The following is a 482,816-nucleotide window of genomic DNA, read 5'->3' on the forward strand; positions in this document are numbered from 1 at the left end:
GCTCCTTTATTAAATCCTTTGAGCTAGGGAGGGCACCCAGTAGGTACTCATTGTTACCCTCACCAATTTTTTTTTTTTTTAAGTTTCTTGGCTCTTCTCTATTTTTTCTAGCTAATCAACTTTAGAATCACCATTTCAAGCTCCAAAAGATATTCCTATTTGGATTTTGATTGGAGTTGCATTAAAACTATAAATTAATTTGAAAAGAACTGACATCTTTATAATAGTCATTGTTACCTAGGAACATGGTAGGACTTCCATTTATTCAAGTCTTCTTTTATGTTCTTCAGTAAAATTTTGTAGTTTTATTTATATCGTTCCTGTCCATTTCTTATTATGGTTATTCTGAGATATTTTATATCATTCATTTTTAAACCAATTACAATCTGACTTCTTCCTATTAATCTTAATTCTTTTGTTACTAAAAACGAGAGAGAGAAGCACTTAGAAACCATTGGAAGGACATTGAGGAACTCATAGAATTAAGGGAATAAAATTAAGTTTCAGGAAAAGGAGACAAGGCTGTTATCAGAGATGATGGGATCCATGGGCTGAAACACCGATGTGTCTTTCTGGTGCTCTTTCTCTCCATGCTTATCTCTTATCTCTATATATCTGTGTATTTGGCCTCACATATTCCATTATCCAAAAGAAAAGAGGATGTTTTGCCCACTTTTTCCAGACAGTAAGATCCTAGGCAAATGATTCATAAACATATGAAATGATGCTTGCCCCATCTTATTCACAAAAACAGAAATGCAAATGAAAACAACACTGTAATATCATTTCTAAATTATCATATTAACAAAGATCTAAAGGTTAGCTTAAACAATTTGCTCTCATATATTTCTAGTGAGTATAAATTGGCAATTTGGCACTATCTCACTGAATTAGCAATGCAACCAACAGGTCTTCCTCTGGGAATTTATCCCAGACTTTATCCACTCATGTATGAAATGATGTATGAAATAGATTACTCATTATAGCATTGTTTGCAATACCAAAAGATGAAATCAGTAGAGGGGGTACATGATGACACATCTCTATATTGGGATACAGCAGCTATGAAGATGCTCTTTATGTGATATGGAATGAGTTCTGTGACCTAGTGTTGGTCAGAAAAATCAAGCTATGTCTTGCATAAGTTCCTATCATTTGTATAAAAACAAGAGGGAAAAATAAATGCAAGTAGTTTTTTCATGGATGAACTATCTCCAGAAAGATATCTAAAAGCTCTTTGTACTCCACACCTCTAGAAAAGCAAACAGCAGAGCTGGAAAATGCATGTAGAGAAAAGCTTTCTATGTCATGTGACTATATTACCAGTTCTTTTTTTTTTTTTTAATTTAAATTCAACTAATTAACATGTAATGTATTATTGGCTTCAGAGGTAGAGGTCAGTCACATAAATATATAACCAATTCTAAAGTGTAAACAAAATTAGATTTTAAAATGTTATTCCCCATTTCTCATCCAGTATTTACTGTTGAACTGACAAAATATTTCTTAGGCTCAATTATGATTCTTTTTTTTTAATTTGATATTTTGTTTTTATCAGGCATTACATTAATACACTGCATCATCGTCTAGGAGGGGTAGATGAGCATAACCAAGTCATTTTTCATTAATCAGGAAAGTGCTCCTTCAATCCATAGTCTCCAAACCCTTTGACACATACTAACGATTAACTCCAGAGCCGTGCCTATCTCTTTGAATCAAACTCCACTGATATGGATGACAGGCAACCCTTTTTTCCTTGCCTCTGTTACTGAACCTGTGGGTGTGCGCTGTGGCTCTGTCGGGGGTGACCAAGCACAGGCCGTGATGCCAATGCCCAGCAGAATTTCGAACCCACATTGCACAGCAATAGCCAGGGCCAAACCCTTCCTTCCTGGATTCTTTTTTGAAGGAAAACTTGAACTTAGTGCTAACTCACAGGTGGCAGTGCAGGGGAGAAGTCCCAGAGAGCAGGAAGGGGGGGCCAACTGGCAGGTGGAACAGAAGGCACAGTTTAGGCATTAGTCTTGCATTCCAGAGGTCTAACACATTACCTGGATGTTCCAAATACTAATTAGTTTATCTTCAAATGTTAAACTAGGGGCCCATGGGCGGCTCAGTTGGTTGAGCATCTGATTCTTGATCTCAGCTCCTATCTTGATCTGAGGGTGGTGATTTCTTTCTTTCTTTCTTTCTTTCTTTCTTTCTTTCTTTCTTTCTTTCTTTCTTTCTTTCTTTTAAAGGGCTTTATTTATTTATTCATGAGAGACACACAGAGAGAAGCAGAGACACAGGCAGAGGCAGAAGCAGGCTCCATGCAGGGAGCCCGACATGGGACTCGACCCCGGAACTCTGGGATCACACCCTGAGCCGAAAGGCCAACACTCAACCACTGAGCCTCCCAGGCATCCCAGGGTGGTGATTTCAAGCCCTAGGTTGGGCTGCACACTGAGTGTGGAACCTATTTGAAAAAAAATATAAAAAAGTTGTTAAACTAATGTCCTGGCATGACTAATAAGGCACATATCTGAAATATGAACATGATACAGTTCTATTTTCCAACATCTGCTGTACTATGCTAAGTTGAACTGTTCTTTCTTATGGATGGTGAATTTCCCCAACAATATCTGATTTTATAACCATCCTTTTCACTCACTTTCAACCACTAAAACCACCCCCTTTAGGATGTCAAGTCCTGCTTGCTTTATTTATTTTACAATATCTAGAAATCTTTTTGTGCCACATGACTCAAAATGTACAAGATACATGATGGCTCTATAGTCAGGAGACTTCTTTCTGCCCCTTACACAGGGGGCCTTCCTTCACTCTTGGCTATGCAGGTTATATACTACACAATTCTAGGTATCTCCAGTCTCTGTCATTTAGATCAGTATTTCTCAGAATTTAACACACTGAGAAACACCTAGAAGTCTTCCTTAGACAAAGATTATGATTCAATAAGTCTGGGGTAGGAACTGAGATTCTGCACTTTCAACAGGCTCCTAAGTGCTGTTGGTGCCACTGGTCTGTGGACCACAATTTGAACACCAAGGTCCTATGTGATTGATGCACCTGGTGTATGACTTGTGTGGCATCACCTAGAAGCCCTGTATTGTCCATTTTCCCAAGGTATCCAAGTTTTAAATATCCTTCCAGATATGCTTTATGTGTATGCAAGCATATATATATATATGTAATTTTTATGAAAATAACATGTTATATACATTGTTCTATGTTATTTTCCCTCCACTTACTATGTCTTGAAGCCTATCTTAGTTTCTTGATACATATAAAACTGCCTTCTCTCTCTCTCTCTCTCTTTTTTTTAAGATTTTATCCATTTATTTGAGAGAGAGAGAGTGCAGGAGCAAGAAGGAGGAGCAGAGGGAGAGGGTCAAGCAGACTCCTCACTGAACAGGGAATCCAATGCTGGCTTCTCCCAGGACCCTGAGATCATGACCTGAGCTGAAGGCAGCCACTTACCCAACTGAATCATCCAGGCACCCTCCTGCATGAAGGTCTCTTGCTGGGTCTGCAGTCTGTGGCACACTTCCCTGGAGCAAGCATCACCTGGCTGCCCTTTCTAAAGGTGAGGAACCAGGGTGTTCAACAGCTTCCCATTAACGAGAAAAAAATAATCACTCAGGGACCCTGGTCTGAGAAATTAGGAGGGGAGATGCCTCAAATGATGATGGTGATCCTCCCTAATTTACTTTGCTTTAGCAAACTAAAGAAATATGACATGACCTGTACCTGAGAATGATCCAGCAGTGTAAGAGCAACTCATATGGGTAACAAAATGTTTAGAAAGTTCATCCTGGCTAAATCTAGTAACCTCAAGGCAGTGAAACATAACTACATTTACAAGAAATAAAGACCTTGAAGATTTTTGCGTCTGAGTCAAATTGGGCACTTGCTCAGATTGGGGTAAAATTGTGTGTTACTTGTGGGTTTCAGGGATATCAGTAAATAAGAAGTTAATTTCTCAGGACTTTAAAGGTCCCCAAATTAATCTCTTTGTGGGCCTAGATCCATAGGAAACCAGTATGTTCTCTAGTAAGTCTTTCTTTCTGTAGGGATCAGACTATTCCCTAAATAACTTGAAACAGTATTTCTTGAAATTTTTTTTAAGATTTTACTTATTTATTTGACAGAGAGAGAGCACAAGCAGGAGGAGCAGCAGGTAGAGGGAAAAGGAGAAATAGGCTCCCCATTGGGCAGGGAGCCCTATGCGGGGCTCAACCCCAGGGTCCCGGAATTATGACCTGAGCCAAAGGCAAACATTTAACTGACTGAGCCACCAGGTCCCCCAATAAGCCTTGAATCCAAAGCTGAATGAGACAGCTAGATGATCATGCAGTGGTTCGAATTCACCTGCAAATGCCATGTTTGAAGATGAAGGTGTGATCAGCTATAAGCCATACATTTTGAAAGCATGGATGGGGTTTCTCATGCCTGGGCCAGGCAATGTTCCAAACACTTTGGATATATTAATTCACATATCCTTGCAATGACCCAATGCTGTAGATACTATCATGCTCATTGTGAAGGTGAGGGCACAGAGAGATTGTCCAAGGTTATTCTCAGGTAGGAAGTGGTAGAGCCAGGCTATGAAACCCAGGCAATCTGGTTTTGGAGTGTGTATCTTCACAATTGGATTATTTGCCTATTCATATAGTTGGTAATAAAAATTTAGGAAGAACATTGAGATCCCTTGTAGAGAAGGCCTCTGTAGTGTTAGAAATGAAGAGATAAGAATAAACTCTGATAAAACACTAACATGTAGGGTGTTAGCAGAAAAAGATGATCCAAAGCAGACAGCAACAGTTTTTTTCAGAATGGTAGAAGGAAAACCAGGGTAAGACCACGTGGGCAAAGCCCACAGAATGTCAAAGCCACAGAGATGTCAAGCAACAGGGATAGTAAAGTGTTTGCTGGATGTGAAAAGCAGGTGATCGATGGCCCCATCAAAGGTCATTTCAGTGGAGTTTTGGGGGAGAGTGGTCAGAAGTCAGTGATTTGAGTGTAGTGATTTGAGAGGTAAGCCAGAAAAAAAGAGCCTGCAGAGCTAAAAGCGAAGAATCATGGCTGAGACGACTATGAAAGAGTTTAGCACAGACCAGAGGGACCCATGACAAGAAAGGCTGCATAGAGAATGAAGAGGTTGAACATGTTTATAGACCTTGGGAGATGAATCAGCAGAAGAGGGGAAGGTTCAGGACAGTGAGGGAAAGTTCCATAGCAGGGACACGATTGAAAAGACCAGAAAAGTTGTAGTAAGAGCACAGCTGGAGAGCCCGACAATTGTAGCTGGAAGTTGGTAGACTAAAGCTTGATGCTCTTGGTCTTTTCTTAGAGGGAGGGAGGTAAAGTTATCCAGTCAATGTGATGCAGAGGAAAGTTGAGTCAGAAGCAACCAAAGCCCTACAAGGAACAGCTCTGAAGGATAGTTTTCCCTTCTGAGCTCCAGGACAGGTTAATGGGAGGTTTTGTCAGGCTAGCTTTGGGTCCAACTCTTCCTTCAGTTCAATTCCATGCCGCCCCCCTCCCCCGCAACTTTTGACAGGACTTTATATTTTATAAACCTCTTGCACCTGAACATCTTCTCAGAGTCCATGCTTGGAGATCCTAATCAGAGAAGCACATGTATCTGGTAACATTCTAAAGATTTTTCTTCCCAATGGGAATTATACATAAGAGCAAAACCGGGATCCCTGGGTGGCGCAGCGGTTTGGCGCCTGCCTTTGGCCCAGGGCGCGATCCTGGAGACCCGGGATCGAATCCCACATCGGGCTCCCGGTGCATGGAGCCTGCTTCTCCCTCTGCCTGTGTCTCTGCCTCTCTCTCTCTCTCTGTGACTATCATAAATAAATAAAATTTTAAAAAAATTAAAAAAAAAGAGCAAAACCAAGAAGTTTACCCATAAAGGAATAATTAAAATAACATCATAGAAATTTTTTTGTAACCAGTGTTTCAAGGTAACCTCCCCTCCCCCTCCATTTTATTTAATATTTGTTTCAGGTGTACAACACGATTTGATATTTATACTTCTTGCAAAATGATTACCACAATAAGTATAATGAACGCCTGACCTCGTGCATAGTTACAGAAAATTTTTTTCTTGTTATAAGGCCTTTAGGACCTACTCTCTTTGCAACTTTCAAATATGCAATAATATACCACAGTCACCATCCTGCATATCATCACATCCCCAACATCCCCAACAGAAGCTTTTATAGTAACAATTCCAATAGCAGCACTTACACTGTATCTTCTTCTCAGCAAACAAAATAACCATGTAACAACATGTGATGGTTTTGGAACAATGGCTGCTTACAAATGAAAGTAATTAAAAGCAACACTTTTACAGAAATATAGCAACAGTCTACGTTACTTATCACATGCACATGTGTGCGTGTGCACACAGACACACACACTAAATTGACTCCTTTTTTGAAATCTCTTGTCTACCAAGTCTTTAAACATTTAATAACAATTTATTAAATACTTTGTGTCTGAAACTATTCTAAGGGCACCTGCATGGCTCAGTTAAGCATCTGCCTTTGGCTCAGGTCATGATCCCCGGGCTCCTGGGATGGAGCCCCACATCCGGCTCTCTGCTCAGCAGAGAGTCAGCTTTTCCCCCTCCCCCTGCTTGTGCTCACTCTCTCTCTCAAATAAATAAATAAATAAATAAATAAATAAATAAATAAATAAATAAAGTCTTAAAAAAGAAGAAGAAGAAGAAGAAAAAGAAACTATTCTAAGACACAGGCCGTTTTAGAAAAACTCACAGTCTAGTCAGCATTTGAATAATATTATCAGATATTATTTATTTTATTTAATATATTTTAAAATTGTGGTTTGGGGACATCTTAGTTGGTTAGGTGTCCCACTCTTGATCTCAGCTCAGGTCTTGATTTCAGGGTTGTAAGTTCAAGCCCCATATTGGCTTCAGGCTGAGCTAGAGCCTACTTAGGGACTGGGTGGCTCAGCAGTTAAGCACCTACCTTAGACCCAGGGCGTGATCCTGAGGACCCAGGATCGAGTCCCACATCAGGCTCCCTGCGTGGATCCTGCTTCTCCCTCTGCCTATGTCTCTGCCTCTCTCTGTGTGTCTCTTATGAATGAATAAATAAAACTTTTAAAGAGAGGGAGAGAGAGAGACTACATAAAATTGTGGTTTGAGGAGAGGAACAGATAACCTCACACCTGAGGCTCCCTTAGTTATCAGCATTTTCTGAAAAAATTTTCACTTGAGCTTCCATATTTTCCATTTTTCTAAAACACATTTTATGTTAAAAATCATCTCAAGTCTTCTTACAAAATATGCTTTGTATGATATTTTCCCCTAATCTTCATCCTAGAAAATAAATATATGGGAATTATATATCTTTCTAATTTTCATTAATCTCATAAAGTAAATCAGTTGTGGATGATTTTTTTTTTAAGATTTTATTTATTTATTCATGAGAGAGAGAGATAGAGAGATAGAGAGAGGCACAGAGGGAGAAGCAGGCTCCATGCAGGGAGCCCAAGGTGGCACTAGATCCCGGGTCTCCAGGATCAGGCCCTGGGCCAAAGGCGGTGCTAAACCACTGAGCCGCCCCAGCTGCCCTGTGGATGATTTAAAAAAAAAAGAAAAAATCCTAGTTATCTATTTTGTGTTACTGTTCCATCTTAATGATATCAGATGAGACAATAAATTTCAAACAGTAAGGTAAAAATATTATCATTGTTTTTGTTATTAATTATTAATGAAATAAGATATTAATCCTTGTTTTTTTCCCCTTAAGATTCTGCAGAAAATATAATTCAAATTCCACATAACTATGTTTCCTTTCTACAAATTCTTCTAGGAGCACCTGGGTGGCTCAGTTGGAAAAGCATGTGATTCTAGTTCTTGGGATCATGAGTTTGAGCCCCATTTTGGGTGTAGAGATAACTGAAAAAATTTAAAATAAATTATTTTTTACTTATGTATAGGCTTAGAAGTACTAAGAAAACTTGAATTTATTTTATCATACTAAATTCATATCTATTTGTGAAATGATATTGACCAAGTGATATGACAGCTACAAGGACCATAGAAATATCTACTTTAGTAAAGAAGGCTGAAAGTAACAATAGTTCAATTAGTACTGATTCTATTTAAAGATTCAGAAGATCAGGCCTCAATCAAGATAGTTATCCTTTTTGAGTACGTATTATTTGTCAAGTACTTTGAGCATTCCCAAGACAAGTAAGACTCCCTCTGTCTTTCTGAAGAGTTCAAGAAAAATAAGGCAAATAAACTAAGAGACAAATCCCATAAAGATGAGACCATAGAGTAGAGAGCTTTAAATACCAAAATAGTATCTTCATTGTGATGATAAGTTTAAGAGTGTATATATACATATATATACACACATATACATGCACATATATATGACAAAGCTTATTGAATTGTACACTTTAAGTATATACTGCTTATTGTATGTCAAATGTATCTTAATAAAGCTATTTTTATTTATCTATTTATCTATTTATTTTTAAGTAAAATCTGTCCCCAAGGAGGGACTCAGACTTATGATCCCAGGATCAAGAGTCACATTCTTTACCAACTAAGCCAGCCAGACACTCTAAAGCTATTTTTAAAAATACCAAGGTGAGAAGATTTTCCATGATGTTATGCATGATGGAGAATACCACAGTTTTGTTTTGTTTTGTTTTGTTTTTAGCAGAGAAATAATAAAACTGATATTCTGCTTTAAGTATGAACTGGTGACAATGTTCATTGACTGAATTACAAAAGGAAAGTCATAAAGCCTGGACGAGTATCCCAATATAGGACGTTCTGCTAGATTAGGTGGGCATATTGATTTTTTATTTTTTATTTTATTTTATTTTTTTAAAATTTTTATTTATTTATGATAGTCACAGAGAGAGAGAGAGAGAGAGAGAGAGAGAGGCAGAGACATAGGCAGAGGGAGAAGCAGGCTCCATGCACCGGGAGCCTGACATGGGATTCGATCCCAGGTCTCCAGGATCACACCCTGGGCCAAAGGCAGGCACTAAACCACTGTGCCACCCAGGGACCCCGACATATTGATTTTTTAAAAAGATTGTAATTATTTATTCATGAGAGACACAGAGAAAGGCAAAGACATAGGCAGAGAGAGAAGCAGGCTCTCCATAGTGAGCCTGATGTAGGACTTGACCCGGGACTTGACCCCAGGACCCCGCGACTATGACCTGAATTAAAGGCAGATGCTGAACCACTGAGCCACTCAGGTGTCCCGGGCATATTGATTGGTTTTCTTTTGTTTTGTTTTTAAGATTTTATTTATTCATGAGATACACACACAGAGAGAGAGAGAGACAGAGAGACAGAGACACAAGCAGAGGGAGAAGCAGGCTCCATGCAGGAAGCCTGACATGGGACTCGATCCCAGGTCTCTAGGATCCCACCCTGGGCTGCAGGCAGCGCTAAACCGCTGTGCCACTGGGGCTGCCTGGCATATTGATTGTTAAAGGTTCAATAGACTTTGAGTTTTTGAGTTACTGGCTTAGACTTAAAGAAAAAAAAAAAAAACAGTTTTTTTTTTTTTTTTTTTTTTTTTTTTTTTAACATAGAGAGCAAGTGCAAGCAGGGGGAATGGCAGAGGGAGAAGCAGGCTCCCCACTGAGAGAGCCAATGTGGGGCATGATCCCAGGACCCTGAGATCATGACCTGAGCTGAAGGCAGACGCTTAACTGACTGAGCCATCCAAGCACCCCCAAAAAAGAAAAACCTTGCTTGTAGTTTTATTGACACTGAGAATAATTCCCAAGAGGTCCAAGGGCCTAGGATAATTACGTAGTTCTCCTTCCAATAGGAAATTATGATATAATGATAGATATAGTAGCAAAAAATATAAACACCAAACGTTTACATTTTTTTTTCTGGGAAGTTATGATTAATATTGCACTGACTCACATTGGCTCAAGTCAATAAAGCCCAATTCTGTATCTTTTGTTAATGCAGAATCAACTAAATTATCTCTTTACCTAACTGGAGAATGTAAGGGTGGTGGTACAGTCAAGGTACTTCCTCAGAATTGTGGTTTGTGTTGTGCCAGGAGAAGGTCAGATAAGTGTGTATATGCTTATGCTATGTGTATACAATTGATTAATTCTATAAATATGAGAGTAAGTAAAAGAAAATGAGTAACTATACTGGTAAAAAGTGTAAAAATACAAGCTTGAGAAGGAGAAAGAAATAAAAAGTTATTTTTGAAGGGAAGAAATCTCTTTTACATTTGCTTTTCCCAGATCTTAATCTGCCATTATCTAGAATATAATTGAAATATATTATTTTAAAATAAAATATATGCCATCAACAAAATGAAAATCTTTCCCTTAAATTCTCGTTTGGACTAGAAAGAATTTTTTTTTTAAAAGATTTTATTTATTTACTCATGAGAAACAGAGGGACAGAGACACAGGTGGAGGGAGAAGCAGGCTCCATGCAGGGTGCCTGACATGGGACTTGATCCTGGGTCTCCAGGATCAGGCTCTGGGCTGAAGGCAGCGCTAAACTACCGAGCCACCCGGGCTGCCGTGGACTAGAAAGAATTGACCTATGTTTAAGTTTTTATAGTTTCTTGTATTATATAAATACTTTTTTAAAGATTTTATTTATTTATTCATGAGAGACACAGAGAGAGAGGCAGACTCCCTGTGGGGAGCTCAATGTGGGACTCAATCCCAGGATCCTGGGATCATGACCTGAGCCAAAAGCAAATGCTCAATCATTGAGCCACCCAGGCATGCCTGTAAATAACTTCTCAAAATCATGTTTCTTGAATTACAAGGCACTTAAAAAAAAAAAAAAAGATTTATTTATTTATTTGAGGGAGAGAAAGAACACAGACAGGAGGGCTCAGGAGAGGGAATCTCAAGCAGACTCCATACCCAGCACGGAGCCTGATCTAGGCTCAATCTCACAACCCTGAGATCATGACCTGAGCTGAAACCAAGCGTCGCATGCTTAACAGACTATACCATCCAAGTGCCCCACAATTGCACTGTTTTTAAGATAAAGATTATTTATTTGAGAGTGCAAGTGTGCAAGTGGGAGGAGGGGCAGAGGGAGAGAATCTTCAAGCCGACTCCTCGCTGAGCTTGAAGCCTGACATGTGGCTCAATCTCACAAACTATGAGATCATAACCTGAGCCAAAACCGAAAGTTGAACAACTCAGCCAACAGAGCCACCCAAGCACACCACGAAGCATGTTTTTTGAAGAGCCATTGGATTGAAGTTATTTCAATAAATGCTAGTTTGGGAGGCTTGAAGAAGTCAGTATTGGAGTAGGCTTAAAAGAAAAAAAAAAAGAGACCAAGAAACTTAACCAGATTTACCATAGTTATTATTCCTGGTATGGGAACGTATGACCTCAAACCAAAAGCCCTGTTTTCCATTTTAAAAAGACATTTATAGGGACAGCTGGGTTCCTCAGTGGTTGAGCATCTGCCTTTGGCTCAGGTCATGATCCCAGGAACCTGGGATAGAGTCCTGCATCAGGCTCCCTTCAGGGAGCCTGCCTTTCCCTCTGCCTATGTCTCTGCCTCTCTGTGTCTCTCATGAATAAACAAATAAAGTCTTTTAACAAAATAAAATAATAAAAATAAATACAGGTTTCCAATTAAATCTGATGGAGCAAAGACATGAATTTCTCTATGCCACATCCAGAAAACACCAATGGAAATGGCAGTAAAGAATACAATGGCATATAAAAACCACAAGGACAAAAAACAGGAGAGGTGAGGACAACAGATTAGAGAAATCAATAATATTTTGAGAGCTCAAAAATGAGTGAGTAGTATTTGAGATAACAGAACTGAACTGAGAATTCTAACACCAAAGTGGGTAAGCTAAAAAAGAAAAAAAAAAGGAACAAGCCACCCAAAGACAGAAAACTCCAGAGTTGTTCAGAAGTACAGAGGCAGCTGTACATTGGAACAAGTAAACAAAAACAAAAGAAAAAAAAAACTGAGAAAAAATAGACAATTCAGGGAGAATGATAAAAATAATTATGCAAAAAGAAGCATTTCAAAAAGATAAAGTATTGTATTCATAAAACACAAACAGGGCATGATAAAAACATAGAATAAAAAAGACTCTTAAAAGTGAAAATACAGAAGCAGAAATCCATAAGCCTATCTGTAGGCCCCTAAAATTCCATACCTAGCTAAACAATCAGTCAATATAAGAAAAGAATATGTAATATTTTCAGAAGGCAAGGTTTTGAAGAATTCACCTTCTAACCTTCCTTTCTTAGGAAGCTAGTGAAAATGTAAACTGAGAAAGAAGATGTGAGAGCAAAAGAAAAAACCCACAAGAAGAAAGAAGTCAAGGGATTTTGATGATGATGATGACAATGATTCAGGATGGCAGCAGGTCCTGGGATGACACTGTATAGCTGATATAGAGAGAAATAAGGAAGATAAAGAGATTCAGGAGGGATTTATCCTAAAAAAAATTAAACATATAGATTACTTGATGTGTTTGGATATACTAAACAAAGATTTACAATTTTCTAAGTAAGGATTTACAATTTTCTTTCAAAGTTTTAGGATCAATCCGTAATAGATACACGGAAAAGTAAGCAAATGGAAAAAAATGAAGCAATCATTAGTGCCAGGAAAAGTTTTAAAATTGCACAATGATGAAAGTGTTGTTATAGTGCACAAACCATATTATATATAGATTCAGCTGTGAATAATGTTAATAAAATTGAATGAATATAAACACTATTGTATTAACCCTGAATTGTGATACAACTACATTGTAAAGATCGAGACAAGAGAGAAAAAGAGAAAGAAGAGAAAGTTTGCAGAAGACATATTTAAGAGAGAAGTCCCTTTATTTCAAAGTAGGAAGTCCACAGATAATATCTAAAAAATTTTTTTAAAAAATTGAGTAATACTGGTATAACCTATTTAGCATTTGGAAGGTAAATAGTTGGAGAAATAAAACCTAAAAACCTAATACTTTTTTAAATGATTTTATTTATTTATTCATGAGAGACACACAGAGAGAGAGAGGCAGAGACATAGGCAGAGGGAGAAGCAGGCTCCCTCCAGGGAGCCTGATGTGGGACTCAATCCCAGGACCCCAGGTTCATGCCCTGAGCCAAATGCAGATGGTCAACCACTGAGCCAGCCAGGCATCTCAAAACCTAAGACTTGAATATGGTAGCCACTGGAGATCTGGAATCAGAGGAAAGGAGGGTTACATCATAAGACTGCTATTTTTGTTATTGTTGTTAAAAATCACGTACTATTTACTAGGTGTTTAAATTATTTACCTGTACTATTAAGCTTTTAAGTAGTTATTTGGTGAAGATCATGAATATTACATATACTATGAATAAAAATAACTGACTTAATCTTACTTAAGTATGTGCTTATGACTTAGAATAAAATTTCCAGTTAGAGCTCATGGATAGATTCAGTAAATACTTAAGTCTTAAGCAACGTATATGAAAGTAAAGATGGTGTGTTAGAAGAAAATTATTATGATTTGAAATGTGGTTCTAGCAGTGATAAAAAATGCTGATGTTGGGGGGCATCTGGGTGGCTCAGTGGTTGAGCATCTATCTGCCTTTGGCACAGGGCGTGATCCTGGGTTCCTGGGATTGAGTTCTGCATCAGGATCCCTGCAGGGAGCCTGCTTCTCCCTCTGCCTATGTCTCTGCCTCTCTCTGTGTCTCTCATGAATAAATAAATAAAATCTTTTAAAAAAAATTAATGAAAAATAAAAATCTCTAAAACAAAAGTCATTGATGTTGCATGCCAATGAAGAGTTTGAATAAAATTCCAATGAATATATATGAATAGGGAAACATATAAAACATTTATAAATATGTATGTGTGAAAAACTGTTTTTTGACTATTTCTTCAATGTTCCTAAAGTAATATGTATTCTAGTTGGCAAAACAAACTATATATATATATAAAATTAATATATATTTATATATAATAAATAAATATATATATTTATATTTATTTTATATATTTATATATATTTTATATATATAAAATATATATATATATTTATCCTGAACCAGGATCACACCCTGTGCCAAAGGCAGATAGATGCTCAACCAACTGAGCCACCCAGATGCCCCCCAACATTAATATTTTTATCACTGCTAGAACCACATTTCAAATCATAATATATATATTATGATTATATGATGAATATATAATTATATATAATATATTATATATTATGATTATATAATATATATACTATATATAATAATATATATATTCCACTGAAAGAGGACTTCAACTACTTTCATTTTGACCTCGAACTTTCTAATTGATCAAATCTTCTTTCCAGCTTATCTCAGAGCTCAGGCAAAAGACCCTGCGGGCAAAGCAACCCCTGATGGGAACCGAAATTACCCCCTAAAGCAATAAGGACTGTCCCAAGCCAGCAAGACCCAGATCCGTGTTTAACTCCAAGGCAATGATCCTCCTGACTTTTACTGCCCACCTGCAAGCACCCACTGACCTTTGTCCCACATTTTCTTCATATAAACCTGTAAGTATTTTCAACACTTTGGAGATAGTCTTTGAGATGCTCGTGGGCTGTCTTGTGGTATTGGCCTCATTGAAATAAATTATTTTCTTATCTCCCCACCACTCTTCTCTCTGACTTAAGATTTTTGTCTGTGGTGGGTGGCAGAACCTGGTCTGTTTGGAAACCCTGAGCCAGGTGCTCTTGCACTCTTTTGCATCCTTTCATTAGAAAAGTAGGTGTTTGATTTAAATGTGAGGTTACTCTATATTTAGACAAACTTGGTGGTTTCCTACATGGTCCTCTGCAACTACTACTGATAGTTATATTTAAATCAACTTAATCGGGCAGCCCGGATGGCTCAGCGATTTAGTGCTGCCTTTGGCCCAGAGCATGATCCTGGAGTTACAGGATCGAGTCCCATGTCGGGCTCCCTGCATGGAGCCTGTGTCTCTGCTCTCTCTCTCTCTCTCTCTCTCTCTCTCTCTCTCTGTCTCTCATGAATAAACAAATAAAATCTTTTTAAAAAGTAAAAATAAATAAATCAACTTAATCTACAACTAATTAGTTTCTCTCTCTTTTTGTCCATCCTCTACAGTCACCGAAAACATGTTTATGTGAAATGGACATGTACCATGTCTAAAAATCATTCACTTGTTCATTTGAGATTCAGATTGTCTTATATAATTCTCATTGATGGGTGCTTAAGGTTAAAGAAAGGTCTACATATTTATTAACCCAGAAGGGAGAAAAGAAGTGTGCGCTATATAACTTTATAATTGAGAATTTAAATTGTAAAAGAAAAAGGTCCCAATAAATGGTTCATCTCCTGAGTTTTCACCCCATCAAAATTAATCCCACCCTTTTGGCCACTTTCCTGACAATGGAGTCTTTCATTCTAATTCCACACTGTTAGCCCGGGGTCCAGGAACATCCTTGAGAGGACAAAAAGGAATCACCTAGGAAACCTCTACAGAAATTCTGAGTATGTTTTAGGTGCTTTACAACTGACAACTGAAGACTTTTTTACATGGTCACTGTTGTGATAGAAGGTACTGCTTTAGGGTCTGGCTGAGGAAAACATGCATGTGGAAAACCTTGGGCTTCTAAAGAGTAAATAAATTTTAAAAAACCCCACAAAACAATAACCATCGAACCAGAATAAAAACCAGACAACCCAATAAAAAAGGAATTCTTTCTTAATTGCATTTATCAAAATGATCCTTCTGATGTAGACAATTGTAGTGGGGCTAACTTGTTAATATTTTTCAGTTGCTTATAAATGCCAGTAAAAAGGCTTAAGTGTGTTTAGACATGGAAGAGGAAGCATAACTTTTTCTTCTGTGACTCTTCCTGGGAAAGCCAAGTCTCTCTAATAATTTCTGAGTGAAATGTAATTTAATTGTGTATTTTCTGTAAATAAATACATTTCCTTATCCAACATAGTAGAGCAGAAATCCATTTTTATTTGTGTCTCTGTTTAGTGTTTTTTAGAATTAAACATTAAATTGTAATGACAAAGTTCCTTTTGTTTTCTTCCACTTGAGAGTTCATTACTGAATACTTACAACATTTAATCATAGGGGGAAAAAATGATCCCAGAATTATCTGATCTTTAATGACTTCATTTTAACAACTAGATACAAAAAAGAGAAGGAAGATGAAGGACATACTCTCAACCTATTCAGATGGAAATGTGAATCAGAAGGAAACATTTTATAAATGTTTCTTGATATAAACAAAATTGCATTATCTGCCAGACAGCATTATTATGTTGTGCAAGAAAATACTCTTGGTGATAAGTAATTACTAACAGCTAACTATTGTTTTCATATTTCTATTTTTTATGTTCTGAAATAAAGCAACATCTATAGAAAAAAAAATACAGGGGGAGGAAAAGAAGAGATATTAGGGTAGGCTATAAAGGTTGTAAAAATCCTAACTGGTGTGATTACAGGGCACGATGGCCATTGAATAGATCCATTAGTCATAATTGAAGCTGTCAGGAGCCAGTTAAATGGCTGTCTCAGAGGAGGTCACCTTCCACATATGAGCTGGCCTATGCTGAGTATTAGCCTTGTCAGGAGGTTGAATCCTGACTTATCTGGACAAACCTTAAAAAAAATGTTTTTTTTTTAAACAATCAATGTGATTCATCATATCAGCAAGAGAAAAACCAAGAACCATATGATCCTCTCATTAGATGCAGAGAAAGCATTTGACAAAATACAGCATCCATTCCTGATCAAAACTCTTCAGAGTGTAGGGATAGAGGGAACATTCCTTGACATCTTAAAAGCCATCTATGAAAAGCCCACAGCAAATATCATTCTCAATGGGGAAGCACTGGGAGCCTTTCCCCTAAGATCAGGAACAAGACAGGGATGTCCACTCTCACCACTGCTATTCAACATAGTACTGGAAATCCTAGCCTCAGCAATCTGACAACAAAAAGACATTAAAGGCATTCAAATTGGCAAAGAAGAAGTCAAACTCTCCCTCTTCGCCGATGACATGATACTCTACATAGAAAACCCAAAAGCCTCCACCCCAAGATTGCTAGAACTCATACAGCAATTTGGTAGCGTGGCAGGATACAAAATTAATGCCCAGAAATCAGTGGCATTTCTATACACTAACAATGAGACTGAAGAAAGAGAAATTAAGGAGTCAATCCCATTTACAATTGCACCCAAAAGCATAAGATACCTAGGAATAAACCTAACCAAAGAGGTGAAGGATCTATACCCGAAAAACTACAGAACACTTCTGAAAGAAATTGAGGAAGACACAAAGAGATGGAAAAATATTCCATGCTCATGGATTGGCAGAATTAATATTGTGAAAATGTCAATGTTACTACCCAGGGCAATTTACACGTTTAATGCAATCCTTATCAAAATACCATGGACTTTCTTCAGAGAGTTAGAACAAATTATTTTAAGATTTGTGTGGAATCAGAAAAGACCCCGAATAGCCAGGGGAATTTTAAAAAAGAAAACCATATCTGGGGGCACCACAATGCCAGATTTCAGGTTGTACTAGAAAGCTGTGGTCATCAAGACAGTGTGGTACTGGCACAAAAACAGACACATAGATCAATGGAACAGAATAGAGAACCCAGAAGTGGACCTTGAACTTTATGGTCAACTAATATTCGATAAAGGAGGAACGACTATCCATTGGAAGAAAGTCTCTTCAATAAATGGTGCTGGGAAAATTGGACATCCACATGCAGAAGAATGAAACTAGACCACTCTCTTGCACCATACACAAAGATAAACTCAAAATGGATAAAAGATCTAAATGTGAGACAAGATTCCATCAAAATCCTAGAGAAGAACACAGGCAACACCCTTTTTGAACTCGGCCACAGTAACTTCTTGCAAGATACATCCACGAAGGCAAAAGAAACAAAAGCAAAAATGAACTATTGGGACTTCATCAAGATAAGAAGCTTTTGCACAGCAAAGGATACAGTCAACAAAACTAAAAGACAACCTACAGAATGGGAGAAGATATTTGCAAATGACATATCAGATAAAGGGCTAGTTTCCAAGATCTATAAAGAACTTATTAAACTCAACACCAAAGAAACAATCCAATCATGAAATGGGCAAAAGACATGAAGAGAAATCTCACAGAGGAAGACATAGACATGGCCAACAAGCACATGAGAAAATGCTCCGCATCACTTGCCATCAGGGAAATACAAATCAAAACCACAATGAGATACCACCTCACACCAGTGAGAATGGGGAACATTAACAAGGCAGGAAACCACAAATGTTGGAGAGGATGCGGAGAAAAGGGAACCCTCTTACACTGTTGGTGGGAATGTGAACTGGTGCAGCCACTCTGGAAAACTGTGTGGAGGTTCCTCAAAGAGTTAAAAATAGACCTGCCCTAGATCCAGCAATTGCACTGCTGGGGATTTACCCCAAAGATTCAGATGCAATGAAACGCCAGGACACCTGCACCCCGATGTTTATAGCAGCAATGTCCACAATAGCCAAACTGTGGAAGGAGCCTCGGTGTCCATCAAAAGATGAATGGATTAGAAGATGTGGTCTATGTATACAATGGAATATTACTCAGCCATTAGAAACGACAAATACCCACCATTTGCTTTGACATGGATGGAACTGGAGGGTATTATGCTGAGTGAAGTAAGTCAGTCGGAGAAGGACAAACATTATATGTTCTCATTCATGGGGAATATAAATAATAGTGAAAGGGAATATAAGGGAAGGGAGAAGAAGTGTGTGGGGAAATATCAGAAAGGGAGACAGAACATAAAGACTCCTAACTCTGGGAAACGAACTAGGGGTGGTAGAAGGGGAGGAGGGTGGGGGGTGGGAGTGAATGAGTGACGGGCACTGACGGGGGCACTTGACAGGATGAGCACTGGGTGTTATTCTGTATGTTGGTAAATTGAACACCAATAAAAAAATAAATTTATTAAAAAATATATATATCAATACAAAAAAAATGTTTTGTAAAAAAAAAAAATGTTTTGTTTTGTTGTTAGTAGGAATGAAGGAGCAAGGCTCAAAAGTAATTTGGTGTTTCTGGACTGGGCTTTAGTCCTAGCACATAGATTAAGTAGTGGTAATCACTAGATAAAACCTTATTGTCTGTCTGTCCGATTCCCAGCCTGTTCTGGGTTGTCTCTATTTGCCTCTCTTAGCCTCCCAGTTGGGCTGGGTTGACCTCTATGGGGTGCATCAGAAGAGGTTCCTTGCTTTCTGATTTCCATTTGGACTCGGCCAATGGGAGTCCTTTGGAGACTGGACGATGAAAGAGATAGAATTTTTAATTCCTTACTCTAGATATTTATTAATTCCATAGTGTCATCCTTCTCGGGTCTTGTGCGCCATCAAGGACCACAGTAGGGCCAAGCTAGGGTAAGACAAGTGAGGCTTTAGGGGTACAAAATTTAGGGAGACACTCACTCTCAGGTTTATACAAGGGCAGAGATAGCCCCTGAGTGTAGCGCCTCCTTAAAATTTTGATGAATAATTCCTTACATTAACCCTTCTTTTAACTGAGCTGGTTTGAGGGGATTTTGTTCTTTAAAATCAAAGCAAATCAAACCAAAATAGCAAAAGGACTAGAAGCCTGAGAAGTAGCTAGAAAATGCCTATTTGTTCTAAAAGAATTCTGGATTCTAGGGCTCAGAAACATTATATTTTAGCCAGCACTAGCTATATAATTTATAAGGCCCAGTGGGGAACAGAATACACACAAAATCCAAAAAAAAAAAAAAGAAAAAAAAAAAGTGCTTCTTGAGAAATTATTGAGAATTTCAAGAAAGCAACATCAAAGCATTAAACCAAATACAAGTACTTTCTTAGAGTGAGGCCCTACGTGACTCTGTAGGTCTGGGGACTATCTGCAAATGAAATAGTTGATCTTTAAGGAATTCTGGAGAATTGGAAAAATGTTAGAAAATAAAGTTAGAGAGGCCTGGGTGGCTCAGCGGTTGAGTGACTACCTTTGGGCGTGATCTTGGAGTCCTGGGATCAGTCTCACATCCGGCTCCCTGGATGGGGCCTGCTTCTCCCTCTGGCCATTTTTCTGTCTCTCTCTCTCTCTCTCTCTCTCTGTGTCTCTCATGAATAAATAAATAAAATATTTAAATAAATAAATAAAATTAAATAAATAAATAAATAAATAAATAAATAAATAAATAAATAAAGTTAAAAGTTATTTGAAAATCTTACAAGCCCTATGATGGCATCATGGGTTTCTTATGCACTGTTTCAGCCTATGGTGTTTATTAAACACATAGTGAAAACTTAATAGTAACAATAACCAATATTTATTGAGCTCTTATAATGGACCCAAACCCTGGTTTGTAGTATTTAAACTTGTTGGCAGAATGGATGGATACTTATAATTTGCAAACTGGCTAAGGGTTTTATTTTTTTTTAATAGTTTATTTATTTATTTTAGGGACAGAGAGAAATCATGTGCACATCGCGAGCTGGGGGGAGGGCCAGAGGGAGAGGGAGGAGCAGACCCTGTGTTTTTTTTTTTTTCCCTCACATTTTATTTATTTATTTATTTATGATAGTCACAGAGAGAGAGAGAGGCAGAGACACAGGCAGAGGGAGAAGCAGGCTCCATGCACCGGGAGCCCAATAAGGAGATTGAATCAATTATGAAACGCCATGGCCCCAGACTCATCACAATATATATCACAATATTCCAAACTCTCAGGAAAGCAATGATGAGAAAAGTATGATGATTTAAGATGCAATAGCTCATCACAGCAGAATTTCTTTACAAAGAGAAGAATGAAAAAGCTGTAACCAGGATGCCTGGGTGGTTCAGCAGTTAAGTGTTTGCCTTTGGATCAGGTCATGATCCCGGAATCCAGGATCCAGTCCCGCATTCAGGCTCCCCTTGCGAAGCCTGCTTCTGCTTCTCTGTCTCTGATGAATAAATAATTTTTTTTAAAACTGCAACCAAAGTAAATTTCTGAGTAGTTCATTTGTGAGTCAAGCAAGGAAAGTTGTTTACTGAGGGTGAGTTAATTAAATCATGTTTGATTGCAGCAGCTAGAGAAATGTTCCTGCAGAAAAATACGTTTAAGACCATTAGCCTTTCAGTGAGAGCAGGACACTTTAAGAGTTGAGGACACTGGCAACACCATCAACAGCTAATTAAAAAATGAAGTAAATGATTTGGAGTGGTTTTCCTTAGCTCTTGATGAGTTGACAGATGTTCCCCATACTGATTGGTTGTTGTTGATTCAAGGAGTCAGTCCTGAGTTGGAAGTGGCTGAAGGAGCAACCTCTATGAATTTTTTTTTGCCTGGAACAACGATAGGTGAGTAGATTTTCAAAGGAATTGAAAATACTTTTTTTTTTTTTTTTTTTTTTTGAAAATACTTTAATTCAGTACAATTTGAAGTGGAATCTGTTAAGATGCCTTACAATCAATGGTGATAAAAAATATGTGTGGAGCAGAAAGGCCTTAGTTGAACAATTTATACAGCTTGTGAAAATGCAGGCTTTTTTTTTTTTTTTTTAAGATTTATTTATCTATTCATGAGACATAGACTGAGAGAGAGGCAGAGACACAGGCAGAGAGAGAAGTGGGCTCCTCACAGGGAGCCCGATGCAGAACTCGATCCTGGATCCCAGGATCACGACCTGAGCCAAAGGCAGGCGCCCAACCACCAAGCCACCCAAAGGTCCCAAAAACGCAAGCATTTAAGACCTGTAATTGGTCATTGTGCTGGTCCTCTGTGGGTACTTTGCAGAAAGTGAATTTATTCTACTTCGAACCAGTAGTCTTCCTGGTGAACTTCACATAGTCTGGTGGACCTAATGATCCACAGTTCTGTGAACTTTTATCAAAGATGGAAGCTGAATAGCCTGACTTGCCCAGACCCACAGAAGTTTGATGGCTTAGCAGTGGTTAAAGTTTTATTGCAGTTTCTGAACCCGTCTCAAGCCTGAAATTTTTTGGAATGAGAACTTCGTTCAATCACTTTTATTAAACACCTAGTGGCTTTGAAAATCAGCTTTAGCTGTAGACTCAGTCATGTTTCTTCTCAATATAAAATTACAAGGTAAACAGTGCTTGTATGCAAAAGTTATACTGTGGTAAGTCATTTTAACAACAATTAATGTTGCTTGAAGCACAAGTGATGTCAAGCTGTTTAATATACTTCCTGTGCTTCTAAGTTTCTTTTAAAAAAGCAAATCTCCATTCCCACAAAAGTTTGCAGAAGATATATACTCTCTAAGCTCACACTGTAGTTCCAATAGCATTTTTGGATCTCCCTGAAAGTGGAAAGGAATTTTCCACATTTCAAAAGCCATTTAACTTTGCATTTGAGGGTCTTCAATTGGAAGTGATTAATCTGCAATATAATAACATGGCAATTGGCAAATATCAAGAGAAGAATCTAATAGGATTTTGTAAATTACTTCCAAGTGATAAATATGCTCAATTAAAATCATACTCTCACAGGTTGATACAAGTATTTGGCCATAGCGATCTGTGTGAAAAGATATTCTCAGAGATGAGGTGCATAAAATCTCATGGATCAAACTTAGTAGATGAACATTTGCAATTGATTTTGGCGAAAGAATACTAACTTTAAACTCCAACTAAATCAACTATTATCTGTTATAATTCTGTTCTTCTCATTAGTAGACCTATATTAGAAATGATTATACTCAATTACTGTATTTTGGATTTCATCAATAAAAAATTTGTGGAACTTGCTTTCTTTCTTGTTATTCAAATTTCTATATAATGTCCTCAATTTTGCCTCTTGTCTCACAAACCTAAACTATTTACTTTCTGGCTCATTACAGAAAAAATGTGTTGACCTTTGCTATAGATCAATCTTGTTCCATCCCCTGGGGCTGGGAACTTTACTGAATCAAATAAAAATTGGGATTGTTTTAACATGGGAATTAGCAAGGATTCGATAGTGTTACCAGGTGAATTGGGGAGACACTGAGCCCGGAGGCCTTGACTGAGCTCGTCCCAAAGATGTTACCAAAGATTCTTCGTCTCATCACAAGAAATAATTCAAGGACCCACAACAATTCAAGTGACACAAATGAGAAAGTTTATTACAGTGAAAATATACTCAGGCGATAGGAAACTGGGTGGGTGAGAGAGAGAGAGAATGGGGAACGGAAGTGAGCATGTGAGCCCAGTGCACATGTGAGCCCAGATAGCCTGAGTACAGATGAACTTGTGCTGTGTGCCCTGGGGTTTGGCTTTCTTTTATTGACAGTTGTTAACAAAGGGGTGGAATATTAAATACTTGGGGTGGGGATTTCTTGGAAGGAGGGTTTGGTGCCTTTTCTTCTTTGTTTGGTTGGGTTTCTGGCCTACTTTGTTAGCCATCTTGGGCCTGTCTAGCTTGATCTGGGTTCCTCTGACTTTTCTAGTAGCTAGCTATGACTTCACTGTGGGCCTCTAAGTATCCTGTTAGAACTTAACTAACAGCCTATTCTAACAGTGTCTTACAAGTAAGAAAAGTGATTGGGTATAGTCAGTAGAGATACATGGTCACATCATCCCTATGTCCCAGCTGACACTGAACAAACCCCCAAGCATGTGAATGAGGCCATCCTAGATCAACCACGCTGCCATCTGACTGCAGACTTATAAGTAGTTTCAGCAGGGACCAGCAAAGCCAGCCTATATCAAAACTGCTTTAGCAACCTACACGATTCTTAGAAGAATTAGATGTTTGTAATTTTAAGCCACTAAGTTCTGGGGTGGTTTGTTTCGCAGCAGAAGCTTTTACAGGTGATCAAAGTAAATATGTGGGGTATCTTCTTTTTGCCCCTTCACTGTTCCCCAGAAGGCTGATGTGTATGAGCTGCATGAGCTTCCTTTGCTTCAGAAGATTTAGAGGGAGAAATGAGAATGACAGAAGTTAGGGTATGAATTCCTGAGCTCTCTCTCTTTTGGGTCACTGCAGACTGGTTGTGTTTCTTGACCAATGGTCCCAGTTCCTGTCAGGTAGTTCCTATACACACAGCCTTCTCCATGTTTGTTAACTCCTCCTTCCCTTGCTCTTTGAGGCTCAGGGGTGGTTTGGGGGGGCTCCCATTTACTAAGCCTCCTTTGTTATTTCATTATTTTCTGACTACACCTTTGTTTAGAGACCCTTATTGAAGTCTCTTCAATTTTCCTAATTTGATTGTGCTATTTCTTGCTGGGACCCAGGCTGATAGAGTGGGCCTTATCCAGAAGGTAACTTCTTTTTTTTTAAATTTTTATTTATTTATGATAGTCACACACACACACACACACACACACACACAGAGAGAGATAGAGAGAGAGAGAGATAGAGAGAGAGAGAGAGAGAGAGAGAGGCAGAGACATAGGCAGAGGGAGAAGCAGGCTCCATGCACCGGGAGCCCGATGTGGGATTCGATCCCATGTCTCCAGGATCATGCCCTGGGCCAAAGGCAGGCGCCAAACCGCTGCCCCACCCAGGGATCCCCAGAAGGTAACTTCTTGACAAGGGAATGAATCTGGAAGGTACGTAGACGTGTCACGATCCTGCAGCAGCAAGGGGGCAAGGTAATTGGAATAAATCAAGTTGGGGAAGAGTGTGGAAGCAAGGTCAAAGACCGAACTGGTTTTGTGTGGATGTGTATATATGGAAGTACATGGTGCAGGAGAGGCAAATCATACACGGGCTTGTTGACCTTTGTAAGGACTTTGGCTTCTACCCTGAAAGAAATAGGAAGCCATTGGAGCCCATATACTCACATCTAATTAAATCTAATAAGATTACTTTCAGGGCACCTGGGTGGCTCAGTTGGTTAAGCATTTGTCTTTGGCTCAGGTTATGATCTCCTGGTCCTGGGATTGAGTCCTGCATCAGGCTCTCTCCTCAGCAGGGAGTCTGCTTCTCCCTCTCTCTCTCTGTGGTCTTCCTCTCTCTCAATAAATAAATAAAACCTTTTTAAAAATCTAATAAGATTACTTTCTGTAGATGTGTCGACAGTGGAGCTGTGTGACTCCGTTCTGAATTTCTCCTCCCAGTCTCGTGCCTGCTGATGAATGCGTGGGTGTGTTAAGCTGGCCCAGCATGCTTGGGCCTGAGTTCAAGGCTTTGTGCCTCTCCTGATGCTGTGGGTGCCGTGACCTTCCCTTACAGTACAGGATTCGGACTACAGTGTCTTTCTTTGTTAGCATATTCTTTTCAGTTCAGTTAATGATTTGGGAGTGGACACATTTTTCTTACTCTCTTTCTTTTGTTGTTGTTAAAGTCAATAGGCCCTTCTCTGCTGACTTCAAAAAGTGTACTTATCTAAAGGGTCTGGTACAATAGAGAACTAACTGCCTAACTACTTCAGGGGAAAAAATACCCGAAGGTTAACAGAGAAACGCTGTCTGCCTGCTTACCTCTTAAAGACAGTGGTTTGTCTTGAATATTTAAAAGGCAAAGAGTTCATTTGCATTTACATTCTAAGCTGATCCAGAAAATAATATACAGATTTGAAGCCTGTTTTAATCCTTCAATTGAAAATTCCATCTGTCCTGGGTCTTTTGGTATTAAATCTAGATCAACCTCTGCGGTTACGTGAAAGAAGTTGATTCTCCTCCCGTTGCTCCCATGAGGGTCCTCCCTTTCCCTGCCCTTTCTCAAAAAAATCTCCCCAGGCTGACTCTCTGTGAAACATTTGTGTAGGGCTCCAAAAATCCCTATCAGTCGTGGGTGTGCTCTACTCAATCAAGCAGACCTTCCTAGGTCTTACCTCAATCAAAATGTAGCTGCATATAGTAGCTGTATTCCCTCAGGCCTCATTCTTTGCTCTCAGCTCAGAAGGAAACCAATCTACTTAGCTAATCTGATTAATTAAGCAGGCAGGAGCCTTTTCCTCCTGGCTAACAACACAGCTGGCCTATCGGAACCTGTTCTAATCTTTGTTGTCTAACCTTGACCCTGATTTCTTTTTAAGCTTGTTATTATCACTTAAAAAAAATTGTCTAGCCCTGTACACAAAATGAGCTGTTTCTGTGGGTACGCAGTAGGAAAAGGACTGGACTTTGTTCCCCTGGAATCTTAGTTTCCCTTTCTGTAAATTAACAGGGATCAGTAAAACATCAAAAAATTTTGAGAAACCACATAGGACTTTAAGATCATTTAAAAAAAACACCCCAAATTCCCAACAACTGTAATCTATTAATTATTATTTCATACAAGATAGAACATTTTTAACACCACCACTACCACCACCAAAGCATAATTACAGAAAAAGTGATTCTTTACATTGAATTTATTTTTATGAAAACTCAATACATTGTTTGTATTTATTTACCTGTTTTTCATTTTAGCATTTGGCAGTGAAAACTGTCACGGATTGGCTGCTTCTGAGACCTTTTCTAGTTCTGAAAGTCTATACTTCTAAAAAGAAAAAGTACCTCTAGTCCTGACTTCCAGGAGGAGCTGGCTTTTCTTTTTTTTTTTTTTTTAATTTTATTTATTTATGATAGTCACACAGAGAGAGAGAGAGAGAGGCAGAGACACAGGCAGAGGGAGAAGCAGGCTCCATGCACCGGGAGCCTGACGTGGGATTCGATCCTGGGTCTCCAGGATCGCGCCCTGGGCCAAAGGCAGGCGCCAAACCGCTGCGCCACCCAGGGATCCCTGAGCTGGCTTTTTGAGGCTCTGATTGTGTCTTTCATCTTCATATCTCTCATATCTAACATAATGCCTGGGAGGGTAATAGATGAAATAATTTAAAAGTTTTGAGGATCCTTGCTGAACTACAGTAATCTATGGAAGGAGTATATCCCAAGTAGGGTAGAGTATATCCCAGAAGGAGGTGAGGTATACTTCCAGCTTAGTCCGAGATTTGTAGCAAGCAGTCAAGTTAGTCCTAGGCTCTAGTTTAACAACCCAAGTCTCTTGATCCAGCCCCAAATTTGAATCTGAATTTTCAACAATGAAAAATCACAGGGGCACCTGGCTAGCTCAGTTGCCAGAATAGAAGATAGAGCTCTTTATCTTGAGATTGTGAGTTTAGGCCCCATATTGGGCATAGAGTTTTTTTTTTTTTTTTTTAAATCTTTATTTTATTTTTATTTATTTATGATAGTCACAGAGAGAGAGAGGCACAGAGACACAGGCAGAGGGAGAAGCAGGCTCCATGCACCAGGAGCCCAACGTGGGATTCGATCCCGGATCTCCAGGATCGTGCCCTGGGCCAAAGGCAGGCACCAAACCGCTGCGCCACCCAGGGATCCCGGGCATAGAGTTTACTTAAAAAAAAAAAAAAAAAAAAAGTGGAAAATCACAGACTAACCATTATTCTTTAAAGGAGAATTTCCCCATGTACTCCTAAAAGCCACCCTTTCTATAACAGAGGCAGTAAATGTATTTATGGAGAGCCAGGCTGTCTGGATTCAAATTTTGGCTTTGCCACTAACTAGGTGCGTGTGCTTGGTCAAGATGCTTCCCATTCTGTACCTAAGATTCTTTATTTATAAAGTAACTGTATTGGCTTCATAAACTGTTTTGTGGATTAAATGAATTGATATACTTTTAAAAAAATATTTTATTTATTTGTTCACGAGAGACAGAGAGAAGAGAGGCAGAGACACTGGTAGAGGGAGAAGCAGGCTCCATGTAGGGAGCCCGATGTGGGACTCGTTCCCAGGGACTCCAGGATCACTCCCTGAGCCAAAGGCAGATGCTCAACCACTGAGCCACCCAGGTGTCCCTGAATTGATACACTTAGAACAGAGCTGTTCACATAGTTAAGTGTTCAACTATAATTTTGACTGATGTCAAACTACTGTGTCTTAAGAAACATGGGAGTAGATTTTTAAAACAGTCTTTAGTTAAATAAATAAAAGAGAAATAGGTTTTATTATTTATTTTGAAAGATTTTTATTTCTTTTAAATTTTTTTTTTAATTTTTTAATTTATTTATGATAGTCACAGAGAGAGAGAGAGAGGCAGAGACACAGGCAGAGGGAGAAGCAGGCTCCATGCACCGGGAGCCCGACGTGGGATTTGATCCCGGGTCTCCGGGATTGCGCCCTGGGCCAAAGGCAGGTGCCAAACCGCTGCGCCACCCAGGGATCCCAAGATTTTTATTTCTTTGAGAGAAAAAGAGAGGGAGAATGAGTAGGGGAAGGAGTAGCAGACTTTCCCTCCAGTAGAGTGGAGCTGGACTCAGGGCTCAATCCCAGGACCCTGAGATCATGACCTGAGCCAGAGTCAGATGTTTAACTAACTGAGCCACCCAGGAGCCCTTTATATTTTATTTATATAAGTAATCTCTACATCCAATGCGGTGCTCAAACTCATGCAGGCTCTTTGGACTGAGCCAGCGAGGTGCCCCAAGGGAATAGAAGAACTTATTTTTAAAATATTTTTTAATTAATTAATTAATTAATTAGAGAGAGTGAGCACTCATAAGCTTAGTGGGGAAGGCAGAGGGAAAGGTAGAGGTAGACTCCCCCTGAGCAGGGAGCCTGACATGGGGCTTGATCCCAGGAGCCCGAGATCAGACTGAGCTGAAGACAGATGCTTAACGGACTGATGCTGCTGATACATTTAGAATTATTAAGACTTGGGATGCCTGGGTGGCTCAGTGGTTGAGTGCCTTCGGCTCAGGGTGGGATCTTGGAGCTCTGGGATCGAGTCCCACATTGGGCTCCCTGCAGGGAGCCTGCTTCTCCCTCTGCCTGTGTCTCTGCCTCTCTCTGTGTCTCTCATGAATAAATAAATAAAATATTAAAAAAATAGAATTATTAAGACTGAAGAGGAATATCTGTGAAAATTAATTAAGGAAAACCTCAGTAATAGTGGACTTAGGATGCTTAAAGGGGACGTTGGAAAAAAAAATAAAAAAATAAAATAAAGGGGACGTTGGTAGGAAAAGCCATACCCCTCAATGTCAGTTACAAACTCAACAGAAGAATCCTCCATAAGAATCATCAGTTATAGGTCCCAATAGGGTAAGAGGTACTTTGCATCTCCTACAAGAAATCCACTACCCCTGCAACTCAGCCAATGAGAAACTAACATCGCCCCCAACTCTTGCTTTTCAGTGGATTTTCATCAACTTCATTCTTCTTCTGCATAAAAAAAATATTCCTTTCCTTTGTTTGTTGCACTTGCCTATGGTTTTGCTGCAGCTTGCTTGTCCTGGATTGCAATTCTCTGCTATTCCTGTTTAAGCCCATCGTTTGCTGGTAAAGTAACTGGCAGTTTATTTTTAAGGTTAGCACAGCAAATTCCATAAAATCAAGAAGGCAATTATAAACCTTATTAAACTGCTTTCTCTCAAAGGATAACAGAGATTGAATATTTAAGTAGGTTTAACATTTAATTTAGATAAATTCCTACAGAATGAATGCATAATACGTTATTGAGAGAACTGAAATAGCCTGTGGTATATAATTACTTTTCTAAAGTGGAGTATAGGGAACCAAATCCTTCCTACAAATGAGAAGTAGAACTCTTGTGTCAGCACATTAAAATGACTTTGGCAACTTGAGAGTACCAGTACCAAGGACTCACAGCAGAGCTATTAAATTGAGAATCTCTAGAGATGGGGCCCAGGTACTGGTACTTTTTAAAAAGCTCTCCACTTCTATATATACTTACTTTTAAAGATATACCAGAATTTAGAAACTGGTGGATGGGTCAGGTTCTCTAGAGCAACTTGTTTTAACTCTTGTATATAATTTTCCACAACCAGAATTCCATTCCTTCATTACCTTCTCACTTTTTTTCTTTCTTTTCTGCTGTCTCCTTCAGCTTCTCTTCTACTGCGCCTGGTATTTTTACAGCCTTCTTATGAAAATGAGTGTTCATGCACAGATGGACACGCAATAAGTATTAGACAAAAATAATAACAATAATAGCAATAGTTACATATGCCTGCTCTTCCCAGGTTAACTGGGCAGATATATGCAGGCTGTAGCGTTTTGTAGGACTCTCCAACAGGTGGATGCACCCCGTGCAGCATTGACAGCCGCAGCGTTCTCTGTTGGCCAAGGAAGTGAAAACACGAGGCGGCACCTACAAGGGGAGGAACGAAGTGACCAGGAGGCCGCCTGCATTAGATTTTCTGAATCCTTAATGTCAACGGGACTTTTTTTTTTTTCCGGGAGACAAAATCCACAAACCCCAAGAAACTGCTCTGCGTCGCCAAAAGCTGCATCGCGGCAGGCTGCCAACAGGACTCCCCGAGCACGCTGCAGGGGCATCTCCAGCGAGGTCCCCGCGGGCGAACCCCCGCTGCGCGGCAGCCCGACCCCCCCCCCACCCCCCCCCGGCCCCCACCTGCGCGCGCCGCTCTGCCCCGCCCCGGGCTCCTGCAGGGACGCCGGGAGCCGCGCTCGCAGCCCTCCAGCCGCAGTGCGCGGCCTTGGCCTTGACCGTGCGTGCGCGAGAGCGGGGAGGGGCGGGGCGAAGCCGGAGGGGGCGGGGCCTGCGCTCGCAGTCTGCCAGCCCATTGGCTCTCTCCGCGTAGTCTCCGCCCCCAGGCGTTCGAGACGGCGGGGCGGGCCACGTCAGGCAGCCGGCGCGGGGCTGAGCTTGGGGCAGAAGGGAGGTAAGCTGTGCGGGCGGCGCGCTGCGTGCGGCGTGCGGCGTGCTCCGTGCTCCGTGCTCCGTGCGGCTGGCCCCTGCTCCGGGGCCGCGGGATCGCACCCGCTCGTGGCCTGTCTCAGCTCGGCGTGGAGGGCGGCTTAGGGCCTGCGGGCCTGGGGCTGCGTGGGAGATGGGGCAGGGGAGCGTGTGGCGGCAGGGCCGCGCCGGGGCGTGGGTGGCCTGGGAGGGGACCGGCCTTGCCGTCCGCCCTCGTCCCGTCCTGGGTGGGCCCTGAACTCGCGGAGGACCGGGCCTTGTGCGTAGGAGAGCTGCGCGACGGCTGGGCGGGGCCGGCCCTGGTGCCTGCGACGGGGCTCAGCAGGATCTCCACTCGGAAACAGATCGGCGCGAGCCTTGCTTACTTACCTGCAGCAGGTTGCGGTGGCTCCACTCTCCCCTGACCGGTTCCCTAGTTAAAGGCAGTGCCTGCCGGCGATGCCGGGCCGCGTCCTCTGGCTGGGGGGACGCTCTGATTATTATCAGTGACTCACTCAGATCCTGTCCACTTTCATGCAAAGGCTTATGGGTGAGCAGGGCCTGTTTTCAGACTTACCGGTTCTCTGGCTCTGTCCTCCTTTGCGGGAATTACCTGAAAAAATAGTTCATAAATATATACATGAAATACCTGCAACAGCTATGCGGAGATTTGCAGAGACTTGGCTGTTGTGCTGCACATAGGGGCTGTGTGTTGCACCATGAGTTTTAATTTCCGCTATGGCATCATGATCCTTCAGGTTAGCTCCTGAAATTGGAGCTTCTAAAATCGATCAAGTCATCGTATCAAGTATCATACAATCATTCATTCATCCATTCAACAAACTTTTTTTTTTTTTTTTTATAATTCCTTGATGATCAGGGTCTTATGAGTAAAATGGGCATTCCCTGCCTTTTCTCTCATTTGAGTTGCCAGTTTTATTGTCTAGATTTGAGTTGTAATTTTTTGTTGTTGTTGTTGTTGTTTGATGTTTCAATTTCATGTTCCAGATTTAGGTGTAGAAGCTCATGAATCTGTATCCTAGGATAGAGCTCCTCTGAGACTTCATTTTTTTTCTTACTTTCACCTCCAGTAAACCTCAGAGCATGGTGGCCCGAGGTGCTGTAATCCTGCTAACTAGATGTATTTTGAAAGACCCGAGGTCTCGGGTGCCAGTCTGTAAAGTGAGGCAATGGGATTAGAAGTATTCTGTAATTTTTAGATGTTCAAGGAGAGGAGGGGCAATTGGCATGTTTACTGAACTTTGTTAACGGTTGGGAAGTGACCGTTTTAAAAACACAATGTATATTACGATTATATGCTTTAATCTTTCTGAATCTGTCCACATTGAATTTTTGACTAGCAAGCAAGTGCTTATTTACAATTTTGATTCACATTCAAGTTCTGCATACAAAGCACTATGACTCATCTAAATTCGGAAATGTAATAATCAGTAGCTTTTTAATGCTATGTTTAAAGGTATGATATAAAAAGAATTGGGGGTACTTGGGTGGCTCAGCAGGTTAAGTGTCTGACCCTTGATTGGGCTCAGGTCATCATGCTCTGCGGGGAGTCCTCTTGAGGTTCTCTTCCCCTCCCTCTGCCCCTCCCCCATGTGTGCTCGTTCTCTTTCATTCTTTCTCTGAAATAAGTAAATCTTTAAAAAATTGTATACATATGCAATTTTCAAAGTATTTGTTGCAGTGGTAGATTAGTGGTAGCTAAAACCCTCTGCCTTGGTTAACTTGCTTTGGTTAAATGTTAGGTAGTTACTGTCACTCTGGCTAATATATATCATATGATGACTATGTTAGCATTCATTCATTCATTCATTCATTCATTCATTCATTTGACAGAGAGAGCACAGGAGGGGGGAGTGGCAGGCAGAGGGAGAAGGAGAAGCAGGGTCCCAAAGGAGCAGGGAGCCTGATGTGGGACTTGATCTCAGGACCCTGGGATCATGACCTGAGCCTAAGGCAGATACTTAACCGACTGAGCCACCAGGTGCTGTTAGCATTTGTTTTATCAAGCTAAAATTTACTGAATTTCAATTGATTGCTGCTTCCAGTTGAGAATTGATAACCATAAATAGTTTGAGAATAAAAATGCCCACAGAATATAACAATAGCTTTAAAATATTTTTTTTTATTTATATGTATGAAAGAGAGGTGAGCAGGTGCAGAGGGAGGGGCAATGGAGAGGGATAAGCAGACTCCCCGATGAGCCAGGGCTGGATCCCAGCACCCTGAGATCAGGACCTGAGCTGAAGCTGGGTGCTTAATCAATTGAGCCACTCAGGTGCCCCACAGCCACAATTTTTCATTTGCTGATTGGTTGATGGGACTTAGAAGTAAATTGTTTGCCCTTCCTGCAAGTATACAATGATTTCTAAAATAGTTCTGAGGCATAATATTCATAGGCTTGTGATACTTTTTGGAAGTTGCCCACAAACCATTAAGTGCATTAAATTGTTACTATTAGGGATTTGGAAAGTTTAAGGAAATATGACTTTTCAGTTTTGCTTTTGCTACACCTTTCCAATTCTGGAAATGGATCAGATCAAGATGGAAGACTGAGGAAAAATGCAAGAACTGAGGGGAAAAAATCCAAGAGGAAGCTTTCCTAGTTTTAAGTTTGAGGAGAAAAAACACAATGAAAAATACAATTATAACTGTATTTAGAAGGAAAGTAAGGAAATAATAGTGTCAAGATTATTGGTAGGGTAGGCCTATAGTACAACTTGATTTTTAAAGTAGAAGTGTAATTGGCATACAGTATCTTTATTAGTCTTAGGTGTATATCATAGTGATTTGATATTTTTATATATTATGAAATCCCTGGAAGTCTAATTACCATGCAAAGTTCTTACAGTATTATTGACTATATTTCCTATGTTGTACATTATATCCCCATGGCATAATGATTTTATTTTATTTATTTTTTATTTTTTTTGACTAGTGATTTTATAACTGGAAGTTTTTGTACCTCTTAATCCCTTTTACCTGTTTTGTGAGCCTCCCAAATACTCCCCTCTCCGGTAACCAACAGTTTGTTTTCTGTATCTATGACTTTGCTTCTGTTTTGTTTGTCTTGTTTTATGGATTCCACACATACGTGAAATCATGTCTTTCTCTGACTTATTTCACTTAGCATCATATCCTCTAGTTCTGTCCATGCTCTTCCAAAGGATAAGATTTCATTCATTTTTTTTTTTTTATGGCTGAGTAATATTCGTGTGTGTGTTTGTGTGTGTGTGTGTGTGTAAATAAAATGTGCTACATCCTCTTTACCCATTCATCTATCAATGGGCATCTATCTGTTAATGGTTAACTAAAAAAGAAACGGTGATAACTTAAACTTTGATCACATTACATGTGGGTGATACTTTTTTTTTTAAGGAGATGTGAAATACATATATTATGTATATATATATTATATATATATTTTAAGTTTTACTTAAGTAATCCCTATGCACAACATGGGGCTTGAACTCAACATGACCCTGAGATCAAGAGTCGCATGCTTCTCTGACTGAATAGGCCAGGCACTGCTATATTGTGTATTTTTTTAAAAAAGTGCTACAGAGGGGTGCCTAGATGGCTCAGTCTGTTAAGTGTCTGCCTTTGACTCAGGTCATGATCCTGGAGTCCCAGGATTGAGTCCTGTGTCCAGTTCTGTGCTCAGCGCGAGCCTGCTTCTCTCTCTCCCCACTCATGCTCTCTCATGCTTTTTCTTTCTCTCAAACAAATAAATATATTTTTTAAAGTGATTTTTAAAAAAGATTTTATTTATTTATCCATGAGAGAGAGAGAGAGGCAAAGACATAAGTAGAGGGAGAAGCAGGCTCCATGCAGGGAGTCTGATGTGGGATCGATCGGGGGGATTCTGGAGTCATGCCCCGACCCAAAGGCCTGCGTTCAACCACTGAGCCACCCGGGTGTCCCAATAAACAACAAACAAACAAATATTTTAAAAAAATTTAAAAAGTGCTACAGGTATAGAGATGAGTATAATAAAATATGGTATAGTTATGTAAATATAACATAAGTCTGTGATTCATAATTGATAAATTGGATTGAGGTAGTGTATAGTATCTCTATATGATAGGAAGCAAGATTTGCTAAGCTTATGGGACAGAGGATGTTTATCAGTTTTTCTCCCATTTAAATTATTTGAAACCAGGGATCCCTGGGTGGCGCAGCGGTTTGGCGCCTGCCTTTGGCCCAGGGCGCGATCCTGGAGACCCGGGATCGAATCCCACGTCAGGCTCCCGGTGCATGGAGCCTGCTTCTCCGTCTGCCTGTGTCTCTGCCTCTCTCTCTCTCTCCGTGTGACTATCATGAATAAATAAATTAAAAAAAAAAGAAAAGAAAATAAATTATTTGAAACCAGCTTTCAAGCAATGTGGAAGTTCTCATCAATTTTGAAATAATAATGAATATTATTTTTATAACTTGAGTCCCCCAAGTACTTCTAACCTCATAACTTCTTACTCTATTTCAAATCACATTGGAAGTAATAACATTGCATTTGTGATTTTGAAATTTTGCTAAATTTATATTGGCTTTTGTTCAGTTAGTCTGATTAGTTTTTATATTTTTGAGATGTTCACAAGCTTTGCTATTAAATACTGTACAGTTTTCCATTGTTCATGATGGAAAAACATTTCTTTAGGCCAAAGGAATTTGAAAACAAGCTGCGTAGATAGTCAGCTATTATTATTATTTATTTAGAGATTAACGTTTTCATTTGCCTGGGGACTACGAAGCAGTCCACCCACGCTTCTAAACTGAAGACTTCAGTTCTTTTCAGTGCATTAGACTATATCTTTTAATCTTTTTTTTTTTTAATTTTTAAAATTTATTTATGATAGTCACAGAGAGAGAGAGAGAGGCAGAGACACAGGCAGAGGGAGAAGCAGGCTCCATGCACCGGGAGCCTGATGTGGGATTCGATCCCAGGTCTCCAGGATCGCGCCCTGGGCCAAAGGCAGGCGCCAAACCGCTGCGCCACCCAGGGATCCCTTTAATCTTTTTTTGGTTAAAAAAATGACTGCTTGCTAATTTGGCTGATAAGCATGTTGAACAAATGTTATTATTATTGTGAATGCTGTAACTATAGTTCTCTCTTCTCTTAAAAACCGTTTCCTTTGGCCTAGCTGCTTTCAGAATTTATTGTAAGTTTTCCTCTCTTTAACAATCATCAAATAGGTTGGTTTATTTAATCAAACCTTCAGGTTTTAGTATATGATATTAGGACTCATGGAGTGGAAGAAACTTCGTATTAAGGTTTTGAATTGTTGAAACACTTTGAATTGTTGAAACAAGTTAATGGAATTTTTAGAGTTATAGATATTAAAGATACTGTATTTTTTTAAAACGATTTATTTATTTATCTATTCATGAGAGACACAGAGGGAAGGCAGAGGAAGATGCAGGCTCCCCTTGGGGAGCCTTGTGGGACTTCATCCCAGGACCCCGAGGATCAAGGCAGAAGGCAGACTCTCAACCACTGAGCCACTCAGGCATCCCTAAAGATATTGTATTTATTTTTTTTCATTTGACAAAGAGTATCTGCTCTGGTCCCAAGTCCCTAACCTACCTTCAAGGAGCTTATAGTATTGCATGGAAGTCATAGAGCAGGCCAAAATATAAAGAGATAAATATTATAGTCAGACACATGCATAGAGCCCTGTGGGGGACAGGAAAACTGTATGTGTATGAGACTTCAGGGGAGTCAGAAGGCTTTTGGAAGAATGTTTGCTTTAACTGAATTTTGAAAGCAAGTAGAAATTAATTGGTGAGGATGGAGGATAAGGCATTCTAGGCGCAAGAAGGAAGTGAGGCCAAACTGACAGAAACAAAATGGATTCTTAATGTATTAAGGGGAAGACAGAGAGATGAAGTTTAATATGTAAACAAGGGGCCCATAATGATAGGCCCTCTTTCCTACTGTGTTAAAGATTTTTAACTTTATCTTCAAGGCTGTGGTAATCCATTGGTAAGAGATTTTAAGTTGAAGAAAGTTAAGTCAGTTTCATGTGGCAAGGTGATGGATGAATTGTAGTGCAGCAAGGCCCATTTGCTTTTTTTTTTTTTAAGCTTTTATATATCTACTTGAGAGAGAGCGGGAGAGAGCAAGCACAGAGGCAGAGGGAGAAGCAGGCTCCCCAGTGAGCAGAGAGCCCCATGTAGGGCTCCATCCCAGGACCTTGAGATCATGACCTGAGCTGAAGGTAGACACTTAACCAACTGAGCCACCCAAGTGTCCCAGTAAGGCCCGTTTGTGAAAGCATAATATGGTAGAGCTCCAGATTAGCAGGGGTGTTTGAGAGACTAGGATGGATCCAAAGTATGTGAAGATGATGAAATTGGGTGTCCAGTTTGATATGAGGATAAAGAAAAGGTGGAGTCAAGATGCCTCCTAGCTTTATGACTTCCCAAGGTGAGAACCCCCTGAGGATTATCAGGTGACTAAGATGAGTCTTGGATATGCCTCTGGGTCACACAGTTGGTGCTGTTCTGTGGGCAGTTGGCTCCATTGGTCTGGGGAATGAGGAAAGGATTTTATACAATATAGAGGTGAGGATGTTATCAACATGTAGGTAATAGTAGAAACAGTGTAAATGGTTGTAGATACCTAAGAGAGTTTGTTGAGTAAGAAAGAATAAAACAGAAGAGAAGCTCTCGGAAGCACCATCATAAGGAAGATGTACAATGAAAAACAATGAGAGGGAACAGCCTAATGGACATTGGAGCTCTAGAAGAAAAGGAGAAAGAAAATTTCAGAGAATGAATGGTCAATTGTCAAACACTGGAGACATTGAAGAGAGAACTCACTAGAAATTTTAGAGAAGGTCTATAAGATAGACAAGAGTCATTAGTTTAGGAGCACCTGGGTGGCTGAGTTGGTTGTGTCCAACTTTTGATTTCTGCTCAGGTCATGATCTCAGGGTCCTGGAATAGAGTCCCTATTGGGCTCTGAGCTCAGCAGGGAGTCTGCTTGAGGATTCTCTTGCTCTCCCTCTGCCCCTCCCCTCTCCATGCACTCTCATATAAATAAATCTTTTAAAAATAAGAATTATTAATTTGTAATGTTTTTAGTTCATGGAATTGTGTGACTTTCTGTAACAAAAATCAGTAAATCCAGAGATTTTGAATAGTTGGAATGATCTAGTACTTGGACTTTGTTTTGTGCATGATAGGAATGTGTTGGAGCTCAAAGTATTAGCAAGACGATGGTTGAAGTGATGGAATGTGAGATTTAGATGGCATGGAGGTGGTGAACCAAGCAGAAGGAGGCTGAATGATTGAAAGAGAATAATTGGTTCAAGGGTGCTTGGCTGGCCCAGTTGGAAGAGCATGTGACTCTTGATCTCAGGATCATGAGTTCAAGCCCCACGTTGGATGTAGAGATTACTAAAAAATAAATAAACTTGAAAAAATAACTGGTTCAAGGGATTAGATGTTGGGTTGAGGTAAGTATACAAGTGTATGTAGGTATAAGGGAGATAGCTGATAGAAGTATTCTGGACTCAGAGAAGAATATTGGAGTTGACAATTTTAAGATGCTAATAGATGTAGCGTTTGGCCATGGATGTATATGGCTAAAATGGAGTGATGAGATATTCAAGAGCAATGAGACTGATGTGTTGAATGAATCACTCACCTTAGACATGGACCCCAGAAAACCGTGGCACTCAGAATGGAAAAGTAGACTGTGGCTGAAGTTTTCGATGCCTGTAGAAGTGATGAGTATATATGAGGTGAAGATACTTGCATGACATGCCCTCAGAGCTATGGGGGTAAATGGTAAGGAAATGTTCTTCTGGGCCTTGGAGCTTAGAATGATGATTGGCTTTTACTGAAGTTGCCACCAAAGGAGAGTATAGGTTTTGTTAGGCCTAAGAAGTAGAGGGAACACCTAATGAAGATGCTGAGCATCTAATAAGAAAGTTAGTTGACCATGGTATCAAAGTCCAGAAGGAGAGGACAGGCTAGTGTTTACTGAAGAGGAAGGCAGATTAGGAAGAGATTAGACTTGGGTGTGAGTAGGGCTGAAGTGTACAGCCAGCTTTGCAGTTACAAATAGAAGTTTGCATGTCAGGTTTGGATGAGGCTTCTTGTCAGCTTTAATCTATCAAATCATCCTAGTTTCTATTTATAGTAGGACAGCAGCTAGAGTATTCTTTCTAAATTTAAGAATAACCTATGTCTCCAGTGAATATTTGTTTTTTGTCAGAGAAGGAGAGGCAATGGCCTTTTTGATTTTTATACTTATTTTTGAACTTTGGACTTCCAAAAAGTCCAAAAGACTTTTCATCACATGTGCCAGCTCTCATCTCTTGTTAGTATGCCTGGAAGGTATGTTGACCATTTTTAGGTTAGTTCTGGGCTGAGAGGTGTGAAAAATGCCTTGATACTGATGACAGTTGCTGTGAATGTGAGAGGTGGGCATACCTGCATTCCCTCTGATTTCCCTCCTGTTATTTTAGGATCTGGGGTCACGTTAAACAGTTTCTACATTTCTAAGGACAGCTCCTCACTTATTCATAAGATCCTATTCCTTTCGCCTACTCAGAGATTCGGCTCCATTAATCTCTCTCTCCAGCAAGATTGTATTTTCTCTAATTATTAGATTATTCCCTTCAGTATGTAAACATGTTGTTATTTCTCCTATCTTAGAATAATTACCTATTGATGGGAGCGCCTGGGTGGCTCAGTTGGTTAAGCATCCAAGTCTTGATCTCAGCTCAGGTCTTGGTCTCAGGGTCATTGGTTCAAATCCCACCCAACATGGAGCCCACCAAAAAAAAAATTACCTTTCAAAGTTCCTCTCTAGCTCAGAAGGTAGAGCATGTCGTTCTTGATCTCAGGGTTGTGAGTTTGAGTCCCATGTTGGGTGCAGAGGTTACTTAAATAAATACAAACTTAAATCTTTAAAAACAATTATCTGTCTTGACCGCATCTTCCCCTCATGCCACCACATAATTTCTTTTTTCACCTTTATAGCAAAACATACACTCATGTGTCCGGTTATTTTCTTATTCTTCCTCAAACCCACTTGAATCCTGCTTCCTTCACCACTCTGACAGAATTTGCTCTCCTCAGAGTGATTAATGACTTTCATTTTGCTAAACCAAAAGGTCTGTTTTTTAATCCTCATCTCTTCCCTGGCCTATCAGCATTCTGCCTCAACTTTATTGAGATATAATTGGCACATAACATTGTGAAAGTTTAAGGTGTGTTGATTTGATAATTGTAATTTGTAAATTATAAAATTACAAATTTGGAGATTGTAATTGTAAATAGCAATTTGATAATTTACATTTGTAAATTGCAAAGTGATGACCACCATTGTATTAACTGCCACCCCCAGCCTGCCATATAGTTACCATTTCCTATCAGCATTTTTTGAAACAGTTGATCACATTCTGCCTCTTGAAATACTTTCTTCCCATAATTATCAAAGATGCCACAATTCCTAGTTTTCTTTTACCTTACTGCTCCTTTCAACTCCCTTTCTGGTTCTCTCTTATCTCTCCGACCTCATTGGAGTGCTGCTCAGTCATTGGACCTCATAGTCTAGAAGTTTGAATGTCAAGTTTGGATGAGGCTTTGTATCATATCAGTCATATCACTCAGCCTTTGTAAATGCTGGTAATACTCTGTTAGCTGCAAAATTTATATTTTTAGCCTGGACCTTGTCCCTGAAATCAGACTCCGTGTATCCAGGTACCTACTCAGCATTTCTCTTTGGATGACAGATAGAGATCTCAACCTCAGTCCCTGATTTCTTTATACTTGTTTCTTCTGTGGTCTTCCCCATCTCAGTCCTTGGACACTCCTTCATTTCCATGACTCGGGACAGTCACCTGGGTGTCATCCTTGACTCTTCTCTTGCTCTCACAATCCACACATGTAAACTATTAGGAAAGTCTGTTGGCTGGACCTTTGGCATATGTCTGTCTAGAATCTGAGTACTTCTCATTACCTGCTGCTCTCAGTCTAGTCCAAGACCCTATTGTCTATGTCCTTGATGTTGTAATAACCTCTATATTGATTAGCTGTTACAACCCACCTCCAAAATTAAGTGGGGTAAAGCAATAATCATTTTTTAGTCTATGATTCTGGGGTTAGCAATTTGGGTTGGGGTTGGTTTTGGAGGGGGGGGGTAGTTCTTTTGGTAGTCTTGCCTGGATTCACTCATGTAGCAAATGGGGACTGGTAGGTTTGGAGGCTTCATCTGGGAGGCTTGTCTCTGCTATGTGTGTTCTTGCTCAGCTGTTCCATGATTTTTTTAAAAAAGTAAAAAAAATATTTATTCATGAGAGAGAGAGAGAGAGGCAGAGACAAAAGGCAGAGGGAGAAGCAGGCTCCCTGTGGGGAGCTTGATGCGGAACTTGATCGCAGGACCTTGGGATCACAACCTGAACCAAAGGCAGACCTCAACCACTAAGCTACCCAGGTGCCCCGCTATTCCATGGCTCTTAACATGGTGATTTAATGGAAGCGAGAAAGCAAGAGGAAGCAGTGTGGCATTGAAACTAAAACTCCACAGCCTCACTTCCCCTGCTGCTGATTAAAGCAGTCAACAAGGAAGCCCAGATTCAAGAAAGTGGAGAAATAGATTACCTGCTTATGAGGGGAGCAGCAAAGTCACTTTGTAAAGAAGTGTGCATACAGGATTTGGGAAGAATTTGGGGCATTTCTTGCAGACTATCATAGTCTTCTAAGTGCCCTATTCTTTCTTTGCCCCCTGAAATATTGTCAGCAGAACAAAGTGATTATTTTTAAAACACACCTTAGATTTCTCCTCTCATCACTCATCCAGAACCCTTTAGTGATTTCCCATTGCCACCCTAAATAAGAGGGAAAGTCTTCGCAGTAGCCTGTGATCTGACCCCTTTGTTGCCTTTCTAACTTCATTTCCAGCTACTCTGCCCTCACTCATTTAACCTGCTCTATTAGCCTCTGCTGTTCCTCCAACCTAAAGGTGACATTCCCACTGTTTTTTTTTTTTTTAAGATTTTATTAAAAAAAAATAAAGATTTTATTTATTTATTCACGAGAGAGGTAGGGAGAGAGAGATAGACTGGCAGAGACACAGGCAGAGGGAGAAGCAGGCTCCCTGCGGGAACCTGATGTGGGACTTGAATCTAGGACCCTGGTATCACGCCCTGAGCCAAAGGCAGATGCTCAACTGCTGAGCCCCAGGTTCCCCTCCCACCATGATTTTTCTATTGCTGTTCTTTCTGCCTGGAATTCCCTTTTTAGAGACTGTGGACTTCTGCTTCACCTCATTTAAGTCTTAGCTTGTGTGTCACCTCTGTGAGCTCCTCACTGACCATTCTTCTAAAAATTAGATCCTCTTTCTTTCTGTCCCCCTTTCCTGCTTTACTTTTGTATATAGCCCTTATAAAATGCTGTGTCATTTACTATTTTGCTTATTTTTGTTTTCCCTCTACTAGGAATGTAATCCCCTTGTACAGGCAGGGACCTGTTTTTATCTTCAGTGTACAGGGATTTTTTTTTTTTTAATAGTACAGCGTTTGACGCAAGGTAGCATCTAATAAATATTTGTCAAATGAAGGGTAGGTTTTTAGTATGGAACTTTTTCAGGTATCTGGCTATCTCTTCCATGTTTTATGGAAGAGCCCTTAGAATAGATTCTGGCTATTACCTGAGGATATTTGTGGCCTCTTCTTACAAGTACTGTTTGTTTATTGATTGATTGATTGATTCACTCATTGATATATTTGTAAATACTTTTGTGATCCTCTGTTTTTTAGAGCTCAGCTAGCCAAAGTGTTTTTCCATCTCCACGCTCTATTCTTTGGAAGAAGAGTGTCCTGTTTTCAAATCAACTGCACAGAATATCTCCCCTTTAGGTACTTACTAGCAGCTTCTTCACTTTGAGGTGTAAATCATAACATTTTTATTCAAAGCAAAGCTGAAACAGTTAATATGTGAAAGAATAGTCTGAGATAGGGATCCCTGGGTGGCTCAGTGGTTTGGCACCTGCCTTCAGCCCAGGGTATGATTCCAGGGTCCCAGGATCGAGTCCCACACAGGCTCCCTGCATGGAGCCAGCTTCTCCCTCTGCCTGTGTCTCTGCCTCTCTCTCTCTCTGTCTCTCGTGAATAAATAAATAAAATCTTAAAAAAAAAAAAAAAAGGATTAGTCTGAGACAGAAGATTTCCATACCTCTTCTAAACTTTTGGACCTTTTTCTTATTGATAACTTCAGGTAAGAAAGAGATTTTTTTTCCAGTCAAAACAGAGTTATGTTAAATTCTAATTTATAGCATAGTCTTAAATCATTCTGACCCATTAAGCAGGAACATAACCTTTGAAATTAGTGATTATGAATGAAAATGATAATCTCTTAAGTGCCTCAGCCTCTAATTTATTATTATTTTTTATTTTTTAAAGACTTCATTTATTCATGAGAGATACAGAGAGAGGCAGAGACATAGGCAGAGGGAGAAGCAGGCTCCTGCCGGGAGCCGGATGTGGGACTTGATCCCAAAGGCAGATGCTCAACCACTTAGCCACCCAGATACCTCTCCAATTTATTTTTGTAATTTGTTTTTGTTGTATATCATCAAGGAAATCTTCAGTCACACAGATTAGCTCTTGCAAGTTGATGATAATTTTTTTTAAAATCGGTTCACATTGTAATCTTACGATTTCTGGTTTCTTAGTTTTCTTGTGGAAAATATTGAACACACACATAATTAGGTACTATAATAAATGAATTTAAACAAAATTAACATTCTGTTGATCTTGGTTTGTTTCTCTAACATTTTTTCCTTTGGATTTTTCTCCAAAAATAATTGTTTTTGATTAATATTTTATTTTATTTATTTATTTATTTATTTATTTATTTATTTATTTATTTATTTATTTTAAGATTTTATTTATTTATTCATGATAGTTACACAGAGAGAGACAGAGAGGCAGAGACACAGGCAGAGGGAGAAGCAGGCTCCATGCAGGGAGCCCGACGTGGCATTCGATCCCAGGTCTCCAGGATTGCGCCCCGGGCCAAAGGCAGGCGCCAAACCGCTGCGCCACCCAGGGATCCCTGATTAATATTTTAAATCATTTTTAATTAAAATCACTCTTAATAAATGTAGTAATTTAATTTTAATGTTTTATTTTAAACATAATTTCTATGCCATTATCACAGTCAACAAAAGCTAAAGTAACACCAATTTCTCAAATCTTCTGATAGTCCTTTTCTATTTCAGATTTTCTTAGCTGTGCCAATAGGGTTTTTATTACAGTTGCTCCCAAATTGTATTTGGTTATTAAGTCTCTTCATTACTTATACTTACAGTCTTTCTAGCCCTTCTTTTTTGTATGTCATTGATTTTTTGGAGAATCAGTCAGTTGTCCAATAAAATGTCTCAAATTCTGAGTTTATTGCTCTGTACATGGAGTTTACCTTGTTCTCCATTTCTTGAGCTTTCTATAAATTGGTAGTTAAATATGGAAAGGTGCGTAGATCTATTTTGAATTGTTTTAGGTGAGAAATATTTTATATATATATATATATATATATATATATTTATTTATTTATGATAGTCACAGAGAGAGAGAGAGAGAGAGAGGCAGAGACATAGGCAGAGGGAGAAGCAGGCTCCATGCACCGGGAGCCTGACGTGGGATTCGATCCCGGGTCTCCAGGATCGTGCCCTGGGCCAAAGGCAGGCGCCAAACCGCTGCGCCACCCAGGGATCCCCGGTGAGAAATATTTTTAAAGGATTCTGTGTATGTCTTTTTTTTAAAGAGTGTATTTATTTATTTGAGAGAGAGAGTGTCGCATTAGCGGGTGGGGAGAAGGGAGAAGCAGATTTCCCAATGAACAGGGAGCCTAATGTGGGGCTCAATCCCAGGACAGTGAGATCATGACCTGAGCTGAAGGCAGCTGCTTAATAATTAGACTGAGCCCTACAGGCGCCGCCCCCGCCCCATGTGTGTCTTATTCCATCCCAACACGAGGAATAGTGTCTGGTTTTCTTACTTTTAATGATGCTAAGACGAATGCATGGGTTCCAGTGGGGTCATCCTAATCCTTCAAATAATGAAGTTCCCATCATCCTTTAGCATAATAATTTCAGCAACAATTGATGGTTCATTCACACATCAATTACATATTAACGAAGTGACTTCATATCTTTAAAGGTTTATTTTTAAAGAAATGAGTACATTTAAACTTTCCTTACATTTCTCTTCACAGTATCACTTCACAACTAGTTTTTTTCCCTCCCCACTCCCCCAATTCTAAATTTACTCCCATTCACCATGGTTTTAGAATGTGTTGAATGTTTAACACAAAAGCTTGGAAGGAGATATAAAATAGGACAATGAAGGCTGGGGAAGTGGGGATCATCCCCCCCCCCCCCCCCCCACCTACTAGTTTAGCTGTCTTCATTCTCTCCTTAGGGCTTAGTGGGCCACAGATGCCTCTTAGGGATTGGCGAAGGGGTAGGACTGGGTTGGAATCTCTCTCTCTTTAAAAAGATTTTATTTATTTGAGAGAGAGTGCAGGAGAGAGGTGTGTGGGGGGGAAGGGCAGAGGCAGAGGGAGAAGCAGATGCCCCACTGAGCAGGGAGCCCGACTACACGGGTTTCCATCCCAGGCCCTCAGGATGATGACCTGAGTGGAAGGCAGACGCTTAGCCAACTGAGCCACCGGGGCACCCCTGCTGCATGTTTTAAAAACAGGTGGGTGACTCCTTTAGTCTTGTGCATCTCAGCGTGACTGAATTTCTTTCAGTTGTCTGGACTAGAAACCTTGGTGTCATCCTTTGCTCTTCTTGCCTTCCACATCCTATCCAGTAGCGAATATTGTTACGTAAAGTCTGACCTGCTCTCATCATTTCTGCTGCTGTTCTCCAAGGCAACATGGTGTTGCTCCCAGATTACTGTTGTAACCTCACTGGTTTCTCTTTTTCCATCCTTGCCCTTTCACAGTCTATTCTTCTGAGAAGCCAGAATGATCTTAAAAATGACAGTGCAGTCTGCTATCCCCCTGTCCCAAGCCCTCTAGGACTTGGGGCTCCCAGTGTCCTACTAGCACCTAGGTGATCTAGGCCCCCAGTTGCCCTGTCCTCTCTCCCCCTGCCACCTTCCTCACCTGTGCCAGCTGTCCTGGTGTCCATGGTCTTCCCTGAATTTGCTAAACCTGTTTCCATCTTGGGGTCGTTGCTCTTAGTGTTCCTTCTGTCTGGACTAGTCATTGTTTCTTTCCAGTCTCTGTCCAAATGCCACTCTATTCTTTTTTTTTCTTTTTAAAGATTTATTTGTTTATTTATTTAGAGAGAGCGAGAGAGAGGCAGAGACACAGGCAGAGGGAGAAGCAGGCTCCATGCAGGAAGCCCGAAGTGGGACTAGACCCCAGATCTCCAGGATCACACCCCAGGCTGCAGGCGGCGCTAAACCGCTGCGCCACCGGGGCTGCCCTTTCTTTCTTTTTTTAAAAAGATTTTATTTATTTATTCATGAGAGACACAGGGAGAGAGGCAGAGACACAGGCAGAGGGAGAAGCAGGCTCCCCACAGGGAGCCCGATGTTGGACTCGATCCCAAGATCCCAGGATCACACCCTGAGCCCAAGGCAGACACTCAACCACCGAGCCACCCAGGTGCCTCTACTCTTTCTTTATTCTTTGACAGATGCCAAAACATAAGACTGCCCTAAAATTCATCTGTAATTTTCTTGTGTAATGATATAATTTTCTTTTAGGTATCAGGTTGTATGTGCATTTGGAAAATTCAAGGAAAAGAAACTCTTTGTACTGTAATTTAAGCAATGAAACATACCTGGCTTTTATAAATGTTCCGTTAGGCTAGAATGAATAAGTTCTAGAGGTCTACTGTACAACATAGTGCCTAGAGCTAATACAGTATTGTGCACTTCAAAATTTGTTAATAGCGTAGATCTTGTGAAGTTTTCTTGCCACAGAACAAAAACCAAAGGACACAAGAAAACTCTGGAAGGCATTGCATGTCTGATACCTTGATTGTGCTGATGGTATGGGGGGGTGGGTGTTTAAGTATGTCCAAACTCATCACACGGTACACATTAAACATGTGCATTTCTTTGTATATCTATTACTGTACAATAACTGTTAAGAAATACCTACTTTCTTAACTGAGGCTAACATCCTTGATGAAAATGAGAGTGGAGAAAGTTGAACACACTGGAGGAACACTTAATTTTTTTCAGGGACAGATGGATTAATTTGCTGGCAAACAATTTAGAATCAAAGGTAATTCTGTTAGCTCACTTGTTTGGAACTCTGCAGGACCATTATAGCTTCTAATAACTCAAAGGTGTGACTTTCTCATTAAATAGTTCTTAATAAGCAGTGTAATTGGATCAAGTGAGACTTTTATCTTGGTGTGTGCTGTGGCAAAACTGCCTCTTTAGACGATGATGAAAGACCACGGTTGCAAGTGAATAAATAAGATCACTAATTTTTTTTATTGAGACCTAAAAACTGACCATATGGTTTTATTTGAAGAGAATTAATAATTTTTACTTAGTTTAAAAAGAGTAATGGATGCTCATTGTAGGGGTGGGGGTGGGGGTGTGGAGTTAAAAGTAACAAATATAAGGAGGATTTGTGATAGGTTGTGATCACTATCATCTTATTTCCCAGACAGGAATTTATTAATTTTAATTTTTTAAAAAGATTTTATTTATTTATGTGGGAGATAAATAATTATTATTATAATTATTTATGCACGAGATGGGGACGGGTCAGATGGAGAAGGAGACTCCCTGCTAAGCAGGGCTCCATCCCAGGACCCTTGGACCATGGGCTGAAGGCAGACACTTATCTGACTAAGCCACTCAGGCACCCCAGAAACTTGTTCATCTTTTTGCATATTCATTCACTTCTTTCTCCCTTAATCCTATGTCTTTATATATGTGGTTTATCTTGGTTGTGTTCATGATTATGTGTAATAATTTCTTTTTTAAAAACTCTATTATAAGCATTTGCTTATACTATTAAAACTCTTTGTAAATGTATTTTACATAACTAAGCAGTATTTTATCTGCATATTCCTTAGCTTACCTTTTAGATCAGTCAGTGAATAATTTTACACAAAAGGTGGTTGGTTGCTTTTAAAGCCTTGTGTATTCTTACACTTTTGGAACAGGAAGTGATTAGAGCTCGACGACTATATGCCACCCTCTGGGATGTAGCTAAGAAGTGCCAAACATAAGATCGAATGCTCAGCAAGTAGTAGTACCTTGCTTGCCTGCTCCCCTACAGAGTGGGTTAGTTTTAACCTACCTCAGACTTTCAGCTTTACTGTGCTAAGTTCCTAATGGAATTGAGTTTGGTGGGTGGGGTTTGGGGAGGTTCTTGCCATCCTGGGGGCCATGCTGGTTCTACCTTATTTCTGTGGCTTTGAGGACTTTTGCATCAGTTTGGAGGTGAGCCTGGCTGGGTGCAATTTCAGTGTTTGAATTCGGGCTATAGGCAGAAGTAATTCTGGAGGTTAAAATGCAGCTCTTTGAACATTGGCTTTTATCGTTAGCTGCTGGTCTGTAGGGCTTTGCTCCTGTTCATCTCATTGGTCATTTACGTCCAAGGTAGTGTTGCAAAGTTCCACTGAAACTGTACATAGGGCAGCCCCAGTGGCCCAGTGGTGTAGCGCCGCCTTCAGTCCCGGGTGTGATCTTGGAGACCTGGGATCGAGTCCCACGTCTGGCTCCCTGCATGGAGCCTGCTTCTCCCTCTGCCCGCGTCTCTGCCTCTCTCTCTCTCTCTCTCTCTCTCCGTGTCTGTCATGAATAAATAAATAAAATCTTTAAAAAAAAATTGTATTGGCTTTAACATTTGTGAAATTAAAAAACTCCCACGAGAAGCGATGTGTTGCTTTTTCCTCCTTCACCTGTTCCTCCTCCTCCTCATCTTCTTTGTTTAAATATAATCTTAAAGTGAACTATCCGAAAGACATACTGTACCCTGTACTGTTAATTGGATATCAGTATTTTATTCCAGGAGCCTCTTCTAATTCTTGCATACCCTGCTTGGTGTCTCTGTGCTAATGTGGAATGATTTACTAACAGGCTTCGCCCGGGACAGTTGTGAAGGCTAACGAGTTTCTGACTGTTAAGCACCCTACAAATAAAAACAGTCATGAATGATACTAGCTGTGTAATAGAAAATTAGTAAATGTTACTTCTTTGGGTAATTACATGCTTAAAATGCCTTTTACCCCAGTGGGAAATAGGCAGAGGTGATACTGTGGGTTTCTAAAGGGTTGTAATACATAGCAGATTAAGAGCATAGCTATGATAAATAATAGCTGTCAACTGAAGCATTCATGTAAAACTTATGATGTATTCAAGTAACAAAGACCTATTTTCCATCTCTATTAGATTCAGCTGGAAGCAGTGACAAACCAGTCTTGTGAGCTTTTGCATGTGTTCTTTGACCTTTTTTTTTTTAAAGAAAATATACCAAAATGAATAACAGTGTAATAAAATCTCACTAATCTGGATTCTGATTTAGGATTTGGACTTGGTACATCTTTAAACTACCTACACACACACAAAAAAAAAAAAAAAAAAAAAAGAAAAACTACCTACACAAAACTTACTTGCTCAGTAAAAAAAAAAAGCTGGGAGAAAGAGATGTGTCTAAAAAGAATGAATTATTTTCAAACCCTGAACATGTTGGTAAGTGAATTCAGGTTACTGTGTTAATTTGATAATAAAGTTGTTTACGTATTTATTTTTCTACTCCTGGTTCTTATTAATTTATTTGGGCCTTTGTTTCATGAGCCTTCACCAGTGAGAAAGATACAGATTGTTTTTGCTGTTTCTCAGTTTCTGTTTTGGAAAGTTGATCTGAAAGCAAAAGAAACAGCAGAATTTTGATTCTAACATTTTTTGAGTCTGTTGTGTATTAGCTACTGTGCTAAACACAGCAACTCAGAAAACACTTATTAACTGCTTATTGCACACCAGGCCCCGCAGTAGTGAATAAGATCCATCTGTTTCCCTCGAGAAACTCAGAAGTCCAGGGGAATAACACAGCAGGCTCAGTGAGGAACCCTTCCTGCTTGACATACTTCTTCACTAGCATCTGAGCAGGTACAGCTGCTCTATGGATGGAAGCCAGGCCCTTCATCATGAGAAGATCTACATCTTGAGAACTGATTACTATCCTCTCAGGGCCAGAAGGGACATTAGAAATTGTCTGAGCCTCACTCTGCAGTGTGGTCCTTTTGCACCTTGTGCTCTTAGTCTCTTTGCCTGGAATGTAATGCCAAGTTGTGGTTCCAGCTCTGTTTTCTGAGACAGCTGTGGGAACCGAGAAGGAACGTGCAGTGGCTTCTGTTGGATCTTTTTTGCTTCTGGACATTTCTTCGGGAACATTCCGCCATTATTTCAAACTGTGTTTTTTTTTTTTTTTTTTTTAAACAAGTGAACTCATCCACGCAGAAATTTCCCTATCTCATGGAGCTGTGTTTCCAACTGTCACATGGTGGGGCTACCTGCCAGCCAAGCATTCATTTGCGGAAGCAGAGCCATCTGTGTCTGTGTGGTAGTGTTTGAGCAGTTGTTTGGGCAAATAATTGCTTTCATCTATTTCAATGAATATTTACTTCGTTTTAAAAAATGGAAATTTTTTTTTTTAATAAACTGCCTTGTGCTTGTTAAAAAAAGGGAGGGATAGGGAATATAGATATGGAGTGTTGTTATCAGTGGCAAGAAGCATGGACTTCACTAAAGATCCGCGCTGCCATGACAAAAGTAGCCAATCTTTATTCTTTGTTAGATGCCCATTGGACTTAAACTGATTGGTCAGTGGTGAAATGAAAATAAAAAACCAAGAACATATACAATGTGGGAGATGTATTGTGGGGGTTGGTGCCATAGGATGAGGGTAGGTTTAGACAGATTATTTTCGTGTTTTGTGCTTGGCATGCCCCCCCCCCCTTTTAAAAATATTTTAAAGTAATATCCATACCCAACATGGGGTTCGAACCAACAAACCCAGTATCAAGAGTGGCAAGCTCCACTGACGGAGCCAGCCTGGTGCCCTGGGGTCATCTCTTTAATATGTAATTTTGTGTATTAGACTTGATTACATGATTTTCCAGATTGCAGTATATACAAAGGTACAGAACTGTCTGCATATGCTGATGAGCTACTTTGGAAACCTGATTTAACACTGTAGATCCATACCCAGCTATTTTTTTTTAAAGAGATGCTTGATTCTTAAAGTGATTCTTTAAAAGAGATGCAGCAAGATGTAATAGAAAAAGCAAGGTGTTGGATTCAGACTAAGAATAATAATAGCTAACATATTAAAAGTGTTTGTAATATGCCTGGTTATGAGTAAAGTGCTTTAATGGATTATCTTAATTTTACAAAAACTCTGTGTCAACTATATAGAGTAGTGGCTAAGAATGAGCTTTGGAGGCAGATTGCATGGTTCATATTTGTGCTCTGCTTCTTACATAATTAGGCAATTAATTTTGACCTCTCTTTGCCTCACTTGGTTTTTCATATGAAAATGAGGATAATAATAGTACTCATGTCATGTGGTTGTTTTAAATATCGGATGAGAGAAGACCTGTAAGGAGCTTCGACAGTTGCCTGCCTGGCACATGGTAAAACTCAATAAATCCTGTCTATTAATACCACTGTATGACCTCAGGCAAGTTACTTCCTCTCTGAGCTCCTACTTTCTCATGTGGGAAGTGGGAGTTAATAAATACCTACCTCAGAGTTACTATGAAGATCCAATGGGATCAGTTATTTAAAGTGTTGTGCAGAGTGCTTGACACACAGGAACGGTTTCATCCAACTTGGCATTCTAAATCCTAGGTCTTGCTTTGGTTATTCAGAGATGCTTGTTAAATGCTGAGGTTACAGGGGTCAAAAGAGAGACCAGGTTCCTGCATGCAAGAGTTTGCCTTTCTCTGGGAGGCAGAGAGGGGCAGCAGAAATAAGTAAATGATGATCATTTGAAATTGTTATAAAGCTGTGAAGGAAAGTAATGGGTCACTGGGGGTAGTCGGTTGGGAGCTACTTGATGCAATGGTATAGGGAAGGCTCAAGGGAAGACATGGAGGACATAAAGAGTCAGCTGTTTGAACAAGAAGGCAAGTATGCTTGAGGCTGAGGGTCCTGAGAGTTCCAGACCTGGAGCTGGAAAGAGCTTGGGGGGTTCATGGAACACATTGGGCTCATTGTGGTTAAAGCTTCCTGACTAAGGGTGAGTTGTAAGACCAAATCATGTAGGACCTTTTGGCCATGCTAAGAAGTTTTTTTTTTTTTTTAAATATTTAAATTCAATTTGCCAACATATAGTATAACACCCAGTGCTAATCTCATCATGTGTTCTCCTTAATACTCGTCATCCAGTCACTTCATCTCCCCACCAACCTCCCCTTCTGCTGCAACCCTTTATTTGTTTCCAGAGCCAGGAATCTCTCATGGTTTGTCTTCCTCTCTAATTTTTCTCCACTCAGTTTTCCTCCTTTCCCTTATGGTCCATTTCACTATTTCTAAGAAGTTTTTATTTTATTACAAAATGTAGTGGGAAGCTATTGAAAGGTTTTCAGCAGGTATGTTAAAATTCAGCTATATTTCTGACTTTGAGGCTGGCGACTTACATACAAGATCCCACTGGTCTTTGATCAGGGAAAACCTACTTACAACTAAAACTCAAGGGCAGCCCCGGTGGCCCAGTGGTTTAGCGCTGCCTTCGGCCAGGGTCATGATCCTGGAGACCCTGATCGAGTCCCACGTTGGGCTTCTGCATGGAGCCTGCTTCTCCCTCTGCCTGTGTCTCTGCCTCTCTCTCTCTGTGTCTCTATGAATAATTAAATTAAAAAAATTTAAAAAAAATAAAAAAAATAACTAAAACTCAAGTTTTCTTCCATCATTCACCTCCCTTGACCATCCCACATGGTATCAAGGGAGGGAGGGGACATATTTTTAGAGTATCTACTATGTCAAGATCCTCTTGGCTTTCAGGCACACTCATAATGTTACTCTAACCACTTGTGAGGCAGGTGTCCCTATATTTAACCAAAAAGGAAACAGGCTCTGAGGTAGTAAGTGATTATCATAGATTTTAATGGTTGGTGCTGCCAGGATTTGTCTAGGCTTTGTTCTTTGTTCCCTTTGCACTGACCCTGAGCCCCATGTACTTCGGTCTCTATGTCAGGTTGCTCTGTCATGATGATGATAGAAGTGTACAAGACTGTAAGCATAATTGGATTAAAGACGTTTGTTCATCTTCATGATGGACAGTCTTAGGGTTTGCAAAAAACATGATATTGCTTCATACTGCACTGTTTTATTTCCAAATGATTCCAGCAGTGTGATCTTGTTTTTGTGATTGTATTCATCCATTCAGGACTGGAATATAGTCTCCATGCCCATCTTGGGCTACCATTGACTTAGTTAATAGCTGCAAAATTTACTATCTTCCTGTAAAAAATTCCTTTGCTCATTGCTCTTCAGCATAAGTACTAAGAATGCAAGTTAAAATAACTGAACTGTAACTCTTAATAATTTTGTTTTCATGGAAAATAAGAAATGAGGTTGAATGGTCTGTTAGCAGCAATCAAGACAAATGTTGGCATTTAACTTCTAAGCCTATTTATGTGTAATCAAATATAATTCTTTTGAAGAATGAGAGCTTTTATTTTGGTGTAAAATTTCCCAGGAGTCTAAATTGGAAAATTATAATAGTTATGTTTCTCTTTAAAAATGGAAGAAGGTTTTAAGTGGTCTAAAGTTAATTGTATCTATCTAGTTAAATTACATGACCTTGTTTCAATATTATTCTTTCCATAAAGCACTGGTAAAATGGCTAATAACAAAGTAATCTTTTATCATTTCTAAAATTTTCCTAGTTTGTTGATCACTGTATGACACTTGTTAGTGATGAATTTCTATACTTGCAGTAATTTGGTTTCAGAAAGTCATACCTTTTGCTTCTCAAGAACATGTTAGCATCTGAATAAATGTTTTGGTAACTATTCAAAATTATAAAAACACATGTTCTTGTGAAAAACTTAGAAAATAGAAACAAGCAAAAATAAAAATCACCCATAACATGTATTTTCCAGGCTTTTCCATGTCCACATGTACCCAGAAAATCTGGATTTGAATTTCAGCTTACTTTATGATCTACCTAACTTTCCATGCCTCAGTTTTTTTTTTTTTTTAAGATTTTATTTATTTTTTTCATAGAGACACACACAGAGAGAGAGGCAGAGACACAGGCAGAGGGAGAAGCAGGCTTCATGCAGGGAGCCAGACGTGGGACTCCATCCCAGGTCTCCAGGATCATGCCCTGGGCTGCAGGCAGCGCTAAACCACTGTGCCACCGGGGCTGCCCCCTCAGTTTCTTTATCTGTAAAATGAGTACCTATCTCATAGAGTTGTTGGAGGGTTAAATGAGTTTATATAGGTAAAGTGCTTATAATTTTGCCTGGCCCCTGGTAAGAACCAATATATGAGATTTTAAAAAACTTAGCAAAACAACAGGGATGGGATGCTTGAGTGGTGCAGTCAGTTGAGTGTCTGACTATTGGTTTCGGTTGGGATCATGGTCTCAGGGTAGTGGAATCGAGTCCCACTTGGGGCTCTGCACTAAGCATGGAATCTGCAGGAGATTCTCTTTCCCTCTTCCTCTGTCCCTCCCATTCATGCTTTCTCTCTCTCTAATAAATATATCTTAAAAACCCCCAAATTTAATTCTCACAGTTCTGGAGGCTGACAATCTGAGATTACGGTGACAGTATGGTTTGATGAAGACCCTCTTCCTTGGTTCATAGGTAGTGACTTCTCTCTGTGTCTTTAATGGTGGGAGGCCTAAAAAACTTATGGAAATTTTCAAATATACATAAAACTGGAACAGTATTATGAACTTGAATGTACTCCTCTATTATCGACATTTAGACATTCTTGTTTTATCTGTCATCCCCCTCCCTCACCCTTTTGAGGGTAAGTGGAATATTTTACAGAGGATCCGTAATGTCATATCATTACTCCCTAAATACTTCAGTTTGTTCCAAGATAATATTTGCTAAGAAGTAAATTATTTTAGAGAACCAGTGCACAAAATTAGAATCATTTTTGAGAGGAGGAAATACAAGTAAAATACCTATAAAATACATTCTGTGATGCTTTAATAAATTCTAGGTAACTGAATAGTAATTGAAGTAAGATTATGAATATGGAGATTTTAGCTATTCAGATTAGACATTTGTTGGTCAATAAGATTTTTTTTTTTTTTTGGTTAGTAAGATCTTTGGTATCAGTTTTATTATAAATATAGTGTAAAGATTATTTTGATTATATTAACATAAAACATTTATTTTATTTTCATTTTTTTATTTTTTTATTTTTTAAAGATTTATTTATTTACTTATGATAGACAGAGAGAGAGAGAGAGAGAGAGAGAGAGAGGCAGAGACACAGGAGGAGGGAGAAGCAGGCTTCATGCCGGGAGCCCGATGCGGGACTCGATCCCAGGACTCCAGGATCACGCCCTGGGTCAAAAGCAGGTGCTACACCGCTGAGCCACCCAGGGATCCCCAAAACATTTATTTTAAAACCATAGAGAGCAATTTGAATATTCTTTTGGTAGAGAAAAATGTTTAAAAATTGTAATAGAAAAAAATCATAAAGGAGCTAATTTGAAGACTCAGATTGGATACTGTAAGAATTCTAGATAAGTAAATCTTTAGATTTTTAGAAATAACCTTTTAATCTATGTTCCTTAATGTATTTAACACATAAATACATAAATGTATGTGACATTTTAAAAATTACTCGAGAGTAATTGGAGAAAATGTAAAAAATAAGGCATTATTCAAGGAGGTGGTTTTGTCTTTTCACTTTAATGCCTGGTTCTGGACAGCAATCAGTTCTAAGTTGGAATTTCCTGCCTTTCATCTTATTTTAGACTCTCATTTCAAAATCTGTGAGTAAGTAGCATGTGACATAATCTGAGAAAGAACTAAATTATAAAGGCAAGAATTTGAATGGAACGAGATATATTTCAGTACTTTGCAACTGGTGAGATCATCAGAACTCATAGTCACCTAAATTTGGTCAGCACTTGAATTTATAGGTCCTGGAATTCCTGGGGCACAGTGCAGGAACGTGGAATGTGCTGGTCAGGCCTCATGTTACTACTGATGGTCCAGGGATACATTGGGTTGGAAGTGAAGAAACCTCCCTTACCTGAACTGCCAGGCTTATTAGCATTTTGGCAAGTTGCTTAACCTCTCTGACATTCAATTTCTTCATTTCTTTAGTGGAAAAAAAACAAAAAAACAAAACAAAAAAAACAAACGGAAAGGAGACAGTCTCAGGTCTACTGTGTAGTAAGTACTTAAGGAAGTACTACCTACCATAACAAAGGGATCCTGAAATGCAGAGGTTCATACAAAGTGAAAGATTCTTTCTTTCTCATATAATAGTTGGAATGCCAGGTACATAGTTCTGCCTCATGCTATATTTAGGGAGTCAGGTTCCTTCCATTTTGTTTCTTTGACAGTGAGCTAGAGGCATTGTCTTCATGCACGTGTTGAATCTTGAGTTATTGCTAAGACTGGTTAGGCTGAGAGTGGAGGAAGTGGGTTGCAGCCTGGAAGTGGTGTATCACGTTTGCTAAAACTCACTGGAGAGAACTTGACCACACACATGGTCGTACCTAAGTGTACTTGAGGCCAGGAAATGTGATGAAGCTGGTCAGGCTACAGTTTTATTAATACAGAAGGAGAACACAGAGAGTGAAGGATGGTTAGCAGTCACTGCCACAACTATGCAGTTCCTGCTTTTCTCTGATTATAAAGTTGACCAAATGTCTCTGTCATCTAGTTGCCCTCTACCTCGGCTTGATGTTGAAATTACTGGTTAATATAAAAGTATTTTCTACTCTCAGCTTAATTTAGTGATGAGGTAGTGGTCTCCATTTTCTTACACTCACTCTGTAGTATTAAAAACTTTTCCTTGTGATTTCCCCATGATCTTTTCATTTTTATGGATCATATAGTTAGGGGGGGCGTAATCGTCTTGTCCTGTTAATTTGAGAGGGCAGGTGGCAGTTCCATTTCTGAGCTTTTGAAGCAAGAGCTGAGGCTAAGCTTGAGTTTCTAACAGCTATCAGGATTCAATACAGAATGAATGAAATAGAATCCAGCTCCCAAATTCTGCAGAGCATGTGGAGAAGGGATTAGGAGTCAAGAAGTGGTAGGCAAGAAGCTATACAGGCAGAAGAACAAGGAAGACATAAATATTGGATAGCAAAGCAGGGTGAGTGGTTAAAAAGCATAGACTTTTTTTTTTTTTTTTTTTTTACTTCTTTAAGAAGCTGGGCAAAGCAACTAGGAGAGATGAGAATATTCCCCTGAGTCAGTCTTGATAAACTTTTAGGATCAGCTCAAGTTTATTGATGGTGCTATCTGCTTTGGTATAAGCTATTAAAATGAAAGTAATAAAAAATTGTCAAATATATGTTTAAAATCCTTAGGCTGATGGTTCTTTAGCTTAATTTGTGGGAGGAAGAAACCAAATGATTATATAACTAATAATTGGAATAGTTGATAAAGTCTTAAAAGGAAAAAAACATCATACTAGATTTTGTGTCTCTGAAACATAGGGTCCCATTAGCGAATGAAGTATGTATTTTTATCAGTCTGCTAATGTAGACTGGCTTCAAGACTGTACCTTCTATAACTCTGGCTTGCCCTACATGCTTTGCTTCCCTGAGTTCTTCCTATAAAGGAATTTGGTAGTCAAAAGGGTGCTCAAAGATCTTTCTCTTGTGATCTTTCTCTGTGATCATCAGACATTCCCCCAACATCCTGTCCCCAACTACCCTACATAATCCCTTGCTGGGTTCCCATAGCAAGTGTGAAAATAATCAAATAGGTCTCTTGTTTTCCAGATTATGTACTTCATTTGAAGTTTGACACTAAACACTTTTGTATGATATATGGTTGTGTATTTTCATATCTTAGAGAAAGTTGAAGACCTAAAGTGCTTTCTCTCTCTGCTGCTCCTTTATTAGCTCTAAAATGCAGTCGATAGATTTGTTTTCTTGGAAGTATTCTTATGGTGCTGGAACACTTTGGCAGGTAAGGTGATAATTGCTTAAGTTAAACAAATGCTTTGATGCACTTGGAATTTAAAGACTCATTAAAAATTCTCTTTCTGATTCAGATTTAGACAGCCAAAAAAGGCACAATGAGGGCTTGGAGATAAATCTTTAAAAATCAAACACTTTTTTGTAACAAGTGGTTTATGGAGCGTATTGTGAGTGATTTCCCTTTTATAAAGAATGTCATGGTAAGAAGTAATATATAAATTGTTTTCTTTAATGCATGAAATGCCCAAAGGAAGTTGAGATTAAAAATAAAGTAGGACATAAGCTAGGCTGCCGATGCTAAAGCAAGCATTATGTACTTTTTTTTTTTTTTTTTCAAATTCCCTAAGAGAATATGATGTTCTGATACCTTGAAAGGCCAAATGGTTGTGATTAACCTTGAAGTGTAAGTCTCTAGCAGATGAAAGACAGTTGCAGTTTGTAGCTCAAGGATAGCAAATCAAGGCTGATATCAAAACATAATGCAGCTTGGGGAGTGATTTTTAGAATGCTTAGTGACCGTTTATTAGGAAAGGTCAAGTTGGGGATCCCTAGGTGGCGCAGCGGTTTGGCGCCTGCCTTCGGCCTAGGGCGCGATCCTGGAGACCCGGGATCGAATCCCACATCGGGCTCCCAGTGCATGGAGCCTGCTTCTCCCTCTGCCTGTGTCTCTGCCTCTCTCTCTCTCTCTCTCTCTCTCTGTGACTATCATAAATAAATAAAAATTTAAAAAAAAAAAAAAAAGGAAAGGTCAAGTTGTTATAATTTAAAAAATGTTTTTAAAAAATGTGTTCATTCTCTAAAATGCCACATAAATATTGGGTCTTTTGTAAACTTTGTCATCGGTACTTAAGTGATTTTGATACAAATGGTACCCTCATACTCCTATGGCCTATCTCCTGGAGACAAAGTTGTTCTTTCTGTATGGTTTGGCTTTTTTACTGCAAAATAAGCTATTAGCCTAACCAGCTGCTCATCTGTCCCCAAAGCATTTTGGAATTCCACGATTCTGGGCCCGGATCAGAGACTGTAACCGCACATTTTCTTCTATTTAGCTCTATCACTGTTGACATTTGGGCAAGTCTATTCTGTGATATGTTTATAAGCATCTGCTACTCTGGATAGTCCAAAGTCTATTTCTTACTGAGTTAGATGAGATCGTCAGAAAACTGTACTTGGACTCCATTTGCTGAGGCTCTTTTGCTGAATTACATGGTGTAATTCAGTAAAACCCATGGTTTTATCCAGGGTTTGTTTAAAAAAAAAAAAGTATTATAAAATTCCCTTTAGCTTATGTTACTGAGAATATTGTTTATTATATCACTCTGTATTCCATAGATATAAAACCTGACCTGAGAAATTTCCTTCAGAATTTATTTTTTTTATTTTTATTTTTTAAATTTTTATTTATTTATGATAGTCACACAGAGAGAGAGAGGCAGAGACACAGGCAGAGGGAGAAGCAGGCTCCATGCACCGGGAACCCGACGTGGGACTCGATCCCGGGTCTCCAGGACCGCGCCCTGGGCCAAAGGCAGGCGCCAAACCGCTGCGCCACCCAGGGATCCCCTCCTTCAGAATTTAGAGACATGAAGTTTATTTTCTTTGACAAAAGATACTTCCTTCCTTCCCTTCATCTTTTAGATAATAAAAGATATATTATTTATCTTGTGTGTGTATATATATTTACTTGTGCTTGAAAGCACAGGGCCAAATTTGAACGTCATTGTTAGCAATTGTGTTAATACATTTTATAAATTAATTTAAAAAATTGTGATTAATTAAACCAGGAGTGAGCAAAACTATGGCCTACTCTCCTCCTGTTTTTGTAAATAAAGTTTTATCAGAGCAGAGCCATGGTCTAGTGTTCATGTATTGTCTATGGCTATTTGCCTGTTACAGTGGCGGATTTAAGTAATTGCTATCTGACCCTTTAGGAAAAAAAAATATTTTCAATCCCAAAGCAAATAGTCACATGGTATGCGCCAGCCCGAATACTAAAAAAATAGAGAACAAGGTGACTTCTAGAGTATGTGACTACTTGGAAAAGTCTCAACAGAAAAGATGTGCTATGAGAGATATTTTATCTTTAAATAGTGGGAACATACAGAAAAGGGCATTTTATGTGGGCGAGAACAGCATAAGTAAAATTCCTTAGGAATGAGCACATTTTGAGCAACATGGGACTCATTTGAAAACTGTTGTAGCCAGATTGGAATTAGACAGCAGTGATGATGAAGACGACTGGGAGAGATGCTTGATGGAGGGTTTAAAAGCTAGGAATCAGAATTTGCATTTAATCTGACAGGCTAGTGAAACCCTGCTCTGAATTCTTCACAGGGAAATGATGTGATGGAAATTACATTTTAGGACAATTCATCTGAAAGCAGTGTATGGGATGTGCTCATGTGTGGAGATCCTTGAGACTAAGCAGTTACTGAAGTAAGCCTAGCAGGGAGACCTGATATGAGAAGGGTAGAAATGGGATAGAGAGGTAGGCTCTGGGGTGCTAGGAGGGATGAAAGCAACCTTGTGATTGAGTGGATGTGGAGGACATAGCAAAGGAACTCTATTTGAGAACACTGGGAAAAGTGGAACTAAAATGGTAAATGTGTTTGTGAGATTGTGAGAGAAGATAGGTTCTTTCTTGATCTTTCTTTTCTTTCTTTTTTTAAAAGATTTTTAAAAACTTATTTAAATGTAATTAGTTAACATGTAGCATATCATTAGTTTTAGATGTAGAGTTCAGTAATTCTTCAGTTACCTATAACACTGTGCTCATTAAATCATGTACCCTCCTTAATGCCCATCACCCAGTTACCCCATAGCCCCCTCCCCCCCCCAGCTACCCTCAGTTTGTTTCCTATGATAAGAGTCTCTTGTGGTTTGTCTCCCTTTCTGATTTCATCTTATTTTATTTTTCCCTCCCTTCCCCTATGATCCTCTGTTTTGTTTCTTAAATTCCACATATGAGTGAAACCATATGATAATTCTTTCTCTGATTAACTTAGTTTGCTCAGTATAATACTCTTCAGTTCTGTCCATGTCGATGTAAATGGTAAGATTTCTTCCTTTTTGATGGTTGAGTAATATTCCATAGGTATATGTTGTGTGTATGTGTATCTACACACATAGTTTGGCTATTTTTGTCTTTGCTGCTATAAACATTGGGGTGCAGGTGCCCCTTTGGATCCCCACATTTGTATCTTTGGGGTAAATACCTACTAGTACCATAACTGGGTTGTAGGGTAGCTGTATTTTCAACTCTTTGAGGAACCTCCACACTTTTTTCCAGAGTAGTTGTGCCAGCTTGCATTCCCACCATTAGTGCAAGAGTGTTCCCCTTTTTCCCCATCCTCGCCAACATTTGTCATTTCCTGACTTGTTAGTTTTAACCATTCTGACCAGTGTGAGGTGGCATCTCATTGTGGATTTATTTATTTATTTGTTTAGATTTATTTATTCATGAGAGAGAGAGAGAGAGAGAGAGAGAGAGGTAGAGACACAGGCAGAGGGAGAAGCAGGCTCCATGCAGGGAGCCCAATGCGGGAATCGATCCCGGGTCTCCAGGATCAGGTCCTGGGCTGAAGGCAGCACTAAACCGCTGAGCCACCTGGGCTGCCCACGTTTTGGTTTTAATATTTCCCTAATGCTGAGTGATGTTGAGCGTTTTTTCATGAAGATTTTAATTTTTTTTAAGCACACTCTACATCTAACGTGGGGCTTGAACTCACAATCCTGAGATCAGGAGTAGTGTGTTCTTCTAACTGAGCCAGCCAGGCAACCCACTGTGTGCTTTCTTTTTGACATCTCCAATTGCTGGCTTTATAAGAGAGAGTAGGGAAGCATTTGGAGACATGGACTGGGCTCTGGGAGAGTTTCCATGAAGGAAGCAGAAAGCAAGGAACTCAGGAGTGGGAAGGTAGATGCAGTGCAGAAAGTGGAATAAAAGAGTAGGAGTCAGTAGAGTAGTTTCCCAGTGCATATCCCACGAAAGGCTGGTTGTATAGATTGTTAACAGATATTTCTAGAAAAAGGGTGCCATGATCAGATAAGTTTGGTAAACTCTGGGTTAAGCAAAGTTAATTAGACTTCTTGCTTTAGTACCTTTCAGATTCTATAATTAGTGTGCACCATCCTTTATATCTTCAACTAAGATCTGTTTGTTCAGTTATAGGCTCATGTATTCAACTTTCTACCTGACATTTCCATTTGGATATTATTAGACATCTGAAACTTTACCTGTTGAAAATGAAATTCCCAGTCTTTCCCCACAAACTAGTTTCCCTATCTTAGTTGATGCAAATCTATCTTTTCCTCTTAGTAAAAAATGCCAGGGTAAGTGATGTACAAAATGTTTTGTTTAATGTATAAAATGCCCAAAGGAATTGAGATTAAAATTAAAGGTACTCAGATCAAACACTTTGGAGTCATCTGTGACCCTTTCTTCTATACTCTCAGCCAATCATTAGCAACCACATTGGCCCTGCCTTCAAATATATGTAGAATCTGAAAACTTCTCATTTCAAGTGATTCTATTAAAATCTTATCATTTTTTTCCTGAAACCTTACCATTTCACTTGATAGATACATTAGTCCTTCTGGTGACCTACAGGGCTTTTCATGGTCTGACTTTCTCACTGACTTTCTGATTTCCCATTCTCTTCCTCCTCACCCACTCCTGACTCCTTTCTTTGCTTTTCTAACCCCAGCCTTAAGTACTTGATGAGCTTTGGGCTTTTGCACTCACTGTTAACCATGCCTGTGATAATTCTCCCACATATCTGGTAGGGCTAACTCACCAGATGTCATCTTCTCTAGAAGGGATTGACCCTGGCTGCTGTATTTAAAATAGAAAGTGTTTCTGTAATACTCAACTCCATGAGTATAGGGACTTTTGTCTGTCCTGTTCCCTGAGGTTGCCTAAGCATCTGGAGCAGTATGTAACCCCAAATAGACAGCTAATAAGTATTTGAGTGAATGAATGAATGAAAATTCATAGTGCCAATATGTTCCCTACAAAGTCCTTCTTTTGCTCTTGTGGAAATTTCTTCATCCTAGGTTTCCCGGGGATACACTTTGGGAAATTGTTTTATGATATTTTACGGATTTCCAAAGAGCAAAAGATTATTGCAAGAAGGAGGAGATGGACACATCTGGGAAGTTGAAGAAATTATGACAGGTGTAAACTAATGAGTAGATTTTAATAGGGGATATAATTTGTAATCTTGGAACAAGCTGTTTCAGTGCTGTGAAATGTCAAGTTCGAGGGAATAAAGTTGGCCCTGGATATTGGAGAAGGCTAGGATATAGGATACATTCAGAAAGTTCAGCTTTGGGGGAAGAGGAGGAAAGTAGTAAGAGTCATGCGTTCAACACAAGGCACCTCCATTTGTGAGACCAGGAGAGCTTGGTTTTGTGACTTATTTTTATAAGGTAACCTGGACTGCCTGGAATTAAAAAAAAAATTTTTTTTTTAAAGTAGGCTCCTCGCCAGCAAGAGCTTGAACTCACGACCCTGAAATCAAGACTTGAACTGAGCTCAAAAGTCAGGTGCTTAACCAACTGAGCTACCCAGGCACCCCTGGAGCATCTTATTTTTCAAAGTAGTGTAATTTGGTGGGTTCATTGCTGCATGGACTGGATATGTTGAGATCCTTAGGAAATCCTCTTAGAATTGGAGACTTCTCTCTACCACCTTGTCCTCCTCCATCCTTTTTGTATACTTGAAAAGATTTTCTTTTCTTTTCTTTCTTTTCTTTTCTTTTCTTTTCTTTTCTTTTCTTTTCTTTTCTTTTCTTTTCTTTTCTTTTCTTTTCTTTTCTTTCTTTTCTTTTCTTTTCTTTTCTTTTCTTTTCTTTTTCTTTTTTCTTTTTTCTTTTTTCTTTCCTTCCTTCCTTTCTTCCTTCCTTCCTTCCTTCTCTTTCTTTCTTCTTTCTTTCTTCTTTCTTTCTTTCCTTTTTTTTTTTTTTGAAAACCCAGTAGGAATGAGAGGTGTGATGTATATATTAAAAGTTGGTGCTGGGGATCCCTGGGTGGCGCAGCGGTTTGGCGCCTGCCTTTGGCCCAGGGCAGGATCCTGGAGACCTGGGATCGAATCCCATGTCAGGCTCCTGGTGCATGGAGCCTGCTTCTCCCTCTGCCTGTGTCTCTGCCTCTCTCTCTCTCTCTCTATCATAAAGAAATAAAAATAAAAAAAATAAAAGTTGATGCTAATTGCTTGCTTTTTTTTTTTTTTAAGATTTTATTTATTTATTCATAGAAACAGAGAGAGAGGCAGAGACACAGGCAGAGGGAGAGGGAGAAGCAGGCTCCATGCAGGAAGCCCGATGTGGGACTCGATCCCAGGTCTCCAGGATCACACCCCAGGCTGCAGGTGGCACCAAACCGCTGCACCACCAGGGCTGCCCAATTGCTTGCTCTTTTAGCAGATTAGCAATCTGTTTCAATGTGTGAGTTTCTAGGTCATTTTTATACTTCCTGAAAAAAGCTCACCTAGGCTTTATACTTGTTACCAGCAGTTGGATGAGTACTTATATGAAAGCTTGCATCAAACTGTTGTATAGTTTAAGCAATTTTGTAAAAATTTGATTCTTTTTCCCTTAGAAGTTTTGACCTATGAAAGAGTTTCTATTTTTTTGAATAAAGATTTTATTTATTTATTAGAGAGAGAGAGAGAGAACAGAGGGAGAGGGAGGGAGAGCAGACTCCTTGCTGAGCAGAGAGCCAGATGTGGGGCTCCATCCCAGGATCCTGAGATCAAGACCTGAGCCGAAGGCAGATACTTAACTGGCTGAGCCACCCAGGTGCCCCAAGACTTTCTATTTCAAACATGTGGTTGAACTTTTAAAATCATGTTATTTAGGTTTGAGCTTTTGGATTTTTGGGGGGTTTCAATAGTGTGAATTAATCTGTTCTAGGATTTACTCTAATGGGAAAAACCAAGAGTGGTTGAGCATTGTAGTTTATTTATCAGTCATGGCATTTGTGGGCTAGAGTGGTTGCAATTACACTGTAGAGCCCTATGCTTTATTTCCATTGTTGTCTTTAGAATGAATTACTTTCATGTTATTTGAGGAATAATTGGTTTGAACTCCTTTTCCAGACTAACAAATATTCTTTTGTTTTGATTACAGAGTCTCCATGTATATATTTAAGAGAAGCAAAAATGTCAGATGATATCAGGAAAAGGTTTGAATTTCCAAATTCTCTTATCCAATCACAGGTAATTTTTACTTATTTAATTATTTTTGCTTTCTGGTAACAAATGAACTTTACATTTTTAACATGTTTTATTCTATATGTAGAATTGTGTATATATATCACTTCATTAACTTTTATGTAAGTTAACCTGAAAATTTATATTCAAGGGGCACCCAGCTGGCTCAGGCAGTAGAGCATGTGACGCTGGGTGTTGAGATTACTTTAAAAAAATAAAATGAAAATGTATTTGTGACATAGGAAAGTGAATATTTGAAATTGACCAATCTCAGCATCTATTTGTATCATACTTTTCTTCTTAACATAATAAAACCTTGCTTAACTATGATTCCCCTAGATTTGTGTTTTTTTTTTTTAAGTCTATAATTGTTGGGAATAGAAATAAATGGTTATACATCTACAGAGTATGAGAGATTGATATTTAAAATGGTATCTTTTACCCCTGTACAACTATTAAGAATACGACATTTTGACCATAATAACAAACATTCAGTAAGTAAAATATCCTGGATGAAAGAATTTGATGTGTCTACTAACACAGTCAGGGGCTGGTGATAATTTATCTTAGAGAGCTTTTCGATGATTAGGATTCAAACAAAAGTGGTTAGTGGTGAGCCTTCCACTAATGAGAAGCATTCTGGTTAGTCAAGGTACCATAATAGCTTACTGTCTTTTCTTGTGCGAGTGAAGCCAGGAGACCAGCAGGAGCCAGCCTGAAGACTGAACGACTTACAGCGTCTTGGATGCTTGCAGCTGTTTACTCCAGAGATACCTGCTGTGGGAATTGACTTAGCTGGGTAGTGGGGAACCCTTCCATGAGGAGTAGAACACTCCTTATGCAAGATTCCCTTCTACCTGACTGGGTTGGAGTCCTATCCTGTGCGACACAGGTCCTTACCATAAAGAGGAAGATGAAGACTTGGAAGATACACCGTCCACAGTTTTTATTTTTCTGTGCCTGGAGTCCCTTCATTAGCATAGATAACCAAGCAATGTCTATGTGTGTTATTGTTGAATTAAGTGAGAAGTGTACATGTATTTTTTTTCATGGATGATGTCTCCTTAAACTCTTCTATTATGGAAAATTTAAGTAACAACAGAGGGTCATTTACCCTTGGATTTCGTGCTTTAAAATCAAGGTAGCCTATATTCTCTGATTTGTTAGAAAAAAAACATGGAAAGGCAAACCGGAGAAGTTGGACCTAGTGGACAGTTGGGGGGATGTTGGTCAGTAAGCTGATCTTCCTCTAGTCTTTTTTTCTAAATAGGAACGGGAGCTTTTTTGAAAAAAAATTTAATTTTTTTTTGTCCCTGTTGTGTTTCATACTAGTTTTATGTGGTTCTTGCAATTGTGCCCTGTTTTCTGTGAATACTTCTTATTCTGTAACCGCTGCTTAGTGTTAGCACCATATTTCATTGATTCACACACCTTTTTTTCACATTTTAACATCTTTGAAATTGGGTTGCATCTAGTAACTAGTGGCAGCAGCTGTTATACTGTTCGTATGGCCTGCACAATTGTGAACTTGGCCATGACGTTTGGAAGGAACTCTTTCATTAATATAAAATCAAAATTCTGAATTATCATGTGCATTATATAACATCAATTAGTTGGCAGCCTTTCTTCCTTAGTTGTATGTAAAATAAGAGTGCATCTTGAAGTTGATGTCCAGTTATATTCAATGAAATATGGTATATTTTGTAAACAAGTACTAGAACTGTTCACTGGTTTTCAATTCTTGGTACTATTCTTTTAACTAGGAGGTAAGAGACAGTTAATTGATCTAAACTTTTTATTCTGTAAATGAGTGATTTATATTACAAAACTGAGATCATCAAGCATTGAGGTCTTCTATGTAAATTTCCCATGTGTGAAATATGAAAAGAAACAAAGAAGGGGGGGGGTGCAGCATTTTTTGGTGAGCTTTTCCGGAGACTACAAGACAGGGATTCACAGATGTATCCTGCATTGGTCCAAATATAAGATCAACACTTGGTATAGTTGGAAAGTTCTTTCCAGCCCATATGCAGAATGGCTGTCACTGTTGCTAGCCTATAGTTCTAGGACAGCACAGCAGTGCTGGGTAGTGGTGAAGAACCAAGAGAATGGAGTTGAGGTGGTAAGAAAGAATGGTATTTATGTGTTTATGTCATCAACACACCTCTCTAAGAGTCCTTAGATTTAATTTTGGGCTTTTTGCCCAAAGCAGGGTATGGGAAAATTTTAGAGATTGATGAGACCAAAAGCTTATGAAAGAGCTAAAGCCTATGAGAGAATAATAAATTAAATCCTAGTGCCTAAGCGAGAGAGAATGGTTGTGGTAGGGGGAGACCTCTTGGTTCAGATCTGTATGAGTCATGGTCATAAAGATAGGGATGAGTTTTCTCCATCTTCATTAAGGGCATGATGAAGCATGATAGATTTCATTTAGATGCAAAAATGATTTTAAAAGCTGTGGAGTTTCTCATTTGTCTCGTGGTTTAATGGATGAAGCAATCTCACATTATTTTCTAATACTAACTGACAGCAATTTGAACTGAAAATCTGACTATTTTCTTAACATGGATGAACTATAGTTTGCTTATTGGGATAAAAATGCTTACTTTGAGCATTGTTATGAAGCTAAGAAGTTATATGTACGTAGAATGCCTAATTCAGTGCCTTCCACAGAGCAGACTCTCAAATGAATGGAAATTTTATTACTAGTTAACTGCCTGGCACACTGATACTCCTATCACCTAGTGGTTTTTTTGTTTCATGTCAACTACTACTGACACGTGTTACCTTCAAATGTGCTAATTGGAGAGAACTTCTGATCCCATGTATTTACTGACTTTTTTTTTTTTTTTTTTTTTTTTTAAGGCTGTGGGTCATCTTATTGCTGCAGTTCTAAAGGAAAATGGTTTTTCAGAAAAGATCCACCAATCCACAAACCAGGTCTGTATTCAACTTTGTGCTTGACTTCTATTCAGATACTGCTGCCAGTAGCACATAGGCACTTTTTTTGTTTCAGGTCACTGCAGAAATGATTCTGAACTGGGTTTGTTTGTTTGGTTTGCGATGTTATTCTTCCAAATTCTTTACAGTTTTATTTTATTTTATTTTATTTATTTTTAAAAGATTTATTTATTTTTTATTCTTGAGAGACACAGAGAGAGGCAGAGACATATGTTGGTACTTGCAGCTGAAGGAAAATTTGCGTACCACGCAGAGGATAGTGCTAAGAGATGAGTGCTAAGAGTTGAAGCAGTGTTCAGCTTACTGAGATGTAGACTACTGGGTTTGGGTCAACTAGTGTTGTATATTTTGACCTGATGATTGGAAACTCCACTTATGACCTATGATTGGAAACTCCACTTATTCTCAGGTAAACTCTGGAGAATATAGATGATGGAAATAATAATTTTTTTTTCATAACAGAAATAATTAATTTCCCTTCTCACATTGCTTTTGATTAGCTGCTCCAAGTTACATCTCTTTACAGCTTCGGCTGCCGTGTTGAAATAAGAGTAGAGGCAAACTTCACTAATTGGCATTTATCTGGTATTCGTATGTAGTCTTCTAAATCAGGTTTTCTGAGAACGCTGATTTTAATCCTGCTTTAATCACATTATGTACTCTGAGATGATCTAGTGGTTTTACTTAAACTGCCAGGATTTATTGAATGTGTCAAATCCCTCTAACTGTTTTCTCTTCTATTAATACATGAATGCTTACTTCCATGAGAGCACAGTAATGCCTGAGGCAATGTTTTTTTATTCATTTATTTCATTTTTTCTGGCTTATCACGGGGTAATGACATTTAGAACCCTCTGATATTGGCCATACAGGTGAATAAAATTTTCTTCTGAATAAAAGAACTAGAATATAAATATTTCTTTCCTGCAGTGACTGTTAACTGTGTTGTTCTGGTATAGTGGGATTGTAAGATTAGAAAGGCTCTCAGAGCCACCTACAGTGGGAAAGTGGGCACAATATGATGTTGATTTTATTCTTTTAGTTATTCTGTGGGAGCTGAGGCTCTCGATTTTTCTTCTCAAATTGTATATTTTTCTAATAACTTATGTCAGGAAGTGGGAAAAATAGCGTCATGATGTGCTCTTTGAAACAACAACAACAACAACAACAAAAAGAAAAAAAACAAAAACCAAAACCAAAACCCAAATCGCATGTAAATCTAAATGGACTTACCCCCACAATTCATATACGGGTTTATCATTAGTTGTGAACCTCTGGTGGGGTGGTTCATGGCTTCTTGAGGAAGTTGGGAAAGCTAGAAGCTCTGCTTTTATAGGATTTTTGTGCCCTTCTGATGCTTTTCTATGGAAGATGACAGTTTCACAGTCTGAGGGGACAAAAAGTCAGTTTATTTTTTGACCAAAACAGTTTTCTGGGCTCTTGCTGGAAGCCATGGAGCTGGTAGCTTGCTGGCATCCTGTTATATTTCACTGTCTTTCCTCAGGGGGCAGGGACATTGTAGGGGATGTGGGGGTGCATGTAGGTGATAGAGTTTGGCAGGACAGCAGAGACATGCTTTGGAAAGGTTGTTGCATATAGGGCTTGAAGCATAGGCACGAGTTGGTGTTCAGCCTACACTTAACTGCTATGCTGATACTGATGGTGTCTGGTTCAAGGACTTGGTTGGAGCATGGTGCTAGAGCCAAGTCTTAGTTTTGATCCCCTGTCAGTTTCGTTGGGTTGTTCCAACCCAAGTCATACCTCTGTCTGTAGCCAGCCTTATTTTATAGCCGAGACACCAGAGGAGCAAGAGTTGTTGTATCAGAACACATCCATTACCTCTCTTGGAAGATTGACTTTCGTTTCTACAAATGATAGGATGAGAGCATCATCTGTGTACGAAAGCTAGCCCACTGTGACACTTCCATGAATGGCTGGGGGTATGCATTGCCTTTGCTTCTCATTGGAAGTGTCTTCTAATCACTGGTTTGATTTCAGACTCCAGCTTTGAACTTGCTGTGGGAGAAATGTTGCAGTGATAACGTGGTGGTTCGAACGGCCTGCTGTGAGGGTCTGGTGGCCCTTGTTGCTCAGGATCATGCAGAGTTCAGCTACGTGCTCAATGGGATACTCAACCTGATTCCCTCGACCAGGTATTCTTCATGTCTGATCAGGAAAACACTTAAATTTTTAGAAAAAAAAAAAAAGTCACTAATTTGCCATTAAAGGTCAACATTCACTTGACTTGCCAGTTGTTTTTCTTTTCCTTAAAATGTCATGCAGTGGATATTTCATATATGCTGATTTAAACTCTATAGTCTTGGAATTTGTGATCACTTGCTGTACTTAAGCTTCAAAACTGTGCTTAAATTTGTCATTGCTCTTTAAAAAAAAAAAAAAGATTTTATTTATTTATTCATGAGAGGCACAGAATGAGAGGCAGAGACATAGGCAGAGGGAGAAGCACGCTCCCTGCAAGAAGTCCCATGTGGGACTCCATCCCAGGACCCTGGAATCATGACCTAAAGGCAAAGGCAGGTGCTCAACCACTGAGTCACTCAGCACCCCAAAATGTTAGGTTTTAATGTGTCTCTCTTTTAACTTACTTGTTGATCTTAAGCAGGCCATGTAGATTTTGCCTTATGCCTTTTTTCATATGCAGGTAATGGTATTTGTTTCCCACTAAATAGTTTTCAAATGCCTTAAAATTCATAAATATAAAATCTACTTGCATTGTATGGTTGTTTGTACTGTTTATATTCAAAAGTAAGTATCAGCAACCAAGGGGCCTGGGAAATGTCTCTGTCTATGGAAGGAATAATTAGGGCAGGTTAGGTTATACTTTTTTTCTGTTTGTTTGATATGTAAGATTTTATTTTTAAGTAATTTCTACACCTACCATGGCACTTGAACTTAAAACCCAGAGATCAAGAGTTGCATGCTGTACCAACTGAACCAGCCAGGCATCCCACATTATAATTTTGATTCCAAAAGCTTATGTTAGAAAATTATGCCGGTGTGACATGTCCTTTACACATCAGTATAAGTCTGTCCTTACTGTTGTAAACTGAAAAGCATAAGCTTTGCTGATAGTGGATCAGCATGTCATCTATATATATTATAATTTTTCAGTAATCTTAGATTTTTTAAAATTTAAAAGTGTATTTTTTAGGATGCCTAGATGGCTTAGTCAGTTAAGCATCTTACTCTTGATTTCAGCTCAGGTTATGATTGCAGGTTGGTGAGATTGAGCTCTGTCTCAGGCTCCATACTCAGCTTAAGATTCTCTTTCTTTGGGATCCCTGGGTGGCGCAGCGATTTGGCGCCTGCCTTTGGCCCAGGGCGCGATCCTGGAGACCCGGGATCGAATCCCATGTCAGGCTCCCGGTGCATGGCGCCTGCTTCTCCCTCTGCCTGTGTCTCTGCCTCTATCTCTCTCTCTCTCTCTCTCTGTGTGACTATCATAAATAAATAAAAATTAAAAAAAATATTAAAAAAAAAGATTCTCTTTCTTCCTCTGCCCCTCTCCTCCCACATTTAAAAACAAAAATGTATTTTTTAAATAAGCAACACAGTCACCTGGAAAAAATCCAAAAGGGTATACGGCAAGGTGTCTATCTTACCCCTATATTTCAGTTTTTCTCCTTATAGACAAAACTCTTACCAGATCTTATTACCTTTTTATAGATGTATGCACATATAACTGATAATTCATGTGTATATATTTTTCCTTAAGAAAAAGCCAAAATTAATAGCCTTACTGTACATAGTATTTTTCATTTTTCAGTGAAAAAATGTATCTTAGAGACCATTCTTTAAAAAAAATAAAGTGCTTCCTAATTTTTTTGAGCTGCATACAGTTCCATTGTTTGAATATACCATAATTTACTAATTCCCTATTGTTTTCATTTTTTTTTTTTTTCAATTAGAGGTAGTGCCATTAGTTTTCAAGGGTCTTTGGAAACATGGTCAAGACATAGAAGAAAGCCTTGTATATATAGGAATTAAAAAAAATTTTTTTTGAAGATTTTATTTACTTGAGAGAGAGAGAGAGAGAGAGAGAGAGAATGAATGGTGGGAAGGAGCACAGGGGGGGGACAAACAGACTCCCCATTGAACAGACCCTGAGATCATAACTTAGGCCAAAGGCAGCTGCTTAACCAATGGAGCCACCCAGTACCCCTCATATATAGAAATTTTAACAATTGGTGGATCCTGGGGGCAATTTTTTTTTAATTTCCTTTCTGAAAATGTTCTTGTCTAATGTTAAGCCACAGGGAGATGTACATTGGGTAGATGTTGAAGCTAACCAGTTTAATTTTTGAATCAATTTGATGATGAAATGTGTTATATAAGGGCTATGTTTTCTTCATTGTTGCCAGTAGAGATAATAATGATTTGTGAAGAATTTTTTTCATTTGCCTTATTTCAAGTAGCAGAGCTTTGTGGTTTGCAATGATTATAAAGATTATACTTTGCATTGTTTATGTCTTTAAAAAAAACAGAATGAGAAGCAAATTTAAGAAATTAAATTTAATTTAATTAAAAACAGGAGACCCAACCAGCCTTCTCCTTCAAATGCTGTTCAGGGAATTTTCTGACACAGAAAACCATCTTTTTACCATGCAAGTAGAAGCAAAAAGAAAACTGGGACACCAGTACTTATATGGCACAAAGTAGACTTTAAAACAAGTCTATAACAAGAAACAAAGAAGGACACTATATAATGATAAAGAAGACAATCCAACAGGAGGATATAACAATTGTAAATATTTATGCACCCAACATGGGAGCACCTAAATATATAAAGCAACTATTGATAGATATAAAGTAAGAAAACAGTAATACAATAATAGTAGAAGACTGTAACACCCCACTTACATCAATGGACAGATCATCCAAACAGAAAATCAACAAGGAAACAGTGGTTTTGAATGACACATTGGACCAGATGGATCTAACAGATATATCCAGAACATTCCATCCAAAAACAGTGCAATACACATTTCTTTTCAAGGGCATGTAGAACATTCTCCTGACTAGATTACATGTTAGGCCATAAAACAAATCTCCATAAACTCAAAAAGATTGAAATCATATCCGGCATCTTTTCTGACCACAACAGTATAAAACTGGAAATAAAAATGAAACAAACATACGGAAAAACACCCTCCCCCCCATACCATCTTCATCTTTGGGCTATAAAAGCAGTAATGCCTTTGTCATTTCCCTGTGCTTCTTGCCTGAGACAGTTTAGATCTTCAATTTCCAGCATTTAAATTTCTACTTGTCTCTGGATTTCTGTTCCTAAAAGAGAGATTTATCAGAATCTAGAGGCATCCTGGGAACAGAGCCACACAGTAATTGCTCAGCTTTGATGTAGAACAGTAATTCTGTAGTGTAATCTTTTTATTTTGCCTACCTGCTGGCACAGCATCCTTCAGGAACTGAGAGATTTAGAGAGGGAGGGAGGGAGCCTAGTGAGAAGCAGCCTTCTATAGAAGAGAGATGTAGAGAATGTAGCTTCTGGAGCTTTCTCAGCATTGCAGGAAATGTTGAAAGGTGCAAGGAAAGATGGAAGGAAAACTCTGTGAGGTCATCTCCCCTAGCCTTATAACCTGCTTCCTGGCCCTTTGTAAATCTAGTCTATAAAATTCTCTTGGATCATGTATGGAAGGGTCCTCCCCCCCAATTCACCCTGCAATTTGAGAAACATTGGTCTAGAGCCTGCTACATTGTATAGTCTAACTTTGCAAAAGACTTGACATTTGCAAAGCTCTGGTTGTCTAAACTTCAGGGAGTGGCTGGGAAAGTGTCTGGCTCTGTTTGAGAGACTGTTCCCTTCAAAGGAATAGTTTGATGTCTAAGAGTGTTCTCGGTTCAAAGCTGAGGCAACATGAAACAATTGTAAACTAGTTTTTATAGCTTCTGTAAACAAAGAAATGGATTTAAGAGGTCTAAAATGTTCTTTTAATCAGTAAGGAAATTTGGAAAAAAAAAATTATTCCCTAGGGAGGCTGAAGGACAGAAGGGGGACCGCAAAGGAAACACAGTAAGGAAATCATTATCACCAGTTAAATGTGAATTTTGAAATTAAACAAACTGAAAGTACATGGTAGCATGTACTTTACTTGTCTCTTAAGGAACTGCTTGTTTTAAGTTTAGATGGTTTTTGATTTTGTTTATTTTTGTTTTTACATTGAATGTATCCTGAGATAAAGATTCCCAAAGCAAGTTTTTCCATTTTTCTGTTCTTAGATTCTCCCCACCCCACCCCCCTTAACTGCACTAGCTTCTAGAAAGCTCTTGCAGCCATTGTTACAGTTGCTTGGTAACGGGATTGTGCATAAAAACTGTACTCTCCTGTGGAACCAGGTATTCAGTTTTCGATATTGAGATGTCATGACAGCCTGTAATTTCAATTCAACTGCTTCTCCAGCTCCTTCCTGCTTTTAAAAAATGTGTTTGGGAGGATGGTTATGCACTAGATACACTAAGCTAGTCCTCGATTGGTGCGCCTTTTGTGCTTTTAAATAGGGGAGAGACCTGCAATTTATGTATTTGGGGAAAATAAAGTGTGTTAGGTGTGAGAGATTAAAGTCTGCTTTCTGAGATTCTTAAAGCACAGCTTACTTTGTATTTTTGTTTTATTTTTTAAAGATTTTATTTGCTTATTTTAGAGAGAGAGAGGGATAGAGAGCAGGAGCAAGGAGTGGGAGGGAGAGGGAGAGGGGAAGGGAGAAGCTTGCCCAGACTCCCTGCTGGGCTCCATCCCACGACCCTGAGATCATGACCTGAGCCGAAACCAAGGGTTGGACGCTCAACTGGCTGAGCCACCCAGGCGCCCCACAAAGCCTACTTTTCAATGAAATCTTGTATAGAATATTAAAAATGCCCACAGTAGTCCTGGCTAAAGCTGATGAATTCAGTGAGTCTTTGCTCATGGATTGATGAAGGTCCAAATTGGTTAAAAATGATCCTAAGAACTATTGGGAGCTAATATTTAAGGGTAATTTAGTGAGAAAAATTGTCTCGGGCAGCCCGTTTGGCTCCGTGGTTTAGCGCCGCCTTCAGCCCAGGGCCTGATCCTGGAGACCCGGGATCGAGTCCCACGTCGGGCTCCCTGCATGGAGCCTGCTTCTCCCTCTGCCTGTGTCTCTGCCTCTCTCTCTGTGTGTGTGTCTCTCATGAATAAATAAATAAAATCTTAAAAAAAAAATTATTGTCTCTCAGGATCTTCTCTTACATTGCTGTTCCTTGGGAGACTTAATTGTTTTGTTCTCTTATAGGCAACAGCTAGCAACTGAGGAGATAGTGTATTTATATCTTATATTATTGAGGCATTTCTGTTCTATTTAGGTTCTTTGTTTTTATTTTGACAGGAGATGAAGCATCAAGGAAAGATGCCTTCATGAGGTTTCTCCAAGATTTAAGGGGTGCAGACATAGCTTGGTTGGTTGCTTGCTTACTTTCTATCCTTTTTCCTTCCCTCCCTCCCTCCCTTCCTTCCTTCCTTCCTTCCTTCCTTCCTTCCTTCCTTCCTTCCTTCCTTCCTTCCTTTCTTCCCTCCTTCCTTCCTTCCTTCTTTCCAAGGTTTTATGTGACAGAGAGAGCACAAATAGGCAGATTGGCAGGGAGAGGGAGAAGCAGACCCCCCACTGAGCAGGGAACCTGATGAAGGGCTCAGTCCCACCACCTTGGGATCAATACCTGAGCTGAAGCAGACATTTAACCGACTGAGCCACCCAGGTCCCCAGTCATAGCGTGCTTTAATCTGTAGTTTGGGGGTGGGGGGTCAGTATTTTTCTTGAGTTTGAGATGGTTTCAGGTTTATATCTAGGTGGGTATCATTGCTCATTTCGCTCTTATCTGAGAGTGACAGAATCATTGGACCAAGTCTGTTTCCCCATCGTGTCTTCTAAATATTCCTGTGAGCTCTTTAGCTTGTTTCCAGATGTTCCCCTTTTCTTTTCTCCAATCTTTTTTCTTTCCCCCAAATCCCAGAACCTTGCTCAGCTTGCAGCTCATAACCAGAAAAGTGATTCCAGGCACTTTTTTTTTTTTTTTTCCGTCTAGGACATTCTGCCCTATTTCTTTTCAAGTTCCTTGATCTCGTTGAAGGCTTTGTTTGTCACAGAATCTTCCATTGTAAAAGCCATGTGTTTGTGCTGAGATGTTTCTAGGTGATTTAGAAAAGCAACTACTGAAACACATGTTACTTTTATAGTGGGAAAAGGCTTCAGAAGAAATCAGACTGTTTCTGGGGACTGAGAAGACAAATGAGGATGCAGAACTTCCCCAAGCAAAAAGTCAATAGCATTATATTTCTTGGATTTTTTTTTAAGCATTATTTTTTGTCATTTATTGAAGCCTGGGTTCCCCAGAATTGTTTTTTATTTCCTTCCTTTCTTCCTGGTCTTCTTTGTCTGTCTCTCTTTTCTCATATAATTTTATAACAAATTTAGAAAATGATTTGATCGTTAATGTGGTGTTTAACATTCTCTTATTTGCTGGTGACTTACTGTGCTTAAGGCTGACTGGTTGTCCTTTCTGGTGAAGAAAGGGACTTGGCTGCATTTGTACCATATGTTGCCATCATACCCTGGGATGCCCCCTTCAGAGATAATTTGTGTCATTCTCTTCAACCCAGACCCTTGTAATTCTCATCCCTGGTCAAAAAATTAGTATGGGTACTTCCTTGTCCCTCATATTTAGAATATTTCAAAAGCAAGGAACCGAGCATTATTTGTGGTCTTTCCAAAAGGAGATTGAGCAGGGGCACCTGGGTGGTGCAGGCTGTTCAGTGTCTGCCTGCCTTTGGCTCGGGTCATGATCTCAGGGTCCTGAGATCGAGCCTGACATCCGGCTCCCGGCTCTGTGAGGAGTCTGCTTCTCCTACTCCCTTTGCCTCTCTTCCTGCTTGTGAGTGCTCTCTCTCTGTTAAATGAATGAAATCTTTTTTTTTCTTTTTTTTTTAAAGATTTCATTTATTCATTCCTGAGAGACATGGAGAGAGGCAGAGAGAGAGGCAGAGGGAGAAGCAGGCTCCTCATAGGGGGCCCGTTGTGGAACTCGATCCTGGCACTGGGATCATGACTTGAGCCAAAGGCAGACACTCAACCACTGACACCCAGGTGTCCCTAAATAAAAAATAAATGAAATCTTTAAAAAAAAAAAAAAAAAAAGGAGACTGAGCATATATGAGCAGTGTTTAGAGTTGTAATCCCATCAACCCCAAACAAAGGAAACCTGATGTGTGCTATTCATATGCACAATAGTAATTGTGCTATATTTATCTAGAGAAAAGCCATTTTTGTGAGTGGCTTTAATTACTGTAGTTTATACAGCTTGACCAAAAATGTTTTCTTTTGTCTTATTTATTTCTTTGGAATACTCAACATCATTACTGACCCACCCTCCCTCTCATGATAAGATCTGGGTCTTGGCTTTTAGGCCCAGTGAAAATTGAAGTTCCTTTTTGCATTGCCTCTTGCCACTCTGCTTGTAGCACAGGCCTGAAGTTTCTGTCACTCTCACTTAGAGGATTCTTGAGTCTATTCAGCCTGTTTTGGCACCCACCCAGGGAAGAACTGTTCCAGCTGATCTTCACTGAAGGGCTTTGGCAGCAGGTTGCTGAGTGTGTTAGGACTCTGGGCTACAAGCTACAGAAACCCACTTGAACTAATTTGAGCATAAAAGGGTTGATTTTTTACTTTTTTTGGTAAAAGGGTGTCCCCTAGGACCTCAGAAAGGAACTGGATACGGACTGTGTTTCTCCCCTCTTGCCAAAGAGTGTTTCTCTGCCTCTCATCTATAGGGCGCCACCTGCCCTGGGTCAAAACCTCTTACATGTAAGAGACGGCCAGACTGAGGTTGGCCACAGTTACAGATTTCCAAGGACCTGGGCGTATGAGATGTTCACTCTGGACCAGTTGGATCTGCCAGGGGCCATGTGTTAGTTTCCTCCGGCTGTTGCAACAAATGACCACACACTTGACTTAAAATAACAGAAATTTATTCTTTTACCATTCTGAAGGCTGGAAGTACCAAACCAAGGAGGCCACAGGATTGCTTCCTTCTGGAGTTTGGGACCATGCGTTCCATTTCTCTTTTAGCTTCTGGTGGCTGTTGCAACCCTGGGTGTTCCTCATTCCTCAGCTTGTGGCTGTATTAACTCTTGCCTCTTCAGGCCCTCTTGTCTGTGTGTCTGTCTCTACTCTTCCTCCCCTTTCTCTTAGAAGCACACCAGTCATTGGGTTTAAGGCCCACCCTGGATGATCCTTAATTATATTTGCAGAGACCCTATTTCCAAATAAAGTCATGTTTCATGGGTACTAGGCAATAGGACTTAGATGTATCCTTCTGGGAGACACAATTTGACCCTCTCCAGCCTGTGTCTTCACCCTGTGGACCTATGTGTGCTAGGTTCCTTGCACAGTAACCACACCAGTGGGGAAGGGGTGACAAGTCCTCAAACAGGAGACTGAAACACTTGTTTCCAAGGAGTCTTCTGCCTGGGGATTCAACTTGGAGGCAATCGGTAGTGTTCAGCCCCTCAGCTCAGCTGTAGCTTTGAACTATAATTGTGCTTAAGTGACTGATGCTATATCAGTGTTGCTCGGACAGGGACAGAGGGAGAGACATTGAGTGGATAGAGAGTCATTGTCAAAGGTAACATAACTGTGTTCCTGTGATGGCAAGATGCCACCATGTTTTCCATTATCATCATTCTCTGGAATATTCTTTTTTTTATAATTTTATTTATTTATTTGGTGCGGGGGGGGGGGGAGAGAATCAGAGAATGAGTGGAGGGAGGGGCAGAGGACGAGGGAGAAGCAGACTCCCTGTGGAGCAGGAAGCCGGATGCTGAACTTGATCCCAGGACCCTGGGATCATGACCTGAACTGAAGGCAGATGCTTAACCAACTGAGCCACCCAGGTGCCATGGAGTGTTTTTTTGGAACTATATATTACCTCTCCAAACAGGAACAACCAGTGCCTTGGTTGCCAGGGGGATGAAGGGATGGAAACTAGCTTATAATGTGACACAAAAAAATTTCCAAGAAACTTTTGGACAAAGTTCTTGTTAAAAAGAGTAACTTTTCCTATGACTTAAAAAATTTTTATAGAGAATTTCAAAAGTAGATAGAATGCTATTGTGAACCCTCATGTTCCTGTCACTCATCCCTACAGCCACTAAACTATCTTGCTTCCTCCATCATCCACCTCCCTCCATGCTTGGAAGCAAATTCCAGACACTGTATAATTTCTTCTTTAGATATTTAACTGTATACTTGCTTTTAAAAGACAATAGTAATGTTATTATACCTGGATGCATGTGTGTATAATTTTAAAAATGTATGGCCAGTGTTTAGATTTCTAATTGTCTCATTTTTTTTTAATGATTTGTTTGAATGACCATCCAAATAGGAATTTGTTGTTATGTCTTTTACATCTTTTAAATCTGGGATGGCCCCCTCCCATTCAGCCATCTGTCTCTGTCTCTCTTTTTTTGGATTTTGCTGAGTATATCCCTATGGTATACTTTAACTTATTTCTTTGTATTTCCTGTAAAATGAAAGTTTGCTTTAGAAGTTTGATGAGATTTATGTTCAGTTTTTGTTGTTAATGGGAGGGATATTGTGGGAGGGGAGACTCCTCATAGATGGTAATGTGTTCCTTAGGAGGGAAATAATACCTGATTGTTTTCTTTTTTGGAAATGTTAGCTGTTGATGCTAAATGGTTAGATCCATTAATTCATTAGGACTTTTTTTTTTATATTTTATTTATTAATTCATGAGAGACAGAGAGAGAGAGAGAGAGAGAGAGAGAGAGACATAGGCAGAGGGAGAAGCAGGCTTCCTGCAAAAAGCCTGGTGTGGGACTCGATCCCAGATCCCCGGATCATGCCCTGAGCCAAAGGCAGATGCTCAACCACTGAGCCACCCAGGCATCCCTATCATGCTAAATATTTATCTTTTACTTTACTTATTCTTTTTTTTTTTTTTTTTTTACTTTACTTATTCTATCAGGAGTCTTAAGTTGGTTTTAGTGTTGTAATTACATGGATTAAGATGTATATATATAAAAAAAAAGCTCTAACAAAACCCACCTGTCTCCCTTCCCTCAATAGGGTTATTTTGTTGCTTGATAACACAACAGGTGTTATATTAGTTTTATTTTTCTTCATATTTTCTCATTTGCTACTTCTGCAATCCCTGAAAAGAAGGACCTAGAACCAAAACTAGTAATATCATTCATATTTACTTAGTAAAAACTAAAATAACAAATTTTAATAATGAAGTTACCAGATACAATAATTTCAGTGTGCATATGTAAAATCATGTAATGGTAGAACTAGAAATTACCTTCAGAGGTCACCTCTGTAGTCAAGCAAGGCAGTACCTTAGCTGTCTTCCATCTAGCTATCCATCTTTTTTTTTTTTTTTTTTCCCATCTTTTAATTAACATATTTATTGACCACCTCCTATACCTGTGCTTGGTACTGTGATATTATGGTGAGGAAAGCAGACATAGTCGTTATACTCATGATGCTTTTGGAGACAGGGACTGCCGGGATCCACATAGTTGCATAGTTATGTATTCAGTTATATTCAGACACAGTACACTGTGCTGGAAGTCCCTTTAGTATTGTCATGGAGCTCCAGAAAAGCTTTCCTAAGATGAGACTGAGGAATGAATAGAACTTATGTAGGCAAATAGAGGGTAGGCTTTTCCATTATAGGAAATACCATGTGCCAAGTCCTGGGTGGGAGGGAAGATGGCTTATAGGAAGGCCTAGAAGAATGTCAAAAGCTGGGGCCCTTCGGTGGCTCAGTCAAGTAAGTGTCTTACTTCAGCTCAGATCATGATCTCAGGGTCCTTGGATCCAGCCCCATTGGAGTCCTGTGTTGAGCCCCATGCTCAGCAGGGAGTCTGCTTGTCCCTCTGCCTCTCTCCCTGCTCCTACATGTGCTATCTGTCTGTCTGTCTCTCTCAAATAAATGAATAAAGTCTTGACAAAAAAAAAAAAAAAAAGAATCTCAAATGTAAGGGAAGAGTGGTTTGAAATGAAGCTGGAAGGTAGGTATGGGCCAGACAATGCAGGTCACAATGGCTAATCTTGAGGATTTTATCCTGAGTGCTGAGCATAAATATTGAAGTATTCATCTAGTGGACACCAGGGGTTTCAAAAAGGCCACTCTGGCTGCGATATGCACATAGTATTCAAAGTGTTGGGTTTTGGGTAGGCAGGTAGAGTGAATATAAGGAGATGAGTTTAGGGGCTATTGCTGTAGATCAGATGAAGGAAGATACCTTCTTGCTCTAGAGATGGAGGGAAATAGATGGATTTGTGAGATATAGAAGGGGTGAGTTTGAGCCACCTGAGTAGTGCAGTCAGTTAAGCTTCTGACTCTTGGTTTTGGCTTAGGTCATGTTCTCAGGGACATTAGATCGAGACAGAGCTGAGCTCTGTGCTCAGCGTGGAGTCTGCTTAGCAGGACTCTCTCTCTGCTCCTCCACCCCATGCTCTCTCTCTCTATCTCAAATAAATTAAAAAAAAAGAAGAAGGGGTGAAGCATTTGAGGTGGATTAAATATGAGGATGTCTGAAAGGAGCATGTTAACGTTGACTTCTTGATTTTTGAGTTGCCTAACAGGTAGATAGGGAACATTGAAAAAAAAAAGTTTTGTGGGAAGAACATGAGTAGGTTCTATGAGTTGAATTTGATGCACAATTCCGACACTGATGTGGGAATATCTAGTGATACATTATACTATGAATAAGTTAGTCATAATATGTAACCAGATCTTTTCTGTCCTGATGAAAGCCCTCACTTTGATTCGTTAAAAAACTCTTCTGTGTACTTTAAACAGAGACAGCCTGCTTGTCTGAGGGCTAATTCTAATTCCTGAGAATGTTCCTCAGAAGTCTAAATCTTCATATTAACATGTTTTTGTGTCTGTGCCAAACTGTGGCTAACAATAGGTTCTAAATAAAAGATACCGTGGTTATTTCATAGTTTATTTAAATTTCTGCTCATGTTATCCGTGTAGGAGATCAGATTTACTCTTTGATTTGTGTTCAGCAAATCCTTCTTCACTGTAAGGTTATAAATCTCTCCCCCCCCTTTTTTCACTAATAAAAAAATAAAAGTAGTGCATACATTTTTGAAAACTCAAACAATGGCACTCGGAGGTAGCTAAAGTAGTAAGCGGTAAAACTTGTCCTTTTTGGTCATTTCTCTCTCTCCTTTTTTAAAAATTCACTTTCTTTTTGGGCTCTGGTGAAAACTGGCAAGTGGAGGACTCAGGGCTGGTACTATGTCTCAGAGGCTTCTTCAAATCTTTTAACTTGGTTTCCTCTAGAATATAGAAGGAGCTAGGGTGTGATGATCTGGAGTCAGGATCAGGCACATGGAGTCAGGGACCACCTAATTACAATGAAATTGAAGCCCCATTTCTAGACTTATAAAGACAGTATTTATAAGTATGTACACCCCAAGTGTTTTAAAATTGGATAATCTGGGGCACCTGGGTGGCTCAGTGTTGAGCATCTGCCTTTGGCTCAGGTCGTGATCCTGGGGTCCTGGGATTGAGTCCTGCATCAAGGTCCCCACAGGGATCCTGCTTCTCCTTCTGCCTATGTCTCTGCCTCTCTTTCTGTGTCTTTCATGAATAAATAGATAAAATCTTAAAAAAAAATTGGATAATCCATTCATATATATATTGTTCTAAAACTTGCATTTTTCACTTAATGGGTATTAGACACCTTTTCATACATCTATTTGCATTTTTGTTAACAGCTGTGGAGTACTCTTGTATTATGAATATATCATGTTTTATCTTTATTTTTAAAGATTTTATTTATTTGAGACAGAGCACGGGTACATGTGTGTACAAGACAGGGGAGCAGAAGGGGAGAGGGTGAAGAGCAGACTCCCTGCTGAGGGAGGAGCCCAAGGTGGGACTCCATCTCACAACTCTCAGATCATGACCTGAGCTGAAACCAAGAGTTGGATGCTTAGTGGACTTAGTCACCCAGGTGCCCTGAATGTATCATATTTTAAACACTTCTCTATTGACAAATATCTTTTTCTTCTTCATCTTTTAAGATAAGAAATGCAGTGTAAGATCTTCCTTTGGGTATGTAAGGGTATTTCTTTATGATGGGTTCTTAGAAGTGGGATTTGTAGGAGAAAGGGTATGTACATTTAGAATTTTTTTATGGATTTAAACATTTATGGATACTGCCTATTTACTCTGCATACAAACTGAACAACTAATGGGGACACCTGGCTGGCTCAGTTGGGAAGACATACAACTTGATTTCAGGGTTGTGAGTTCAAGCTCCACATTGGGTGTAGAGATTACTTTAAAAAAACAAAACAAAACAAAACAACAAATACCTCAACCTGAAACTGCTTATTGCCCCATACACTCCTCAACAGTGGATATTTCGAACCTTATTCTTCTGTGATTTGCATAACTATTCTTTGCTCATCTTGATATTATATGATTAGTCTTATTTTGTTGTTTTTCTTGTTTTTTTGGATGCTAACACTTTGTCTGTTGTATTATGTTGTTAAATATTTTGGTTTCTTGTCTTAATGTTCTTTCTACCTTGAAAACTCTCCCCACTAACTTTGCTAAAACTATCTGGAATTTTAGTCATAGTTTGTCTTTTCCTCTTGTTCTTTTTCACACTCTCCCCTTCCCCTCCAAATCCTATCCAAACAATTGCTTTAAACCTTATAGTCACATTTGAAAATGTTAAAGACTTGGTAAGTTTTTTTGTATTCATTCTGACCAGTTTTTGTAGTCTATTTTGTCAGTTCTTTCTTATGCTTTATCTTTTTTCTTTCTTTCTTTTTTTTTTTAAATAACAGCCTTATTGAGATATAATTTTCATAGTAGAAAATCATCCTTTGAAAGTGTATAACTCAGTGGTTTTGTGCAGTCATCACACATTATCTTGTAACTGGAGAACTTCTTTAAAAAGGATTTCAGTGTATTATGTCTGAAAGTATTTTTGTTTTCATATTTTACTCTTAGTTTTTTGGGGAGGGTTACACTTTAAGTTACATAAACCTTTCCCTTATAATTCCATATATATTTCTTCTTTCAGTGTTGCAGATGGGAGTTCTGATGCCAAATTAGAAATGATGTCAGTCTGATGGTCTTTGTTTTATAAATTTTATTTTATAAAATCTGAGAGTTTATAGGATTTTCCTTTTATCTTTGGGTTTGACAAATGTCAGCAATTATATTTTTTAGGAATTTTGCCTAGTACTTGGTAGCCTTTTTAATTTGAAGACACAGATTCAATGAAAAAATTTTCTATTCTGTCTTTGCTTTTTGCTTTTTTTTTTTTTTTTTTTTTTTTTTTATGATAGTCACAGAGAGAGACAGAGAGAAAGAGGCAGAGACATAGGCAGAGAAACAGGCTCCATGCACTGGGAGCCTGATGTGGGATTCGATCCCGGGTCTCCAGGATTGCGCCCTGGGCCAAAGGCAGGCGCCAAACTGCTGCGCCACCCAGGGATCCCTGATTTTTGCTTCTCTAAGTGGTTATGTTTTCTTCTATTTTACCATTTTGATTTTCAGTATTGAATTATTATTGTAACCTCTTTTCACAATCATACAGAATTCAAGAGAAATTTAGTTTTTTAAGAGCAGATCTCAGATGCAGTGTAACAATGGCTTGAAAAACAAGAAAAATAGGGTTTTGTGAGGAGAGATGGAAAATAATAGGATTTAGGATAGGTTTGGATTTGTAGGTGGTTTTAGGCACATTCTAGTTTTGAGCGTTGATGAACTCTGACTTTTGTGTTTGCATAGCATCATCTGTAAAGAGGGAAAAGCATTATATAATCTTTATGATACAGTTGACATGTATTAGATTACCACATTTCTTGAAAAAATAGGTGATTTAATGACATATTTTTATTCTTATTTATACTTTATAACAACCCAAGAGGTAGGCTTATTTCATGATTCTAGATTGTACAGATGAGAATGTTCTGGCTTCTAGGTGTTAAATGCCTCACCCAAAATTCCCTAGCTAATTAGAATTAAAGCAGGGGTTTAAATAAAAGTTAAGCTAAAATCATCCCTCTCAGCCCACTTGAGATAATAATAATTTAAGTAATTATTCGATTGAATTTAACCGTTATTTGCATGGATTTGCTATTTGATTGATGCCATCATTTTTCAAAACTTAAAATCTATTCATGCTACACTCTAACTTAAAATATAGTATGCTTACTTATTCACACAGTAAGATCTGGATCCATAAATAAGACCAAACATGACCTAACTTAATGGTTAGAAAACTGGAGTTTAGGGGCACTGGTTGGTTCAATTGGTAGAGCATACAGCTCTTGATCTTGGGGTCATGAGTTCCAGCCCCATGTTGGGTGTAGAGATTGCTAAAAATAAATAAACTTAAAAAAAAAAAAAAAGAAAACTGGAGTTCATTTGTTAGCCTCAGTAGTTCTGTGAATGAAATACAAATATGATGTATGTGTTTTTTTCTGGGATTCTATTGCTTTGATAAAGGAGTAGGTGACTGAAATTGATTAAAAATCATGTCTGTATGGAGGTTCCTCAAAAAATTAAAAATAGAATTACCATATGACCAATAATTCCACTACTGGGTATTTACTCAAAGAAAATGAAAACACTAATTAGAAAAGATATATGCACCCCTATGTTTTTTTTTTTTTTTTTAAGATTTTATTTATTTATTCATAGAGACACACACAGAGAAAGAGGCAGAGACACTGGCAGAGGGAGAAGCAGGCTCCATGCAGGGAATCCGATGTGGGACTCGATCCCGGGTCTCCAGGATCACACCCCGGGCTGCAGGTGGCGCCAAACCGCTGCACCACCAGGGCTGCCCACCCCTATGTTTTTTACAGCATTATTTATAGTAGTCAAGATATAGATGCAACTCAACTGTTTATCGATAGGTGAATGGATAAAGAATGTATGATATATATACACAATGGAATATTACTCATCCATAAAAAAGATTGAAATTCTGCCATTTGTAACAGCATGGATGGACCTAGAGGTCCACCATGCTAAGTGGGATAAGTCACAGATAAGTCAGAGAAGGATAAATACCATATGATTTCACTTATGTGGAATTTAAGAAACAAAACAAATGAACAAAGACAAATAGAGATAAACTAAAAAACAGACTCTTAAAATACAGAGAACAAACTGATGGTTGCCAGAGGAAGGGGGGGGGGTGAGAGGATGAGTGAGATAAAGGAGATTAAGAGTACACTTGTCTTGATGAGCGCTGTGATGTGTACAGAATTGTTGAATCATTATATTGTATACCTGAAACTAATGTAACACTGTATTTTAATTATTCTTCAATAAAAAAAATCATAGGTCTGTTATCTGTCTTCTCTAAAATTCTAGTCATATGAAAAGTAAATTATTAGATAAGGAAAGTTGAGTCACAAATGTGAGCCACATATATAATTCAAAATTTTTTCATAGTCACATTAATAGGTAAAAAGAAACAGGTGATGTTAATTTTAATTATATATATTATGTGCCCCATGTACTGAGAATATTATTTCCATGTACAGTCAGTATAAAAAATTATGCATGTAATTTTTTTGTAATTCTTTTTTGTTTCTTAAGTCTTCAAAATCCATCGTGTATTTTACATTTATAGCACATCTCCATTTGGATCAGCCACATTACATGTGCTCCGTGTGGCTGTTGGCTACTGTATTGGATGGTTTGGGCAAATTTTATGTCAGTTGGATGACCTTAAATGTCATAAAAGAGTAAATAACACCTCGCATAATTTTTCCAAATGATAGCAATTAATTAAGTCCTAGTCTAAAAATAAAGTTAACAATGATTTGTAACTTACTATATTTTGGATAGTAAATGACATAATACATGTTAAGCACTTTGGGGAGTACTTCGTTTACAATGGATGCTCCATAAATATGAACAACCAGGATTTAAAAAATAATTACTTTTTTTTTTAATTTAACAGGTGGTATTTTTTTATTTCTAAGATTTCTTTTTCATTCCCAGGAAGAATCTGATTTTAAAAGGGCAGGCTAGTTTGTGACAACATGGATGAAACTAGAAGACATTATGCTAAATAAAATAACCTAGACAGAGAAAAACAAATTCTGAATGGTAACATTTATATGTAGAATTAAAAAAAAAAGAAAATCCAAACTCATAGAAACAGTAGAATGGTAGTTGCCAGTGGCTGGGTGGGAGAAATGGGGAGAGTTTGGTCAGAGGGTACAAACTTCCAATTATAAGATGAGCAAGTTCTGAGGATCTAATGTACAGCATGGTGACTATAGCTAACAATATGATATTGTATACTTGAAATTGGTGACAGTAGATTTTTAGCATTCTCACTGAAAAAAAAAATGTGTTGATGGATGTGTTAATTATAAAGTGGTTGCCATAATTAATGTATGCATATATCACATTATATACTTTAAACATACTACAATTGTATTTGTCAATTTTACCTCAATAAAGCAGGAAGAATTCCATGTCACAATTAAAAAAAAATTAACAATAATAAAAAAAGACAGGCTATTCACTTTGTTTCTTTTCTTTCTTCTTGTTCTTTTTTTTCTTTTTTTGATATATTATCCTCTTACCTCTTACAGAGGATAAAGAAAAAATTTAAGGTTTATTCCCCACTCCCATTAACTTTATTTTATTAGGGGTTATTTGTCTGAATGGTCCCCAGGCCCAGTTTTTTGAGTGGCTAATCAATTTCCTATGTCTGGTTATTTATTCATGGTCTACTAATATTTATAAATGAAGGACTTAATTATTCAGTATGGGCAACTCATGTGGTCACTGCCTGCAATTATGTGGGTGAATGTTTTTTTTTCCTGATTGATACCCCCCAAGTGTGTGTAGGGAGGTGATTGATAGGTTGGTGGTTTGATTCTTTGGCTCCCCTTCTCTTGTAAATGTGTTGGATGGGAGCTGTCTACCTTGAGGCCTCTTGGCTGTGCTTGGAATGAGGTGGATGCATGTGGGTGGTTATTGTTCAGTGTGGGTGGCAAGTGTTCAATTATTTAAAGATGGTAGATTTGAGTGCCGGGTTGGAATATCCACTTTGTATCTATAGCATTTAACATGTTATGTTTCTTTACAGGAATACACATGGATTGATAAAAGCCATTATGAAATTACTACAAATGCAAGCTGTTAAGGAAGGACAATGTGGGGAGAAGAATATTCGGAATTTATATACCATTCGGTATGTCATTTCTCCTTCCTTCAAAAAAATGTGTGTGTGTGTGTGTGTGTGTGTGTGTGTGAATTGTTAACTAAGTTATGAACAGATATGCTCATTGATTAAAAATTATTTAATTCAACAGTGATGGTGGGTCTTGACCTCTCAAGAAGTTAGTATTTCAAAGATGCAGAGGATTGAGATAGAGGTGAAACATGCCAATATCACCACTATAGGTTTCAGGGTTGCTTCCTTGGAATTAGAATCTGTTCCCCAAAAATCTTTCTGCTCTGGGATAGCTATAACCATCTTCCCAATATTATGAAAACTGAAGAGTTGATTGAGCAAATGTACTTAAAACAGGAGGGGTTTAGTCTAGGTAGGAGTGTAGGATAAAAAGTAACAGGAAACTAAGGGTTAATACCCAGGGCAAAGTTAGTAAGTGGGAGTGTTGATTTGCCTTTTCTTTGTCATCTATGTAATGTAACATGGTAGAATTATGTTAAAAAGAAAATACACAGGGCACCTGTGTGGCTCAGGGGTTGAGCATCTGCCTTTGGCTCAGGTCGTGATCCTGGGGTCCTGGGATGGAGTCCTGCATTGGGCTCCCCGTAGGGAGCCTGCTTCTCCCTCTGCCTATGTCTCTGCCTCTCTCTCTGTGTCTCTCATGAATAAATAAATAAAATCTTAAAAAAAATTTTTTTAAAGTGAATTACATTGGATTTTATTGAAGAGTTTGGACAAGGGAATGCATACTTACTTATAAAGGTGACCCTAACCATTGCCTTGAAGGTCCCAGAAAGCCATTTCTTAAGAGAGGGGCTCTTACTTAGTGAGCAGAGTGCCCCAGAAGATGCCATGTAACTAGTGTATATTGTTTTAGGAACTGTTTAGCGATGCATCCAGAATGTGCCTGTTTCAGAAGAATACGAACATGGGATCATAAACAAGGGCACTGGTTCTAAGGGGAAATGGGTTACAGGGCTCTGGTGATCCGACAGTGAAAATAAATTGGGTACTAATGAACCATCATTGGCTTGAGCATGTAGCACCAATAATTTTGAACACTTGACATCACAGCTATCAGAATCTATGAGAGAGTCTCCAAAATACCAGCTGGTGCTTATTACATGTTCTTAGAGTACTTTCCTTTTGTAATAAACAGACAGTGTCTTCTAATTTATAATGATCTGTTTTGAAATTTTAGTGCTATTTGTAATCTTTTTTATTTTTTTTATTTTTATTTTTTTACTTTTTTTGTAATTTTTTTTATTGAGTACGTTGAGAGTTTAAGCCAATTTTTTAACAAGGGCAGATTTTCATTTTATGTATTTTTTCTTAACATGTTTTTCTGAATATCTTCAAACGTACAGGAAATTTGGAATAATGAACAACGACTAATTCATTGTTAGCTTATTAGTTTAAGTTAACATTTTTAAATTGGGGAAGCAAAAGGAAAATTATTTTTTTGAAAATACCCTGGAAACTTGGGGTGTGTAAACTTTTCCAAAATGATAAATATGCTTTTCTTTCCTTTTTTTTCTTACACAGTGTGGTGCTCTATGACATAACAAGGTTTTCATTTCAGATTTCTCTTCATCTATTACCTTAAGCAGAATTGAACCTAAGAAGATGATGAGCAGATCTTAATGTTTCTAGATGAGTCATATAAACATCTGCATTTTTGTTGTTGTTTTTAAAGAATTTCAAACTTTTAGGCCAGAATTCCAGGATAGAAAAAAATTCCAGGGATGCCTGGGTAGCTCATTTGGTTAAGCGTCCAACTCTTAGTTTCGGCTCAGGTCACGATCTCAGGGTCTCAGGGTCGTGAGATCTAGCTCCGTGTTGGGCTCTGGGCTCAGCGTGAAGTTTGCTTGAGATTCTCTCCCCCGAACTTTGCCCTTCCCCCTGCTCTTGCTCATTCTCTCTCTCTCAAAGTAAATCTTTAGAAAAGGGAGTGAAAAGAAATCCATTTTGTTGTTTTTCCTTGGGAGTTAATTATTTTAAAATAGGAAGGCCATTAAAATTCTAAATTTTTATATAACAGTTTTATTGAGATATAATTCGCATGCCACAGGATTGAACCCATTCAAAGTATACAATTCAGTGGTTTTTAGGTTATTTACAGAATTACACAACCATTGCCATAATCATTTTAGAATGTTTTCACATTCCCCCAAATTCCTTACCCTTTAGCAGGCACTCCATATTTCCCTCCTCCCAGTGGGGTATTTTATTTTTTTATTTATTTTTATTAAAAAAAATTTTTTTTTTATTGGAGTTCAATTTGCCAACATATAGCATCCAGTTGGGTATTTTTAATTCAGTGATTTGCATCACTGGCCGCTTATTAGAACCCCCTGGGTGTGCTTTAAAACAAGCATAGGAAAAAAAAAAAACAAAAAAAACAAGCATAGGAACAATTAAATACCCCAGATCAACTGAATCAATCTCTGCCGTAAGATGTAGGCATTTGTCTTTTTTAAAAGATCCAGCAATTCTGATTCCCAGTGAGTACGAGATGGTATGTCAGCCGCTCCACTGTGCATGCTAAGCGCCTGGGACCTTGCAGAACAAAAGATTCTCTTTCTTTGCTTTAGGTCTCGGGTGGGCTCGAGATTCTCGAGTAACTCGCTCCCAGGTACTGACGCTTCTTTCCACTGCTACACTATGGAGAGCGGAGATCCGTGGCGGCGTTAGTGGTACCAGGGAGCCTGTTAGGAGGGTGGGGTCTCGTCCTCCATCTCAGACTACCTGTATCAGCACCCCGCATTCCAGTTAGATTTTGCAGGTAATCTGTAGGCACCTTAAAAGTTAAAGAGGCTCTGGTTTAGATGGTGGTAAAAGGAAATGCTGTCAACAGAAGGGTTAGAATTGTTCTCCCTTTCACACTGATTGTCATTACTGTGTGTGAGTGCTAGACCATCAGTCACCTGTAATGTTTTACGTGGTGTCCTGCTTTATAATTCATTTCCTCCTCTAGTTGGTTCTTCCAACTGTGGTCTGGTTTTTTTAAAGGACAAGTAGGCGCAAGGTGTGGTAGGGAACCCAGTGCGAGGAGCTGAAATCCTACTGGTTATGTAAGTTGTGTCTTTAGAGTGGCAGCACATTAAGAGGTCCAGAATCAATCACCTGAGTTGGCATAATCCAGTAATGTTTATGGAGAGCCCTTATGTGAATGGCTGTTTGGCACTGTAAATCAGTAGAGTGTAATCGAGTGTATAAGAGCCTTAAGTTCCTCCAGGGGGGATTGTGGATGGCAGAAACAGAGGAGAGGTGAGCCTGAAGAGCAGATTCCCCTCAAGAGAGCTATGATTACCTGAGTCAAGCATGAAATTGTCATGCTGTTTTACAGCCTTCTTTGCCACATGTTGGTTCGGAATATCCTCCAGCTTTGGAGAGGCAACTGATGAGCTGTGTATGGGAGCGTAGAAGGGTTATGAGAAGCCCAGAACTCCACTGAGAGGTGTTCCCTGGTTATACTGTAAGATTAATTTAAAATTAAACGTAAGGGATCCCTGGGTGGCGAAGCGGTTTGGCGCCTGCCTTTGGCCCAGGGCGCGATCCTGGAGACCCGGGATCGAATCCCACGTTGGGCTCCCGGTGCATGGAGCCTGCTTCTCCCTCTGCCTGTGTCTCTGCCTCTCTCTCTCTCTCTCTGTGTGACTATCATAAATAAATAATAAAAAAAAAAAAAAATTAAAATTAAACGTAAAAAGTAGTAGGGGGTGCCTGAGTGACTTGGTTGGTTAATAAACATCTGCCTTCAGCTCAGGTCATGATCCCAGGGTCGAGGGATAGAACCCTGCATCAGGCTCCTTGCTGAGCCAGGAGTCTGCTTCTCCTCTCTCTGCCTGCAGCTCCCCCTGTTTGTGCTCTCTCTCTCTCTCTCTGTCAAATAAATGAATAAAATCTTAAAAAAAGATAAAATGGTAGTAGTATGACATAATTGGGAGCTTTCTGGGAATGAAACTCATCTGTGTTCTTTTTATAGTTTTAAGGACTTGGATAGCATACCATTTTGGAGTTGAAGCATTTTTCACTTCTTGTCCTAATAGCTGCTTAATTTGAATTCTAGTAAAACAATATGTGGTCATTTTAAATGAGTTGGTGCTGCCTTGCATATGTTACGCCGGTATGTGAGTGAAGAGAGGGAGGTGTGAGCAGCTTCCCTTGGTTCCTGTGAATTTTACGAAAGGAGCTCTAGAGTGGATATTTTCTTTGTTGAACCTAGAGCCCTTTGGTCCTCAAACTTTCTGTGCCTAAGAAGTACCTGGGGAGCTTGTTAATGGAACAGCTTTTCAAGCCCTTGCTGGACATTCTTATTCCGTCGGTTTTATACTAGACTTAGGAATCAGCATGTTTACCCAGCTGTGCTGTGATCTGGATACAGGTCATTTGTGGTTCACAATTGAGAAATATCACTTGAGGTTGTGGGAGCTTAGAGGTACCACGTAGAAACTGCAAGGAATCCCTTAGGGGTACACAAAGGGGCTTAATCCTGTCTTCCTTGCCTCTGTTCCCTGTTTGGGAGGCAAAAAGTCTGTTTCCTCCTGAGCACCAAGGCACTAAGTTCATCTTAACCACATCTAGCACGGACAATAGAGAGGCCAAGATCAGAACTAATAAGCATTTATTTCTAAAGGAAAAAGCTGTCCAGGGAGAGCCAGCCAAGTATATATGCAAGAGAGCTTGTAAGAGATTTAAACCCCCCTGCTCTATTTAAAGCAATAATCCTGTGGCCCCAGCAAGTGAGTGTTCTTCATTGTCAGATGTAGATGCTTGTTTGGAGCAGGAGAGGAAGAGAGCCCCCAGCCACCTTGTTAAGAAACCACACTGGTTTTCAGTGAATCCAGAGCTTGTCCCAGAGTTTTTGATATGTCTGTCTGGAACATGCCTGGAAACCTGCATTTTAATGAGATTTAGATGCACAGGTAGTGTACTGACTGTGCTTTGAGTTACATTAGACTAGAGTGTGTATGGCTAATAAAGTTCATATTACTAAGCTGGACCTTTCTTTTGTTTTGTGACTTCAGATTAAATGGGCATGTTTATTTTATTTTATTTTTTTAAACACAGGTCAACTAGGACTTTATTTTTATTTTTTTTAATTTTTATTTATTTATGATAGGCACACAGTGAGAGAGAAAGAGGCAGAGGCACAGGCAGAGGGAGAAGCAGCCTCCATGCACCGGGAGCCCGACGTGGGATTCGATCCTGGGTCTCCAGGATCGCACCCTGGGCCAAAGGCAGGCGCTAAACCGCTGTGCCACCCAGGGATCCCTAAATGGGCATGTTTAAATGTGGCTTCAGCTCCAATGATTTTTTAGGATGGGGTTAGCTGGAAGAATACCACAGCACATTTATACATAGCATATGCTACATATGAAATTGTCGGTCCATGAATCTTGAATCTGGTTGCATAGTAGAGCCTCCAAAGGGCTTTTAAAGGTACAGGTGCCTGGGCTTTTCCTAGAAGGACTAGTGTTAGCTTCAGGCATCAGTGGTTTTTCAAAGCTTCCTAGATTAGATGGTTTTCAGTGTGCTGGTAGGGTGGCAAACTGCTGGCCAGTTGTTGAAATGAGGCAATACGGGTTCATTGTTGCTAGACCTTCTGATCTTTCGATGTTAATAACATTTTATATGAAATCTCCTGACCACCAAATGCCAGAAAACAATTCTGGTTTTTAAAAATACAGGGTAGGCAGATAAAACACATCTGTCCATAGGATACGATCCAAGGGCAACAGGTTTGTGATCCTGATTTTAGGCATTTAATAGTTTTCTTTTTTTTTTAATTTTTATTTATTTATGATAGTCACACACACACAGAGAGGCAGAGACATAGGCAGAGGGAGAAGCAGGCTCCATGCACCGGGAGCCCGATGTGGGACTCGATCCCAGGACTCCAGGATCGCGCCCTGGGCCAAAGGCAGGCACCAAACCACTGCACCACCCAGGGATCCCTTTAATAGTTTTCAAAATCTTAGAAGCTCTTTTCTTTCTTTCTTTTTTTTTTTTTAAGATTTTATTTATTTATTCATAGAGACACAAAGAGAGAGGCAGAGACACAGACAGAGGGAGAAGCAGGCTCCATTCAGGGAGCCCAACGTGGGACTCGATTCCAGGTCTCCAGGATCACACCCCGGGCTGCAGGCGGCGCTAAACCGCTGTGCCACCCGGGCTGCCCAGAACCTCTTTTCTACCAGTGAACAATTTTATAATAATTGTCTTTTTAAAAAAAGTTTATTTACTTTTAGTCGTTTTGACACCTACCATGGGGCTTGAACTCACGACTCTGAGATCAAGAGTCACTTGTTGGGGATCCCTGGGTGGCGCAGCGGTTTGGCGCCTGCCTTTGGCCCGGGGCATGATCCTGGAGACCCGGGATCGAATCCCACGTTGGGCTCCCGGTGCATGGAGCCTGCTTCTCCCTCTGCCTGTGTCTTTGCCTTTCTCTCTCTTTCTCTCTGTGACTATCATAAATAAATAAAAATTAAAAAAAAAAAAAGTCGCTTGTTTTACCAACTGAGCCAGGTAGGCACCTCCTGGCCCCCCACCTGTTAAAAACTGCTATGAATGTATCCTTTGGTTTAGGTTTATCTTTCCCCCACTTTGTTTGGTCTGGATTTTCTGTTGGTTAGCTTGAACTCCACTTTTCTGTGACACACTTATACTTAAGTTACTTAAACATTCTCGAATATTGACCCTAGTGTGGCAGAGAACGAATCTGGAGTGGTGTTTCAATTGCGAGGATGAATAATGAAACTAAGTTTTTACGATTCATAAATTATCGAAGCGCATTTTCTCAGTTGCTTTGTACTATGCCATGTTTCCCTTCCTGCCCCTGGAATTTTATCATGTGCTTCTGCCTTTCGTTTTTCCTCTGCATATTCATATTATGGCAATCTTTTCAAGATCTCTCTTCCCTTTGCTGAAGTGAAGAAGTAGCTGTGAATTCATGAGCAGTGACTGCTTGTTTCAGAATTCGTGCAGCATTCTGATGTGCCAGACAGTGGCTGACATGCACACAGAGCAAATGTTCAAAATCTTATTTGTGGAAGGTTTGGTCTGATCAACATCAAGCTGTACTTTCTGGAATGAGGGAATATTAAAGGCTTTTGGCAGATGGTGTGCTCCGAAATGGGTGATGAGGCCAAGGGTAATGGACGGTTATACCCCGAGTGGATTAGTTATGCGTACTCTGTGTATTCGTTCGTCTTTTTGGACAGTATTATGTACTTTATTTAGGTGGAGAGTTAATTTTCAGAATGTAAAGATGTGTGTCCCGGAGGCTAAAGTACTTGATGATTCATATTGATCTTTTTCACTTAGCTCTTGAGGCAAACATTCCTCCCTGAGGGCTATCACATAGGAAAATGAGAATCCTAAGAGAAGTACTGCAACAAAATGCATGAGGACCACTGTGTGGTTGTGGACATCAAATGTAGCCCTGGTTTTAATTTTGATGCCTAACTTTTTCTCAGCATTAAACTCCTGCATTTTCTCTTCCATCCATTTTTAAAAAAAAAAATTTTTTTTTTATTATTATTTATGATAGTCACAGAGAGAAAGAGAGAGGCAGAGACACAGGCAGAGGGAGAAGCAGGCTCCATGTACTGGGAGCCCAATGTGGGATTCGATCCTGGGTCTCCAGGATCGCGCCCTGGGCCAAAGGCAGGCGCTTAACCGCTGCGCCACCCAGGGATCTCTCTTCCATCCATTTTGAGGAGTGAGCTGGAGTCAACCACAGGAGGAGCCCAGAAAGAGTGTTGGCAGACCTAGGTGGAAGCACGGGCCTCCGTGCTGCCATGAGAGAGAGAGCTGGTACGCTGGAGTGCCGAACAGGAGGCCTAGGGGCTGGAGCTCAGTGTTCAGGGCATGGAGAGGCCGAGATGGAGGCCCAGGAGAGGGCCATGGCCTAGAATACCCAAGGTCGTGGCAGAGACATCGGGTTTTAGTGAAAGAGGAGTGGGGAGTTAAAGTCTGTCTTTTTAACTTATTATTTTAAAATAATGTCAAAATTCCAGAAAGATGCATGAATAGTACAAAAGACTCCCATATTCCATTTACCCTGATTCGTCAGTTTTTTTTTTTTTTTAAGATTTTATTTATTTACTCATGAGAGACAGAGAGAGAGAGAAAGAGAGAGAGAGAAAGAGAGAGAGAGAGAGAGAGAGGCAGAGACACAGGCAGAGGGAGAGGCAGGCTCCATGCAGGGAGCCTGATCCTGGGTCTCCAGGTCCACGCCCTGCACTGCTGAGCCACCTGGGGGGGCTCCCTCAACCAGTGTTTTTCTTTTTGTTTTTGTTTTTCAATATTGCCACATTTGCTTTATTGTTCTATCTCTCTGTAATTCTTAAAAAAATTATTGAGTAGATTGTGTATATTCAGCAGTGTGTATTTTCTAAGAACAAGGGTATTCTCATATAATCTGAGAACAGTTATTATATTGAGAATATTTAACATCGATATAGTAATCTATAATCCAACTTGCAGTTTTGTCATCTGTCTTAAAAATGTCCTTTTATACTTTTTTCCTTTGTATTTTTAGTGTGTAGGGTTTAATTTAGGATCACATGTTACCTTTAGTTGTCATGTCTTTTTAGTCTTTGAAAGTCTGTAATTGTTTCTCTTCTTCTTTTGTCTTTCATGATATTGACATTTTGGAATACTATAAAAGTAATGCCTTAGGATATCACACCTGGAGGCACTGATGTCCATTTTATCCCTCACTGGTAATTTTAATTAAACATTTTTTTTTTCTTTTTCAAGTAACCTCTACCCCGTCATGGGGCTGGAACTCACAGCCCTAGGATCACAAGTCACTTACTCCACTGACTGAGCCAGCTCTGTACCCCTCAGTGGTGATTTTAATTTTGGTTATCCAGTCAAGGTGATGTCTTGTTTCTTTACTCTAGGGTTAATCATTTTTCTCTTGTAACTAATAAGCAATCTATGGATAAGACTCTTGGAACCATGCAAATACCCTGCACCTCATTATGCCCCCAACCTCCCAACTAATTTTCACTGTGATTATTTCAAAATGGTGATTTCCCTAGTCTACCACTCCTTTCAGATTTGCTAGTGGTAATGGACAGGTGGAAATGATAAGAATCGCTGGAAATGCATTTAATCTATAGATTCTGAAGCCCTGCCTCTATAGATGCTGATTTAGAAAGCTTGGGTGTCACCCAGTGTGGGTATGTAGGATCTGTATATTTTTTAATAATCTCCAGGGATTTTGATGTGGAAATAGGTCTGAGAATCACTGGATGAATGGCTAACCATTCATAACCAAACAACATCATGGCATTTCATAATGGCATAAGCCTTATTTCATCCCACATCTGCACCTTTAAAAATGGGTGTAATTGAGGCCCCTGGGTGGCTCACTCAGTTGAGCGTCTGCCTTTAGCTCAAGTCATGATCTCCAGGTCCTGGGATCCAGCCTTGCATCAGGCTCCCTGCTCAATGGGGAGCCTGCTTCTGCCCCCTGCCCCCCTACCTCTGGGCTGCTCTTCCTGCTTGTGCTTTCTCGGAAATAAATAAATAAAAATCTTTAAAGACAGGGCATAATCAACCAGGTGTATTGAAGTAATATATGAGGTTCCTGATTTGAACTTGCTTCCTTTTTAAGGGAAATTCATTTCATTAGGATTCTATTGGTGTTATACTTCACATGATACACATGAATTTTTCTAAAATCAAGAAACGGTTAACTAAATCTAAGATAGTATGTGGCCAAGTTAAATTTGAGAAAAATTTTTTGAAGTTTTATTTATTTAATTAATCTCTACACCCTATATGGAGTTCGAACACAAGACCCTGAGTTTGAGAGTCACATGATCCACTGAAGTGGCCAGGTGCCCCTGAAATATTTTTTAGTGCATTTTTTTTGGAGATATAATTTGTATGCCATAAAACTCACCTTTTTAAACCCTACAGTTCAGTGTTGTTGTTGTTTTTTTTTATATCCACAAAGTTGCCTAACCATTATTACTATCTAATCCCAGAACATTTTCATCACCCCCAAAAGAAACTCTTTACCCACTAAGAGTAACTCCCTAGTATCTCTTCTGTAGGCCCTGGAAAATACTAATTTTTCTATCTGTGGACTTGCCTCTTCTGGGCATTTTATATAATTGGAACCCTACAATATGTGGCCTTTTATGCTTGTCTTTTTCCACCTAGCATAATGTTTTCAAGGTTTGTCTATGTTGTAGCATCGTCAATATTTCATTCCCTTTTATGGCTAAATAATATTCCATTGCATGGATGTACCACATTTTATTTATTCTGTAACTTTTTGTATGCCTACCAAGTCTAGTGAATTTTTAGGGTTTTTACCTTGTACGTTTATTTTGGAGGTAAGCTATTGCTTTTAAGTTCCTGGAAATAGACTTCTTAGTCTTTTTTTTTTTTTTAATTTTTATTTATTTATGATAGGCACACAGTGAGAGAGAGAGAGGCAGAGACGCAGGCAGAGGGAGAAGCAGGCTCCATGCACCAGGAGCCCGACGTGGGATTCGATCCCGGGTCTCCAGGATCGCGCCCTGGGCCAAAGGCAGGCGCTAAACCGCTGCGCCACCCAGGGATCCCAATAACTACTCTTAATTAAAGACTAAGAAGTCGGGATCCCTGGGTGGCGCAGCGGTTTAGCGCCTGCCTTTGGCCCAGGGCGCGATCCTGGAGACCCGGGATCGAATCCCATATCAGGCTCCCGATGCATGGAGCCTGCTTCTCCCTCTGCCTGTGTCTCTGCCTCTCTCTCTCTCTCTCTCTGTGACTATCATAAGTAAATAAATAAAAAAAAAAAAAATTAAGAGTAGTTATTGTCATATGTAAGTGATGAATCACTGAATTCTACTCCTGAAACTAATATATGTTAACTAACTAGAATTAATTAATTAATTAATTTTAAAGATTTTGTTTATTTATTCATAAGAGACACAGAGAGGCAGAGACAGGCTGAGGGAGAAGCAGGCTCCCTGCGGGGACCTCAGTGCGGGACTTGTTCCAAGACCCTGGGATCAGGCCCTGAGCCAAAGGCAGACGCTCAACTACTGGGCCACCCAGGTGCTCCAACTAATTAGAGTTTAAATAAAAACTTGAAGCAGGGATCCCTGGGTGGCGCAGCGGTTTGGCGCCTGCCTTTGGCCCAGGGCGCGATCCTGGAGACCGGGGATCGAATCCCACGTCAGGCTCCCGGTGCATGGAGCCTGCTTCTCCCTCTGCCTGTGTCTCTGCGCCTCTCTCTCTCTCTGTGACCATCATAAATAAATAAAAATTAAAAAAACAAAAACAAAAACAAAAAAAAACTTGAAGCATTTAGGGCAGCCCCGGTGGCGCAGCGGTTTAGCGCCGCCTGCAGCCCAGGGGCGTGATCCTGGAGTCCCATGTCGGGCTCTCTGCATGGTGCCTGCTTCTTTCTCTGCCTGTGTCTGCGCCTCTCTCTCTCTTTCTCTCTCTGTCTCTATGAATAAATAAATAAAGTCTTTAAAAAAATTAAAAAAAAAACAAAAAAACCCACGAAAACTTGAAGCATTTAAAAACTTCAGCAAGAGTAGTTACTGTTTTCCATTTTTATGCAAATTTTATTACATTTACTTCTTCTTAATGAGGTTACTTGGAATCCTGTAACATTTTAAAAACTTGACCATCTAAATTTCTCTTTTGGGGGTGGGGGTCAAAGTGAGCATTTTGCTTTTGGGGGACCTGATTATTTCAGTAATTGAATATATCATCTAAAGAGATCCATTGGGATGTAGATGTTTGGTTTTATTTAGCATAAAAGAAGCATGACACCATTATTAAATCATCTGTACTACACAGTCAAGCTGCCATAAGGGATTCGAACTAGTAGAATACATTAATATGTTTAATTTTGCTGAAGTTCCAAAAACTTCCATACTTGGGGAGCTACCACTTTGGGGCACATCATATACAACCTTTTTTTGGGTTGGGGGGAGGAGAGTGCTTACTCTATAGTCTTTTGGGAATTCTCTAAGTGGGAATTTAACAAGCCTGAATTATAGTAATAACCTTCGATATACTTTAATTTGCTGACATATACTGGTTTTTGGAGGGGGGCAGTGGTCCTTTTTTGAGAATCTCATAAAAAGTTTTGGTCCTTCGTTAGAAATGTACACACACACACAGGCCTTCAAAATTTTGCGTATTAATAAAAAACAAAAAAGTTACAGTATCATTTCAGAGGGCTTGTGAATTCTTGCTTTAATGGATACATGGGCATCTTTATAGAAAAATCATGAAAAAGAATATGGGAAAGAAGAGATGATCAGCGTCTGATCTGACTCTGAGAAAGCCCAGCAGAGTTAATGATAAGAAAGAAGCCAGGGCAGTAACTAGGGGAAGCAGAGCCAATACTTTGCAGGGGCCATCTGGCTCTTTGCAGTTTGATTCTTTCTATTGAACTGCATGTTTTGCTTCTGTTTTCATTTCCTCTTTTCTCTCCTTTTTCCCACCCAGGGAAGTCTTTGTTCACAGTTTATGGTTCTAATCACCTGGGGTTTACACTTGGGATTTATAATCAGACCGAAAGAATAAGCTACACATATTGTACAGTCATCCAGTTAGCAATTGCCACTAGAAAGTGCTTTTAAGTCCTTCTAAAAGTAGCTGTTTAATCTAAAAATTGCTATGGTAATTTGATGATAAAAGCCTGTAAGTGCATAAAATGTCATTTTTGCCATATTAGCCTATTTATCCTGTGTCTAGTTTTTAAATTTAATTCAATTTTATTTTAATTTATATTTTTGCAATCATTGTAGCTTATTAATAGAAGTTTTGGAATGCTAAGTATGTGTTTATTTCCCCACAGCCATTACCTTCTACCTAAAATAAGTTTTAAACTTCTGACGTTGGCACACACCTTGTATTAAAACCCTGCCTCTCAAAATAGGAATCCTGCAAAAGGTGCCGTATGTGGGCAGAATTATGTAATATGATGTACACTTTCAAAGAAATCTTACACTTTCCCTATCTACCTTATGGACCCAAAGAAAATAGTCAAATTTGTTAAAATGTCAAAATTAAAATACTTTTTGCTCCAAAAGTCTTCTTTTCCTGGGAGCTTATGTGGAAAGGAAAAATACATTTGCCTTAAAACACGACAGGATAATTCACAATTATTGCTTAATTTTTCTTTTTTATAGTAATATTCATTGTGGCACCTTAATTTTTTGTTATGCATTTTTTAAAATCCTAAAATCTGCAGCGCGTTTTTTTTGTTTTTTTTTTAATCCCTTTTTGGCTTCCAACCAGCACTTTCGAATCAAAATTCAGAGCAGGTAGAGAAATGCTTTTAAAATGCATATTTGATGTAGTAAGTGCTATGCTATGCTTCTGAAAGCGCTAGGGTCACAGCTGCATACATGAAAATGCATGGTGACTGTAGGCATTGTTTCCTCACACAGAAAAGGCAATCTGTGTCTATCGCTGAATTTATGATGTAAATCAAATCCTAGCTTTCCTGTATTCAGAGATGGAGCAGAAAGGTTGAGGTGACCTAAAGGTTACAAATAACTTTTGCTTTTTGCTTTGCCTACCGCAAGACTAATTTTTTTTTTACTTCCTCTTTTCCATGAAGATTGATGTATTTATACTTGGAAAGGTGAATCTAGTTACATACCTTATTCTGTCGTTGCCTCTGTGCTAGTCTAGTGGAACCGTGCATTTATCATTCACTCCTCTCCCCCATTCCATTCTGTAAGATGCGCATACTGCGCAGTGGTGTTGACAATATTATTAAAGGCTGGGGAGGACCCAAGCGTTAGATACCAGCTCTGCATGCCTCCTCTGTGCCCTGAACAATGTGGACTTTGAAACCAGGTACTAGAAGCACAGTGTTAAGTTGGTTTTTCACGATCCAGTGAAAGAGTTTAAAAAGGTGCTTTGGGGACAGCGTGTGTATGAGTTAACAATTTTTGTAGCTGTGCCCTGCCACTGGAAGGGAAACCTCACACGAGTAAGACAGATCCAGCTTCCAGGCAGCTTGTACCCTGGTTTAAGATACCAAACTGCCTGCTTGACAATCAGAATGGTGTACCCCATTAATGGAGCATTCTATGTGCTAGGTACTGTTAAATGCTTTACTTAAAATGGTATGGTGGTTGAAGCACTTATAAATCATGAAATGGGAAGGTGCCAAAGAATGTAGGACAAATTAGTTTATCTATGGCAGAAACAAAAACCACACAGTGAGGCATAGATAAGAGGCACCAGTGGCCAACAAAGGCTGACCAGGTCACCTGGTTTATATTGATTTTAATCTTTAGAAACAGTGCTATTCTCTTTTTAAAAATATTTTTATTTTTATTATTTTTTAAATTTAAATTCAATTTTTCAACATGTAGTATAACACCCAGTGCTCATCCTATCAAGTGCCCTCCTTCGTGCCCATCACCCAGTCACCCCATCCCCCATCCCTTCTTCCCTTCTGCAATCCTTTCTTTGTTTCCCAGAGTTAGGAGTCTCTCATGGTTTGTCTTTAAGAGGAAAGCAGAATCTATTGGATGTCTCAGGAGTTGGGAAATTGTGACTTAAAAAAATTGTGCTCATCCTGGACGCAGTACTTCTTCGTGAAATTAAAAAAAAAAATACGGTAGGATTTCTCTCTTTGAGATTAAAAATAGGAGAGTCCTTTGTGAGGCTTAGATTTTATTATATGTTGGCCATAGAGCCATGTAAGCTTGGCGTACAATTACAGAGTTGAGAGCCTTCTGTGCTTTTTCTGCCTTCACAGGGTTTGGTCCCTACCTCTAGTCTGGAGGAGTATGAAGGTTAGGGCTCTAATGGGTGGCTGGAGTTGTATCCCTTTTGCACTGGAAGATACTTAGTCTGATGTCCTCATTTTACAAATGAAGAGACTTTGCCCAAGAGAGGTTAATGCTCTTGCCTGAGATCACAGGTTTGTTGCAGAGCCAGAATGTAAATTTCGAACTCTTGACCCTTTTAGTTCATTGCTTTCCTTTCACTGTTTTCCCTCTCCTCTCCACTTGTGTTTTTTTTCCGAGATAGGATTGTGACCGCCTGACAGTAAGGGATTCCTATGATGCTAAGTAGACATTGCTTATAGAAATAATGATGATGGCGTTCCTCGGTTGTGCTTGTTCCCAAAACTTGTGTAGCTTACAGTTGGCCGCTATTAATTTTATAAGTGAACAGGTTGATTGGATGGTCAACTCGTCTGTCGTTTTGCATAAAGTGTTAACAGTCAACTTACTCTCCATAACTTGAGCAGCAGGTTTGGGGATGAGTGAAATTTTAAGGCATAATCAGGCTTTTGCTTGGGGTTCTTTTGTGCCACATTCTTTTTTTGGTCAACAGTGCTTCTAATGAAGAGCAGAGGTGACTCGTTTAAACTGTGGGTCCTTCCATTTATCTTGACCTTTCTCAGTTGGATGTACTTGAAAGAAGTGGAATGGCCAACAAGCAGTGAATGAGAGGAAGAAAGAAAAGAGAAATCTTGAATAATCCATAAATATGATAATCTTTGCATCAAGAGTGAATGATACTTAACCTTATGACATTTTAAGTGCTCTAATTATAATATTTTAAGTAGGAAAATAACTATTTTCTGTCATACCCAAATCAGTGTATATATATATATATATATTTTTAAAGATTTTATTTATTTATTCATGAGAACACACAGAGAGGATTGAGAGAGAGAGGCAGAGACACAGGCAGAGGGAGAAGCAGACTCCACACAGGGAGCCCGACGTGGGACTCGATCCTGGGTCTCCAGGATCACGACCTGGGCTGAAGGCGGCGCTAAACCGCTGAGCCACCCGGGCTGCCCCAGTGTATATATTATTAAATACTGTTTATTTTGGAACACGATTCTAAATTTTGTAGGGAATAGTTTTCCATTTAAAATGTCTGAGTTTCTACTGTATTGTTTCACTCTTGTATGACTATATGTCCATAAGGAACTTGAAATTTTGAGTATGATTGGTTGTTTTTCGTTCAGTGTAAGGAAGGATGAAGGTGGAATCGTAATCTTTTTTTTAATAGCTCTGGGATTGTACCATGGCTTAATCAGTATTGTGCTTCTCTTAAGTGCCTATCATTTTACATAGTGCAGTGGTTCTTAACCAGGGGCAGTTTTGTCCCCCCCCGCCGGGGACATTTGGTAATGTCTGGAGACATTTTTGAATGTCATAATTATATTGAGTTTTATTACCATCTTGTGGGTAGAGGCCAGGAATGCCGCTAAATATCCTTTGGTGTGTTGGACAACCCTCAAAAGAATTATCTGACCCCAAGTAGCAGTAGTGCAAAGATTGAGCAAACTTCATGCAGGGAAGTTGCACCATAAAGTATATTGAATTACAAAATGCATTCATTCTATTGAGCATTAAGCTTCCTATATTTGTATTCACACACCAATTTGATGATTCACAAGGGAGAATTTAGCTCTTGGCTTCATTATGCTCAAAGTATTAAAACAACATTTTGGCAGTTATAATTGATTTCAGGTTAGTTGTATTCAGTTGAAATAGTATAATATTATAATCAAATGTTAATCATTGGTAAGATTCAGTGTTCTTATTTTGGACTTCCCTTCTTCCTCAAGAGAGCGTCTTGGAATCAATATTGTATATTATTCTCTGCAATATTTGTGTTTAGATCTGACATAATCAATTCTTCGGAAAAGTTAATTATCCAGATGTCTAAATCAGTAATTAATCTGGATAATCCCTATTCTATATTATACTTCGTCTCATTTTTAGTGTCTAAGTCTAAGATAATAAATAGAGTTTCCTGAATCCAGTGGTTAGGAAAACAGGCCTTTAGCTTCATGCAACAAAGCTAGAGTTCTTCCCACAATCCCAATGAAGTAGAAGCTAAATTATAATAGTTGGCCATATGTGCATCATTTCTTTTTTTAAATTTTATTTTATTTATATTCAATTAATTAACAAATAATGTATTACTCGTTTCAGAGGTAGAGTTCAGTGATTCATCAATCTTATATAACATCCAGTGTGCTCATTATATCATGTGCTTTCCTTAATGCCTGTTACCCAGTTACCCCATCCCTCACCTGCCTCCCTTCCAGCGACCCTTTTTGTTTCCTATGATTAAGAGTCTTTTATAGTTTGTCTCCCTCTCTGATTTCCTCTTGTTTTATTTTTCCTCTCTTCCCCTATGATCCTCTATTTTATTTCTTAAATTCCACATATGAGTGAGATATGATAATTGTCTTTCTCTAATTTACTTACTTCACTTAGCATAATACTCTGTAGTTCCATCCACATCATTGCAAATGGCAAGATTTTTTTATGGATAATATTCCAGTGTGTGTGTGTATATGTGTGTGTGTGTATGTGTTTGTGTGTATGTGTGTGTATATATACATATATATACCACATCTTTATCCATTCTGGACTCTTTCCACGGTTTGGCTATTGTGGACATTGCTGCTATAAACATTGGGGGTACAGGTGCCCCTTCAGATCACTTCATTTGTTTGTTTGTTTGTTTGTTTGTTTGTTTTTAAAGATTTTATTTATTTACTCACGAGAGACACACAGAGAGAGAGGCAGAGACACAGGCAGAGGGAGAAGCAGGCTCCATGCAGGGAGCCCGACGTGGGATTCGATCCCGGGTCTCCAGGATCATGCCCTGGGCCGAAAGCAGGCGCTAAACCGCTGAGCCACTCAGGGATCCCCAGATCACTTCATTTGTATCTTTGGGGTAAATACCCAGTAATGCAATTGCTGGGTTGTAGGGTAGCTCTATTTTAAACTTTTTGAGGAACCTCTATACTGTTTGCCAGATTGGCTGCACCAGCTTGGATTCCCGACTGTGTAAGAGGGTTCCCTTTTCTCTGTGTTCTTGCCAACATCTGTCATTTCCTGACTTGTTAATTTTAGCCATTCTGACCTGTGTGAGGTGTTATCTCATTGTGGCTTTGATTTGTATTTCCCTGATGCCAAGAGATGTGGAGCCTTTTTTCATGTGTGTTGGCCATTTGTATGTCTTTCTTGGAGAAGAGAAATGTCTGTTCATATCTTCTGCCCATTTCTTGAGTGAATTATTCTTTTTTTTTAATTTTTAAATTTTTTTTTTATTTTTCAGTTTTATTTATTTTTTTAAATAAATTTATTTTTTATTGGTGTTCAATTTACCAACATACAGAATAACACCCAGTGCTCATCCCGTCAAGTGCCCCCCTCAGTGCCCGTCACCCATTCACCCCCACCCCCCGCCCTCCTCCCCTTCTACCACCCCTAGTTCGTTTCCCAGAGTTAGGAGTCTTTATGTTCTGTTTGAGTGAATTATTCTTTGGGTGTTGAGTTTGTTAAGTTCTTTACAGATTTTGGATACTAGCCCTTTATCTGATAAGACATTTGCAAATACCTTCTTCCATTCTGTTGGTTGTCTTTTGGTTCTGTCTACTGTTTCCTTTGCTGCACAAAAGCTTTTTATCTTGATGAAGTCCCAATAGTTCATTTTTGCCTTTGTGTCCTTGCCTTTGGAGATGTGTCTAGCAAGAAGTTGCTGTGGCTGAGGTCAAAGAAGTTTGCTACCTGTGTTCCTCTATGATTTTGATGGATTCCTGTCTCACATTTAGGTCTTTCATCCATTTTGAGTCTATTTTTGTGTATGGTATAAGAAAATGGTCATTTCATTCTTCTGCATGTGGCTGTCCAATTTTCCCAACACTATTTTCTGAAAAAGATTAATTACCCTTTTTCCATTGGATAGTCTTTCCTGCTTTGTCGAAGATGAGTTGACCATAAAGTTTAGGGTCATTTGTGGGTTCTTTTTTCTTTTCCTTTGATCTATGTCTGTTTTTGTTTCAATATCATATTGTCTTGATGATTACAGCTTTGTAATACAGCTTGAAATCTGGAATTGCGATGCCACCAGCTTTGGTTTTCTTCTTCAACATTCTTTTGGCTATCAAGGGTCTCTTCTGGTATCATACAAATTTTAGGATTATTTGTTCCAGCTCTGTGAAAAAAGTTGATGGTATTTTGATAGGGGTTGCACTGAATGTATAGTTTGCTTTAGGTAGCATAGACATTTTAACAATATTTGTTCTTCCAGTCCATGATCATGAAATGTTTTTCCATTTCATTATGTCTTCCTCAATTTCTTTCATGAGTGTTATATAGTTTTTAGAGTACGGATCCTTTGCCTCTTGGTTTATTCCTAGGTGTATTATGGTTTTGGGTGCAATTGTAAATGGGATTGATTGCTTAATTTCTCTTCTTTCTGTCTCATTGTCAGTGTACAGAAATGCAACTGAATTCTGTGTATTGATTTTATATCTTGCCACATTGCTGAATTGCTGTATGAGTTCTAGCAATCTTGGGGTGGAGTCTTTTGAGTTTTCTATATACAGAATCATGTCATCTGCAAAGAGGGAGAGTTTGACTTCTTTGCCAATTAGGATTCCTTTTATTTCTTTTTGTGGTCTGATTGCTTGAGGCTAGGACTTCTAGTACTATGTTGAATAGCAGTGGACATCCCTCCTGTGTTCCTGACCTTAGGGGAAAAGCTCTTGGTTTTTCCCCATTGAGAATGATATTCACTGTGGGCTTTTCATATATGGCTTTTATGATATCAAGATATATTCCCTATATTCCTAAACTGAGAAGAATTTTAATCAAGAAAGGATGCTGTACTTTGTCAAATGCTTTTTCTGTATCTAATGAGAGGATCATATGGTTTTGTCCTTTCTTTTATTAGTGTAGTGTATCACAATGATTGATTTGCCGATATTGAACTTACCCTTGCAGCCCAGGAATAAATCTCATTGGTCATGGTGAATAATCCTTTTAATGTGCTGTTGGATCCAATTGGGCAATATCTTGGTAGGAATTTTGGCATCTATGTTCATCAGGGATCTTGGTCTATAATTCTCCTTTTTGGTGGAGTCTTTATCTGGCTTTGATGTCAAGGTAATGTTGGCCTCATAGAAAGAGTTTAAATGTTTTCCTTCCATTTCTATTTTTTGAAACAGCTTCCTAAGAATAGGTATTAATCCTTTTTTAAGTGTTTGCTATTAATCCTTTTTTAAATGTTTTCTAGAATTCTCCTAGGAGGCCCTCTGGCTGTGAACTCTTGCTGGGAGATCTTTCTTTCTTTCTTTCTTTCTTTGTTTCTTTCTTTGTTTCTTTCTTTGTTTCTTTCTTTGTTTCTTTCTTTCTTTCTTTCTTTCATCTTCTTTTTTTAAATTTTTATTTATTTATGATAGTCACACAGAGAGAGAGAGAGAGAGAGGCAGAGACATAGGCAGGCTCCATGCACCAGGAGCCCGATGTGGGATTCGATCCCTGGTCTCCAGGATCACGCCCTGGGCCAAAGGCAGGCGCTAAACCTCTGCGCCACCCAGGGATCCCTCTTTCTTTCTTTTTTAAAAGATTTTATTTACTTAGAGAGTGAGAGATAATGGCAGTCAGCACAAGGTCGGGGGGTGGGGGGGTTGGTAGAGGCAGAAGCAGACTCCCCACTGAGCAGGGAGCCAGACGTGGTACTTGATCCTAAGACCCTGGCATCATGACCTGAGCCGAAGGCAGAGACTTAACTGACTGAGTCATCCAGTACCCTTCTTGGGAGATTTTTGATTAGTGTTTCAATTTTCTTGCTGGTTATGGGTCTGTTCAGGTTTTCTATTTCTTCCTGTTTCAGTTTTGGTAGTTTATTTTTTATTTTTTATTTTTTTTATTTATGATAGGCACACAGTGAGAGAGAGAGAGAGGCAGAGACACAGGCAGAGGGAGAAGCAGGCGCCATGCACCGGGAGCCCGACGTGGGATTCAATCCCGGGTCTCCAGGATCGCACCCTGGGCCAAATGCAGGCGCTAAACCACTGCGCCACCCAGGGATCCCGAGTTTTGGTAGTTTATATGTCTCTAGGAATGCATCCATTTCTTCCAGGTTGCCTACTTTGTTGGCATTTAGTTGCTTATAACATATTCTTATAATTGTTTGTATTTCTTCCTTTTTGGTTGTGACCTCTCCTCTTTCATTCATGATTTTATTTATTTGAGTCCTTTCTCTTTTCTTTTTGATAAGTCTGGCTAGGGGTTTATCAATCTTACTAATTCTTTCATAGAACTAATTCTTAGTTTCATTGATCTCCTCTGTTCTTTGGTTTCTATTTCATTGATTTCTTCTCTAATCTTTATAATTTCTCTTCTTGCTAGATTTAGGCTTTATTTGCTCTTCTTTCTCCAGCTCCTTTAGGTGTAAGGTTAGGCTTGTATTTGAGATCTTTCTTGTTTCTTGAGAAAGGCTTGTATTGCTATATACTTACCTCTTTAGACTACCTTTACTGCATCCCAAAGGTTTTGAACTGTTGTGTTTTGATTTTCATTTGTTTCTATGAATTTGAGTTCTTCTTTAATTTCTTGGTTGACCCAGTCATTCTTTAGTTGGGTGCTCTTTATCCTCCATATATTTGAGCTCTTTTCAAATTTCCTCTTATGATTGAGTTCCAGTTTCAAATAATTGTGGTCTGAAAATATGCAGAAAATTATCGCAATCTTTTGGTACCAGTTAAGACCTAATTTGTGACCCAGTATATGATCTATTCTGGAGAATGTTCTATGTGCACTCGTGAAGAATGTGTATTCTGTTGTTTAGGATGTAATGTTCTGAATTTATCTGAGAAGTCCATCTGGTCCAGTGTGTCATGCAAAGCCCTTGTTTTCCTGTTGATCTGCTTAGGTTGATCTGTCTATTGCAATAAGTGGGTTATTAAGTGTCTATTGTATTATTATCAATGTGTTTCTTTTATTTTGTTATTAATTGGTTTATATAACTGGCTATTCCCATATTAGGGGCATAAATATTTACAATAGTTAGATCTTCCTGTTGGATAGACCCTTTAATTATGATATAGTGTCCTTCATCTCTTATTACAGTCTTTGGTTAAAATCTAATTTGTCTGATACAAGGATTGCCGCCCCAGCTTTCTTTTGATGTCCATTAGAATGATAAATGGTTTTCCACCCCCTCACTTTCAATCTGTAGGTGTCTTTGAGTCTAAAATGAGTGTCTTGCAGACAGGATATCGATGGGTCTTGCTTTTTTATCCATTCTGATAACCTGTGTCTTTTGATTTGGGCATTTAGCCCATTTACATTCAGAGTAAGTATCAAAAGATGAATTTAGTGCCATTGTATTACCTAAAGTTACTGTTTCTGTATATTGTTTCTATTCCTTTCTGTGTTATTTTTGGGTTCTCTTTATGCATAAAGGATCCCTTTCAATATATCCTGTAGGGCTAGCTTGTGATCACAATTTCTTTTAGTTTCTATTTGTCCTGGGAGCTTTTTATCTCTCTATTTTGAATGACTCCTAGCTTGATAAAGTTTTCTTGGCTGCATATTTTTCTCATTTCTCACCCTATGTGCATCATTTCTGATCCTCCTTTATAATTACTACCTCTTATTTCTGTTGACTTGATTTAAAAATTTGGACAAAACTTTTAAATAGTAGATAGAAAAAAAAACACTCCACCAATGTAATAGATATTTGAGTTTTTTGGGGGGATGAGGAGCAAGATGGAGGAAGGGATGACTTATAAGGGAAGAGTATGGAAAGTCACTTAAATGCCTTGTGATCACACACAATGTGTGATAATATATAATAATGTGTTAACTTGTTGGATTTTCTTCTTAATTAGTCCTAAATGGCACCATTAGGTGGAGGATTAATAGATGGTCATATGTGATGCTCCTCATTTCAATATCGTGCTTGGCAGGAACAAACCTCTTTCCTAAAATAATTGCAGGTGCCGTTCTTTCATTTTATTCATGTTTACTTGAACAGGACCTACTACACTCTCAATCTTAGAAGTTTGCCTGATGTGACATTCCTGGGAGACTGTCACAATTTGTAACATTTGTTTATTAATATCTGTGGCAACTAGAGTAGAAGCAATTCTAGATAGGTTTAAGTGCCAAAGAGTTTGAATTTGGAAATATGATTTTAACAGGATTTTTAAGTGTTGGCAGAAAACGTTGGAGTGATCCTTTAGCAATGGCAGTAATCTGATCAGTCAGAAATAGCCAATGCTTTAACAAATGGGAGGCTGCCAGCAGGTGACTTTAGTGCATGATAGATTAGGTGAGCTTGAGGAGAAAAATCAAGAGATGGTGTTATAATACGTGGAAACTGTGTAGTAGTGTCAGAGAGGTGCTTAACATGAGAGTTTCCATGTGATGGATCTGCCATAGTTTTCTATTTAAGAGAGCAAGAAATTCTGAAAACTTCCTGACTCTTCTTACCACTTCTGGGTTTTTTTCCTGGTAGTGTTCTCAACCCTCGCAACACATTAGAATTGCTGGAAGAGTTTTTAGAAATTACTAATGCTCGTGCTCCTCTCCTAGCAACCCCAATAAAATTGAGGCCTGGGTATTGGTATTTTTAAAGAGCTCCACAGAGGAATCTAACATGCAACCAGGGTTGAGAAACACTGCTTTATAGCAGGGCATCAGAATTGTTTGGGCTGGGGCCTGTGAATCCATTTGCATTTCTGACAGGTTCCCAGGTGATATTGCTGTTGAATTTAAAGCCATCACATTTTGAGGATCACCGAAAAGGCAGTTAAAAAAAGTCATTTGAGTTTAATTGATGGCTTGATCTTATTTTTTAAAAACTATTAATAGAGATACATTGTAGGGTTAAAGTTTGAGATTAAGGAATTTTATGTATATGATTCCTTTTATGTAAAAAAAGAAATAATCATTTTATTAAAATATTTTTTTGGGGAAAAAGCCGTATCAGTAATAGCTAAAAGCTTTGTACAGTACTTCAGAGTTTAAAAAGCTAATGGATTTACTATTTTCTATTAGGCTTTTTGAACTATTTGAAATAACTTGTGTTTGTGATTTTCCCCCCCTCTTTTTAAACCTCATTATTTGAGAATCCTGCAGATTTCAGATCTTATGGTTTGTAATCTCTTTAGGTATCTTAATAGATGTAGCCCAAGTAAAAATTCTCATTCTTGTTCAATAGAAGTTTTTAGGATTTTCAGTTTGGAGGGTTTATTTTGAGATGGGAGAAATGTTCTCTTTTTCGTTATTTTAAATATGTTGGGGGAATGGAGCCATACACTGAGAAGAATGGGGGTAAGTAGGAACGGAGAAGGAAAGAGTGCTTACAAGTTGGGGCAGGGTTAAAGAAAATAGAATTTTCCAGGTTTGGAAAGAGAGGAGGAGGAGGAGGAGGCAGCCCAAGACTTCTAGGAATGAAGAAATGAAGGGTATGGATACGAATGATGGATCCAAAAGCTTGGCCGAAGTTGCAGATTTTGTGCTCAAGTTTGGATCCCTAAGACCTAGAGTTGATTCTCTTTTCTGCAAAACAGGTAGATAAAGGAAAAAATATTAGTTCTAATGACTTAACTCTGCAACAAAGGATAGTTTTATGGCAGTTATACTGTTTGTAGATAGCACTGGCTCTTGTTGCTTTATTTGGATATTGAGAATTTGTAGTCCTGAATGACTGCTTCCAATGTGACTCTGTGCTTTTCAGAAACCATCCTCAGCCTTTGATCACAATGCTTGAACACAGACCTGATTGCTGGCCAGTACTTCTGCAGCAACTGACAGCTTTTTTCCAGCAATGCCCAAAAAGGTAAAGTAAAATGAATGAGGGAGATGGGGAATGGGGTATGCTCATTTTAGAGCTTTTTTTCTTTTTTTAAACTACTTTACATTGTTTTCTCTTGAAGAAAAGAAATGTTTTAGATCAGGATATAGTTTTGTTTTCTTTTTAAGAGAGGGAAAAAAAAAAGAAAAAAAATAAGAGAGGAAAAAAAAGCCTACTGGACTTAATTGATGGTTGAAATATTGCATGAGGAAAGTTATTATTAAAGAAGTTAAGCATTGGTTAGTTAGGAAAGTTGATTAGAAATATTTGGTAAACTACTACACAATGCATGGAAAAGATAGCTTCTTCTCCCTGGAAATTCATCAGTGAGTTTTCTCTTCTTTGGAATCCTGCCAGTTGGGATCAAGTAATACCGCCACACCTGGCCTTAGTTTAGCTTGGCGAGGATGTTCTGATGCTCCTTAGAACTACCCTCCTGCTTCCATTCTTAGTGTCATGACGCCGACTCGAATTCTCATCAGTTGCTGTGGCTTTTGCCACCTGTTCCTAACTGGCATCTCTGCCTGCAATCCTGTCCTGCTCAGAATGATTCTCTAAACATCCATCAGGGTGTTTTATCAAGAGAGTAAATCTTGTTGTATCACTCCCTTACTTAAATTAACGCAATTGTGGTTTTCCAGTTGCACTGGGCTGGTGTGGGCTGAGCATAGTGTGGGCTGAGCATGGGGACTGCCCTCTAACCTGTTAGCTCTTTCTATAGAACTCACATGTTGATATCTTATGGTAGCTCTCTACTGGCAAACAACAGTGTGGCTTCTGAAATAGTTGGAAGATCCCTTCGCTAGAGGATAAAATCTAGTTTGTTATGCTAGGCTTTCTTCATGATATACTTTCTACCTATTTCCCCAGTTTTCTCTGGACTTACTAATTTATGAACTGTGTATTCAGCAGTACACTGACTTGCTTTTGTTTCTGCAGAGAACCATGCTATTCCCTCACATCTGTGCTTTTGCTTATCAGTACCTACCTCACTCTTGAATTGTATCTCTACCCTTTCCTGACTCATTTCTCTATCTATCTATCTATCTATCTATCATCTATCTATAAAAATATTTTGTTTGTTTATTCATGAAAGACACACAGAGAGAGGCAGAGACATAGGCAGAGGGAGAAGCAGGCTCCCCATGGGTGATTTCTAACATTATTGTACTTTATTGTCTTATAATGACTCTATGTGAAAACTTCCAAAGGCAGGGATTGCGCCTCATTAGTAGTTGTATTAATAATGCTTGGCCCATTTCTAGTTGCTCTCTATAAGTGTTGAGTTTATGTACATGAAGTATGTTGCAGAGGGCTTCCTAATATATAATATCATTATACACTTTGTACCATCATGCAAGGTCATGATAGGATAGTATTGTCCCAGGTAATCCAATGTCTGAGGTAAAGTCACCACGCCAGCTACATCATGTTTTCTTCCTCTTGAGGGTCTTACCGTGTCCTATACATATAGTTTCTTAGAACACCTTTTCTGAATTCATAACTTCAATGTTAGATGGGATTTCTAGGCATGGTGTACTGCTATATGAAGGCTTAAAAGACATAGGGAACTTTGAATCATCTGCCAGTGAGAAAAATTCATGTGACATTTGGATAATAGCTCAAAATAAACATCACTGTCCTCTTTTCCCTCACCTAGATTGCATTTTCAAAGGTAGGATATTAGTATTTCCTAAATAAGGCTTTCCTCATCTTTGCCAGAAAGTAAAAATAATTAACTTATACATTTTTTAAATGAAATTTCTCGCTCTTGTTAAATAGATTAGGTAATTTTATGAAAGATGCTACTGCTGTTGTGCCAGATTTATTATTAAGGTTGTTTTCAGGGTAATCCTCAAGAATTTCTTTCTTTCCCAATTCTTGAATTAGCCATCATGTAATTAATTACCTTTTAGTTATCTTCATTTCAAAGGAGTATTATACTGGGATTTGGAAATAGTTATTATAATGAAATATGTCCAGATATTCATAAGACAAAAGAGATTATTAATTGACTTTGGTTTTTTCACTGATAAGCTTCTATTGACTTTTTTCATTCAAGTTTTCAGGTGTTAGATTATTGCTATCTAGAGCCTTTTGGAACTTCTAAATTAAATTTATTTGCTAAGAATAAGTTCAGCTGCCTCGTTTCTACTTTTACACTATGGGATTATTCTTTGCAGGATGAAATTGATAATTCTGGTTGCATTTTTCAACAGACCATTTGTTTCCTGAGATTTAATTTTAGAGCAGTTAACTTAGTAACTTAGTACATAGTAACTTTACTTGTTTAGAAGGTAATGAAGGAAAATTGGTGATTTAACTTACTAACAATATAAATAGTGATTCACAACTATGGGGAGACATTTACTTTGGCAAAATGTTGTGAAGGTAGCTTGTATTCTGGTTCTTCCTGTGTTAAGAATTGTTGATTAGCTGGGTTCATTTTTAATAGTATGTAGATGTCCTGAAATGACAGTGTATCTTTGTGCTAGATGTTTTGGGAATTATTTTGTAATTAAATTCTGCATTCATTTATAGTAGGCCTGTGATTGATTATTTATTTATTTATTTATTTATTTATTTATTTATTTATTTATTTATGATAGTCACAGAGAGAGAGAGAGAGAGAGAGGCAGAGACACAGGCAGAGGGAGAAGCAGGCTCCATGCACCGGGAGCCCGACGTGGGATTCGATCCTGGGTCTCCAGGACCGTGCCCTGGGCCAAAGGCAGGCGCCAAACCGCTGTGCCACCCAGGGATCCCCAAGGCCTGTGATTTTAAGACCTGAGAATTGCATAAATTGTCAATGACATCATTGTCTTTAGGCCTGGTACTTTAAAAGTTTATCTAGTCTCACACGTAATTTCTCAGATAAAGGGATGAAAGAGAGTAACACCAAACGACTTTCTCAAGGTCACATGGTTAGTTAGTGGTTGAGATGGGCCTAAAGCCTGTTTTTCACTTTTATTCTCAGTTTTTCCTCATCACCTCTCCATCCATGAACATAAATAGAAAAGTCTTCTGTGTAAATAGATATATGCACAGTTAGTTTGTAAACATTCTTAATCACTTTGGGATTTCAGATTGTCTGTTTTATTATATTTCTTTTTTCCTTCAGACCTGTCAATTTCATACTCCACTGAAATGACAGTCATCAGATACCACGTAGGAAATGCATAATCTAAAATCAGGACAGATTAAGCCAAAGACATTTTTAAACAGTGTATTGTCCTAAGGAAGCACAACATTACATTTGTGATGTCAAACAATAACAGCATCTTGGAACTACGTTTCTTTATATGAACCTTGCAGTTCACCTTCAGCATCTCAAAGTAGGAGAAAACGGATAAGCTATACATGGATGTTCTTGATACCTGGATAGTGTGTATTCTTTGGGGAATACATTATTGGAGATGGGGAAACAATATTTCTTAAATTTAATTTCTGGAAACTTCTTCATATTCTAGCCTACACATACATCATCTGGTTGCTTGATCTGTGAAGGTTTTTTTAGTTTCTAAAGTGGATGGTATGATAAAGGCATGATACAGTAATAATTTGCACTCAGAAGTCCTCAGAAATTTTTTTATAGATTGTGTGAATATTTGTCTCATGAGAAAAAAGTTCCTCCAGCTTGTGAGCTCTATCCAAACAAGTATTTATTCTTGTTTCTTGCTTTGTTTCTAGCACATAGAAGAGTGAATGGTATACTGTAGGTACTCAGTAAATTTTGCCAAGAGAATAAATGAATAAATAAATCTTAGCAGTTACCTTTAAAATTATTATTAATGTTAATGGTGTTTTGAAATTACATTGCTGTATAATGTATAGGATTATAAATTTATGTTGTCAAGAATAATTCCGGTAGCATTTCCTCCATGAAGTATTGCACTTTATACCTTTGGTTTAGGAGTTTTCACTTTCTGTCCTCTAGTCCAGAAACAGAGCTGATTGCTAGTGTTGGAGTGTATGCTTTGTTTTTTTTTTTAAGGTTTATTTATTTATTTGAGAGAGAGAAAAAGAGAGCATAAGCCGGAGGAGAGGGGGAGAGGAAGAGAGAAAATCCTAAACAGACTTGTGGAGCCTGGCGCTGGGCTCAATCCCAGGACCCTGAGATCATGACCTGAGGCAAAGCCAAGAGTCAGATGCTTAACCAGCTGAGCCACCCGGGCATCCCTAGACTGTATGCCTCTTAAGGATAGATAATGCGGGATCCCTGGGTGGCGCAGCGGTTTGGCGCCTGCCTTTGGCCCGGGGCGCAATCCTGGAGACCCGGGATTGAATCCCACGTCGGGCTCCCGGTGCATGGAGTCTGCTTCTCCCTCTGCCTGTGTCTCTGCCTCTCTCTCTCTCTCTGACTATCATAAAAAAAAAAAAAAAAAAAAAAAAAAAGGATAGATAATGCCTGTTCATTTTTGTATCTTATCTAATAATTCCTTATGTATAGTAAATATGAAACATTAAAATAAAATTATGATACTTGCATGCCATTTGTGAAACTATGATTTTGTGTAACTGAATCAATGAGTTTAGTGATTGAGTATCTTTGGAGGCCTCATGTTATTATTGGTGATACAGCAGTATACAGAAATCTGTGCTCTCTTTTGGCTTATAGTCTGGCCAGATAGAGATACTAAATAAGTAATGACAATAAATTCATTGTCCTGTAGAAACACATAATGGGGATCTGCCTTAGGCTAGATTAAGGGCAGGCCCTCAGGGAGTCATTTTAAAGGAGAAATCTAGATAATAGGAATTAGCAGAGGAAGGAACAGGAAAGGCAGAAAGAGGAGAATGTTATAGGCAGAGGGAACAGCAAGAGGGAAGAAAGCTTAGATAACTTGATTGAACATCTGAAAGACATTTAGTGTAGCAGAGGGGAGCAAGAAATGAGGCTGACAAGACAAGCAGAGGTTAAATTATGGAGGGTTTGTAAATTGGGCTAAGTACTTCTTCTTAAGGGAGGCATACTCTTTTAAGCTGGTTAATGACCTGATCAAATGTTTATACCTAAAGGATCATTCTGGTACTTTAGTGACTTTGGATGTGGAGTTATTGAGATATATTGAAATATAAATAGAGAGGAAAGATTTGTAAAGCCTTCCTCCTTCGCATGGGAAGAGCTTAAGAGGAAGGACTTGGCAATTGACTTTACCTCTCTCTGCTTTAATTTTTGCATCTATGTAATGGGATGGTTTTATTTCATAGGGTTGTGATGAGGATGACTTGAGTTGAAAGGCAAAAAGTGTAGTAGATTGGGCATCCCATGTGTTACACAAGTAAATGTTAACTATTCATATAATCTTCCTGGAACGTCCATATGGTTTTGTTTTACATAGACTTTCACCTATAGAATTTTTCCAAAAATGAATTCCTATGTCCTATTCCTGGAGAGTGGATCCTGATATCTGTAATTCCAGAAAGGTCCGAGGATAATTTTGAGGTTCACCCAAGACTGGTCCTGTAGATGTTTTTCTGATATGCCAATAGAGATTCTCTCAGTCCTGGGCATTTCCCCCAGTACACAAAGAACTGATTGACATGGATCCAGGTAGGTCATGGTGGAATTGAAGAATCATGAAAGAAAGTTACCCTTGATAGTATCCTAGTTTGTGATGAACTCTAAGTTGATGTTTGACAATTACTGCATGGTCCTCTGTTTAGCTTGATGACTGGCTTATGTGTCAAATGATTTGCAGGTCAGAAGTTTCATGTATCCAAATAATGGCACCATTTCTGTGGTATCTATATTGCGAACCATCCCAGTTACAGGAATATGCTAAACTCCGACTAACCCTGCTAAAAGTCTTACTTCAACCCTGGGTTCCTAGTGACATGGGACAGCCATCCACATTGGAACAACAGATACTTCAGCTGTGTTGTGACATGGTTCCGTGTTTGCAGGTAAGGCCCCTCATCCTCACTGATAGACTGTCAGCACCAGTAAAGTGTTGGTTGTTATCGTCATGCATAAAGTAGAACCCGTGTGATTTTCCAGCTTGGAAATAAGCCTGGCTGGCTGGCTTGCTTTCTTTCTTTCTTTCTTTCTTTCTTTCTTTCTTTCTTTCTTTCTTTCAAAAAAGATTGTATTTATTTATTCATGAGAGACACAGAGAGAGAGGCAGAGACATAGGCAGAGGGAGAAACAGATTCCTCGCAGGGAGCCTGATGTGGAACTCCATCCCCAGAACCCAGGATCACTCCCTGAGCCAAAGGCATCCCTAAGCCTGGCCTTGGAAATGCTGGCAGGCATGAAAAGCTGAGACACCCGCACCCCAATGTTTATAGCAGCAATGTCCACAATAGCCAAACTATGGAAGGAGTCTCAGTGTCCATCGAAAGATGAATGGATAAAGATGTGGGTCTGTATATACAATGGAATATTACTCAGCCATTAGAAATGGCAAATACCCACTATTTGCTTTGACATAGATGGAACTGGAGGGTATTATACTGAGTGAAGTAAGTCAATCAGAGAAGGACAATCATTATATGGTTTCACTCATATGGGGAATATAAAAAATAGTGAAAGGAATTATAGGGGAAAGGAGAGAAAATGAGTGGGAAAAATTAGAGAGGGAGACAAACCATGAGAGACTCCTAACTCTGGGAAATGAACAAGGGGTAGGGGGGCACTTGACGGAATGAGCACTAGGTGTTATAGTATATGTTGGGAAATCAAACTCCAATTAAAAAAAAAAAAGCTTGCAGGCTTTTGGTGATGATGAAGTAGCCACACCTAGATTTAACCTTAACATATATCATGTTAACTAAGTTTGCAGAAACAGAAATCAGCACAGTCCATTCGAGGATTAGTAAGAATGAAAACTTTGTGTTGTTCAAGGAAGACTTCTCAGGCTAAAGAATTTTGAATTGAGTTTCTCCTTGTGGTAGACACAAGAGAGTTACAAGAAAAGAAAAAAGACCTGTGTACAGATTAGGAAAAGATATGCCTCTGGGCAGACACAGCCCTGGAGATGCAGGGCTTGCCCAGGTGAATGGTGGCTCCATTCCAGTTTCCATGTGTCTCCTTACAATGCAGGTAGTGACCCTGATGCCTCCTGCTCGTGAGAAGCCCACAGTCTAGTAAGGGAGTTAAGAGGAGTCTATAAATTCTCGTAATTTGAAGTAGATGGATAAAAGGTGTTTAACAGGTATGGATAAAATGCCTGGGAAGTTAGAGGGAGAAATAAATAAGAACTAGTTTCTCCATAACTGCAGATTAAAAAAAAAAAACAAAAAAAACAAAAAAACAAAAAGCCAGTAGCCAGAGTTTTGTGATGTTAGTGTAGTGATTAATTTATTAGGCTGTTTCTCTCATTGTCGAGCTTTGTCATTTGCCTAAATCTGGGCACCATACTGTTTAGCTGATTGAGGGAATCTGTGAATATTTTTCAAACTGATCACTTGAGGTCACAGATGACCTGTTTTAACTTTGTGTTAGCAAAAAGTGACTGCAGTGAATCTTGCCTCTGCGACTCATAAATAGGCTTTCCTGTAATCAAGGCAGAGAAAAGTTAATTAAAACGAATTCTCCTGTGGCTTTTCTAAAGCTTTTGTTTTGTGTGGGCCATAAGGCAACGTATAGGCAGGACATCTTGAACTGGGGTACGCATTTTCCGTCACATATTTGGAGACCTGGTGTGCTGCTCTTGGGTGGATGTTTGCCTTCATCCTCATGAACCTGTTCTTACCAGCCTAAATAACTTCTACAAGTGAGCTCTGTAGGATATTTTTAGGAATCTGTGGCTTGTTAATATACTCGAGAGAGGTGAAGAGAAAAAAGGGGATAGAAACATTATTTGGAACTATGGAACTAGCAACATAAATACATTTGATCTCTTAACAAATTGGCTTTGTTAGAATACGAGAATTCTGAGTGTCAGGAGGGATCTTAGTGGGAACATAATCCATTTTCCCACTGATTACAGGTATTTCTTAAACTCTCTGAGATAACAGTTCCATGACTAAATATTTAAATGATAAGAAGCATGTTATTTTGCAAGGCAACCTTTTTTTAAGTACTTTTAATTGACCTGCATTTCCCTAAGAGTTTACCCATTAGTCTCTGTTCAAAGAACACAACAGAATAGGCTTTAAAAAGAAGCCAGTTTGCATCCTATTTTATGTTGTTTCTTTCTTCTTTCCCTTTTTTCCTTTCAATCCTTCCCTCTTCTCTTTCCTTCATCACTTTCTGTACTAGGGTTTCCAGAATTTTCATTGTCTGTTGCCAGGAATTCTCTAGTTTATTAGTGCTCAGAATATGTTATTATGAAATGTTCTTTTTAGAGCTGAAGAATATATTTGACTATAATATAATAAGAATATATTTGAAATATATATATCCTATATATATATATAAGAATCCTATATATATATCCTATATATATAATAAGAATATATTTGAAATATATATATCCTATATTTGTCGGCTGACCCATACTGTGCACGTGAATAGAATCTCATCAATTAAAAAAAATTGTTATTTCAGAAATAGCCAGGCCACCCTGTTGACCCATGATGAGGCAATGGTTAATGAAATTTCTAATTTCTTTTCATGCCACTTGCTCTTCCATTTTGTATTTGTGGCATTGTCTCTAGATTTACCTGGCTTAAACTTCATTATTGACTTTGGTCCAAATAGTTCTTTCTTTTTAATTGTGACTCTTGTCACTGCATGTTATCCATTGAACATAATCTAGTGCTACATCAAGATAGAAGATTACTTCACAAGAATTGTAAAAAATTTTGGTAATACTAAAGATTAGAGAGTCTTTAATGCTAACTTGTTGAGGTTGCCCCCCAATTTTTTTATTATGGAAAATTTCAAGTATGCCTGAAAAAGACATTCAAGGAAACATATTGTTCAATAAACACGAGGCTTTGTTTGTTTTAAATCTCTTCTTGGTGGCCGTTTGCCGCTTCCATTGTATATTTGCAAAAGAGTAAAAATAATTCAGCTACTTGACTGTTCACATTTATTTTTTAATAACTTAGTATTTTCTGTCTCTTCTCCTTTGATCTTTTAATGTCTTTTTTTCCCTCTTGTTTGCTAGGAATTAATTTTTCTCTTTGTATAACTTAGAGTCCTTTTGGGTTATTACGGTGGAAACGATTGGTGAAAGGTACAGCTGGTCAACTGTAGGCTTTCCTCTTGATGAATTTAACAGACACAAGGCTTCTGATTGAAGCAGATGGTTCATTGTTTGTAATCTCTGGTAAATGCCAATGTGTCTGTGAGCAGGACCATATCCTTAATACCAACTCCAGAATTTTGATCGGAACAGCTGGGTTTGAATTGAATTGGGATTTTCAACAGCACCCAAGTCCTTCCTATCTAATGTATTAGCCTGTTGAGAAGACACCCTACCATTTGAATATGGTCTTTCATTGCATCTGCCAAGTGTGGAAATGATGCTTTCAGTTAAGGGTGTCTGAGCAAATATCTTCCAGATGAAGGGCTTAGTAGTACATTAGAATAACATGCCAACCCTTTTCTTCCAGGTAACTGTGTTGGAATTGTTGAAAGGAGAGTTCATTTGGAGAACTCAAAACCAACTTTAATTAGTTTTCTTCAACATGTTGGCACTGTTGTATAATTTGTCCCAAAAAGAAAAATCTGCACTTAGAGAAGTCAGAAAAACAAATGAAAACAATTTGTGTCAGCCAGCAGTAAAAAAAAACGGTAGCAAATTGTACTTTGGTTAGTGACAAAAAAAGGCAGAGTTTAGACTTGGCTTAATCCTCTTTGAGTTACGTAAATGTCTTCATCTCTTTAAGTCTTTAAAGGTTTAGAAAAAAAAGATTGTTAATGCTTCTTTTTTGGTTTAAAATTATCCTTTGTTCTGTATATTATTTTCATATCATATGACTTCTTTAAACAGGTAAAAGATTTGATCCAGACAACAGAAGTGATGCTGTTTATTGAGGAAGTCTATTTAAGCCTTCTGCGTCATCCCATTTTCTGGAAAGTTCAGCTTACTCAGTTGACCCTTCAGCTATTGTGTGTCTGCGAAGTCAGCTTAAAGATAACTGGGGAATGCTCATCTCTAATTCACCTGTTAGACCACAGTGTTGAACTTCTGAAGGAGGTAAGGATAGTACAAAATTTTAATATGTCTATTTTCCTAATTGGATCTTTGAGTAGCAGGGTGAGTGTGTGCTCTTTTATTTTATTGCATACCAAATATGTTTTGATCAAATATTATTAGATCATACTATTAATGTACTATTGTCATCTATTATATAAATGGGGCACTAAATTTGGAGCACCAGTTATGAATCTACCACTGTGGCATTTTTTTCCCCATTTATTTATGAAGTACACAAGTATTGAACACCGATTATATGCCAGACCCTAGAGAGTCTATACCTAAAAAGACACTTTTGTGATCTCAAGGGACTTACAGACATGCAAATAAATAATTTAAGTAACTGTAGTACGATAAGGTAAATGATTTGATGGGAATATGTGCAGTGGAAGTACAAGTTAAGGGAAGTAGGGCATGAGTTCAGATTTGAGGATGTCTGCTTGAGTTTGCCTGATACAGGAGCACCTGGATGGCTCAGTGGTTGAGCATCTGCGTTTGTCTCAGGTCACGGTCCTGGGGTACTGGTATCCAGTCCCGCATCAGGCTCTTTGCAGGGAGCCTACTTCTCCCTCTGCCTATGTCTCTGCCTCTCTCTCTGTGTCTCTCATGAATAAATAAATAAAATCTTAAAAAAAAAAAAGGGTTTCCCTGATACAAACCAGATGTTGGGGAGGCATTCCAGATGTGGAATAGCATGTGCCCAAACACAAAAACATGAACTAGCATGGCAGCCATGACCTAATCAGAAAACAAAGTGTCAGTATTGCTGACAGATTAATATGTAGGAGGTAAGGCTGGGTCTACCATGAAAGGTCTTCCCTGCCACGTGAGTGGGTTGACAATTTTATCTTCTAGGCAATGGCATGCTATTGGAGACCTTTCTGCATAGAGGTTCCCTCATATTTTTGTATGTGGACGATGGCTGTGGTGGGAGAGTGGAGGAGGTTTTAGAGCAGGGCAGTGCTATTAGCACAGGAAGCGAGGAGGAATTTCTTAGACAGCTGGGGTGGCATAAACAATGCAAATTTATTTCTCACACTTCTTGAGACTAGGAAGTCCAGTATCAAGGTGTAGACCAACTGGATTCTGGTGAGGGATATCTTCTTGGTTTGTAGATAGATGCCTCCTTGCTGTGTTCTCACAAGTGGGAAGTGAGCAAGAGAGAGCTATGTCTTTCTATCTATCTATCTATCTATCTATCTATCTATCTATCTATCTATCTATCTATCTATCTATCTAAAAAAGATTTTATTTATTTATTCATGAGAGAGAGAGAGAGAGAGAGGCAGAGACACAGAGACACAGGCAGAGGGAGAAGCAGGCTCCATGCAGGGAGCCTGATGTGGGACTCAATCCTGGGTCTCCAGGATCACACCCTGGGCTGAAGGCGGCCCTAAACCGCTGAGCCACCCAGGCTGCCCTATTATTTCTTTTTAAAAGAACAGTAATCTTACTGGATTTTGGCCCACCCTTATGACCTCATTTAATTTTTAACTACTTCTGTACTCCAAATACCAACAGATTGGTAGTTAGGTCTTCAACATATGTATTTGTGTGGCAGAGACACAGTTCAGCCCACAGCAAGGGGCTAATTAGGGGAAGAGAGTAGGAACAAGTAGAAGAGGGAGGAAAAAAGAGGAGAGAAAGAGAGAGGGAGGAGATGAAATCAATAGGGCTTTGTGGCTGATTAGAGGGTCAAGGAAAAGCTCCTTGGCAGGGTCTCAGCTGTCTCTTTTGAGCACCTGGAGGGTACCATTCACTTTGTGTAATGGTAGCTGATGTTGGAGGGAAGATGATAAATTTGGCTTTAGATATGCTTGGTTTGAGTTTTGTGTGGATCACGGGCAGTTGGTTATGGGGTTTGAAAATTCGAGATGGAAGCTGAGGCTAAAAGTATAGATTTGTTGACCGCTACTTTGGAGTGGGGGTTTTACCCATGGGATTACATTACTTGGGTTTTCTTGGAACTCCAGGAGCTAGAGTGTACTGAAAATGAGAAAGTGTGGCCAAAGGATCCTATGACAAGCAGAAGAGATCAGGACATGAAAATCAAGGAAAGGCTCTTTCAAAAATGGGAATGGTCAACAGTGTCATGGAGAGAGTGTTTAAAGTAAGGTATGGCAAGTACTCTTAGGGTGCAGTAAATAGACGCTTATTGTTTACATTAGAGGAAGCTGTTTCAGTGCAGGGGTGGTGTGATAGGAACCAAATTAGAATAAAGGAGAAAAAAAAATAAAGGAGTAAATGGTAGATAGGAAACAAACTGAATATAAATGTTAGTGGAAAGTGGGAGCCAAGGAAGGCTCAAGTAAGTCATTTGTCAATTTGTCAACCTCGTGATTAGTATGGTTTTATAATTGCTAGGACTTTACAGGTAATATTACATTTTATATAATTCTATATTAGAGTCATATAATATATATTATGTATAATAGTAATATATGATAAATATCGTGTAGTAATATGTTATCTATTATGTAACCTCTATTAGCTCTAGTATATAACATGTTATATATAACATGATAAATAATCATAGAATAAATGCCAATGCAGATGTATAATTGTGTGTAATCATACCTATTAGATACATAATATATGCTATATATGATATATAATATTTTATAGATGAGATGGAAAACATGTAAAAATACAGTTCTTTTTACATTTTGGATGTTAACCCTTCATCAGATATGTCATTAACAAATATCTACTCCCATTTTGTAGGTTGGTCTTTCATTTGGTTAATGGTTTCCTTTGCTGTGCAAAAGCTTTTTATTTTGATGCAATCTCATTTGTTAATTTTTGCTTTTGTTGTCCTTGTCTGAGGAGATGTTGAAAAAATACAGCTGAGGCCAACGTCAGATTGCTTACTACCTATGTTTTCTCCTAGGAATTTTATGGTTTCAGGTCTTTTTTTTAAAGGTCTTATTTATCTATTCATGAGAGACAGAGGCAGAGACATAGGCAGAGGGAGAAGCATGCTCCCCACAGGGAGCCTGATGCAGGAGTTGATCCTGAACCCTGGGATCACACCCTGAGCCAAAGACAGACACTTAACCACTGAGCCACCCAGGCATCCTGATTTCAGGTCTTATAATAAGGCTTTAATCTATTTTGGGTTTATTTTTATGTATGGTGTAACACAGTGGTCCAGTTTCATTCTTTTGCATGTAGCCATCCAGTTTTCCCAGCATCATTTATTAAGAGACTGTCCTTTCCCTATTGTATATTCTTGCCTTTTTTGTTGAAGATTTATTGTGCATATACATGTGGGTTTATTTTTGAGCTCTCTGTTCTGTTGTATCGATCTATATACCTGTTTTTTTGTCAGTACCATACTGTTTTGATCACTATAGCTTTGCAGTATAATCTGGAGTCTGGAAGTGTGATACCTCCAGCTTTGTTCTTATTTTTCTTATGATTACCTTGGCTCTTTGAGGTCTTTTGTGGTTCCGTACAAATTTTAGAATTATTTGTTCTAGTTCTGTGAAGAATTCCATTGGTATTTTGATAGGTATTGCATTGAATCTTTAGATTGTTCTGGGTGTTATGGACATTTTAACAATTTTTCTAGCCCATGAGCATGTAATATCTTTTCATTTATTTGTGTCTTCCTCAGTTTCTTTCATCAGTGCCTTATTGTTTTCAGAGTATAGGTCTTCCACTTCCTTGGTTAAATTTATTCCTGTATATTTTTGTTGTTGTTGTTGATACAATTGCATATGGAGTTGTTTTCTTTTTTTCTTTTTTTTTAAATATTTTTTTAATTTATTCATGAGAGACACAGAGAGAGGCAGAAACATAGGCAGAGGAAGAGGTAGGCTCCCTGCAAGGAGCCCGATGTGGGACTCGATCCTGGTTCCCAGGATCACGCCCTGAGCCAAAGTCAGATGCTCAACCACTGAGCCACTCAGGCGTCCCTGGAGTTGTTTTCTTATTTTCTCTTCTGATAGTTTAGTATGAGTATATAGAAACAAAATAGATTTCTATATATTGATTCTTATATCCTGCAACTTTACTGAATTCACTTATTCTAATAGTTTTTCGGTGGAGACTTCAGGGTTTTCCATGTATAGTATATGTTATTAGAAATAGTACCTTTCTTTTGCCTTTCTTTCTTTCTTTCTTTCTTTCTTTCTTTCTTTCTTTCTTTCTTTCTTTCTTTCTTTCTCTTCTTTCTTTCTTTCTTTCTTTCTTTCTTTCTTTCTTCTTTCTTCTTTCTTTTTTCTTTCTTTCCATCTTTTTCCTTCCTTCCTTCCTTCCTTCCTTCCTTCCTTCCTTCCTTCCTTCCTTCCTTCCTTCCATCTTTCACCTCTTTTTCTTGCCAAATTGCAGTGGCTAGATTTCCTATACTATGTTGAATAAAAGTAGTGAGAGTGGACCTACTTGTCCTCTTCTTCATCTTAGAGGAAAAGCTTTTAGCTTTCACCACTGAGTATGATTTTAGGTGTGGGTTTCTCATATATATCCTTTAGTATGTTGAAGTATGCTTCCTCTCTACCCACTTTGTTGAGCGTTTTTATCATAAATGATTGTTGGGTTTTGTCAAATGCTTTTTCTACATCTGTTGAGGTGATCATAGGATTTTTATTCTTTTTCTGTAAAGGTTGGTGCATCATGTTGATTTAGAGTTGTTGAACCATCCTTGCATTCCTAGAATAAATCCCACTTGATTTTGATACATGATCCTTTTGATATATGGTTGAATATGGTTTGCTAATATTTTGTTGAGTTTTACACATGTGTTCTTTAGGGGTATTAGCCTGTGGAATTACACAATATTTTAATTTAGAACAGTAGTGATGCCTGTGAAGGTCACATGTATAGTGTTTTCCTTTTGCTCAATATTTAACAATTTTAGAGGGAAGTAAATATAAATAGAACTGTTAAAATACTTGTGGTTTGTAATTTTCTACCCTCACCTCTGGCCCAGTGTTTCTGAGGTTTAACCAAAAAAAGAAGAAAAAAAAGAGTAGGAAAACTAACTTGCAAACCTACATTCTTTATGGTCACATACAATTTGAAACAAAATAAAGTTGAATAAGACGTTCTTATTACCTAGGCTGAGGCTAGATCTCTATTCCTATGTCACTGAGTTTATCAGCTGAATATGCAGTTCAAATACTACATTAACTTTTCTTTTCCCCTTGTTATTTTTCTGTTCTTCTGTTGGAGATGTTTCATTGCATTCTGAAAATGGATGCATTTCTTCTGCTATATTAGTTTCAGAGAATTTAGTCTTGCTTGAGTTTTTTTTAGCCCTGTTGGAATCATCAAAACCTAAGGTCCTTTCCATTGCTCTGATTAGCAAAATTAGGCAAAAATGATATTGATTGTGAGGCAATTGGGTTGCTGTCAAAGTGAAGCAAAAGCTAAACATCCCATCTTTGGGAAGGCCAGGATTCCGTTTTCTTGAAGATCTCACCACCAGCTGACTCAGTGCCACTCACCTTTCTTCACTGTGTGTCTTAGTTTAAATTTTCAGTCTTAAGAAAAATGATCTGACTGGTCCAGCTCAGATTAGTCCCCTCTGACCTGAGGACAGGGGAGTTAGCAAAGTTGTGGCACTGGAAGATTGTGTGAGCAGGCTTCCATCTCTGTTGTGTCTGCCTTTTTTTTTTTTTTTAAATGCCTTGTTTTCACTTAAAAATAAAAGTTTTCCATATTATTTTGTTTATAGCCATATCCCTGTTCATAGCCATAGCCCAGTCTATGGACTTAGTACCTGGTTTATTGGTGGTGCTCAGTGATACCTTTCATTTGAATTGAGGACAGAAAGTGTGCATTTCAAGGTTAGCTGTTATTAAAAGTCCTGTGACATCTGTGGTCCAGTGTAAAGGCATTTCCTCCTCTTTTGTATTTTACTTCCTTGTTCCAGATAGGCTCTGAATTAGCCTGAGTTCCTCTGAAAGTAGTCCCTGAGTTTGCCTAACGTCAAGAGCAGGGCCTGGATTTCCACAAAAGCCAAGGTTTATGCAACAGTTTATTTGCAAGGGTGATGTCAGGAAGCAAGTGGGAGAGGGACCAACAGCATGAAATGTTGGAGATGGGAGAGGCAACGCAAGTATTTCCATGTTGCCCAGTGCTACACACAACCGATTATTGATTGCACACAATATTCTGAGAAGTGTTTTGAAATATGTCTCAGAATCCTCCAGAAGGATCTAGATGAAAGAGGGAAGCATTTATTCTTAGGCTTCTATTGTCAATTTGCCAAGCTTCAGCCTATGGGGTTTTAGCTGTCCTGTCCTCTGGATCTCTCACTGGTTGGGGGCAGAGAGCACAAGTTACAGAAGCAGTACGTATAGGATTTGAAATGGCATATGAGATGTTTAAGACAGCCTTTTATTAAAAGACCTCATTGCGTGTTAGCATTGTTTGGTTTCCATTAAAAATCAAACAGTAAGCTCAGAACTGTAAGCAATTTAAGCTTATCTAGTATAATCCCCTACTATTCCTTTTCCTTAGTTTTGGTGCCTTGCTCTCCAGCTCATTTCCTTTCCCTTTCTATTCTGAATAGGTCAGTCTTCCTCTTCTTGGAGAATGCCATTTTTACTTGAGTCTTCCCACCTTTAAGTTCCATCCACTTAGGGGCCCTTGGGTGGCTCAGTCAGTTAAGCATCTGACTCTTTTTTTTTTTTTTAAATTTTACTTATTTATTCATGAGAGAGAGAGAGAGAGAGAGAGGGGCAGAGACACAGGCAGAGGAAGAAGCAGGCTCCACGAGGGAAGCCCGATGTAAGACTTGATCGATCCCAGGTCTCCAGGATCACGACCTTGGCTGAAGGCTGCTCTAAACTGCTGAGCCACCTGGGCTGCTCAAGCATCTGACTCTTGATTTCTGCTCAGGTCATGATCTCAAGGTAGTGAGGTTGAGCCCTGTGTCAGGCTCTGTGCTAGGCATGGAACCCACTTGAAGTTCTCTCTCCCTCTGCCCTGACCTCTCTCCCTCCATCACCACAAACTCTCTTCCTCTCTCTCTTAAAAGAAAGAAGTTCCATCCACTTAGCATGCTCCTAGTCCATGTCAGAACCCCAAAATGTATGTTGTGGCCCTGGAATCATAGTTTGTGTGGAAAAGGCTTTCAAGTATAGACTTAGTATAAAGTCCTACTTTGATTTGTCTCTGATCTTCTTGATAGCCAGGAAATTTGAGATTTACATGACCTTGCTACTTTTTCTTTTCTTTTTTAAATGGATATGCAGAATATGAAATGAAATTGAGGAATTGTTCATGACAAAGAATGGTGTGATACAAGAAGTGTATTGGTTTCAAAAATGCATTGATTGTCCTCAAATACCCATAGTTGTTGCTTCGTTGTTCTCAACTGTATTTCAAAGCAGTGAGCAGAATGAGGTCCAAAGACACAAATTAGAAAATACTTCATTAAAACAATTTACTTTCCTTCTTTTGCTGGTTTTTAAAAGTCTATAAGCAAGCACTTGGGAAGAATTTACAGGTTATTTTCACTTTTTAAAATGATAAAGCTGAGATGTAGATGTATATTTATTATACACTTATTTGTGCCAGAGTTTATAGCATCTCTAATTGTAACTTCTGAGTTTGTCAGACTAGTTCATTTTCTCCAAGTGTTTTCTTAACATGTGGATCTACAAACATTTCTTTTTCTTTTTCTTTTCATCCTGATTCATAGATACTTCTGATCTTAGTTGCTTCTATAAAATTTCAGAATGAAGTAATTTTGGCAAAGTGTTCTGGACCTTTCTTCTTTAGTTTTAGTATTTGTTAATGTTTTCTTTATTTAGAAGGCTCAAATAACATCTTATATCTCTTGGAATTTACTTATTAGAACTCGATGTTTACATCCAGTTTTCTTTTTCATTTCATTGATACAGTTGGTGAAAAATAATGATTTTCAGTTTCTATGGTTGTTGCTTTGCTACATTTAAATATGCTTAATAGATTACTGTAATTTAAAAATGATCTCTGCCTCCCTGGGTATTACTGTTTCTTTTATTAAAATAACGTGACTTATTTTTTATTTTTATTTTTTTAGATATATTTAAAGATATATTTATTTCAGAGAGAGCATGCTTGAGCAAGCAGGGTGAGGGTAGAGGGAGAGGGAAAGAAGACCCCCCCACTCCCCCCACTGATGATGGAGTCCAGTGTGGGGCATGATCTCCCTACGTAGGGATCATGATGTGACCCTAAACCAAGAGTGGGATGCTTAATTGACTGTGCCACCCAAGTGCCCCAAAATAATATGATTTATTAAAATTTGTTAAGTGTAGTTCTTTATGTAAGTTATATAGATGAATTATGCCTGTATTAGGTGAGTAGATAATTGATCTACTTTCAGAAGTGAAGTATTCTTTTAGTATTTCAGGTAGATTTTCATTGATTTGAAAGATTGTTTTTCAAGATGTGTGTTTGTTGTGTTAAGGCATTTTCTCTTTAAATTATTTTGGTGTATAGCCTCTGCTCTTCAGCCAGATATGATAACATTTTGAATTTATGTGTGATTGCTGTGACAGTCACCATCCTTCCTGTAGCAGAGCAGGCTTACTGTAAATAACTTGGTGTACAATAGGTTGGTGATCTTTCATGTTAAATACACTCTTCCTGGATACATGTTATAAAGTCATGGCTCTGGGAACTTCTTCAACTCCTTTCTTGTTTTTCTTTTAGGATTTTCCTGTTGAACTCGTCATAATTGGAATAGCTTTACTATTGCTACAAACTCCAGCAAGTCAGCAGAAGCCAATCCTAAGTCTAGGTAAATAAAAATACCCTCAAAAGAGTAAAATGTAAACATAAAAAAAGCGTTAGCAGGAGCCACTTGAGTTATGGGACTTGAGCTATGTGTATTATGCTATAAAGTCCTGTATACTTTGAATTTTCATTCTAGAATTTTCCTAATCATTCATTCTGAAATAGAACTTTGTTTTTCTTATCCAACAAGATGTGTTGTGCAAAGGCTCCATATGCCATAATTTACGAAGTACCATGGCTGTCCATTAAGACATTATAATCTAAATCATGTAACAATGACATTGGTCAATGTTTTGAAAGGCATCTCAGCTTTTTTTTTTTTTTTTTTTTGGCATCTCAGCTTATTTACAGCTTATTCATCAAACTGAAAATCAATAGCATAAAACCTTTGGAAACAAATTAAGTGTTTAGCATTTGCATTTGTTTCTTAAACTCTATATACTTTTACATTCAAAATTGTTGCAACATTGAACAAGATTTAGCTTATGGTTATTATATTAACCTAGCTAGAAACAAATAAGAGGTAACATTCTTCTGACTCTCCAGAGTAGACTTCAGCAAGAGTGAGGAATGGAGCTTTTACCTCCCTTTGAGGAGGTAAAAAATATTCTGTTTAAGAATATGGTAAAAAAGTCAAGTTGAAAGGCCTGGCAGATTGGCAACCAAGCCACACCTTTAAAATGCAGCTTTTATGCTAATGTTGCCTCTCTTTACTCCATGTAACATCTATGTGTAGTAATGGAGGATCTGTCTAAATTATGTTGCCTGGTGCCATGATCTGGTGATATATCCCAACCCTCTTTTTTTTTTTTTTTTTAAATTTTTATTTATTTATGAGAGAGAGAGAGAGAGGAGAGAGAGAGGCAGAGACATAGGCAGAGGGAGAGGCAGGCTCCATGCACCGGGAGCCCGATGTGGGATTCGATCCTGGGTCTCCAGGATCGCGCCCTGGGCCAAAGGCAGGCGCCAAACCGCTGCGCCACCCAGGGATCCCCCAAACCTCTTTTTAAAGTGCTTGAGGTAAATACTGATTGTGTAGCTCATTGTAGACATTTTAATTCATCATAATTTTGAGAGTGAATTGCTCTTCCACTTACAATCTGTCTTGAGAATGGCTTTAGCACACAAAGGGGCCCTTGGCTTCATACGCTGGTTTTGTCTGTTGGTCTTGTGCTCATTTGTGCCCTCCTCCTGAGGCTTTTTCTGAACTGCTTTTGCCTTTTTTGTTGATTTTGTTGTTCTGCTAGCAGTGCACATGGCATTTCCCATATGTATAATTTGCCAGGGCTGGTACTTCTGACAGCCATAGTTTTGTTTTCTTCTTTAAACAGCTTTATTGAGGTATAATTTACCATAAAGTTCAACATTTTTGGTGTAACAATAAAGTGGCCTTTTTTTTTTTTTTTTAAATGAATTTACGGAGCTGTGCAACCAGCACTATAATCTAGTTGTAGAACGTTGCCATCATCCAGTGTGTTACTTTGAAAAGTAGGGAATATCGGTTGTTTAGTATATTGGGAAAGAGTGTTCAAATAGGGTAACTGAGAAGATATTGATGATTTCAAATGTAACAAATGCATAGCATTAATACAATATTATGCTTCTTAATTATTAACACTAGCCTTGATTGTAAATAGCAATTTGTAAAAATGCTTGAGAGATTTATAATATAGAAGATAGAAATGTGTGCATTTCTTGTTTTAGTAAAGATAATAGATTTTCATAATCTCTCAGAGACAATTATGGATAAAGACTAATATTTCATTTGGAATGATAAAGAAAAGATTTGCATGGCCCCCTGTGCAAAGGTAACATGCACATTTGTGAAGTGTCCCATATTTTAAAAATTTAATTAAAGACATTTAGGCAGAAAAGGTCAATTAGCAGTGTTAGAGTAACATGAGTTTGTACTTCATACCATATTCAGGTTTGACTTCCAAGTGACGAAAAGAAAAAAATTGGCAACTCATTGACATGACTTAAGGCTTGTAGAAGTTTTTTGGTGTAGTGAAGAAATCAGTTGATGACTTCAATAATCTAGCTTGGAAGCTTATGAATAACATCTTTTGGTAAATTAGGCTTCATCTAATAATTGTAAAAAAAATATATTTATGCTTTCACTTATTCTGTTAATGGCCTAGGGGAGATTATACATGTAACTAAGTTATTGTACATTTGTGCGTGTATTTCTGATGTGTAAGTTGAGTGTCCATGTTAAAGAGAATCATCTTTAAAACTGGGTTTGATTGTTGCTGCTTATGGACTTTGAGACTTTTTCTGATTATCTTTTTAGCAATTACACTGAAGGACATCCCTGCTTCACCTTGTTTACTACTGTACCTCAATATAATTTTAACCTGGGTTTTTAAGGGAAGCATGCACATTGCTTTAAAAATCCACTGATCAGGAACTCTGGTCTCTTGGCTCTGTTGGGGGCAGTAGAAGGACCTGACAATATAAGGACAAAAGTTGAATCAAATTTTATTTTATTTATCTTTAAAGGTATTTATTTATTTATTTATCTATCTATTTATTTATTTACTTGAGAGAGAGAGAGAGAGGGAGGGAGAGAGGGAGAGAAAGCATACAGTGTGTATGGGGTTGAGGGAGAAGGGGAGGACAAAGGAAGAGGGAGAGAATCTCAAGTAGACTCTACCCTGAGCAGGGAGTCTGATGCAGGGCTTGATCTCAGGAGCCTGAGATCATGACCTGAGCTAAAACCAAGGGTTGGATGCTCAACTGACTGAGCCACCCAGGCACCCCAGCTGAATTTTATTTTAAAGATTTGGTTTTTATTTCATGGTATGAATTTTCTCTAAGAGTATCCTCAAGTTATCAGGTACACACGTTAACAGCTTATTTTAGATAATAGCTAATTTTTAGGTTCCTTTCTAAAAAGAGAAGATTGATCATCTTAGTTACGTGTCTGACCCAATTGTAAAGGGGTAAGAAAACTTTCTGCATATCACTCTTAAACAAAATAGCATTTTGTTTGATTGTGGTAGTAATTTTTTAACTGTGAATTATTGTTTTGATGAATAGCTTTGAAGCTTCTCTCTCTTGCGGAGGGTCAGAAAATCCCAAGGTCATCCTTGGTGCTGGTGATGCCAGTTCTGCAGATACTGTCTTCTACTGCCTTGGAAGACTGTATATACATGGATGAAGAAGGTCCCTCAAGGCAGCAGTTGGCTCTAGACGTTTTGGAAATGGTACAGCAGGAGTCCTACAGAAATGACCACCAAAAGGTAAAGAGTTCAACCTTGTTTCTCTTCAATAAAAGTAAAGTGGTAATGTGGACCTTCTGTTTGTGCAGGTAATCTCCCCTCCTGAGGAAGTACCTGTTTGGGTTTAAACTCCTCTTCTGGGGCAGCCCAGGTGGCTCAGCGGTTTAGCACTGCCTTCAGTCCAGGACCTGATCCTGGAGTCCTGGAATAGGGTCCCATGTCGAGCTCCCTGCATGGAGCCTGCTTCTCCCTTTGCGCCTCTCTCTCTCTCTCATGAATAAATAAATAAAATCTTTAAAAAATAAATAAATAAACTCCTCTCCTGGAAGTTTGCCATTCTGTCAGCCAGTGGTGTAGCTATTAGTATATTCTTCTGGACTGTGAGAGGGGAGGGTAAAATAAGCTTTGGAAATGCTGTATACTTTTTTTCCTCGAGTTTTCTGACTACATTAGTAGTTAAAGGTCCTGAGAAATTCTGCAGAACAGGAACTAGTTCTGTTTAACCTGGTGCTTCTCCAACACATTTGAGCAAGGAATCCTTTTTTTCTTCTCATACTGTTGAATTTATGCCTTTATGCAGCATGTTGTTACATCTGGGACACTCTAAAGGTGGGAAATCTCAAATGCCTGGGATTTGTAAGGCCTAAGACTACATTTTTTTTTTTTAAATATTTTATTTATTTATTCATGAGAGACAGAGAGAGAGGCAGAGACACAGGCAGAGGGAGAAGCAGGCTCCACGCAGGGAGCCCGACGCGGGACCCAATCCCGGGTCTCCAGGATCAGGCACTGGGTGAAAGGCAGACTCTAAACCGCTGAGCCACCCAAGGATCCCAAGACTTCAGTTTTTAACATGTAGCCTCTAATGCCGTTTCCCTTGGCATGCAGGCTCTTGATGGCTAGCGGCTGCCTCATTGGAAAACTGTAGGTCCAACATACTGCATCCCCATTCCCGCCTGCTGGGCAGGCCTCAGTCTTCTGTGGCAGTCTCATGCTGTCTGTTAGGGTAATGTGAAGGTATTGTCAACATCTGGTTAATGGCTGGCTTCTGGGCCTGCGCTAGTTAGACATTTTCTCTTTTGGTATTTGAGTTTTGCCTTCAGTAAAATGTAGTATTAGTTTCCTAGCTACGAATGTGATGGGGATTGAGGGAGGACTACAGAAGTTAAACTGGTGAATCTCCTGTCCCCATGGAGAGAGACATAAATAAATGCAGGCAAGAGCCAGTTGTTTCATCTGCCAAGGCAGGGATACCTCTAATTGTGTGTTGTGAGATGTCCGAGCCACAGAAAGCCAGGCACTGTAATTCCTGGTTTGAGGGTGCAGCAGAAACTAGCCTGTAGGCACATTGACTGTCTACTACATCCTCCTCATTCCTGATTGTTTGTCTAAAACTTGAAAGCTTGAAGTAGGTAATCGACTTGAATTAAGAGAAGGAAGCTCTTGCCTTCTCTGTGATAGGAATACAGAATGTGGCCCAAATTTTCTAATAGCCTTTTACTTTCCCTTGTGGTTTGCTCATCTAGAACAGTGATTGGATTCTGGATGGGATTGGGGCTGGTGAAGGATGCGCTTATGTCTAAGAGTTCTGTCCTTTTAGCTCACAAGCGATATTTCCTGAGAATCACCCTGGCTCTAATACAGGAGCACTCAGTGTACCATTCACTCAGGTGTGTGTGAATCTTATTCATTAACACGAGTAGCTGAACTTTCTCTTCAGCAGCTGGTGAAGAGGGAGGAGCAAGTACTACAGGGGCTCTGAACATTCTCTTGATGTTAATGTGAGGGGAGATATGATCATCATTTTTAAAACTGTAAGCCACAGTTTGCTGTTGGCTTTTCTTCCATGCCTGGGCAGGTCTCTATATTCCCAACATACCTATAAATTTAACAAGATATAAACTTTCCACATCTCTTCCTGAATCTTTGCTTTTGCTCATAATGCTGTTTTGTCTCCTCCTGACCTACTCATTCTTCAAGACCCAGCCAAATGTTCTCAGCCTCCCAGAGTCCAAATTCATGACCTTCTTCTTGGCATCCCCAGCACTTTTAGTATTACTCAGTTGTGTTGTGTCTTAAGTTAGAGAGCTGTATATATATGTACTTCCAGCTTATACTGCGAGCTTACTGAGGGAAAAGGTCTTGGCCCATCTCACAGTTTGCCTTTATTTTCAAAGCATGTTAAAATTGAAATTGCAACAGTTGTTGAACATTTTTTATTTTTTCCACATGAGTGTTTTTGCTTTATCTTTGTCACCTGATCATAGATGAGTCTTCAAAGTCTTTTAGCCAGTATTTAATTGAACACTCTATTTTCCATATACTTAAATAAATTAGGTGTACCTATTTAACTTTGCATCCTCAACACCTGACACATTGTTTACTGTGAGATAAACATTCAGTAAATTTCTATTCACTGAGCGTTGTGAGCTTCTCATAAGGATACAGAAGATCATTTTACTATCTCCATACATTTTTATTATTTCTTTTTATATAGATGACTCTGACTTAGCATGTTTGATTTAGAACTAGAGCAGTTCTTAAGAAGCACAGTTCTGGTGAATGAGAACCAGGGTAAATAAACTGTACCATGCAATTCTGTATTCCCTATCCGTTTCTGAAGTGTTGATAACCATGAAATTAAAAACATTTCAACTTTCAATTTTTAGAATTAAAAAATGTAAGCTATCAAAACAGCCACTCATCTTCTCTTAAAGATTAACATAATCTAATAAGCTTTTAATATTTTTTAGTGGTGCGTGGAAAACAGGATCCCTTCTATTAGGCTATTAAATGTGATATTTAAAACCACCTATTTATGTTTTCCTAGGCTTAAAAAAAAAAAAAAAAGAAGCAGACACCAGTTGTAAATTGTAAAATATTTGTGCCCTGGCCTCCAGGGAATGTAGGGGAAGAAAGAAAGCACCAGGCCTGGGTCTAGACATGAGAGAGAGACTGTGCTGGTAATTTGAACAAAGAAAAACTTAATACAAAGAATTATTAACTAGTAAACAGTCTCAATTACTAGCAGTTATAAAAGAGGCTCTAGGAGCTATTGCATTAATAAATGTAAGGAGCAGCTACTACTTCTAGGACTTGAGATATTACCCAAGGAAGGAACAGAGAAGGTTTTCCTCCTCCAGACTGAGATCAGACTTTATAGAAAGAATGTGGCTCTGGCCTGTTGGATGGTGAAGGTTTTTGGGGTGTGTCAGACCAGAGCTAGTGTGTAGGAAGTCACCCCTGGGGTGCCTTGGGTCCTCCACAGGAAGATACCTGCCGGAGTCTCCTGAATGCTCCTGACAGCCATGGTAGGAAAAATCCCTAAATAATATTCCATTGCATGGATATACACCACATTTTACTTTTCCATTCATCTGTTGATGAACATTTGGGTTGTTTTCACTTTTTGGCTATTAATGAATAGTGCCATTATGAACGTTTCTATACAAGTATTTATCTGGACATGGTTTCCTGTCTCTTGGGTAAATACCTAGGAGCGGAATTGTTAGATCATACAATAACCCTGTTGATTGTGGGAGGAATTGCCAGACTGTTTTCCAAAAGGACTCTGCCATTTCACATACCCACCAGCTGTGTATGAAGACTCCAATTTGCCCACATGCTTGCCAGCAGTTGTCATTGTCTATGTTTTTGCTTCTAGCAGGTGTGAAGTGATTTTGGTTTTCCTTATGGTTTTGATCTGCATTTCTCTGATGACATTCATAGAATATGCACTTGACAAGTGAAGAAACTGAGGCTAGGGAGGTTAAATTACCTAAATTATACAGATGTGAAAGATAGAGTTGACATTCAGATTTTTGACCTGTTTAACTGTAGAGCTTACATCCTATTGCCTCTAATTTGATTTTTTATTTTTTTGGCATGGTAATTTATCATTTTTGTGCTGTACTTGTGAATAAATAGAACAGTTTCAGATTTACAGGCTAACACTAAGTCATAGTACATTAAAATAAACCAGTTTCATAAAAGCTTTTGGTTGGAAGTTGAAAGGAATTGGTAAGTCCTAGATCTTGTTTGTCTACCATCATCTTCTGAATAACATGGATACTGAGGATGGTGTGAGTTGTTCTTTGGTGATAAGCAGCCCTCCCAAACCTCTCTGCTCTCTCTCTATCTCTCTCTTTTTTTTTAAGATTTTATTTATTTGAGACAGGGAGAAAGCATGAGCAGGGGGGAGGGAAAGAGGGGGGAAAGAGAAGCATGCTCCTGCTGAGCAGGGAGCTCGACGCAGGGCTTGATCGCAGGATCCTGGGATCACGACCTGACCTGAGCTGAAGGCGGATGCTCAACTGCCTGGGCCACCCAGATGGCCTGCCTCTCCACTCCTGACTGGATTCTAAATAAGGGAAAGAGTAGAATGAACCTCTTGAGGCTTTGGCTAGTCCAGTCTTCTGCTTCTGCTCTGGTGAGTGGTTAAATCCCTTCTAGCAAAAAACTATCCTCCTTTTAAGGGACTGCAGGTTTGAGTTTCAGTACTCCCTCTCCTGATCAAATCCTGGCTCTACTTCAGTTAAGCCAATTTTAATCACTATTACAGAGAAGTGTTATTCTTTTTTTTTTTTTTAATTTTAAGTTTTATTTATTTGAGAGAGAGTGTGCAAGAGCTAGATTGCAGAGGGAAGGGTAGAGGGGGTGGAAGAGGGGAAGCATCCCAAGCTGACTCCCTGCTGAGTGTGGAGCCTGACATCGGGCTTGGTCTGAGGATGTGGAGACCATGACCTGAGCTGAAATCAAGAGTTTGACACATAACCGACTGAGCCATCCAGGTGCCCCAGATGAATGTTATTCTTTAAAGTTAATGAAAATCTAGATTGTTCACTGAACTCACAATTTCTTTTTCAGACCCCTTTAGACAAAGGAGTACTATCAGTTGTCTGTCTTATTGTTAATAATTAACAAACCTGAACATTTTTATTATGAACTTTTTAGAATGAAGATTTGCAACTAATATCTGTAAAATATGTTTTATAACCATTTAATATTTATTTAAGTGTTACTTTTTAATGGTTTCTTTTCTCATACACACACACACATATATATATATATATTTTTTTTTTTTTTTTTTTTTTTACTGAGATGTAATTTACCTAACATAAACCTCTTTTATTTTAAACACCTGCTTTCTCCTCTAAACTATGGAGCCTGCCAGCACTTTCACAGGCCCTCCCTTGGGCTGTGGGGCCAGGATTTGGTAGCTGGTGTAGAGAAAGCTCTGGGTTGCATCCTTGCCCTGGGACTGTGCCAGGGGCAGCTGTCACTCACTGGGACAGAGAGACTGTTCTGGGATGTTTCATTCAACACTGTGCTTTTCTCCTGCTGTTCTAACCTGAGGCAAACAGACAAAAAACAGAGCCTAAACATCAACATAATACTTCAAGTAAAACAGGATTTCTTTTCTGTTTCAGTATGTTTACTCTTACCCGTCTGGGTAATGTTGCTGCTTTTGACTCAATTTATGGTTCATGGTGATTTCCAATTACTTTCTTTTATACTCCTATCTACCAGTTTTATTTTTCTCTCCGAAAGATGACAGAGATCATATTTCTCTGTATTTTGCAACTTTAGAGACTGTGCTAGGTGCTTTATTGTGTCACTATCTACCTCAATAATCTTGGCAGGAAAGTACTCATTACTTCCATCTTACAAGTGAGCAAAGTGAGGCTCAGAGATTGTGTAATAGCTTCTATCTGGCATGGCTGTGCTAAAGTCCTGGCTTTTTAAATCTTAAGTCTGGTGCTGTTTGTCCTTTTTCTAAAGAACTTGACTCTGGTTCTTAGTGAATTTCATCTTTGGGTAGGGGAAGTATTTTTAGAGAGAAAGAGCTATGATAAATATAAATCTTTAACTTTCAAAATTTATTATTTTAAAAAATTACAACACATCCACGTGGCTCAAAAGTTATAAAATGGTATACAATGGAAAGTTTCCTTCTCACCCTTGATTCTGGTTGTTCAGTTCCCACCCTCAAATAGAAAATGATTAGTGGCTGTTAATTTATTTTGTATCTGTCTCATACTTTTCCTTGCATATATAAGCAAATACAAATATATAGTCCCCACTCCCTTTCAAAAAATAATTGGTAGCATTCCAGGCACACTATCTGCAACTTGTATTTTCATGAGAGCTCTTTTCATATCAATAAAGATAACTTCCTCATTTGTTTTGACAGTGGGATTTACTTTCAAATGTCATCTCTACTCTAAAGCATATACTTGAGACAACTGAACACCCATGTCCTCACACAAACTTTAATCGGACTATTCATAGCAGCATTATTCATGATAGCCAGAAAGTGGAAACAGCCCAATGTCTGTTAATTGATGAATGGGTAACAATGTGGTATATCCATAGATGGAATATTACTTGCCAATGAAAAGAAACAGGAGTATTGATACAAATCACAGTCTGGATGAACCTTGAAAATATGCAATGCGAAAGGAGCCAGTCACCAGACAACACATCCGGTGAGGTTTCTATTATATGAAATAGTCAGAATAGAAACAAAGTAGATGAAGTAGTTGTCACCAGGGGCTGTGAGTGTGGTGTTGGGGGAATAAGGAGTGAGTGTTAAGGGAGATGGGATTTCCATCTGGGGATGATGAAAGCTTGCCCTGGTGATGGTTCCACTTCTCCAGGAATTACTAAAGTTCACGGAGTTGTAAACTTTAAAAGGGTAGGTTTTATGGTATGTGAATTATATCTCAGTAAAGATGTTACTTAAAAAATTTCAGGCTGGCTCAGATGGTAGAACATGTGACTGAATCTCAAGGTCATGAGTTCAAGCCCCACGCTGGATGTGGGGGCCTACTTACCAAAAAAAAAAAAAAAACAAACAAAAAAAAAAAAAAAAAAAAAAAAACAGAAAGAAAGAAAGACATTTCTAAAACTTAATTTTTACTTCCCATCCTTTTAGTTGTTAGCTGTATCCATATAAGTTAGTCTCTAATAACAGGACAGAGTCTAGAGATTTCTAATTTGTTTCATCCCACTCTGAAGGAATTGAATCGTTTTATTAGCAGGCAGTTATTTATGCTTCTCTAATGTCTCCGGCTTCTCCTGAGCCATGTGGTCACACCGTTCCCCTTGGCAGACTGCTGTCTCTTCGCTGTCCCTGACTGCACTACTTTATTTCTGTGAGGAGCCATTTCTCAGATTGACGTATGCATAACCTCTTCTTTGGGTATCATTTCAATTTAGAGCTGTCGGACTATTTCTTACTGCAGAAGTTATTCACAGTCATTAATTCTCAGGTTGTTGCTGAACCAACTCTGTTCCTGTCAACATACTGTTGCAAAGATGAATTGTCCTCAGTCCAAATCTGCCACCTGCCTGGGATTGTCTCTTACTAGAGGAGGAGCTGGGCACATACAATGACTTTTTTTTTTTTTTTAATCTTCCCTCTCATGGGGTGCCAGAGTAGCACAGTTGGTTAACCTTCAACTCTTGATTTTGGCATGGGTCTTGATCTTAGGGTCCTGGGATTGAGACGCACGGTGCAGTCTGCTTCTGTCCCTGCTCGCTGGCCCCTTTGCCCTCCATGCACATGCACTCTCTCTCAAATAAATAAATAAAATCTTTGAAAAAAATCTTATCTCTTACTAGTGAATATTTTTTTAGTGATACTGGATTTTTTTTTCAAACTCTGTTGCCTCTAAATCTTGTGTATTGATCCTTTTTATCCCCCCTGCCTTAACTGGGATCGACTGGTAAATAGGAAAAGTTGAAATCAACTGTTCTAGATAGTTCCATCTATTTTCTTTTTGTTGTATTAGCTCAAATATGTGCCGAGGAGTTTTCGGCAAAATACAAAATTTTGTATTTTGTCAGAAGGATTGATTTCTTATGATATAGTCTAAAAAAATGAATATATCTCTGGCAAATATACTTACCTCATTTATTCATGCCTTTTTGTTTGTTTGTTTTTCAGCTCTCCTACAAGCTTGTGTTCCCCATAACTGGCACGTATGGATCAATATTTACAGCCTGGAGGATCCTTGAAGTAATGAGAGAAGAGTCTGCTGCAAGTGACTGGTTGTTTTCCATAGAGTCCTTGCTCCCTATTACCACGGCGATCCCTGTACATGTTTTCCTTTTGCTGGCTCACCTCCTTGTTGAAGATCAAGGGCAAAATCTTCGCCAAATCCTGAAGGTCACTACAGAATTAGCCCAGGCAGATTCCTCTCAGGTAAAGTAAGAAAATAATGGTACAATGATTGGGGTAAAGCTTAACTTTTAGAATTGTAGATTATTCTTAGTTTGCAGGTGATTTTTATCAATGTCTTAAATTATGGGTTGATTCTTTTTTGGGGGAGGGAGGTAGGGGGGCTATTTTTGTCTTGTCAATTTGTTCTTTTGTGTTCTTACTCTGAGTTAATGTATACTTAATGATGCAAATGTTTCGTTAATGAAAGCATACTTCACAGTGAAATCTGCACATGGTGCTATTCTGGTATTATGGTTTATTGGTAGATTTGCTAATTGGTAGCACTTTTATTAACTCCTGGAGCGTATTCCAAGATGAATATCCCTTAGTTCTAATATTGATCTTTTAAAGTAGAGGCAGGTTAATTAATTTAGAATAAAGATGCCTGTGGAATAGACATTAATCTTTTTGACTTTTGACCGTTTGATCCTATCTTCATTCAGTCATTTAATAAACTAAAAACTACTGAGCCTTTCCTGTGAATGGTAACCATTTACATACTAGGGTATGGGGGTAAACAATCATTCTTCCTATCTGCACCAAACTTGGAGTGTAATAAGCAATCAGGCATTAATAGGGCTCCCCCCCCCATTAAGCTAACCATATATTTGGTAAAGTAATCTAATTTTTTCCCACTGGATGGACCCTCTAGAAGTAATTTCCTGCAAAGGGAAGGGTTTCCTAAGCAAACAGGAATGGTATGTGCTTATACTTCTTTTCAAACGGTGAAGAAAAAGTTGATCTCTTTATGGAGAATTTGTGTTCCTATAGGAAAAAAAATTAGTTCTAGAGGTGGGATAAATATGTTTATCTAGGATATGAAGTTACTGTATTTGGATTCTTTTTATCCTCAACTTGTCATACTTATTCCTTTTAGTCAAATAAACAACTACCGATCACAGAAAGTTTTCCTTTTGACTAGATCTCTTATGATCTGATTCTTCAAGTGGATCTGTAATGCCCTAAGTATCTTTGCATCATATATGGTTGTATACATAATGTGAATCATTTCACTTTGCTTCCCACTTTATTTTTCTCTTCACCTTCTGTAATAATTCTGCTTTTTTAAATAATAAATTTATTTTTTATTGGTGTTCAATTTGCCAACATAGAGAATAACACCCAGTGCTCATCCCGTCAAGTGCCCCCCTCAGTACCCGTCACCCATTCACCCCCACCCCCCCGCCCCCCCGCCCTCCTCCCCTTTTACCACCCCTAGTTCATTTCCCAGAGTTAGGAGTCTTCATGTTCTGTCTCCCTTTCTGATATTTCCTACCCATTTCTTCTCCCTTCCCTTCTATTCCCTTTCACTATTATTTATATTCCCCAAATGAATGAGGCCATATAATGTTTGTCCTTCTCCGATTGACTTATTTCACTCAGCATAATACCCTCCAGTTCCATCCACATTTAAGCAAATGGTGGGTATTCGTCATTTCTAATGGCTGAGTAATATTCCATTGTATACATAAACCACATCTTCTTTATCCATTCATCTTTCGATGGACACCAAGCCTCCTTCCACAGTTTGGCTATTGTGGACATTGCTGCTAGAAACATCGGGGTGCAGATGTCCCGGCGTTTCATTGCATCTGCATTTTTGGGGTAAATCCCCAGCAGTGCAATTGAATAATTCTGCTTCTGATAAATGTTTTGTTTCAGTGCTAATACCTTATAGGATAATATATTTATAATAGTTAATGCATAAATAATGCCTGGAGATTATCTAAAGAAGTCCTATAGTAAGTTATCTGACCTATGTGTGCCACTGATGTAAAACATGTATTATATCAGATTATGTGTTGATATTCAGGAAATGCATTGGTCTTGAAATTCTAGGGTGATACTCTTGGTTATAAGTAACAGAGACACATCTGTCTTAAACAGTTTTTATTAACTCCAGAATTTAGAATAAGCATGGCCTGGGCAGTATATTCACTATACAGTTCCTTTGTTTTCTCTGTGAATTTGCTGAAAGCCCAAAGCCTTATAATCTTATATTCACAGTCCAAAAGGAAGAGAGATGTAGAGGTATTTCTATTGACCTTGTTGGGTTATGTGCCCATGTTGATCAACCATTATGGCAGGATATTGGGACACTTTCATGTACTTTAATTGGCCATCATGGGTAGAATGGAAGTGAGTGAAGTGTCAGCGTTGAAATTGTCTGTGCCACCAGGATCATGTGGATTGAGGGTGGGATGATTCACCAAAGGGAAAATAGTTTCCTGACAATAAAGGTGGGAATATGTTAAATCGGCAAAAAAGTGTAGCAGAGAACTTCTCAGTGTTCTGGGAACACTGAAAATGGTGTAAGTACACACCAGGTGTGCCCTTGTATCCTCCCCTCTGAGCTCTCAGGCAGCCAGGTAGTTGTCCAAGCTCGGAGTGCTTGGTTGGTCACCTCTGGCTACTTAGTGTTTCAGATATTTACCCCACTCTTCTTTTTTTTTTTAATTTTTATTTATGTATGATAGTAACACAGAGAGAGAGAGGCAGAGACATAGGCAGAGGGAGAAGCAGGCTCCATGCACCGGGAGCTCGACGTGGGATTCGATCCCAGGTCTCCAGGATCGCGCCCTGGGCCAAAGGCAGGTGCCAAACTGCTGTGCCACCCAGGGATCCCTACTCCACTCTTCTTATAAACTTGATATTCATGTGTGCTGTGAAATGGAAAAGATTGGGAAGTACTAGAGTGATCATTGGGTTTGTTTCTTTACTCAATAAATGTTTAAGAAGCAGTGGTAGAAATAGAATTTGGTATGTTATACTTCTGTTGATTATTTCTTGGATAGTTTTGAAAGAAATGAGTGTCCTTGTGCTGTTAAGATGAATAGTAGAGTGAAATGCTTAAATGCTTATTCAAATTCTTAACATAAGCAAAGGCCGTAGCATTAATAATGTAGAAGTAGAGTTTTTGTGAGAAGGATAAAAGAAGTATCCTTGAACTAGGACATACTGTTTGTTTATTAGAGAGAGAGAGAGAGAGCAGGGGAAGGGGCAGAGGGAGAGAATCTCAAGCAGATTCCCCACTGAGCGCAGAACCCAACTAGCAGATCCCATGACCCTGAGATCCTTACTGCAGTTGAAATCAAGAGTCCTGAACACTTAACTGACTGACCCACTCAGGTGCCCTTAGGAAACACTGTTTTCTCCTCACTTCTCCTTATTGAAGTGACCGTTTCATACCCTTTCACTGGACCTTAGTTATAGGTAAAGTAGCCAAAAGGAAAGGACTAAATATTTGGAAAAAGCAAGTTTTCCAGTTGGAATAGACTCAGTTGAAATGAGTTATGATTGTAGTCTGTTATTGGAGGGTTGTTTCTATTTCTTTCATTAAGTTAACAGGTCTGTATGAGATGTATTAATGCTTGATATGTCTTTGCCCTTTCTTACCTTATAGAAAGAAGCTATATTATGTTTAAGCACTCTGGCTCAGATTCATGCACAGGTAGTTGATACTAAACAAAAGCCTTAGACTACTAATAAGCAGAAGCTAAGTAAATAAGTAGGTAAGAGAAGAAATTTCGAGGCTATTTTCTTCCTTTGTTTTGGCAGTCACTTAACCTCTGGTGGAATTCGCTGGCTTGCAGTATGCTTACTAAGTATTGAGTTTTTGTGTCATCTTGATTTATTGAAAGAATCCTACTGTAAGATCTTGTGAGAAAAAATATTTGAAAAGTTTGAAAGACATGAGGTATGCTTTGGTGTGCTTGTTATTATTCTAAGGTATTGAAATTATGTTCAGTGCTTTTTTTGTTTTTTTGTTTTTTTTGTTCAGTGCTTTTTTAACAGTAGTACAAGTCAGTATCAACTAGAAATGTTATATTCGTGTTCATAACCATAAGAAAATGGGCCTTTTAGAAAATATGTGATTGTGTTAATCTTACTTATCATGGAGTTTGGTGGGTCCTCTTCTTCTGTGAGTTTTCAGCCTTCATCTCTCACCTGGTTTCACAGGCCATGCATTTTCCATTGGGCTTCATAGCTTTAGGGCCATGGAAGACTAATGGAGTTAAGTAGTCTGAAGGGAACTTGGCTTTGTGAGTACTGTTTTAGAGTTAACTAGATGCAAATGATTATGTTAAAATAACCAGATAATTACCCAAAGCTACAGCAATAAATTGACAGATGAAAAAAATAGGAAAAATTACCCCCCTACCCCCACCCCATCTAGGAATGCTGTCAGCAGTTACTAATAATCCTGATAGTTTTCTTACCTGGACATCACTAGATTGAATTTGAGGAAGATACAAATTCAGGTCAGGCAGTGGTCAGTAAAAGTTAGGTGCCTTTTACATTCTTGGAGGGAATGTCTTCTGGGGTTCTGGGGAGAGATCCAAGAACGAGCATCCTGTGTAAATTCCCATGGATGTCTTGAAAGTTTTAAACACATCAATTTAGTTTAGACAGAGTTTTTCATATCACAGCTTTTGCTTATAATAAATGAGAGTGCCATCTATTTCCTAAATTAGTGTTTTTTCTGGAAATAAAAGTTGATAGATTCGTGTGCTTTTTGGTTATATTTATATAATATAGTTCCTGCCTTTCTAATGCTGAGTAATGTTATTTTCTTTCATTTTGATATAAGTCATTCAGAGTATTTTCAGAGATGCCTGGATGAGAACTGAAGCACAGGGCTTCATGGCTCATGTACAGTAATGTCCAGTTGGCCTTACTCTTCCCTCTTCAGAGAGCTGTTTTCCTACTTCTGTGATTTGTTCAGGACCTGGTTTCATCGAGTGTGAAGTCAGCGGTAGTGAATGTTAAATGTGGATTCTACTTAGTTAATTAAGGGATAATAGGACTCCAGGCCTAAAGGAGGATATTTTCTGAACTTTACAGCTTTCTTTTTTTTTTTTAAGTATTCTCCACACTCAGCGTGGACTCCAGTGTGGGGCTTGAACTCATGACCCTGAGATCAAGACTGGAGCTGAGATCAAGAGTCAGATGCTTAACGGACTGAGCCACCCAGGCACCCCTACAGTTTTTTAAAAGGGCAATAACAAATCATATTTTGAACCCTGAGCCAATGACTGGGCAACTCGTTTATAACATGATTGTGGACAGTTTTGGAAATGTCTCACACTGCTAGAACTTCTTAGGGAGAGGTTAGTTACTCTTCATCAGTAAGGCAGCTTCAGGTAAACTCCATGTATTTACTTGGGACTCACCTAACCAAACTGCCAAGGTGTTTTTCCGATCCTGGACACCCTGAGAAGAAAAGGCTGCTAAAAGTTCTTAAAACCTTCCCTATCTATTACCTTAGCTATATTATATTAACTGCATTATTAGCTATTTACTATAATATTATAATTGATTACATTACATACTTAACAGATTATGTAATTATATGTTAAATACATAAATATAATTATTTATTATATTGGATATGTTATTAAGTATAGCTTCCCTATAGTTGTTGGAAGTGAGATTCTCCATCTAATCCTGAAGAATAACAGAGCTGTTGGAGGAAGTTATTTTTCCACATCGCAGTAGGTTTATACAAAAGCCTTATTGGAATTTTTAGGGGCTTAATAGTAGATCTTCTAAATATATATAGGGAGAAGACCTGACAAAAGCTTATAGTCTCTTCTGGAAATCAGGGCTCCTTGGTAGGGGTTTTAAAACCTGAGAAAGCGTTTTTTTCATATGTTTCTACATATAGTATAAGAGTTTATGGCAAGATTACATAGATATCTGCATTGAATGTTAACCACAAAGTTTAGTGCTTTTTAGATAGGCCAAGATGGTTTAAAATGAAATCTTATAGTTAGTATCTCACCTTCAAAGAAAGAATTCTAAATACTACATGTAAAGAACATCACAGTTTCTTTTTGACTGGCTGATGGAATGTGTGAGAAAGGAGAAGTTTATGAATTTTGAGTTTAGAGAACTACACATTTCTTCCTTAAAACCTCCCATCATTGAAATGCTGAACAAATTAAGTTTTGTGAACCTCACTGCCTTTCTCAGACCCTGGATACTTGCTTATTTTTCTCTTTTTTTGGAAGTGGGGAGAGAATTGCGGGGGGTTTTGTTTGTTTTTGTTTTTTTACTTCCCTTTACAGCTCTGGGGTCTTTTATTTCCCGTTTACATTTTGGTTGTTAATTCTAGTTAAAGGTCTTGCTTAATGGGAACAATGGCATTCTTTGAGAATTTAATTTTATCCTTTGTAATGTTTTCAGAGCTTAATATTTTCCATTTGTAAAAGCGTACACACTTCTGAGCCATTTGAAATCACTTATGTGGCTGGGTTCATGGCTCAGGACTTGCTGGTCTTTTAAAAGTCATATATTATCACATAGTAAAAAAAGCTGACTTTCAGGGCAGAATCCTGTGATAGTTCTACTCTGGGTCATAAGCCATATTTTAACATGGAAAATGAATAGGAAATGTGTGAAATTTAATGGCCTGTAAGTTACTGCTGTGAGAAAAGGAGAAAATATATTCTATAAAAGAACTTGCACAAAGAGTCTTTGGACACTTTGCAGTCTGTTCTATTGTCACTAAGTTCTATGAATTGTTACCCCCTGAAGTCAGCCTGCTTTCTGTGTTCTTCACACCAGCAAACAGAAGCCAGAATGTACAGTACTTTTAATAAAGAGCTTTACAGATAAGAAGTGCTGTACTACTCTTTCCTCGTAGCCATAGCATCGATTATGCCTACAGCAAAATTGGGCTGAGCCTGTCACCATGAAACAATTAGACAAAAAGAAACACAGACTGAAATTCAAGGTCAGGTATCTATTCCATTCTGTGGGAATATGCTTATTTCTTCTTTATAAACCCTACATAGATATCTGTAGAATAAACATGTTTTTAACTGACATTTGAACCCTTTACTGTTTTTCTGAATTTTTGTTGTTGTTGTTGTGTTTGGTATTTTTTCCCAGAAAGCCTAGAATTTTTACCCAGCAAGGAGTTCTTTATGAATTTCTTGCCTTCCCTGAGTGTTCGTGTTGGGCAGGGTTTCTTTTGAGGAGTCTGTAGATCGTAAATCACTTAAAATTCTCACTGAAATTGTTTGATTGTGATGTTCAGTTCAACCATGTATCGCTGTGATATTCAGTAGTTCTAATCGATTGAACTGAAAACATTTGTCTTGTTGTGTCACTGAGCACGGAGTATAGCCGGGGAGGGCCTGGGGCCCCGAACTGCATTTCGAATAGTGGAGTCTTTCTGCTCCCAGTTAAATAACCAGGCAACAGTAGCTTTGTCTTCTGGTTAACACTCTCTAAGGAAACTGCTTGAGATGGACGTCTAGTGTTGGTGAAGGGCTGGGAAGGGGGATCAGAACTTTGAATTTCAAAACAGGCATGAGGAATTCCTCTCAAGGGGAAAACACACCAAAGTCCGCCATTGCCAGAAGAAAAATTTGTTATTTTAATGAGAGGACAGGGCAAGGAGAAGGTGGTCTTGGTCTTCTGCCTACTTGCATCATGGCCAGACACTCTAAAGTGAAGTTGCCAGTCGACATATTTTACCATTCATTCTTCAGCTCTTCCATAATCAGCCTTTCAAATACGAGGAGAGTCTTATTTATGGAAACATTGCTTTACATCTACAGGAGCAACCCATGCAAGTTCCCTGCAGCCAATTTGGCATTGATTCGTAAATATAAATGGATAATGAAGGCTCACCAGACTTTGAGAAAATTTAACAGCATTACTAATTAGAGATCTGTTTCCAAAAGAAAGAGAATTCAGGAAGCAGAATATAATACAAAAACAATCTATATCCCAAGAGATGTTGGAAAGCTATTCTATGTTTTTATATTGTATACAAAAATACTGTTGTGACAAAGAAGAAATTCAATGACAAGGGATTTTAGAAATGAAAAATGTGATTGCACAGTACATAAATGGAGACAGGATTAGTGGTTTACAGAATGTGCAAGTAAATATTTCAGAATATAGGACAAAAAGTTTTTAAAAGTTAAGACATTGAGGGTCAATATTGGGAGTTATAGCATCTTTCTATAGAAATTTCAGTTGGAGGGGATCTCTGGGTGGCTCAGCGGTTTAGCACCTGCCTTTGGCCCAGGGTGCAATCCTGGAGCCCTGGGATCGAGTCCTACATCGGGCTCCCGGCATGGAGTCTGCTTCTCCCTCTGCCTGTGTCTCTGCCTCTCTCTCTCTCTCTCTGTGTCTATCATAAATAAATAAATAAATAAATAAATAAATAAATAAATAAATAAATAAATAAACAAACAAATAAATAAATAGATAGATAAATAAATAAATCAAAAAAAAAAAAAGGAAAATTCCAGTTGGAGGGAATGGAGAAAGTGGAGGACAGAAACTTAAAACACGACAGAAAACTATTTTTTAAGCTGAAAAGACCAAGGGTACAGATTGTTAGGACCCTTTGAAAGCCAAGCAGCATATGTAAGAATAGATCAATACCTAAATTTGTCCCTGGAACTTAAACAATAAGGAAGAAGGCATAAGAGATTTTTAGAGAAAAATGGGGAAAAGAAGAACTTAAAGCAAAATTGATCTTAATTTTTTACCAGCAGTACTCTGGGTGCTGGAATAGACGGGAGTACTGCCTTCTAATTTCTTGGGGAAATTCACTTTCTATCCAGATTATTTGTCCCCATTATTCTGCTTTTTATGACTGATGGTAATAAAGACTTTTCCAGTTGTGCAATAATTCAAGAGCCTTTCTTGTTTACTGGTTTTTCTGAGGGGAGATGGAGATGAAACCCCTCAAGGACGTGCTCCAGCAAAATGGAAAATAAATCCAAGAAAGCACAGAGAAGAAATGTTGAATGGTGATCAAAATATCCAGTATACCTTGTGGTTAATTTAAAATAATTATTTATAGAGTATGAAAAATAATTACCTGGAATTAAGATCCAAGTTTTAAAATATGTTGGGGGTAGATAGTGGGAATGTGATAGAAGAGTTGAGAATGTGCTAAGGGTGAAATTGTTTTGGAAACTGAGTAGTTCCTGATGTTACTGGAAAAACAAATTGAAATATTTATGTAAACCCTTATTAGTAGCAACTAGTGATTTATAATTTCTAAATAATGTAACAAAAGGAAGAAAAATTAAAGAAAAACCCTAAAAGGATGGCAAATATTAACATAAAATAAGATGGTAGGAAAAATTACAAATAGACAAGTTATGACAATTACTGTGAAGAAATTAAATTATCTTATCAAAAGAAAGACTCATATACTATACAGTGTTTCTAAGAGGCAAACCTTGAAACAAGTGACACAAATTGAAAATAAATGGTAAAAATTAAAAGCTAGGTAGATTATTAAGATAGAAGATGTGGTAACATTATCATCTGAGGTAGATAATACAGAATCCAAAATAAAAAGCCCCATAGGTCAAAGGATATTTTATGTTGACATAGGTAGAATTCCAAGTCAGATTTCATTTAGAAGCCGTTCCATTGAATGGAAGTAAGGAATCTGAAAAATATGTCTGATGGTAATGTTGCTCTCTTTCTGGATGTTTTGGCCATTGTTCATTCAAGAAAAGGAAATAAAACTCACATATGTACTATAAAGGAAAAAAGCTTTGGCTTTTTAGAAAATGCAAGAGAATCAAAGCTGTTGCTTTTCGAATGGATAAGAGAGTTCATTACAGTGGATAGATGTAAGATCATTGTACAAAACCAGTTGATCTTACAAAAAACCCAATAAATTAAATAACATTGGCAGTATATGGTAAAGGTATAATATACAAGCAGTATAGAAACTGTAACTTGAAATGCTAGAAATGTATAGAAACAGTTTGATGTAATTATAAAACTTCACCAGGGCATCTGGGTGGCTGAGTAGTTGAGCATCTGCCTTCAGCTCAGGGCGTGTTCCCAGGGTCCTGGGATGGAGTCCTGTATTAGGCTTCTGGTAGGGAACCTGCTTCTCCCTCTGCCTATGTCTCTGCCTCTCTCCCTGTGTCTATCATGAGTAAATAAGTAAAATCTTAAAAAAAACAAAAACAAAAACTTCAACAAAACACAATGGCTTCTAGTATGATACTTTTGCTATGGAATTCACATCATAAATATTTATCATTGAAATTTAATGATCTTATGATTGCAAGACATTTAGTTTTGTTTTTTCCGTTAATTACCTTTAATTGGTATATGGGTTCTGATTCATTACCATAAATTCGCTGCAGAAAGATACTCAATTAATCAATTTCACATATAGTGCGGAGGGGCCAAATGTGAAGTGTTTGTCATGTTTGCCAGCTTAACTGAATTCTGAGTTCTGTTGAGTAAATTGGTTCTAGACCTTTTGATAACCTTCCAGTGCTAAATAGCTTTAAATTGTTCTACTCATTAAAGCTATAGTATCTTCTTGAACAAAGCAATAGCTAATAAAAATAGCTAACATTTACATATGCTTATAACATACCAGTCACTATTTTAATCACTTTATTTGCATCTATTAATCAACTCAAACAGCTCTTTGAGGTTGCTACTGCTACTATTTAGGAACTGAGGCACAGAGTTTGATTAACTTCCCCAAAGTCACACAGCTAGTAATGGGCAAAGGTGAGATTTGAGCAAGGTTTACCAACTTCACATTTATAAGATTGGCCCAGTTAGTTGTAAAGTGAATTAAATGCTAACAACCTCAACATTTGTTTGAAATCTGGTCAGATCTTCAATCTTGTGTGATTATTTTTGCCTCTATTCTAGCTTCATTATCCCTTATATAAATAGGCAAATACATTTAGCCAGATATTTTATACCTAAATAGAACACCTATAGCAGTCTTAACTCCTGAAAGCATAGATCAAAGGGTAGATTGAGAAGATCCAAGTGAATCAGCAAATCAGCAAGCATCGTTGCAGTTGGGCTTATTGCTTAATGATCAAAAATGATTTTATACATTTTTGTTTATAATGATCATTACTGAGAGATTCTGAAATTTAATCAAAGTCAGGAATATTAGTGAACAAAAATGGTTATTATAGTCTCTTTGAAAAATAAACGTCAGTCAGTGTTGAAGAAAATTATACGTTGGTTTTTAGGTTTGAAACATTTAAAGTATTTGGTATGATATATAGCTAATTCAGGATCTTGAAAGGGCATGGTGACATAAGTTATTCAGTAAATAGTCAGAGAACCTGCTTGGGACACACATTTATTTAGAACTTGGGACACAGAGACCCTTACTGGGGGAATCACAGTGCTTAAGGAAGATAGAAATATCCTAGCAGAGTACTGCGTGGTGAGCGCGATAATACAGGGAAGCATAGGATGTGGTAGGATGGACCCCAGAAGGGCAATGAAGTCATAATAGGAAGACTGTCTGAAGTAGATGATTCATAAACTAAGCCTTGCAGACAAATACAACTTAAAAAGTATCTTTGAAATGAACAAGAAGAATATATTGCCTGTTTTTATGCTCTATAAAATACTACTCTTTATATATGACATTTATGTGATCCTCCTTGAGTACCATTGTTGAGCAAACTGTAGAATAAATAAATTTCATTACTTTGGGTGCTGGAGCAGAGTTTTTAAATTTTTAAAATTTTTGTTTTGTTTTCATTTTTTGTGAACCATAGGTTCTCTAGCAGTAATATATTTTACATTTCAGATGTAATTCTTTTTGTTGGAGAGTGAAAGAAAGCCGTTGATAGTCACAATTGTAACTAATTGAAAGAATTGGTCAGGATTTGGTGGATTTGATGGGAAAGGTCTATTCTAGAATTTTTTAAAAAGATTTTATTTATTTATTTGACAGAGAAAAAAGAGCATAGGCAGAGGGAGCAGCAGAGGGAGAGGGTGAGGCAGACTCTGTGTTGAGCAGGGAGCCCAACGTGAGGCTACATCCCAGAAACTCAGGATCATGACCTGAGCTGAAGGCAGACGTTTAACCGACTGAGCCACCCAGGGGCCACCATTCTAGAATTCTTAAAGTAGGACAGCTGTGTTAGTTCCCTTACCAGAAGTCTTGAGACTTGTTCTGTCCCTTTGTCTTTTCAGCACACTGGACTTCTACCCTGCCAGTGACAATTTTGAGCTTTTCATGATGGGTAGTATTAAAGACCCTTTGGCCAATTGTCAGAACAGTAATGTAATGCAATTGGGCATTCTGAAGTCAGTTTATTTCAAATGAGTAGACATGGTTACAAACTCAGTGGAGCCAGACGAGTAGTTAAGGAGTGACTTGGGATAATTTCTGTGTGTCAGACTTCCAGTATATTGATTGGACTTTCAGAGACCCCGGGTCCTGTTATCCTTGTTCAGGAGCATTTTTGTGGTAGTGGATCATAGCTGTATTTAAGACAATTTGTGTCCCCTCCCCTGCTCCATCCAGAGAAAATGAGCATGTAAAAATATATGTAACCTGAATTTTTTATCATATCACAGAGTTAAATAGCACTAAAGATGAATGAATATGATTAAACACAGATTAGCAGTTTTAGGTGTCCTATGGTTATTCTGAGTATAAGCGATCTTCATTGGAAATTTTGAATAGATTACAATTAGATTTAGAATTCATAAAAGGAATTCCCTAAGGGAAATAGTCTTATTTTTTTTTTGTCTCCTAGTGACCTTGGACAATTCCTGGTCAGATTAGTTCCTGGACAGGTACCTGCTTTGTTGCCTGATTGAATTAATGCACAAATATATTAGGTGCATGTATACACTCCTAGAACCAAAAAACCCTATTTTCCAATATTGTTGTGTGTTATCCAGACTAATAAAGGAAACAGTGTGGAGTCCAGGGATAGAATTTAGGTTAGGTTAGATTACAGGAAAATCTTGTTAAATGAAATCCTATTAATTTAGGGTTCAGGGTAATTAGATACAGGCTGAGTTAAAACATAAGCTGATTTTGAAGCTATTGTTTTTAGGCAGTTTGGGCTTGCTCATTTGCATGAGTACAATGAATGTGCCAATTTAAAATGATCACATTATCTATTCATTAAGACATATCAGCAGGGACTGGTACTTGGCAACACTTGGCTAATTGGTTTGTTACAGTATGTACATGAAAGTAATCGAATTTTGTTTCTTTAACATTTTTTTCTTGAATCCAGTCTTTCCTACCTTCATTGTTTCCAGTAGTCTGACTATTAATGATAATTATACTGGTGGCATTTTACTCTACTTAGGTGTATTTAGTTGTCAAATTGTATTCAGTTTTTAATGGTGCATCTTGATCTGGGCTTGGAATTCTCCTTCAGCTTGAAATACTGTAGATACCTTGTTTTTACTAGGTCTCATTTTATTAGGCATTTTCAAAACATTCACTTTGTGAATTCACTATATTCATTCTCTCTCTCTCTCTCTCTCTCTCACCTCCTATATGGCAGGTTCTGGTAATACTAAGATGAAAGGGTATAGTCTGTTTTCAGAAATCATGGAGCTTAGTGTGTTGACAGAGGCATTAAAATTTACTGTTTAGTGCAGGATGGTGATTGCCGTTGTGGAGGTTTTTGTCAGTGTCCTTGGAACCTACATGAAGAGGAGCACAGGTTTCCCAGATATGGGGGAAAGGAAGGCATCCAAGGCAGGATGAAGAGCACGTGCAAGGACACAACTGTGTGGCAGGTCACAGTGGGAGAACAAGGCTGCAGGTCGTACTCTGTTAAACTGAGGTGCATAGGGTACAGGAAACTGTTCCTTGAGTGGATTCTGGGCAAGTATTTGGAAGCAAGATCCTGAGAGCCTTGCAATAAGAAGGGAGATGAAAATTTATCTCAGATATAGAGGAGATGAAGTTATATGACAGGATGTTAGAAGTGTTGGTGGGGACCTGGAAATGCCAAAATGATTTTGAGACAGAACACCCAGTGGAACTTGTAGAGTGATAGGAATAAACTTAGATGTCTGAGTACTAAGTGAGGGTCTAGAAGTTAGGAGATGACAAGATGAAGAGAAGAGTGGAGATTTTTGCAGCAAGTTGCTGGAGTGCTGCCAGCCTCTCACCTCAAGCCTGGTGACAGGGACTTCAGGGAAACTCTACCTCTTCCCCATCCAACTGTGTGTATCCCTTGCATTTGGAGTGGGCAGATGTATAAGATGACTGTCCCCAAAATCTAACATCTAAAGGAGAGGGTTGGGCTAGCCATTGTGATCCTGGAGGCGAAGGAGAGAACCAGCAATGTGGGGATTGGCTTGCATGCCTAGAATTTGTCAAAATGGAAGACATGACCATGTTTCTGGTGGACAGAGTGCGGGCAACATGGGCAAGGAACTACAGTGGACTTGTCTCATCTCGCTTTACAGGTTTGCTTAGAGGGTTATACACACTTCTGAAAGAAACAGGATTCCTGCAGCATGTGGGACAATCAAACCGGAAGGGAGCATCTTACCTGTATCAGAAGTCTCAAGAGAACTTAATCTTGCAGGTTTAGGCTGCTTGCCAAGGAGCCAGAGGAGGGTCCCTTTGGGGTATGTGAGCTGTAAAGACACGCCTCCTTCTGTAGCAGAAGGAGTGCTGACACTACTCTTCTCTGAGAGGCTGGCCCCCTTCCAGGGAAGGAAGGGGGAAGCCATGCCTATCAGCATCAATTAAAGGGAGTTAGCAGAGGGAACCCCTGAGAATTTCTCCAACTGTCACTATGAAAGGGGACTCCAACTACCTCCATTTTGACTTCAGACTTTCTGGTGGATTAAGTTTTTCTTTCTAGCTTACCTCTTTCTCTTTTTTTAAAAGATTTTATTTATTTGGGAGTGAGCAAGCGAGCGAGCATGAGTAGGGGGAGAAGCAGAGGGAGAATTAGGCTCCCTGCTGGGCAGGGAGCCAGACATAAGGCTCCATCCCAGGACCTTGAGATCATGACCTGAGCTGAAGGCAGACGCTTACCCCAAGAAGCCACACCAGCCCCCTTTCTAGTTTATCTCTTACTGAGACAAAAGACCATGCAGGCAAAGCATTCCCTGATGGGAACTGCAGTTATCCCCTCAAGCGATGAGGAATGCCCTGAGCCAGCAAGACCCCATCCATGATTGACCCCAAGACAGTGATGGACCTGACCTTTACTGCCCACCTGCATACACCCACTGACCTTTGTCCTACATTGTCCTTAGACAAACATGGAAGTATTTCTCTGTACTGTGGAGGCTGCCTTCTCGACATTAGTCTCAATGAAATAAATTCCTTCTCCTTTTCCCACCACTGGTCTCTCTGCCTTTGGATTTTATTGGTGGCGAGGGGCTGAACCTGGTCTGTATGCGACCCCTGCTCTTTCACTCCTGTGCCCTGGTACAACTATATACCTTCACTGCAGAGATTCTGCATTTAACTATCTTAATCTCATCACAAGGCAGTAAGAAATGTGTAGCTGTCCTCAGGTTAGTCTTCTGTGGGCATTGAGTGATGCTGAACTATTTATTGTATTAGAGGTTGCCAGATGATTGGTTCATTTCACGCCTTTTCCTTTGGTTTTCACTTTAAAATTTTTTGTGTATTGCTGAGGTTTACACATGGCTGTCTCCAGATTTACTCTATTTGAAGCTTTTCTCAGTGATGTCATATTGCCTTTATAATTAATGGTGAGTTGCTAAAATATTGTGATGCATAAAAGTAATTGCAGTAACCAGTTATGCCTATTCTGTCCCTTTTCATGTTTCTTCTCCTTTGAGACATCGATGGAATTTCATTTAACCTGTGTAGAAACCAGGAGCCTTATACACATTTCTGTTGCCTGGTGAAAAATCGTTGTTACCTGTTTTAAAGTGCTCAGTGAGCATCTGATGAGTTCTTAGTTATTTTTTGAAGCCAGGGAGGATTCAGGCAATGGTCTGCAAAATTGCTGAAGGAAGTCCAGGAATCTTTTTTAAAAATGGTGGAAAAATGAAGAATCATGCCTGCATATATTAGGTTGTCTTAAATCAAACCCTAGCTGAAGCAGTAGTGACACATGCTGTTCATGAAAGACTTAATACAGTTCTTCTAATCGGATGAATTGTCTTGTTGTGCAAAAACTGTTATTACACTGTGTGTGAAACCAACCATGCTGCAGGGGGAAAAATTAAATCGCCTGACTGAGAGGTCACTTGTGAATAGTAACACAAGATCTATTACCGTTATTAGGGGCTCTGGAGGACATTCACCCTTTTATGGTCTTTCAACTGCTGGAATGAAATATTTTAGTGGTAAATGACACCCTTCTGGGAAATCCTCCGAGGGATTCATTCTTTGCTGTTTGTACATTTTAAAAAGGGGGAGGGGCCTCAGGGGAAAAAATCACATTGTTCCTTTCAGATCACTTAAAAAATTTACTTATTTTGACTTGGTGTGATGACGATTGCCTTTTAATGTTCCTCATTTACACCATTCTTAATCTGGGTCTATTAGTATCACACTTTATCTTTCGTAACATGTCAGGCACATTCTGTAATCTTTTCCTTAGGGAAATTCATGATCACATGGAGGCTCAGACACCAAGGGTATATGCAGTTTATGTCAAAATCTGGATTAAGCACTTTAAAATTCATGAAATGAGAAGTGTCCTTATTTTGTTTATTTTCTTTTGAGGATCTCTGAGTGTATATAAGGAAGATTATGCAAGTATATATTTTAGTTCTGCATGGCAACCATGCTGAGTGGTAAATATTTTAAGAAATATTTTCAGAAGTGAATGAATAGCTATTGATCTGAGGTGCAGCTTTATAACATAGTTATTAAATTGGGAACCGGAGTTCCTTTCTTATGGATTACATTCATTATAAACTGTCAATCCATTCCGGAATTACCACTCTTGGATTGTCTGCCTTTTTGCTATTTTGCTATATGGTTGAGATTAGCTTTTGTGGGGGGAATAGAACAATATAAGAAATCAAGAGCATTGCAAATAATTGGAGTGATTTTTTTGTGAATTTTGAAGTCTTACCTATTTCTTCCCATTATTTGAGTTTTGCATCTTTTTTTTTTCTTCTAAAACTTCCTTACTTTATTGCCCCAAAGATATGGAACCGTTATAGTGATGTGAATAAGCTACAAATTCTGTTGGATTTTGGGTTTCTCAGTGCCTTCTTTTGTTACAGGTATTTTGATGGGTTCATTAAAACCTATCTGTTGAAATGGGGGTTGGTCAGAAGAAGGAAGAGAGGGAAGCAAATATGTTGTCAGTAGGAATAATACATAGATATTTGAGCTTCACCTGGAAATAAAAATAATTTTGTAAAATGGGAGATAGAAACCCTTTGTCAGGTTGCTAATGAGAGGCTTGACCTAGCCGCTGCTGCTGTAGCATCTTTGGGGATGATGAGAGATGCAAAATGCACTGTTGCTAGGCAACTCTCTTGGCTGCCTTTGGAGCAGGTTCATATGTGCTAAGAGCTAATGAATCCTCATGTCTGCTCTTTGAGGCTGTTCAAAAGCCAATGAAGACATACCGGACATTTAGCATTTACAAGTACCTGAACTATTCTTGCCATGTCATTTACCCACTAAAAAAATTAAGTTGACCATTTAGTGTGTACTGAATATTGCTTTATTTTTTCAAGGTATATCAAGATTTGAGCCCTAATATGTTTTCAGAAAGGAGCTCAATAAGGATGCCTTAGTTCCTATTGACACTAGTTAAGTTGTTCTATGTGAAGGATTGTTTTAAATTCGAATGCTTTTTTGCACCCCCCCCCCCAAAAAAAAAAGCAATCATTTGTTGGAACTTGCCTCTTTAAGCCTCTTAGAAAGTTTTAAATTATACTGTCTTCATGCCTTGCTCAGCCCAAAGGCATTATTTCTAAAGTTGATAGAAATCTGGAACCCAAAACTAATTTTATAGGTGGCCTGCCTAAAACTCCTTCCCTTTCCATCCTCCCACTCCCAAATCCTGGGCAGTAGCCTTTAACAAGTACAGAACATGAATTAAAGCCTGATAAGGAACATCCCTGCATCAGATAATGAATCTAAGTACTTGTAAGATCCCACCCAACCTCTAGTAATAACTACCTATCAGGGGTGCTGTAAGGATTACAAGATTCTGTGCATGAACAACATTGTTATGTGCCATATGAACACAGGTTTTTATAGTGAATTCCAAGGTATTGTCTAAATCCAACAAGAATTTTGTATGACTGGATTATTAGCTATTAGTCAGGCTTGTTAATATTTTGGTAGGATATGGGATAATTGTAGTGGGATTTATTTGTAACAGGATTTAGCCTATACCTTGTTTATATTTTGGTTGTATTAACCTGTGATTCTTCCTAATGTCATAGCACCTAGTATAATACCGTGTAATAGAAGGCATTCAATCTGTATCTGTTGCTTAAAGTTGTGTAAACCTCCTGTATAGACTAAATTAAATTGTTTCATTTCTTGTAATATTGAAAAGTATACTGGAGAGTCTGTTGTGATTCTGTGTCTATGTTTTCTCACTTTTAAAATAAGAATAATAGAAGAACCCACCTCATTAAATTCATCATGTAGAGTAAATGAGATAATCCAGAGTAGAGTACCTGGTTTATAATCAGTGTTCAATAAAAGTTATGTATTATTAAAATTTTGGTTGATTTTTATAGCCCCTTTTATTCATTGCACAATTATTTATCTACTGCCTTATGTTCAAGGAGCAGTGCTAGGCTATTTAGCAAATAGACATGTTCCTTGCCCATCTGGGGCTGATTGTTATACTTTACTCCCCAAGTGCATGCAATGAAAGCCATTAACTGTTTACTACCTGTGCCTGTGTGTATGTGAGCGTGAGTGTCAGTGTGTGAGTGTGTGTGTGTGTATGTATATGTATGAATGGGAGAAACTACATTTAGTATATTTAGGTGCATTAATGGGATAAAGAATAGTGCTGTTCAGTAGAAATACAACATGAACCACATACATACTTTGAAATTTTCTGGTAGCCACATTGAAAAAGTAAAAATAGGGGTACCTGGGTGGCTCAGTTGGTTAAGCCTCCATATATATATATTTTTTTTAAGATTTTATTTATTGAGAGAGAGAGTGCACATAAACAGAGGGGAAGAGTAGAGGGAGAAGCAGATTCCCCGCTGAGCAGGGATTCCCCTGACCCTGAGATCATGACCTGAGCTAAAAGCAGATGCTTAACCAACTGAGCCACCCAGGTGCCCAAGCCTCTGACTGTTGATTTTGGCTCAGGTCATGATCTCAGGGTCGTGGGATCGAGCCCCATGTGGGGCTCTGAGCTCTGTACTCAGCGTCTGCTTCTCTCTCTTTCTCCTTCCACGCTTCCCCCTGCTCGCACATATGCTCGCTCTCTCTCTAAAATAAATAAGTAAATCTTAAAAAAAAAAGTGAAAATAAATAGATGAAATTAATTTTAAAATTTTAATTCAATATATCTGAAATATTATTTTAATGTATAATATGAAACATAAATTTAATATATAATATGTATTTTAATATGTAACAATTAATGCAATATTTCATCTATATATATTTGTATTAAACATTCCGAATTTGGTATATATTTTAACCTTATAGCACATCTCATTTTAAATGCTCAGTAGACACATGTGGCTAGTGGCTACTGTGTTGAATAGTATAGAGGTACTATAAAGATATCCCAATGCTCATTTATTTGATATATATGTAAATATGTACTGACAAATACTTTTTTAAAAAAAGATTTTATTTATCTATTCATGAGAGATACACAGAGAGAGGCAGAGACACAGAGGAAGAAGCAGGCTCCCTACAGGTCGCCTGATGCAGGAATCGGTCCCAGGACCCCAGGATCATGCCCTGAGGTGAAGGCAAACGCTCAACCACTGAGCCACCAAGTGTCCCACAAATACTCTTTTCATTGATTTTACTTGGCTAAAAATAGCCTTACAGTTTCTGCAGTGGGATAGAAACCTAAAATAATTAAGAACAATAATTCTTAAAATGGAATATTCAGAGAGGTGCTCAGCAGGTGAGGCTATGTCAGGAAGCTGTGTGTGTGTGTGAAGGTAGCCAGTCCTCAAAACTTAAACTCTGTTAACTTGTCTTCTTTCTTCAGCTAGTCTTGAGTTTCATCCCACTCGTGTTTACTGAGTATTTGTTATATGTATGTTTTGGGCTAATAGTATAAAGAATAGAAATAGTGTAGCTGCCTGCAAGGCATTCCCAGGCTAGTGTGGGCAACAAATGTGAGAAGGAGTAACTATTACTCAAACTGTACTGAAATGAAGTTGTGCCCAAAGATACAGTGACAAACAGTATTTGGAATATTCTTTACTGAGAAAGTGCGAATGACTCAGTTGGCTTTAAATATTTTTTATAGCTATAAAACAATAGTTTTCATAGTTAGTTCATAAATAGTTGAACTCTCATTTTGAAAACAGAGGAACATATACAAGGTTCAGTGAGCAAGAGAAAGGATTTGCTTTGTGCCTTGAAAACTAAGCTGAGCAAGAAGGCAGTGGGAGGAGCGTGATCAAATTTGGTTCCCTGACATCAAGTGTCTTCTTCAGGTGGGAAATTTACCCTCATTCCTCCGGTGAGCCTCTACTGGGTCCTACTATCACCACACTCATTTCCACCTTTTTTACTAGTCCTGTACCTGCTGGTCATTTACCATCCAGTTTGGTTCCATCACATACTGAAGCATTGCTCTAAATACTTTTAGTAAAATATCCTCTTTTTTTTTTTAACTAAAGTAATATAGAATAGTCATATGGAAAATATCCAAACAATATAGTTTAGTATATATTATACTCACAAGCAAACACATTTATCTTTTTTTTTCTTTTTTTGATTTATTCATTTATTCAGTAGAGACAGAGAAAGGCAGAGACATAGGCAGAGGGAGAAGCAGGCTCCCTGGGGGGGAGCCCGATGGAGGACTCGATTCCGGGATCCTGGGATCATGCCCTGAGCCAATGGCAGACACTTAACCACTGAGCCACCCAGGTGCCCCACAAACATACTTATCTTAATCTACCTCTTCCCCCTAAAATATGCGCACAAAGGCATTGTGTTTTGTAAATGATCCTTTGCAGGGGCACTTGGCTGGCTCAGTGGGTTGAGCATCCAACTCTTGATTTTGGCTCAGGTCATGATCTTAGGGTTCTGTGTTGGGCTCCATGCTCAGCGTGGAGTCAGCTTCTCTCTCTCCTCTACCCTCTGCTTGTGCACCTGCATTCTTTATCCCACTCTCTCTCTCCAAAAAAAAAAAAAAAAAAATAAGTTCCTTTGCAGTTTGTGTTTTTCTGTTATTAGAATGTTAGAGCCATTTTTCCATGATAGTTATACAGATCTATTTTATGAGTGTTGAAGGGCAGTGTATCAACAGGTTTTTTTTTCTTTTAATATCTAAAGCTTAATGTGTGTACCTATTTCCACATGGACAGACATTTAAGTTGTCCCTGTGTTCTTTTTGCCATTATAGATAATGTGGTAGCAAACGTCTGAGGTATTCTTGTGCCCCTCAGCCCTTCAGAACAGCCTTGTTCAGTAGAACTTTCTGAAATGTTCTATAATATGTGCTATCCCCTATGGTAGCTACTAGCCATGGACGACTATTGAGCATTTGAAATTTGGTTAGTGTAGCTGAGGAACTGGAGTTTTATTTAATTTTCATTAGTTTAAATTCAAATTTAATAGCCACATGTGGCTTGTGGCTACTATATCAGGCAGCCCAGCTCTAGAATCTTGTCCTTCCTCTGAAAAAGGAAAAGCAGTCATTGTTACACTCGTAGTACTTTACACTTACCAAAGGCTGTCTTGAATTGTTTTCTTGTTCTTATATCTTAATTTCTGTCCATAGAAACCATTTTCTGTACTTCAAATCTTCAGAGTTGAGTTTGGCTAATTCAGTCAATGATGTTTATGATTCTAATTGTTAGTTCCTTGACAGTAAACTCTTTGAGAGCAGGGGCTGACTTTTCTTTGATGTATCATTAAAGCTTAACACAGCACCCACCATGGAGTTGACCCTCAAATATTTTTGATTGGTAGGTGTATAATGCATAGGAAAGTTTACTCCTACTATTGATATTTGGAATACTCTAGAAGTTATTCTTTTAAAAAATCTACATAACATATTTTTAAATTGCTAGGTTTTTTGTTTTTATTTTTGTTTTTGTTTTTTTTAGCAAAATATAAGATGATTCAGGGTCAAGGGTCTATAACACTACCCCTGAATTCAGTGATTTGCTAGAAGGACCACTGGACTCAAGATATAGTTGCAACTATGACTATGATTTATTATAGCAAATGGGAAAAAAGCAAAATGTGCAAGGGAAAAGATTCATTGGATAAAGTCCAGGGGCAACTAGGTACAAGCTTACTTCTTACAGGGGTCCTCTCCCAGGGGGGTCTCCCAGAATGCACTTTATTCCTCTGGCAATGAATTATGACAACATGTGTAAAGTATTGTCTACTAGAGAAACTTGTTAGAGACTCTGTGCCCAAGGTTTTTATTGGGGCTGATTAGTGTAGGAACCATGTTTTGTTTATTTGTACACATGTTTAGACATGGCCATATCAGTAAAGAATGGTAGGAACCCATAGAAAATCCACTTTCCAGGATCCCACCTGGAGGCCAACTTTGCAATCAAGTCTATTAAGGATGGCAGTCTCAGGTTTGCTACATTAACTCTTCTGTGCACAAGTATTTTCTGAATATTCTTCTTCTTAAAGTGTATCCATCTTTACTTAGTAGTTTTCATTGTTTAACCCTTAGTGAGCTCTTTCCTTTCTAGAGAGCAGGTAAATATTCACTTACCATTCTAGTTTCTTAAAAGATTAATTCTCTCTGATTTTAATTCTTGATCCATTGGAGTTTTTTTTTCTTGCATGGTAATATGTTAGGATTCCTTCTCATTAATCCAGTTTTTCTATCACCATTCATGGATTAATCTTTTTTTATCCTATTGGTTTGCACCTTCTGCTTCTATCATGAATGTCATTGTCAGTGTCCTTTTCCTTACATTCATTTTATCTTTCTAGCCTAATGATATTCCTTAATCCACAGATCATGCACAATAGGAGTTTACTAAATCTGTTTTCTTTCATTCCTTAATGGTATACCATCTACTCCAAGCAATGGAATCAGTCTTCTTATTCATTGTTGCAAGAAATTTACATCAATCCTTTTTAATGTTACTGGCTTCTTTCATTAATTTCACTTCATCCTGGGTGTTAATCTTCTTGGCTAATAAAGCATCCTAATAAGATCATTTGTTTACCATTATTCATGCAGACCCCATTTAATGGTCAGCCTTTTATTTGAGACGAGGACCTTATAAAATTCACAGTATTAAGATATTTACCACTTACTTAATCTTCAAAGGATTTTTTGTCATCGAAGAAGAGTGAATATTGGAATCATACTTTATATTCAGCCAACTCGTGTTAGCCATGTAATCATTTTTTCTCAAATGTAGTATGGATTGGCTCCACATCAACTATAGTCAGTCTAGCATAGTTTTTCATATCCCAGTAAATTGACCTGACTTTCATAGCTTTGGGTTCTTTGAGCAATTTACTATTTTAATCCAGAAGTATTGACTATTTTTACTACACAAGTGCTTACTAGCTGAGCTATATTTAGTTATATCCCATTGTTGGAGGGCATTCAAACTCCTCCTCCCAATTCTTTTTTTTTCTTTTTAAGATTTTACTTATTTATTCATGAGAGACACAGAGAAAGAGAGGCAGAGACACAGGCAGAGTGAGAAGTTGGCTCCGTGCAGGGAGCCTGATATGGGACCCAATCTTGGAACTCCTGGGTCATGCCCTGAACCAAAGGCAGATGCTCAACCACTGAGCCACCCAAGCATCCCTCCTCCTCTCAATTCTGATGTACACAGTGACATACCCAATAATAGAGATTGACTGTACCTGATTGAAAGGAAAAATACATACATTATACCTGAAGGACATTGGCTTTTAACTTGTGTCCTGCCAGTCAGCCACTAAAGATTTAGGTCTCATCGTGATAAAAATATAAAACCTACTTTTTTCAGGGAGGAAATTTTATGCTTACAGGAATTCGATCATTATACTTACCATTTATAGCAAGTGTCAAAATGTTAGCAATCGAAAAAATTAATGTTGGTTTTAGTTCTTTCTCCCACTGGTGGTTGCGTGTTAATTATGTGGCTAACCATTACTTTATAATTTTTCTTATGCCATTTTCTAAAAATAGAAATTGTTTCTGACTCTGAGAGATAATGAAGATTCAGATGGCTAAGGAGACTCCTCAGGTGATTTGATACTTGACTTTACCTTATTTTAGTCTAGCGGTATTTCTCCTGTTTTTCCATACTTGGAGCTTCTGTGCTGTTCACCTGATTTTCTATGTGCTGGAACTTCTTACCTCAAATTCAATGGATGTCCTGGTAACATTTTGATATGCTGGTAACATTTACTTAGTATTTTCTAAATCTCTATTAATTTGGTCAGAATACTCTCCTTAAGTACTTCTCTTTGCAAGTGTTTTATCTTAAATAATTATTTACAGAATCATATAACTGTAACACTATTTTATTTATTTATTTATTTATTTTTTATATTTTTTTAATTTTACTTATTTATTTATGATAGTCACAGAGAGAGAGAGAGAGAGGCAGAGACACAGGCAGAGGGAGAAGCAGGCTCCATGCACCGGAAGCCCGATGTGGGACTCGATCCCGGGTCTCCAGGATCGCGCCCTGGGCCAAAGGCAGGCGCCAAACCGCTGCGCCACCCAGGGATCCCCTGTAACACTATTTTAAGATCCATCTTGCTGAATGGAATCAGAGCAAATTAGGAGTAATTGATGCATTCTTTTTTTTTTTTAAGATTTTAATTATTTATTCATAAGAGACACAGAGACATAGGCAGAGGGAGAAGGAGGCTCTCTGCAGTGAGCCTGATATGGCTATATGATATCCCAGGACCCTGGGATCATGACCTGAGCCAAAGGCAGATGCTCAAGCACTGAGCCACCCAGGTGCCCCAGTGTATGCATTCTGAAAGCATTTATGGTATCCTGGGAACCAGAAGTATGGTAGGCAGAGTGGCAAGTACATGGGCTTTGGAGGTCAATTGTTTGGTCCAATCTTAACTCTGGCATGTGCCAGCTCTTTTAGCTTGGGCAAATTGTTTGGCCTTCACGAGCTTCAGTTTTGTCATTTGAAACACTGTGATAATCATGATTTTCTGTAAGTATTTAGGAGAGTGTTCACAGTAACTGTCCAATAGATGTTAGCTGCTAGTATTAGAGGAGTCAGTATAGATCAGATGCTTAGTCTGGACTGGAATAAGGCTAGAGTGAATCGCAAATAGAAGGTTGCCCAGTGGGGGCTTTCTATTCTAGACATCTTTCTTCCCTTGACCTTGTTTGACTCTGAAAGTTTACATTTCAGACCTGGGACTACTTATCAATTATGTTTTATATAAATATAATTTAAATCAAAGAAGAAGAACATTGTATGTTTACATTTCTTTGATGTTACTGCATGCCTGCAGTTTCCTTATCAGTGAAAGAAATTATTAGCTTTTCAGCACTTTGTCAATGGACTGCTTTCCAAGGTATTTGTAAATGTGCTGCCGAAGCGAGCTCTTCAAGGTATTACTTAAATAATAAGCCGAAACCATAAGTAGTTATGTCAAGTTAAGTGAGGAAGGTAGAATTAACTAATGTTTAAGGCATTATGCCCTTTTTTTTGGTGAGAATAATTTTTTAAAATTTTCTTCAATGTTAAAATTATTAATGCATTTATGCTTCTCTTTGTATGTACGATTCATTCATTGAATGTATAAAAATGTAGTTTTTTATTTCTAAATTAATGCATACTGTTTTCTTCCACTGTTTTATAAATGGCAAATATACTTGCATATGAATTTACTTTCATGTTTTTCAAGGGCAAAATCTTATGCAAAGATATTTCAGCATTTATCTCACTGAAGGACATAAATGAAATATGAACTAGGAATGTACCTGTGTAGTTCAGGTCTAGTTTCATACAACCGAAGTCTGAAAAGTTAAAGAAAACCTGATAATGCTTTGGATTTTTGCCTCTTCTACTAGATGACCATGTCTTTAATTATTTCTTTTCACTAGTGTCCTTATTTCTGTGGATATTAATTTATTACTGTATCTTTTATATAGTGATAAAATATGAGCTCTCATTCATTTAAAAAAGAGGGAGAGTTGTAAACATTAATTATATATTCTTTCATCTGATGACTAAGATAAATAGCAAAGCACTTTCTGTATAACCCCATAAAATATTGCCAACATAGATGTTTTTCATGAAATCTAGAGTTAAATTTTTATATTCTGTTCTTTATATGATTGACTCCAGGGAGATGCTGATTTATGTCTCTCCTGCTTGCTTTTTCTTGTATGTTTTGTATAATCACAGGGAGAAGTCTTACTTGATAGCTGTTTATCCTGTTATAGATGGTCTGGAATCTCTGCTTTCACTCTGCCAAGTAGAATGGAGGAGTGGACTGGGACATGTACTCCACTAACTGGCTTTGTCATCCCTCTGGGCCTCACTTCCATCATCTGTAAAATAAAATTGTTCAGGGGTGTCTGGGTGGCTCTGTTGGTTAGCGTCTGACTCTTGATTTTGGCTCAGGTCATGATCTCAGGGCTGTTAGTTTGAACCCCTGTGTCAGGCTCTGCATTGAGTGTAGAATCCTCTTGAGATTCTCTCTCTCTCTCCTCCTCTTCCTGTCCCTCCCCCTACCCAAAATAAATAAAGTTGTTCAACCAATAGAACTCGACAAAGACTCTTAAAAAACAACCCCTTGATTCTTTTTTAAAATTATGGTACAAAACCACATATGAAATATACTTCTTAGCAGAATTTTGGGTTTAAGGTACAGTATTGTGTATAAATTTTCCTCTTGCAAGACTGAATCTCTATACTCACTGGATAGTAGCTCCTTGTTTCCCCTTCCCCTCAGCCCCCCAGCAGTCACCATTCTATATTCTTCTAAGACTGCCTACTTTGGATACCTGTTACAAATGTGGAGTCACGCAGTATTTGTCTGTGATTGGCTTGTTTCGAGTATAATGTCCTCAAGATTCATCCATGCTGTAGTATGTTACAGGATTTCCTTTCTCTTAAGGCTAAGTAATATTTCATTGTTATGTATAGACCACAGTTTCTTTCTCTTTTCACCTGTTGATAGATATTTAGGTTGTTTCTATCTCTTGGCTATTGTGAATAATGCTGCAGTCAGCATGAGAGTGCAAGTACCTCTCCCAAATCCTGATTTCAGTTCTTTGCAATTATACATAGAGAAGGACCCAATATTCCCATTTTGTTCATTATTTTCTATCAGTCTTACAGCTATTTTTTAAAAAAAAGATTTATTTTTTTGAGAGAGTGAGAGCAAGTGCGAGGAGAGGCAGAGAGGAGAATCTTCAAGCAGACTCCCTGCTGAACGTGGAGCTCAATGTGGGGTTTGGTCCCAGGACTCTGAGATCATGACTTGAACCAAAACCAAATGACTTGAGCTTATCTGACTGAGCCACTCAGGTGCCCTAGTCTTGCAGGTTTTTGCCTCTTATTTCCTCTATTGTATCTTACTTTGTGTTTCATCATCATTATTATTATTTTTTTTTGTAGGGAAATGCTTTGATTCCTTACTCATTATTTTTTGTGTATCTTCTCTAAGTATTTTCTTTGTGGTTACCATGGGCTTATAGAAAACATCTTATAACAGTGTATTATAAGCTGATAGCAACTTAACTGCTGTTGCATTAAAAAACTCTTTTATTCTCCCCACACTTGGTTATTATTGGTACAAATTACAGGTTTTTATATTGTGTATCCATTAACATATTTTTATAGTAATAGTCATTTATACATTGGTCTTTTAACTCCTATACTAGAATTTAAAGTGTTTTATGCACTATCATTACAGTATTCTGTGTTTTTCTATTTATTACCTACCTTTATTTTTAAAAATACTTTTAAAGATTTCTTTATTTATTTGACAGAGAGCACAAGGAGGGGGAGCAGCTGGCAGAGGGAGAGAGAGAAGGAGGCTGTCTGCTCAGCATGACCCTGGGATCATGACATGAACTGAAGGCAGACACCTAACTGACTGAGCCACCCAGGCGCCCTCCCCTTATTTTTAAAAAAATATTTATTTACCTTTATCACTGAATTATACTTTGATATGCTTTTGTGTTGCTATTATCCTTTAATTTCAACTTGAAGGGTTTCCTTTTCACATTTCTTGAAAGGAAGGTCTGATGGGTGAACTCCCTCAGCTTTTATTTGAAAAAATACTTCTCTTTCATTTTTGAAAGAAAGTTTTGCTGGCTATAGTAGTTCTGTTTGTGAATATATATATATATATATATACATATATATATATATATATATATTTTTTTTAACACTTTGAATATGTTATCCTGCATCCCCTTCTGACCTATAAGATTTCTGAGGAATCTGCTAATAGTATCATGGGGGCTCCTTAATAATCCCATCATTCTAAACTTTTTTTTTTTTTTTTTTTTTTTTAAAGAGTAAAGAAGGTTGAGGGCAGAGGGAGAGGGAGAGAGAGAATCTTAAGCAGACTCTATGCCCCATGGGGAGCCCGATGCGGGGCTTGATCTCACAACCCTGAGCTCGTGACCTGAGCCAAATTCAAGGTTTTGTCACCTTAATTTGAGCCAACCAGGCATCCCTCCCATCATTCTAAATCAGTTGTTTATCATTGGCTTGAGTTCTATTGGAACGAGGGATGCAAAGGAATAGAATTTTCTGAAACCAAGAAATCTTGAGACTGAATTATAAGGCACTTTATCCAACTTATTTTAGATTTAAAGACAGAGCCTTCATTCTCTTTCTGTCTCCAGAGAGTAGAATGCTCAAGCAGAGGATTCAAGAGCTTATAATTACATCTCAAGTAATTCAATCCCTACACATATGTTATTTCATTAGAAAAATTACTTTATGCAAAAAAATATTTTCCACACACATATATATCTGTATTTGTGTTTTTCTAATTAAATAACACCTATTTTGTTTTTTCCATTGACTTTTGAGGCTTTAATTTGGGATGTAATACCCATGGAACTGTATTAAGATTGTTTACAGTAAAACTTTCCCATTAGGTTTTTTCATTTCTGAACTCACCAGAAAAAAAGAAATACCCATACATACTTCTTTAAGTCTGAGGCTTGTAAAAAAACTATACTCTTCAACATAAATAGAGCACTTTATTTCTTTTCTGACAATCTAATTAAAACAGTTGTTTAAAACCCTTACAGTTAAATACACTATTTTATAAAATGTCAGTAAATGTACTGATTGCCTTCCCAGAACTAAGAATCTGTCAAAGTGTCTTAGTAGAAATCGTACCAGAAGGGGTAATTGAGACTTGTGCAATGCAATCTAAGATAACCTTTTGTTTTTAATTAAAATGGGGAATAAGAAGCCAATTCAAAAATTTGTCTCCCTTCATTTGCTCAAGGTACTGTGATGGAACTTCTGTTCTAAATAGAGTCCCAGCAGTTGTTAAAAACATCAATTCTGGCTGTGTCTTGTGAGTCTATAGCCATTACATGTGTGGCTCCAAACGTTGCCATGATATATCATGGTCAAGCTCATTAATGAATTAATGTTTAACTGCTACATTTTGGTTAGTACGTTAGTAGAGGATTTTTTCCTTCTGGAAAGTGAATTAAAGTAAATGTCTTCCTAAGCTTAGAAGGAGCAGGCTTTCTAAAATTATAGCAGATAGAGGAAATTTAACATTCTGGACAACAAAAGTGTGAAACGCACTGGAAGGAAAATAAAATTTTTTTGGTGCTACATCGTGTTATCAATAGGCTCATAGTAAGTATTCACTTATTTTGAAATGAACTTTTAAAAATAGCTTTATTAATGTATAATTCGTATGCTTTATGCTATATACATGCTGTATATTCATCCATTCAAAGTGTACAATTCAGTGACTTTTAGTATATTCAAAGAGTTGTGCAAACATCATTACAAATAATTTGAGAATATTTTCATCAACCCCAAAAGAAACTTTGTACCCATTAGCAGTCACTCCTGAATTCCCTCTACACCTCTCCGATCTTAAGCAATTACTTTCTGTCTCTGTAGATTTATCTATTCTGGACATTTCATGTAAATGGAATCATATAATTTGTGGTCTTTTGTGACTGGTTTCTTTCACCTGACATGATGTTTGCATGGTTTGTCCATGTTAATTCCCTTTCCTTTATATGGCTGAATAATATTGCCATTGTATGGCTATACTACATTTTATTTATCAGTTCATCAATTGATAGACATTCGGGTTGATTCTGCTGTGTGGCTATTGTGAATTATGTTGCTCTGAACATTGACGTATGAGTTTTTTGTGTGGATATGTTTTCATTTCTCTTGGGTAGATACCTAGAAGTACAATTGTGAGATCATATGGGAATTTTGTTCAACCATTTGATAAACTGCCGGACTGTTTTTTGAAGGGGCTGCACCATTTTATATTCCTTCCAGGAGTGTATGATGGTCCCATTTTCTCCATATCCTTGCCTACACTTGCTATTGTCTTTCTTTTTTTATTATAGATCCTTTTGGATTTAAGTGATATGTTATTCTGATTTTGATTTGCAATTATGTCATGGCTAATGATGGTTGAATATCCCCATCTTTATAGCCATTTGTTTATCTTCTTTGGATCCTTTGATCTTTACAGTTGGTTATTTATCCTTTTATTTTGCATTATAAGAATTCTTTATATATTCTGGATACAGATCTCTCTCTCTCTCTCTCTCTTTTTTTTTTTTTTTTTTTACAGATTTTATTTATTTATTCATGAGTGACACAGAGAGAGAGAGGCAGAGACATAGGCAGAGAGAGAAGCAGGCCTCGTGCACCGAGCCCAGTGGGGGACTCGATCCTGAGATTCCAGGATCATGCCCTGGGCTGAAGGCAGATGCTCAACTGCTCAGCCACCCAGGCGTCCCACAAATCTCTTATTAGATGATTTGTGAAAAATATTCCCCCATTCTGTGGGTTGTCTTTTCATTTCTTTGTAGCATCCTTTGAAAGACAAGTACTTTTAATTTGATGAAATGTATTTTTTTCTTTTGTTGCGCTTGCTTTTAGCTTCTTATCTAAGAAGGCTTTGCCTAAGGCCACAAAGATTAACTACTGTATTTTCTTTAAGAGTTTGATAGTATTAGCCCTGCCAATTAGGTCTAAAATTTATTTTGAGTTCATTTCTATGTGTGTGTGAGGAAAGGGCCCAAATTCATTCTTCTTATGTGGATATCTAGTTGTTGAAATCCAGCACCATTTTTTAAGAAGACTCTTGGCATATTTATAAAAAATCAATAGAACATGAACGTAAGGATTTATTCTTAGATTCCGAGTTCTATTTCATTGATCTGTATTTTTAGTTGTTAATGCAGGAACTAACTCTTGATTACTGTAGCTTTGTAGTAAAGTTTGAATTTGAAAATCTCAAACTTTGTTCTTTTTCAAGATTATTTTGGTTATTTGGGCTCTTGATTTTCCACATGAGTTTTAGAACCAATTTTTCAATTTTAACAAGTAAGCCAGCTAGAATTTTGATGGGATTGTGTTGAATCTATAGATTTATTTGGAAAATATTACTTCTTCACGATACTAGGTTTTTTGATCCATAAGTAAATTGCTCTTCTCCCTTTATTGTGTTATGCATAGGGATAGAAGTGGACATCTGGAGAGATATTTTTGTCCATTAACCACTCTCTTATAGTACAACAAATTTTACTTATTTCATACTGGAATAACACATTTTACTATACAATTATTTTATTGTTTATATATCCTTAGTGTTACCTTTTCATTAAAACTGGAAACTTCTTTGGGGTAGGATATTTTTTAGCTACTTTTGTATTGCTGGGAGTTAATGTCATACTTGCTTAAGAAAAACATTTTTGATTTGTATTTGGCAGGTTATTATAAAAGAGAGAAAATATTAGTGTTACTATGAAATTATTACTGACAAGAAATAGCTAATATTTTTTTAAGTCTTCAAAGTTACATATATTTCCTATTATTTTCTCCTTTTGGAGAAAAACGAAATAATGATTGCATGAGAGATTGATTTCTTTTACAAGGCATAATGAAGACATTTTTAAAATTCATTTTAGGTACCCAATCTGATTCCAGTTTTGATGTTCAAGTTGGGAAGACCACTGGAACCTGTATTATATAATGACATCTTGTATACTTTACCCTCACTTGGTGTCCATAAGGTTTGTATATTAACCAGTTTACTTGGGAATGAAAAGAGAGTGAGGCAAGAATAATACATTGAATTTTGTTTGGTATTATGAAATTTCAAGCCCTTAATTTTGCCGTGAACACTACTTCCCTTGTTGGGCCAGAACAACATTATTATTATTATAGTATTTAAGAATTATTTGAAATCATTTAATAGCCAAGTTTTCCCACTGGCTGTTATCCGAGATTAGGTCTTAGACTACCAGGATTGCTAGATAGTCCCTCCTCAGAACTATCCCCCACCTCTGTAAAGATAGGTAATATTGTAGTTAGCTTCCATTTTTGTCTTTATTCTATAAGAAGAGATTTTTACATTCTTTTGATAACCTTGGGAGTACCTACATTTACATTTGTGCAACCAACATTTCTTCAATATTGTCTAGGTGTGTATAGGACAAATTCTACGAGTGATCCAACTTCTTGGAACCACTCCACAACTAAGAGCTGTCACTCTACGCTTGTTGACATCTTTGTGGGAAAAGCAGGTAAGCTCAGATACACACATGTGTATTAAACACATTCCTTTCACCAAAGCAGATTAGTTTTGTCAGTGTGTGACAGTGCTTTGATATAGTAGTGTTAAGGAGTAGCATCGGTGATTGCATTGAGAAATTTTGGTTTAGTGTGATGCTTTTGATCTGTAATGCAGTCAGTTGTGATTGACTTTCAAAGAGAAATTGAGAATAGAAAAAAACTTATTTCCTTAATTCTGGAATTTATTTCTCCATCTGCATGGAAAAAGCAATAGAAATATGATTACATGTGATTAGATCCTTTGTAATTAGGGTGAGACTCAGCCACCTTTTTCTTGTCTTATGAAATGAACAGTACATGGGTCTGTAAGAAAATCCCCAGCAATCACAAAAGCATTCTTTTCTGCTGATTAGAAAAAATGCAATATAATTAGTGATGCAAATGTGAAATTTGGAGGTAAAAATTCTATGTAAAATGATTATTCAACTCAAGTTATGAAATTACCTTTTTTTTATGAAATTGCCTTCTTAGGATCGTGTATATCCTGAACTGCAGCGTTTCATGGCCATGTCTGATGTGCCCTCTCTGTCTGTGGGCAAGGAAGTCCAGTGGGAAAAACTCATTGCCAAAGCAGCATCGATCAGAGACATATGTAAGCAGAGGTAAGATGTGCTTCATGCTTAGGAATGTGTATCATGTTATTCTTTTGCTCTAATTTTTTTTTTTATTGCAAACAAGAAAGTAGGAAAGATAGGCAGAGGATGTTTGAGTAAGAATAAATTAATTTTCACTTCCAGTTTTCTGATTATAAAACTTGGTCACATTGAATAATAACTTTTATAAGGAAGCATGTCCTTTTATTTTAGATCTAGCCTTGTATCTAAATTTATAGGAAGTTTGTATTCTTTCTTGGCTACTAATTTAATATTATAATAAAAAATGTGATACTATGTTTTCTATTTTTTTGTTGTACAGATCTTTGAAACCTAAGCAATGGACTATAGTCAAACTATTCTTTCTTATATTTTCCCTATGTTATGCCTGATTTTTATCAGGAATTTTAATAGTGAAGGCCTTATTTTGTGACTCATTGCATGGAATTAATTACCAGGAATTATTACAGGGATGACCAGATCTTGAATCCCCATGTATGCTCTAGAGCTGAGGAAGACACGAAAAGTATTAGGGAAGTGACTCTGCTGTTGTCAATTAGGGATTAATCCTGAAGCTGGTAACGTAGATGATTCTTGTTTCAAAGCTAGGATCAGGATGTATCAAAACCTTAGCAGGTCTGCCTCCTTTCTAAGCTTCAGCCTTTTAACAATGCAAATATAACCTCACTCTGTAAGTCACACACATGTAACCCAAGACCTGAGAGTGGATGCTTTGGAAGTACTGGCATGGAAAAAATTTTAAAGATGAAGGATTATTAGCAAACATTTTGATTTTACCTGCTTAAAGCTGAGGTTTAGGAGGAGTTAAATATCAGATTGAGTTAAAGTCTTTTGAATTCAGTGTTCCACCTCAAGATCTGCCAAAATTTTCCAGTTTTGCAAAAATGATTTCTGTTTGCCAGACAGTGAAACAGTAGAATCCAGCCAGGCAATTTCATCAGTTGGTATTTTGTTAGAGAAAACTATTATGTCACTGAGGGTTGTAAGGAAAGCCAAGGGTGGACCTGAGCATTTCTTTGAGAACTTAAAATCATTCTGGGGATAGCACATTACATGTGGAATAGAGAGGAGAGGAAGAGGAGGAGGAGTGAGTGAATCCAGCATAGTGCCTGGCATGAGATGAGTGTTTAGTCATTTATAATTCATATCATTACTTTTATCATCATGATCATCATCATCACTGGCATCGTTATTGTGATAGGGGTAACTACCATAGTATCACTACTGTAATAAATTATCTTCTGATCTCCAATCCCTGCTTTTGTAGTCAGTGGCTGATACCAGAGCAACCGGCAGGCAGGCATAGCTCTATACTTACTGATAATCTCAATGAGGCAAGTGAGTTCTTCCCACTATTATTACAGTCTTGAATTTTTGTCAATGCAGACAATAGGATTTACAGTTTAGGTAGAAGATTTGTTAGCAAGGGTCCTCTTTCTTGAATAATATTTCCTTATCAAAAATGAATCTTATGGCATGGTAGGAATGATGATGATGCAAATCTTTGAAGAAAATGTACATCAGTATTGGAGGGTCAACATTTAGTGGGCATGAGGGTAAAGCAATGTGCTAATGCTTTTTGTTTAGGCTAGAGTCCTGGGAGTGGTGGTGTGTTCCTTGGCTTGAATCTTGTTTCTGACATTGCTTATAGGCCCTATCAGCATGGTGCAGATATGTTGGCAGCCGTTTCCCAGGTGTTGAATGAATGCACCAAACCTGATCAAGCTACTCCCGCAGCCTTGGTCCTCCAAGGCCTCCACGCGCTCTGCCAAGCGGAGGTAGGCTTTTTAAAATTGTTCTGGGGACACCTAGGTGGCTCAGTGGTTGAACATCTGCCTTCAGGTCAGGGCATGATCCTGGAGTCCTGGGATTGAGTCGCACATCGGGCTTCCTGGATGGAGCCTGCTTCTTCCTCTGCCTGTGTCTCTGCCTCTCTCTCTCTCTGTTTGGTCTCTCATGAATAAATAAATAAAATCTTTAAAAAATAATAAAAATAAAAGTTGTTCAGGATCATTTTGAAGAAAAATGTTGTTTGAGCCATAGTAGTTAAAAGGATGTAAGTTTAGATTCAATTAATTGCATGTTTGAGTATTTATTCCCAGAGATTTTAGCTTGGGAAGTGAAGCAAGATCTTCTATTTTCCAAATTCTTTCTAGAGAGGAGTCTTGAAGCATCTGGACCTGTGGATGTTCTCTAGAGGATAAGGAAAACCACTCTACGTTTTTCCTTTATTCTCATTTATTTTTTTTAACAGAGAAGGCAAAGTTAGGCTCCAAGAACTCTTCAGTAGATTGGCTTCTTAATTTTGTGATTAGAGAGCCTTAGATGCAGAGGAGGTGAAGAGATTGGCATAAGCTTGTGGCAGTTTCATAGCCAGCAAAAATAATTGTTGGCTTTAAGACTGACAAAGGATCTGTTCTTTCCTAGTGATCAGTTTGGGGAGGATGGATTGATGTTACACTCGAGCCTCTACACATTTTCTGAACTTTAGACCGCTTCCCAAATTACAACCCAGCAGAGAGAATCTTAACTATTTTGAGGAAATCTGATAATTTTGTTAAAGATCATTTATCAACCCAACCAAAGTTTTTGACACAGTGAAACAGACTTACACAATTGTAGTCTTTTCACGAAGGAGACTAAGTGGAATTTTCTTAGCTTACGGCAATTACGGTTGATACGATAATGAATATAATGATATAATGCAGGCAGTGACCGTACTAGCAATTATAAGCTCATGTTCTTGTGCTAAGTATTTTCCGTTTATGCTCCTCATTAATTCTGCAATATAAGGATTATAACACCATTTTATAGATGAGGGAAATAGAACTTTGAAGGGGGTTATTTACTCAGGGTCTTGGTATGAGGCTAACCTACTGTTCTTTTGGGTAAACACTTGTTTGCTTAGAGATGAGCATCGTCACTGTTTAGGAACCAGTGTGCTGAGGGCAATGCTTTTAGACCATGAGCCCAGTGGTTGACAAAGTTGTTAGGGTTTCATAGCAGAGGGCTGTTATAGCAGGGGACACCTACACATAACCAAGGACTTTTGTTTTTTATTGCTTTAGTTAGTCATCTGGAATTAGGAAGTGTCACTTTAATAATTATCTTGCCTTCATGATAAATAATTCTAAACCTTATTTTGAAATGAGTTTTTAATAGAAGCTTTGTGAGTAGAGAGAGTTCTATACTTTCACCTCCAAGCAGTGATCATGGTTACCATTTTGGAGTATTTCCTTTTGGTTATTTTTTTCCAAACAGACATCAAGTTCTTTCCAAAATTAACTTTTTCCCTCTAACAAATGGTCATTTTGTCTTACTGTGTCTATAATTCCATTGTGTTCTCCACCCATCCCCTGCTATTACTACACGGCTCTGTTGTCTATAGATGCTTATTAACTCATAAGAAATTCTCAGTGTCTGGTGCTAATTTTTCTCATTCCATTTCTATAAGTTATCATTAACTGTAGTTAGTACTGGAGATAGGAAAAATGTAGCCTGATGTAGTAGGAAAAATCTTTGTTTTGGGGCATTTGTGGGACTGTCCCTGAGACTTACCAGTTATTAGCTTCCTGTCCTTTGGTTAGTTTACCTAACCTCTGAGCCTCTAGTTCTTCATATGAAAATAAAAGATTACTCAAGAAAAAAAAAATGTCTGCCCACATAGGTGCTCTTTAAATGTTGAGCTTGCTCCTGAAAAATTGATACACAGTTGGAGATAGTGCCATCAAGGAGGTTTCAAGTAATTTTTTGCTTTTAATCTTTTCCCTAAAGCTTACATTATATAGGACAGTGACTTAATTTCTTCCTACAGATGATATCCTGTCCTTTCAGTTCTAAAGCTCTCGTTACTTCTTTCAACACTTAAAGGAGACAATTTAGGATTGTTGAAATCTATCCCCCCCCCCCCAATCCAAACCACTACCCAAAGTATTTTACTAAATATCTAAATCCATTCAGGTTGCTGTAATACAACATAATATAAACTGGGTAGATTATTAACAAACACTTCTCATGGTCTGGAGGTTGGTAAGATTGAGCTCAAGTTGCTGGTATATTCAGTGTCTGGTGAACCTTGACAGTAGTAATATATCTTTGTGTTTTGTTTAAGCCTTTCCAAGCTTTTTTTGTATGTGTTCATTATTTGTGAAGCTGCTGCTGTTCTGTCCTGTGATGTGTGTTAAAGTTGCAAAATATACTCAATTTGGAGGCTCTTGCCAGGCCACATTTACTAATTTTGAGCTAATCTTGTTTTTCTTTTTTTTGCTAGCATGCTATCCACAGAAACCAGCATGCATTTTGTGAGGCCACTTATTCTGTCTTCTAATTGATATCATGTGTGAAGCAATTGATGGTTGCCAAGAGTTTCAAGAATGAAAATATTCAGCATAGTTATAAATCTATTTCCCAGTAGCATTTGGTAGTAATTTGTCTATCCACTGCTCTTTAGATTCTTGACTGTCAAATATAATTAAGAATATAGAAAGGCAAAAACAATGAAATTTTAAAAACTATTAAGGAAAGAGTAAAATTGAGTTAACTGTGTCTTTTAGAAAATACTTTTGGAAGAGCATCCCAAATTGGATTTCATTGGGCTTTCCCAACTTTGCATTTTGCATAATAAGTAGATATCTTTTTCTTAAAATTGACCCTGGACTCCTCAGTTTAGAGTCACAGTTATGAAATTCATGTTCCTGGAGGGTCAGATTAAGCCTGCAATTCCTACTCCTTAATCGTTTATGATGGTCTCCAATGAGAGATTGAAAGGATGAATTCCACCTCAATACCAACTGTATGAAGGTGAAGATCATCCTTCTACTATGAGTTTCTTATTTTGTGTTTTACCAAACCCAAAACGTAAGGGGAAGTTCTAGGAATCTTGGTTAACCTTAAAGACAAGAATGTAGTTTCCATTTTGGAACTAGAAAAGAAACTTATTGTTTCCTTAGCATTATTGGTATATTGATTCAGGACCTCAAACTTTTTTTTTTTTTCTTTTTTTTTTTTTATGGTTGAACTACTTTTTTACAAGTTGCAGCTAATATTTCTGGGATACCTAATATGAATTTGGATACTTTGTGAGACTGGGGTTCATTTATATTGAAGAAATAGTGGCTCTGGCAATTAAAAGTAACTTTCTAAGGTCACATGACTCATAAATGAAAGAGAAGGAAAACAGAGCCAAGACTCTCTCCAAGTCTGACTTTCTTTTATTTTGATGCTCCCCTCCTTTGAAAAATAAGAGCATTGAAAAAAGTACTTTTCTTTATCTTCAGGGTGAGGGTTTGCCATTTTCAAAGGAAAATTAATATTCTTGCATTATCTTTTCCATATTTTTTCCATCCAGCTTTCTCATCACTTTTGGCCATATTTCATCCCCATTTATCTTAATTTTCTTCTTCTTTTTTTAATTATTTGAGAGAAAGAAAGCTTGAACATGCAAGTGAGAGAGAAGGGCAGAGGTAGAGGGAGAGAGAGAATCTCAAGCAGACTCCTTGCTAAGTACAGAGCCTTCTGTGGGGTTTGATCTTATGACCCTGAGAACATGATTGAGCTGAAATCAAGAGTTGGTTGCTTAACCCACTGAGCCACCCTGGCACTGCATTTCTTTTTGACTTAATACAAAGTTATGTCTCTGTGAAGCAATATTCTCTCACTTTAAAAATAAATTTTATTAAACTATCAATCACATACTATTCATTTCATCTATTTAAATGTTTATAATTTGATAGATTTTAGTATATGTTCAGCATGTACAGTCATCACTACAGTCAGTTTTAGAATATTTCACCACCTCCACAAAGAACCCCTGTACCCTTTAGCTGTCACTTGCCAGCCGGTCACATCTGCTCTAGCTCTAGGCTCTAGGCAACCATGAGTCTACTTTCCCTCTCTATGGATTTGCCTATTCTGAACAGTTTATATAAATGGAATCATACAATATTTTGTTTTTTTATGACTGGCTTCTTTTACTTAACAAGTTTTCAAGGTTCATCAGTGTTGTATCATGTATCAGTACAGTACCTCACTTCTTTTTATGATCAGATAATATTCTGTACAGCAATTTGACATTTTATCCATTTATCAGTTAGCATTTAGTTTTTTTTCCCTTTTTTGTCTATTATGAATAATGCTGCTATGAGCATTTGTGTACAGATTTTGGCATAGACATATATCTTCATTTTGGGGAGGTATATGCCTAGGAATGGAATTGGTAGGTCACATGCTTGCTCTTTGTTTAACCATTGAAGAAACTGCCAGACTGTTTTCCAAAAAGGCTGTGCTATTTTGCATTCCCACCAGCAGCATATGAAGATTCTAATTTCTACTCATCCTCAGCAACACTTCTTAGCTGTCTTTATTTTTCTCTTTTCTAACTGTAGCCATCATAGTGAGTATGAAGTGGTATCTCATAAGGCTTTGATTTGCATTTCCCTGATGAGTAATGATATTGAGCATCTTTTCTTCTTGTGTTTCTTGGCCACTTATATATTTTTTTGGAGAAATGTCTATTCTGATCTTTAGAACATTCTCTTCTTCCTAGCTTTTAACTTGCCCTGTCAGCCAAGTTACATTTTGTTCCTATAGGAATGATTAGTAAAACAAGTTTTTTTCTCATTTTCAAAGTAAGGGAGACTGGGAAATTGTGAGCCTTTTTTATGGGCCTTTTACTACAAAGAGAACTTATCAAACCATATGAAATATCAGATAAAGACATGTATGTTCCATACTCTGGTTTCTCTTCAGATCAAATAAATCTTTTGCCTTTTACTAAAGAAATAAAGACACGTATGTTCCATTTTACCACTTTGTCTACATATTACATTTTTCTTTATTTTTAATGAAATTAGCAGAATGTTTTCATTTAAGTTCATGGAAAACTATTAGAGATGTTTTAATAATAGTATTAGTAAGCATATGTTCATTTACGGAGTGTTTTCTATATGGTAATTGTTATATATTACAATCATTATATTTATTATCTCATTTAATCTTACTAAAAGAAGCCCTCTATGTGAAAGGGACTATTTTCTCCTGGAAGGCAAACAGTTCAGTAATTGCCCAAGGTTGTATAGCTAACATGGTAGAGTCAGGATTCAAACACAGGTCTTGCTGAATTCAAAGTCTGTCTTAATCACTGTTAAAAAAAAAAAACACAACCCAGGTTTGTTGAGAGATAATTCACAAATGACCACTGTGTGTTTTTGTTAGTCACATTTGTGTTCAGTTGACCTAGTTATGGGGTGATATTATTGGAGAAATCTTTATGTGAACATGATATTTGGACTCATTTCTCACACTTCCATTTCTCTTCTATTTCCTTTGTGATTGGTTTGCTGCATGAGATTTTATATAATTTAAGCTTTGCATAAAAATCCTAATGAAAAACATGTTTTGAGCTAGTCTAGATTAATTTTTAGTGTTTTTACTAAAAACTAGATTTAAATTTAGGTTTAAATCTAGATTAAAAATTAGATTTCATAACTTAAAGATATGTTGAATGTTTTTATATCACTTTTAAAGACATTTAGTTTTTATGGCATCACATTTACTTTTTTTTTTACATTTACTTTGAATAATGAAAAAAATAATATCCCTCATCAACTTTTCACAAAAGCATTTTCATTTTGTTTATATTCTTTTCCATTTTGTTTTTTTACATGTATATTTTATTTCTATCTTCTCTTTTTACTTTACACTTTGCTAAAAATATTTTTGATGTTGCCATATATTTTAATGACTTAATTACATTCCATTGAGTAAAAGTATCATAAGTAATCAAATAATTTTTCTTAAAAATTTCTTAAAATTAAAAAAAAATTATTTATTTTAGAGAGAGAGAGTGAAAGAGAGAGCAAAGGAGGAACAGAGGGAGAAGGACAAGCAGACTCTGAACTGAGCACATAACCCGACTCGGGGCTAGATCTTACAACCCTGAGATCATGACCTGAGCTGAAACCAAAAATTGGTTGTTCAACCAACTAGGCACCCCACAAATAATTCATTATTATTTTTTTTTAATTCTTGAGAGACACAGAAAGAGAGAGAGAGAGAGGCAGAGACACAGGCAGAGGGAGAAGCAGGCTCCATGCAGGGAGCCCGACGTGGGACTTGATCCCGGGCCTCCAGGATCAGGCCCTGGGCTGAAGGCGGCACTAAACCGCTGAGCCACCGGGGCTGCCCCAAATAATTCATTTTTGATTGGATTTTAAGTTCCTTCCCACTTTTCTCTATTTATTTATTTTTAGAAGGATTTATTATTTTAGAGAGAGGGAAAGGAAAAAAAGAAACTCCCAAGCAGACCCCTGCCGAGCATGGAGCCTGACATGGGGCTCAATCCCTGAGATCATGACCTGAGCCACCCAGGCACCCCCCGAGCCCCACTTTTCTCTCTTTATAATTAGTAGTCTGAGAAATAGTTACCTATGTAAAGCTTTACTTTTCTTTTGGATTATTTTCTTAGAATAAGTATTTTAGAGTTTTAAGGATATTTTTATGATTTTTAAAAAATAATTAAGGTGTTTTTGTAGTAATGTTCATTCTGTTGCCCATGCTTACCTGAGCATGAGAGAGATGTGGAATGTAGCTATTTGTATCCAAATTTCTGGCAGTATTATTTGTTACTAGGGAGAACAGTTCACCTTGTGTCACTAAGTCATTAACTTCTTGGTAGTGTTTCTTGTTATGATCACTGTGCTTGCTATAAGGAGCCGTAACTCCTTATGTCCCCAAATTACAAGCTGTCATAAGGGAAAGGAAAGATCTAAATTGTTTCCTCATAGTGAATTTGCCCCATGTGGGTTAAGATTCAGGGCTTTGGAGAATTATTAATAAAGGAGGCAGGGTGGTGATTTAATTTAAGTTTTAAGTAGAAGTTTTAAAAAGCTAACTATATTTTTAATTTTTATTTGCATTAAAATTTTTTAAAAATTTTTATTTATTTATTCATGAGAGACACACAGAGAGGCAGAGACACAGACAGAGGGAGAAGCAGGTTCCCTGCAAGGATCCTGTTGCAGGACTCTGTCTCTGGACCCGGCATCACGCCTTGAGCCAAAGGCAGATGTTCAACCACTGAGCCACCCAGGCGTCCCTTATTTTTGTTTCTTAAAGATTTTATTTATTTATTTGAGAGAGAGAGAGCATGCACAAGAGAGGGGAGAGGCAGAAGGAGAGGGAGAAGCAGGCTCTCTGCTGAGCGTGGAGCTGAACACTGGGCTCAATCTCAGGACCTTGAGATCATGACTTGAGCCAAAGGCAGATACTTAATGGACTGAGCCCCCAGGTACCCCTTAATTAGTTTTATTTTTAAATCATTTGTGTATTGTTATTATAAGTGCTTTGAAAGTTCATCTTGTTTGCTTGAGATCATATTAAATCCAAACTTCAGCTTTTTTTGGTTAGCTTTTTTTTTATGTTTTAAAAATGTCACTGTTTTGCTTTATAGATTTATGGGTTTAAGTGTAAAAGAGATCCTACTTATCTCATAATCCCAAACAGTTTGTTGCTCATTTCAGAAAATGTTCAAGTAGAAAAGGCTGGTGACCTTTCAAAAGGATTCTACCAAGTTGTCATTTATTCATCTTCTGAAGAGTAGAGGTGGGGAGGAGAGCAGGTGGCATGGCTGCCCCCTCGGACCCTGTGGCCACTGCCATAGCAGACAGTAGGCAAGGATTCCTTGGGCAGGAAACAATAAGCACTAACCTTAAAATAAAAATATTGACTGTTTATTTTAATTTTTTAAAAGATTTTATTTATTCATGAGACACACACACACACACACGCAGAGGCAGAGACACAGGCAGAGGGAGAAGCAGGCTTCCTGTGGGGAGCCTCATGCAGGACTTGGTCCTGGACCCTGGGATCACGCCCTGAGCCCAAGGCAGACGCCAACCACTGAGCCATCCAGGCGTCCCAAATACTGATGGTTTAGTCCAGGACGTGCAAGGCTTTCTGGATATAAAGGTGTATGAGACAATTTTGACCTTAGGAATTCACAGTCTAGTAGAGGAGAACACTGTGTTAAGTACACTAAATGTATTTGAAATTTAGAAATAAGGGAGAGGAGAAATAGATGATAGCAAAAGAATCCTCTAAACCGCATAGCAGCAGCAAGTTCAGTGGCAGAGGGAAAGAATCTGGGTATAGAAGAGAGAGGCTCTGTGGCTCACTGTAGTTCTGTTTTTTTTTTCTTGTTTTACAAAGAAAGCTGTCTTGTAAACAGCCCTAATGAGATATAATTCACCAATTTATGGTTTAGAATTCAGTGGGTTTTTGAATATTTACAGAGTTGTGCATCCATCTGCACAGTCAATTTTAGAACATTTCATTACCCCAAAAAGAAATCCCATACCCCCCACACCTTGTCCCCCAGCTTTAGGAAGCCACTAATCTATTTTCTTTCTCTATAGATTTGCTTGTTGTGGACATTTCATGTAAAAGGAGCCATATAATATGTGGCCTTTTGTGACTGGCTTTTCATTAAATAGTGTTTTCAAGGTTCATCTCTGCTGTAGCGTGTATCCATACATTATTTTTTTTAATAGCTGGGTAATACTGCATTGTATGGCTATACCACATTTTATTTATCCATCCATTTGGTGATGGTCATTTGTTTTTACCCCACATTTTAGCTATAATGAATAATGCTGCTATGAACATTCATGTACAAGGTCTTTTTTTTTTTTTTAAAGATTTTAAAAATTTATGAGAGAGTGTATGAAATGGGGGAAGGGTCAGAGGGAGATGGAGAAGCAGACTTCCCACTAAGTAGTGGAGCCCATTGCAGGGCTCCATCTCCGGACCCCAGGATCATTACCTGAGCCAAAAAAGGCTGATGCCTAACTGACTGAGCCACCTAGACACCCCCTCATGTACAAGGTCTTGTGTGGACATATGTTTCATTTTTCTTAAGTATGTATCTAAGAGTCGAATTGCTGGGTCATGTAGCTCTATGTTTAGCTGTTTGATTGATGGCCAGACTGTTGTCCAAAGGAGCTGTACTGTTTTACCAACATACATCTTTCTTCTCCTCTCTCCAAATAGTGCAGATACTCCTAGGTAGGCACGGCCACTGAAGCATTATTAGTTGTTAACTACATTCTTATGAAATGTATATGATATAGACAGTCATTTAAGAATAAGAATATGGTCATATATATTCGGTCATATAGGAGGGTTGCTAGGGAAGGTTGCTGTCCTGGCCAGTTGTTTCTAACTTTCTATGGGGCATTGCTGCCCTGCTACTCAAAATGATTTCATCTGCTTTCAGGAAATTGCCAACCTTTGTCTTAATAGGTATCATCTTTGACCAGTGATTAATAACAATACTGGATGGTGTAATGTTTATCATACTAAAGATGTCTGTATTCATAAAAATCAACATTTTTATAAATCAGTTTGAAAACTTTTATGACCTATTTTGTTTATCATAGGATTAATATTTTAAATTCTAATATTAATGATAAATGAAAGTAAATATATCTACTGTTCCTTGATGAGACAGAAATATCTTGCAGTACCTGGCTTGATTGTCCACATGGCTATGACCACTTGGTGCTAAGTAGCACTTAGCAGCTTCCTTTAGACGAGTGTGTACTCTAATTTTCTATGGTTCCTTTTGCTTCTAGATTCACATTACCTGCCTGGCTTGCAAGTGTGTCCTTTATTTTAATCACAAATAATTTCATATAAGTCATCTCAGTTTATCTTTGTTACAACTCTCCCTTCATCTGTCCAAATCACTCTTCGAAAAGGAAGCTGTTATATAATTTGCTAGCAAACATTAAAGAAGTTCAACAGTGTCGGTCCAAGGGAAACATATAAACCACTGCAATCACTAAAATTAAAAAGACTGTCAATACCAAATATCAGAGAAGGTATGAATATTCCTATGTTACTGTCAGGAATATAAAGTTTAAGACTACTGTGGCAAAGTATTTGGCAGTTGTTTTTTTTTTTTTTTTAAGATTTTACTTATTTACTTGAGAGAGAGAGAGAGAGAGAGAATATGAGCAGGAGGAAGGGCAGAGGGAGAGGCAGACTCTCCGCTCACCATGGAACCCAACATGGGCCTCGATCCCAGGACCCTGGGATCATGACCTGAGCTGACATCAGACACTTTACCCAACTGAGCCACCCAGGTGCCCCTGCAGTTTCTTTGTAAAGATGAACATACACCTACTTTATGATCTGGCATTTCAACTTCTAGGTATTCACCTGAGTAAATAAAAACATGTCCACAGAAAGACTTGTACAGGAATATTCAGTTAAGCTTTGTTAATAGTTACATATTTGGAAAGAGCCCAAGTGTTCATCAGCTGGTCAATGGGTGAACAGATTGTGGTGTATTTGTACAGTGCAATGCTATCCAGCAATAAAAAGGAGTACATCACTGCTACTTGCGACAACGTGGATGAATCGTAAGAATATGCTCCTTGAATGAAACCAGTCACAAAAAAAAAAAAAAAGAAAGAAACCAGTCACAAGAAGTTGAGACGTATCATTTTTATGAAACTCAGAAATAGGCAAAATTAATCTATGGGAACAGAAGTCAGCATAGTAGTTTAATTGGGGTGAAGAGGAGGGAGGATAGAGTAGAAAGAGACCTTGGCAAATTCCTGGACTGCGGTCTGTATCTGCACCGGTAATACCATAGCTGTTAGCTACATGTGACTAGTAAGCACTAGATCTATGGCTGATTCCAATTATGATGTGCTGTGAATGTAAAGTGTAGGCAGATCGAAGCCTTATAAAAAATATAAGATACCACTTTGATAATATTTTTAAAGTCAATTACAGGTTGAAATGGTAGTATTTTGGGTATATTGGGTTAAATAAAATATACTTAAGTTAATTTCATCTGTCTCCTTTTTAAAATGTGATTACTGGAAAATTTAAAATTGAATATGTGAGTCACATTGTATTTCCGTGGTCTGTCCATCTTGATCAGGGTGGTGGTTGCAACAGTGTGTACATATGTCAGAATTCATTGAACTATAAGATTAAAGATGTGTACTTTCAGCAGTATGTTATTATACTTTAATAAAACAGATCTATAAAAGATATATTTTTCATGCTAGTTACCATATTTAGCATTCAGCATCCATAGTATCCTATATTAAAGTTCACAATAACCTTATAACGTAGGTGATATTTGCTGATGGGCCTAGGGAGTTTGAGTAACACCCAAAATGACATAGAAATTTTTGGTAAATGGAATTTAAATGCCTTATGGTTTGACTATAATTCTTAGGCTTTTCCCATTGGATCATGTTGCTTTAGCAATGATGATAAAAGTGTGAGTATATACTTTGGGACAGTGTGTTCTGTGACTAAAGCCATTTATTTCTAAACCTATTCTCTGGGAGGTGGTGGATGAATCATAACATTTTTGAAAGATAAATCTGTAAGTGCATAAGAATCTAGTAGCGTTGCTCCTGAGATTTCAAGGAGCCAGACAACTCCTAGTCGAAACAAACTGCCTGCATCTGGAGGGGACACAGCTCCGCTGTACGCAGGAATGGAAATCAATACATTGCCCTGAAAAGGAGCGCTCATTCACTTTCCACATTTTCTCTCTCGAGTCTTGAGTTGGGACTGTGAGGCAGTGCTGGCCCTCTGTTTTCTTAATCAGCTGTGAGTCTGTTGTAGCAAAAATTAATAGGCGTTGCAGGATCATGAAGAAAAGCTCTTTCATCTTGCCCAGCTCCAAGAGGGTGTTGTATTTTCAAAGCAGAGTATTGTACAATTGAGCAATAGATAAGGAGAGGAGGGGCCTTTCCTGGGGATTCTTGACCGCTGGAAGAGTTCACTTCAGGCCATTTGTCACAGCAGTGATTTTCCCGGAAATACCCTATGCCAAGGTTATGTTTTGGCTATTCTATCCTCTTTTATTGATTTATTTTCTGAAATCACAGGGGAAGGTGGTTGTCCTGTCCTCTCTTCATCATCCCAGCTCTTTGTCTAGCGGCTCCTTCGGAGCACCATGGGGTGGGAATGATTTTCAATGGGACGCAGCAGGTTTGAAAGGTTTTAGAGAGTGAGTGTGGTACAGAAATGGCCAATAGAAATCCTGGATTTTGTTGAAGCATTTTTCAGCGTGATAAATATAATTTAATATGGAAATGTGATCCATTGTCCCCCGGCAGGTTTTCTCAGCTGTGTACAGTAAGGATTCTGTCGCCTACTGTGGATTCGGTATTTATTACACTCTGGAACCTCCTTTGTTGTTCAGAGGTTTTGTTTGTGGGGACATTTAAAGGTGGATTGCCTGTTCAACCTTGCAGAGGGGTTGATTAAGTTTAATTTGCTATGCATTAGGGAAGGAATTTGCTGGTCTTTTTGAACTGAGCTCTACGTTATTTGTAGTTGGAGCATGTTTTTTGATGCCTTCAGTTCTTTCTGGGCATGAAAACGCTTTTTGTACATTTGTTGAATCTATTTCCATGCTGAGCTTTTTATATACAGCACAATGACCCCTTGCACTTGCAGTTGTAGTTTGGCCTTATTTTTAACTTTAAAAGGACAGCAGGAACTTGCCTTTTATTAAACATTTGTGGGATATTATAACATTTACTTTGTTACTCTGTAGGTAGATTTTTCAATACGGTTTTTCATTTTCAAAATAAAATTTTCACCATGTGATTTTTGTACTGTGGAATATGGTTTGGCACACAGACACCATGTGAAATGTGTGGGAAAATAAAAATATTGTTTTTTTCTCTAATTAGAAAAGACTTAAGATTCCTACTATTTAATTGGCTGTTTTTATTTTTTTTTTAAAGGAGTACTTGGAGGTCATGTCAAATTGTGGACTATATCAAAACTTATAATAGGAAATTTTAAATTTGATGTCTTGAAATTTTACCATTTCCTATTTTTTGCTTTTTTTTCTCTTTTTTTAGTAAGTTTTAAATTTTCATTCCAGGATAGTGAACATACAGTGTTACATAAGTTGCAGGTGTATGGTATAGTGATTCAACAATTCTCTCCATACTCGTGCTCCTCTTAAGTGTACTCTTCTGTCCCCATTACCTATTTCCCCCACTCCCCAAGCCCTTCCCTCATTTATGCTTTTATACTTCAGTCCCCTTTCCTCTGCTGTCTGCCCTTTGCCATATCCAGATTTCCTGTGATCTTTTTAAGATACGTTGAATAATTTATAATCTCAACTTTTGAAGTTAGAACATTTAGGAGCTCCTATTGCCCCCAATAACATTATCTTAATCCCATTTTCTGTTGATTCTGTGTTTCAAGAATATGGTAGGAAAGATTTTCCCTCTTGAATTGGACTCATCCTCATAATGAGGATTATGAACTGATGTGAGTAGTCTATAAGCGAACATGAACGTTCTTCAGGGTATCCAGCCGTGAGTTTCCGGCTCTCAGTCACAAACCCAGGGCATTCTTTAAAAGATCAAACAAGTTGGATACTGAGAGGGTTTCAATGATGCCAGTTAACATCAGAAGAACTGGAGTTGGTGGTTGCAAATTGTGCTTATCTGAATAAATGCCACTGAGCTGGAAATAATGACATGACTAAAATGATGCTGATTGTTGCCATTCTACCATTCCTGTGAATAAAATTTATTAGTTTAAGCTTATACAAGGGGTGGGTTTTTCTTTGGGGGGTAAATGGGGGCATGGAGTGTAAAGGGGGAATTACTGAATCATGGTAGCAGACCAAATGGCATTAATGTTTGGAAAGCTTTATGGATTTTGAGATCTTATTGAAAGCCTTATTTGGGTACCTTCCAAGAATTTAAAAGGTTTAAGTCAAGAAAGATTTTATTCATTATACACCCTTAAGTGACCCAGAATTAAACTTTTATCAAAATGGCATTGTCATCTGTGGACTTAAGCTCATCTCTGTGCCATATAAATGTATTGCTGAAAACAGAAGTATCTCATCCTTTCATTGCCTAAGATAAAATATCACTAAGAGGCTCATTTCTGGAAACACTGTAGTGTTCACCTTGACAGCATGACAAAAATCATATGTTAGTGAAAGGCAGTTTACTTGCTTCGGAAATATTTGGGATTAAGACAGGAAGAATTTGATAAGTCTCCACCTAGTTACAAAAATACTGAGAATACCTCTTTAACATGCATGTAAATCCAGAAGGAATATTTAAAGGAGATTAATATATGCACTCTGTTTTAATTCTTTAAGTTTGGGAGACTTTTTATCATTTATCTGTAAAGGATTTTGTTAGTCTGTGAACAGTACTATTATTTGGATGTCATTCTAAAGTTCTTGTCATGTTTTGAGTGTACATTACTTTTAGGGTTTACATGATTTCTTATGATAGATCCTGTGGTCTTGTTTTTGAGCTTTAGGAAAACTTAGGCCTAATTTTTCTCAATAGCAAAGTGGAATGTATTGCCCTGGGTTCTAATTCAGCATTAATGGGTAAGATATTCTCAGAGGTACCATTCTTTCTGCTTCAGAGCCATACTACCTTGCCTCTACTTCTGTAAATGGTCATTTGAGCAATCAATTAGCTTACTTAAAAAAATTGACATGAAATGACTTTGATCTGAAATGGCCAAAATACAGGTCAAATAAAAGAATGTCATTGACTTTGTTTTGTTATGTTATACTTAAATCTTCCATTGGAGTGTACTTTCTTTTCTTTCACTTGTTTGGCTTAGCTACTGTATCCAAGTTACAGACTTCACAGAAAGATAAACAGTGGTAGTTTTTAATGTTTAGGGTAGGGTCTTAAATAGTTGTGGAAAGCTTGTGCTATTAAATCAGAATCTCTAGAGATGAAATCTAGGCTTTTTTTTTTTTTTTTTAAAGAGTTCCCCAGTGACTTTGATGTGCAGTGAAGTTTGGGACCAATGTCAAGAACAGTGGGCTCTAAAGTGAATTATGTGTAAGCCCACCCATGAGGTATAGAAAAGAGACATTATGGTGTCTCGTTTCTTTTTTCTTTTCTCTTTTCTTTTCTTTTCTTTTCTTTTCTTTTCTTTTCTTTTCTTTTCTTTCTTTTTTCTTTTCTTTTCAGATTTTATTCATTTATCTATGAGAGACACAGGGAGAGAGGCAGAGACACAGGCAGAGGGAGAAGCAGGCTCTCCGTGGGGAGCCCAATGTGGGACTCGATCCCGGGACCCCAGGATCACGCCCTGAGCCAAAAGCAGACGGTCAACCACTGAGCCACGCAGGCATCCCTATGGTGTTTCTTACATACCTTTTATCTGAAAAAGAGAGAAATGAAGCTTTAATAAATTTAATATATATTAATGGTTTCTTATACTTCCATCAGATGATCAGGTGTTACCTGGTACAGTAGCCAGGTATTCTAAAGGAAGAGTGAGAGTTCCATGATGAACACTGGTTGTAGAATCATCTCTCCCCTATTAGAGTATGGCAGTTCATTACAGTTCATGCACATCAGTTAAATGAATTTATAGGAGATATACATGCATGCATGCATATATACATATGTATGCAGTTGTCATTTTGCATACATGTGTGCGTGGGATGTGTGCATGTCTATATATATACATGTATATATATCCTACATATAGACGTATATATATGTATATGTATATACATATATATAGACACACACACACATATATATAGTGTGTCATTTAATTAGACATGATTCTGGATATGGATTGTTGAGAAGTTTATTTGAAGGAAAAAAGTTTATCTGAAGCACTGTTAACCTTGACTTTATGGAATTTCTTGATTCCTTCATGTTATGCCTAAGCACAATTACACCCAGATCATTTGCCTTTTTTTGAACCATGTAATATCTATGTTTTTCTAACAACAGTGTCTTTTGAAGAAAATAATGGTTTTACTAAGATACTCACATATCATAAATTTCACTGTTAAAGGGTGTAATTCAGTGATTTTTAATGTACTCACAGTTGTGTGTCAATCACCATTGTCAAATTCCAGAAAGTTTTAAAATCATTCTTGTGGTAGGCTGAATAATGGCCTCTAAAGATATTCAGGTCCTAATCTCTGGAGCCTATGAATGTAATTGCATATGATGAAAGGGGACTTTGAATATCTGATTGAGTTAAAGTTCTTGAGATGGTTAGATTATCCTGGATTATCTGCATGGTGACTTAAATGTAATCACTCCTGTCCCCATAAGGAGGCAAGGAGAAAGAATGTGATGTGACACCTGAAGCAGAAGGACAAAAGGTGATGTGATATGAAGAAAGGCATCACAAACCAAAGAACGCAGGCAGCTTCCAAAAACTAGAACAGGAAAGGAAATAGCTTCTCTGGAGCCTCCAGAAGGAACCTTGATTTTTAGCCTTGTAAAACTCATTTGAAGTCTGGAAGTGTAAGAGAGTAAGTTTGTGTCTTTTTAGGCCACTACTCCTATAGTAATTTGTTACAGCGGCCATAGGAAATGAATACAATTTCCAAAGGAAACTGTGCCCATTGGCAGTCACTCTCAATTCCCTGTGGGAGAAGCACAGTCCCTGGTAACCACTTCTTGTCTTTATAGATTTGCATATTCTGGACTTTTTACATAAATGGAATCATGCAGTATATAGCCTTTTATGTCTGGCTTTTTTCACTTAGCACAATATTTTCAAGGTTCACCAAAACTTCACTCCTTTTTAATGGCTGAATACTATTCCATTATAATGGCTACAGCACATTTTATTAAATCCATTCATCAGATGATGGACATTTGTATGATTTCTACTATGTGGCTATTATGAATACTGCTCTGAGCATTCGTACACATGTTTTTGCACAGACTTATGTTTTCAGTTTTCTTGATATGTATATTGGAATGGAATTTCTGGGTCATATGATAACTCTTTAATTTTTCATGGCATTGCCAAAGTATTTTTCCAGGTGGTTGCACCATTTTACGTTCTTCTCAGTAATGTATAAGGGTTTCCATTTTTCCACATGCTCACCGACATTTGTTATTCTCTTTTTTATTGTAGTCGTCCTATGGGATATGAAGTATCTTACTGTGGTTTTAATTGCAGTTTCTTACCAATTTATGGTTTTGAGCATCTTTTCATGTGCTTGTTAGCAGATTATGTTATTTTTTTTTAAAGATTTTATTTATTTATTCATGACAGACACACACACAGAGAAAGAGGCAGAGACACAGGCAGAGGGAGAAGCAGGCTCCATGAAGGGAGCCTGACGTGGGACTCAATCCGATCCTAGGTCTCCAGGATCACACCCCAGGCTGAAGGTGGCGCTAAACCACTGGGCCACTGGGGCTGCCCAAATTATATTATTTACAGTATTTTATACTGAGATTGGGGGCTATCTCCAAGAACTATATATTACATAGAGATACAAAAGTTATTGAATTTAAAGATGTTTTACATTTTTCTTTTATTAAGGACAATTGTTTCCAATTTTCTTGCTTTGCCTAGTATTTTTCTTCTTATAGTTCATGTATATACATATATGCTGGTGCACGATTTTTTTTTTACCAGTATAGATGTACAAACAATCATGTTTATAGGTTACTGGATTAGACGTTGCTCCTGCGTAACACATGCTAAGATGTCTTTCAAAGGTGTCATCACAAGCCATCTATATAAAGAGGTCTATTAAGAGGATCGTTTTCTCAGATTTTTTTTTGTTGTATGATATAGCAGTGCTTTGCAGGATGGTACGTAACTGGCTTAGTCAGTATGGTACGTGACTGGCTTAGTCAGTAGAACGAGTTACTCTTGATCTTGGGGTTGTGAGTTTGAGCCCTACACTGGAGGTAGAGATGACTTAAAAAAAAAAGCTTTAAAAAATTGATGCTTTTAAGGAGTAAGGATTTGACTCTAAAGAAACTAGGCTATTATCATTCACTTAGAGAAATTAAATGAGTAATTTAGGAGCAGATAGCATTATGTAATAACCACAAAGATAAGGAAAACAACCCTTTCATTTATTGAGTGCTTGTTGTAGTCAAGGAACAACACTAGGTATAACATACATTATCTTGTTTAATTAATTACAACATCTCTGTGAGTTTGGTGGTCTTGTCCCTATTTTATATGTGAATATAAAATAGCTCTAAGACCCATAGGGTGTAAGTAATTTCCCCAAGGGCACGGAGCTAAGAAGAGGCAGCGTTGGGATTTAAATGCAAGGCTAATCCCTTGCCTTTTATTCAATATCATATCATATAATGTAATTCCTGTCACTTCTCTTCCCATCCTCCACCCCACACTCCCTCCCACCCCAGTGGTGGGGGAGATGTAGCCTACTGCCACTTGATAAATAAAAGTGCTGAAGAAGAATGGCTTAGAGATTTAGTGAGCAAGAGCATTTCCATTTACCACTGGAAACTCAAGAACTACTTGGAATTGGCTAAGGTTTAGAACCAGCAGTTGCAGAACAGTATTACAGAGGGACTTGATTCCAGTTATAAGTGAAATGCTTCCTTGAGTCAAGCAAGACAACTTGCTTTCTGAGCCAACCCAACGGAGGAAAGAATACACTGACTGTTTTTATTTATATTTCTTCATTCATGTTCAACTAAAATTTGTGTGCCTGCTGTGCACCAGGTACTGTGAGATGCCCGAGATAGAGACTTAGTTCTTACCCCTCGGGAGGCTCTCATTCTATGTTGGGAGCCCGGAGCAAATGGACATTTAACTATTCATGGTACATCTCCCTATTTGCAGTTGTGAGAAGTTCTACAAAAAAGGATTATAAATTGCTTTGGAATAAGTTGTGAATTTCAGGTAATCTCATAGTGCTAGTAAAACTTCTGTTATTAGTGCGATCTTTCCTAGTTAATAACTAAGTGAAATGACTATGACTAGTTTCTGTTTTTCCTTCCTTTATGAAATTTCCTTATCCCTAAGGTTTGTGTCTTTCTCTCTTTGCCCCAAACATCCCTTTCTGTTTGAGCATTATAGCTGACTGTAAATATTTGCTTCCCATGTTTGTGCTCCTGTGAGCTACATTGGGGATGTAATAAGCTCTTTTTATTTCTCTCTTGCCCTAGTTCCTAACAGAGGGGTTGGCCTATTATGAGATTTGAATGCCAGCTTGTTTAGAAGACATTCTGAATTGTCCAGGAAAGTTATGATTTCACATTCTGTTCTACTCTCTCAATGAACTTACAACCCTGAGATCAAGAGTTTCACACTCTGCTGACTGAGCCAGCCAGGCACCCCCATAATATAATCTTAATACTGACTCCAGAAGTAAACATTTGTTGAGCACTTACCCCTTGCTGAGTACTATCCTATGTCTTTTTATAAAAATTGTCATAGTAACCTTGTGAGGTTGGTATTAGTACTATGATGGTTGATTTTATGTGTTATTTTGACTGACCTATGGGATGCCCAGATAACTGGTAAAACATTATTTTTGGGTGTGTCTGCGAGAGTGTTTCTGGTAAAGATTAGCATTTGAATCAGTAGACTGACAGAAGGGATCTCCCTTCGCTAATATGTGAGCAGCAACATCCAATTCATGGTGGGTTGAAGTGGAAAAAAAGGTGAAGAATGGGCATACTCTTATTAAGCTGGGACAGCCATCTTCTCCTGCCCTCGGACACAAGGGCTCCTGGTTCTTGGGCCTTCAGACTCCGAGACTTATGACAGTGGCTCCCTGGATCTCAGTCAGACTGATGGACTTGGACTGAATTATACCACCAGCTTTCCTGGTTCTTCAGGTTGGTGATAGCTGATTGTAATAAATCTATCTCTTTGTCCATCTGTCTGTCTATCTCTTCATCCATGTATCTATCTCTCTGAATCTATCTATAATCTCTTATGGATTCTGTTTCTCTGGAGAATCCTGATAAACACAAACACTATGTTTCATTTTGCAGATGAGGAAAGTGAAGTTAATATAGCTAATTAGTGGCAGAGGCAAGGTTTGAACCTAAAGTTGGCTGATACCAAAATATTTGTTCTCCTGGTGTCAACTAGGACCACACTAGATCAAAACTTTTTTCTTTTTCTTTTTTTTCTTTCTTTGGCATAAGTTCTGAGATAAAATTCACACATAGTACAATTCACCCATGTAAAGCTTATAATTTGATGATATTAGTATATTTGGGGATTTGTGCAACCATCACTATAGTCAAGTTTAGAACATTTTCATCAACCCAAAAAGAGACTTTAGCTGTCACCTCATGGTGTCTCTATCCCTCCCCTGCCCCTGGTCCTATACATCTGATAATCTATTTCCAGTCTCTATAGATTTGCCTGTTTTCTGTTTCGTATAAATGGAGTCATATAATATATGGTATTTTGTGGCTGGCTTCTTTCACATAGCATAGTGTTTTCAAGGTTTCATCCATATTGTAGCATGTTAAATCTAAACTCTTATGGTGCCACTGGCTATTATTTCCTTTGAGACCCTACAGGAAGCTCTTTAGTCCATCTGCTCAGAATTTTTTCAGCTTTGTGCAGTATTATTTTCCTGGCATGTGTTTATGGGTTGTATAATTATCACCAGCCATATATTTATTTGATGTGGCGGGAATAGCTGTTAATTCCTGGCTTATGCTTTGTGGGAGGAGGAGCAATCATCATGCCTGGAAATGACGGTGTTTAAGAAAACCTTTGGAATTATATTAGGTTTCCCAGGTGTGGTGGAAGATGTTTGGCTCCATTTTGTAGAGTAAGAACAGCTATAGTAAACTTTCAGATTTCCCTGTAAAATATTAATTTAGGTGGGCAGAGGAAAGAAACATAAATCTCACTTTTTACCAAAGAATGATCACTTTGCCAAATGTCACTTTAAGAATACACTAATTTTAGGTGTTATATAAAAATAAATTTTTTTTCAGTCTTTATGTAAGCTATAGGGGAGTGGGAGAATCAAATTAATTTTAACTGTAGAAAAATGATTCAGGCTCAAATGCATAAAATGGTTATATATTTCCTTTAAAATATGACTCAAGTATTATATGTATGTAGTAAGAAAGTCCTAAGTTATAACCAAGGAAATGATTAAAAATCACCTCTAAACCACAGGCATAAAACAAAATAGAGATCATACTATGTTAGAGGGATATGTTATATATTCTTTTTGTAATCTGTTCTTTCAGCTAACAGTTTACCATGGACAACAAATCACGATGGTAATCTACTTCTGTCATCAAATTGAATGAGCACATGGCTATAGCATAGTTAGTGAATTTCTTGTTGCAGGATACTTAAATTATTTACTGTTTTGTTTTGATTTTTTTTTTCATATTGTAAACCATACTGTGATCAGTGTTTTTTGTGTCTCAAAGTAGGTGTACTTTTCTGATGCAAATGAACAATTAGGTTTGAGAAGAATTTGGGGTGTTGGCATTACATTTCTATATTCTTAATTTTTTAAAACGATTTTTAAAATTTATTTATTTGAGAGAGAGAGAGAACAAGAGCCAGGGGGAGAAGCAGAGGGAGAGAGAGAAGCAGATGCCACGCTGAGCAGAGAGTCTGACGTGGGGCTCAATCCCAGGACCCCACGAACATGACCTGAGTTGAAGGTTGATGCTTACCTGACTGAGCCACCCAGGCATGCTTATATTTTTAATTTTAATAATAAACAAGAGTCTTAAACAGAGAGTGGTTTAGTTTTCCATTTGGATAGAAAACTTTAAAAAGACCTTATTCCTGGCAAAGCCAAAGAACTCATCCCATACTTCCTTACCTTCTCTTTAATGTAAAATAGCCACAAAAAGTGTTGTTTTTACAAACCTCTCCCTCCTCCTGGACTCCAGGGCCCTATCCTTTCTTGGTTCTCCTGTTCTGTTAACATTTCTGTGGTGTCTAAATGAGGTGTCTCTTGATCAGATGGGGGCCCCTAAAAATGCGGTGACAAGCTGATGGAAGCCAATGGGTCAGGAGGTGAAAGAATTCATCCAAGGCCGAACAAAGGGATAGAGATTTATTGAACGCACTGCAAGGGAGCCATGGGCAGGATAGCAGAGGAGAGGGTATCTGCAATGAGGCCGTCGGTAGGGGCTGTTTTTCTTTTTTTTTTTTTTTGGGGGGGGGGAGCTGTTTTTAAAGAGGGAAGATGAATGGGACACCTGGGTGGCTCAGTCAGTTAAGTGTCTGCCTTCAGCTCAGGTCATGATCCTGGGGTGGAGTCCTCTCATGGAGCTTGCCTTGAGCCATGCCTGGAGCTCCCTGCGTGGGGGGGAGTCTGCTTCTCCCTCTCCCTCCACCCCTGCCTTCTGGCTTGTTCGTCTGTCTGTCTGTCTCTCTCTCTCTCAAATAAATCAATAAATAAAATCTTAAAAAAAAGTAAAGAGGGGAGATGAAGAGATATGGTGACATTTAGAATTTTTCCTTTTTTTGGCCACTGTACCTGGTTATAAGTAGCCTATTGGTCATTTGTGACCAATGGCTATTTTGAGGTGGGCCCTCCTATGGGCCCATCTGTATCCTGCCTGGGGTTCACTGTGGTCCTTTTTACATTCCATCGCTGAAGTCTATTTGACTAAAAGCAGCCTCTATACCTTCTTGTGGTGCCCTTTGTTTCCTCATTATCTTAATATTCTTTTCCGTAGCCAGTAGATTCTTTTGAGAATCGACAGTCTATCTACCCTCTCCCCCAGCAATTCTAGCTTCTTTTCTCGGAAAATTCCTTTACCATTGCTGTAGCACCGATGTTTTCCTGGATTTTCTGTAGTTATTCAGTTGCAAAATAGACTGCTGAGAATAATTTAAGAAGACATTAATAGCTCATTTAGACTTGTGGCATCCTCACATATAACTTCAACTTTTAAACTCCATAGTGTTTGCTTAGGACTGGTTTTGATTTGCTTGCTCCCAGGAGACTTGGGTCCAGGAAGTTATAGGTTCTACAGTTTGTAATGAAGAATTCATTAAGGGGTACAGGAGGAATTTGAAAGACATTCTCAGGGAGAGGCCAACGTGGTTATTAGTTTTAAGTGACCACATTGGCAGACCTTCACCTTCACTGTATACTCTTCTCTAGCATCTCTCTGCCTAAAGTCATGTGTGTCTTCTTTTCTAACTCTCCATGATGGCCTCCTCTCCATTACATAAAAGGGTAGCATATTTCTATTTATTGTAAATATTTTGTAGGTCATTTTCTGAGGTGTAAAACCTCCAGGGCATCCAACAAAGGGACAGTTCAAAATACTGATTTTAAAGAAGTATTTCTCAATTAAGCCACCATCCCTCTCTTCCACACAAGTAGTGCCATTTCTGATGTTTGGTGTTTTTTAGTTTTCTTTCTTAACTCTTAGGTTTACTTATCATCAGTATTTGCGGTATATTTATACTGTTCTAACCAGTGGCTGCTTTCACGACACAGTGGCAGAGTTGAATAGTTGTAACAGACTTCGTGGCCCTCAAAGCCTGAAATATTAAGTCTCTGGTCTTTGACAGAAAAAAGTCTCCAACCCTGTTCTAGCTGGTGGTAGGCCAATTCATACCGTTCGATCATTAAATATTTTTTTTAAAAAAAGAATTTTATTTATTTATTTATTTGAGAGAGAGAGAGAGAGAATGAAAGAAAGAGCACAGGAAGGTAAGGGGCAGGGGGAGAGGGAAAAGCAGACTCCATGCTGAGCAGGGAGCCTGACATGGGGCTCCATCCCAGGACCCCGAAATCTTGACCTGAGCAGAAAGCAGATGCTTAAGTGACTGAGCCACCCAGGCACCCCTCAATGAATTTTTTTGAGGAGAGTGCCTTTATATGCCAAACACTGCTAGAAACTGCATTTGTAGGGAAGGCAAAACAGTTTATACTTGTTAAAACCTTGTTAAGGGGAACCTTTTTCATTGTAATTCAGTGGCTTTTTGGTACTAAAGAACAAATAATTATTGAAGAAGTTCTGCTAAAATTCTCTATCTCTTGTACTTGTAGATGACAGATTTTGCCTTTAGCTTTTATTAAACAGGAGCTTGTTTGTTTGTTTGGGAAGCAGTCCCAGGTACATGTCTTCCTTGTTCTTAGTATGTTGTAGATGAATCTTTTTGAGTCCCTCAGGGATGTTAGACTGACTGATCTTCACCATTGTAATCCACTAAGAATTCATCAGTTGTGTTCTCAAATCTGTGGATGCAAAGAGCCGGTGGAGAGAGAAGAATCATTTTCAGTGAACACATAATCACACACATAATTCAGGTTACATTTCAGTAATGGCAACATTGGTTATTCAGAAAGGTTTTCACGGAACTCCATCGTTGTAAAGGAGACTACACTCCACAGGTATTACGAAAAGCTTCATCTGTGCCATTTACAGTTGTTCTGTAAAGTGTTTCTAGAGCCTCTATAGTGACTGCTCACTTCATCAATTTTTTTTTTTGATGTGTGGCATGTTGATTTTTCAGTATGTAACCATGCTTAACTATTTCTCAAGTTCTTTCTACAGTGCACTCATGTTAGTCCCTTTAGCCCTTTTTAAAATTTAGATGGGGGGATATTTTACTCTTGTTGCTGCTTGTAGACACTGAGTTTGCTTTGCTTTCAGTTCTGTATCTACTGAGCAACTCTTTTAGCAATGTGGGTTCTTTTTTTAAAATTTTAAGCTATTTTGATTGAATTTCTATTATTATTCTTTACTACCTTGAAGTCTAGCCTCCATTTATCTGAACAGTAGAAGGAACTGACCTTTAAAAAAAAAGATTCTCTGGTTATTTGAGGGGGAATAAAGCACTAATCATTTTTGTTGTGAAAGGATATTTCTGACTGTGTGTTTGCTAGTTCATGCCAGAAGAATGTCCAACATGAAATAGGTAATTAATCCAGACAGAATCTAGCAAAACTGAAAAGTGAGCCTCCCTGCAGGGAACCCTTTGTGTCATTCTTTCTGTTCCTGCAGAGATATCAGTGGAGTTTGCATTGGAAGATACTGTTCACTATGGGGAGGTAGCTGGGGAAGCTGCAACTTCTCACATGGGGAATAAAAAAGAAACCTAGAATCCCTGGCCCCTGAGTAGTGAGTCCCTTGAGAGTCTAGATCAGTCTGTTTAATAAATGCCTCTCTGTTGTTACTTGTGTTGCTTACAGAATTTCTAAGCCCCTTCTCTTCAGATACTAGAATTATAAGTTTGCACTACAAACTGCCAGTTTTACAGAAATACAGAATAATTTGAAAGGTACGTCTTCTAGAGACGGCATAGAGGGTAGGGATTGTTAATATGAGGGCAGCCTTAGTACCAGATCAAGTACAAGTATTTTTTATTTACTGAGCCACAGTATGAAATTTAGATATGTGCTTCTACATTATTTGCCATTAGCAAGATAGAAACCATAATGGAAGGTCATTTGATTATAAAGGATATTTATTTATTTAAGATTTAATTTATTTATTCATGAGAGACACAGAGAGAGGCAGAGACATAGGCAGAGGGAGAAGCAGACTCCCTGCATGGAGCCTGATGCAGGACTTGATCCCAGGACCCTGGGATCATGACCTCAGCAGCAGACGCTCAAACCACTGAGCCACCCAGGTGCCCCTACAAAGAACTTTTAAAAAGGCAACTTGGTATTTATTTCTCTTGTTTTCTGTCACACTGTCTTGATCATAAAGTAGTCTCAGACATTAAAAGACTATAAAATTACTTAAATAAACCTGTGGTAGTCTTTTTTTTTTTTTTAATACTTAGAACCTTTAACTCAAATTATTAGGGTAAGAATGTTATTTTTCTCATTGTTTCTGCCCCATTGATTGTGTCTGCTTAAACTCCCTCTTATCTCCTGTCCTTGTATTTTGGTAACAGAAGCATCCTGTTTTATGATTGTGTGTGCTGAATTAGCTTAAGAGGACTTCACTGCATGATGATGACTTGAGTCCTTTAATTGTGAAGGCAGTTTCTTTTACCTTCATTATGAAAAGGGCAAATAAAAGCAGTTTTTGTTGCCTACAGGTTTTTTATAAAGCTTTTACTCTGTTGGAGTAAAGTATCAGGACAAAAGGAGTAGGCTGTTCCCAGGAATTTCTAGAAAAATCTTTTGGAAGTAAAATTAGAAGATAGCTATCTGTTCCTTGGACAAAGTCATTCTTACGGCACAAGAATTAGAAGCAAAGGCTTTGAGTCTTTGGGGATTCATGATTTTCCCCCATTGGCTGTAACAGCAATAACCATCTTTGACAGTGTACAAAGCACGTTTGCATACAATTGTCTCAACATTGCCTTCACTGTTAACCTTGTGCTATACATAGAGCAGGTGTTGCTACTATTATTTCCTTTGTGCAGCTGGGGAAACAGATTGAAGGAGATTAATGACTTTGCTGTAGTCACTCAGCTACCAAATGAGAGAGCCTGGGGTTTTTTTGACTCCAGTCATGTGCTCTTTCGAGTGTACCACACTGCCCAGGGTCTTGATCTGTGCTGTCTAGAGTTGCTAAGATTCTTGGGGAGGAATGACAGGGAGAAAGTATCCTTCTCCCTAAGAAACACAAATGGCCATAAAATACACATAATGTAAGCACTTAGAATGGGATGTATTCTCTACAACTCAGAAAAACTGAACAAGACATTCTGAGTAATTTGTATGTAAATATTTACATGCCATAATGCCTAATACCTAAGTGCTCCATCTATTTAACTTAATTTATATATTCTTGTATGTTTTGCCCTTACTAATGAATGATGGATTCAGTATTTTAGTCTGATTGCTTCTTTACCACCTGCCAGATATTATTGCATGATCACTCGTCTTGTTAATTTTGAAGTCTGCTGTTGCTCTAAATTGTTCCTTTGTAGACATTCTATATATTTTTTTTAAAGATTTTACTTAACTATTCATGAAAGACACACAGAGAGAGGTAGAGACATAGAGGAAGAAGCAGGCTCCCTCCAGGGAGCCTGATGTGGGACTTGTGGGACTTGATCCCAGGACCCTGGGATCATGGCCTGAGCCAAAGGCAGATGCTCAACCACTGAGCCACCCAGGCATCCCAGCAGTCTATTTTTTGATATTCTCTTTTTTCCTCCATTAGCTTTGAAGATTATCTCTTTGCCTTTGGTACTAAACAGCCATCTTATAATGTATGTAGATGTAAACTTATTTTTATTTCTCTTGCTGAGGACCTAAAGAATTACTTTCTTTGACTTTGGAAATTCTTAGCCATTATTTCTTTAAGTAGTTCTCCCCACCCCCCCATTCTTATTTTTTAACCTTTTAGTTGGAAATACCTTTAAACTTACAGGAAGCCTTCAAAAAATAGTATAGAGAGATCTATACATAGAATGGAATATTATTTAGCAGTGAAAAAGACTACTGATATATGCTACACCATGGAGAAACCTTAAAAGCAATATTTTAATTGAAAGAAGCCAATAACAAAAAATTATATATGGTATGATTTCCTTCATAGAAAAGGTCTAGAAAAAGCAAATTTAAAGAGAGAATATAGATTTATGGTTGCTTAGAATTGGGATGGCTGGGGGGAAATGAGTATTAAATGATCTTGGAGTTTCTTTCTGGAGTAATGAAAATGTTCGTTAACTTGATTGTGGTGATGGTTGTGTAACTTTGTGAGAACCATACTGAAAACCATCGAATTATACACTTCAGGTGAATTGTATGTGAATTATATCTCCAAAAAGCTGTTGTACAAAAATAGGAAAAATAATATACGGAGTTCTTGAATATTTTTCACTCTGCTTTCCCTAACGTAAAGTCTTACTTTCATTGCTGTAGCACAGCCATTGAAACTAAGAAATTGATGTTAATGTAATGCTATTCACTGGACTACAGACTTTATTCAGGCTTCATAGTGTTCCCACTGAAGTCCTCTTTCCATTCCAGGATCCAACCCAGGCTCTGCTGTTGCACTGAGTTGTCATATTACCTTTCTCTTTCCAGCTCTGCCAGTTTCTCAGGCTCTTCTACTTGCATGATGCTGACCCTTTTGAAGAGTCTTGATTAGGTGTTTGGTAAAATGTGCTTTGATTTGGGTGTATATGATGTTTCCTCATGATTAGATCAAGGACATGTGGCTTTTTTGGGATAAGACTACTCCAGAGGTAGTATTTCTCAGGAGTATTAGGAGTATTAGTATTAGTATTAGTATTAGGAGTACATGGTGTTGGTATATTTTATTACTGGTGATATTGACCTTCATCGCTTGGTGGTATTAGCATCAATCACTTGGTTAATGTGATATATTCTGGACTACTCTATATCATAATAACTGTTCTTTCTTTTGTAATTAACCCATTTCTTGGAGGAGATACTTTGAGACTATCCAGTTGTCCTGTTTATCCTCACACTTTTGCCCACTAATTTTTAACATCCTCCAGCATATCTTGCCTATGACAGCTATTCTGGTCGTGTTTGTCTAATGGTGATTTTTTTATTTCTTTCATTGCTTCTACATTGGAAGGAATTGCTGTTCCTTCTTTCTTATTTGCTTATTTATATATCTATTTATGCCTCTGTGGACTTAGGGGTTTTTATTTGGAACACTTTGAGATTGCTGCCATGCCCTTTCATCAAATCCACATCCTTTTTTGAACACTTCCCTTACTTCTCACACCATAAGATGCTCCAGACCTAAGTTATATTTTCCTTAGTCCAGTCCTGGAATCAACTACTTCTCCAAGGGCCATTCTAAAAATAAAGTTATTTAGGAACTCTTGATAAACATAAGATAGACCATCTCTTTTAATACGACCTGACTTTGAATTTCTTTTTTATATTTTGTAACTCTGATCTTTCTGGTCTATACTTAGGATAACTTGCTATCAGATTGAGTTAATAATTTCAGTGATTATAGTCTTCATTTCTGGAGATCTTATTTGGTTCTTTGCCAAATTTTCCTCTTCTTTTCCATCGTGCCATCTTGTTTTACTGGTACTTAAATGCCTTGTCTGAAATCTTTCATTCTATCAAGTACTTTTGTATTTCTGTTCTGTTATCTGAAAATCTTGGATGTTTAGCCCTGCTGTTTGTTGCTTTTGTTGATTCTTTCATTATAGTTTTTGAAAATTTTTGTATCATGAACTCCTTTCCAGATGAGCTTACTTTATTTCATTTTTCTGTGTGACTGTTTGGATTATGGGTTACAGGAATATCCTTTGAGAGTGATCCAGATGCCCCCAGCTCACTGCTGTTTTTTAAGTAAGTGTCTCAGCTCAGTAGTTTTTAGTCCAACCATTACACTAAGGGTGCAGCTCTTCGAGGGTGCTGGGCTTTTTATTTATTTATTTTTTTTAAGATTTTATTTTATTTTAGAGACAGAGGGAAAGAGACCATGCACAAGTTGGGGGGGGGGGTGCAGAGGGAGAGAGAGTCTTAAGCAGACTCCCCACTGAGCACAGAGCCCAACATGATTCTCAGTCTCATGACCCTGAGAACATGACCTTGAGATCATGACCCCGAGATCACTATCTGAGCTGAAACCAATAGTCGAATGCTTAACTGATGGCCACCCAGGCACCCCAAGGGCCTGGTTTTATGTGTGGGTCTCAGTTCCAACTCCCTGTTTTCTATAGGCTAAAGGCAGTATTTCCTCTTTCCCTGTGGCCATAGAAACACAAGCTATTAGCTTATAGATACTGACAACTTTCTTACAATAGCTCAGTGTAGTTATATGCCTCCTTGTTTCTGGCACTGAGTAATTAACACTACCACCTCCTCCCCATGCTCCCACCTCTGCCTTTTTTTCTTTTTTCAGCTCAGCAGCATAGAGCAAAATTTCCTTCTTTATCATTCTTCAGGTGCAGCCCTTCATATCCTAGAGCCAGATGTCAATTTGTTTTTTTTTTTTAATTTATTTAATTAATTTAATTTATTTTATTTATGATAGAGAGAGAGAGAGAGAGGCAGAGAGAGAGAGAGGCAGAGACACAGGCAGAGGGAGAAGCAGGCTCCATGCACCGGGAGCCCAACGTGGGACTCGGTCCCGGGTCTCCAGGACCACGCCCCGGGCCAAAGGCAGGCGCCAAACTGCTGCGCCACCCAGGGATCCCCCTCAATTTGTTTTTTGAAAACAGACAAGTCATTGGGTAATTAATAGTAGAGACACAATAAGCCAGTAAAAACCAGGACCCTGAACCTGCCTAATCCAATGTGATTTGGCAGATTGTACAGGTTACAAAGGTAGTGGATCAGATCCACAGGATTCCAGAAGATGGGCATAGCAAGATTATCATAGATTAAGCTCAAGGAGTCCCCAGGGCCAGACCGTCTCTGAGATATAGTGTCAAGAAGAGCCCAGGGTTGGGAAGGTCAGGGAAAGCAGCCTTCTTTACTAGAGGCTTCCCTGCTTCTGATTATGGGGGCCAGCATGGGTTTGCAAATATTCCCTGAAGGTATACCTTGGGTATGTGTAAGGCCACAGCTCCTGGTTCTGAAATACCTTCTCATAGTCCATATGTACAGTACCATTTCAGGAATTCACTTTTAAACACTCTAGAAAGATGACTTTAAAAAAAAAAAAGTTCTGTGAACCCTTGAATATACTTGGAGGATGTAGCCTTACTGCCCACCGACTACTCATGGAAAAGACAAGGTCCTTTTCCTATGTCTATAGTTGGTGGCCAGATGTCATCTGTGTTGATCTGCAGAGGGCCTCATAGCATCTGTGAGCCATATCTCCTTATGGTATTTTGATTTATAGAAATGTTTGAATGACAGAGCTATTGTTGACCAATCTCACATCTGAGTTATAGTACTTTTCTTTTCTTCTTGCTTGCAGAATATTTCTCTCTGGATCTCTTTCCATCAATTCATATTAAACATATCTCAAATGGAACTCATCGTCTCTTGCCCCATCTCCTGTAATGTGCTCCTTCCTCCAGGTTTCCCTCCTTTTTTTTTTTTTTTTAATATTTTATTTATTTATTTGAGAGAGAGAAAGAGAGAAAAGACAAGCAGGGAGAAGCGGACTCCCCACTGAGCATGGTGCCAAAGATGGGGCTCCATCCCAGGACCCTGGGATCATGACCTAAGCTGGAGACAGACATTTAATAGACTGAGCCACGCAGGCGCCCCTCCTTCTTCTTTTTTTTTTAATCCTCCCTTTTTTAATGCTATTTTTTATTCATCCAGTCTTTAGGTCCCAAGCCTTTCCCTTTTTGATTCAGTCTCCTAGTTCTTTTAATTCTTTTATTCTCCATCTCAGATTTAGCATTCCTCAAGTCCTATACCATGAGTAGTTGATAAGTACTGTTAATCTGTTATATCCTTATTACCAAGCTAGGTGAGTGGGGAATAAGAACTATAAGACATGATCAAAACTTAATATCTACTTGAGAAGACAACTTATGTTCATGAAAATAGTGAATAATACTAGACAGTATATAATTAAATGCTAAATTGGATGGTATATAGTTTTAAGTGTTAGAAGGTAGAGGAACAAAAGAGATAAAAGGAGGGCTTGAATTGTAGGAGGAAGCTTAATTGTGGAATTGGGGTTTGAACTGGGTCTTGAAACGGCCTCAGTTGGAATCTGATGGGCATTTAAAGTTAAGAGAGCCTGGACAATTAGTGTGTACACTGAGCATAAGATTTTGGGAAAATGTTTCAGGCTCTATATGTCTTGGGGACCAGTGAGCAATAGGAATCAGCGAGGTTGGGTAACTGCTTTGACTTTGGGTCTAAGACTACCAGAAGATTCTTTCAAAAGTAGCATTTTAATTTTGATTGTTCCCCAGCTGAGAAACTGCTAGAAGCCTCTTTTTCTCTTGATTCTGATCCAAACTTATTTTGGTATTCCAGGTACACTCTGATCTGTCAGCCTTCCCTCACTGATACTTTGCACACCAGTTGTGTGCCTGTAACATGCTTTTTTTTTTTTTTTTTTTTTAAGATTTTATTTATTTATTCATGAGAGACACAGGCAGAGGGAGAAGCAGGCTCCCTGCGGTGAGCCTGATGTGGGGCTCGATCCCAAGACCCCGGGATCATGACCTGAGCCAAAGGTGGATGCTCAACCTCTAAGCCACTCAGGTGCCCCTACAACACACTTTCTTTGTGTTTTGACCTTTGCCTTCCACTTGCTTAAGGAATGTCTGCCTGACTTCTGTCTCTTCCTTCTTCCTGTCCCATCTCAAGGCTTCCTGGTTCTTGATGTTCTCTCTGATGACCCCACCCCCAGACAAAGCTTTACTCCCTAGGTCCTCCTAAAACTCTTTTCTGTTGAAAATAGCCTAAAATCTAATTATTTTGTTTCCTGATAATTTAGAATTCTATCAGTAGGTGCTAAGTTCTTTGAGATGTTAGATTATGTTTTATATGCCACTGTTCCTCCTAGTACTTTGGGTATACACTGGGTATACCCTTGATGTTGAATTGATAGCTTTGAAAGATTGAGTTTATCTTTTGATTGCAAATACTGATAATTTGTAATATTAGGGCTACTTCGTATAAACATGCCCACTGATGTGGCTGACACACAGTATTCCTCTTAGTAAATGTTAATTCAATCCAAATTTGTAGTGGGTCCCAAGCCAAAGAATATTTTTCTGCTGTTTCATGGAAAGAAGAAAATAAAGAGCAAAAGCACCAAATCCAAGTGTTCTGAGATACTCCTTCTGCTGTCTCCTCTTTAAACCTCTCCTTAATCTAGGTCCTTAGGTACATATTATTCATTTGTCTTGACATCTTTTCACTTACTACCTTATGTAGTTTTTTCTAAATAATTTATGTTTGTAGATGGAGACAAATTGTGTGTATTAATTGAAGCTTAAGAGAAGGGATGGGAGTATTTTAGAAAGGTTAATCCTTGTTAAACTCTATATAATCGATCTACATTGGCACTCTTCCTGCCTGAGTTTTAAAATTTTAATAAAATATATCCAAGTGAAGAAATCATCTGGTGTAGTTGGAATCGAATTTAGGAAGACATTTGAATATCTAGAAAACCAGATATGAACTAAGAACACTTGGTTTAGAAAATTGGGTCAAGTTAAAAATAACATTTTTGTCAGGCTGCCATCTTATTTTATCATTTAACAGTCTTTTAAAGAATCTGAAGTGACTTTTAAAACAAGGTTTTAAAGTATTTTATTTAGTTAGTTTAGTAGGTAAGCTCTCTGCCCAATGTGTGGCTTGAACTTAGGACCTCCTGGATCAAGAGTCACTTACTCTACTAACTGAGCCAACCAGGTGCTCAAATTATTATTTTAAATAATACAGTTATTCTCCTGCCTCCTTTACATGTTTGTAAGATGATTTGAGCATGTTCAGTTTATATATATTAAATCTCAATTTTCTGAGTGCTGATGCAATTTCAGCAAGGAAGTCTACTTCGCCCTCTGCCTCTCCCCCAGCTCGTGCTTGCTTATACTTTCTCTCTCTCAAAAATAAATAAACAAAAATCTTAGAACGTTTCTTCCTTTTTTTTTTTTTAACATTATCTTACCCTTCGTTTTTTTCAGAGAATGGTTCTTCAATGATGTTTGTAGCTAATCTAATTTGCGTGTGTGCGGGCACTGGCTGGCACCCATGCACATATCTGCGTGTAAGTTTTATTTCCTTGGTTAGCAAACTAAAGTAGCAAAGAAGCTGTCATGTGAGTCAGGCTGGATTTTCTTCCACAACAGTTTATATTGGTTTAAATAATTTCTTTTGAGAAGTGATACCTTATCAAATCTGAACTTCTGGGAATGTTATGAGTTTTTCCTAGTTTTCCTGTAATAAAAGATAGTACCCTCTGCTAATGGCGTCCTGTCAGCTGGGATTTTGTTAGGCATTGACTCTTTCATTTCCTTCACAGGTCGTTTGCATTCGCTCCACATGGAATGCTCTCTCTCCAAAGCTCAGCTGTGACACAAGACCCCTCATTTTGAAGACCCTCAGTGAACTGTTTTCTCTGGTTCCCTCTTTAACAGTCAATACAGCTGAATATGAGGTATGCATTTGAAGGTCAATAAATTTTCTGTTTCTACATTGGGAAGACATGGGCTGTATAACAACTTATGGAAATCGATATTCATAATCTTTGTTTTCCAAAAATCCTTTAACATTTTTTGTTCTAAGGATGTGATATCTTTATGGACTGCTAGTAATAGGAGAATATCCATGCTTATCAATTCTGTGTCTTTAAGGCTTATTTACGTAAAGGATACCAATTTTTTATTATGAGAATATAACCAAGACTTTAAAAAGTCAGTGTGCAAAATAAATAAATAAGTAAATAAATAAAATAAGTAAAATAAAAAGTCAGTATGTTAAAAATAGTGTGTCTAAGGCCAAAAGTTTAAATTCATTTTATTGGTGCTTTTATTTCTAAAAAATATCACAAAGATTTTAATAAGGCAGGACAGAGTCTCCCATAGTATTTGACTATATATATATATATATATATATATATATATATATATATATACACACACATATATTTGACTGAATATATATGTATATATATATTCATTTATGTTTTGCTTCTAGGTTTCCCATAAAGAGTTGATTTTTACACGTTCATGTGTCCTATATTGATCTGTACAATGAGGATGATTGTAAAATCAGACTACCTTAGGAGAGGAAAATAATTTTGTGAGCTACTCGGTATTTGTCATTGGAGTGAACTGAAACACTTGGAAGAAGCTTTACTATAAGATTCATATATTGTTTAACATTCTCTGTATGAAATGAGTGAAATGAGAGGATGGTGAATTCATTTATATCTTTACTTTTGTAGCCATATTCCCACTCATGCTTACCTTTTCCCTTTTTCCATTAAAGAGTAGCAATTCATTTTCACTTGAAATCTTCATGAACTTGTGGTTTGATTTAGTGTTTCACAAGACTATGATAAACTACCTCCCACACAAGAATCCAATAATAGTCCTTTACATGATTTAGATTATGTGATAAGGCTGGATTATAAGATAATACTTCTTCTTATCATTCTTAATGCTGCACAGTAAATAAAATCAAATTTGTCCTTCCTGAGGATACAATACCTGGCATAGTGCCTGGCACATAGCATATAGTCAGTAGGTAGTTATTGAATGAACGGTTGACCAATATAGGATGAGTTTATTCTCATATTTGGGGTTTTGTTTTAGGGTATTAAAAAAAGGAATTGATTTGAGACTCTTAGAGTATATCATTCACCAACAGTCTTTTTTATGGAGACTATGATGACACATACTCTTACGTTGTCAGAAAGTCCGCCAGGCTACTGATAAAGAACTAAGAGTAAAAGCCATAGTAAGGGCCTGTTGTATTTATTTATTTTCTGTTTTCAAGGGCTGAACTCCTATAGCTTTGTATTGCTTATACTTTGAGTTATTTGGATTTTATTACAGGTTAATTTATGAGCTGGTGTTTGGTTGGTTTCTTACGTTGGCTGTAAATATTTATTTATTTATTTATTTATTTATTTATTTATTTATTTAGCGTGTATGTATTGTGGGGGAGACTTGATTTATTTTCTTCTTCAACTTTACATTCTTCCCTGTTGTCTTATATTGGTCTATCTTCATGCTTATTTTCATATTAAGGATCCTCTGTTGCTCAGATAGATGGCTCTGGGGTCTGGGGTCATTCCATCTATCAGTTCCCCAGTAGGGGAGAGCCCTTCCGTGACCATAGTCACTTGCTAGTAGAAGTAAAGAAATGGAGAGGGAGACCTCTGTGCTTCTGTCTCTCTCTTGCTCTTTCTGTCTCTCCCTATTCCTCTCTTTCCCCCAATTTCTTCTCACCCTCCAGGCCTCTCTTCCCTCCCTCCCTCCCTCCCTCCCTCCCTCTTTTCCTCTCTCTGGATGTATATTTAAATAATGTGCTCTCTGTTAACTGGTTAGAGTTTAGATACAGTTTTCCCAAAGCATCTCTTAGGTCCTTGCTCTTCCCAGTCACCTCAGTGTCTTGTGTTTGCCTAAAATGGAGTCCATCCTCTCTATACCTTACTCATCAGGTGTTTGATAATCTGGCCTCCCTCTACTTTTCTGCCTCCTGCATTTTTCCCCCTGCTTCCAGACTTTTCTATTTTTTTTCCTTTGTGCATTGTTCTCTTTATCAGAATTGCTTTTTTTTTTTTAATCTCTAATTTTAGAATCTATTTTAGAAAGTAAATAATTGGTTTAATTCATCCTCTTTTTTGGTGAATTTTTGTACAAGTAGGAGTATCTTGCTGTAGACTTGATTCTTTATCTATATTGTACTTTATACTGTCCTAAGAACATTTATTTCTATTTTGTACTACAGGTATATGTATATGTATTTATATTATTTTCCCCATTAAACTATAAGCTTGTTGCAAATAGAGACCATGTTTCAATTAGAGTATTTTCTGAATTGCTTTGCTAAGTGCTTGTACATCCATTCATTGACTCAAAATATATTTAGTAAAACTGTCCTAGGCTTTAGAAATCGTAATACATAATAGATATTCTTTTTAAGTACCTATTATATTCCCAGCACTCTTCTCATTACTTTATACCAATTCGTTCTAATTTCTCATAGGAAGGTATTATTTTTATTTTATAGCTAAAGAATCTGAGGTTTTGAGAGGTACATCCATTCATTAAATATTTATTGAGTACCTGCTGCATGCCAGACAAGTGGCTTGAACTATGTTATAATGTCTAAAAGAAGGCTGATGTCTCATCCCAGGACATTTACCTCCATAGCCTGTTTTCCCATTATACCAAATTGTCAGTCGTTGCCTTCCAAACCCTCAAAAGTTGACAAAGGGGTTGGACATAGGGGCACCTGGTATCTCAGTCAGTTAAGCATCTGCCTTTGGCTCACATAATGATCCCAGATCCCCAGGATCAAGCCCTGCACCAGGCTCCCTGTTCAGAGGAAAGTCTGTTTCTCCCTTTCTTCCCAGCTCAGTGCTCACGCGCGCTCTCTCTCTCTCAGATAAATAAATAAAATCTTAAAAAAAAAAAAAAAAAGAGTTGGATATAAGCAACAAGAATTATAATAACATTTGATGAGTACACTTAATCAGAGGCCTGTGAGAGTCTGGTGGTAGAAATGACTAGCATTCTAGGAGGAATTGAATGAAACCTTACTTAGTTGGTGCTATTAGACTAGGTTCTTACAGAATTAAAAAACTGTTGCTTCTCATTGAAATCTAAGAATTGGAATATACAAAGATAAGGAGGTGTAGAAGAACCTTCAGTGATTTAGAAGGACAAGAAGATAGATGTGATTGAAATGAAGATAAGGTAGACTGTTGGAAGATAAATGGCTTTTTAAGCTCATCATTTACTAAATATTTGTCATTTGAGGAACTGGGCTGATGTCCTTTATTTTTCTGGGCTTTAAAGTTTTTGAAATGCAAAAGATAGTCACTGCCCTGAGGAGTGTAAATCTAGAGGGAGTTAACCACATATGCGGATAATCATGCTGGATGTTAAAGTGTGCCATGGGCCATGTGACCACTTGGTGAAGGGAGAACTCTGTTTGGGTAGAGAGTCAGGAACAGTGACACCAAAGAGAGGAGGGAAATTTGTACTAGGTAGGCCTTGAGAGATCAGCAAAAAAATGGTTATTAACAATTTTTTACTTAGTAATATTAACGTATTGTGTTTAAAATGTGCATGCATTTCCATGATGAGTCTGTTACTGAGTACTTTCATTTTATGGCTGATGGGTAAATACGGATTAAGTCAATCACTAGTATAATTTTGAGTGAATTAATGTTCACTGCTTGCTACTTTAGATTGTTCTCAGTTTTGTTTTCATCTCATTTATTGTGATGTTTATTGATTTTTCAGAATTTTAAAGTTCAAGTCCTCAGCTTCCTCTGGACCCACACTCAAAACAAGGTACTATCACAAAGGTGTTGGTGAAACAGAACCAAATTGAGAAAGAACTGTGAAATAAGACACTTGGAATAAGAAATATAATGAAATTTAAATGATGGCTTCATGATCTTAAAAGAATTGTGACGTAAATAAGCTTAGGTTTTAGAAAACTTCTCAGTTTATGCCCGTTAATCCATTTTTGTCATAAAGTGCACTTGTTACTTTGTGAAGCTGACAGATGTGGAGAGAGACTGCTGTCACTGTCTCTCTCTCTTTTAATGGCCCTTCCCCTTTCCTGCTTTGCCCCAGCAAGCACATCAAACAAACAAAAAGTCCAGATGTCGTTTCCAATCAAGGAATACAGAGAAGAGAATGTCTGTCGGTGATGTTACACTAGACTCCTGACTCTATGAGCTGAGATTCCCAAGGGCTAACTTTCCCTGTTAGTAGCTAGAGAATCAGAACCTAGTCCCAACCTATCAGATTCCATATGCTCATACTTCTTCCAATCATCCATACCATGTAATGGGGACCTGAGCGATTTTGAGTTATTTTCTGTTTAATGTCCAAAGTAGGATAAAAATGTAGTGCTTCTGGTCTCTCTACCTAATGCTAATTTCTCTCTATTTTTAGTTGGGACACATTAAAGCAAGGCTTGAGTATCATTTCCAAAGCCCTGACTCTAGAACTTTGAGGTTGATGTGGGAAGATTTTCTTCCTTCCTCCAGAGTTGATGTGTAATATATATTGTTTCTTTTGTTTGTCTTACTGGTACCCTGTCTAGGACCCCATTGTAGCAAATGCTGCATATAAATCTCTGTCACAATTCAGTGCAGGAGAGCACACCATTCTTCATCTGCCTGAAGAGGTAGGCCTTTCTGCTTTCTCACTGGTATCTCTTAACTGCTGGGTTTTATCACTTTATTTGTATCTCCTCTCTTAGAAGATTTTTACCTGAGGGATGTAACGCTAGATGTGTTGTCTGTAAGAGATAAGCATTTATATTTATTATTCGCTTAACCTGTAAAAGACTGTAGAAATCTTAGACCTCACAGCTGTTGAATTTAAGTCTCTTTGAAGCCGATGGAGACACCTGTGGTGCACACGAAGTCTCTGTAGGTGACTGAGTGTATGGCTGCATGCCCATGCCCCTGGCTTACTCCAGAAGATCTGTGTCTATTCCACCCAGTCCATCTTGGACTTCAAATCTAAGCCTGGCTTGCATCAACTAAGGTTTGTGCAGCCTGTGTGGCCAAAGAGCCTTATTTGTGATACTAAAGTGAGATGTCATGTTAAAAAAAAAAATCTGTTCTTAGTTTAGTATGAAACAATACATAGGTTAGCTCCAGGGAACTAGATAAGGAAAGAATCACTCTTAACACATTGTGTGACACTATTTTAGTTTTAGATTAAAAATATACAGCCCTTTCTAATATCTACTTAACATAACCAGCATTAAATTATTAGGTTATATTAAGGAGTGAAGTGTATGATTTCACATTTTGTGTTACTGCTAATTCAAATGCATACAAATGTTTATCGAGTGCTTCTAGAGTGTAAGGCAGACATTGTGTTAGAAGTTATATGTAATATGTAATGTTGGGGATCCCTGGGTGGCTCAGCGGTTTAGCGCCTGCCTTTGGCCTAGGGCGTGATCTTGGAGTCCTGGGATCGAGTCCCGCATTGGGATCCCAGCATGGAGCCTACTTCTCCCTCCTCCTGTGTCTCTGCCTCTCTCTCTCTCTCTCTCTCTCTCTTTCTGTCTATCATAAATAAATAAAAATAAATAAATCTTAAAAAAAAAGAAGTTATATGTAATGTTACCCAGAATCTATCCTTAGATCAAATGGCTTAAGAAGTTTTGATTTGGTGATATAGCCACCTGGGTGGCTCAGTAGTTGAGCATCTGCCTTCGGCGGCTCAGGATGTGATCCCAGGGTCCTGGGATCGAGTCTTGCATCAGGCTCCCCACGGTGAGCCTGCTTCTCCCTCTGCCTATGTCTCTGCCTCTCTCTGTGTGTCTCATGAATAAATAAATAAAATCTTTAAAAAAAAGTTTTGATATAAATTTCTTGGCACCCTAAGGCATCAAAATGGATTGACTTGTCTTTGGGATTGGGTTTACATAGAGGTTTAGATGCCATAGGAACAAGGCAAATTTGTGTTGATTGAATTGAACTGGGACTGATGAAAGGCCCTTGTGAAACCAAGTCCTAAGTCAGGCAGGATTTCCCATGTTGGGGATGCAAAGACAGATTGGCTGGCTTGTCGTGTGGTTATCACCAATGGGAAGACTAAGGAAAGATGTTTTGTGACTCATAAAATTAAAAAAAGATGGGACTTCAGACTGCACTATGGTGACTAGCAATAATTATACCTTCTTAAAAAAAAAGAGAAAAAGAAAAGGAAAAAAAAGCTACCTATAAATTTTGTATGCAGACTCCTACCAGTAAATTGGCTACAACATCTGCAAAGATACCTTTTATTATTATTATTTTAATGAGCAATTGCTGACTTAGATCACAGCATAATAATTACCTTTACTTTTAGCTATTATTCATGAAATATTTCAGCTGGAGTAGGAGGTTTTATCAAATAACTCCCACATATTCTTGACTAATTAATCTCTACCTCTTTACATATTGATGTGTTTATGTCTGTTCCTACTTTGGTGTTTTATTCAGTTTCTGATTGTGCTATTTTTAGAGTTTATGCTCAGGTAAGTGCTCTGCTCAGTCAAATATTAGATACTTTCTTAATCTAACTCTTCAATATCCTCTCATCCCTGAGGAGCCATAAATAGCTCTTTATACCTTCTAGCATAAAGGGCAGTGATAGAGTTGGGGTTTTGATATATGCTTGGGTTTTTACCATTGGAGTGTGAAGAACTCTAAAAGAAATCTCTAAAATTTATCCTTTTCCTGCCACCCTTCTCAACCCTTTTTCTACTCTTGCCCCCTTGTGGGATTCAGCTTACTCCCTGAAGTAACAGTGGTTCACTACAGTGGTTATTCTCAACTAGGTTTAAGATGTGGGGACGTAAGTGATTTAAAAGAGTCCATCTTTGACCTCCAGTTTCTGATATAGACAACCTGCCTCCTCATGGAGAATTATTGCTTCCAACACTGCCCAATGCATTCTTCTTTTTATTTTTTACTGAGTTTCCCTTTGGTTATTTGAATACCTAAGGACTGAATGTCTAAGAAATGGTTAGTGTGTTCAAATCCTAACAAGCCCCCACAGGCTAAGGATACAACTGAGTCAGCTCCCCACCTCTGTTTTGCACATGATAGTAGTGAGGTGAAACTGAGGCTCATTTTCTATAAAAACGTATTTTCAATGATTTGAAAATCCCTGCCAGGTAGGGCCTTCTGCAGTGTAAAAACTATGATTGTGGACAGCCCGGATGGCTCAGCGGTTTAGCAGCACCTTCAGCGCCTGGAGACCCGGGATCAAGTCCCATGTCAGGCTCCCTGCATGGAGCCTGCTTCTCCCTCTGCCTGGCTCTCTGCCTCTCTCACTCTCTGTGTCTCTCACAAATAAATAAAATCTTAAAAAAAAAAACTGTGAAAAAAAAAAAAAACTACGATTGTTTCTTGTTGTCAGAGATTACTCATTCTGCACCAAGGGCTTACTCACAAAATTGAGGATTACCTCTGTAACCTTTCCAGTGAAAGTACATCCACATTTTCTCAGTTTGTGGAAACTTGTGAAATAATTTTTTAAATGAGAGTGCTGTGAATTTCAAGTAGAAAGAAATACAGAATACAGAATACAGAAAGATACAATGTATCCATATCAACATTGCTACTTTTGTGGATAATTCAGCTATTTTTGTAAGTACTACTTTTCTTTAAATTCACTAAAGATAGGGATGCCTGGGTGGCTCAGCAGTTGAGTGTCTGCCTTCAGCCCAAGGTGTGATCTCAGAGTCTCAGGATCGAGTCCCAGGTTGGGCTCCCTGCAAGAAGCTTGCCTCTCCTTCTGACTGTGTCTCTGCCTCTCTCTCTGTGTCTCTCATGAATAAATAAATAAGATCTTAAAAAAAAAAAATTTACTAAAGATAGAGTTCTTCTTGACTCATGCATCAATTTAAACTGTGAAACTTGTTGAAAGCTCACAGGTTGATAGAACAAAAGGTGTTAAGGGAGTGGCAGACATCAGTTAGGGTTATGAAACATTACATCTAAGATAGGATGGAAAATGTTAATGATTAGTAGAGTTGAAATAAGATATATGAGTTAGGGATTTTTTTTTTAAGATTTTATTTATTTATTCATGAGAGACACACATGCACAGAGAAAGGCAGAAATACAGGCAGAGGGAGAAGCAGGCTCCACTCAGGGAGCCTGATGTGGGACTCGATCCCGGGTCTCCAGTATCACACCCCGGACTGCAGGCGACACTAAACCATGGTGCCACCAGGGCTGCCCTGAGTTAGGGATTTGAATATCAAGTTCATTAACTCATATTTCTTGTCACTGGATTGTTACTAGGAAGTTCTATGTAATGATAGACCCTTCACACTTGCATTGATTTAGCAATTATTTATTGGACATACGTGAAGCCCTAAGCCATTTTATAATCTGGGAATGTTGAATGAATCCATATGTTTTGTTGGCTGGTAAAAGTGTTAATCATTTGAAACATGCAAATTTAAAGTTGGTCAAAAAGTTTCAGGGGGCTTTTTTGAGGTCTTTTTGATTCTAATATTAAGAAAGGGACACAAATGATTTTTCTCTTTTAGTTTGTGTGGGGTTTTTTGTTTTTGTTTTTGTTTTTGTTCTGTTTAGCTATTTATTCTTTTCCTCTGCCTTCTTTAGTGTCTCCCCAACCCAATAAAACAAAACAAACAAAATACAGAGAATTGTTATTCTGGTAAAACAAGCAGTAATGGATAAACATTTAGGTAGAAGATTGACTCTCATCTCTGACTTGAGTTCATTAAAAAAATATTTAGTTGTTTAAAAATTAAACTTTTTATTTTAGAGATCTTAAAATAGATTGTGTTATTGATTTCTGGAGTTAATTTTAGAAGTGAGTAATATAAGAGACCTCATTATGCATCCTGTGTTGGTATTAATATGGTATAGCCTGTTTGGCTTTGATTTAAGTGAATGTCACTGCATTCATCAGAAGCCGTTTCTCTTTTTAAAGAAATTTATGCGGATACTTGATGTGTTCTAAATAAAATCCTGTGTTTATGCACAAACTCCTGGATTTTCGTAGGTTATACATAAGGAAAGATGGTTGAAGGGTTATCTGGCTCCGAACCCATAGTGGAGGCATTTTATAGGATGAAGTTCCCAATATTCAATTCGAAGCAGATTCTAAAAGTAATTTATCATTTTATATTTGGCTCTCCACTTAAGTTTTTTCAACAAAGCTTAGCTATAATTGGAAGGGTGTAGTTTTGTGTGTGTTTTAAACATATATGCGGTTTTCCTGGATGTTTTCGTAGCTAATGCAAATAACAAAATGTTATAATTTTACAGGTATTCTTTTATATGACTTCTCTTGATTATTCTTAGTTGTGTGCACATCCGTCTTATTCAGTTGTTACACACAAAGCAAGAGAAAAGCCTGGGCTAGCATAAGAAAGCTGCAACACTTAACAGGTGCGCAGAGGAGGAAGGAAATGTAATGAAACCAAGTCCAGCAATAAGAGCTAATATGGTCAGGAGAATGGACTTGCTTTTGAAGAAACCAATCATACCCTTAAAAGTATGCAGACTATATCAGCTATTCTTAAATTACAGTACATCTGTAGTTTCTTTGTTAAAATATATGCATATGTAAGATGCAGACATATGCTCTTTACCACATGGCAGATAAATTAATATAGGCATCCAGTTATGTGAATGTAAAATTAGACAACATAAGATAGATGAGCAGATCGTTATTTTTTTATCTCCAACCTAGTAGGTCTTTCTTTAGCATTTCTAAGAAATATTGATGGCTTGGGCGCTATGACTCATTTTAAGTAATTGAGGTTGACTGAACAGAAAGACTGGATGGGCTAAAATATGTGCAAAAATAATCACATCCCTTTTACATTAAATAATTCTGAAATTGGAAGAATTTGGTCTTTTGCCATGGTTCATCCACCAGTTAAGATCCCTCTGAAGATGGTGACAGCTTCCGGCTTGGCTTCCCCTTCCGATTCTGCTGCCCCCCTGCCCTTTCCTCTACTTCCTCTTCCTCCTTTTCTTTCTTTCTTTCTTTCTTTCTTTCTTTCTTTCTTTCTTTCTTTAGTCACAGAGAGAGAGAGAGAGAGAGAGAGAGAGGCAGAGACACAGGCAGAGGGAGAAGCAGGCTCCATGCACCGGGAGCCCGACATGGGATTCAATCCTGGGTCTCCAGGATCACGCCCTGGGCCCAAGGCAGGCGCTAAACTGCTGTGCCACCCAGGGATCCCCTCCTTTTCTTTTTTTATTTATTTATTGTATTTATTTATTTTTAAATATTTTATTTATTTATTCACGAGAGACACACAGAGAGAGAGAGAGGCAGAGACACAGGCAGAGGGAGAAGCAGGCTCCATCCAGGAAGCCTGATGTGGGACTCAGTCCCGGGACTCCGGGATCACGCCCTGAGCCAAAGGCAGACGCTCAACCACTGAGCCACCCAGGCATCCCCTTCTTGTTCTTTTTAAAAGATTTTATTTATTTATTTGACTTAGAGCAGAAGCAGGGGGAGTAGCAAAAGGAAAAGTAGGCTCCCTGCTCAGGCTTGATCCCAGGACCCCAGGATCATGACCTGAGCCGAAGGCAGACGCTCAACTGACTGAGCCACCCAGGTGCCTCAACAACCTTTCTTCCTCCCTTCCTCCTTCCCTTCTTCCCCTTCTTATTCAGCAGCTTTATTGAGCTATAATTCTCATTCTGTATAATTCACCCATTTAAACTGTAGAATTCAGTGATTTTAGTATATTCAAAGAACTGTGCAACTAATCACAGAGCATCCACAATCTAATTTTAGAGCATTTTGTTAGTAGTCAATCCCCATTCCCCCTTTCCCCTCTCGCAGCCCTCAAGCAACCTCATGTATGTCCTATAAATAATCTACTTTCTATCCCTAAATTTGCCTATAGCCTGAAGCTTTCCTTTAATGAAATCACATAGTATATGATCTTTTCTGACTGGCTTCCGTCACTTAGCTTAATGGTTTCAAGGTACATTCATCTCTGGAGTGTATCTATACTCCACACCTTTGTATGACTGAATCATATTCCATTGTATAGATAGGCCACATGTAGTTTATGTATTTATCAGTCTGTGGACATCTGAATTGGTTCTGTTTTTTGGCTATGAGGAATAATACATTCACATTCATATGCAAGTTTTTGTGTGATCGCCTATTTTCAGTTCTTTTGGGTTTGTACCTAGGAAGAGAATTGCTGGGCCATGTGGTAATGGTAAATAACTCCGTTTAACTTATTGAGAAACTCCAACTTTTCCAAGGGGGCTGCACCATTTTATATTTCCACCAGCAGATTGGAGGGTTCTGATTCATTGTTATCCTCACCATCCCTCTGAATTTTCTTCTTAAATATATTTTTTAAAGATTTTATTTATTTATTTATGAGAGACACACAGAGAGAGGCAGAGACATAGGTAGAGAGAGAAGTAGGCTCCCCGCGGGAACCCAATGTGGGGCTCGATCCCAGGATCCCAGGACGCCGCTTGAGCCAAAGGCAGCTGCTCTACCAGTGAGCCCCCCAGGGGTCCCATGAATTTTCTTATCAACTTAAGTGTTCACCTCTGTCTTCCACTTCTCTGAATCTCATGCCACTTGTGCCTATCTGTGTATGTGAGAGCTTCCCAGAGCTTTGATACACTGGTGTGGTAACTGGTATTACCTCTGTAGTCTCTGCTGTGAGCATTATTGTCTGTTTCCCCCTGTATGCTGTTTAAATATTCTTTTCAATTTGTCCCATGATGTGTAAAAAGAAAACAAGGCAAACAGACCCAGAGCCAACTTCTTTCTTGTGTTTTTTTTAGGCAACTAGGATTGGGTATAATCTTTAAAATAACTCCTGGTGATACTAATCCTGGCAATTTCAATGTACCCAGACTAGAGATACTTGGAAAACCCTGCTATGAGAGCAGAAAGGGTTGAAATTGTGCTAGAGTTTCTCCAGTAACATCGATGTCAACAAATGCTGTCGTGCTCTGGGTGGAGCATACATTATTGTTATCTCTGTAATTATGGCTGGCTCAGTCCTCTGAGAATTAGGTATTCAATACTGAATCAGAATTAAATCGGGGGATCCCTGAGTGGCACAGTGGTTTGGCGCCTGCCTTTAGCCCAGGGTGCGATCCTGGAGACCCAGGATCGAGTCCCACGTCGGGCTCCTGGTGCATGGAGCCTGCTTCTCCCTCTCTCTCCCTCTCTCTCTCTCTGTGTGACTATCATAAATAAATTAAAAAAAAAAAAAAAAAGAATTAAATCGTGTCTCAGAAAGTGCTCGGGTAGTCATGTTGCTTTTATGCATTCACTAGTGAAGAGAACACTAGTTATGGTTGAAAGCTTTCATTGGAGTTGAGGTTATTATACTTAAGAGAAGCATTTCCTCTCTGTTTTCTTTTATCCCCCTGCAAGAATCCTGACTCAGTGCAGTTCCTAAATGGAACAGTGCTTTGGGGACCTATGAAGAAGGCAGTGTGCAGGAATTGTTAATTATTTCTAAAAATAACTCCGGGAGACAGGCTAATGGTAATGACTGGGTTCTGGCACTTTATGGTTATAGCAACCACTTTTATATATTTTGATTTCCTCCCCTAATGCTTAATTATCTCCATGTGGGCATTATGATGGTGTGTCATTGAAAGTATTAAAAATTTAATTAATTGCTTGATAGTTATATCTTGTAGAAACTACAATAGTGGTGATCTTCTTACATTTTTAAATTTTTGGTTCCAACAAACCTAACTAATCACAGAGCAACCACAGAATCGTCAAATTGCAAATTAAACACAATAAAGTATAGCTACCAATTACAGATTTTAGTGTTTATATAATCTATAGCAACAAACTGCCGAGTCTAAAGAAAAGTCAACTAAAGCATTCTGTCCTTTCCTGATCTCTATTTTATTTTCTACTGAAAGATTTTAAGCTTTGCCATAGAGACATGGCTGGAATCACAAGTTAAAGGGAAAAAAATGTATTCCGACAAGGCAAATATTTAATCACAAACCATAGAAGCTCAATATATTGAATGTGTCAGTGTTTGCATTTTATTGTCAAATGGTGTAAAATTTTATTAGTGTTCTATAATAATCATTGCTTATGCTGGCTTATGGTAATTTTCTTAGTATATTACCATTAGTTCTTTACATGGATCTGGAATTGTATCTAATAAGATAGAGTTTACCATTTAGTTAATCTGAAGATGAACAGATATTTTAAAATTAATTCTTAATGTTCTTTTGACATTACAGTGTAATGAGTCTAACTCAGTTTTTAAATCTTGGCATAAAAAGGACAAAGAAAAGATTTTACATAACAGTTTAGTATTGCCTTCTCTGTCATTTCAGATAAGACCAGAAATCCCGACTCCTGATGAGCTAGATGAAGACAAAGATGATGAGAGCGATGAAAAGGATCTGGATCTTTCCATTCCTGGCTCTTGCTATCTTAGACTGTTGTCACTTACTGCTCCTTTGGTTTTACCAGGTGACTCCTATTTAGTGGCAGGGGAGCTAGCATTTTTCAGTGATTTTACCTGTCTGATTGTGTTCTTTTGTGATATGTACCTATAATAGCTTGCTTTAATTATAGCTTAATTTCTGTTTGAAAGGCAATAGGTATCCATCTGTTTTAGAGGGACTGTTTGAGGTAGTAATGGTATTCAAAACACACTGAAAAGCATTAGAGTTGAACAAAATTGAACCAGAAAATAGTTTAAACAACCATTTTCAGTGAGAAATTAAAATTCATTTCAAGCGCTGTATTCTACAAGACAGATTTGCAGTGGGACTTTAAGTCACTGGCTCAAGTAATGGTTCTTTATTCTATAAGCTAAATGAAAAGATTGTTAGAATCTTCAGAGATTTATTGGATACTTTCATTCTGAATTTATTCTTTCTTTAGAATTATTCCAATGATGGCATCAATATTTGAGAGCTATAAATTAATGGTTTAAAAAATGGATTAAATTGTATGATCATTCCATTTTGATAAAAAGCTTACAGGACCTTGACATTCAAAAAATTATTCTAATTATATCTAATTATTCTAACTCAGTATTAGCCAACAATTTGCCAAGCATGCATCTATTACCTCATTCTGTCCCAATTCTACCTTAAATATACATGGACATAAAAAGTCAATTTCTGAAAATTAAGTTCAATACATGCAAGAAATGCCATCTGGTCAATCATAATCTCAATATCCTATAATAAGGGACATTTTTTCCTTTATTTGCACCCCACATAGAGGCATTCTGGCAAATATATACTATGTCTAGGCAAAGCTCTTGTCCCAAATACCTGCCACCTTTCATTAGAGAAAACTGAAATGGTACAACTGAGACCAGGAGTTCACTTTTTCTTTTCTCTTCACATCAGAATAAGCCTTAAAATCTTGTTTCTGTTCCTCTCTTCTGTTCATCCCCCTTTTCCATCTGAAGAGCCTCCCTCAAAGTTCTTCAGAGTCTAGGACTCCTTTGCATTTTTATTCATTGGTTCCAGGAAAGGAAAGAAGCCTTCAGTTCCCCAAAGTTCCTCCTGTATCCCAAAATTGCTTTAGAGATAAAAGTTATTTTGGGCTTTTAATTGTTTTTATTTTTATACTTTAAATATTTTATTTATTTATTCATGAGAGACACAAAGAGAGAGAGGCAGAGACATAGGCAGAAGGAGAAGCAGGCTCCTCGAGGGAGCTTGATTGCTAGTGTGGGTAGCTTTGATCTCAGGATCCCGGGGTAAGGACCTGAGCCAAAGGCAGATGCTCATCCACTGAGCCACCAGGCATCCCTAATTTGCATTATTTTAAATAGAGAGCTTATTGGTATTTATTTATTTTTTATTTGGAAATAATTTTAGACTTATAAGAAGTCGTGAATCCACTTTAGAGAGTCCCCATGTAATTTTACCCAGTTGCATAACATCTCACTACCTTAGTTCATTATCAAAACCAGGAAATTCACATTGGTATGAAGCAATTAACTAAACTATGGACCTTTTAGGATTTCACCAGTTGTTGGTTGTTTTTTCTTTTCCCCATACAATATGTACACTTTTTTTTTTTTTTACTCAGTATAAGTTCTTTGATATGTATCCAAATACTTGCCTTTCTCAATTTTTAAAAATTGCTGAATCATATTCCATTGTAGGATGTACCACGGTTTGTTCACTCACCTGTTAAAGGACATTGGGGTTGTTTTAAAAATTTATGACTAACCCTCTATTCTACAAATTTTCCACATGTTTTAAATTCTCACCTGGTCATCTGGGGGACAGCCCAAGGCTCAAAATTCCTAGTTGCTGGCTTAGTAGCTGGAGAAAGACAGTGCCCTATGTATCTCTTATACTCGTGGTATCTTACCCTCATTTAAACTATTTTTGGGGCTGAAGTTAATTTGGCAATCTTTAGTTCTCTAACAAGTAGACAAATTTCCATTCTTGAGTTAGTGTATGTGCAGATGTGTCCTTACCTCCTGACATATGTGAGCTTTTGCCAAAACAGAATTTCTTCTGAGAAAGCCTGAGATTATCTTTTGTCTCCATAGCTCTTCTCTCCTCACAAACATGATTCTTAGCTACATTCTGAAAAGTTTGTGCTTTCACTCAGTGTGAAGCGGTCACACATGTGCATGCATATTGCACCCAATCGGATGTTACTCATTTCTTTCATTTAGATGATGTGTATTGATCAGGGTCTTAACAGAAAAGGCTCATTCAGATGGCACCCTTGAGAGTTTAATACAGGGGCTATTTACAGTTGTGTGGTTGGGATTGAAGGAAATTCACAAGTGTTGGTGCATCATCCCAGGGTGGCTAATGTCCCTCATCCTGAAGAGGTAAGGATGGGGAGGGAGTAATTTGGAGAATTAGGGAGAGCATCCATGTCATAGTTAATGCTGCCTATGGGGAGCCAGGGCCTGCAGAAGAGGGATGCAGGCAACTCATAGCAATCCTGCAGGAGGGGGTCTGGGGAATTCATGCCCCCACCTCAGTCTGTTTCCACCCTCTGATCTCCTCCAAGTGTCTCCCATTGGATAAAGCCAACAGGAAGCCAAAAGACAAGGGAGCCTGTTGATGGAGTCATTAAAGATTATTCTTCCGGAGTGCAGAGCAGGGTTGAGAGAGTAGAGGGTGGGTCTGGCAGGGTAAAAGGAAAACATACCACACAGGTGTTCTCTGGGCTTCTAATGGGGAAGCATGGTCACATCTGGGAAGGTTCTATATAAGAAAGACAGAACTGGGTATGTAATAGACGTTCCAGTGACCACTTGCTGCCTTTAATTTAATCATGGTCATTTGAAGCAGACTTTTAGATCTATTAAGCCTGAAAATCTCGGAGCACTTGGGTGGCTTAGTGGTTGAATGTCTGCCTTTGGCTCAGGTCATGATCCTGGGGTACTGGAATTGAGTCCCACATTAGGCTCCCTGAGGGGAGCCTGCTTCTCCCTCTGCCTATGTCTCTGCCTCTCTCTCTGTCTCTCATGAATAAATAAATAAAATCTTAAAAAACCCTAAATTACAGTTTAGTTAAGTGGACCTTTCTTTTTTGTTCCTATGTGAGGCACATGCAGTGGTTTTCTTTTTTGTTTTCCATAGGATTTGTTTAGCTTTAGTGTTTTTGTTGTTTTTGTTTCTGCATTGGCAACCTCTAGTGGTCCTTAGGAAAATAACACTTGAATATAAACCTTATATTCTTATCAGGTATTTTGTTTGGGTATCCTATCGTCTTCTGATCCCATATTTCTGTTGCTAATAAGTAGAAATGTCAAACAGTAAAGATTTGGGTTTAATTAGAAGGAATACAGAAAAATACTGAACTAATATTTTGGTACTAATATTGCTACAGAATGATGGCTAGTCATAAAGGGCCTCTCTGAAAATATGTAAATGACAAGAAGGAGCTGATCACTTGGAAATTGGAGAAATCAAATGTGTGCCACTTGTGGATGCAATAGCATGTACAGTGGCCCTGATTTAGACATGAGCTTGGTGTTCTTGCAGAATAGAAACAAAGGCCATGAGAGTGTGCCCCTAACATAGCTAGCAAGGAGGGTGGATGACAGAGATGAGGTCAAAGGAGAGTCAGGGACTAGATCATACATAAAGCCTTGATCATTGTCAGAAGTGTTAATGTCATTCCATGTGTGGTGAAAAGTCACTGGAAGATGTTAGGGAAGACAATGACATAAAATTCTGTCTTCTGGGCCGAGGATGGTTTGTAGGGGTGGTCATCAGGCGAAGACAGCAAGAGCTAGTTTTTAAATTTATCCAGCTGAGGCAGAGAGAACATAATGACTGGCTAAGTAGCAGTGAAAATGGAGAGAAATGGATAGATCTGGGATATATTTTTGAAGGTACATCTAGAAGGACTTGCTAATGGATTACATACAAGAAGTATGAGACAGGAATTAAGAACGTCTAAGTTTTTAAGCTTGAGTAACTGAGTGCCATGTTCTAATTTGGGAAGAGCAAGAAAGGGTTGAGGGGATCAAGAATTCTCTTTTTACTTTGTGAAGTTAGGTTTGAAATATAACTCTATCTCTGTGTATGTATATGTGTGTATATAAGTATTCATATATATAAAAGTATATATATATACCCATACACATATGTATGAGTTAACAATGAATGATTCTCTCCTAACTTACTATATTTATTCTACCTCCGATCTCCTTTTATCTCTTTAAGCTTTGGAAGAATTTTTTACATCTCTCGTGAAGCAAGAAATGGTGAATATGCCCCGTGGAATCTATCACTCTGCATTAAAAGGAGGTGTCCGCTCAGACCAAGGAAAGACTGTAGCAGGAATCCCCAATTTTATATTGAAAATGTATGAAACCAATAAACAACCAGGTTTGAAACCTGGCCTTGCTGGTAAGTCTATTACATAGCATCAAGGTATAGGTTTTTAATGTAAGGATTGAACTTCCACTCCTAAGAAGGATATGATAGGTCATGGCAGAGTGCTGCTGCTGCTAACATTTTGACACAACCAGATAAATTACAAAAAAAAAACAAAAAAAAAACAAAAAAACCCCCCAAATTTTAAAGGCATCAGAGAACTGTGGAAGCAAAGATAGGTAGACTAAAATTATAGAATGGGGAGAAAGAACATTTTAGAACTGTGCCCTCCACTGCCTCATGAGAGATAGTCACTGATTTTGATTGTCGGCTAGGATTGGGGCTTGGCCCAGGAAGAAGTCTGTTGAAATATAGAGAAACCAGTGGGGTTTTTAGTGTTTCGTGGGTCTACAGTGATGTGCTGCTAATTTTCTATGTCAACTTGACTGGGCTAAGTGATACTCAGATAGCTGGTGAAACATTATTTCTGGATGTCTGTGAGTGTGTTTCCAGAAGAGGTTAACATTTGAATCCGTAGACTGAGTAAAGAAGGTCACCCTCACCAATGTGGGTGGGTAATATCCAATTCATTGATAGCCTCACTAGAACAGAGAGCTAGAAGCAGGGTAGATTTGTGCTTTCCTTAGCTAGACATCCAGCTTCTCTGAACTATACTGAATTACTTAATTATACCACCAGCCTTTCTGGATCTCCAGCTTGAAAACATCAAGATCATGGGACTTCTTAGCCTCCGTAATCTTGTGATTCAATTCCTATAATTAATCTATAAATATATGTCAAGAGAGAGAGAGAGAGAGAGATACTGAGATTGAGATTGAGATTCTGGTTCTCTAAAGACTCTAATAGAGGTGAGAAACTGGAGAGTTTTCCTATAAGCTATCTGACTGAATTTTGAATTTGCACTGAAAGTTAAAGAACTGGCCTGTGCTTCTGAGAGGGGAAGTGAAATCTCCCATCTGGCTGGAGGAAACTAAGAAGAGCTAGGAAAATGGGCCTGAAAACAAAGCACCCAAGTAGTGAATTGATGCTGAATGTCTACACCTCTTTTCACTGGGATGCACTTCTTCTGGCCTCAGCTGGAGGCTGAAAGTCAGGCTTGACCTTAACAAGAGGCTGGCGCCCAAGGCAGAGAAACCAACAGAGGTCTTGCATTCATGCAGTGTCTTGAGTGGTAAAACTGAGGACTTGTGGGACCTCAGACACATAGCCTACTTCTCCCTCAAGATGTTTGTCAAATTTTGAAGCTTTAGGGGATGGGAGGTTAAACTGAAAACCTCTGAGGACACATCTGAATCTCTCATAAGCTCTCTGCAGTGAGGAGACCAATTAGGCTGTCAGATGAAAACCTTGGCGGAGGCATCCCCTAGGAACACGGTTGAACCAGAGGTAGGCTAAGATTTACTGAAGCTGTAATCAAGCCTAACCCAGTTCAATCTCTGATTCAATTTAAATGATCAGTCCTTTACTCTGTCTCCCTGACAGAAGGGAGGAGAAACCCCTCTCTGATTAAAAAAAAAGTAATATTTAGATTTTCTGTGGTTCCTTTGTATGCTGTCCAGTATTCAATGAAAAAGTATTGGATATATGAAAAACCAAGAAGCTTTGAAATGAAGAGAACATTTAATGGAGTTGAAGAAGTCACTCCATTAAGAAGATATTGCAGTTCTAATCAGTGTAGACAAAATAACATAATTAAAAAAAATATATGAAGAATGTTCACAAAACTAGAAGACAAAAATGGATAAACCTACCAGAAGAGAGGTGGGTAGGAGCTTGGTTTAATAGGTGATGGAGATTAAGGACTTCATCTGTTGTGATGAGTACCAAGTGTTGTATGGAGGTTTTGAATCACTTTATTATATACCCGATATTAATATTATAGTTAGTTAACCAACTGGAATTTATATGAAAAAATGGACAAGCCTACAATAATATTGGGAGACTGAAACATTTTTTAAATAGCTTAATGAACAAGCGACAAATCAGTGAATTTACAAAATATCTGAGTAATTCTGTGAACAAACTTCATTTAATTCACATATAGAGCATTGTACTTTACAGTGATAGAATTCTTATGCTTTTTTTAATTAAGATTTTATTTGTTTATGAGAGACACAGAGAGAGAGGCAGAGATGTAGGCAGAGGGAGAAGCAGGCTTCCACGAGGGAGCCCGATGCAAGAGTCAATCCCAGTACCCTAGGATACTGAGCAAAAGGCAGACATGCAACCACTCAGCTATTCAGGTGCCCCTCTTAGACTTTTTAAGTACTTGGGGAAGTTAACAAAATGCCTATATGATGGGCCATAAATCTCAAGAAATTTCAAAACATTGACGTTATTTAGAATCTATCTTCTGATGATGGATGATGGTGGGATTGAGCTAAAAATATATAACAGAAAGATAGCTAGGATGTCTCCAGTATCCTCAAAATTGAACAGTATGCTTGTAAATAACCCATGGATCAAAGAAAAAATAAAAATGGAAATCAGAAAATATTTTTAACAGAATCGTAATGAAAATAAGCTATAACATGACTTGTGGGACTTAGTGAAAAAGTATCAGAAGGAAATTTGTGCTTTTAATGAATATGTTAAATAACAAAAAAGGAAAAGAGTCATGATTTAAGCTTCTATTTCAAGAATAGCATCAAATGAAGCTTAAAGAAAGGAATAATAAAGGTAAGAATAAAAAAAGAGAGAACATATAAATAAAGAAAACCACAGCTTAAAACTGATTTTTTAAAAAGATTTTACTTATTTAAGAGAGGGTGCAGGCACAGGTGAGCAGGGGGAGGGGCAGCGAGATGGGGAGGGAGTACCAAGCAGAGTCTGCACTGAGAGCAGAGCCTGATGTAAGGCTCAATCTCAGGACCCTGAGATCATGACCTGAGCCAAACCAAGAGTTGGATGTTTAACTGATTAAGTTACCCAGGTGCCCCTAAAAATTTATTCTTTAAAAAGTTTAACAAAATTGATATGGCCATTGTAATCTAGACAATAAAATGGAGAAATGTAGATTATTTCTATTAGAAACAACAAAGGAGGCAGCACTTCAGACCCTACAGCATTCAAAGAGATCATAAAAGAATATTATAAAGAACTTTTTTTTAATGTTTTTTTTAAGATTTTATTTATTCATGAGACACACACACACACACAACACACACACACACACACACACAGAGGGGCAGAGACACAGGCAGAGGGAGAAGCAGGCTCCATGCAAGGAGCCTGATGTGGGATTTGATCCCGGATCTCCAAAATCCTACCGTGGGCTGAATCAGGCGGCACTAAACCGCTGAGCCACCTGGGCTGCCCCTTTAACCAGTAAGTTCACAGTTTGGATGAGAGGTAGAAATTCACCAAAATTTAAAACTTTGTAAAACTGACAGAAGGAGAAATAGACTAACTGAATAGTTTGATATATATGAAAGAAACTGAATTAGTAACAACTTTCCCACAAAGAAAACTCAATGTGCAGCTGACTTCCTTGGTTAATTTTTCCAAAAAAGAAAGAAAGAAATAATAATAATCTTCCATCAATTCTAACAGAGAATAGGAAAAAAGGAACACTGTTGGTGAGATCAGCATAATCTTGATACTGAGTACAATAAAGGAATATATATAGCAGTGTCTTCCATTAAAGATAGTTGTAAAAATACCCCTATATATATTAGAAAACTGAATTTAACAATACAGAGGATAATACATAACAATTAATGTTTGAAAATTAGTATAATTCAGTGTGTTAATAGAAAAAGGCAGAACAATCTTTAGATGATCTCAATAGATGCATAAAAAAGCCTTTGAAAAATTTTGTTCCCATTCATGACACAAAAAAGACTCTCATTAAACTATGAACCAGGGATGCCTGGGTGGCTTAGGTTGAGTGTCTGCCTTCTACTCAGGGCATGATCTCAGGGTCCAGGGATTGAGTTCCGCATCGGGCTTCTTGTATGGAGCCTGCTTCTCCCTCTGCCTATGTCTCTGCATCTCTCTCTCTGTCTCTCATGAATAAATAGATAAAATCTTAAAAAAACAAAAACAAAAACAAAAAACCACAACTATGAACCAAAGAGACCTTTAAAAAATTCTGATAAAAAAAAAAAAAAAATAAAAAAAAAAAAATAAAAAATTCTGATAAAGGACATCTACAAAGAATTTAAAAAATTCTGATAAAGAACATCTACAATGCTGTCTTTGTTCTTAATACTGAAATATTGAAAATTTTACTCCTTGACATTGGGAAAAAAGATAGGGATGTTTGTTATAAGCACTATTTTTAGTATTGTAATGAAGACTATAGCCAGCGTAATAAGCCATGAAAACTAAATAAAAGTCCTAAGGATTAGAAAGCAAGAAGTAAAATAGTAATTATTAAAGAACAATTAAAAAATAGTCATTAGTGATTACACAATTAAATAGTTATTATTTGTAGATGATTGTATAATACATGGAAAATCTGAAATAATTTACAAATTAATTAGGGTTAGTAAATGAAAAAATTTTTAAGAGATTTTATTTAGAGCAAGTGAGAGAGAGCATATGAGTGGGGGGAGGGGTAGAGGAAGAGGGAGAAGTAGGCTTCCTGCTGAGTAGAAAACCTACCTGGGGCTCCATTCCAGGACCCTGGGATCATGACCTGAGCCAAAGGCAACTACTCAACTGACTGAGCCACCCACACCCCAGAATTAGTAAATGAATTCATCAAGATTATACATGCAAAGGTCGACATACAAATCAATATGTTTTTACAAATCAATGATACGTTTTTACATACTATAAAAAAATTAAAAATTGTACCATTTATGATATCACTGAAAAATATTAATAACCCAGGATAAATTTAGCAGTGTATAAAACTTTTACACTGAAAGCTACAAAACATTATGGAGAAAAATTGAAGAAATCCTAATAAATGAAGTGATGTACAGTGTTGATGGACTAGAAGAGTCTAAGTTATAAAAATGCCAATTCTCTTCACATTAATATGTATATTCAGTCTAGTCCCCAGCAATATCCTGGTTTGGATACTGGAAATTGACAAGCTGATTCTAAAATTTGTGTGGAAATGCAAAGACCAAAATCAGCAAAAGTAATCTTGAAGAACAACACCAAAGTAAGACGATATACATTGCCAGATACTAAGACCTGTTTAGTTTTTTTAAGTTTTATTTTTTAAATATTTTATTTATTCATGAGAGATACACAGAGAGAGAGAGAGGCAGAGACACAGGCAGAGAGAGAGAGAGAGAGGCAGAGATACAGGCAGAGAGAGAGAGAGAGAGAGAGAGAGAGGCAGAGACACAGGCAGAGGGAGAAGCAGGCTCCATGCAGGAAGCCCGACGTGGGACTCAATCCTTCTCCAGGATCACACCCTGGGTCGAAGGCAGCGCTAAACTGCTGAGCCACCCGGGCTGCCCAAGACCTGCTTAAAGCCACTATAATTGACAGTATGGCATTGGTGCCAAGATAGACAGATAGACCAATGAAGAATGTAGAGTGTCCAGACACAGACCCACATATCAAGGTCACCAGATTTATTACCTAGGTGACACTGCAATGCTGTGGAGATAAAGGATGATTTGTTTTCAACAAATGATCCTATAATTAAAATCTAACTGTAGAAATAATAAATTATATTAAAATCAAGAACATGGGTTAACCAATATCTGCCATCAGGAGTGTGAAAGAGGAGGACATGGAATGCAAAGAAAGCATTTATATATCTAATAAAGGACTCAATTTAGATTATATCAAGTATTTTTTTACAAATCAATAAGAAAGACACTCAATAAAAAAATGGGGAAAAGAAGACACCCTTCAAAAAAAGAAATTCAGATGTCTAATGAATATATGAGTAAGTGGCCAACTTCAGTATCAGAGAAATGCAAATTAAAACCACAGTAAGATACCATTATATACTTACCAGGATGGCTAAAGTGAAAAGAAAAGGATGGAAAATAAAAAGTTATCGGTAAAGACATGGAGCAACCAGAACTGCTTCTGGGAATGTAAGTCAGTACAACCACTTTGAAAAACTGGTTCTGAACAAATTCATAACCTGTTTTACTTCGTTATTTCATTCTTAGGGATAACCCTAAATGAAGTCACCAAAAGACATAATGTCCATAGCAGCATTTATTGAGTAGCTCTAAACTTGGAAGCTATCTAAATGACTATTGACAGTAAAATGGATAAATAAATTGTGTTATATTCACATGATGGAATGTTCAACAACGAGAATGAATATACTACAACTGCCAATAGTGTGACTGAATCTCACAGTGATTATTAGATGTGAAAGAAGCCAGATATAAACGCATATACAGAGCCTAATTCCATTCATATAAAGTACCAAAGTAGGCAAAATGACTGTCAGAAGATTGATACCTTTGGGATGGGGGTGGATGTGACTGGAAGGAAACATGAGAAAGGCTTTTAGGATGTTGATCACGTTTTGTTTTTTGATCTAGGTGCGGATTAGAGGTTCAGTTTGTCAAAATTCATTGAGCTATATGTTTATGATATGCACTTTTCTCTGTATGTATGATACTTTATTAAGCGATATTTAAAAATGGAATGATCTCTATGTTTTAAATTATCTTAGTTCTTGAGTGTGTCTTTTCATTGGCTTGCAATTACCCAGATAGCTTCCAGTAGTCTCAAGACTACATTTGGCGTTTGGCTGTCTTGCTTTGCTTTTCAGCTGACGCTGAGGGCCAGCTGGAGGTGGAAGTTCAATCTGAGAACTTAGTTGACTAGAGTTGGGAGGACAAGGAGAAGAAAGCTTAGAGGAGGAAGAGGGAAGATGGGGAGAATGAATGCATGTGAGTGTAGGGATGAAGGAAAACTTGTCCACTTGTGGGCATAAACTAAAAGAACCCCTGTTTTCAGAAGTTAATGAAGATTGATATGTGCAAGAATTTCTCTTCAATTCGAATTAATTATTTTTTTAAAAGATTTGTTTATTTAGAGAATGTGCATAAGCAAGGGGAGGGGCAGAGGGAGAAAGGGGGGGAGAGAGAGAGAGAGAGAGAGAGAGAGAGAATCCTCAAGCCAGCTGTCTGCTGAGTGGGCAACCCCATGTGGAGCCCAATCCCAGGACCTTGGGATCATGACCTGAGCTGAAATCAAGAGTTGGATGCTCAACTGACTGAGCCATCCAGGCGGCCCTAATTGGAATTTATTCTTAAAAACTTAAATCTCTAGAAGTAGCAGCTCACAAAATTTAAAATAAATCATGAATTTCAAGTCTGTTCATTTACTTACGACTGAATAAGACTTGTAAATAAGTGATAATTTGAATATGGTAACTGCTAACTTCTTAAATCTCTTCTATTTCTTTCTTTCCTTAGACACCAATAGGCAAAAATCGTAATTTGCTGAGCAAATTATTTTAATTTCTAAATCTCTCTATCCAGATTGATTGAATATGGGTTACTGAGGATATGGTAATCTAATTAAGTTTTTCCATAAGAAACGTTTTTATAAGTTGTTCCCCCCCCCTCCCCCAGGTGGTATGTTATTTTGTTACGATATTTCAACTTATCAGAGTAAAGATGGCAAACCATTGCATAGACTGATGGCCAGTAGAGGGCGAAGTTTCAAGCAGACCTCACTTGCTCTAGTGCACGAGGTAGGTGCCTCCCCATACTGTGTAATGGTTTCTTCTTGCTTGTATATGTTTAGGAGTTTCCCCTTTCAGTTTATAATCATGAAATTTAGTGTGTGTTTACAAATCGTTTTTATTATAATTAATGTAAGTTGCTTTTAGTTTTTTTATTTTTTAAAGTTTTATCTGAGAGAGAGGAAAGAGAGAACAAGCATGGTTGGGGGGAAGGCGCAGAGGGAGAGGGAGAAGCAGATCCCCTGCTGAGCAGGGAGCCAGACGCAGGGTCCATTCCAGGACTCCAGGATCATGACCCGAGCCAAAGGCAGACGCTTAATCCACTGAGCTACCCAGGCGCCCCTGTAAGTTGCTTTTAGAGGCAACCAAAATAGCCCAATTGAATACTAAAATATTTGAATGTGTTTCTGTAAGAAACCAGCACGCTTCAAAAAATAAAATAATAATAATAAAAAAAAAGAAACCAGCATGCTTCTCCCATTGCCCAGCCTTATTATTAGGGAGTAGTATGTACAAATTTGGTTTATTTCATCATTGTTTAACTTTTATTGTTCAGAATAAATATTCAGAATAAATACCAACTTATTATTTAAATAAATAATCTTGCCTATGTCTTGATTTGAATCCTTTGCACATATGTAGGGCACCAGTGTTTATATATTTTGTGACTGTTGGGATTTAACAGTGAATAGAAGTGTTTAAGGAAAAAAAAACCTTTGGTTTTAGTGTTTATTTTGTTTTTCTTTTAGGCTACCCTTTTCAAATAAAGTTATGTGATGCCATGAGATGATTTGTATAAAGTCTAATCATTGCAGATTATAGCAACACCAGAGGGAAGAAGGAAGCTGGAGAGCATGTGGGAAATGTGTGCTTTGTTGTTATCTTTAAACATATTATGACAGTTATTCATTCAGGTGTATATAAATTAAAATAAATGAACAACAAAGTATCATAGGAAAGACATTTATCTTATATAATTTAGACATGGTAGATTATATACCATTTATAAATGAAGATAGGGATTATAAAGCATTTAATGGTTTGCTATAAATTTAATTAGAGCTACTATAGTATGTTTGTACTAAGTCTCATTTTGGTGCGGATTTTATAAATCTTAGTATCACTGATTTGGTTGGATTTTATTCTACATCATATCATTTGCCACTAGTTGCATATCCAGTTTCTAGAGATCTGTCTATCCTATGCCACCCATGTTCTTTCATATATTTAATTAGAGTTGAAATTATGTACATATTTGGTTCAAAGACTTTTTTGTCTAATTCACTGTTAGCTTAACTAAGGAGGGACTAAAGATCTGGGAGGAAAAGAGGTTTAATTTCATGAAAGAGAGAACATAGGTGATTTCTTGATTTGTTTTCCATAACATCTTACTACTTGCTATAGAAAAGAGAGAGATTTGGTGCCTTTTTGTGTTTTTAAGTTGTACACCTAGGAGATTGAAGGATAACCAAAGTGTTAAGTATTATCAGAAAGCTGATTTGAAAGTCACCAGAACAGAAACAAGAAAAAGTGTTAATATGAGGAGTAGCAGAAGGCATCTAATAATTTCAGCAAGTGGCATCAGAATTTATGAGGTGTGCCTTGGATGTGAACAGAGAAAGTATTGGGTTAAAATACTTGTTGCTTATGTTGTATAATGCCTCGAAAATTTCAAAGAGATGAGAAAATCATTATTTTAAGAGCCAATTGGAACATTTATCGGATAGAATTTTGTCAAATCTATAGTAGGATTTTTGTTTGGATTTATCTTGTAATTCATTAAAAGAAAAAAGGCAGGGGTAGAGAATGAATCATACAGTTTCTCAAGCTAGGTGATGACAATATGAATTTTAAGATCTGGTTAATCAGAATAATAATTGCAATGATAATAGCTAATAACCAAGTATTTTAAAAATTGCTACATATATATTTTAAAGTATTATATATATAATCATTTATATATATTCATAATCATATATATATTCATTTAATCTCTATAGTAACACTGTGAGGTTGGTACTGTTAATGTGCTTGGGACCCCAGAGCTCATAAGTACAGGAGCGTGGAAACTGAACCCAGTTTAAGTAGAGAACATTTTTAAAAAAATATCTTTGGATCTTCCCAAGATGACTTTAGTATTCCCTTACTCTTCTCCTTGCTTCTGGCCTTTCATTGGGATCCTTCCAGGTGAAGTTTCTGCAAACTTTGCTCGGGTTCTCATTACTTCTGAGTCTTCTTATTTTAAAAAAAAGTCCATCATGAGAGTTTCAGTTGGTTGGTTCACCCATTGATGGACGCTTGGATTGTTTCCAGTTTTTGGCGATTATGATTGAAGCCACTGTAAGCAGTTCTCATGTAGGTGTGTGTGTGGACATCTGTTTTTCATTTCTTTTGAGTAAATAAAGATGTAGGAGTGGAATTGCTAGACCATATGGTAAGTGAATATAACAAACTACCAAACTTTGCCTAGTGACTGTCCCATTTTGAGTGGCCACGAGCAATGTAAGGGAGTTCCAGGGACTCTGCCTCTTTAGCCCAGACTCCGCATGATCAGTTTTTTTTAAAGCTAGCCATTCTCACACATGGATAGTGGTTTCTCTTTTGTGGTTTTGTGTTTCCTTAATGACTGTTGATGTTGAGCATCTTTTCAGGTCTTTTCTGCCAGTCATACCTTTTCTTTCATGAATTATTCTGTTGGTTTGCCCATTTTTTTTAAAACCAGGTTCTTGTTTTCAAATGAGAGTTTTTATATATTCTGGTATAAATTCTTTATTAAATAGAAAAATTTGTTTTGCAATTTTTTTTTTTTTTTTTTTACCGTATCTGTAACTTGTCTTTTTTATTGCCTTGGCAGCGTCTTTTGAAGAGCAAATGGTTAGTTTTAACAAATCCCAGTTTACCAAGTTTTTCTATTTATGGTTCTTGCTTTTTGTCTAACCCAAAGCCTCAAAGGTTTTCTGTTTTCTTTTTTTTTTTTACCTATATTTTCTTTCTTCCTTATTTTTTAAAAAATAGAGATATAATTAATGTGCCATGAAACCCACTCATTTAATGTGTGCAATTCAGTGGTTTTAGCATATTCGCAGAGTTGTATAATGATCAGCACAATCAATTTTAGAATGTTTTCATTACACCAAAAAGTTCTGTACCTATTAGCAGAGAGACTCTGTTTTCCTCTTTCCTTAGTCTCCAACAACCACGAATCCACTTCCTGTCTCTGTAGTTTGCATATTTTGGACATTTCATATAAATGGAATCATACAATCTGTGGTCTTTTTTTGTCTGACTTTTTTCACTTATTATAATGTTTTCAAAGTTTATATATGCTGTAGGATATGCCAGTACTTCATTCCTTTTTATGGCCAAGTAATATTCCATTATATGAATATGTCATAGTTCACCCATGAGTCACTTGATGATCTCCTGTATTTATTTGAGGAATGTTTTTTTTTTTGTTTACTGTTTGCATTTTCATCCTGTGATCTGTGTGAGTTAACTTTTCATAAAGTACGAGTTATATATATTGAATATGCCATCCTTTCTTGGTCGAGGCACCTTTGTAGAAAATCATTTGTCCATATGTGTGGATCTATTTCTGCACTCATTTGTGTCCCATTGATCTATGCGTGTATACTTTAACCAAAACCACACAGCCTAATTACGGTTGCTTTATAAAAAAGTCTTGAAATCAAGTAATAGGAGTCCTCCAAGTTTGTTGTTTTAAAATTTGGCTATCCAAGACCCTTGACTTTTCCATGTAAATTTTAAATCAGCTTGAGAAGCCACAAAAAAGCCTGCTGTAATTTTGGTTAGAAATGTATTGAATTTGTGGATCAGTTTGAGAGACAATCGACATCTCGTTTATATTGAGTCTTCCAACTTATGTACAAGGTATATCTTTCCGTTATTTTAGGTCAGTGTTTTATTTTATTACAGATCTTGTGCATATTTTGTTAAATTTAATGAGTATTGTATGTCCCTAAGTATTTTGATGCTACTGCATTCAATTAAACTAGTTTTTTGTTTGTTTGTGTGTTTTAATTTGTAACTGCTCATTGCTGGTATATAAACATATAATGGGTGCTTTTCTATTACTTTACTAAACTCACTTACATGTTCATGTTGCTTCTTTGTAGCTTCTTTTTGTTTTTTCACTGTAATCTGTGTGAATGGAGATGATCTTACTTTTTTTTCCCTTTCTGATGTGTGTGCCTTTCATTTCTTTTTATTGCCTGATTGCATCATGTAAGGCCCCCCACTGCAGTGTTGAACTGGAATGGAAAGAGCAGACATTTTTTCTTAGACAGTCTTGTGGGAAAACATTCAGTGTCTTAACATTAAATATGATATTATATTTAGCTTATTTTAGTATAAAGATTTTGTAGATATCCTTTATCAGATTCACAAGGTTTCCTTTTATTCCTAAATTGATGGGAATTTTTATCACAAATGGGTGTTGAATTTTGTCATTTTTTTTAATGTTTTTTTTCCTGTATCTATTCAGAGGATTGTATACTTTTAAAAATGTATTGATGGGATCCCTGGGTGGCACAGCGGTTTGGCACCTGCCTTTGGCCCAGGGCCCGATCCGGGAGACCCTGATCGATTCCCAACGTCGGGCTCCCGGTGAATGGAGCCTGCTTCTCCCTCTGCCTGTGTCTCTGCCCCTCTCTCTCTCTCTCTATGTGACTATCATAAATAAATAAAAATTAAAAAAAATTTAAAAAATTAAAAAAAATAAAAATGTATTGATATGATGAATTATTTTGATTTGTCTAAATGAGCCAAATCTTCATTCTTGGGAAAAACTCCATGTAATCATAATGTATTATTCTATTTATATGTTGCTGAATTTGATTTTCTAGTAATATTTTGTTAAGGATTTTTGCATCTCTGATCATGAGGGATACTGTTCTATAGTTTCCTTGTATTGTCTTTGCCTGATGTGTTACTGTGATGTTTGGTAGAATTTTCCATGAAACCATCTGGGCTTGGAGTTTTCCTCAGGAATGTTTATAACTATGAACTCAGTATGTTTAATATATGAGGCTGTTCACTCAATCTACCCATCTATGCCTATTGATCTTCAAGGGGGGCTATGGGTGGCACAGCATGCATGACAGTGTCTGTCTCCTTTTGTAAAGTGTAAAGCTTACAAAATTAGGGAATTTGTTTTGGTCACATATAGCTCCAGTGCCTGATATTCCTGGCACATAGTAGATAACTTCATGGACATTAGTTAATGATTTTAATCCTTTTGAAATGTGTATGTGCCTTAGACTTCATATGTGCATTTAATGTCATAGTTTCCTTTTTCTAGAAATGTTGTTATGAAATTGATGGTGAATCTAATAATTATTGAGTTCTTACTAAAAATGGCACTGTTATAATTTGAATGGCTCTTATGTACTGTTTTATGTCATTATTCATTTATATGAATAGATATATGTAGCCTTTCCTCCCTCCCAAAGATTATTTATAGGATATTATATGGCTACCTTAATGCCTACAACTATAGGTGGGTTAGTGTGTGAATAGCTAACAGAACTTTGTTTTGAATGTCCTAAAGCCTCTGCTCTTCCTATTCTGACATGTATCTTGCTTTATGTAGTTGTATTTCTCAAGAACAATGTTCATTATATCAAGTAACTTGCATGTTATGGAGAACCGTTATTTAATCTGTGATGAATTCTTCAGGAATTATTATATTCTCTTCTTTTTGAAAACTTAAAAAATTTTTTTGTTGGTGTTGACCTTTCTTAAAGTAAAACTCTACCAAGGGACTTTTGGAAGACTTGTAAATCTAAGTCTGATTTGACTTTGACCTCACATACCAGGAGAAGTTCTGTATTATCATTGCCCTGTTTAGATTTTTCTAAACCTGAAGTGCCGCCCCCCCTGCCCTTTTGAAAAGGGGACAACCAGGAGTCATTTCAGACCTACTAGGGCTTCTCTAACCTCAAGTGCCTGTCCTCTTCTTCTCTGATTTATAAGTACACTTTCTCATCCTGAGGGTAACTTGATTCTTCTTGATACGGAAGCTGAAGGTGAATGACAGTTTCCTTCCCTGAAATTTGCTGCCTGTCTTGTCATCCTTTGGCATTTCTAACTCTGACGTGACACTCTCACCTAAATTAAATAATAGTGATTTGTCCCTGGATGAGAATGGTAGTCCTGCTTCATTATTTCCTCCATCTTTGGTCTCATGTAAATTTTCCTGATCCTACTGCTGCCGCCCAACCAAATTTCTGCCTCTGCATTAGATGGTGAGCTCTTTTTTCATTTTTATTTCAGGAAAACCTTATCTGGACTTTTTGGGAGCACTATTCTTAATGAAATCTATCCGTCTTTCCTCCCTTCCTCCCTCCCTTCCTCCCTCCCTCCCTCCCTCCCTCCCTTCCTCCCTTCCTTCCTTCCTTCCTTCCTTCCTTCCTTCCTTCCTTCCGTATCGATGATCATTTAATTCTTTTTGCTCTATAAATTATTTTGCCTCTCTTCTGCTCCTGTGGATTTTTTCCCTAGATGCCCAGAGATAGGTGGGATATAACCCACCATTTGAAATATAAGGAATATATTTGCCTTTTTCTTTCAGTTCTTTCTTTATTTAAAAACATATTTCTTGGGAAGAACATAGAGTAGCATTAGCATTCATGAAATATGAAACAATTAGATGAAAATTCTGAATAATAATTGGGAGAAGTGGTATCTGTGCTTATTACACATTCCCCTTGGAAAACACTGTGAAAAGTATGGTTTGCTGTATTTTAGATACTCCATAATTACCATGTGATGTGAGTTGTTATGGTAACTGAGTTTTCCCCCCTCCTATTAAATAACAGAGTAAGTAAATGGTTGCTTGAGATGTGATTGAATTGTCAGCTTTCAAGCTAATGTTATCCTGATGGGGGATGAGGTGGGGAGAGAGAGATAGACTGAGGAAGAGAAAGAGAGAGAGAGAGAGAGAAGATGAGGGAGGAGAGGCAGGAAGAGAAATTTTTAAATGTCCAGAAAGCACCCACAAAGAGATAAGTGTCATTTTACTTTAAAAATGTGTCCTCTACAAGCCCTCCCTTCTTGTCTTCCTTCACTATTTGTCAGGAGACAGGAATAACAAAATTATTTTTGTGCAAACAAGATTACTATTGACAGAAAATTGAAGGCTATTATATCTCATATGTAAACAATGGGACATTGAGTGGCTTTTGGGGTCTCTAACACTGAGTACAAATGGTTTTTCTTCTGGGAACGTGGGAGGAGTGTGTGTCACAGACTAAATGTAGTGGCTCAGTGTTTGTGTGTCTGTGTAGCAACTGAAGTTAAATACTTTTATTATTTTGATAATAAATACATCTGGGAAGCATGGAAATGCCTTCCTTTGTGAAATTGGGATTTTAAACTCAATAGCAAGCACTTAGTTTGCCTGTAAAGTTGTACATGCTACGCTAACTTACTACATTCTACTTTGACCATTTAACAACCTCACCAAGCTTATTGTGCCTGCTTTATAGTATTTAATGAAAGTCTGTTAAAAAGGACATTTTCTTATAAATGAATAATCATCTTTATTAGGATCACATAAGAGACAGAAAACACTACCAAATTTCTGGGCAGTATATTCTGAATAGTAAGTGAATAGGTGGCCATGTAGACCCTTAAAGTAAAACACGGCTCAAGAAACAAGATCTACTTTTTCATTTTCTCTTTCAACATTTCCCTACATTTGTAAATTGTATTTCTAAGTGAGATATTTTGTTGAGCTACAATTTCAGGCATACTTTAGTTATGATACAAATAAAGTTTACTTAGGAAATTTCAAAACATAAAATATGACTGCTTTAAAATTTTGCTTTGTAACAACATTTCCTGCTAGAACATTTTGGACATGCTTGTCCAACATTTGTCTCAAACAAGTTTGAATTTATTTGTTTCCACAAAAAAGTTTTCTAATACTATCTTTCCAACATGATTGAAAGTTGAACATCACAATTTTCTGTGATTACTTGTTTACAGTCATATAGTTTTCACATGACAAAATTTTGTCTTAAAACAAATACTGTAGTTTGATTTGATTAAACTCAGTGGGTACTTAATTGAACACTTATGTGCAGAACACTATTATGGTCCATGGGAAGGATTCTAGATGGGTAGGATAGGATTTCTGCTCTTAGGATTATATGAGGCTAAGGTGCATACACAAATAATCTAAGATGGAATTGGTTGAATGTTACAGGAGAGGTTTGTAGTGTCCTGAAAGTATAGAGATGGAAGAAATTATTTCAGTAAGTAGAGATGAGAGGAAGAAAGGGCTTTGCAGGCAGTGGAAGTAGTGAGTGCAAAGGTCCTGTAGAGTATAGGACTGACTTGGGAATTGGTTTATAACCCAATTCAGCCAGAATTCAGGTTAAATGAAAGAGAGGAGCAGGAAATCATCTGGGGAAATTGGTTGGGGATCTTGGCCAGCAGAGTTCTTACATGAGAACAAATTATTTCTTCAAGTAAATGGTGTGCTTTTGATTCTGAAAGGCTTTGAACATAGTACAAAAGAGTTTGGACTTTATTCTTTAATGAATCATCAAAGCTTTTTGAAAAGAAGTTCCGAGTTAATGGAAGAGTAGCAGCACCATTTAGTAGGATGTATTAGAAGGAGGAAAGATTTTAGGCTGTTAGGGGATCAGTTAGGGGCCTCAGTACTCTAGGCAGGAATTAGGACTAAGCCAGTGAGGAAGAAAGTATGGAAAAGAGAATAAATGTTTCAAAGGTGGAGTTGACTGTTGGGTTGGGGGCAAGGAAGAAGTCCGGGATAAATCAGAAGTTTCAAACCTGGGTGATGGGGAAATTGATGTGTAATATTGATAGAAACACGAAGGATGAGAGGAAGGGTGGATTTTCCGTGCCAATGGCAAGTTTACAGAGTGTAATAGATGGTGGGAAGTGAGGGGTTGAGAAGCATTACAAGCTGAAAGTAGTGACTTACAAACCATGTATTTTTAATTTTATTTCTTTTGAGGTATAATATACATGGAATAGATTTCTCTTGGTACATAGTTGGATGAATTTTTTTTTTTTTTAGTTGGATGAATTTTTACAAGTGCACGTGTTCATGTAACCAGTACCGCTGTCAAGAACAGTTCTGTCGCCCTAAAAATTCTCTCATGCTGCTTTGTATGAGTCCCTGCCCTCTCCCCCTTCTTCTGACAATCATGGATGTACTTTATATCCTTTTTGTTAAAACTGTGCTTTTCAGAGTCCTGGGGCCACCACAAATAGGGTCTGATGACCAAGAGGGCTGACCACCAAGCCAAGCCCCCAGCCCTGGTGTTCACTTCATCTAGGCGAGTTTTGCCTGTTTTCTGTTTTATAGACTGGCATTTCACTTAATATTTGGGGTGGGTGGAAATACTACAGAGCTAAATATTTGAAAACTCATATTCTGCAGTGTTGCTGACACAGCTCTGAGCCCCCATCTCTCTTATCCAGATTATTGCAATAGCCTGTGGGTAGGTGTCCTAGCTCTGACCATTGCCCTCTATAGTATATTTTCAACATAGCAGTCAGCATGATCCTTTCTCACCATAGGTCATGTCTTCTCAAATCCTCATAGTGATCCCCATTTAATAACAATAAAGACAAGTCCTGAGGGGTGCCTAGATGGCTCAGTTCGTTAAGCATCTGACTCTTGATTTTGCCTGTAATCATGATCTCAGGATCTGTGCTGGGTGTGGAGTCTGTTTGAGATTTTCTTTTTCCTTCTCCTCTTGCCCCCTGCTCTCCACACCTGTGCGTGCTCTCTCTCTCTCTCTCTCTCTCTCTCTCTCATTCTGAGTGCCCTGTTAATTTATCAAACTTCTCTCTTGCTCACTTTGCCTGTGCTAGTTGGTTAGAGTTGGTTACACTGGCATTTGTGTTCCTCAGACAGGTTTGCCATGTACTTGCTTTAGGACCTGTACTCACCGTGTGTGTTGATGTGTTTTTTAATTGAGGAAAACTTGCATAATGTAAAATTAACCCCTTTAAAGCTTAAAGCACACAATTCAGTGGTATTTTGTGTATTATTTACAGTGTGCAAACCATCACCTCTATCTAGTTCCAGAACATTTTCATCACCCTCTAAGGAGAGTGTGCACTAAATAATCACTTCCCACTTCCCTTGGCAACCACAGTCTCTTTTCTGTCTCTGTGGATTTACCTATTCTGGATATTTCATGTAAATAGAATCATGTAATATGTACCTTTGTGCGTGCCTTCTTTCTCTTTCACATAAATGTTTTCACACTTCATCTACATTCTAGTGTGCATCTTATGCCATTCCTTTTCTTGGCTGAATAATATTCTGTTGTAGATATATTCTGTTAATTCATTCATTGCACATGTGGATTTTTTTTCAGCTTTTGGCTGTTGTGAAAATGCTGCTATGTGTATTCATGTACTGTGTTTGTGTATATAGTTTCGATTCTTTAGGGTATATACATAGGATTGGAATTGCTGGGTCATACGGTAATTCTCTGTTTGACTTTTTGAGGAATGACCAAACTGTTTCCCATCATAGCTGAACTGTTTTCCATTTCCACCAGCACTTATCTAGGTTTTTATATCTTCATTGGATTCCAGTCTTTATTCAGGCTTCACTTTCTCTCTCTCTTTTTTAAAGATTTTTATTTATTTGAGAGAGAGAGAGAGCGAGAACGACAGAGTGAGCATGAGTAGGAGAGAGAAAGAGAAGCAGACTCCCTACTGAGCAAGGATCCTGATGTGGGACTTGATCTCAGAACCCCTGGGATCATGACCTGGGCTGAAGGCCGATGCTTAACTGACTGAGCTACCCAGGTGCCCCCAGGCTTCACCTTTTCAATGAGGTCTACCTTGACCTGCCTATTGAAGTGCTCCCATCCCTGCCTTCCCCTCTGGGCTCCCCTCCCCACATCCTACTCATGTATATTTCTCTAACATGGTCTCTTTCTTAGGCCACATGCATTTCATTACACATACTACCTCTTATACCTAGAAACACTTACTCTATCCCAGATCACAGAACCTGCTCATGTCACTAGTCCATCAGACTCCCGTCATTGCAAGTGTATGTGTAGATGAAGCAAAACTACATTTCACATCCATTAAAACTTGGTGCACAGTAGTTGAGAACGCTGTTCTGTCATCCGCCAAGTAACAAGGTCGCAAGTTCATGATTTGTAATTATTTTGTTGATTGGATTTCCTTCAAAGGCTTCTCAAAGTATAGCAAATCATACATAATTTTCGTGCTTTAAAAATGCTAATTGTATTTTTCAGCCTAGCCACATTAACCTATATGGGTGGCTCTATATTGGGTTCGAGTAGCGTTCTAAGATGTGCTTTTGTTAAAAATGGTCAAGGACATCTCTTTTGCGTGTAACACAACTGGCATGTAATGGCTATGACTGACTTCAAGCTGTTTTCTTGTTTCTCTTCAATAAAGGAAATTGCAAGAGAGTGCATTTTTGGGGAGATTTATTCACAGCTGACTCCATAGAAAAGTAAGAGTAGGTATAATCTCATAAAACATTCGGAGTTCAGGCTGGTGTGCAGGCTCTAGTGCTGTGCTGAGTCCCCACACCCACCTTCAGATGTGGTTGGAGTGGCAGTGGGGGGGATTTAACCTTCAGTTTATAACCTCCTTTCAAATAGGTTTCCGGGCATGAGTGCTTTTGTTCTTAGAAGCTCAATGTTTGATTTGCTGATTTTCCTTTACATTTTTTCCATAGTACTTTCTTTCTTTTTTTTTTTTTTAACTCAGGTTTAAGAAGTAATTGCCACCATTGTCCTTCCCAAAACGTTCAGTGCTCTCTTGCCAATTTGCTGAGACGGTGATTATTCTCAATAGTACACGGATGTCCGTGGATTATTTGGCAGGAAAATAATGAAATATTTTGAGGTTGTGAAGTAGGAAAAGTTTGGTTGTGGTGTCTTAGTGTTCTTTCTGTTTCTTAGTGTTCTTTCTGTTTCTTAGTGTTTCTCTTTCCAGGTCTCAAAATAGGATTTTTTTTTTTTTTTTTAAGAGAAGGAAAGAGAGAGAAGGTGAGTGGGAGGGGCAGAGGGAGAAGGAGAGAGAATCTTTTTTTGTTTGTTTGCAAAGCGATAGAAGTTTATTAAGCAGAGACGCAAAGAAAGCTCTCTGAAGTGAGGGGTCCCGACAGGGTTGCCCGAGAGAGAGAGAATCTTAAGGAGGCTCCATGCCCAGCACAGATCCTGACGCGGGGCTCAATCTCACGACCCTGAGATGATGACCTGGGCTAAAATCAAGAATCAGATGCCTAACTGACTAAGCCACCCAGGTGCTCTAAAATAGGACTTGATAGTTCATGTATTTCATGAAATGGAAATGGAATTGATAGGAAAATGCTTCACATTTTGGAAACAGCAGGGCCAAGGACTGCTTCGTGCCTTTCCCGCTGGAAATGTGGCTTTGGTTGTAGTCTACTTCCTGGTTAATGAGAGAAGAGGCAGGAATTGGTGGGCCTGTCCCTTCAAGGATTTTTGTTGACATATTGACAAGGCTCCCTCTACCCTCCTCAATACGGCAGAAAAAGAAGACACTTGTCCATAACAACTTTTTAAGGTTCATTTCACACTGTATCTTTTTCAGACTGTCTGAATATCGTTTTGTTTTTTTTTAAACAGTGGTGGGATGAGGAGTGATAGGTAACAGACAGAATTAATTTATTTTTTTCATTCCATTAGATTCCTCCTAGTTTTGTCTGATAATCTATTTGTGCTCCTTTATGACTGTCCCAATAATAGAAAGCTCTCTGAAGACACACACTGATTGATAATCCTCATAACCTTTCATAGTACCTAATGTATAGTGGCCTGCATGAGGAGTAGGATTCCAGAAAATTCCAGAGGCCCTAGGAGCCAGCTATATTCAGAGAAGCTGTGCTCTTTCCTATCACAAAGCCCTTGAGAAAATTAATTCCTACAGTACAGTAAGATCTTCTTACACACTCTAGTTATCATGATTCTGGGGTAATTACGTAGAAATTTGTCTTTTAGACTGTTTGTTGTTGTTTCTTTGCGTGTAGGACCCAGACTAAAATTTTAGTTGTTTGGGTTTAGATGAGATGAGTTACAGGAAATGTGAAATGTGATGCACCATGACTGTTTTTCTTGAGCGATCTTTCTTTAACAGAAGCAGACCTTGGGAAGATTTGTTGCAAGATAGCCTCCTACTAATAGGTAGAAACAGAAATGACTATGAAAACCAGATGTTTTGTCTGGGCCTCTAGTCAGAAACAGGGCTTCAGTGTTGGCATGTATCATTTTTCTCTTGTTTACCCACACTGATTAAAGGGCATTTATCTAGTGGTGTGCACGATTGCTCTGTGCAGTACTCATTTGCATCTCTTGCCCTCATGGTTTCTACACAACATGATATTTCTGTTGGCAATTTAAGTTTATTACTTCAGAAATTGTCATATTGGAAATCCAGGATGTGAGCAATATTTATTTTTATTTAAAATTACTAGGGGGATTTGTTAGACAATACCTAGTTTCCTGACATTGGCAAGAGGCTTCACAGAGTTGCCCCCTAATTTTCAGGGACACATTTGTATTACACATACATCTTAACTTGTTATTATTGTAGAATTCTATTTGCTTTAATTTAGAAAATCTCAGGCTTATTTTATTTTGTCTTTACACGAGTTTAAGCTCTTCTCCTTTGAAAATAGCCAAAAGGTCTTATTTGTGGTTCTGGACCTAGACGGATTTGGTTTGTTTTAGAATCTAAATCATGTAAATGAAGGGAAGGAAAGAATTTTATTCTGTTTTAATACCACACAGTCTAACTTACGTTGTGGTATGTTTTCCCCACAGGTTCACATCCAGCCTTCCGAGTGGCACCGTGCAATTTTCCTGCCACAGGCCTGGCTTGCATATATGAGTCGAGCTTATCATGCCATTTTACAGGTAACAAAACCGTAGGATCATTTGCTGTAGGGGAGTGTCTCCTTTGTATCTCACATTTTATGGCAAATACGTATTAACATTTAGGAAAATAACACTGTCAATACTGCACTGCTTCATTTTGCTCATGAAAGAATGTGAGTTACATACACAATGACACTTAAATTTTAAATATCAATATCCTCTCTCTGTGGTCCATCCAGAGCTCTCTCTTGGGTGCTCCTCTTCTCCATTCCTGCTGCTTTCTAAGATCTCCTAGATGTCTCACATGTCCCCTGTGGCGATCCCACAGCCCCTTGACGTGAGCATGTCCCAGCCTGAGCTCACCCTGTGCCCTTGCACCTGTGCCTCTTCAAGCTGGACTTGTTGACAGCTATAGGCTTATCTCTCAATCCTTCTCCTGAATTTTATGTTTCAGTCTTGCTAAATTTCTTGGTTTCCTAAAGTCAGCACGTCTTCCCTAACCTACTGACTTTTACACACCATTCCTTCCTACAGGCACTGCCATTTTCTGCTTTGCCCACCTAATTTCTGCTTGTTCTTTAGAGGATTTTATCTGGGAATGCACTTGTGTGCCCCCCCCCCAAAAAAAACTGAATGATATGCCCCTCTTTTGTGCTTTCTTAGAATCCTTGCTTTCCCTCCCCCCTTTTAAAATATTTTATTTTATTTTTCTTTAGTCATCTCTACACCCAACATGGGCCTGGAACTCACAACCCCAAGATCATGAGTCATGCCCTCTACTGACTGAGTCAGTCAGGCATCCCCTCTTCTTCTCTTTTGGAAGCCCTTATCACCTTAGGTATTTGTCAGGGGCCCTTTGGTTGTCTCTGCCCCTAAAAGCTAGGAGCAATGTTTTCTTCCCTATTGTCTCTCTGGCATGGTGTCTAAAATATAATAGGTGCTCATTAAATAAATGAACTATACTCAGTTTGACTTCATCTAAGCCAATAATATTAAGAGTTGTAGTTGGTGAATTTTGAAATTCGAAATTTGGGTTCAGTGGGAAAATACAGTTAACAATGTCAGGAAATGACTCACCAACCCTTTCCCTAGCTTAAAATTCATTTTTTTTTTTCAAGATTTTATTTACTCATGAGAGACACAGAGACAGATACATAGGCAGAGGGAGAAGCAGGCTCCTGGTAGAGAGCCTGATGTGGGACTTGATACCAGTACCCTAGGATCATGACCTGAACCAAAGGCAGATGCTCAACCACTGAGCCACCCAGGTGTCCCTTAAAATTCATTTTTAAGAATGATAGAAAAAAACCTGATGGTACTTAAGTAATTTATGGCCCATAATAGGATTTTCATGGAGTCTCAGGAAGTATGATGTTAGGATTGAAGGTAACAGCTGTTAAAAGATGGAGCAGAGAGGAGATGGGAGAGGTCATGAATGACCACGCATCTTAACATTGGTGTTCTTGTCTTCAGTGAAAACTTTGCTGCAGTGATGCCTGGGTGGCTCAGTTGGCTAAACATCTGCCTTTGTCTCAGGTCATAATCCCGGGGTCCTGGGATTGAGTCCTACATTGGGTTGTCTGCTCAGCAAAGGGCCTGCTTCTCTATCACCCTCCCCTCTGCCTGCTGCTCTGCCAATTGTGTGTGCTCTGTCTCCCTCTGTGCCAAATAAATAAATAAATAAATAAATAAATAAATAAATAAATAAATTCATTCTTTAAAAAAAAAACAACTTTGCTGCATCACGTTTCATTGAGTCTAGGATTTGTAAAGCTAGTGATGCATCTTCAGTGGTTCTGATTCGTTGGAACTAAGGATGGGACCTGGAGCTTCCATAATTACCAAGCTGTCAGGTCATTTTAACATACTTAGTCTGTCAACCACACAACAGTGCTTTAGGTGGTTCCCCAAATCATGCTGGAATTCACATTTTAAAGATGTTCTTTTAGAGCCATTGTTCCTCTTGGCTCAGCGGTCACATGTTTTTGTTCCAGGTGGCATCTGGGCGCTCCATTTTGAACAGGTGCATGAGTGAAGGAATGTATATTACTCGTCTGCACCCTTAACCAATTATAGTTTTTCTTAGAGAAGAGTGAGATTGAAAGTCAGAGCATGCACTTTTTCTCACCTCTGTATTCTTCTGTATGATTTTGCAGGGCTTTCCTTCACCAATCATTACAGACCACCTTTTACTGTCTGGGCCCTCGGCCAGGTGTGTGGGGTACGAAGAATAGAGCATTCCTTCCTCTGTGAGCTCCTGGTTCTGTGTGGGAGACTGACACATGTCCACCAGCAATTTTAGTTCAACATCTTTGAGGCTTTAATAGAGGATGTACAAAGTACTATGGGTGCCTAGAGAAAGAAGGCAAGAATAACTCCTCCTCCTGCAGCATGAACTGAGAATTTTATTTAGCTCATAGCATAAGGAAGGCTAAATCGAACAGGATTACGGTATAACTCATGCAGATGACTTGGCAATTGATTGAAAGAAAAAAAAAGCCCTCCACAATTTTTTTTTTAAGATTTTATTTATTTATTCATGACAGACACAGAGAGAAAGGCAGAGAGAGGCAGAGACACAGGCAGAGGGAGAAGCAGGCTCCATGCAAGGAGCCCGATGTGGAACTGGACATTGAGTCCCAATGTGGGACTCAATCCCAGGACTCCAGGATCACACCCCAGGCCAAAGGCAGGCGCTCAATCGCTGAGCCACCCAAGCGTCCCACCACAGTTATTTTTTATAATAAGAGCTACCATTTATTGAATAACTAGTGTGTGTCCAATGCTTAACATATATTATTTCAATGAATCTTTCCAGAAACCCTTTGAAGTGAATGTTGTTAATCCCATGTATATTGGGTTTATAAATGGGAAAGCAAAGCAATGGTGCAAAACCCAACAGTCACCACTGCTGGGCTCCTGAGAAGGAAATGGAACCTCACCTGGATTTGTCTGTCTCCAGAGCCTCAGCCTTTTCCACTGTGGCATGCACTTTCCCTGGCACTGTCAGTACTTGTAATGGCAAATAATGCAAATTGTTTTACTTTTTTAAAGGATACATCTATTTATGAATAGCTAGCTGAATATTTTTAGTAATGCAGGTCAATTATTCTGCCTTTGTACTGTCATAGGTGAAAGCATGCCTCTTTGCTTATTTATCATTGAAAATCCTTTTTAGTTTGGATTTCTCAGAAATCCAGTTCTATTGAGAATTGGTGACAATGGAAATGAAACTCAAAGTATAGACAATAAGATTTTCAGGGGATGCCTGGGTGGCTCTGTGTTTGAGTGTCTGCCTTCAGCTCAGGGCGTGATCCCGGGGTCCTGGGATCAAGTCCCACATTAGGCTCACCAGCAGGGAGTCTGCTTCTCCCTCTGCCTATGTCTCTGCCTTTCTCTCTCTCAGTGTCTCTCATGAATAAATAAATAATATCTTTTAAAAAAGAGAGAGAGAGAAGATTTTTCAGTATTATTTAAAAGTGCAGGAAAGCTTTTTAGGTAATCACTGTTATTTGAGAGCACACTGATGCATTTTAATTGTTTGAGTTTTTTAAATGAGCCCACACACTTAAATGGAATTTATGGTATCTTAGAAGAATTAGAGCAACTGCCAGACTCCTTGTCTATATCAAGAATTTCTGTCCCGGAGGATCCTTCTTCTGTGCAAGAGTTGCAGTTACTTCCATCTGGTGCTAGACATATTTTGTAGCATTAAACCAGAGGATCATTTAGAGGAGGCATGTTTTATTCAGTTAAGCCTAGGGGACATGTTGAAAGATATATTCTATGTTATTTCCTGGAGTTTGATTATGATGTAAGTTTGAGATCTGAACAGGACAAGTGGCTTAGCTTGGGCATCTGCTTCCAGCCTCATCTAATTTTTCCACAAGGACGTTAGAATTTGAATTTTAAGTGTATCAATGTGGTTGACATGGGGAGGTATTTGGCTTTCTTCCCATTAAGATGGAAAATGCAGATAGATAAAGATGATTGACAGTTCAGAGTCTATTTTGGTAAGAAAGCCTCTACAGCCTTTTTACCTTGATGCTTGTGTGGGATGCTGAGCTGGTTAAGGTCTCCTGCCTTTGTGTAAAGGGCTCTTGTGAATGTGACCTCAATCCAGAGAGAGGAATTATAAAACAGTTTGACTGCAGACATTTGCTTCCTGAGTTGGTCAGTTAGCCATAAAATAACCTGAAATAAAAACCAGGGTCAGGGAATAGTGACCCTGGTAGATTTCTCTCTGACCGCTTGTAAGAGTTGTTGGTTTGTTTTTAATGTCTACACATTTGGAGCTAGGTGAGATTGCTCACTATAATCAGCAAGCTCTTGGTTATATAGACTAAAGGTTTCAAAAAAGCAAGAAGGATAGATAAGTAATTGGAATCTACAGGCAATCCAAAAATTTCAATTTAGGTGATCATTTCAGCCTTTCCCCTCATAGTGAGTACTTTCCCTCCCCTTTGACCACAGAAGCAGAGGTGACAGGTGAGTGCCATTATGACCAACACACAGAGACTCAGGGGCAAAGTAGATATGAATAAATAGCCTCACATGGGCTGGGTGGAAAGGGTGAGAGAGACATTCCAGAAGAGAGGATCAAGAAGAGCAAAGGAAAAAGAAGGAAGAAATTGACTAAGTTACGTTGATGGTTGTACTGGGTTGTGGCTATAGGAGAGATTAGAAAAGTAGTCCTTCTCCTTAAGGCTTCTTGGATACTAAGCTCCTTTGGTTTTTGTTTGTTTGTTTGTTTGTTTCTAAGCAGATTTTGAACTTTTTCATTTCCTACTGTTTATCCTTTTTGGAAAAGCATTCTGGCAAGTCCATGTCCCTACAAGTAAAGAGGCCCAATTTAGGAAGCATAACAAACAGGGATAGGCAGTAAATATTATTTTCTATTTCGCCTATCCCCCTAGGAGGTCAGTATCAGTATTAAGCATTAATATTCATGTCTTGCCAGTTTGTTCGCCTCTGATTCCTTGCTCCAGGAGACAAGTAGGAGAAATGAAAGGGCCAGGATTCTATCTTTGAGAACAGGGGAGATGGGGATGGATATGGTTGAAGTAAATAGAAATATGAAGGATGCGATTAGGAAATCCATCAAATCTCAAGAGTGTCTGGGCTGGTCAGCCCCAAGGCACTGTGGCTGGAAGTTGCATGAAGTGCAAGGACCCCTCAGACTGATTGAACTGTTTCAGCCATCAGTGAGCCCACAGGCTGGTGGTAACTGAGAGCTTGTATATATTCACAAGAGATCATTTTATAAGAAGATGATAAAGGGAGATGTTTTTTTGTTGTTGTTATTATTAATAAACTTGGTATGGTAGCTTTTTTTTTTTTTAAGATTTTATTTATTTATTCATGAAAGACAGACACACACAGAGAGAGAGAGAGAGAGGCAAAGACACAGGCAGAGAGAGAAGCAGGCTCCATGCAGGGAGCCCAATGTGGGACTCAATCCCGGGACTCCAGGATCAAGCCCTGGGTGCTGAACCACTGAGCCACCCAGGGATTCCCGGTAGCTCCTATTTGTTATCAGCCACCATACTAAATAGACATGTTTCCACATATTTTAACATGATGCCCTAATGCCATGAGATAGTTGTTAGCTACATTTTTATGAATGAGGAAATTGAAGTTTGGAGAGATGAAGTAACTTGTCCAAACTTACATGGCAAGTAAGTGAAAATGGCCTTTGGTCAAGGCACTCTTATTCCAGAGCCCATATCCTTAACTCCGCAAGCTGTATTGCTTTCTTCTCTAGAGCATATATGGAGATATACTTTTCTTCTATGGAACATACCTTAGGACTCTGTTTTCCATTTTATTATTATTATTTTTTTATCTTTTATTTTAATTTTTTTTAAAGATTTCATTTATTTATTCATGAGAGACAGAGAGAGAGAGAGAGAGGCAGAGACACGGGCAGAGGGAGAAGCAGGCTCCATGCAGGGAGCCTGATGTGGGACTAGATCCCAGGTCTCTAGGACCAGGTCCTGGGCTGAACACAGCACTAAACCACTGAGCTACCCGGGCTGCTCTATTATTTTTTTTTTTTTTAAAGATTTTAATCATTTATTCATGAGAAACAGAGAGAGAGAGGCAGAGACATAGGCAAAGGGAGAAGCAGGCTCCATGCAGGGAGCCAGACGTGGGACTCGATCCTAGGACTCCAGGATCACTTCTTGGGCCAAAGACAGGCACCCAACCGCTGAGCTACCCTGGCATCCCTATTTTATTATTATTTTTAAAGGAAGCTGTACACCCAACATGGGGCTTGAACTTACAACCCTGAGAGAGAACGCATGCTCTACTGACTGAGCCAACCAGGTGCCCCCATACCTTAGAACTCAAAAGACAACCAAAAGAAAAATGGACACACGGGGGCACTTAGGTGGCACAGTTGGTGGAACGTCCAATTCTTGGTGTCACCTCAGGTTGTGATCTCAAGGTCATGGTATCAAGCTCTGTGTCAGGCTCTGTGCTCAGAATGGAGTATGCTTGAGTTTCTCTCTCCCTTCCCATCTGCTCCTCCCCTTGGCTCTCTTTCTCTTTCTCAAATAAATTAATCTTTAAAAAGAAAAAAAGAAAAAGAAAAAATGGACACAATAGGAAATCTAAAAGTCAATAGACATTTGAAAACATTTTCAATCTCATTGATAAACAGTGAAAGTTAAAACCATAATGAACACTGTTTTGCCCTTGCCAGAATAATAAAAATTCAAAGCCTGACAACTCCCAATGATGGTAAGAATGTGGAATAGTTAGAACTTTTATTCTCACTGCTAGTGAGAACATAAGTGGCACAACCATTTCTGAAAATGGTGTGGTATCACTCAGTAATGTAATACACGAGTAAGTTCTCATCCAATTTAGAGCTCATCAATAAACCAGTATTTTAAGTACATTTAAATAATGTAATTGGTGCTATACTAGAGGGGAAAGGAGCTGATCAAAATAATCCTGAGTGTAAAAAAAGGGAAGATAATAAATTTCTGAAGGTCTTGGTGGTCTTAAAGGGGTGATAGTAGCCATATCTTTATTGTGGGTAGAAGTTGAAAATTATGATGTCAACTTTTTTTTGGTAAGGTTTTACTTATTTATGAGAGACACACAGAGGCAGAGACATAGGCAGAGGGTGAAGCAGGCTCCCTGTGGGGAGCCCAATGTGGGACTCGATCCCAGAACCCCAGGATCACACCCTGAGCCAAAGGCAGATGCTCAACCACTGAACCACTCAGGCATCCCTGGTACCAACTTTTATAAATTCAAGAAATTTATAAAATTCAAGAAATGTAATATGCAGATGTTTGAGAATGACTTTGGTTATATATTACCCAAATCTTAAGTGTTACATGATTATCCTCATTTTCTACCATTCTGTTTTAGTCCTGGTGTCCAGAACCCAATTTTTGGTATAGTGTCAGTTAAAATTGTCAGCTGCCAATAGAAGCAGATGATTATGATAAAGGAGGATTTTTTTTTTTTTAAATGGGACCCACATTAGCGGGATTCAAATCTGGTGTTAATCAGTATCCCAAAATGAAATGCTCTGCCCTAAATTTTCCAAATCTCCAAGCTGCCCCAGGATAAACTTCTTGGTGAGTGTTGAAATACCTGATTGGTGATGGGATTCTCTCTCTTCACACATTCTTTTTTATAATAATCTAGCATTTTATTAGGAACACTGAAGACCAATGAGGGAAGGCTCTATCTGTTATCAGTGTTTTACAGGGAAATTTTAAGGCCGTTCCGACAATAGGGTTTGCAGGCTGATATATGCTTTGTGTCCTGCAGGGCAGGATGGGAGAGCTGGACTTGCAACTGAAACATGGGAAAGAAGGACCTGAAGAGGTGCAGTACAAAAAAGGCACAGCCTGGCTCTGGTAAGGCCTCTCTGCTACTCCTTGCTCATCTTGGGAAATGAATGATGAGGGAGGGAGGGGCCACATTAAAGGCTTACGCAGGGAATTTTAACTTCCATACCTGCCTGAAGGTGAAGAGACTGAGTTCCAATAGGTGGATTTTCCAGATCTGACAAGTAGAGCTTTATTCATCAGTTTTAGTTAGTTTTACACTTGTTTTCTAAACCAGCTCGAAAATGGTTTGCTTTTCTCATTTTCCCCCATATCTGATTATTTTATATGCTTTCAACTGAAAAATTCTGTTTTTCCCACTCCATTCATTGCCTTCGTAACAGTTCACATTAGTCAAGGAATACCTTTCCATTCCTGTGCTCCTCCAGTCTCCCCAAGACATCTTCATTATTAGGAGCAACTGTACCACGACAGGGCTTTAATTTCTTTGGCAGACATCCCCTAGTGAATTCCCTTATATTAGCTAGAAATGTGTAAGTGCTGGCACATTAAAAGCAATTTAAATTGTTACATGGGTTAGGAAGACTACCTTGTCAGATTAATGTGGCAGCAACCTAAATCTAGGTAGAATGGCCAAGAATCTAAATTGCTTTACCTGCAGTCACAGGTTTCTTTAATCTAAAAATCTATTCAATGCTTACGTGAGTTTAGGTTTTTATTTACTGATAATTGACATATGTAGAAAACAGAAGCTTTGTGTGCATGTGTTTAAGTAATTCTAAGTTACATTTTCTAGATTAACTTTAAAAATAGCAGCACAATTTAAAACATTAGGACGTTGAATTTAAGATTAGTGGTTAAGAATTTGGATTTCGCATCCTCTCTGTGATTATCTTTAACATACAGCTTGAGTTTCATCTTCTAAAAATGATGATTTGGTGGGGGTTGTATATTGGGTATATTCTCCAAAATATATAGAGAGATGGAATGAAGAATGTGACAAAGATGGGCATTGAAGATAACTCCAAGATTTTGACTGTGAATAACTAAAAGTATGGACTTCCCATTTCCTAAGATGGGGAAGACAATAGAAAAGCAGATCTGTTGGGGGTAGGAATCAGGTTTAGGTCTTAAGAATTAGACCTCCCATTTGGAGATTTCTGGTAGGTCATTGATGATAAAAGTCTAGAGCTTGGGGATGAGATCAGAGCTGAAAATATAAATTTGTGTATTATCAATATTTAAAATCATGATGCTGGCTAAGATCACCTAGAGATTGAGTAAGATAGAGAAAAGGTCAGAGGGCAGAGCCCCAGGGCAGTTAACATTTAGACATGGGGAAAATGAAGAGGGAACCAGGAAGGCACAGGGAAAAGTAGTGATCAGTGATGTGGGAAGAAAACGAAGAGATAATGGAATCTTAAACACTGAGGGAAGAAAGTGTTTCGAGAAAGGAGAAACTGATTGTGTCAGAGGTTGCTATGAGTCTGTAAAAGGTGGAGATGGAAAACTGAGAAAGCCTCTGCCTCTTCAGAGTCCTTGGTGGTCATGACGGGAGCTGTTTTGATGGAGCTGTGGGGACAAAAGTCAGATTATAGAAGGGTCTAGAAAGAGAGGAAGGAGGAGAAATATTTGGAATCAATTCTGATGAATGAGAAGCAACGAAATGGGGCAATCACTGGAGAGTTTTTTCTTCTATGAAGATGGTGGATTATATGATGTGTTCGCCTGCTAAGGAGACTTCTATGTGTAGAGAAGGAGCAATTGGTGGTACAACAGCCAGAAGCAGGTGGTTAAGGAGGTGGAAACTAGTCCACACATAGAAGGTTTGTCCCTGCCGTAGGCAGGTCATCATTTTTCAATATTCCACGTTGACCAGTAAAAAAAAAAAAAAAGCAAAAACACAAAACCGCATTGAATGCACTGTACTCCATTTAGGAAGACTGAGATAGGAGAATATATTGGAGAGAAATTTATTGTCAAATAGTATTATAGAATGCAAGTTTAAGGTCTGTAGGAGAAGTTTGCAACTATTTGAAAAACTTGGCTCTTAACATCGAGTCATTCTCAGAGAGCACTGAATAGCTAAGATTTTAAAAATATTTCCCATGAAAATAATGGAGCTATAACATATTTGCAAAAATTTTATATTTATAAAAATTTTGAACTTATGAAACTCAAAGTATATAGTGAAAGTATCTATGATTGCTTCTTCAGAGCATAAATATGGCAGTCAATGGTTGTTCTTCATCTCAAGGCTTTTATGTTGAAAAGAAATTTTATCTGGTAAATATTTGAATTGAGTGTGCTATCTTCAAATCCACAAGTGTAGTTGTTTTTCTTCAGCTCCAGAGTGATTTTATAACCATTTAAAATTTTATTTTCTATACATACGTAGTGACTATTCTATTATCTACAATTTAGAAATAGTAAATTGCTATTTTACTGAGCTCTTCTGCAAAAAAAAGAGAGAATGTCTTAGTCAGTTTGGGCTGCTATTACTAAAATACCATAGACTGGATGCATGGCTTAAACAACAGAAAATTTATTTCTCACGGTTCTCGAGGCTAGGAAATGAAGATCAAAGTGCCAGGAGATCTTGTGCCGGTGAAGGCCTGCTTCCTGGTTCTCGAGAGGCTGCCTTCTCCTTGTATCTTCACATGTTTGAAAGCAGAGAGAGAAAACAAGCATTCTGTGACCCTTCTTACAAGGGAACTGATCCCATTGATCAGGGCTCCACCCTCATGACCCCCCAGAGGCCTCACCTCCATATACTCTACTTGGGGAGATAAGCTTTTATTTTTACTTTTATTTTTTGGCGGGGGGAGATAACATTTTAACACATGACTTTGGGGGAACACCAACATTCAGCCCATAGCAGAATATAATATAAAGGACACTTGTATGGCCACCACCCAGTTTAAGAGGTGACACCATCACAGCACTGCCTGTGTGTCCCTCCTAGGTTACAGTAACCTCCTTCCCCGCCTCCAATAAGTGACCTAAGGGATAGGCAGGGGATAGTCTTTGAAGTCAAGCCCATGTTACAGTTTTTTCACCTTACTCTAAAATTCCACATAAATAGTTCTCGGATCTGGAGTCATTGCCAGAGGTTCTTATTAATTGACAGGTAAGCAAAAAGATTGGGTTCTTATTCCGACATAAACTTTTGCACTTATTTTCAATCTTTATTGCAGGGTCCGAGACATGTTGACTGAGGAGATCACCAAGGCGGTGGCAAAGTAAGATCCATTTATTATCTTACCAAATTTTTTCTTTAAACATTTTTTTCCTGGCAGGTACCTACGATTTTCTCCCTTTAAGAATTGTAAAGGACTTTTCAATTGTTTTTTAAAAATCTGTTGTTATCCTTTCTTATGTTAAGTTAGTTCTTAAGTTAATGTCTTTCTGTGAGAATACAGAGGAATCAATACAAACATGACTTCTACATCAAGAGTCATGAGGTCATGCCCTTGTTGTACACCTAACAAAGTGCCCCGTGCTTTGACTTAGATTTAAAGGATTCTCATTTAGTTTGGGGCGGAGGTGGGGGCTGTTGAGGGAAAGAGAAATCCTTGCTGATGTGAATTATGTGGGTTCTACAAATAGGTTATTAAATCTCAACTGTGAGCCAGGAAATAAATCAAAGTAGTACTTCCTTTCATTCCCTTTGTGTTACTGGGTCCAGGGTATCTAAAAGTCGAATTTTTATTTTATTTTTTATTTTTTTTATGTAAAATCGAATTTTTAAATACTAAAAACGAGCATGAATACCCATGAAAAAAGCAACTTCAATCATATCCTTATGGTTGTTTTAACAAAAATAACGAGTATTACTCCCTTGAGGCTTTTTATTTATCTTAAGCCAACTCTCAACAGAAAATTATACCCTAATGAACTTGCTTGAACAATCTCTTCAGGTTCCTTTGCTAACAAGCTGAGTAATTGTTCCTGGCAGTAAGTTACATATCAGTTAAGGCAACTTCTCCCTTCCACCATCACCTTTAGCTGCAGCCCTTTCTGTAGGACTTCCTTTTTTCTTATCCACCAAATAACATAGGTTGACCTTTGACCTAGAGGATTTCATGTGTCCCTATTATCTAGACATATTTAATTGCAGGAACGTTTATCCCTATCGTGTCCTGCAACCTTCCGTGGCTAAATAGGTTTTGCCTTAAAAAGACAGAAAACATGATCTACCGTAGAGTTCACTTTCTGCCAGTAGTTTCTTAAGCAGGCATGTAACTGTGAAGTCTGATCACAGTACGTGCTCACTACTCAGCCTCATGTCTTCCGAATAAAGGGAGATAGAAGTGGTAATCCTCCCTTGCACTCAGTTCTGTGGGAGGCACTGGGAAATATCTGTTGACGTATCTGTTGACAAAATGAAAACTAAAGTACAGAGAGGCTTCACTAGGGACTCATTTGTCTGCTTATCCAGTTTGGTGAATTGCAGACACAGTGGGAGAGCGCTCAGCTGCATATTGGAGGGGAGGAGGTGCTGGGTGGGTGGGTGGGGGGGTTGTCTTTGACCTTTACCTTTCATAGTTGATTCCATTATGTAGTATACTTAGAGCCTGTTAAAAACAGTGCTCTGACATTTGCAGCAAAAAACTTGAATGCTGAAGAATCTAGGAGCTTTGTATTAAACTACAATTTTGCCTTTCCAGTAGCTTTTGCATTTTTCATTCTAAAATTTTATTTCAACAAGTTTTTAATTTTTGGATTTGCAAAGCATCCTTTCATGATGCTAATACCTAAGAAGAATGTGTTTACATTCTCAGTGGTATGGAATAAAAATAATTCATGTTCTTGTGGTGTTAAGCCTTTTCATCAAAAATTTCAAAGTATTTTATAGACCTTATCTTATTAAAGCAATGCTGACAATAGTAGGTATGACAGCAGGTAAGGTTCAGAGGCTGAGAGATTAATGAAAAATCACTCTGCTGCCCCCTCTTTACTTTTTCTCACTGGCTTCCTCCACCCCACCACCACCTGCTGCCAGCTTAGCCTTCCCTTCCTTGGATCTTGGCTGCCACAGCCTGGTTTGGACCATTGTTCTGAGCCATAAGTTAAATGCGGGAAGTAAAACACCAGTCACAGGATTAGACTGATTTGCTCATTTAAGAGCAGTTTTAAAGCATCAAGGCCAGGGCTAAGGGAGAATCAGAACACAGATAAACCTGATGATTGATGTAAGTTTATTTTCATTGTTATTAATTAAATAGATTTGAACCCGAAGATGAAAATCCCCAAAGGACTGGGTCACTTTACTAATATGTAATGTAATACTTTGTCCCTAAGAAAGCATCATTGTAGCTCATCCTTCCCTGTGCTTTTTAATTAGGTTAATGGCATCAGTTTGTTCCAAAGGACAGTTTAATTAAAATGCTAGTGGTGTTGCCTAGATAAATACTGTACTGATGCTGACATGTTATTATGCAAATTAGTTACTACTGCCTGACTGGTAGGGGATAGTTATTTGATCAACAAGCTGATGAGTTTTTGCTGAACCGGTTGTAGATTTTCACCTGGTGGGCTCCTCCAAGAATTTGTTTCGCTAAATATATATCGAGTGTCTCATCTCCATAAGTTACTGTGCTAGACATGTCGAGTTGACCAAGAGCTAGTCACAGTACCTTTGTGAAACATATAGCTTGGCCTGAGCATGCATTGTGTGGACTGTGAAATATTTTTTTTCTATTCAAAGATTAATGTCCAAATATGTATTTAGTCTGCAAGCAAAGGTCTAATTACTAGTGGCTTTATATACACTTTTCTCCATTTTACAAGAACAATACATGTTCAAGAATGTCATGTCCAAGGACACTTCTGAAACAAAATCATTTTGGGGCTCTGTTTTGAAACTGAGGTCAAGTGTTCTTCTAGAATTTTGTGGTTACAAGAGGATTTTTGGGGACTTGTCTAATCTTTGTTTTAAGAGATTTGATACCAATTTCCGGTGACCATCTGAGTTTTTCTATAAAGTGATAAAAACTGGGGATCGAATTCTCAAATTACTGAGAATTTGAAACTTTTTAAAAAAAAAATCTAACTTTAGGGATTTGTGGTCATTTTATAGCAGGACAGGCTTCAGGATATTCTCAGCTAAAGGAAAGAGATAATATTAGAAATAAAAGATTTATTTTGGTTTTGTTAGTGACATTATGGCTCGGGTACCTGAGAATGCCCAGACTTTGCCTTGCTCCCTGGTGTTTATTATTATCTATAGGAGTTCCCAGTGATCCTCGCTGTAAAACTCTAGCAAAACCTAGGTTGAAGGCATCTGCTTAGCCTTCAGGTCTCCCTCCTATTTTCTCCCTTCGCCCCATCCCCCAATATAAACATTGTTGTCTTATCAAATTATGGTAGGCCTCGTAGAGAAGCGAATTTAGGAGTGAACAGAATGACCAAGTGTGCAGAGCAAGCCTTTACTGAGTTTAACCACCCCAAGGTGGCAGAGCGAGAAGGCAGGGGGATTAGATGAATAGGTAGTAGGAGGCCTGTGATAATGGCAAGTCTTGAGTTCCGTTCTTATCCAGTGGAAGCAAAAATGGAAGAACATGTGTGTATATTAACCTCTTAATACCTAACTCACAGGTTTAGGCATGACTGTGGGCTGGGACTGGAGGTCCTTAGCTTGCCAGGGTAGTGGGGATGGAAGTCTCTTTACCCCACAGATCTGTTGCATTCCTGCACTGGGTTAAGCAGGAGGCATTCTAGCATGTCCACACAGATTCATGTTCAGGTCTCAAGTCTAGGTTTTTGGAAACAATCTCTGTATTTATGGGAACCCGTAATATGTATTTATGGGAACCAGGACAGAACTGAACTATCGGTTCAGTGGTTATAGGTGCTCTGTTGCCTGAGTTCTGCTACGACAGAGATGGCAAGCCAAGACTCCTATGTCAGTGTCCCACTAAAGATTTTCTTCTATAGAATCATGTTGGATTAATGGAATAATATCAAATGCTCATTTTCAAGTGGTAAGTATATTTAAGAAGGTTTGGTTTTCTTGGTACTAAATCCAGAAGTCACCTTTTTAAGATATGGTTGCTGATATTAGGAAAAAAGCACACTGTTTGGATAACGAGAGAGGGCAACTCTCAATCCAGATAGTTTAAAAATAGACCCTTTTCTTTGCATCTTATCTAGGGTCTCTAAATTCTATAACAAACTGACTTTAAGGTTGCTGGCTTTGGCATCTTGAGGGAAAGAAGGATAATAATAAGAAGGATAATAATGGTTGACAGTCAACCAGTGTGGCAGGTGGCTGGGTGGAGGATGCTGTCTGAAGTGGCTCACTCGAAGCTGCAACTGCATACCAGTGCTGTAGAAAAGCCAGAGGCCCGTTCCAATCTCCTGCCCTTACTCGCCTAACTATCCTCACTTGTGTTTTCCCAACAAATTGATACATTTATATTGGCCAAAGATGACACAGAAAGAGATCACTTAGGAAATGCCACGTCAAACAATGAAACAAAAACATGAGAAAAATGGGCAGTCCAGGTGACTCAGTGGTTTAGCACCGCCTTCAGCCCAGGGCATGATCCTGGAGACCCAGGATCGAGTCCCACATCGGGCTCCGGTCCCACATCGGGCTCCTTGCATGGAGCCTGCTTCTCCCTCTGCCTATGTCTCTGCCTCTCTCTCTCTCTCTCTCTCTCTCTCTGTCTTTCATGAATAAATAAATAAAATCTTAAAAAAAAAACGAGAAAAAACTTAGATATATGAGCTTAGACTTGTAGGACACACACACACACACACACACACAGTCTAATGACCATACACAAATGAAGAGTGAGAAATCAGCATGAGTGTCAGAAGAAGGAAGAAAGGCTGCCAGCATCAGCGTACAAGCAGAAGTGCATGGATGAAGCCCTGTGAAGGAATGGAAGTGCTTTCTGACCTCATCTGCCTTCTCTGTAATAACGCCTTCTCTTCTCCTGGTTAATGCCCCCAAATCCTCTCCTGGAATTTTTTCTTTTTAAACAGGGAGAGCCCAGTGGTCAAGGGCAACGCACTGTTAGCCTTAAGCAGCCTCGCTGTCGTCGTATCCAAACACGAAGCCAGCCTCTCCTCAGACTCTGAGGGGGTCCCAGAGGTGAGTGGAGGGTGATTTGAACCAGCTGGGCAACTGTTTGAAAAGTGAGAAGCCTCTCTGAGCCTGGCCCTTACTTGATGAGGTTTTAAGACCTGTGCTTGGCGGCAGCACCAAGTTATGTTACTCCATGGGCCTTTACAGTGCGAGCTGGAGGGGCTCCTCAGACACTTTTCCTTGCTGCTTTTCTGTTTTGCTTTCTCCATCACAGTTAAGTGGTCATTTCCATTTGAAGGTACCAATTTTATGCAACAGGGGTTGTCTTTTTGTGATTACATCAGTGGTAACCAATCTTAGGAGGTTAACTAGGCTTACTGAAAGTGAACAATGCTGTCAAAAAATGATAAATAAGCAGTGTTTACTGACTGAAAAAAATTGTACTTTGCATTTTAATTGTAGATGTCAATGACAAAGTGCCTATTCATTTTTGCAAGGCATTTATTTCTTAATTAAACATGTGGCGAGCTGGCCAATGTTCATTTCCAATGTACTTTTTCAGATAATTCATATCTGTCAAAATAAAAAGGCATGGATTTATTCTTCTTTTAAGCCCCATTATCTAGTAGCTATCATTATCTGGAGACAATATAGCCAAGTGGTTAAAAAACATAGGCTTTGGAAGAGGAGAGTACTATATTTAAATCCCAATACTTGCACTTAGTAGCTCTGTGGTCTATTGTTGGTAACTTCCTCTTGCAAAGCCTGTTCCCCCATCTGTGAAGTGGGGATAAAGGTACTCACCAGATAAGATTCTTGTGAGGATTAAATGAATGAATGAATATATGTAGAGCACAATGGTTGGTAGATACTAAGCCCTTAGTAATAGTAACCATTATCTGACTTCTTGCTGGAAAAACCATTCTTTATTCAATGTTATTCAGTCTGTTTGTGTTCCCTCCCTGTGTCTTATGGGCCATCTGTACTCTTTTTTTCATGGTGGAGTTTTTTGGTTGCAAGCAAAGGAACCAACTCTCCTCTAAATAAGAAAGGAAGCAGAAGGATGTGGCATCTGGAAGCCCATGGAATTGAAGGCAAAGCTTAAAACTGGGTTTGGGGAAGAGCATTAGGCACAGGAAGTGACATGAGAACCATCACAGCAGACCAGCACCACTGGGATGGATCAGCTCTGGTCACATACTGTGCTTGCATCACTCAAGATTTAGAGTCCCTATGTCTCGTGCCCACACCTTGGGCAGGTTGGATGGGTAGCTTCATTGAGCCTTTAACCAAGCTTCAAATCATGGTGGAGTGAATTCTCCAAAAGGTGCCATTACCAGTAAACAAGAGAATAGAGCCTATGTGGCAAAAGCTACAAATGTATATTACAAATGTAGGGAAGGGAAAGAGGCCAAGCAATTATTGCATGAACGATAAAAGTGTAGTTACCGTATGAAAATTTAGCTTAAAACTCTGAATCTTATTTGACTTATGAGAAAGATGTTTTATATCCTTGAAAGAGCCATGGAGTACTTTAGCAGAGACAATATACTAAGTAGAATCTGCATGACCTAAAAAGTTAACATGCCTTTCTAGGATCCCTGATTTTGGGCAGTCAAGCAGGCAATCTGCACCAGTAATAATCAGGGGTCTAGCTCAGAGTTTGAGTTCCAGGCAATCCTTTTTTTTTTTTTTTTTAATTCCCTTACCCTTTTGTTCTATACTGACTGTAACACATTCTACACAAAATATCAAGAAGCCACACAGCTCAAAGATGGGGCTCTGCTTTTATTCTTCATCATCTTGTTTTTGGTTGTTATTCAGTACAAATTCAAGATCTCATTATTTGATTAAAGTTGACGTTTTCAAACTTTGTTCAAATCTGCATATGACTAAGGGCCAAAGATCCTAGGCAGAAGGCCTTCTTTGAGTCAAGGCATTAATTCCAAGTATGCTTCACACTGTGTTGACCTTTGTCGTTTGCACTACCTGAGTGTCACGTTGTGAGTTAACGGATGCTTTTGACATCCATGGTCATGAAATATTTTAAAAACCAAGCTCTCTTTTTAGTGAGTTGGGTTTTGTTGTTGTTGTTGTTTTGTTTTGTTTTGTTTTTGCATTCTCTTTCCTCCTCTTTTCCCAACTGAAGATCATTTGTGCTTTCATACCTAATTAGCTAGGCAAAATGTTGTGATGATTCACAATGATAAATATATGGTGATAGTAAGCAGAAATGTTAAAGATGGTATGAAAATTTTGTAGACTGCTTTATTGCCTCCTTTGTGAAATAGCAAGTCATAGAAATGAGACATTTTGAGTTTCTTTCCCTGCACATCTCTCCCTTTAACCCCTACATCACCCTCGCTAAACACAGGCAGGCACCAGATTGCTCTCGGACGCAGTCTGTTTTGCAACCACCTGCCCTCTCACCTCTGCTTGTCTTGTATAAAAGGTAAATCTTATCCCTTTTGGGGCACAGGTTGAGGATGTGTATTCGTCAAGTACCTATCTGCCTCCTAAAATCCTGGTGGGTGAATGTTACTTTTTGATAATAGTACTTTATTCTTTAATATAGAAAGGGGTTGTACCCTGGACCTAGAAATAATGTTTAGGTTTTCTTTTCTTTTTTTCCATTATCATTTCATGTTTCTCTTCTTTTTTCTATAATTAATTAATTAATTTGTGAGAGGGTGAGAGAAAGCAAGCAGGGGGAGGGGCAGAGAGGGAGGAAAAGAGAATCCTCAAACAAACTCTTTGCTGAGTGCTGAGCCCCACAACATGGGGCTTGATCCCAGGACCCTGAGATCATGACCTGAGCCAAATTCAAGAGTTGGATGCTTCACCTACTGAGCCACCCAGGTGCCCCTCACTTCATGTTTTTTTCCACCAGCAGGTTCAGCCTAATTTCCTTTCGATGAAGGAGTGGGTTTCCATGGTGTCTGATACTCTCCTGATCATTGTGGATAGCCATTACCAACCCAGAGGACAACTTTTCTCCTCATTTTATTATGTAAGTCTGAGAAATAAAATTTTAAAAATGATCAGAAAAGTCAAGCGTTGATGCTGCTCATATTAGTTGCTAACATGAAAGCCGTCCATAGTGTATGGTTATTCTCAGTCATAGCTTTATGTTAGAATCACCTGGGGAAATTTAGGGTGTATGTGTGCGCATACACGTGTGTGGGGAATGTGTATAAAATCTCTCTATATATAGAAAAAATAAATACCTGTAAGTCTTTCCTTTGCTTTAATTGTTTAGTGATGGGCCTTGGGCATCATCAGTATTTTCGAAGGTTTCTAGATGATTCCCATGTGTAGTCAGAGTCAAGAGTTACAGTTGTAGTGAAATAAGCATTGGTTAAAGACTAGGGTCCCTGAGTTTCTAGTCATAGTTTTTTTAAATTCCAGGATATGTGAATAGTGGGCAGTTTACTTAATCTCTTTGGACCTTTGTTTCCTTATGTGTAACGTGGGCAATTGAACAATATTATCTTTAAGCTGTTGTAGCCTCAGCTCCATTCCTACTGGTTTTGTGACTGATGACCTGATACTTTACCCATCATTTGATTTTCCTTATCTGTACAATGAAGGTAAAAATGAATGCTTTACCAACTTTAGAAAAGATTTGCGAGGATCACATTATATAACTTGTGGGAAAATGTTTTGCAAACTGTGAAATGCTCTATACATACAAAGAAATGTTGTTGGTCATAAAAAAGCACCTGTCGCTTAGCCTTTTTCTTTCTGTTAATATCCTAAGATTAGAGACAAACGGAAAATACACCTTTTTGTTTATGTTTTACTTCCCCTTCCTTTGGCTGTAGTCCATGCTTTCTTTCCATATCTGCATGGAATTATTTTGGTTCTTCCTTATCACTCTCCCCTGCTTAGGGAATTATAGTGATCATGGGACAATCAGCTGAGTGGTGGAGGATTATAGTCAACGTGAATAAAAATATAGCACAGGTCGTGAACTGTTGCTAAGATCATGAATTAAGCCTGAAACAACATTGCTTTAGGTCTTCCCTGTACAGCGCTCTTGGGCCTTAGGGTCCGGAGCTAGGATTTTTAACTATACTCGGAGACAAAAAAAAATAGCATGTGGATAATATGGAATTAAATTGGAAGTCAGATTTTACGCAAAGAAGTAATTGCATCATGATAATTTGTTTTCTATCAGAAGTGTTTTTACTCCTTTATTCTAGTTTATGTAGAGGCCTTTGCAATAGCTATCTGGTTCAGATATTCACCAGGACAGGATATTCTATGAGATTTCTAATAATGCTGCTTAGTTCTTGCAAACCAATAAAAATAATCTACTTAGTAGCCAGCTCAGGGTTGCCTCTTACCTTTGTGATTTTTGCATTCTTATACTTCTTCAAGGCCCTGATTCAAAAGCCACTTTCTTTACTTCTAGTGTTCTAGCAGCTGAGTCATTTTGAACAGTATTGTCATTACAATGATGCTATGTTAACTTAAAGAATACCTTAGCACATGTTTGATTTTTATCCTTGAAGTACTAAAGCTTAGAGAGTAAATGGGTACAGGATTAAAAACACTTTTTAATGTGCTTTGACTGCAAGGGACAGCATGGCCTTTATGATGTGTCTGAAAATTTGAAGTGGATAATAGTGCAGAATGATGAACGGGCTTTCTTCCCCACTTGAGACATATTTATAAATGTATATAATGTCTGTTGGAGCTCCCTAACATGGGATTCTTGTAGAAGCTGTTCATATTCAGCTGCCCTGCCATTTTATTAGGGCTGTTATTCATTTCTTTTCCCATAATTACATATAGGAAGGCGCATATAGAGTTCTCCATTTCGTTTTGAGTAGCTGGTTATTGCTTTGTAACCAAAGGCTTTTAGGATTTCAACTTCCTTTTTAATTAAATGGAATTAACCCCCTGTAGGAAATAATCCATCTACTGGGAAGTGTTCCCACCAAAAATTTTGGGAGATTTGCCAATAGATCCCTGTGCTAAACTTACACTTATTCCTTTATACTGAACTTTAGCAACCCCTCCCCCTCCCCACTCACTACACGCATGCTTTCTTTCTCTCCTAGAAAACTGGCTTTCTGGACATTTATAATGTGGCTTGGTGGTTTCTCCAAGCTTGGGTAATTTCACTTCAGGTTATTATTATTATTATTATTATTATAAACACATCTAGGCTTTCAAAACACAAATGTTTTTTCAGTGTTTATGGTGAGGGAATTCACACCCTTTAAAAGAAGACAATGATGATTTTTTTTTTTTTTTTTCCGAATTTAAAAGGACATGATTAACCAACTGTTTAGTAGGAAATTGTTTCGGTAAGGAAGAGTGAAAAGGTAACCTACAGACAAACACAGAAATAGACTTTCGTAAATTGTATTTTTGATCGACGGGGGTGGGATCTAAGAGATGCTGATATTGTTGTGTAGTGCTTTTGTGATAGGTGTGCTTCCTTGATGTTTTTAACAAAAGGCCAACCCCCTGTTTTCTTCCTTTGGCATGTCCTAGAAATCCTATTCTGGTGAAAACACAGCTAGTGCGATTGCCCGCTCTGCTGCCGCCACGGCTTTGTCTCTCCTCGTGCCAGTTTTCATTATTTCTTGCAAAGAGAAGGTTGAGGAAATCCTAAACATGCTGACTGCCAGGTTACCTGGGAAACCAAGAGCTGATGAGTCTCAAGCCGTGCAAATCCACATGGGCCTTGCTTTGGGGATGTTTCTCTCTCGCTTGTGTGAGGAGAAACTCAGGTATGGTTTATTAAAATATCCCTCCTTTCCTCTTGTTGATGTTAGGCAGAGGATATGATACACATGCACACACACGTTCACGAACATTCTATCTGAGTGATGGGTGGTTGCTAAACTTTTTGAAATGGGTGAGTCGATCCTTTCTTCTCCTTTGTGAGTGAATCTATCTTTCCAGAATGCCATCACAAAGATATTAGTGTATATTTAGAGTTGTTCTTATTAAAGTGATGATTACTTGAAAATCATTCCATGCTACCTGGAAACCCTGGATACACCTGTGCAATAATAGATATAAGGAAAAGTATAATCTGATGGTGCTAAAAATAAAAAGCTTCTTTTTTTTCCTCGTGTATAAGGGTGAAAATAATTGGCGACCCTTTATTGATATCAGTGTAAAATGGAAGGGAAAGATTGGAGTATCCCTGCCACCTCACGGGCGCTGGGAATCACCCAGATCACCTGAGAACTGCATGTACCCAATTTTAAAAGGTTGCTTTTATCCTGTGCCCTGGCTACATTTTTATAATCCTTCAAGAGTCTTAATCTGTGCATATTATCCTGTGTGCTTTATTCAGTTTGCTCAGTTTTGGACTGCTTGCTTTACCCTTGAATGGAGCTACCCAAGTATCAAAGACCTAGGTGGAAAGTTCCACTAGACAGGAAAGTTTCCCTGTGCGTGAATCTACTTTGGTTGTGTTGTCCATTCTATTTGTTCTTTATTTTGTAACAAATCTTAGAATGTTATATATGCAGGTTGATTACAGTGTGGTACAACATGAATATTTGCATATCATGAATATTTAGATGTGCAATGACTTGGAATTCAGCCCCATTTCACCCCATCCCCACCTTCCCACTGGAAATAGGATAGTTGGGAGAGGTATCCTGTTGTGACGTTCCATGTCCTTAAACTTCCCGGGTTGGCAGAAATGAATAGACTGTCCAAAGCCAAGAGACGGTGTCGATGTGGGTAAACTGGATAACATTATGCTATATTTAGATTTCGGTTTGAAACCAGTGGTTACGTTTGCATTTGTAATTTACACAGCTTTGTGCAAACACCATTATGTGAAACCTTTATGAGAACTGCTATTGATCTAGGGAAATACTATCTTTCAGATGATCATTTTCAGCTCTTGGAAACATCTGTCAGATTGGGAAGACTGGCTTCGTCTTTGTGATCATAAATGAAACGTTTTTAGAATGTTCATTTTGTTCTCTTGACCAACATTAGTATTTACAGGCCTAGTTCTGGACATGAACAGAAAGCTGCCCTTTGCATGTGAATTGACTGTTAACATATCTTGAGTGTGTGTGTGACGGAACGCAACATGTTTTTTAAAGACTCAAAACTTGAAAGTGATTTTTTTTCCCCTTTGCTACTATGCTACAAATGGCAGTTTCTTCACCATCTGTGTTCATGCTCTTTCTTCAGTATCTTTCAAGCAACATGTTTTACAACTAAAAATGAGCCATGGCAGTTTAATTCCAGGCAACTCATTTCATCCTATCTTGGCTCTGGCTCCCTTCTTCATTAGTTTAGGATGAGATGCTGCTGGTTTTAGGGCTTGACAAGCTTGCACTTGTGGCTAATTGAATCATACTACCTGGAAGAACCAGAAGGATTCATCCCAGTTCCTGGATTGCCTTCCACCCCGTCTCTCTTACTTGACTCTGCACCTTCAGGAGAGGGTGGAAAAGGACACCAGGAAGTTCTTTCCACGGCCTAATGCCTTCAGAATCAGTGCAGATTTTCACTTTGCTCTAATGATCTGTTTGGACAGCATGCTTCCTCTTTTGGCCAGTTCATGAGTACTGTAGCCACCAGTATAGTTATTCATGGTTTCCACCTTCCTAATTTCTTGGAGCGGAGGAATCTGAAATATTTGCCTTTTGGTGCTAATAAATATTTTACTAGATCATGACAATGTCACTCGATAATGACATTTTGGAGAAAGTTTCTATTTTTCTACAATCGGTAATCATTTGGAGGGCTGTTGGCTCTGAATAGTCAGGGACATCAGCTCAGTGGCCCAGCATGACCCCCTCAGGGGTACAGGATTAGGACAGTATGTTGGTCTCAAGAATGAAAAATCACCTTGTAGAAGAGAATCATGATAATCCATTTTTGACTATGGCTTATGAAAAAGTCGCCTGAATTTAAATTTCCAGTCTAGAATTTATTCAGAAAAGCATATTATTCCAAAGTTTGCTTCTGTCATAACTCCCAGAGGATACTATAAGATCTCTTTAGCATTTGTTTAGGATAGTTAAGTATATTTTACTCCAGAGAACAGCTATAATAGGACTTAGTCAAAGCTATTAAAACTGTGTGTGTGTGTGTGTGTGTGTGTGCGCGTGTGTACGCGCGCATGTGTGCTCACTGCAGAATGTAATCCTTCACCTCAGGCAAAATCACTATATTATTGGTTTGAGAAGACATTATTTAAAGTATCCTGTGGCTGGTTGGCATTCCTGGGGCTGCATTCCACTGAGCATGGTCCAAGGCAGCAGCATGACAGTTGACATGTTAGAAACCCCTTGACAGCAAAGTGTTGGTGACGAAGCCCACAACTCTGCCTGAAAAAACAGCCATAGAACTACCTTTTAAGTTTTCTTTTACTGTAGAAGTCATAGTTCTCACCAAGACAATTGCAAAACCACATCAATTACTCTATAAAGGTAGAAAAATATATGGCTGCGGTTCCCCCCGCCACCTTTAAAAAAACAAATGTAAGTAAAAGGAATAGAAGAGCCTTCACAATTGAGACATGAAATCAGAAGTAACGGTCTTTGCAAGAAAGAGATTTGGAATGATTCTTGTTAATTTCAGCTTCATGGGTTGTTAAATATTCTGAAGAAAATCAGGTTAGCATCCTTAGAAATGTATCTGAAATTCTGATTTTGGTTTTTATTTTTAAGTGATTTGAAATTTGAATGGGCTGAGTAAATACAAAAGTAACAGATTTTGAGTTTATTGGTTTACAAGTGATTATACTGTTCAGGAACTCAATTATTTAAATAAATTCTCTGACTCCATTTCTCTGTCTGCAAATAAGTATATGTGAATCATCAATATTATTGTTCCTTGTTCAGTAAATATTAAGAGGAAATATCATTATAGTATTTTGGACATTTGAATGATTTTAAATAATTGAATTTTTTCCTTTTGGCCTTTGCCCAGTGATATATCCGGCCAACAGATGAACCTTCTTCTGATGAAGTCTCTGGATGCCCTGGAAAATTGCTGCTTTGATGCTAGTCTGGAATATAAGTATGTTGGTTCCATTTCCTCTCTGATACTTGGAGATTGACTCTTCCTCTGCCATAAACTTTGCATTCAATCGTTGAAATATTTGTCAGATTAGAACTTGAATTCCTTTGCAAAGAGTTTTCAGTAATAATCAAAAACCTGTAGTTATAGGTACTTGTACTTAAAACTATGCTTCAGCCATAGACAGTTTGCTTCAGTACAAAGCAACAAATGTCATTTCATGGCTGTCATTATTAATACCTTAGTTCTGGCTCAAGCTTGTCATATGAGGCATGTATCTGGAGACTTATGTGCATGACTTAACCTTTTTAAATAATTGAAACTATTCTTTGAATTTGATTGGACAAAGAGACCCTTTGACCCATGATTTAGATTTCCCTTGTGAAATCCAGTGACTGAAGAATCAAAATGGAAACAAATACAGGTTCCATTTGGCATTCCCAAACTCCTCAATATTACTGGTTTCTTCCTGCCCTGCCTTGGGACTCCTCTATGCTTTTATTTTATTTTATTTTATTTTTATTTTATTTTTTAAAAACACAACATTTTATTTATTTATTCATGAAAAATAGAGAGAGAGAGAAAGGCAGAGACACAGGCAGAGGGAGAAGCAGGCTCCATGCAGGGAGCCTGATGTGGGACTCAATTCCGGGACCCCAGGATCATGCCCTGGGCCGAAGGCAGGCGCTAAACCCCACCCGGGCTGCCTGGACTGCCCCGACTCCATGCTTTTAAAAGATTTTTCTATTAAACTAAATACCTTAAAATGTATTATTCCAATCATAAAAGGTAACCGAAACAAAAAGGAAAAATAGGAAAGAATACCTTGTTACCTGACTGGCTCAGTTGGTAGAGCACATGACTTGATCTGGGGGTTGTGTCTATACTTCGGGTATAGACATTACTTTTTTAAAAGATTTTATTTCTCTATTCATGAGAGACACAGAAAGAGAGGCAGAGACATAGGCAGAGGGAGAAGCAGGCTCCCTGTGGGGAGGGAGCCTGATGTGGGACTGGATCCTGGTATCATGACCTGAGCCAAAGGCAGACACTCAACCACTGAGTCACTCAGGTGCCTGTGGGTGTAGACATTACTTAAAAATAAAATCTTTAAAAAAAAAAAGAAAAATAAAAAATAAGATCTTTTTTTAAAAAAAGAAAAGAATACCTCAAAAATTGTTAAACATACTTATTTAGTGAGACATTTAATGTTTTAATTGGTCTGTAACTTGTGTGGGAGCATATAGTTTTATTAGGCTTTCTAAAATCTTAACACAGTCTAGGACTTATATTGTAGCTTTTTGGACTTCAGTTTAGATCATCTGGTGTTCTTTGTTACTAAAATGTCAACAAATTGTAAGCCCTAACCTCCAATTTATTAATTTGTTTACTTTTTGCTGTTATAGGTACTGCTCAGATGTGACTGTTTACATTTGTGGTCTTTAGAAATTTAGGATCTAAAGTTACATTCATGTCATCTAGCCTATTAAGTTCAGACCGGCAAGTAACTGCATATCTCAGATATTTCGTTATGAGTAGATAAAGTCAAATCTTCATATAGTAGGTAGTAGTTATAGGATCTTCTTTCAGATGCAGGCTAAGATTAGATAAGAATCATTGACATCCACCCTGTTTATCATGAAACACTCTAGAGATGAAATGAGATGTTTTAAGAGTGTGGCTTTGAATATGGGAAAAGAGTTCAATGGCATGATTGAAGTCTCTTGAATGTAGAAAATGATTAATGGAAAGGATAGGGTCATTTAGCTCTTATTGGGTCTGATGAGTTAATATTTTAGAACCCAATTCATGTGTTGGTGGTGTTGCCTTTTACAGCCAAGGAGTAAGATCAATTCCACACCCCCCCACCCTGCCACCACTCCACCTTCCCCCAAAGGTATTCATAGAGCTATAGCTCAGGGTCTTATAATGCTGGGAACAAATTTGTGAATTAATTTACTACAGGCTTTCAGCCAGTTGGAACAATCAGGAGTGACTTTCATGTATTATCTCCATTAGCCTGCAGAAAGTGTTTGAATGAAGGCGAACCATAGAGATGACTGAATTGTCCACAGTGTGCGTACTTATGCATATAAAAACCTCATATGTCTAAGGATATTTAACTTTACAGTTAACTTATGTCAGTAAGATTCATGTTTCTTCATTATTCTTTCTTGATTCTTATCTCCCTGAGGATCAGCTGTATCTGGGAGAGGACAGGGTGTGCCTAGATCAGGACTAATCCTGCAGAATTAAGTAGACGAGGGTCATCAGAAATTTCCTGTCCATTTACTAAAGTCTCGCTGGTCTCTCGGAGCTCAGTGAAAAGCCCAGATCCTTTAAGAAACTTTCAGTCTTTTCCAAACTCCTGTATTTCTACAGTTAATGAAGTTTAGTATTTTGTCATTCCTAATGCGTTGTGGCTCTTTGTGCTTAGGTAGCTCTGTCTTTGGTTTCAGGTTCAACAACTACCAAGCAGCCGCATACTGTGCTAGGCATTTTCACATCCGTTTCTCCTGTAATTCAGCCCCAATGACAATCTAAATACTGATACTAAAACAGGAACATTCATCGCTTTGGTTTACAGATTAAGAAAATGAGTCTCATGTAGGAGACTGGTTCAAGGTCGCAGAATAAGTAGCAGCTAGGGGAGAAGCCTAGGTTGTCTGACTTCAAAGCCATTTTTCTGTCTCTTACATAGTTTGGTGTGGAGAACACATATCAGTAGAAATAAAGCAATTTGACACCTGACAATATGGTGTTTACTATTTTTTTTTTTTTTTTGACAGATGAGTGTGTCTCACTATTAAATAGAGATATACACACACAGGCGTAGAGTATTCCCCTGACTAATGAGATTCAGGAGTCTAGGGCCATCCTCCCTCAAGTGAAATAGTGAAAGCATTACTAGGAGGTAGTTAATAGATCTGGGAGCGTGCTACCTCAAGTGATAGAATTCACCCAGAGCAAATTCACCACGCTTCCTTGATTTAATGGACGCGTCCCTGCTGAGAAGACCTGACACCTGGGCTGGGCGATGTTTGTGGCCTTATCACTTACATTTTGCTGCCATCTAGTGGTACTTATTGTGCCATTGCGGTCCTCACAGCCTTAACTAGTCCTGCCGTCCAGCAGTGACCTAAGCGTTGGTTAATTACTATTGAGCTTTTACAAATACGATAACATCTGTATAGCACTTTGTAAAGGGCAAAGCGCCATACAAATGTTAACTGTTATTAGAACTAATTATCAGATGGCCTCATACTTAATCTGCAGGATTGCCCACAATAAAGTAAGGAATAGAAGATTCATCTCTGGTTAATTTTAGAAAAAAATGTACCATTAGATCTCATTTGATGTAGCAACACACATAGTAGAATTGCACAGCTTTTAAGTCTCAGATTTTCTTTTTGCCAGTGATATTTTCATATACTCGAATGGGTAAGAGATTCAAATAAGTAAAGCCATAATAGGGCATTTAATTTTAAAACTCAAATTCTCTTCTTCATTTGTTAGTATTTGCAGAGATTCATGTTACCAATTCCTAAACCTGAAATCTATACCTGATATTATAATTTATTTTTATTTCATCTGTCTGAGACACCACCATGGAACTCCTTTTTGTTTTCAGTGGAGAGAAAGATGTGAAAGCTACCTCTGCCCAAGTTATTCTTGGTTTGGAGCTGGCAAGCATATCAAAGGGGAGCTAGAATGAGGGAAATGCATAGAACTGCTGACCTAAGCACCTAAGAGAATCTTAGACTTAGGATAAAAAATAAACCCACTAAAATATACACAACTTGGAAATCAGAAGAAAACATCAGGAATAAAGCATTAAGATGCCCTTCTTGGAGCATGCTGAAAAAAAGAGACAGAGTAAAAGTTTAGAAGGCCAATAGATGCATACACTTTAGCATATTTGTATTGACACGCATATATATGTAGTTAGATTGTATATTCATATATGACAACAGTCATTGACTATTGTAGCAATGACTAGAATTGTTAGTGAATGGTAACCTTGCCCAAGAATAATTATGCTGTAATAATACTAAGGTACATGTGAACCAGAAACCAGGGTGTCTTTTTCTAAGCCTCTGTGCCCATATTCCTGGGGATGGTAATAGAGGAGTTTTAGTCCAGGGGATAAAAATTTTTGCATGCCTAGGATAGCTCCAAAAAGCAAGACTTGGGATACCTACTACTTACTGAGAAAGATTAACCCTGATACTTAAGTGAGCTTTGAGAAGTATCCTTTTCCCACATGAAATTTGGCACTCCTCTTTCTTAAATTAGTCTGGCAAGAAATGGAAATTGAGTTCTCTTGATTGAATCTTGGATGGTATATTTGGTGTATTTTAGCACTCTTCAATTTTGCCTCCAACTGAATATAAGGAATGAAGTCTTGTTTTTGTTGCTGTTTTTCTTGTAGATCTCTCCATCTAGACTCTCTTGAAACCTTGCAATTGGGGCAGTTCTTCAGCATTCAATAAATATTGATTGAACTTGTCCCTGTCAAAGCAGTGCAGTACATGCCACAGATGGTGTGGTGAGGGAAAATCAGAAAAACGTACCCATCCTTGTGGAGCTTGCTGGTTAGTGAAGGACATGGGAAGAAATCAAACAGTCCTTTAAATAATCCTTATCAGAATTTATAATTAAGGGGTGCCTGGGTGGCTCAGTGGGTTAAGTGTCTGCCTTCAGCTCAGGTCATGATCTCAGAGTCCTGGGATTGAGCCCTGCATGGGACTCCCTGCTCAATGGGGAACCTGCTTCTCCCTCTTCCTCTGCTCCTCCCTACCTTGTTCATATTCTCTCTCTCAAATAAATTTTTAAAAAAATATTAAAAAAAAAAAAAGAATTTAGGGATCCCTGGGTGGCTCAATGGTTTAGCACCTGCCTTCGGCCCAAGGCATGATCCTGGAGTCCCTGGATTGAGTTCCGCGTCGGGCTCCCAGCATGAAGCCTGCTTCTCCCTCTGCCTGTGTCTCTGCCTCCCTCTTCTCTCTCTCTCTCCCTCTCTCTGTGTCTAATGAATAAATAAATTTTAAAAAAATCTTTAAAAAAAAAGAATTTATGATTAAAATTGTCTGAAATAAATTAGTGTGGGGTGTTAGGGGAAAAAGAGTCCTGAAGAGGTTCCCTGCTGGGCCAGGGAGGGTGCCCCTGAGGAAGTCACATTTGAAACCATAATCGAAAGTAGCAGTTAAACAGTCAAGAGGGAGCAAAGTCAAATTTTTCAAAGTATTAATCACATTTTGTCTAACTATATCTCTGGTTCTAATTTTGTCAAATTTTAATATACATGGTTTAGAAAGAGCCAAAAAAAACAAAAAACAAAAAACAAAAAACAAAACAACAACTCAAAAACCTTCCCTGGAGATTCTAAATGGAAACAAAGTCTTTAAATCCATACTAATGAAGAGTGCCTCTCCTCTTTGAGAAACGTGATTTGTCTCAAAGGCATGCAGTGTTCAGATGTTAGATGCTGATTTAACTGGTTGGAAATGCATTATGCTGGTTGAGCTGGTTGTTAAGTTCCTGTAACCTGTAACATCAATTCTGCCTGGCTAATGATGGATTATTATTGCAGTAGCTTCTTTACAAAGAATTTCCTAATGCCAGATAGTTATGCAACAGAATGTAGGAAAACATGCTTGAGTACGGTTCCTTCTCATAGGCATTTCATGAGGGCGTCATACAGGGCGCTGAGAGGGGCAGATGGAGCAGAAGGCCGGGAATCAGAAACCTCCGTCTTCTGGCCAGGCTCTGCTGGAAGCTCTCCTTATGACCTTGGACAAATCCTGTAGCCTCTCTATCATTTTGGATATCTCTTATCAGTTGTGAATGCTTGTTTGCAAGAGGTATTTAAGGGAAGGAACTAACATGTTCAGGAAACAATGTGAACATTCTCGATGTCAACCAAGGAAATAGATACTATAGAAAAACAAAATGACATAACATACAGGCTTTGAAATATGTTCTTGGAGAGCTGCCCTGGAATATCATCTTAAGCAGCAGATATCATGAGAGGCAAGTGAGACCAGAGTCAGGGATGATTTCTGAAAAATTCAGCATTTCCTCAATTCACAACACAACAATGATGACAAAAACTTTTTTTTTTTTAAGTAGAAAATCACCCTACAGCTGCATTAACTTATCATACTAAGTAGAAGTTTTCTGGGAGAACAGTTTTTTTTTTTTCTTTAAATGGATATGTATTCTTTCATGAGAATCGGGCCACAAAGCCCAAGATTCCAATTGAATTGTCACATGGGGTAACTTTTGACAAGCCTGTCATTTGTCCATTTTCTCTTCTGACCCAGTGGTACTCTGAGGGATCAGAGGGGGGAAGAGGATTAATGTCATTGTGCCCAGACAAATACACAGTTTCTTTCAGAAATTCCACTTGTGGAAGTTGACTAGGAAACATGAAGCACTTAGCAGTACCTCATCATCATGCCTTACAACGTATCCCCCCCTGTTATTAGTCAGATGTCCTCTGCTCATATTCTAAAATGTGTGGTCTTTTCTTTCATACAATTAATCATAGGGCACTCAACCTGCGGACCTGGGGGGATGGTGCAGAAGACCACAGAATTGCTCTAAGTGCAGAGATAGAGCTGGTTTGACTTGAGTTTTTATTCATCCTCCGACTTCACCGTAGAGTTTATGTCAAAACAATTTCATATTTTTGTTTATTCTTCCCCAGTGGGAACACAGCACTAACATGGACCATAAACACTTGTTTTGATATAAAGTTTCCCATTTAGGGTGTGGCGGAGGGGGCAGTGGGTGTACCTGTGGTGGTTTGTGGGGCATATTTATATACCAGGCAGCAGATTGAGAATCCAGCCACCTCATCTCAGGTTGAAGAACAGTATAAACTCCCGTGATAAGTGAGCGTAGTGACATGGATGTCTGGTGATTTTTAACACCCCCCCCCTTTTTTTTTTCATCTAAGCACGGGCTGTATATTGGGAGTTGGACTTGTTCTGTCCCTTATGAGCCACAGCAGCCAAACGGAGTCTCGAGTTCACGTGGCAGCATCACTTCGGAAGCTCTCGACTTATCTAGATGACAGTGGGAGCCAAAGCAGAACATTTCAGGAGGTAGGAGCCGGAGGTTACAGCCTTCTTCTCTTTGTTGTCTTTTGTTGTCCTGTGGCCACTTATTTTCTACTTCTCATATTTTGGTAACCCTGAAATGAAATCTATCCTTGGTTTCATCAAGGATAAGGAGAAAAATATGAGTGGCAAACAACCTGTATTAGATCATAAGGTTTTCAAATTGTGCAGCTGTTTAAGTCAACTCAGACTTAAATGTGACATACAAGATAAGAGCCTTTAGTGAATGCAGAAAGCCCAATCAGCATCGCTAGAAGGCACCACGAAAAGCCTCGTTTTCCAGGGGAAGGTTAAATGGAGATTTTTAGAATTATGCTCAAGCCAAATGTCACTTTAAAAGATGGCCAGGAATAAGCTTAAGAAACCGTGGCCTGAAAAGTCATGTTTTTATTATTATTATTTTTTAAATGTCAGCATGAAAAATCATTGAGGAAATTCCCTTTACCGTACTTAATGAAAAGATTTTTGTTATGGTGCAAAAACATGCAGAATTGTAGTTCATGTAACACAGTTCTTGTGTTCAGAGTGAACGTCTGAGGTGTGTGTATCTCTGCCCAGGTGAAGATGAACTGCCTGTGTTCTCTTTGGGAGGACCCAGCGATGACCTTTTGGCCTGGCCAGATTCTCCCTCTCATTAGAGCAGATTCTATTTTCTCCAGGCCTGCCCACGAGCTATTGATGAGTACATAATGGCTGCTGTGTTTCCCTGCTCGGCTCCTCTGCTCTCAGCAATAGGACTTGTTGAATCGGTGAATTTCTCTGGGGCACAGAGGGTTGAAGTTTTGTTCTAATACGTACACCACATTTCCATTTTTAAAGCAGTGCAGAGCACAGTGTGAAAGTATGTCCTTTTTTTTTTAAGCAAAGGGAGAAAATTTTGCAACCAGGGGCCCATTTGATTAATAAATGAAAGCAGGGTTTTTATAACTGATGCATTGGTCTGCCTTGATGGTTTGATTTATAAGGGCCTGGAGCAGGCCATTTGGTTTTTTCCTCCCCTCTGATGTTTTATTATCCAATTTCTACCTTAGGAACAGCTTCCTTTTTTCATGCTGTATCGACCAGGATTGGCAGTTGAACATTTTCACTTTGCCTTAACAGCATCTTTGTAAAGGAGGGTTTCATGAGGAAAATGTGAGGTAGCAGGGAGGGGATGCCTAACCAGGATTTGCAAAAATTGAGGCACAAATAGATTGACTTGCCCAAAGTTTCTTAGTCAGTGGTTAATTTGGGACATACACCTGCATGTGCCATCTCGACTCCCAGCATTCTTTTTTATTTATAATTCATTCATTTCTTTCTTTATTCATTTATTTATTAAATAGCACACCAGTGCTCTGATTTAAGGAGCATTACTTCTATTTTACACAATTTATGGGACTCTCAAACCCATATGCCTAGTCTGCTATGCCCCACTCCTTCTATGAGGGAATCTTAGTACAGCTGTGTTTCACATCTTTGAATTTCCTCTTGGGCTGGGCCTTGGATCAGAGCCCATGGCTATTAGTAGAATTCACTGGTGATCAAAATCTGCCTCTGTTGTCAATAGATCAAGTGTTCTGACAGGGGGTGGTGAAGGAACTTTATGATTTTGAGTCTAAGACCTGGGTTTGGATCTCGCCTCTGTCACTGGTGAGCTATATGTGTTGGACCTCAACATCCTGACCTGTAAAATGGGAATTATGCCACCCATCTCACAACATTGTTAGACATGTGAGGCAGCAAAATAGTGCCCAGCCTGTGGTAGGAATACTTGAATCCAGTCCGTCTCCTGGGGAGAAGTTTGAACATTGGTGTCAATTAAATCATGTTCTTTTGTTGTCCCTCATGAAGAAACATTTCCTGCCGTCTCTTCTTCTAGATCCTGGCCTATACCCTCAGCTGTGTATGTACATCGGCATTCAGTGCTGGGATCATTGAGGCTGTAGAGGCTGAAGAAATTATGAACAAGCTTCGGATATTGGTAGAAAACAATCAGCAGGTTGGACTGCAGGCCCTGAGTACTCCTCTCTTTGGGTCCCCTGTTGCTGCTGAGTCCTAATCTTCACCGACTCTGAGTTAGACTAGGGTGGGGGTATATTTTTGGGCCCAGAACTGAGGAATTTCTAATTATTCTCATTGCTACATACAGCCTGTGGTCACAGATGTGTCTTTGCAGGTACAAAATAGGTACTCTATCTGTTGTAGGTACTTCTTTTTCTTTGTCAGAGTGTGAAAGGCTTTTCTCTATCTCCATGTGTATTTATAAAAATCTTAAAATGTGTGGCTAGGGACTGTAAGGCCAGCAATAATAATTTGTAGAGATAGGGATACATAGAGAACTCTGATAAGGTCAAAGCTCAGCAAATTCAAAGCAGAGAATTTCTTCTCATGACCGAATATACATGGGACAATCTAAATACCCATAAATTAAGTGCCCGTAAAATGTCCCCTCTGACATATTATTCAGCCTTAAAGAGGAAGGAAATTGGGACTCATGGGACAACATGGATGAATCTTGAGGACACTATGACACAGACCAATCACAGAAAGACAAATACTGTATGATTCTACTTAGATGAGATACAGAGTAGTCCAGAGCTTTGAGACAGAAATCAAAAGCATAGACAGAAAGTAGAAAGGCTGTCACCAGGGACTTGGGGAATGGGAATAGGGAATTATTGTTTAAGGAGTAGAAGGTTTGAGTTTGCAAGAGGAAAGAGTTCTGGAGATGGATGGTGGTGATGGTTGCACAGTAGTGTGAATGTACTTAATGCCACTGAGCTGTACACTGGAAGGTGATTAAGAGGGTAAGGTTTATGTTTTGTGTATTTTATGACAATTAAACTGAAAAATCTGTTCCTTCAGATTACACATGTTATAAAATTGCCCTGTTTGGATTTTTTTAGATTTATCCAATGTCTCAATATTGGCCATGGTGGATTATTGCAGGATTCATTGGTTATTAGCTAATATTGTATTGTTACTCACTTAAATTTGAAATAGGTTTTACAACCCCAAAATGTGGAAGTTTGCATATGTTCTGCTCATCATGGGACTTTTTCACCTCTTGTTTCAGAGTTGACTGGGCTTGTGTAATCTGCCTTGGCATTTTCACCCTAATTCCTTCTGAAAATGTAGGTCATTTGAATCAAGTCTCATAACAGTCCAGTATTATTTTCCTAAAATAAATTCATTCACTGCAGCTAAATTCCTTATAATTAGACTCCAGTTTCTGTTGCAAACCAAAGTCTTGATTTAAAAAAATCACATCTCCAATTTTCAGATGGCAAAAGAATCTGTCAGTAGGACAGCAAGCCCCTAGAAGTGGTTGGATGCTGTGTATAAAATTCTGTGCCATCTATGCTATTCTTCTTCTTTTTCCTTACCCTTTGTTTTTATTTGTTTATAACAGACTTCTGGTTTTGCCCTGGCGTTGGGAAACCTAGTTCATGGCTTGTCTGTGTGTGGACATGGGAAAGCTGAGGACTTGGGCCACAGACTGCTCCCCTCCTGGATAAGAATTGTTCTAGCACAGGTAGGAGGTCACATTCTAGCTTGTTATTTTATATTTTTATAAAGGAAAAAAGAGCTACTTTATCGGACCATTTATAGATGCTGCTAAAACATACAGCCTAACAATAAAAGAATAGGCAATTTCAAGCGAAAGAGACCCAGGAACTTTTAATCCCTTATAAATGATACATCCTGTCAACCATTATACCTCTTAAAAAACAAAAAAACAAAAAAACAAGAAAAACAAAACAGGCTACTTCTTCAGTGTTTTCATTTTAGAACAGCATTGTGGTTTTGAAAAATGAGAAACAGCAAGAAACTACCTATTATCTAATAATTTGAACCCATTACTGTATTCGAGCCTGCTGCCATTTGTGGCTCAGTGATGCAGGTTATGTTGGCCCTACAAATTTAGTACCATTTTGACCAGTGTTTCTCTATGATATGAAAAGTTTTATAGAATTCAAACCCAAGGATTGTCTGCCTCTTGACATATCTGATGCTTTGTTTTCAGGGCACTCCTACAATGCTTTGTTTGGCAGCGCTTCATGGCATGGTGGCCTTGGTAGGCTCTGAAGGGGATGTAATCCAGGTAAAAAATAAAACAAAAACAGACAGAAGATGAAGGGAAGAAATCTAAATGTGTACATAGCCACAGCAAGAGAATACCTAGTATCTCAGTACCCTAAGGATAGAACACATGCTCATAGTAATGGTTACACTGGGCTTTTCCATGCCTCAGTATATAGAAAGTTGCTTTTGGTACAGAATTCATTTTTAGAGATTTGTTCCTTCTTTTATTTGGTTTGGAAGAATTAAACTTAGTCAGCTTATGTACTTTCCACAATGTTCCCTGCCTAAGGAAAGGTGCTGAATCATAAGAAATTTCAAAAGTTCTCCTTAAGAAACTCTGTTTTGTATCTGTCACATTTACATCTCTATCTAAATATTCTTTCACTTTTAAAAGTCATATGTGTGTTTCATTTTACAAGTAATTCTAAGGAGTGCCTGGATCATAGGTCTATTAAATGAGTGCTATTTGCTCCACTGAACGCCCTAGGAAATCAGTGATAAATAGGGCATGGGCCCTGCCCTCAAGGAGCCCACAGCTTTTGTTTCTGAAATGTAAGGACGTAATGGTAAATTATACTGTAGTGTAGAAGATGATAGTTCATACAGTGGGAATATCATTTTTTACTTTCTGGGGGATGTTGGGGTAGATATTTCTTCTTTTTCTTTCAGCTGAAGTCAGAAGCCATCCAATCCTCTCAGTTTCAAGCCAGACTTAATGAAGTCATTAAAACTGTAACTCAGGTAAGAAGAGGAATTTAAAATCTTTGGATGGGAAAACAGATTTATTTTCTTTCTTTCTTTCTTTCTTTCTTTCTTTCTTTCTTTCTTTCTTTCTTTCTTTGAGAGAGAGAGAGAACACTTGTGTGTGCAAGTAGAAAGAGGGATAGAGGGAGAGAATCTCAAGCAGGCTCTATGCCCAGTGTGGAGCCTGATGCAGGGCTCGATCTTGTGATCCTGGGATCATGACCTGAGCCGAAATAAAGAGTTGGACACTCAACTGTCTGAGCCACGCAGGTGCACCTTAGATACTTCCTTTTATTGACTTTCTCTTTCATAATACAAATTGCTGTACTTGAAAAATGGGGATCTCTGGTTATTTATATTGGATCCAAGCAGCACTTAGTGGCCTATTCCCCAGCATTTGCTAACAAACATGCACTGCCCCTGGATAAAACAGTTGACATTTTTGAGCTAACTTAAGTTGGCATTGATTTCCTTTAAAAATGAAAATCTGACCCTTCAAGGAATGTTAGACTCTCAGGAAAAAGTAAAATGGAAGGTCATCAAAGGGCAGGACAGATCAGTTGAGAGGTGCTAGTTCAGATGTCACTGATAAAAGTATTTGGGCAAATCATTGTTAGCATTCTTAGCTAAAGAGTGAGTATGTTCATGTGCTGAGAAATGATTTTGTATTTTAAGGTTTTTATTTTTAAAAATTTATTAGTTTCATTGCATCAGATGTGAAAGTACAGAATGAAAGAGTTTCAAAAATGTCACTGATGGTCATCACAACTTGAAGCAAGTGTTAGTAATAATTGGTCACTCTTTTCAAGCATTCTTATTTTCCTTGTATAATTGCTGTTCTTACTATATATAGAATTTTGTCAATAGTCTTTTCATTTAGCATACTTTTTTCCTGTAAAATACAGCTTATTATTACACCTACCCCATAAACAAGTTTTAGTAATTCACGCTCTTAAAGGCAAACATAAATCTCTGAACAGAAGAAACTCTCTTTTGCATATATGAATATGATTCTCAAAAAAAGAATTCTACCAAAACTTAAGTTGCTATAACTTGGGAGAAAAATCTATAAAGGAAAACTCATTTAAGAAAATCCTTGTTATAAGTGATAAAGCAGTAATAGAACATTACTTACAGAAGAGAACAAAATAATACCTCCTTCCATTTTTAGAGATATTTTATTCTTAAATAACTAATACTTTTTTTGCTTTTTGGATTTTTCCCCCCTTTTTAAAAACAATTCCTTTGAGACCAGTCAGACTCCGTGCAACCTGAGACAACCAGTACTACCTTCTGTCATGATTGATTGATTGATTCATTTATTCCGCAACAGTTGTTGATCACCTGTGCGTCTCGGTACACCAGACACGTGGTATCACGTCTTGTCCTAGAACGTCATTACCAGACAAGCCACCACCTCATAAAAGATAAATTACTTTCTATGAGTGACCTTTTATTCAATGGAGTTTGGATCTTACTCGATCATTGAACTGTTATGTTTTCATCTACAGGTCATCAGTGTGTCTGGAGTGATTGGTCTCCAATCAAACGCTATCTGGCTTCTAGGACATCTTCATCTATCCACTCTGTCCTCAAGTCAGAGTAGAACCTCTGGTAAGATTAGAGTCTTAGAGTACTGGAATTAGAAGGAGGGATTGCTGACAGGGGGCCATGTACTTTGGTGAAAGCATTAATCTTTGCCACCACCTTAAGTGGTGGGTATCATCATCCCTCTTTCATGTCAGAAGAAAAGGGGCTGTGGAGAGCCGCCTGGATTTGCCCAGGGTCATGTGGCAGCAGTTGGTGGGCATGAAGTTGAACTCACCTCTGTCAGCCTCCAAAGCCCATGCTCTTTTCATTCTTCCTCCCTGCCTCCCTTCAAGAACAGATTAGACAACCTAACCCCATATTTCATAAATGAAGAAATTGAGGCTTAGAGAGATTACATGGCTTACATGTGGAGTTTGTTTAGTGACAAATCCAGAAAGTAAGAACAGATCCTTGAAGCCCAGAAGAGAGTTCTTTTTATCTTCTTAGATGTAATTATAGTTTGTAGAATACTCATATTTCATTGAAAGTCTCTTCATACATAACTGGATTTCTTCTGGCCCCTGCTTTTAAGAAAATAATGGGGTAAGTACATTTAAAGATATGCATATACTTGGCATTGAAATTAAAATCCTAGGTCTTGACATAACAAGGCCTTTTCTATTTCCTTATTTTTGATAAAGGCAATAAAAAATATTTGCAATTCCCACATGCTTAATTTAAGTTCATACCTGGAGATTTTCTGTAAAAGACATCACTGTCATACACTGGGGACCTGAATCTGTTCCTTGCTCTTTATAGAATTTTGACCCACTGGCTCCCTTGGACCTGGGCCAGAGAGTTTAGGTACCAAAGACTTCTCATTAAAACCTAGTTTCACATATCCCCTGACAGGTAGTCTACGGACAGCATCACCATGAACATGTAGCTCTGTAATTACTGTTCCCCTCACTTTCAATCACTCCCCAGCTATAGAAATAGGACATTGTTCTACAGCATTCCCAACATAATGAACTTGAGACAGCTGGAAGCTGTCATATTAAAATGGGAGAAAGGGGGGAAAAACCCAAACCAAACTTAGTCATAGTGGAAACCTTAAGTAATACTAGTTTTGAAGGGCATTATACTCATAATGTCCTGGTAAAATAGCAAGCGGATGTCAGGCTTTTCCTTTTTCACATAGACTTTTAACTGTTATGTTATGGGTTACGTGGTCTGGCCCACATACACTCAAGTCAGGTGGTAGCTAACCATCTCACACCCAGATTTGTTGGAACAAAATGATAGTGTGTCTGGAAAAGTACAGCTACTTGTTTCTGTTGAAATTTTCCAGTTGAGGCATTTTGTTGCAGTAAAAACCATCTCATGAAGCAGTTCTGGGGGACTGGGAGGAAAAGAATGTAGGAAACTCCCCAGACTCAACTCTCCTAAATGTCACTGCCTCAGTGTTCCAGGTCAGCAGCCACATCTGGTTATGTGTACGTGCTGGTCACTTAGAGGTCCCTGCCTTATGAAGCAACAGACTGGCTGCTCTTATTATTGATTGATGCATTTCCATGGTTCATCTATCTGACTCAGGATGTCCTGAAGTAGCCCCTAGAATGGTGATCTCCTTGCAGACACCGAGAGTCACTAGACTGGGGCTCATTGATGTGATAGCATGGAAAGGACTTTTTTTAGCCACTTCAGGAGCATTTCCATCCCCTGTGTTTTTTCAGTCTCTGCTAGGTTTACCACCATTTTAGCTTTGCTTGCATAGCCTAAGTGATTACTTCAAGGGCAGTCACTTAATCTAATAGAATTAGTTGCAACCACAGTATTGTGCTGAGATTAATGGTGTAAACATCTCCGCTTTGTCTCTAGGTTGATACGGCAGCATGAGATCATTATCTTTCCTTCATTAGTCCCACCAAGTTCACTGGTTAATTTGATCATTTTCTGTCTCCACAGTTCCTACTGACTATAGCTATTTGCCTGAGAGCAGTTTTATTAGAGCGGCCATTGGCTTCTTCGTTACAGGAGGAAAAAAAGGCAAGTGAGCACATTTCTTGAATTGTATTATTCACTTCCTATGCATTAAGTTTCTGTGCCCTATGTTTGAAGGAGTGAATATTTTCTTCTGCTACCCCATCTTTTTTGTTTTTTAATATAGCTTTTATTTATTTATTTGACAAAGAGAGAGAGAATGAGCAGTGGGAAGGGGAGAGGGAAACAGAGAAGCAGGCTGAGCAGGGAGCTCTACGTGGGGCTCGATCCCAGGACCTGGAGATCATGACCTGAACCAAAGGCAGATGCTTTACCGACTGAGCTTCCCAGGTGCCCTGTCTGCTAGACCATCTTTGCAATAAGAATGATGAGAAGGCCAAATACCATGAGTGGTACATAAACATACACACTGTGTAGTCTTTTGAATCATTGTAACTGACCTTGGGGGTTGCAGGGGTGGGGGTGGGTCTGGAGGGGGTTGGGGGGCTTGCAGGAGATCTGTGAAGACCTTAATCTTTTATTGGCTTTTTCAAAAAGCATGAGTGCACATTTCTTGTCAATTTTGAACGAGTGTGATCGTAAAAGAGAAAATGCAGCTGGGACCTGACTTGGAAGTAGGACTTCTCCCTGAACCTTGAATGATCTGTCTGTGTTGTTGAAATCACTGGCTCTAGTTCTTAATTTTAGTTTGTGTTCTTTTCCTCCGCAAAAAGAACACAAGTGTGTGTCCCTTTGGGATTCTTTGTTGCTGCCACCCACAGTAGAGCACAAGCAACCTGAAGACCGAGATTGAATGCCTTTTATTTTTGACTGGGGTCAGAATAATGTCATATAAGTCTTTAAATAAATGCTCTGTACTGGTACACATCTACTTTTCAGCACTGTGAGGGAAAAATGTATCCTACATGAGAATTTTGTAGCTCAGGAAATAGTTTCATTCATATAATATTCTTTCATTGACATTTGCTAGTTTCTCTCTTGCCTGGGCTGGTTAGGTCAATCTGGGCAAAGCCAATGCCTATATTATGATAAGATCATCCCAATTGTAGGGATGGGGGAAAGTTTTTAAATAAAGTGAAGAAATCTGGAGGAAGCATGTTTGATTAATGAAGGTCATAGAAGAGTAAAATCTTACTCTTGGAAGGGATGCTAAAGGTCATGTCCTCTGATTTCCCACTGGATACAGTAATCCCTGCAGCTTCTAGATTATAAACTAGTTTCAGAGTTTGGAGATGAATTCTTTTTAGTTTCTAGAATTCTGGAAATCATAGTTATTATTTTAGGGTCATGAGCTAGTGTGACTGTTTTTATATACTCTCAGTAAAATTTGATATATAGTTATATCACTGTTGTACATAATATATATATACGCATAAGATATGTAACATAGAGTTGCTTATATTGTCATAAATTAAGTCCATTTATAATAGTATCATTATAGAGATGGCTTCATTAGTAAGAAATGGAATTCTTACTAAAGGAGCAACTAAAATTTCCATAGCCAGGAAAAATGTAGGATTTTTTTGCTCATTTTTTTTGCTTTTAGTTTGTTCACTGATATCTTACAAAAGTTTAAAATGATGATAATGTGAGCTATTTCTATGAGAAATAAAATAAAAATTCTTCAGATAAAATGAAAGATATTCTTTTTCTCTTCTAGTGAATAAAATGTAATGTTGACTCCCCAGATCCATATTTCTTGGCAGGCATGAATTTTCTCTGAATCCTGTGGGAAATTCCTGGTTAGACATAACATTTTTATGATTACACAGTCATGGCACAACAGGAAATGTTCTGCTCTAAAATTGAAAAATCAGGTGGAACTGGCATCAGTGACGTTATTTGCAGTCTTACTGAAAGCTGTTTTAAGACAGATAAATGAAGTATTAAAAATGCCATATTACCAATCAGATTTTTGGCATTTTCAGGTTGTGGGAGAGGGCTTCCTTCTTGTCAGGTTTGCTGACTAGATTCAGAGTAAAATCTATTCAGCCTTACACATTACTAATGATGACCCCAGAGGAGTGGGGGCCGTGGGAGGCTGACCTCCGCCTCCCAAGCCCATTTACAAAAACAAAACCAGACCCTGCTCTATGGGTCTAAATGGGATGGCCAAATGCGGAGGTGTGCATGCAAACGAGTGTTTTCTTCTTCAATATGCCCAGCTCATTTGAATTTTAATAACTCCCTTCTGAAGCAGCTTTTGAGTTTAAATGTCTGGATGTCACTCATGAGAGCCCAGTGGGGCTGCTGATACGAAGGATGACGACTTTAGTGAGCTCTTTTGAGGAAGAAATGGCTTTAGAGAATAAAAATCATCCATGGCATAGGCAGGAGAGAGCAGACTTTTAGGGATGGCGTGGCTTCATTGCCCCTGTGTGTTATTTCATAACTCATGAGAGGAAGAAAACTGTGATGAGTTATCCCAGATCCACACTTATGCCAGGACGAGATTGGGCATCATCAATTTTAGCCAATCAGATTTGAGATAGCAAATATATGCATCTAGTTTCTAATGTTTAGGGCTTTTCTCCCCTTGAATCCTCATTTTAATATTCTAATGATAGAACATACAAGATGTTCATAACATCCATTCCTGCACACAGGCTTCCATTTGGAAACCAAACGGATGAAATTACTTCTAGTTTTTAAAGACTTCTGTTCATAGTTTTCAGTAGAACTGGGTTCTTTTGCTCTGCCCTGTAACATTCTCCTTTCTTCCCTGGTAACTTTGGCCTCTTCTGGCAAATGATCATCATCATCATTATTTATTCCTGTGGACATTTCTTCACAATCCTAGGTTTAAAATGTGCTCATATACTATTTCCTCCTATCATGGATTTTTTTTTCCCCTTAAGGGACTCTCAATTTTTTTTTTAAGATTTTGTTTATTTATTCATGAGAGACACAGAGAGAGAGAGAGGCAGGGACACAGGCAGAGGGAGAAGCAGGCTCCATGCAGGGAGCCTGACGTGGGACTCAATCTCAGGTCTCCAAGACCATGCCTTGGGCCAAAGGAAGCACAAACCACTGGGCCACTGGGGCTGCCTGGGACTCTCAATTTTTACTCTTATTTTTGCTTCTTTTCTATTCATTTATTCTTTTTTCTGATTTCTGATCTTTGTTTTTTCTCAGCCTCATAGCCATATTTAAATTTCATCAAGATCATATCTATTTCTTTTATAAAACATTTAAAGTATATTAAAAGTACTTCAGAAAAATAATGGTTCATTTTTGGTGCTAGCATCAGGTATTTCTACTTAATAATTTAGGATTATTTTTCTTATCGTTTTGTTGCTGGGGGATGTAAGTAGCTTTCTAAGCTTGTGTTTTCTATTAAGCTTTAAAGTTCAGTAAGAAGTATTATTTGAGGAAAGTATATTTAAATCCTTCTAATAAAATCTTTATGAATAGCATTTCCTTCTTGATAAGAATTCATTGGTGAGTGATCTATCTGCACAAGTGCTGGATTTGTGCATAAACTGTAGATAGGTATATTCTCAGTTGGTCATTTTGGACTGTTAGGATATGATATAATTATTGATGAGTCTAGTCAAAGGAGCAGAATAAGTGAACTCTGAGTGTAGAATAAATGATAGGAGAAAGCTATCCTATTTTTCTGATGAAATTATGGAATCAGTTGCCAAGACTGTGTTAAAGTATTTTAATTTAGTAATAGTTTACCCGTACAAAGCTTTTAACAGTTATTATTAGAAATGAATACTTGTATATAACATGAAGTTCAGAAATGGAATAAAGAAGAAGAAAAGAATCTATCCTATAATTTCACCACCTAGAGATAGCCACAATAGATATTCCAGCATCGGTCCTTCTAAATGTGTGTGTTATATGATATTGAATTATAAAATTTATTTTATTGCCTGATTTTTAAAAATTTAACTTTCATGTAAGTGGACATAATCACCACCAGTCCTTCCAAAAGGAGGCTTGGAGGAAAGTACGAAAAGAATTCTTATGTCACTGGGGTACCTGGGTGGCTCAGTCAATTAAGCGTGGACTCTTGGTTTTGGCTCAAGTCATGGGCTCAAGTCATGATCTTGGTATTCTGGGATCGAGCCAATGTCAGGCTCTGTGCTCACGGGAGTATCTGCTTCTTCTCTGCCCTATCCCCATCCTGCTAACTCTCTCTCTAAAAATAAATAATAGAGGCTCCTGGGAGGCTGATTAAGTGTCTGCCTCTGATTCAGATCATGATTTCAGGGTCCTGGGATCAAGCCCCATAGTGGGCTCTCTGCTCAGTGGGGAGCCTGCTTCTCCCTCTCCCTCTGCCTGCCCCTCCCCCTGCTTGTGTTCACTTTCTTTCTGTCAAATACATAAATAAAATCTTTAAAAATAAATAAATAAATTTTTAAAAAGAATCCTTGTGTCAGTTTCTAGATATGTTAATGGGATATGTTTTGGGAATATTTGATTGTTGTTTTTGGTTGTAAGCACCATGAAAAATATTTGAAAGGAAAAAGAGCCCCAATTATGCCATGACTTTCTAACTGCTATCATCATTTTTGAATTTTTCTTTTTTATTTGTTGCTTTTATGTACATGTAGTTTTTATGTATTTCCAAGTACACATACACTTTGAATCTTTTATTAACATTTCCTTATCTTTCATATATTTCCATAGTTATCATTTTTAAATGACTGTAGAATATTCCATCAAGTTGATGGATCATAATTTATTTAGCCATTTTTCTTTCGGTCATTTAAATAATTTCCATTATAGAGAACATCTTTATGCATGTAGCTTTCGCTTTTCTGCATATATGTTTCTTTAGGATACATTCTCAGCAATTTATTAGTGAGCAAGACGATTTGGTGACTCTAAGGATAGCTTGGCCTCATTGTTCTTCAAAAAGATTGTACCAGGTTTGGGTACCTCAGCCCTGGATGCAGATGCAAAGCGGTATCTCAAGGAGGTTAAAGGCTTGGGAGTCAGGCTGCAAAGGTTCCCACCCACTCCCACCACAGGCAGACTATGTAATTTCAGACAAGCTGCTTAAGTCCCAGAGCCCCAATTGATTCTGTAAAGTGGAGAAAATAATAGAATCTTCTCTTTTTTTTAAATAGAATCTTCTTTATAGAGTTTTTATAAAGATTATGAGTTTATGAGTCACTTAATGTAACAGTTCTTCGAAAACAAAGAAGAAACCCATTCTAGCTATTATGTTACAAAGCAAACCAACATATAGATAAACAGATAAGTATAATAAAAATCTGTCAACTATAAAATGATACCTTAACACTACTTTAATTTTCATTTCATTGCCAAGAGGAATGAACATTTTTGCATGTATTTACTACTGGAGAAGTTTATTTTAAATTAAATTTTAGACCACTTATTTTTAAAAATTTGAATCCTCCCCCTACTTTTGTTTTGAAGTAAGCTCTACACCCAAAGTGGGGCTGTGGGGCTTGAACTCACAACCCTGCCATCAAGAGTCGCATGCTCTACCAACTGAGCAGCCAGGTGCCCCCAAAATTTGTACCTTTTTTCCCCTTACTTTTTTTTTAAAAATAATTCCAAACTTATAAAACAGTGAAAACAGCCAGAGAATCCTATTCAAGTTTCCCTGTCTGAATAATGTCTTTACCAGAGAAAGACTTTAATCCAGACTGTCACACTGCACTTACCTGTCATACCTTTTAATCTGCTTCCTTCAATCTGAAACAGTTCCATAGTCATTCTTGGCCTTTCAAGACTTGAACATGTTTCTTTGGTTTTTGTTGCTTTGTTGTTGTTTGGTTTGGTTGTTTTTTTGGGTTTTTTTTGTTTTTTGTTTTTTTGTTTTTTAGAGAGTGTGAGTAGGGGAAGGGCAGAGGGAGAAGAAGAGAGATAATCTTAAGCAGACTTTGTGCTCAGCACAGAGCCTGATGCAGGGCTCACTTTCACGACCCCAAGATCATGGCCTGAGCTAAAATCAAGAGTTGGATGGTTAACCAAGTGAGCCAATCAGGCACCCCAAGATGTGAACATGTTTGAAAATTAGGAGCCAGTTATTTTATAGAACAGTTTTCTATTTGGACTTGCCAGTTTGCCTGCTGTTGCTTATGTCGGAGGCAAGTCAGTCATCTTCGGCAGGAATAACACAGACTCGTCTCATGGCATCCATCAGGCATGTGGTGTCTCCCTCCCTCCACCAGTGATGTTAATTTTGATCTCTTGGCTAAAGTGTTATCTTCCAGGCCTCTCCACTATAAAGTTCTCTTTTCCATTTATCATCCCGTAGATGTTCTGGGTGGAGGTAGTTTGAGACTTTATGATTAGCCAGTTTTGCATCCTAGTTTCCCCAATTAGTTTAAGTATCCATTAATGTTTTCTTGCCTAAATTAGTATGACAGTTCTTAAAGATGATGATTCAAATGGTGATTCCTCCATTATTCCACTTAGATTTCTCAGTAGGCATTCTACTGTAAGGAAGAGCTGCCTTTTCCTTCCCTCTCACTCTCTAGTAGTATGGAGTATGAACATTTTATTTCATTTAATTATTTGTTATTCAATTATTCATTATTTTAGCCTTCAAATTGTTCCATGTTTGATCAGTGAGAACTTCTTTAAATTGGCTCTGTGTCCTTTTGACATGACCCCATCATTCTGTGAGTACTTCATTTCGTTGTGGCTCAAGAAGACGTTCTAGACTCATCTCGTATTATCCTCAGTTCTGTAACAGCCAGGTAGCTCAGGTTCCTTTTAGTGGGGAATTATATTTAGAAGGAAAGATCTGGGTACAAATTCTCCTTGCTCCTCAGGTGATCACTGCTCCCAGGCTTTTTTAGTGAACAGTTGTTAGGAAATAGACATACCCTCTCTCTTGTGTCTATTATTTCTATATCTAGCTGTATATATTGAAAGCCATAAGTTCATACCAGTATCTCCAGTATTGAAAGCCATTCCAGTTCAACAACATGGGGTTCATTCTACTTTTCCCCATTTTCATATTTGTAACTTTCTTCTCTGACGGTAGATAGAAACCTGGCTCTATTTTTCTTCCTTTGTCTGCTCATTTGCAGAGTACCCCAGGATGAAAACAGTCTGCTGTCCCCACTAGGCCATGGCCCTGCAGAAGCCACTGTCCTCTAGGTCCCGATCTCCAATGGGCAGCCACCCTGCCTGGCAGCCTTCCTGGTGCTAAGGGGCCTAGAGATGTTTTTTTTGTTCCTGATAACTCTGAATGTTATTGAAGTACTTCTACAGCACATCCGACCAAGTCTTAGTATCTGACTGACTTATCAGAATTATCAACTATTTCCAACTACTGTCTTGATTTTAGAGTAGTTTCTGGCAGGGGGCTAAGCATCTCCTAGTCTCCACAAATAAGCCATGCTGTAATTACCTGTGTTTCCTAAAGACTTTCTAGAAAAATCCTAGTGATCCTTTCCATCTTGTTTTATTTATTTATTTTTAAAGATTTTATTTATTTATTCATGAGAGAGAGAGAGAGAGAGGCAGAGACACAGGCAGAGGGAGAAGCAGGCTCCATGCAAAAAGCCTAATGTGGGACTGGATCCTGGGACTCCAGGATCACGCCCTGGGCCAAAGGTGGGCGCCAAACTGCTGAGCCACCGCACCCAGGGATCCCCTCTATCTTGGTTTAAACATCTTAGGGGAAACATCAGTGGGGGAAGAAGGATGATTCTCCAATGTTTCCAGACCCGTTCAGATTTCTTATGTTGTATTTTCTGCTATGTTTTTCATAGTACTTTACATGGGAGTAGTTATTTTAATTATTTATGGCTCTTTGTTGAAAGTCTTTCTTTCCCATTGGACTGTAATTTCCTCCAGGGCAGGAAGAACCTATGTTTTATCCTAAGTGCGTAGAACAGAGTACTTGGCATTTAATAGTTTTCAAATACTTGTTGATTTGTAGCTCTGTGTGTGTGTGTGTGTGTGTGTGTGTGTGTATTTAGATAACTCTAAGCTTAGTTACTTCTAAACAATACTGAAGATGGAGAATGTGAAGATATGTCCACGCTACGCAAGCAACATGCTGTGATGGGGGAGAGACACACCACCCACTGTCAGCCTATTAGTTGTTACCAGATTTTTACCATAGGGGTTACACATGTGCGTTGTGGCATTGAGATGTGATCCTCTGTGTAGCTAAAGCATGTGTGATAATTAGCCCTGTTGTAATGCATTATGTTCGGATATGCCATTTATATCAAGGTTCTTTGAGGCTGTCAACTGGATGAGAGATTTAAAACAACTTTGTATCTGGATTTTAAAACATCTGGATCCTGTTAACAAGCACTGTTAGGCCTTCTCAGTTCCAAAGCCATTGTCTATAAAGCATTCCAGTATTTCTTTTTCTCTAAGGCACTTGCTTGAAAAACAAAGCACTGCAAGAGGGGATGTAATCATTCCCATTGCTTAGATCTGGATTCCTATGTCCACTGCTGAAAGATCTCTGGGGGAAGGACCCGCGTGACTCTCTTCTCCTGTTTTGGGACTCCCTCTCTTTCCATCATCCCCACCCCACCCCCGTGTGGAACTGCCAAATATTTTCTCCATTCCTAACAGTTACTATAATTCCTTTCATTCCAGTTAATGTCAGAATTAGTTCCCTGCAAATACAGCGGAAAATTCTGTGTGATTCTAGTTATGCTACTCAGTACTGACGCTGTGCCCTTTCTTATAAGTAGGAGATTTATTGTGTTGATAGCACTTACTTGATTTTCTACCCTATGTTCCTTGTTACAAGTTCTCCTTGTTTCTTTCTCTCTTTTTTTTTTAAGATTTTATTTATTTATTCATGAGACACAGAGAGCGTGTTTTTTTTTTTTTAAGATTTTATTCATTATTCATGAGAGACAGACAGAGAGAGAGAGAGAGAGAGGCAGGGACACAGGCAGAGAGAGAAGCAGGCTCCATGCAGGGAGCATGTAGGGAGTCTGACGTAGAACTCGATCACAGATCTCCAGGATCAGGCCCCGGGCTGAAGGCAGCGCTAAACAACTGAGCCACCTGGGCTGCCCAACAAGTTCTCCTTGTTTCTCACACTTGCTCACTTGCTTGTAATATCAGGTCAATTCTAAAGAGTATAGAAGCAACATGCAAAGTGCAGTTATTGGTGCAAGTTCTATTGTCCTGTCAAGGGAGAGCTTGTTGTTTAAACAATAAAATATGATGGTGTGTGTGTGTATGTGTGAAATGTCCATATTTTGCACTGGGTTCTAGTATTAGAGGACAGAGTGTCTTTCCTGAGTCCCTAGGTCCTCTGGAAACTGCAAAATTTCTGTAGTGAATTCTACAGAAGGACCTGGAATAAAATTTTCTGTAATTTTGAGAACTTGATCTGAGAAAAATAATTTAAAGCAGTCTGCTTATGAATTGAAGATTTCCAATATACAATTGGATTCACGTCCTTAATAGGAGAGAAAAGAAGTTCTATGCACAGATATTTAGTAGACTGTCTGCTAGGTCATTTCTGAGAATCGCATGCCAAAATGACCCCTGAAAACACAGCTTAGCTTTACTCTGTGTGTGTGTGTGTGTGTGTGTGTGTGTGTGTGTGTGTGTGTGTCTAATCGAAGACTCTAATTTGCTGCTCACATTGTGTAGGAACAGTTGTGCCATGTGTGTAGTCAGGATGGGATCATGTGAGTAGACAACTAGTTCATTCGTATCATGGCATTTTTATTATTTTTGCACTTGATTTTTCCTTGTCTGTGTGTGTCTTCTCTCTAGAATATAAGCTCCATTAGCAAAGGAACTTGTTTTGTCTTGTTGAACACTCTACCCACTGTCTGGAACAGTGCCTGGTGCCTACTAGATACTCAGTGATTGAAAGAATAAATTTTTTTATGAATATGCTTACTTTTTTGGGTCGGAAATTCCTTTCTTTGTAGTAGCAATGGTAAATCCCCTGCTAATACTTCCTGCACTGCTAGTATTCCATCTTAAGATAGGATAGAAAGAAAGCTTCAGTTACTGATAACCTAGCCTAGAAGAGAGGCAGGTGTGTTAAGCTTTTAACATTTTCAAAAAGCAAAAAAGTATTTGTTGGATGGGAGAGAAACATCACTGGAAGGTCAACTACTAGTTTTATCTTTCCAAGTTGGCAGAGGCAAAGGTAAGGAGGCAGATTAGTTGGTGACTAGCCTAAGAAAACCTTCTGATTTTTGAGGGTCCTGGGATTGAGCTCCGAGTTGGGCTCCCCATTGAGCGTGGAGAGGCGGTCTGCTTCTCTCTCTCTCTCTGCCCTTCCCCCATCATCCCCGGTCATGTACACGTGCTCTCTATCAAATAAATAAATAAAATCTTTAAAAAAAAAAAAAAAAAGACAATGTGCTGATTTTTGTGATGGCTCTAGTTGGAAATAAGAATGTAAAACATCAGGAAAGGCCTGGATGAGAAGTGTGAATTTACTCGTCGTCAATATATGAATGGTATGTGAAGCTGTGAGAGTAAGTGGAGGCAGGCAGTGAGACTCAGCAAAGGGAAACACAAAAGGTTAGGGAAACATTTATTTCGAGAATGAGGGCACGATACAGTTTTACATGGAAAAGTATGGAAAGAAAGACTGGAAAAAAACGGCCTTGCATTTGGCATTTGGATGGCACTTGAAATCTTAGCAAGGGAAATATAAGTGGTACGATGGGGGCATAGCTGGGTAGCAGTTATGTCAGGGCACTTTCTATTACGAAAGCAATGACTAACTTCAACTGATTCAGAAGTAAAAATATCGATCGCAGGGCTTCATAGGTTTCTCAGAAATCTAAGGGCAGAAACTCTCCTCCCAGCCCCCAGGAGTACCAGGAGCAGAAGGATAGTAGGCATTGAAACTCTGTGTTACTCTTTCTTTCAGGGGCTGCATGGTATCAGTCTCATGGATTCTGCTTTTCTCTGCAGACTGCTTCATGTCTTTCAATGTTTCTTGAGTTTTTTTCTTTTCCTTTTTTAGTAAAAATACATGTAACAAAATTTATGGTTTTAACCATTTTATTTATTTATTTTTAAAAGACTTTATTTGAGGGGCCCCTGGCTGGCTCCGTCAATTAAGCATCTGCCTTTGGCTCAGTTCATGATCTCGGGGTCCTGGGATCAAGCCCCACATCAGGGTCCCTGCTCCAGGGAGCAGAGGCAGAGGGAGAGGGAGAAACAGATTCCCCGCTGAGCACGGAGCCTGATACGGAGCTCGATCCCAAAGACCCCGAAATCGTGAACTGTTCCAAAGGCAGATGCTTAACTGGCTGGGCCACCCAGGCGCCCAAGTTTTAACCATTTTAAAGTATTCGATTCAGTGGCATTTAGTACATTCACAGTGCTGTGCAAGCATCACCACTATCTAGTTCCAGAACATTTTCAGCACCCCAAAAGGAAACCTTGTACCCATTGACCAGCTGGTTCCCCATTTCCCCCAGCCCCTAGCAACTGCTAATATGCCTTCTATTTCTGTGGTGTGCCTGTTCTGTATGTTTTATTTAAATGAAGTCATATAGTGTATGGCATTTTGTGACTGGCTTCTTTCACTTTTTGCATAATGTTTTCAAGGTTCATCCATGTTCTAGTAGGCATCAATATTTCATTCCTCTTTAAGACCAAGTAATATTTCATTAAATGGATATACACTTTATTCATTCATTAGTTGATGGACATTTGGGTCGTTTTTGCCTTTTGGCTATTATGAATGGTGCTGCTATGAAGATCTGTGTCTTTGTTTGAACACCTGTTTTCAATTCTTTTGGGTATATATATCTATGAGTGGAATTGCTGGGTCATAGAGTAATTCTGTGTAATTTTTTAAACCAAACTGCTTTTCCACAGTGGCGGTACCTTTTTATATTCCTACCAGCAATGTTTGAAGGTTCCAGTTCCTCTGCACCCTTTGCCAACACTTGTTCTTTTCCATAATTTATTATTATTAATTTATTATTATTCTGTAATCCTATTGAGTGTGAAGTGCTATCATTTGGTTTTGATTTGAATTTCTCTAGTAACTAATGCTGTTGAGCATCTTTTCAAGTACTTATTGGCTATTTGTAGTAGCTCTTCTTTGGAGAATTATCTCTTCAGAGTCCTTGGACCATTTTAAAAAATGGATTGTTGTTGAGTTGTAAGAGTTCTTTGTATATTCTGGGTAGTAGACCCTTATCAGATATACAATTTGGAAGTATTTTCTTGTATTCTTAGGTTGTCTTTTCACTTTGTCAATATTCTTTGACACAGAGAAGTTTTTAACTTTGATGACTCCAATATATCTATTTTTTTCTTTTGTTGCTGTTTTTGGTGTCATATATAAGAATTCACTGCCAAATCAAAGGTCATGAAGATTAACCTCTATGTTTTCTTCTAAGACTTTTATGATTTAATTCTTATGGTTAGGTTCTTGGTCTGTTTTTTTTTTTGTTTTTTTTTTTAAGATTTTATTTATTTATTCATGAGAGACACAGAGAGAGGAGAGAGAGAGAGAGGCAGAGACATAGGCAGAGGGAGAAGCAAGCCCCATGCAGGGAGCCCAGTGTGGGACTCCATCCCGGGACTCCAGGATCACGCCTTGAGCCGAAGGCAGATGCTCAACCGCTGAGCCATTCAGGCGTCCAGGTCCTTGGTCTGTTTTGAGTCAGTTTTTGTATATGGTATTTGGTCAGGGTCCTACTTCCTTATTTATATGTGGATATCCAGCTGTCTTGGAACCATTTGCTGAAAAGAATATTCTTTTCCCATTGAATGGTCTTAACACTCCTATCAAAAATTATTTGGCCAGGGGCACCTGGGTGGCTCAGTTGGTTGAATGTCCAACTCTTGATTTGGGCTCAACTCTTGATTTGGAGTTGTAAGATTGAGCCCTGCATCGGGTATGCTCAGCACCAGGTCTACTTGATATGCTCTTTCTCCTTCTCCCCCTCTCCCCAAACTTTCTATTAAAAGAACAAAATATGTTGACTCTAAATATATGGGTTTATTTTTGGCCTCTCAGTTTTATTTCATTTGTTTATATGTCTATCCTTAGTGTGGTATTTGCCAATACCACATTGTTTTGATTACTGTAGTTCTGTAGTAAATTTTGAAATTAGTGTGTATGAGTTCTTCAAATTTTTCTTTCCAAGGAAAGAAAAAATTGTTTTAGCTCTTTGGAACTCCTTACAATTCCATATGAATTTGAGAACCAACTTTTCCATTTCTGGAACTGGGGGGTGGGAAGGCATTGAGATTTTGATAGGGATTATGCTGAATCTATAGATAGCTTTGGATAGTATTGTCATTTTTATAGTATTATGTATTCCAATCCATGAACATAAGATGTCTTTCCATTTATTTAGATTTCTAATTTCTTTCTGCAATGGTGGTACTTTTCAGTGTATGTGTCTTTCACCACAATTAAATTTACTCCCAGGTATTTAATTCTTTTGGACACTATTGCAGGTAGAATTGTTTCTTAATTTCCTTTTCAGATTATTTATTGCTGGGATATAGAAATACAATTAAATTTTGTGTGTTTATCTTACACTCTACAACTTTACTGAACTGTTTTTCTATATCTAGAATCATGTCATCTGCAAATTGAGTTAGTTTTACTTCTTTCCAATATGGATCCCTTTTATTTATTTTTCTTGCCTAATGGCTCTAGCTAGAACAGACAATACAAAATGGTGAAAATGGGCATTCTTGTCTTGTTCTTTATTATAAGGGAAAAGGCTTTTAGTCCTCTACTTTTGAATATAGTATTCACTGTGATTTTTTTCAAACGTCATTTATCATGTTAAGATAATTCTATTCTGTTCCTAATTTTCTGGGTATTTTTATCATGAAAGGGTGTTGGATCTTATTAAAAGTTTTATATATCAATTGAAATGATCATGTGTTTTCCCCCCTTCATTCTATTAATGTAGTCAATTACATTATTTTTGTTGGAGCATATCTTTGGAGATATCCAAATCTTTCTTATGTTGAATGACACTTGCATTCCTAGAATAAATCTTGTGTGGTCATCATGAATAATCCTTGTAATATGCTGTTGGATTTGGTTTACTGGTGTTTTGTTGGGAGTTTCCACTCTATATTCATAACAAATATTGGTCTATAGCTTTGTTTTGTTTTGTTTTTAATTATGGTGTCTTTGCTTTTGGCATCGGGTTAATGCCTATCTCACAGAATGAGATAAGTTGTACATTTGGGCTTTGAACAATATGGGTTTGAACTGCACATGTCCACTTACATGCAGAATTTTTTTGGTAAAATACTGTAAGTGTATAAAGTGTATAAATATTGTAAGTACATAAAATCTGTAAGTGTCATTCTCTTTTGTCATTATTTTCTTTTTTCTATCTTTTTTTTTAATTTTTATTTATTTATGATAGTCACAGAGAGAGAGAGAGAGAGAGAGAGAGAGAGAGAGGCAGAGACACAGGCAGAGGGAGAAGCAGGCTCCATGCACCAGAAGCCCGACGTGGAATTCGATCCTGGATCTCCAGGATCGCGCCCTGGGCCAAAGGCAGGCGCCAAACCGCTGCGCCACCCAGGGATCCCCTTCTTTTTTCTATCTTGACTCACAAAATATGTATTAATAAACTGTTTATATTATTGGTAATGCTTTCAGTCCACAGGACTACTTAACTTAGTAGTTAAGTTTTGGTGGTGGGGGTCAAAAGTTATATGCAGATTTTTTAGGGGATGGGAGTCAGTGTTTCTAACTCCTATGTTGTCCAAGAATTAACTATATTAACTATATTCCCTCTACTTCTGTTTTTTTAGGAAGAAATTGGGGATTGATGTTAATTCCTCTTTAAGTGTTTGATACAATTTACTGATGAAATCATCTGGGCCTGGACTCTTCTTTATTGGGAGGTTTTTGGTTCAATCTCTTTCCTTGTCACACTAACTTGTATGTTTCTAGGATTTTGTTCATTTCATCTAGATTAATCAACTTGTTGGCACACAGTTTCTCATAGTTTTTTGTTATACTCTTTTCTTTTGGTAAAGTTGGTAGAAATATCTTCACTTTTACTTTTCTAAAAATTTTATTTAAATTCAATTAATTAACATATATTCTTTTGGTAAGGTTGGTAGAAATGTCTTCACTTTTACTTCTTTTCTAAAACTTTTATTTAAATTCAATCAATTAACATATAATATATTATTGGTTTCAGAGGTAGAGGTCAGTGATTCATCAGTCTTATATAACACCCAATACTCATTACATCATGTGCCCTCCTTAATGTTCGTTACCCAGTTGTCCCATCCCCCACCCCCTTCCCTCCAGCAACCCTGTTTTTTTCCTGTGATTAAGAGTCTCTTATGGATGTCTCCTTCTCTAATTTCTCCTTGTTTTATTTTTCCTCTCTTCCCCTCTGATCCTCTGTTTTGTTACCTAAATTCCACATATGAGTGAGATCATGATAATTGTTTTCTCTGATTGACTTATTTCACTTAGCATAATATCCTCTAGTTCCATCCACATCATTGCAAATAATCAGATTTTATTTTCTTATGATGGCTGAGTAGTATTCCAGAGTGTGTGTGTGTGTGTGTGTGTGTGTGTGTGTGTGAATATCATCTTTATCCACTCCTCTGTTGATGGACATCTGGGCTTTTTTTAGTTTGGCTATAATGGACATTGCTGCTATAAACATTGGGGTGCAGGTGCCCTTCAGGTCACTACATTTGTATCTTTGGAGTAAATACCCAGTAATGCAATTTCTGGGCCATAGGGTAGCTCTATTTTTGAGGAACCTCCACACTATTTTCCAGAGTGGCTGTACCAGCTTGCATTCCCATCAACAGTGTAAGAGGGTTCCCCTTTCTCCACATCCTCATCAACATCAGTCTTCTCCTGGCTTGTTAATTCTAGCCATTCTGACTAGTGTAAGTTGGTATCTCATTGTGGTTTAGATTTGCACTTCCCCGATGGCAAGTGAGGTGGATCATTTTTTTTGTGTGTTTGTTGGCCATTTGTATGTCTTTTTTGGAGAAATGTCTATTCATGTCTTCTGACCTTTTCTTGATTGGATTATTTGTTCTTTGGGTGTTGAGTTTGAGAAGTTCTTTATAGATTTTGGATACTAGCCCATTATCTGATATGTGATTTGATAATATCTCCTGCCATTCTGTAGGTTGCCTTTTAGTTTCATTGACTGTTTCCTTTGCTGTGCAGAAGCTTTTTATCTTAATGAAGTTCTAATAGTTCATTTTTGCATTAGATTCCCTTGCCTTTGAAAACATGTCTACCAAGACATTCATGTGGCCAAGGTCACAAAAGTTACTGGCTGTGTTCTCCTCTGTGATTTTGGTGGATTCCTGGCTCACATTTAGGTCTTCCATCCATTTTGAGTCTATTTTTGTGTATGGTGTAAGAAAATGGCCCCGTTTCATTCTTCATGTGGCGGTCCATTTTTCCCAGCACCGGTTTTTGAAAAGTTTGTTTTTTTTTCCATTGGATATGCTTTCCTGCTTTGTTGAAGATGAGTTGACCATAGAGTTGAGGGTCCATTTCTGGGTTCTTGTTTCTGTTCCATTGATCTATGTATCTGTTTTTGGGCCAGTACCATACTGTCTTGATGATTAAAAATATAAATAGAGCTTAAAACCTGGAATTGTGATGTCCCCAGCTTTGGTTTTCTTTTTAAACATTCCTTTGGGTATTCTGGGTCTTTTCTGGTTCCAAACAAATTTTAGGATTGTTTGTTCCAGCTCTGTGCAATAAGTTGGTGGCATTTTGGTAGGGATTGGATTGAATGTATAGATTGCTCTAGATAGCAGAGACATTTTAACAATATTTGTTCTTCCAGTCCATGAGCAAGGAATGTATTTCCATTTCTTTGTGTATTCCTCAATTTCTTTCATGAGGGTTCTGTAGTTTTCTGAGCACAGATCTTTTGCCTCTTTGGTTAGGTTTATTCCTAGGTATCTTATGGGATTGACTCCTTAATTTCTCTTTCTTCTGTCTCATTGGTAGTGTACAGAAATGCAATTGATATTCTGTGCATTGGTTTTATATCCTATCACTTTGCTAATTCCTCCATGAGTTCTAGCAATTTTAAAATGGAGTCTTTTGGGTATTCCATATAGAGTATCATTTCATCTGCAAAGAGTGAGAATTTGACTTCTTTTTGCCAGTTTGGATGCCTTTTATTTCTTTTTGTTGTCTGATTGCTGAGGCTAGGACTTTTAGTACTATATTGACTAGTGGTGATGATAGTGATAGTGGGCATCCCTGTCATGTTCCTGACCTTAAGAAAGCTCTTAGGTTTTCCCCATTGAGAATGATACTCACTGGGGGCTTTAGTAGATGGCTTTTATGATATTCCCTCTATCCCTACACTTTGAAGAGTTTTAATCAGGAATGGATGCTGTATTTTGTCAAATACTTTCTCTGCATTTATTAAGAGGATCCTATGATTCTTGTCTTTTCTTTTATTGATGTGATCTACCACATTGATTGTTTTATGAATGTTGAACCACCTTGCTTCCCAGGGAAAAATCCCACTTGGTCATGGTGAATAATCCTCTTAATGAACTGTGGGATCCTATTGGCAAGAATCTTGGTGAGAATTTTGGCATCCATGTTTATCAGGGGTATTGGTCTGTAATTCTCCTTTTTGGTGGAGTCTTTGTCTGGTTTTGGGATCAAGGTAATGCTGGCCTCAGAAGGATTTTGGAAGTTTTCCCTTGCTTTCTATTTTTTGCAAGAGCTTCAGAAGAATAGGTTAAATGTTTGGTTGAATTCCCCTGGGAAGCCATCTGGTCCTGGACTCTCATTTTTTGGGAGGTTTTTGATAATTGCTTCAATTTCCTTGCTGGGTATGGGTCTGTTCAGATTTTCTATTTCCTTCTGTTTCAGTTTTGGTAATTTATACGTCTCTAGGAATACTTCCAGATTACCTAATTTGTTGGCATATCATTGCTTATAATGTTCTTATAATTGTATTTCTTCAATGTTGATTGTGATCAGTCCTCTTCCAGATTACCTAATTTGTTGGCATATCATTGCTTATAATGTTCTTATAATTGTATTTCTTCAGTGTTATTGTGATCAGTCCTCTTTCATTCATGATTTTATTTATTTGGGTCCCCTCTCTTTTCTTTTTGAGAAGTCTGGCCAGGGGTTATCAGTGTTATTAATTCTTTCAAAGAACTAGCTTTTGAAAAGTTTTTGTTGATCTGTTCTACTGTTCTTTTGATTTCTATTTGATTGATTTCTGCTCTAATCTTTATTCACTCTCCTTTAGGCTTTATTTGCTGTTCTTTCTCCAGCTCCTTTAGGTATAAGGCTAGGTTGTGTATTTGAGACCCTTCTTGTTTTTTCAGAAGGGCTTGTGTACTGGTATATACTTCCCTCTTAAGGCCACCTTTGCTGCATCCCAAAGGTTTTGAACAATTGTGGTTTCATTTTCATTTGTTTCTATGAATTTTTAAAAATTCTTCATTACAGTACATTGCACCCCAGCTTTCTTTTGATGTCCATTAACATGATAAATGGTTTTCCAGTCCCTCACTTTCAATCTGGAAATGCCTTTGAGTCTAAAATGACTCTTGCAGATAGGATATAAATGAATCTTGCTTTTTTATTCAATCTGAGATGCTTTGTCTTTTGATTAGGGCATTTAGCCCATTTACATTCAGAGTTGCTATTGAAAGATATGAATTTACTGTCACGGTATTCCCTCTAAAGTCACTGTTTGTGTATATGGTCTTTGTTCTTTTATGATCTGTGTCACCTTTGGGCTGTCTGTATGCTTAAAGGATCCCTTTTAATATATCTTATAGGGCTAGTTTGGTGATTACAAATTCTTTTTGGTTCTGGTTGTCCTGGAAGCTCTTCATCTCCCCTTTTATTTTGAACGAGATCGTAGCTCAATAAAGTATTTTTGGCTGCATATTTTTCTCATTTAGCATCCTGAATATATCATGCCAGTCCTTTCTGGCCTGCTAGGTCTGTGTGGATAGGTCTGCGGCCAGTCTAATGTTTCTACCCTTATAGGTTAAGGACGTCTTGTCCTAAGCTACTTTCAGGATTTTCTTTTTGTCTCTGAGACTTGTAAGTTTCAATATTATATATTGAGGTGTTGGTCTATTTTTACTGATTTTGAGGGTGGTTCTCTGTGCCTCCTGGAATTGGATGCCTGTTTCCTTGACCAGATTAGGGAAGTATGATTTACTTTCTGCCCAACTCTCTCATTCTTCTTCTTCAGAGGAATTATTATTCCTCTTCCAATTATTCTAATACGGTTTCACTTAATTGTATTACTTATCTTTCGAATTCTCATCATGATCCAGTAGTTATTTCTCAGCTTCTTTATTTCCATCATTTTACCTTCTATGTCACTAATTCTGTCTTCTGCCTCATTTATCTTAGCAGTTAGAACCTCCACTTTTTATTGCATGTCATTAATAACCTTTTTGATTTAACTTGATTAGATTTTGGTTCTTTATTTCTCCAGAAAGGGATTCTCTAGTGTTCTCTATGCTTTTTTCAAGCTCTGCTAGTATCTTTATGCTCATTATTCTGAAGTCTAGTTCCAACATCTTACTTATGTCCATACTAAAGAAGAATAGATGGACAAGGGAACAAAATACTAAAATGGCAACAACAAACCCAGAGAAATAGACACTGTACAAATTAGAATAGACCCAAAACCGAAAGAAAATAGAGAAAATGTAACCAAACAGATGAACAGATCAGTACACTGGATTTTATGTGTATTTTGGTCTATTTGTTAGAAAACTATATCCCAAAATTGTAATGAAAGAAAAACTTATATTCATGAAAAAAATAAATACAATGAAAGGATAGAATGTAACTAAAAATTCAAATTAAATGACAAAAAGAAAAGGAATATAAAGAGAAAGGTGAACAGAACAGAGCAATACAGTATATCCTAAGTGTATTTTGGTCGGTTACAAGAAACTACATCTCAAAATTGTAAGGAAATACAAAAATAAAATTAAATACATTGAAAGTATAGATTATAACTATAAAGATGAAAATTTAAACAAAACAGTTGCTAAAATAAGAAATAGGTTCAAGAAGGAAAGAGAAAAAAATTAAAATGGAAAGACTAAAGAATCACAAGGGGACCCCCCCCCCCCCCCCCACCAGTGAATTCTGTGTGCTGTATTCCCCTAGTGCTGGCGGTTTGCAGTTCTCAGTGTTCCGGAGACTTGGTCTTGGCTGGATGTTTTTGCTGATCTTCCGGGGGAAGGGCCTGTTGCACGCATGCTCAGGTGTCTTCTGTACCCTGGGTGCAATTGCCCCGCCCTTGCCCGGGGCCGGGCTGCTCTGGGTGCCCTTTGTTCCCCGAAGGCTTTCCGGGCAGCAGCTTTAGGGGCCGCCGGTGAGAATGGCGGCCTCCCAATCCCCAGCCCCGAGCGCAGGCCCAGGGCCCGTCAGTGCCCTCAGGGAAGAGCAGTCAGTCCCCCTGTCTCCTGTCTGGTCTCGGTCCGCGCTCCGTGCTCACCCAGCCCGAGGGGTTGTCTCAGGCCCGTGACCCCGTTTGAGCCCCGAGCCCCAGACTGTGCGGTGCACGTGGCTCTGTGCTCCTCCTGGAGGCTGAAGGGGGTCTTGCTGGGCCCCCGCTGGAGTGTGTCGGTGCTGACTGGGCTCCGCGGTGCTTTAGGCCACCCCTGCCCCCCTCGGGGCCTGGGAGCTCCGCCACACTCGGGCTGCCCTGGTCTTCCTGTGACCCCGGGGCGGGGGGGGGGGCTGCGAGCGCCCTGTCCCACCCGGGATTCAGCCCTCCGCGCCACCCCAGCGCCTTTCAGCAGGGACGTCCCTCAGCACAGCAGAGTCCTTGAGGTTCCCACCTCGGCTCTGCTGCCCTGTGGCCCCCTGGAAGCCGCTGATGGAGGCTCCCTCCCGCCTGGTTTATCTTCCCGGTTATGGCCTCAGACTCCCTGCTCTGGGCCTCTCAGCTGCAGAAGGTGGTCCCTTCTCTATTTGTCGAGTTGAAGCTCTTCTCTTCATGGCTCTCTGGTTGAGTTCGCAGGTGTTCAGAGTGATTTAATAGCTACCCAGCTGAGTCCTGGAACCAGACGCCGCCGAGGTCTCCTCCTCTGACATCTTCCACCTCCTTTCACTTTTATTCTGATTTTAGTTATTTCCATCTTCCGCCCCAAGGAGTAAGACTATTATTTCCTTTTCTTACTAATGCGTAAGCTAGGAATTTTTTTTTTCTCAGAGGGAGAGAGAGAGAGAGCATGAGCAGAGGGGAGAGGTGCAGAGGAAGAATGAGAGAGAATCCAAGCACGCTCCACACTGAGCGTGGAGCCCGATGAAGTCTCGATCTCATGACCTTGAGAGCATGGCCTGTTCCAAAATCAAGAGTCAGACACTTGACGGACTGAGCCACCCAGATGTCCCTATTAATTCAGTTTTCAAGTAGATACAGGCCTATACAGATTGTCTGTTTCTTTTTCAGTTTTGCAACTTGTATCTTTCAAATAATTAGTCTATTTCATTTATGTTGTCAGATTTGTGGGCATAGATGCTGTCTACACAGGCTTCTGGCATTTCATCATTGTAGTTCAGGCTTTCCTATCCTGGCACTGGTTCCTGCAATGTTTTCTTCTCACGACCCTCTACTCTGATAAACCATTAGGCCCTCTATTCATCGGTCTTTCCCTTCACTCACCAGGGCAGCAGTTTGTCCCATGTTCTTCCTTCTGTGCAGAACCAAGAGTTGTTGTTGATTAGTTAGTTTTTTCAGCTTTTTATTTGTTATCAGGACAGAATGGAGACTTTCAAGCTGCTTACACACAGAGCTGGAAACCAAGATTTTCCATTTATTTATTTATTTATTTATCTATCTATCTTTTTTAATCATAAAAAAAAAAAAAACCACAACATAAAATTTACCATCTTAACCATTTTTAACTATATGGTTCAGTAGTGTTAAATTCACATTTTTGGAAAACCAATCCCAGATCTTTTTCATCATACAAAACTGAAATTCTGTGCTCATCAACTAATGCCTACCCTTTCTCTCTCCCCATAACCCCTGGCAGCCATCATTCTGTTTTCTGTTTCTATTAATTTGACTACTTAAATATCTGATATAAATAAAATCTTCTAGTATTTGTAGTATTGTGACTGTCTTATTTCACTAACATAGTATCTTCAAGATTCATGTATGTTGTAGCATATGACAGGATTTCCTTGTTTTATAATGTTGAATACTAATATATATGTGTGTGTGTGTGTGTGTGTGTGTGTGTGTGTGTGTATTTTGTTTCTTCATTTATCCATTGATTGAAGTTTGGATTGCTTCTACCTCGTGGCTATTGTGAATAGCACTGCTGTGAACAATGATATACAAACATCTCTTCAAGCTTCTGCTTTCAATTCTTTTGAATATATGCTCAGAAATAGGATTTCTGGATCATATGACAGTTCTTTGTTTAGTTTTTGAAGGAGCCACCATACTGTTTTTCATAGCAGTTCTACCATTGTGATACCACCAACAGTACACGAGCGGCCCAATTTCTCCACATCTTTACCAACACTTGTTTATTTTCTTTTTCTTTCCTTTTAAAAAAAACAGTAGCCATCCTAATGGATGTGAGGTATTATCTCATTGTGGTTTGATTTGCATTTCTCTAATGATTAGTGATGTCAGCATCTTTTCACATCTTTATTGGTCATTTGTGTATTATCTCTAGAGAAGCTCTACCCATGCTTCTCCTTCTCCATATGTAGCATCTGCTGATTGAGCTATTCTGCTTCTCCTCATTGCCTATGCTTCTCCTTTCTGCAGTGTTTGTCCTTTTGCTGATTCTGTCCCCACCTCAACTTCCCCCTTGTTCAGTCCCTGCTGATCGTGTTGCCTCTTCTGCCTCGGCTTCTCCCTTTTCCTATGCTTCTCCTTTCTGCAGCGGTTGTTTCTCTTACTCCTTCTGTCCCCACTTCCAACTTCCCCCTCGTCCAGTCCCTGTTGATCGTGTTGCCTCTTCTGCCTCGGCTTCTCCCTTTTCCTATACTTCTCCTTTCTGCAGCGGTTGTTTCTCTTACGCATTCTGTCCCCACCTCTGCTTCCCCCTTGTTCAGTCCCTGCTGATCGTGTTGCCTCTTCTGCCTCGGCTTCTCCCTTTTCCTATGCTTCTCCTTTCTGCAGCGGTTGTTTCTCTTACTCCTTCTGTCCCCACTTCCAACTTCCCCCTCGTCCAGTCCCTGTTGATCGTGTTGCCTCTTCTGCCTCGGCTTCTCCCTTTTCCTATGCTTCTCCTTTCTGCAGCGGTTGTTTCTCTTACACATTCTGTCCCCACCTCTGCTTCCCCCTTGTTCAGTCCCTGCTGATCGTGTTGCCTCTTCTGCCTCAGCTTCTCCTTTTTTGCTTCTCCTTTCTGCAGCGGTTGTTTCTCTTACGCATTCTGTCGCCACTTCCAACTTCCCCCTTGTCAGGTCCCTGTTGATCGTGTTGCCTCTTCTGCCTCGGCTTCTCCCTTTTCCTATGCTTCTCCTTTCTGCAGCGGTTATTTCTCTTACACATTCTGTCCCCACCTCTGCTTCCCCCTTGTTCAGTCCCTGCTGATCGTGTTGCCTCTTCTGCCTCAGCTTCTCCTTTTTTGCTTCTCCTTTCTGCCGCGGTTGTTTCTCTTACGCATTCTGTCGCCACTTCCAACTTCCCCCTTGTCAGGTCCCTGTTGATCGTGTTGCCTCTTCTGCCTCGGCTTCTCCCTTTTCCTATGCTTCTCCTTTCTGCAGCGGTTATTTCTCTTACACATTCTGTCCCCACCTCTGCTTCCCCCTTGTTCAGTCCCTGCTGATCGTGTTGCCTCTTCTGCCTTGGCTTCTCCCTTTTCCTATGCTTCTCCTTTCTGCAGCGGTTGTTTCTCTTACTCCTTCTGTCCCCACTTCCAACTTCCCCCTTGTCCAGTCCCTGTTGATCGTGTTGCCTCTTCTGCCTCAGCTTCTCCTTTTTTGCTTCTCCTTTCTGCAGCGGTTGTTTCTCTTACGCATTCTGTCCCCACTTCCAACTTCCCCCTTGTCCAGTCCCTGTTGATCGTGTTGCCTCTTCTGCCTTGGCTTCTCCCTTTTCCTATGCTTCTCCTTTCTGCAGCTGCTGTTTCTCTACGCATTCTGCCCCCACTTCAGCTTCCTTCTCGTTCAGTGCCTGGTGATCGTGCTGCCTTCTTTGCTTCAGCTTCTCCTTCTCTGTGCTTGTCCTTTCTGTGGCTGTTGTTCGTTTTGTTGACTCCCTCCCACCTTTGCTTCTCCTCTTTTGCTGTCTGCTCACTATTGCTTATCTGCTGATCCTGCCCCTGTTTTTCCTTTATCTACTGATGCTTTTCCTTAGTCTGCTGCTCCTTCTGCTGGTGCTGATTTTCCTTCTGCTGCATATGTTGATCCAGCTGCTTTGTTTTTCCTTGCTCTTTTACTTTTTTACACATCATTTCAGGCTTCCTTCGAACTTCGCTTTTACATGGCCCTTTGTGGCTACTCAAACCCTGACTTGCTTTATGGCTCCAGTGCCATAAATTGCTCCAGTGTCTCATCATTTCAATTTTAAATTAGCCCCCACCTGAAAAAAAAAAAGATTATGTAAAAGCTATAGCTTTAGGTCATAGATAGCTGATCAGCCTGTGAATTAGCTGTACTATTGGTACTCACCTCTGGTGCAAGCAGCCATGGCCATGGCTAACGAGTGCAAGTGGTGAATCACATGGTACAGGTTGTGACCACTGTGGGCCATGGGGACTGAGGGACTTTATGATCATTAGAAGGGGCTGTGCCTGAGTAGGCAGTGATTGTCTCCTTTTCTGGAAGTGGATCAAGGAGCAAGTGAATGAATAATGAGGCAACAATGTAGATAAGTTACTCTTTTTAGAAAGTTGGATGAAGTGCCTGCAGGAGAGTTTGGAAGACAGTTAAGGAGTGATGTGGAATATTTCTATCTATCAAGAAGGGAAAACTGGAGGCAAACAGAAAGAGAACAGAGGGAGCAGGATTTTGTAACAAATAGGGTTTAGACTGAGAGCACAGAATTGAAGGACTGACCACAGTTGAAGGTGTGATGCCAAATCCTTTGGAACTGGGAAAAGGGAAAGTTGGCATTTCCTCCCTCACCATGCTGTCAGGGTGTATCATGAATTTTTTTCGTTTCTCTTGCAGGTCCTGAATCTGTGCTCCCGTCACTTCTCAAAGTTGTAATGAAACCCATCGCAGCTGTCGGAGAAAGCTACCAGTATCCTCCTGTGAACTGGGCTGCTCTCCTCTCTCCACTTATGAGGCTAAACTTTGGTAAATACCAAGTGTTTTTAGGCCTTCAGACTCTGCTTTTAGGATGTGACCTGAATAGAAAAATAGATTCTGGGTCACAATTGGTGGTGACTAGATAGACCTTTGGGATCTTATAGTCTTTCTTCTTGGATGGAACAGTTGGATTACTTCCACTGAGTCACTTTCTAAATCGTGGAGGCTAAGGAAGAGGAGGTCTGAAGACACAGACCAGAAGCACTTATCAGAACAGTGCTTGACTGAGGTGTGTGTGTGTTGCTGCCTACGTGGTGCAGGCCCCAGAAGGCCTGGTTTGGTGGTCCTTAGATGTATTGTCAGAGTTCTAGGAGTCAGGGAAGTACCCTGTGGTGGTTTGCTATTGCTGCTCTAACAAGTTACCACAGATTTAGTGGCTTGAAGCTACACAAATGTATCATCTTATAGTTCTGTAGGTTAGAAGTCCCAACATGGTGCTTACTGGGCCAAGATCAAGGGATCAGCAGAGCATCATTCTTTCCCCCATGCCCGAAGGGTGCGATGGTCTAAGTGTTGGTGTCCCCTCACCAATTCATAGGTTGAAATCCCAATTCCTAACGTGCTGGTCTGAGGAGGCAGGGCTTTTGGGAGGTGATTAGCTCATGAATGTAGAGCCCTCTTAAATGGTATTCATGCCTCATACAAGAGGCCCCAGAGAGCTCCTTCACCTCTTCCACAGTGTGAGGACATAGCAAGAGTTGGCCGTCTAGAGCTGGGTGAAAGATTCCACCAGAACCGAACCATGCTGACACCCTGATCTTGGACTTCCACCTACCAGAACTATGAGAGAGAAACTTCTGTGGTTTATAAACCACCCAGTCTGTGATATTTTGTTATACCAGCCTGAACAGACTAAGGCAGGGAGAATCTGTGTTTTTCCTTTTTCCCCTTCTAGAGGCTGCCCACATTCTTTGACTTTGTGTCCCCCTTTCTTCATCCTTAAAGCCTGTAACAGAGAGCTAAAACCTTCTCACACTGTCCTCTTTCTGGTTCTGTACAACCTGGAAAATATTTTCCACATTAAAGATTCATGTACTTAATGGGTCCATTTGAATACTCCAGGATAATCTCCCCATCTCAGCAGTCCTTAACCTTAATCACATCTGAGAAGTTCCTTGGCCAAGCAAGGTAACATATTCACAGGTTCCAGGAGTTAGGAAGTAGGCATCTCTGAGGACCATTATTTTGTTTAACGCAGATACTCTGTGATGAGAGACAGAGGGAATGCACACCTCTGGTTCATCCACATCAACCTTTTTAATGGAGTTAGCATATGCAAATTTAATCCCATTTACATGCCCCCCACACACACCTCCAGAAAAAGATAGGGTGGGGAGAACAATTTTTTAGTAGTGGTATATTACTCTGTGTGTGTGTGTGTGTGTGTGTGTGTGTGTTTGCAACGAGTCCTCTATTATTTACATTTGGGTGCTCACATATGATATACAGAAAGATTTGTGAGCCATAATTTGTGTACAGTTGAAAGGATAATCAAAGATGATTTTGACTATGCACAGTTTTTCACTTAAATGCTTTCATTTGAACATTATACTCGTATGAGATACGATGTCACCATACAGTGGTTCTGGAGATTTCATTTGAAAAAAATGTTCTCCTGAGCCTTCCCTGCTTTTTTGTGTGCTGTATGAAAAATGTTGGTGTTTTAGTAAAAATACTAAGAAGAAGGAAGGATCTCATTGGGAAAATATGGCTACCGATGGGAATCAGGCTGCTGAAAAGATTAGATCACTAGAGAATGTGGCTACATTTTTAAATCCTCCCAAACCTAAACAAATTTCTCTGTGCACTGAATGCAAGGTAGAGAGGAGGGAGAAACAGAGACAGAAAGTTTTAGCTATAACTTTCTCAAATTTTTGATAGTATTCAATTCTTTAGATTTCTTAGGACATCATAAGAGAAATTTCCTGAGCTAGAGCATGGCATTGCCAGTTCAAGTTTAACCCTGTGTTGCCAGTGTGTACCTTCTTTGCCTCACAGTGGAAAGGCAACTTGAACGAACTATCTTTTGGTTCATTCGAGTTCTGTTACTGGGAAAAGTCACACAAGCAGATGCTTTGATTTGAGACCTAGAAGCCTGAAAATGAGTCCACGAAGCAGCTATATAACCCATATTCTTTTCTTCTCTTGCAGGAGAAGAGATACAGCAACTGTGCCTTGAAATTATGGTGACACAGGCCCAGTCATCCCAGAATGCGGCTGCCCTTTTGGGACTGTGGGTGATGCCACCACTGATCTATGGGCTGAGTGTATGTAGCAATTCAAGGTGTTGGGCAACAGGAAGATATGGTTCTTTTGGGGGAGGTGAACATTCATTTGGGTATATGTTCTCAAAGTGAAGAGTAGACAGACATGATTTGTAAAACTTGGGAGCTTGGCAGTAGCTGGCCAGCCGACTGGGAGATTGTGTAATTCAGAACTCTGCTCTAGCCATTGGTGCTCATGCTTTCAGCTCCCATTGATTGCAAAAAAAAAAAAAAAAAAAAATTATGGTCAGGTATATTAAAGTTCCTTTCTCAAGATCACACAGCTAGAAAATTGTAGAGTTATTGGAACCTGGGTTTATTTATATGATATACAATATATGGGTTCAGTAGGTATTAAGAGAACAGCAAATCCATATATGATCCTTCCCTTTCACAGAAAAGACAGCAATTCAGATGAGCCTTGAAGGCTTGGTAGGATTTTGTTAGGCATCCTGTTATAGGCCCCGGGGTTGGGGGGCGGGGGCGGGGGGATGTAGGTGGGAGGGTGTAGGTGAGGAGAGTAGAACACCTGTGCTAGCACTGAGGAAGAAGTGACCTAGCCCTGTATCTATGATAGAGGGAGGGAGTCAGCACTTTCCAGGTATAGGCTAAGGGTGAGTAGGAATAATGGGGTCAGATCATTAAGAAATGTGAAATTAGCAAATTGTATGATTTTGAATATATTCCAAGCTAGGACAACCTCCTGCATTCCACAATTCCTTAGAAGTTGACCAATTAATTACAAATCAAATGATCCTATTTTTACTCTTCTATTCAGGAGGCTTTAATTCTTTGAGAAGAATTCAAAGTTCTCACATTAGTTGCTCAGTCTTTTAATTTTAGTTCCTCTCCTGTATCTTTTTTCTTTTATTTTTCCTTTTATTTTTTTTAATTTTTAATTTTATTTATTTATTCACGAGAGACACAGAGGCAGAGACACAGGCAGAGGGAGAAGCAGGCTCCATGCAGGGAGCCCAATGCGGGCCCGACTCAATCCTGGGTCTCCAGGATCATGCCCTAGGCTGAAGGCAGCGCTAAACTGCTGAGCCACCCAGGCTGCCCATATTTTTTCTTTTAAATTCTGCTACATATTCTAATGCTTTTTAATTGAAGGGAGATGTGATTGAAAGCTGCATCCTCTCTGTCGGCAATGATCACAGACTGTCTGCTCTAAGCACCTCCCATCTAGCTGCCAGTACCTAGCACTTGCTAGGTATCTGCTACTTGTAAGCACTCAGTGAGCACTTTCAGACATCAGATGGAATCTCTCTTTAATTCTGACATATTTTTTTACAATCTTGAGTTATAATTTATATTCCATAAAATATGGCTATTTTAAGTATACAGTTTGATGAGTTTCAGTACATTTATAGATTTTCATCCGTCACCCATCATATTTCCATTACCCCCAGAAAGTTGGATTGTGCCAACTTGAGGACGATCCCCACTCCCCGTCTCAGACCTAGGCTACCTCTGATCTGCTTTTCATCTCTGTAATTTTCCCTTTTTTAAAGAGAACTTCCCTATAAATTTAAATTTCATATAAACTTTGGAAAGTCTTTAGAATGGAATCATACAAGATGAAGTCTTTTATGCCCCGCTTATTTCGCTTCTGAGAAGTAGATTTTTGGTTTCCATTTTACAGGTTGACAAACCGAGGCACATCTCAATTAAACAATTTATATTGCTAAGAAACGGGAGTGAGCCTGCCTGACTCCGTCTGTGTCGAAGACACTGTTCTCTTAACCCTTCCTTCCTTTAGAGTCCGGTATAACTCAGCCTGTTTTGTTTACCTCGAAACTATTTCCAGAATTCAGTTATCCTTCTTCTTCTCTTTTAGATCTCTGTTACTTTTTGGCATTTGTCCGTGATTGTGGACTTTCCTTACTGTCTTTGTTAATGAACACATTAAGTTTGTGAATTCATTTTCTTAATGATACACCTTCTCATTTACAAAAAAAGATCAGAAATGGCATGTTCTTTACGGAGAACTCTTTCAGCAACTCATGCAACCACACTGATATTTTCTGAAATTTACTGGGTTTTATTCTTTTTAATACCACTTCTTTTCAACTTGCTGCTCCTTGAGAAGCATGCTTATGTTTCTCAGAATTTTTGAAGCCTCCTCTCTTAACGTGTCTGGCACCGAGCTATTTTGAACCATGCCCCTTTTTCAGCTCCATGACCTCCAGGGTGCCATGGTCAATTCCACATGGTCAGCTGTTGCTCTTTGGTCAGAAATGGTCCTGGCATGTCAGTTCTTTTTATTCCCTTATGCTTCCTAGAAGAAGACATTAATAAGATCAAATATTCTGGTGAGTTGATTTCCTGCAGATGAGCCTTTCACCTTGAGGATTTTTTTCCTGCCAGGGAATGTGACCTTTCAAGATTGAATAGCAATCGTCATGTACTTTCAGAAGTAGCATTTTATTCCCCTCCCTTAAAAGCTCCAAGGCTTAAGCGGAGTAGTTCACAGATGGATTGGCAGATACCATATATACACATGAGTCACCCTGGATCACAAGTCCCCATAGCAGCCAAGACTGCGTGCATTCATGGCCCATTGGATCACGAGGCTGACGGAAATGAGGGGCAAGGAAGTAACCTGAGCCTTTCCCTCTCTCAGCCCACCCTCAAACACAGTGATGACCTCGAGGTTTTGAGCACTGCCAACCCAGCCTTGCCTGTTCCTGACCTCTCTACTTTTGCTTCCAGTTGAATATCAAGAAATACCTGCTGGTGTCTGCACCTCTATGGATAAAACATGTCTCAGACGAACAGATCGTGGGTTTTGTCGAAAATGTGATGGTGGCAGTTTTTAAAGCAGCTTCCCCACTTCCCCATCCTGAGTTATGTGTGAGTGCCTTACAGGGTCTGAGTCAGGCCATGAAACTGCCCAGCCCTACCCATCACCTTTGGAGTCTGCTCTGTGAAGCTGCTGGAAAAATTTTTGACCTTCTGCCAAATAAGATTCGGGTGAGGAACAAAAATATTTACATTCCTGACAATTTATGTTTGGGATTTTTTAAAGCCCTTTTGGCAAAGCAGGGAGGTGTATGTTTTAAGAATGTGGTGGGAAGGCTAGGAAGAAATAACCACATTTTTCACTAAGAATGTGTTTGCTTCCAAGATCTAAATTGAGGTTGAGTATTTAGAACCAAAGTTTTGAGCCAGCTTAGAAACAGGTTAACCAGTGCTACCCCAGGAAATATGTTGTTAGGCCTTTTACCAAATGCCTGCAGAAGACGAACAAGCTCAGAAACACTTACATGTTACACCTGGAGAATCTTTAGACATATTGTCCAGTGTTTTTCTCTTATATCAAGTGACGTAATACTAGCCTTTCCCCTCCTGATTCCTGAATTATACTTTTACAAAGAAGTTAAAAATCTGTTTGGAATGATGGATTCTGATAAGAGGAAAAAAGTATAGTCACACAAATAGACAAGTACAGCCAAACAAATAAAATAATAGGAAAGATGATTTTTGTTTTGTTTTTAAGTAAACTCCATGTCCAATGTGGGGCTTGAACTCATGACTCTAAGATCAGGGACCACCTGCTCTACTTACTGAGCCAGCCAGGTGCCCCAGAAAGATGTTTTTTTAATGATAAAAACTGGCCATATGTTTGGTTTGATTAAAATCTCATAAGCTGCTGTTCATGGAGGTAAGTAAAGCTAATAATTCATCAGAACATTGAGAATCTTGTCTGTTATCTTACATTGTATTTTGACATGCTTGTGATTTTTCTTTACTAGAGAAATGATCTAGAGGTATATGTCAGTATAGCAAAATGCCTCTCAGAAATGACAGATGATGAAGCCAATCGGATTGCCCGGATTACTAAGGTAATAACATACCTGTGTATTTATTTCCATTATTAAAGTGGGAATTCCAATTGAAGAGATGACTACAGTATCCTTTTGACTGAAGCTAGTTTTGCTTCATATTTGTTAGTGGACAATTTGAGGAAACTCTGTTTTGCTGTGGGATCTCATGTTCAGTCTAATGGTATGGATGGGTAGATGGGTAAACAACTTTTTAACCTAGTTCAACTTTGTCAAGAACATTTTAGTGTCACCTATGGGCAAATGTAAGTACAGGATAACATCTTCAATACAAAATCCATAAGAATGGGAATATTCTGGCTAAAGAACTTTCTGGTGCATGGAAGACATAAATGAGTAGTTTTGTTCTTAAATTTATTTTATTTCACCTGGTACTTATCCTTTTGTAAAGAAGAAAGTTGGCAATTTGAAAAACACTGTTAGCCCAGACACAAGATAATTAACAAGTACTCCTTATACTGATGCCCAACGGCTGAATAACATACCAGTTAAGTTACACATTTAGCTAGTATAATAGATGTCTTATTAGATTGCACATAAACACTGAATGATTTTTTTAAATAATTTTTATTTATTTATGATAGTCACAGAGAGAGAGAGAGAGAGAGAGGGGACATAGGCAGAGAGAGAGAGAGAGAGAGAAAGAGAGGACATAGGCAGAGGGAGAAGCAGGCTCCATGCACCGGGAGCCCGACGTGGGACTCGAGTCTCCAGGATCGCGCCCTGGGCCAAAGGCAGGCGCCAAACCGCTGCGCCACCCAGGGATCCCCTGAATGATTTTTTTTTTTTTTTTTACTATAAGTATATCCCAATGGACATACTTATACACATGTCAACCCTACATACCATGTAATAGCAGGGGTCTAGAGAACTATGAGCCCTCACCGGGCCAGTGGACCTCTTACCATTTATTTCACCTGATGATAGGTTTGCCTCTTCACTTCAATCCTTGAATTTCTGCATCATGTAGCAGTGATTTTCAAAATATGGTCCCTGAACCAGCCTGGTGACTGGTTAGAAATGAAAATTCTGGAGTCCCACAAGGTCTGCTGAGTCAGAGGTGGGGCTCAGGAATCTGTCTTTTAACAGTCAGCGCAGGTGATTGTGTTGCATCCTGAGGTTTGAGAACCCTTGGTGTAGTATTGGAATATCAGGATTTTGGAGAGGAGTTTGATTTAAGCTAAGACGAGCAGTATGAGGAAATGCTTAAGAGAATAGACTGGGCACCCTCACTGCTGGGGTTTGAAATCCAGCTCTGTAATTTACTAGCATTGTAACCTTGAATACATTTCATAATCTCTGCCTTAGTTTCCTTGTCTATAAAAGGGAGATATTAGCACTTACTTCCCAGAGTTGTTTTGAGAGTTAACAATGACTTAATCCATATCAACTTCTTGGAGAAGTACCTGATATAAGGCTAGTACTCAGTAATTATTTACTGTCATAGTTATCACATTCATGTAGTATATCCTATCATTATTATATTTATGTAATATAGTTTGAAGTAATGCATATAATTTACTTCATGGCATGTAGAGCTGAAGGTTGCTGTGTTACTCACCAGGGTTCTTAAAATACCAGTCAGAGCATTTTCACTAGAACTCACTGAATAGTGTTCTCCTGTCCTCAAAAGAATTAGTGTGTTTTACTGAGGTCAGTGTTTTCTATTCATTTTTGGAAAGAATAAAGAGCTCAGACTCCCTGGGTTCCCGTTCTTACCTCTGCCACCTCAAGCCATGTGACCATAAGCAAGTTACTTAACCTCTGTGCTTCCAATGATCATCTATAAAGGAAGGATGGTGGTAGTCAGCTGCATAAGGTGGTGTGAAAATTCAGTGGCTATACAGTACTTCCCAAACTTTTTGGTCTCAGGACTACTTTAGTGTTTTAAAAAATGTTGAAGATTCAAAGGACTTTAATTTAAATGAGTCATATCTTTCAATATTTACCATATTAGAAATTAAAACTAGGAAGTTAAAAAATATTTACTTAATAGTAATAGTAATAAAAACCCATTGCATCTTTACATAAATAGGAAAAAATTTTGAAAACAAAATCATAAGAAAAGTGGTATTGTTTCACATTTTTGCAACTTTCTAATGTCTGGCTTAACGGAAATCTCTAATACTGGATTCTCATAGCTTCAATCTGTTGTGATGTTATTTTGGTAAAGTATGTGGGGAAGATCTAGCCTTATAAATACATGTTGGTGGAAATGTGAAGAATGTGTTAATAGTTTCAGATAATTATGGATATCTTTTTTTTTTTTTTTTTTTTTTTGATGTTGCAACAGAACTCAACAAATGGTGTTTTCCTCAGGGTAGGGACAGCATGTGGAGTCTGAATCCATATGAATAAACTTCACATAGTCTGTTATATTAAAATCCATTGGTCCAGCTTGCACTCTGGGTATGATATTACAAAAGCATTTGGAAAATACTGAATCACTGAGTTTTGAAAATCTTCTAAATGTTGATGCATTTCAGTATACAATATCAAAATATCACATTTGTTAAAATCATCAGAAGAGTCTTTCATGTATTGGGAAGCTGCCAACTCTTGGTAGCAAATACAAATTTTCCAAAAGTCGAATTTTCACTTGAAAGCTTAGATTTTATCATTGGCAACAAATACTGTCAAGTATTTCCTTGAAGTGACAGTCTCACTTTCTTCCATTTAAAAAAAAAAAAAAAAAAGTCTGTCAAATACTCCATTTGAATAACCATAGTTTATCCATCAATCATCAAGTAAATGGTGTTCCATAAAAAGTGGCTATTTCAGTTCACAGCCCGAACATATGAGTGTTTTTCCTCAAAACAACTGTAAATACTTGGGTATGCCACAGAAATTCCTCATGCATACTTGCTGTTTTGTCATCCATGCTATTTAAAAAGATTTGTACTAAGGGCGAAGGTTTAATGTAACTAATAATTTTTATTGTTTACAAGGGCATTTTAAATAAAAGTCCTTTCTTAAAAAAAATTGCAAGTGGCCATGAAAAATACAGTGACTATTACTGTAGTTTTGGTGCAATTGTGCATATAGTTTGACCTCACAGACCCTCTAAAAGGGTCTTGGGGTCCCTCAGAGGTCTGTGTACCGCACTTTGTGAACTGCCAAATTAATATATGTTAAGTGCTTAGAATGGTGCTTGGCACATAAGTGCTGTGTTTTTTAGTTATCATCATCATTATCATTATTTGTGTATTTGTGTAAAATATCATCACCAATTAACCCCTAAAGTCACTGATGGGTTTTAGGAGAAAACAGGAGGTGACATTAGAACCCTCAATCTGTATGTACATTTTAAAATAGAGCACCCAGGCAGATAGGTCACGTGCTGCAGGAAATGAACAGTTTTAGCATTTGGAATAATAATCAAGTTTCAACTCACCCTTTCGGTTTTGCCCTTGCCCCGAGGTTTGATAATAACTTCAGCTAATTTAATAGTAACTGAACAATTGGCTTTTTTTGCAGAGCAGCATAGAAAAGGCTGCCTTTGTCAGACTGTACTTGGTCTCTCAAGGACGATTCCCCTTGATGAGCTTGATGGATATCCTCAGTGTTGCTGTTGAGCACAAGGAAAGAGACACACTAGCTTGGATGGTACTGCACAGCCTCTACCAGGCACGGATTGTGAGCCATGCTAACACAGGTAAGGCCAGCCTGGGGCCAACAGCAGGAACAGATCAGCCTACCATCCCTTTTGAGCTATAGTTGTTTCCTCAACTTAAAAATGAGGTTGGTGGGCAGCCCCAGTAGCCTAGTGGTTTAGCGCCGCCTTCAGCCAGGGGTGTGATCCTCGAGACTGAGGATCGAATCCCACGTCAGGCTCCCTGCATGGAGCCTGCTTCTCCCTCTGCCTGTGTCTCTGCCTCTGTGTGTGTGTGTGTGTGTGTGTGTGTGTGTCTCATGAATAAATAAATAAAATCTTAAAAAAAAAAAAAAAAAAAAACGAGGTTGGTGCCTCTTGACCCAGGAGGACTTTCGTTACCCTAAAGGAGGGGCAACCTTAAATGAAATAACCAGTTCCACTCCAGCTCCTGACCTCCACCCTGGAGATGAGGATGAATACTGTTGGTAAATTTGGTATTGTCTTTGGCTCTCCAGGCCCCCAAGGATATAAATAAGTATGTCAGGTTGATTTCTGCCTGCTTTCATTTCCCAAACAGGATGTCAATCGATTCTGCGATGTCAGGGAAATGACTTTTGGGTGGTTATTTAACAAGCAGATAAAATGAAGAAAACAGCGACAATAAAATTAACTTGTTATTCTATAGGGGAACTTCTCAGGGGTGACAGGAATAAAATTGGGCACCCTAACTACAACCTCAAGCCATAAGCTGTAAGCCTGAAGCTCTGCTAATGAATCAGACGATGGAACTTTTAGAGTTTTGTAGACTGTGGGCCACCTGGTGGCTCAGTTGGTTAAGCATCAGCCTTCGGCTCAGGTCATGATCTCAGGGTCCTGCGATCAAGCCTCACATCTGACTCCCTACTCAATGGACAGCCTGCTTCTCCCTCTCCATCTGCTGCTTCCCCTGCATGTGCCCTCTCTGTCTCTCTGTCAAATAAAAAATAAAATATTAAAAAAATAAAATAACCATAGACCTTTACACTCTAAGAATAATGAGCTCTCCCATTTCTCCTACCATGCCTTTGGTCACGTTGCTTATAGTCTACGTTCAGTTCCACATGGCACCTGGCTCCAATAGAGCAGGTATGGCAGGGAAGCCCTAGTGACCCTAGGCAAGTTACTTATATTTCTGTATTTTTTGTATTTCCCTCATCTCTTGTATCTTTAGGTTTTGAGAGAAAACTGGGAGACATAATTTTAATACTCTTTTTTGAGACTAGATTGGAAATTTTGATTGATTCTCCTCTTTAGCAACTGAGATAGTTGTCTCATCTCTGCATTATTGCCTGCTTCATGAAAAATGAACCTGTGATGAAAAACTGGGTTTTTTACTCTAAATCAAAAGTGCATTTATCGGGGAGAAATCTAGTAGATGCTCCCAAGGAAGCAAGATACAGGAAGCAAACAAATAAATTTGATGCTGCCTTTGGTTCTAACTAGCTGGCCTTCCAGTTTGGTTCCCATTTTCCTCTTACTCACTAAAATTTGACAACCTTCCCCAGTAAGCATTACCATGCTGGGAATCCTCATTTTAAAAAAATAATAAAAAAGGAAAAATCAATATTGATGCTGATGTTTTTTCTCCAGTTATTGTATAATGACTGGTTTTTATATTTTTCTTTTTATGTCTTTGGGGTAGGTTTTCTCTGTGATTTTGGTATAGAATGGGAATATTTAAGTAAAGGAAGACCATTAAAAAACCTGATTATCCACGATTCAACATTGCTGGCTAGTTGGCCTGCCAGATTTCTCCTAGTGAGTTGAATGTTGAGAGAGAAACACCAATAAGTGCATTTTATCACTAATAGGTGCATAGTTTTGAAGAATAAATTACCTTTTGAAAATTAAGATAAAAATACAGTCATCTAATGTGAATAATGTCAACTCTGCACTGCAAAATCACAAGTCTCAGGTATTGCAAGAGGATTTGAAACTGTTTTTGTGAAATTCTCACGAGGTGTTCTGTTTTATTTATGGTGGCTAATACTGAACGGTTTTACATTTCTTTTTTTTTTTTTTTTTTTAAAGATTTTCTTTTTATTTATTCATAGAGACACAGAGAGAGAGGGAGAGGCAGAGACACAGGCAAAGAGAGAAGCAGGCTCCATGCAGAGAGCCTGACGTGGGACTCGATCCAGGGTCCCCAGGATCACACCCTGGGCTGCAGGCAGTGCTAAACCGCTGGGCCACCGGGGCTTCCCCGGTTTTACATTTCATAGGAAAACCATGGTCCAGTAAGAAAATACCCTTTTTGTTTCAGGTGTGTTAAAGAGAATGGAATGGCTCTTGGAACTGATGGGTTATATCAGAAATATTGCATACCACTCGACATCTATTCCGAACGTGGCTCTTGATGAGGTACAATCTAGAGGAGTCATTTGTGGCTCCCTTAAAATGTAAAACTTACTTTTGCTCTCCCAAAAGACAAAAAAGTTGCTGTGTCCTTTTTTCTTTTTCCCCTCCCTCCCCCCTTTTACTTTTGGGAAATGCTGGTTGTAACTCTGATGTCACAAGGAATGATCTTGCCTGGCTCTTGGAGAGATATCCAGGGCTGCCCTTAGAAAAATATTTTCAACAGAGTAGGTTCCTCAGTGGGCAGCATGCAAAGGACCCAGGGTTCTATATACTTGGGGTTGACTCCACAAAGGAGGGTCGGGTACAGGACTCTGGTGTTTGCATTGGCCCAGAGAATGTCCTCAAACATCTGATTTGAAGAGGTTCCTTCATGCAAGTAATCTGTGTTTGTACCAATACTTCTGTTCATGAGAGGAGTAAAATGATATATGACCAAAAAAGGTTAACAGCCACTTATTTGGGTAAATTAAAATAGAGAAAGGTTGATAAATAAAAGAAGGATAGCACATTCCCACTCTTCTTCTTTTCTTGACTTCCCTGCCCACTATGCCTTTTTTAATAGTAGAATTTTTTCTACAGGCATGTTTCACAGGTATCTTGTTTACTGTAAATGGAATTTGGATAGCCTGGTATGTTGTTTGGAATTCTGATCAGTTTTCCTAAAGAGTTGTATATAGTTTTGAAATTTTAATTCGTGAAATTATGAATTTTAAGAAATGAAGAAGTACTTTTTAAACTTTTTTTAACTAGCAGAATCTGTTGTCATTTTCTTCTGATCTCCTATATTTTTGTTGACTTTGTTTTTTAAAAAAAATCTTTTAAAACTTAGAAAATACAGATAAGCAGAAGGAAGTATAATTTCAGTCACAGTAATCCAACAATTCATTGTTACTACCATTTCCATAAGAGTGTAGATTAGTCTAAACTCTAAATGGATGGATCCTAGACAGATTATTTAAAATGTCTAAGGAGATATATAGGCTGAGAAGATGGCTGAATAGGAAAACCCCAAGCTCACCTCACCTCATGGATACAACTAGATAACACTCACATCAGGGTAAATAACCCAGAAAATGACCCGAAGGCTGGTGGAACAAACTTCTCAACTAAACGTACAGAAGAGGCCACATTGAAGAGGGTCAGAAGGGTGGAGATGCAGTGGTTAGCTAAACAGACTATGGGTGTGGAGAAAGGGAGAAGGCTGTCACACCCGGGAGCCCACATGGGGAAGATGAATCCCCATAACATTTGCCTTTGAAAACTAGAGGGGATGAAGTTTTGTGAGTTCTTAACAACCAGCAGGTTGGATTGTGGGTGAGCCTGGCTAGTGAGAGGAAACTGAGTCCCTGTCCTTAAAGAGACAGCACAAGAAATAGCCAAAACAGCAATTTGAAAAAATATATAGGGGTATAGGGAGGAAGTTATTTACTTAATCAGAGCCTGTCCCAGATAGATATTCACAAGGAGACTCTTCCAAGAACAAAGGAGCTGGTAGGTGCTATTTCTCTTCTCTCCCCCCCAGCATAAACACCTGGCCACCTGCAGCCACCTGCAGGAACCAGTCTGGCACCCACATTTGCTACCTAATTTGTTTACACTACACCCCACCTCCCCACCTCAGCTCTGAGGATTTGTCCACTCCAGCTGGGTTTGCCTCAGTCCCTGTGCTGTGGATCCCTACCCACAGAACACCTGCTCAGACTTCACTAACCACATACCTTGTGGGGCTTCAGCAGAGGTGGTAGTGGCAGGTAGCCTTTTGTGAAGAACTGGCACACATCTGGCTAAAACTGTGTCCCCTGCCCACCCACTCTTTGTGGATCCACACGGACTGGCCCTATGGTAGTGGTGGGTCTCCTTTCACAGAAAATCTTAGTGCACCTTAGTAAAACTGAATGCCCTACCCCTGCATGCTTTGCAGATAGACCCAACCACTGTGGTCCCAGAGGCAGCAGCCCTGGTGTACAGACCTTTTGGGCTCTGCACATCTCATGCCCAAGCTTGTTACAGATCCACCTCCTCCAATATGCTCTTGGCCAAAGTCCATTCAAACTGATCCACAAGCCTGGAAGTGTGCAAGTAGCCCTGACAGGGACGAGTACCCCTCCAAAGTGATTCCTGTCCTGGGGAGAGAGAAAGATGAGCACACACACTGGTCAGATTGTGGCCCCAGTAATGGGCTGGGGACAGACAATTCATCTGATTGCAGGCCTGCCCACTAATGAAAGAGCTTCTCAGGGGACAACACATGGCAAGTGCTCTGCAGTTTGATGCCACTGTATCTCTGGCCTGACTCAACTCAAGGCAGCACCAGACTGGCCCACTAACACCACAGGGACTAATTACTGCCCACAACAGGTGAATAGAGACTCGTTGCAGATGACTAGACTGAAGGAAAAAGCAGTCAAATGACAACAACAGAGTGTAGGAGACACCTCTGAAGCTGCAGGTTCCAGTAAACAGGACAGTACTCTGCAGAGCACTATAGTACCTCCTCTTCATAAGGCCACTGCTTTCAAGAGCAGCAGACATGGCTGACTTTCCTAACACATGGAAACAGACACAGAGTTAAATAAAATGAGAAAACAGAGGAATATGTCCCAGATGAAAGAACAAGACAAAACCACAGCAAGAGTCCTAAGCAAAATGGAGATAAATAATATGCCTGATAGAGAATTTAAAGTAATGAATACCAAGATACTTACTGGACTTTAGAAAAGAGTAGAGGACACCAGTGACACCCTTAACAAAGAAATATGAAGAATCAATCACAGATGAAAAATAATAAATGAAATAAAAAATACACTAGATGGAATAAATAGAAGACTAGAGGAAGCAGAAGAATGAATCAGCAACCTGGAGGATGAAGTAATGGAAAAAAATCAAACTGAGTAGGAGAGAGAAAAAAATTATGCAAAATAAGAAAGAACATACTTAGGAAACCCAGCCACTCCATCAGAATAACATTTGCATTATAGAGATCCCAGAAAAAGAAGAAAAAATGGGCAGAAACTTTATTTAAAGAAATAATAACTGAAAACTTCTGGAATCTGGAGAAGGAAACAGAAATCCAGATACAGGAGGCACAAAGATCTCCCAACAAAATCAGTCCAAGGAGGTACACACCAAGACATATAGAATCAAAATGGCAAAAAGTAGTGATAAAGAGAATTTTAGGAACAGCAAGTGAAAAGAAGACCGTTAAATACAAGGGAAACCCCAGATGGCTATCAGCAGATTTTTCAGCAGAAACTTTGCAGATCAGAAGGGAGTAAGTGGCATGATATATTCAAAGTGCTGAAAGGGAAAAACCAGTAAGGCTATCATTTAGGATAGAAGGAGAGAGAGTTTCCCAGACAAACAAAAGTTGAAGGACCTCATGACCAGTAAACCAACCCTATGAAAAACATTAAAGGGGACTCTTTGAGTGGAAAGGAAGGACCATAAGTAAGATTAAGAAAATCAGGAAGCATAACAGCAGTAAAAGTAAGTATATCCATAAAAACTAGTCAGAGGACTCACAAAATAATAGGATGTAAGATATGAAACCATATACCCAAAACATGGCAGGGAGAGGAGTAAAGAATGTGTTCAAACTTAAGTGACTGTTCACTTAATAGAGACTGCTATATGCACTAGATGTTATATACGAATCTAATGGTAACCACAAATTAAAACCCACCAATAGATATGCAAAAAGTAAAGAGAAAGGATTCTAAATATATCACTAAAGAAAGCCAACTTATGGTAAGACAAGAGACCAACGGAAGAAGGGAGCAGAGAACTACAGAAACAACCAACAAATAGCAATAAATACATCCCTATCAGTAATTATTTTGAATGTGAATGAATTAAATGCTCCCATCAAAAGACAAAGAGTGACAGAAAGGATAAAAAAAGAAGACCCATTTATATGCTGCCTACAACAGACTCATTTCAGACATAAAGACACTAATAGATTGAAAGTGAGGGGATAGGGAAACATTTATCATGTAAATGCAGTTGAAAAGACAGCTGGGGAAATGATACTTATACTGGATGATACTTATACTGGATGAAATAGACTTTAAAAGAAAGACTGTAACAAGAGACAAAGAAGGACACTATATAATTATAAAGGGGACAATCCAACAAGAAGATATTTCTACACCCAACATGGGAATACTCAAATACATAAAACAGTTAATAATAAACATAAAGGAAATAATCTATAGTAATTCAATTAAAATAAGGGACTTTAACATCACCCCACTTAGCATCGATGGACAGATCATCCAAACAGAAAATCAACAAGGAAACAGAAGATTTGAATGATACACTGGACCAGATGTATTTAACAGATATATTCAGAATATTCTATCGTAAAACAGCAGAATACACATTCTTTTCAAGTGCACAAGGAATATTCTCAAGAATAGGTCACAAAACAAGGTGACAAAAAAAGTCTCAATAAATACAAAAAAATTGAAGTCATGCCATGCATCTTTTCTAACCACAACACTATGAAACTAGAAACATCCAGGGAAGTTTATAGGCCTACCCCAAGAAGAATCTCAAATAAACAACCTAACCTTACACCTAAAGGAGTTAGAAAAAGAACAACAAAATCCCAAACCAGTAGAAGGGAGGAGGAAATAATAAAGATTAGAGTAGAAATACATGATAGAGAAACTTTAACAATAGAACAGTTCAGTGAAAACAGGAGCTGTTTCTTTGAAAAAAATCAACAAAATTTGATAAACCTTTAGCCAGACTCATCCAAAAAAAAAAAAAAAAAGGAAACTCAAAATCACAAATGAAAGAGGAGAAATAACCAACACCACAAAAATACAAAGGATTATAAGAGAATGTTATGAAAAATTATATGCCAGCATATTGGACAACCTAGAAGAAATGGATAAAGTCCTAGAAACATATAATTTCCCAAAACTGAATGAGGAATAAACAAAATTTTAACAGACTGATGACCGCCATGAAATTGAATCAGTAATCAAAAAATTCCCAACAAACAAAAGTCCAGGACCAGATGGCTTCACAGGTGAATTCTACCAAACATCTGAAGAAGACTTAATACCTTTTCTTCTCAAACTTTTTCAAAAATAGAAGAGGACAGAAAACTTTCAAATTCATTCTGTGAGATGAGCATTATCCTGATACCAAAACCAGACAAGAGATACCACAAAAAGAGACTACAGGCCAATCTTTTTGATAAACATCCTCAACAGAAATATTAGCAAACCAAATCAAATAATACATTAAAGAAATAATTCATCACAATTAAGTAGGATTTATTCCTGGGGTGCAAGGGTGTCAATACTTGCAAATCAAGCAACGTGATACATGACATCAGTAAGAAAAACTATAAAAAACATGACCCTTTCAATAGATGCAGAAAAAATATTTCACAAAATACAACACCCATTCATGATTAAAAATAAAAACTTTTATTAAAATGGATTTAGAGGGAACATACTTAGATACAATAAAGCCACATGTAAAAAACCCACAGCTAACATCATACTCAGTGGGGGAAAATTGAGAACTTTTTACCTACGGTGAGGAACAAGACAAGGATGACCACTCTCACCACTTTTATTCAACATAGTACTGGAAGTCCTAGCCACAGCAGTCAGACAACAAAAAGAAATAAAAGGCATCCACATTGCTAAGGAAGAAATAAAGCTTAAACTCTTTGCAGATGACATGATACTGTATATAGAAAACCTGAAATGCTCCACCAAAAAGCTGTTAGAACTGATAAATGAATTCAGTAAAGCTGCAGGATACAAAATTAGTGTACAGAAATCTGTTGCATTTCTATACACTAATAATGAAGTAGCGGAAAGAGGAGTTAAGAAACAAGTCCCATTGCAATTGCACCAAAGATAATAAAATACCTAGGAATAAACTAAACCTAGGAGATGAAAGACTTATACACTGAAAACTATAAAACATTGATGAAAGAAAACGAAAACAACACAAAGAAATTAAAGGCAGTCCATGCTTATGGATTGGATAAACAAATATTGTTAAAATGTCTATGCTAACCAAAGCAGTCTACTGATTCAATGCAATCCTTTTCATAATACCAACAGCAGGGGCACCAGGGTGGCTCAGTGGTTGAGTGTCTGCCTTTGGCTCAGGGCGTGATCCATCCCACATCGGGCTCCTCGCATGGAGCCTGCTTCTCCCTCTGCCTATGTCTCTGCCTCCCTCTGTATGTCTCTCATGAATAAATAAAATCTTTAAAAAATAATACCAACAGCAGTTTTTACAAAACTAGAACAAACAATCCTCAAATTTGTTTGGAACCACAAAAGACCCTGAATAGCCAAAGCAAAATCAAAACTGGAAGTATCACAATTTCAGACTTGAAGTTATGTTACAAAGCTGTAATTACAAAACAGTATGGTACTGGCATGAAAATAGACACATAGATCAATGGAACAGAATAGAAACTCCAACATAAACCCACAATCATAGGTCAATTAATCTGCAACAAAGGAGGCAAGAATATGCAATGGGAAAAAGACTCTTCAACAAATGGTGTTGGAAAAACTGGACAGCAACATGCAAAAGAATGAAAATGGGGATCCCTGGGTGGCGCAGCGGTTTGGCGCCTGCCTTTGGCCCAGGGCACGGTCCTGGAGACCCGGGATCGAATCCCACGTCGGGCTCCCGGTGCATGGAGCCTGCTTCTCCCTCTGCCTGTGTCTCTGCCTCTCTCTCTCTCTCTCACTGTGTGCCTATCATAAATAAATAAAAGTTTAAAAAAAAATTAAAAAAAAAAAAAGAATGAAAATGGTCTGCTTTCTTACACCAAACACAAAATCTCAAAAATGAATTAAGGACCTAAATGTGAGACCTGAAACCATTAAAATCCTACAAGAAAGCACAAGCAGTAATTTCTCTCATGTCAGCCTAGCATCATCTTTCTAGATATGTCTCCTGAGTCAGGGGAAACAAAAGCAGAAATAAACTATTGATTGGGACGACATCAAAATAAAAAGCTTCTGCACAACAAAGGAAACAAGCAAAATTGATGGACAACCTACTGAATGGGAGAACATATTTGTAAATGTCATATCTGATAAAAAGGTTAGTGTCCAAAATATATAAAGAACTTCTACAATTCAACACCAAAAAAAAAAAATCCAATAAAAAATGAGCAGAAAACATGAAATGACATTTCTCCAAAGAAGACCCAGATGATCAACAGACACATAAAAAGATTCTCAATATCACTCATCATCATGAAAATACAGATCAAACCCACAGTGTGATATCACCTCATACCTGCCAGAATGGCTAAAATAAAAACTCAAGAAACAACAAATGTTGGTGAGGATGTGAAGAAAAAGGAACCCTCATGAACTGTTGGCAGGAATGCAAGCTGGTGCAGCTGCTGTGGAGAATGGTATGGAGTGTCCTCAAAAAATTAAAAATAGAACCACCCTAATTGTATCACTGGGTATTTCCCCAAAGATTTACAAAAACACTAATTTGAAGGGATATATGCACTCCTATGTATATAGCAGCATTATCAACAATAGTCAAAGTATGGAAGCAACCTGGGTATCCATTGATAGATGAATGGAAAAAGAAGTGAGATACACACACACACACACACGAGAATATTATTCAGCCATAAAAAGAATGAAATCTTTGCAGGAACATGGATGTAGCTAGAAAAGATAATGCTAAGCAAAATAAGTCAGTCAGAGAAAGACAAATACCATATGATTCCACTCATATGTGGAATTTAAGAAACAAAACAAACAAAAGGGAATAAAGGAGACAGACCAAAACCAAAACAAACCAAAAAACAAAACCAGACTCGTAATTGTAGACAACAAACCAGATGGCTACCATAGGGGTGGTGGGTGGGGGAATGGGCGAGATAGGTGAAGGGAATTATATTGATGAGCAAATGGGTAATATATGGAATTGTTGAATCACTATATTATATACCCTAAACTAATATTACAGTGGAATTAAAATTTTTTTTTAATTCTTGGAATTATAGATATAGGTCAGGATCCAGACTTCGGTGAGTCTATGACTGAACATACTGAAAAAATGGTTTTAAAAAATGCCTAATGATTTGTTGTGACTGACTCACTTATTCCAAGAAAGCTTGTTTTTAGTTTGTCTTAATGTTTACATTTCAGCATCAATGGAACAAAACCAAGTGTTTGCCACTCAAATATTTAGATTAAATAATGAGAATAGAAAAATAAAATGCATGTAGGGAGTCATTTGTTAATGTTCAAAATAGAAACAGACTATCAGACCTCTTTTTAAAAATCCGTTTTGGCCACCTAACAACAAATCTTAATATCCCTTTCTATATCACTCCTAATGAATTCTTTTATCTTTTTGGAAACACCAAAGCAGAGGCATATTTGGATCTCAGTATTATTAGGAATTAAATAATGTTTCTCCTGTATTATTAGAGCAATAATAATGAAACTGTTGGGCCTTCTGTCTTATAAAAGAGGATCCCTGAAACCTTCTGAAGCCGTAAAACATTAATTCATTAAAAGCATGGAAATAGAGTTTGTTGTTCAGTGTGGCTCCTCTTCTGGGACAAAGGGGAAGATGACATTGCATCATCATGATAGAAGCTATGTGTATGAACTTGGTTTGCTCTGAATTGTTAAAACACATGACCTAACTCTATTTCCTTTGTAGGCTTTGGACTTCTTGTTGCTGGTATTTGCAACTGCAGTGGTTACGTGGGCGGACCACGGTGCCCCTCTCCTCCTTGGCCTCAGTGCTAGTTGGTTGCCATGGCATCAGGAAAATGGCCCAGCTGGGTCAGCTTCAAGCTTCCTTGGCAGGAGCCCAATGCACAGGGTCGCTCTTCAGGAGGCTCTCACTCTCCTTCCCAGTAGCATGCCTCTTCTGCTGCAAAAAGAGCCATGGAAGGAACAGACCCAGAAGGTGAGGTGAGCAGCCACCTGCCTGCCAGGGAAGGTGGCCATCTTCTCTTGAGCAATTTCTGCTTTAGAATTGAGGTTGGGAGTTAAGTGCAACTGGAATTACCCCACAGGTTTTCATCCTCAGCCCCGAATCTTAGCCAGATACAAAACCTCAGAGAGTGAGGCTCACTGCTGGCCAAAAAACAATGGTGGCAACAGTGGGAAATTGCTTATGGTAGGAGGTGAGGCAGAGAAGAGCTTATACTTGCCTTAGCTTATACTTGAAGACACATGTGTTCTTGATCATGAGGAGGAAAGAGTAAGTGAGGCTCTGGGTGCTCAGAACGTCATAGTAAGGACAGACAGGCAAGTTCAAGGCTGCAGGATTGCATGACAAGAAGGATACAGTGGTGGTGAGCAAGGCTGGGAATGATCCATCATGCCTGGGAGTTAGGTTGGGGAGGTGGGCATCTGGAGCATCCACATTCTCATAGCACAATGAAGGTTCTGCATAGCTCATTCCATCCTATAGCCACGTTGCTGATCCTGGGGCCCGTCCTGCTCCTGGCATGTGCTAGATGACACTGGGAAATTTGTAAAGGTCATTATCCTAGCCCTTAGCAAAATCCAGACCATAGGAAGCACCTTTTGGTTTTTAATGTCGAGTGTCCCCGGGCTCCTGGCTGTTGTGAGGAGCCTATGAAAACACTGTGCTTTCTGTACTTCTCATTCCATGGCTCTGAATTGCCTTTAATACAGTTGAGTGAAAGATTTTTTTGAATCCCATTCAATGAAAACTGGATTTTTTTTTATGAGGTTGAAAGCTTAAAGCTAACTTTTTGTGGCTTACTGTTAAAATCTGAACATTAGTCCTTAAAAATATTTCTGAACCATGGACTCACAGGTTAGCCACGCACAACTCCACTAAGCATCTCCATTCAAATGCCTTTGTTTTCTTAAATATTCATATCATCCAAATTTTGTGTTTTCTGTTTCATTTTAAATCAAAGTAAGTTCCAATGTGGTATCCCCTTATGTTTTTTCTGATCTGGGACACCGTGATCACTTTGGACTGCAGTGTAGACATCCTACACCTATTATGTATTTGTAGTTCTTGATTTATTTATATAACAGTAGGATATTATAAAACAAAACTGGGAAAAGAAAAATTTTTTTAAATTTACTCAAAATAGAGAATTAGGAGTATTTTCTATCTTACTCTTTCTTCAAGCCAGTTTCTGTGTCCAAAGTTAAAATACCTAGTATCTATGACTAATGTATGTGTTTTTTTAGTGAGTAGAGATTGGCAACATTTAGACATGAATGAAATTACCCTCTATCTAATTCAGAAACAATTTTGGCTGTACCCTTGGAGATCAAACAGTCAAACTCATGAGTAGTCTGAGTTTCTACCTCATTTATAGGATTTATTTGCAGTTAACACACTTGGCTTTACCTAGTAAATTATTTTATGCCTTTCCCTTGCATTTCAACTTCCTGTTTCAATTCCATTTGGGCAGAAATTGTCCTCATCTACGGAATATCTTATTTTAGAAACAAGGGCTTATGATGTCAGACATAAGTAAATCCCCTATTTACTACCCACCCCACGAGCCTGGGCCTAGTTGTATGCAGAATCAGGCAGCGGGATGCAAAGAAGAAGTGCGAGGCTCTGCAGTCAGATGTACTGAGGTTGAAATCTGGACTCTGCCATTCATTGGGAGTGGACTTGGGCAAGGTGCTCAGTTAACCTCTCTGATGCTCTCAGTGATGAGAGAGAAAGTTTGTGGCACACAGGAGATTCCCTGGGCCCATATCTACCTCACTGTTAAAATCTATAGCAGATCTCAGGGCATTTAGCCAGGAAATGAGTTTTAACTTTGCTGGGTCATTGGACTAAATGGAAGCTCTGTCCAACTTCCTTGTCTCTTAGGCCTGGTCCTCTTCTCATCTCTAGTCTGCCAGCCTTGCACAGATATGCATAAATGCAGGCCCAAGCTCCTGACTGCTTTCTTATTAATAGTGGGACCGTGTTCACTGACACTGCTCTTCCTTTTCATCTTCCTAGTTCATTGACTGGCTCTTCAGCATCATGGAAAGCCCTAAAGAAGTCCTCTCAGCAAAATCCAGGGATCTTTTAAAAGGTATTACTTCCATACTACATGCCCAATATAGGTGAAAGCCATCCATGATTGTCTTTGCTACAGAAACAGCATTCTAGTGTATATTGGCTCCTGAAAGGGCTCATCTGAATTCAGTCTAGAGAAGTAATCTAGAGCTGTCATCATGTGGCATTTTGAAGTAGAATGTGGATTTAAGAAGAGTTCTATGCCTTTAAATTTAACTTTTATTTAAATAGCTTTTAAATGTTTAATTATGATGGCAACCTATTACTTTAATTAAGGTTTAGAAAATTCAGGAAGGAGCAGAGAGGAATCCAGAGTCCCCTTGCCCTTGCCCAATGGCAATTTTTATATTTTTTCCCTAAGAAATTTTGGCCTCCTCTGCATATAAGCATTGTTTTAATGTATTTATAATTATTAAGCAACTGAAAAAATACACAGAGACACTTTGAGCACTGCCTTTATTTAAAATTTATTTTTAAAGCATTTTAACCTATTCCTATATTGCCTTCATTAATAGTATTTGTAATAGTATTACTATACTAAAAGTTATTACTATAGTAAAAATACTGCATAGTATTTTGCCAAGGGAATTGGACATTACCCATGCTTTTAGGCATTTAAGTACTTTTTGTATTTTTTTACACTTCTTTGTTGATTTGTTGAACTGTAAGAACCACAAGCATAAATATATGAAAATTAGGTACATTATTTTACTCAAATCTGGAAGTCTTTCTGTGAAAATTAGGTACATTATTTTACTCAAATCTGAGAAGCCTTTTGGGCATTGGTTCTGTGGCCTGAGACAGCTTGTACTGTCATCTGTCTCTCAGGATGTGGGGATCTGGTCCAACCAATGGCTGCTGTTGCAGTGGCCCCTAACATGCTATAAGATATTGCCCTGGAAAGATACTACACTTGGGAAAATCACCTGCTGCCCTGCACTTATGATAATTTAGCTGGCCAGCCTAGAGTCTTAGTATGACCATATTTTAATCTAAGTATGGTATACTTTGTTGGTTGCCAAACAAGTAAGAATTGATCTGATCCTTTTTCTTACCCCCAGCATACTCGAAGGGCATGTATAGGTAGGTAAGTGGATTGAGATCAAACACAGAACTTCACTGAGCATAGGGACAGTAGTCTGACATGTTTACTTGATCTGTCCCTAGAGACTTGCTAGGATTTCCTTCATTTGTTAGCCTCAGGGAGTTTGAACTCATTTTTTATGGCCATGGGTCTATAATACCAGTGGTTGCTCCAAACATACACTGTTTTAGGTCATGAAAGTAGGAAACAACTTGATACTGATGAAGAAAATTTGGGTCAAGGAGGTACATGTTCACTTAAGGGCTTATTAGAGTCTAACTGGCTTACCTACATTTCCTCACTATTACATTTTAAATAACATCTCAATATATTTATATTAATATCCTAAAATAAGATCTATAATAAGTGACCCAGAGGAATTACACAGAACTGCCCTACTTTAAATTGATCCCTGCGGGACCTGTGAAGAATAAGAAAAGGTATGGACTTGTGGGCACATAGTCAAATGCAGATTAGCACAGCCATGCCTGCTCCATTGAGCATGTGAACCTAACTTCATCACAGGATCAGGTTTTTATTTTGTTTATCTTTTAACTAAACATCTAATGGAAAAAGTCCTATTCATGTAGAAAAGTCCAAAAATCATACGTAGCTTTCTTATAAAGGGAAGGAATATAACCTATTTAACCATCACTCAGTTGAAGGAAAAAAAAAAAACAGCATCCCAGAAGTCAATTGTTGTTATACTCTGTAGAATCTCCTGTTAACTGTTTGAAGAATAATCTAACAACATGAAAACACCCTTTCTCCTAGATTTTATTAATAGTTTTCTACTATTAAAATTCTGCCTAAGGCTTGATGGGAATTCTTAGTCTTGATGATGGGCCAGGGAAGAAAAAGCCAAGCTCTGTTCTGACACATTTTCGATCTAAATGACCTCTTCAAATGCAGTTTCATTAGATGGAACAGTGTATTTTACTTGTTTTGTTCCCTTAGCCACCCTGTTGTCCTTAAGAGTCCTCCCAGAGTTTAAGAAGAAAGCTGTATGGACCAGAGCATATGGTTGGTGAAGGTTTGTGATAGCAGCAGCCTCAGCTGGATGAGGACAACCATAGAAATGGAAGAAGTTTTTCAGAGCTCACGTCTGGGATTGCCGAGACAGGATGCAGAGAGTTAAGTGGCAGGAAAACAGGTGGATACAATAACTGGCAGCTTGACACGTGCCTGCAGAGAGAAGGGGTGTTGCTTCGGTGCCCAGGCAGTGGAGACTGAAAGAACTTGAATTATTTTTTATTTGGCTGGAGTTTAATCTGAAGATTTTCTTTGTGACAATTTGACTCCATTATCTCTTCCCCATAAATTCTAGTAAAATAATCTTGTGAATTTTGTGCACGATACTTATTTGTTTTAAGGCACGGGGGTTTGCTAGCAAAACCAAATGGTTGTGGTAACAGTGGCATCATGATCGATTTCCCATGAATTCTCTAGAGGATATTCATTGACTCAGTGTTTTCTTATTCTTATAGATAAAACACAGTCTTGGAATGGCTGCCTGCATTGAATAATAAGCATGGTGTGTGTATTGAACATTAGCTGTATCAGATTCATTAGTGGTGGCTAGAATTTTCCTATGCTTGGGACTCTTGAATATAATTGAAAGTTACCCAATTCAAAAAAGCTTCAACCAAGGAAGAGGATATTAGCTTACAAACCAAGAAGTTCAAGAGTAGATCTGATTAGTCAGCTGAGTCAAACAATGCCATTTCTATTGGCATTTCTTATTTCATTTCTATAGATGGGATCACCCCACATAAGTTGGTAAGATGGCTACCAGAAAACTCAAAGGGGAGGAAAGGTGTCTTTGCTCATGGGTATGTCAGAAGCAATATGGAGAGGACTCTGGTTCTGCTTGGGTCACACTGAACAACTAAATCTGGGCCTTGGGAGTTGGGGTACTCTAACTCACCAGGCCTGGGTCATATGTGAACTGGGTTTCCTTGAGGAGAAAGATGGATGGAATGCTGGGCAAATATCTCCTTGAAAGAACAATGTGTTTTGTAAGTACACATCTCTATCTTAAGCAGGGTGATCAGTGGCCTAATAACAAATAAATGAAGTAATGTGACAGTGTCCTCAAGGATAGATTTTACTCAAGGGCTTGAGAATCAGCCAGCATTTGATCTGTTTCCTACTTATTTTTCCTTCATGCAGGCATTAATCAGGGTTGGCTTTAACCAATATGAATGTACTGATGGGTACGTATATGGGTATCCATATATATATACATGGATATATATATCTATATATAGATATATATATACCTGGGGGAAAAAGTTGTGCCACTGGAGTAATATGCCCTGTGTCTACAATGCCATGGTAATGCCTAGTACTTAAAAGCACTATAGAACCTTACTATTATTCCTGTGTGACATGTACATTCATATTGTCACCAAGTGAACCTACTTCCCACTTAGGTTAAAAATAGCTCTACTAATTCTGTTTTCCAAATATATGAATTGACAAATATATAATGCCAGGGTTTAAATACTTGTGATTCACTGTGTAATTCATATTCTGTTCTTTCTTTTGCTGAACTTCATTATGGCACTAGATGCTTTACAGAAAAGGGGAAGGAAAGGCAAGCTTTCAGGTAGTATTCACCTGCAATGCCAACATTTTTTTTAAAAGATTTATTTATTCATGAGAGACACACACAGAGAGAGGCAGAGACACACACAGGCAGAGGGAGAAGCAGGCTCCATGCAGGGAGCCCAACGTGCGACTCGATTCTGGGACTCCAGGATCATGCCCTAGGCTGAAGGCAGGCAATAAATCGCTGAGCCACCCAGGGATCCCGCCAACACGTCTTATTATTACTTCCTTAGAGGCCAGGCCAGAGGGGAATGAATTTGAAAGAAGCTGAAACTGTTACGTTAGAAGCCACCTTCTCTTTCCTTCCCACTGCATACACTTCCTTTTACTTCCTACCAATTAGGGATTGAAATTCATCTAACATTTATTGTTAGGTGCCAGACTGTAAGTTCACTAAAATTTTCACTTCTATTATTTCATTTCTACAAGACTGGGAAGAAGCATTTTCTATTTTAATATGGAGAAAATACATCAAATAAGAGGCAGGGCTACCAAGACCCTAAAACCCCAGATTCAGTGCTCTTTTTACTGCATCTGGGCATTAGGGCTCACTCTAAGATGAAAACTCCTATTAAGGATGAAGCCTCATTCATACTGAATACAGATTGCTGTCATCAGAGAAAAGAAATAACCCTGAAGCATAGGGAACATAGTCAATAATATTGAAATAACTGTGGTGGCAGTGACTACACTTACTGTGGTGCACATTGCATAATGTATAGAATTGACAAACATCTCTATTGTACATCTGAAACGAATATAATAATGTTGTACATCGACAAAAACAAAAATTAGAAAAGGACAGTACCTCATGTTAAAAAGCTGCTGGAACTGGAAAGTTTAGGAGTTGTAGTATAAAGGAACAGGTCTTGGGTTGAAGGACTTTAAATTCCTGGGCCAGCTTGCAAAAGTGGCTAGCAATCAATCAAGAAGGGGGAAGTGGGCACTGAAGAGTGTGTCTGCACTTCCGCCGAGTTTGGCAGGCAGAGCTTGCTAGTGCTGGAGGAAGGAATGAAGCATTAGCTCAGTGTTCTAAACCCAGCCTGCCCTTTTCTCCTCAATCTAGTTTCTTTTCATGCAAACTTTGTCCCTGCTCCTGCCTCTGACAAGAAAACAGAAGAGTACAAAAACGAGGAAATAAAATATATCTGTATCCTTTCTTCCTAGCCCTGGCCCCATGCCTGTTTTTGATTTTGGCAGTCTTGAGCTTAAGATATGTAGGATTTTCCTGTTCATGGTAACATCTAAAGAATCAAAAATGTAAGATTCTAGGAGCACCCAGGTGGCTCAGTTGGTTAAGCGACCAACTCTTGATTTTGGCTCAGGTCATGATCTCTGGGTAATGAGATCCAGCCCCATGCCAGGCTCTGCGCTGGGCTTTCAGCCCTGAGATTTTCTCTCTCCCCCTTTCCCTCTACCCCTCCCTGTTTGCTCGCTTGCTTGCTCTCTCAAAAATTCTTAATTTGAAAACCTAAAGTTTCTTAAATCTAAACATTCTAAGATATAGGTCACTGGAATAATATTCTCTTGGTTACCTGTATGACCTCAGGTCAGAATGAACTTATTCCCTCAGGAGGGCTCACCTGATTCTCTAGAAACCAGAAGTCTCTGCCTTTTTAGAACAAATATTCCAGACTATGTATAGAAATGCTTCCTTCACAAGTCATCTTCGGTTGGATTTTGAAATCACAAGTTGCCAAGACAAAGAGCGTGCTGGGATATAGTCACAAATGAATTGTGTGGGGTTAAAGCCAATAAGGCATCTCAGAACACTGACTCTTGATTTGAAAAGTGCATTTAGAACAGGTAGATTCTAAATTCAGGTTGGGATCCATGCAGGTGCCTCAAATTCTTTGTATTTTATCATGTAGTGACTCCACTATATGTAGTTACTCCACTATAGTAACTAACTATAACCTTTTATGAGGCTAATCGTCAGAAGTTCTCCAAAATGATTTTAATCAAAGATAGTGATACTATATTTATAAAAGGAATAAGACTTAGGGACTCAACTACCATCTTGAAAGAACTTAGTAACTTTGAAAATAAGCAGTTTTAAACTTTTGGTAAACATTTTCATAAATTACTGTTTGAGAAGGGCAATCAGATCCTTTGGTTAGGAGGATGGGGTCTTCACTGAAGCCAGGCTGTAGGCTAGGCCTTCGGTGAGTCTGTATCTCTGCCCCCACCAAGCCTATTGCTAGCTGCAGGCATTTCGGATGGAACCAGGGGACAGAATGTTGCTGGAACAATGCACATGCTTCATCTCACCACCGCAGAAAAAGACGTCAAGGTGTCATCTTCATGTATAAACGTGTATCATCATTGCTCTGGTCCTGGATGAGGTAATATACTTTCATATTTTCTGGAAGGAAACACTTTATTCTGATCTTAAACTCTAAAGTCTCCTCTTTTTAAGTGTGTGATGTCTGTAGTAATTATGAAGTTGTGTGTGTGCATGTAATGTGGTAAATCTTCATAAACAGTATGGTATTCTGTAAAACTGTCACTTAGATTGTCTGATTCTTGTCAAACATAAGGAACCTGTGAAATAATTTCTAGCTAAACTATTGGATATGAAACTAAGAACGACAGAGAGGACTCCCTGACTTTGGTTTTATTTCCTGGATAAAAGGAATAACTTCCCTCACAAAGTAGTTTTGAGGATAAAAGAATACAAAAATATGCTTCATAAATTCTAAAACGTAATAGAAATGTTACCACTTTTATGTTTCACTGAAAATAGCTCTAATGGTTGACAATGTGAAGTGTTGGGACTTGGGAAGATAATGGAAAGTTAAATTGTTCTCCTTAAAACATTCTAAAAGCAAGTAGCGCAGTAAGAAAGGGTACTTAATAGAAGTTTAAAAAAAAAAAAAACTTTTTGTGTCTTCTAACCATGAAGTGCCCTGAGAGTAATCAAATAGAATTGAAACATCACCTGATTAACCTGATAGATTTCTTTTTAAAAACATGTCTTTTTCTCGATCTACTGTCAGTAATCAATAAAGTCAGAGCCGCACAAACAATTCTGTGTGGACAGTGTGCCACCCTCTGAGGCTCTGGGGTACAAAGTGAACAAGGCATGACATTCCTGCCTTCATGGAACTTATATTCAGATAGAAATCTGTAAACTCATCATATATATTTTTTCCATCATATAATTTTTATGCATCGAGGCAACATGTCACAAATTTCCTACTTCTGTATAGCTCTTTGTCACTTAAAAAGGTTTAATTTACCATCCTGCATTTGTTCTTTACAACAATGTTGGGCAGTTAAGGAGAAGAACTCAGGGAGCCATTCGCTTAATAAACATTGGAACTGGATTTCAGATCAAACCCACTGTTCTTACTCCCAGGTCATGTTTCTCTCTCACAGGACCATGTGGCTCAGCTGAATAACCACAAAGTAAGGACACAGTGGATATCTACATTTATTTGATGAATTAAGGCATGTTCTTACTAGTTGTTTTTCATATGGAATCAACAGTTACCTTTATTTAAGAGGAGATTTTAAACTCTAGCTACCCTTAGCAAAGATAAACTAATTCCTGTTGAACATCTATGAAGACTAAACGTAAAATAAATGCCATAATCTCAGTTCTAAAAACAGAACTATATTGTATGATGGCTTTTATGTAAGTTCTTATTAACAGTTTTCTGTCCAAGACTGAAATACTTTAGACTCACACTATATAGTGTGCAAGAGGTGCATGTGAGGAGCCTGGGAAAATGCAGGTTCTTGGGTTCCAGTGGAACCCATGAATCTGTGTCCTAGGTGGCACCCTGATAGTTCTATGATTGTTGCTCCATGGAATATACTTTGAAAAAGGACCCTGGAACACAGCACCATATCAAAGTTAACATAGCAAGTAGACATGGAAGTAGAAAGTAAAAATTACCTGAACAAGGGAAAACATTATGTTTACAAAGGAAAAATAAATGAGAAGATGATGTTGAGGGAAAAGGAGATGATTTTTAGCATATATTCATTTTAAATCACTTTACTACTTCAGCATCATAAAATGTAACTGTTTTCTTTGTTCATAAATAAATATAAGATTCTTTGCAGAAACATTTTGGATATTCATGTTATAGCTACGCTTTTTTTTTTTTTTTTTCATTTTTTGAGAAAGTGAGCGAGTGAGAGCATAAACCGGGGGAGAGGCAGAGAGAGAGGGAGAAGCAGACTCCACTGAGCAGCCCAATGCAGGGCTCGATCCCAGAACCCTGGGATCATGACCTGAGCTGAAGGCAGGCGCTTAACTGACTGAGCCACCCAGTTGCCCCTCTACATCATCTTTTGAAAGAAATACAAATTCTTATAGGTGACAACTTGCTTAAGGTAGGCAGAATAAGGTATACTAAAAATAGCTTCTTTTAGGGACTTCAGTGAGATGTACATTCTTTAGTAACAAATGTGTTTAAAGGAAGCCTGTGGGCACCCCCAGTGGCTCAGCGGTTTAGCGCCGCCTTCAGTCCAGGGCCTGATCCTGGAGATCTGGGATCCAGTACCACGTCGGGCTCCCTGCAGGGAACCTGCTTCTCCCTCTGCCTGTGTCTCTGCCTCTCTCTCTCTCTCTGTGTGTGTGTGTGTGTGTATCTCACGAATGGATGAATAAAATCTTAAAAAAAAAAAAAAAAGGAAGCCTGTTACAGTTTTATAATTTTGTTCCTACACTGTGCCCGGCACCCTACAACATAAGTGTTTCCTGAATGAACGCAAACAGGTATGCAGCAATGAAGAATCCTCTCATCCTAACATTAACCTATTTATTGACCAAAAATGTAAGACCAGGATAAGCGCAATTTTTGAAAAGCATACTGGAGGAAAATAAAATGCATTAATATAGAATGGATACTTTTGGAAGAAGTGTTACTGCTTTTCAACTACTTTGATAAAAAGCCCAAGCATTTTGATAATACTGCAGTATCTGTTGTATTTTTTTTAGGTAGACTTTCGCTGAGTAATAAGTTCTTCAAAGAAATTTTCATTCAGGGCAGTTTTTACCCCCCATCACTCCACCCTCTTTTTTTTTAAGAGGCAGGGGCAGTGGAAGAGGGAGAGAGAAACTTAAGCAGGCTCCATACCCAGAATGGAGCCTGATCTCACAACTGCAAGATCATGACCTGAACTGAAATCAAGAGCTGGATGCTTAACCAACTGTGCCACCCAGATGCCCCAGGAAAGATCATTTTAAAAGTTATGCTTTCTGTTTTTAAAATATCTAATAGTTTGCCAATTTCACCTATATTTTTAGATTTGAGAAACTAAAGCTGTGACAATACTGAACAAAATAAAATTGAGATTTGATGGACAGTTAAAATAGCCAAAGAAATCAACTTTGCAATATGGGTAATATCCAATTAACTAGGTAGATGTTTATCGTCTAGTTTTTTTAATCGGGGAGCATGAACTTGAGTGGAAGAGAAAGTCCATCCTTATTTCCACCAACCTCTAATGAAATTATGAATACAGCAGCCAACCACAATAATGTTAACCGTTGTGACTGTCACCAAAGGAATCAGAGATCTTTGTTACAATTGTTGCAGAGACCTGAAATTACTGTCAATCCATCATTATAAACTGGTTCTTTTTAGTCTTCAAGTAGGCTGGTTAAGGTAATTTGGCTTAAAAAATAAAGTATTTAATAATAAAATTTTAATTTCTTATAATGACCCGATACGATATCATTTAATTCTTACTCTGCCACATTAGTGATTCTAGATGCGTAGAGTACTTTAGCAATCTAAATAGCTGTATTTATTGAGAGGAAGCTTGGCTGAGTCACACCTAAAGTTTGCAAAGGGATTCTGTTCTAAAGTTTTCAGTATTTTTTTTTAAATTTAGAAGTAAAATAAGCAAGTTTAAAAACAAAATGTATGGCAGCCCGGGTGGTTCAGTGGTTTAGCACCACCTTCGGCCTAGGGCCTGATCCTAGAGACCACATTGGGCTCCCTGCATGGAGCCTGCTTCTCCTTTGCCTGTGTCTCTGCCTCTCTCTCTCTCATGAATAAATAAATAAAATCTTAAAAAAAATAAAAACAAAATATAGCTTTTTAGGAAGACTGATTTATTTTTAAAACTTGTGTTTGAGGGGGAGGGGCAGAGAGAGACAAGAAGACACCCTCCCCTCCCCCCACTGAGCAGAGAGCCTGACTCGCAGCTTGAACTCACAACCCTAGACCACAACCTGAGCCAAAACCAAGAATCAGATACTTAACTGACTGAACCACCTAGGTGCCCCAAAATGTAGCTTTTTAAAAGGGTAATTTTAATATTTAAAATTCTAGAAAGGATATTAAATTTATAAAGATGCCAATTATCTTTATTAATAATCATTTCTCTTACCAATTTTTTTATAACTACATTTTTGCTACCTGGTATTTACATCATAAAATATTTAGTACCCTTTTTACATAGTTACTAGATAATATTCTAGAGTTCTTTCAAGAAAAGTGAATTATATACCAATGGTACAGAAATGATGGTATTAGTCAATTATTCACATACATTTTAGTTGTTCAAAGAAAAGTTTTCAAAACTAAGTGATGACTTAAGACATAGATTAGTGATAATTCAGTAATAATCTGAAACATCACAAATTTAATTGTCTTGCCTCCTTTAAAATAATTTATTATAGTTTTTTACCTTTTGTCACTGTGTAAGGTAAGTATATGGCCCGATTGTTTTCTCCCCAGAAAAGGAATATGGGATGTTATTTATTTACCAAAGATCTAGTCTGTCTTCATCGGGCTCCTCTTTTAAGGCATCGGAGTACAAATAACTTGTGTAGTATCAAGAATACTCTTTCAGGGTTTGGAAAATATATCATTTTCTAAGTGTGTCTAATGTAAGATGGTTGGGAACTCCAAAATGAAAAGAAATAGATATAAATAAATATAATTCAAGCTAACAACTTTGGTTTCTCAATTTAATGGAATCCATTCCAGTTAATGATTTATCATTAACCTTACAGGAAAATAAATTTAACCTGTATCAAATCCACAGCTTTGGTGAAGCAGGTTGTGCAGAATACGTGTTTGGAAAATAATGTGAGGATAACAGACTGCTGGGCTTTGTCTCAAGGAGAACAATTATGTCATGGATTTGTGTCAAGTACCAGGTATTTTTCCCACAGAATGTTTCCTGTGTTGTCTGTTGCAGCTGAATCCACAAGCCTTTTTTTCTTATGTCACATCGGAATGCTGTGCTTCACATTTTCTTCTTTTTCATGGGACAGACTCTGAGAACGTCTCTTCTTTCTGAGTAAAGATGGCTGTAGGTATAATACATTCCTGACATAGAGAAGGAAGAGTCAGAAGTGAGGCTGATTAACCATTTCTCTGGAAGGAACCATGGTTTTAAAATATAGTCAGAGTGCTGTTTGGAGCCTACGGACAAGACACTTGCAAGGGAGACTCAAAGAAGGAACACTTAAAACAAGGGCCCAGAAAGGGAAATAACACAAACTCCTGTACCATCCTATTTTGTTGAAGCAAGAAGTTAATTTTTCCCTTTCTTTAGGGCAGCTCTCTCTACTAACCCTGAAGTTTCACATCTGTCGGCTCTTTCATGCATTGTTTTTATGTGTCTGATAATGACTACCTCTAGAACAACTATCTTGGGGATTTGTGAAGGTTAGAGCTGCAGAAAGTGAAATGTAATCATGGAAGTCCTTTGCCAATTAAATTTTCTTAACTCTAAGTTTTTGTTCCACACAGTTTTCTTATGTTTTTAGCACCTACTCCCACTTGCCTGCTGGGAAATGCTAGCACATGAAACCAAACAAGCAGGAAACAAAATTGATATAAATGGGAAAACTAGAAATGGCCAAGCCTGCTTAGTTTGACATCTGTGTTTTCACCATAGATCTCTGTATCCATGGTCAAATGTCCACATTTCCTAAACAATGCAGGTATATTACCTGCTAGTGAAATTGTTCTTGTTTATACAGTGAAACAGTGGTATATTTGATCTTGTGATACCCTGAAAAGGGTATCATAACTTGTAGGTAACCACACACTTGTAGGTTACTAGAACACAAGTTCTAGTTCATCATGCTGGACTCCCTCTTCGGTTTCTCCCGTGTTCATGGCCCTTTCTGTTAAAGAACAGATTGGCACAAGCCAGAAAGCACAGGAAGAATGCAAAACCAAAAAATAAAACAAAAGAGCCACTTACCTATGAAGAGCATCATGAGATAGATTTTCAACACGTACGGGAAATAGATGGATAAGTCAAAGGGCAGCTTTGTAGAATAAGTGCCAAATGATTCAAAATAAGGCAGTGACTGATAGATGGCAAATGCTGTTTAAAAAACAAGGAAGGAATTGTGAACATTTCCCCTAGTAATGCTACAGGTGTGTGTACACATGAATATCTATGTAGTTGAAAGATATTTTGAATTTTATAATGATAGTTGTGACAGTTGCTGAATCCTTTAGCTAAAGATACATTATGGTATAGGAATCGGACTGATTCAACTCACAAGGCCATTACAGCAGTGTGACTTGTTGAACTTTGGTCCATTTTATACTTGGTTATGCCTACAGAGAAATCATTTATAATGTTTTTTAAAATGATATCCCCCCAGTACTTGTCCCCTTAGCCATAAAAAGGGATGGCTAGACAAATCAACTTCAGAAATGCTGCCCATAGTTTCTTCTTGGAATTTCAAAACACATATTAGTAGAGATTCCTAAAATTTCTGCAATAAAGAAATTGGTTTTACCCAACATTTCCTCAGCTTAACTGGCTTTGGAGGAGCTCCATTCTTCCTCCTCACCCACTAGTAGAACTTAAAGAATTCTGAGAAACTCTGAGACAAACGGTGCCCAAAATATTTTGAGGAAGGAGGCTGGTGTTGGATAAGATATGGATATTCAGGGAGTCAGGGGAAGATAGTGAAGTAGGAGTATCCTACTTCATTCCATGGACACACCAAGATGATAACTACATCTAGACAACTCTGAAAACAACCTAACGACTGAGAAGCCACATAGAAAAGGGCAGGAGGGGTGGAGATGTGGTGGGCAACCAAAACCTTGATGAGACTACCACAAATAGAACGGACACCAGAAGCATGGAGAAAGAATGGGATCACACTCCATGCCAGAGATTCCTGGCACTGGGAACATGGGTGTCTATCACATCTGGCTTTGAAAACCAGTGGTGCTTTTCTATGGGAAACTTAAAAATCAGTAGGATACAAGGTTGGTAGAAGGAAGGCAATTATAAGGATCAGAGCAGAAATAAATAGAGACTACAAAAAAATAAAAACCCAAAGCCAAAAATAATAGAAAAGATCAATGAAACCAAGAACTGGTTCTTAGAAAAGATAAACAAGGAGAGGACCAAAATAAAATCAAGAACAGAAATAATAACTGACCCACAGAAATACAAAGCATTGTAAGAAATTTATATGCCAATAAGTCAGACAACTTCAAATAGATAAATTCATAGATACATACATCTTTCCAAAATTGAATCAGGACAAAATAGAAAATCTGAATAGACCAATTAATAATAATTATTGATACTGATATAATTGATAATTTAAAAAAATCCCAACAAACAAAAATCTAGGACCAGATGGATTCGAGTTTATATCTATTTGTGTCAATCTATTGCAAAAAATACAAGAGGAAGGGAAGCTTCCAAATACATTCTATGAGGTTAACATTATCCTGATATCAAAACCAAAGATGCTACCTCCTGCCTCCCAAAAATACAGGTTATCATCCATAATGAACATAGATGCAAAAATCCTCAACAAATTAGCAAACTACATTCAGTAAATACATGAAAAGGATCATTTACCATGATTAATTGGGATTAACTATGGATGCAAGGATGGTTTAATATTTGCAAATCAACCAATGTGATACACCTTTCAACAAAATAAAGGATAAAAATCATGATCAATAGATTAAGAAAAAACATTGACAAAGTTCAGCATCTGTTCATGATAAAAACAAAGTGGGTTTAGAGGGAACATTCCTCAACATATTAAAGCTATATTAAAAAAAAAAAAAAAAAGCTAACATTGTTAGCTCAATAACATTGAGTATAACTCAATGATTAAAACCTGAGAGCTTTTCCTGTAAGATCAGGAACAAGATGTCTACTCTTGCCACTTAATTCAGCATAGTACTAGAAGGCCTAGCTACATTAATCAGACAAGAAAAGGAAATAAGAGGCATCCAAATTGGCAAAGAATAAGTTAAACTCACTGCACAAGACCTGATATTATACATAAAGATCCTACAGATGACACCAAAAAACATTAGAAGTAACAAATTCAGTAAAGTTGTAGGATACAAAATTAATGCTTGAAAATCAGTTGCATTTCTATAGACTAATAACAAGGTAGAGAAATTAAGAAAGCAATCGCATTAGCAATTGCACCAAAAAGAATAAAATACCTAGGAATAAATTTAACCAAGGAGGTGAATGACCTATACTCTGAAAACTATAAGACACTGATAAAAGAAACTGAAGATAACACAAATGGAAAGATATACTATGCTCATGAGTATTAAAAGTCCGTACTATGCAAAGCAAACTACAGATTCAGTGCAATCCCTATCAAAAAACCAATTCAGTTAGTTAAGCCTCCAACTCTTGATCTCAGCTAAGGTCTTAATCTCAGGATCATGAGTTCAAGCCCTTCATTAGGCTCCACATGGGCATGGAACCTACTTAAAAAGAAAAAAGAAAAGACCTAAAGATCACCGGAACAGAATAGAGCACCAAGAGGTACACCCATGCCTATTTGGTCAATCCATGACAAAGAAGGTAAGAATTACAATGGAGAATAGACAGTCTTTTCAATAAAGACTGAAGAGCCACATTCAAAAGAATGAAACTGCACCCCTTTTTTATATCATACATAAAAATAAACTCAAAATGTATTAAAGATATAAATGTGAAGCCTGAAACCATAAAACTCCTAGAAGAAAACAGGCAGTATACTCTTGGATAGTTCCCTTAGCAACAGATTTGTGGATATGTTTCCTCAGACAAGGGAAACAAAGGCAATATTAAACTATTGGGACTAAAAGCAGATTTTTGCACAGTGAAGGAAACCAACAAAACAAAAAAGCAACCTACTAAATGGGAGAAGATACTTGAAAATTATATGTATTATAAGGCATTAATATCCAAAATATAGGAAGAATTTATACAACACCAAAAACACAATCAAGTTTAAAAATGTGAAGACATGAATATATATTACACCAAAGAAGACATACAGATGCTCAACATCACTAATCACCACAGAAATGCAAATAAAAATTACAGAATAGAATGAGAACAAATAATCTAAAAGTTGTAGGGAACCACTAAAGACCTCGAATAGGCAAATCTTGAGAAAGAGCACAGCCAGAGGTCACAATTCCAGATTTCAAAATATGCTACAAAGATGTAGTAATCTAAACAGTATGGTATTGACACAAAAACAGATACATAGACTGATGGAACAGGATAGAGAACCCAGAAATAAACCCATGTCTATATAGTCAAGTAATCTATGACAAAGGCAAGAATTTACAATGTGGAAAAAAGAGCCTTTTCAATAAATGGCGCTGGAAAAATAGACAGCTACATGCAAAATAATGAAACTGGACCCCTTTCTTACACCATACACAAAAATAAACTCAAAATGGATTAGAGACCTACATGTAAATCCTCAAACTATTAAACTCCTGCAAGAAAACATAGGCAATCATTTGGACATCACCCTTGGAAACCTATTTATAGAGATATCTCCTTAGGCAAGGGAAATAAAAGCAAACAAACTGTAAGGACTACATCAAAATAAAAGTTTTTGCACAGCAAAGGAGACCATCAACAAAACAAAATGGCAACCTACAGAATGGGAGGAGATATTTGAAAGCAAAATACCGGACACAGGGTTAATACCCAAAATATATAAAGAACTTAGACAACTCAATACCAGATAGTAGGTTAATTATCTGATTTAAAAATGGGCAAAAGACCCAAATAAACATTTTTTGGACACACAGATGGCAAACAGACACATGAAAAGATGCTCAACATCACTCATCATCCAGGAAATGCAAATCAGAACCACAAAGAGATATCACCTCACACCTGTCAGAATAGCTAGTATCAAAAAAAAAAAAAAAAAAAAAAAAGGAAGAAATAACAAATGTTGGTAAGGATAGAAAGCAAAAGAAACCTGATGTACTATTGGTGGGAATGTAATTAGGTAGAGGCACTGTGGAAAACAGAAGTTTGTGAAAAAAAATAAAAATAGAAATACTATATAAGTGAACTCATTAGGAAATTTCACAAATATTAAATGGGAATAAGTTGAACCTCATGTTGAATACACACATGAATGCACTGCATGAGTGAATATTTAAAATATACTTGATTTAAGATTTTGTCTTATGTATTTTTTCTGAGAAATTATGCCTTAATAAAATGGATAATTACACTGTTAGCTTAAAAAAATACCATACAATCCAGTAATTTCACTACTGGGTATTTACCCAAAGAAAACAAAAACACTAAGTTGAAAAGATATATGCACTCCTATGTTTACTGCAGCATGATTTACAATAACCAAGATACGGAAGCAACTCAAGCATCATGAATAGATAAACGGATAAAGAGGATGTACTGTGTATGTATGTGTACACACACACACACACACACACACAGAGGGATATTACTCAGCCATAAAAAATGAGATCTTGGCATTTGCAAGAACATGGATGGACCTAGAGGGTATTATGCTAAGTGAAATCAGAGAATGATAAATGCCACATGATTACATTTATATATGGAATATAAAAAATAAACAGACTTTTCAATACAGAAAACAAACGTGTGGTTGCCAGTGGGGAGGTGTCTGGGTAGTGTGAGTTAAATAGATAAAAAGGATGAAAAAATACAAACTTGCAGTTATAAAATAGGTAAGTCATGGAGATGAAAAGCATAGGGAATATAGTCAATAATTGTAATAATGTTGTGTGGTGATAGATGGTGGCTACTCTTATTTTGGCAAGCAATGAGTAATGGATGGAATTGCCAAATCAATATGTTATATATCTGAAACTAATATAACATTTTATGTTAATTATATTTCAATAAAAATAAAGAGAAGGAGGTTCTATGAAATCATATCCCACATATAGATTTTTATGACATTACAGGAAATGATAATGTACTATGGTTATATAAGATGTTGTTGGGACAAGCTAGGTGAAAGGGACATATGAACAATGCACTATTTTTGTACTTTTTGTAAGTCTTAGAATGATCTTAAATAGGAAAAAATTTAAAGACAAAAAATGTTGGGCAACCAAAGCTGTGAGAGCCAGTCTGAGCAGGATGAGTGACATAGGCACAGGATCTGAATTTGACACCAAAACATGCCATCTAAGATTTCCATATGATGCACCATATGCAGCAGTATAAACAGTTGCTTTGGTTATCTATAGAACTTGCTTTTGTCTTTTATATTATTGGATGGGAAACATTAGTTATTAAATAATATTAGAGTCATCAAAAGTCAAGTAGGTTTTCTTAACTACGTATTTTTATATTTTGGGTCTTTTGAAATATATAGAAACCTATAAAGATAAAACTACAGTTACCTAGAATCTGTCACTCAGAAACATTACTGACATTTTGTCACATATGCTTCCAGACTCTTTTTCTGCATATACTTTGCTTTTAAATTGCAGGAATAAGTTTATGAATCTAATTTCAAAAAAAAGAAATGAGTTTTATGGCAAACATACTGGAACATGGCTTTCCCAGAAAGGTGAAGGCTTAATATTATCAAATAACAAGAATGAAAAAGTTTTCTATACAGTTATTCATCATTTATTTTTAGGAAAAGATCACTCCTATCTCTACCTGATTCCTATATAATATATTCCTTATGGTATTTTTCATATGATGTAACAAAGGAATGTACTTAATGTTTCAATGAGTGAAGAATTTCATTCTTGAACAAGCCAGCTTTTTTTTAGTCCTCAGGAGTATTCTCTAGATTCTCTTGGCTTGGTCTATTCTAAAAATTAGCAATTCTTTTGAAAGCAAAAAAAAAAAAAAAAAAAATTAAGTTCTACCTAATATGATTTACTACAATATAAACTTTTCTCTGGTCATTGGTAGATAGAAAACATATGGGTATAATGTATACACTTTATGATTATCACCAATGTCACCATCAATTTACGTGAAATTTCTTTCTGTATGTTTTCCTTTAATTACCTTAACATGCTTCTTAATTTCTTTATGCCTTCCGTTTTCAAAATTTTAATGCCTGTTTCAGAAGGTTCCCTACCAGTCTGCCAAATCCATTAGAGGAGGAAGCATATATTCCCCTAATATCCTCAAGCTTTTTGCAAACTGATGAATTATTTAAGTTTTAGGTTTACATTTAGGCCAAGTAACTAGCTCACTTCATATTGTATTCAATAATTGATTCAGTGTTTACTGAGCATGTATACTGGGTGAATAAGGGAAGGTGAGCAAGGAAATAAAGACAACCCTGTATCCCCAAGTTACTTAGAGGCTAGACAGGAAACAGACATTATTCAAAGAATAACACAAATGTCTAATTACACCTCAGACAGGTCTTATGAAAGATTCATGGTGCTATAGTGTTGGGGTAGGAGGGCAGAGAATGGAAGTGGTTGAGAAAGTTGAGGAATGCTTCTCTGAGAAGTTGATGACTGAACTAAAGGTAGCATTAACTGTTCCTGGCAGAGAATGTGATGCATAGTAGATGGTTAGGTAGGAAAAATGGTCCAGCCAGGGGGAAGTAAATTTCTAAATATTAAAAATTAAATTAAAAATAATCACTAGGGCACCTGGGTGGCTCAGTCGGTTAAGCGCCCAACTCTTGATCTCAGCTCAGGTCTTGATTCTCAGGGTCATGAGATCAAGTCTCACACTGGGCTCCACGCTGGGTGTGGAGTCTACTTTAAAAAGAAACACTGAGTCACTAAATGTTAAATCCCTTTTGGATGAGTAAAGTAGGAGAGGTTAAATGATTTACCCAAAACTCATACAGTCAAGTTAATGAAGTTAAAGGCCTGTACTCAGATGTTTTTATTCCTCATCCAATATTTTGTCTACTGTGCAAAGATGCTTCCTGCTTGAATTTTTGTTAAAAATGCTTTGCTTTTTTGCATCAAGGGAAGTGAGCCAGGAATGACCCACTGAGTCAGCTGTCAGCTAACAGTAGCAAAAATAGGAATTTAATCATTGAAAAGTTTAGTGAGCCATTATAACTAGATTGCTTTGGTCAGTAAGCAATAATGCAAAGTCACTCTTTTCTTACCTTCAGCAAGAACACACAAAGGATAAATCGGCATCCACAGTGTTTGACTGAGCCAGGTCAAGACCGCATAGGATATTCCTATGACTGATAGCATGCTGTAAGTGTACCTAAAAGAAGACAGGGAGCTCATAAACATCATTTCTTGCTGATGTTTGGGAAATAACAAGAGAAGAAAATACCTTACATTGTAATTAAATACAGATACAACTGGAAAGTTTAAATTCCAGACTTTGTTTCCTATCATTTAATCAGAAGAGATAAGGAAGTAAATAAGAGGAAGGGACCTGTGTCAGTCTGGCTCATCTCAGGGGGTAGATCATGGATAATTATGGTGGACAAAGAAAAATGTCACTCTTATCCCTCAACAAATTACAAGTTTTCCTGATTAGTGACTTCAATTTCACTTAGAAGCTAAACCCATTTGATGCAGCTAGATTTTTATGTTATCTTTATTTTTAAAGATTTTATTTACTTATTCATGAGAGAGACAGAGGCAGAGACACAGGCAGAGGGTGAAGCAGGCTCCCTGAGGGGAATCCGATGTGTGACTCACTCCCAGGACCCCGGGATCATGCCCTGAGCTGAAGGCAGACACTCAACCACTAAGCCACCCAGGCGTTCCTGCAGCTAGATTTTTAAAGACTGAGCCACCCAGGTGCCCCTCTGGTCCTTGCTTTTTTTTTTTTTTTTTTTTTTTAAAGTCATTTTAGGGTAAGTTGGAAAGATAATTCCACCTCAACTTTACAGAGGAAAAAAAAATGTTTCAAAAAGGCTAGGTGCTCAGGAATTTCACTTCTAAGAGAAATGAAAGCCTATGTGCATACAAAAGCTTGTACATGGATGTTCATAGCAATATTCCTCATAACCTAAAAGTCTGTCCATCAACTGAAGAATGGATACATAAAAGTGGTATATCGAAATGGAATATCATTCAGATGTAAAAAGGAATGAAATACTGATACATATTATAACATGGATTAACCTTGAAAACATTATGCTAAGTGAAGGCAGTCACAAAAGGCCACATATTGTATGGTTCCATTTATATGTCTAGAAAAGGCAAATTCATAGAGACAGTATGTTAGTGGTTGGCAAGAGCTAAGAGAAGAGGAAATGGGGATTTTACTGCTACAGGGTTTAGGGTTTCTTTGGAGTGCAATGAAAATGTCCTCAAATTAGTGATGATAGTTATACATCTTTAAATATACTAAACCCCTCAAATTTTCTATTTTAAAGGGTGAATATTGGGGTGCCTGGGTAGCTCAGTCAGGTAAGAGTCTGACTCTTGATTTCAGCTCATGATCTCAGGGTCCTGAGACTGAGCCCTGAATCTGGCTCCAAATTGGGCATGGAGCTTACTTAAGATTCACTCCCTCTCTCCCCTTCTTACCCCCTTCTTGGTCTAATTAATTAATTATTAAAAAATAAAAGGGTGAATGTGAAAGTACATGAATTATCTCAATTCTGTTGTTTTTGAAGGTTCAGCGATACGTCCACGATTGTATACCAAGTAAATGGAGGTAGGATTTATCCTAAGGTTTTCTATGTTAAGAAGCCCTTTGATGGCATCTTTTATGTTAAAATCATTTTGTTCTCTAATGGGTTTAACTGAGCTTATCAGAAACTGGAAGGACACTGAAAAAGTCAGGCATACCAGAGAACATCATGTCACAAAGTCATAGCATAGCCTCAGATGGGACTTCTTATCTCAGGAATAGAAAGTCATGGACTATATAAGTCCACAAAATTCATCCCAAGTCTACAAATTTTTCAGTTAAAAAATGAGAAATGACTTAATAAATTATATATACAAAGAATTAGAGTCATTTTCATTCAATAAAATATTTCATTGTAACTCACTCTAGGGCTGAACCCATTATTTAGGAATAATTTAGCTAAGTTAAAGACAATACAATGAATAAAGAATTTACATAACCTCAGCTAAAATGCTAGGGCTCTTTTGTTACCTACCCACATCCAGATCTTTCAAGTGAATGGGGCAGTTCTCATTTGTGAAAGCCAAGGTAGCAGTTAGCACATCTCTGAGCCAAGGGGACCATTTATGCCACTGCTGGTAGAGGTAAGACTAGACCCATCTCTTGGCAAGGTTTTAGATATAGAAGGAAACTAAAGATGACCTAGAGCAAAGATTCCTAACCTGAGGTTCAGGGATTTCCAGGAAATCTACAAAATAACTTCACTAAGTAATTTGAACCCACTGGAATTGTATACAAAATGTATCATCGAGGGAACGCCTGGGTGGCTCAGTCGTTGAGCATTTGCCTTTGGCTTAGGGCATGATCCCGGGGTCCTGGGATCGAGTCCCGTATTGGGATCCCTGTGGGGAGCCTGCTTCTCCCTCTGCTTATGTCTCTGCCTTTCTCTGTCTCTCATGAATAAATAAATCTTTTAAAAAAATGTATCATGGAGATGAAAAGTACAGCATAGGGAATAGAGTAAAAAATCCTGTAATAATGCTGTATGGTGAGAGATGCTGACCGTACTTATCATGGTCAGCATTGATTAAGTAACATATAGAACTGACCAAATAATATGTTGGACACCTGAAACCAATATAACATTGTAAGTTAATTATACTTCAATAAAAAATAAATACAAAATAAATGAATGTGGAGGTGCATTCTTCCCCAGAGAGATGAGGCCCTAGGTTTAAAAATATTCTGGAATTCACAGAAACCAACTTTGTAAATCCTGACTATGACATAATAAAAGTCTTGTTCTGCTTGTTAGAGTAACATGTACCAGAGCAATCGCAAGGAATGCCTTTCATTAGCAAACAGCTGTGAGGTTTATCCCAAAAAAGGTGCTGTGCCAAGTCTTCTGCTAGAAACCTGAATGCATTGATTTGCTCTTGTAATACCATGGTAGGTTTGCATTGTCTCTGATGTGTCCATTATGGAAAGTACTAAAAATGCATTTCCATATCAAGATAAAATAATTTAGAAAGGGGTTAGGTTTTTCTCACAGAGTAACCAAATGTAGGCAGCTATTATCAGTTTCATTGTAGAAAAGCAACTTGGCTTTAAGAGATTATTTTTCCTCCTTACCTAACCATATCCAACAGATTCCAAAAGATGAATAAAACACACACCACATATTTCTCTTGAACTTCCTCTTGACTGGTGATCACCACAAAGAGGATGATTATTCTCTCGGTGAGCTAACAAAGACACAGCAAAATCAAGAATTAGGATCATCTGTTAAGCATGTAGATAATTTTCTAATTTTACAAACCACAGTTCCTCTTCAAAGGAAGAGTATGCTTTAGCTGGAAAGAGGTATGCTAAACTGTTAACCTGATCTCTGAGAGAGCAGGGCTATGGTTTAATTTCACTTCCTCCCTGGTGTTTTTGTATCCCCCAAATTATATGGAATGAATGAAAACAGAAGAAAACATATATTTTATCTGAATCAGGCTATTTCTCCTGCTATATATGTACACATGTTTTTATTCACTTTGGCAAGCTTTTATTGAATGCCCACTATGTATTCGATGCCAAGGTCGTATATACAGTGAAAGTGTGGTCCTTGCTCCAGAGGATAGCAGTGGTAGGAGAATGAGGGCACAGAATCCCAACACACTGTCAATGATGATAATGCTGTCATTTAAAGTGCTCTGAATGAGAACACAGGTGAAGGAGACACCTGCCTGGGAAAAGGATGCAGAGATTTAGGAAGACAGGCTGGGAGAAGGGGCAGGAGTTTGTCAGGTAAACTGAATAGGAGAAAGGACATCCTAGGTTAGGGAAGCAGGCTAAGTAAAGAGGCAGAAGTGTGAAAATGTGGCTGTACTGGGGAGTAAATAAAACCCCTGGAGGCGAGGGCTGGCAGAAGGTGCAGGGGAAGGAATAATAGGAAATAAAATTGAAAACGTGGTAATGGCTGGGTTGTAAAGGGTTTTGAATGATGGGCCAAGAAATTTTGATTTCATCTAACAGGGAAGCTATTGTAGCTTTTTTTTTTTTGGTTGTGGATGGAGGGGGAAGAGATGTAATATAATCCTAACCTTTATAAGCCAGTGGAAAATGAAAAGAATTCAACATACACATTTTTTTTCCAAGTCAGTAAGCATTTGCAAATCATTGAGAATTCACACACTTATGGCTTAGTGCCAATTACTGACCTCAAAAAAATCAATTCTTCTTTTCCCATCTAAATATAATGTGCCTTCTTAGATTGTATTAATAATGCCCCCTGTACAGTCTGCATTTTTTCATTCCTTTTTTTTTTTTTTTAATAAAACATTCTACTTTGCTCTCAATGGTCAGAGGAAAATGTGCTTGAGATTGACGGAGCATATTATTGATAAAGGAAAGGGGAGGACTGCTTTATACCTTTCAACAGTTGTCTATGCTTTTGAGGCAAATCAAGAAGAATGGAATAATCTGTGACTTAGAATCATAGGCTGCTAATCCTGGAAAACCACCTAGTGCAGAAAAGCCCCAGATTTGCTAACACTGGGCCACATGATCAAATATGCACATGTATAAGCTATGTCAGCAGGTTTATGACCACAGGAGTGAGTCAAGAGGGTCTTTGCTTGGCTAGGGTAATTAGATAGGATTCAAACCTTAGTTGATCCATAGAGCTATTTACATAGCTGTATTTAGTTTGTCAGTCTTTCTTTACAATGCCCTAATTTCTTTCTTTAATTATATTTACATAATGAAGTATACTTAACTGCAGTTATAATTACCAAATGATCCAAGCTTGCTGTCAAGGACACCTGGCAGCCTTTGAAAAAAAGATCTTAGCAAGCAAACAAGTACACAAGAACCACCTAATCTTATGTTTGGTCAGTGCCTGCTAATTAGGAAAATCATCTAATTTTTAATGAAAATCTCAAGATACATCCACATGAATGTGTATATACAACACATATTTCTAACTACTTGGCTGACTAAAGACAGAAAAAAACCTAGATTCATCTTGATAAGATGGATCTCTAGGGTCCACTCTAGATAAACCCAAACCCACCTTTTTACAAATAAAAAATTGGGGAACCAGAGAAGTGACTTTTCCTAGTGGCAGACTTAGAAACATCCATCCCAAGTTTCCTGGTTTCCAGAGTTATAAGGTATCCATGATGTCAAGTGGTCCCTTAACTGACGAGTACTGAGAGGGAAATCTCCTAAAACAGGATGGTGCTGCACAACAGACTTCATCCTATTGAAAATCATCACTTGGTCTGTGGTGTGTTACTCATGTAATCCAAACTGCAGAGAAATTAGCAATCAACATGCTCCCAAACCCCATAAACATACATACGTGTGGGTATGGGAGGACCCCTCCTACAATGTCAATTTTTTAAAGATTTTATTTATTCATTTATTTGAGAGAGAGAATGAGAGGGCACAAAATGGGGGAGGAGTAGAGGAAGAAGCAGACTCCTCACTGAGCAGGGAGCCCAAAGCAAGGCCTGATCCCAGAACCCTGGGATCATGACATGAGCTGAAGGCAGACACTTAACCAACTGAGCTACCCAGGTGCCCCCAATATCAATTTAATTAACAAATTGTCTGATGGTTCTTTAACTTGACCATTCAATGTCAATACAATGGGAGAATTTAGGTGGAGCTATTCTCAAATTGAAACAGCCAATATTTATTGGTTACTTTGTATGAGGTTCCATACATATACCATATCTCATTTAATTTCCATAATAACCCTAAGAAATAAGTGTTATTATTTTTTGCTGCCTTTTATAAAGGGCACTGCATTTTGCAAAGTGAAAGTGACTTGCCTGGAGATCTGGAATAGAAATCTAGACGATGTAAATCCCTTGTTCTGAAGCACTAAATACATTTTCCCCTTTGTTATTTTATGGGCTATCTTCATGCCTAATACCCAGGTTATATTCTATTCTTTCAAAAAGTCTGTCTCCAAAAGTTAAATCTTAAAACAAGAACCTCCTTGATATTCTCAACACCAAAAGCACTTTTGAAGAAAAGACTTTTTAAATCTATTCTTTTTTATAATAATTTGACTAGTTATTTGAGCTTTACACTTGTGAGAACTTAGCACTTTGTCATTTTAAACAAATCCTAAGAGAACATGACTAATTACTAACAGTTTTTTAATGTTTTGTGTAGCTCAAGCTAGGTAAAATAAAAATACAATAAAAACCCTATAACTTAGGCCAAATTAAACATTATCTTAATGTGGTCTACTCAGAAGTAACTGAGTAGACCACATGGTAACTATAAAATAAAAATACTTTGCATTTTTATGTTCTATCTGGGAATCTTAAATTCCAAGCTAAGTGGCACCTAAAACTAAGTTGTTATTTTATAAATGGCAGCTGGCACTTTAGTTATAAATGATGCAGTTATAAACTATTCCCTCTATGGAGAGAATTTCTAGAGTTAAGTAGCAGAAAAGGAAATTAAGAGAACAATCACATTTACAACTATGCAAAAAAATAACAAAATACCCAGGAGTAAATTTATCCAAGGAGATGAAAGACCTGTACTCCAAAAACTATAAAACACTGATGAAAGAAATTGAAGATGACACATAAATGGAAAGATACTCCATGCTTATGGAATAACCAATAACATTAAAATATCCACACCATCTGAAGCAATCTACAGATATAATGCAATCCCCAAAAAAATGCCAACATTTTTCACAGAACTAGAATTAATAATCCTAAAATTTGTGTGGAATCACAAAAGACCTCAAACAGACAAAGCAACCTTGAAAAAGAAGAACAAAGCTGGTGTTACTATAATCCCAGATTTTAAGATATATGACAAAGCTGTATTAATCAAAACAGTATGGTATTGGCTTGGAAACAGATACAGGGATCAGTGGAACAGAACAGGATAGAGAGCCCAGAAATAAATCCATGCTTACATGGTCAAGTAATTTACAACAAAGAAGGCAAGAATACACAAAAGGGAAAGAGTTTCTTCAACAAATTGTGCTGGGAAAATGGGACAGCTACATTCAAAAGAATGAAACTGGAATACTCTTACACCATACACAAAAATAAACTCAAAATTGGTCAGATACCTAAACATGAGACCTGAAGCCTTAAGAGTTTAGAAGAAAACATAGGCAGTAGTTTCTTTAACATAAGCTATAGAAACATTTTTCTAGATAGGTTTCAGGCAAGAGAAACAGAAGAAAAATTAAACCATTGAGACTACACAAAAATAAAAAAAAAAAAAACTTTTGCACAGTGAAGGACGTCATCAACAAAAAGGCAACCTACTGAATGGAAGATGATGGTTGAACTTCTATAATACCAAAAAATAAACCAAATAATATGATTAAGAATAGTCAGGGGACCCAAATAGAAATTTCTCCAGAGACATACAGATGGCTAGCAGACACATGAGAAGATGCTCAACATCATTCATCATCAGGGAAATACATATTAAAACCACAAAGAGATACCACCTTACACCTGTCAGAATGGCTAAAATCAACAACACAGGAAATAAATATTAGTGAGGACATGGAGAAAAAGAGACCTGCAGGTGCCCTCGTCTGCTGATGAAAATACCTGTGGTGCAGCCATTGTGGAAAACAGCATGGAGGTCCCTTAAGAATTAAAAATAGAACCACCATATATGATCCAGCAATTCCACTACTGGGTATTTATCCAAAGAAAACAAAAACACTATTTTTTTTTAAAGATTTTATTTATTTGTTCATGAGAAACACGGCGGGGGGGGGGGGGCGCAGGCAGACACAGGCAGAGGGAGAAGCAGGCTCCATGCAGGGAGCTCGACGTGGGACTCGATCCTGGGACCCCAGGATCACACCCTGGGCCGAAGGCAGCGCTAAACCACTGAGCCACCTGGGCTGCCCAGAAAACAAAAACACTAATTTGAAAAGATATACATACCCCTATGTTTATTGCCAAGATAAGGAAGCAACCCAAATATCCATCAATTGATGAACAGATAAAGAAGACATATATTATACATACTGGGATTTTTTAAAAAATATTTTTATTTAAACTCAATTTAGTTAGCATATAGCATATTAATAGTTTCAAGGGTAGGATAGAGTGATTGATCAGTTGCATATAATACTCAGCGCTCATTATATCAAATACCCTCTTTAATGCCTATCACCCAGGAACCCTCTTGATATTCTGGAAGACCAGTTTCCAGAAAGAGAATTCAGTCATTGACTTAGTCTCACAAAGGTAGTGGCAAAATAACATCACAAATTACATACTGGTTTTTTTTTTTTTTTTTTTTTTGCCCACTGAAAGCAGCTGGACACCATGCATGTTTTTTTCAAGATATTGTGTATAATCAGCATGATTACTGTGTGAGTAGCTTAGCCACATTCTTAACTTCAGTTTCTTCACTTAGAAATGGGGAAATAGGAAAACCAAGAATGGTTACACAACCTTAGAGTTTGTTTTGTTATTTTAAAACAGAGGCCTCAGAGTCAGATCATAATGAGGAATTCTTCTAATTGTATACACAACTCAAAAGAATGGGGTAGAGAATGAAACTCTGAATGAGATGATAGAGGTTTCCAAAGCCCTTTCTAACACTGGGTCCTTTTGGAAAACTATAGAAAAGATAGCAAATTAATAACACAAATAGAGAACAAATAAAATCACAAAGAGATCTTAAAAAAAAAAAGGGAAGCCAAACAATCACAACAAAGATTAATAGTAGCCCAGCATGAAAAGGGAGCTGTCTTCCCTAATGTGGTGAATCCCTGACTTGTTATCCCTGCCAACAAAAAAGACTTAAAAATCACTTGGGCCCCCTTATCAGTAGTCACTGAAAACTTACTTTGTTTTGTTTTGAAGATTTTATTTATTTTTGCAAGAGAGGGAGAATGAGCACAAGGATGGGGGTGGGGGTGGGAGAAGCAGACCCCCTGCTGAGCAGGGAGCCCAATGCAGGACTCAATCCCAGGACCCTGGAATCATGACTGGACTGAAGGCAGACACTTAACCTGACTGAGCCACCCAGGTGCCCCTGCAAACTCACTTTAAAGATTCAATGTATTCTTGCCATTATTATTATAAATTACCAAACCATGATATAGTTTGATTACAGTGATCATAGTTCTTTTTTTTTTTAATTTTTATTTATTTATGATAGTCACAGAGAGAGAGAGAGAGAGGCAGAGACACAGGCAGAGGGAGAAGCAGGCTCCATGCACCGGGAGCCTGATGTGGGATTCGATCCCGGGTCTCCAGGATCGCGCCCTGGGCCAAAGGCAGGCGCCAAACCGCTGCACCACCCAGGGATCCCAGTGATCATAGTTCTATAAACCATTACATTAATAGTGATTAAAATCACATTTGAATACTCTGGAATTTCTGGAACTCCAAGAAATCAGATTTCTAAGTTGTATAATAATATCTATTACTAGATAAGTCTATGTAATCTTGGGAATCATATAAAACCATTTTCTAGGCATGGCTAAGGTGTTCTATTTTCTTTCTTCCAACTCTGTCCCATTTCTCACTTGAATTCCTTACATTGTCAATAATTAAAATAACAGTACTCTTAATTTTGAAAGTTCTACTGTGAAATTAATATTAGCCATTTAGCCTAAAAAAGGAAAAAACCCAAAAAGTATACCTAAAGCAAACATGACTTAGAATTTCAATGAATTTGGTCATACTCCAGGAAAAATAATTTCATATGCTAGATTACAACTATCATTCAACCTGGGTGGATAATTCTATTCTCTAAAATCATCATGATGGGATACTGGAACTATAAGCATTTTGGTTGTTAACATGTAATAGACATCAATAAATCTTGTTTCCAAATAATATGCTTCTTCAGGAACAGATATGTACCCCTTTTCATTTTGTAAGGAAATACACTTAAAGGAAGTCCCTCTAGATCTTGGATTGCTGGTTATTCTGTTATTGGGAGTTCAGACTCTAAAATATTACCTTTTTTTTTTTTACATTTGATATTTCAACACTTAAAATGTCTGCTAGGAGAGGGAAGATGGCACAGGAGTAGAGGACCTCAGTTTTGTCTGGTCCCAGGAATTCACTATTACATCATTCTGAACACCTATGATCTCAACAGGAGACCTAAAAAAAGAATAGCCGCAACTCTACAAATAGAAAAGCAACCACTTTCTGCAAGGTAGGAGTTGTAGAGAAGTGAATCTGATAAATGGGACAATAGACCAGCAGGGCAGTGGAAGGTGGGGAGCCTCTGGCAGCCTGTTATCAGAAAGTGATAGAGCAGTGGAGCACAAAAATTGAATCTTTTAAAGTCTGCTGTGATGAGGGATATACCTGCCTAAAAGGTGCCCAGGTGGTGAAGTAGTTCCAGATCTTAGGTAGGGCAGTGTAGTCTCAGAATCTTTGGGATCACAGGAAGATCAGGTGCCTGAGTGTGGTTGAGTTCCCAGGCATCAGAGCAGGGAAGCAATAAGTGAGGCCAGGAGTGGGCTCTCAGCTCAAGGTGGCCATAAACCACTAGCCAGGGCTTGATCACATGACTGCTCTCCAAGCAGGGGCCCAGCAAGTGAGAGATACTGTGAGACCTCCCCCACCCCACCACCTCCCCTGGAAGCAGTGGCGCACATGTGTGTGGCAAGATGCTGAGGGTTTTGGGAACTCCAAACAGGGTCACAGGCCAGAGATAGAAATGCTCAGTCACAGACTAAGTACAGAGTGCAGATGGGGATCAGGTGGCCAGGAATGATTGACTGCTTTTCCCTGAGGGCGCACTGAGGAGTGGGGCCCTCAGCTCTCGGTCTGGGACTAGAGAGTGGGAGGCCACCATTTTCACTGTCAACCTCTAAAGCTGCCCGGAAAGCCTTCAGGGAACAAAAGCCACCAAGAGCAACCCGGAGCCGAGTAGTTAGCCTGGTCCCCTGGAAAGGGCAGCGCAATTTCATCCAGGGCAAAGACTCCTGAGAATAAGCACAACAGGCCTTTTCCCCAGAAAATCAGCAAGAACATCTGGCTAAGACCATGTTTACTGATCACAAAGAACTGCAAAATTCCAGTGTTAGGGGAAAGTAGTATCGAGAATTTGTGGGGTTGTTTCTCATGATTCTTTGGTCTTCCAATTTTATTTTTATTCTTCCTTTTCAACTAATTTCTTAAATCAATTCTTTAAGTCTTTTTAAATTTTCATTTCTACAGTTATGTCCTTTCATTGTACTTATTTTTGTATATATATGATTTTTTCTTTTTTCACAATTTTGAGATCTAGTTTCTTCTCACAAGCAGACCAAAATCCACCCAGGATCTAGTGTATTGCTCTGTTCTGTTCATCTGTCTGATTATGTTCTGTCATTCTCTCCTTTTTTTTTTTTTTTTTTTTTTTTTGGTTTCTGGTTTCTTCTGATTTGTTCAGTGTATATTTCTCTGCGGTTGCTGTTGCTATTTTAGTATTTTATTCTCTTTGTTCATCTATTATTCTCTGGACAGAATGACAAGATGGGAAAACTTACCTCAAAAAAGAGAACAAAAGGCAGTACTGCCTGCCAGGTACCTAATCAATACGGATATAAGATGTTGGAACTAGAGTTCAGAATAATGATTATAAAGATACTAGCTGGGCTTGAAAAAAGTGTAGAAGACACAAGAGAATCTCTTTCTGGAGAAATAAAAGAACTAAAATCTAATCAGGTGGAAATTAAAAGGGCTATTAATGAGAAGCAATAAAAAATGGAGGCTCTGCTAGGATAAATGAGGCAGAAGAGAGAATTAGTGATCTAGAAGACAAAATGATGGAGAATAAAGAAGCTGAGAAAAGGAAAGATAAACAACTACTGAATCACAAGGGGGGAGAATTTGAGAGGTAAATGATACCATAAAATGAAATAATATTAGAATAAGTGAAGTACCAGAAGAAGAAGATGGGGGGGGGGAGAGGGTGAGGGAGAGAGAGAGAGAGAATGAATAGCAGAAGGTATATTGGAGCAAATTACAACTGCAAATTTCCCTATTCTGGGGAAGGAAATAAACATCCAAGTCCAAGAGGCACAAAGAACCCCCCTCAAAAATCAATAAAATAGATCAATACCCTAATATTTAGTAATGAAGCTTGCAAATTATGGAGACAAAGAAAAAATCCTGAAAGCAGCTTGGGACAAAAGGACTGTAACCTACAAGGGTAGAAACATAAGATTGGCAGCACACCTATCCACAGAGACCTGGCAGGCCAGAAAGGACTAGCATGATATATTCAGGGTGCTAAGTGAGAAAAATATGCAGACAAGGATACTTTATCCAGCAAGGCTGTCATTCAGAATAGAAGGAGAGATAAAGAGCTTCCAGGACAAACAGAAACTAAAAGAATTTGTCATCACTAAACCAGCCCTCCAAGAAATATTAATGGGGATCCATTAAGTGAAGAGACAGCTCAAAAGTAACATAGAACATAAGGACAGAGACAATATACAAAAACAGTAACTTTACAGGTAATACACTGGCACTAAATTCATATCTTTCAATAGTTACTCTGAATGTAAATGGGCTAAATGCCCCAATCAAAAGATACAGGGTCTCAGATTGATAAAAAAAAATAAAATAGCAAGATCCACTGATACACTGTCTATAAGAGATTCATTTTAGACCCAAAATACCTCCATATTGAAAGTGAGGGGCTGGAAAACCATTTGGCACACTAATGGACATCAAAAGAAAGCTGGAGTGGCAATCCTTATATTAGACAAATTAGATTTTAAACCAAAGACTGTAATAAGAGATGAGGAAGGACACTATATCATAATTAAAGGGTCTATCCAAAAAGATCTAACAGTTGTAAATATTTATGCCCTAACATGGGAGGAGCCAATTATAGAAATAAACAACAAAATTAAAGAAATACATTGATAATAATGAAATAACAGTAGGGGACTTTAACACCCTACTCATAGCAATGGACAGATCATCTAAGCAGAAGATCAACAAGGAAACAAGGGCTTTGAATAACATACTGGACCAGATGGACTTCACAGATAAATTCAGAACATTCCATCCTAAACCAACAAATTACACATTCTTCTCGAGTGCACATGGAACATTCTCCAGAATAGATCACATACTGAGTCACAAATCAGGTCTCAACTGGTATCAAAAGATTGGGATTGTTCTCTGTAGAATTTCTGACCACAATGCTTTGAAGGTAGAACTCAATCACAAGAGGAAATTTGGAAAGAGCTCAAATACATGGAGGCTAAAAAACATCCTACTAAAGAATGAATGGGTCAACCAGGAAATTAATGAAGAATTTTAAAAATTCACAGAAGCAAATGAAAATGAAAACACAAGCTTTGCACAGTGGCAGTATCATAGCCAATGAGGTTTATTCGAGACACGATTATTGCTAATTGAAAATGAAAACACAACTCTTCAAAACCTTGGGATACAGCAGAGGTGGTCCTAAGAGGGAAGCATATAGCAATACAAGCCTTTCTCAAGAAGTAAGAAAGATCTCAAATACACAGTCTAACCTTACACCTAAAGGAGCTAGAGAAAGAACAGCAAATAAAGCCTAAACTCAGCAGATAAAGAGAATTAATTAGGATTATAGCAGAAATCAACTCAGCAACTGCACTACTAGGTATTTACCCCAAAGACACAAATGTAGTGATCCAAAGAGGCACCCGCACTCCAATGTTTATAACAGCAATGTCCATAATTGCCAAACTATGGAAAGAGCCCAGATGTCCATCGAAGATGAATGGATAAAGAAGATATAGTACATATGTACAATGGAATATTACTTAGCCATCAAAAAATGAAATCTGACCATTTGCAACAAAGTGGATGGAATGAGGATATTATGCTAAGCAAAATAAGTCAAGCAAAGAAAGATGATCATATGATCTCACTCACATGAAATTTAAGAAACAAAACAGGATCATAGAGGAAGTAAGGAGAAAATGAAACAATATGAAGTCAAAAAGGGAGATAAAACATAAGAGACTCTTAATCATAAAAAACAAACTGAGGGTTGCTGGAGGGGAGGGAGGTTGGGGGATGCATAACTGGGTGGGCATGTGATACAACGAGCACTGGGTTTTATAGAAGACAGATAAATCACTTAACTCTAACTCTGAAACTAATAATACACTACATGTTAACTGAATTTAAATCAATTTAAAATATAGGAACATATTCAGGGTACCTGGTGGCTCAGTTGGTTAACTGATTGCCTTTGGCTCAGGTCATTATCTCCAGGCCCTGGGATCCAGTCCGATGTCCGGCTTCCTACTCTGTGGAGAGTCTACTTCTTCCTCTCCCTCTCTCTCTGCCCTTCCCCCTCACCACTCATGCAAGCACACACTCTCACTCTCTCTCTTAAATAAATCTTTATTTTTTTTTTCTTAAATAAATCTTTAAAAAAAACAAAGGAACATGGTCATCTAGGGCTACAGACATGGTACAGGAAATAAATCATAGCTAAGATAATAGTAATAGATATTGTATTCTAACTAAACGCTAGGAACTTATCTCGCCCATTTTTTTTCAGTTACTCCACGAGATATGTGTTATTTTCACATCACATGAGAAATTGAGGTCCAGAACAATTTCTATGTTTAAATTCATATAACTAGCTTCTACTCCTGAAACTAATTTTACACTATCTGTTAACTAGAACTTAAATTAAAAACTTGAAATTAAAAAAAAAGGTTCAGGGATCCCTGAGTGGCGCAGCAGTTTGGCGCCTGCCTTTGGCCCAGGGCGCAACCCTAGAGACCCGGGATCGAGTCCCACGTCGGGCTCCCTCTGCCTGTGTCTCTGCCTCTCTCTCTCTCTCTCTCTGTGTGACTATCATAAATAAAGAAAAATTAAAAAAAATAAAATAAAAAAAATAAAAAGAAGGTTCATACAACTAGTAGTTAGAACTGGGATCTGAATCCAGGTCTATAGATTCAAGTCTATGATTAGATGCTGTATTAAACATGAATGATCCCTTCTTTCCATTTGTAAAAGTGGTAGAAAGAACAAGAAATGGCTGAGTATTCTATTCTTTGGCTATGGATGAAGGAAACTTTTAAATTTTTTTGATAATTTGATTTTTAAAAAAATTTTATTTGAGAGAGAGAAAGCACACGCAGGGGAGGGGAGAAGAAGGACAGAAGGAGAGGGAGAAGCAGATTTCCTGCTGAGCAGGGAGTGGGCTTCATCCCAGGACCCCATATGATCATGACCTGAGCTGAAGGCAGACGCTTAACTAACTAAGCCACCTACGTACCCCTGGACCATTTACTCTTGGCCAGATATTTTGTGTGGTGTCCTTCCCCAAAAACAGCTCGATAACTATGGATGATATGATCACACAGTGATAGTTAGAGGAGCCAGGCATCAAACCCAAGTCTGAATGACCAATTCCATGACTCTCCTCCATCATCCTACAGTGCCCAGCACAGTGGCACACTGAGAGTGAGAACTGGCTATGAAATCTGCCCCTAAGAGAGGATCACCACAGTGCTGTACAGAGCAACAGCATCATTGGCCTGATGGCAATGGCTAGTCCAACTGGCTAGTCTAACTGTCCAGTGCCTCAGAATGAAGTTGTTTTTTTCATAGAATTCTTTTTTTAAAAAGATTTTATTTATTTATTCATGAGAGACACAGAGAGAGAGGCAGAGACATAGACAGAGGGACAAGCAGGCTCCCCGCAGGGAGCCCAATGTGGGACTCACTCGATCCCAGGACCCTGGGATCATGACTGGAACCAAAAGCAGATGCTCAACCACTGAGCCACCCAGGTGTCCCTTTTCATGGAATTCTTATTAGTGACTTGAGTTGCAAGTTTTCAGGGGTTGACTTTTTAACTGCTAACTTTATGTCAAGAGAGGATAAAACAGAACAAAGTATAAAACAGATTCTATAATACTGATAATGTGATTAAAACCTGCAGAACCATGCTCCTAGAAGAATTACTATCATTAAAATATCCATACTACCCAAAGGAAACTACAGACTTAATGCAAACCCTATAAAAAATACCACAAGCATTTTCACAGAACTAGAACAAATAAACCTAAAATTTGTATAGAACCACAAAAGACCTCAAATAGACTAAGTAATCTTGAGAGAGAACCATACAGTAAAGATATTACAACTCCAGATTTCAATATCTATGACAAAGCTGGAATAATCAAAACAGTATGGTACTGGCACAAAATAGACACATCAATGGAACAGAATAGAGAGCCCAGAATAAAACCCATGATTATGTGGTCAATTAATCTTCAACAAAGGAGGCAGGAATATCCAATGGAGAAAAAGTCTCTTCAACAAATGATGTTGAGAAAAATGGGACAGCTACATGCAAAAGAATGAAATTGGACCACTTTCTTACACAAAAACAAACTCAGAGTGGATTTAAGACCTAAATGTGAGACCCGAAACCATTAAACTCCTAAAAGAAAACATTGGCAGTAATCTCTTGGACACCAGCCTTAGCAACATATTTATGCTTATATCTCTTCAGGCAAGAGAAACAAAAACAAAATTAAACCATTGGGACTACACCAAATAAAAAGCTTTTGCAGAGCAAATGAAACTATCAACAAAACAAAAGGGCAACCTAGTGAGTAGGAGAAGATATTTGCATGTGAAATATCTGATAAGGGTTTAATAGCCAAATATATATGAAGCACTTACACAACACCAAAAAAAAACAATCCAATAAAAAAATGGGCAGAGGAACTGAACAGGCATTTCTCCAAAGAAACCATACACGTGGCCCACAGACACATGGAAAGATGCTCAACATCACTCATCATCAAGGAAATGCAAATCAAAACAATGAGAACACCTCACAACTGACAGAGAGGCTGGAATCATAGAGACAAGAAATAACAAGTGTTGACAAGGATGTGGAGAAAAGGAAACTGCTGATGGGAATGTAAATTAATGTAGCCACTGGGGAAAACAGTATGGAGGTTCCTTTAAAAAATAAAAATAGAAATATCATATAATCCAGTAACTTCACTACTAGGTATATACCCATAGAAAACAAAAACACTAACTTGAAAGCATATGTACCCCTCTGTTTATTGTCACATTATTTATAATAGCCAAGGTATGGAGGCAACCCCAAGTGTCCATCCATAGAAGAATGGATAAAGAAGATGTGGTGTGTGTATAGACACACAAGAATGTAACTCAGCCATGAAAAAGAATGAGATCTTGCCATTTACAAGAACATGGATGGAGCTAGAGGGTATTATGCAAAGTGAAATAAGTTAGAGAAAGACAAATACCGTATAATCAACTTATTTGTAGTATCTAAAAAACAAATGAACAAACAAAAAATCCCCAACAGACTCCTTAATACAGGGAACTGCTGGTTGCTAGAGGAGAGATGGTTGTGGGGATGGGCAAAATAAAGGAGATGAAGAAGTACAAACCCCTGTTATAAAGTCACAGGAATGAAAACTAGAGCATAGGGAATATAGTTAATAATATTGTGTGTGTGTTTTTAAAGATTATATTTATTTTAGAGAGAGAGATATCAAGAGTGGGAGGGGCAGGAGGAGAGGGAGAGAGAATCTGAAGCAGACTCCGTGTTGAGCATTCAGCCCAGTGCAGGGCTCAATCTCAGGACCCCAAGATCACAACCTGAGCCAAAACCAAGAGTTGGCCACTTAACTGATTGTGCCACCCAGGTGCCCCCAATAATATTGTTTCTTTTTAAAGAACCCCACAAAAACCTACCTGCAGAAACCTAGGCAGCAGATGGTTTGGTTCAATGCCAAGACATATGTGCAGCAACTCCAGGAGGGAAATGGATTGGCAAAGGCGCATCACAAGACCAATAGCATAAAAAGTGTCGACCATGGAATCTGTGTCCAGGGAATTAAAAACAGGTACAGTAAGTAAAAGCTGGGTCACAACCCAAAAATATGCAGGACTTTGAAATAAAAATCATGATTTGCTTCTTTTTTCATTGTATATTTGAGAAATTTCCTAACAGCTACAAAATTATCAAGAATACTATGCAACCAAAGGAAGCACTGCATATTATAGTACATCTTAATTGCTCTTTTTCCAAAAAAGTAAAAATCTGAAAAAGGCGGCCCATGGCGAAAGCTAGTTTTTAATTCTCCATATATATACATATTTTATATATATTATATATATATTATATATATATTATAATTCCCCATATATTTTATAAAACAGTCCCACTTAAAGTAACCCAGTATAATCTAGATGATATCAAATGTAAACAGGTTATAGAAGCTGGCATGCTCACATCTTTATCATGGACAAGAAAATGACAAAGATGAGAAAAATAGGATTCCAGAGAAGCTTTACAGAAAGGACATTCATAACGAGGTCATGTTTAATACATCTTATGTGTGTGTAGCATTTGTGTCCTATACACACTTGGTTAGTGCTTTCTGGACCTTTGCTAGAACCTGGGCCTCTGGTGGAGACTTTTGGAGACTGCATTGCAGAAAGCCCATACTGCATGTGGAGAGAACTGAGCTAGGAGGGAAACTATTCCTCTAAATAGGATAAATATTTCACTTTAGATTTTCAAATGAAACCCTGCCATGTTAAGACATCTAGGAAACACTGTTGTCTTTACTACCCAGTGATTACCCTTCTCAACAGCTCTATGAGGTGAATACTAAAATGATCATCATCCCCGTTTCACAGACAGTTCCCGAGGCCCTGCAGTCGGTGCTCCCACCTGCTGCCCCGTGCTTGCTACAATGGAGCATTATCAGTGACACAGCTCTGTGACCGGGAAGGTAGCAGGTGTTACTGCTATTCAGGTGATTAGATCACTACTAAGCTCCTTAATTTATACATTGACTCAGGAATTGTACTCAGCTCCCATTTACTTGTTTTCAGTCGCTTTTTCAATCTGCTTCCCATATGAATGGTTGTGTTTCTTTAATAAGGTTTCTATAACTGTAACAGTAGGATAATAACTATGATATAAACACACAGCTGACTTAAAGCAATTTTTCCCACTAGAAAGGCCAGGCAGGATAAGAAAGCGTTCGTTGCTTGTGACTCTTGTAGTGAATGACTTGTCTTGTGCCCACAAAGCCCCATTGAACTTCCAAGGCCTCAAAGTATTGATTTTTTTTTTCCCCTATAAACATACAGGAAGTATCCCCCATGCTCATGTTTTCCTCTGCTTGAAGCTTCCCAACATTCATAGCTGAAATTCAAGCCTTGGGTTGTATCTTTGGAGGATGCTGAAGGCAAGAGTTTAACTGCAGATTTGCAGTAAGAAAGAGCAACATAAAATAGTCATGGTACCTCAGAATTAGATTAATGTCCTTATGATACAGAAGGCTGAATTGATGACACAGCATGACCTTTCCTGGATATATTTTAAGCGTTTGTTTCTAGCTGAAACCAGCAGTGGCTCAAACTGTCAAGTCACCCAGTGTTTGTAAACTGTGATGACACCCATGTAGGGATGGAATGTGAAAAGAATGTTATTTTGACAGTCACTTAGTGCTTCATCTTTTAAAAATTGAAATGCTAGTTAAATTTTTTTACTTTTTATTTTTATTTTTATTTTTTTTTTAATTTTTTTACTTTTTAGAAATCTGGAGGAAACTTTTGACTTTAACCATTAATACCAACTACCATATAAACAGTAAATCATCTATAATGTGTGTCATTTACTTAGGAACCCACAACTCCTTACAGGGACCAAATATACAAATATAACCTTGGAGACTATAACAGTTTGTCTTTCACTTATTAGTGGTGTCCAGTTATCTTACTCCTGGGGAATAAAAAAACAAGGGAAGAATTTGGTTAATTCCTCAGCTCTCTGCACAAAATGTTATACTGCAATTTACAGATTTCCTCAAAGCCCATCAAATCGGCTAAGGTTTGCCGCAGAACCAAAAAGGGAGAGTCACACAGCACCACCCCAATGCCATGTCTGTGCTTTCAGGACAAACTGCCTAGTCAGAGGGAAGCCAAGTCTCTCTCCCTCATCTCACCTGCCCCCTTCTCCAAAAGAATTTTTGTTTTTGCAAGAAGTAAGGCTCCTGAAAAAATATGGCTACTAAATTTTAGAGCAGCGAAGGATATTAGGTAAAGTTCATAGAAGTGAAAAAATTAATATAAGCAGAACTGGGTGAAAGCAAATATTGAAAGTTAAAAATCCAAAACTGTTTTTTGGAGTTTTACCTTCTCCAAATGAAAAGAATCGGACTGTCATATTGGTAAATATCCATGAGTGGCCACAGAACTGGATTAAGTAGTAGATGAAAAGATAGGTGTTCTTCCTATACCTATAAATATAGGAAAATACCATTAAATGCTTCCTTTCAATAATCTTTTCAGCATTGTACACACATCTTTTAACCTACTAGCCCACCTGAGCAAGAGAAAATTATTCTTTATCAGTCTTTTGTTGTTGTTGTTATCTCTGTAACGCATATCAGATTTTGAAAGGACCCAGAGCACACATGATCTGCTTAAAAGGAGTATCCTGAGTTTGCTTAAAGCCAAATATGGCTCTATTTCAAAATTCACTTTCGGCTTTGAGGAAGTTCTAACCTTGTTCTCACCAAGGGCTAAAATAAGCATTGCAAAGATGGCTTTGATTTGAGGGGGTGGGGGCGGGAGGGGGCGGGAGGATGGTAAGGGCTTGACCAGCTCAGTGCTTGCCTGCTAGTGCAAAGCCGAGATCCCTGGTCTACAGCTACAAGAGGGGAGCAGTGATGGTGGCATTTCCAAATGGTGGGTAATTTAGGCGTTGGCCATACCAGACTTTCCTACGCATTATGTGATGGGGGTCAGCACGTCGCCGCTGCCTTATATTTGCAGGGGCAGTTCCTTTCCTTCACCAGACACACATAGAAAGCAGTTTAGTGACTTAAGTCAGAAAAGGGAAGTCAAGCTGGGTTTAAAACTGGGTTGCTGGGGAGATGACTAAGGGATGACGGAGAGATACAGTTTGAGGTAGTTAGGGAAAGCATTGTTTGAAGTGTGCCCTGGGGGCTCCGAAGGGTGGCAGGAGGGGCCCTGCCAGTATAGACAAGGATTTCTCCGAGTCGGAGCTGTGAAACCTCTGAGAAAGAAGGCATTTCTGAAGCGGGAATGCAGTATGGCTTGAGGACAGGGCCCCTACAGATGATGCGACAGACTCAGGGGCGGGCGAAAGGATTGCCCCCTTAATCCAGCAGGGGAATCACCTGGCCCGCAGGTTAAACATACACATCCCCAGGGCCTACCCTAACACGGCTGAGCAAGCTTTTCTGGAACTGGGCCCTGGACTCTACACACGCAATAGGTGTTTCTGCAGAAGTCGGTGTAAAGCCAGCCCGCGGGACGCCGGGTCTGAGGGCAAGGAAAGGGCTCCCGGTGTGTGTGGGGGGCGGGGAGGGGGGCTGGTAGGGGGTGCACCAAAGGCACGGCTGGCGGCGCCGCCTGTCCTTCCCGCTTTCTCGTCTGGACACGGGGGAAATAACAGAGCCTTCCTCCTGGGCTTGCCCAGGGACCTGAAGACCAGCTCCCGCCGGGCAGGAGCCCCAGGGCTAGGGGAGCGCAGGGGGGCGCGGCGCCGCCCGGTGCCTGCCCAGCTGCCTGCGGGCGTCGGCGGAGGGAACCCCGGCCCCGGCCCCGGCCCCGGCCCCGGCCGCGCGCCCTACCTGGGCTGCAGCCAGGCGGGCAGCGCCATGGGTCTCCGGGCCGCACCGCCGGGCCCTCCAGCGCCGTCAGGGAAGGAGCGCGGGCCCGGAGCGCGGGAGGGGCGGCCCCGCGGCCAAGCCCCGGCCGGAAAGGCGGGGCTCCCCACACTCAGCAATGTACAAAAAAAAAAAAAAAAAAAAACCCACACCAAACCCCAAGGTCATGCTTTGGGTCCGAGACGAAAGCCAAGTTCCTGAGGTTCCTGCAGCGGCGAGAGCGCGCTCGTCGGCGGAGGCGGGCCCGCGGCGGGTGCGCGAGGCTGCGCGGGGGAGGCCCGGAGCGGCTGCGCCACGTCCGCGGCTTCGCGGAGCTCCTGCCCGGAGGCCGAATCTTTGGAAGGTGATTCCACGTTGCAGCTGCGAGGCGATTAATGGGCCCTCCGCCTTAGGCTCTAAATGCTTCTGCTTGGGGATCCCTGGGTGGCGCAGCGGTTTGGCGCCTGCCTTTGGCCCAGGGCGCGATCCTGGAGACCCGGGATTGAATTCCGCGTCGGGCTCCCGGTGCATGGAGCCTGCTTCTCCCTCTGCCTGTGTCTCTGCCCCTCTCTCTCTCACTGTGTGCCTATCATAAATAAAAAAAAAAAAAAAAAAAAAAAAAAAAAATTTAAAAAAATAAAAAATAAATGCTTCTGCTTGCAGTCACGCCATCCCCGGGGATGCTTGGGCTCCAGGTGGGCGCCTGTCTCTCTCAGGACCCTCACCTGTGAGAGCCCGTCAGCGAGGAAGCCTGTGGGCACACCTTCCCTAACCCCTTCTTTTCCGCTAAGGAGCCCGATTCCTCCAGGATTAGGCATCGTTGCCTACCCCCCCCCCCCCCACCTTCCCCTGGGTCTTCCCAGATGCTTGCAAATCCTCTTATTCACCTTGTGCTTTTCTTCCTATCTTAGGCCCACCCCTCAGGAAACCTCCTGATCACTCAGGCCTATGGCATCCTCTCCTTCATGGGCAGAGGAGCTACTTTGATGATTATATCCAGATTATATTCCAGCTTCTCCACACTCTAACATAAACAGTCCCCCAATATATTAAAAACAAAAAAGCACTTGTAAGTAAGTGGGTCAACAACACCTGATTTTTGATGCTGGAAGGTAGTTATGCCCATTTTACCTAAAAGGAAGTTGAGGCATCTGAAAAGATGCTAAGTTACTAGCCACAGTTCATGGGACTGATAAATGGCAGTATTAGAACTCCACGGCTGCAGTATATTTTCATTAGGCCATATGTTCCTCCCTGGCAGATCATTATGACTGCCCATGTCATAGCCCACCTCTTAGGTGTAGACAGCTCTACAGGGTCCTTCCTCTGCCAGCATTTGATCTAAAGGGGAAACGGATACACAAGCAAACACTGGTGGCTACCCTTGTCACCAGTGCTCATGCCAAGCTATAGAGGAAGACAGTCCTGGATGGCCTGGAGCGGGGCAGAAAGACTGCCCAGAGGAAGTGACCCTTTATCACCAAACACAGCCCATAGGACTACATCCTCTTTCCCCTCCTCCCCAGTCTGCTGTATTTACCAACTTTACATCTCCTCCTTTTACCTCTGCAGCTCTGCATGTCTGCATGTTCTACTTATCTAGCCTTCTGTCCTCTCTCTCTCTCTCTCTCTCTCTAAATCTCTCTCCCTCCTGCTTTATTTCCTCAAACTTCTGCCCTGGGCCATCTTGTCCATTTGCCACCACATTATCCCTCCACACAGGCACCCACCACACATGGCTTTATCTCCATGCACACAACAGCCAACTGTATTATTTCCAGCCCCTGCTTTTTTTTTTTTTTTTTTTTTTTTTAATGAATGCCAGCTCTGGCCTGTCAACAGCTTCTGGATATTTCCGCATGAAAAGGCTATTGTAACTTCCAACTAAGTCCATTTGGCATACTGTCTTTCTTCTCAAATCACCATCTTATTTCCCATAGGGATCCCACCATTTTTCTAGTCATTCAGGTTTAAAATTTTGGAGTCATCATTAAGTCTCCCCATCCAATCAAATTCTATTGATTCCATCCCTTCCAGATCCCTTACTAATCTCTAGCATTCTACTTCCATTTGTTATGACCCAGAACCTCAGAAAAAGGACACAAAAAGGCTTCCTTTTACTTGCCAGATAAAGAACAAACTACGAACGAACAAAAAGCTTTTTCAAATCAAGCAGTCAGGGAATTCTACTCATTTTCCAAGGAATAAATGCAGAGGAGAACTTCCAAGAGAACATTTGGGGTGGAAAGCAAAATTCTCCTTTTCCTCTGGCAGGGCCCAGGGCAGATCTTCTTCAGGTTCTGCCCAGCAATACCAAAATAGCCTCCACCAGCCTTCCTGCCTCCTCTTTCTATCCAGACTGCCATACATTAGTTGAAGATGCTGGAAGAATTCTTAAAACACAGTCCTGTTCCAGCTAGTCCCCTGGTCAGAATCCCTTGCTGGTTCCTTGTTGCCTGCTACAGTTATATTGTTGGAGTGAACAGAGCTAGTTAGGTTTTGATATGTTGCCTGGAGGCCAGAGAAGGGGGAGGCAAGGCCTGTTATCAGGAAAGTTAGCAACCTGTCCTAGCAGCATTCCACAAAGCCACAAGAAGCCAAATCAAACCAGACAGGCCCACACAAAGAAGGCCTGAGACCCTGACCAAGTGAGGGAGAAAAGGCAAAAAAAAACCCTGCACCCAAAAAAATACTCCATCCTTTAGTGAACAACTATTAATATAAGGTAGAAACCCAAACCCAGGGCACAGCTCTCTGTTGAGCTGGCCCACTCTGACTTCTCAAGAGTGTATTCTCTCTAATACTCTTCTCTTGCACCCCTCAACCACTGTCTCCTCTGTCCTTGAATTCTTGTGATGAAACTGAGAACCTCTGGTGATGTCTCTGGGATAGGCGGGGCGAGAGCCTCAGGGCTCAGAGGTCTCCCTGGGTTCCTCTGGCAACAGTCTCTCCTCTCAGCCTGTCATGTGCTTGTTCCATCCTATCCCCTCACCAATCACAGCAACACTTACTGTTCCATGGCCACACCATGGTATTCTTGGTCATCAGGCCTCTGTGAAACTTTTCTCCTCTATTCTGAATTTCTCTTCTGCCTCCTCCCCTTCTCACAGCCCAGTGTTTACCTCTCAATGTTCCATGCATCCTTTAAAATCCTTCCCTCAGCACCTGGTGGCTCAGTGGTTGTGTGTCTGCCTTTGGCTCAGGTCATGATTCTGGGGTCCTGGGACTGAGTCCCTCATCAGGTTCTCTACAGGGAGCCTGCTTCTTCCTCTGCCTATGCTCTGCCTCTCTCTCTCTCTCTCTCTCTCTCTCTCTCTATATATATATATATATATATATATGTGTGTGTGTGTGTGTGCCTCATGAATAAATAAATAAAAATCTAATATATATATATATATTCCTTCCCAGGGCTTCCTCAAGGAGCCACACTGGTCTAATAGAGGTCTATGATGGTACTTTGTTTTAGGTTTGGTACCTGCCTATTCCACTAGATTACAGATTCCCAGAGGGCCATTCTTATTACTAACTGTAAGAATTTGACAAGTTTTAACTTCTCTAAATATTTTTTCCCAACTACACAACCATTGGGATTAAATAAGAAAATGCATAAAACATATAAAATGTATAAAAGTGCCTAGTAGAGTGCTTGCCATTGAAGGTGTCCAGAAATGTCTTGAATGAATGGATAAAACCTGATATGAGTTTTCTTCTCCCAAAATTCTAACCAAAATAAAACAAACTTTCAGCAAGAATTGCATTTTTGAAATATGGATAATGGACTTTCAGTTATCTACTTGTACAGATGTCCGAGGCCATGAGAGTTCAAGTAACTCAAAATTAATATATTGTCTTTTGAAGCAATTTTAACATTATTTGAGCATGTCAGTTTTGCTTTTCTTGGGCAAATGCTTAAATGTCTTTTCATCACTATGAACACTAACTGGAAGATTAAAGCCTCGAAATATATTTCACAGCAATAACAGACTGACTTGAGATTTTTTTAAAAACCATACACAAAAAGTGATAAAGTATACTATTTCACAATGATCTTCAGAGAAGTTAAGTCCAGGTTGAATATCCTGACTTTGGACACTTAACCATCCATCCATTGTATTTGTGGTTTATTCCCTCCCATTCCATCGTAAGCTCATTTTTAAATGTCACTACTTCATGCAATATTCATTGAGTATAGAGATTCTGGGAAAGTGTCCCATAGCCCAATTTTGCTTCCATTAGTCACAAATAGCTCTATAAGGAACCAGTTATACTCTGATAACTTTCAATTCTACATTTCATTTTTTACTTCATCCACCTAGAATTTTCAGGAATCACAACCTATCCCTTCTTCCCACTTGCAGTTTCATAGCTGGAAATTTCACAGGCTGCTGTACCCAAATAAAACCCTAGTGATTATATGGTCCAATCTCCTTATTTCACAGACACCAAAAAGCTAGTGAAAACTGGGTTGAGAGCTCTTTCCATCCTGCTGTGCAAAATTTCAGCCATATTTGCCCCATTACTTAATCTTACCCATTAGTCATAGTCCTCTCTTGTAATCTTTGCTTGTACATACTCTCAGCCTCTATTATGACTCTTTTTCAGCTGTTCCAAAGCATTGTTTGCACTTCTAGGCTAAACCTTTAACCATTCTTCTTTAAATACTGTTGATCCTTACTACCCCATTCAAAAGATCAAACCCTGGGGCACCGGGTGGCTTAGTCGGTTAAGTATCTGACTTGATTTTTGGCTCAGGTCATGATCTCAGGGTCCAGAGATCAAGCCCTGCAATAGGTCCATGCCCATGGAGGCTACTTAAGATCCTCTCTCTCCATCTTTCTCTTTTCCTCCTACACCCCAGGCCCTGGCTCATACTCCCTCTCTTAAAAAATAAATAACAGAAAAAAAATAATCAAACTCTGGACTGGGATACTCGCCTTGTTGCATCATCATTCATTGGTCTATCTCCTGTCCTCTTCCAAGGCAAATAGGTTCAAATGTGTAATTGGCTCATTCAATTACACAGGAGTCATTTTTAGCTTTGTTTTCTATGCCATGGACCTTCTCTTCTTCCACATATCTCACTTAATCCTCAGAGCAATCCTATGAAAGGTAATTATTCTTACCCAACTTTATAGATGAGGAAAAAAGATCAGAGCAGTTAAATTATCTTGTCCAAGACCAACACAACTAGTAAATGTTGGAACTGAGATTAGAACTTTAGTCTGTCTCTAGATCTTGAATTCTTAACCACCATGCTATATTAACCTGCTTCATATGATTCTTCAGTATTTGTTCACAAATACTCTATCATAAATAATACAGTCAAAATGTAAGTCTATGTAAAACCTAAAGCAAACAACCGAATAAAAAAACAGTCAAAAGATTTGAGCACACACTTCACCAAAGAGCTACCCAGATGGCAAGAACATGAAAAGACACTCAACATCATTAGTCATTAGGAAAATGCAAATTAAAAACACAGTATCACTGCACACCTATGAGGATGGATAACATGAAAAAATACTCACTATATGAAGTGTTGGTCATGATGCAGTAGACCTGGAACTCTCACACAGCTTTGTTTATAATAAACAAAAACTGGAAACAACCCAATGGCCATCAACAGATGAATGGATAAACAAGTTGTGGCAAGTCCGTACAACTATTCAGCAATAAAAAAGGAATTGATTACTGATACAATCAACAACACGGATGAAGCAAAATAACTATATTGAGCATAAGAAGCCAGATAAGATAAAAAGAGTACATGCTGTATGATTCTATTTATATAGAATTCTAGAAAATAGAAACTAATCTTTGGTGACAGAAAGATCAGTGGTTGCCTGAGGACAGATGAGGGAGGGTGTGGCAGAAGAGAGGGTCTCCCAAGGGGTATGCACGATGGCTCTGTTCAGTGACTTGATGGTGGTGATTGTTTCACAGGTGTAAACTTACCTTAAAACTTACACATTTAAATTTGTGCCATTTATTTTATGTCAGTTACACTTCAATAAACCCAAGATTCAACATGCTAGTTTATAATGAGAAATGTAGTCTTTGGATTGTTTGCTTTGTTTTTTGTTGTTGTTTTTAAGATTTTTTATTTATTTGACAGAGAGAGAGAGAGCACAAGTAGGGGGAGTAGCAGAGGGAGAGAGAGAAGTAGGCTCTCCACTGAGCAGGGAGCCCAATGCTGGCCTGGATCCAAGGGCCCTGGGATCATGACCTGAGCTGAAGGCAGACGCCCCACCAACTGAGCCACCTAGCTACCCTCGGTTGTTTGCTTTGAATAACTGATTTATTCTTGTTTGTGAACCTCCACTCCATTGAGTATAAGGAAAAATAATACAAAATAAAACTTGTCTAAAAACAACTCAAAATCCTCCTTTCAGTCTCTGAGTTACTATTCCTCTCCCCAGGGCACCTTGGTGAGTGGGCAAGTTCACACAATCCCTAGGCGGTGAAGACTGGTCTCACTTATACACACAGGTCCTTGGGTTGTCATTTAGAACCTCGAGGGCCCTGTGCAAGCGCAGTGTCCTCACTGGATCGCTTGACGTCAAAATGAACCCACCTGTTGTTGATTATGACCATTCCCTCACCACGTTGCCTCATTTTTTGTCCTTGTCTTGTCAGCCTACTTTTCTACCTCCAAGGCCTCTGCTGGTCCTTCCCTTCCCTCTTGATTTCCTACCCTCCTGAAGGGTGTTAACATTAAAAAAGAACAGTGCCAGTTAGTTTACCAGCAAAAAAGTGGGCTTATTTGGAATAGCATAGAACTATAATCTGCAAAAAGCAAGCGAAGGTGAAACAATAGGCAAGTTTGCCAAACAAGGGTAAATGCTCTTTTATAGAGGAAAGTGGGGAGCTGGAAAGGCTGTTATAAACAAAAAGTCCATTGGAGGAAACTGGGAGTTTGAAATATAGTGGCTTCTCATTGGCTGAGTTGTGACCGATCTCATTGGCTGGACTATTGCCAGGGCAGGAATAAAGACTTTCTTCCTTCTGCTGGGATAGTAGAGTAATATTCATATGCAAAGTCTGTGTCTTCCTGCTGGGGTTGCTACTGGCAATGAGTGGTAGAGCACGAGAGAGAATTTCCCCTGCTAACTTCCCAACTCCATTCTAAATGAGATTTCCATGATTAATTTTCACATTCCCCCTTTTGATCAAGATCTTCGAAAGCATTGTGGATTGACAGTAAGGTTTTCCATATTTAGTGGTTTTGTCCCTCAGTGCCAGGAGGGACCTTTCCTGGGTGTCACGTCCTATTTTCAGGGGAAAGTGCATAGCAATTAGAAGATGTAAGGCCACATCTGAGTTAACAAGGATGGTTAGGAGGAAGAAACTCTTAGGTACTCCCACCTAAAGTTCATACCTTCTCAACATCATCCCAAAGCATTGAGCCAGCATCACCTTATTGGGTACATAATTTTTAACAAGTTTTGTAGGCAACAAAATACAAAACTTAATCATACAAAATAGAAGTAACAGCAATTCCAAATTATCACATGGTTCTAGACCAGGCCACCAGGTCTGCAAGTAGCCAACTGAAATATTTATTGACACTTATCCTGACTTAGGGGAGAGAGCTTTTCCCTATTCAAGGCAACTCCGAAGACATGTGTGCCTTCTGGAAGTATCCACTTAAAGTAACTATGAAAGCAAAACAGTGAATACTCCAAGAGGCCACTGAAAGAATTAAGCAAGTATGTTTGGGAAGATATGGTGCAAGTATAAACATGAAACAATAGCTGATGAACTTTTTGCAAAAAAAGCAAAATTTCAAAGACATTTGAATGCAGTATTGTCTTCTCGAGAGATGACATCTCAAAAGATGTTTGTAACTAAATGTGTTATGGATAATACAGCCTGTAAGTTTATACATTCAGAGGACATCAATCTGGATAAGAATCCAAAGCCAGTTAATAGTTTAGATTAAAGAAGACCTTTGTGAGTTCTGAACCTTCTAACCCTTCAAAAAAAGCAAATGAAAAATTAAACTGTCCTGGGATCATGATGAGGCTGTTTCCAAAAGGCCATAAACAAAATAAGAGGTTCCTTCCTCTTACAAGGGCTTGAGAAATGCAGGCAGGGGCATTGTCTTTCCAGAAAAGAGAGAAAGCAACAGTAAGAAAAAGGTGTACAGGCCTGGCCCAGACATCTTGGGAAAGAGTCTCATCAGATGGCATCTGCTTCAATTCCAGGAAATATTTCCTTTCAGGCCACCAGATGGTATGTGAGTCCAGCCAGGGTTTGGTGCTTCATTTAAATATGTCAGATGAATCTAAGAGTCTATACCCTGGAGTTTGATGGCACAAGGGTTAGTTAGCAGTTTCTGATACAAGTCTTTCCAGTGAGGTAGAAGAGTTTCTCTGGAGGTGTCTTTCTCAACAGAAGTCTCTAGGTTGCAAGATGTGATCCTTAAGGTCATCATCTCCCAGAAGATTGCTCTGTCAAAGCGTGGTTATTTTTAATAGAAGCAATATTAGGCCTTTATGCTATTGAATTATATTTCCTTTTATCAACCATGAGCCAAAGAAGGCAGGGGCCAAGTGTATTAGACAACCTGTGACTCTCTCAAAGGCCAAGAGTCTATGAGTTCCCAAGGGATATATCTGTGATTTAGAAGACCAATGGCAATGCTTTTGGCCAAGGTATTTGTAGGGTCTCTACAGATTTTGCCAACTGAGTCTCAATAGTGCCCTTTAGTACATGTGACTAACCCTGAGGATTGAGGATGGTATGTACAAGGGAAGTATTCTAAAACTGGTCAAATAGCAAAGGCTTATCAAACCACCTGACTAGTAAAATGGGTTCCCAGATAGAGCTAATCTTTTCTGACAGAAGCAGCATTGGCTTGTCTACAGGAGAAAGTTTGGATCTAGTGAGAAAACATATAAACCAAGACTAAAACATTTATCCATGAGAGGGAGAAGGTGTATGATCCATGTGTATAAATACGTTTCCTTGGAATATACTTTGGACAGGTGGGACAAGTGAGGTAGGCAATTTTTGGAGTCTCATTAATTTCTCACCACCAATATTGGCTCATTATTGCCATGATTTTGTCAATAGTCTGATAGTTTAACGCAGATACAGTGGTAAGAATTGGGAATTTTAGATTTTTATTGTCAAGGGCAGATTGTTCTTTGGCCCAAACCAGTATTTTCTTTTTATTGAGCCAACAATGATTAGATTTCCGTATTGCTTTTCTCTCTCTGGGGCCAATTGCTGGATGTCTTTTGTCCATTTTTCCAAATGATGCTGGGAGAGCAATCCCTTTGGACCAGGGATCCAAAGAATCCAAATAGGGATCTGGCTACTGGTTTCCTTGAGAGCAGCACTTTTTGCAGAAATATTAGTGAAGTAGATTACTCTGGGAGTTGAATCTGGAATGCCCAGGGACTGTAATAGCCAAAGCATTAGACAAAAAGCAAAGCATCTAATAAATTTTGGACATAGAAGCCATTTTAAATTTCATTCCCATCAGAGGGAAGGACATTTCATTGTTTCCATAATATTCCAATGTCATGAGTTACCCCAAAGGTCTACCAGCTATCAGTATGGATGTCTGTGGTTTTAGCCTTGGCTAAAGTCAAGTAATGGTATAGAATTCAGTCTCTATGGCTAAAGTGACCAAATGTAAAGGCACTGTTTCGGTGACTTCAAAAGGAGTTTCAAGAGCATATCCAGCATGATATTTTCCAATTTTATCCTTTAAATAAGAACCACCAGTAAACCATGGAAAATCTGCATATGTTTAAGGAGTTTCCTGTACATTGTCATGGGTATTCAAAAGGTAACTTGTCAGCATTAAGCGGTCATGAGGGGTTTCATCTGGATCCAAATATAGACCTTGATTTGAGATTAGATACCCCAAGTATTAAACCTGGGTTTGAGCAAATAAATTTTCTTTGGAAACTTTATGTCCCTTTAAAGCCAAAAGTTTTAACGAGTAGATGCTATCTTCCTGTGAACAGGTTTGAGAAGGAGGGCAAGGAAGCAACTCATCTGTGTATTGTAACTAGAAGAATCTGCAGACAATCATCTATCATCCAAATCAGCCTTTAAGGTTTGTGAAAAATAAGAAGGACTCTCAGTGAGACCCTGGGGCATTACTCTCTAAGTGTATTTCCCTTCCTCCCACCTGAAAGCAAATGGACTATCCTGATCAACTGGAATACTAAAACAGGCACTGCATAGGTTACTTACAGTGAAATATTTACTTTCAGTACAAACGGATGTCCCTAGTGTATGGGGGATGAGAACAACACAGTGCCAAGAGATAACAATGTTATTTATTGCTTAGAGGTGCTGGACAGACCTCCACTGTCAGCCACTGAGTTTTCTCATGGGTACACTAGTAGTAGGGGGGACTAGTGCAGGAGAAAATGAGGCCCTAACACTTTTAATCTTCTATTACCGGCTTGATGCCTTCAAGCACCTTTTTATTAATAGCATGTTAATTATAGAAGAGGTTTTGAGGGATCTATTTGAATCTTGATGGGAAGTGCACTGTGGAATCTGCCAATATCAGGTGAGGATTTTGTTCATAAACAGGATGGTAGCTGATCCAATAAAAATGAATAAAAGATGTCAAAGTGTCGTTGAATTCCCCTGGTTGGCTATTTTGATTATTTCCATCAAAATCTAGAATTATTTCCCCCTTTTGGGAGAAATTCAGGCAAGATACTTTTCTAAGAAATGTCGGGTCATTGAATGAATAGGGCCAGAGGAACTAAGGAGAAGAATGTGTATTTCTCAAAGGGCTTAGACAAAAGGGAGTAGGTTCAGAGACAGGAACCCATAGAAGTTGATTAGAGGACCTCCAACATCTGAACTGTTTTGGTACTTTGAGCAGGGGCTGATTTACATCATTGGGGTTCAGCATCGAGAGTGGAGCTCTGGTGTCAACATGGACAGAGGGAGATTCATTCCCAATCTGGAGACTGGTTTCTCTGAGCATGGAGCACTTAAATTTGTGACAGTTTGTTTTTTCAATGCCCTGAATCTTTGCAATAACAGCAGAAATGAAGAGATTTTCGTTTTATTTAGGGGCCTACATTTGGTGGAGTTGAAAATTGACAATTTTAGTGGGGTTTTGTTTCTTTTAGAGAGGAGGGGGGAGAGTGTAGTGGCAGAGGGAGAGAGATCTTTGGGCTTGGAGCCAGACCAGGGGCTTGATCTCATACTCTGAGATCATGACCTGAGCCAAAATCAAGAGCAGGATGCTTAACTGGCCGAGCCACCCAGGAACCCCTAGCAGTCTTTCTTTTAGGTGACTTATCTAGGTTGTAAGTGAGCTGGTTTGCCAAATTAACTAAATCTGGAATGGTAATTTCCCATTCCATTCTGGTCCTAGCTAAAAGAGAAATATCCCAGTTCAACCAGTTAATAATCTTAGAGTTAAATGCTACCTGGATGGACTCAACATCTAAAGACCAGAATATTCTTCAAAGACTATTTGGAGTTGACTGTAACAGTCATGAACAAATTCATCAGGCTTTTGTGTGCAAGCCTGAATTTTGTTCCAATCAGCAGGCATGGGAAAAGCTATTGTAATTTCTTGGTGGAGCTTTCCAGCCAGTGCTCCACCATCTTGTCAAAAGTTAAGGGTTTGGTTGGGTGCCAGGGTAGCTCATCCCAGTTAAACATCCAGCTCTTGATATCAGCTTAGGTCATGATCTTAGGGTTGGGAGATCAAGCCCCGACTTGGGCTCTATGCTGGGTGTGAAGGCTGCTTAAGATTCTGTCTCTTTCTCCCTCACCTTCCTCCATCCATCCATCCATCCATCCATCCATCCATCCATCCATCCATCCAATTTTTTAAAAAAGTTAGGGGCTTGGGGGCACCTGGCTGGCTCAGCTGGTAAATAGTGCAACTCTTGATCTCAGGGTCCTCAGTTCAAGCTCCATGTTGAAGGTAGAGATTACTTACCAAAAAAAGAAAAAAAAAAAAAAAAAGTCAGGAGTTTCTCTAAATTTCCTTCAGAATGTTCCCTTCTGGCTAGTTTCATCCAATGTTTAGTCTGGTCCTCATCAATAAGCTTGTGGGCTAACTGATATAAATCTGAGAAATCAGGTTGGTAAATTGGAATAACTAGATTAAACTCTTCAGCAAACTTACGGGAGTCGTCAGTCATTTTAGGAAACTCATTAACTATGGCTCACAATTCAGCCTTAGCCTGGGTAACATAAGAAACTTGAGTTTTGTTTAGATCCTCAGCAGACTTAATTTTAAGGAGGCAGGTTTTCATACTTTCAAGAACAAGTAGGGTGAGAAATGGAGGAGATGGGAAGTTTGGCAAAGAGAAGAAAATAGCATGGTGCTGGGGTGGGGCGCTGAGCACAAGTCGGCTGCCACATGCCTGAGGACAAAGAAGATGGGAGATGGGGAAAAAGTCCTCAGGAACCATTTTGACTCCCTTCAATTGTTTGCTGCAGGTATTTTGCAGAGGCAAACTTAGGATCCTCAAAACATCTGGAAGCCTCAAGGTACCTTTTCAGATAGGCATCCCATTCAGGTTTGGGGTTGTTTGTTTGGGAGCCATGGCTTTCTAATTTAATCTTGAGTAAAACAAGTTTGGGAAGATCAAAATTCCCCTTAAAGGCCACTGAAGCTCTAGATTACTTTTGGTTAAATCAGTCCACTTGATTATAAATATGCACACTAAGGAGCCATAGCTTTTCAACATAAAACTGGCCAGAGTCTAGTTGGGCGATTTGGGGCGAGGGTACCCTCAAAGCATTTTGATGACTGGAATCCCATTTCTTAGAGGTTTTGTTTTTTTTTTAAGATTTTATTTATTTATTCATGAGAGACAGAGAGAGGGGGTGGCCAGAGACATAGGCAGAGGGAGAAGCAGGCTCCATGCGAGGAGCCTAATGCAGGACTCAATCCCAGAACCTCAGGATCATGACCTAAGCCAAAGGCAGACACTCAACCACTGAGCCACCCAGGTGCTCCTCTTAGAGGATTTTCTCTACAGCAAAGAGAAAACTTCCTAAACAGGAGAGTTGCACCAGGAGCAGCCTGGTTCCAGAAGGACTCAGGCCAAAGGCCAGCCCAGTTCCTAGAGGAACAATCCAGTTCCAAAGAAATCAGACCAAAGACCAGCAGTTCTGACAGAAATAGTCTGGTTCTGAAAAGGAGTCAGGCTGAAGGCCAAACCAATATCCTCAGAGAAAGAAAACCCCAAGGCCTTAAAACACATCCCAGATAAGGCCTGGAGAGAGAGCTGCCCAAAATCCAGGAGAAATATGACCCTCAGATGGCAGGGTAGAACAGAAAGCAGTGAGTCCAAGGGCTCTGCTGGTACTCACACCTGTTTGCTCACCAGCCTCAGAGTTGTTGGGGGTCTTCTCTAGATCCCACTTCCAATCACTGAGTGATGTTAACCTTAAAAAATGAAATTGCCAAAAAATAAAAAATAAAAAGATAAAATTGCCGGTTATCTTACCTGCAAAGTGAGGTTTTTTGGAGAATGGCAGAGAATTGCAGCCCAAGCAGAGCAAGCTACAGCAAAACTATATAGGGGACTGCCTCCAACCAAGGAAAGGAAGGCTCTTTTATAGAGGACAGGGGGATGTTGGGAAAGCTGTTAGAAACATAAAGTCCATTGGAGTAAACTGGGAGTTTCATTGGCTAAGTTGTGAATGTCTCTCATTGGCTGGGCAGGTGCCAGGGAAGAGGGCAGCCTTTCTTCCCCCTGCTGGGATGGTAAGTTCATACCCATCTGCAAGATATGTCTTGTCCTTTATGTTTGCAAATGGTAAAGCATGAGTGTACCCCTGCCAGCCTCCCAACTCCATCCTCATTGAGATTTCCTTCTGGGATTTTCCTTCTATTAACTTTCACAGGGGTCATGTGGAAACTTTTGGAGTAAGCTGTGAGGAATCAGTCACATTATTTCAGGCTCATGATGTAGGCATCTCCCTATCTTTCCCACATCATGCTGGACACAGCACTGGGCTGAATGTGATGCTGCTCTCAGAGCCTACAGGCTTTCCAGCATCTGTCTGAGAAACTAGGGTACTACGCCAATGGCTCTGATTCTTCTATGTCACTCAGGATATTTCTACGACCATCTTTGTAGTAGAGTGGAGACTTGATGAGGCTAGTCAGCCCTTAGGGTGCAGACTTTAAGCAGATACACCCTGTCAGCATTGCCTGCCTGAAAGGAAGCAGCTCCTTATTTTGCAACCTCCTGTCCTCCCCAAGTCCCTGCCCTGCTTTGTGATTTGGTTTATACCTGGGACAAGAAGTTGGGGGTGGGAGGCAGAGAAAGAAATGGGCTTTGGCTCTAGATATTTTCGTACTATAGCTTCCTTTTAAAAGAATCTCTCTTTCCCCCTATCCTAGGAATCTCCCTGCTAATTCCCGAGACAGGTATGTCTTCACTAACCGACATATATACTAAATTTTCTTTCCCTGTGGCTTATTGTAAAACTCAATCCATAGCTCTCCAAGTTTTGCTATCATGAGAGGAGCCTTGGGGAATTTAGGAATTCTTTTTCCTCCTGACAAAGTGTGGCTCTCAAAACCATGGCCTCACTAGGAACTGGAAAGGCCACTTTGATAGATAAAGGCTGAGACTCATTCTATACCTTGTCAGTCTTACTACAACCAGCCCAAATCTCCTGAGGCAAAAGAATGCCTCTGGCAGGCTAGGAAGAAGGTCACATACAAAGAAATGCAAAAGAGAAAATCACATTAGTATATTTCAAAACTGTTATTTACAGTTCAGGTTTTATTTAAATTCACATACAGTTTTCATTTCTATACATTCTTGCTCCGTGCCATTGTCTGTGATTACTGAGAATTGCTTTTCTTAGATCAATTCACTTTATAAACTAGAGGAGTCACCCACAGAAAACCAACTTAGTATGATAATTTTTGAGATAAGATTTAATTTTGCAATGATGAAAATATTATTTGGGCTGCAGATATAAATAGTTTCAAAAAGATCACTTCTATATTGATCTCATTAAATAACATTATAATCATTAGCATTTAAATCACTTTTGAAGGCACGATTGCTTTTTGGTGTTCTAAGGTAAAAGATTTTAAAAATGGATTAGGCTTTAAGAATTTAAGACTGTATGATATACAGAAAGTGAAGAAGAAAAACCAGCAATGTCTTTTGTAATCACTTTTTGAATAAGGAAAGTCCAAAACAAAAGGAATAAAGTTAAAAGAAACAATCTAAGCACTTAAATATCAACTTACCTAAAAGTTATTGAATTACAGTGGCTGTTTAAATAGACGAAGATAGCTCATATTGTGCATTTACATAGCTGAATAATGGTAGGAAATGCTAGTCCCAAAAGAAAAATGACGAAAAGATTCTTTCCTTGCATAATCGGTTTCTGATGAACAAAGAAAAAGGGCTTACACCTCAGATTGCTTTACTCCCTATTGCCTTCTCAATGTTGAAATTCTGTCATTTGAAGGGAATTAGATAAAAAGACCATAAAGATCTTTATGATCTGGTTCTAATATTCTATAAACCCATGATTTATTCCATATCTCAAATATGTGTTCTCTGTAAAAACTGTTTCTAGAAAAGCCATCGGCTGTAAGCGATGTTAATGTTCTTACTTCCTTATTCATGCATTGGTTTATATTTTCATTCTGCTGTTTGTATATACTTTCCACAGATTTATTGTGTGCTTATCAAAAATATTTTTGCATGACCTTGTGCTAAGTGGGCCCTTATTAAGATATTTGAGAGAGAGAATGAATTTAGAGACAAAAAGCTATGGTCTCCAACCTCAAGGTATTTTCAAATGGCTGCTTTTTTTTTTTTTTTTTAAAGTATGCTTAGAAACAGGAAGAAACAGTTTCAGGAAACAAGAAGTTTTCAGTCTGAAGACCAGTGTTTAAGTCTAGATTACTTCTCTGTGATACTGGACAAGTAGTAATGTCTCTGAAACTCATCTCCTTTGTTTCTAGAGCGAAAGTCATATTGCAGACCCTAGCCTGCTTCTCATGTGAGGATCAAATGAGATCACCGTCAAGCTTCAGATAAGAATGAGGCCAGGGTTCTGCAAGCCCAGCAGATGACTTCTTCCAGCAGTTTAAAGGTAGAGCCCTGGATACAGCCTGTCAAATTTGGTAGAAACTTATGGAAGATGGAACAGGTGTATGTGTTGGAGTGCAGGGGTGGCAGTGGTTGTGATGGTTGGAGAAGGATCAGCTCTGGTAGACAAAGGAATTTTGAAATGAATGAAATAAAATTCAGGAGCTAGAACTCCGGCAAGAATGTTCAGCACATGTTCTGAATTGGGAAGGAGTCATAGAAAATAAGTAGATGGCCGCACTTAGGTGGCTCGGTGGTTGAGCATCTGCCTTTGGTTCAGGTCGTGATCCAGGAGTCTTGAGATCAAGTCCCTCATCAGGGTCCCTGCAGGGAGCCTGCTTCTCTCTCTGCCCATGTCTCTGCCTTTCTGTATTTCTCATGAATAAATAAATAAAAATCTTTGAGGAAAAAAAAAAGAAAAGAAGTGGATGGTTAGGATGGAGACCACTGTGGGGAGGAACAGAGGCAGATTCAGAAGTGAGGAGGGCCTGATAGGGGCCGGGTCAAAAAGCCAAGGTTAAACCCAGGTACGAAATGGTTGGTTCTCTAAATAAGGATTGGCTGGACAGAAGCAGGAAGTGGAGACAGGTTTTCTTGGCCGTGTTGGCCTATTGTGCAGACAGAAAAATCTGATTTCCTTGTCTCCAGCTAAGGGTATTAAGCGTAGGCAAGGATTGGGTCTTTTTAGGGTGCAGCAGTAGGGGAAAACAAGATGGCTAAATTGTATTATTAGCACATTAGGTACCAGGGTCAAGGGAAGATAAAGAAAATTACTTCACGTCATTGCTGAGGCTAACCCTGCATTGAGATTTAGTCTGTTAATTTATAAAGTTTATTAGCCCAATATAACCACATTGAAATGGCCACTCTTAAAATTCATAATGATTATTCATTAAGAATAATCTTTACTGCATATGTTACTTTTAAGGCCATTGTGAAGATGGTTAGTTCTTTTATATTGCTGGTATAAAAGTCTTATCCCATATAGCTTGAGACTGCTTGGGTGGTGTCTGTTAGCCTTCCTGTAAGAGAGGACAAATCCAGTCATGTGCTGGCCCCCAACACCTGAGACTTGCTTTAGGGGCAGGGGTGGCACTGGATAGAGGGCAAATAGAATTCAGCCAAGGAAGAACAGAAAAAAACTGCAGAAGCACTCAAATCAGAGAGTAGCTAGGTAAGGGAGCCACCAGGAGGCAGAGATTTACAACAAAATTTGGGACTGGTCCTGATTCATCCTGATGATCCTGTGAGCTAGGCTTGCCTTTCTAGGGCTGGCTGATCTCATCCCACATTTCCAAGAGGCCAGAAAGGAGCCTTAATTTTAAAAAGATTTACAAATCCTTTCTCTATAAAAACAATAATCAATTAAAAAGAAGACAAGAGAGGAGGAGGGAGGGAGGCAGAATTTAAAAAAAAAAAAAAAAGAAGACAAGATTATAAATCCATTCATAATAGTAACAAAAGTAAAGATATCTAGAAATAAAGAAGAAAGATACAGATTCTTAAGAAGGAAGCTATAAAATCTTATTGTAGGATATTTAAAAAATGAAACAAATGGAGAAACAGACCATGTTTTTAGATAGAATCCTTAATAGCCCCCAAATTAAAATTTTCCCAAATTGATCAATAAATGAAAGGTAATTCCAATTAGAATCCTAAGGAGATTTTTTTTATTGAATAAAATACTCTTAAAGCCCATACAGAGAAATATTTAAGAATAGCCAAGAAAGTAATTAAAAAAGAGGAATATTGAGAAGGATTTGCATTACCCGGCAATAAAATACATCATAAAACACTATATTGGTAGAAGAACAAACGACAAAACAAGGGAAAACAATGAAGGTCCCAGAAATGGATTTTAACATATTTAGGAACTCAATGTTTGACAAAGTTGAAATTTCAACTCAGTGGGAAAAGGATCACATATTTACTAAATGGCTGGCACACCTGGTTAATCTATCCAGAGGGAAAAAAAGATGAAACTCTATCACATACCACATAAAAATGTAAATTCCAAGTGGATTAAAAAATTAAACGTAAAGAAAAAAGCCATAAAAACAAGTTGTAGAATTTAGAAGATGATTTGGACAACCTAGGTGTTAGAAGAGCTGTTCAGTCAGGATTATAGAAAATGTTTTTGTGTGGCTGAAGGTATCAAAACAATGCCAACAGATTGAAACTATATTTGTTAATGTGATGAACTAACCTTATACTGGGCTAAACCCCACACTAAGTCATGATATATCATCCTTATTAATAGATTCATTTGCTAATATTTTGTTAAGCTTGAAGTCTACTTTGATAGTAATACAGTTACATTAGCTTTATCACTTATAAGTGTCTGCTTGGTATCTCCTTTTCCATGCTTTTCCTTTTAGCCTATTTTTTAATTTATATTTAAAGTGTGTCTTGGGACACCTGGGCGACTCAGTGGTTGAGGTCTGCCCTTTGGCTCAGGGCATGATCCCGAAATCTTGGGATCAAGTCCCACATCAGGCTCCCTACAGGGAGCCTACTTCTCCCTCTGCCTGTGTCTCTGCCTCTCTCTCTCTCTCTGTGTCTCTCATGAATAAATAAATAAAATCTTTAAAAAAAATAAAACGTGTCTTTTGTAAGCAGCATATAGTTGGGTCTTGCTTTATTACCCAGTCCGACAATCTTTGCCTTTTAATTATTTAGTTTACACTTAATGCAATTATTGCTAATGGTTGGGTTAATACCTGCCATCTTTTGCCTTTTCTAATTGCCCTGCTTAATCTTTTTTTCTCCTTGCCTGACATTTTTGGAATTACCATGTACTTTTGGGGATTTCATTTCATCTCCTGTATTACCTTTTTGGCTCTATTTTTGTTTATATTTTAGTGGTTGCTTAAGAATTATCATATATATCCTTAACCTATGATAATCTACATTGGATTCATATTATATCACATCACATGTGTTGTAAGAAACTTAAAACGGGATTATTCCCTCTCTTATTATTTCTGCTATTTCTTTCTGTCATACATTTTACTTCTACATACATGATAACTCCCACAATAAGTTGTGTGTGTGTGTATATTAGGGAGTCAATTCTCTTCTAAATAAATTTAAAATGAGGAAAGGCCTTTGTATTTACTATATATTTACCATTTTTGTGATTCTTTATTTCCTCACATAGATTCTTATTGTCATCTAATACTATTTCTCTTTATCCTTAAGAACTTTAAAAACTATTTCCTGTAATATAGGCCTTATAGTAATGAATTCTCTGTTTTTTCTTTATTTCACCTCATTTTTATTTTTTGAAGATTTATTTATTTTAGAGAAAGAGAGATTGTATGTGCAGTGAGAGGGGTAGAGGGAGAAGGAGAGAGAATCTCAAGCTGATTCCATGCTGAGTGTGGAGCCCAACATGGGGATTGATCCCATGACCCTGAGGTCATGACTTGAGCCAAAATCAAGAGTTGAATGTTTAACCAACTACACTACCCAGCCTCCCTTCACCTTATTTCTAAAAGATGTTTTTCTATATAGAGAATCCTTGGTTAATAGGTTGTTATTGCTATTTGTTTACTTTTGGTACTTAAAAAATATCCTTTTGTGGCCTTCTGGCTTACATTGTTTTGGTGAGATGCCATCAGTAATTCTTATTGTTTCCTGTATGTTGTGCATCTTTTCTTTATTATTGCTTTTAAGACTTTATCTTTGTATTTCAAGGTCTGAAATAGTCATGACTGGAGGGTTAGAATAGCCCTTCTAGGGCATGACCTTTCTTGGGTCTCAGCTAAATAACCATGGTATTTAGTGAGGTCTTTCTACTCTAGGTGGTTGGAACTCCAAAATCCTCCTCTGTTGGAAAAGGTCTGGAATTTCTGTGTGGTGTACAGCATTCAGTAGCTGTTGACAGCCAGGTATTGCAGACCCTTGCCCTGGCAAAATGCACAAGGAGATGCCTCTGCAAACATTTGGACCTCTATCTCTGCACATAGCTCTCTTGCCCTTCCAATTTTTTTTTAAAGATTTTATTTATTTGAGAGAGAAAGCATGAGCAGGAGGAGAGGCTGAGAGAGAGGGAGAAGCAGACTCCCTGCTGAGCAGGGACCTCCCCCCCACAATGAGGAACTCGATCCCAGGACCCTGGGATCACAACCTGAGCTGAAGGCAGACACCTAAGTGACTGAGCCACCCAGGCACTCTTTTCTCTTCCAGTTTTTTATAGGACAGCTCCCAACCACTTCAGGCAGCCTCAAACTCCGATCTCTTTTTCTCTGCCCAGCAAGACTACTACTCTCTGGGATTTACTTCCTGGTACCACAATTTGGGGAGTGCCTTCAGGCAAAAAACAAGTGTGAATGTGTACTTCATTTTGCTTGTTTTTAAAAAAGTTTTATTTATTTATCTGACAGAGAGGGGGAGCACAAGCAGGAGGCAGGGGTGGGGATAAGCAGCAGGCAGAGGGAGAGAGAGAAACAGGTTCCCTGCTGAGCAGGGAGCCTGAGGTGGGGCTCAATTCCAGGACCCTGGGATCAAGACCTGAGCTGAAGGCAAACGCTTAACAGCTTACCCGCCTGAGCCTCCCAAGGACCCCTGCCTGTTCTCTTAAGAATCATAGCTGCACATTGTCTCTTGTCCAGTGCTGAAAACAATAGATTGATGTATTTTGTTGAGTTTCTGATGGTTTGTGGTGGGATACTAATGATTTCATCATGGGCAGAATCAGAATCAGCTATACAGGCTAGTTTTTTACATTACTAACAACTTAATCTTCCATCACAGGAATTTAAAAGAAAAAGTAAAGATTTTTGATAGAAATTGTTGTAAAATATAACATCTATTTCCCTGACTTTTTAAAAAAATTATCTATTCATGAGACACAGAGAGAGGCAGAGACACAGGCAGAGGGAGAAGAAGCAGGCTCCACGCAGGGAGCCCGATGCAGGACTTGATCCCAGGACTCCAGGATCACGCCCTGAGCCAAAGGCAGGCACCCAACCACTGAGCCACCCAGGAGTCCCTATTTTCCTGACTTTTAAAGTCAAACTTTAAATATAATGTAACCCTTTACCAAACACTTAGTCACAGTTACAGATAAAGCTTATTATATTATGCTGTCCACACTGACTCCTTTAAGAGCTCTTGGAATGAGGGGGAGCTGGCATATATGAATGAATCAATGAAGGAATGAATCGCTACCATATTTTGCTTAGCATCTACCTCCACATGAGTGTTATTCCTTTTCCTCTGCATTCTCCCTTCCTTTTGTGTCTCAGCTGACCTTGGGAAACTGAAGTTGTTGCTGTCTTATTTTAGTTTATGTACAGTATGAAAAAGAAATCTACTCCTCAAATTGCAATTATTTAGTGTCTCCCAATACTTAATAAAACTGATTTTTGTTTTTATCTACTGTTTAGAATTATCTCCTCTGTGGCTACAGATTATCAATCTGTTGAATATTTCCACTTGCTTTCTGTATTCAGTGGATATATAATACTTCTGCCAATTTTCAAAGCGGAGTTTAGAGTATTTTCAACTCTTTGGCTTACCTTCCCATTCAATTCAACAAACTGGTGTGTGTCATGGGCCAACTTTGTGCCATACAAGGTGCTAAGGGCTGGTGTTTCAAGGATGGACAGGTGTGTTGTGACCCTTCTGTAAGTGAAAAATCATGACAATGGCTTCACTGGTGTGTTTCTTGCATAGAACCTTGGTATTATTTTTGCAGTTTTGTTCATACTCTTACCATAGCCCTCTTAAGCCCACATAGAGTGTAGGGCTGATTATGAATATCAGTTTGGATGTTTCACTACATTTCAATATTTCTTACTTCTACTGTTATTATTTTTTGCTGTAATGCAATTAGATTTTATCTAACTTTTGTGAAACTTATGACTCAGTGCAGATGTGATATGTAGAAGACTTAATATACACATACACACGTATGTTTATTACTTCAGTTCTGTATAAAATAATTTCAGACTGTCTTGAAGCCCTTGGTGTAAAGATTTGTTCATATTAAACAGAGACTAAGGTGTGTATGAGTGAAGGTTTGGGAGCTTTGTTCTAATTCTGGCTAGGAGGAAGCCTTAAAGCAAATCATTCACACATTTTGCTTCATATGTAAAATGAAGTAAAGAAACTGCCTTATGTTTATGAGAACTATAACCAAAACAAGATCAAATCATTATATTAATAAGTAGAATAATCATGAGGATAGCTATATATATTGATGGTTGAATTGCTAGTCTCTATTCTGAACACTCTATTCTGAATGTGAGTTAACTCCCTTGTTCCTCCAGCAAAGCTATGATGGATAGAGTATTAATATCTCCATGTTACAGATGAGGAAACTGGAATGTAGATAACTTAAGTAACTTACCCGGAATTAACGCTGCCAGCATGCCACCAAGCTAAGATTTCAACTCAGGCCAATTCTAGGGATTTAAAAACTACCTTTACACACAAAATTGCTTTTTAGATGCTGAATTTAAGAATGTGCTTCAGAATTCTAGAAGGTGCTATCTACTAAACAAACAGAACACTGGCTAGTCTTTACACTAATCTTAAATTCCAGCCTGTGCTCCAGAGGATGTGTTTTCCCCTACAACTTAATTTAATTACATCTGAAGCTGTTCAGATACCCATCCATCACCATCCCATTTTCTGGGCAGCTGTCATATTAAAGAAATTGAATCTATCACCCTCAAGGCACATAAAGACACAACTAATATACTCCTCTTCCTGGACTGTGCTTTCACTCCAGGTGTTGCCTTATCTCTCCCCTTCCATTCACAGCCAACTTGGCCTGCCTTTGGACCCTATCTTCCTGGGCTTTCTCCTTCCCTTGGCGTTATTAACCACTTCTTGCTCTTTAAGCTCTCTGTGGTCCACTGATGTCCTCTGCCTCTAGCCTAAAGAGATTTCCCCCTCTCTGTATCTTCTTTCTCATTTCAGGCTTTACACTGACCATGTCCTAGAGTGATTTGTGTGCATACCTCTTCTTCATACTTTGAGCTTTCTGAGCCCTGGAATCTTTGTACTGGCTCCCCACCCCACCCCCAACCTGGCATGATGCCAAGAGAGGAGTAGCTCCCCCTGAAACGTGTTCAATGTTCTTTGAAATAGCTATCATTAAGAATATTGGCAGGTAACCCCATAACAATTCCTTGGGGTTGGTAAAGAATCCTATTCCAGGAAAATCCTGAATATCATTATCAAGGGAAGTTTTTCTCCACATTTGGGAGACTATGCACATTTTAAGACCCACGGGTAAGAGTGCTGTGAAGACAAAGTGATTAAATTTATTTAATAAATGGAGCTAGGATACTATCTTGAGCAGGAGAGGGAAGGATCCTCACATTCTCATCTCTGTTCTTTCTGAACTAAGGCTCCTTCTCTCTCAGAGAGGAAACATGTTCAAAAATTCCTTTGAGCATCAGAAATATTCCGATGGGAAAACTATTAACTTTTCCAAAAACATACTGTGGTGAGATCTTTGGTGATTAGATATTTAGCATTTTTTACTTTGGTGATTTGACAGCTATACCCGAATGTGATTGATTTCATCTTTGAAGTGTTTGTGATCTCACTGTCCCCACCTGTGGGGAGGCAGGAGTGCAGGCAGGGGTGTGTAAGCTTAGCTCCCTGAGGTCTATCAGCATCCAGGAGGGCTTATGCTGGTTCGACTTACCCTTTGTTGTATCTGGGAAAATATCCACAATAGTGCTGTTTGGGTATTGCTGAAGGTGGATATAATCCCCACAATGTTAGAGTGTATTTTAAAAGATGATGATTTTTTTTAAAGATTTTATTTATTGAGAGAAGGAGAGAGTGCACACAAGCAAAGGAGGAGATTTTTATTTATTGTGAGATGGAGACAGAATCTCAAGCAGATTCTGCACTGAGCACAGAGCCCCACACGGGGCTTGATCTCACAACCCAAGATCACAAACTGAGGAGAAATCAAGAGTTGGACACTTATCCTATTAGCCACCAAGATAATGTTAATGAGGGAAGAGAAAAATCTTTAAAATGATAACTACAACAATATATTGTCTAAAGTATGTTAAATATCATTTCAAAAATAATATGAATACAATAGTTGAGTTGCAGTTACTACCAGAGATACCTTTTAGGTAAGGAACTCATCGCTTTACACTCTAGTTTCCTCATCTATAAAGTAATAGTTCTAACTACTCAGCATTGTGGTGGGGAATAAATTTGATTTTGTTTGGGGTGTGTGTGTGTGTGAGTGTGTGTGTGCCCATGTGTGCATGCAGACACACACACACTTGGCACAGTGCCTGGCACACTATTATAGCTGAAATTCAATAAATTTTTAATTAAAATACATAATTTGCAAAGTGTGATACGTCCATTTTGGTGCTAAGATATTTTTGCTACTAATTAATAAGAATTGACATGTTAACTCTGTATAACAAGTAAGTATCACCTCAACCTGATGGAAGCTATAATGGGATGAAGATTGTCCCTCTTGAAATAAACTTATTGGGGGATGCCTGGGTGGCTTAGTGGTTGAGCATCTGCCTTCTGCTCAGGGTGTGATCCCAGGGTCCTGGAATTGAATCCCACATAAGGCTCCCTGCAGGGAGTCGGCTTCTCCTTCTACCTGTGTCTCTGCCTCTCTCTCTGTGTCTCATAAATAAATAAATAAATAAATAAATAAATAAATAAATAAAATCTTAAAAAAAAATAAACTTATTGGTTCTTAAATAAATATGTTTAAGTTGGTTAGGTTTTATTATGGTTTAAAAAAATCTAGAGGTAAATAATACAAAAATAATTTTTTGAATTGGCTTAAATATGTATTTTTTTGTAGGGGTTTTAAGATTCACATTATATTCAACATATTTTTATATTTCTGTATATGATATTTTTACCATATGTTTGTATATGGTAAAGTATTTTTATATATGATATCCCATTTAATCTCGCTCATGAGTAGGAAGGGTAGATAATATTGATAAGGTCTTTAGGCTCAAGGCAAATGAGCCTCAGAGGGATTGTGACTGTCCAGTCACATAGTAAACGGTGGTCAAGACTTGGTACTTACTGAAAGCTGGATTTTTTGAAAAAGATTGTATGTATGTATTTATTTATTTAGAGAGAGTGTGAGAGTGGGGGAAGAGGCAGAGGAAGAGGAAGTGAATCTCAAGCAGACCCTGCAAGTGCAGAGCCCAACCTAGAGTTCAAACTCATGACCCTGAGATCATGACTTGAGTAGAAATCAAGAGTTAGACACTCAACCAACTGAGCCACCCAGTTGCTCTGTGAGCTGGATTTTCTGACCCAAGTCATGTGCTCATTCTTCCTCACTCTGCCTCTGTTGTGATCATCAGTCCTTGGTTTTGAAACTTAGAAACATGTATATTTAGGCACATGCCCCTAGGATTTTAATTAGCTCTTAGTTCTTAAAAAACAACTTTTAACATATTGTCAATGATTTTTTTAATCTAATAACCAAAGACATTTCCAACTGTTGCTCTGACTACATTTGTATTTCTTTGAAAATTAGTTTCGAAGATATGGATCCCAAGGCATTGTGTATAGAATTTGTAAATGTCTTCTGAAATAATATTTTTTAAAAGATCAAATTAACGTTACTTTTATTTTACTGCTGAATTATATTATAGTCTAAATCTTAAATCCTGTAGAAGTGCCTATGTGGCTTAGTTGGTTGAGCATCTGCTTTCAATTCAGGACATGATCTCAGGGTCCTGTGATTGAGCTCTGCATCAGGCTTCTTGCTCAGCAGGGAATCTGCTTCTCCCTCTGCTTCTACTACTCAATTCTCTCTCTCTCTCAAATAAATAAATAAATCTTTAAAAAAAACACTGAATCTTAAATCCTATAAATCTATATATGGCATATATTCTCTATTAAACACACTGACAAATAAACAAAAGCTTTCAGAGCCTTTAAGAAGTGCCACAAGCTGTTTCTGAGGCAGCACACGACTTTTGATGTGCACACAGGAGAGGTGTTAACTCTTAACTTAGCAACAGGAACATTTGAAAGGTGGAAGCACTAAGAGACCACAAAAACCAGTTGATTACTCCCATGGGTACCATCTCTGATTAGTGGGCTTTTCTGAGACTGTTTTTCTCTCCACTCAAAACCAAGGTAAGAATGATGCATATTCTCTATCAGTGTAGTGAGAGAGATGAACACATAGAAAACTGATTGTGGGAATGTGGGAGAGCATGGTACTGCAGGAGAAGTTTATGATCAGTGAGAGGCCACCACTGGCTACATGATGAGTTGGGTCAATGTGTGGACACTGAGCAGAGTGGACCAAGGTGACAGTATTGGCTTCCTAGGGCTGCCAAAACAATGTATCACAAGCTAGGTGGCTTAAAACAAAAGCAATGTATTCCCTTCCAGTTCTGGGGGTGAAAAATACAAAATCAAGTTGTTGGCAGGACTATCTTCTCTCTGAAGACTATAAGGGAGGATCCTTCCTTGCCGTCTTCCTAGCTTCTGGTGGCCCCTAGCAAAGCTTGCTATTCCATTAACTTACAGATGCATTACTCCAGTCTCTGCCTCCATGTGAACATGCCTCTCTATATGTCTGAGTCCAAGTTTCCCTGCATGAATCGTGATATTGAGAATGTGGCCCCATGTTTCACATAAACTTGAAGATGACACTGATTTAATAGACATCAATGATTGATAATTATCACCGATGGGCTTAAGTGGAAGACAAGAAGTCTAAGAAAGGGAAGCAACCATCCTCGGGGGCTTTACACACTTGTCAATGTGCAGAGACACAGTAAGAGGGCATCTCAGAAATTCCTGCTCCACCTTTCTTCCCTTCCCTCATTTTTTCTTAGCCACTACCATCACTTTTCCCATGCTTTTCTTTGTTCTCATTCTCTTACAAAATCACATTTGACATCCAAAATATAAGATAGGCATGCTCAAGATTGGGATGATGGCTAGGGTGCAAGACATGTTCTGCTCTTGCTCAAGTTTAGGACTTACTGAGAATCGAAATTGCCACATTTTTCATCGCTGCCACAATCTTCTTTGTTGGCTGATAGTCCTACTATCAAGACATTCTTTCCTTCGGCATTGTGAAATGATCTTAAAGATAGTTTAACATGACTATTTTCTCTGTTAAATGAAGCAGTCTGAAGATGATCCTTTGCACAGTTATAAGAACACTGAATTTAGAAGATTTGATGGTAAAAATGAAATAAAAGAATCATTTAATTTTAAAATAATGTTTTACATAGAATCATCAAATATATTACTATTTTAATAATAAATATTTAGTTGATTTTAGTAAACTAATCCATTAAATGAATATTTGCAAATGATAAGATTTTATTTATTTATTTGAGAGAGAGAGCACAACTGGGGAGGATGGACAGAGAGAGAGGGAGAAGCAGACTCCCTGCTGAGCAGGGAGGATCATGACCTGAGCCCAAGGCAGATGCTTAACCAATTGAGTCATCCAGGCACCCCAAGAGTAATTGATAAAATTATCAATCCAGAAAATTGACTGACAAGATTACCCTAAATCATAGAAAGAAGAAAGAAAAAGTTGCTTAGAAATATCACACTGGTTTGAGGAGATATCTAAAATGATACTAAAAAATAAATAAAAATTAAAAAAAATAAAAAATAAAATTAAAAAAAATGATACTAGCAATCAGCTCCAAATTAGTTATGTGAATGACCTATTGGTCCTGAAGTCTTCTGGTAAGCTGCTCCATGAACAAAAAACACCTTTGGTTTTCTACATGGATGACATCCCAGGTACAGTTACTATACTTTTGGTCTTGCAAATAGTCATGGATCCCTTGGAAATAATTCTTTATTCTGAGTCTGCAATCCTCCCTCTGTGAGGAGGAATGATCCTTCTGCCCAGTTCCTTGCTCCAGGCATGCCTCTGTCTTCTCTGTTTGCTGATAAAGTCCACTTAGGAGTTTCTCTACATGCTTTCATTCCATGGAGATTGGGAGACACTGAGGCTGAAAGTGTTGAGGACCTGCTGTAGCATTTCTCGGATAGCTGGGACAGCACTTTCCTTTGGAACCTGGTCAATATTTGAAACCTGGAGGAATCTGAAGTTGCTTCTGTCCTTGAGACATCTCAGAGGAAATCTGCCTCCTTGGTTTTCTAAATATTGCAAAATCTCCCAGTTATTCCTCCTTTGAAAGAGACAGTCCAGAGAACAGGCAGTACTAGAAAGAAGTATCACTAAGGCTCAACCTGGCAAGCTCCAGCTGGTCATGGTAGCCCATTCATAGTGTCACTCCTTCCTCAGAGAGAGCCAGGATATGGATCACCTCTGGTTGCACAGATTCTACATCTCTGAATTTTTATATCTGTGGAAGACTTGTTTTTGTACATCATTTCAGAGTCTTGCTACTTTCTTATGGTCTTTTCCACTATCTGTTTATTACTTCTTAATAATAAACAAAACTTTGTAGTGTCTTTGGATGGTGATGCACATTTCAATTTTAGAATTGTGATAGATTCGAACTATCTCCTATGAAGGACCAACAATCAGTTAAGTGGAAACAAAGCTGTGAATGTCCTTGCCTTAGTTTACATTTTCTATTGCATGGCCCATAGTGGCTTTCCTTCCTTTAGGTATGTTGTTTGTCCTTGTTTCAATCAAGAATGACTCTTTCTGGGTAAAATGCTTGTTTAGATATTTGGGATGGTTTTCAAGGCTTTGTTTTAGCTAATTGTGCTTTATCACAAACTTGTATGTCAGAGTCCTTCCAATAGGTTTATGTACATTGAGATTTTTGTTAGTTGTTTTTTTTCCTTCCAACAAAAACCAGAATTGTGGAATGTGTGAAATATGTCTTTGGTCTCCTAGCCCCTGTTTAATTCTGCTCACCTTGTTCATACTCATGATACTCCTCTTTTCCTCTTTAGGTAGAAAATCAGAGTGATGGAGAGTACCAGTGCTGAAGCCAGGCTGCCAAGGTTTGGAACAGATTTACCCCCTTCAATCTGAGGCAGCTAATATAGCCCTCTAGGCCTCAGTTCTTTGCTGATTCATGTTAAATGCTTAAGACAGAGCTTGATGTACTCTGTGTTTGAAGAATGCCATTGCTTTTAGGATTACAAGTACCATCACACCAGCCTATTCTCAGTTCCTGCATGTGCTGTCAACTCTTAAGACTCTAAACACTCTAAAGCTGCTAACAGTTTCCATTTCTCCTTCTAATTTTATTGAAGATGGGTCATGTGTAGGATATTGTGTTAAACACTAGGGATACAGAAACAAGAAAGGAAAGAAGCTAGCACTCCTGCCTTCAAGATGCTCATATCTAGACATTACAAAAAGACCACGAAGGGAACAAGGAAGTCTAGTAGCATGATAATAGCCATAAAATATAATATAGCATGATGAGTTATAATAAAATTCTTCAGAAAATTCTAGAAGGAATCATGTCTTTGAGAATGAGGAAGGTAGTGAAAAGCCCTGGACATTCTTGAGAATACTTAGTTCAACAGGAAATGAGTTGGAGAACACCGTCCAGGAAGAGAGACAAAGACATTAGCAAAGGCATGGAGTGGTCCATGTTGGAAAGTCATGGAGAGATCCACAGGTGCAAGAGAGGGTGAATACTGTTTGGTGCCTGGAGATAAGTCCAGAAATAATTGCTTGGTGGCAGAAAACCCTTCTGGTTCAAAAGAATGAATTTTTACTGGAAGAATTTCTAGTTCTGTAAATGTATTTTGAGGCATGGAGAAGGCTCCAGGGCTTCTCATATCACAAATGACCACCTAATGGTCGAGGTTAACTTTGACAAGTGCAATTGCTGAATTATCTGGTTTATAGGGGTTTAAATTTGTTTTGTCTTAACCATCATTTATTGACCTAAAACAGACCTTCCACCTAAGAACCTCTTGGTGCTCAGCTCAGTCACATTCTTTAGCACTTATTCTACTTATGATTGTTGGTGGCAAAAGCTTAGTTTATATTTGTCTAAAAATGTCTCTCTTTGTGGAAAGCATATCAACAGATGTTTGTTGAAATAGTTGAATAATGGATTAAGTTAAATAACCAGTATTTTTTAACTCATAAGGATCCTTTTAGAGGTCAATTTTGAATATTCTAAGCAAATAAACTTAAAAATGCTATTAATGTATTAGCCCAATAACTAGCATATTTTTATTTCCTTGTCCCACTTTTTATTAATTTTTCTTTCTATTTCTTGTAAGCCATATTGCAAGATTTTGATTGCCTTTAAAATCCACTTCGTGGGCAGCCCTGGTGGCTCAGCGGTTTAGCGCTGCCTTCAGTCCAGGACATGATCCTGGAAGATGAGTTGTTATCTAGTCCACGTCGGACTCCCTGCATAAGCCTGCTTCTCCCTCTGCCTGTGTCTCTGCCTCTCTCTCTGTCTCTCATGAATAAATAAATAAATTCTTTAAAAAAATCCGCTTTGTAACCTAAGGATGAAAATGTAGGTGAAGCACAAAAGGACTATATTAAATATTGGTTAATCCATATTTATTGGTTTTATTCAGCTTTATTGAGGTATAATTGATAAATAACATTATAAGATATATAAAGTATACAACATGATGATTTGATACATGTATACATTGTGAAAGGATTATAGGGTTGTAAATATTGATCTTCCTCTGAAATAGTTTTTGAATGGATTTTCTGGCAGTTTAGGACTGTTTTTGGCCTTTTACCCCATCAGCCAGAATCTTCCTTTATCCTATGTTTACCCTATGTTTGTTTTGCTGTCTCCAACTGCTTTTGCATTCAACCTTTTCATACCTATTTACTGATACTTCGATATATGCATTTATATTTCTATAGCTATCAAAAATTTTTCATGAGATATTTAAAAGGCCAAATCATGCCTTGAGGTAAGAATGGACAGCACATAGACAGTGCCCATCCAGTTCTGTAGGTGCAGGAAGGGGACCAAAGGAGAAAGAGGGTCTGGCCCCATCAACACACCATCCTGAGAGATCCCATTCTGTTTGACACAACCTCCATAAATCCATAGAGGAAAGTAGGGAAAGAGGAAGCAGAAATGCGGTGAGACAAGAATATAGGTTCTAGAACCAGACTGCTTGGTTTTGGATCCCTACATAATAACTGCATGACTTACTGTGATGGTTAATTTTATGTGTCCATTTGATTGGGCTAAGAGATGCCCAGATAGCCAGTAAAATGTTATTTCTGGGCATGTCTGTTAAAGTGTCTTTGGAAGAAATTAACATTTGAATCAATAAAAAGGGTAAAGAAGATCCCTCACCAGTGTGGATGGACATCATCTAACCCATTAAAGGCCTGAATAGAATGAGAAAGCAGAGCCAGGGCAAATTTCTCTCTCTGCTGGAACTAAGACATCCAGCTTCTCCTGCCTTTGGATGAGGGTTGACACTCCTGATTCTCGAATTTTCGGATTCAGTACACCATTGGCATCCCTCCACCCATCCCCACTCCCATTCATAGACTATTGGGCTCAGACTGAATTATATCACCAGCTTTCCTGGTTCTCCAGGTTGCAGATGGCAGATCATGGGACTTGTTGGCTTTCATAATTGCATGAGCCAATCCTGTAATAAATCTCATCTATATCTACATCTTCATCTATTTCCTATTGGTTCTGTTTCTCTGGAGAACACTAATATATCAACTTAATAGTTGCATGGCCTTGGAAAGTTGTTTAACCTCTCTGTGACAGTTTCCTGATATCTAAAGTGAAGATAATAATATTATCACATATGACAGTATAAAGATTAATGATCAATGACCAGAACATAGGAAATTATCAGTGTTTTATTCCATTGCCAGAAGAGCAGCAGCACTGTCATCATCCTCTTTGGGATGCCCCTGTCACTGACATACTTCTTTCCAGGGTTTTCCCTCTGTGCGAAAAGAACGCTGCAGAATAGTGAAACCATTCAAGATATTGTTTTTAGATCCCCTGAGATGTTATGCTTTGTAATTTATTTAACTGGGGCAGATGGTGGTGTGAAAACACTGTAAACACTAATCGTTGATGAATGACCAGGAGTGAGTCAGGAACAAATAGTGGGGTGGAGGTAGGGTGGGGTGGGGTGGGATGGCTAATGTTCATGAAGAACCAATTATGTGTAGACACTGTGCTAGGTGAGGCACTACTTTGTGTAAGGTGGACCAGAATATTCTGAGGGAGAAAGATAATTATGAGGGGAGCAATTAAAATGAGTGGAATAAAACCATTGTATAATATTAAAGGTAATAACAGTCATTCTGTATGTTTGCATAATGTTTTTATATTCATTCTTATTACAGACTCAATGTAGGTAATTCTATGATTCTCATTTCATGGGTGAGGAAAGTGAATTTCAGGAGGATTAAATGTACCAAGGACCACATAACCAGCAGAGGCAATGTTATTCAGTGAAGAAGCTACTGGATTGGAGGACTGGGCTCTAAATTGGAGATAACAAAGAGGTTTCATTCCAAATGAGTTGGTGTTAGTTTTCTGGAGTGAGGAGGATTCTGAGGCTTCATCTGGGTGGGGAGAAAAGAGTACTGTTATCAGCTAGCAATGTCTGCCATGAGACGGGGGGGAAGATGAGTTGTCATTTCCATATAAATATTATGATATCTTAGGCATGTGTCTTGTTTGCTTGAATGTAGATAGAACAGGATATAAGTCGGGTGAGCGAACAGAGATTAGACAAGAGAGGTGACCACCAGCTATAAAGGAGGCTAGCAGAATGATGTAGTGATTTCTACAAATTAATACTGCCTTTACAACCTGGTATTGTAAATATATTTTTGAAACAAAACCAACACCTTTTTCTTTTCTCCTTCCTTCCTTCCTTCCTTCCTTCCTTCCTTCCTTCCTTCCTTCCTTCCCTCCTCTTTTTACACATGGACAGACAGAGTAATTTGTAAGACTGAAAATTCAGAGATAGGGACTTCCAATCAAATTTCTAACTATGGTCTTGGGGAAGTCCCACAACCTACTAAGTTTTATCTTTATGGAAGAGGAGCCAGACTGAGTTAAAACACCATATCTTTCAGAGTGGTTGTGAGAGGCCACAAATATAAATAGAAAAACTTTACCTCAAATTTAAAATGACATCAAGATCCTCAACTAAGCAGCCCTAACTGCAGGGCAAGTCAACACCTGCTTCACCATGAAAGAAAAAGGTGAACCACCATCTCTTTCTATTTTTACTGTCTGCCCTCCATGTTAATGCGGTGCGTGTGCTTCTCTTTGCTTAGCTAGCAGTGGAAAACCGCTTCCCTCTCTGTGGCCTTGAAAATGACAACCACATGTTATTCTACTCTTTTCTCTCAGTTTTATTTTCTAGGTCTTAATTCATGATTGCCCTCTGGGTTTCTGTAATGGTAAGGGAATGTTTTCAATTGAAACAAGAGTTCCTGCCAAAGCGAAGGGACATGAAAACATGATTCTTCATCACATATTTGGTAAATCCCCGGCTCTCCACTTGAAATTCAGAATTTGGGAGTTCAATTACAAGAGCACTTTCAAATGATGCTTTAAAAAAGCATTAATCTAAAATCACAGGCAATCTTTGTATGAGCCTGAGTATTACAACTGTGTAGGTACAATTTTTTGAGGAAGGCTTGTGAATGGAAATGGATAAAGAGCCAAGGGAAAATAAACACTTTCATTAAATTATTGTTTACTATTATGAGATGAGCTGATTTCAGCAGAACATTCTAAGTTGTGATTGCTGGTAAACACTTTCATACAAGTTGTTTTTATTAATGATAAGAAAAGATGATTCTCAAGTTCTTACAAATTAAGAATTCCTTTGATGGTACCCAGGAAATTCTGATGTAGAATCATTTCTTTCTCTCTCTCTCTTTTTTTTTTTTTTGCATCAACTTCATTCCTGTGTATAATTAGCATGAAAGTCTATTTGCACTTAACAAAATGGACATGCAGATGTGCCCTAATGAAAATGTATGCTAATGAAAACTTTTAGTTTTTCCTAGGGTTTAATCTGTGTTTGAGTAGAAACATGTAACTGATGAAGCCAACAATAAATAAGAGCTAACATTTGTCTAGCACTAACTATGTAACAGGAATTGTACCTTGGTTTTAGATATAATATCTCATGTCTTATTTTTTAATATCTCATGTCTTAAATCTTAAAGAGAGAGATTATTTTGTTTGCTCATTTTTAAAGCGATGAAGCTGAACCCCTGAAAAGTTGAGAAATTTGCCCATGGTTACACAAGTTATGGGTCTTGCCTTATAAACATAAGGATTCAAATATATATTCAAAAGTAGATATAGTCCAATCCAGTCCTTTTGCTTCAGGTCTATTAAAACGACCAGGAAAAGTTCTTTATGTTCAATTATCACCTTAAAAAAGATGGATGCAAGATAAAATTGAAAAGCTTTGAGAGACAGAACTAATCTCCATGGAGCTCTCTGAGGTCCTGGAGAGAGATTTGCCCACTAGCTAATAGCAAAGAGAGAAACGTAGTCTCAAGCCTCCTAAATCCCAGACTAGTGCATTTTATTTTATTTTATTTTTTATTTTTTTAAGATTTTATTTATTCATGAGAGATACAGAGAGAGAGGCAGAGACATAGGCAGAGGGAGAAGCAGACTCCCTGTAGTGAGCTTGATGCAAGACTCGATCTCAAGACCCCAGGATCACACCCTGAGCCAAAGGCAGACACTCAACCAGTAAGCCACCCAGTGTATTTTCTTTTAATGATAAAAGTTTATGATGGGATAATTATGTTTTAAAATTATACCAGGGTACAAAATAATATCATTATGTGATTCTCTTTTTTTTTTTTTAATTTTTTTTTTAATTTTTATTTATTTGTGATAGTCACAGAGAGAGAGAGAATGAGGCAGAGACACAGGCAGAGGAGAAGCAGGCTCCATGCACCGGGAGCCCGACGTGGGATCCGATCCCGGGTCTCCAGGATCGCGCCCTGGGCCAAAGGCAGGCGCCAGACCGCTGCGCCACCCAGGGATCCCCCATTATGTGATTCTCAATAACTAAATTGAGGCTTTTAACTATATTGAGCAGAGCTTATTTTCACATTCCTAGTTATTTTGTGGTCAGGATCACAGTGTAGCATATGGAATGTCAAGGTACAGCTAAGGCAACTGTCTCATTAGGGTTGTAATAAGACTGATTACAATGTATTTCAGTTTTCAAAATTAAGATCATTTTATTATTATTAAATGATTACTGAAAGCCATTACCTGCTGCTAAATGTGTTAAACATTCGGGAGAGGTACAAAGAAGAAAATTAAACCTATCCACAAGTCTGTCACTCAAAGATGCTCACTTTACTATTTCATTTACAATTCCTGGAGTCCCAGGATCAAGTCCTACATTGGGCTCCCTGAATGGAGCCTGCTTCTCTCTCTGCCTATGTCTCTGCCTCTCTCTGTGTGTGTGTCTCTCATGAATAAATAAATAAAATCTTTAAAAAACTTTAACGCATAAAGATGTAGCATAATCTCTTTTCTGCTATTATATTTATGTAAATTCACCTCTTAATATATTTAATAATTATAAATATTTTAATACATTACACTTTTGAATTTATGACCAGGTGAGTCATTAAGGAACATATAAGTTCATCTGCTCAGTATGTCCACATGATGGAAGTTAGTGCACTAGGATCATTCAGACTCTTAACTTGATTTAATATCCCTCAGTGTCTATTAACATGAGCTTAAAGTTAATTTCACTCAAAAATAATCTTTCCCCAATATTTAACTTTTTCTGAGTGGCTAAAATATTTTTTTGTGAGCTGAAATGCTCCTATCCAGCACATATAAAATAAACTGGACATCATGTTTATGCTCTTATATTTTAAAAATAAAACATTTTAATAATACATATGAAGTTCTTTCATTTTTAAAAAGGCATCACACTAAAATACTTCGGGAACAAATATTTTGCCTACATAAAAGAAACACTAGTGGTTTGCTTCTTGACAGACGGTTGTTTGCTGGTATAGCATGATCGTTTTTAATGGCTATATACTATTTCAGTTTAAGGCTGTAGCATAATTTATTTAATTCATCTTCAATGGTTGGACATTTATATTTTTACAGACCTCTCCGAACCAACAGATCCTGGGTGAAACCAAGGGTTTAGGAGGAATCAATTTAAGAATGAAACCTTTGTTGATCATCACAGAAAGTATTATAACGTAGCCCAGAAAAGCTAAGCACTCTTGGCTTAATAAATCCAGTGTTATTTAGGCTGTAAGAAACAAGAACAAAGCTAAGCAAATAGAAATTCAAACTCTCATGCAAACCACAATTACTGTTTCAGGAGTATAAAGTAGAAAATTAATCCTTGGGATTCAGCGACATTGGATTTTAGGAGAGTTCAAGCTGCAGCCTGGAGGTGAAGAAGCTAATATTAAGGTTTTTCTCCCTCCATGCATGTGGTTCCCCTTCTGTAACAGAGCCAAAGATACACATGCACAATGGACAGAGGCCAATTGGTCTAAAGCAAATTCACCAAATATCTTATTGTTCTCTAAATTATTTTTAAAGTTTACATACAGCAAATATAATGAAAGGATGACTGTAACAGCCTGTGAAAATTTCAGTGGCATTTTAGCTGACTGGTTTTCACTTCGACTTCATAGAAACATTTCAAGGAAAGGGGAAGACTGTGCCCCAGCTCCTTGCTGCTGCAGCTGAAAACCAAGGTAGAGAAAGGGGACTCTCTCTCAGGATGAAAGACAGAAGAGTTGATCAGCTTTTCCTCACTCTGCACAAAGCAGAACAAAGGAGAGAAGTGAAAGGGATATGTCATCTTCTCCTGTGTTATGTATTTAATTGTGTTCCCCTCAAATTTATATTTTGAATTCCTAACCCCCTTGTAACTTAGAATGTGAATCTTACATGGAAATAGCTTGCTGTGGATGTAGTGAATAAAGATGAGATCATACTGGAATAGGTTGGCCCCCTAATCCAATTTGATGCTGTCCTTATAAAAAGTGGAAATTTGGGAGAGAGGAGGCAAATGGCAGAAGAGTAAGAGTCCTCATTTCATCTGGTCCTCCAAACTTACCTAGATAACTTTCAAACCATCCTGAACACCTATGAATTCAACCTGAAATGTAAAGAGAGAACAGCTGGAACACTACAGAGAGAAAAGTGATCGCTTCTTACAAGGTAGGAGTGCAGAGAAGAGAAACAGAGGATATATTAGAAGATAAATGGCAAGGGGAGGGAACCTTTGTAAGCTGCTCTGGGAAAGCAGTACAGTGCACAATCTGGACTTTTAGAGATCTGCTCCTGAGAGAGTCTTCCCTGCCTGAAAAGTCCTCAGTGGGGAAATAGGGTAGAATCACATGAGGGGCAGAAAAGTCTCACCATTCCTGGAGACACACTAAGAATAGGGGCACCTGGGAGAAAGCTCAACTGGCGCCATAAACTGCAAACTGTGGTCGGATTGGACAGTTGCCTCCTAGATCCTGGTAAAGGACTGGAATGCAGCAACCCTCTCAGGACATCTGGGAGAGGTGGACTGAGAGAGGCTGAGTGCTCTCCACCCCAGGGCCTAGGAGCAGACAAAGCCAGCTATCCTTTGTTCCCTCTGGGACAGGTGGAACTGGGGAGGGCTCAAGATGACAAAAGCTCTCCTGCTGCTAGGTGCCCTTCAAATTGTATGAGTGCCCCCACACCTGCTCCCCAGGAGGATCTAAGCGAATGTGCACTGAAGGAGTTATGTATGTGAGGGGAGCTCTTGGCTCTGGGGCTGGAGATCTGGTCACTGCCACTTATTTCTCCTTTCATCTGGGAGGGGTGTGGCCTCCAGGGATAAAAGGCCTTATAGAAGAAACAGCTCACACAGAGCCAGGCCACCTGGCAAGGGGTGAGACATCTCTGCCCAGGCATAAACACCTGAGAGTAAGTGCAGAGACCCCTCCCCCAGAATACAAGCTGGAAGAACAGGGGAATAGCAAGCTTACTGACCAAGTAACATTGGAAAGCTCCAGGACTGAGGGAAAATAGTATATAGAACTGGAGGGGTTTTTCCTTATGATTTGTTTATCTTTCAAGTTAAAAATTGCCAATATTCTTTCTTTTTTCCTGCCTTAACTACAATATTTTATCAACTCTTAGTTTTTAAGTTTTTCCTTTTTGATTTTCATATTTTTACAATTACATCTCATAGATATATTTTTCATTTTTGGCTTCCTTTCAACATATTCAATTTAATTTTTGTAGATATATAAGTTATGGAGGGTTTTTTTTTTTTTTTTTGGTCTTGTTTTGTTTTATAATTTTGGAGTTTAGTACCTTCTAACATACAAACCAAAATACACTCAGAATTAAGTGGAGCACCATGTTGGTCCTCTCTGAGATTATGTTCTCTCTTCCTTCTCATTCCACCCCTTCTCTTGTCTTCTTGTTTTTGCTGTTGTTTCTCTATATGATTTGCTGGTTTATACAAATCTGGAATTTAGCTCCTTCTAACATACAGAACAAAATACACTCAGAACCAAGAGGATCACCATCTTGGTCCACTCTCTGAGACTATATTCTTTCTCCCCCACCACATTCTCCCCAACCCTTTAAAAATTTTTTTACTATTTTTTCTTTTTTTAAATTTACTTTTCACTTTCTTGGTCTTTTTTCTTTTCTTTTTCTTTTACTTTCTGGTCTGTGACCTTTTCAAAATTGTCGAGGGTGTATTTTACTTAGGTCACGGTTGATATTTTTGACTCTGCTCACTCATACAGCCATTCTGCACTGGAAAAAATGACTAGAAGGAAGAATTCACCACAAAAGAACCTAAAACAATAGTCTCTGCCACAGATCTAATGGATATGGATTTAAGTAACATGTCAGAGATATAATTCAGGAGTATAATTATAAAATTACTGGTGGCTCTTGAAAAAAGCATAAAGACTCTAGAGATTCTCTTACTGCAGAATTGAGATCTAATCAGGCCAAAATTAAAAATACTTTAACTGAGATGCAGTCTAAACTGGATGCTCTAACTGCTAGGGTTAATGAGGTGGAAGAGAGAGTGAGTGATGTAGAAGATAAGTTGATGAAAAGGAAGGAAGCTGAAGGAAAAAGAGAAAAATAATTAAGAACCCATGAGGAAAAAAAAAAGAACCCATGAAGAGAGGCTCTTAGAAATAAGTTATAGCTTGAGAAAGAATAATATTATCTTCTTGGGATTCCAGAGAATGTGTGTAGAGAGAGAGAGGACCAAAAGGTATATTTGAACAAATAATAGCTGAGAACTTTCCTAATCTGGAGAAGGAAATGGGTATTCATATTCAAGAGATAGAGAGGACTCCCTACACACAAATCAACAAAAACCAATCAACACCCCAACATGTAATAGCGAAGCTTGCAAATTTCAGAAATAAAGATAAAATCCTAAAAGCAGCTCAAGACAAGAGATTCCTAACTTATATGGGGAGAAATAGCAGATTAACAGCAGACCTATCCACAGAGACCTGGCAGGCCAGAAAGGACTAGTATGATATATTCAGGGTACTAAATGAGAAAAACATGCAGCCAAGAATACTTTATCCAACAAGGCTCTCATTCAGGAGAGATAAAGAACTTCCAGGATGGACAGAAACTGAAAGAATGTGTGACTATCAAAGCAGCTCTGCAAGAAATATTAAGAGTGACCCTGTAAGTGAAGGAGTGAGACAAACAATCTGCAGAAAACAGGGACTGTATAGGTAATGCTATAACACTAAATTCATATCTTTCAATAGTTACTCTGAATGCGAATGGGCTAAATGAACCAATCAAAAGACACAGGGTATCAGATTGGATAAAAAAGCAAGACCCGGGGATCCCTGGGTGGCTTGGCGGTTTAACGCCTGCCTTTGGCCCAGGGCGCGATCCTGGAGTCCCAGGATCGAGTCCCGCGTTGGGCTCCTGGCATGGAGTGCCCAGTGAGATGGTGCCACGCTACCTACTAGTGTAAACAGATTCGCGTTTACTGAACTTCCATGCTCCAGTCCACTTATTTACCTGAATGGTGTTTGCATTCTGTGAAATGCCTCTCCACATTGCATATATCATGCTTCACTGTCTGCACATAACTTTTCCCACAGAAGAGGGCTTGCTGCCACAACCGCAACTATCCACACCAACAGCAGGTGAGCTAGGTGCTTGCTGCCTAATGACTTGTGAAGTCTCATTGTGGGATGATGTGTTGATACCGCGCTGAACTCAGTGAAGAATCGCAGGCCACTCATGTCAGTGACCAGACTTATGGCTTATACATTATCAAGTTATTTAAGTTATACTTTAAGAGACAAAAATCTTTGGTATGCATTTTAGTAATTAGAAATGGCTCTTATAAACAAGACATTTACCGAAGAAGGACCATATAATATGTACTCATATATGCAGTTGGAGAATTTTGTCTGTCTGGAAATAAATGCATTTTGTAGTAAAAGGAAAAAAGAATTTTATTAATTTGAGTCTTTTTTTTTTCTTTTTACTAAGTCTGGCTATGGGTTATCTATCTTATTAATTCTTTCAAAGAACCAGCTCCTGATTTCTTTGATTTGTTCTATAGTTATTCTGGTCTCTATTTCATTGAGTTCTGCTCTAATTTTATCTCTCTTCTTTTGCCTGGTGTAGGCTTTACACAGACTCCTCCTGTGTCTCTGCCTCTCTCTCTCTCTCTCTCTCTATGTCTATCATAAATAAATAAATAAATAAATAAATAAATAAATAAATAAATCTTTAAAAAAAGGCAAGACCTATCTATATGCTGTCTATAAGAGACTCATTTTAGATCTAAGGACACCTCTAAACTGAAAATGAGGGGGTGGAGAACCATTTACCATTCAAATGGCCCTCAAAAGAAAGCTACAGTAGCAATAAGTTATATTTTAAGCCAAAGACTGTAGTAAGAGATGAGGAGGGGCACTATATCATACTTAAAGGATCTATCCAACAAGAAGACCTAACAATTATAAATATTTATGCCCCTAATGTGGGAGTAGCCAAGTATATAAATCAATTAATAATCAAAATAGATACATAGATAACAATACATTAATAGTAGGAGACTTCAACATGGCACTCTCAGCAAAAAGACAGAGCTTCTAAGCAGAAGATCGCCAAAGAAACAAGGGCCTTGAATGACACACTGGACCAAATGGATTTCATAGATTTTTATAGGACATTCCATCCTAATGCATCTGAATGCACATTCTTCTCAAGTACACATGGAACTTTCTCCAGAATAGACCACACACTGGGTCACAAATCAGGTCTCAAACAATACCAAAAGATTGGGATTATCCCCTACATATTTCAGAGCATAATGCTTTGAAACTAGGGCTCAATCCCAAGAAGAAATTTGGAAGTAACTCAAACACTTGGAGGTTAAAGAGCATCCTATTAAAAGATGAATTGATCAACCAGGAAATTAGAGAAGAATAAAAAAGATTCATGAAAACTAATGTAAATGAGATGAAAGTTCAAATCTTTAGGATACAGCAAAAGTGATCCTAAGAGGGAAACAGATCTCAATACAAGCCTCCCTCAAAAAATTGGAAAAAATCTCAAATACACAAGCTAACCTTACACCTAAAGGAAGTGGGGAAAGAATGGCAAATAAAGCCTACACCAGGCAAAAGAAGAGAGATAATAAAATTAGAGCAGAACTCAATGAAATAAAGTTCGGAATAACTATAGAACAGATCAAAGAAACCAGGAGCTGGTTCTTTGAAAGAATTAATAAGATAGATAAACCCATAGCCAGACTTAGTAAAAAGAAAAAAAAAAGACTCAAATTAATAAAATTATGAATGAAAGACGAGAGATCACAACCAATACCAAGGAAATACAAATGATTTTAAAAATGTAGTATGAGCAACTATATGCCAACAAAGTAGGCAATCTGGGAGAAATGGATGCATTCCTGGAAACCTGCAAAATACCAAAACTAAAACAGGAAGAAATGGAAAACTTGAACAGGCCAGTAATCTGTGAGGAAATTGGAGCAGTCATCAAAAACCTCCTGACAAATGAGAGTCCAGGGTTGGATGGCTTCCCAGGGGAATTCTACCGAGCACTTAAAAAAGAGAGAATACTTATTCTACTAAAGCTGTTTCAAAGGATAGAAATGGAAGGAATACTTCCAAACTCGTTCTACGAGGCCAGCATTACCTTGATTTCAAAACCAGACAAAGACCCCACCAAAAAGGAGAATTACAAACCAATATGCTTGATGAACATGGATGCAAAAATATTCACCAAGATACATTAGGAGGATTATTCACCACGACCAAGTGGGATTTATCTCTGGGATGCAAGGGTGGTTCAACATTCATAAAACAACCAAGATAAATCACATCAATAAAAGACAAGAACCATATGATCCTCTCAATAGATGCAGAGAAAGCACTTGACAAAATACAGCATCCATTCCTGATTAAAACTCTTCAAAGTGGGATCCCTGGGTGGCACAGAGGTTTAGCGCCTGCCTTTGGCCCAGGGCGCGATCCTGGAGACCTGGGATCGAATCCCACGTCGGGCTCCCGGTGCATGGAGCCTGCTTCTCCCTCTGCCTGTGTCTCTGCCTCTCTCTCTTTCTCTGTGTGTGACTATCATAAAAAAAAATAATAATAATAAAAAAAAGATTTTATAAAAAAAAAAACTCTTCAAAGTGTAGGGATAGAGGAACATTTCTTAATATCATAAAACCAATTTTACTACTGGATATTTACCCCAAAGATACAGATGCAGTGAAACAACAGGACACCTGCACCCCAATGTTCATAGCAGCAATGTCCACAATAGCAAACTGTGGAAGGAGCCACGATATCCTTTGACAGATGAATGGATAAAGAAGATATGGTAATATATACAATGGAATATGACTCAGCCATCAGAAAGGTTGAATACCTACCATTTACTTTGACATGGATGGAACTGGAGGTATTATGCTGAGTGAAATAAGTCAGTCAGAGAAAGACAATTATCATATGGTTTCACTCATATGTGGAATATAAGAAATAGTGAAAGGGATTATAAGGGAAAGGATGGAAACTGAGTGGGGAAAAATTAGAGAGGAGGACAAACCATGAGAAACTCCTAACTCTGGGAAATAAGGGTTGTGGAAGGGGGGGGGAATGGGGTAACTTGGTGATGGGTACTGAAGAGGGCACTTGATGGGATGAGCACTAGGTGTTATACTGTAGGCAAATTAAATTTAAATACAATATTTTTAAGAAAACAAAGAGGAGAATTGTACCTGCCAAAAAAAAAAAAATTGGAAATTTGGACACAGACATGCACACAGAGAGAATACCATATGTAGATGAAGGCAGAGATCATGGTGATGCAGCAGAAGCCAAGGAATGCCACAGATTGAAAGCTTGGCCATCCCCACCACTGAATGGGAAAGCCTTCTAAGTATGTCCAGGAAAAGCAGTGGAAATGCCAGCAGACAAGAGCAATATTCTGTCTTGTACAGACATGGATTTATACCTTGCACAGATGTAGAGGATATTAATCTCTTCAAGTTATTTCATGTGCCTAGCCAGCTGTGTATGGTCCTTGCTTTAGAGACCCCTCATTAGTCTCCTGGTGAGCTGAGAAGAGCTTCTGGGGCCAGAGGGGATGGTTCATTAATGACACCAACTGTTGCTTCTCAGTCTAGTTGAGAACCGTTCGTTTTAGTCCTTTCAGAAGTGTATCTCTAGGGATGCCTGGGTGGCTCAGCCATTAAGCATCTGTCTTCAGCTCAGGTCGTGATCCTGGGGACCTGGCATCAAGTCCCATCCCACATCAGGCTCCTGCATGGAGCCTGCTTCTTCCTCTGCCTGTGTCTCTGCCTCTTTCTCTCTGTGTCACTCATAAACAAATAAATAAAATCTTTAAAAAAAATGTATCTCTGTAGCAAAGTGGGAGGGAAGTTGTAAATATGAAGAGAAAAGAGCATATTAAGGCTGAGAGGTTTATACAGAACTGAATCCACGTGACATGTGTCTATAAACTGACCTGTTCTAAGTTCTGGTTCATGCCGTCATCCCCCTCATGCTCAGACCCTCAAAGCCTTTTGAGTTTTCATCTCCTCCTGCCCTAATCCACCCCTTTCTGCTGTGATCATCTGCCAAGGCCCCTCCTCTTAAAAACCCAGCTCTCCAGGTCCTCAGCATCTATTGCAACTTAGATTCCAGCCTCATTTCCTTCCCACTCTTGTTGCACTGTGCTTCATGACATTTATTCCCCGAACAGTCTATGTGTCCCCATGACTCTAGTTCTTTTGTTCAGACTGCTCTTTTTAGAAATATCCCCTCTCTCATTCTTTTCACTTCAAAATGCTACCATCTCTTCACATCCAAATGCAGACATCCTCTCTGTGAGGGCTGCTCAAATCCTATCAGACAGAACAGATTGTACCTTCACTGGGGCTCCTGTATGCATTGTCCATTATGTTAGAATGACGTTTCTCATCATGCTATCATTTTTAGCCATTTACTTATCTGTTTGTTTCCCCTTGAAAATGAGTTTCTTGAGTATAACATGTGTATCTTGTTTGTCTATGTAAGCTCAGTGCCTAACAGTGTTTGATATGCATTGCACATTTAGGAAATGTTTGTTGAGTTGCCCCAAAGGACAAACAAAGCTGTGTGCCTCCAAGAAGACGTAACTTTTAACTAGAAATGAGGGGATAGTTTAACTCTGAGGGCCTGGCTGTCTTTCTATAGAGATGCAGAGGAACCTCAATTTAAAGCATTCAGTGGTGAGGTTGTTGTAGGAGGCTTCATATGTCACTGATCTTGGTTAGTGCATAGACATCAGCTTACACTGGAAGAGCAAAGAAAGGGCCAGGCAGGTAAGGGCTTTGAGTGCCTTGCCTCTCCACGCTTCCAAGGAAAGGCAGACCTAGCTGGAGCAGGCTTCCTAAAATTTAGGCTGAAGGAACATACAAATGGGATGCCTCCAAAGGCAAGAGAGATTGTGGAACGGTTAGGTAGGTTTCTAGTTTATTTTCCAGGCCTATCTAATTCTATTTCATAGCTCAGATAACTTAAACATTTAAGAACATAAACCTTCAGGCATGGCTGAAACAATACTTTAAGGTATGTGTCTTCGTCAGTCTTTCCCTTCTGCTTTAAGTTGGCTTTATTTATTTATTTTTAAAATATTTTATTCATCAAAAATAAATAAAAGATTTTATTTATTTATTCATGAAAGACACACAGAGGAGAGGCAGAGACATAGGCAGATGGAGAAGCAGGTTCCCAGTGAGGAGCCTGTTGTGGAACTTGATCCCAGGACCCCAGGATCACAACCTGAGCTGAAGGCAGACACTCAATCACTGAGCCACCCAGGCGTCCCAAGTTGGCTTTATTTTTAAGCATTTCTTCCAATGTGGGACATGTCGGGATCACCAGAGAAGAGCACCACCTAAAGGTGTGCAGAGGGATCAGATCTCTGGCTGGCTCAGCGGTTTAGCATCTGCCTTCGGCCCAGGGTGTGATCCTGGAGTCCTGGGATGGAGTCCCACATCAGGCTCCCTGCATGGACCCTGCTTCTCCCTCTGCCTGTGTCTCTGCCTCTCTGTGTCTCTCATGAATAAATAAATAAAATCTTTAAAATAAAAAATAAAGGTGTGCAGAGCATAAAGCTGTGTAGCTGGATGTTGCATTCCTGGCTCTAGGTTTAGACTGGACCAGGCACCTGCTACTGCAGATAGAGACCCTATTTCCCCTAGCATTTCACCAAGAGTTCTGCTTGACCTACTTATGGCCACTACTTGACTTACTTATCTATGTCTGACCACTCACTGTGGCCGTGGAGAAACCACTGCTCTCAGTGGCCCAGTCTGGGTCAGATGCCTGCTCCCACAGCTGTAGGTGGTGGTCCTCAAAGCCAGGCAGACAACCACAGATATCCAATATAATATGTGAAATGCTGAGCACAGTTCAGACGTATCATAGGAGACCAACAAAGACGGATTATTCTTTCTGTTCACCCTTCCCCACAGTCTGTTTTACCCATCTTTTTTTGACATTTCAAAGGTTTGTGAAACAATTGGTTTTGCTTCTTAAATAACTTTCCAGAGGCCACTTATACAAATGTTGAAACTGGAATTTTAGAAAAGTCTTATTTATACTTTGTAATCATAGATGCCGAATATTCTTTCCTAACATCCATAAATATGACTTGTAAAAATGACATTCATTTAGATCCCATTATGAGAGCAATGTGGCTACCAACTATCAATTTATTAAGGACTTGCTTTTGTGTAAGATTTTGAGGAGAGTACTACAGGAGTGCCCCTAATTTTATGAATTTTTACTCACTTTAAATTAAGTAAAACATTGGGCATTTTCATAAGTAAGGCCCAGTGCTGGACCAAAGCATACATTCTGTTATTACATTTATTCCTCAGAGTCCGACGAGGTAGGATTATCTCCATTTTACATATCTTGTTCAAGATCATACAGTTAGGAAGTGGCAGGACCCACATTAGCTCTCAGGTTTATAAAACAACACCATGTCCTGAGCCTTTTCCTCTTGGGTGTAAGAAACTTAAAAAAAAAAAAATTTGGACTTTTGGGCACATGGATGGCTCAGTTGGTTGAGCATCTGACTCTTGATCTCAGCTCAGATCTTGATCTCAGGGTCATGAGTTCAAACCTCACATTGGGCTTCATTCTGGGCATGGAACCTACTAAAAGAAAAAAATATATATATATATGGGTTTTCAAATTCACAGATTTCCAATTCATGCGTTTCCGGATTCGTAAGTCACTCTCTGCTTTGAAAACTATTTGCCTTACCTCTGGGTTTTCACTGGGGAAAGAAAAGGAGAGAGAGCAACAAGAAATTAAAAATGAAAGTAAAGAGAAATTTGTTGCATGTTTCTTTAAATAACACAGGTTCTTAAATGTTCCCATGAGATAATGAAAGTAGCTAGTGCCAGACTTGAAAAGGAAACCGCATACAGTTTTGTTGCCTGTTCCGGTGGATGGACCATTGTGGTGGAGAGAGGGAAATGCAACCTTGCCAGGGAAAACTATGACTCATGGTTTAGACAATTGCCTCCAAAAAAACTTAAGAAGAAATATTCTCTGTAGAGTCTGGCAAGAGAGCCAGTGAGAATTTCCTAGTAATCCTCTTGCCCACCCCCCGCACCCCTGCCCCCAGATCTCTTGTCCTTTTCTGAATGGGGATGGCAAGGAGACATATTCCTTAAGTGAAGAGAGCAGCCACATGTGCAGAAGGTCCCCACAGCCCTTGCAGCAAAGCCAGGAGCTGGAGCCACTAGGCTGTAGAGCTTCTTACTCCCTCTCTAAATCACAATAGCACTGCTGTGTACTTGGGTAAAAAATACCATTTTTGGAGGTAGTAGATTATGCCAGGTAGTTTAGAGACTGGTCTCTGGTTCCAAATACATCTCTCTCTCTCTCTTTTTTGTTTTTACCAACTGTGGACTTGGGTTAATTATTTAATCTTACTGAGCCTTAGTTTTCTTATGTGTAGAAAAGAGATAATACTTGCCTTCCTGGCTTCTCTGGAGAATGAAATAAGATGGTGTATATTTATAACACCCTTAGCAGAGCCCCTTGCAGAACATGTCTTTAAGAAATGGGGCTGTTATTGTTGTGCTTGCATTCTGTTATTATTGCAAATATTTGCACTATGAAGACATAACTTAAAAACTGTTGCTTTGGTGATCCTTCAAAGAATTAAATATAGAATTATCACGTGATCCAACAATTCTACTAAAAGAGAGCTAGGACTCAAGCAGGTGTTCACCGCAGCATTGTTCATGGTCGCCAAAAGATAGAAACAACTCAAGAGTTCATCAGTGGATGAACGAGTAACTAAAACATGGTATATACACACAATGGAATATTATTCAGCCTTAATAAGGAAGGAAATTCTCAGATGTTACAACATAGATGAAACTTGGAGATGTGCAATCACATATTATATGATTCAACTTATATGAAGCACCTAGAGGCAGAAAGTAGAATGGTGGTTGCCAGGGGGTGGTGGGAGGGGGAAACAGGGAATTAGTGTTTAACGAGCACAGAGGTTCAGCTAGGGGAGATAACAAAGTTCTACACATGGATGGTGGTGAAGGTTGCACAAATATGTGTACGCTGTACACTTGAAAGCAGTTTAAATGGTACATTTTATGTCACATATATTGTACCACAGTAAAAAAAAGATGAAGTAGTTTCCTTGAGTACCAGACGGGATATTCTGCAGCTTGAAATGCATGTGGTGCGGGGGTGCAACATTTAAAGTGCTCTGGACTTCTCTCAGGGTTTTAGAATCTGAAGCTAGGGATCCCTGGGTGGCGCAGCGGTTTGGCGCCTGCCTTTGGCCCAGGGCGCGATCCTGGAGACCCGGGATCGAGTCCCCGTCAGGCTCCCGGTGCATGGAGCCTGCTTCTCCCTCTGCCTGTGTCTCTGCCTCTCTCTCTCTCTCACTGCGTGCCTATCATAAAAAAAAAAAAAAAAAAAAAAAAAAAAAAAAAAATCTGAAGCTATTGATCAACTTGGGCAACCTTTTAAAATATGAAAGACTCGTGTGAATGTGACATAAAAACCCCTAACAAGCAAAGGCTGACAGTGATGAACTTAGAGTTTATGATAATTTTTCTTGCCTAAGGGCCTATTGATTTCATCTTACCTTGGAATCTTACTAAGGGATCTTAGGACATCAAACAATGTATGTTGATTCTGACAAAGGGATGAAAGATGCTTTGGCTCCCTGTGATGGAGCACTGCACTCAGTGAGGAGTCTGTTTCTCCCCTTCCCTCTCCCTCTGCCTCTCCCCTGGCTAGTGCTCGCTCTCACTCTCTCTCTCTCTCAAATAAATAAATACAATCTTTTTAAAAATAAATAAAAAATAAAATCTGTCTTCTTGTATTTAGCATAATTATTTGAGATTCATCCATGTTATGTGTGCTGAGGATTCATTCCTTTGCTGAATAGTATTCCACTCTACGGATATACCAGAATTTACTTTTTAAAAGATTATTTATTTATTTATTTATTTAGAGAGCATGAGGTGGAAGTGGGGTGAGGAGTAGAGGAGAGGGAGAGGGAGAGAGAGAATCTTAAGCAGACTCCCCATTGAGTGTGGAGCCTGTTACAGGGCTCAAGCTCATGAACCTGAGATCATGACCCAAGACAAAATCAAGAGTTGGAAGCTTAGCCAAGGGAGCCACCTGGGTGCACCTACAATTTCTTTAATCATTTGAATTTGAGGGATATTATAAATAATGCTCCTGCCAGCATTCATATATAAGCCTGTGCGTGCGTGGGTTCACCCTTTCTCTTGGGTAAACAACTGAGCAGAATGGCTGGGTCATATAGTAGGTCTATGTTAACTTTTTAAAAACTATAAAAATGGGGGCACCTGGGTGGCTCAGTTGGTTGAGTGGCTGCCTTAGGCTCAGGTCATGATCCCAGAGTTCTGGGATTGAGCCCTATGTTGGGCTCCCTGCTTAGCAGACCTGCTTCTCCCTCTCCCTCTGTCTGCTGCTCTGCCTGCTTGTGCTCTCTCTGTCAAATAACAAATAAATAAAATTCTCAAAAAACCCTACAATATCATTTCCAAAGTGGTTGTACCATATTTTATTTCCATGAGCAGTGTTTGAGGGTTCCAGTTGCTCCACATCCTTGCCAAAACTTGATACAGTCTTTTTACCTTTAGCCCTTCTAATAAGCACATAGTAGTATCTCACTATGGCTTTAATTTGTATTTCCTTAACAACTAATGATATTGATTATCTATTAGTCATCTGTGTACCATCTTTGGTAAGGTGTGGAAATCTTTCTTTTTTTTTTTTAAGATTTTTAAAATTTATTCAGGAGAGACACAGGCAGAGGGAGAGTCAGGCTCCTCACAGGGAGCCTGTTGTGGGACTCGATCCCTGAGCCCAGGATCACACCCTGAGCTGAAGGCAGATGCTCAACTGCTGAGCCACCCAGGCGGCCCAAAGTGTTGAACTCTTTTGTCCATCTTTATGGAGGATGTTATCAGGTTTTGAGAGTTCTTTATGAATTGATATATACTTTATCAGATCTGTGACTTACAAATATATTCTCGCAGTCTGTGACATATCTTTTCATTTTCTTAAGAGGGTCTTTAAAAGGGCAGCCCCAGTGGCTCAGTGGTTTAGTGCAGCCTTCAGCCCAGGGCGTGATCCCAGGGTCCCAGGATCGAGCGCCACATCAGGCTCCCTGCATGGAGCCTGCTTCTCCCTCTGCCTGTGTCTCGGCCTCTTTCTCTCTGTGTGTCTCTCATGAATAAATAAATAAAATCTTAAAAAAAAAAAAAAAAGAAGGTCTTTAAACGCCCTTTCTTTGCCCCTACCAGAAAATTTTCACTGCTGTTTTATTCCAGGGATGATCACAGCTCCAGACCATCTGATGGGCTTCTGTCTTTTTCCTCCTCAGAAACAGACACACAGAAACGTACCATTGGCATTGCACTACCATTTGCGTTGCCATATCCACAACTTTGGGAGGCTCATCACTATTTTTCTAAATGAGTACTCTCTTTTGATGTATTCTGGTGCCAGCTAAAATAATAACTGTACTCCTTTACATGTGGCCATCCATTTAGCATAGGCACATACTCACACACGTGCTTTTCGAATTAATATTAATGATCATTTATGCTCTCCTAGTGATGGGCAGACTTTTGGTGTTGTAGACGGGCTGACACACTCAGCTGTGGCATAAATATTTATAATTCTGCAGAAGGAGCCTTGCCTCTGTCCTCTGGCTCCCAGCACACATGCAGAGCAGACGTCCCCAGCCTCTGGGTTCCTGGGCCCAGTTGGTGGTGAGCAGAGAAGAGCCTCTTGCTGAGACTCCTTCAGTAAGGTGGGCGCAGGGAAGGCGATGGGCAGCTGGCGCCCCTTGCCAAGAGTTAGGCTTCTTGGCTCTTCTAACCACTGCCCCTTAGTCTGCATTTTCTTGTCTTTGTAGCCCCGCAAAAGGGGTGTGGTGGGGGTGGAGTGTGAGTTGTTTTGAGGAGAGGGAGGGTTCCTTGTTTCGCCAGGCCTCTGCTGGCTATCGTAGGCCCAAGGCCTTGGATCTGCCACGGCATGTAGCACTTCTTGGTTCATAGCCGGTGTGTAACGGCCAGAAGAGGGAGCCTCAAGTTCATTGTCTGCACCCTGGGATAGATCTCCGCTGACGCTCTTTTGACAGAACTCAGACTTCCCTACTGGTTTAGCAGAAAACGCTTAGATGTGAACAAAGTCTTATACGATTCAGCCCATTGCATTTTTTAAACTTCCACGCATCGGCTGTGTGACCTGGGGGCAGCGACTCAACCTGAGAGACTTCGTTGCTGGAGCTATAGAACAACAGTGATGGAATTGTGCCCATTGGAGGGGTGCTTGTGAGGTGGACTTAAATCCAATTACATACATGGGGGCGGAGTGCAGCACCTGGATGGCAGCTGCTTAAGACAGGAGCACCTGTCTTGATAGTCTAAATTCCCAAGGCTTTTAGTGCGAAGACAGAAACCCAGCCAATTGGTACATGCTGGCCAGGTGCCCCAGGACCTCCTAGGAAAATTGTATTTTTTCAGTGTAGTCCTTGAGAAAAATCAGGACACTTTCTATCCCACCTGAATTTCCCTCTCCTGAGCCATGCTTCCTGGTTTTTCACTTGACAGAAATGACTTAATCTGCCACACTTGTCTTGGATTTGGATTTAGGGGTGTGTGGGGCTTCAGAGATGCAGAGCATCAGAAGTTGATAAGGTAGCCTGGAATTCTGTATGAACAGGGCAGGGGGGACCAGGAGCAGATTTGCTTTTCTGCCAAATGGGTAGAAAAATCTAGCCAGATAGCAGAGATAGAAAGCAGAATTCTTTATTCTTATGGTGCCTGTGCCCTGGAAGCAGGAAGAGATCCCCAGCTCCACTGAGACTGCTATACATCTTAACTGTCAGGGAAGAGTACAAGAAAAGGACTGCTTGCTTCACAATGTCACAGAAGTGCCTGGGACTTCTCACCCTTAGCTTAGGGGGGCACATAAATATTTTAAAATCCTGTGGGGTTGGGAGGGTGTTGGGCAAGCAGAGCACCCTGAATATAATAGGAATTAGGAATAAGTTTAGGGCAAACACAAGAGCTGAAATATTCCTCTAGTTGCCCTGTTAGTCAAATTCTAACTTTAGGATCAGAGAGCCTGAAGATACAGAGGAGAAGCAGAATAGAAGCAATGGAACCTCCTTGTTCTAATTCCAGAGCCACTTGCCTGCCTCTTCCATTTCAATTCTGAAGAGGCTGAGGCCACATTAATTCTCCTGAACGGTTCACCTCCCCTTATCATCCATCATTTTATATATTCCACATGGCTTCTTTGGATTTTAAATTCCTTGGCAAGAATCTCTACAATTTTGTAGGCACAATATATAAAGAATTGTAATTTTTAGGTGCTCCATAATTTTCGACATGATGCTAATGAAATTGAAATTAAAATTCCATGTTGATTTTTGTTTCATAAAAAGAAATTTATTTTCTAGGGTGAAAGTTTAAATAAATAGGAAAATAACTTAGTACATAGATCAAATAAGTTAGTACAAAAAATGAATGTAATTTCAAATGCAGTACATTAGCTGTCACTTACAGAGCATCTGCCAGTTGAGGAATGCCTGAAATCCTTGTCAAGCATCGTCCATTCCGAGAGGCAGAGGCTGAGAGATCTTCAGTTCTGGAGATAATCTGTAAGTATATTAAGGAAGAAAAAGTTCCTGCAGATTTCTGCTCGGACTATGGTCCAGGCACAGATGCTGTACTCCTTGGCCTTCAGGTACTGCACAATCCTTAAGTAATATTTCTTCAGGTGCAGAAGAGTCCTGTTGTCCCAGGTGAAGTTTTCCTTCTCTTTGACGTCCTCCAGGATTATCTCCAGATGTTCCTTCTGCCAGTGGAGCTTCACAAGAAGGTTCTCGACAGTGGTCTCATTCCATCCTGTTCTAGAGATATTTCTCCTGAAAATATCAAAGATCTTCTGGAACATCTCATGGGTGATCAATATGATGTCCTCCTTCTGGAACTGGCGTGATTTCTCGATTTCCTCAGGGATCTCGAAGTTTATCCTGTCCTTGAGGCAATATTCAGTGGTTCCATTCAACTGTAATAGGAGCTCCTGACACTCCAAACTGCTGCTGCTTAGCTGGGATCGAAGCAAGTCGTTGCTCATGGCAAGAGCCATGGTGGAGAAATACAACAGGAGAGTTGTTTGGAGGATGCATCTACTGGTCATGATGAAAATGGGAAGAGTCTCTCCTATTACCATCTCGATGCTGAAGCCAAAGCTCTGAGAGTTCAGAGCGCAAATGCCCTTCTACCAGGAGTGTAGCCCTATTTATACAGGATGGTCCTCTTTCTATCGCAGAGGAATTTCCCACTTTCAGTTCTCCCTTTCATTTTTCCTATGTCATTTAAATTAGTTTGTTCACTTATTTTAAGGCCTTCCATTATTTTTATGTACATTGTGGAAAAGACTTAGAAACTGTGAGGATTTCCAATGTTTTGCTATAGTGAGTTCCCAATTACTAAAGAAAAAAAGTAAGCCCAATCATTTAGAGCTTGACCATTACAGGAGTACTCCTTTGGCAAAGATTTTTTCTTTTTCTTTTTTAGTATTATGAGGTGGGTTTTTTTTTTTTTTTTTTTTTGGAAGGTGGGTCTTTGTGTGCAAGATGTCTTTTTCATAAAAATTAGGCTTAATTCCCAATTACAGTATCACAAAACAATAAATAAATGCAGTTTATGATTTAAAAAGACACCTATCTTTTTTCCCCCTCTGTAAAATAGAATAGTGTTAAAACTAAGTTGATGTGAATATTTTTTTGTAGGACCCTACCCACATACAGCAAGACAGCATATAGCTTTATTAGTCTTATTTACTGTTTTATCTGGCAATCTCAGCTATCCAGAATGTAACTGAAAACCAGGGATTAAGCAATATCTTTAAGCAGAAAAATGAATGTTATGTGAGCCATGTATAAAAGTTTGTGGCTCCCCTTACAGGGTCTTTTGCAATCATTATTGAGAATCAATGTATTCTTATTTTGTACATAGTTCTAACAAACCTAAACATCTGATTTTCCACTCTCCTGCAAACAACAATTTAGAAAGAGGTCTAGAAGGAAAATGGGAGGATTGGCCAAAGGGAGTTATTTTCAGGAAACCAAAGATGGTACAACATTATATAGTCCATATAACATTATTTGGAGCAGATTATAAGCTAAAATGACTAAAACTAAAAGAAAACTTGTTTTTTATTTTTTTAAAAAACATTGGAATGAAGAAGACTTTTCTCAGCAAGATATAAAACCCAGGAACTATAATAGAAAATATTGATAAATATGACTAGAAACAAGTTATAAATTTCAATGACAAAAAAACAAAGTTAAAGAGGAAAAGCAGTATCAAAAACATTGTTACAATGCAGAGTGAGAAAGGGATAATTTTATTCACATACAAGCAGCCCTTAAAATTAATAGAAAGGTGTCAGAAAAGTTTGTGAATAGCCAGATATCAGGAAAAGAAATATTAAGGGCCAAGAAAGCTATGAAAATCTGTTCATGTTACTAAGAAATGTAAATCATACTAGAAATGAAGTAATCATTTTTCACCAGTAAGATTTGAAAAAGTCGTGGGAAAAGAATATTCTAATATACACAATGGAAGTATAAATTTATGCAAATGTTTGGAGAATGGAAGTATAAATTTATGCAAATGTTTGGAGAATGGGGAAGATTGTTTTTTTAAAAGTAGCCAGAACAATATCTCCCATCCCAGGTGAAAATCTATAGCCTGACTGTGAGTCTACCTATCAAGAGGGAGTGTCTGTATCCCTCCTCTGGAATCTGGGCAGAATTCTATGGTAGAAACAATGTATAATTTTTGAGGCTGAATCCGGAAAGATAATAAGATGTCTACCTTGTTAGCTGAAATTCTTGCTCTTGCAGCCAGTTAGCCACTATAAAAGTGATCTGACCACCCTGAGTCGGCCATGCTGTGAGAAAGCCCAAGTCAGCTCACAAGGAGGGACCACATGGGAGTTGGCAATGTATTTCCAGATTTAATATTTCAAGCTATGGAATTGTCCCTTTAATTTGCAATATCACTGCTGATAACTTACCTTTGGATATTCCTGCAGGAGTATGTGTATATGTGTGTGAATATAATGTATGAACATATATGAATGTTCACTGCAGTACTGCCATAGTACGAAAGACAAATTAAATATCCATCATTGGGGAATTGATTAAGTAATACCATGGTAGACAAAAATGGAATGCTATATAGCCATTAAAAAGGAAGATCAGCTGATACAGACCTGTATTCCAGATATACTTAATGAAAAGAGTAATATATATAATAATGGATATGGTGTTATCATTTGTTTTATAAATTAATAGAGAGATATATGTATATATGCTGATACATGCATATAATTTCTTTTTTAGTTTTTTTGTCAGACACATTTACTCATCTGGTATTAATTGTTACCAGGAGGGAGAATGCTAACAAGGACGAGGATGTAGGAAGAAGGAAATTCTTTCCCTTTTCACTTTTTACATGAGAACCTTTTGATGTATGTTTATTCCCTTGATCAGAAGATATCTGGGGGGCAGCCTGGGTGGCTCAGTGCTTTAGTGCTGCCTTCAGTCCAGGGCATGATCCCGGAGACCCGGAATCGAGTCCCACATCAGCCTCCCTTCATGGAACCTGCTTCTCCCTCTGCCTGTGTCTCTGCCTCTCTCTCTCTCTCTCTCTCTGTATCTCTATGAATAAATAAATAAAATCTTTTTAAAAAAAGATATCTGGGGAACAGAACTGTTAGGAATTCTCATAATTAAGTGCAATTTATTTGTTTAAAAGAATTCAGTAAATGTTACTAAATTTTTAACTTCCATTTTATTCACATTTAAAATTTTTCTATACTGAAAATATATTACTGTGCCATTAGAAAATAAAAAAACACCCACTTATATTAAAAGGAGACTATGAAAGTGTACATACAACACAGCTATGCAAAAGTATGTAGAGAATAAAATTAATAAAAGAAATATAGCAACATTTTGATAGTGGTTATGTTTGACTTGTATAACAAAAGGGTGGCAATTTTTCTCTATGTGGCTTTCCAATTTTTACACCAGTGAATGTATACTTTCATTTATAGAATAATCTACTCTAAAAGAGAACCAGTAAGCCCCAGTCTTTCTGGGTGTTCTGCCCTGATTTCATTCTCTCTGGCCTTTTGAACTTCGCATTCCAGCTCTGAACAGAACCTCAGCCATCCCCTGGATTCTTCACAATGAGTTTTTGCAAAAGCAAAATCATCCCACAGCTGTTCCACTTTCAGATGCCCAGTTATGTCCATCATTAAGTCATTCTTCAGGGTTTCTTCTTATTGTTAAGGATCTCTGGATTAGACTGGAATCATCCATGGCTCATGGCACAAAGGCCAATACAAGGAGTCACAGAGGCAAGTCAACTTAGAGATGGTCCACTGCACTAATGGAGGGATGGAGGTTGTCCAAGGAGTTTGGTCACTAGGACCTGCTCTTCCAGGGTGACTTGCACACTCATGTAGAGCTGAGCTCCTATGGCTCAGGCAAAGGGCCTCCTCATCCTGCCCACATCTGATAGTCTCTGATCCTCTATGATCAAAGAGTGTATAATCTAAAATAATAGTGGGGCAGTAGTGGCAGTAGTATTAGGTACCACAAATTGGGCAGTTACTGTGTGTCATTCTCTGGATAATCCTCATAGTAAACACTTGAGATGGGTTATCGTTACTCCCATTTTGCAGAGGAAGAGATTGATGCTCAAAGAGGGGGCTAAATAATGTACCTAAAATACACGCAGCTAACCAAATGAGTGGATTGCATTCAAACCTGTGTTCTTTCCATATATCATAGTTAGAAGATGGGGTAGACAAGAGCTAGTGCCTTCAGATAGGTCCAGGGTGCCAACCCATGGCCATTGCCATGATGGTGGCTCTCAAAGGATACAGGAATTACAGCTGATGGGGAGAATAAGGAGGCAAGCAGTCCTTCTAAAGAAGTGATGATTGTGGTGAAGGTGATAGGGTAGAGGGGGAATTCTAGATGAACGCTGTCCAAAAGAACTGTAATGTGAGCCACATCTGCAATTAAAATTTTTCTAGTAGCCCCGTTAAAGAGTAAAAAGAAACATTAAAAAGGTAAAGTTAATTTCAATAGTACATTTAACATAATATATCCAAATAGGGTCATTTTAACACACTAATCAATATAAAATTAATGAGATAAATTACTTTCTTCCTTTTCATCCTGTCTTCAAAATATGATGCACATGTTTACATTCACAGTCTGGCTCAGTTCAGACTGATCAAGCTCTCAATAGGCCAGCTGTGGGTAGCGCCTGCCATAATAACTAGCATGGCTCTAGATGGAGCAGCAGCATGAACAGGGCCAGGAGAATGGACAAATGTGTAAGGAGCAAGAGAAGGTGTGGACAGCCTACCTGTTAGGAGTCGAGGGGGACCAAAGGTGGAAAAATGAGCTCAGATATATTGTGGAGGCTCTTGAATGCTGGAGTGTGGCCTTTATACTTAAGTCTAGAGATCTCTGGGCAGAGAGGAGACTAGAGTTTTGTCCTGGGCAGAAGAAGAGGCCGCAATATTGGAGGTGAACTGGTGCCAGGAGCGGCAGGAAGAAGCCCCGCCCAGAGACTCTCATGCCTGTGGAGTTGAAAATAAAGGTGTAAAGGGGATTGGAAGAAAAGAGATGGATGCAGAATAGTAAAAAGGGAATTCTTATTTTCTAATTTCTTCCCTTTGTCCTCTTTCCATTTCCTACTGTTGTGTTCACGAGGTGCTTCCTAGTCCTCTCTTCTAGTCGCCTTCATGAAATTTCTCCTCTAACCCCTTCTCCCAAGGATCTGGTGACAATCATGGTAGGAGTCTACCTATGAAGGGGTTAAAGTCTCTTCCTTTGTAAGACACTGTCTTTTATTTTAGTTTCATTTCCTCTAATTTATTATAGGAATTTTATTTTATCACAATAACCAGAAAAATTCAGACAACTGTGTCTCTATCAGGAATCTCCATAGCTTAGAGTCACCTAATGCACGCCTGCATTGCAAGGATTAATGCACCAGCCCTTTCCCATCAGCTTTTCCTTTCTGATTTGAAGCCATTTTTCGTCTCATCCCTATGTGGAAACCGTTTTCTTGCACACGTTTTCTCCCACCAACTTTCTGTGGTGCAGACAACTACTTCCCGCCTCTGTACCGGTTTCTTCTGGTTAGTGAGGTTTTTCAGAGGGGTGGGGTGACATTTAGAAAGTAAAACTTGCATGGTGTTTCTAGCCATATGAAATCATCATTTGAATTTGGAGCTGCTTTTCTCTCTTCTTTCTTTCTTTCTTTTTTTTAAGATCTATTAATTTGAGAGACAGAGAATGAGCACTGCAGGGGGAGGGGCAGAGGGAGAGGGACAAGAGGACTCCCCACTGAACACGGAGCTCCCAGGCAGGGCTGGATCTCACAACCCTGAGATCATGACCTGAGCTGAAACCAAAGTTGGATCCTTAACCCACTGAGCCACCCAGGTGCTCCTGAAGCTGCTTTCCTATAAACCTCACAAACTGGAAGAGTTCTTACTCTTTTTGATGCAATTAATTACCTATGTGGGAGAAATATGTATCTAGAAATCAAAAATACAGTTTGTCTAATCATCTCTTCAACTTTTTCAAGAAAAGGGATCCTATAAAAAAATAATAGATTGGACAAGATGAAAAGTTATCAACAAGTGCCTGAACAGTGGCAGAACAGAAATTAAGCACCCCAAAACCCTTTTAGTGATAACCTGGAAGGAGCAGCAATGTTGAAAGTAAGAGAGTATTTTGATAGGTAAAAGGGAGAATTCCCAGACACCTGGATGGCTCAGTGTTTGAAACTTTGGCTCAGGATGTGAAGCAGGGATCCTGGGATTGAGTCCCATGTCAGGCTGCCTACAGGGAGCCTGCTTCTCCCTCTGCCTATGACTCTGCCTCTCTCTCTGTGTCTCTCATGAATAAATAAATATAATCTCTTAAAAAATAAAAACAAAAGGGAGAATTCCCCATTCCTCCTTTTGAAAAAAATGATATAATATACATAGAAAATCATGCACAAATCTTAATTTTACAGCTCAACAATTTATTATAAAATCTTGTTTCTGCACAACTTTGTAACCACAAACTAAGTGAAGGCATAAGCATGACCCATGGGACAGAAACCCCTACTTGTCCCCTTGCAATTATTATTTCACCATCCTCTCACAGAGTCACTACTGCCTTTGAACTCCCTGTATCCTGCTGGTTTTTAAATTTTGTATAAATGGCTTCTTTCATTCAATAGTACATCTGTGAGATTCATCGATGTTGCTGTGTACAGTTATAGTTTATTAATTCACATGAATGTGTCATACCTACTTAGAAATGCCACAGTGTTTTATCGTTTTCACTACTGCTAAGTGATTGAATATTTTTCTTTCTGATTTTTTTTTGCCGTTATAATTAATTCTGCTATGAAAATTCTTATATGTATCTTTTGGAGCACATTTGTATGTATTTCTTTGGGTAAATGCACAGGATGAAGTAACTGTGTCATAGAAAATGCAGATGTTAAAAAAATGCAGATGTTCAGATTTAACAGATATTTCCCAAATATTTGCACCAATTTACATTCTCACTCTCTGTGTATGGAAAGTACATTTGCATTACACTCTTGCCAACACCTGGTGTTGGCAGTCTTCTTAATTTTAGCCATGCTAGTGGTGTGTAGTGATATCTCATTATGATTTTAATTTGTATTCCCTGGTTATTAATAAAGTTCAGCACATTTTCATGTTTATTGGCCACTTGAATATTTTCTTTGTGAAGTGCCTGTTCAAATCTCTTGCTGTCTCAAATATTTTACTTCATTCTACAACAAAATGCAAAAGAATCTACACATAAACAATGAGAATTAAAAATAAAATTAGTAAGATCACTGAGCACAATATCAATATTAGAAAGCAATCACCTCTTTTTATACTAGGAACAAAAAATTGGGAAATGACACTTACAAAATGATACCACTGACAATATCATAGAAAGTCTACCACCAAGAAATTGTCATAGCCAAGAGGAACCTAAGATAACATGACAATTAAATGTAATGTGGCATTCTAAATGAGATCCTAGAACAGAAAAAGAACATTAACTAAAAAATAAGAAAGAAAATCTGAATAAAGTTTTGACTTTAATTAAAAAATAAAACAGTATTGACAGGGAAAGTTATTTTCATCTTTCTCTTGGTTTCTAAATATGAGTCTGTAACCACATTTTTGATTCAAATAAGATGACCAGCAACCAATGGAAAGCATTCCATAGTCCTTTCTCTTAAATTGAGACTGATTTTTTTCACCTTGATCACCAATGAGGATTAAGCAACTTCTCTCACTTATTCTTTTTGTAGGTGAGCAAAGAACATTTAGGCATGTGGTGGAGTGAGCAGTATCATTAAGAGGGAAAATCAGACTCTACAATAAGAGGTTGCCAATGTCAGCCTCTTCTTAAGAAACAAGATTTCTTTATTTATTTAAATAAATAAATAATTTATTAAATTATCAAATTAATTAAAATTTATTTATTTAATAAATATTTATTCAGCAAATATATATTAATCATTTCATAAAGCAGAATGGTGAATCTTACCATTTTATTGGGCTACTTTTTTTTTAAAGATTTTATTTATTTATTCATGAGAGATACAGAGAGAGAGAGGCAAAGACATAGGCAGAGGGAGAAGCAGGCTCCATGCAAGAAGCCCGATGTGGAACTCGATCCCAGGACTCCAGGATCACGCCCTGGGACGAAGGCAGATGCCAAACCGCTGAGCCACCCAGGGATCCCTTTATTGAGCTATTTTCAAAATGTCTTTCAATAAGATTTTACTGTTGGCTTGATTCTATGTCTTGCACATCCTTTCTTACTCCAATGTATTTAATCTTTATGATTGTTGCAAATATGAACAAAATTTTTTTCATTACATTTTCTAATTTTGAATGGGACTAATTCATTATATTTTCATATATATATATATATATATATATATATCCACTACACACACACACATATATATATGAATGTTACTAATTTTGATTTTGTATCTAGACAACTTTGTAAATGCTATGCCTTCAAGTTTTTTTATTGATTTTTCAGATTTTTAGATAAACAAATACATTGGATGCATGTAAAAATATTAAAGGACTGGAAGTATTAAGTGTGATAATGATATAAATCAACAAAGACTCTCATCCACTGCCATTGAATGTGTAAATTTGTGCAGCTACGTTGGAAAACATTATGGCGTTATCTAGCAAAGCTGAAAATATATGTGGCCTGTGACCCAGTAAGTCTACTTTCAGGAATTACCCTGGAGAAAAAAATCATACAGATATGCATCAGAATATATGCAGAAGAATATCCATTACAGCACTATACATAACAGTACCAAACTAGAAACATCTGAAATATCCCTTAAAAGTCATATGGATAAATATATTGTAGTCCATGAATAAAACAAGATCATAAATAACAACAAAAATGAAGAACCACAATTATATGTATAAACAAGGCTAAATCTCACAAATATAATGGTGAATGAAAGAAATTAAACACAAAAGGATACATATTCATTCCCTTTATATAAGCTTAAAAACAGGCAAGGGGAACTTGGGTGGCTCAGTTCATTAACCATCAGACTCTTGATTTTCAGTTCAGGTCGTGATCTCAGGGGTTGTGAGATGGAGCCCCCTTTGGGCTCCATGCTTAGTGGGGAGTCTGCTTGAGATTCTCTCTCTCCCTCTCCCTCTGCAACCCTCCCCCCAAGTCTCTCTCTCTCAAATAAATAAATAAATCTTTTTTAAAAATAGGCAAAAATAGACTGATTCAAGGTAGAATTATAAAGAAAAGTGAAGCTGCGATTACCATAAAATTCAGGATAGCAGTTACCTTTAGTACAGAGTTGGAGTTATATCCAAGAGGGGCACATTGGATGGTAATGGTGGTGAGGTTTCTAGAATGTTGCAAAATTTGATTATTTTTATTGGTTGGTGGCTATAGGACTATTTACTTTAATTATTCATTAACATTTTTACTTAACTTTTTGCATTTTTGTGAATGTTACATTTCACAATGAAAGAAGATAGTTAAAAAAAAAAAAGAAAGAAAGAAGATAGTAAACAAGAATCAAAGCTGTGAACACTTATTCTTTACCTAAACCTTTTAGCTGATAATTCTGAACAATATCAGCCATAAGAGTGTAGCATTTTCCCAAACTGCTTGGTTTTTGAAACTATAATGAAAATAAGCAGAATTGGAACAGTCGTAATTCAAACTCACTGTGGGCAGTAAGTATCCTTTCAACCTTGTGTGATGAAGATGTATATGAGTGTTTCTCAGACTATAGTCTGAGCACCTCTGGGATTCCTAGACACTCTTTTTAGTGGTCGTCAAGGTTTTCCATTTTCCAATCCCTTACCTGTGTGGAACTGGATTTCCATTCAAAGACTTGAAACAGACAACATATCACAGCAGATTGAATTCAGAGCACCTTTGAGAACTTATTTTTCCAGTATTAAGCCAGACATTAAAGAGATGTGCAAAACTTTAAAATATTTTCTTTTTTTTGTTTTTGCTTTGGAAAACAGTTATTTTCATAAAAATATTTTATGTTAAGATGTAGTAGGCCTTTGCTATGTTTAAAAGAATGAATATTTAAAACTTTCTGTTTTCATTTCTAAGGTGGTAAATATCAACAAATATAACTCAATACAATCTCTCTGGGGAGGAGGATCTCGATAATTTTTAAGAGTATCAGTGGGTCTTGAGACAAAAACAGCTGCTGTTGATAATATTTACAAGAACTCATTTAGGTGGCTAATTGAAGATAAATATTATGGGTTTATAATAACATTAATTTTTTTTCTTTATTGGTTCTTCTTTTCCCATCACAGTATAACAACTGTGATTTTTTTCCTGATCTTGGGTAGCAAGCAACTATAGCGTGAACTTCCACTTGGAGAGAAGTCCATTGAAAAGAAGGAGGAGAGGAGGTAATGAGGACACAGGAAAAGAAGAAGAACTTGGTCCAAAAAGAATAGTCTCTACAACAATAAAATGCATGGTAATCTCACCAAAAGTTTTCATTTCACTGGAGACATTTTACTCAGGAACCGGAAGAGTTCCTGTGAAACTTGGAACCACAAGGCAAAAGCCTGCTTTGGGGTAGGGGAAAATCTGTCACCTGCTGCCTTCTTCTTGCCCTCACTCAGCACCCAAGGCCAGGGTTGGAGTTTCCCTGTGACCCCAAGCCAGCAGCTGCTGAGAGGGAGAATCACCTTTGGGCCACGGACCTGGTATAAGGAGACAGAACATGTAGCTAAGATCTAAGTGCACCTGGTTTCAGACTCTTTCTCTTTCCTTTTCCTTTCTCACATCCTGGATGTCTTACCATAGGCCTTTGACTAGACTCATTCCTCAGTTTTTTTCCTGGTCACCTGGGATCCAGCTGGGCCAAGGCCACTTTCCTGAAGGTCATCCCTCGCTCTTGCTAACTGTACCCCTGCTCCGATATGCACATGCAACCAGAGGGTTCTACACTGTGTGCCCCCGGCCACACTTATGATGCTCCTATCCACATGCTGGTGGCCCAGGGACAAACACAGGGGCTGCCTACCCAGCCTCTCTTCTATTTGTAACCAGGACTCCCACTGCTGCTTATTGCTTGCCAGTCTGCATCAAGCCTGGATTTACATTTCCCTTCAGATATCAGGCAATGCTCTGAGCCTGACTTCTTTAATTTTCATGACCACTCAGGGATGGATGGTTCCAGGCCTGCCAGCAGTTGAAAAGAGAATTAATTAGGCAACACATTCACAACAGCAGCTGAGTAAGCCTAAGCTCTCAGTCTCTCAGCTCAGCTAACATGGGGGAGTGTCTTATGGTCTGGGCTCCCGGTGAGTTTCCAGTCTCTGAAGCAATTTCTGGGATTCCTAGACACTCTTTCAGTGACAGAGTGAAACAGCCCAAAGCAAAATTCTTAACATAATTAAAACTTAGAGCTAAATTTAGTTTTATTTCATCAGCAGCCATTGTGTAATGAACCGGGGAATGCAAAAAATAATAATGAGTCTGACGCAACAAGCGAAAAGGAAACTAAAATGCAAGTTGTCAAATTGAATTGGAAAAGGAAGCTGGGTATTATGCGGAGTGAAATAACTCAATCAGAGAAGGACAATCATCATATGGTTTCACTCATACGGGGAATATAAGAAAAAATGAACAATATTATAAGGGAAGGGGGGGAACTGAGTCGGAAAAATTAGAGACAAACCACAAGAGACTCCTAACTCTGGGAAACAAAGGGTTGTGGAAGGGGAGGTGGGTGGGGGGATGGGGTAGCTGGGTGATGTGGGCACTGAGGAGGAGACTTGATGGGATGAGCACTGGTTGCTATCCTATATGTTGGCAAATTGAATTTAAATTAAAAAAAAAAAGGTAAAAGTAAAAGGAGGCTGGGATTTCCCTTTCACCCCCCGCCCCCCGGGGGGCTTGGCTTGGTTCAGTGCCTGCACGCTTCCTGTGGTGGAAACTTTTAGATTGTGAATACAAGGGAGAACCACAGTGGGGGAAGGCAATGGGGAGAGGTGTGTGCTTGTAGACAGCTGGTGTGGGTGCCCCATAGGAATGTTTGCTGAGATACACTTGGCGCAGTCATCCTCGTGTATGGCTATTTCTCTTCTCCCTCATGCAGTGGTTGGGCTGACACTATACATTCTCCTGGACAGCTCTCTCAGAACTGCCTCTTCTTCCTGCCACAAACCTGGAACCTTAGGGGATAATCTTCTAACCAGATTCAAATAGAAGAGCTGACATGGAAAGAGCAGTTACTAAGTGCCAGGTTTCATTCTGACCAGGTTATATAAACTAAAGCAATTAATCCTCACCCCAGTTTTAGGAGGTGGTAGTATGATTATCTTCATTTTACAGATAAGGAAACTGGGCACAGGGAGGTCTCTTTTCCTGGCCTGTGTTAAGAAATTTAACAACATCCTGGTCTCAAAGTTGTAGCAGGGACATTCAAGGTCAAATGTATGTTTCCCATCTCTCACTTCTAGACCCCTTGTAAGGAGGGAGACTTGATTTTGTTCCTAGCTCTAACTTATTTTTATAAAATGTCCAATTTTGCCAATTCTTTGGCTAGCTCTCGCTTCTGAATCCCAGCATGTCTCTGGCCCTTCTCCCATTGTCCAATTCTTTCAATGTTTTTCCATATCCATTTATCAGTCTCAAAGTACCAATTATTCGATTATCTCTCTCCTTTTTACAACCCACCCCCCATGCCTATGGCTCTGTGCAAATACAGTATTTCCACTAGAACACTTATTCTGTTCTGTAATTGATGGTTTATTTTTTTTGTTTCTTCCAGAAGATTAGACTTTTTGATTTTCAGCTTTGTAACCCCAGTCATTAGCACAGTTTCCAGTCCATGGTAGGAACTTAAGTATTATTTATTGAATAAGTACTGTAGTAGGAATATGTGCTTTGATGAGCTTCCTGCTGTCAAGCTGCAAGAGGTTATCTCAGCACTCACTATTTGCTATGTTCATGTAATTAACTGTCTTGACAAGAATTCAAGCCCCTGTTAAATCTATGAGCATATTGCTCAGCAAGGTGAACAAAGGAAGAAAAGTAAAATTCAAAATATAATACAATTCATTTTGATAAAACTAAAATATTGTTTCAGACAAGTTTAGCCCCACTGCATGAGGATCTTCTTGCTACTTCTTAGAGTCTTTTCAACATGATATCACATCCAAAAGAAATAGCCGTCTATCACTGAAAGTTTTAAAAAAAACAATACAAGTCTTCAGTCAAGAGGCTTGAAGAAATAGCAAAGTGGGAAACCATATCATGAAACTATTCAGTAAGTCATATTTAGTTCCTGTTGTAAGAGGGCAAGGGAGAAGATGGAGAGCTAATCAATTCAATTTTATAAGGCTGTTATGGCCTAGATAACAAAATCAGAAGAGAAAAATCATGTGATGTTCTTACTTATAAACATGAAGGTAAAAACATCATGTTAAATATTAGTAAATCAGACCAGAGATATAATAAATAAACAACTGGAGTTTATCCAGGACATTAATGATAGTTCAAAATAAGAAAACCTGTTCACGTAATTTACTACATCCGTATGCAACAAGGAGAAAAACCAACCACTAATCTTAATAGGAGCCCCGGAACCCCTGCATCTATTAAAAAGATATACCTTAGTCTATCAAGGCTTAAAGAAAGAGCTTAAATCTGATCAATATAATTGTATTGATTAAAAATGCTTTTTTTGTTGTAAATTAACAGATAACTCCATTATTATAGGCTAAAATAATGAAGGTGGGTGCTTATCTCAATTTAAAGTCTACAGGTTGATGGTTGCAGGGTTAGATCAGCAGTTCAAAGCTGTGAGTGTGCTTGAGTGGCATCTCTGTGACTCTCTTGGTGTCTTGCTCATAGTCACAGGACCAGTACACTAGCTCCAAGTATCAAACCCTTACAAGAGCATCCCTAGCAGAAAGAGGAATAAGAGCTGAAATTCTTTCTAGAATTGCCTAGCAGACTTCTCCCAAATTTTCTATTGTATAGAGTTGTGTCACATGACTCTATCTAGCTTATATTTGTCTCTCTGTCCCCACTTTTGATTATATACTTAAGTGGGAAGCAGCAAGGAGAACCTGTAAGAATGTGACAAAATTATGGTATTTTTCAAATGGCTTAGCTAATTGCCCCTGACACCCACTTTTCCCACTTGTTTGAAATGCCACTTCTATTATATGCAAAGGTCCACTAAATTCAATTGTCTTATCATCAACCTCTAATCTGTTTTCTTGATCAATTTTGTCTATTCTTACAATAACATCGCTTGGTTTCAATTTCTATAGCCTTAGAGGATCACTTGATATTTGATAAATCAAGCTCATCTGCATATTTCCCCCTTCTCAGATTTTCTTATAAATGATTTCTTCTTGATACATTTTACAGACAGTTTGTCACGTTCCATCTAAAAATCTTGCTCAAGTATGGATTAGGAATGAATTGAATTGGGGGGGGCGGGCGGGGAGCTAAGATGGCAGCCCAGTAGGAGGATCCTAGGCTAGGCTGGTCTTGTCCTTGGAACACAAGATAACTATCAAATCATCCTAAATACCTCAGAAATCCGCCTTAAGGTTGACAGAACAGACTTCAAAACTAAAAGGGAGAGGAGCCTCTATGGAGGAGGGTAGGAGGGGCAGAGACTTGGTTTGGGGTAGAAAGGGATCAGGACTGCTGCGGGGGGGGGGGGGGAGCCATGGTGGTGGAAGCAAGACAGAGAGACAGAGAGACAGAAGGACAGAGGCAGAGGAGCACATAGGGGAACCCACAAGGAGAACATTTCCCCAAAGCCATTTGCTGGGAAAAAGAGATGGGCTGATTTTTCTAAGTTCCTGCAGCCAATGGGGCTTCAAGCCTGGAACTGGAAAGGCTGGTTTGGCTGGCCTAGAGCACTGGGGGCGCTGCCCTGCTCCTGGAGACAAGGCAGGGAAACCCCCCCCCCCCCCCCCCCCCCCCCCCCCGCCCCACCGCCAGGGGCAAGGAGCAGAAGGCGTGGGGACAGCCAACTGAAAAGTGCCTGTAGCACACGCCCGGCCAGGAGATGATTTGCCCTTCTTGGAGGAGTTGCAGAGAAAGAGTATTCCCGAGGAGGCCTCTCTGAGCCCACAGGAGCCCGCGGGCCCCGTTTCTCACCCGGTCCCTCAGCAGAAATACAGATGCACCAGCAGGAGGCAACACTGGGCCAGCACAGAGGGCCTCACTTGCTTCCACCAAACCCACTTCCCTGCACTCTGGTGAGACTGTCTTTGGAGGTCAAGCTTGACTTGGTGCCCTCGCAGTGACACTGTCCCCCAGAAGACCAGCGCAGGCCCCTGCCCAGGTCACGGCCCTAAAGCCTGGAGTTTGAGAAGCCTGCAGGCTGGGCTGGGCTAGGACCTGCAGGGCACTGCGTCTCTCCTGGTCGGGAGGCCGGCCAACGAGCCGTGGAAACAGCGATCTGGAAAAGGCCTGGGACACCTGGGGGAGATGATTTGTCTTTCTTACAGTGAGTTCTTGAGAGGCAGCGGCCTTCCCGGAGCCTGCTCTTGGGGGACAAAGGAGGTGGCCGGTGCCAGTCTCCTCCCCTGCCCGGCAGCATCAACACAGAGACGCCCGGGGTGGGAAGCAGCACAGCGAGGACACGGGTGGCCTAACCTGCTGGCGCCAAGTCCCACTCCCTTGAGCTCCGGCAAGCTTGCCTCAATCCAGTGGGGACAGGCCCCTGGCCCTGAAGAGCAGCTCAAGCCGCCGCACTGACCACGTCCCCTGACCAGACTTCTGCAGGGCTGCAGTTCTAGTGCAAGGAGTGTCAGGTCGCACTTCACAGGCAGAGCAGAGCACACCTAGTCCAGACTCATCACATTCAGGTCAGGAACCAAATACTGTCCCCAGCCAGCCAGAAGAGCCCCTGCAGACAACCAGCCTGAAGGACAGAGCAGCCAAACCAGAGCAGCAGAGCGCATGCAGCACACACACCAAGGCCACACAGGGGCACCACAGACCCTCTTCTTCATAAGGCCACTTCTCTCCATAGTGGGAAACAAACAGACTTTTCTAGTGCCCAGAAGAAAGCAGAGACTTAGACAAAATGTCAGGATGGAGGAATTTGTCCCACATGAGAGAACAAGATCAAGTCACAGCCAGATACCTGAGACAGATTGAAATAACATGCCTGATGGAAAATTTAAAGCAACGATCCTAAGGATATTCGCTGGGATTGAAGACCTCAGAGAGACCCTTATCACAGAAATAAAAGAGTTAAAAAAAATCAGTAAGAAATGAAAACTACAATAACTGAGATGGGAAACAGGCTTGATGTAATGAACACCAGGATGGAAGGAGCAGATCTGTCCACAGACACTTGGCAAGCCAGAAGGGAGTGGCATGATCTATTCGATGTGTGGAATGGGAAGAAAACTCTGATTGCAAATGGTTTCTTTTTTTTTGATGGTTGAATAACATCTATATATCTATATCTATATCTATCTATCTATCTATATATATATATGACTTTCATATGAATAACATTCATATGAATAATGCTATGAATAACATTCATATATATATATATCCCATTAATCTGTCAATGGACACTGGGCTCTTTCCATATTTCGACTATTGTGGACATAGCTGCTCTAAACACTGGGGTGCAGGTGCCTCTACTGATCACTATGTATCCGTTGGGTAAATACCTAATAATGCAGTTGCTGGATCATAGGGTCGCTCAATTTTTGAGGAAACTCCATACTGTTTTCCAGACAAATGTGGAAATTAAGAAACAAAACAGAGGACCATAGGGGAAGGGAAGGAAAAATAAAATAAGATGAAAACAGAGAGGGAGACAAACAACAAGAAATTCTTAACTCTGAGAAACAAACTGAGTGTTGCTGGGGGCGGGAGGACTGGAGTAATTGAGTGATGGGCATTAAGGAGGGCACTTGATGTAATGAGCACTGGGTGTTATATGCAACTGATGAATCACTAAACTCTACTTCTGAATAATACACTATATGTTAATTAATTAAATTTAAATGATAATAAAAAAGAATGGGAAATCTCTGTAGCCAAGAAGGTTCTACCCAGTAAGGGCACCATTCAGAATTGAAGGAGAGCTCAAGAGTTTCCCAAACAAGCACTAAAAGAGTTTGTGATTACTAAACCAGATCTTTATTATTATTGTCAATAGGTATTCTTGAGAGGTGTAATTTCCCATTCTATTCTTTTTTGGGTGCTAATTATTACATAGAATGCTATCTTTTTTATTTTGTAGAATTTATTTATTTTTCTGTTACCTAATAAATTTTTTTCTCTATATACATAAAAAAGGAATGAATTGAATTTTTACTTTAATACATAATTTAAAAATGTATTTGTATGTACTAAGAAAAATCTCTAAAATCTATTAAATAAAAAAACAAATTAGAGATTGATATATATGGAATAATAAAATGTAATATACATGAAATATTTCTGTATGTATAGATTTCCTAAGTAATAGAACAATGTCTAGAAAGATACACACTAAATTATTAGCAGTGTGTGGGGCTGGGGCAGGGTCAAGAGGTAAAGGGTGGGCTTTTAAGTTATATGAATTGTTTGAAAATTTAACAGTGACAATAAATTCATGTATTTTATAAGTATAAAAAAACTTAAGAAATCCCCTTTAAAGTCACACTTACCATGACAGCTACTCATCCTCATATCTCTCTTACCTGTCTCTGTAGTCAAAAGACATACTCAGGTCATCCCCTTACAAGGGGTAAAGAAGAGATCAAGAATACTTACACTTGAATAATTTTCTTCCTGTTAGTAGATTTTGAAAATAAAAAAATTTTTTTTGAAAATAAAATATTTATTAACAGTACAAGATAATGCCTGGTAAGTGTTGTATGAAAGAAGCTACCATAAGTTAGGGCAAGGAGAGAATGGTAAGAGCCCATAACATGAGACATTTCCATGAGGCCCTTTGTTAGATATTTTTCCTATATTTATCTATGACAAAATAACTTCTTCAATACTGCCTTCATTTTTCTCACTCATGAACAGGGCTTAGTCTACTACTAAGTTATTACTGACATTACCCTCCTTCTGATCACCAAAGACCTGACTGATGAATTCAATAGACTTTTCTTGGTTTTATTATACTCAATCCTGGGACTCAAGGATCACATGCTGGGCCAAAGGCAGGCGCTCTACTGCTGAGCCACCCATGCATCCCTATGCAAGACTTTTAACACCCTTTTATCCCTCGAAGTCTTTGGGTTTTGAGGTAAGTTCCCTGCCAGCTTTTCTGTATTTTTAACCAGTTCATTCTCCTCAGCTCCTGAAATGTAGAGACATTAACCAAAGGTCAAGAGGCATCCGAATTTCTGTAAATAATCACCATAAGAAACTCAGAAGTAATTATTTAGTGAGTAACTACTGTGTGCACAATTAATGAAAACGATAGTAAAAAATATCTCATTTCTGAGTGATTCATGCTGGTATTTTGCACCCATTACTCATTTAATCTCATAAATCTCTGCAGTAGGTATTATTATGAACTCCATAACACAACTATGAAAATTAAGCCCCGGAAGGCTTAGGCAACTGTAGTAAACCAGGAATTGCTAGGGAATTGCTTAGGAATTGGTAAGAAAGGTTCCTCTGCAAGAGAACCATGTGCAAAGGAAAAGAGAAGACTAGCACACTAGAGAAAATTCAAAATAATGCAGCATTCATGAAAACTCTGATTACTATGTCAACACAACTACTGGGTTTACTTTTCACTGTTATTAACCATCTTTAGGAACTCCCTGGACCTCCCTGCAAGCAGGGTAAGACACTATGAAAGAGGAAGTCATGATCACTATTCTAAAGGACGAAAAAAAAAAAAAAGGACCAATTACTCAGCAATCATGTAAATATTCCTCTGTTCAAAGTTCTGGACTAGCTGAGTTGAGTTAAAGGGTTTAGTATTCCCTTATCCTTAAGGAACTTACAGTCTTTGGGGAAGACATGAACATGGGAAATGATCAGACGAAGAAAAGGTCATTTATATCAACTAACCATCTTAAAGCGTACAATTCAGTGGTATTTATTACATTCATCCTGTTGTGCAACCATCACCACAATCAGAACTTTTTTTTTTTTTTTTTTTTTTTTTTAGAGAAGGGAGAGGGGCAGAGGGAGAGTGAGAGAGTGACTCTTACACAGGTCCATGCCCAGTGTGGAGCCCAATGCAGGGCTCAATCTCATAACCCTGATATCAGGACCTGAGCTGAAATCAGGAGTTGGACGCTTAACAGACTGAGCTACCCAAGCACCCCCAGAACTCTTTCATCACCCCCAATGGAAACGTCATTCTTTTTTTTTTTTAAGTTTTTTTTTTTTTTAATTATTTATGATAGTCACACAGAGAGAGAGAGAGAGAGAGAGAGGCAGAGACACAGGCAGAGGAAGAAGCAGGCTCCATGCACTGGGAGCCTGACGTGGGATTCGATCCCAGGTCTCCAGGATCACGCCCTGGGCCAAAGGCAGGCGCTAAACCACTGCGCCACCCAGGGATCCCGGAAACTTCATACACATTAAGTAGCTGTCACTCCTCACTCCCTCTTTCTTCTCAGCCCCTGGCAACTATAATCTGCTTTCTGTTTCTATGAATTTATCTATTCTAGATACTTCATATAAATGGAATCATACAATTAGTGATCTTTTGTGTGTGGTTTTTATCACTTTGCATAATGTTTTCAAGGTTCATTCCTATTGCGGCATGTATTAGTACTTAGTTCCTTTTTATGGACAAACAGTATTCCATGGCATGAATACACAACAGTTTATCCATACATCCATCCACTTTTTGCTATCATAAATTGTGCTGTTGAGAACATATGAGTACAAGTATTTTTTTGAATATCCATTTTCAATTCTTTTGGTGTGGTGTATACCTAGAAGTGAAATTATTGGACCATATGGTAAATTGTTTGAAGAACCACCAAACTATTTTCCACAGATCTTGAAACATTTTACATTCCCACCAACAATGTGTAAGGGTTCCAGTGTCTACACATTCACTGACACATTAGTCATCTTAGTATGAAGTGATATGTCATTGTGGTTTTGATTTGCATTTCCCTAATGACTAATGATACTGAACATCATTTCTTATTATTGTTGAACCTTTGTGTCTCTTTTTTGAAAAAAATTTCTATTCAATCCTTTGTCCAGTTTTTATTTAGTTTTTTTTACTTTTTATTATTGAGTTATGAGTTCTTTATATATTCCCCATACAAAATCCTTATTAGATATATGATTTGCAAAATTTTCTTCTGTTCTGTAGATTGCCTTTCCACTTTCTTGAATGTGTCCTTTAATGCACAAAGTTTTAATTTTTAAAAAATTCAATTTAAATTCAATTAATTAACATATATTATTGGTTTTAGAGGTAGGGGTATGTGATTCATCAGTCTTATATCATTGCAGTGCTCATTATATCACATGCCCTATTTAATGTCCATCACCCAGTTACCCCATCCCCTGCCCCCTTCCCATCAGCAACCCTCAGTTTGTTTCCTATGATCAAGAGTCTCCTATGGTTTGTCTCCCTCTCTGATTTTGTATTGTTTTATTTTTTCCTCTCTCCCCATGATCCTCTGTTTTGTTTCTTAAATTCCACATATGAGTGAGATCATATGATAATTGTCTTTCTCTGACTTATTTTACTTAGCATAATATCCTCTATTTCCATCCATGTCATTGCAAGAAGCAAGATTTCAATTTTTGATGGCTGAATAGTATTCCATTATATATATGTATATATACCACATCTTCTTTATCCACTCATATGTCGTTGAGCATCTGAGCTCTTTTCATAGTTTGGCTATCATAGACATTGATGCTATAAACATCGAACTGTAGGTGCCCATTTGAATCACTACATTTGTATCTTTGGGGTAAATACCCAATAGTGCAATTGCTGGGTTGTAGGGTAGCTCTATTTTCAACTTTTTGAGGAAACTCCAAACTGTTTTTCAAAATGGCTGTACCAGTTTGCATTCCTACTAACAGTGTAAAAGGGTTCCCCTTTCTCCACATGCTCATCAATATCCGTTGTTTCCTGACCTGTTAATTCTAGCCATTTTGACTGAAGTGAGGTGGTATCTCATTGTGGTTTAGATTTGTATTTCCCTGATGCCAAGTGATGTGGAGCATTTTTTCCTGTGTCTATTGGCCATTTGTATGTCTTCTTTGGAGAAAGGTCTGTTCACATCGTCTGCCCATTTCTTGATTGGATTATTCATTCTTTGGGTGTTGAGTTTGATAAATTAGATTTTGGATACTAGCCCTTTATCTGATGTGTCATTTGCAAATATCTTTTCCCATTTTGTAGGTTGCCTTTTAGTTCAACTCTGTCAACTCTGTCCTTTGCTGTGCAAGAGCTTTTTATCTTTATGAAGTCCCAATAGTTCATTTTTGCCTTTGTTTCCCCCACCTTTGGAGATGTGTCTAGCAAGATATTCCTGCAGCCAGGGTCAATCAAAGAGGTTGCTGCCTGTGTTCTCCTCTAAGATTTTGATGGATTCCTGTCTCACAGTAGGTCTTCCATCATATTGAGTCTATTTTTGTGTATGATGTGAGGAAAGATCCTGGTTGGAAAATTGGCCGTCCAATTTTCCCAGCACCATTTGTTGAAGCCCCTTTTTTCATTGAATATTCTTTCATGCTTTGCCAAAGATGAGTTGCCATAGAGTTGACAGTCCATATCTGGGTTCTCTTTTCTGTTCCATTGATCTATATGTCTTGTTTTTGTTCTAGTACCATGATTGGTACTAGATGATTATAGCTTTGTAATAGAGTTTGATATCTGGAGTTGTGATGCCCCCAGCTTTGGTTTTCTTTTTCTGCATTCCTTTGGTTATTTGGGGTCTTTTCTGGTTCCAAACAAATTTTATGATTATTTGTTCCAGCTCTGTGAAATAAGATGATTGGCATTTTGATAGGGATTGCATTGAATGTATAGATTGCTCTTGGTAGCAGAGATATTTTAACAATATTTGTTCTTCTAATCCATGAGCAAGGAATGTATTTACATTTTGTGTGTGTGTGTTTTCTTCAATTTCTTTCATGAGGGCTCTATAGTTTTCTGAGCACAGATCTTTTGCCTCTTTGGTTAGGTTTATTTCTAGGTATCTTATGGGACTGACCCCTTAACTTCTCTTTCTTCTATCTCATTATTAGTGTACAGAAATGCAACTGACTTCTATGCATTGGTTTTATATCCTACCACCTTGCTGAATTTCTGTATGAGTTCTAGCAATTTTAAAATGGAGTCTTTTGGGTATTCCATATAGAGTATCATTTCATCTGCAAAGAGTGAGAATTTGACTTCTTTTTGCCAGTTTGGATGCCTTTTATTTCTTTTTGTTGTCTGATTGCTGAGGTTAGGACTTTTAGTACTATATTGACTAGCAGTGGTGATAGTGGGCATCCCTGTCATGTTCCTGACCTTAAGAAAGCTCTTAGTTTTTCCCCATTGTGAATGATATTCACTGTGGGCTTTTCATATATGGCTTTTGTGATATCAAGGTGTTTCCTTTATCCCTACACTGTGAAGAGTTTTAATCAAGAGAGGATGCTGTACTTTGTCAAATGCTTTTTCTGCATCTATTGAGAGGATCATATGGTTCTTGTTCTTTTTTTTAATTAATATAATGTATTACATTTATTGATTTGTAGATGTTGAACCACCTTTGCAGCCAGGAGTAAATCCCACTTGATTGTGGTAAATAATCCTTTTAATGTACTGTTGATGCTTTTGGCTAGAATCTTGGTGAGAATTTTGGCATCCATGTTCATCAGGGGTATTGGTCTGTAATTCTCCTTTTTGGTGGGATCTTTGTGTGGCTTTGGTATCAAGGTAATGCTGGCTTCAGAAAGATTTTGGAAGTTTTCCCTTGCTTTCTGTTTTTTGCAAGAGCTTCAGAAGAATAGGTATTAATTCTTCTTTAAATGTTTGGTAGGATTCCCCTGGGAAGCTATCCGACCCTAGACTCTTGTTTGTCGGGAGGTTTTTGATTACTGCTTCAACTTCCTTGCTGGGTATGGGTCTGTTCAAATTTTCTCCCTGTTTCAGTTTTGATAATTTATACATCCCTAGGAATGCATCCATTTCTTCCAGATTGCCTACTTTGTTGGCATATCATTGCTCATAATGTTCTTAAAATTGTATTTCTTCAGTGTAGATTGTGATCACTCCTCTTTCATTCGTGATTTTATTTTATTCAGGTCCCCTCTCTTTTCTTTTTGGCCAGGGGTTTACCAATGTTATTAATTCTTTCAAAAAACTAGCTTTAAAAAAGTTTTTGTTGATCTGTTCTACTGTTCTTTTGATTTCTATTTGATTAGTTTCTGCTTTAATATTTATTCATTCTCCTGCTGGGTTTAGGCTTTATTTGCTATTCTTTCTCCAGCTCCTTTACGTATAAGTTTAGGTTGTGGGATCGCTGGGTGGCTCAGCGGTTTAGCACCTGCCTTCGGCCCAGGGCGTGATCCTGGGGTCCCAGGATCGAGTCCCGCATCAGGCTCCCTGCATGGAGCCTGCTTCTCCCTCTGCCTGTGTCTCTCAGGAATAAATAAATATAAACAAATTAAAAAAAAAGTTTAGGTTGTGTATTTGAAATCTTTCTTGCTTCTTGAAAAAGGCTTGTATTGCTATATACTTCCCTCTTAAGACCACCTTTGCTGCATCCCAAAGGTTTTGAACACTTGTGGTTTCATTTTCATTTGTTTCTATGAATTTTAAAAACTTTTTAAATTTCCTGGTTGACCTATTCATTTTTTGGTAGAATGCTCTTTAGCATCCATGTATTTGAGTTCTTTCCAAATTTCTTCTTGTGATTGAGTTCCACTTTCAAAGTATTGTGGTCTGAACATATTCAGGGAATGATCCCAATCTTTTGGTACCAAGTGAGACCTGATTTTTGACCCAGTATGTGATCTATTCTGGAGGATGTTCCATGTGTACTTGAGAAGGTGTATTCTGTTGTTTAGGATGGAGTGTTCTAAATATAGCTGTGAAGTCCATCTTGTTCAGTGTGCATTCAAAGCCCTTGTTTCCTTGTTGATCTTCTGCTTAGATGATCTGTCCATTGGAGTGAATGAGGTGTTAAAGTCCCCTGCTATTATTGTATTATTATCAATGTGTTTCTTAGCTTTGTTATTAATTGGCTTATATAACTGGGTACTCCGATGTTAGGGGCATAAATGTTTACAATTGTTAGATCTTCTTGTTGGATAGACCCTTTAATTATACTACAGTGTCCTTCCTCATCTCTTATTATAGTCTTTGGTTTAAAATCTAATTAGTCTTGGGCAGCCCGGGTGGCTCAGTGGTTTAGCACCTGCCTTTGGCCCAGGGCGTGACCCTGGAGACCCGGGATCAAGTCCCACGTCAGGCTCCCTGCATGGAGCCTGCTTCTCCCTCTGCCTGTGTCTCTGCCTCTCTCTCTCTCTCTGTGTCTCTCATGAACAAATAAATAAAATTAAAAAAAAATCTAGTAGTCTCAAATAAGGATCACCACCCAGCTTTCTTTTGATGTCCATTAGTGTGCTAAATGGTTTTCCAGTCCCTCACTTTCAATCTGGAGGTGTTTGGGGTCTAAAACGAGTCTCTAGCAGATAGCAGATTGATGAGTCTTGCTTTTTTATTCAATCTCTCCTATTTTGAATGAGATCAGAGCTCAATAAAGTATTCTTGTCTGCATATTTTTCTCATTTAGCACCCTAAATATATCATGACAGTCCTTTCTGGCCTGCCAGGTCTCCGTGGATAGGTCTGCTGCCAGTCTGATGTTTCTACCCTTGTAGGTTACAGACTTCTTGTCCCATGTTACTTTCAGGATTTTCTCTTTGTCTCTGAGATTTGTAAATGTCACTATGATATGTTGGGGTGTGGTTCTATTTTTATTGATTTTGAGGGATGTTCCCTGTGCCTTCTGGACTTGGATGCCTGTTTCCTTCTCCAGATTAGTGAAGTTCTCCACTATAATCTGCACCAATATACCTTCTGCCCCTCTCTCTCCAACCTCTTCTTCTGGGATTCCAATTTTTTAAAATATTGTTTCGTTTTATTGTATTACTTATCTCTCAAATTCTCCCTTCATGATCCAGTAGTTGTTTATTCCTCAGCTTCTTTATTTCCATCCTTTTACCTTCTATGTCACTAATTCTCTCTTCTGCCTCATTTACCCTAGCAGTTAGAACTTCCACTTTTTATTGCATCTCATTAATAACCTTTTTAATTTCAACTTGATTAGATTTTGGTTCTTTTATTTCTTCAGCAGGGATTCTCTAGTGTCTTCTATGCTTTTTTCCAGCCCCTCTAGTATCTTTATAATTGTCATTCTGAACTCTAGTTCTGACATCTTACTTATGCCCATACTGATTAGGTCCCTGGCTATCAGCACTGCCTCTTTTTCTCTTTTTTTGAGGTGAGTTTTTCAATCTTGTCATTCTGCTCAGAGAAGAATAGGTGCACAAGGGAACAAAACCCTAAAATGGCAACAACAAACCCATAGAAATATACACTAAACAAATCACAATAGACCCAAAACAACAACAACAGCAACAACAAAAACCCAATAAATAAAATAGAGAATATAATCAAACAGGTGAACAGAATAGAGCAATATACCGGATCTTATGTGTATTTTGGTCCATTTGTTAGAAAACTATATCCCAAAATTGTAATGAAAGAAAAACTTATATTCATGAAAAAAAATAAATACAATGAAAGGATAGAATGTAACTAAAAAATGCAAATTAAATGACAAAAAGAGGGCAGCCTCAGTGGTGCAGTGGTTTAAAGCCGCCTGCAGCCCGAAGTGTGGTCCTGGAGACTGGGAATCGAGTCCCAAGTCGGGCTCCCTGCATGGAGCCTGCTTCTCCCTCTGCCTCTCTCTCTCTCTCTCTCTTGCTCTCGCTCTGTGTCTCTCATGAATAAAGAATAATAAAATCTTTTTTAAAAAAATGACAAAAAGAAAAGGAATATAAAGAGAAAGATGAACAGAACAGAACAACACACTATATCCTCAATGTATTTTGGTCAGTTTGTTAGAAGAAACTACATCTCAACATTGTAAGGAAGGAAAAACATTTATTTACAAAAATTAAATACATCGAAAGGATAGAATTTAACTGTAAAGACGAAAATTTTAAAAAGGTTTTTAAAAGAAGAGTGATTGGGATGCCTGGGTGGTTCAGTGGTTGAGCCTTTGGCTCAGGTCATGATCCTGGGATCCTGGATGGAGTCCAGCATCCGGCTCCCTGCAAGGAGCCTGCTTCTCCCTCTGCCTATGTCTCTTGCTCTGTGTCTCTCATGTAAGAAAATAAATCTTTTTTTTTTTTTAAGGAGTGATAAAATAAGAAATAGGTTCAAGAAGGAAAGAGAAAAAAATTAAAATGGAAAGACTAAAGAATCACAAGGGGACCCCCCCCCCCCCCCCCAGTGAATTCTGTGTGCTGTATTCCCCTAGTGCTGGCGGTTTGCAGTTCTCAGTGTTCCGGAGACTTGGTCTTGGCTGGATGTTTTTGCTGATCTTCCGGGGGAAGGGCCTGTTGCACGCATGCTCAGGTGTCTTCTGTACCCTGGGTGCAATTGCCCCGCCCTTGCCCGGGGCCGGGCTGCTCTGGGTGCCCTTTGTTCCCCGAAGGCTTTCCGGGCAGCAGCTTTAGGGGCCGCCGGTGAGAATGGCGGCCTCCCAATCCCCAGCCCCGAGCGCAGGCCCAGGGCCCCTCAGTGCCCTCAGGGAAGAGCAGTCAGTCCCCCTGTCTCCTGTCTGGTCTCCGTCCGCGCTCCGTGCTCACCCAGCCCGAGGGGTTGTCTCAGGCCCGTGACCCCGTTTGAGCCCCGAGCCCCAGACTGTGCGGTGCACGTGGCTCTGTGCTCCTCCTGGAGGCTGAAGGGGGTCTTGCTGGGCCCCCGCTGGAGTGTGTCGGTGCTGACTGGGCTCCGCGGTGCTTTAGGCCACCCCTGCCCCCCTCGGGGCCTGGGAGCTCCGCCACACTCGGGCTGCCCTGGTCTTCCTGTGACCCCGGGGCGGGGGGGGGGGGGCTGCGAGCGCCCTGTCCCACCCGGGATTCAGCCCTCCGCGCCACCCCAGCGCCTTTCAGCAGGGACGTCCCTCAGCACAGCAGAGTCCTTGAGGTTCCCACCTCGGCTCTGCTGCCCTGTGGCCCCCTGGAAGCCGCTGATGGAGGCTCCCTCCCGCCTGGTTTATCTTCCCGGTTATGGCCTCAGACTCCCTGCTCTGGGCCTCTCAGCTGCAGAAGGTGGTCCCTTCTCTATTTGTCCAGTTGAAGCTCTTCTCTTCATGGCTCTCTGGTTGAGTTCGCAGGTGTTCAGAGAGATTTAATAGCTACCCAGCTGAGTCCTGGAACCAGACGCCGCCGAGGTCTCCTCCTCCTCTGACATCTTCCACCTCCTTTCACTTTTATTCTGATTTTAGTTATTTCCATCTTCCGCCCCAATGAGTAAGACTATTATTTCCTTTTCTTACTAATGCGTAAGCTAGGAATTTTTTTTTTCTCAGAGGGAGAGAGAGAGAGAGCATGAGCAGAGGGGAGAGGTGCAGAGGAAGAATGAGAGAGAATCCAAGCACGCTCCACACTGAGCGTGGAGCCCGATGAAGTCTCGATCTCATGACCTTGAGAGCATGGCCTGTTCCAAAATCAAGAGTCAGACACTTGACGGACTGAGCCACCCAGATGTCCCTATTAATTCAGTTTTCAAGTAGATACAGGCCTATACAGATTGTCTGTTTCTTTTTCAGTTTTGCAACTTGTATCTTTCAAATAATTAGTCTATTTCATTTATGTTGTCAGATTTGTGGGCATAGATGCTGTCTACACAGGCTTCTGGCATTTCATCATTGTAGTTCAGGCTTTCCTATCCTGGCACTGGTTCCTGCAATGTTTTCTTCTCACGACCCTCTACTCTGATAAACCATTAGGCCCTCTATTCATCGGTCTTTCCCTTCACTCACCAGGGCAGCAATTTGTCCCATGTTCTTCCTTCTGTGCAGAACCAAGAGTTGTTGTTGATTAGTTAGTTTTTTCAGCTTTTTATTTGTTATCAGGACAGAATGGAGACTTTCAAGCTGCTTACACACAGAGCTGGAAACCAAGATTTTCCATTTATTTATTTATTTATTTATTTATTTATTTATTTATTTATCTATCTTTTTTAATCATAAAAAAAAAAACCACAACATAAAATTTACCATCTTAACCATTTTTAACTATATGGTTCAGTAGTGTTAAATTCACATTTTTGGAAAACCAATCCCAGATCTTTTTCATCATACAAAACTGAAATTCTGTGCTCATTAACTAATGCCTACCCTTTCTCTCTCCCCATAACCCCTGGCAGCCATCATTCTGTTTTCTGTTTCTATTACTTTGACTACTTAAATATCTGATATAAATAAAATCTTCTAGTATTTGTAGTATTGTGACTGTCTTATTTCACTAACATAGTATCTCCAAGATTCATGTATGTTGTAGCATATGACAGGATTTCCTTGTTTTATAATGTTGAATACTAATATATATATGTGTGTGTGTGTGTGTGTGTGTGTGTGTGTATTTTGTTTCTTCATTTATCCATTGATTGAAGTTTGGATTGCTTCTACCTCGTGGCTATTGTGAATAGCACTGCTGTGAACAATGATATACAAACATCTCTTCAAGCTTCTGCTTTCAATTCTTTTGAATATATGCTCAGAAATAGGATTTCTGGATCATATGACAGTTCTTTGTTTAGTTTTTGAAGGAGCCACCATACTGTTTTTCATAGCAGTTCTACCATTCTGATACCACCAACAGTACACGAGCGGCCCAATTTCTCCACATCTTTACCAACACTTGTTTATTTTCTTTTTCTTTCCTTTTAAAAAAAACAGTAGCCATCCTAATGGATGTGAGGTATTATCTCATTGTGGTTTGATTTGCATTTCTCTAATGATTAGTGATGTCAGCATCTTTTCACATCTTTATTGGTCATTTGTGTATTATCTCTAGAGAAGCTCTGCCCATGCTTCTCCTTCTCCATATGTAGCATCTGCTGATTGAGCTATTCTGCTTCTCCTCATTGCCTATGCTTCTCCTTTCTGCAGTGTTTGTCCTTTTGCTGATTCTGTCCCCACCTCAACTTCCCCCTTGTTCAGTCCCTGCTGATCGTGTTGCCTCTTCTGCCTCGGCTTCTCCCTTTTCCTATGCTTCTCCTTTCTGCAGCGGTTGTTTCTCTTACTCCTTCTGTCCCCACTTCCAACTTCCCCCTTGTTCAGTCCCTGCTGATCGTGTTGCCTCTTCTGCCTTGGCTTCTCCCTTTTCCTATGCTTCTCCTTTCTGCAGCGGTTGTTTCTCTTACTCCTTCTGTCCCCACTTCCAACTTCCCCCTCGTCCAGTCCCTGCTGATCGTGTTGCCTCTTCTGCCTTGGCTTCTCCCTTTTCCTATACTTCTCCTTTCTGCAGCGGTTGTTTCTCTTACTCCTTCTGTCCCCACTTCCAACTTCCCCCTCGTCCAGTCCCTGCTGATCGTGTTGCCTCTTCTGCCTCGGCTTCTCCCTTTTCCTATACTTCTCCTTTCTGCAGCGGTTGTTTCTCTTACTCCTTCTGTCCCCACTTCCAACTTCCCCCTCGTCCAGTCCCTGCTGATCGTGTTGCCTCTTCTGCCTCGGCTTCTCCCTTTTCCTATACTTCTCCTTTCTGCAGCGGTTGTTTCTCTTACGCATTCTGTCCCCACTTCCAACTTCCCCCTCGTCCAGTCCCTGTTGATCGTGTTGCCTCTTCTGCCTCGGCTTCTCCCTTTTCCTATGCTTCTCCTTTCTGCAGCGGTTGTTTCTCTTACACATTCTATCCCCACCTCTGCTTCCCCCTTGTTCAGTCCCTGCTGATCGTGTTGCCTCTTCTGCCTCAGCTTCTCCTTTTTTGCTTCTCCTTTCTGCAGCGGTTGTTTCTCTTACTCCTTCTGTCCCCACTTCCAACTTCCCCCTTGTCCAGTCCCTGTTGATCGTGTTGCCTCTTCTGCCTCGGCTTCTCCCTTTTCCTATGCTTCTCCTTTCCTCAACTGTTGTTTCTCTTACACATTCTGTCCCCACCTCTGCTTCCCCCTTGTTCAGTCCCTGCTGATCGTGTTGCCTCTTCTGCCTCAGCTTCTCCTTTTTTGCTTCTCCTTTCTGCAGCAGTTGTTTGTCTTACGCATTCTGTCCCCACTTCCAACTTCCCCCTTGTCCAGTCCCTGTTGATCGTGTTGCCTCTTCTGCCTCGGCTTCTCCCTTTTCCTATGCTTCTCCTTTCTGCAGCGGTTGTTTCTCTTACACATTCTATCCCCACCTCTGCTTCCCCCTTGTTCAGTCCCTGCTGATCGTGTTGCCTCTTCTGCCTCAGCTTCTCCTTTTTTGCTTCTCCTTTCTGCAGCGGTTGTTTCTCTTACTCCTTCTGTCCCCACTTCCAACTTCCCCCTTGTCCAGTCCCTGTTGATCGTGTTGCCTCTTCTGCCTCGGCTTCTCCCTTTTCCTATGCTTCTCCTTTCTGCAGCGGTTGTTTCTCTTACACATTCTGTCCCCACCTCTGCTTCCCCCTTGTTCAGTCCCTGCTGATCGTGTTGCCTCTTCTGCCTTGGCTTCTCCCTTTTCCTATGCTTCTCCTTTCTGCAGCGGTTGTTTCTCTTACTCCTTCTGTCCCCACTTCCAACTTCCCCCTTGTCCAGTCCCTGTTGATCGTGTTGCCTCTTCTGCCTCGGCTTCTCCCTTTTCCTATGCTTCTCCTTTCCTCAACTGTTGTTTCTCTTACACATTCTGTCCCCACCTCTGCTTCCCCCTTGTTCAGTCCCTGCTGATCGTGTTGCCTCTTCTGCCTCAGCTTCTCCTTTTTTGCTTCTCCTTTCTGCAGCAGTTGTTTCTCTTACGCATTCTGTCCCCACTTCCAACTTCCCCCTTGTCCAGTCCCTGTTGATCGTGTTGCCTCTTCTGCCTCGGCTTCTCCCTTTTCCTATGCTTCTCCTTTCTGCAGCGGTTGTTTCTCTTACACATTCTATCCCCACCTCTGCTTCCCCCTTGTTCAGTCCCTGCTGATCGTGTTGCCTCTTCTGCCTCAGCTTCTCCTTTTTTGCTTCTCCTTTCTGCAGCGGTTGTTTCTCTTACTCCTTCTGTCCCCACTTCCAACTTCCCCCTTGTCCAGTCCCTGTTGATCGTGTTGCCTCTTCTGCCTCGGCTTCTCCCTTTTCCTATGCTTCTCCTTTCTGCAGCGGTTGTTTCTCTTACACATTCTGTCCCCACCTCTGCTTCCCCCTTGTTCAGTCCCTGCTGATCGTGTTGCCTCTTCTGCCTTGGCTTCTCCCTTTTCCTATGCTTCTCCTTTCTGCAGCGGTTGTTTCTCTTACTCCTTCTGTCCCCACTTCCAACTTCCCCCTTGTCCAGTCCCTGTTGATCGTGTTGCCTCTTCTGCCTCGGCTTCTCCCTTTTCCTATGCTTCTCCTTTCCTCAACTGTTGTTTCTCTTATGCATTCTGTCCCCACCTCTGCCTCCCCCTTGTTCAGTCCCTGCTGATCGTGTTGCCTCTTCTGCCTCAGCTTCTCCTTTTTTGCTTCTCCTTTCTGCACTGTTGTTTCTCATATGCATTTTGTCCCTACTTCACCTTTCCCCTTGTTTAGCCCCTGCTGACCCTGCCTGCCTCTTCTGCCTCAGCTTCTCGCTTTTCCTGTGCTTCTCTTTTCTGCAGCTGTTGTGCTTCTTATGCATGTGTGATAACTGAGCATTAGTCCATTATAGATAGATAGATATTTTATATATATATATATATGTATATATATATATATATATATATATATACATATAATATATATATCTTCCTCATCCATTTATATGTCAATGGACATCTGGGCTCAAAAGTTTTAATTTTGATGAAGTTCAATTTATCTATTTTTTTCTTACTTACACTTTTAGTGTTTTACCTAAGAAATCATTGGGAAATCTAATGTCATTTAAGATTTATCTCTGTTTTTCTCTAAGGGTTTTTTAGATTTAGATTTAGCTCTTATATTTAGGCCTTTGATCTATTTTGGATTTTTTTTTTCCTGTATGGTGTGAGGTTGGGCTCCAAATTCCTTCTTTTGCAGTGTGAATATCCAGTTTTCCCAGGACCATTTTTTGAAGATACTATTCTTTCCTCATTAAACTGTCTCAAGACCCTTGTCAAAAATCAAGTAACTGTAGATACATAGGATTGTTTCTGGGTTCTCAATTCTATTCTATTGGTCTATATGTCTACTCTTATGCCAATATCCCAAGTTTTGATAACTGTAGTTTGTAGTATGTTTTGAAATCAGGAATTTGAGCCTTCCAACTTTGTTCTTATTTTTCAGGATTGTTTTGACCATTTGAAGTCACTTGCAATTCCATATGAACGTTAGCATTGGTTTTTCCACTAGCCATGTTGGGCTCTCTAATACCTTTCATTCAGGAACCTTCTGTAGGTTTATTTTGTGAGATTTCAGGTTTTGGGTTAGTTTTTTATTCAGAAAGTGTGTGTGAGCAAATTTTTTAAAATAATTGCTTTTATTTCCCATAACTTAAAAATGAACAGTAGTTGTATTCAAAACACAATGCTAAACAAGTGGTTTGTGAACAATAAATACTTAAGTAGTATGAACAGCACAAATGTTTCAAATAACTTATGCAAATAAAAAGTACAAAAGATTTTAAGCTATTGTAAATGAATTGTGCATTTCTCTATTCTAAACAACTTACAACATTTAACATAACTTTATAATAATCTCATACATTTGCTATTATTTATTTTTCTTCTGGTATAAAGATAGAGATAAAATTCGCTTTGAGTCCTAGAGAATAGCCATTTAGTCGACCAGATGAGTTTTCAGACTCGACATCTTTTTTATTTCCTGAGTTTCTCTGTAAGCTTGTTAAAGAACAAACACTTTTTGGTTTCCACCCTTACAACCTCCCAGGCACAGTGGCTGTATTCTTTCTCTTTAAGATAGGGACTGATTCCATGGAAGTATCTCTTCACAGCCCGTATGGAGTTCTCACTTTCCAGGGGTAACAGTTCCACGTTCTTTTCCTCCCCCAAACATGTCTGCAGGTCATCCAGCTGCTGATAAAGTCCAGTGAGGAATTTGTCTAGAAGGGTCTCATCCCAAGCCAGAAGAAAGCCACTTTTGCTGAAAAGGTTGAAGATCTGCTGGAGCATCTCATGCATGACCGCTGTGGCTTCTGTCTTCTCAAATTTGTTCCCATCGACAAGCATCCAAGGAAAGCTGAAGTCAGTCATATCCTTCAGACAGGACAGAATGGAGATTCTCCCCATTTGACTCAAAAGTGTGAAGGTTTCTGGATTGCCATGGCTGAAATGCAGGTTGCAGTCCAGAGAGCAGGCAGGGCTGGAGCTCAACATCACCAGGGCCAGAAGCACAGAGAATGAGGAGGCCGTTCAGAAGCCAGAGGGGAGTGCTCATTTTGGCAACACTTATACTAAAAAAAACAGAAGTCAGAGGAGATTCTGCAAGACTGCCTGAAGAAGTCTCAGTATGTTCTGAGAACTTTGAGTGATGAATGCCTTTTAAATATTGACCATAGAAACTTCCATTTTGGGGTTTTTTCTATTTTTGCCCTTTTCTTTCAATTTCAATTTTTTTTTTACAAAGTCAATTTAAAAATGCACATTTATTGACATGAGCACCTAGCGGGGGACTCCAGCCACGTGTGCTAATGCAGTATTTACCCAATATTATAACATAGTTTTTCATATTTTTCACACCTCCCAGATTGTTCTTGGGAAGAAAAGCCTAGACAAACTCAGAAAAGGGAGAAATATTTATGCAAGAAATGATGGTCTTTGCAGATAAGCAGGAAATACAAAAAAGCTTATAAAACAGATTTAAATTTTTCTTATTTTTCTCGTATTTACACTTTTCCCTCCCCCATTCTTTAAAAATTTCAGTTGTATATGTACCTTAAAGATACTACTTGAGTTGGTCACTGAAGATATTGTTTGGAAAACAATATTGCAGATATCATTTGTCAAAAAATTATGATCTGCTAAGCATTTTGCTAGGCACTGGTTTCCTGAAAAGATTCAATTTGCATGTGTGTGATTCTCTTGGTTCTCTACAATGTACAACCTTTCACAGTAAAAACTTTGCCTTAGTTATTATGTGGTAATCCAGATAATCTCATATCCTTAGATATTCCACTGACAAGTGATATCCTACCCTTTACTCAGGGCTAATAGGGCTATGATAGTATTCAAAACTTATCTTGATATGTCTTCATTGAATCTGTAATACAAGGATTGCTTTAATAATATTAATGGCAGCAATCTTCAAATTATATGTAAGCTCTCAGCAAGGTGTTTTATGAACCGTATTTCATTTAATTTTCACAGCATCCCTATGATATAATTACTATAATTATTTATATTTTGCAAATAAGGAAACCAAAAACTCAGAGACGTACTTAACTTGCTGAAAGCCACAATATATTATATAAGTGGCACTTCACCACTATACTGTTCTGCCTCCATGTTACTTCTTCTTAATCTTAAGCATTCTCCTTTGGCTACATTCCATTTGCGTGTAATTAAGTAATCAATTTAATTATTTGTTTAATATTTGACTGCTCTGATAGAATGACAGCTCCCTGTGGGCAGTAATGTGTGTTTTGAATGTCTGTCATAGAGGAGCCACACAGAGAGCCTTCTGTCCCATAGCAAATACAAAAAGGATGACATTTTCCCAAAAGTCAGTAGGCCTAAACTTTGGGGACTGTGTCAGAAAATGATGGTCTTCTGAACACAGGGATAGTAAGAATAACTTTTCCAAACAATATCTTCAGTCAGTTTAAAACTAACTCAGGTGATACCTATTTAAAATGGATGCTTTAACCTCCAGGATAATTCCTGAAAATATTTCAGATGGGGACAGGAAGTTTCAAAGATCCAGTAGAGATGAACAAAACATTTGAAAGACAGACCTGGAACTTAGCAAAGGAAAAGGCAGCTTTATCCTCTTCAAGTGTATTTCTTGCAGTCTCTGGAATAAGCGAATGATGCTTCTTTAAAAAGGCTTATTTACTTATTTTATATAGAGAGAGCAAGTGAGCAGTGGGGAGAGGAGGAGGGAGAGGGAGAGAGAAACTCAAGCAGACTCTGCTCTGGGCATGGAGCCTGACATGGGTCTGGATCCCAAGACCCAGGAGATCATGACCTGAGTCAAAACCAAGAGTCTGATGCTTTACCAACTCCATCTCCAGGCACCCCGAGTGGTGCTATTTTGTCACTAAGAATGGCAACTGAAGAGTAAGAACTTGCTAAGTGTTATCTAAGACAGAAAGAACATCATCACCTGACTGAGAAGGCCTAGTCTGGTGACTGAGGCCAGACTGTCAGACTTCAGGTCATAGCTCCAGCCTCTGTACTAGTGTGTGACCTTGGGCTCCTCATATTTCTTCTCTGTCATACAGTAATGATAATCATATCTACTTCACTGGGTTGTTGTGAAGACAGGATGATGTCATGTACATGCAAGAAGGCCTGTGCTTATTTTTAAGCATTCAACATCTGTTAGTCATTCCCACAATGGAGAAAACTATCCCATCCAAATGTGAGAACTGGATGGAACTTTCCGTGACGTGATCTGTTTCCCTTCCCTTCCTTCTCAGCTCACTAATAAACATTTTTTTAAAATTTCTTTTTATTGGAGTTCAATTTGCCAACATATAGCATAACACCCAGTGCTCATCCCATCAAGTGCCCCCTCAGTGCCCGTCACCCAGTCACCCCATCCCCCCACCCATCTCCCCTTCCACTACCCCTTGTTCGTTTCCCAGAGTTAGGAGTCTCTCATGTTCTGTCACCCTCTCTGATATTTCCCATTCATTTTCTCTCCTTTCCCCTTTATTCCCTTTCACTATTTTCACTAATAAACATTTTTATTTCTAATCTCATCTCTTATGTGAACGTGAGCATGTGTTATCTGACAGGGAGTGCTCCATCAAATGACTAACATCTTTTAGCTTCCGGGTAGTAGCTGACCTCTTATACATTAATAAAATGCCTCATCTCTAACCCAGTCTCTTTGGGGCATGAGTTGGCATGACTAAATACTTGGAATCTGATCTCTCTGGATAGTGAAAAAAAGTAAACAGAAAAATAGCTAGATAGATGGGTTCTTTGATTCAGCAGAGCTGAAAACTAGCCGGCCCTTTAGGTAACAGCCTGCCTTAAAGAGCCAGCTGCCCTCCGTAGGGACTTGTCTCACACAGGCTGGTCTGAATCTGCCACTCTGGAGAGCCCTTTCATCATCTGGACAGAGAAGTCACTTTTTTTCCTTTCATTTTCAGCATCTACTTTCCATTTGCCTTTTGTACATTACGTGTTTGTAACTGCCTCTCTAAGAATGTTAAAAAGAGAGAGGAAAGTTCTGATGTCTAGAAAATTATAGAGGAAATGTGACCTTTTCATTTCTCTTACATTTTCCCTTTTTGTTTTGCAACAAATCTTGAAGTGGAAATAGAGAAGATTGTGGGGAGCATTAGGATCACTTTTTCAAAGAGAAAAAACAAATACAAAAGAAAAGGCAACAATTTTATAATTGTGTAAAAATAGCAAAGAAAAGCAAGGGTGGTTTAACCATTACTTCATCAGAGCTAAGACAATGGTCGGGGCTAGCACAAAGAAGCTCTCCAAATCCATATTCTAACATCACCTGTACCATAATAGAGGTTGCACTTTACTTTTTTTATGGGCAAGATTAGAAGTTTAATCATCTTGGTATAGCCTGAGCTCTGTGTAATAACTGGCATATAGTAAATATTCAGTAATTCTCTCAATTAAGCAGAGTTAAAACTAAATGTGACAAACTAAATGTTTTACAGCAGAGAATAAAATGAGATCCATGCATATACAAATCAGGTTACCTTTCACACCTGATGAACACTTCCAGGAGAGGTATCTGGAGGAGGAAGAAAGATTTTATTTCATTTTATTTTTTTAAAAAAGATTTACCTATTTATTTATTCATGATAGACATAGATAGATAGAGAGAGAGAGGCAGAGACACAGGCAGGGGGAGAACAAGGCTCCATGCCGGGATCCCGACACAGGACTCCAGGACTGCGTCCTGGGCCAAAGGCAGGTGCCAAACCGCTGAGCCACCCAGAGATCCCCAAGAAAGTTACAAACATGTAATGCACAAAAGGCAAATGGAAAGTAGATGCTGAAAATGAAAGGAAAAAAATCAGAAGTCCTACTTCAATCATCTTAACAAAAACCAACTTTGAACTAATGATAGAGCTATCTGTTCTTAGTGATAAGAACAGCATTTAAGGAAGCTTTACTAGACTTCATTTTAATTTTAATTTAGTTATAAAATAATTTGAATCACATTTGGCCAATTTTTATCAGTGATATTAAGCGAATCTATGCCCAACTATTTTCAGAATTGATGAAAATGTAAATGGTGCCTTGTGGTTGAGCCTCATTTTATTGACTGTTTATGTATATATTTATTTATATTAATTTATTATTCACTTTATGGTATTTGCATTAATATGTTCCACTTTTATATAAAAGTATGTTTACATTTCATCTTTAATAAAAATGTTAGATTTTTACTTATTAAATTTAAGACATTTCTCTCTCTCTTTTTTAGACCTTCTCCAGGGTCCTGATTCTGCAAACTAAATATAAAAATACATGGTGCACTTCATTCATTCATTTGTTGGCCTTGGGGATAGAGTCTTCAGTACAAGATGTGTAGTTTCATTGAAGTACATTGGAGCAAAAGATGTAGCCTTTAAAGAAGTAGTTATAACATAATTAGGTATTTACATTTGGGATCTGGGCTATGCAGAACTAAAAGATGCTATGGCAGTGGGTTTCATGGGTAACTCATTTAGGGTACTTTTAGTTTTCCCCAGGGAAGTACAAGGAAGTATGAGACTCGAAAAATGAGGATTTTGTTAAGTATCACATGGAGGGCAAAATTCCCCAGAGTAAAAGACAACTGCATAGGGAGGGAGTGGTCCGGTAGCAGGAAAAGGCCTAGTACGTTTGAAAGAGCAAAAAAGGCCAGAGTAGGTGCATTGTAATGACAGATTAAAAAGTATGGCATGTAATGATGCTAGGGAAGTGGAAAGAAGTCCAACAATAGAGAATATTAAAGATGTTAGACTTTATCTTAGGAGCCCAGGAAAGTTACTTGAGGATTTAAAACAAGAGATAAACCTGACCAGAACAGATGCAGGGAAATTCATTAAACTAGCAGTTCTCAAAGTGGGGTCTGCGGGCTACTATAGGAGTCCCCAAGACACTTTAAGGGGCTCCATGACATTGAAATACAATAATATTTAGAAATATAATAATATTTTATTATATTTTATATTTTATAATAATAAACAGACATATTTTTATATACTTTTATAATAATATCAAGACATTATTTGCTTTTTCACCACATTAACAGTTTGCACTGATGGTACAAAACAGTGGTGGTCAAACTCCTGATGCCCAAGTGTCAATCAAGGCAATACCACCAAGATGTACCAGTAATTATCATTTTTTTTTATTATAATGTACTTGAAGTAAAAAGAAAGCCAGTTTCACTTAATAATGCCCTTGATGAAATAGAAAGATTATTAATTTTACAATTAATCTTTTGAGTATGCATCTTTTTAATATTCTCTGTGATAGTCTTTTAATATTTTGTGTGACAAGGACTTCTGCAGCATGCATGATGATTGTTTTGAGGAAAAGTGTTTATGTGATTGTTTGAATTGTGAGTGTGTTTCCTCTTCACAAAAGATCCATTTTTAACTTGAAAAAAATGACAGACAAACTATGGTTACTCATACTTGGGCATTTGACAAACATTTTCTCAACATACTTAAAAAGTGGTAAAAAGAACCTGTTACTTAAAGAAAAACATTAGTTGCAAATGATAACTTTTAAGCTTTCAATAGAAAATTAAAATTTTGGAAAACCTACCACTGTGAACTTGACAGCTTCTTAATACTGTTTGTGATGACAACAATGGTGATATTAACAAATAAATCGCTTGGTTAAAACAATCAAAATATATACAGATTTGTAATGTTGGAATATATCAGCAAAGTAATATTTTCTGAATGACTAATGCATATATTACAAAATTATGCACGGACAGCAGAGATCTATTCAAAGAGTAAGTCAAATTGATAGGTTTTTATGTAGTAGAATTTTTAAAGTTTTTTGTTTTCATTTTAGACTCTACACTGCAACTAATCCTTAAGAAACTATCACTTAACAAGTTCTGGTGTGATAAACAATGCATTATATGAATATATTTTCTAGTATAAGATCATTTTATATTTCTATGATATTCTTCTTAATCATGTTGAATTCACCATATAATTTTGAATTCTGTCACAGTGGAAGGCATGTGGAATTGAAAAATACTGGTTGAATTTAAATCATAGTTCTGCTGCTTAACAGCTTCTATCACCTGCTTCTTTTGCATACAGTAGGTGCTCAATAAATATTATGATCTACAGATATGCTGTAGAGAATAAGGTTTTGTTTAAGAGCTTGGTAGGGTTGTTGAGAAGATAAAAATACTTCCTGTAAAGTGTTTAGCACAGTCCCTGCTGCAGAGTGAAAATTCAATAAGCATTAGCTTTTATTATTTATACAGTGTATTAATGTTATTTAGAATTCTTTTATTGACTTTAGTAAGTGAGGCCAGTCTATTTTCAATTCATATGTTTGATAAAGCTGTGAGTTTATCTCAATGTGTAACTGTGACTGCTTCTGCAAATTTTAAGAACAGTGCTTTAATTTCCATTGCTAAATTTCTCATTTTATTTTTTCTCTCTGATTTGACTATCATTTATCAGTATGATTTTAGATATCTAATTGGCTTAAAATTATTTTTAAAATTGATTTCAGACATTGTGATCTGAGCAGACAACTTACAGTATTTTTGCTCCAAAAGAATTATTGATATTTCATTTATAGTTTAATATCTGATGATTTTTGCAAATGGTTTATAAGTATTTGAAAGAAGTTATAGTACCCTGGAGCCTTAACCACTAATTTACTCTTTCAAATCATGTTCCAATTCTTCTCGCTCTTATTATTTTTCTATATTATTTTATAGACATTGTGCTGAAATTTCAATGCTACCATCATGTTTCTGTTCACATTTCTATATATTGCTAAAACTTTTTGCTTAATGTTTTATATTATTTGAATTTTAGTTCCCCACCTTTTATAACTTAATTTTAGATTCTTTGTTTTTTAAAAGATTATATTTATTTATTCATGAGAGATACAGAGAGAACAAGAGGCAGAGGTACAGGCAAAGGGAGAAGCAGGCTCCATGCAGGAAGCCGGAAGTGGGACTTGATCCCTGGTCTTTAGGGTCACACCCTGGGCGGAAGGCCACGCGAAACCGCTGAGCCACCTGGGCTGCCCTAATTATAGATTCTATTTGTGTTTTATCTGTGTTGACCCTCTTTCCTAAATTTAACTCATTCAATTCTCATGGATATCAATATTGATGTTGATCAGTAACAGTATCTCATTCATATTAAAATTGCCACCTCTAATTACTTTCCATCCTTGTGCTTTGTTGCTCTGCCTTTGCCCATCTTTTCTTGTACTGTTTTGTATTAAATATGTATTATATATGTAGTATTATTTAGGTTTGTCTCCCTATGCAAAGTAGTAATGAGATTTGTGCTTTAAGCCAATCAAGAGTTTTTCTTTTTAATAAGGAACATTAAGCAGTTTGTAAGCATTATGTATTTGGTTCTCCCATTTACTGATTTATGCTTTACTTTTTATATTACTTTTATTTTTTTATCATACTCTCTCCACCTCCCCAATTGTTATCAAAGACAATATATTTTTTAAAACAATTCAAATTTCCTCAAGTTTTGAGTGAAAAATGTTACAATACTTATAAAATAAATTTTTAAATTTTAAGTGAAAATTAATTTCAGCTGATTTTATTATTTACTCCCAGATTTTACTGGCACTGTTGCTTTTAGTAAGCACAATTATTGTCCCTAAGAGACATTATATATAGCTATGCATTTGAATTTACATTCATATATAAACAGATGAGAAGGTCTAAAAAGTTAGTGAATAGAAATTGACTTTTTATTTTATTTTGAAGATTTGATTGATTGATTTGAAAGAGGTGGGGAGAGAGCGTGAGTAGGATGGGGGGTAGAGAGAGAGGGGCAAGCAGATTCTGTGCTAAGTGCAAAGCTGAACACAGAGCTCAATCTCATGACCCTGAAATCAGGACTCAAGCTGAAACCAAGAGCTAGCCGCTTAACCAGGTGATCCATCCAGACATCCTTCTTATTTTAGAAAGCAAAGATATTTACTTTTGAAGGCTCTAAGAATGGCAGTAAGTTGGATGCAGTATGCAAAATAAGTGCCTATATTCCAAGTGTAATCACAGGAAGTTCTTAGCCGTCATGTGGTCCATAAGGCAGTGATCAGCTTCCATTAAACAATTTTACGATGAAGCATGTGACTGGTGACTCTAAGGCAATGACTTTGATATTCTTGCTACTTTGTAAATGGGCTCTGAAGACAGTTCTCATCCTGGAATGTAAAATCTTTGATTGAGGATAACATTGTGGCTATTATCGGTGATTATATTTCAGGTATGTTGTTTAAGATCCATATTGAAACTGCAGTACTGTACACTTCCGACTAAGGAAACAAAGGAAAGATCTATGAGAGTGCTACTTAGGCTACCCCTTTTGGATGGCTCCTTCCAACCTTTAACAGATGAAAGCAGATGAATCCATTGAGTCTGAGAGTAGGGTGTAAGCAACAGGGCTTCCTTCACTCCCCACTCTCCATCTGTTACTGGAGGCCTTTCTCTTTGGTGATTTACTATCCAATGCTGGGCTGGGGATCAAGCTAAAACAAAGAGAATAAAAATTTAGGCAACATTCCTTCTCTGTTCTCCAGGCCCTCAGCTTGGCTCAGGGTCTTGTTTTTACTAGTGAATGATGCATTCCTTAACTAAAGGTACAGAAGTTTGGTGTTATACTGCCATCTACTGCATGTAGATCAGTTAATGGCTCTGAGACTAGGTCTCCCTTCCAGGACCTCCAGCTGGGAAGAAGGCAGGAAATTAGAAATACGAGAAAGAACGTTTATAATGTTTTGCCCATTTAAAAACAAAGAAACGTGTGTATCAGTGAAGCAAAATAAAGTCTAATTCATAATAGTAATCCTAGTAATGTGAAGTTTATGTTTTCAGACCCCCTTTAGTCGTCTTCTTACTCCAAAGTAAGTTTATACATACAATTGGCATTGTATATAAACAAGCCAATTTAAACCAAAAAGAGACTCATAATTCATTAACAATTTCGTTTGTAATTATTTTTGTTATCTTGGCCTGACTTGTGCTATGTCAAGCACCACAATAAAACAATTACCAAGTTTTATTTTTATTTTTTAAAAATATTTTATTTATTTATTCATGAGAGACAGAGAGAGAGAGAGAGAGAGGCAGAGACATAGAGAGAGAAGCAGGCTCTTGGCAGGGAGCCTGATGTGGGACTCGATCCTGGGACCGGGATCAAGCCCTGAGCCAAAGGCAGACGCTCAACTGCTGAGCCACCCACGTGTCCCAATTACCAAGTTTTAATAACTGAGTCGTGGGATGAATGGGGTTGGGCTTTTCGTTCTGTTTTCTCTAAGAATCCTTGAGCTCTGTTATGCGAATTTGTTCACCCACCTCCCCCATCAGTAACTATCATGTACTATGCATTAATAATTCTTTCATGGAAAACATTCGTTAAAAATACTGGACATTATCTCCAGGTGGAATTAGATGAGCTATGTCATGATCACATGAAAATGGGCACTCCCTGCATGGCCCAGAGTGATAAGGATGTACTATCAGGAGGGCTGGGAGTGGCAGCCAGAGTACTGACAGAGTAGATAGCAAAGGATGGGATGAACATCAAAGTGTTTTGAGCCAGAAGAAAATTCACTGTGAAGATTCTGTGAGGTGATCAGCTTATGATGAAGTGAGAAAAGTAACTTTTTCTAGCCAGGTTCGACAACCTTCCTGGAATAATTAGAGGATCATTTCTAAGTATTTGGACCATAAAAAGTCAAATTTTATCTTCATCTCTTGGGGCTAAGCTTCTGATACCCCCCTCAAGCAAGAGAAACCTGGGATTCTGGTCCAGGACCAACATGGCCGATCTCTGGATCTCTGAAGTGCTCAAGGAGGAAGACCATGAGCTGGGACCCCCAGAGTCACTGAGAAGTGACCTTCCAGCTACCAGCAAGCTTGAGGGGGGAGGCCGTAAGAAAACAGTCAGGTAGGAGCAGTGGGACAGCAGTCAGACAGATGAACGTGGAAACGATTCAAAGCAGGGTATAGACATAAGGCACGAGAAGGTGGGACTGAGATTCAAGGTGAATCCATCAGAACTCCAGCTGCTGCCTCAGGTGAACAACGAAGGTCTCAAAGGATAAGGAACTTTTTAAGGCACCACCTTGCAGGTGTCCTTTAACTATTCTGTGGTTGGTCTCACCATAGTTGGAGTTCCTTTTCAGGGGAGCTGAGGAGCAAATAGTAGCATAGAGATACCTTCAGCCTACCCCAAAACATATTTCTGCTAGACTTTTCCCATAGGATCCCAGAGAGAGAAATGACTTCAGAGAGCTATTGGACCATGCCTCCTATCCTCTTATCTCCTCATACATGGCCAACATCATGTAGATAAATCACCTGAGGGAGAATAGTCACCTGAGACCCACAGAAGTTTAAGGTTCATATAAGAAATCTAAATAATAATAATAATAATAATAATAATAATAAATCTAATAACCGAGATCTGCTTGGGTAATTTTCTTTACACCACACCATACACACACTTTCTTTTCACTAAGTAATTTTTTTTTCCTTTTTCACTGGCAGGTAGTGTATTTGACTAACAAATAGACTTTGTATAAAGAGCTACCTGAAACCTCCAGCTCTAGTCTCCTCTCTTGGTGCATCCTATTAGAGCTTGAAACTGTAAATTCAAAATAGTCCTCCTAGCACTAAGAGAAGGGGGAAGTGGGTGTTAATTCTCAAAAAATCTCCAAGTAGTGCAGATATGACAAAATGAAGAAGAGGGAATCTTTATCATTTGGAGCCAGAGTGATAACATATGTTGGCAAAGAAATGAGAAATTGTGCTATGTAGGAGATCAGCCCTTTGTATGACAATCTTTGAGCACTTACTTTACACCATGCACTTTACTGTGTTTTTAAATTTTAGTACATACATTTTCATTCTAAAAAATATTGTTATTTGTTTTTTGTTTGTTGGCTTGCTTATTTTTGCTATAGGGTAGTGAATAGGAAAGAAGAAAGAAATTAGAGAAAACAAAGTAAATATTTGTCCATCTGTTTTGTTTTCATTTTTCTGAGGTAAATATTTAGGAATGGATGAATCATATGGAAGTATACGTTGACTTTTTCAAGGCAAACCCAATGTGTCTTCCAAAATGGCTGTACCATTTTACTTTCCCATGAGTAATGAAGGAGAGTTCCATTTGCTCGCCATCCTCTCCAACACTCAGGATGGTCAGTCTTTTTAATTTTAACTATTTTCATCAGTATGTAGTGGTGTATAAGTGTGTAAAATGTCATCTTCAAAATGACTAATGATTTTTTTTGACTAATGATTTTGAACATCTTTTAATATTTTTGTTTGTCACCTGTATATTTCTTTGGTAAAGTGTTTATAAAAATCTGTTCTAAGATATTTGACAGAAAGATTTTTTATTTTTATTTTTTTAAGAATTTAAAGCATATGCATTCTCTAGCTCCATCTTTTTTTCTGGATTGTGAGCTGACTCACACCCATAGTCTGGACAATGGGGATATCGTGTTTCTCCACCAAAAGCTGAGTGTTTCTTGTCTGTGATTCTTGGAGGATGGATCTGACTAGTCCCTGAGATACTGGCCAGCTCCAGGGACCCCACACCCTGTTGTCTTTCCTGAGACATTTCTGCAGAACCTGCAGTACAAAGGGCTCGGAGATGAAACCTTATGGTAGAAATTCCACATTGGACATGGTCAGTAGTTGGAGATGAACTTGGGTCAAAAGATATTTATTTATTTATTTATTTATTTATTTATTTATTTATTTATTTATTAAGATTTTATTCATTTACTCATGAGAGACACAGATAGAGAGTGAGGCAGAGACACAGGCAGAGCCCGATGTGGGACTTGATCCCAGATCTCCAAGATCAAGCTCTGGGCTGAAGGCAGGCGCTAAACTGCTGAGCCACCCAGGGATCCCGGGTCAAAAGATATTTAGAAGAAAACTTCTTTTTTTTTTTTTAAATTTTATTTATTATTTATGATAGTCACACGGGGAGAGAGAGAGAGAGAGAGAGAGAGAGAGGCAGAGACACAGGCAGAGGGAGAAGCAGGCTCCATGCACCGGGAGCCCGACCTGGGATGCGATCCCGGGTCTCCAGGATCGCGCCCTGGGCCAAAGGCAGGCGCCAAACCGCTGCGCCACCCAGGGATCCCAAGAAAACTTCCTGGAAGTGAGATTCCAAGGCTGGATATGAACAGTTGCTTTCAATAGTGTTCATTCTTTTTAGATTACACATATAAGTGAGATCCACATAATATTTGTCATTTTTAAAAAATATTTTATTTATTATTATTTTATTAATTATTTATTTAGAGATTGAGTGCAAATGGGGAGCAGTGGCAGAGGGAGAGAGAGAGAATCTCCAGCAGACTTTGCACTGAGTGTGGAGCCCAACACAGGGCTCAATCTCACGGCCCTGAGATCATGACCTGAGCTGAAATCAAGAGTTGATGGCTTAACTGACTGAGCCACCCAGGCACCCCAGTATCTATCTTTCTTTAATACCGTAAGAATTCTGGGGGTCCATGCTGCCTCTAAACATTCAGTACAGAGAAAAGGCACTTTTAGAACTTCTTATGGCTTTAACACCAAACACATGGAACAAGCTTAGCTGGGCTCACTGAAGGTAGGGGACCATTACACATTTAATACTGGTCTCTATTTACTACCATCCTCTGTGAAATGGATAAGAAAATAATAGGCCCTATTCTGTCCTGAGATCACATTTGACTCCTCCTCACCAGCTGTGGTTCTTCGGTAAAAACTTTGCCATCTCAAAACCTTACACTTCCTCATAGTGTTCTGAGCTGCACATGAGGGAATGTACACCGGAAAAGTAGGTGTGCAACCATATGCAAAGTGCTATGTGGAAGTCAGTGGTTATTCTTCAACACATCTCATTTTATTGTTTTGGACTGTGCCCCAGCTTGCCCTGGTAGTTTGCACCATATTTTTAGTGGCTAAGGAATGTGTTTCTGGAGCTAGACTTTGAGGGTCAAATCCCAGCTCTGCTAACCACGATTAGCAGAACTTTTGCAAATATCATAAACACTACGTTCTCTAGCTTCCTCATATTTAATATGAGGGAAAATAATGGTATTTTTTCAAGGATTAGCATATGAAATGAGTAAATACAGATGAAGGGCATAAAAGTATGCAGCAGATTGGAGGATGCCAGAGGTTGGGGGGTGGATGAGCAAGTGGTGAAGGTGGCCAAAGGTACAAACTTCTAGTTATATGATAAATCAGTACTGGGGATGTAATATGCAGCATGATGTCTATAGTTAACAGTATCATATTATACATTTGAAAGTTGCTTATAGGGTAGATCTTAAAAGTTTCCATCAGAGGAAAAAAAATTATGACCATTTGAGGTGGTAGATGTTAACTAAATTTAGTAATCATTTATATATATGTACAATCATTTATACATATATATAATCATTATGCTGTACACTTTAAATTAATATAATGTTATATGTCAATTATATCTTAGTAAAACAGAGGGGAATCCTTTGGGGTCTTGAATATATTCATGCTAGTAACAAAAGATTTGCTCATAACCTAGATAAGATTTGCTTGGGGCACCTGGGTGGCTCAGTGGTTGAGTGTCTGCCTTTGGCTCAGGGCATGATCCTGGGATCCTGGGATCGAGTTTCGCATTGGGCTCCCTGCTAGAAGCGTGCTTCTCCCTCTGCCTATGTCTCTGCCTCTCTCTCTGTGTCTCTCATGAATAAATAAAATCTTAAAAAAAAAAAAGATTTGCTCATAACCTAGATAAATGCTGTAGGAGAATGAGGAGAACTGGGGGAAGGTGTGGCATGAGGCACACAGGAAGGAAGACAGAGGCTTTCTGGGAATTCAGGGCTCCAGGAGGGGTGACTTGTGGGCATGTGACTATCCTAATTGCTACAGTCATCTGAAATGGATGGATGGACATTCACTCAGTTCTGCCGGGCATAAGAGTCTCCATCAGCACACCTGGACTCAACCCCTGGCTCAGCCAACCACTTGCTGTGCACTGGATGGATCATTTCATCTCTTGGGATTCTGCTTTATTCATTTATAGGTGGATTTGCTAGCATTAATGTTTCGGCAAATTGACAGGGCCATGTAATAAGACAATATTTATTTACCTTGTAGATGACATGTAAATGGCCAGATAAATTTTTGTTTCTTTTCCCTATTTTCTCACCTGGCTGAACTCTCTTCTTTTTGATACCAATCTAGCAGGGTAGGCATCAATGAGGTTACTCACTTTTAAAAGAGAAATGGACTGAAAAATAAAAATTTATTCTAAAGCCATATTAGTGTTGAGGGTCTTCATATGTCTTGCATGACTGGTGATAAGGTGTAGCTTAGACAGATTCAATATGGCTAAAAGGACACCAGTTAAACATTCAGAACTGGCTGTGAGTCCTATCCCTGCCACAGCCTAGATGAGTGTCTTCAAAGATATCACTTCCTAACTTTGATCTGAATATTATTCCTCATAGAAGCTCTGATAAGGTTCTGGATGAGAGAAAACTTTGCAAAATTCTGCCCAATGATGAGTGTTTTTTTTTTAAGATTTTATTTATTTATTCATTATAGACACCCACAAAGAGGCAGAGACATAGGCAGAGGGAGAAGTGGGCTTCCCATGGGGAGCCCAGTGTGGGACTTGATTCCAGAATCCCGGGGTCACTACCTGAGCCAAAGGCAGATGCTCAACCACTGAGCCACCCAGGTACTCCGGATGAGTGGGTTTTATGATTAGGTAGGAATCCAGTGGGCTGAGGAACTCACAACACAATGGTTTGCTGACATACTCTGCATGGTAGCTGAACATACTTCTCCCAGAGGATCCTCACCTGGTGGGGTGCCATACAGCCTTCTACTGAGAGAGGCCATCTTTGTCTAGCCTAAGCTAAGAATTTGTATCTCTGAGGCTGGGATGAGAAGAGTATCATGAATGAGTAACACGCCCTTTCTTCCACAGTTCTAACATGTATTCAGATTCATTTAAGGATTTTATCAGACTTCCATTTTCAGATGGGACTCGTATAGCAGATGAGGAGCAGGAACACAATGATACTTCTAGCTTGGAAGATGGCACGGTGATTTTGCCTCTAACCCTCTGAGTGACATCAAGAGGAGAAATATCATTAGGCTTTTATTTTGTCACACTTGGAATGTATTAATGATTGTTTCCCATCATGGAAAAATGAGCACGATTCTGCTAGTTTTAAAGTCAGAATGACCTGGATTCAATTTCAGGTACTATTTTGAACCATTTGAGCTATAAGGAAAATTACTTACCCTAAGTCTGAATTTTCTCATCTTCTGCCCAGGATTTAGTGAGGGTTTCTATGTGTGTGATACAGAGTTGTCTCTTAGGTCTTATTGGTTCTGTTTTATGGGATCAGGGTAGATTGATGAAATTTAGAAACTAAAGAACACACTCACAGCTCTGTGGGTAAAAACACTGGCAAAAATCACCATCAACCTCGTCCAGGCCCTAAGACCCTCGTCCTTTGGAGGACCAAAGCAGGAACACTGGTGACACCAACATTGCAGAGCTCCTCAAAGGGTCCAAATTCCTAT

General features: G+C 38.6%; 4 protein-coding genes, 1 long non-coding RNA gene, 2 other non-coding genes and 1 pseudogene across 9 annotated transcripts; 5 read left to right on the forward strand and 3 right to left on the reverse strand.

Moving 5' to 3' along the window:
• The first annotated feature begins 30,556 nt into the window (after positions 1-30,556).
• Positions 30,557-342,782, forward strand: FOCAD (focadhesin). Of its 2 annotated transcripts, none has more exons than XM_077912127.1 (44): positions 30,557-30,625; positions 64,932-65,020; positions 67,880-67,954; positions 69,974-70,128; positions 88,152-88,256; positions 112,761-112,862; positions 118,580-118,784; positions 122,765-122,971; positions 131,624-131,711; positions 134,750-134,952; positions 142,883-143,140; positions 175,174-175,278; positions 175,690-175,791; positions 176,312-176,442; positions 178,106-178,232; positions 212,079-212,213; positions 216,037-216,087; positions 216,851-216,934; positions 225,606-225,744; positions 229,944-230,129; positions 237,635-237,756; positions 251,595-251,687; positions 259,446-259,534; positions 262,663-262,707; positions 267,461-267,569; positions 270,394-270,513; positions 273,012-273,250; positions 276,435-276,524; positions 283,489-283,636; positions 285,513-285,632; positions 287,046-287,168; positions 287,661-287,738; positions 288,389-288,460; positions 289,975-290,077; positions 291,962-292,042; positions 317,058-317,186; positions 319,350-319,465; positions 322,178-322,438; positions 323,221-323,310; positions 326,788-326,965; positions 329,208-329,305; positions 337,997-338,248; positions 340,295-340,370; positions 342,396-342,782. In XM_077912127.1, the coding sequence occupies exons 2-44, from the start codon at positions 64,964-64,966 to the stop codon at positions 342,467-342,469; spliced, it is 5,421 nt and encodes a 1,806-aa protein (XP_077768253.1). In that variant the 5' UTR covers positions 30,557-30,625; positions 64,932-64,963; the 3' UTR covers positions 342,470-342,782. The 2 variants fall into 2 exon arrangements, with proteins under 2 accessions (XP_077768253.1, XP_077768254.1); XM_077912128.1 differs by having other exon boundaries at positions 270,397-270,513.
• LOC144322836 (U6 spliceosomal RNA) lies at positions 133,447-133,550 on the forward strand. The gene has a single exon (XR_013388453.1). It is a non-coding gene; the product is annotated as a U6 spliceosomal RNA (small nuclear RNA).
• On the forward strand, positions 140,101-140,227 carry LOC144322850 (small nucleolar RNA SNORA30/SNORA37 family). The gene has a single exon (XR_013388464.1). It is a non-coding gene; the product is annotated as a small nucleolar RNA SNORA30/SNORA37 family (small nucleolar RNA).
• Positions 342,783-350,974: 8,192 nt separating the features above from the next.
• Positions 350,975-381,278, reverse strand: HACD4 (3-hydroxyacyl-CoA dehydratase 4). Of its 2 annotated transcripts, none has more exons than XM_077912130.1 (7): positions 381,171-381,278; positions 379,517-379,620; positions 377,060-377,187; positions 362,457-362,569; positions 359,389-359,495; positions 352,239-352,364; positions 350,975-351,352 (listed from the first exon to the last, which is right to left on the reverse strand). In XM_077912130.1, exons 2-7 carry the CDS (start codon positions 379,545-379,547, stop codon positions 351,270-351,272), a joined length of 588 nt encoding a protein of 195 aa, XP_077768256.1. In that variant the 5' UTR covers positions 379,548-379,620; positions 381,171-381,278; the 3' UTR covers positions 350,975-351,269. The 2 variants fall into 2 exon arrangements, with proteins under 2 accessions (XP_077768256.1, XP_077768255.1); XM_077912129.1 differs by lacking the exon at positions 381,171-381,278 and adding an exon at positions 380,983-381,124.
• Positions 372,654-372,764, forward strand: LOC144322875 (U4 spliceosomal RNA; annotated as a pseudogene).
• A 6,365-nt stretch (positions 381,279-387,643) lies between the features above and the next one.
• On the forward strand, positions 387,644-410,318 carry LOC144321669 (uncharacterized). Its single transcript, XR_013387264.1, has 7 exons — positions 387,644-388,200; positions 390,984-391,075; positions 393,448-393,498; positions 394,682-394,723; positions 395,366-395,392; positions 396,959-397,089; positions 409,983-410,318. It is a non-coding gene; the product is annotated as an uncharacterized LOC144321669 (long non-coding RNA).
• A 23,265-nt stretch (positions 410,319-433,583) lies between these two features.
• IFNB1 (interferon beta 1) lies at positions 433,584-434,379 on the reverse strand. The gene has a single exon (XM_077910949.1). It carries the CDS (start codon positions 434,350-434,352, stop codon positions 433,759-433,761), a length of 594 nt encoding a protein of 197 aa, XP_077767075.1. The 5' UTR covers positions 434,353-434,379; the 3' UTR covers positions 433,584-433,758.
• A 32,323-nt stretch (positions 434,380-466,702) lies between these two features.
• On the reverse strand, positions 466,703-467,245 carry LOC144321527 (interferon alpha-2-like; the record flags this gene model as incomplete). Its single annotated transcript, XM_077910916.1, has 1 exon — positions 466,703-467,245. A coding segment is annotated over one exon (543 nt), but the record flags the coding sequence as incomplete, so codon positions are not given.
• Between the last annotated feature and the right edge of the window lie 15,571 nt (positions 467,246-482,816).

This window comes from Canis aureus, chromosome 10 (genome assembly GCF_053574225.1).
Source record: "Canis aureus isolate CA01 chromosome 10, VMU_Caureus_v.1.0, whole genome shotgun sequence".
NCBI lineage: Eukaryota > Metazoa > Chordata > Mammalia > Carnivora > Canidae > Canis > Canis aureus.

Coding starts and splice junctions, on each gene's coding strand:
- FOCAD (XM_077912127.1), top strand. CDS start 64,964: ATGTCAGATGATATCAGGAAAAGGTTTGAATTTCCAAATTCTCTTATC. Junction 175,792..176,311: donor CATCTTTGTGGGAAAAGCAG/GTAAGCTCAGAT, acceptor TTGCCTTCTTAG/GATCGTGTATATCCTGAACT. Junction 270,514..273,011: donor TTTTCTCCTCATTTTATTAT/GTAAGTCTGAGA, acceptor GGCATGTCCTAG/AAATCCTATTCTGGTGAAAA.
- HACD4 (XM_077912129.1), bottom strand. CDS start 381,011: ATGGCGCTGCCCGCCTGGCTGCAGCCCAG. Junction 377,188..379,516: donor ATTCTTTTCATTTGGAGAAG/GTAAAACTCCAA, acceptor CCCTGGACACAG/ATTCCATGGTCGACACTTTT. Junction 352,365..359,388: donor TTTGTGTGTTCTTGCTGAAG/GTAAGAAAAGAG, acceptor TTTTTTAAACAG/CATTTGCCATCTATCAGTCA.
- IFNB1 (XM_077910949.1), bottom strand. CDS start 434,352: ATGGTAATAGGAGAGACTCTTCCCATTTTCATCATGACCAGTAGATGC.